Consider the following 419,803-nt stretch of genomic DNA (forward strand, 5'->3'; position numbering starts at 1 on the left):
CCAATATACCTGACTTTGGAAACAACCTTCTACCTGATCATACACGAACCCGGGCGAGGCGTTTGGAATCGTGGAGAAATTCATTCCGTCTCGAGATCGCGGAGCGATCAGACCTCGAACGCCGAGGTATCAGCGAAACTACGTCGTTTCCAGAGATTCAGCTCGCGCTCCATACTAGGAACTATCTAAGATCATATTATGTGAGGGTGGTTTAAGGTTATTTAAATTTTAAGATACTATTTACAATAAATTACAATGAATTTTAGTTAAAGTAAATGTAGTCATGAAATATGGACAAAACATATAAATCTACAGTGAATAAATTTCTTGGAAAGTGCTAACCTTGAAATGAATAGATATATTGATATATTGAAATTATTATTAGTCACTCTCTAAAGAGGTATATGATTTATTGCGGTAGAGACCACGTCCCGTGATTCTGGTGGTGAAGATTGAAATTTTTAACCTGACATTCCGATTAAAGGATGAGTTTTTTCTGACTTTTGAATTCAAATAATATTTCCAAAGTCAACTGTCAAATATGAATCAGTGCTACCAACTAACCAACTACGTTACGGTGTAATTTCCCTAATGTATATTTTCAACAATTTTTCTATAAACAAATAATGTGGATACAAGCTTAAACAAAGAAAATAGTATAAAACACTTGTAACGGAAGGCCATTACAGCAGTCGTTCTTTTGGAACTTTTGTTGGAATGAAAAGCCTTCTGTTAATTGTATTTCAATATACTATTATGCGTTCCTCATGGCGACTACGATAGTTGTGCTCGCGGTGAGAACGTCACTAATGACGTCATGACTAACGCTCATGACCATGAGAATCAATCTCATTATTTGATACAACAAGAGATATCATAAGTAAGTTTGAGGCATTCTTGTGAAGCATCACCGAATATTAATAAAGCCGCAAAAGACATTTCAATTTTACTTTATTATAAATTAATTAAACACTTAAAAAAAATCACTAACTTAGAAATTGTACCATAACCTCTTGAAGCTGTTGCTTTATTTTTTCTTTACTATTTATTATTCACCTCACCGCTCAAAACGTGTCATAATTCATAATGTGCGTATTTCACTTAAATACCACTTAAACGCATTATCTCTATGAGCTGCACACGAAAAGAGTGAAGGAGACGTTTACAGATTATTTTGGAATTTTAGAAAAACGATAAAATCTTATACATCTTGACTTCTGTAATCCTTGGTTTGTGTTAATGTGTAAATAATGTAAAATTCCTCTAAGTTTAAATTTCAAGTTTCGTTCTATTTGTAAATTCTCTGATGATGTAAATAAATACTACGATACAATTAAAATGTTTTCCCCGTTTTGCCCTTAATATAAATGTTCTAAGTTTCTGAAGATCAAAATTCAATTAAAGTGAGGTACTCTGGGACCGGTACAGACGATCAGATATTGTGGCTGTGATAAGTACAAGAATTAGGTGGCTGGGCTATGTAAAAAGAAGGCATGAAGAAACGACAATAAGAAGAGTGTGGAGAGGTCAACCAGAAAGGAAGCGCCCACTAGGAAGAACAAGGTAAGATGGAATGAACAAGTGGGTGAAGATGTAAGGAGACTTGGTGGTGAAGTAGACATGGCTGAGGATAGAAAGTTATGGAGGCAACTTGTTGGCGAGGCCAAAAATCAACTTGAATTTGAATGGCCACAGTAGTAGTAGTATTTTCAATTAAATACAAATGACGTTTTATAAAAAATATTTATTAAAAACTTTTTTATCCTTATTTTTACCAGTTGGTGGAAATTATTGTTTCCATTTCTTATTCAGTAACCTCTGCTTCGGCAATTAGGGCGCGGGATAGATTTCTTGCAGCTGCTAGCCTCAAAATTTCTATCTTGTCTTTTAATTCGGGCAAATCCTTTTTTTCTTCCAAACAATGGATTATTGTGAAGGTGTCGTTAGAAGAAAATACTAAATCACCACTTTCCAGGAGCGGGATAGATTCGATTAAAAGTACATACCAGAAGCTGGAAACACAAAATCAATAAACAAGTTGTAACCTATGAGTGTAAAATTTATCAATAACTAAAGCTAAAGTCATAAATCAGCAGTACATCAGAAATTATTCATTTAACTGTTAAAACGGTCTAAAGAAGTCATTGAAAATAGTTTTTAATGGCGTACTCTGTGAAGAGAAAATTAAAAACAAATTTTCCATAGAAGCTACTCGATATTAGATACGTAAATCAGAAATAGGTGTAACCTCAAGCAAATTTGTTTCATTTATAGGATTTAGGACACAAACAACATGTTAGTCTTTAGCGTTTTTATTCAAGTCCAGATGTCGGAAATTAGTACTTCCGGTTTTACCAGTAATTGGATTGGTTAAGTTGGAATTTCTGAAACCGTTGGTGATATTCATACTACCACAACTCCAACAAACACAATTACAGTGACTGACGCGCGTTTTGATAACGAAGCTATCGTCTTCTAAAAGACTAAAGATTAACTTAAGAGAGAGATTCGTTGGAAACGTTTTGGGAAGTATAAGGGAAATTTCTTATAGGAGGAAGGTTTGTTGGAATTGATCTTGACATAAGAGTTCACACAACCTCACCCCTGCTCCTCTGCAGGGGTGAGGTTGTGTTTGCAGTTCTGGGTGGAAAGTAGTAAAAGCGAACGACCATTGGCCAGAAGAAAACAAAAAGAGTCCTTTAGTAAGTAATTATTGTGTACGTTTTATGTTTGTTTTTTGAAAATTTCGTGTTTTTTTTTATTTTTGAAAAATTTAAATGGGGAGCGGGCGAGTACAACTGAGGCTACATTTTTTTCTCTATATATAATTCAAGCCATTGTCATTTCTAAATACATAAAAGTAGCGTTACTTTTGCAAGAAATTCGGATGATTTGAACTCATTTGTGTGTCCATTTAATTCTACGTCTCATTTAATTTTACTCAAACCACACCTCCACCTTTACCGATTCAGTATCAACCTTTGTTCTAAGGAAATAACTCAGTTCAGCGTATTTAACCGATAACTGAAAAGTTTGAGGTTAAATTCACTTGTTTTTTTTGGTAGTAGCTACGCCTTGTGGTTAGAATCGTGGTTCATGTTTGAGAATTTATTTTCATTTTAGTTTTGTATTGATATGTATATTTTAGGTTAGAATATAGTGAGCCTAATGAAATTCTCAGTTTGTCACCCCATTTGACTCACAATTTCAAAGTGAGAATAGGTAAGCTGATTATATCCACTCAATTTGAAATAAAGCAGATTATTTGCAATAGGAAAGCTATGAAATACATATTGTTCATACAAGTGCAATTCACCATCAAATTTACTTACCAGTTTGGTACTATTCTTTGAATCAATTTAAGGTCTTATTATACTTACTATTTCGGAATGATCTTTGATGCTAATAAGGAAATTAATAGTGATGCTGCATCCCTATACTCTCCACTTTGATACAACTTGTGAAATTCATAATATTTACCTAAAATATTAAAATGATCTAATTAAACATAACAATCCATGTAAAATATGCAAAATATAAATAGAACTTTTGAAATAACATTATATATCGTGTTTTTAAGTCCAATGTTCCTTTTGTCTAACTAATTGTGAAACACGAAGATACCATAGCAAATTTCTATGAAGAACTGGAACAAGCAGCCAATGAGATTGATTTTGATGACAAATATGTTATAGGATATACAAATATAAGACAAGAATAAATAAAAATAACAGGAGGAAATAGTTGATATGCACTCGGTATTGAAAATGACAATTGGCTCATAGAATTTGCACTAGAAAGCAAAATGAAAAATCGTTGGCACGTCATTTTATTTGACCATAAGAGTATCCACAAGGAAACCAAGAGCCAAACTGATTACGTCCTAGTAGAAATAAAGTATAAAAAGGGTAACAGATGTACGAAGTTATAGAGGATCAATGCGAATAGCGACCATTTTTTAGTAATTGCAAAACTAAAACAAGATAAGCTACATATAACGTCCTCCAACCAACGAAGGCGCGGTCTTTCTCTCAGTCGCCGTCCTCCAGAAACTCCATACATTATTCTAGTCATTATTTTTGCTCATATGCTTGTTATAGTTATACTTCGGTAGTTATTACAATTTCTTTTTTTGCTACTTTGATATGAATTTCATCAAGTTCTTAGACCTTTTATATTTGATTATGTTTCTAAATCGTCTTGATTTTAGGTCTCTTCTGTTATGAAATTAGTTTTTTTTATTAATTTTTGAAAGACGGATAAAAATTTGACGTTTCGACTTTTTCAGTCTTTATCAAAATCACTTTTATATATAGGTAGTATAATTCCTAGATTCCAATATTTTGGTATTTTGTCCTGTTGTCTTATTTCGTTTAGTAATCCTGTTAATTCATTTATTTCCTTTTGATCCATATATTTAATCGCAATTAGAAGATACTAGTGGAAATAACGCTTCTAATAAATCTAAGATAGGAGTGAAACATGGACACCCTTTATACACAACCTTTAATAATTTATTTCATGAAATTGTAAAATTCATAATTAATAGGAATCGTGTTATTGTAAGTTCATGAATTATGAGAAATAATTGTTAAAATGTCAACAAATGTTTATCATACCTAAAAAGATGAGCCTATCACTGACAAGCATTCCAGATCCTAAATTATCCAGCAAATCAACACTTGACAATTTACCTCTTCTTATATAGTCATGTAAAAATTTGTCTGCTAAAAATGAGGTGAACGGACCATCTTGAGATTTAAGAGCCCATGATAAGGCATTTCCCAATCTTCCTCTTCTCATTGATTGCATACCTTGTATTTTACAAATACTGTGTACTGAAATTGGATTTTGATCAATGAAACTGTAACAATTTTATTTTTTACAATATATGTCTTAAACAAAATTAAAAGAAATCAACAAAAAAAGAGTACATGCATTAAACACTCTGATTGAAATAATTCATCATATGGAGTACAAATAATCAATGAGTATTATAAAAATATTAAACTCACCAACGTTGTTCAAGTCTCTGTTTTTAGCTTCTCTAATTATTTTTTGAGCTTTGGCTTCCGAATTTATGAATATCCTAGGCAGAAGTAATTCAATAACTTGTAAACCATTGGATGGACAATTATCTAAATATGTTAAGCCGACTTGCCACAATGATTGATGACCCATTAATGTGACACCATAATCAAGAATAAATGATTCCCGAAGTTTATCAGGGGAACTAAAAAATTCATATCAACTGTAGAAAACATTGGAAAGTATTTTTGAAGATTTTCAATATTATAAATAAAAAAACATATAATAGAAATATCGTGTTTTACATAATATTGCTTTTGTATTATTATTTAGTCTCAATCTCAATATTTCTCATTTTATCATAAATTCATTCTTCTCTTTTTCTTTATCTATAGCTTCATTGCAAATTTTCTCGTTTTTTTTTTGTCGATCTACATCATCTAAATCTTGCAATTCTCCTTTATTTTATTTGTTGGCATTCCTTATTGTACCACTTTTTTATTCTTTCTCTTTATTGAGGTTTTTATTATTTTTCTATTTATACTATCTTAATTATTTTGTTGTTTGTTTGTATGATCTCTATTTATAAGGAATAAATTGCTTTTCTGAATATAAATAGTTGCCTTTCTTTTGCATGAAAACTCGGATAATTTGGACTCATTTAAGTGGAGCTCATTCAATTCTACGTTCCGTTCAATTTTATACAAATCAGATGAATTGAATTGAATCCCCTCTTACCGATGCAGCAAAAACTTTTGTTTTAAGGACATAACTCTGTTTGAGGGTATTATTGTAATTTATTAAATATAGTACCTTTCTTGATTTGCTTGATTGCTTAGTGGAACAGTATTATAGTGTACTTGTATTGTTTAGGGGTGACTTAATTTGCCACCTTATTTAAACTTACATCTTGATTGTCAGTGTCGATAAGATTTCTATGAAGACAGCTGATTGAGTTACAACACCAAAGAATACGCATTAAGTGAAATAGAAAACAATCTACTTACAATTCTGGAAGATCTTTTTGTAAATCTCCTAGTTTCCCACAATGATAAAGTAGATCTGTTAAATGACTAACAAACCAACCGTTATCATACATATTTTGAATTTCTTGTATGACCTAAAATTATATATTTATTGAATTTTAATAGATGCTATGAGTTTCGTTAGTATTACTGCTCTTTGGAGGGACTGGCAGTAAGTTCCATGCCGAAAGAGAAAAAAAAAGCATCTAGCTTTTTGCGAAAATTTTTTCACTTTAAAGTGAGTATTTTACTTTCTGCCATTATTTTATATCACGAACTTTTTGTTCAGAATACACCGCAACTTTCTTGAATTTTCAAATTATTATTCAATACTTGAAAAATTACTTTCTGTAACTGATAACTTTCAGCGTCAAATAAAATAGGGTACTTGCCTTTTTTAAAAAGTATTTTTTTTTATTTGTTAAACAGGGTGTTTAAAAAAAGTTGATCTCGTGTCTATATATATACTTCTAATTAAATACTATCAATTTCGAAATCCGGCATCTAAAGTAGTGTTTCCCAAGCTTTTTTGTGCCATATCTCATCTAGAAAAATTCTTATGCCTCCCTTATGTAACATATACATAATTTTTAATATTAAAAAATTTTTTTGTTCTCTCAAGAAACTTAAATGATAGGTGGGGAAACAGTGGTAAAATTTTCTTACACACTTGACTGAATTTGGGTATGAGATTTCCATTTCTTCACAAAGCCATGCCATCGCTCCTTCTATATTGAATAAAGTTCTAACTGATTCATAATTTTGCAATTCTACTAGTTTTTCTTGATACCATATATTCGAAATGTCAAATAAAATTCACCAACATTAGTTGTATCATCAATTTGTTTTAAAATCAGAAAATCTTTTGAATCAGCAGATAGAATATTCAGATGATGGAAAATAACAAGTAAAGAGGTATGAGTAACTTAACATTAGTCAATGAAACTGTTAAGTTGTTAATTTGTTTCTAAAATAATAAAACAAAATATCTTCGCTTTTGCTTCAATGAGTATTTTATTTGTTTGCTCCATCGATTGTTAATAGATTTTTTGTTGAAAAAATAACTAAAAGTATCAATTTAAAAATAAATATCATTCTGTTTTAGGTTTTTTTCACATAGTAAATAAAGCTCAAACTGAATTTATTCCATAATTATGGACCACATTGTATAATATCTTATTGCTCAACTTGGATACGGAGATAGTTGAACAATTTATATTTTTATTAGCATGAACATAAGATGGAATGTAACAAATAATGAAAATTTCGTTGTGACGTGATTACGACTTATTTCTGCTTATTACCAAATTATTACTCTCTTAATGACGTAAAAACAATAAAAAAATGTACAAAAACGGCATATAAAAATATCCGAATAGGCGAGTTATTACATAAAATCCTACTTTACTAGTTACTTCAGTTATAAGTATGCATGACATATGTCTTGTATACCTAGAATACCACCCTTCACAATTTCGGTTTGTAATTATTTCAATTCTTCTTCTTTCTATGCCATTACCCTTAATTGTACACTTCTGTGTTGTGTTCTCCATTCACCATAGAGAATGAAAACAGAGACCTATGACAGGTTCGAACATCTATACATGAAAGCTATCTAGGCATCATACTGCTTTGCTATAGTCCAAGGCCAATTTTATATTTTGCAACATAAGAACAAAACCTGCTCTTATCTAATCGATTTCTTTAATCGCTTCATTTACAACCTTTTTTATTTTTTATTGTTTTTATTTAAATAAAAACTTAAGAATTTTGATATATATTATTTTTAAACAATTTTTTCATTATATTTATGTTGTTATTTGTTATGATGGAAATAAAGTTCTTTCATATGTTATCCTGAGCCTGAATTGAATCCGGATCAACTCACTTAGCAAGCAGAGCACTTTCTTACTACACTACAGTGGTCACTGTCAATTTTTGAAAATAAATATTCAACAACTGGATAAAAGCAACGTTGGTGGTAATTAAAAATAATAATGGACAGCTTTGTTATGTGAGTAAATAATTAACATATAAATATAGAGGGTTGAATATACATTACCTGAAATATATCAAAATCTAACGCTGCTAACAAAACCTTATCTAACTGCTTCAGATGATTATTCATGTTCAATTTAGTAATAACTTTTTTTGCAAATTGGCCCAATTCAAAAGACTTCACCGTTGGTTCTGTAAAGAACAGCCAACCTACCAAATAAGCATACCAAACATCACAATGATCTTGAATTTCTATCCAAGCTTGTTCTTGACCAACTATAAGCTAAAAAATGAATAGATATTCAGCTCTATTTTACTTTATGAAAGTAAAGCTTAAAGTACTTGATATAATTTAAATGTAATATGTGCATAAATTAAAAATTCTCTTTTTTGAATTTGAGAAAAAATAGACAAAATTGATCAATTTTTTTATATATTAAAAATACGAAATATTTTGGAGACGATGAAATGATTTATGTTTCAACAATAGCTAGCATATTAATGTAGGGAAAATTTATTTTCTCCATCATACCTATTGAAAACAAGGAAAAATGTTTTTATATTTCTATATAAAATAATTAGAAATTACATATGAATATGTCAAAGTATTGTGAAACATTAAGAAATAGCGTAAATTTAAGAAAAATAGACAAAAATTATCAATTTTATTTTTGAAACATTTGTGTAACACGATATTTTTTGTTTAATATCGAAGACATCTTATAAGTCTTTCTGTTGCAATACTTAGATGTAGAATATATAGTTTGTTTTCTACATTGTCGAGGAATATTCAACTTACTTAATCTTAGAAGCATTCAATACTATTTATGCATATCCAATAATTTAACCTCATTAAGTCAATATCAAACCTTACTGACCAGAAGCCAACAGAATGGCTGACACTTCTATGTTCACATCGTGAAACAGATAATGTCAAACATTGAATCAACACATTCCTTATCAGTTACCTATGTATAAATAATAAATATTGTTTGATGTGTTGATTAAACATTTAGATATTATTTTTTTACTTTTAATTGAATATTTTACTTTCTGATATTATTTCATGTTAAGAACTTATAAAACAGACAAAAAAATTTCTGAAAAATGCAAGTACCCTATTCTGATTTAATTTGTAATCAAAGAGTTTAACTATGGCTCCCAGTAAGTAACGATTAAGCATATCTAATACATTGGAAACTGATGTGAAATAATTTAAAACCACTTTATATAATGATTGTAATATATACTTTTAATATCAATAATTTAGTCAGTTGAGACATTCATATAAAACTTACCCTTGTAATTAAATCCAAATGTTGTTCGGAGTTAAATAAACCCGCATCTATTTTGGATTGAATGTCTATTGTCCAATGTCTCCACTGCATATTATATTCATTTATAGAAGCACCTGTTGAACTCTAAAAATAATTTGTAGATTGGTTTGGTCAATTACACAATAATCATGCCATATAACATACAATCTGTCTTAATAGGAGAATAAGTTGTTGCTATATTAATTAACGATGGCAATGGTAAGTATCCTCCAATAAGCATCTTCTTTTTACACTAACTCAAATAGGTTTTTATGACAACATGGAGTATAATTTATAACAGTCATTTTTTATATGCTAGTTACTGACAATGTTTATATTTTAACTAAATCTATTTACAACTTCGAACAGTTTGAATCTTTTAAGCAAACATTTTCTAGTTTCCTTACGAATACATTAGGGTGGGAACTTATTTTGGCACTGTAACTTAAATTTTTGTTGTTGGCTTCATCTTTAATTGAAGGCACTAGAAAGTCTATTTCAATAATAGAATCAGGCACGTACCACGGGCCGTGCACAATAGTTCTTATGGCTTAGTTCTGAAAACTTTGGAGGATTTCAATGTTGCAATACCCCAGAGTTGGAGCTTATAGGTCCATATGGGTTTTAAAATTACCTTATAGAAGAGCAGTTTATTTTCAATGTTTAGTCGTGAGCTTTAGTCGATTTGCCATATTGATCTCCAATCTAGCTACATACCCAGATATTTTGTCTCATTTTCTTGTTTTAATTCAATGTTGTTTTGTGTTAATGGTGGCCACGTTTGCTCAAGACGAAATAAAAAAGACACTACTGTTCTATGCTTTGGAACCTTTCTTACCCTAAATCCTAACCCATATTTAGGATTAAGTATAATATTATTATTTGTTGCTGCTTTTTGTGTATTACTGAAAATTATACTTTTATTCTGTATATTTGTGAATTTACTTACAATAATGAAAATTATTTTTCATTTTTATTGTTTTTATCTTTTTTATATTTAATTTTGTCTGTTCATTGTAAGATATGTAATAAGATTTATTAATTTTCTTGAAAACGTGCATATGTTTTTTTCCATTAATATTTTAATTTTTGTACTATTTTTATTTATTATCTAAATATATATTATTATGAACATAACGAGATTTTTTAATCTATATATTATAACATTCCTGAAAGTGTCAAGCAAAAAATAAATAAATAAAAAATTTGATAAATAGCCACAACCCAATATAGGGCTCCTACATAGAGCCACAGCGAAAGGATTAATAGGACAACAGAAAAACATCTAGTTCATCAAGAAAGTTGTAAATTTAATTTCTCAACTTTGGGCGGAGTTGTATCAAGTCCAAAATTTCACCAAAACATTGAAATGAAAACATAGGAGAATAACCTCAATAATTAAGAAGCAATATTAGTTAATACTTACACTGAATGTTGGCATTGCTCTAAGAATTTGGTCAATAAGTCTAAATGTACTACTATCTGAAGAAGAATGCTGCTTTAATAATGATCGTACCAGATGAATTCTACCTTGTAGTAGAGCTCCTAAGACAGTATTCCAATATTCTGAATTTTTTTCTAAGCCGATAATATCTTCAGATAACATGTTAGCAGCGTTTCTTTCATGTTCTGGAAAATGAAAACGTACCCATTCCAGTACTTGTGGTAGCACTAAATTTGCAGGCATAACATCAATAAAAAGTATCTCACATAAATGCCAAATACATTCGATTGAATAAAATATTGTAATGTAATTCTGCAACTCATTTTTGCTATCATCCTTTAATTTTGTGAGTTCATCTTGAAGGTTTTCTAAGCAAGCCCTTATTATAGACCTGTACTGCCTACTTATTTTAAACAATTCCACTTGCAACTCTACAGTTTTGCTATCGACTAACTCTTGTACAGAGAGAAATACGCCATTGGATTCATTCACTAACTTTCTTAGTATAGGGTGAAATAGCACTATATCTTGTCTTAAATGAAATATGGAAGACGCACTATTTGAAGCAAAATGACTGGGTTCATCTTTTTGGTGCACATTTCGTTGTTCATAGGCATAAACTGCAATTTGATCCAAAGGTAACCATGTTCCGGCTATACCTGATCGTTTGCATAAATCGTTAGGAATAAGCTGAAAGAAAAAAAAATTGGTCAGTTTATAATTAAGTAAAAATGATCAGTAACTTACAAAAGTAGTAATTTGTTTATCCATCTCAGGATGTTTTGAAAATTCCATTAAATATGTAGGTTAGTTTGAAAACTGTAGAGGGAAACATAGAATTGTCCGAATGTCTAGTACGAACGCTTGAGTTCGATGTTCAAAAATATATTTACTGTTCTATTTATCTATGGTTCGGGAATAATAGAAACACAGATAAAAGACATCCTGGATATATACCTTTGATGGTAAAGTTTATCAACACGTTATCTAGTAAAGAACAAATTAACAGATGTCTTCGGTTCTCGTAAAATAAAGATTTTAATCGTGATTTTAATTATTTGAGGCTTATATGTATTTTTCTGTATAGTTATTCATATTCTTTGAAAAGAAATATCATTATATTCATAGAATAATTTTAATCTTCATTTTATTAGTAATAGTAAAATTAATTGAAAATGGTATTGAAAATTTACTAGAAAATAGCAATTTTTCCGCATCTATATGGACAAACATTTATTTTATATGGACAGAGAGAGAGAGAGAGAGAGAGATTCTTTGGAAAATTTTTAGGTAGGATAAGGGAAATTTTTTATAGAAGAAAGTTTATTAGAGTTGGTCCTGATATAGGAGCTGCTCCTCTGCAGGGCTATTTTATATGGCAAAAAAATATGAGTTCATAGATTAGATTGAATTGTTTAAAAAACATTAATAATAACGAAGAAATTGTAAAGTGAATGCTTTTGATACGTTTTATAATGTGCTAGGGAAAAAACTTGAAATATCCTAAAGTTCCCAAATAGGACAAACAGATTTTTTTAAGAATTCTTCCATTCATTGAAGATTAAATTTCAAACGGAATAAACCATTGAAAAGTGAAAAAATAATAGAAGAAGACAATATGCAACCAATTCTATTCAAAACAATCTCCCCTCTTTCATTTTTTGAATATATCGAACATATAGGTACAACTGAATATACTGATTGTACACTGATTAAGCTACATAGCAAGAGACCTGCGATTGTTTCATTGCATCAATTGTCTGATTTTTTGTCATATCGTCATTGAGATCATTTTTGTCTACTGTTTGGTTCAAGAATAATAACCTTATTACAATGGTGCCGACAATATTCATTTTCTCTCTCGTTCGGGACACCTTATCTATACTGCGCATGCTACATGCGCGCAAAAGATGCGCAGAACTAACTGAAGCGCCCGGAGGAGAGAGAGAACGATACACTATTTGTTTCACTTAGTCGGAACAGCTTCCACGGAACTGTCAATATAGGAGTATTACATATATGACAGTAACTAACGGTTCGATAACCGTTCAAAAGAAGTCATATGTGTTTGAAACATAGAGCATCGATATATCTCTTTCTACTCTATTGGACCGCCGTCGAAGCTTCGAATGGTGGATGCAGCATAGGAGAAGAATATTAAGTTTCGATTTTAATATCGAGAAGAGAGATATATAGAGTGGTAAACACATGTTTTCTATCTCTCCTCCAACAATACCACTTTCATATATCTTTAATATTAACTCTCATATGTTAAAACCACATTTAAAATTAGGGATCCTTGTATCTTCATAGCAAATAATGAAGGGTTTACTTTCACTTTAACAGTAGATTAAAGTTATATTTGAAAGTGTCACAGCGCTGGATGTAGACTCAGTGGCGTATTTCAAAATTTGACGCCCTGGACCGATTAAGTTTGCCGCCCCATAAATCAAGAAAAAAAATCGTTCAATAATGAAACAAGACCATTCAAAAATTAACACCATTTATCAAATATTTACATTTTTAGTGATGCACAAATGTCTACGGAAAAATGCGTAATGCTATTTCTGTATATGGAAATCTTTCCTTTGAATCTCTTTTTTTTAATAAGTAGTTTAATTTACCTTAAACTCATGATCAAGTGGGTATAATTCTTGGAGTCCTATGGCGTTACCTCTCACTTCCGGTTCAGATATTGTATCCAATTTGCCTATAAATGCAAAATTGGCGGTTACTGCATCATAAGAATACTTGCGTCTCCTAAACTCGCTTAACAATTAGTCGCATATTGGGAAGAAGCTATTGACTCTAAAATGGTCACGTCCTTGTCTAGTTTCTTCCTTTTAATTACATCTTGTGGATGCTTCTTCTGAACATTTTCTTTCCCCAACTTCGTCAAAAGCATCAAAAGATCTTCTTTTATTTCTATGCCTTATGCGGGATCCCTTTTTATACTTTCTTCTTCTTCTTACGTTAGGAGTACGGTTTGCCAGGAGTAGTTGGGATGCTGAGGACCAGCTTTCATACCACCTTATAGGTGGTCGTTCAGGAGGTCGAGTTGTGTCTGGTTTCTTTTCCTTTGCAATTTTTGGTAACCGTTTATTTGGCATTCTGTCAACATGGTCTCTCTATTCTCTTCTGCGGCTCCATGCCGATCTTACTACATCCTGAATATCGCACATTCCCTTATTTTTTCATTTTTCTTCCGATCGAGTAACGTATGTCCTGTTATTGATCTCAGGGTCCGCATTTCTGTTGTTCTTAGGAGCCGTTTAGTGGTTGTGTTCTCCGCTCTAGTTTCTATTGCATATATCATGTTATACTTTGTAGAATCGATATTAACTTGTCCTGGGCTGACCTCGTGATGCCTTCAACACGATCGCCCCGTAGACTCGCCACTGGCTCGTTTAATTGCCACCCTATTTATCCTGCCGCCCCGGGCCATGGCCCCCATGGCCCTATGGTAAATATGCCACTGTGTAGACTAGAAATACTTTCGTCACAATCAATTAAACCTTAGTTGTGATAAATTATTAATATTGTGATTAATTCACTTCAAATTTTAACATGTCAAACATTGCTTTGACAATTCAGGATTCATAAATCCGCGGGGATACAGCCGGGTATTCAATATCTAGAGAAGAGATTGACAAAAACCTGGGATTGATCTCATTCGACTCACAACTCAACAGGTTTTATTGTAATTTCGAAGAAAATCAAAGAAATAAGAAGGCAATGAAAGCCTATTGACATGATACAAATTTCTGAATTTTTTGAAAAAGTTTGTATTGCTTATAATTAAAAATTATCTTAATCTTAAAAACTGGAAAAAATTGTGAATAATAAAAATAAGCAATAAAAATCGAAACTTGAATTGAAAAGAAGTTAGGGACTTTAAAGTCATCTCGATGTACAAGAAATCTGGAAGAAAGCGCCCCACGCTCTTTTCACAATAATATTAATATTTTTTATTCATTATTGTTTTAATCTTATTTAAAACAAAATTTTCACCTTTTTAGTTTGATGTGCTTTAAAAGCTCGTTTTTTGGTTTTTTAAAACTATATTTATTTTTATTAATATTTAATGTTTTTTAGGCAAACATTTGATATTTTTTTGGTTTTACTTGTTATTTATAGGGAGTAATAAGGTATATAGCAATAAAATGGGGAATTCAGTCCAGTTCGGCTCAATTTCGGTGTCGGCCATAGGTGTAGGTCTTGAAATATTGTGTAGGGATTATGAATTATAAATTATACAGTAACGTTTTGCGTTTAACAGGTACCGTTTAACCTTCTATTAGTGCCTCTGCCTAATTCTAACCCTGTTTCAGATTCGGCTTTCCTTTTTACGAGTATCCTTCCGTCACGTCTTTGGCACACTATTTTCAGTGTTTGTGAATGGATAACAATAAGCATCAAGTACCTGTATTTAAAAGGGTTAAGAGGTAAGCAGATCTACGAAGATATGCTTAATACCTTTGGTGATCAATGTCCTTCGTATGCGACCGTGAAAAATTGGACTGCAAGCTTCAAAAGAGGTGAATTTTCCCTTGAAGATGATGACCGATCGGGAAGGCCAGTTTCAGTCCCAGTGTCAGTCCCCGAAAATATTGATGCAGTTCATGACATGATTTTATCAGACTGTCGAATTGGGCTAAAACGGATATTTGAAGCACTGAATATTTCATACAAACGCGTTCATCATATAATTCACGTCAATTTGGACATGAGAAAAATTGCTGCATAATGGATCCTCAAATGTTTGAATATTGACCAAAAGCGTGTAAGGGTAGAAGCATCGCGTTCGATCTGTGCTCGATTTGGAAACGACGTAGACTTCTTAAACCGAATTGTTACTATGGATGAGACTTGGGTACATTTCTACGATCCAGAAACAAAGCAACAATCGATGGAATGGCGACACTGTGGTTCTCCAAGACCTTAGAAATTTCGTGTCCAAAAATCTGCTGGAAAAATTCTTGCTTCAGTTTTTTGGGATTATCCATGTTTTGGATAAGGGTAGAGTAATAGCTGGAGATTATTATTCGACATTACTGACCACTCTACGGGAAAAAATTCATCATTCACCAGATTTCGCTCCATCCGACTATCATATCTTTCCTCAACTGAAAAAAAGTTTAAATGGTCGTAAATTTTCTTACAACGAGGAGGTAATAAAAGCTGTAGAGGTCTGGTTTGCAGAGCAAGAAGAAGCATTTTTCTGAAAGGTCTAGAGACGTTGCAGGTTCGCAATTAAAAATGTATCCAATTAAGAGGAGAATATGTTGAGTAATAAAATATTTTGAAATTGAAATTTTGTTTGGTTCTATAGTAGGCTAAGAATTTTTCAATACAACCTCGTACACTAAAGTAATGCCGATTAAAAGTTCAATATGATGTCATGGTACCGGTGGTAGCGTCTTATGTGAACTACGTTGGCGACACCAGAGGCAGTAGCTTCACTTTGCGAGCGCTCACATCGGCAAAATACAAAACGATTTGAAACTTCAAAATGCGCGCGCAATGCATGCTGTCAAAACGTCGGTCTTGTCGCGGGTAGAATGCTCCTATGCTTATACATTGGTTTGAAATTTGTCGCGCTGCTTCTGTCGCCCACTTAGGAATGTGCCTAACGTTGTTTATGTAATAAAAGTATTTCACTCAATATTATTGGGAAAAGACGAAATGCATCCACTTACGTGGTCTTCACGCATCACCCTTTGATGAACAAATTTCAGCAAAAACAGCATGTTTGAAAAAAATGTAACTCAAGAATTTTTTTAAATGACCGATTTATTAACTAGATTTTTTACCTCTGTTTTATCATAATATAAATTGAATGAATAAACTTTTTTGTAAGCCAATCACTCACATTACATTTAAAATGTTTTTCGTATCCATGTAGATTCACATAATATGTATGTATGTAGATATTAATCACCTGTCAATATATTTTCACTCTATATCTTATCAGTGTTTTTATATAAATATATGAACAAGAGCATCCACCTGGCAGTATCCTGGTGATTTATTGATAATTTACCATCGATCAGTCGTAATCTGGCGTTGGTTAGTGTCAAATTTGCAGTTCAAGTGTTATAATCGCCATCATGGCTGGCTACGAAGATTATTCTACCTATGAAAATACCACTTGGCATATCATTCCCCCGGATTATATACATTTGGAGGAAGAGTATAGGTATCCGTAAGTATTCATATCTTTCTTTGTTGTCTTATTGGTAAGATATTACCTACAAAAACGCAGACGGTTAAATTTACCTCTTGAGTCGATTGGTTCTGACATAAATATATTCACCATAATCAAAGTTCCGAATAAGTAATTAATTATAATTATATCATCTTCAAGGGTATATACAATCTTTATCTTAAGATTTTTAGATGTGGATCGTCATGTTAGATGAAAACCTTGACAAAAATGTCAAAGTTTTGATTCTAAGAAAAGAATCTATCTTTCAACGAGCAAAGGCAATTAAATTTATCATTTTACCTTAGGAATAAATACAGGGTATTTCCTTTGATATTTTAAATCATATAAAAAATATGCAAAGGCACGTTTCACTTATTTTTAATGGAAAGACTGATAGCAGATTTGTGTTTAATTCAATCAACTAGCGCAACAACCCATAAAATCTTAACAGATCGTTAACTTCTTTATCAAAAATACCAAATACTTCATATTTTGTCAGTATTTTTGATAAAGCAATTACATTGAAATTATTATTTTCTATTATCTTCTAAATAGTGATAAGATTTGTACTCAAAGACTTTGATCTGAAGCCATCTATAACTAGCTGTTATCCTCCTATGTTTTATAAACAATCGATTTTGAATGTACCATAGGAAGAAATTTAGATGCGATAAGTCGAGCGATCCTTCTATTGCTCCTTTTTCGACCAATTTAACTATCAGGAAATGAGCTAGAATAAGAAGAAACTATTGGTGTGCTATAGCAGGTTGGAGTACGATCGTCATGTTATATCATTTGCTAGGAAATCCCTTCCTGTTTCCTTTCAGTCTTTATTTATTTGGTGTAGCAATAGTCATAATTCTATTCCAGAAAATGATAATCACTGAAGAAACTGAATTTTAATTTTGTATTATTTGACAAGATTGAGATCACTTTTAAATAGCGATACAGAAAATATTTTTCTGTAGCTGTTTTTATGTTAAGAGGTATATCGAGGAATAATAACGTATTCACTTTATATATAGACAATTATATACGAGGGTGGTCTAACGAATTAATGAGATTCCAAGTCCATCCAAGTCAAACTTTTACATTTATCTGATAGGTGGATTAAGAAAACTGTTTTTGTTGAAAGAAATCGAGAAAAAGTTACGTAAATATTATGCTGAAAGCATTCTGTAACATAAAATAATTTGGTAGATGTTCTCTGCTTTTAAATATGGCCATCTGAACAATGGATTATACTTAACATCCGGGACCGTCATTTACTGTAGCTAATCCATGGTTGATAAAATTTGTGCCTTTGTATTTAGACGAATAATATTTTTCTTAAACGTAGAAGGTTTCCCTAATATTGTAATCTGATCATTATCGCGATCAATAGACGATTTTATTCTTTCCTGAATGTCTTGAATCTAACGGTCTTACGCAGTAAAAGCTCTTTGAATAGGATACTCGCATGGTTTGAGAAAAAAATATTTTTGGATAGTTTATATACAACTTTTATTATTTTTTTTTAATTCTTTGTTCAATATCTATAGAGAAAAAAATTATGTAGGTAGTTTAAACATTTTAGTTAGGTCGCCATATTGCGTGACATCATAGGTATAAAATAAACACTGAACATAAAATACCATACAAAGTAAATACAACAGTAGTTCTCTCGGTTATTCTAAAATGAGGTTATAATTAAACTTTTATTAATCTGAAAAATGGTATATGGTTTTTGTATGATGCTAAGAAATTATTTTAAAGTGTTGGTCGTTATGATCAAATTTAACTTATTTTAATATTTTATAGTAATTAACTTTATCATGCTTTTAATTTTTACTTATAATATAAGAACTTATCTTAAGTCTAAGGTCTATTCACTTTCATCATATATATAGAAAAATATTTTATTTATACGTAACTAATAAATAAAAACTCTATTATAATAGAACACGCTACGTTGCCGGCAACGATAACCTTTTGATCATCAAGCAGACAACTGCTCAATTAATCCTATGACGTCACCTCTGAAAATCAATGAAAATCGTTTTCTTATATAGTTGAAAATTTGAAATTTTTGCAATTAAATATTCAAATTTTATTTTTTCACATCGGCTTCCAGTATGCCCTAATTGTATTTATCATATGTTACTTCATTCCGTTTGGTTTAAAAATTATAAACGTATTGAGTGGATGCTTCATTTGTTCGCCTAAAGAATGTAGAATTAGCAACGGCAATAGTAGGTAAATGACGTTTTGTCTCTAGAGTTTGAAACTTGGTTTATGAAGCCAAAATTAAAATTAATATCAAACTAAACTTACTTGGTGGTTTATGCAATAAATTAAGGATAATCATAAATTACTAGTAAACCTATATGGGTCCTTTTTGTCATAGAAATGTGGAAAGCTCCAGACACGATCTATCAGTGTTTCATCTGGGACATCGCTGACTTTCAGACATTGCTTTTTCCTATTTTTTGATATTAGTAAAACATCATGGTGTAAATCGGTGCAAAAACGCGAATATTTTGATAACCAAAGAACAAGGATGTTTTTAATAAAACAATACCATCAATACAGACCGACCTAACGTATTCTGTGCTCATAACCTCACAAAATTAAGAACTTAAACTAAGAAGTTAAAACTTGGCGAACTCTTAGTTTAATTTTAATTTAAACTCAATATTAGTTTTTTGCTACAAGTAGAATGTCAGTGTCGTTCAGCTAATAATTTAATTTGTTGGTTTAATGGTAGTTTTTAATGTTGACTGCATAAACCAAGCTTAAAAGTTAAATATCCAGCGGCATAGCACACGTCAACTTTATGAAAGGTGGATGGCGATCCTTGATCGGTAAGTCCAATGGCGGATGGCGAATGAACCATAAATATTATGAATCAATATTTGAGGGTGAATACTCTGAAAACATATTTTTGATCAAATCTATTTATTTGTTTTCACTGTTCTTAATATAGTATTTTTCCTCTACTCGATATTCAAGCGTAATTAATGATATAAACACACATTAACCTCATATTCATAAAAATAATGGCACTTTTCACTTAACGCAATTTTATATTACAACAAAAAGTAATTAAGATCTTTCAGCGAAAACATATCAGATAAAACTAGGTAGATACATTAATTAATAAATATTAGCTCCATTTATTTATATAGAGTGACAGTATTTTTTTATAAGATAGAAAATATAATTTGCGTAAGTAGTATGGAGGTCAACTGTTACAACGGGCATGAGCCTACGATTTTAATACCAGCCTTAAAATGTTAACTTCTGTTATATATAATGTTATAACTACCATCTTTTATTGAACAATGTAGTAACACAAATGATGATATTGAGAAATTGGAAAATTTCTTGAAAATAAAAAGAAATTATGAACTTTGTGTAGAAAGAACCTGTGTTAGTGTAAATATAAACTAACAAAACACAACTTACACATCAATAACTCAAATTAATTGAAGTTTTCTATGGTCTTTTTCTCATAGAGGTTGTAATGTTTCTCTTTAAATTTATTCAAATGGTGTTTTTATACTTTGGAGTAAATTTATACACAATGTTCCTCACTTACTCAATTTATTTAAACACTTACACTACAATAAACTATACATTAAACACTGCACTACTCGCTATTTATAATAATTATCCACTAATATATAACTATTCACCCACTTTTATCATTTATTTGAATTTACCAGTTACTTTTTACTATTCTGATCCGCTTACTATAACATTCAATGATTTACTGACGTTCTTGCTAATAAACAAGCGATTATTTAATCAAGAAGATGATTTCTCGATAATTCGATTCTAGAAAGTAAACACACAAATAAAAAGGCCTTGTTATATATTGATTCTATACAGGCAATATAAACAAATCACTGCTGTGAATAAGTTATAAAAAATAATATCAAAGGTTTCCGCTTTATTTCCTCGAAATTTGTACCTGACGCGTACACCAAATTTTCGATTATTTTGAAATAACCATATAGGCTTCGCGGTCGATGTCGTGGACGAGTTCGTAACAGTATTATAATTATTTCTAAAACGTGAAATAGTTTGATCCATTCTTTTTGATTTTTATAGATGGAAAGTTAAAAATCATCAATTTTACTTGAGCTTTTCATTCACCCATAAAAAATAAATGTAATTTCTTAATACCAAACCAAATTTAAGCTGTGTTTAGTAAGAAATTCAATAAAAACCGTTCATATAAAGTAAAAAACGTGACAGTTAACAGGAGAATTAAATTTGACACAAATCCAATTGGCATCCTTTGCGGTATGCGATTCATTTGTTGTAGGAAATTTGAATTTCAAGTTCGAGTGTTTGTCAAGTGTACCAAGAGGAACGGAAAGGGCGAAGGATATTCAAGGAAAGGACACAAAAGTTAAACCTGAAAGTTATTTCTTTAATATTGAATGGACCGGAATTACTACGATTTTACTACAAATGCGCGGGTGGTCTTTAAAATATGTGTCGTTTAGTCAGAGTCAGTGGTGATACCTAAATAATTTAAAAGGGACAACTTGTGTAAAATTTATATTGTTCATCGTATAATACTGTACGAACACCACAAGTTTAGTTGATATCATCGAATATTAGAGAAAAGATACTGAATTCTTTTGAGTCTGCAGGACTAAGTTTGCTAGTTTTTTATTTAGTTTGTCTAGTTTGTCTTGTAGTCTCTATTAATTAGAATTAAAACAATAATTGTGTTACAAAATATTATCAACATTAATATAAAATCAAATGTTTCTTGGTTTAGTTTCACAGTTTTTAAGACCAGAAAATTTCATTGCCCTGACAAATCGATTAACGTTACTTTCTTAAAAAAGAATATAATTCAATGCTCGTTGTTGCATATATCTACAGGAAAGTAGTTGTTTTTACGTGTCAACGAACATAAAACCAAGTATATGGAAATGGCTAATGACTTTTTAAGTCACAATCAATTAAAAATCAAGGGAGACGAAATTAAAGAAATTTGGTTAGGATTATCATATAGAACTGAATAAAAATTACTGTACGAGGGGAGAATATTATGAGCGTAGTATTTGATTGCAAAATTAATTTTTCAATTAAACGATTAAAAGTATTGATAGCCACAAAAAACAGTATTCACCTTTCAACATTCAAAAATGTTAATACGTGAAAAATAAAATAAAAATTCAATTTTCTTACATCCTGACAGATATTTAGTGTTACGCCTCAGGTTCCAGTTTTATTGGCGACAAACTGTCTGGTCGTTCTACCTGAGAGGTGGACATGGTCCATGCACAGGTGTTGTTGGTACCTTTTACAGAACGAATTAGAGGAAGCTGTAAAGTAATAAAAATTTGTTTCTTCGCATTGACGATACTGAAAGAGAGGTGAGAACCACTTAAATAAACAAGAATTTTAAGTTGTCACTCTAACGGAATATTGTCAGTGAATTATTTTGCTATACTTATATTTTCTCAATATTACTGCTTTCAAAATAACTTTTTTAACGTTTTCATTGTAGTGAAGCACTGTATATTATATGGAGAGTGCCTTCAAAATATAGATTTTTTTGAATTATTTCAGAAGCAACTTGAATGAGTTTCATAAATTTTTTGAGGGTCGATCTCATAGTTTTATTTATATCGTTGTCCTTTTATTAAAAACATTTCCTATATTCTGAGAGAGGTTTGCAATCTGCCTAACAAGGTAATAAGTGTTTAGTTTGATTTGTATTAGTACATGTAGAGTTCCACTTCAATGAACAAGCTCATTGAATACCTTAATCTTAATAAAAATAAACTTGGAGTTACGACTATGAGGACTAAAGATATCGGAAAATTGTTGTAAGATCACTTGGCAGCAAACTCGAAGCATGCACATTCACCTAACACTTTATGATGCATTAACATTATTTATACTATTTCTAGCGGTGGGGTGAATTTATACACATAGTATTTCTTAAATACTTACTCAATTTTTTTAAACACTTGCACTAGAAACAATAAATTTTGCACTATACACTAAACTACTCGCTATTTATAATAATTATCCACTAGACGTAACTATTTACTAACTTTATAATTTATTTAAATTCACCAATGTATTTTTATTTTTTCGATCCGTTCACTACAGCATTTCTCGCTAATTCGATTCTAGAAAATAAACAAACAAATTAAAAGGTCTACCTGGAAATTCTATAAAACAATATAAACAAATTGCCGCTTTTTAAAAGTACCCGGCGCGTCCACCAAATATTTTATTCTATTTAAAAAATCAAACCAGACTGGCCTCAAGGGCCATGTCGTGGACGAGTTCGTAGTTAAATGTTAAATCGATGGATGGTTTCATTGATGGATTCTAAATGAATGTCGTGGTGAATTATGTTGTTGGAAACAGAAAAAGGAGTATTGGCTTTCAAGACCTTTTTTGAAACTTCTGGAGGATTTACTATGCCGAAACTGTCGAAACAATTGTATGCCACAGGTTGCAGAATCGTTTTGAAAGGTAGCACTTTTTTCTCTAGTGATATTCCCGAAAAATGAACCAGTACAATTGCCTTCATTCAATCCCAAATTGTTTACGTTTAGTAAATATCTTTTTCTATGTATAAATACCAAGGTACTATATATTACATGCTGGAACGTGTAAACTCACGTTGACTTCAATACAACATATTTTAGCAAGACTTGTGTTTACTCGTAAGTTATATTATGTGCTTCATTTCACTAGTTTTGAATTAACAAAGGGACTTTTTCATTTGAAAAGGGATGTTAATAAAACTCGTTATTTCTTTTTTTTTTCAGTAGATTCTACTAGGAAATGGCGGAAATGCATTACCTAAATGTTTCTAGAAGACGTTATTTCTCTCTTCATCATCTCTATCCAAGAGATTGTCCTCATTTTTAATTAAAACATACGTTGTTCGGATTTTTTTACTCTTCTTCCAGCTCTTCAGAATGAGGAGTCTGGTGATATGAAACAGCTTTCTTTACCGCATTTCGTACGCCACACTTTTTTATCTATTCACTCATTTTTATGGATAGCTACGTCTTTTATATTTTGCTCAATTCCTTCCTTCTAGGTCCTTGGGGGTCTTTTTCGTCTCCTTCTATTCTGTGATTGATGCATAAATGCTTTCTTCGGCCATACTCGACTTGTTCATCGTCGTATATATTCTTTCCGTATATACTCTGTTCTGGATATCGTGCACTATCTTCTTAAGTAGTCATTTCCACAGCCTCTAAATTTTTCTTCCGTCTATTTGTTAGTACTCAAATCCATACGTTAAAACAGGTTCCACTATGACATTGGGATATGCTAATAAAATATAATCACAAGAAAATCCTCTATGAAAACTCGTATCTCAGTAACTCTCACAACAAAATATAAATCCATCCATATAAATCGTCCAGGAAAGCTGGAATTTTATATCCCTAATCGAAAATATATCGACCCTAGATAATTTTTACAATTTTTTTTGTAAGTACACTTGGCGTCTACTCTTAAATTGAGTCATTTACGCTGAAAACTTTTTCATTTTCACTCTCAAAAAAATTGTAGATATCAAAATAAATGTTAAATTATTTGCTTCTTTCTGGAAAATGAATGGAATTTATGGTTAAAGATACTGATTGTTACTTTTAGTTTTTAGTTTGCATGATCAGTTACCACCATCTACCTAAAAGGAAAAACATTGCCACGTTGCCTAGTTTATTTTTATTTCAGGAATCATCGGAAATAAATATTTTACACGGAATCATTATTTATTCATTTAATTTTTTCTCATTTGCATAAAATGATCATTAAAGAGCGGAATTTACATTTTATCAACGCGCCATTATTGGTCGGGACGTTAAATGACGCGTCCAGGATTTATCGAGATCCAAATATGGTGTTGGTTGTGTTTGAAAGAAAAGTCCTGTTTATTTTTGTGTTCCCATAGTGTTTTTAGTTTCTGATTATTCTTCTGACATTGATAATCATCTACGATGATGACTGAATGTGGTTTTACGAAAGCACTTTCCACTTTTTTCATGAATTTTGTCGATATCATGACCTAAAATATGTATAAAGTAACTGTAACATTTAAAGTAAGCAGATACTGGACGTTTGACTTTTTTGACAGAATATATATTTTGTATCTAGTTATAGCTATAGAAAAAGTTAATAAAGAATATTAAAAAAAGTGTCTAACAAATATATACATAGAAAAATATCCCTCTAGCTTAATACTTAATCAATGCAGGTTACTTCAAAGTAGGTACCACCAAAATTTGTAGAAATCTTCTTCTCATAATAGAGTTCATACTGGTACTACTTTTTTTTTCGTTTTATAATATCATAACCGAATCAACAAAAAGTGGTTTAGATAGTATATAGCATGTATTAAACTCCCCTTAAAATTTCGAAACCAACCATATTGAAGCCTCTTTTGGTGACACAAGGGTGTGATTTTCGTCAAAAAAGTGTAAAATATCCTAATAGTTATTGTACACCATTATATAGTGGCCGAAGAATTCAACGATATATTGCACAAAAAGGATCTATTATCAAACTTCCGGTCTACCTGGTGTTTAAAAAATCGACTTTTGAGCTTTGAATGTCCATTCACTGTATCCGAATGCGGTATTTTCTAAGGTGATGAAACGGTTCTGTGAAAGTTAATGGGTGTCGAGTCTATTTCCGATATCAGTGACAGTTCGTTGGGTTTAACGATTTAAATAAACGAAAATATATTTTATAGGTTTAGAAATAGAAAACATTCTTATATATATATATATATATATATATATATATATATATATATATATATATATATATATATATATATGTTTCTCATTTTATATGCATGTATATCTAAATATCTATCTATATATTTATATAATAATGCTTCTAAATATCCTTGATTTTAGGTCTCTTCTGTTTTAAAATTAGTAAAATGATTTTTGAAAGAAAGACAAAAATTGAGGTTTCGACTTTTTTTCTTTATCATATTTTGATAAGTCAAAACGTCAATTTTTATCTTTCTTTCAAAAATGACTCTTGAGATTCTAGGTCTCTTCTGTTTCAAAATCAGTTTTTTAAATAATTTTTAAACAATAGATAAAAAAAACCCTAAAACCCAACAATGACTTAATACGATCCTCAAAAAATTATCTCCTGCTTGTTTTGCCATTAAATCTTGGTCTAAACTGCTCGATTCTCAATAACTTACTACTCGTTGTTCGAATCGCATTTTCGCTATGGTTTTTTATTCTGGTGGTCTTGTAGTTCGTACCTCTTGGAATTTATCTTCAAATTACAAAAAAGAGCTTTTCGTTACATTTATGGCTTAAGTAGTAAAACGGATTGCATATTCTATTTTGAAAAATACAAAATTTCAACTCTCCTCGCTTTTTTCATCTTAGAATCCGTTTAAGCTGGAATTTCTAGAATGTTGGTGATATTCATACTAAACACACTGCTTACACCACCACTACACCAACACTTACAATCACACTGTCTGACGCGCGCTTCGATAACCAAGTTATCGTCTTCAGAGACTGAAGGTAAACTAAAATCTAATAACATAATTCACCAGGTTTATAATAAATTTTCCCACCAATAAACCTTCTCCCGCGAAAATTAAATCAATGGAAAAAAAGCTCCTTGGCGGGAATATTCATGTTCATTCTTTGGCTACTAAACTATACAGTGGGCTGTAAGGATTTGACCCTTTGTCCCTATTTAAGCTACTATTACACCTAGCATCGCAAACACTTTCAGACCTCAACTCTGCTACCCTACTAAAAGAAAAAAATTGGACATTTATTTAACAATATCAACTTGTGATCTGGTAAAAATCCGGTAAAAATCTTCAATGCCAAAAAAATTATTATCAGGCCAAATTGTTATTTTTTATTGTCTAATATAAACTATCTATCGCTTTGTTCATAAAATTGTAAAATTTTTGAATGACAATGAAACTTATATTTCTTTCTTATTAAAACCTAACTATTTTAATTGAAGCAAGTGAGTAAGTCAATGAGGATGCTTCCTTTGAATATGTAGTTATTTTTAATTCTTTGCTTTCTACATACGCTAGTATTAGCCAAGTGATTTTTTTATTGCTACTAATAAAAGTTGCTTCTGTTCGACATTTTAAGAACTTTATCATTAGAGTTTTGCAAAAACGTATTCTTAAAAATGATTCAAAGGTTGTTGTTAAATTTCAATTCAAATAATAGAACAGTTATTCATTGTATCCAATAAATTTTTGAGCAAGTGTCAATTTTATTTCAAACAGGTATAAATGTATTGGGAAAACCCAGCTTATACAAAAGGACCTTTGTAATTCTTTATTTACCTGAATGTAATATTGCTTTTATTTAAAAATTGGAAATCCCAGACATTAGTAGTGTTCGTTAGAAATGAAAGTATTTTTCATAAACACAAATAGCACTTCATTCTATTAATTACCTAAGTCATGTCATCTTGAGGTATATACCTCAAAAGTAACATCATAAATTTGACGGAGCAATATATTGAACAATGTACTTAAATAAATATGAATATTAATTAAAATTTATTTCTTATAAAGATTTTTATATTCAAGTATCTGTCTGGTATAGAGTAATAAGTAAAAATATACTTTTATTTTTTGAGAAACAAAGTATCAAACTATTTTACTAATGCTAACTATAATTTCAATTCAAGTATTATGACCCGTGATGATTTTTATGAATACTTACCTTATCACAAGGCATTACACCATTATGGAGACCTTGAAACCACTTAGTATTCTATGTTTTGACTTGGAACACCCCTTCTTTACTCTAATTCCCATAACTTAGACATCTTTTATGAAATGATCCAACTCATTTTCGGCCTCTCTCTTTTCCTCGTATTATACACTGTACCGTTTAATACTTTTCTCGAAATTCCGAGTCTTCCATACGTTGAATGTTTCACAAACCACTGGATTCTTTTAGCTCTTATCACAGAGTTGTATCGTACTCCCCATTCATGTCCCATGTTCATTGTGGCGGTGCGGATTAGAAGTTTATTTTTCAGTATCCAGCGTGTATTCGTTTCTTAATGGATGTTGATCACGCAATTTTCAATACAAGCCCCTAATGGCGGAGTATCGGAAATAAAGTAATAAGTTTGGGCAATTTTTTCTTGATAAGTCTCCTCGCTTCGCCAGCACCGAGCAGAAGGCCGTGAGCACATCGCTCCGTCACTGCCCCGTGTCGCGCTTTCCACAAATGCAAATTATTACAACGACAACAACATATAGTCGCAAAATTTGTAGTATGCCTTGTTGGTAGTCAATGGCGGCACCCCTGGCACTAGCTTCCAATCTTCAAATACTTGAAATTAATAAGGGCCGATCCTCACTCTAATGCCGTTCACTGTTAGTTCTCTATCCGATTTCGGTCTGGTAAAGTCGTATCATGTTCACATTATATAATCTGACTCAGTTCACGATTCAGTCTTGAATTGTCAATAAACAAAGTCGGATGCATTTTGCTCTTAGATAATTAATAATAAAAGAAAATTATTGTAATATTTGCAGTGAAAAATGTCATCAAACTTTTCGATTGAAGAATTAGCGATTATAGTTCTTCTTGAATATTATCAAGACAAGAAGAAAATATAAAGCAATGCTGCTTGAAAAATGCCGATAATTGTTCTTTAATTGTGAAAGCAAAAACTTTAACATTGCTGACAAATATTTTCTGGCCAAAACAATTCATTTTATTTTTCTGTTCACATCTAATATTTTGTTTATAGCCAAACCAATTGTACTTTCACGTTTTCTGTACATGTGTGCAACACGATGAGTTATCAAGGATTATATATCTAATAAGCTTAATGCAGCAAGATAAAAACTAGTAATAATAATTCCTCACATTATACGTTCCAAAATTATTGACAATTTCCAGCTTGTTATTCATGAAAACAAAGTGAAACGAAATAATAATAAATGCTGATGTTAATAACAAATAAGTATTATTCATCCATAATGTTATCCTTCTGATGGTTTTCATCATTAAGCGTGGATAAACCTTCAAATTTTAGCGATTGTGGATAAATGTAACTAACTTATTAAGATATGTTTAATCTAGTTAAGTTGTTTTGAATTTTGATATGTATTTATTATTTTGCGTATACATCATATTACTTCGATTTAAGAATAATGTTATTCTATTCACGGGGGATAATAATAATTATACTTAGTTCAAATTACACCATTTATTTGCCACTCCATATTTAAAAGACATACTCCATAACCCCCCAGTTAATTCTGAAAACCTTTTAAACCTAGCGGCGTATAACACATACAACAAAATACAAAACGTAGCATAAACATCTCCTATTTATGTCAAACGCAATAAACGAAAACATTACAAAGTGACACAGAAAGAAGCACTTAACTAAATCTCCAAGAACCAACCTCCTGCTCCAACGATTGGTTGAATAAAGTCCCGCCCTTTAGAGACAGTATCGCATTGGTTAAAATATCGAGAGGTTTGGATGACCCTCGACTTGAGGGTAGCTCTTGAACACTCTTCAGTCCTCTCCATGGTTCGCGTGTCGGCTTCAAGTGCGGTTGAGTATGCTGGTACTAGTTTTTGATATTTGAGAGTCCAAAAAAGTGTTTTACAAAAAATATATCCGTTAGTTCGTGAATATGCTTCAATAAAACTATCTCGTTACGATCTATTTACGTGAATATTATTTAACTACAAGACTACGATACGTTAAGTGCAAACAAATTAAAATTATAGTTGTATTATAATTGAATTTAAAAACATCGACTAATATTTACTGTTCTCACGCGTATTTAAAAATCGTTAAAAGTGGCGGAGGAAAAAGAAAAAGAGAAAATGCCACCCGCGACGCCTCCTGAAGGCACGGCGACGACGTCGACACCAGCTGCGGTGACGTCCACGGCCGCAGCAGCGTTATTCGCCTGGCCGCCTCTTTTGCTGCATCCATGGGCTCCTGCGTTACTACCCGGGGCCTGGTGCTCCCCAGTTATTAGGTCTGCTTTTCCAGGGTTAGTATTTTTCAATGCACTACATAATACATTGAAAATTAGTGCCAAAAACGAATATTTAATCTGTAAAAAGTGTCTAAAAGATAGTTTTTCTTATTTGAGTCTATATTTTGATTGTTCTTTACTTTTTATACTTCTTGTCCCAATGCTATATATTTTTTCTTCACTTAATTTCTCTGTTTGTTTAAGCGTTAATCCGTAATCCCACGGCACAATTTTGATTTGAATTTTTCAAACTTGTCGAGCCTTTTCGAATTTAAAATATTTTCTCAAAATAGATATAAATTTTTTATTCTGAATATTCTATTTTTGTAAAGAAAGTCACAATAATAAATTAACTGACGCACAATCATTTCTACGCAAGAATCAATATTTTTGCACACATAGGTACATATTTTTGAGCGTTTTACATATGCAGGGTGTTTCTCAATTCATGCAACAAAATTCATGAGAAGATAGCTCGTTCGAAATTGAGATTGGTCAATTTTATAACGAAATTTCCTCAGTTCACCCCTTTGCAAGATATCACCCTTGAAAAGTGGTGACAAAAATTGAGTTTTTTTAAACGTGCACGGAAATCCATTACACTTTGGCTACGTTCTTGTATTTTTGCTTGATATGGCCATTTCTAGCATTTATTATAAATTATATTACATTTTCACTCTTTTCCACTCAATTTATATACTAAAATTATTGTTGTTCATTTTTTTTCTATGCAGTTATTGGTTTTGGAAAAAAATTTAACAATAAAAAATATTTTTTAATAAAATAAGGACCTCAAGTTTCAAAAAAATTCATCTCTTTTCATCAGAATATTGCAAAAATACCCTTAGTTAGTGCACCAAAATGACAAAAGTTTTTAGCTTAAGTGGAATTTTAGAAAAAAAAACTCAATTTTAGTCACCGTCTTTTGAAAAATAGTAAATGTAACAGTGTGTTTGTTGTTTCCTGTTAATAAGCACAAATTCATTCTAGTTTATATCCATATTCCTATTCAATCTTGTTCTGAACACTTCAATATCATCAATAATATTCTTTATAATATACTATTGTTCAGAAATTTATTTGTAAACTGAAGATCATAGTAAATATCAATTTCAACTATTAGAAAATTTTATTATAATAAGAAATCAGCATACGAGTATTACTAAAGGTAAATAAACGAAATTTTTCAACAATATTTAACTGGTCATTGTTTTATTGGGGTGGGTTTATATCAAAACTCGTGTATACTAATAATTTCGGCATATCGTGAGAAGCAGGAAATGAGTTGTTCATACCTTGAGTAATATTTCAGGGCAATCCATCGATAAACGCTACAGAGAAAATAATACCTGTCGTACTATCCTCGTTTTATGATCCTGTTTACAGGTGACAATCGTGCCGAATTTTCAAGAAATATTAGAAGTCACGTTTAAGCACCTAATTCATAAAACCATAAACAGGTGGTGCCCATTCATATTTGGGTACTTTTAACAATATCCACTTGTAAAATGAAGGTGTTAACCTTCCAAAAACTCACTTTTGTATTGTGCACGTAGCTTCGGGCAAAACATTTGCGAAATTAAATTACCGTCAAATAGTTAAAAATTCGTAAAACTATATTTTTTGACATGATAATTTTTGAGCTCTTTATTTCATTTTTAGTCCTGAAAAGTCAGTCTCAGTATACTGTTTTTCTATTTATTTATGTAAAAGGAAACTGTAAGATGTAAAATTATTTACTGAATTATTTTTACACTGCAGAGTATAATAACAAACTCATCCTTCTTCAAAGTACACGGTATCGTGAGAAAATCCAGCTTTTCCATGGCAAATATTAACAACCCCTATATTGAAAGAAAACTCGCTTTTTTCTGAGCGTATAATAAAACTTATAACTGAACCTGTTGAAAGTGTATCTATGTTCGAAGCCCGAATTCGAGAGACATATTGGTATCAAAATATAACAATCGTGACAAGCAACGCCTGGTGATTTAATACTTGCGTTTGAAAGAGTTGCCTCCCACGAAATTCAAAATGATTTGGTGGATACACAACCGCTATCACATATGGAAATATTACAAAAAAAGGTCATGATACTGTGTCGAGGAATTGACAAAAAGTTGTAATACCATGTGGTACACAACACGTTATTTTCTCGCATCAGGATAACTCACCAGATCCTTCATTCTAATAGCAAAAACTTCAAATATGTTAAGCATCCTCCAATTTCTCTAGATTTTGCACTCAGCTATTACTATGTGGCGACCACGCAATGCGCCCTCGAATTCAAAAATACATAGTACAGGTATAAACTTCCCCGAAAAACTTCTTCAATAAAACGTTAATCATTCGACCCCTAACTGACCGATACCTAATTGAAGTTAGCTTCTTTTGGGAATTCCAAGTCACCTTTTTTATATAACCTCCTTGATGTCCTAATAGCATGCAATTGACTTATTCCTCTTAGACGTGCTAGGAATAACCAACATATTAATAACGAACCCAGGTGAGGCGTGATAAATCGAAGAAAAGTTGACTTTTCAGCAGATCTTGAACGCCTAGATCTCAGCGGAGCTACGCTTCTCCTAGAGATTCGCATGGGCGACTTAGTACAATTTTAAGTTCTGTATATATCTGCGTGTATATTTTTAGTAGCTTTATTTGTGATAAGATTAAATAGTTATCGAACTTTGATTATTGTGCTAACTCTTCAACGTCCTCGTAAGACTAGCGCCCATAACTATTTCAAAACTTTAAGATTCCTTGCATGAAAATAATTTTATTTTGCATGATGAAGTCGTTTATAGAAGTGGAACAAGTTTTTCTTCAAGAGGTGTTACATGATCGATAGAGAAAATTTTTTCGTTTCTATGTATGGGAACCATTCACTCTATTTTCTAAATAAGGAAGAAATAAGAAGTTAGAGAAATTGATAACAGTATCTAGCAATGCCTATCGATATCTAGTAATTTATTCTGAAATTGAAATTATTTTTAGCCTGTGTAACAAACTAATGGGTGTATTATTCTTGTTTCAGGTTACTAGATACAATGAAAATGACTGGTTCTGCCAATCAAAGACAACCAGCCAGTTTTGCAATAAGTGATATTTTAGAATTAGACAGACATAATAGTGAAGAAATAGATCCTATAACTGCTGATACCTCAGTTTATCCAACGCACCAAGACCTTTCATATTCATCAAGACACCAATGGCTACAAATGGCCGATCCAGGTAAGCATTTTATCAAATTTCTTATTTTGAAAGATTCAATTTTTCTTATACAGAGTTAGATTTTTAGTTTTGCCAAATTATAAAATTATAAGTACTTGATTTTATAAAGCTTAAAATAATTTAATATTAGTTAGTAATGTAACAATATTAATTTTATTCCATAAATAAGGAAAACATTAAAACTGATAATAAATAATTGTGTTAGTAGAAAGATTTAGAAAGTTTGATCGAAAACTTTAGTTTCCAAACCTAGAATTTACCAAAAATACAGTTCTGTTTTTCTCCTAATTTATTTGATCGATTTTTAGCGGTAAGGGGAATTTATACACAAAGTTTCTTTTTTTCTTGCTTACTTAAGTTATTTATACTAAGTACACTAAATTATTAAATAATCGTTAAACTTTATGCTAAGACATATTATCAACACTTATCTAATTTTCAACATATTAATTTATTTGAATACATCTTATTCTTGTCTAATCCGATGTCTTCGGGATGACATCAGATTATTTACTGACCTCCTCGATGAGAGAGAGATTCGTTGGTTAAAGTTTGGTACGATAAGGAGGATTTTTCTAAGGAATGTAGTTTGTTTGAGTAGTCCCTGATATAGGAATAGCTCCTCTGCAGGGCTGGGGTTGTGGTGGTTTCGTTGGGTTGTGTTTGTCTAACTATTTCTAAGGGGAGAATGAAAACGAAAGTTAAACTTGTAAGCAGGAACGGCCCTTCTCGGTTTGTTTGTTTTTTAATTTCTGTGAGGTTTTAATTGTTTTTTTTTGGTTTTTTGTAATTTTGTGTTTTTTTAATTATTTACTTTAAATTTATTTGGGGCAAGTGGGTACACCTGCGGCTGCATTATTCCCTATCATCGGCCATTTGGCAGGAGAACCGGATCACCAGGTTGCAGGGACTCGTCGCTGATAAACAAGCCAATATTTATACAAAAGCCTTTTCAAGAAATTGGTTCCAAGAAAACAGTATAAACAAATTGCCGCTGTTTATATGAAAACAAGTAAACAGCCTCTCCTAGAGCCGCGGCATCCGCCATACTTTAGACAATCAGCATAATCGAACAGGACTGGCTCACGGTCTATGTCGTGGACGAGCTCGTAACAATACTAATATGTCCAGCGATCACGTTTAGTTGCGGAGAAAACTTAGTAATTCATTAATAAATGATATACAAATGTGATATCAGATTAAATCAAATCAAATCAAAAGTTTGATTCAAATTACTAATGATTTATCTTTAATGCTGAACTACCTACTCTAAAATTCAAATATATTGAAAAAAGGTATAATATCTCATTACATATTTATATGTATAACATTTGTTAATATGTAAGTGTATTCCAAGAAAAGATTATGAAGTAATATTTTACTCATAATATTTATAAATTAGGTCAATTATACAGGATGCTTCGGAATAGGACTCCAATCCGTCGGGAAATGATTCTATAGATAAATATAAGTTGGCATAATAAAACGCTTCGTAAGCGAGTTATAGTGAGCGATTGATTTCGCTCGGATTCCTGATCCTCCAATAATACGAAGCCATATTGAACGTCTCAGGTCTGAAATTGTCAATATTAATGTCCCGAGTGCATGTCAAATTGTCGATAATGCGAATGCGCACGAGAGGAAATTATGAGACAATTTGACATGCACGAGAGGGCATTTTGGCAGACTATTTCCTGAGAAAAATTTAATTTAAAATAAACAATAATTGTTCCTTTTCTTAAAATATAAAATTAAAACCAAATGATGTTTATTAATCCTAGACGAAAATTTGGCACTAGTGCAAATTATCGATAATTTGCACTAGTGCAGTATTATCGCTGAAATTTGATCGTTGCTAGATAAACATAAAATATTACAGCTTTTTGGTTGGCTTAAATTTTTCGAAGGAAATAGTCATGCAAATTTGTTTGGTCTAAGCGACTTTTTACCTGAAAAATTGAATAAAATAGTTCTCAGATCATTAACTATAATAGTTTTCACGTTAACTGACGTAAAATACAAAAAACTCAACTCCAAAATACACTTTCCTTTACATTTGGAGTAAAACAACTTTGTTAAATACCTAATAAATGCATTAAAATTTCAAATAAAGTTTAATTTTGAAGAGAATGATGTTCACAACCTCAATAAAAAGTGAATGCAATTTGAAAATATCTTTATTTTACTGAATGAAAATGAAAACAAAAATAAGCAAATTCGGTAATTAACCTTACATTTAACGATGTTGTTCTACGTTAGATATCTGATACCTATTTTATTCAATTTTTCAGATCAAAATATGTATAGACCAAACAAATTTGCATGACAATTTCAGACCAGAGACGTTCAATATTTCTGGTGACACCACTTCAAAAAGAACTCGTACTGTTTTTCGTACCTTGCACGAGATTTATCCGGCAACGAATTAAGAACGAGCGCATTGCTTATAACTCTTCATTGCAGATGTTTTCTTTTTCATCATCATTCATTGTTCTTCATTAATTTAGGCAAAAATTCGGATAAAACAAATAATTTCAGAAAAGTAAAAATTTAAGGTTATGCAAAATCATCAAAGTGAAACTGTCAACTGTCAATATTGAAGTGGCTAGAGTCACATTTAGGGATGTTAAAGTTATCTACTCCAGAGCGCCCCGAAAGTTTTTTGCAGTACGGAACTGTCACTTTCACTACATGGAACATTAAAAACGTCAAAAACGTTCTTTATGTCAATGAATACAGAACAACTTTCAGATGGCGTCATCTAAAAAGTATATTTACAGAATAAATAATAAATAATAGATGCATATTGCTTCTCAAGTTTTTTGTATATTTTGCTCGTTAATTTTCTATTAAAATTTGGTAACGGTATATAATACAAATATTAATTATTATGTTGCTTGAAAACTATTGCGTATACACATTCATTAAATTAAATTTCATAAAATCTTGAATTTGGGGATAAATTTTTCTTACGCATTTTTTTAATATACCAACAAAATTGCCATAATACAAAAAATATTGTATATAACATTCAAAAATCAATCAGTTATACCGAAAAAATTATCTAGTCCATAAATAAACTTTTAACTAGTTTCCGCACCAAATTAACCGAATCACTGCCGACCCCACGTCAATCAGCGTGAACCTATCACTCATTGTAACAATAGTAATAACAGCCAATTTGAAAAGGATCTGCGACACCGATACAGTTCGAGATTTTAAACGGCAAGAGGGAAGCTTTTCAGTTATCTCCCCTGTCTTCGCAATTACGTAACCATTAGTAGGCCAAATATACAGCCAGAAAGGGGCTGGTAAATATATCATTCGTAGTTAGCTCTACACAAAAGAGAACAAGTCACGCCTTCTGAAAAGCAGATGTTAAATCTGTAAGCAGATGTGTGTGTGTGTGTATGTGTCTTGGGGTTTTGTCACCATTTTAAACGATTTGTCATTTTTAAAGATGAAACAAAAATCGTTACGTACAATATGAGTTCAATGAGAAAATATGTGGCTAATATGAGTTAGATTGATGTTTGGCAACACCACAACAATCACAGATATGAATCGCTTTGAAAGATCATTTTTTTTTGTATTCTAAGCGATAAACGAGATCAGTTCACAAGTTTTTATATAAATAGGAATTCTTATTTGAGTATAACTAGATAATACTTTCATTAGATAAGAATGACATTTAAAGAAATTGGATTATCACGAAATATACAAGGTATGGCTATTAAATAGACTGACGTTGTTAAATATTTATTTCTAATTCATACATTGTTACATATCATCTTCAATATACACCGACCCTCTATTCATATATCGATTCATGAAAACCTTTAAAGGGTCCTTTCAGGATCATAAGTGAATATCCACGATCCATTACAATAATGTCCAATAAGTCTGGATAATTTTTAACGGCATTTATAAGAATTAGCTAGAAACAGTTCCGGGAGCGCCTTGTTATTAAAAAGTACGATTTGATAGAATGAACTCCGATTTGTGGAGGCAGTAAATTACTGTACAACTCTCCAATGTAATCGCTTAGATTTCTGGAGGAATATTAATGTCACATTCACAAGAAGTTAATAAGGATCTAGAATTATAGGGGCCTAATTACTGGGGATACCAAACATCCCTCTTGTCATAAATATAAGATCACACAACTAAAATGTTGTAGGCTACATAATCTCATAATAATAATATCAATTCCAAGGTGACACTACCTGATTCAATGGAAAAACAACAGGGGATGAGGAATGAAGACCTGAATTTGTATTAAATTATAGGTAAAAGAGTAGTGATAAAATTTGATTCAAGAAAACACTTTATGACATATAGAATAATTATTATTTGTAATTATTTGCTTGTTTGTATACAATATGGAATAAAATGTACTTACGCTCCAGGTCCGATGAACTTTTTCTGATACTTGTTGCGACATTCCAAACTCAGATAATCGCTTTGCACGGGAACATAAAATACGAAGTGGAAAAATATATTTACAGAACATATACGTAATAAGCAATAGATACATTTTGCTTCTCAAGTTCTTTGGATGTTTTGCTTGTGATTTTTTCATAAAATTTTCCGACCAGATCTGGTACCGTACAATGCAAATTTCAATTACTATTTTTCTTATACACAGTAACTCATTGAATTGGTGACATAGAGGTCATTGAAACTGATCCGATGAATACCCTCAGGGCGATTGCTAAATCTGACTCACGGAATTGCTTCATGAAACACTGTTGAAAAAATATTATATAGGATATTAAGTTATAAAACTAACGGAAGAAGCCTTCTAGTATGGAATGTAACGTTGGGAAAAATACATTGATAGCCAAAGACAATACTTTTAAGAGGAATAAATCATGTAAACTTTCAACTTTTGAGTTTCAAAACAAAGGGAAGATAAATCGTGTATTCAGACAAAATCGTAAGCGCATCAAGGGAGAAAACACGGACTAGAATGCCATAAGCAAATATTTTCGTAATATATAATAATAAAGTGAATTTATAAGACATAATTCAATCTATTTTGAATATTTTATCGAATAAAAATGATTTTGTGTCTACTATAAACAAAAGAATATATATAAACTGGAATTTTTGAAATCGTTGGTGATATTCATACTGAAAACATTGTTCACACTACCACTATACCAACAGATACAGAACGTAAACTCAGTTCACCTTCAGTTTCTGAAGACTATAACTTGATTATCGAAACGCACGTCAGACATTGTAATTGTGAGTGTTTATGTAGTGATAATAAACAGCGTGTTAAAAAAAAGGTTGTTAATTTTCTTAATGGCTTCACAAGTTTTCGAAACTTTAATTCAATAATGATTATCCCAAATTGCAAAAAAAAACTATTTCGAAACTTCAATACCGCATAGCGTCTAACCTACTTTAGACTAAAATAAAGACCTTTTACAGAAACATACATAGTTGTAATAATGATGTGTGGATCACGTATATTCAGAAAGCACCATTATATATATATATATATATATATATATATATATATATATATATATATATATATATTAATCTTAGATTAATCTAGATTATCACCAATGAAATTATCAACAGTATTTATTGCTCAATAAACCTCACCTACAAAATTTTTAAAATTAATATATATCATACATATAAATAGACATTTGATTGTAAGTATTTCAAAACAGGTGAATTTATAGTATTGAAATTTCACTGTGTAGTTAACTTATCAACAAAAAATGGATCAGATTATTTTATTTACATAACATCATTGACACAGATTGTCTTTCTTATAGATATTTGTTTACTAAAGCCAATGTATTAGAAAATAAATATTTGATAAAATTATTCCATATAATACCTAGTTATTTTCTTGATAAAAGGAGCCAATAGTAAGACCTATATTTTTTTAAATATTGTCAATGTTAGCTGCAATATTTTCTGTATTTAAATGTCCTATAATTTTTAACAGCTTTGATAAGAAATATATCAATTAATGATCCCATCTGTTTTGGCGTTTGAGAAGAAGTGTCGTTTTCTGGAGTGATTTTTTTTTATTATTAAAATTGTAACTGGAAAGTAGGGAAATTATTGTTCCGAACCAAAAAAATACAGTTAAAAACAGAAGTTTCTTAACAAATAATCATTAACTTTTAGTCAATTTATTAATAGAATGTTCCGTTTACCATTTCTTCTTTATGTAATAGTATTTAATAGAAAAACCTTGATCTAACAAATCAGAATTTTAAATATTAAAAATGAATCATCTATATAAACCTTTTGCCAAGTGAAGTTTCAAGTGTAAAACAACTTCGATAGTTAAATGTCAATTTAAAAGTCAATTTTTCCTAAATTTTATTTATACTACAACGTTTGGAAGCAATGGGATAAAATTCAAAACGTCTAAACTTTATTACTATATTCGTTTAATTTTGAATTATGTTTTCAAATAATTTCAAGATTGTTTATTGGTATCCACAACTATGAATTTTAACTTCACTGAATAGCGCTTTATTTGCCTAATTGTTTCAAAATGATAGTCCCCAAATGACCGAATTTTCTCGACATTTTAGTATCTATATGTCCACAAAACACTTCTTTAAGATTGTCATCATTAGCATCTATTATTTCGATCATTGAAAGGACAATTGTACCGAGGTCACGTCAAAATTTTATCGTATTTTGAATTAAGTGCGGTTGTTAAAAACTTTTTTACTTAATTTTTTTTCACTTGTTCCATGTTAGAATATTACGTGACTATGGTGACATGCAATTCCATGGTTTCAAGGCCAAATTTTTTCAGTATTAATTTCTAAACTTTGTTGTCATGAGTTCAAATCAGTTAGTGTAAGAAAGAGAGAAATGCTTTATCATCAAAAAATTGTTACGATTTGTAGACTAAAAAACAAACATGAAAATAACTAAATAAAGATACAAATGAAATAAAATTTCTCAATATACAGAAGAAACCCAAAATGATTAACAAAATTATAGGTGATAGTAGGAAATAGGTAATAATTAGTATATAAGTGCATAGCAAAAATTAAACCAGAATGCAGCATGCCCGGAGTTAAATATTATTATTAGAATAGAAGTCGTTTACAGAGTACCTCCCAGTAAATAAGGCTTCAAATTATTGCGGAATGCGGGAAAAGATGATTTCGATTTGATTTCAATTGGAAAGTGATTGTGCATTTTTTTGCATTGTAAAATATTGAGCTCTTAACTGATTCTGAACGTGGAGTAGGTTGGTAAATGTCGCGCTCCGCGTTCCTAAATGGATAGCCGTGCAACGACCTTTCTCAAATTGGAGAAGCGTGCTTACCAATTAGGCAAATGGCTTCAAAGATGAATAAGGAAGAAAGAGTCAGAATTATTAATTTTTTAAAGAAGTCTTTGCAGTGAGCACTGCTGATTACTCCGAGTAAATATCTAACAGCTCTTTTGTAGTTTAAAGAGGGGAGAGGATATCGTACCTTGTGTATACGATAGGTAAACAGAAACCAACTGGCTAAATGGCAGTAATTCTTAACACATAATTCATAAGTGCTGATATCTTCAGGTTGACGTCGAAAAATTTTCAGACCTTCATACACCTTTAAGGATGTTTTTTTCTGTATATTTCGTTCATTGGCTACGTTTTTGATAGATTGTGTCATCAGAGATGTGAAGTTTCTGTGCCTCGACTTGTTTTTCAGTATTACCTGTTTTTGACGTTCATTTCCATACACTACATTCTGATTCTTCTTATTTTGTCCTAGCCGAATATTTCGGTTCTGCTGATGGATAATTATTCAATCTGTAATTACTTTAATCGTTTATTATTCGATTTTTAATTAGTTACAATCCAAAGGATACTACAAAATAAATTCTAATATTTCTAATTAATTCAAACATTTTCTGTATTGTTTCAGGAATAAATCCGATTCAACCACATCTTACGATTCCTCCACATCCTTCTCAATTGAGTCCGGATAGTACGAGTCCATCGATTTCGGAAAGATCGAGTGTTCCACCAGATAACCCTCTTGCAGACTCTAGCGTAACAAATCCTCTTAACCAAGCTCCGTCTTCTATGGGAACAATAAGTGAGGGCGAATTAGAGGATCAAGACGAACTTAAAGAAGAAAGCGAACAACAACCTGGAAGTCAGAAAAAGAGGAAACGAAGGGTTTTATTTTCGAAAGCTCAAACTTACGAATTGGAAAGGAGGTTTCGACAACAACGATACTTATCGGCACCGGAAAGGGAACATTTGGCTTCTATAATTAGACTCACACCTACGCAAGTTAAAATATGGTTTCAAAATCATAGGTAAGTTCACCGTATTCTGTTTAATTGAATTTATATTACATCATACCAAATTTATCTACCAATTATGCTAATTGATATCAATTCATCTGAAAATATTGTTTGTTATCTGTTTTCAATTGGAAAAGAATATTGTAAGGCACAAAACATTTTATGAAACATAGACCGGATTTCTAAGTAGGAAGTGTTTGTATTATCGAATACGATGCAAGAATTTTCAATCATATATTTAAAAGGACATTCGAAAGAATAATTATTGAACATTGTAACAACCATATCTTAATATCCATTTTGCAAACGAATATACGAGATAAACTAAGTATATCAGCAGATCTAAGTTCATACTTAAGTAAAATGACATAGTAGGCATTCTGATATCATACATGATTATTGTTGACAGTAGAATTATCAAACTACTGTAAAGTGAATTTATGTAACTATAACGGATAGTAAAGCTAATAACATATTTTGAAAATTAATTCGATATTCGAAACAAATCGGGTATGTATGGGAGAAAACATGGAATGAATCAGAAAAATATGTTGTGAATTACTTATTGGTTCTACAGTCTATTAGTTCCAAGAAAATCGGCGTATATTTGAAGTGAAAATTTTTCGTATTCGGCTTAGTGAAAAATTATTTTTGATGTCTGCATTCAAAATATCTCTTTGAGCTACCCGAAATTGAAAAACATCATCAGGTTACCATGAAAACTCGCTTAAATATAATCATTTTATCTCGTGCGTGTGGTGTTATAGCGCTTACTCATTTTCCACCTACTCGAGGTAGGGCTTCTAATTTTTTTATTTCCTTTACTGTGCCAATTATCAATTGATATTGATTACATTTTTTTTAAACTTCTGGGAATGGTTATACTTTTTAATAAAGTTGCTCAGTATTGAGTAACGGCCCCAAGAAACTTTGAGGAACGTCGAGGCAAGATGATAATCTCGTCGCTCGCCTCTATCATTTCAAGAATGCGTTAAAGTATTTACTTTTCCGGCACTTTCGACCACTTCTTACGAGGGTTTTCCGGCCTGCAAAACTTCTTGCACTATTACACCGCTCTTATATGAGGTTTAAACCCAACTTTACAAAAGGTTTCGCGCGCGCACGTTATGAGGTTTTTCAAATGAGTTTTCCGGCACTTTCAATCGATTCTTATGAGGTTTTTCAGGCAGTTTTTTCGTTCGGGAAAACCGGCTAGCATTTTCATATCCGACCTGTGCTAACCTGTTTTTTGTAGCCAGTTCCTTGTCTATATGGAGTACCTTAGCTCTCTCAGATTTCTATATTACATACCTTTCCTTCACTAGATGCCTGGCCTTATTTTTCAATTCAATTATCATTCACTTTAGTTTGGTCTACTTCATCCAACTATCATTTTGTGGGCATTTTGTTTTAGATCGAATCTCAGCTTAAGATTCTTAAAAGATTGTAACATGAGTCGAAGTTACAGGATGAAGAGCTAAAACTTTATCCCGGAGCTTCGCATAAATCAATTTGTATTACAGAAGTCGGTATAAGTCAGGCAACGCTCTAGAAAAATCGCATGCTATATCGAGTTTACCGTATGCGTTTCATTCACGTACTCCTCACGTCTTTATTGAAAAAAAATTTAACTTCCCTAGGGTGTTATTTGGAAATTTACGTGGGCAAATGAACAACGATCCAACACTCGCGAACAACCGTCGTTCCATGCAGGATTGAGCTTCGCCGCACTCCGCATTATGTGTGTGGGTGTACATTTTAAAGAATGGATAGGCAGACGAGGATTCGTTGAGTGGCCTGTACGGTCAAGTGACCTGATGCCCTGTGATTTTTTCCTGTGAAAGAAGAGGACCAAGCACCCTTCCCGACCTTTGAGCTGCAATTGAAAAAGACTTTGAAACTCTTCGCAGAACATGCTTGACATGCTTCGCTGGATCTGCCTTTCCGTTAAGAAACCTTGTCGTAAATGCATTAATCATTAGTTAAGCTAAAATACTTATTGTTAATATAGTTCCGTCAGACGAATGGACGCTCTTCAGTGGCAAATCTGTAAATTGAGTAGAATGTAGCTCACTTAATAAAGAAGTGATGAATTTTCTAAATCTACAATGTGAGCATGTGTAGCAAGCTTCTGTGGCCATTAAGTTCTCCCGATCTTAATATGTCAGATTCATTTAGTCCACATTATGGGACCAAAATGAAAATTTAGTTTCAAGACAAGACTTGCAAGTAGAAAATATATTATCCAAAGAATGTAAAACAAAATTAAAATTGTTCAGTGATTAAATATAAATTACTATCTTTTTCATCAAACATGGGAAAATTTGTACGATCAAAGAGTTACCTCTTTTAATCAGACACTCTACAAGAACATACATAATCTAATGATATAAGGATTTATCTATTTATTGGTTAATAGCAAACAACGATTATTTTAACTGGAGCTGTAAATTACTGTTATAAATCGGGCGAGAATACCCAACAACGTAATCTCTATAATAACCCAAAACAAATTCTCTACTACCATAATGATGATCCTCCTCTTTTTATTTATGTTATAACCAAATTGAATTAGTAACGAAAAGATAAAATGAAGTACCACTCGAATTATAATATAAAGCTATTTACCATGGAATTACGTATAGATTACAATGGTCATAAAGTTTTCAGAACTTACGATTTTATATTATTTACAATCATATCGATTATATAATATTTGAGATAGTCGAGATTTGTGATTCAATTACCATTTTATCATTCTCGGTACATTAGATTTTGACAAAGAAACGAAGTGCAAAATTCAGCTGTTAAAATTTATTGATCTCTTTATTACTTGTTGTACTGCAGAGCACGCAACCAATTATTAAGAAAATGGTGTTTGCTAAATAAATACAATATTACGTTAATACAAAACCGCTCTTATAAATTCTCAGTATCTCTTTGATGATCACTAAAGTATTTGATTTCGTTGTGGTAGAGCAGAAAACATCATAGAAATCTATGAGATCGTGTCAAAACTATGACACACTACAATCTTCTTATGAAGCTACATTTATTTACCTTTACCTTAAAATAAGGTTATTCCGCAGATCTGGCCCACCTCTTTGGATTGCTGAGCTGTAGCATTACCAGATAGTCTTGTAGTCAGCTTTTATAGTAAACGTTTCACTATAAGCGAAGTTTTTGGTTCAGATCCTTTATCAGTATCCTTATTTTTCTCAACACCATTTGTAGTTACATGGAATAAATTTAAGTATCAAGCCCGATCCAGACTCTTCACGAGGCTATACGAGAAAACGCGTAACTTTTAAGAAATCATACCAAATGGAACCAATAATTTGAGATGAATAGATAATTATAACAAAATTAAAAATAAAGTCAATCACACGTTATCTCGGGTAATTAAATGGAAAATTCGTCCTGTTGCAGTATATGATGTCATCATCCACCACCCTTTTATTATGACTATCTTTTAGATGATATAAACGTAAGCCATTATAATATTGGTAGGCATATCATGATAATATTGTAGTTGTAGACAATATTTCAATAAATACCTGACGACAGATCGTCTTCAACTTCATCTAAATAATAAAATTTTTCATCAATGACCTCTGACCATGTTTTACCAGTGATAGATCTAGTTATCTATCTTTTATTGGGATGGTCCTATTCCTTTATGCTATCATCGTGAAAGATATAGAGTATAATTTGAGAGCTAAATAGTTGATTTCTTTTGTTTCAGATATAAAACCAAGAGAGCTCAGCACGAGAAAGGGATGCACGACCAACAAAATAATCCCATGCCTTCTCCTAGGAGAGTCGCTGTACCTGTATTAGTCCGCGATGGTAAACCATGTCTGGCTGGTAACCAAAAACATGATAATATTCCAATACCAAATCCAATGATGATGGGAAATCACACATCACATGCTTTACTCTACGGTCAACCTAGAGTGTGGTGGTAAAACATATCATTAAGGTAGACATTTTATAAAAATGGAATAACTCTTTATCCCAGTAGAGGTATTGTTAGAAAAAACAAAACTTGATATTTGGAGCTTTTACAGAAATTTGAATAAGTAATGAACACATTAAATATTTTTTTTCGATGTACTTTCGTTACTGTCATTCAGTGGACTAGATAGATCATTGGGAAGAACTTTATCAAAATTATTATTTCCAATACTAATTATTCACATAATTTCAGTATATAAGTATACTCACATTTGGAAGGAAAATAAAGCTATTTTGAAAAGATTTAATATTAGAAAGTTTATTTTTTGTTTATGTTCTGATGCAGAACATTTCCTTTATTCACTCTATTAGTAGACTTTCTTGTTTTAAATTTTCGAACTATTTCCAGCACGTATGCCCGTTCCTCTTTATTTATTTCCTCCAATCTTCATTTCTCCTTATAATTCTTCGAGTGAATATTCCATTTTTAAATTCTTGCCTGCACATTTTTTGTTTGTTTGATCCCTGAGTTAATCCACAATCCAGCGACACAATTTTATTTTGATGCTTGATGTACTTAGAACGAACAAAGTCTGTTTAAACTTAAAAACCAAATATAAAATGAATATATTTATTGTTTCAGGTTTTCTATTTTTATTAAAAAAGACCACTTCAACGACAATAAATAATTAAAATTAACTTCCACATAAATATGAATATTTTTTCACAATTACGTACTTTTGGGGCCTTTTACATTCGACGATACTTAATGTATAGATATATTATATGCTCAGTATTAACTACACTTTGAGGCTAATCTCATCTGTTTAACTCACGTATTCAAAATGGAATGATTAACAATTCAAAATATTCCATATAACCCTTCTTATAACGTCTAGCGAATAATGCGAAATAGAAACTCCTTAAAAAAATACGGTATAAGCACACTAATAACTTATCTTAACCAAAATCATATTTTCCTTGTAGTTTTCCCCCTACTTTTTCACAAATTTCAGTAAGAACGTAAACAAAAGTAATTTTGGTAGTATAATTCTCACAAAGTTATATGATTAAATGTATAACAAGCTTCTCTGTTCTCTTTTGAAGATGAATTATATCAGTTTGGGATCATCTTATATTTTTCTAAATTTTACAATCAACAATTTTCCTACGAATCAAGGAAATAAATGAAGCTTTTCATTGAATAGCCATTAGTTCTGTTAAAAACACGTTTACTTCTTCTATTGACCTCTCGAACTAAAAATTTCTTTGCTCGCTGTTGCTGTAACCAACTGCCCTCATAGTAATCTCCAAATTAAAAGCTTTCAAAAGTAGAATTGTGAAAAAGTTCAACGTTAAACTTTCTATTTGTATCCTAACATAAACCAAATTAATTTTTCTACATCAGCCGTACGTAACATATAGGAAAAGTAGATCAAATTCAAGTTCAGCGGTCCCGTGGCAATAATCGCCACTTGCTGAGATTTTGTTAGGATATACTACATATAAAGCTAGTATCTTTTCATAGTTGTTTCAGTTATTATTGAATTTTGTTTGGGAGATATGATTTTATTATTGATTGGACCTGATATAGGAGTCTTTTCCTCTGCAGAGCTAGAGCTGAGAGGTTTTTTGGGTTTTGTTTTCGCTTGCTATTTGTTGCTGGTAAAATTAAGAATCAAAATTGAAACGATAATGGTTCTCTAGAGCGAAGTATTCTAATGTGAGAGAGCAAGCAGACGAGCGACTACAGCTGCATTATTTTCTATCGGCAATAGGGAAACCGCCGAGGAAGGTGAGGAAATGTCCGGATTGACAAGAGTGTTTTCTGTTGTAATTTTGCCTTTTTCGACAGTACGAATTTGCAACACGCTTAGATATCTCGAATTGAGAGCTATGCCTATATTGATATAAAGACAAAAGCCTTTCTAACATGCGATTAAGTAAGGTGCAGTAAACGTTTTCTTTTATTCGATTATTTCCTCCGAGTGACTTGATGAGATTTATTCGCCTCCGCACTCTGTGTATAGTAGAAACGGCTTTTGTTTTTGGATATTCAGTGTCATCCTCTATCGCCAAGACCAATTCCAGAATCGCATCAGGAGATTTTGGTTTGGACGTCGAGTGAGCGAATATCGGAGGCTGAAAAAATGAATGGGACTGTTTCTAGAGGCTGTCGACATATTAGAGCATGATAAGATTAAATGTTTATTGAAAAGTAGAATACATTGGAGGAATGTTCAGTTTGATACGCGTAATTTAAGAACGTTCATAAGAAAATAATTTTCCTTGGAATCGCTCAAAAAACTTAAATACAAATGTTAATAAGACTTTTAAATGTAGAATCTTTTTTCTTATCTTGTGGCAGTGCAGAATATAGACTATTTTGGATTTACGTGCATAACTTTAGAATTGAAAAATTCAACCAACGTTTTTCATGATTCACAAGTAAATATCCAACGATTTCATTCCATAAATGGTGACCTCATTGTGTATGTTTTCTCGTTAGATCAGAGGAACTCTACATTTAATTTTTTTCTCTGGATTCTGATCCAATTACATATACATACAGTAAATAGCAGAATTGAACAATAGTGTGTGATCAATAGATTTTTTAAGATTTTCACTTCTTCGATCGTTTTATATGTTTTTGTTAATAAATCGTCTTGATTTTAGGTCTTTACCGATTGAAAATTAGTTTTTGGGATAGGTAAAAATATTGAGTAATTTTCAATCAGAACAGACTTAAAGTCAAAATAATTAATCAACAAAAATTATTACAAACTTGAGAACTATTCCACATATAATAATTAAAATAATTTATGAGTATAAAGTATGAATCATCGGCAATACAATCAATATATTCATATTAGAGTTTTTCCCGAATGGTTTGTTTGAGAAAGATTCGTGAATGAGTTTTCATTCAATATAAATCAGGGCCGAATTAAGATTTATAAATAATGACGGGGCCCCCTAAAGGAATTCGAAAACCCGGAAAAATTCACAAAATAGTATCAATACTTTAGATTTGTGGCATCAACAAATTAAAAAATACAGAATGATTTCCAAATGATGGGGCCCTCTTGGACCTAGGGCCCGGGGCTATAGCCCCCCAAGCCCCTAGCTTAATCCGGCCCTGAATATAATATTCACTGTGGGTTGATGTTATTATTTTTGGATCGTGATGTTTCTATAAAAAGTCGAACCATGCTGTAAAATACCTCCGAATATCAATTCAACTTTTTTTTTCCGAAAAATGATATAGAAATCAAATTATTATCAAAATGGAAAAATATAATGTATGCGTACATACTTTTATATTGAGATAAGACTTTTTTTGTACGTGGTATCACGACAGATCATTTTTAAGGATAATTAATACTGAAACCAGTGGTGTACAAATCAATAACTAAAAATCGTGATTTGAAAAGGAAATGAAGAAAATAACTGAAACAAAACTGGAAATTATCGATCAAATGATGAAAATAAAGTTAAAATTTTCACTGAATAACCATTAAATTCAATTAGTAGCGCAATCATTCAATTACTTTTACAAATGATTCTTTAATGTCAGAGATATCTTTATATCTTACATATCGATATATTTTCATCCAAAATGCAAAATTTCATTAGTTTTTTCAGTAAGAGGTCGTTCATAGGAATGCAAATCTACCACAACCAAATTTCCACTACAGAAGCTTTCAAACTAATTAAGCACGGTACGATAATTTTTTATAACATCTTCACTGTAAAAAGCATCATCATCACCATATTTGTGATAAGTTGTAGCCATTTTAAATCGAGAGAATACATCACAGTGAATTTATTTGTAAATTCTATTCATTTTCAAGTGGTTAATAACTTCTAACAGGAACCCTGACTAGCAAAACTCTCTTCATATAAATATAACCTCAAATGTTATTTGTGAATTTGTATCGAGTGTTATCCTTTTATTCTAATAGAATTATTTAGATTAGTAGTGGTTCCTGTTATAGAGGATATTTATAGGTATTCATAACTATTTTTATTTGATTATAAATTTTCTCAGTTCCGGAATTGATGTTTTCTTCAATTCTTCAAACTTAATTTCGAATTTCCCGTTTTTAAATATCCTTACAACAGTGGATAGCTGGACTTGAACTGAAGCGCTTTCGTGACAATAACTCGTTTACCTCAGCAATTGTTGGCTTTCCTTACTTGTTCTCAAAGTGCCTCAACGATACAACTATTTCACTGTTGAAAATTTTACATTTTTCAGAACACAATGTTATCTAGTAGATTGAACTAACTTTAACTATTTACAGTTTGCGACTGTTGTTGACAGATTGGTTTTTCGGAAACGTTGCAAATCCCGTTTGTGATTTTCATAGATCGAATAGCAGCTTGTTGGTTTCTTTAACGTGTTATCAAAAGTGGCTCCATCAATAAACAAAATGTTTTTAAATATTGTATCTACATCATTTCATTCACAAATAATATTTTTCTCTCCGATTATTTTTCAGCTTTTTCCTAAAAAAATATTTGAAACATGATTTTTTTTTTAAATATTGGATACTTGACTTCTTTTTACGAACAGATTTTTGTTATAAAAGGTTTTACTTTTATGATAATTTCTTCATTTACAAATTTATATTCTTTCAGTTTATATCTTCCAATAGAATCAACTCATGAGGACCTTGTCTAAATACATTAACGTTTGCTTGAATTATCTGATGATATTTGTGCAGTCATTTGGTTTGATTATTATTCAATTAACTCCTAGTTTTAATTGAGACATTTTTTTATCTAACTGTACACCACTGGTATCATTCATTTTTCTGTTGATACTAAAAACTTAACAAAATGGAGTTTGAGAAAAATATATATAATTTTTAGATACGTATCTTCCTATCTTAAATTTGATTAGAATTCAATCGTTTTACATTGACGTATAATGTTTTAATTATACCGATATGCGTTTAATATTTGAACAGATAAATCTGCAGATTAGATTTTTATGGAAACTAAATAGTAGATTTTTCTGATTACATTGTTACTTTTATGATTAAGCAGCATAGGACTCTAATTTTTGTCTATTACTCATTTAATCCCAACTAGTAAAATTTTTCATAATAGAATTAGTGCATACAGGTACCTAAAGTTCTTTTCCAAAATATTTCATACGTACTTAAATACACAAAAAACAAGATGCTAGTTACTGAGGCTAGTAAGGTAATTTTGACTACAAAAACTTTTGTGTTCGTACTCAAAAAGGCCAAATTTTTCACATGATTCCTATATTCTAATACTTCATAAATGTTTTCGATGTACCTAGTGCAAATAGCAATTTACATATTTGCAATTTTTACATAATAATTAAAATCCATAACTAAAAAAATATTTTGCTAGGTAACTAAATATGTCTGAAAAAAATTTAGCAATTTTATGCACCATGTTTGCCATGGCACGAAATCATTTTTTCAATAGTTATAGTACCATTTAGAATATATACTACATAAGGTAAATCAATAGGCCAGGCTTTTTGCAACCATCTCTTGAACTAAAATATGACTGTTTCACTAAAATTTAAAAATTGGATAACTTCATTGATATAATGATATATTATGTGATTTTGCTAGTTGAGGATAGATTTCGGATATTAAGGTTTTGTCTTTTATATGTGTTGCAATAGCATATAATCTTACTTTTTACCTCTATCCACTTTGTATTAAAATTTTGATGATATAAAGCATAATATAAAAAATTTCATAAAACTTCAAACGATAAGAAACAATCTTTGTAGGTTATATACACTTCATACGTTTAGAACACGAAGAAAGTAATCTGAATGAAAGCAATAAAAATGAGGCGACATATAAATTTGTACATTACTTTTTGTGAGACACTACCATAAAATATCAATGAGGCCTTCACTTTTAAATATATGTCTAGGGGCAGAAACTTGGATTAAATATTTCAAAATTTAACTATCATAATTTTATTCGAAATAGAAATTCAATCTTTATTATTATTCAGGTTTTTTTTCATTTGATCCATTGTCGGTTTCAAAATATATAATAAATGCCTAATCAACTAATGTATCCATCGATACCTTCAACAAATGATGATATACTGTGATTAAGTATTTGCTAGTTCCGTTAACACCAAATGGAAAATAGGTTTGAACAACACTTTTACAAAGTTTAAATGAACACACAAAGACTTCATTAAAAATACAATTAATTGCACACAATCGATGGATATCTAGCTTTTTAGTTAGTTCGAAACGCGTCATGATTAAAGGTTCATAATATCACTTCCAAAGTTCACTGTAATTACACCGAAATGGTGTAATTACTTAGGAATAAGAAATTTTTGTAATGAATATTTAAAACAAAAGATGGTCTCCCTTCGTTTTTTTAAATAGGAGCTAATACGCTATTCCAATCGAGCTCTGTTTTAAATATACCATTTATGTAAATTGTCAAGTGCATAAATTTGCATGAAATGATTATAAATAGATAAATTTTTTGTGAGACATTTTGGTAAGGAATATGATTCCCAAAAAACCATATTTTTGTTGTTTTTAATTGTTTTAAAGCCTTTTTTTGCTGGACATAATCAAGTTTAAATGTTTCTTAGTAACCAGCCCATGTCTTGCCCAAATAAGCTCAGGAAGGTAGTGATATAGTGCAGATCCCACTTTTTTTTGCCCATTACATAAATTAAATGTAGTATTTGAGAAAACCAAGTAATCTCTTTATATAAAGGGAGTATGCTGCTTTCAGATTTCTGCAATTGTTAGTTGAAAAACCATAACATAGGTGACGTTATGTACAAATTGTAATTGTAATTTATTGTAATCTTTGATAAACTTACATACAATTTAAAGCCATGTACAAACACTTCATCAACTTCAATATAGGATATTATTAGAAGGAGACCTTTCACAATTGGATACTAGGCTTTATAACCGATTTGTATCACTAGATAATAAGTTTATGACGTTCATTCAGCCAAGCTTTATCTATATAGAATATTCGTTTCCCCTGTAATATAAAGTATAAACATACCTTCTTTTTCCATTATTGCTAATCTCCCATCGTGCGACTCCCATTAGAAATTAAATTCATGTTTATTAATTATTAACTGAGGCTTAAACTTCTTCGATTATCAGTATTATTTATTTATGTAAAATGATCGAATGTTATTCCTCATGAAAACTTATACAACCTCGTCGATTTCTATTGGTTTATCCTTTTGGGTTTTACCTTAGGCTCCAGATTTATTCGTTTATTCTATATTTTAAAAGCTTTTGAGCTTAAACTATGATGCTAATGGTACATGTTGGAAATAACTATTAACATACTTTTAAAGTTTAATGAATTAATTCACTTTTTTGCTTCTTTGCGGTCATATGAGAAAGTGGAAAGAGTTTTCCAATGAGGATTATTATTTACCACCCCACCTTTATGGGTAATACCTCTATTTCATACTATTAACAGTCGGAAATTGGAATAAATCATTTTATATCATGAGAAAACTGTTATGTTTGAAGATTAATCTTATTTCTATTGCTTTCACGACAAACAAATGAACTATAAGTGTATATTTTGTTCATACGGTAACAGAAGATAATTTTTCAACTAGAGGGGAAGATGATCAAAGTGGAGATTGAATAAATATTTTTATTAGAACCTCAGTGATGAAAATTTATATTCACATTTCTATCAAGTTTTCCAAATAATATTCGGACATTTCTTTTCTTTAAAAAATTTTTATTTATAATCGTCTACAGCTTCTTTGGATGAATATATACTTACTACCTCCAAGTAATATATATTTATACTTTTATTTGTTAACTAAATATATAAAAAAGTAGTCTAATGGTGTAAAGTTTACTGCAACTGAAAAATACAATAATTTCATAATTTTCAAGATTCTAGTCAATTGTATTTTTCAAAAACCAGTTGTAATCCATTCTTCTATTTGTACGTAGATATTTGTATTAATGTTGTGTAAATAAGAAAAATAGAAATGTATATGTGTAAATAATTGATGGTAGATTTATGTATAGACTAGATAAGATATAAAAAACTTAATTGACTGTTTTATCGCACTGTACTTGTTTTTCTCCTGGTGTACAAATATAATTTATTAAAATAAATAAAAGACGTTCTATTATGAAACTAACAACTTTTTATTTCTTTTTGGCCTTCATACTCACAATTTCTTACCAGCTGGCTCGTATTTGTAGTAAATAAAAAAGTGAAATAAGGTAAATTTTCTTAAGGTCTTCTGGACTATCTTCATTCTTGTCAGATACTATCGCTCTTCTATTTAGAATTGAATTAGAGTAACTCACAGCTCAAGAGCCAACTAAAGCATGGAAAAATCTGATTTTAATAGTATAATAAACAGTAATATATTTAGATGAAGTAACGACACTACAGAAAAAGTCCTTATTAGTCAAACTGTCAGCTAATAATCCTGAAACCTACTATTGTGAATGCGATATCTAGCGTGTTGTGAAATTTCACAGGAAACTTGGGAAAACTGCAACTGAACTCATAATTTATTACGCAAGAAATTAGCAAGTATAGCAAGCATATGGCAATGATTATTCACGTGTTTTTCAGGGGCTTAAACGTTCACAAGATGACCGAGATGATGTTGAAGATGATTCAGGATCGCCTTTTCATATCAAAAATGGATGTAAATATTAAAAAAGTTGGTCAATTTAGATATCAATGATCAAATCAAGAACATATATGTCTAGTCGGTAGATCGTTTAGGTTAAACTGTAACCTTTAAAGCTTTGTAATAGTATGTTTTGAGGAGGATGAATATTGTCAGACCTGAAACACATAAACTTAACATACTTTCTGTGAATATTATTTTGCCGGCTTACTTTCAAAACCTCCTAAGCCAGTCTGACTAATTTTGCAAGAGGTATGAAGTGCGGTAGACTAATTATGTAAACTGATCTTTGATTAACCAATAATTAATAATTTCTACTAAAAAATATAATTATAAACTTCATAGCCAGACATACAAGGTTTTGAACCTAAATAACAAGACATTCTAGAGACTTCTTTTCCTTCATCGAACGTTAGGACTTAGTCCTGGGTTTGCATCAATGGTTACCTAGCTGCAGCTGGGATGGTAAAGACCAACTTTCATACCATAGGTGGTCGTCCTGGTGGTAGGGATGTATTTTCCTTTGCAATCTTTGCTAATCTGTCATCTGACATTCTGTCCACGTGGTCTCTCCATTCCCTTTGGCCATTTTTCGCCCATCCCACTACATCCTGGATTTCACATATCTCCAGTATTTCATGATTTCTCTTATGGTCAAATAATGTGTGTCCCGCTTTTAATCTAGACACTTATAGGTTTTATTTGTTCATAATTTTGACTACATTCTAATCATAATTAAGTAATGAAGAAAATTAGAAGAATGAAATAATAGTTATTTATGCTATAAATCCGGGAAGTGATTTAGTACCTTACGAGATAGAAGTTTATGGACGAGGCGACGAAGGAGCCGAGTCAAGAATATCTAATCGAGTACCGTAATAATAACTACGTATTTCGTTAAATGTTTTTCTTTCATACTGTTTTCAGTTTTAAATAAGAAGTAAAATATTAAAATATGAGATTTCATATTTGACAATTTTACTGAAAAATAGCTCCTTTGATTATTCTTTTATTATATAAAAAAATACAAATTAATAGTCACTAAGGTAACATCGTAAATAAAGGCAAACATATTTGAAAATACGCATCGGGCATCATGACGAGCAGGGCCGAAAATTTAACTTTCGGCCCTTATAGTGTAATATACTAATTTCCAATTTCCTATTTTTATATTAAAATAAACGCGGACACATGTTTACAAAATAATATGATTTTTTTACGTCGTATTTTTAGACTAATCTAGATTTTTCTCCATGTAACTAGTGTGAAATTGTTATTTACGTGTCATATTTACTGCAAAATAGTTCCTTTATTATTCTCTTATTAATTAAAAAAATAAAAATTAACAGAAGTCAATGAGGTAACATTGTAAACAAAGGCAGACATATGGAATTTTTGAAAATATTGGGATTGGGAGAATTTAAGAGTACTGTAAAGTATAAGGATACCGTGAAGTACCATTTTCCGGTCTAAAATTAGTACTGTAAAGTCGACTTTACAGTACAGTAAGAAAGAAAATATCTTGACAAATCCACAAATCAAAAAGATGTGATAAAAAAAGGAAGTAATGAAGTTTCAATGATGATGACAATGAAGCTAATAATGGAATAATAAAGGAAGATGAACAATACATTTATTGTAAAAAAAACATTCTAGTAACAAATTGTAGAATTTGTTCGACTTCTTTCCCAGCCCCAGCATTATGGTTGATTTTGCAGATTTTTCCAAACATTTTTTTCCTACCCTAATATCTCTAGAATTATATTTTGTTTTGTTATGTTTGAATACATTTAAAATATGACAGTAGTTTTTCACATGATATATTTGTTCTTATTCACATAATATTATTTTCCCGTGTTTGTTTAGTCCCTCTTTCTCTATATCTATAACTTAAACTTCATTTTATTCTTAGTGATTAATCCTATCATTATTTTCGAATTCTAAAAATATTTATTTTATATATTACAAATTCGAAATAGGGTATTCAACTAGAATTCAAATTTCAATAGGGACGGAAATTTTCATGAAAGCATGTTAATTGATGTGACAGTGAACGGTTACTCACGGAAACCGAACTAACCATTTAACTAATCCGTTAAACCAACAGAATCAGACAATGGATTAATGAACGCAAACTGAATAATTGATTGATTCATTGCAAGGTTGTTTTAACATGTTATTCACCAAGTGAACCTGCAATAGTCATGAACTATTTTATATGATATTTGAACAACGTAAAGCAACGACAAATGTGTTAAATGAAATAGTTATATTATAATGTGGTTTTAAGTAAATACAGTGTTGTGTGCGGAAGAACATGGCGTGCATCATTCAGTATTTAGACACAAATATGTAATGTATTGAAAAGTAACTACGAGGGCTTCTACTTAAGTCTTAAGTTATGACAACATTGATATGAATATGTTGAATCTGACATTGCCATCATAAAGTTTAATATTGAAACTTGAAACATTCATCTAGGTCCAAAAATGGAGTTAGATCGCAAATATTCTCATGCGATGATTTTCTATGATTTTCAACGTGGATTAAACCAACAGCTGATCCTCTCGCTTCGACTTTTGCACCACCTCGAGGCCCCGTGTTTTGCTGGTTTTCAAATTCAATGGTGGTAGATTTCTCTATAGGTTGAATTTCGTTAAGGTCGCCCAAAGTCGGCTGTTGTTGCAGAGAACATAGTTGATGTGCGAAAATTGATATTGCAAGATCGTCATGTGACATACGGTGAGATTGAGATGGACTCGGGCATTAGTTCCACTCGCAAACATTTGATATTGCATGAACATTTTGATGTCAAAAAGATTTGTTCGCGTTGGATACCGCATAATTTGAAAATCGCTCAAAAAAGGTCATGTCCATTAGTACAAAGAAATGCTAAAAATATTCTATCATTATGGTTGAAAACACGTCTATATAATCGTGACAGGCGACGAATTATGGATCTATGGATATGAACCCACAGCTAAACAACAATCGACTGTATGGGTCTTTCAAGGCGAGCCAAATCCAACTAAGTTGATCGCGCTCGAAACCGAAATGATCACCTGTTTTCATCGATAAATAGATATGTAGTCATCTTTCCATCAGAGCAACGTCAAAGGGTTAATTCCGAATGGTACATCAGCATTTGTTATGTAAAATCTTGGTTAAAGCACTCTTCTCGTTACTTACTATGGTTCCCTGAACTGCTTCTAGAATCTTGAAGTTTATTACATGTTTTGAACAATTTTTTCATAAATTTGGTAGATAAATTTTCATAAGAAGAAGTGGCGATAAGTAAATCCAAAAGGGCAAGTCAACAGGACACGATAATAAGACAAATAAAATGATAAGATCCGTACCGGATAGAACTCTAACATATCTACAATATTTCATAAATATCATAATGAAAGCCGGAACAGCTCCCAAAGACTGGCAGATAGAAATTGTGACCAATATTTGAAAATAGAGACAGCCAATAATGTATTACCTACAGAGCCAATGCCTTATTCAGGAACATATCGAAAAAATCGCAGAATCATATTATAAAAGAGGAAAGAAACAACACTATCACAAACAAAAGACCAAAAGAAATCGATAGACGTTTGGAAGAACGATTCTACATAGTCTTGAATTATGTAGGGTTTCTTGGGCCCATCGTTATTATACTTTATGTTTAGGTACTTTTTTATATTATCAATGTTTGTATCTATTATTGATATTGGTCTATTAAAAAATCAAAATAAAACTAATTTGTCAAATATTGTGATCATTGACAATGTTTTTAGGCAATTCAACAAAAATAGTCTTTTTTTTTTCAACTTCTTATTGCTCCACATTCGAGGACCTAATAAGGTGAGGAAATGAAATAAAATGAAAATTTAGATTCTAGTTGGTTAAAATTATATTTGTACTACACTTCATTTGCAAACCTACTTGGTGTTTTGATGTTTTCTCTTGTCGCATTTCGCAGCTTGTGGATTTATGGATGGATGGATTTTGGTATCTTTTTGGGGGGCTCTACAAGTATTTCACTTAGTAAGCCATGGGTGCGCTTGCGGATATACCCTGGAGTCCGTAAACTGTGTTTGCGGTTAGGTTCAACATCTTAAACAAACTTCATCCCATTGTTAGTTTTTCCTGATCAAATTCCGTCGTTGAATGTGTTGATTTCTGCATGATAGGGCATTGATAAAAATAAAGTGAGTCATCAGTATTTGGTATCTGCATTTCCGCTACAAAATTACTGTTACTACTCAGCTTCAGCTATCTGAAGTGTTCGCGCGGATATTGAAAAAGTTATAGGAGATTCTTGGTTCGTTTGGGTATATTGAAGCCCACATGGATCTTGTAATAACGGTTTCTTCTTTACGTTGGCTTCACCAACAGCTATGAATTTTTCAAACACCACACTTGTTTATATCAATTAAATTGTTTTTCTGTACTATGCTACGGACAAATCAATTTAAAGTATTGTGTTTATCCATTTTCTTGCCTAAGTAAATAAATAATAAAATTTTGTCTAGCTTCAAAATAAAGCTAGATATTTTTTTCTGAAGTTAATGTAACATTCTTCCTTTTTTCTTTGACTTTTGTTTAGTGGGCAATTGGGCTTACATAGTTTTCACTTAACAAAGAGAATATCTCATATTCTGTTGTCCTATATACTAAAATTGTGACAATTGGAACCAATTTTTCTCCAGTCCTGAAGCTGAGAATTTCTTCATAATAAATTTAGATTATATTACTGAGGCTATTAGCTAAGAATTTTTAAACACAAGTAAATCAAAGAGGATTTTTGTTGTGGGAAATAGGAAATTATCTAAATATTTAATTTGGATTGCGTTTGTAACATCTAGCGTCTACTACAGAGAAGTAGAAATTATTAAACTTATACTTAGGCATAAAAATAATGGAAGAATCGAGTGATGAGGTCATCTCTAAAAAGTAATCAACACATTTCAGAAATGTTGTGAAATTAAGGTCCTTCCGTCAGAGGCACGATCATGCGATGTTTATATGGACAAAAAGAACGCGAAAACAATAAAAGATGATTTCAACGGAACTTTATCAATATCCAGCGGTTTACAGTTTTTAATATGAATTGCACAAAATCAGTGCACATTGAGTAATTCGTCGATAAAGTCTTAATAACTTTTCAGAAACATTCGCTTCTAAATTCATGCGACAAAATTCAGAAAGTGATTACTCGTATGAAATTAAGATGGGTTTATCCCACAACAAAATTTCCTCAACCCAATAATTTCCGAGCTATTACCTTAAAAAGGTGGTGACTAAAATAGAGTGTTTTTTTTTTCTCTAAAATTTCGGTGAAGCTAGAGATTTGTAATTCCGTCATTTTCTTGCGCTCGAAAAGGGTATTTTCTCAATTTTTCTGTTACTTTATACAGGGGTGAAATTAGTAACCCAAACATGTATATTGAAGGTAACAGAAAAATGATTTTGTGTATAAAGCAGTGCTCTGAATTAATAGCAAATGGAAAAAGTCGACATATAGTGCTATTAATATTAAATTCCCCAATATATTATTAAAATAGAACTTAAACTCATGGGATTCAAGTGGACTTAAAATTCATAATGACTTGGATGATTGTTTTCAATATTCCAGTAGTAATTTACAAAGATCAAATCTTAACAAGACACTTGAATTACAGTTAATATTATCCTTTGTTTCCTGTTCAGTAAAATGCACTACTATTGAGATAATTTACAATGGAAAATAATTATAGCTACTTCATAATTCTCAGAGACGTCTTATCTTATTTTACTTTCACATGTCTCAGAAATTTGTTATCTTTAAACTAGATGTAATATGTTCTAATGAGGTATTTGATTTTTATTGTTAATATCAATTAGTAATGACAAAATTTTTAACACTTAGCTTGTAAAGAGAAAACAAAACAATTCTAATGACAAAACTGACGTTGATAATGACATAGTCTGCTCATAAAGTAACTACCTATTATTTCTGTTACGAGTACGTTGTTAATGTCAGTACAGTTACTCCAAGATTAATGTATTTTTTAAGAGTTCGCCCTGTATATATTTCCAGTTTCTCATCTATTATCAAATGATAAAGACAACTGCCAAGGTTGCACAATTCCAGATTTGTTTATTCTACAATTATTGCAAAAAATTATGTGCTGTAACCTTTTTTTTCAACAAACTTAGGCGATAAATCGGAAGATTTTCCTGGTCATTTTATTATCTCTCTCGTTAGAATACATCTCTTTTGGAAGTAGTTTCGTAATAAGTAATCCATCTATCAGAAAAACATCGTGCATGAACCGAGGAGGTCTATTTGAATGGCCCCCAGGTTCCCCTGAATTGAATACAATGGATTCATTTTTTGAGGATATCTTAAAAGCAACACCAGTAAACAAAGGAATGAAATGAACGAAAGAATAAACTTTGTGAGGCTATAAGGTAGAATCTTGGAATATGGAACATTTAATATCGTTTTTTTTAAATTTTTATTTGTTGTAGTTGTTGTAGGCTAACCAACTGAATTTTACTACATTTGAATTTTTTCCTTTTGTAAGAAACACGATGTTCTTAATTAAAAATATTTGATTGTGTTTCAAGACCTTCTGTGAGTATTTTTAGTAAATAATTACAATTTATGATAATTATTTTCTTCATAATATCTCTTTATGCCGAACGGTTTCCTTGACTTTTTGTTGAGAATCGATTGAAAAATTCATTTTTTATTATTATTTTTAGATTGTTCAAGTTGTCCCTCGTAGAACTTACGGATTGTTAACCATTGGGCATGAGCTGCTCCTGGCCTTCAGATAGTAGTGTGGAATTATTGATTCCGTCCAAAGGTCCATAACTCAGAAACGATGGGTCGTCACATCATCTACTCACTCCCGAATTTTTTGCATCAAGTTCCGGAATACCGTGTATATGAAATGGTGGCCAACAGACATATTTTCATGCAGCTATAGGCACCCAGTTCAGTTTATTGATGATAATGCGAGATCATATAGAGATGTGGTGGTATTAAAATCCAGGTTTTTATCATCTACCGCTTCTCCCAATCACTTGATCTGATTCACATGAGTTTGGAAATCTCTCACAAAATTGGGCAGAAATGGTACTAATTAATTGCACTTGATTGAAATTATGCTAAGAAGACGTGTTATTCAAACACCTTTATTCTTGATAAAAACTTTTGTTTTATTCATCTATATATTATATCCCGTTTTCGGCGACAGCCTACAGTTCATAAATATATTCCCTTCGAAGAAATACCAATAATTTTTTTGTTCTACCTTTCACAATCGAATTTAATAAATGTACTTTTTTACTTTTAAACAAATTAAACTATAATGTATTTCGAATTACATTTTTGAATTTAAAAGTTTGTACAATGGATAACAAGTTGTAGCTACTATCAAATCAATCATGATACGTTCTAAATGATTAACGTGGAATCAAAGTTCATCATATAGCTTATCATTTATGTAAACATTTAAAAACAAGGTTGATTTTATCATTCAGTTATAGAAAAATATCGTGCTAATCATAATTAACATAAATGCAGAGAAATTAATTTGAAAATTGAAAAAGAAAACAATATATTGATAGTTCTTAAGCACTGACATTACAAGTATTGATGAAAAAGCCCCTATAAATAACTACAACTTACAAAGCTCCTGATTATGAGAATTAATATTAGTAGAACTAAAATATCAGAGTGTAACGACGGTAAAATCTGGAAACAGCAGACTGATTCATGTTCAACGCACTGCCCACTTTTCACTGACTTTTCGCAATTGGGTGACGCTTGAGCAGCTTTATCACTAATTGTTGAGTTCATTTTCAAATAAATTTTTTGATTGATGTCAGCAAATATATGTATTTGTTTTTAATTTCATAAAAAAGTCAGTTTTTTGGCGACAAACCGTAGTAGAAATCGCTATAATCGTCCTGTCATTTCTTTACATTTACATACACTAATGTGATTCTATTTAAAAAAATATGGATTAATATAAGGTGACCCTGTCTATGGGATAGGTGAGAAATGAAAAATAATTAGGGTGTGATCAGTAAAATATTTTAGTAATGCCATCCTTCCGTATTTATGCTAGAGGGCGTTTTTTAAAATTTAGCCCAAACTACTGAAAACATTATGATGAAATTGTACACAAATATATTTTGGAAGCTGATACATATACCAAGAATTTGTTTTTATACCTGACTCCCAAAGAGATTGGTAGTAACATGGTTCGCACTGTTACTTAAACTTGATTTCAAAATTATGAAACTTCATTATTAGAAATTTTCTGACAATAACAATATCCCAAACGACAATAATTGGCTACAACAAGATAGTGCGCCCCTCACCTACCCGTAAATACCAAAATAATGTGTTTCCCGACATAAATCCTTTAGACTATTTCCTGTGGAGCCACCTAAAAACATCGTTTATAAAAAAAACCTGCGAATATTCGGGAATTAAAACATAGGATTACCACAGAGATAAGAAGAATTGGCAGTCAGGGATGTTGCAAAATGTATTGCAAAGTTTTAAAAATCGCATGGTTTATTGTAGTGAAGAAAATGGGCGACATTTTGAGCATCTGAACAGAAACTACCAGGAACATACAGCGTTTGATCCATAGGTAAAATAAATTTATCAAAAAATTTGAAAATCGATTTGGTTCGGGTTTATCGTAAATTACTGTACGAATATCTAATCAATGTATAAGATGAATGATCAATTTTTTTCACATTAGCACATCACTGAAACAACCTTGGGCGACTTGGTTCAAATAATAATTATTTGAAAGAAGGGGCCTTGGCTCCTGAATCATCTACTATCAAAAGTATTTCAATTTATTACCAATATATTCAAGTCAATTGTTAACACTTGTTATATCGCAATCATTAACGCTTAAAAAATATAAATCAGACACTCAACAATAATAACATAAATTTGTAAACTGCTAATAAAAATAGAACTCAGCATTTAACAACAATAACAATGGTATACACAGCGCATTAGGGAGCCATTCAAGTATTTTAATAAGAACTTTTCCTATCAATCAACCTCGAAATCATCTTCATTCATATTATTTGGTTATAATAAAAAGTACAGTACAATTCAAAAGAATACTGAAGATGTTTCTAAAGAAGATAAGTAATCGTTTCGGTACATTAAATCTTCTGAACAGCGTTTAAAACCTTAATGACTATAAAATTATTACTAACTTCTGATGTGGGCTCTCTGCTATTTTAGAATGACCACACACATATCCTACATATTATCATTAGTATTGATGATTGGGAGTACTGTGAAATAATACTCAGAATAAGAGTGTTCTGAGAATAATGTCTTATAGTATACATTGAATGTAAATGATACTATTATAGTTTTGTTCCACATATATTATACAATATTTTTATGTCATGCATCTGTCATTCTGATGTAACCTTGACAATTCGACTTTTAGTTCATTTTTTAGTTTCATTTTTTGAGAGATTGTATCACGTTTCAAACATCTATATATATATATATTATCTTACTTAATAATTATTTTTTCTCAAATCTTGATTCGAAACACATTGAAAAATGGAATGTTTGCCGTAAATTATGACGCAATTGGTAATTAATAATGATTTAAATCAGTATTTTGTTGTGTTAAGTAATGTAAAGTGAAGTGAAGTGAAGTGAAGTGAAAATTAGATCTATCTATGGAAACTTATGTGTAGCGGAGTTTCAACGACGAATTAGTACTAACTAACTACATCTAACTTTACAATTTTTAAATCTACTGATGACTCACAGTATAAGAACCAAACAATTCTCACAAATTTTATTTCGAAAGCTTCCCATGAGAAGAAATATTTTTTCATGTTTTATTATTATTAATTATTACACTATCAAGTATTATTTTATTATTATTTATTATAATTAAATAACTTAATGTAACTACAATGGTAATCACAAAAAAAAATAATTTAATGAGAGGGATGTACTTTTAAATCATTTGTTTCCAAATATTTTTTAGATCTATCTATGGAAACTTGTGTTGTGGCTGAGTTTTAACGACGAATTAACAGTTTTTTAAGAAAAACGTTAGATTAGAATTAATTGCTTTAACATTTTCGATTAATTTTTAATTGATTGTACTGTGAGTGGATAGCAAAAAACCGAAGCAGGCAAATTGAAAAAGTGACTACATATAAGCTTTACATTTTTGAAATCTACTGATGACTCACAGTATAAGAACCAAACAATTCTCACAAATTTTATTTCGAAAGCTTCCCATTCGGAGTGATGAAATTTTTTTATGTTTTATTATTATTAATTATTACACTATCAAGTATTATTGTTATAACAGTCGTAATATAATCAAAATTTAATACTTATAATGAAAAACTTAATGAGAGGGATGTAATTAATGGATTGACAGCAAATTTCCAATATTTGACTTGAGTTTTGTAAAGAATAACCGCATATCTCCCTATTTTGTGATACCCAATCTGCTATTTTGTTTGTTAATCAGTTTGTTCCGGCACGAAAACTTTTTTCAACAAGATATGACGAAGAAAACGCCATCAGAAGCTTTTGCCCAATCCCCCACAGTACAGGATATTTTTTGGGTATTTCTATCTTTCAAATGTCACTTTCAGCTCATCCTTATTGCTAAGCTTGAGTAGCTCCTCTTTTAATATCATATTTTTCACTTCCATTTCATCTGACTTTAAATCATCAATCAGGGCAATCAAATCAAATATTGAACGTATGTTTGAATATCTTCATCAAGGCATTCCACCATCCATGAGTCTGAAAACTGTGAAATTCGGACCGACCAATATTTTTCTTCTGAATGTGAATCATCTTTTTCTAGAGTAAGAAATGAAAAACTTAGAAATTGCCTCCTCATGTTTCTGTGACTTATTATGGAGAAGATGTGAGAGAGTTTGATTGCTATTTATGGGATATCGTGTAATCGCTATTTCAAATATATGAGGATTGATTGAATTGATCAATTTGGTAACTGTTTTGATCTCTTTTATGAGTACTGAATAAAGTATATTTTGTTATTATCAATACTCGATGTATTGAGTATAATTCCATAATTCTGTATTATATATTTTTAGATAAAAGATACATATAAAATATTAAAGTACTAGTAGTCGATAAGCCAAAGTAAACATTTCTACTGATAAAATATCTTATTTACTCAATACGACAGGTCGATATAAAATATGATTCTGTTAATAATATAACCACAATCATATCAGATTCATCTAAATGTTTAAAATTGAATTGACATATCGAATGTCATCTTTTATCAATATTATATTTCTAAATTTATTTTTGTTACTAGGTTAGAATTATTTTTAAATTAATTTATTGTAGTCAATACCCATTCAACTGAATGCGAAATCACAGTGAGTGGAGGATTAAATATTAAGAGCCTCGTAATAATCATATATCGTTATTATGAAGTACGTAATATAAGGACTATGCTTGTAATTATTAGTTTAAGTACTTTCAAAATGTTGATACTTAACAACAACAAGGACATTTCGTATTTCCGGATTAGTGGATTGTTTACCATATACTGAAAACATTATTCACACTACCACTGAACCAACACTCTTAATTATATTATCTGACGCACTTTCAGATAAATCTTCAGTTTACCTTCAGTCTCTAAAGACGATAACTTGTTATGTGTAAATGGTGTTTTCAGTATGAATATCACCAAATTAATTGTTTACAATATGAAAATAATTTTACTGTTACGAGCTCATCCCTGACTTAAAGCCGGCCCCGTCCATTTAATATGAAATTCTAAAATTTGGCGAAGTCGCGTCACGTTTGATATACTTTTTATAAAATTTTATAAATCTTGTTATTTACTTGTTTTTTTTTGTTTACTTTTTAGAATTCTAGAAATGTCGTTTCTGCTATATTTATCCACCATGTTTAGCGGAGTTTAAAACAAACATGATGTCTGCAAAACACATGTCGAAAAGGGCAGTGTTCTTGACAGAGCGTAGAAAGTCACTCAAATTAGGGAATTGCACAAACATCCCTTTATTGAATTGATATCCGGAACAGGGAGAAGAATTGTATAGTTTCACAATGACCAAAACGAGTAATGTAACGTAAAAAACTGCGTGGTCTTGATTTATTTTAACATATTATTATTGGACATGAAGGTTCTGCTATCGAACAAATACACAGTGAAGGAGTTCCTTCTAATTTATAGATATCATTTATATGTTTTGAAAGATTTCAAAAACCTTTTTCGGCGGTGTAAGAAAGTGAATGGTACATTTTTGTTTCTCGCACCATGCAAGTCACGAATTTTGTTTTCAATCTATTGGAATCTATGGAGAAAATGTTATTTATGCCAAGTAGTTCAACTGTATATATGACGATTTCTTGTTTTCACGTTGATGGACACTCGTATTGTTTAAACCGGCTCCATCTTGTCATTACGTTACAAAGATATTTTTTGAAGTATTTTTCTCACATGTTTGGAGGCATAACATATTGGTTCCACAAATAAATAGAATTAAAAAGATATGTGGACTGTTTTTGCCGTCTTGCCCTAGATAAAAACGAACGAACTAAACGATTTGAACTCCTTTATGCATTATAATACTTTCAACAATTTTGGAGTTAGTTATTTATTCCAAGATGCCTATTTTCGAAACATGGAACTGCACAGGGAGCAGGCTTATTTTGGCATATCTTGCATCTTAAATTCTTTTTTTTGTTTTTGCGCAATTTTTGCAGCGCAGAAAATAGGACTTTCGTTCATGATTATCTGATCCTGGTATGTGTTTCAGGTGATGTTGAGTGCCAAGCTGTACATTGGGTGCCACCGATGATCTTTTGCTCTGTCATGAGCTGGTGTAAACTTTATTAAATGGCGAGCATCTTTGAGATTGTGATCAATTTCCAACAAAGATTTTATTAATGATTCTCTGAAAATTATGAACTGCAACTTGTCATTATTAGTTAGTCTCTTGAAAATAAAATAGCTGTTATGCAACGTTAATATTAGAGATACATTTAAATTCGTCATATCAAACTTTTCTTGGAGGAGTATTTTTTTAATTTTGTATAGCTATATCTTTGTTGGAATCTTCCATTCTAGCCTAACATCTTTGAGGACTTACTAAACTGCATGTTGATCAAAAATGAGTATCTATGATGCAACAGAAGAAACTGGGTACGATAAGTATAAATAAAATAGTCAACCGAGATCGTGACACTGACCTCTGATCTTTTTTCTTCAAAGTTATTGTGTATAATGTGAGCAAATGCTTTCCATTACTTATTTTCTCATATTGCCTGGCAATGTGTTATAAATTGATGTAAAAATTTTATAGACTTCTCTTATGTTTTCTACTTAATCAAGGATGTAACGCCCACTTGGATTTACATTCAGGGGACACCCCTATTTCTTTAACATGTGTTTTTTGTTAAAAATATTAGTTACACCGTTGTCAACGTACCAGTTTTCATAATCAATTGTTAGTACTGTCGACTTTTTCAAAATCAAAAAATTGTTTACTGTTTCATCTTATTTCTCCACGTAAAATTTAGAGTATTTTTCACATTAGTAATAATTCTGTTGAGATATAATTACACATATTAACTTTATTATACATGTCTTTAAAAACTTCAAGTTGCAAATCATTCAATAAATTTTTCAGTTTTAATATGTGTAATGCTATAGCATCAATATCAAGTTTCCATGAAAAACTATAGACAAAGTATTTGTTTTGTCTTCAATAGCTCCATCATAGTTCTAACTATTGCTTTAACTGTAAAAGAACCTCCTCACAAGGCAACCGCTGGAATATGATAGATGATAGAACTTTAACATCTTTCTCTTTAGCTTTTTTGATGAGTTTGTTCCAGATAAGAATGAAGACTTAGTTGATTTTACATTCTAACACCTCATTTAAATCCAAAATTGAATTTACTTTTCAATATCCAATCAAGACTTTACCTTCATCAATTGTTCTTTTTGTTATTATTCCATTGGGATTTTTTTTCTGATAGAAATTTAAGAGTTTCAAGAGCTCAAACAAAAATTGTAATGTGTTAATGTGTTAGTAATAATTTTATTCATTAACGATGTTTTTAAACGCTCAACGAGATTTGTTGAATTTTTTGAATTAGGTGCCACTTTTGACTGAAGACTTTCTGTTGTACTTTACATTATTAACTAGCAAAATATTTCATCAGTATGAAATTAATGATACTGTTTTCAATTGCTCAATGTTATTTGGTGAATTACTACTTGGAAAATTGAGGAAGATCCCTGAAAAACACAGAATAAAAACAGATTACTCAACTTTGTGAAGGATAACTCATCATATTGAGAAAGTACAGTTAAAAACTGTTACTTAGGTGATCAGGCAGCTTTAGTTGCTATTTTTAATGGTTAAGTTGAAGTTTAAAATATTGATTTGTAATATAAAAGCGAGAAAAATATCAATAGGGAACAAAACAATTTGTAAAAAGTAGAGTTTTTTCATTTTTGTTCAAATATCGTAAAAAGTGATACTTTTAAGTGATTGTTCACTTAACTCACAACTTAAAAAATTCTTAACAAGGTTTTGTGGTTATTTGAACCACGAAGATATAAGGAATCTGAACGGTATCGGGTTTTTCATAGAATTCATGTACACAAAAATAAATCCAAATCGTAGTTCTGTTTTCTGCCACTGGCTGCGCAAGTATTTAGGGCGTAAAGCTACCAGTTTTATTTGTGAATTACACTTTAATTCAGAGGATGTAATTAAAACTGATAGAGAGATTTTGAAAGATGGCAGTGTATATGTGTATAAATATGAAAAATCACATGTTACTCATGACGACATTGAAAACAATTGTAGCTTGCCATCAAATAATGATGCTTCAACTATCTCTGATATAAATGGCGATACGATAATCGATGACTACAGCTTTAATTCTGTTGAAACAGAAACTATCAATGGAACAGTAGAGCCTGATATAGTAAATCTTGCAAACACAAATTTTTCTGAGGATACAAATATCGTTATGGCTGATGACAATTCGCGGGTCATAAATGAGCCTGAAGAGTTTTCTTTCCATTCAATAGAAAGAATTTTAAAAGCTCAGCCACTACGTGAAAATTGGAGCTGGACAGTCATAAAACATACTTTTATTTCGTTATCCTATATAAGTTCAAAGCTGGAATTAGTTTGTCATATTAAAATTGATGAGTTTTTCAAGTAACGGTAAGAACTTTAAATGGAAACAATTATTTAAATAGTAACATAAAATTTTTCTTTTGTCACAGGCGATCAATGGTAAAACAAACAAATTAATGAATAAAGGTGCGTTAATTTATCCTAGTGAACAATTATTTAATTTGATTAGAAGCTTGGAAGAAGTAGTATTGATGGTGGTTGGTACAGAAACAGTACAGATTGACACAATGTTTGACATATTAGATGCTGTTTTAAAAAGAAATATCTCGTTTTTTGTTAGCTGTGATAAACATAAAAAAGAATTAACGAAAAAGATCATTAATAATTTCTTAATGATGCGAGGAAATTTTCTTGTCAAATGTTTCAATAAAAGTTGTAGAGAAAGAAAAATTAAATGTAAAAAAACTCGTAAAAATTCTAAATTCTATATAAATATTTAATTGGGTTTTTGAATATTTAACATGTTTTGTTTGTATCTTACACTATTTTAATAAATAACATGTTTATCAATTATGTTTATCGTAATACTGAAAAGAATAGGCAACATTTGATAATTTTTAAAAATATTTCAACTATTTAGTTTCTTAGAATATTTTTTCCAGGGAGGTGTCAATAGCAACAAAACTTCCCGCGTACAAATTTAAACGAGTACTTCTTGAAAAATGGCGCACTCTACCGGCAAAAAAATCTGTCCTCTATATTGAGACCATTCGTTTAACATTACGTTCAGACTCTATACTTACTGATTTGAACAATAAAATGCATTTTGAAGTTCAATGTCACTCCAAAATACAGCATTTATACAAAAAACATTTTATGATATTAATGTTAAAAGTGATTTTATTTTGTTTGTGAATCTGTTCAATTCACTCAACTTTCAAACTCACAAAATAAATTATCCTTTCCGACACTCATATAATAAGTAATTAATTCTGTTTTTTCGGTAGTCGTTTTATTAAACAAACAGTATTTATTTTTACTCTTGGAAAAAAACAAAATTCGAATTCTTTATGATACAAATTTAAGTGTAGTTTCCTACAAATTCAACTATTTCACTTGTAGGTGATTCATATTCAATGAAAATTCATTCAATACATTTTTCATACTATCTGAATTTATAACGGAATCACTATTTAAATTAATGATAAACTCTTCAACAATATTGTTAATCTTGGTTATATAAATCTCTGCTGAAAACTTTCCTCACGATCTTTTTCCACAGCCTTTTCCACTCATCAACAATGATTTACTTGAAAATTTTATCACTATAAATTATGACACTTTTTGGAGTGGACACAACATTTTTTACCAACATATCATTGCCGCCCATTTAATTCAGTTGTATTGAAATCGGGATGACAAGGAAACAGTACACTTAGAGATGAAAAGATCATCAGTTTAATAAGTTTTGTAGAGAGGTTTATGTACTTTTATGAAAACGTATAAATCTCGCTCGTACTTTTCGTCGTTAAATGGAATGTTTCGGGAACTTAGCTATTCCTGTAAAATGACTCTTCTCATTGCAGAACTTGGCAAATTTTTGGTCACCCATAATCCATTCATTAAATTTAAAAATAATACACTTTAGAAAATTTCTCTTTCATATTATCAAGCTAAGTTCGAAACGTTGTCTTACAATCCTAAAATAATGTCTGATGAAAGAGAAATTTTCTAAAGTGTATTATTTTCAAACTTAATGAGTGGATTATGGGGTGGGGTAATATAGGTTTAGAACAGTGTCTTTTTCAATGAAATGATGCAAATGTTGAACTACGAATACATTTAATCAACAGACGGGAAAATAGCCTCAATATGAGATACAATCGACAAACGATAGTGACACCATCAGCTTGGCAAACGTAGAAATATCCCTGAGATGTTGTTGCTCCGTCGAAACGGTGTCTTACAATCCTAAAATAATAGTGTCTGATGTTTGTTTACCTTATACGAGCGCATGTTCTGGAAGCAATTATTGTTTTTATTGAGACAAAAATGTGATCCGCATTTGGAACAATGTATATACGAAAAAGAAGTACATTTGAGAATCTTGCATCTCGGCCTTTCCTTTCTGTACAATGGCCAATGTGATTGGTCATCCAGCTTTACGTCTTGTTGAGGCTGATTTGTTTATTATTCTTCAATTGTAAATCATTTCTTCAGTGTTTATGATTGTAGTTTAGTCCTAGTTATCCCTGTCAGACACAAGAACGTTCTGTGATTTTTACTTTTTGGACCACAACATATTTATGTGTATTAAGTTTTAAAAAGGGTAAAACCAAAGAGCTATCGGTTGAAACTTGTACACTAATTGCAAGTTTTCAGAGTGTAGGCAAAAGTAACCGCATTATTGCGACAGAATTAAAAATGTAGTAGTAGGCTAAAGAACATGAAAATTGAACGTATGCAGAGCGGGAGAGTGATCGAGTCAAAGTTTGAGGCTTTTTGTTCGAATATAAGACTGTTTGTGTGCAAGTCAAAGAAAGAACGGATGCTAGATCCATGTTTTATCCCGACTGTAAAACATGGCGGAGGTTCGGAGATGGATTGGTGATGTTTTGAAGAAATGGCGACTGAAGGCATGGTAGAGATTTAAGGTTTTAAAAAAGAAAGATGTAAAGGAAAACGTTGCGGCCAGCACCTGATTGGCAGAAAATTTATTTTCCAGCATGGCAATGATCCCAAGCAATCCTCAAAGATATGCAAAGAGTATTTGAAAGAGCTGGAAAGGAAGAATGTATTGAAACTAGTCCTACCTACCTATTCACATCTTTATAATATCCTGAAAAACGAATGCAACAAAACAATCGACGATTATTTGTCGGATTTATTGAGAGAATGCCAGAATATCAAAATTGTGCACCGAAATAATAAAAGGGGTTTACATAGATCAAAAATTCAAATATGTAACAATTACAGACTTCAATTTGATTATTACCATATTACTATATTCTTATCCATATTATGTTAAAATATAAATCAGAATAGATCCTATTGTTTTAATTTGTTGTTTAAAATTGTAAGGTGAGGAACAACTTTTGAAGTTTGTGTAAATCAGATTAAAACGTTGATTATGTGGATACCGAAACCTCTCATTCAATAAAATTTCTGTTTAAAATGTTTATGAATTCATATTTTATATTCTGAGAGTAGCTGCAAAAATTTTTGTTACTCCACAAAACACTATTCTCAATTTATACTATTCCGTTATGATACACCACTGTCCAGAACATATAAAAACTAAGTAATAAAAAGTCACATCCGAACTTCAACAACGTCCTGCTGGTCGACTTCACGCCCCTCATTTAATATCCCACTACCCCCAATCTACTCTGAACTAAAGGAATCTGCACAAAAAACGACCCGGATGAAAATTAACTTGGATTAAGGTTCGTAAAAAGCGGGAAACGGAAAAATAAATAAGAAATTGAAAAGAACCCCGCTATGACCTTCCTGTATTCATTTCTTAACTGAAGAAACGAATGAAATATATTTCTCCAACATTAATAATTATTGAATCGAAAGCAGATTTGTTTGCTAAGTGATACTAAAAATTATTATATTAATAAAAATATCTTAACAGTAGTTTGGACTACAATTAAAATAAATATCGAGGAATAACATATGATTCGTGAGTAGGTAATTGGTAATCCCAAACAACCGTAATACAGGTATATACTTATGACGTCCTTAAGTACTTAGAATAATGGTTAATCCAACATAATAATGCTAGTATCTAATCAGGTCATTAAAAAATTTTATCGATAAAACCTTCTTGTGTAAAAGTCATTAATCCGTTGTGTTACTGTCAATTGTAGTATATTATGATGAGCACTAGTTAGTGATGCTTTTTTGAATTTTTTTTTAGTTAAAACGTATAGAAGGAAGAAATATCTTTGGTACATATTATTAATGGCTTCTATTTGTGAGCGAATATTATGTATTATTATTATTAATTGGAGTAATGGTGAGAATTTCTCCTAACTGACCTAATTTTCTTGATAAATATATTTTTCCATGAATTGATTGCCTCGGATTCTTCCTATTACCAATTAAATGAAAAAGTTTTCTTGTACTACGAAACGTAGAATTTCAATTTATCCATCGAGCGTTCAAATATCCCTTTTTCATTTTGAATTAGTCTAACTAAAGAGGGCATCATGAAACGTCAGCTTCTCCCTTAGAAGATACAGATAACGAAATTTCTCTAATTAAGGTACCTCTGTTAAACCTGTGGTATTAGTAGCAATTCTTTTGTGACGCTACCAGTTTGCGTCGTGTTATCCTTTTCTCCTATTTATTTTGTTTATCACCAAGGCCCAAGGTGAATATTGAGTATTTTATTCTCATTGCTATGATGCTAAAAACATTTCTTTTTCTCGACAATTGTCAAGAAATATTTATTGGAATATAAATTATGAAAAATAATTAGTTTTGCTGAGGTAGATTTTTCTGTTTCTCTTCTCGGTGTGATCTTCCCAATTGTGTGCTACACACTTCACATGTAAGGGTGTTGTTAGTTGGTAAGAGTGCTGAATGAAAAATGTATTTAGAATTTCACCAAATACACAGCATCACCTTTTTCGGAGTTTTCTCTTTGTCCAGCAATCATGGCATCTTTTTGGATTAGTATGAATCAGCATTTCTCATCTCCTGTAATGATTGCCAATTTCAATTGGCTTCAATAAGAGAACCTTACTGCATATTGTTATTGTGGTTGTTCATTGTCAAATCATGTGGAACTCAATTATATGGATGCTAATAATCCAAACATAATCTGGATCTCTTGTCCATAACCAGATGGAGAAAACACATCCCTAGTGTATTGTAGGGATATTATGAGCGGTTTCTTATTGGGAACGTGGCAATAGAGCACCAAAGTGGACTAACTTTAATATACATTCGGAGCTTTCGAAAACTTATGTATTCATCGTCGAGGACTGAAGTTATGGTCTAATACAATATAAGAAATATGTATAAATGTATAACAATAATAAAATTCTACTAACATTAATGCTTGTAAAAATTTTTAAGCTCATAGAATTTAAAATTTAATATTCAAATTGACGTTGATAGAAACATTGATTGATTGAAATATTGATTATATAGGAATTTTTAATTGGTTAGATTATGAATGACGTTGAATTTCTATAGGTTAGATAAGGATAAGTTGTAGTGAATGATGTTCAATATTGATTGGTTAATTTATTAATAATATTAAATTTCAATAGGCTAGGTTGGTAGGTAGTTGAAATTTATATGTCAAGTGAGGTTAGTTGGTTGTTAATGGTCTTAAATTCTTATAATTTTTGTTTTTTTTAAATCTAGAAATATGCATAAATTACACTAAGGTTATTTAAATCAGTTTTCTTATTAATGCATTGATCATTTTGGGCAATATATGTTGTTTCTAAAAAAAGACTTTTTTTTAGTTTTTTTCAGTTGTCTAAACTTCGGCAGATCATGATCATTTTCAAACGTCATTTCTAACATTTCTATTTCTTGTATATATATATATATATATATATATATATATATATATATATATATATATATATATATATATACACTTTCACCATATATAATAGTCCCAGAGCTGGCTACAAAAAACAGGGTCGATAAGGTGCGCGCCATTTCAGCTTGTAAACTGGCGGTTCCCACTTAATACATCACCGAACGCCACTTCTTAAGGTCAGCACAGGTCGGATATGAAAATGCCAGCCGGTTTTCCCGGACGAAAAAATTGGCTGAAAAACCTCATAACGGGCGCGCGTGAAACCTTTAGTAACGTGGGGTTCAAACCTCAAATAAGAGCGGTGTAATAGCGCAAGAAGTTTTGCAGGCCGGAAAACCCTCGTAAGAAGTGATCGAAAGTGTCGGAAAACTCATATGAAAAACCTCATAACGTGCGGGCGCGAAACTTTTTTATTAGGTTTTTTGGGTCTCAACTAAGAGCGGTGTGATAGCGCAAGAAGTTTTGCGGGCCGGAAAACCCCCTAAAAAAATTGAAGAAAATCGGCGTATATTTGAAATGAAAATTTTTCATATTCGGCTTAATGGAAAATTATTTTTGATGTCTCCATTCAAAATACCTGTTTGAGCTACCCGAAATTAAAAAAAAATCATCAAGATACGATGAAAACTCGCTGAAATATAATCATTTTTTATCGCGCGCCAAACAGGTATTTTGAATGGAGACATCAAAAATAATTTTCCATTAAGCCGAATATGAAAACTTTTCATTTCAAATATACGCCGATTTTCTTCAATTTTTTTAGGGGGTTTTCCGGCCCGCAAAACTTCTTGCGCTATCACACCGCTCTTAGTTGAGACCCAAAAAACCTAATAAAAAAGTTTCGCGCCCGCACGTTATGAGGTTTTTCATATGAGTTTTCCGACACTTTCGATCACTTCTTACGAGGGTTTTCCGGCCTGCAAAACTTCTTGCGCTATTACACCGCTCTTATTTGAGGTTTGAACCCCACGTTACTAAAGGTTTCACGCGCGCCCGTTATGAGGTTTTTCAGCCAATTTTTTCGTCCGGGAAAACCGGCTGGCATTTTCATATCCGACCTGTGCTGACCTTAAGAAGTGGCGTTCGGTGATGTATTAAGTGGGAACCGCCAGTTTACAAGCTGAAATGGCGCGCACCTTATCGACCCTGTTTTTTGTAGCCAGCTCCCCGTCTATAAAATCAGTTACTCCTAAACTTTCTGGAATCTTTGCACAGCACAATATTAAATTAGCGTACATTCAAACCTATATTCAACTATTTTCACTAAAGTGAAAGTTAAAACACCAATCAATAAATTGTTCAACATAGTACACGAAATTCCTTGTTTAAATTGTAACAAAAAGTACATTGGCCAGTCGAAAAGTCACTAATCAGTTGGATAACTTCCCACACGATTGATAGCAGATCATATCCTGATATATATTTATTAGTTTTCTTATTGATCAAAAAGAGGTCGTTCGCGTTAGACCAGGACTTAGTAGTAATGACATCTTTACCAATGGTAAAATGTAAAACTTGTATATCTGAACCTCTCCCGGTTACACTGGAGTCATCCTCAAAAAAAAATGGTAACCATTAGTTAATAAGTCTGTCACATCACTAATAAATACCAAAAAAATGATTGGACCTCAAACTGAACCCTGAGGTACACCACTGCGAACTGGTAAATTACTCAAAACTTTACCATTAGCTCGTACCAATTGTTTTCGACTTTCAAGGCAAGATACAAACCGTTTTAAGAGAACATCTCGGATGCCAAAATACTCTAGTTCGTCGATCAGATTCATGATGAACGCAATCGAAGGTCTTAGCGAAATCACAAAAAACCGAAGCCGTATAAAATTTATTGTTAAGTGAAGTATATATTTCGTTGAGAACAAAAAAAAATAGTCTGATTAGTGCATTTATTAGGTAGCAAACCAAATTGTTGAGCTATTAAGATTTTATGTTTAAAAAGAACGGGTAATAGACGGTTTTTCTTTAGTCGTTAAATATAGAATTGGTAATAATGCAAAGCGATAATTACTACTGTTATTTTTCTCACCACCCTTATGTAGGGGAAGAATTATAGCTGTATTTAGACAGCTATGGAAAAGCTAAAAAGTATATACTCATTAAATTTTCAGTATATACACAAAATTATACACATTGTATATATATATATATATATTCCAAAATATACATAATGTATATTTGGAATAAACCTGGAGAATACTTAACTATGAATATCCATGTGGGTATTAACATATTAAGAATATTTTAGGTATGAAACAATTATATACTCTATACGTTCATGTACCGGTGGCCACAAAGAGCAGTCAAAAATTATAACAAAAATGTGCCCGAGAAACACGTGGAAATCATGTTCAGTATATTATGTCCACCACTAAAGGGCATATTTGAAAATATAGAATCAAAAAAGCATAATTTTTCAAAAGTATACAATTGATTTGCACTTTATATACAATATTCAAAATTTCTCTTGACCAATTCGAATGAAAATGTTGACGTAGGACTTTTAAAAGTACACTAAATTAACATCAAAATAGCTAAAACTAAAACGATATCTTTTTTCTGTCCAAAGATATTTTAAGACATGTGTAAATGGCGGGAATTCTTCTTCACACGTCTAGTAGAGTGTAAATGTAAGTTATGTTATATTTAATGTGTTTGTAAATGTAATAATGTGTTTAATAAAGTCACAGTTGACATAATTATAACGTGGGGTTCATAGAATATTGAAGCATTTTTAAGGCATCTTTTAGAAAATTATAACATTCCCATTACCGAAGAAATTTGCGACTTTTTGGAAAAAAATCATCGTGAATTCTGCATCATAAAAAGACAAAAATACCTTTTCCCTTGAATAAATCCCTAATCATAGGAAATAACACGTCGTACCTAAATAACGCGATCCTAAAATTTTGGTTCTTAAAACTAATTTTGTAGAAATAAAAAAATAATCTAATAATGTAATACACATAGAAATCTCCAAAAAATCACATTTTGAGTAAGTTTTACAAAATTTGATGTGATGTTGGGAATTATATAGAAATACTCATTATTGTATTGTATTAATTCAACCTTGGTTTAATATATTTTTTCCAATTTTTTTATTCAGGGGGGATTTCATTATACACAAAAGTATTTTATTTTATTGTAAAATGACGTGGGTGGCCTCTGAGTACCAATAATAAGATAATATTAACTAAACCTCGTTGGTATTCATTCATAAATTGAATGGCTTGACCAAATGTTACTACAAAGCCCACTAGCAACAAAGGAAACGTGAGTGAACGTCTTAAAACGGGGGCGGGATCTATACTATTTCTATCACTTATTCAACATCAATGTTCATTCATCTTTGAAAATAAATTTTTAAGTTTTGAAGGTATTGATGTTTACTGAAAATATTTGAATTTTCAAGTAGGTGTGGAATATCTTCGTATATTGTATTTTTCGAAAATCATTCAGAACTGTTATATAGTGCCTATTATTGAGAACATACACAATATTTACAATCAGTCGTAATTTATTATTTCTAAAATTGGTAATGGATAACAGAAAGGCAAAGTGTTCGATCTTATAGATAGTAAAGATTGGCTTAGGATTTAAATTTAAACTTAAGTGATTCTCTAACATGTGAATTGTATAATAAATAATAACAAAGTTGAAAACAACATCATTACATTTATTTTAAATCACTCGCAATTTTTATTATTTTTGTTGCACCACTCGTAGAAGGACAGAGGAAAAAAATTATTGAATAAAAAAATGCATAAAAAAAGTGAAAGGTGATATAGATATATTGTGCATTGATCTTCAATTTATTAGGAAAATCCATATCTCTAAGAACTGATGGCGAATCCTCTAATAAGCCCAATAAGCAGAAAATTCAAATACATCTCACTTTTCTATAACTTTCGACGTGGCTTAAACTAACAACAGTGTGGCAATCAACTCACTTCGACTTTTGGTGATGAAACACCATCTCTAGCTACCATTCTTCGCTGATGTTCCGAATTCAATCGTTGTCGCACTTTTCTACAAGGTGAATTTCGTGAAGGGAAACAAAAATCGACTGTTGTATCAGAAAACGTCGATGCTGATCCTAGACGGATATTGCAGGATCATCATGTGACATACAATGATTTGAGGCATCAGTTCCCAGCATTCGTTTGTAAGAAATATTTGAAAGAATCAGCGAAACCAATCGCAGAAGACCAATAATTCTCCCCCACAACAATGCGATCTCGCAGTCAAACCACCTATCGCATACGCACTTTCAAAATTGTCGTACGTGGGCCGATGAATTCTCCGACCGACAATTTTGAAAGTGTGCATGCGGTCGGTCTCTAAACAGATTCGGAATTTGAGCCGCGAACAAATCTAATATCAATAAACAAATTTTTGTTACAGTGCAGTTGTTCTAGTGAATCGATTTCATAGTAACTGCATTCATTCATAAAAGTGATCTCGATTATCATTATCTGGATCCCCGAATGTTTGAATGTTGACCAAAAGCGTACAAGGGTAGAAGCATCAAGGTAGAACAATAACTGGAGATAACTATTTGACATTACTGACCACTCTACGAGAAAAAATTAAAGAGTGAAGACGCGGAAAGTTATCCAAAGGTGTTTTGTTTTTGCAGCCTCCTTATTCACCAGATTTGGCTCCTTCCGACTATCATCTCTTTCTTCAACTGAAAAAAAGCTTAAAATTTTTTTCCAACGTGGAGGTAATAAAATCTATGGAGGTCTGGTTTGCAGAGCAAGACTAAACATTTTTTTTGAAAGGTCTAGAGACGTTGCAGGTTCGCTGTAATAAATGTATCCAATTAAGAGGAGAGAAATAGGAAGTAATAAAATATTTTGACATTGAAATTTTGTTTGGTTCTATAGTAGGCTAAGAATTTTTCAATATATTATCCTCGTATGATGCACGTCCTCAGAGAACGAATGTGAACTGAAACTCACTAATATGGCCAATTTATTTTGAGGAGAAAAAACGGCACTCATTATTTTTTGATGGTTAAAAAGGTTGGAACATCACTGATAAAGTGTATATAATTGAAAAAAGACTTGAAAATTAAAAATGATTATAGAGAGTGTTTCTTTATTAGGTCGAAAACCTTTCCGACAACCTTTGTATATGACGACAAGTATATGTCAAAATACACTTGTTTTAAAAGAACTGTGACAGGACAGTTCTGTCTTAGCGTCTTGGATCAGTTTAGGGCACACACTTTTCTTGGACGACGTGAACTTCCTAAAACATGTTGAATCTTGCACCACGACAATGCACTATCCCATTCTTCATATTTTTGACAATAAAAGATGCTCCAACAATGTTACAACCTCTCAATATTGCGTCTTGCAGCTTTATTATTTTTCAAGACGACGTCTAACCTTAAAATATTTTATTATGATTGCATATAGGAGGTTAAAGAAGCTATATCCAGGGTTCTTAACATGTTAACCTTAAGCAAATATCAATGAATCGTGGGAGAAATTTTGTACAGAAGTAAATATGAACTACTGTAAAGGTCTAAATATTATTTGCTTGCTTTTAACCTCAAAATTCCTGAAACTTAATGGCAGAACCTCGTATGGAACTAAAAATATGACAGTAGATTTTTATTACAATTAAAGCCGGCTCTACGAATTTTTTATCAATTTGTAAGTTGATTGCAATTTTGGTATTTTCATATATGTTTAAGGTGATGAGAAATTTCATTTGTAGACACACCCTTCGTTTCGAAGACACGTTCAATGAAAAAGATTGCTGGCAGATGAAACATTTTGACCAATTCGTCCAAAATCAGCGGGTAGCACGTTTGTTTCGGACAGTACAAATTGAGGGCTTCGGCCCTTTTTCAAATCAACTGATTTGTAAATCACCTGGTCAATGCACGCACGTTCCTTGCCATTTACACATAAATCATGTTTGTGGCCTATTTAATATATCACCCACAAACCATAGGTTACACTAAAGTAATAAAACGAAAATGAAATAATGAGCAATAAATAAACTGAAGATACAATAGAAATAAAAAGTTTTATTTGAAAAGAAAACTACAGAAATACGCACAATGTTTCAGCTTTGAAAATTATAATTAATTTATGTGGGGTTCTCAAGTATTCGTTTGACTTTGGTAAAACAAAGACGGGTTGTGAATTGCTGCGAGTTTATGGAACTAATACCGAGACGTAGGTACATAAAATATTGTACACGTTAAGTATAGATTATTACTAATTGGTAGACTTAAATTATCTAACCTTAAAACCTATTAATTTAGACCTGAAATACTCATTGATCATATTCTAAGATCAAATTGTAATATCAACAAATTACCTGTAAGAGATAATTAACTGATTAAAGATTCCAAATAGTTGTTATCTTCGAATATCATCCAAGTGATTTTTTCTGTTGACACAGAGGAAATAATGGACCTCATCTGAGAAATGTGCTCTTAGGAAAGCAAAAACAGTTGTCTAAAGGTGTAATCATCTTGCATAGCTTAGAAAAGAAGAGAACCTAAAATAAAACGAATTACAGAAAAGAGTTTTATTCCAACATGACAATGCGCCTGCTCTTTCGTCTGTTATTGTTGCAGAAAAATTAGGCACAATAATTACTGTTTATTCTCTCATACCTAGGGTAACCATATGTCCAGATTTTTCTGGAGATATTCGGGTTGTACTGCGTCTGGATGGATTTTGGGTGGGTTTTATATAAACGTCTGGATTTCAAAGTAATCATATTTATAAAGACAAATAATGCAAAATATCAAACAAGTTTAATAAAATTGAAGAATTAATTAACACAACAGTGTGCGAATCGTTTGCCTAATCTGACTTGAGCGGCAACAGGATCTCCAGAATATACAAACATTTCAAGGAAAACATCTGTACCATTTTCATGTTGATGAAAATGTAGTATTTGGACTGCACTGCAATTCCTCGAAGAATTTTGTGAATTTGTGAATGAAACCACTCGAAGACCTGGTGACACTGCACACACTGTGTCAAGTCAAGTTCGCACTATATGAGAAACTTTTTTATTATAAATATTATAAATATTACAACTAATACATTTTAAAAATTTTAAGTCGTATACGAGGTATGATGAAAAACCCAAGAGCAAAGAATCTCAATGTTTTATAATAACGAAACTTAACTGATTTCAGTTTTAGAATAATTGATACATATAACAAAATGTTATTATTTTACAATTTAGTATAAATGTAATGCAAAATAATAATTATCAAATTATTTATTAGCCAAAAAATAATTATAGCTTTTCTTCTATCAAACCAAACATACCCACCTACTGTTTCCACCCTACGACAAAATTTTCTTGCGGTACTATGACATGTTGTGCCTTCTTGTTGGTACCAAATTTGTTGCCGTTCATGTATTGATAGATCACCAATAAAATCATACAATTGAGTTTGTAATATCTTTGTGAGGTCATGGATTCTCGAAGAGAAGGACTCGATTATTTTATCTCTGTAAATGCCACACTAAAAATTTGTTTTAAATGAATATTGATCACGAGTCATAATCGTGAAGTTAAGATTGTTGTCACTTTACCATTGACAATTTTGGTAACTCACCGTTCCATTTAACTTAAATGTAATTGCGTCCGAAAAAAAATTTTTCTAACCATAAAACGATCGTCTTCAGTTCTTTTTTAATATGAAAACGAAATTTCTTTCTTTTTATGATTAATAATTTTACTTTACGTAATGTAAAGTAAACAATTGTACATGTTGGGTAATCTCATGTCATCATCAGTTGTCACGCTTGCCCTAAGTAAATACGAATAAGACAACGCTTATGATCAACTTAAGATCTGACTGCATTCTTTCTTTCTCCATTTGCCGTATGCTTCGAACAATGGCTCATTGAAAATTTACAATTAAACCTTTATGATATCGAATATAACGGCCATGGAAATGAGGTTAATCTAACCTTTTCTGCTTTCATAATTACGGCCACTTATTCAATATTTCATCTCATGTATATATCGTGAATTAATTGGTATCAATCCTTCGATTAATAACCGCTGATGTTTAGAAGTGTTGAAACAAAAAGACTCTTCAATGTGAACAGAGCAGATGATAGCTCTTTTAAGTGGAGACCAATTAACATTTCCTGTAGCGATCTTTTTTGGAAATGTTGAAAACAATTTTAAAAAATTAGAAATCTTCTACGAATGTTCATACATGTTTTGTAAATATTTTGAGTGATTGTGGTTTTTTGTGGCCGACGATTTAAGTCTCAATAATTATGAAAAATAATAAATCCTCCATAAGGAACTACTTTCTTTTAATACAATACTACAATTATTATTATAGTAATTTCTTGTAAACATAAGTTATTCAGTAAATTTTATGAGAATATTATACGCCCCATACAATCAGTAACTTTCCCATGCTTCAAATTTAAACACTTACTTACAGAACGACATGTTGCAGTAAAAATAAAATAATGCTACGAACTTGTCCTCAACATGGACCGTCAAGTCTAAAATTTGGCTATTCCGGTTCGGGGAATTCGTATAATGTTTGATCTTATATGTTTTTTCATTTATTTATATTGTTTTTATATATGATTTCTAGAAAGTCCTTTTTATTTATTTGCTAGTTTTTCCACTTTCTAGAATTCTAGAAATTCCTCTCTGATATATATATTCGAACTTGTTTAGCACCGAGAGTTAGTTTATAATTAAAAGTCATATTGAACGAAACGAAATAGAAAAGTAATCGGTGAATTTGAATAAATTAGAGAAGTAATTATAAAGTAGTGAATAGTAGATTATATGAATAGTGATAAGTTAATTGTTATGGTTAAGTTAGTTGACCCTAGTGTAAGTTTCTAGTGAATTAAGTAGAAGACAGTGTGTGTATATCTACCCCACCGTTGAAAAACAGTTTAAATGAATTAGGAAAACAAAACAAAACATACAATAAACTGAAATTTAAGAATGAACCACTTTCAGCTCAAAAACTGAGCGTCTTCTTACAATATTTAATTTGTTCGAACACTTGATCAAGACGAATATGCCCTGTCATATCAGAGACTCGCCAATTCTCGTAATGTTTCTAAAGAACATGGTCCATTGTGAATGATCTAAGAAATAAGGCATTTCGATAGAGCATTATATCTACTTCACCTGATAACCACAACAATTAGTTTGCAAATGTAGCCAAAAATTTATCAAATTCTATAACTCTTTCTCTTGATCCGCTTTCATGTCTCCCTGATGCTAATACTAACTTACACAGTTTTTTTTAGAAACTGTGTAAATGTGAAACTACGCGTAGTTTTAGAAGAGTTTTGTAGTAAAATTAATGACATATTCATCTGGTACTGATGGACTTATATCAAAAATGTTTTCGAGTCTTCCAGATTGCACATTAAATCACCTTACCACTTAATTAAGTAACGTTTATTTCAAAATGGCAATTTTCCCAATTGCCTTAAGATGGGAATACCTCTGCATAAAAGAGGAGATAAGAATCAAGCATCGAATTATCGCCCAATTGCACTCATTCCCACTGAGCCATTCATTTTGAAAGTGACTTAAGTCGATTATCTTTAATTTGAAATACTTAAGGTTTAGCGTTTTTATGAAAGTAAAAATATACGTAAGATATAATATGGTTGACTTGCAATGTTAAATCGCATTTATTCGCTATTATTAAGTGTATAATATGACCTTGCTTACCTTAAAAGGACTTAGGTCACTTTCAAAATAAAAATTTGTTTTGTTACAAAGAGTGAAAGAGCTTAAGTCCGTTACATATAGCTTAAAAAATAGAAAAAAAAACATTTAAATTATATTTTTAGATAATAGAAATAAATTTAGTAACAAGTTATTCGTTATCGTTCTCAGTATGCGGGAGTGATTTGAAGAAAGTAGTTATGGTGTTCCGGGGGTATACATATACCGCAATAAGTCCATCATGTCCATCATCAACAAATGCACAAATGATGCTATATTCTCCCTCCTAAATAATGTCTAATCTAGTCTTAACAGCCATCACTCCACTGCAACAACTTTCAATTTCAATTTTGTCTACAAATTGTAACAATTTTTTAACAATAAAACATTTCTCTCTCTCTCTCTCTTACCATTAGTTAACCGTCTCAATCATTTAATTGTTACCTCCTATCCATGAATGGTTACCACTAGAAAAAATAAATCCTTCAAGTGTTGTCCTGCGTGGTAAAGTTTTCATTTGAAAACCCTATTCAAACGGCATATTTACCTGATCTACGTCTTTCACATGAAGAGGGGATACGAGAAAAGATCATTTTTTAGATGGTTTGAAAAACTGGAAATTTGCTAGAGTAAGTGTATACAGTAAAAAGATTATACTGGAACAAAAAAAAGTTTTACTATAATGTAAGTTTTCCTTTTAGTATACACTCTATCATCAAACCGCGCTTATATTGAGGAACTATTTTAGCGTATACCTACTCATGTCTTTTTGTTCGTAACCCACGGCGACTTATCAGTGAGTTTCGGCTCGACTAAATACGACCAACTATGATGAATGGACACAACATTCTATAAAGTCCGTTTACTGCATCGTCATGTCCACACCATTGATTCCGTAGACCTCGAGCTCGCTCCCAGTTTCCGAGGACACAAATAACAAAGAAACGTCGCTGTTATCTAAGCGGCAACCGGAATAGAGATAGGATTGACTCGTCCGAAATGCAGATAAAAACATAGTAAACTTTTCTCCCGTTTGTCATCTTTATTATATTATGAAGTATTTATTATTATAATATCGTGCTGTAGATTAGTTGCTTTTTGGTATAAAAGTGTATTTATCGGTTATACCGTAATGTGTATTGAAATTCGATGTGACTCGCACGTGTAACCGTTTATCGATCTCTAATAGCACGATATAATAAATCACACTAACAGATTTTCCATCCTTTGAGTCATTGTTTATCTTCATTTATGCAATTATTCGACCAAGTTATCAATGGAAATTTCAATTGCGATTTCCTTGCTCGGCATAAGTATGACTTTTAGTCTTCCCCAGGGATAGAAATTCCTTACTTATATTCTTAATTTATCTTTCATTTCTATCATCTATCCTTGATCTTGCTTAACTTCACATTAATTTTCTGTTTATTTAGAACTGAATTTTTATATAATAGCCTACAAAACTATAGGATACATTAAAGCAAATAATGTAAATCATCAAAGCCTAAATTTAACCGATAAATCTAGGCACCAGTAACGAGAAACAGGCAATTGCCTTTATATAAAAAGTCAGCAAACTCTCAATATTAAGTACCCCGATTTTTTTATAGAATAGTATACTAGACATTAGGTGAGAATTTGTCTTTTAATTTCATTCTCACGTCCTTTTCATTAAAAACTATGGAGACCTCGGCAAGACTCACATCGTAGTTGGGTACATTCACCAAAGAAATGAACGACGATATTAAGAGAATGCAATCAAACTGAATGAATACCACACAGTACCGATACAGATGGATTTAATCACGCGAAGTTAACATCTTGCGTTACTTAGATGAGCTGATTGATGATAATGGAAAAAAACCTAGATCTATATAACACAAGCATGGTTACCTCAAGCCACTTCACACAGAACGAATCGCTTATCAAAAAGGCAAGTCCACAACAAGTATACTACATTGCCTAGTTGAAGACATAGGAAAGGCTATGGCAGCAAATATATTGGTCTAGCAGCCTCCATTAACACAAAGAGCGTGTTGTTAGTGGTGTTAGTGAACATGCTACAATAGCAAATAGTAACGACAGAAATGAATGGAAACACCTTCACTATTACTTCAGTGAAAGATTGTCCACAAGCCAGAATCCTAGTAGTCGTGGAAGTGGACAAAATTTTTAATAGACTTAGCAGCGCTACCCACATCAATCATCTGGTAATGGCAGTGAGGGGCAAATCTAACTTAATCTAAACTAACCAGGATATAAACAGCTCTAAGCACAATTAAAAACAGGGATGATGAAAAGAGAGTAAACAGTGAAACGATCTCAAAAAGAGAATTCTTCTTCTCTGCTACATATCCACATTATTGGAAGTTGGCGATTACTTTCGTGGGCTTCTCTGTCTGTGTGGCCTCTGAGTATGTGACCCAAAAAACCTGGTTTTCTTCTTTTTATATTCAGGGGAATTTCCCTGTCTTCTACTGTTCTTCTTGGAATCTCTTCAGTTGCCATATTGTCAGTCCATAGTACTCCTATTATTGGACCATAGTTCCACATTTCAAACGCTTCTAATTTATTGATCTCTAATTTTTTAAGCGTCGAGGATATATTAAAAAATTATTAGCCTACTATAGGATCAAACAAAATTTCAATTTCAAAATATTTTATTACTCAACATATTCTCCTCCTTGGATACATTTATTACAGCGAACCTGCAACGTCTCTAGTCCTATAAAAAATGTTTCTTCTTGCTGTGCAAACCAGATCTCCACAGTTTTCTTACCTCCTCGTTGGAAAAAAAATTACGACTTTTTTTCAGTTGGGGAAAGAGATGATAGTCGGACGGAGCCAAATATGATGAATAAAGGGGGTGTTCTAGTACTTCAAACCTTAAATAACGAATTTTTTGCATGGTAACATGAAATTTGTGTGCAGGGGCGTTGTCCTGCATCACAAAACACCTTTGGATAGCTTTTCGGGTCTTTTCTCTTTAATTTTTTCCCGTAGAGTGGTCAGTAATGTCGAATAGTAATCTCCAGTTATTGTTCTACCCTTATCCAAAAATCAATCATGATCAATCCATGGCAATGCCAAAAAACTTAGCAAGAACTTTTCCAGCAGATTTTTGGACACGAAACTTCTTAGGTCTTGGAAAACCAGTGTCGCCATTCCATCGATTGTTGCTTTATTTCTGGATCGTAGAGATGTTCCCAAGTCTCATCCGTAGTAACAATTCGGTTTAAGAAGTCCACGTCGTTTTCAAATCGAGCACAGAACGAACTTGATGCTTCTATCCTTGCACGCTTTTGGTCAACATTCAAACATTTGGGGATCCAATTTGCAGCAATTTTTCTCATGTCCAAACTGACGTGAACTATATAATGAATGCGTTCGTATGAAATATTCAGTGCTTCAGATATCCGTTTTAGTCCAATTCGACGGTCTGATAAAATCATGTTATGAACTGCATCGATATTTTCGGGGACTGACACAGAAACTGGCCTTCCCGATCATTCAACATCTTAAATGGAAAATTTACCTCTTTTGAAGCTTGCAGTCCAATTTTTTACCCTCGCATACGGAAGACATTGATCACCAAGGGTATTAAGCATATCTTCATAAATATGCCTACCTCTTAACCCTTTTAAATACAGGTACTTGATGATGGCTTGATACTCCAATTTTTCGATTTTCACAATATCTCTTTTGGTGAGGATATTCGTCGCGGGCCACTTCAATTCTCACTCTGACAATCTATCAAGAGTTGTGCACGGCACTTTACGTCTGCTGATTATCATAAACTTTGTATTGTTGCTTTTTATCTTTAATCCGTACATTTTAACAACACTGTCGGTAAATCATATGAGGTAAATCCTCAATTTAGTAGAACTGAGCCGTCGACACATCTAATATTGTTTACATACACCTTATTTACTTTCACTACTCTATCTTCATTTCAAAGTAATTCATTAAATATGGCCTCAGATTAGAGGTTAAATAAAAGTTAATGTGCATAAAAACATTATTGTAGAGAAAGTTTTGGAGCTTGTTACGGCCTATATACGAGCAGGTCTGCCACCCACAAATATTAATTGTGAACGTATATTAACTCCTAATGGGAATAGTCGAAGTACGGTTACTTCGAAGGTTAATTTGATAAAAATAATTATAATTTCTGAAATATAAAGCAATATTTAACGTATGCTTTTCATTATTCATCTTTATTCAAGCGATTTATGCTTGATTTATTTTTATATGAGAAGGAGTAGTTTTGAGCCCTAAAAGACATATTGCACACAAAACTTTCGATTAAGAAAATAAGAAGAACTTAATTTCAAATTTTCAAACATATCGAAAAACTTGCGAGGTAATACTCTATTTTACCGTTGGTGATTGGACTAGTACTGATAATTTGATCTTATGGTGCTTGATCGTACTGTGATTAGGATGATAAGTTTTCGTTTCTTATCATGTATTTATGATTATCTTCCTCTTATGTATGTTTGAGTACATCTTATCTAATCTTGATTCTGGAAAATGAGCATATATATAAGAGAAAAAATTAAATCCTTTCAATTACATTCTGACAAATAACTATCCCTTCCACAAACTCTGTTATGAAAGAACACTAGTTATTCTAGAAGCCCTACTCGGAAGTCCATATTCTGAAATAATATTTATTGGATTGAAAATATGTTTTCCGCCCCATAAGGCACACTCCCCTGCCGGATGGACAATACCATTTACATATGATGGAATTAAACGCAGGGGATGACATCAATTTATCGAGATTTGTACATTCATGTTAGGGTTATGTTTATCATGTACTTGACGATATTTGAAGAGGGCATGTCAATTATGATTCAATAAAAATGAAAGAGATTGTATAACTTGGTGATATGACTAAGTAGAAATGTCTATACAAAACTTTCGTTTTGTATACGTAAACCTGTTTCGTCGGATTATTTTGGAATTCAAAACAACGCAAGTTCAAATTTTACTATACAAGAAATAGTTCGGTACATGAACATTTAAATATACCGAATATGTAGTAATAGCATATAAGAACTTGCGTGGAGAGCAAAAAAGGAAGCCCCATGTTGGACTCAAAAGAAAACTGAAACTATTTGAATACACTTTAATTCAATTTTTATCAAATCAACTTTTGCGATTTTGGACGGAAAAACCAAACTTTGTATTCTTGGATAATATTTAAATATTTCTCACTTGAACAAATATTTATTTTCGAAAATTGATTGAGTTTAACTAATTTATAGCCCAGAGAAAGTTATGTTCGTACTCTTAGACGAATTTACCCTAGTACTCTAATTCTATTTGTTCCTTTCCATTTTCCATCCTTTTGGTAGACTAAATTATCTCACATAATATTTTAAATCAAACTACATGGCGTTTTTGTTGAATTATCGGATATAAAACTAAAAATTCTATAATTTAGCACCGAGGCAAAAAAACATAATCATTTATTCACAAAAGTATTCCTTGTATTACTTACAATTCGATTCTGAAATCGATTCAAGTCATTGAGATCATAGTGACATTAAATTATTCAGAAACTCGTATAAAAAGTCAATATGAAGTGAAAGATTTCGCAACGCTATTCGTCGCTGTTAAAAGCTGAACTGAATTGCGCTTCATAGAGTCTTTTAGCGGTCATTTATTTTCATTACCGTTGACGAGACAATCCCCATTTGCCCCTAATATATTAAACAAGAACTAGTAGGGTAACGAGAAATGGGGAAGAGTAAACGTTCGTTCACGCACTTTTATTCCGGACTTCACGTTTAACTTCTAGTAATTTTTCATTATAAATAAAAATAATACAAATAAAATTTGTTTTGATTTATTTCTTACATAGGTTACTGGACATATTTAAACTGATTACCAGGAAAATTCTAAGAGACCTCTCGTTTAAGAGTGAAATACTATGCCGCATTTTTCTGGATGTTTCCGATTAACTCAAAAACTACTCAACGGATTCCAATGTAAATTTTATTAGTAAATAGAGAATTAATGAGAAAAGTTAAGGTATATAACTTTTGTACTGTCTCAATTGGATAAAATACGCCGATAATTGTTGTAAGTATCAGAAAATGCCTATAATTTAGATGATTGTTGCAAACAATTAACGCGCATGACAATACTTTTTTTAACATTTTTTGACCGATTCAAAAATTACATACTTTATAAATGCAAACGAATAAAAAAAACCTGAATATTATAACGGACGTAGAAAAAAAATTAGAGAAAAACTGAAAACATAATTAACTTGTAATATTTTCGTTCCCAAATGTATTGTCTTGATACACCACTGCGCGCTACTGGCTTTGGGCAAAATGGTAACAAACAAACTTTGAAGGTTACATGTCCTCTTTTTTCCTTGTTTGTTGGACATCGACAGTTCACAAGATACAAAGGTATATAGTTGATCATGTTTAATTTTTGGCTGTTTGCTGCTAGACAAACTCATATAGTAGAGCACAGTGCTTACATTTTAAATGAATACAAGAACTTGATTCCTTAAAATTAACGAGTGTAACGACGAGGCACGAAATGAAATGTGAAGTAATTCATTAGACCACCTGATACCCCAATTATAATTTGACAAATAAGTTATGACTAACACTAAAAACACTGGTAACACAATTTTATAGAGTTGTCCAACCATATTGTACGGTGTTGAATGTGAATCACACCTTAACATCAGTTTTACCCAGCATTATTTCTTCGCTTAAATCCTTAAGCAGCGTGTAAAAATTGTTGAAACCTTTTAAGATAATGAGCTTTCAAATCACAATTCATTTCTTGCAATTTTTTGGTCAGCATAACAAATGTATTCAAAATCCGAAAAATTGTACACCAATGTTAAGACACCAGTCTATGGGAAATGTGAAAAAACCTATGAATGCTGGCCAGTATTTTCTACGAAAAGCATTGCCGCTATTCGCGATAGTGTGACGAAGCAGTCGCTAACCTCAACTCCATTGCAAACGTCGTCAATACGCCGAATGATTGATAAAACAGACAGAAGTGAATGGTGACGAAGAAGAAGAAAAATGCCGCCATTGAGCAAATGATAATCCGCGACTGACACATACATATAGTATCGTACTTCTTCAAAAGCTAGATCCCCCTAACCGTTGGCAGGAATTTTTTTGTGGTTGGAATAGCTCGGTACCACTTACCTGTGGTACCGACAACGAAAAAATGGACAATTTGCGCGAGAAATTCGTTGATCGTGTTATCTCACGTCGTGGCGATCTCAACTGATCGTTTACGTGAATGAAGGAAGCTGAGAAAATATTAAATAATAATCGACATTGAAGCCCATTTATGCCTTAGCCTAATTTGAAACGAGGTCCTTTGGATAGAGATATGCCATCAAAAGCTGTAGTGCCCAGTTGGCTCATATTTTGTTTTATAGATCCTTCTATTATTATAAAAAAAATAAGATAATTTTCTGAAAAGTATTCATTTAGAATTAACATCGTGTGCTATGGTTGAATCTTTAGTTATTATAAAATAATAACTAAGAATAAGAAATCAACAAAACATGAACCAATTAAATACAGAAAATGCAAATTGAAATTAATGCAAACGTTGAGACTGTTTCGGTGTGTGCAAAATCTTCAAAATATGTGTAGTGGCTTACAGTGTGATTCTATACCCTTGCACCGTCTATCGAACAAACACTGTCACGATATTTTAATAATAAAATTATTGTGAGAACTAACCGAGGAAAAGCATCTGCAACCGTACCCTAACTATTAACAATAATTTTGATACAATTACTCTGTTTCCTGACATTTGAGTTTCGATTTGAAATTTAAACAGATATGAGTATTGGTAGTAATAGTAGATTATAGTTAGCTTGAAATTAAGTTTGATGTTTTGGAACCGTTGCGTTGGTGACATTAGCTTTGTTCGCGGTGATAATTTAAACACATTCCGAATGTATTCTGAATATTTGTTGGACCAACTAACCAAATGCACATGCTTTGTTCAGAATATGTTCGTATTATGAGACGACTGTCGTTGGAAATAGGTTTTTTTCCTGTACATTATTTTTTAAGTTAAATCAAATGCATCTAGAGGAAGGCTAGACTAATATTTTCCATTACTCATATTATGGTGTACATTCTGCACGCATCTGAATTTACAAATTAATTATCAGGTTATTAAAAAATTATACCTGTTGATTGTTGAAACATGCAGAAAAACCGTATCAAAGAAATAACAAAAATTAGGAAAGGGACAGTTATACAAAAGAACTAAATAAAGAAACGTAAACAGAGCGTTTCCGGTGGTGAGCAAATCTGAAGCTAAATGTCGGCAAATCTCCGTAAAATACGAAAGGCGGATCGAAACTATACGCTCAATTGCCCATCAAAGGCACCCTGTTGGTTCGCTTTAATACCTACCTGAATAGTAAAGGGAATGACAAATATATGTTCGCGTGTATATATAAGGGACATTCAAAATGTAGTCCAAGATAGCCTCTTTCACCTACAACAAATTTAGCTATACAAAAAGAAACTATTTCATTTCATTAACAAAATCAATCTGCGAATGTTCATTGATTCTAAGGTGAACATTTATTATAAAAAGCGTATACACTAATGTTGTCTCGTTTGAAATACTAAAAAAACTACATAGAGAAGATAAAATTCACAGTCATAAAATATAATATAATATACGTCCACTATCCTCTACCACTCTCACAGTCTAATTGTTGTTCTTTAGGCTTGTAATGGATTGGGAATAAGTCATAAATGAACTGATAAACTATGGCTGTAAAGTCCAATCCGTTTGATTACCCGGTCATCCGAGCAAGACAATGACGAGGCTGATTCACTCAATAAACTGGGATCAGCAAAACGACCAATAAGCTCAAATATTTTTTTGGTAAAGCCGAAAGTGTAGATTTCACATCATTAAGAAGACAGTCTCTACGAATAAGATGAAACACCTTGCAGGATTAAAGCTAATACAACCATACATGGGCCTCGTCCTGTCTTACCAATCTGTTTAGTTTTAACAGACCCAATAAAAGACTAATGAGTTGTTTTTTAACCAAACACGGTCTTTTGTGATACCATCTCCAAGCTGTAAACGTCACAAAACATCCATAATGTTGCTGGTGCTTGGAGGAGGACTGACGAACACATCCAACGACATGGGCATTTAGTATTCTGAAGTGAGGAATGGTTCATGATCGCCCAAAATCACAACTATGAACTGTAGACACTACTACCTTGACAGAAGTATAATGGTGCAAATGGATTTTCTGAGCATCCTGATAGAGCTTACTTTAGTATTTTCATTCAGGTTCGTTCTCAAAATATTAATGCAGTAACAATATTTGATTGAATTTTAAAATGGATTAACCTCTAAACTCTAAACTGAGGAAATCCAGTCTTCACGTAATAGCGGTAGATACTTTCACCTTTTTTAGTTCTTGAAACCAATTAATATGTGAAGGACGTTATAAGTTGAATTTTATATTTTTTTGTGTTCTCAACTTATCTCAAATTCTCTGTTGTCTATATTATTCGATTAGAGAAGTTAAAAATGAATTAAAGACATTGGAGGTTGGTAGAGTCACATGAAAAAATGAGGTATGTCAGTCAAATTTTGCGAAAAAGATACAGGGGAATTCCAAAGCTAACATAGGATACAACGATAGAAAAAATCTTCATGTAAAGAAAAACGTTATGGTCGTAGACCACAAGACTGGTAACATACTCCACTAAAAATTATAGAAAGACTTACCTGTCATTGTCTTGGTCTTTTAATCCATTAAATTTTGAACTGTACATTCAATTTTTTATAAATTCCTTAAGTAGGCTTACCGCAATGTCACAAAAGCAGTCTTTCCCTATTAAAGCTATTGTCAATTCTTTATGACCTGTTACCCTGATATTGCGTACAGTAGGCTTATCTCTTCTAGTGCGTATTTTCAATAAACTACGACTCAATCTTCTTGAACTCGATGCCTTTATAGTCGCTTGACTATCCATTTGAATGACTTTTTTGTTATTATAATATTTTCCTTCTTCCTATCAACGATTTCTACTGTCTAAACATGTGGATACTTCAATATTTTGAGCTTGTCTACTCAAATCACTTCTTGTATTAATTTCGAAAGTGTTATTCACTTGAAAATCGTGTGAGAACGTAGTTACATTTTGTTCTACTTAAATCAATCTATAATTTTGATACACTCATCTTATTCCCCTCGTATATGCACACTGCATTTTTATCTAGTGGTTAGAGGTGTGAGACCGTAAAAGCGTTACAATAGAATGTGACTGAATAGATCAAACAATTTGTATGTGTATGTGTGTTAGTTTTAATCCTGTATCCTTTTTCATTGGGGCCAATGGTTTCTGCCAATCAGGATTTCAGAGGCTTTTATAAGGACTTATCCAAATATTTAGTGACAATTGTATGATACACACTGTTACCAATACTGCAATAACAAACTTATTATGCTTTGATTGCTTGCACGGTTCAATGGAAACAAGCTTTGGTGAATTTAATAAGAATAGTGAAATCGAGGTATTAGATGAAATCGGTAGGATTATTCTTATATTGGGCAATGGAATGTATAATTTTCATACAACAAATTAAGTTAATCCACGCTAGTTCCAAATTAGTATATACATGTGACAAAAGTCAGTGTTTGTTCGTATTTGATACGATTCATGATAAATGCTGGAAATAACAACCTCTGCCTTATTTTTAATTTGTTTATAGTATCGCAAATAGTAATTAGTATTTACAACCGCTTATCCGAAACTGGGATGTTAGAAAGAAATTCAACCAACACTGGTCGTTTCCGGATGGTTGGAAATGTAATGGAGAACAAGTAATTTTAAATTAAATTGATGTACACCCGGAAATAAGCACTAGAAAAATTGCCAACACCCTAATCAGCCATTCATCTGTGTGGCCAGTTTTAAAAAAGAAGCAGTCATATCCTTACCACGTCCAACCGGCTCAAATTCTTTTGCCAAGAGATTATCCTCAACAAGCTAGATTTTGTGAATGGTTAACACACGAAATACGACAAAATCCTCAATTTTTAAATAATGTATCGTTTACAGACGAGACACCTTTTTCAAGAGTGTCCAACATAAATTTTCATAATAATCAGGTATACGTAGACATGAATCCCTATGAGGTAATAAAGCACTATTTTCAATATATTTTTCAGTGAACTTATGGCTTGGTATTGTAGGGGATAATTTATTTGGGCCACATTTACTGCCTCGGCCATTAAATGCAATTTCTCACACCAGTTTTCTCAAAAATGGTCCCCCTGAATACTTGAAGACATCGCACTCAACATTTAGATACAACATATCTCAACCGTTGGATTGGAGGTGGAGGGCCCCAATATTGGTCTTCTCGATCTCCAGAGTTAAATCTTTGTGATTTCTGTTTTTGGGGTTACCCTAAATCATTAGTTTACAGGGCACCCTTAGTTGATAGAACTTTATACTAAAAAGGATTTGATATGAAATAAAGTGAGGGTTGCTAAATTCACCCCCGTATAAATTATATATAAATTACAAGTTACTAGCTTCACTGAAATTTTAAAAAAAAGAAACAAAAACTTCAAATTAGTGTGTTGTATTTTGAGGTATGCGAGAATATAATAAATTCAAATACCTGGGCGTAATTGTAAAAAAATAAAGAAAAAAGAAAAACACCAATTGACGAAAAAATAGAGTTGAAATAGTAAATGTACTGAACAAATAAGAATTTATTAAGAAGCAAAACATAGGCTAAATAAACAAGGATGAATATATGCTCATTAATAATGAGGTCCTTAACACTATATTTAGCAGTAATGATCACTGTGAGGAGAAAGATAAGCTTACGATAGAATACCAAAGTTAACAGGAGTAATCAGTCCCGATTAAATAATAATAATACAGAAAGAACTGGAAGACTGGAAGAATTGAATGGACAGTGAAGAAAATATTCAGGTGGTTGGGTTATAAGACAAAAACCCGGGGGTTTATCTACTATCCCACATAACGACAACCGGAAAAAAGGTATGAACAATCCGAACTCGAAGTAGTAGGCATAAATAAATGATGACTAGAGTAGGGTAGGAGATACAAGATGCAAGGAGAAAACACCAGGAGGAAGAACTTCTGGATATGAAGAAATTATGTAAGATGGATATAAAATAACATAGTATCATAGGTTTTTTCCACAATAGATATTCTATATGAAGGAATTCCAATGCTTATTGGCAAATACAATTACATATGGGCGAAAAAACTCTCTGACATCAGCGAACAATCAGCCTAGTTCATTTCAGTTAAATAACTTTTTTCGATCTAATAGAGGCCACTATTGATCCATCTCACTTAGATAAAACCGAAAATGATAATGGGTAGGTACTCAAAAGATTATCTATTTTACATGCCAATATATTTATGAACGATTTCCTAGGCAATTAATTCAAAGGGTTGGCTTATTTGAATGGCTTGCGAGATTCCCTGATTATTCATTTTGTGGAGTGATTTCATAAAGCCGAACCCCGTTTGGTTAGAAGAATTTTGTCGACAGAAAGTACATGTTATTTAGAACTAAAGATTCATTCCATTTTTTGCACATGGTTATAGCTAATTCAAAATATGGAATTTCTTTTCATTTTTAATGTTATAGGATGGGATAGGTCACCATTATAATAATATAGCTCGTGTCAATATGTGCGTGTATAATTCCACATTTAACAACCAAATACTAAATTATAATAACCGAGGTTTGAACAGTCTGGTATGCCCGGTCTTGGTCTTACATAAGTCAGTCAATTCTTGGTTATGGTCTTACGGACATGAAGCAAGATCAAGATCAGCCTCGCTCATCACTACTCTGAAGAATGGCTCTTTCACTAGGGTAAACCTTAGAGTTTTCTCCCGTGTGTTGATGAAGGCTTGACAGATGCTGAGGATGGGTATCTTAGCTCCATAGAACCACTAGGCGACTTTGCGTCGTATCGATTTTTCATCTACCAGAGTTTTCGTCTTGCCTTCAATCAGCTACAGTATTTCCGTCGCCCAATTATGAACAGTTTATAACATCTGTGAATGACAAATGTCTGCTCGCGTTTCACAAATTTCTCTATTTTTGCCCTTTTGAAAAATCTATTTTACGTAATCAAAATGATTTCCAGCCGGTTGCATTATTCATAGTTTCCAAATGAATTGTGCATTTACATGCAAATCGATAAATCTTCATTATAAAATTCATCAAATCTTGGTTTCCATCTCATATTTAATCCTTCTTAAATGACTGTTTACAATAATATTTCATAAATATGAAACTAAATCTGGCAACCTTGATACGTGACTTGCAACTTTGTAATGCTTCTAAATGGATTTTTAGTGATATTCAAATTGATGACATGAATCGTGCACGCGTATCTACACTAATATTACAAAGGTATATCCGTTTTCCTCGTACCGCACGCGATCTTTTTGTTTTGTTTGATTTATTATAAAAGTACACAATATGAATTACAAAATCGTCCAATTTACCAAAACACTTTTGTGAAAACTAAATATACTTCCAATTCAATCACTCCATGGAACTTATTCGGTTAAAATCTAAAAGACATGAACATCTAATTCAGAATTATTCGTTAATACGAAATGTTTCACAAATGATTTTGAACAGGCAATAATTTCTTTGCTCAAAAGAATAAGAAATTGCTAAACATAAAAACATTTGTGCAGTGGTAGCCACCTCTCATTTCAAATAAAATCTCCTGTTTATTATAATTGAAAATTGTATGTAATTCTATTTAGAATACAACGATAGTACATCATTGTATTATCTATTAATACTACAAAATCATTTACATTTCATGAAGTATGAATTTTCACTCAAATACGTTTTAATTCAAAAAGCGAAGGTAAACACACAGAAATTCAAATGTGTGGAAGGTCTGTAGAGAGGAACCGCAATTCTACAGGTCTATAAGTACCAATCCAAGCCATTGAGAATTAGTTTATAGGGAGCACTATACAATTTAATTTGGATGTAAGAAAATGTAAATACGTTTCACTAGTCAATGTGCCGTTGTAAATGTACAGTCCAATCAAATTACCATTAAATAACCCAAAGCACAAATTTGCACCTCAAATTGCTTGGAAACAAGTTGAAAGCATACAGTGTGGATTTTCCTTCGAGCAATAATGTTATGGACAGGGTGGCAAACAAAAGGTGACCCATATACTTTTCATAAAACCCGTAAGAGTTATCTTTAATTACAAGAGTTCTTGGATTTAAAACAATTTGGATTATAGAGAGTGTCTTAATTCTTCAGTATTGACATCAACATTAAAATTTTTGATGATTTAGTGGTAAAAACAAAGGTAACTTTCCTATTTAATTACCGTACGGTTTAGGAATTTTTATACACAGGTTTATAGAATTATCGTGAATTTCGAGTCTACATCTCGAGAGATTTGAGTATGAATATGCAGAAAAGTAATAAAATATACTCAAATAAAATACCCGAATCATATTTGAAGACCGGCATTTTAGAATTTATTTTCTATGTATCCCCCATTTTATGCAATGCAGTTAGTATACCTTGCCTCCATGCTTCGGATAGTCTCTCTTATTGCACCAGTTTGATTAAGATAATCAATTTCCTCTTTCAGCTCTACTACTCTATAATTATTTCTTTTTTTTGTATCCTATTTTTTAATGTGCTTATCAGGATTACTAGGAGGCCACAAATATGTCCAATTTCTACAGTTATATTGAAGGTCGCATTTTTGTAATATATTAGTTCAAGGGTATGATATTTTGATACTTTTTGATAAACATTTTCTATTTAGTATTTGTCAAAAATGCAATACTTAGTGTGTTACATTATTTTCAATGAGAAAAAGTCAAATAATTCCACAAGCATTATATACAGGTATGGGACATGTATGTATGAAAATAATCCTATTTTTAAGCGCGTTCTATTAAAGGTATAATATACAGGGTGTGCTATTTAATAAGAATAAGATTTTGTTATTTACAAAATTCGAAGCTCATATAGGTAAAAATATTTTAGACTCGAAAATCGCGATAATACCTAAACTAAGTTTTGTGTTTAGAACTTCATTTTAGCAAAAATGCCAGCTAGCCTCATTTTTATTTTGCGGGATTTTCCAAATATAATGTTTTTTTAAATAAATATTCAAATAACCTTAAATATTTCCTAAACCGTGTGGAAAGCAAGTAAGTCGGACCTATGAAAGTTATCTTTTATTTACCACTCAATCAAAAAACGCAATAAAATATAGGTTCCATTTAAAATTTCGAAGTTGATGTCGATACTCAAGTCAACAATCTAAAAATTCTTTTAAATACAAAGAACTTTTGTGATTAAAGTTTGTTTGATAATTCTTATAGGTTTTGAGAACTGGATATGGGTTACCTTATGTTTGACACTCTGTATATATAGATTAAGAATCTCCACGAAAAAATCAGTGAGAGTTAAATCAAGCCCCTTAGTTGACCATTGTATAGAACTTGTATGGCTGTCTGTTATTCACATTATTAACAAGCCCAATTGAATGTACTAGTCCGATTCCCATAAAAAAAAGTGATTGCTAAGAATGATGAATGTGAGCTGAACTAAAACTATTCTCATTGCCATGATGTCAGAAAAGTAAAAACCAAGGTTGATGCCGCTTTTAAGCTTTTTTTTTTAATTATTCGGCAAAGGTTCAGTCTCTTAAAATCAATTGAGATTTTTCCTTTTTTTTTTCTGGCAGTTTACTTCCACAAATTTTCTCAACTGGCAATATATTATCCATCCTTTGTAGGTGAAAAACCATCCTTGTTGTTTCCTTTCTATGAATTGTATGGATCACTTTTGAATCTTCTTTTATATGTAAGTTTCTTCGAGTATTATCATTTCTAGTTACTCCTTTTATTCTTCTAATTCATTCTTTGTACGTTTTTGTTTATTTGGAGATTTAGAGAGTCTCTATAGAGTTCCCACATTTCCTCTCCCATATTTTCTAATTTATTGCCTATCAATCTTTCATATCTTTTTGCTATTGCTTTGTGCTTCAATTTTTAGGGTTGCAAATTTATGGATATATTTATCCTCTAAACAACTATTAGTAATAATCAAATTCTGTAGAGGCAAAAAATCTGGTAATCTTCTCCCATTACTCTCCCATGTTAACCAATTTACTTTTTGTACACACGATTTTTTATGCTAACTTTTCTATTAAAGTCTTCTGCTACAACTGCAGTTCTTTTTGCCGTTTCTACTATTACATTTGAATCTTGCCAAAATTTATCGGTTCCTGGCAACACTTTTTTTGGTAGAACATGAGTGAATCGTGTCTTGTGTTGTTTTCAAACTTGTTCAGTTTGGTCTATAATTTAATCAAGATACGACTTATGAACCAAAAACGCTTGCAAATTATTGAATTTTACTATAAAAATTCATGCTCGTTTAAGAGAGTGCATCGCGCACTTCTTTCAATTTATGTGCAGTTTGGTCGGCCTACTGAGAAAACTATTCGGAAGCTTGGGACTAAATTTCGAACCCAGTTCACACTATTGGACATTAAACCACTAACACGTACAGAGTGGACCGAAGAAAATATTGAGGCTGTATCCGCCAGTGTTAGTGATGACCATGAAATGTCGATCCTCAGCCCTTCGCAGCAATTGGGCCTCTGTTACTCCACTACGTGGAAAATTTTGCGAAAAGATTTGGGTGTAAAACGTTATAAGATACGGCTGGGACAAGAACTGAAGCCACACAATGTCTAACATTTGGTGAATGTGCACTGGCATTGTATCATTCCCGTAAGATGCCAAATATTAGTAGTAGAATAAGCATTCAAAAAATTGATTTCAATCTCGAAATATATGACAACATAGAATATTAATTTCGTAAGCATATCTGTAAGGGATAGCCGTACATCATACACATAAAATAGAGTGTAAAGTCCTGTTCCGACAGACGCCCTACCGGAAACAGGAAATTCGGTCCGACGTTCGTATAAAGAGCAGCGTCGCGCTTTTGCGCGATCATCTTTCAGGCAGCTAATTGCCGACGATCACAGGGAATCGGGGTTTTGTATACTTTGAATGGTAGACACGCACTTTGTGGGCGAGTTCAAGATCACTACAAGCGATATAGAATTTCACTGATAATAGTTATAAGTTTAATCTTTCAAGTAAATTAGTAAAAAATATATGGAATAAATTAGAAATTTCATTCGCAAAATTATGATTTTGAGTATTGTTTGAAAACTTACAGGGAATTACTCGATGAAAAGTGAATCAAATCATTCGCAGAGCCAGTTATTTAAAGGATAATTATAATTTATAAGTATAGACATTCTGAAATTTATACTATCCGATCTTCACTCTGGAGCTTTGGAGACTCTCGAAATGAGTCTCGACAAGTGGAGGCAACAGCGTTGCTTCAAGCGTTTTATGTAGTAGTTGAAGTCTTCGTATTCGTTAAATAATACTTTTTCTCTTCATGTTCATCATTGCTCAAGTTCAAATTATAAATCTAGTTCCGAACTAAACTTATCCAATGATTGGTAAAATCGAAAGAAATAATTTCCCACCGACGCGATATCTATGACTTCGAAAAGTATATACTTACATGTGTTTATTATGACGCGAAACTTGGCAGATTTTTTCATAGATTGCTATGACTGGCCCTTTGATTTATAGCTTAAGTCTCTTCCAGCCATCTCTGTTCTTCACAAGTATTTTTTTTTTCGATTTCCTACCAGTCCATCTTCTCTCACTCTTCTCCAAGGGTTCATTCCACGATATCTTTTGACTATTCCATTCTTTGTAGACTTTTTCATCGGAGTGACTCAAATATTGATCTTTTCTTATGGAGCTTATATACTTCTATACATTTACAGATTTTTTTGTAGTGTCTTTCCCTCCTAGATTTCGATTACAGTTCCTTGTTCATAACTCTCTTTTGATTTTATAATCTTTAGTTGTCCTCTAGAACATCTTCTGCTCTTCGTGAGTATAAGATTCATCTTTACAACGCATTTAACAATCACTTGCTCCCAGATGGATATAATTGTCTCATCTTCTATTTTAGCTATAGCAATTCTGCTTTCTCCATTTCCTTGTCTCTATTGATTATATGTTCCAAGTATTGACTTTTTGTATCGCTTACTTTCTAACCCACGTGTTTTGCTGTTATTATTAATTATTTTGCCATTCTCTTTAGCTACTGTTCCGCTGCCTCCACTTTGCAACGCATTTTTCATTCATGGCTCTTAGATGTATATAATTGTTTGTTCTTTTAATGTTTATTTCTCCAAGTTGCGATTCTAGCTTAACTAATTTTGTTTCCTCCCTTTTTTCCATATTGCTTGCAAGTTTATTTAGCTTTTTGTTTTTCCTGTAACCAAACCCTATGTTTTCATTATAGTGCTATTCCCTTTATTCCCTTTTCCCCTTACTTTTAATACTATGGTAACTACCTAAGTGATGGTTTTGTTTAATAAGGTGCCTACATCATCTACCTACTGCTCTTCTTGTTTCTTTTTCTAGAGCTATGTTGAATTACAAAATTCATTCAACTGTACCACATTTTTCATCGTTTTCCTTTTTATAACTTGCATCTATTAATGGTAAAAAAGCTTTTCTGTGTTTAACAATTAATTTTTCACAATATGAAAAGAGTCAAAAACACTTTGCTATTTATTGGTAAAGTTTCTATATTCGACTTTTTTAATGTCGTTTAATTCATAACAATGGGACACATTTATGAAATTCCCAAATTTTTGCAATCCAACTCACTTTTAATTTGCAAAATATACAGGATGTTTCAAAAAAAGGTTTTCCCGTCTCTAGGATATCTAGAAAACTGTAAAATATTTAGGGTTTGCTTAGTGAAAATTTTCGTAAAAATATACACATTTTTTATGATTTTGCCGCAATTACTGGCAACATTGTAGTGAAATTTTATACAAATATGTTTTGGGAGCTGATATATCCAATGAATTTATTTTTCTGACTCGCTGTCGAGTTTTACGAATCATGTTTAAGTTCACTTGAAATTTTTCCTAATAAATCTACTAATATTAAAAAAGTTATATTCAATACTACTTGTTACGAACCGTGTAATTAGCGCCTTCTATGAGGGAGCACATTCGTTGTATGTATCACCTTCCAAAACATATTCGTATAAAATTTCAATACAATGTTGCCAGTAGTTGCGACAAAATCGTAAAATATGTGTATTTTTTTGAAAAACCTTGTATTATAGCTCGTTGAACACAAAATTATAGTCGTTGGTGGAAAATAACCGTTGTATTCTTGAAAATTCGATGAATCTCCTAGTTCTTTTTAGTTAGGTAAAGTGACCTCAATAACAGATTAAATTAGCATCTACATTATTACTATGGATTGCTGTGCTAAACACAATCTACTTTTCTATTTTCGTTTAGTTGATAGGCAACAAGAGATATCTTGAAGGAGGTATATCTATGTCAATATAAAAACCTAATTCTATGTCTGAATTATAGCGTATTGATTTTCAATTTTCTTCTCTACCAACGGTCTTTATTGCGTGAAATTTCCACTTTGTGTTTAGCTGTATACACCATCAACTCTTTATTACATATATGATTTTATAATGCACGTGCACACCCTACGTCGCCAGAACAATAGAGACGTAAATGGATACCAAACATCAATCATATTTCCATAAAAAAAGGGGATGAATAAAAATAACGAAACCGTACCTTCTGGAATGTATAATCGTTATAGATGATACGATGTAGAAAATTTGCAATAAAGATTTCCTCGTAATACCTATATTATATATGCTGGAATTCATTTTGTGTTTACGGTAGAGCAGAGCAATGTCACCAAAAAAAAAACAGTGAAAAACGATTTTATGTCTAGTTATGAGTCCCATAACATACAGGGTAAATCACCTGTCGCTAGTGCGCAAACTGTGATATTTTACAGAATTTTTCTTCATAGCCATGTGTCGTCAATTACGGTTACCCTCAAATTTATAAATAGACACATCAACCAATCACATTGTTGAATTATACATGGAAAATTAGGTTAACTTCGAATGAAGTTTCATGTACCTAGGCTCTAGATATTTAATTATTTACGAAAATGAAAAGTTTACGTAGAAGTTCAATGCCGATGATTCATTTAATTTAGACAAGCATAGCTTACAACAGTAATTTACGATAACTTGACTTATTGTGTTTTTTGTTGTTGCATTATTTTATTATAGTAGTGGTTTAATATTGAAAGTCATTTTTCCAAAATCCAAACATTAATTCATCTATTCCTACGTATAGAACACACTGTATATTTTCAATGCATTGAATAGCACTTTTAGTTATCTATTACAGTGTATGAAAATGTCCTTTACAAATTTCCAGCCCTTCTGAAACTTATCAATATTTTAAAATAAAGTATTTTTCTCATAATGTTTCATAAAGTCTTCTGGTGTCAATTCTTCACAGACCTGCTAAATGTATCAAACAGAACCGTTGTTCATGTCCATCCGCAGAGGATAAGGTTTAAAAATGACCTGACAATATTTCCTACTACAGGTAGCGTTGTTTATATGAAGAAAAAGAAGATGACAGGTATCGCAGACGAAGGTGTTAGCTGTTCAACCACAAGTACCAGAAGAATTTGTAGACATACAGGTATGAGTCAATTCAGTATTTTAATGATTTTTAGGAAGCACAAATAGATAGATCGATCGATAAATAGTACTACTTGGTTGTTTGCAGGCATCTAATATGCGTTAATCAATTCCTCGTATACCACAAGATTTATCACACTACAGCATGATTGTGACTGATTGGCCAAATACAAAACGAAAGTCATGGTTCAGTCTACGTATGCGTTAGAATTGGCTCATTATGAAATTTCTCTTCGAAAAAAAATTCACTTCGCTCATGGTTTCATGAGTCCACTAAAGCTAAAGCTTTTATTTGCTGGAAAAGAGCATATTTTAGGTAATAAGAGAGAGATGGATTAAAATACGTTGAATTGTTCCTTTTGGTCAGTCCTTGTTAAATGTTGTGAATACAGGGTGTTTCAAAAAAGGTGATCCCGTCCCTAGGATAAACAGAAAACTGAAAATTATGTGAGGTTTACTCAGACGAAAAATTTTCGTAACGCCATCCGTATTCAAGATAAAGAGCATTGAAGAAACAAATTTTTTACGATTTTCCCGCAACTTCTTGCAACATTGTCTTGAAATTTTATACGAATATGTTTTGGAAACTGATACATCCAATAAATTCGCTTTTATATCTGATATTCATAGAGGGCACGACTCGTACCAAGTAGTAGTTAACATAATTTTTTCAATATTAGATTTATCAAGCAAAATTTCAAGTAAACTTGAACATAATTTAATTTTACACCAAAAAGAGTAGTTTTGATAAGACTTGATACTGTGTACCGTTTTCGGAATATTTTGATTAAAATTATAAAGTAATAACTGAAGCTTGTATTGATAAAGTTATTAATTATTATTATTATCAATTAGTAAACATTATGCGAATTGAAAATTTTTTGTCGCATAAATGAGACCCTATCGATAAAACGGATACATTTAAAAAAATTAAGACTGGTTTCTTGAAACGTTGCACAAAAATCTAGTTCATCAGTATAGGATCTTATTTTTCAAATTTAATGATCGTGTATTGAAACACCCTATATAGTATTGTATACCTAAATGAAAGAGACGTATTCATCAGTTTCCTCAATATTCTATTGTCTCGGGAAATTTTTATGTGAAGTCATAGTGTTTGCTTCTGTCTCTGCATTAACATCCACAATTATATTATTTGACGTACGGTTCAATAACCAAGTTATCGTCTTCAGAGACCAAAGGTAAACTTTTCTACTTTGAAATAAATGATGCTAAATTCTTTATTTTATGAACCATCTATTTGCTATGCTTTATTGGGACATGAATGTTTGTAGTTTCATTAATTTGCGTCGTACCTCAAAACAATATATGACTTCCTTCGATGAACCGTGCTAAGTACCCAATAAATTAGATTCGCTTACATTAAGTTCAAACTTAACAAAATTGTTATTAAATATTGGCAGAAATATTTGTCTTCAGCCTCTGTCCGATCCCATTATGATATAAAAAAAAATAATGATTCTCGTACAGACGAATATTTTAATGGCAGATCACCATCTTCAAGAATCCCAGTTCCCCAGTCCCAGTTCAAGTTATTGAATTGTAACAACAATTTTGTAATTTTATTAAAATAGTGCTGACACAATATTATAATATCAATAAAATACATATATAAGACAAATAACTAGGTTAATACATTATTATAGTGAATAAATGAAAATATAAATTATTTCAAAGGAACAAAATAGAGGTTTGGACGCTAGTCATAGTGGAGTGGATGATAGTATAATAAACTAAGTTCGTTAACCTAAAACACTATAATTTATTAACAAAACTATGAACATGATAGTGACACCACGAAGGAAAAGAGCAATGAAAATTTTGTCAATACAACTGAACGAAGAAAGGGCACTGTATATCTTGCGGTGGTTATTAAGTTCGACGGAGAAAATCTGGTTAGGAGCCCTGAATTCGATAATAAGAACCCAAAAAATCTCCAGAAAGGCGAAGCTACAACTATACAAATCAATAGTAAGACCAACAGTGAGCTGCGGAGACGGAACGAAGATTCTTAACAAAGTAGGGAAAGAGCAGTTAGATATATGGAAAAGAAAAATACTTAGAAGGATACTAGGCGGTACAAAGAATGAAATTAGGAGTTCAATACTCTACAGAACTAAGCAAAATAATAAGATCCAAGAGGATCTGCCAGATTTTGAAGCAAAAAAAAAGAAGGATATAGAACAAGGAGGACCAAAAAAAACAGGAAGATCAAGGAAAAGATGGTACGTAGAGGTGATGGAAGAAGAGAGAGAAATTCAGGACTGGAAAACGAAAGCAAAAAATAGCACTTAATTGCTATGGGCCTAAAAGGCTTGTGTGAAGAACCTAAGAACCTGGAAACGGTGCAGCTTCGCTGAGATTTCGGCGTTCAAGATATAATCGCTTCGCTGAGACAGAATGCTTCTGGAGACAACGGGACAACGCGTTGGAAATTCGAGGGGTTTACAAATCACTTCTTTTCTGTTTTTTTTTAAAAGAAGTTGCCTTGAATATTTTGTTTTGATTTGCACAGAAAATTTTTTTATAGTTGTTGTTTTAAAATACCATTTGCCAAAACAAAAACAATCAGGTAACAAAACAAAATATCTAATAACAAATAAATACTTCCTCACTTATGGCACATATTCTTAGTTATAAAAAATATTTAAATACTTGAAAAAAAATTAATGATCTCCGCCCTTGTTGCTTTATGGCAAACTTCTGTAATTTTAAATAGGAAAACTCTTCTAAACTTACGGTAAATCGATTCCATTAATTGCCATTGAACTAGGAGTACACAAACTAATATATTGTAAAACCACTATATTCTCCAGACATTATACTTTGACCTTATCAAAAATCACAACATTTATTATATTGAATTCGTTTATAGTAACAAATATTCACGAAGGGGTTTGTGTATTCACGAATATCTAACACATAATTTTGGGATATTAATTTTATTATCATAAAAATTTTAGAACATCATGAAAGGGTAAGCTTACAATATAATTAGTAAATCAGAGATTGATTATTATTGCCCCTAAAAAATAATGCAGGTGCTGGAATAAAATTGAAGAACGAAGAGCACAAACTATTTAACAGCTGGTTTGTATTCGATTAGATTAAATAGGGTTATATCATAGACGTGCCATGAAATGTTCATTTGTATCTAAATTTGTTTATTAATGTTTTTATCTCAATACATACATTCTAATTTGTTAATGAAATGATAACTATGATTCATAAATAAAAGTTTCAATTTTGTAATAAATTAATTTTGCAAAAACTCCATCGATTGTGGTGTTTGCGTAAAAGTCAGTACTGTTCGATTAATTCACCAACTTTTGGAACTTTATTTCTATGGAAACGGAGTTTCAAGATCTTGAGAAAGACAATAGGAACAAGAATACCTACAGCTGCTCAGTAAACATCAATTACAACGCCATTTTGAAAATAGTTAATACGTGAAGTGGACATTTGAATATTTTGTAAGCCCTGTTAGTATTTTGTTCTTGAAATTCATTTAATATGGTGACAAATTTTTGTAGATCAAAATCACTAAGTCACTAAGAAACTACCTGGTACCATCTGGTACTCTTGTACCAGATGGTATTCCAATAGAAATTCTGTATATATGCTAAACACGTAGCTGAATATGTATAAAGTGTGTTTACTTGAAGGTACATTTCCTGACGAAAGGAAGGTAGCTAAGCTCATCAGTAGCGGCAAGAGAGACCCTGATGCAGCTTCTAAACATCGATCTTTATGTATGTTGGATTCAGCAGGAATGATTTAAGCAGGGGAAATCTATGAGGAGAAAAACTACGCGATTAGAACTACTAATCACTATTCGAGTGACCTATGTATGGCTGTCCCTATGGATGTAAGAAACACTTTCACCTTCACTCGGTGGAAAAATATTCTTAAATATTTCGTATTGCTGTATATCTATACACAGTAATAGAGTATTGTCTTTCCAAGAGATAACTGGTATTTGACACCTGAGAGGCGAGCTGGATGAAGATCACCTCTATTCTGCAGGCTCCGATGCCAGAGAGTGATTTTCTGATGGGATATGTAGACGCCCTATTCGTAGTTATCACAAAAATGATCATAAAAGCTGAACTAAACGATGGCACGTGTGCTGGATTAGATGTAGTCAAATGATACCAAAATAGAAACAGCTGATGGAATTGAGTACCTGAGTGTAATGCTGGACTGCACCAGCCAAGAAGAGATTCCCGAGATACCAGAAGTATTGGCAGCAAATGGAGGCAATACAAAGACAAGGGGCATTGAGAAAATCCACTTCATACCGCACTAGGAGTACTGAAGAAAGAGGAAAGCAAGCGCATGCTACTAGCTTGGCAGAATAAATGGACATCGGAGTGTAGAGGACGCTGGACTACACGCCTACTTTTTAACGTAGACGACTGGTACAAATGAAAGCCCGGTGGCAATAATTATTATCAAGCCCATTAACTTACACGCCATGGTTATTTTAGAGCGTTATTGAAAAATATAGGAAAAACCTTAGACGTTGAATGTCTCTACTACTACTGCGAAAATAACGACGCAGGGTACACTTTCTTCGAATGCCCTCACTGGCAACAAATGTGAGCTAACTTGATTGCAGAGATAAGGGCTTTCGAGCCCAACTTTATGGTGAAAGTGATGCTATCATCGAAAGACAACTGGAACACCATACACTCATTGCTTTTTCTCTTTTCCAGCACGACATAGATCCAGTTTGAAATAATCTCTCTATTCCCAATCTTTTCGCTGCTTCCCGAATAGAGTTGAATTAATTATCATAAAATTCTAGCTCTACATCAATAAAAACGCTCAACTGTAATTTGCTCTCCTGATGGATCTTACTACGTTGTGGAGAGCCATCTCCGTATATTTACTCGACTGGTATACATAGGGTGATCTGGTTTAAATGCAAAATCACGTGTCAAGTGACATATGTATCACTCTTCTGCCTATATAAAGATGGGTAATCCCGTTATCAAATCCTCAAGCATTTTTAGTAACATCTCTATATTGTTAATTATGTTTTTCAAACAAATCTAACTCTTCATGGAAACGTCTATGTATGATTTTCCACTCAACAATCCACAACACAGCTGTTTCTTCCCATTGTTTCAACCCCTATTCTAAGTCACGGCACTTATTCGATTAAACGAACCATTTTATAGGTCTATAATAGCTTCATTCGAAGTAATCTTAACGATGGAAAAACTTATGTTGTTGGGAAATGTGACGATAAAAACCAACGAAAATTTATCTTGGTAGAATTATAGTTGCATCAAGTTAAGAATTGGAATTATTTTGAAGATATCAAAAATTTATTTTTAAAATAATTATGATTAGAGCAAATACGAATTTTATGAAGCAAGGAATTGAGAAGATATAGATACAAAATTTTGGATAGGGATTTGAATATTTTGTGACCAATCAAATCACAACTCATTTAAGTAGTTTGGTTAGCCCAATTATTTTTGTAGGAAAACAATTATTCCAATCGTTAGAATAAGATATTTGAGCCTTATCATTTCATGGCATCACCTCCATGACTGAAATTGGTTAGTGCATTCAGCTAACGATAATGGAAAATTGATAGCAATACTTAGATGAATTAATACAAAATCTAATGATAAATTACTTCTCAAATCATATAAATTATTATAGGGCAATTAGGAAACAGAAAGACAACCGTAATACACACTTAAACTAGAAGAACTTATGAGAACTTTTCATTTAAAACTTTTATGTGAAAGTATTGTTAAATTTTATCAATTATTTGAATTTGAGCTCAATTATCATAAAGGTACCTAGAAGACTATACATTATATTCTGCAGTGTTGATCATTGCTCTCAATTCCTACTATTTATACGAGGTATATATACACTGAAAGTTCGTTCCTATTTCTATCAGTAGCAGCGCCGCGATCGCAGTTCCGGCAGTTAGTCGGAATCAAGCAGAACAAGTGTGCGTTATTTTCAAATCGCTGGTTCTGACATTTTTTTTATTAACCACCCGTCTGTAGTTACTGATAAACTGGTTAATGCAATTGAAGGGAAGCTTGAATAAGACCGTTAGTTCACAATTACATTTTCAAGGGTGTCCACACTTTTATCCACCAATTTCATTTATTTTGTTCCTTTCGCCTCCTTCTTTTATTAGCTATACTTAACAAAATCAGTATAGTTCGTAATATTTTTAGAAAAGTTTTTCTCTCTTTTATAATTTCATTGTCAGATTTTATTGAACCGTTAATTGTTTTGTATGTTCCGTACTAATAACTCCCCCTGCTGCAGTTTTTCCATGTTTCTTTTAACCTCTTATCATTTCTCATCAATATCAACTTTCTTTGTTCTTTTGTAGGTGCTTTTCTACTTCTGATTTTCTCATTATGTTCACATTCTTAATTGTGTTTTGATTATTACTAACTGCCGATCAGTATTATCACCTATTCCTCTGTATTGTACTCAATCTTTTTTCTTTTATTAAAACATGACTTATTTGATTTCTCATAGTAGTTCCAGGTATAATACATCTAATTTCGTGTCCTTTTTACCGCTTATATACATGGTGAATTTATTGGCTACATTATACTCTCGCCATCCAACATGTATAGTGTATTTCTACACAACTTTTCTTTTCTTATGGTTTCGTTAATTTCTTCACTAGCTGGTCACTACTATCACTTATACATCTATTTCAGTTTCTTGTTGAAAGTTTGAGAAATTACACATGATTATTCCGTAATGAATTGGCTACATTTTGAATTCTATTCAAGAATATAAATTATAGGCTTGTCAGGAATGGATATTATAGAAATGAAATATATTAAACGTAGTTTCTGAAATTCACTTTCACATCCATTTCAAGTGAATGTTTCATTCGATATCATAAAGCAAATGGAAAAAGTTGTAAAAGAAAATCTTGTAATTGGTGAAATAAGTCATTATTTAAAAAATTCGAATATAATTCTTTTTTTTTAAATTAGGAAGTAAGTCAATTGGCCTCAGTGATGTATTCCGAATAGAATAGAAAGTTTGCTAAATATTATAATCGACTTAAAAATTAAATGTCTCCATTTTTTATCAAAAATTTAACTTTATTCGCATTATACTTTACCAGAGTGGTGTTTGTCTTTGGCTGACATCGTTCAAATCAAGCCTCACTATTTTCAATTCATTTGATTCAAAATAATAAACCATTGAACAACATAAAATTCTGCATAATGAAGGTTAAGTGTTCATTTCACATACATATACAGAAAAAGAAATAATTGAAAAAAAAATTAATTTTAGTAGTTTAAAAAATGGTGGATACGCTAAAATAACTAATTTGAGGTTTAAACCGCACGTTATGAGATTTTTCAGATGAGTCTTCTGGCCCTTTCGATCACTTCTTACGAGGGTTTCCGGCCTTCAAAACTTCTTGCCCTATTACTTCCACTCTTATTTGAGGTTTAAACCGCACGTTATGAGGTTTTTCATATGATTTTTCTGGCACTTTCGATCACTTCTTATGAGGGTTTTCGGCCTTCAAAACTTCTTGCCCTATTACTTCCACTCTTATTTGAGGTTTAAACAGCACGTTATGAGGTTTTTCAGATGAGTTTTCTGGCACTTTCGATCACTTCTTACGAGGGTTTCCGGCCTTCAAAACTTCTTGCGCTATTACTCTGCTTTTATTTGAGGTTTAAACAGCACGCTATGAGGTTTTTCAGATGAGTTTTCTGGCACTTTCGATCACTTCTTATGAGGGTTTTCGGACTTCAAAACTTCTTGTGCTATTACTCCGCTCTTATTTGAGGTTTAAACCGCACGTTATGAGGTTTTTCATATGATTTTTCTGGCACTTTCGATCACTTCTTACGAGGGTTTTCGGCCTCCAAAACTTCTTGCGCATTATTCCGCTCTTATTTGAGGCTTAAACCGTACGTTGCAAAGGGTTTCGCGCACGCCCGTTTTGAGGTTTTTCTGCCAATTTTCTCGTTCGGAAAACCGGCTGGCATTTTCATATCCGACCTGGGCTGACCTTAAGAAGTGGCGTTTGGTGATTTACTAAGCTGGGGCCGCCAGTTTACAAGCTGAAATAGCGCGCGCCTTATCGATCCTGTTTTTTGTAGCCAGCTCTGGAACTAATAGCCTTGTTCAGTGGCTAAAGTTCACGGATGTTGTTCTGCAGCTTTGGTATTTCTGGTGCAATCATTATAGCCATTAAATACGAAGGTAAATCTGAAACATAACTTTTACAACTTTTTGATCGTTATATCTCAGAAACAGTGGCTCGTAGGAAGAAAAGTATTGATACGTTTCTTGTAAATAATTCTATGACCTACAATTTTTGTCTAAGGTATTTTTATGATAATCGAGCAAACTCATTTGTTTAACCTTTGGCCTTGAATAAAATTATTTCTATCAACGGAAATGATGGGGAACATTAAAATTTTGTTTTCAGTTGTATATTAAACAATTTTACTGATTTTCAGCTTGATGGGAATTTATTATTAATTCACTCATAATTTTTGTGTCTATTTTGACCGGACTATTAGTTGTATTACAACAGCCCTATTGCGATATGTGCGATTTTCCAATAAAGGAATTTCAGGTCAACTGTAATCTTTTATTATATGTTTGTTGCGCCTATCTAATACACACCACTACCATCTATAACTTTTGTGTGGAACAACAATACTAACGTCTTCTCAAACATATATTGATAAGAATATAATTCTAAAAGAAACATTTGTCCATTTTCTGTTTCTCGACTTTTCTTTTATTGAGCTTCCGGCGGCTCCGCCTGAAGTTTCTGTGTTTTGTCATTTACTTTACGCAAGTTAGTTCTCATTTTCTGGGTGCAGAAGTTAGCGAGGAGATCAATATTTACTTATCGTCCAGCACCTGGGGATACAAAAGGAAATAAAACACGTGTAACTGTATTGTTTGGATGTCGTTGAAAAATTCTAAGGCTAAAAATATAGGAATTCTTTATAAATGCTAAGACGCAAAAATATGTTGAATGATGTAAGCTTCATATTTTGTGTGACCGAAGAGACCGTTGATGGTTTGTATGTTGAGAATATCAAATTTTTACGATGCAATATCATTTCGCTATATTTTTCATACCAAATTTCTGCGTTTTAAAATAAATAAATATATTCATTATTCTAGCTACGCATTATATTTTTAAAACTTATTAGGGAATTATCGAAACATGACTGACAGGTAAGTAAGCGAACAAGGCGCGATTATTAAAATGCTTTACTGCTTACTGCCTTTTTTTAATAAAGGAAGGCATTGGCTTTATTAAAATCGGCTTTATGGTTTTTCATTGGCTAATTGTCTATATGACTCATGATTTTTCAGAAATGAAAACAAAAAAATAGCGGTCTTAACATATTACTAACTTCCCGATGTGTGTTGTATAGTATAGTTTTTTGTCCATTTTTCATTTTTATACGATGATTAAATCCAGAAGACTTAGTTAACCCCCATAATTTATCCAGTTAAAAAAATTAACTACCACCCTTTCTGGTTACAAATATTAGCTATTTTTATACTTTATAATTTTATTAAAAGTAGAAGCAAATAAAGTTGGCTTTACTAAAATCTCCATTTTCCGATAATTCCTTAATAACTTAATAATGTTAGGATGTATTAGTCTAGATCTATTTTATCACTAACCTTTCCCTTAAAGCATATAGATAACAAAGATATTGATTCATATATATTTGTAATATTATGGAATATGGGAAGGTTTAAGTACAAAACATCAGTTGTAGCTAAGAAAGAAATTTTAGAATTTGTTTTTGCTTCCAGGCAGCAACAATTATTAGATTAGCGAGTGAATGTAGACGGTAAGAACTAACAAAGATGACAATCATATAAACGATAAGGAAAACATGAAGCTCATAAAAATACCAGATTCGAAAACATTGTTATAATTGGACAAGAAAAGTTGGTATTATAAGTGCAATATTTGTCGTTACGGCCATCCTATACTGCTCACACAAATTATTTATAATTTATAAAAATGAAAAATGCTCGATTTATCCTATTTGTATTCACAGTTTTGAAAATTTTGGGATAAAAATTACAGAATTTTTAAGGCTATCAAATTTTAGAAACTACTCAGGTCTTCGTCGAGCTTCAGCGAGGTTGTTTGCTGATAATGGTGGAAGTATCACAATAAATTGAACCCGTTACAGAAATTTCAATATAAATATTAATATATCCAAGAGTTAGGAATGTAAGAATGTGTTCCATAAATAAATAATATGGAGAAATGTGCTTGACTGATTTTTATTTTAATGTTTAGAACTGATCTACATGGTTGCCGAAAATATAATTTACGACCAGAAATCGTTTTTTCGGTCTCGCAGACTACCAGACTACCTACTCGCCTGTGACTGGCCCTAGAATCTTGTCTACTCGGCGGAAAAAACAGTACTTTCAGGACTTGTTACGTGAATTGATGTTTAACTATTCAAGGTGTCTACTTTATTAATATCCTTACCTAATATCCAGTATACTATTTTTTCAACAAGTTTACTATTTTTTATTGTGATTTCTTGCAATTTAGAATTAATATTGGTTGATACTTTGCGGTTTTCTCATTTAGATTTTATGTTGTATATGCAAAAATACAAATAGTCAATATTTACTATTTTTGTTCTTCCCCATCCTGAATATAATACATTGTTCCAAGAGGTTTATGATAATTCACACTTATATCAATTAGCCTTGTACAAGATTTTGAGTCATTTATTGAAATTTATCATCAACTGTAACTTGAATAAAAACATATAAGTATTACCAAATCCAAAAGTCAAACAATTCTATGACAAATCAAATAGAGATCCGAACTTCCTACAATTTCATTTAAGGGGATAAGGGATACATCACCGTTGACAAGTTAATTAAAACTATACGAGTCTTATGGGACATTTAAGGCCTCATTTATTAGTCGGTACATGCGTCATAATATATTTAAGGCTTTTGTCTCACCCTACGCAACAGATTTAGGAGCAAGTTGATCCTTTAATGTTGGCCCCCACAATGTTACTACAACGTGCCAAATCTAATAAAAGGGGCTCACCCAGCTTATAATACTTTTCTCTAATAACGCATGTATATTATTAGAAAACGATTAAGCTTGAAAAAGTCACATATCAAGATGTTACGAAATATTTTCCTAACTGTGTACCCTTACAGGTATGATGGTTAAGTGAAGTTAAGTATATTGGTACTCTTTTTCCGCTCTCTTTCTAGCCAAACAACAGGAACAAACCAACAAATTGCTGTCGAACGTATTAAAAGTAAATCTCTCTGTATATTATCATTGTAATATAAATTTTCCTCCATCAGTGAAAGTATTTGCAATATTCAAAAACGAACGCTTGTGCTCACATTTTTTATTAGTTAATTTTCACTTATACCATGTACCTCTACAGAGCTGTTTAGCATATGTTAGTGATTTCTCCAGCTCCCTCTTTAACTCAGTTTTATTTTGCCCAAACCTTTTTATCTATTCTCATTTTTTAGGCTAACCATCCTTTCCTTTGTATTCTTCTTGACTTCTTGTGTATATTCAAGCTTCAAATATGCAAAAAACATCATAGAATCATAGTTAGAAAACTGAAAAATATTTGAAGTTTGCTCAGTAAAAAATTTTCGTAACGCCATCCGTATTCGAGATAAAGCAATAATGAAGACAAAAAAAATTATGTACGTATTTTACGATTTTGACGCAACTACTGGCAACATTGTATTAAAATTTTTTACGAATATGTTTTGGAAGGTGATACATAGTATGAATTTGTTTTTGTGTCTGACTCTCATAGAGGGCGCTAGTTACACGGTTCGTACCAAGTAGTATTGAACATCATTTTTTTTAATATTAGTACATTTATTAGGAAAAACTTGAACACAACTTAATTTTATATCAAAAACGTATTTTTGGTATTCAATACTGTGTATTGTTTTCTGGTATTCCAAGTAACAAACAACATACAAACTGTTAGACATATTTATATTTTCATGATTATGACGTTTTTTCCAAAAGTAGTGATCCTACCTTCCGTCACTTGAAATTGTTGATTGTATTTCACTTAAAAAAACATTGATTACCTATATAGTAAAGCAGCATCGCTATTAATACCGCAAACATCGAAAGACAAAAATTCATGAAAAAGATAGGAAAGCAAAATATAATAGATACAGATAAATGAGTTGAGCTTGAAGAAAGAGAGATAGAAATGGTTTATATCAAAAAATTGTTACAATTTATAGACAAAAGCTTGTAGAAACTACAAAAAAATAACTAAATAAATATACAAATAAAATAAAATTTCAATATACAGAAAAAAGCCACCATGAATAACAAAATTACGGCGAATAGTAATAGGTTATAAGTCCCTAGCAAAATTAAACCAGTATGCAGTATGCCCGGAAGTGAATATTATTATTATTATTAGAATAGTCGTTTACAGAGAAGATATTTTCCAGTGAATATGCCCTCAAATTATTGCGGAATGCGGGAAAAGATTATATCGATTTGATTTCAATTGGGAAATGATTGTGCATTTTTTGCATTGTAAAATATTGAGCTCTTAACTACTTCTGAGCGTGAAGTAGGTTGGTAGAGGTCGTGGTCCGCATCCCTAAGTGGATAGCCGATCACCGAATTAGTCAAATAGACTCAAAGATGAATAAGGAAAGAAGAGTCACAATTTTTGTTCTTTTAAAGAAGTTGTGAGCCCTGCTGTTTAGTCCGAGTAAATATCTAACAGCTCTCTTTTATAGTTTGAAGATTCACTCAAATTGAGTCGCACCACACGTACCCCAGAAAGGAAGGGCATATCGGAGATTCGACTCAATAAGGGCATAATAAACTATTAAGGAGGTGGATGAGTTCAGTTCTTTGGAAATGTGCAATACAGGAGGAACTTAATTTTTTAGATTAGACGGCAATATGTGTGACTCCCGTTTCAAGGAATTGTCCACAACAGGCACTAGGAATTTTACAGATTCAACGACGTCATTGGTGGTGTTATTATTATGTCTAGATAGGCGATGTTGTTTAAAAACAGAAGAAACAATATAGGGCCTAGTACTATTGCCTTGGGGCACTTCACATTCTATTAGCTTGCAAGATGACATCGTTTTATCATCCCTTACAAGCTGACTTCTGTTGGTAAGATATGACTCAAATCATTCGAGAGGTGTTCCTCTGAAACCGTAGTACTGCAATTTGTTAATTAAAATATTATGATTAACACAATCGAAAGCCTTAGAAAAATGAAAAATCATAAGAAGTTGTTGCAGTGGAATGATGGCTGTTCAAGCTAGAGTAGACATTATTTAGGAAGGAGAATATACCATCATTTGTGCATTTGTTACTTAAAAACCCTAAATTGATGGGTAGTGAGTATTTTATATTTGAACAGAAATGACAAAAGCCTTTTTTCGGCTAATATCTCTGTAATCTTAGGTAACGTGGGAAGGAGTGCAATTGGACGATAATTCGACGCTAGTTTTTCCTCTCCTCCTTTGTGCAGAGGTGTAATTATAGTTGGAAATGATCTACCCATTTCAGATTTATTTAAAAAATTATGAATTTTTCGATAAATGTAGCAATGTAAACTTTGGATCACACATGTTTTCGAAAGCTGGATTTTCACAAACTACGGCGTCCATAAAGAAAGTAAGTAAACAGGAGAAGGATCAGTCCAGAAATTTGCATCAAGTTTTGGTTTAGACTAGAGTAGAAAATCTAGTTGGATTATTACAAGTGATAAATAGGTTTTACGCCTAAGATCCAAGCCAAGTATTTTAAAGTATTTTAAAAATTGACAAAAGGATCTATCTTTTGAACTAGCGGTGATTGACTACTTCCTTCAGTACAATTGAGAAAAGTTTTAGGTGTTCTGCAATGTTACTAAAAAACTTGTAAAAGGTTTGTGGTTGGTGTGTGTATTGTTTCCACATAAGAAAACTATGAATCACTAACTACTATTCACTATACTATACTACTTTACTTCTATTACGTCTATAGACAATTCGCAATGTTTCAATTTTCAAAAATGTCATGCACAACTAAAACAGACTTAATACTTCCAGTGATTTAACCATGCTAAAAATTTTCTATATAAGCTAAGGTTTGCTTCTTGACACAGTTAGGGTTGCATCTAATTCCTTGTAAATTTTGATTTTTCTTCGAATAGAAAACATTATTCATTGCGTATGTGAGGGTTCCTAAGTTCATAAAAATATCTGAATCATAATACCCCATTTAAAATTTCACGAATCCTCGAAAGATAAGAAAAAAGCATATCAACAATCCGAATAACGAAGTTGTCAGTAGTATGCGAACAAAGAACGGGAATCCGTTCTGCATTGTGCTCGTAAATAATAGTGAAATATTCCTAAAGTTGTACCGGAAGTGGAAGCAAATCACTGCCATATTTCCGGCATCGGATTTCCAGGCTCTGGTGGAGGTCTGGAAATATCTACATTGAATAAAGGGAAACGAATAGAGAAAGATGAGCGTATAGTCGATGAATGCCTGGTTAACCGTTTCTTTTCATCGATCAGGAAAGAGAAGAAAGCCATTGAATTAACGTATTCGATGAGACAACTTCAAATATTTTCTTTAAAGACTTTATATAAGAGAACATCAGGAAGATCATATTCATATTGATTGTCAAGAAGAAAAGAAAATTAAGATTATAAAAGTGTGGCTCTAAACGGAGTAGCAGTCCTAAAAAGTCGTTTTCCAAGGTGTATGGAAGCAGTAGATTGAACTCACGTAAAAATATCTACTGGAGGAAATAATGCGGAAATTTTTTATATAAGGTATATTGATTTATCATGTACCAGATATACCTCGATTTAATAGGCACAATCTAATTAAATATCATGTGATAACACAATATTTTCAAGGCTAATTTGTTAGATTTGTTCATTGATAAATGAAAAATCAATCGTTTTGTTATAAATTTATAGTATTTTTCACCTCACTAAGAATTAAGACCAATTCTTAAATTTGACTTTCCGTTTGCCGTTGCCGTTCGTGGGTGACGTTTGCCATTTGACGTTTGTATCAAATTCTATACCCAATACCTAGTTCATATTTGGATGCCGATTCGCTCAAATGTTCCTTTTTTTTAACTATGAATGTTAATTTTTCATCGTATGTATTTAAAAAGATCTATTTTCACATGAACCCACTGGCTTACCGCTATTTGTATATCTGAAACATTTTTATACTCCCTGGATTTTGAAGACGAGGCTTCTTCCAGTATTTCGTCGTTTCCCCGTATATCGGAATCAAATTTTTATTGATTACCGGTCATTTGCGAACGCATTACTTCTTTGATACAAATGTCGATATGAAATATCACAAAAATTATCTTTTTATCATTTGACTGTATAATGCACTCGCCGATTCTAGGTAGTATACTTGGTGTCAAAATTCTCATCTCTACCCTACCCACGACCACCCCCTGAATAGCAACGCCGCGCCATGGATATTTTAAACACTTAAAACCCGAACAACAAGAGAATCACGCCGCTCCATAGAAACTAGACTTGGTTTTCAGACCTGTACAATATAAGACCGTGCTAAGTTCCTAGCTCGTGACGGCACCCTGTCTGTCTGATGGCACATATTTCTGTGAGTGAAGTAATTTGAACATCTATAACTGAATAAATCGAAACTAGATGTCTCTTAATAGGGTATACCTAATTTCAAATATGTAGAATCAGAAATATGAGTGTAAAATGAATCAGAAATTAAATACCAGTATTAATATATTATTACTTGCAAGTAAAGTTGTAGAGAGCTTCAATATTTATTGGCTTCCAACATTTTTATAAATATTCTTCAGATTATTTATGATGGAGCTTGTGCTGAGAAATCCTACAATTATCTTAGGAACGCTAAACAAAACTTCACGGACCGGAGCACAATCAACAAAAAGTATTTTTCTTTATTTCGTGTATTTATCCAATTTGAAGTCGTCTGACTTCGGCCCAATCAAGGCCTCATAAAATAACGTTTGGATCAATTGTCGAAGCATTTTGTCCATTCCCATTGAGGTACCTTCAAAACATGTGATTTCAACGCATCAGCTGCTTGGTGGGTATCAAAAAAGGACTGTACAGCTGATGATCCATCAGTTCGATGTTTGGATTGTTCAAAAACGTTTCTGTTTGAACTGATGTGTAGGAGCTCGCATTGACATGTTGGAAAATGGTTCGTTTCCCTGATTTTTTTGAATACTTCTGGCAAAAAAGCTGATGTACCATTTAGAGTTGACAGTTCTAATGAAACGGTAGCGACAAGTCTAGGCAACCATTCGCTTCGAAGTGCTTCGTGCGGGACCAGCTTTGGCTGTTTAGTTTCTGTTTTATATGCATAGGTCTATGATTCGTTGCTTCTCACGATCTTAAGACGACTTATCAACAACCGATATTAGAAGACCTTCACGAAATTCATCCTTAACGGTGGGTTCGGCACCAAAAGTCGAAGCAAATGCTGGTGTTTTTCAATCTAGGCCGAAAGTCATAGAAAATTATGCATGAAATTGTTCCCGATTTAATTCCATTTTTTGACTAAGTTGAATGTTTCAAGTATCTATAAGCAATCAAATAACACACGTTCTGAGTAGGTTTACCATTAAAATTGTAAAACTTTATGATGGCAATGTCTGCACATGCAGAGCGTCATCTAAATAATTTTTCATAACGTTTTTCAATTCTCCGGCTCATTTTTACACTAATTAATGTAATTTTGCTAGCTAACCCATTTATTGAGTATAATTTTGACATTGCGCATTCGATATATACAATTTTTGATGTAATTGTAGCTTGTGAATCAAATATTTCTGTCTTGAGCTCTACATTAAATTATATTCTTGCAGGTGCCTTTTATATTTAAAACAAGGGTTGTCGAAAAAAGTGATCAACGAGAAAAGGAATTCATTAATTGATACGAGGATGATCCCAAAAATACCTTGCCTAGAAAATAAAACACAAAATTTTGAATGTAATCTCCTTCAAGCTCCATACACTTTTCCTAGCAATGTTCAGTGAGTTTAATACACTTTTTATAATAAGAATCGTTAATCTTCCCATCAACTATTGAAAACGAAGAAGCAGTTTCACTCAGAATAGAATCTAGTTCAAATGTTGGGCTGAGGTCTCTTAAACAAAAGCAAAAAAACATAACGATGACCAATGTTTTCCATGTTTACAAATACACTGAAAACGTTTACTGTTGATGGCTACCAAACCAATAATAAACAACATGTCGTCTTCAAACTTGAAACATATGTTGTATAAATTGTATACTTTCTAATACAGTGGTATTTTCAAGCAACTACCGCCATCGCTAGGTCAGACCAAAAACTTCTGGAACCTTCCTCGTATTAAGGAATCCTTCTAAAACAAACACGTATAGACAATGGAAAACTATTCACAATAGTGAATCATTTGACATTCTTCGCCATTTCAGGTTTCCCAATGGTTGGTAATAGGCTCTAGAGGGATGAATAGAGAAGTTTGACAATGCATTGATGAAATTTCACCCTCTGGAATACAATTGATTTGTTTTAGTATGTTTAAAATGTGAAATCGAAATATTCAGGGGTAAAGATTTCAATTGGATGACTCGTCACTCTTTTAGTTGGTCCACTCTTTACTCTATAAACTTATTGATTGCAATAATAAAACAATTGCTGTTGATTATTAGGACAATATCAGTAAACTTCATTTGAAAAATTTAATTAAATCCAGACTGGACGATCATTGACTCAATCCAAGCTCTTTATTACAAAAATAAAAATACGTTACGCCTTGAATAATCTATTGGAGAGCCGTTCATTTATCTTCTGAAAACAACTCACTCTGATTAAAGTCCAAATTTATAGGCACTGAAACTTCTTACGATCACCATAATAAGCATTTGGAGACGGGCGTGGCGGCGAGCATGTGTATCAACACGATCCGTATCCATAGTTACGTAATAAGTGTGTTTCATTGGCGAAATACCGGAAGGAAGGAAGTCAATACGCCTGCAACCACGCCTACAGAGGTAACCGTGCCTCAATTATCAGAACAAAAGAAAATCCCAACGTAGATTACTGTGATATATTTAGAAGAGAGAGGTATAATGGATTTAGGGTGGTTTAAGGAGCTGGAAGGGAAATGTTTGATGAGCGAAGTTTTCTCTATTTTATTTCTCTGACGGTGATCGTAGGAAGAAACGGAAATGAACTGTTTTTGAAGTTTTCAGAGTAATTGTAGTTTTTCGAAGAGGGAAAAATAAGTTGAAATATATTTATTCATTTCTAACATTAATCTGGACTTTGAAAGACAAATATACTTAATCAAATGTGCCAAATGATATAATCTACCGGTAAGTTGATAACTAAAGTAACATGATATGCGAGTACTATCTTCAAAGTTATTTTTTATGTACGTAAGTAAGTATTTATTTCGATATCAAGTAATAATAATCTTATACAATATAAAAATGGTGGCGATAACTCAACTCTTATGCGGCATGACATGACAATATGTGTAACAGATGACAGCCAGTTTAAAATGGTATTATTGTACACCGTTATATCGTTTACGTAGAGTAATTGAAATTAAAATTATTAATATTGTCGTCTAAGAAACGTAGATATGAGGAGGATAGTCCTGCTTCTAATTATGAATGGAAAAGAGAATTTGTTATTGTTATAGTCTATTTCAGAAAGGTGTAGAGCAATAAAATGGAATTCCCTCCAGTTCGGTTCAATTTCGGTGTCGGCTATAGGCGTAGGTCTCGGAATACTATTGTTTGTAATATTAAAACTTCAAGTAATTGCGTAAGAGAATTAGGAAAAGTATGTTTTATGGCCTAATACCTCAATATCGAAATATTGTGTAGCGATTACTTAGGTAGTAGATTATATAATTACATTTTGCGTTTAATAAGTATCGTTTGACCTTCTATTAGTGCCTCGCCTAATTCCAATCCTATTTCAGATTCGGCTTTCCTTTGTCAATTATTCTACCGGTACGTCTTTGGCACACTATTTTCAGTGTTTGTGAATGTATAACAATAGGCTAAACCCATATATTGATCCCAACCCTGGTGGTACTGCCTGCACTTGATAAAAAGAAAGAATTTTACAATAAAATCAACGCTAAACTATTAAAGTGGCTTAAATCTTCGTTGGGTCACTTTGTAGTCCCTTTGCATACCTAATGAGGTGTTATTACTCTATACCTTTCTGAAATAAACTATAAGAGAAACGATAAGCTGCAATATGTCTTTTGTATCAAATAATCTTGTCATAGTACGAGGCGAGTAATATAAAACGGAATTTGATACTAACCATAATCGTTTAACTGGGAAATTTCCTGTTGGTTCTCACTTAAGGAAATCCAAATTGAAATTGCTGAAAGAAAAATTGTGCGGACATATCATGGTTAGGTCAATGTTTACGAAAAAAACGGGATCAGATAAGCGAAGTTAGGTTCGTATTAGCTTTTAACATAGACTTTTCGGAAACTATGATGGGTTTAGCCCGACCATGATCTGAATGTTCGTAAACAGATCAGGTACATTGTTGAGTTAATCGGGTCGTAGTCAATGATAATGATCCTTTCTATCCTGGTAGACCCATAGCTAAATCCGATCATATGACGGGTTGTATCATTTGTCTATGGTTTTATAACTATGAAAATTATTGAATGACTGTCTACTATTAATTCCCACGAACAGTGCAATTGATAGGTTTCTGAGGTTTGCGTTTTCATACTTTTCGGTATTTCAGTATAATAATAAATTATTATAGAAACAATTTCAAAAAAAGCTTTAATGTGTGTTTGTGCAAAAAACTATAGTTTTTCAGTAATAAAAAATTCCGCAACATGATAATACTATTTAAATAAGTCTCTAGCAGGCGTAGAGTTGGTAAACAATTTGATGTAATATTGAACACATCGAAATAGTGAAGATAAACACAACGATCTAAATAATTTAGCATGTTAAGTGTTAGTGAATAGTTTAGCTCAGCCTTTCTCAAAGTGTGCTCCGCGGAGCCCTGGGGAAGGGCTTCACGAGTGGCTTCTACCAGTGAAGTGTAAAAAAATCCCTATTCCTCGTTGCCATAAAAAAATCCTTAAAAAGGAGGGAAATTTTATTTAAGGCAACAACAGTGGTTTGCCAACTGTCGCCGTCCCACACAGCAGTTCGCCTGATAGCGTTGTGGTTGCGAGAATTGCCGATCACAAGGCTCAATCGCTGGCTTGCATATAATTCTTTATCATTATATTCGTATTTTAAAATCATTTGATACTCGTCGCCAAAACTCAGGTTACTGCGAATTGAGCAGGCTAATAGCCCAAGAGCGCCAGACCTTCCTTATTCTATAAAAGCTGAAAATTTGTCTGTGTGTCTCCTATACAGGTAAGAACGACTAGCGGCGCTATAGGGCTCTGGTCGCGGTTACTTGGGCAGGTAACAGGTAATAAAGGTGTATAAAATAGTATCTTACTTTCCCCTAAGTATAAAGCTTATTTTTTTTATTTTCTTCGAGATAGCTGTAGAAAACTCGTCATCCACCGCCAGACACTTATGACAGATGCTACCCCTGCAGACGCCCTTAAACTCTAATAAATTATAATTATACTTGTGTCATAGTATAAAACTTGAATTTTATATATGTTGCTTGGGGGTCTATAAAAAAATGTTACCCTAGTAGCCAGACCATTTCAAAGGTTTTTACATCTTGCCGGACACATTGAAAGTCAGCTGTAGGTGCGAGCGCGAGTATTTATATAATAAGTTGTGCTTCATAAATCGTATTTACAATTACTCACTTATTCGTAAAAGTTTAATTATCTGCAATGGACTTTGTTACAAACAGGAAGTTGCAGGCACCAATAAAACCAACGCCTTGACCCTCCAATGCAGGTATTGTTTTATAATAAAATTTTGTAAAGTAATAAAGTATAAGTAATATAAAGTAAATATATCAAAGAACACCATTCAAATGAACACAACGCACAAACCAAGGCGATATAAAAAAAATTATATAGCTTTTGGATTTATGGAAGTAGACGACAATCAATGTGTTCTATGTAATAAAATTTTACCGAACAGCTCCATGTATCCTGCCAAACTGCTTCGCCATTTCCAAACTTTGCATCCAGAGTACAAGGACAAAAAGGTAAACTTTTTTGAACGAAAGCAAGAACAATTGTTAAAGTCAAAAATATTCATGCGCCACGCATCGCAGACTGTTAATGAAAATGCAACTGTGGCATCCTATATTGTTTCATACAAAATTGCAATGGCTGGTGGAGCCGATACCATAGCAGAGAAGCTCATAAAGCGTGTGCAATTGAAATGGTGAAATGTATGTATGATGTAAAACCTGCAAAAGAGGTGTCAAAGATTCCACTTTCAAATGATATTTTCCCGTCTTAAAAGACGTGATTTTGCTCTACAAATGTATACTTCACTTTATGAGCATCTTTCTTTTCACCACTGTCACCTATATAGGCGGTTCACTGCATTCATATTGCATTGAAGATCGGCACTACTACGTCTTCAGCTTGTAAAAACGAATCACACTCACAATTCCTCGTTATAAACACGCGGTTAATACTTATAATCAATCACCATTAAGAACCACGAAAGAAATATAATTATGGACCTTATTCTTTTATTAATAGAGCAAAACTTGATCTGTTTTACTTAAATAACAAACTGTCTCTCACACTCTAATATTTACCATCCCTCCGCCGCTAAAGACTCAATTAAAATTTTTGTACTTAACGATATTGTACCTGACTAATTTTTTTTGAGCTTTTAATTTTTAGTTGTACCAATTGAGAGAAACTCGGTCTAATACAGCATGAAAGCAAATGAGAACATTATCCTCTAGAACATTTCATTCGCTTTGTTATTCATTATAAGAACATGGCAAAACTATAAGGCACACAAAAACAATCATACGATACATAAGTTAAATAAAGGACTGTTACAAAATCTATCACAATACATAAATTAATTATATTTTCTTCATACAGCTTGGTGGCTTTAGGAAACTCTAGGATTTTCTTCATTCCTGTCGGGCAGTTAAGTGTCTCCTTGAAGTTGGTTTTCATATCAAACTGCTGGTATGCGGTAGAGAATTCTCGGCAGTCGGTGAGGATGTGCTTAACAGTCACAAGAACTTGACAACTCTGGCAGACAGGACGATTTTCTGACGACATCAAATAGCCGTAAGTAAATTTCGTGTGGTTGATGCGAAGTCTTCTTATTGTCACAGCTTCTCTCCTACTCAAAAATTTTAGGGGCTGGTGAGAAGTAGATGGATGGATATTTTATGGTGCTGTAGTACTCTTGTTCTATGTATCGTCTCAAGATTCTTGAATGAGGTTTTTAAAGTTAGTCTTCAGATCATCGGCCAGCTGTACTGAGATTTCAGGAGGATTCTTTGCGACTTCTTTGGCATGGCGATCTGCACATTCGTTTCCAGCAATTCCAGTGTGCGATGGAAGCCAGATGAGAGAGACTGTTAGCAATGACAGTTTGGTAGATGTCATGAATGTTTTGGACTATTGGATGGTCCGTGAATATGGTTGTGATTGACTCTATGGATGAAAGAAAGAGAGTCAGTACATATGGCGATAGCTTTATGGGAGTCCGAGAGAAAAATTTAACAGCTTGAAGGATACTGTATAATTTACCAGTGTAAATACTATAGGTTGTAGTGACTTCGCAACCGACACCGATTTCAGCTTTATGCATCCATATAAAGAATTAGGTCGAAAGATTTTTTAAAAAGAATTTCTAGAAATGCTTTCTCTACATGGATGCTAGGGGAATCATGTTTATTGTAAACGGTAAGTGAGGTGTCTAATATGGGAATATTTTTGGTCCAAGGGATAGAAGAAGGCAAAGGAAGTGGGCAGGTTAAAGAAAGGTTGGTATTTTGGAGTAGATAGAATTTACAATTGTTGGTGAGTTAGTAGACAGGGACGTGAAATATTTACATATCTCACGTTATTAATATAGACCCTCGTTACCGAAAATACGACACACCTTATAAATCGACATCGCTCATTTATTAGATATGTACCAACAAAGTGATGACTTTCTGAAGGTTATCAAATAAAAAATAACCGAAGTAAACAAATGAACATCTCCACGTTTACATTTTATGTTTGCAAACGTATGTTCACACGCATTTATAACGCGGGGTATGATGCGACACGTGACTGGCACGCGTTCAGTTAGAGGGTTTGTTTGGTTGGAATTTGACCGGTTATTGTTTTCCCTATGAACGTAAACTTGTTACAGACAATGAAACAGCATGCAAGGTTTATTATTGTGTACAGTTGACTAATGCATATGAGGTAATGGTTAAATCAGCTGTCTCATATTCATCAAGAATTATATAAATCTAATTATCACGTTGTCTGTTTTAATATTGATTAAATTTACGAGTGGATTACAAGAATTCTTGTTAAAGTATATAAACAATAGATTGCTTCAACAAAATTTGAAAAAATACCATCAGCTAATAAAATTCCAATCTGATGTATAAATTCAATAGCAATGTCATATTTTAATTCGTTGAAACTTAATAAAGACTAAATATTATTTGTCGACTATTAATTGTTATTTCTGAAGCCAATATCTGTTGTGGTATCAATAAACAGACTAGCCACCTAGTCAAATTTATTATTATTACTTTATGCGGCCCAATTATCAGAAATTGCGCAGATTCTAAAATTAGCACTCAGTCTATACTTATATATCTTAGTTGGACTTTCTGGAGTTTATGATATTCATATTAAACACTCTGTTTACACAACCACTACACTAACACTCACAATTATACTGTCCGACATACGTGTCGATAACCAAGTTACTCAGTTTACTGTCAACCTTTGAAGATGATAACTCTGTTATCAGAAAGCGCACCAGTGTGTAATTGTGGGTGAAGATTTAGCAGTAGTATGAATAGTTTATTCAGCATACATTGCTAATACCAATTAAACATTATCAATAGTAGCGTGGTGAAAATGTTTAACATATTATGAAGAGAAAAAAGCATACGTGCTTAATTATTTGAAAAATCATAAGGGTAAACTTGACACTTCACTATCGGTCAAAAAGGAAACATCTGAAGTAACAAAAAATATATTTTTTCCTAATTGCTTTAGAAAAATTTTGTTATTTGTTATCATTATCGAATAAAAACATTTAGAAGCATTAATATAAGAAAAATTATGACAGATAAGGATTATCCTCACAGCTCCTATAATGCAAACTGTCTTTGAAGTTCTAACTTTTAGAATGTCCAAAATAATTAATACTTTGCACGAGATAATAAGACACCCATTACATCTCTACCCCAATATATTCTTCTTCTTCTACTATCCATTAATTGATGCTTGCGATCACTTCAGTACATTTTATCCTATCTCTGGTAATATAAATTAATTCTCCTATGGTTCTCATCCCTGTCTAATTTATAATATTGTGAAGCTACCTACGACATCCTCTTTTTGCCCTAGTACCTTCTTCCCTCTATATGAAGAATTGAGGCAAATGGTACCTCTCGCTCCGTATCACATATTCCTTGTATGATATTTCCCTGCATTATAACGTGCCCAGCAATTCACGTTGTCTCCTTATTCTCCTCAAAATTTCTTCGTTGGTTTCTTTTCCTTGGAACTCTCAACATTCTTTGGTAGATCGACATCTCAAATGCTTCCAATCATGGTATTAGCTTTCAGTGCCCAACACGTTTTTGAAATTCATGAATGAGCTCCTTGTTTTTTGTATTCGTCACTTGATCTCTACATCTGATGACCAGTCTTTACATAACCAAGTTCCCAGATAATTGAACTTTGTTACCCATTCAATATCTTCATTATTGTATGATAGTTTTACATTCTGTAACTCATTGAATTTGCGGGTGATTACTCCGAAATTTGTCTTCTTTATCTTAATAATAATTTCCAAGTCGTGTTTTATCTGCTTTCAGACTTTCCTTCACAAGTTTTCAATACAGCGTATATCTTTCTGGTCTATGTCAAGTTTTCGCAGTATTTGAAAAAGTTTATGGTGTTACACTGTCAAAAGCTTTTTCATAATCTTTAAAACACATAACTACATATTTCCTCTGGTTGTAGTAGCTCTAAACCAGTACTTGGTTTGGGCCTAGAGCCTTTCTCATACCGAGACCCTTTCTATATCCGAATTGGAACGAACCTTTCACATTCTATGGAAATTCTGTAGTGTATGATTTTCAGAAACATTTCCAGAGTATGACACTTATTTTTTGAGCTATTTATTGCTCTAGTAATCTCTTCTGTTATAATTATCAGTCCCAACAAATAATCTTCCAGGTCATTTTTTAATTGATAATTGCTAATTACCAGTTTTCCTAAAATTTTAGACATATTAGAACAATTTATGGCACAAATTTCTGAAAACTCATATATTTACTATATATTAGTTTAACACTATCCCATCCTTGTAACATTTTTTCAATTTACTTTTTATTATAATTTATGAAGAAACAAATACATATATACATAAATACATATATACAACCTTGTAGAGATTTTCAATGGATGAAATTCTTTTATAAATTACAGTTGAATCATATTTTGTGACAAAAATCACGTCCTTATTTCACATAACTTATGTACTACTAATGTTTTTGGTATTGGTAATAAACCTAAGCTAATTTATGCTACTCTATTCAATAGCAAAAATTATCTCCTACATTCTTCCTGAACATGTTACAAAGTATATAACCTTTCTTTAGTTTAATTTTATCCACAGCTTTCAATTTCTCATTTTTTCTGGGGTATAAGTTGTTACAAACCTAAAAAATTCACTAGAGAATGTGTATTATGTATATATAATTTCATGAAAATATTTATATAAACTTGTTTATCGTTATTATTAGTTGCACAATAGGGGAAAAGTGGCTTTATACAGGCAAGTAATAATGAAAATAAATTAGCACAAAAACTTGATGTTTACAGGGAAATAAAATAAATAAATTTTTGCGCATGGCAAATAGAACACGTCATTTGGCATTAGGAGTTTTTCAGCGTTGTTTAATGTCGTTAGGCAATTTTTATGTTTGATAAGAAATTGAGTTTCCCGAATGCTATATGATTTAATTTTCAGTTTTCACTATACATAATTGGTGCATTTCACTAAGAGTTTACGGCGCCAAAAATACTCTTTTGGGCGTTCCACACAGCGACTACGATCGTTGGGGTCGCGGCGAAAATGTCACTCATGATGTCATGACTGACATTCACGAAGACCCTTGTTATGAGGTGGGTCAAAGTAAGCGAAATTTTCAAAACTATATCAACGCAGATTAAACTATGACAATCTATCTCATTATTTCATGCGGTATGAGTTATCATATGTACTTTTGAAACATTCTTGAGACGCACTCCCAAATATTTTACTATCGCCACATAAAATTTTTTGATTTTACTACAATGTAAATTAGTTAAACAATCCACTGAAAAATTCTATGACTTACAAATTGTAACATAACTTTTTGAAGCTTTTGTTTTTTACTATACATAATGAATATCCAACACACGTTTCGTGTGAAATTCGGCGGTTGTCCATTATATAAAAAGTTCAAAGATAATATACAAGCTTAAAGGTTATCTAACTATCGCCTCCTCGAATTTGACATTGAAATACTTCTTTTCTTTTCAACCAATGAAATTTTGACAAATATAGATTCTTAGTGTTGGGAGATACGCTGAATGTTGGATAGGAGATAACGAATTTAAATATTTGGCAATTTGTTACACTGCTTGGTTATTTGAAATAAAAAATACAGAATAAAAACAATTATTGAAAAAAAAGATACAACGTCAATTTGACAGGTGCCATTGATTGTCTTATATTTATTGTGATAGAGAGTATAAGATGCTCATTAATTAACGCAATAGTACTTATGAAAGAAAAATAAAAGAAATCATCATAATTAATCAGATAACATATAGAACTTACAACCAATATAAATGATATTTGTATGAATCTGTGACTGACAGATCCCGTGATTCTTACGTAGTATGTGAACAATTTATCGTCCACATCTAGAGATTTTTGAAGTTCAAGTATTTCAATATTTAACTGAAAGTTTTTAATAACAAGATTATTTTAGTTGAAATTCAATTAATTTATTGACTAAACAATTTGAACATGAATTCAACATCTTTTGAATTATTTAGAACAGTTGCCCTGTTAGTATTGACACCTAAATGTTTTGATAATTATTTTTTAGAAATGAATTATCTAGATAGTAAGTAAAGTAACACAATATTATATTATATTAACGAAATAAGTGTGCTACATCAAAAATTAAGAAGAGAGCTTGGGTTGACTCAATAATGAAACTAGAATAACCTAAAAACTCATTCAATTCTACATGATATAACAATAATAAAAATTACCAATTATAGAAATTTGAAAGTAGTTCCTGAAACAATAGTATATTGGTCATAGTAGCTGCTTAATTTTGTTTTATTGAAAATATGTATACCTTTCTTTTTGAACATTTTCATTTTGTAGTATATTGTGTATACATTGATACTTTTATTGATTTTCAGGCTCCTGCTTCTTGTCAACATTGAGTAAAGGCCTAGGTTTTGGAATTATTTTAGGTTCTTTAACAGTGAAAGTACCACAGATAATAAAAATTTATAATGCCAAAAGTGGAGAAGGAATAAATATTCTCAGTGTGACACTGGACCTAAGTGCAATTACAATTTATATGGCATACAGTTTCGTCAAGGGGTTTCCATTTAGTTCATGGGGAGATGCTAGTTTTCTAGCAGTTCAAACAGTACTAATAGGATATTTAGTATTGTTTTATCAAGGAACTATTGTCAAAGCAATTCTTTATTTAATAACTTATTTAATAATTTGTTATATTATGATGTTTGGTATGGTGTCCATAGATATTTTATGGTCACTTCAAACATTTAATATATTACTAGTAGTTGCTGGTAAGCTTATGCAAGCCTTTACCAATTTTAAAAATGGGCACACTGGTCAATTATCAGCAGTTACCTTAGTAATGTTGCTAGCTGGATCATTAGCTAGAATTTTCACTTCAATGCAAGAAACTGGTGATAACATAGTCATTTTGACTTACATAGCTAGTAGTTTAGCTAATGCTGTTTTAGTAACTCAGTTAGTTATTTATTGGAATGTAGATGCTAAGAGGAAAGTGGATTAAGTTAGCTTTATATATTGCTCTACAAAAGTTATAGAAATTTGTAAATTTTGAGATTGTGTTCTAACAAATTTTTAGTCACCAAGTGTTCATATATGTTTTACTGAATACTTTTCTTTATATAATGATGGACTCACCTCTATATCCCGAATCTTTTCAGGGAAAGCAAAAAACAGTATAGTTCATTCAATTTTATCGACAGTTAAGATGTGATAACTCGTAACTGTTAAAATACAACTTTTTAGGAGAGGAATAAAACTGTTTGAAAACCTCTTATTTATACTTGATGATCTAAAAGTGGAATATTCTTTATTACAATAAATTATATTATTCTTAAGTGATAAATAAGAGTTGGTACTATTTACACTATTACCATAAAGTAAGAGGTGCAAAAAAAATTAGAAAAAAAATTATATCATTGAATATCACAAAAAAACTAATAAGAACTAAAACAATTGTTCCATTGTTTCTTAATGCTAACTCCAAACTAAATATTAAAACGATAATTGTAATAAAATAATTGAAATGGGGCAAGTTATCATAAAATGAGTGATAGTCTTTAGGGAGCACAGCCTTCAAATGCTGAAGATGATCCAATTTTTGTTTCTTAATTTTTAATGGCTTTCTTCTTAATTTTGGAAACGTTTTAAGGTCAGAGACAAGGTTTATTATATTTTTTTCTTACTCGAAGGTTCTCTCATTCATCAGCAAAACCAAGTTTAACTTTAATACTGCCATCTGGACTGTATTTTATGACTTTAATATCATTAAGTGTCGGATCATTTATTCTCTTGCCAGGCCTATTGGAATCATACTTTTGATTTTGGGGGTAGTCTTTGATGAAATCATGAGAGATGTTTTTAACTTTATAGTTTTCTTTTTGTCTGGCTTCTTCAGTGATTCCGCATTAGTTACTAGGCAAATAAATTGACTTATTTTTAAGCTTTCTTTTGATCAGTGCGTGAACTGAGTATGCTTCCATTTGGGTGTGTCCCTTCTCTAAATATTTTTGATAAATACAAATATTTTTGTGGACATTTAAACTTAATAAGGCATTAGACAACACTGCATTTTTATTTTGATATCCACATCTGTCGCTCCAAATAATTGTAGGTTTTGATTTATCTTCCAGCCCTAGAATGTGATCAATTATACAACTCTTAGAAGTATTAGCAATTAAATCTGCTTCACATTCGTTGAACCAGTAACAGCAATAACGATGTGTGTTTAAGTCGAAAATTGTAAAATTATGTCAAAGTAGTTTAGTCTCATAATACAGGGCGGAGGCGTTACAAAAGGACAAAATTCAACTGGTTGAACATCCTGCGTTAAAAAAAATTGTTTCACCTTGTAGACCCATCAATTTATCCTTAGCCTTTTCTTTTCTTGTTAGCTGTTTTTTCTGAACGTGAGTTTGGTGACTTTTTTTTGGTCGTTGAAACTAAATATTTCTTTCTTTGATCATGTAGTCACAAGTGAATCTAGAAAATGGCTTTATAGTAAGATTTCCCAGCACATCTCAGCGTATTCGCGGTAAACCGCCTCATAAATCGGCTCAATATAAACTTTTGTAATAGATTGTCTACAATAATCATTTTGGCAACAAATCTAAAAACTCTATCAGGTGTTGTTTAGCTAGTCTGTCTGAACCTGTGTCTTGCACTCTTATCTCTCTTCTATAAGCGTTACCCAATTAGAAACAGTGCAAAGGCCGAAAGGAAAAATTGTTTGCATACAGGTAAAATTTGTCCATAAACATCCTTTATTGTATATCTCAAACTACTAGAACGTCGCTACTTTTCACCTGCACCTTTAATCGATCTTGTTCTTTCAGTTTTAAGAACAAGAGAAGCAATGTACACCTTTTTCTGGTCCCAGCTCATATCTGACAAAAACGTTTTAAATAGTTCTTGTCTGGTGTCTTCTGAAATTTGGTGACATTTACGAGTTTTGGATTTCCTACACAAGGTTGAACTACAGCGTGGCCCTATTTACTTTACCAACGTATGCTTTTCCTTTTTAGTTCTTAAAGTCACTTCACTTCTATTTTATTGTCAACCCTTTCCTTTTTCTACTTTTCAAAATGACAGCATCGCAATCAGACGATTCTGCCTTGCTTTCATCCGGTACAAAATTAGGGTCACGATGTTCTTGTATTGTTAGCGTGTATTCTTCTACTTGTTCGTTTTCCTTGTATTTCGCTATTTATGTATGTTCTAATTCTGGTGCATGCGTATTAAGATTTCCTTCTCTTTATTGGCTAAGACAACTTCATTAAACTCCAAATATTTTGTTATTCGTTCGTCAGCTGATATTTAAGAAGGTCTCCAATATTTTCTTCTTCCTTATTTTGGATGAAGTCGTCATGTAGAGATGAACTAGGTGTAGGTTGATACTGACTATCGAATAAATGACTAGCAGATATTTCATACCCAAGTTCGTTGTACCACGTACATTTTTCTGAATTTAAGTGCAATTCATCTTGTTTATTTGATACATAAGTGCTTTTTGAGTGTTTCGCATTTCATTTCAAATATTTTCCGAGTTCCGGACGAATATTTTTTAATTTCCATCTTAAAGAGTTTTTAGTAGATAAGAAAATGCTCATGAAAACTTATTTGTGACTTATTCTAAGGTGACAACTCGTAACTTTAAGAATGAATTGAAACAAATTGATAGTGATATCAATTTTTCAGCAATACTGTGACAACTCAAAAAAGGTCGTTTCGAGAAAATCGACTTTAAACTTTTTCAGTTCTTCTAAGATGAATATTTAGTATCTCTTCAGTAACAATACATATTACACTTCTCCTATATGATAGAAATTCCGAACCGAATCGCTGGATGAGCTAGCATATGTCCACAATTAACGCTTATAATATGTTATTCCAGTGGAAATAACAAGGGTGGGTCTTCATTAAAGCGAAAAAAATAGCAGCTGGAAATAATGCTGTTCTTCCATCAATTTGCATTTCTTGTTCCTTTTATAGAACCCAAATCAGGTACCAAATATTTTCTTTCACCACTCTTTTTTCTGGGGTAATAGGACTCCAAAAGTGGAAACAGTTTTATGAACATAAGAGGAAATAGTGTTATAGGTAAAAAACAAACTATCGAGTAATAAGCGTTTGAAATTAATTCTAACTTCACTTTTCACTTTTTGGATGATAACTCAAAAACTGAGAAAGTTACCGCATTAGTAACTATTTAGTTGATATTATTTGAGATAAGATTTTTAAATTTTTTTACTTATGATACTATTTAAGTGGAGATGCGAAATGTATACCATTATTAATCTATACTCAAAATTCTGTACAATAGAAGCTGTTGTATAATCTGATAAATACTCAGGGACTCATAATTAGTAGGCAGTCAGAGAACTACCTCGTAGGGGGTCCTGCAGTTGTAAATCTTTCTTCGACGTTTCCATTTCCTTGAAATGTACTGAGAAGTTGCAAATGGACACTTTCAATGATTTAGAATTTGCAACTTCTCTCCCGAAACTACCAAACTCAAAAATTCCTAAAGCTTAGCATCATCCTTAGTAAGTTTATGTGTAGGCATCATTCAAAATAAAAATGTGAATAGAGCAGATCCAATAACTGATTCAGAATATAACTGAAAAACACAAAAATTAGTCAGACAAGCAATATCAATGTGTAATACAGAAAAAAGCTGAGTAAAAAATGGTTAATACATATAAATCCAGTATTTATAAAACTTCCTAACTTTTGTGGAGCATTTTGTAGATGTTTATAAATTTATGTGTTAGCTAGTCGGGCAATTTCGGCTATTTTCTTGATTGGCTAAGGTCAGCATCACATAAATTATAAACAATTCAAATGACTGCATTTTCTATTTATAAATAATATTTAACAAAGGGCAACACTAAGATTAAAATTAAATTATTACAAGAATCCATTTTTATCAATTCAATTATATTTTTTCCAAGCACAAATATTGTTTTATTTTCCTTTATTATGGGATTCTAACAACAGTGTATCAATTTAAATACACTCATCATCAAAACTAATCCGTAATTCCTTATTTGAAAAAACTTTTTTGTCAACTTTAAATAGAAAGTTTTTTAAATTCTTGAAATAGCCTTTCATTTGTGGTTTGATAAAAATCACAGTTTCCATTAAATATTATTTTAGTATGACATAATTATACCAATACCAATAATAAATAAAATGGATACTAACAGTAGTTACGATTTTGATAAAACTCCTCCAAAGATATCGAAAAAAGCAGCAAAAGTAACATTAGATTTGTTACCGGAAATTTCAAGAAAAAAATATGATTTAGCATACAAGAAATTTATGGAATCTAGAAGAAATACAAAAATAAAATCTTTTTCTGTACTTTTGATTTACTTTGAAGAGTTGTCGAAAACTTTAAAGGAGTCTACAGTTTGGTCACAATATTCAATGTTGCGAAGTACTATCAGTATAAAAAATAATATTGATATATCCACGCATCAGAAATTACGTTTATTTTTGAAAAGAAAGTCCGACAATTACGTCCCAAAAAAATCAGAGATTTTTAAACGAAGTTCCAGACAAGGAATATCTACTAACTAATAAGGGTAAATTTATTTAGAAGAAGAAACTTTCCACAAACGTGAGGAAAATTGAACTTTTTTCGCTTGTTGCACAATAAACTATTAAGAAAATATTTTCAGGTGTCTTTTATAACATGAATTATGTCGGTTATTAGATTTTTTGTAGGCTTATCTATGTATACAGAGGTGGAAAAAATATTACCAAGGACTACTCAACAATGAGAAAGCATACAGCAGAAACTGTACAAATTGACCCAACGGAAGAATCAGAGATAAAAATTAGTAAAGAAGAGATAGAATATACAATCACAGAATCAAAGAATGGAAAAATACCTGGGTATGACAAAGTAACTCCAAAATTGATCAAAATGGACACATTTACCAATTGCATATATTTTTGCTTGATAAATACTTAACGGTTTACATAGGCTTTCAGAGTGTTTGTTTCTAGGCTCGTATTCCAGTTTCGTCTGCTCTTTTGGAGCCATCTGAATGCCATTTGATGGCATTTCTGTTCATTTCTCACCTTCTTCTACAACTTGGTGTGGTGAATTTTTCTCAAATCTGAACTTTTTTGGAGTTTTAAGACATGTCGCAGGTTTGGCCATTTTTTGCAGCTGTTAGGCGCCGTTAGCAATATGTTAGCAAGTCTTTGTATCTACGAGATATTGTTCCTCACGATTGCCGTGTACATCCACAATAGGATCTTTGGGTTACAAACAGGTTCAAACAGGTAGATTTAATATTAGTATGGTATTGCTAACCAAGACAATTTAGCAATATTTTATATTACCTTTCTGCTTTACTTTTGATAAAATAAACAAGCAACGAAGCAAAGAGAAAAGTACTTAATTTTTTGATCTCACCTTGTACATTAACAGGCTGGAACTATGATCGTATCACATAGAAAAAATTGTTTTGCCTACGTGAGCGAACTGACTCGGATGAGGGTCAAGCACATTGACCTGATAAATCACTATTCATACCAGAACCGAAATGCCAGTAGTCGGAACAAGGTTACCGAGGGATTAAAAAAAATTCTTTGTGTAAGTTGGGTTCTTGGTGTTGAGTTGGCTGATAAGTCCAGTGAAATGTTACAAAATTTAGACCGTACCTTGCTTTTGTCTAAGGACGCGATGATAGGATGTGTAGGGGGGATCACTAGGAGCTTAACTCCGAGTTTAATGGGCCGTAACTCTTGTCCCGTGGCTGCCAACCCAGATAAAAGGGTGGAAACGCCGTTTTCACTATATCTTTACCATTAATCACACAAAAAATTTGTGAAGGCATAAATTGTAGCTAAAAAATTTTTTAACAAAAATAAGTACAAATTTCTCAAGAAAAATTCCTTTTTCGCTTCATAACTTTTTATTTTTGCATTGTATCACAAAAATAGAAGGGATATGTTTTGTTGGGGGAATTTTCACGAACATTTTGCAGTATTTATGCATTTATGGAGGGCTACAAAGTTGATGATTTTGATGAATACTCATCAAATTAAAGTACAAAGCAAACCTTTGCAGACATTTCATATTATTTTTTAACATTTATTATTTAATATTCGATTTCATTGCTACAAGTTTCTCCAGAACAATGGAGGTATACTGCATTGCATTTAAGAACTGCTTTTCTGCAGTCACACATGCTCCCACAGTTTCCTCTGCATCTGCGAAATATTAATTCAATGAGGTCAGTGGATTCTGGAGGCTTGAAAGTTTTGATTGGTATCCAGATATTTCCATGCTTTTTCCAGCCCCAATATCCAGGATTACTGTGTGTCACAAGCCACGACTAGACCTGGTGATTTAATGGGAGACTGTGAAAGCGGGTTGCATCCTGTATTGGGGGAAGCGATAATAAGCTAAGGAATTTTTTGTTACTGTTTTGGCGAATCTTTTATTACTGTTTTGGCAAATCTTTTAGATCGCATGCTGTCTAAAGAATCATTTTTATTATCGCTGTATAGCGCTACAAAGAAATTTTCACTAGCAATGACGGATTAACTTTCTCACAGAGGTATAGCGCTGTACCAACTGCTAACTCAGGATGTTTCTCTATAATTTTTAGAAATTTCAATTTACTGATCAGTTGTTCTACAATCTACAGACTAGGTACCTAATCGTTATAATTACATGATTATGAAATAAACTGTCTGACTTTCTGAGTGGCAAATTTATCAATAACTTCAGTACAATCTATTTTTTAACAAATTTCGGATTCAATAGAGATGATGGCCAAATCTGGAAGCCTTTCTTGTGTCATATCATTTCTCAAGTAATTTTTAATAATTTTTAATTTGCCGAAAATTCTTTCTCTTGATGGCACAGAAACAGGTAAGGTTAAAAAAATTTTTATTGTTAGAGCAATAATATATAATGATTTCTACTACCAAAATTGGCTGTCATCTCCTCTTAACGTTATAATTAACGGTTCGACGGTTCGATCGATCAAGTTGTCAAGATTCCACATTTTCTTCTCCTCTTTAATGACATGCTGGACTGCTTTTCACCTCCTTAATGGCTTGATTAAACAGTAGCTTAATGTCTTTCATTTTGTATGGCGTGTTGTGTCTTGCTACAAATCCTTTCACTTGCGCCCTTATAAGTTCTATAGGATTTAGTTCGCAATGATATGGCGGGTGCGCAGCACAGTTAGACTATGTTTTTTGCTATATCTTCCACGGCGTTTCATAAATCAATGTTTGTGTAAATTAGCTATAGCTAATAGTTCTTTTTTTATCAAATGATCTTCAAATTCAATACTTTTGATGGTTATCCAGTCAATAATTTCTTGTTTTCTCCAAGATGAAGTTGGAGTCTTCTCTCTGCGTCGAGAATAATAACTTGCGTTATCCATAACTACTACTGAATCAGCCGGAAGATATTTTATCATTTTCCCAAAATAATCTTCAAAAACATCCGAATTGTCTTCGTGGTAATCTCCCGTATGGCACGACTGAAAGGTTAGCAAACCTTCTTTTAAAAATCCCTCTTCGCTTCCAATACGAACGATTATTTGTCTTTTCCCTTTACCTGAAGGCATCTTAATACACGTTGACAGGCCTTCCATGATAGCTTGGCAAGCACTGGTTATATTTTGTCTTGCCAGTTTGTTGGTACTGTATAACCTTCATTAATCCACGTCTCATCAAGATAAAATATTTTCTTCAGCTCTATTCTGTACAGCTTTATACTTCTCAAGTATTTTCGTCGCCAGCAAACAATTTCATCGCTTTCCAGTAAAGGTGCTTTACGGTTATGCTTTTCCTTGGCAAAATCCATATTTCTTTAAGTGGTCCATAAAAGTTTTTTAGTTATCAACGGAATACTGTCATCCTGGCCAAGTATTTTTTTTTTAATAAAAAGAGTGAACTTTTCTTCGAATTACACTTTTGGTGTCTTCATCAAGGACTTGTACTGGTCTGCCTGGACTTTTCTTGGGAGGTTCCACTTGGCCTGCTATCTTTCTCCCCCACAATAATTTAAAAACGGTGGACTGTTCCACTCCAGTCATTCGGGAACATCGGTCGACAGTTTCTTGTACAGTAAATTTCGGGTGATCGTATTTTATGTAATCGTGTAAATTTAAAATAATAAGTTTTTCATTCACTGATAGTGGAGAATTATTGGAACATCTTTTCGTCGGTGTGAATGTCGCCATTTTATTACTAATATTATAATACTGTGAACACTATTTACGGCTTAACAGCAAGTGCTGGTTCGTTAAACTAAACAAATATACTTATAAATGTCTAAAAATTTTGGGTAAGGCACCATTACCCTTTTGACGCATGGTTAAGTCGAATCTGAAATAGGGCTGGAATTAGGCAGAGGCACTAATAGAAGGTTAAACGGTACTTGTTAAACGCAAAACGTAACTGTATAATCTACTACCTAAGTAATCCTTAAACAATATTTCAACGCCTACACCTATGCCCGACACCGAAATTGAGCCGAACTGGACGGGATTCCCCATTTTATTGCTCTATACATTTCTGAAATAGACTATAGAAGAAGATGCCGACAGTGAGAAAGCAGTACCATATGTGTCCAAAATATCAGGTACATCTCCATCCTAATTGCTTCAAACAATTTCACAAATTTTAGTCCATATTTTTGTATCCTGCAAAGTAGCGTGAAGTTAAATTTTTTTCGGTATAACTGACTATTTGAATATATTCTTATTCCAAATCACCCAAATAGTTCTAAGCTATCACTAACTGAAGAAACAAATGCGCATTTTAGTTCCATGGAGTTAAGATTGTCTAAACGATTAGCACAAAATTGTGGTGAACTGATAACAGATACTTCCAAACTAATGTCATGCGGGGGCACAACAGATTCGCGTTTCATGATTGACATACTATCCTACCCCAACAACAACGACAAACAAATGATATAATTTGTTGTTTAACGCATATTAACAAAACTAAGATTCACGCAGACATATAAGGGAAACTCAAGATTACGTAATTGGAGTTCATTTTATTATATTATATTGTTGGAAATGTTGCTTGAATACATAAATTATGTAGCTTCCCTCGTAGTAACATTGTATACAATCAGATTCCGATGTGAACGAATGTTAGCCATACATTAAACATTTACCTTCGCGGTCTGTATAGAATTTTTAATAAGACTATTTTTAGATCAAACTAATTATTACGTAATTTGTTCATACATTTATTCAATTTCAAAATTTTCATATGAAGTGAAACAATTGTGTAGTTTGAATAAATACTATACGTTAGTGCTACTTTTTGAAATAATCAACGGTGAGTTATTTTATTTCACTTTAATAACCATTCTTTTATGTGATATAGTGTTGAGATGATTTAGAGTCTTGAGGTAATTAATTGGAGATAAGTAAACATTATATAGTTGAACAGATGTAAATTGAAGGTTTATATAATCACTATATTGATACTTGTAGCTTCAAAAAAAGATACTCCGTCTCTAGGATAGGTAGAAAATTGAAAAATAATTAGCGTTTCCTTAATGAAATTTTTTTGTAACGTCATCCGTGCTTAAGATAAATGGCGTTGTGGAAAAAAAAGTATTCACATCTTTTACGATTTTGTTGAAACTACTGGCAACATTGTAATGAAATTGTATACGAATATGTTTTTGGAAGTTTCTTACTCTAATGGAGGAAACAAGTTACACGGTTCGTACCAACTAGTATGGAACATAACTTTTTAAAGTTAGATTTATTAATCAAAATTTCAAGTGAACTTAAAAATCATTTATTTGTGTACCAAAAAGGTGTTTTCGGTTTGAAATTTATGTTATTTTATGCTCTTATTCTTCATTTCAATTCTTTTCTTGTGATTTTTTAATAAATCAATATCGTTAAATTCTAAAAAATTATTTTATACCAGCATCGTTTATTAATTTATAATTTTCAAATCAAAATATTCCGGAAACGGTACACAATACCACCAAGAGAACCATTTTTTGTGAAATTGAATGATGTTTAAGTTGATTGATGAAATTTTGCTCAGTAAATTTAACCTTAAAAAAGTTATGGTTAATACTACTTGGTATGAACTAGAGCCCTTTAACAGATATGAAAACAAATTTATGCGATGTATCAGCTTCCAAAAAATATTCTTATAAAATTTTATTGCAATGTAGTTGCACCAGTTGTGGTAAAATCGTGTATAATTATTTTCTAATCAACGTCCTTTATCTTGAATGCAGATGGCGTTAGGAGACTTTTTTATTGAATAAAGTCCATGTATTTTTCAGTTTTCTATCCATCCTAGAGACTGAGTCACCTATTTTTGGAATTTCCTGAATAGAAAATCATATAGTTTAAATGCATACTTATTATCCTTAGAAATATAAAGTTTTTAGTTATAATCCATGTTCAAATCTGGAATATATTTTATAATTGTTATAACAGCTCGATTACTTCAACTATTGAATAATTAGAAAACAGTCTAATATATACGGTCCATTAGTCTAGCATCTAACAGTCCCGAATACCCGATAGTCCGGCATCGCTCCGGGAAATCGTAAAAATTTTGGTGTCTTTAAACCAAATAAAAACGCTGAGAGTTATTCGGAAGTTTTCGGGGTAGTTGGGGATCATCCGGAAGCGCTCGGTATTGTTCGGAACAATTAGCGGCCGGCCAGACAAATCGACTTATTTCCATCAGAACCAAGGAGCACTTGTTGTCTGTCACTAAATCCAATATTTCCTCCACCATTGCCTAGCATCGTGTCCATTCCGGACGCACAATCGATTTCAATAGAACCAAAACTATCGTCACATTCCGTTCCTTTAAGTCCAGGATTATTCGTGAAGCTATCGAAATCAAAACCCCAAAACACGCCAACAGGTCCCCTATAATTACAAGGTCCAGGCGACTAGCTCCCCAGTCAGCTCAAGACTAGCAGTGAGTGTGTTACTGTCAATAGTGTTCTTGATGCTTTTCATTTCCTCGGTTAAATTCTAAGGAGTAGGCAGATTGCGGCCTTGGAATCAACCGAAAAAAGGGATGATTTGTTACGTGGAGTAGGCAGGAATCGGAACACCTCTTACTAATGAATAATAACCACCCTGTTCCTACCCCCCTCCCTTCTCAAAATAATGGCTCCAAAGTATGAGCCGAAACGTCGAGAACGCGGTTCAACCTGGGGTGTATCACTGTATATCCAAGAGAAAATGATGACTCAAACATTGGAACTCCCATAATTTTTATAGTAGTTCCAAATAAAACCATTTTTCAAATTAATGCAATTTTTTCATGAAAAATTCAATTGAACATTGACAATAATTGTGTATAAAGATATCGTCATGAGTTAAATTTGTCCGATATCTACTCAATCACTGCCAATTATTTTTGGCAGAAAATTTAATTATGCCGTATACCTATTAATAACAATAATTGAGCAAAGTATGTCATCATCAGGTCACTATCTAAAAATAATTAGAGTTGATTGGAATATGTCATTAGGAAATGTGAGTGGACAGTTTTTCAATAAACCGTACCAACGTGAATTACTGACAGAAAAAAGAGTGATCTTATACTAATTTTAGTTCCTACATCTGCTAGCAATAAATAATTATAGTTAATTGGCGTAAAATCATTCAATATTCTCCAACTGAACTTCACTTTATTTTAAAATAAGTGTATTTTTGTCTGTAACTGTACAGGATCTCTATCAAACTGATTTTTTCTTACAATCGTTTTAGTTCAGTCATCATCATCATCAAGTGTATCAAGGATTTTACATAACGTTTGTCCACTTGTCGTACTTTGCTTTTGTAATCAATCCGATTATAATATTATATAATATAAGTTCTCCATAACAAGTCCGAACACATAAGTAACTCCGGAATTTGGTGACTGGGGTGGGCCTGAAAAACTTCAACGCCAGCTACCTAAAATAAACTCACTTGTTAACATGACGCCTAGCTACATTACTGTTCATATTCGTACTACATGTCCCGATATTCCGAAAAAACAGGCCAACATTTGCTTCGAAGTGATTGTTTTGCGAAAAACTTTTGTTGGAATTGGCTCGTTTTGAAAGACCCATACAGTCGATTGTTGTTTTGCTTCGGAATCATATACATAGATCCACGATTTGTCTTTGCACCAATCAACACGAGCTTCTGTTTGCATCGATTATCAAATTATACGGTATCCAATGCGAATAAATCTTTTTGATAACCAAATATTCATACAATATTGAATATATGGGAGAACTAATGCCTAAGTATGCCTCAATCTCACGGTATGTCACATGATGATCTTGCTAGGTTGCTATCAGTTCACGCACAGCGTCGACGTTTTCTGGCACAACAACCGATTTTGGACGACCGCGATCTTCACGAAATTCATCCTGTAGCGAAGTGCAACCACGATGGTATTCGAAAAACCAGCGAAATTGGTGGCTATGTTTATGAATTTCGAATAGAAATCTGTCAAGACCATTGTTGTTAATAGATTATCATGGAAAATATTTAAACTAAATCCTGTATACACTGTTTACACTACCACTACACCAACACGCACATTTACACTGTCTGACGCACGTTTCGATAACCAAGCTATCGTTTTCAGAGACTGAAGGTAAACTAAAACCTAATAACATAACTCACCAGGTTTATAATAAATTTTCCCACGAATGAACCTTCCCCCACGGAAATTAATTCCAGCGGGAAAACCTTGGCGGGAATCTTCACATTTATTTCTTAATTTTATACTATAGAGAGGGCTGTGAGGAAATAGACCTTTGTTGCTATTTAAGCTTGAAGTGTCTGAATACTGGCTCCGAATATTTTGAAAATTATTAATTTTGTTATCTTATATACAATTATTGAAAGTGATTAAAGGGAATATCGAAAAAATTTGAGAGTTTGAGTGTACCTTCGACATACTTAGGAAATTATGTTCGAAGCGTTCATAAAGTGCACTAATGGGTAGACATCCACGCACAATTTTGACCTCTGATATATAAATGTTCCATTAAATTGTTAAGATATAAATTCTACAAATTTTATTACGTTTTACGAGGTATGGTTAGTTAATATCGGAAAACAGAACATTCTGTTTTTAATTAATCCATTTCTACTGATTATAACTCGGTTCATATCCGGATAGTATTCCATGAAAACAAAAATCAAATTTATGGCTCCATATGAATCTCAAATTGTTGAAACACAGCTTGAATTCTAAGAACGACGGACCAATCGAATTCGGAACAACAAAGATGATTAGACTCCGATATAAAGAACAAAATAAATCAAATTTTTCGGAAGATGATATTAAAATTAGACGGTATAGTTGATTTCACAATTGAATTGAAAATAAGGATATCCATTTAAAATATTTACAAGTCTTAAATTTGATAAAAAATTGTCGCACAAGTTTGCTTACACACGATAAAGAAATTGTACATTTTTCTAAATCAAACCAAGCTTTCAGTTCCTCCTAACTTACATCTAGTCGAGCTTGTGCTGTTCAAAGGAGCGGCCATTCACTTAGCGGACTCTTATGTCCAATCCATATTGCCTGAAAATTTTCGTTTAGTCGATCACATATCACAGTTATATCATGTGAGTGGATATCATACATTGCATCCTAAATCATTATTAAATTAGGGTTCATAAAAAATAATATCTTTACAATTCGATTGCTTCGTATTTCATAACCAATGTCAATTTTTTTGACAATACCGAAGCTCACAATTTATCATCCAGTGTGAGTTATTTGTAGATCAAGATCAATAATAATAACAACAGATGAAGATACTTGATTGGCAGTACGTAGCCTCATCAGTAAACACTATTTTTTTCAAAGAAACCGCGCTTTTCTGTTTGATAATATTCACGTAAGTCATAACATTATAGTTTTCGAAGGGTCCGGGCGATTTTTTGAGCAGTAGCTCATACAAATCAGATTCCCCAGCATAGGTAACCCCCTTAATACTGATGCTATGCTAGGACCAGCAACCTCACTTCCATTTTGTTTTATAAGTTTGAATCACTAACATAAAATTTTTCTGCTATTGAGTTGTGAAGAATACCTAAAACGTGATCGTAAACACCATCAGTATCCCTTATTATCCCTTCAATATACTCCCCAGGAAGCGATGACGCATATTGTTCAAAATACTCTTGTAGCACTTTCGAATCATAAATATTTGTTTTCAAGAGTCCTATCGCCATTTTCAAAAGAACCGACTTATTTTTACTCCACAAGACTTTGAGGATAATACTCCTTTGGTACAAATTGACTGTTGAAGACAAAAAGAGGTTTACCAATCTGGTAGCAATGTCTTAAGAATAGAATTTGAATCTGATGAAGCAACATTGCTTGTATATCCATTATAAAAGGGGATGCTTAGATTAGGGTCTCCCATGTAGATCAAAGAAAAAATGTTATAATGTGTGTAAAAAGAATTCTCTTACAATCCTCTTTCGAAGATTGTAGGACAGTATTAAATTGTTCAGACTGTATAGCAATCACAACCAGCTGAATAGTCAACGATTGGCGTAATTCAAACAACATTGCGCGACACCTCTAGGTACATCAATTTGGTAATGATTAAGCATCTATGCGGATATGATTTATTTTGAAGGACGGGAAAATTTCACTTATTTGTGATTTGGACCCACCCTTTAGAACACTCCAAGCCAAAATATATTTATGATAACAACAATGTTTGTGTTTGTGCACTATCAAATGTATTATTATTATATGATGCTTTTATACTGAAATTAGAAATGTTTTCAATATTTTATTGTACTCTTTCATCAGGAATGTATAAAAAGCAGACAGGATGGCAACTCCCTAGTTTGTGATTCTTTTAATACAGCATCCGCATCATGCTAAAAAAGTATTTGGGTGTTTTAATCGCAATATTTGTTGGCCTGGACCAATCGTGGCACTTTGTCTCATTATTATATACGATGAAATGATTTTTGGAACGCTTGGTATATGATGGCTATGATTTTGGTGAATTTATATTTATCGCGATTAATATTGAATAAGGTAAGCAGCTCCGATTATCGCTTTTTGCGGTTAGAGTCAAGGTTTGCTGTCGTTGTTTGAAGTTTTAATTCCTAATTGTGTGTATATCTTAGTAATAATCCTACAACTTTTTTTACCATGTGCACATTGGTGCCGACCTGCTGTATGTGTGTTTAAAGGTATGTATCATCTATTTTGCAACAATACCATCTAACTTCTAAAATGTCTTTACTTCCCAGGGTCACGTGGGCTAGTATGATTTGACATTTCTCTGACATCGATGTCGCTTTACCTTACCTTTTTAACACACCTTGTATTTCGATACTTCAATGTTGTTGTCTGTAGCTGGCCTTTATTAACTTTATGTCAATGCTCTAATGTCACTTGTTCTTTTATCAAAAAAAAAACAATATACCCAGCCATTATCAATAAAACACTACGTAACACCTTTATCATCTCTCACGTCGTTATAGCCTTACGGCCCACTTTGCACGTCATCTCTTTTTAACTACTACTAGGATAGGATACTACGACGTAGACCGTAAACGTCACTTCCGTTACCGTACTTCCCATACCCGTAGAACATCTATTAAAGATCATAGGGTTTATCGACTGGCTTGGTAGATCCATCTAGGTCGCTATCGATGGACACACCTCAGAAAGGTTTGAGGTCAAGCTAGTGTTTTCCAAAGATGTATCATGTCACCTAACCTATTCTCTTTCAACTTTATATAAACGATTTACTCGACAAAATTGCAAACCCGATCTATAGCTCGCCAATGATAGTACACTGATGGCGTCGATCACATCAACAGCCTGAATAAACTCGGCTAACACCCAAATCCTTAGATAGATACAGATCACCACCATTAATGCCAATCTTGAGAACATTCTGGAGTGGGGATGCAATCTGATTGAGTTTAATACAGCAAAGACCCAGGCAGCTATTTTTACACAAAGGACTGGCACTGCAGCTCAGGATTTGGTCGTGTCTGGTCATAAAATATCACAATTACCGCAAATTTGTTCATTGGGTGTTGAGGTTGGAAGCAATATGTCCTTTGAAGTTGCTCAACTCGATACAAAAAGAGCAGTTCGACTTATAGCGATTTTGCAAGACCTACTCGACATGAACACCAAGTTCGCCTGCAGACGCCCAGAAGGTTAATTTATCGTGGCGCCTTTCTTTTAGACAAGTGCAATCCTGTGGAATCACCTACCAAGGCACGTCTATCCACAGGCATCTCCACACGGCAGGCACCACTGGAATTACTCAATTGTAGAAGGGTTTACCATCTTGTGCTTGCTTTTCGCAAAAAAAACTTAGCATCTTATGACAATTGTTGTGCTGTTCTGATCTGCATTTCTCATGACACTTTATCATTATTTTTTCCATAACTAATTACAGGAGAAGATTTATTACTCTCCTTAGAATTTTCTCTTTCTAAGAGTCTTTTTCGATTGGCTCGTTGCACTTTTGCTTTACCCCTTCACCTTCTCGCAAATTCTTCAACATTCTTGATCTTGGATGGAAAATAGAAAAAAAGTAGTCGATGGATTTTCTCAAACGGGGAAGTCATATTGTGCGTGAAACGCTTTTTCAGGGAAGGTAAAATAGCATGATGTATTGTGTTTGTAAAAATCGAGGACTTAGTCTCACACAACTCTTCATGTTTTCTTATAATCACATAAGGCTGTGTATATTTAGATGATAATCCATTAGTTTAATTAAATGAAAAAGTTTTATGCCGAATAAAAGCTTATTTCCAAGGATTATGATATGATAAACAATAAACATACATCGTATAGTGAAATGAAAATAATTATAAACAATTTTCTAAGGTTTCACATCAAAATTTTACCAAATTTTTAGAATTGAGAGATCAATATAATCAAATTTGAACATTTTAATTTGACAGCACTGACAATTTTTAATAACGTATTTACATTACTGATTGTATTTTTTTTCTTATCTAGTGATCGTAAAATTCTGCATGTTGCGCAAGAGCTGCCAAAGTTAGTCTGGTGAACTAAATTTAGAAAAGATAATATACCATGAATACTTAGTTCAATAATTCTCCAATCAATAGAGGATAATGCATAAGTTAACTGTGGAGAGAAAAAGAGAAAAACCGAATTCGTGGTCGCGATTTCAACACTATTTCAACGATTATTGTGAACATTCTAGTATAATTGGATTCAATTATGTGGCCGAGAAACGGTCAAAAGGCGAAAGGTAAGTTTTATTATTGTTATCATAATAAAAATAGAAATTAATATTGAATAATTTTATTGATTAAAAAGGAACTTGTTACGCGCAAATTTTTATTTAACTTTGAGCTAATACGAGTATATATTAACGACATGAGTTTTACTGGTCAAATGAGATTTAGAAAAGTAAATAATATTGATAAATATTCTCAAATTGGTACTTTTGATTGTTTCAATTTTACGTAAAATTTGATTATTCAATGAAGGAGAAAAAATCAAAATTATTGGATTATCAATAATTTTATTTGATTTTTCACTACTTAAAAGTATTAATGTATAAAAATACAAGTAACAGTCGAATAATCAAATATGCAATTTTATGAGTGTAACTTGATGTGTTTTAATTTCTATTTTTGTGTCGTAATAACTAGATATTGATTTCCAAACTAACTTACGGGGTGGATTTAGAGGTAGCCGAAACAATCTTTTATTTTCAGATACAGTATTCTTCATTCTATGCCCTAGTTCCAGCGATGTTCAATCAATTTTATAATCGTTCTATGGAATATCACCTCATCGTTGAAAAACAATAGGATGCATTAGGTAGCAATTCATATTTGAATCCATTAATTTTTCCAAGAAATAGAAGATTAGTGGTCTGGTGCATTGTCTCAATGGAACAACCCATTCTTCTTAGCCAAATAAATCCGTCTCATCACATTTTGTGATAAAACTTCTAGTCAATCTTCTTTCTTTCTCGCTAGTTTTGACAACACATTATTTAATGAGAATAAAAATGATGGAATATTCAATAATATCACATGGATCAATTAAGGATACCCCTTCTGCATTTTTGGTTATTTTATAATAGTATTTTTATTTGAATAAACTTGACTTATATGAGTCTTATCCAATCAAGGCTTTAACTGTAAAATAGCTTCGATTCCTAGGTGGTTCATGCACACGGTTTACAATCTTATAACTGGTTGAACGCGTTTCATTAGGGACTTGAATGAAGTCAATTTTTCTTTGAAGAACTTGTAGATTTCTTGTCTAAAACTATTTTTAGTCCTATAAAACTTAAAGTTTTAAAAGTAATGTTTTTACAATCTCACTCTGTATAAATTGAAATAAAAAATAAAATTTTTGAAATTTATTTTGATACAATTGATCATTAAGATTAGATAGAATAATACATGCTAATGACTAATAAGTGAGTACATTTATCTTTACCTTTACTCAATACTGGATTTTTGAGCTAATTATTAGAAAGTTATAGCTTAAGTATGATTAACCTTCCTTTACAATTCTATACTGCTCAATGTATGTAACAAAAGTTTTCCGAAATCATTTGTTTCTAATCAATTAGGTATATTGTTGAATATATGAATTGTTAATTTCTTTCGAGATCTTTTGTTACATACATCATACCAACTGTACCAAGATTTTCACCAAAATTCTCTTTTTGTTCATTTAAAGAAATTGTGGTTGAAAAAAAGCTTTTTTCATTTTTCATTACATGATTCCGCTGTTCAAACATTGTAATAAAATTTCATAATACTCCTCCCTTGCTTGCTTGTTAGGTTTGTTGTCAAAGTTTCGCTGGTCCCGATATAAGATTATTCCACTGCAAATCTTTGTAATGAGGTTGCGTTGATGTGAGCGCGACGTCCCCTGAATTCGTTAAGTGTGGTATCCTTTGGTAACTTGTCTTAAACAAAAAATATTAATTAGAGAGAAAGGAGCGAGTACAGCTTTAGCAGCCTTAATGTCTATCACAATCTTACCCATAACTAATAGAAATATTAGTAAATGGAAACTATGTCTAGGTTTTATTCTTGTTTTTATCATCTTGTTTCATTCCTGAAATTCACCCCTCAATCTTCACGCTCTCATATGTGATTGTGATTTGACCAGTTTAGTCCCTTAGATATTATGACCTGACTTAATACAGGGTGCGGCAGCATAACTTCCTTTTTTCAAAAGTTAATAAAACTTATTGTATGAATCAGAAAATTTTTATTCGTTTTTTATAATACAGGCACATACATAAAGTTTTGTTTTACTGAGTTTTGAAGATCAAATCAGTTAGGTGACGTCCCCCATTCTCCATACACTGAGTAAACCGATTTCTGGCGTTTGTCATGACTCTTGCCAGCATAGCAGGCGTTGTGTTGGCAATTTCTTCCTGGATGTTCGTCTTCAAATCTTGTAGGGTCCTTGGACGGTTCACATACACACGGGATTTCAAAAAACCCCATAGGAAATAATCACAAGGGGTCAAATCGGGAGAGCGGGCTGGCCACTCCAAATCGCCCCTAATTGAGATAAGGCGCTCTGGGAAGTGTTCCCTCAAAACAGCCATCGATGTTCTTGAAGTGTGTGCCGTTGCTCCGTCTTGTTGGAACCAAGTGTCCCCTAAGTCCAACTCATCTAGCCGTGGGAAAAAAAATTCCTGTAACATGTTTACATACCGGTGCGAATTCACTGCCACTGTGACTTCATTTTCCTCAAAGAACCAGGGACCAATAATTCCACGTGAGTAAATTGCACACCACACTGTGACTTTAGGTGAATGCAAAGGCCGTTGATGCAATTGTCGAGGATTGGTATCAGCCCAGTAGCGCATGTTTTGTTTGTTTACGGATCCACACAAATGAAAATGGGCTTCATCACTAAAAAAAAAACAATAGCGTCCTCAGGAACGACTTCCAGAAAAACCTCACACGCGTTCCTCCGAGAATTGAAGTCACGTTCAGAAAGTTCCTGCACAATTGCCATCTTGTATGGATGAAAATGAAGATCATCATGAAGTATTCTCCTCACAGAACGATCGGAAAGTCCAAGGGCAGACGCATGTTTGCGCGCAGAACGCCGTGGTGATCGCAACACTGAAGTTCTAACTAACTCAATGTTCTCCGGTGATCTAATGGGCCGAGGGACTCCAGTTCTTCGTCTTGTCACACTTGCAGTTTGTCTGAACGTAGTGACCCACGTAACAATTGATTTCCGGTCCGGGACAGGGGCCAAGGGGGCTAAATTAAAGCGATTCCGAAAGGCGCGCTGGGTTGCGATCACAGAACATCCGCTCGAAAAGTAAACCTCAACGGCAAACGCACGCTCCTCACTGTTCCAACGCATGATGGCGACTGAACTGTGCCGGGACAAAACTTTATAGTCCCCCCTCTCGAACGAGACCACTAGCACTCCGTTACGACATCTACCGACTAAATGGCGAACTTTTTAAAAAAGGAAGTTATGCTGCCGCACCCTGTATTTTTGTTTTTCTACATCATCGACTGTTTTGAAATCAATAGATGTTAAATATCTTGTTCTTTCTATTGGTTTTTTTATTATAGATATATTGACATTCGGTAGTCTATTCAGTGTGAATACTGTATTCTCAATATTTCACTGTCTTTCCTGTTTTTAAATGATTTATTCATATTCCTCATGACTTTTCATTTTCTGTCTCAATTTTGGTTTCTGGTTTCTCCACACCGTTCGTTACATTTTGTAGTAGTGTATGTATTCTATGTATTCTGATTGAAAGAGAACCAAAATCAAGATATTTGAAAATGCAATTAATTTATACATAAAAGAAACGATTGACAAAATATCAATAGTTCTTCTAAATATAAGTTTCAAACATTCACGGTTTACGAGAATTGTTTATTTTTGTTTCGAAACATATGGCCTGAATATCGATATACGTCAAACTTTAGAAAATGGAATTTTCTTGTAAATTGTTTACTCGAATAATTGATTTCTCATTTAAATGTTCAAGTTAACTAATATAAGATTAAATATAAAAACCTACAATCCACGTAACTTATACGAGAGCTGTCTGAAAAGTTTTAGTTTCAGTGACCAGTTTCTTTTGCATTTGCCTAGCCATATTGCCTTTTGCTAACAAATATTTTATCCGTATCCAAAAAAAAAAATCTTCACGGCGAGTGACGAATTTTTTAGAGTCTCGATGTATTTCCCAACTTACATTTATGGAAGTAATGACATCCAAGCTAGTCGTGCCTGATCAATCTATAGTGTTTTTTGTGTTATCAACCTAAATACTATAAATGATCAAGATTTCCGAATAGATCTATATTTTTATTTCGTATTATATACATATACACATAGTCACGTATTATTAAAATCAATCAAGTAATAAAGTGATCACGAGGTGTTAGAGATTATAGAGACATTAATTTACTTTACCAAAAAGTTTTCGAATTGTGTGCTATAAAATCCATAAGTATTTCTTTTGAACCTCGCATTGTCATTGCGTTTGTTTTCGTCTACGAAACTTTAGATGCATACTAGATATGTGTATTAGTCCAGGAGTCAGTAACAGATTTATATGTCCATGTTCCCCTTTAGTGGTAATTAGTTATATGCATCAGAGAGTTGTATCATAAAGCCATATGACCGTCAACTACGGCGCGGCGGTATCCTTCTATACATGACGGAAAAAAAAATACATTCAATCATTTCCTCCCAGCTCAAAATTTGTGAAACTGTACCAAATATGTTGAAAAAAAAAAAACAATCCTGCCTCGAACATGGACAAAAATTATACTGTGGATAAATATGTCAGCTTATTGTATCTTGTTGGAAAAACTTTTAGCTGATACTTTGAAACTTACTGGAGTTAGGCCGCCTATTGACCAACTGCTAGCTTTTTATATAACTAATATAAATAGCTAATTAACCAGTTAGCTCCATTTTCGTCATTGTTTTGGCTTGATTACTCTCTTGATCCCTCTCTGATTCATTGTCAGAGACTCACGTATTCTTCTGAGAATAATAGCAGATACGTCAATTCTTCCCACATGACTATTTGTAAGCTGATTGATAATATGCAGCTTAGATAAATAAAAAGGATCAACAAGCGGTGAACCAAGCGAAAACTAGTTAGCTTAAGCATTTAAAGATGATGCTTCCGCCTAACTCATACATAATAACTTTCAAGTTTCAACTGACAGTGTTTTAATCAAGACAGTGCGAGCTGGCCTATATATTTATCTACAGTTACATATGAGCTATCATCAGGTGAATTTTTATTTGAGAAAAATCATTGAAAGTATAATTTTTTTTTCATGTTCAAGGCATCAGCTGACGTCGTTATGTTATCATCAGATCTCGATGCGTTCGAGAAGCAACAATATCTCCAATATTCACTTATCTCCTGGACTATAGCAGTTTGGCCAGAAACAATTTTGGCCGTCTAGGCCTACGGGCGCCTCGAAACAGACCTAGAAACCAAAAACCACCTGCAAAATTTGTGATTTTGTTTTAGTTATACGAGGTGGGCTTATAAATAACGAAATTGACGCATTGAAATATTTGTTTTCAATTTATACATTTTCATCTATCATAACCTTCAATATATCCCTACAAATCTTCATATCATACATTATATGAATCACAATTTATTTTCCAGAACCTTTCAGACGTGTGCCGATTTCTTTAACAAGATATAATCTTGTCTACTTTTTTATGGTAGATTTTTCCCTAATTAAGAGATAAAAAACATATGGTGTAAATTCCGGCTAATAATTTTTCAATACTGAGATGCTGCACATGGCTTTATATTTCTTTGAAGGAGATCCAATGACTTATTTTCCACAGTTTAGGTCTATTTTTGCTGATTATTTCATTATTTTATTCAATAAAAGCAGAAAATCCCATGGATATATGGAAAATAATCGTTACTCTAAATTTTGCTATGTTCTTTATAGCTTTTGAGCTGTAACTAAAGATGGAGTTTTCCTTTGCACTACGTTTCAAGATAAATGTTCTCAGAAATTGTCATCTGTTTTCTGGGGAAATCATCTAGAACGTCCAGTTATATTAAATACGCTTAAGACATTCACTTTCAATAATTTCCTTTTCTATAGATACGAACAAAGGCTCAACTATACTGAGTAACAGATGTCGATGGCTGGCATTAAACACATCCCATTTTTTTCTGTAGTACTGTCAGTGTCTTCTTAGTATGTACAGATTTGACTCCAGATGAAAATTTAGAATATGTGATCCACTTTGAGAACTATTGAGCATATTCCCCGAAAATATCTAGCTTAAAAAAGTGGGAGATTCCTTGATTTTCGAGTTTCCTAGAAGTAACTATTTAAAACTACACTGTAATCTTGGAAAGCTTTGGAATCTCAAGTTTTCACGGAAAATTCTCAAAATAACTACTAGCCTCGTTTATCCCTTATTTTTTTTTAAAGCGATCAGAATATTGCCGCCGTTCTCTAATTTATTCATAAATCTGTTATACACAAAACAGTAGTGGCTAATGCAAAGCAGCCATTCATTTAGAACTGCATATTTTATATTCAAATAAAAAGGTACCGTTTCATTTTATGATAGTAACCTCAAAGAATACCATCTTATGTACACTGACGCATCCAAAACACCTAATGGCGTAGGAGCAGCAGTTATACTAGCAAACGAAAATTTTGCATTTAAGCTATCTCCTCACAATAGCGTCCACACTGGTGAACTTTATGCCATATTTCAGGCATTAACAATCGCCAGTAGTTATGAATATAAAAAAATTGCAATAATTACTGATTCTATGAGCTCCATCAACACCTTTAAACAACTCTTTCCCAAACACCCACTAGGTTCCCTCATTAAAACCCAACTATACCTCCTCCACCAATCCAAAGCGTGCGTCCAAATTATCTGGGTCCCATCGCACACCAATATCCCAGGAAACGAAAAAGCGGATCAATACGCCAGAGAAGCAGCAGATAACAACAAAGCAACAATTGTGCGCGAAGTGATGGTCAGTGATTTCAAAGCGATAACAATATTGAAAACCATCAAACCATACGTTAAACCATGGAAAGGTAGCCCAAAAAGTCGCCCAGATCAAATAAAAATCGATCGCTTAAGGCTGGGTCACACTAAAGCAACACACTCCCATCTATTTAATAGAGAAAACCCACCGATATGTGAAACTTGTAACGAGAACCTTAATGTTGAACATTTATTGTTAAACTGTCGAAAGTACAGAAATGAAAGAATACTTAACAATTTTCCAGACAATATAACCACCTTACTCAATGAAAATTGTAATAATGCAAACATAATTAAGTATTTGAAAGACACCAAATTGTATCACAAACTATAATTGACATGTCGCTAATAACCTCTGTAGTTGATGCGACAATAAATTTAAAAAAAAAATTATGATAGTAGGAATAATATCATTTTATACCAATATCAGTATCAAGCTTTATCAAAAGTGCCTTTCTAGTGTAAAATTGGATAATACTTCAATTCACTTGGAATTTTGATCAATAAATCTAACCATTAAAAAGTTATGTTCAATATTACTTGGTATGGAACATATAACTAGTGCCCTCTATGAGGGCAATATATTCGTAGATAACCTCAACACAATGTTGCCAGGAGTTTCAGTAAAATCGAAAAAAATTATAACATAATAGTACATTATGTTACTAGGAGTAGAAGACTATCATTATTGTATAAGTATAGTGTATAAGAAAAAATAATTTTTTCTTCAAGTGTATAATAATATCTATATTATTTTTGGCAACGCAGATCGTAGAAATAACCTATCCTCTTACTAGTGAAATAATGAACTCATTATTGTACTAGTAACAAAATAATGGTAAACGATAGCAACGTCTTATTATGGGCAGGAACTGCCATTTAATTTTGATTTAATTTGATGTTTGTCAGTTTTGAAAAGAGTATAGTAAAAATGTCTCAAGAAGAAGAATTTCAATGAATTATTTTTACGCTTGAAGAAAAAATTGTATGTCACTCGCAGCAGAAGACCCATAATATGTTTCGCCCAGTTTGCACAGAATCTCGGCTCAACAATAATGCTAGCCTTCTACTCCTAGTAACATAATGTACTATTTTTCTCTTCAACGCCCTCTATATTGAAGACGGATGGCGTTGCTAATTTTTTTTACCAAGCAAACCCCAATAAGTTTTCAGTTTTCTACCTATTCTAGTGATGGGGACACCTTTATTTTGAGCACCCTATAGGCCACAGATTAGGCCACATATTGTGAGAAAGACAAATGTTGGATAAATTTGATTATGAGGAAATATATGCATTGTATCGTATTGCATTAAAAAAAACTTGGCTTATGAGCCAATCGGCATATTTTCCAGAAAAGGATCCATTAATTGCGTACAATTTTTTGGATAATTTTACTTTGAAAGCTTACCGTGTTTATGGAAATTTTCCACAGCGGGAAGGTTCTCACTGCCGATTTTAAAACTTTTAATTCATATTTTTTCGCTAATACTAATGAATTCCTTTAGGATATTATGGATCACATTGATCATCATAGCGACAGCATTATCAATTTATTTCATAAAGGAGCAATATGATAAATATGACGAGAATCCATTTATCGTTAGCTTAGCAACACGAGAGACGCCAATTTTTCAAATACCGTTTCCAGCAATAACAATATGTCCTTTTACAAAAGCGGCAAAATCTCTCTTCAATTTTACGGATGTCGTTCACAAACTTTGGGATAACATTTCTGTTTCTGAATATGAGTAAGTAAAAAATGACCATCGTTTCAAATTAAAGAAGATTCTGCATTGTTTAAAATTATAAGTGAATAGATGTTTTAGGGGGTTACCAGAGCGGAAGTGAAGTTTAGGGATTGTCGCCACGTCTTCTTATCGCCATGTCTTATATGTTTTGTAAGGCGATAATGGCAACATCGGAGTATCGAAATACGGGATGCGATATACGTACGTGTTTTGTTAATAAGGGCAGGGTAGGGTTGATACCAAAAGGATTATTGTTTGGTTGATAATGGTCCGAAATTATGTGGGTAAGGAGATATGGGGTAAAATGCGGCTGGCCATCGAACAAGCGACGGCCACAAGGGCATTGATATATAACTTTGTTAATAGATTCCCTAGAATGGCAGCGAATAACGACATGGACACAAGAAGATATGGAGTGCGGAAAACATTGTATGAGGTATTGAAGTTAAAGTAAGGAGGAATGTGAGGTCATGAGTTTAGAGGAATAGGGAAAGCTTCAGAAGTAACCGTGACGTATCAAATCTGCATTACCGACATAGATACGACGCAAACCTCTGTACACGAATCAAACCTCTTTAGCCAAGAAGCAAATCATATTTTTGTAGTCACTTGTAGAGTATCACGTCACAAGATGGTACGTCGAAAAAAAATTAAAATTATTGCATTTTTGTCGATCCAAGATTCTGAATTTAGTTCAAGCCACTTTATATTTAGACATTCGCTAATTTGAATATCTCCTTTTATAATGGATATACCAGCAAGTGCGTCTAGTTTGAAAATGTCATTATTTATTATCTTACTATTTGGAAAATTCATTGCAATTCCTCCATTATCCAATACATAAAATTCCTTGCTCAATTTAGTCTTTTGACCTTTTAAATGAAGAATCAAATTTATGTGGTGGTATCTGGCTTCCATAGATATAGAAGCTATGATTTAACTATATTACTAGATGGATCCTAGGTTGATTTCGAAAGGAAATGGCCACCAAATTTGTTTATAGGCATTGTTTGATGATCTATTGATATAAAATTTTAGTTTCCGCTTTGGCAGTATAGTCCATCAATAACCCTTTTCCGGTTTTTTTCATATTTCGGGTTGTTACTCCTTTCAATAATGAAGATGGTATGGAACCAGTTCTTTCTCTCACTCGTTGCTTCTCCTTCTCCAATACTGGTCGCATAATGGAATAATATTTGCCTTTTTCTGGGTCGACCGGTACTCCTTCGGCCCAATGGGGATGGCCATTTCTTGTTCGGTGGCCAGCCGCATTTTCCACCATATTTCCTTACCCACATAATTCCAGACCATTATCAACAAAACAATATCACCTTTTGGTATCAACCCTACTCTGCCATTATTAACAAAAAAGATACGTTTATCACTTTTTCATTTCGCCTTTTGTTAACAAACCCCGTATTTCGATACTTCAATGTTGACGTCTGCGGTAAGACATGGTAATAAGAATACTACGACGTAGCCATAAGCCCGTAAACGTCACTTCCGCTGGGGTATTCCCCTAGAGCATTTACTTAAGTGTGTTGCCCGAAAATCTTAGATCAGAATTTTAGGATCCAAACTGCGCAGTATATGAGTATGATATGTGACGATGATAACTTGGATATTGGTGTCTCAGAATACATTCCAGAAATCCTACATTTCAATGAAACGTTTTACGAGAGACTCGACAAGGTATTTTTTGTAATTTAATTTACAGATAGCACTAAATAATATTCATTTCTTGGCCTGTCAATATTAACTGTTTCCTTTCTAGTTAAATCCTACTTCGACTTTGATAGACAGCTCCATTTGCAAATACATGGGAGAAGAGTTTGAATGTTTGGAATATTTTTCGCCAATAATATTGGACGGTGGGATATGTTATACCTTCAATATGTTGAATAGAGACGAAATTTTCAAATCAAATGTGTAAGTATCAATAAACTTATAGTGATCTGTAAAAATGTGAAAACCAACAAAGAATAATGAAGAAATAACACCATGTGAAAGAATGCTCTTCTCTAATTATGTTAATATCTAGCGTTTGAAAGTATAAGCACCCAAATTTTTGACACTGAACTGAAAATTATACCTAGACCCTTTTCATAAACTAGGAGGACTCATTTTAATTGAAGTTGGCATTGATTACAGATTCTTAATTGGTCAAATCCCAGCTGGTTTTACACATCACTTTAATATATATTATAATTAACAATAATTATATAAATTGTGAACAAGTAATGTCTAATTTGTTCTTTCTTACATTTTTATTATTGTTCTATCAAAATATGTAAACAGATTGGGATATAAAAAGATTGGTATTTGGAAACTGGTTTTGTGAATTTCTAAAAAAAATTTTTTTTTTCATTTGTTTAAATATTGTTACAAAATTGACGTTTTCACTAATTTTAAGTCTTCAACAAAATATGACATTGAATCGAATTATTGCATTATTTTTTAAATATTTCAAATGTGTTGCCTGTTTTTCGAATTTTATTATTATTACGAATCAAAACACCAATAGATACACCTTTTGCAACATTTATTTTATATCAGTTTAATCTACAGAGGACAAAAAGGTTGATTCACCAAAACATAGAAAATATCAAAAAAATTGTACAGAACATCTAAAAAAAAATTAGACAATATAGAAGGAAAAATGACGGTAAACGAGTAGTGGCAGGAGAAGGATCAGAAAAATAACAGAAAGACATGGTATGGAGGACTCTCAAATACATCAGGAGAAACGGGACAGCAATCAGGAGCAAGAAATGGATAAGGAAACAAGTGAGAGGGCTGAATCAATTGAAGAATTCAAAGGAATTGATAGAGGTAGGGAAGGAGAGAACGAGATACTATAATGGAATTTTTGGTAAAAATGAGCGAAGATATAAATAATATGAGAAAAAGATGAATAAAAAATTCGAATATATGGAAGAAAAACTGAGTAATAAGCCAGAGAAGAAAATTGAACGAAAGAAATTAGGAAATTTGAAGATCAGGATATTTAGGGAGGATAAAGAATAATTAAGAATTAAAGGTGCAAATATGGAAGAGAAGGAAAAGACCAAAAAGAAAATTTGGGATTAGAAATTCAAGAAAATGGGGTTGAGATCAATTAAGAGATAGGAAACCACGTAGTGGAAGAAGTTGCAGAATTAAAAAGGATTTTGAGCAAAATTTATCGGGAGAAATTCAAATGGAGGTGATTAATCAAAATTTAGATGTTAGAGTACAACAAACAGAGACATGTCATGAAGAGAATAAAAAATTGAGCAAACGATATAATACAGAATTATTGGAAATGAACAAAAATTGCAGAATACTAATGAAGAAATAGAAGTTATCGTAAAACAAAACGAGAAAGATATTTTGTGTATAAGAAACGTCTAAATTGGGGTCAACTTCTATAGTGATATAAATACAATTTAGCCAGTAATTTTCGGAAAAATGGAAAAAAGTACGGAAGAAGTCAGGGACATGATAGGAAGGAAATTGATAATTACAATCATGTTACTATATTAACATGCTACCAATATATTCATTATTATGACGATATGCTTCTGGAAATTACTTGAAAAGAAAAAAAATATTAGGATTATTAGAATTAATAAAATAGACAAAGTTTGTTCAAATAGACCGATTCATAGTATAAAGATAAATGATTAGGATATATAGAAATAAGAATAGATTCCATATAATTAAAAACAAATAAAAAGGTAAAACGTCAACATCAAGGTCAGAATTTCTAATTATGCATAACATTTTGAAAAGAAAATAGTTAATAACAATTGAATAATTATTTTAATACTCAAAACTGATGTTCTCATATGCTACCAACTTATCATTTTCAATAATAATAGATAGGGTTATTGATATGTATTACCTAAAATTCAAATTTATTAAATGTGATATAGTTGCAACAACAAGATTGAAGAGGAAATTGAACATGGAATTCAATATGAATTGAAAATATTAAGGTGAAGATAGAGGTACAAAATTTCCATATATTTAAGGACACTAACAACAAAAGCAAAATCTTAACTAATGGAAAGAACATAATTAAACATGTGTTAAAAAAAAACAGATGTGATAGGAAGATTTGTATTAATTAGTAGAAAAAGAGGGGAAAAGATTAGATAAAAATAAATATGAGACAATCGAGAATTGAAAATCGATGCTTACAATATCAGCGATAATTGATCCCAAACAAAAATCCATAATGTATCTTGACAAGATGAAATAAATTAGGGTATAAAGCGATTTGGAGGGATATGGAGGGAAAAATATATAGTGGAAGGGTGGAAAAGACGTACTGACATATAGACTTGTATGATTGGACAATAATAATGAACGTAATCAGATGGGGATGCCAAAAATATGAAATGGAAGATGTGTGGATGAAAAAAGAAGGAAGAAGACCAACACAGATATGTAAGGAAGATACGTTACAAGATGTTGCCGGTAAACAAATAGAGAGCTATATAATTCTAGTAATGAAGAAGGCTTACAGGTGCTATAGCTAGAAAATTGTCATAATCGAAACAAAAGCTATTTCATCTTACAGTGCAAATGTAATATTACTAGCTTGCCAACTATTTTTTTTGTGTCACTTCCACAAGTTTTATGGCTTTCTTCTAAATAACCAATGAGAAATAATTACATCAAATGATTTTTATGATTTTGATTTATTTTCAGGCATCATTATTCTGATTTCCACAGCGGTATATTAACCAGTGACTGGGATAATGATGATGGATATCGTAAGGGTACTGGTCAAGAAGCCTACCCACGAAGGGCTTTACAAGCAGGCGCTGATAATTCTTTTGATCTCATAATAATGGCATTTAGTGGGGACTCTGATCCTCTTTGCTCAATTGATGTTGGATATAGTGTGAGTAATTTGAGTATAGGCAATGTACTTTCGATTTATATAATAAAATACAGTACATGTTGTGAGGTAAATTTGACAGTCATTACGACAGAACAACAAACAGATAAACAAACAAGGAAGTATGCAGAGTCCTGTATATATTTTTAGTTTTCCTATCTATTATATCAGAAATACAACTATCGAGAGAGCTTAGCTCCAGTTCTTGGAATATGTACGATATTATGACGTAGTGATAGAACTACCTTCAAAATTTTTCCATATTTTAGTTCGCAATAGAGCGAAGAGAATAGAACAATTTTGCGAACCAAATGTACTTCTATCGAAAGTATCATACAAATTTTTCTGTATAACTATAGTTATTATCATTAGAAGTATTCCAATATAAAATTAAATTTTCGGCTCTAGTCACTAATTATTACTATGGCATATATCAATATTGTTCATGATTTCTTCTGTTAGTATTCAATATTCATCTCTTAGGTATAATGAGGAATGATAATGATATTTTGACATATTGGACACACCTTTATATTCCAAGCATTCGAATAATTATTTATTCATTTTTTGAAATAAAGTTTTAATCCTCATATACAATTTAATATGAACAGTCAAAATGCGGAACAATCATTTCCTTCTCTTGACATAACATTTATTACACACAAAGAAAATAAAATTTTTATCGACTGATATTGTTACATTAATCATCATTCATGCTTCCTTATGAAAATAAATCTACCGAAGCTAAATCTGTGCATTTTGGGCGTCCCTTCCCTATCCACAAATCCATTTCTTACAGTTAATTGAAAATTTCGTAGATGCGCCACATATTCGCTCTAATATTTGAACGAATATTTTCCAGGATATCTGAAAACAAAACATTTTCTTTCAGTGATTCTCCACAATCTTATAAAACAAATTTATCTATCGATTCTAGAAGTTATGGCTATTTAGTTGACTATTATTGTGGAAACACAAATTTGAAACTCTGCGATTCGGTCAAGGTTTTACGAGAAACGCTGTATAAATTACTGATGCATCGAAATAAAGGAAGTATTTGTGCTTTTCAAGAAGCCTAGATACATTGTGTTCAATTATACCTGTCTGATAGTTTTTCTAGTGCTTGTGTTTTGATTTTCAACTTTCGATCCTGAATTCCCAACTGTGCACACATAGTCTATGCCGATGACTTTGAGTTCTGGTCCAAAAAAATGAGAAATGAGTCACACACATTCATTGTGAAGTGGTACACCTCAAAATCCTTGAATGTCAATCCCATTGAGACTGAGACAGTGCTATTTACACAAAAGAAGAAATCGAAAAATTATGATAAATTTCTTTCATTTTCCACTTTTTAAACCTTTTAATAATGTTTTTTGTGATGAATCGTCTCGGTTTAAGGTATCTTTTTATAGGAAATCAATTTAAAAATACAGGTAAAAATTGACGTTTTGATCTATTTCGGTGTTTATCAAATAAATTATCAAGAAAAACATATCATAATACATTGACAAACAAAATAGAAAAAGGGCTTTATCTTGGAATCTGTTAGTTGTTGACACAGTAAAGAAAGTTGTCCTGGAGCGGCAAAAAAAGTCCATGAAAAATATTTCCAAATTTCCATGAGCATCGCCGACGGCATAATCTCACAATATGAGCTATAAAAATTATCTGCAATATGTGATTTTTCTAAAAAAATATAGTGAAATGATATGTTAATAGGCCAGTAAACACACTCGATATCTTATTCGTGGAAAATTTCTTTGACATAAAATTTTAGAAATCAATTATTTCATTAAATATTCAAAGTTATTTAAAGGCGCTTATCTGTATTACAGATTACAGTCCATACACCACATTCTATCCCCAAAACGAAGAAAGATTATTTTATTTTACCTTTGGGAAGCTCTACTAGAGTCATAGTTACACCGAATGTAATGTCAACTTCAACGACAGTCAAAAGTTACAAAACTGAAGATAGAAAATGTTACTTCTCTGATGAGAGAATATTACATTATTTCGTTTCGTATACTCAAGGAAATTGTTATCTGGAATGTTTCACAAATTATACTTTACAAAAGTGCGGATGTGTTCATTTTTATATGCCACGTAAGTTTATTTATTACAAAAAGAGTTTGAGTATCTATAAATTGAAATAAACTGAATAGTTTGAATACTAATTTTTTGAATGTGGTCATATCACCTTGACTGACGATGAGCGTTAAGAACGGCCATCGGAAAAGTTCACCAAATGGTATTAACGATCTGTTGAATTGAATTTGGAAAGATAGAAAAGGCTATCGTTTAGGCTTCAGTTCATTTTCTGGTATTTTTTAGTTCTCTTGCTCTATTTCCATTGTTGCAATCAATTTATTAAACAATTAGAATGATTTCTAATTGGTTAATAGAAAGAACTGATTTTGTTGACAATAGATAATTTTGAACATTTGTTGACTCACTATACACAACATCAAATCCATCTGTGTGTTTAATATATACATTGTTGGTGTTCTATGTAATTGTAATGCATTTACAAGTTGTATCAAGATATGACATTTTTCAGTTCCTGCTAGAAATTTCATATTTCGCAGTTAGTGAAAGCTTACACAACCTATTATTATAACTATCAATGACAATGACAAACTACTTTTGAATTTATTCCTCAATACACACTTATTCTATATATATCTCACGTGGGCAACGTTTTAATATATTATTATACTTTCAGATGAGAAGGATACTCCTATTTGTGGAAATTATCAGCGAAATTGTTTACAAGAAGCAGAAAGTAAGTATTCATAGGACTGAATAAAAAATAATGAGTTCTGAAAAATTTGATAGATGTCCAAATAGACGCAACTATCTCCATGCATTAACAAGTGATTTGTATCAAATTATCACTCTTTTATAAAATTATACATTACTTACGATCCGCCCTACATTCCACGGGACATGGAACCAGCAATCTTGGAATCTCCTGTTCGTAGGAAGTTTCCCTGCATCAATTACCTGATTCAAGCATTCAAACATTACATGAAAATTGGAAACTTGTGAATTATAAAAAATCACACTGCTAGAAAAAAAATTTCGGAAGAAGATGTTTTCTTGGAAAAAACTACATGTTTCCAGTTTCTTTAGAATTTCACGATAAAATGCTTGCTTCAAATACTTGCAATTTACTGATAACGACGAAAACTATCTCAAACTCTTTCTACTAACTTATTAATACGATTATGGATATAGGTGAGTTTGATTGAAACAATCGTCATAGAATCCTACAGTAAAGCCATGTTTTTAATTTTTAGAAGTATTCTGATGCCATTTGAGATGTACATTTCACGATGAAAAACATTCAGTGTTATTTTCTTTTTCGTTCATTACATATCAATTGGAACTGTTATACAACTTTGTTTTAGGTGAACTCAAAACATTGGAAATAGAAGTTGCAATGGGTTTGAGAGAAGACTCTCTAAGTTGTAATTGTTATCCTCTCTGTAGTCAACTCACTTATCAAACAAGTATCACTAGAACCCAATGGGAATGGAAAGAATATTACAAAGCTCACAAAAAACTTCGAACGGAATTAAATTTCTCAGATGATTTAACGAACGAACTGTGAGTATTTTTTGTCAAAATTTTTTGCTAGAAGTAAAATTATATTCATAATTATCCGTGAAACCCCAATAGACAGCAATGATTCTTATGGTTGTAAAGCACATCCCACTTATAAAACGTTTTAGACAAATAATAAGTTACAATCTCGGGTAAGGTACGAGGTAACAACAAAATAGTCGGTGAACATTTTTTATAGCTGATAACTACACAGCGCCGCAAAATTAGAACATATTTTCTAAAATGAAGAAATCTACATAAAAAAGTCTCGTTTGTGATCAACATGATGACTGTTTAATATCTTTCATTTTTGTCAAAAATATTTTATGGAATGTACTATGGAAATAAAAATACTGGATAGAAGAAATTTTTTGACAAAATCAAAATTAATTGCCCCGGTTTGCTTGGATTTTGATAAACATTTTCTCGGCGAGCTTGAATTTCATTTGATTCCATATTACTGTTAGTTTTAATGATCTATCTTCAAGTGATTGCTGTATAGATCAGATATCTACTTCTTGGAGGTAATTTTGCTTCGTGTGGGTATAAATTATCATGCTTGATAGCATTTCGTTTCCTAGAAACAAGGCATATCGTAAAGTTAAGAGCTTGCATACAAGAGTTTACTGTTAGAGAATACTAGTTGTTCTATAAGGAGTAATACCGCTTTCTGCCAGCCTTTGAAGCTTTATATCTTGACTCATACGTTAATTATACATATCAAGAAACTCTTTCTCTAGTTTATCGTCTATCTACTTTCCCAAAAATGGATCTTGATTATTATTTGTGTTTCCGTGGCGTCCTTGCTCATCAACACGACAATTATTATTTTGAATGGTTAATAGTGTGGAGTATTGGTGGAAAATTATATAGATTTGAAAGGGGATCCTATTAAAAAATAAAAACGATATTGGAAGAAGAAAGTCTTGTTTCTTTGTTAAGCTGGTAACGCTCATAGATCTCAAATTTTAGAAAATTTGGTTCAATTATGGAATATTAATAGATGATTTCATGAAAATTATTTCTTAATGTTGAATATTGGCGAATAAGTGCAAAATTACAACTGTGAAAATCGCTTTCGCATCTCGATATTATCAAAAACAACATAAAAATGAAACCTACTGTCCCATTCCATGCAATTTAGATAATTACTTTGGTTGACAAGTATTATTAATTGTTATGTTATAGACATTCATATATACTTAAATTTCATTTTATTTCAGCCAATTCTCAAGACTGAAAATTTACTTCAAAGATGATCTATTCTTTTCTTATGAGAAAAACGAACTTTATGGAATTTTTGATTTTATATCCAATTTTGGAGGGCTATTAGGCCTTTTCACGGGATTCTCCCTTTTAACAGTAGCTGAAATAATTTATTATATTTCTGTACGTATGTGGTGCAACAAAAGGCTCTACAATGATATATCTGGCCCTCCAGATAGTGACTGAAAATTCAGAAAAGCTGCGACGTCGATTGATATCAATTAAACTCTGAAGAAACTTCCAATGTAATTGCAGAAAATAAAAAATTGTTCTATAAATGTATAGTTTAACATTTCTTACCTGATTTTGTTAAAGTTATAATCTTTTGAGAATTAAATTTTGATTATGACTCACACACAATAGAACCAATCAATAAATTGGACTATTCATTGATACAGGAGTTTGAATAATGTAATTAAAACGTCTGATTTAATCACTTGTGTTTTTTTTTCCAATCACAAATTTCTTATTTTTATTACTATAAATACTAGTTTGGTATAACAACTTTCTAAATAAATTAAAATAGTACGGTTTGTCATCTTAACTTATCGACTGCCTTAGTAGTTTTCTCAAATACCGATCCATGCAGTTCGTTATCGATGGACACACCTCAGAAAGGTCAACGCTGGTGTTTTCCAAGGATGTATCTACTTTCTTTCTCATCTATATCAATAATCTACTCGAAAAAACTGCATACCTGATCTATAGCTTCGCTGACGATGGCACACTGACATCGTCACCGCGCCAATAAACTCGGCTAACACCCAAATCCGTAACAAGCAACAGATCAGCACCATCAATGACGATCTTGAAAACATTATGGAGTTGGGTAGAAGCAATCTGATTGAGTTTAATGCCCCAAATACCCAGGCGGCTATTTCTACACAGAAGACTGGCACAGCAGCTCAGGATTTGGTCCTGTCTGGTCATAAAATATCACCATTACCGCAAATTCGTTTATTGGGTGTTGGAGTTGAAAATAATATGTCCTTTAAATATGCTCAACTCGATACAAAAGAGAGCAGTTCGACTTATAAGCGATCCAGAGTCGACCAGAAATTTGGGCAGCTTAGAGCATAAAAGAAGATCGCTGACGTGACTCGGTTTTACTGATACTACCACGACAACATAATCCCGCTTAGAGCAATTTTTGTAAAACCTACTTCACAGGCAGACACCGAATACGCCTGCATACGCCCCGGGACTAATTTCTTTGTGGAAGTGCAAGCCTGTGGAATCATCTACCAATGCACGTCTTTCCCGAGGACTACAGCCGACAAAAGTTCAAGACCAATATCCAGAGGCAGGCACTCAAGTGTAAAAGGGTTTACCTTCTTGTGCTTGCTTTTCCCATAAAAAAACTTATATTAGCATCCTATGAAATTTGTTGGGCTTTTCTGATCTTCCTCCTCATCCTCATGATACTTTGTCATCATTTTTTCCATGACTAATTATGGAAAAACGCTTTTACAGGAAAGCTAAAATGGTCAGGTGCCTTGTCTTTGTAAGAAATCCAGTACTTAGTCTCACACAACACTCCATGATTTCTTATAATCACGTAGGGCTGTGGATGTTTGGATGATAATCTAATAGTTCAATTAAATGAGAAAAATTATGCGGAATAAAAACTCAGTTCCAAAGATTTCTCTCAACATTTTATAAGCTTTTGTGGCAGTTTTTCCTAAATTAACAACATCCTTCATACTTCATTCAACTGATCATTTTACTTAAAATAGATGAGCAACCATGAGACATAATTATGTTCGTACTATGATAACCATACATCGTATAGTGAAATGAAAATAATTATAAACAATTTTCTAAGGTTTCACATCAGAATTTTTTCACATTTTTAGAATTGAAACATTTTTTATATTTGATTTCTCATATAAGATTAACATAATCAAATTTGAACATTTTAATTTAACAACACCGATAATTTTTATGTTAACATAACGTATTTACATTACTGATTGTATTTTTTTTCTTATCTAGTGATAGTAAAATTCTGCATGATGCGCAAAAACTGCCAAAATTAGTCTGGTGAACTAAATTTAGAAAAGATAATATACTATGAACACTTTGTTCAATAATTCTCCAATTAATAGAGGATAATGCATAAGTTAACTGTGGAAAGAAAAAGAGAAAAACCGAATTCGTGGTCGCGATTTCAACACTATTTCAACGATTATTGTGAACATTCTAGTATAATTGGATTTAATTATGTGGCCGAGAAACGGTCGAAAGGCGAAAGGTAAGTTTTATTATTGTTTTTTTTTTCATAATTAAAAGAAAAGTTAATAATGAATGATTTTATTAATTAAAAAGGAGCTTGTTACACGTAAATTTTCATTTAACTTCAAACAAATACGAGTATAGATAACGGACAACGTGATGAGATTTACCGTTCATTGATAAGATGTAAAAACATGAAACTAACAATAAAAATGATATTTAGAAAAGTAAATAGTATTGATCTATTCAATTTTACGTAATATTTGATTACATATCAAAATTATTCGGTTATCAGTAATCTTATTTAATTTTTCCACTAGTTTAAAAAGTATGATTGTATGAAAACACAAGCAGTCGAATAATCAAGTATTATGTAATTTTATGAGTTTAACTTGATGGGTTTTAAGTTTGTGTTTTGCGGAATAACAACTAGATATTCATTTCCAAACTAGCTCACGAGGGAGCCGAAACAATTTTTATTTTCATACACACTATTCTTTATTCTATGACCTAGTCCCAGCTATGTTCAATCAATTTTATAACCGTTTTATGGAATATCACTTCGTCGTTGTAAAATTTAGTCGAAGAAATAAGAGATTTGTGATCTGGTACATGTTTCAATAAAACAAGTCTTTCTTATTAGCCAAATATATCCGTTGTATTACATTTTATATAAAACTTTTGATCTATCTACTTAATTTTTCGCTATTGATGACAATACATTATTTAATGAAAAAAAAAATAATGAAATTTATTATTAAATATTTCATTATTTTTTCACATATCACATGGATTAATTTTTATATGTAACAGAATATTATTTCTGCATTTTTGGTCATTCTATAATAGTATTTTTATTTAAATGAACATGACTTATATGTCTCCTAGGTTGTTCATACACGCGACATGAATGAAGGCAACTTTTCTTTATAAACATATACATTTTATCTCTAAAAATATTTTTCGTCTTATGAAACTTGAAATGTAAATTTTTACAACCCCACTCTGTATATATTGCACTACAAAATGACATTTTTAACATGTTTTTTGATACAATTGGTCGTTAAGAATTATTTATATATAATATGGTTTATTCAACTTTGTCATTATCATTTTTTAAAGAAATTGTAGTTGAAAAATTTTTTTTCACTGATTGAACATTGTAATAAAATTTTATAATACTCCTTGCTCGCTTGCTTGTTAGTTCGCGATCAAAGTTTGGATGGTCCTGATTAAGATTATTCCCCTGCAACCCTGGAACGATTGAAAAAATACCAATAGTATTTCTAAATATAAGTTTCAAACATTTACGGTTTACGAAAATTGTTTATTTTTGTCTCAAAAACATATGGCCTGAATAGTTTATCGATATACGCCAAACTCTAGAAACTGGAAAAATAGTTTACTCAACTCGTTGATTTCTCATTTGAATGTTCAGGTTAACAAAGGTTGAAGATAAAAACCAAACCACCCACGTAGCTTATACGAGAGCTGTCCGAAAAGTTTCCGACCCAATAAAAAAGACATTTTTTTTTCATAATTATTTTTGTTTTCCAATATACTTTCCATTTATGCCTAAATACTTAGTCCCGCGATACTGTAACCTTTTAACCTTTCCAAATAATAGTTGCTGTTTTTCTACTCAAAATAGGCGTTTACGTATGCGATAATGTCCAGGTCCGATTAAAATTTTCCTCCTGCAAGTGAAACTTTGAGGATACGAAAGTCAATAGGGGTGTCACATCTTGTGAGTACGGTGGGTGGTTAACCAATGTGAATTTTAATTCTAATTTTAGCCATATCGTCCAGTATCATGCTCATGATCAGTCAAATTGATTTAAATTTGAATTTACATTTAGTTGTCCAAAATTTCACGGTCCTAAATGATGAAGCAGAATCTTTATATACTACTACGAATTTCAAACAAAAACGAAGCGTCAAAAATGCCTGAAATTTTAGAGAGAGTCTATCGATACATGCGTAAATTTAATTCCAAACTCACATTCATGAAATGACATACTCAGTTGTAGATCGGATACTTTTCGGGCAACCCTAGTAAAGGTGTTAATTTCAAATTCATACTAAAGCTAGTCGTTCCTGATAAACCCATAGTTTTTGTTGTACTATCAACCTAAATACTATAAATGAACAAGAATTCGGAATGGATCTTTTAAATTTTTATTTTGACATCAATCAATTTTATAACGTGAAATAAACATGATATCTTTATACCAAGTCGGATGGTTTTGTTGTTTTCGGTCGTCTTCGTTGATTTGCTGCTCATCAAGAGGGTAAAGGAACCTTAATATCAAATTTTCATATAATTGATGTCCAAAAAATTGCTTCGTTATACCGACTATAATTATATATTCGATATTTATTGGTGTGAATCAATGAAAATCTTAAACTTTACACTATACGATTAACAATCGTAAGGGTTTGTCAATGCTCCATTTTTCGAAATATAATAAAAATGATTTACCACATCCTTCCACAGCTGCTCAAACTTAAGAAGTTCTAGAGATATTGAACTTTGAGTAGTGGATAACAGAAAAAAAATTCATCTAAAATATTCTCTTCACTCACTATAAGTGTTCAATTGTACTAATTGGGAAATTTATAATTTCAATTCACCTCGCAAGTCTTAGTTTCAATATGATTTAGAAATAAATGTGGAGTGCGAATTTATTTGAAATAGTTTCTCAGGAAAGTTTTATTCGAAATAATCCAGACAATTTTTAAGAGATCAGAGAAGCGAGCTTAGTAGTGAATAAACTATTGAATAAACTAATTCAAACAAACACTATGAAGACAACGTAGTCCTAATCACAAGGAGCAAACTTGAAGGGTAGTATCTTCCAGGAACGACTACACATAACGGGGACGTTTGGCATGTCCCTGAGACCGATTGCAAATAATGAGAAAACGACAGCGGACATGAAAAAGGATTCTAAACATAGGAAGAGATAAGGAAATTATGGCAAAACAGGAAGTTAAATAAAACTTGAGAGCAGACTTCTGTGGAATGATCACATCAAAAGTATCATAAAGCCCCATGACCGTCAACTAAGGCGCGGCGCTATCCTTCTACACACAAATCATTCAATCATTCAGCTCAAAATTTGTACTGTACCAAATAACTCGAAAAAAAAAAAAAACAACCGTGCCTCGAACATGGACAAGAGTTGTACTGTGGATAAATATATGTCAGCTTGTATCTTGCAGGAAAAACTTGTAGCTGATACTTTGAAACTTATTACGTAGGAGTTAGGTAGAAGCACCTATCACCTATTGACTAACTGCTAGCTTTTAATATAGCTAATTAACCAGTTAGCTTCATGTATTCATTTTCGTTTTCGCTTTGGCTTGAGTTATTCTAACCCCTCTCTGATTCATTGTCAGAGTCGTTGCCTGCTATCATGTTTTCATCGTCTATTCTAGACTTACTTATTCTTCCTAGTATCCCCACAAGTATACAGCTTATCTCCTCCAAGCGTACCTTAGTACTATCCATTTTATGCTAGTGTGTGTGGCTTCAATCTTTACAAATAACGAAAATAATAGAATATACGTCATTTCCTCACACATGCAAATTTGTAAGCTGATTGTTAATATGCAGCTAGAATTAATAAAAAGAATCAACAAGCGGTGAATGAATGAATAACTTTCATAACTTTGAAACTACATAAGTTTCAACTGACAGTGTTTCAACAAAGACATAGCCACCTGGCTTATAAATTTATCTACAGTTACATATGAGCTATCATCAGATAAATTTTCATATGAGAAAAAATCATTGAAAGCATAATTTTTTTATGTTCGAGGCATCAACTGACGTCGCTATGTTATAGTTAGCTAATTGTTTTTTGTCTTTGTGTTAACTACAATTTGACAAATTTTTAGCGGGAAGGAGACGATTGAACATATTTTTCCGAACCGCAGGTGACGTTCACAAAGATTTATGATACTGGTCTCAAATGTGTTCCTATGGTATCGGCATATTTTCCAGAAAATAATCCAGTTATTGCGTACAACTTTTTGGATAATTTCCAATAATAATTATAATGTCGAATGTTCAACTCTAAAAGCTTAATTTGATTGTGGTAGTTTTCCACAGTGGGAAGATTCTCACTGCCGATTTTAAAAGTTTTAATTCTTATTTTACATATATTCCGCTAATACTAATGAATTCTTTTAGGATATTATGGATCACATTGATCATCATAGCGACAGCATTATCAATCTATTTTATAATGGAACAATATAATAAATATGACGAGAATCCATTTATCGTTAGCTTAGCAACACGAGAGACGCCAATTTTTCAAATACCGTTTCCAGCAATAACAATATGTCCTTTTACAAAAACGTCAAAATATCTCTTCAATTTTACGGATGTCGTTCACAGACTTTGGGATAACATTTCTGTTTCTGAATCTGAGTAAGTCAAAAATATAAAATGACAAACATTTCAAAGTAAAGAAGCTTCTGCATTGTTTAGCGACAATTATAAGTGAGTAGATGCTCTAGGGTAGTACCGGAGTGGAAGGGACGTTTAAGGGCTTATCGTTACGTCTTAGTATCCTTATCGCCAAGTTTCGAAATAAGGGGTGTGTTAAAAAGGTCAAAAAACGAAATTGAATAAGGAATTTTATGTATTGGAATTGAGGAATTACATTCAAATTCCAAACAGTTGTAAAATTTGAATTATATGTTATTTATAACGCCGATGGTGTTGTAGTAATAAACAATTGCATCTTTAAACTTCATGTACATACTGGTATATACGTTATAAAAGGAGATGCTTAAATTAGGGTTCCTCACGTTCATTTGCTTTGAAATACTGCTGGAGCTTCCGATACAAAAAAAATGTCTAAATGTTATGTGGATTGGACTAAATTCAGAATCGACAAAAAAGCAATAATTTAAATGTTTGTATTTTTGAGCTTATAAAAATCATGTAAAATTATAAAATTGTTTTTTTTTCGTTGGTGCCATCTTGAGACGTGATACTCGCATACAAGTTGATAATTTCCTATGGTGCTGTAAAAGAATATGGTTTGCTTCTTGGCTACATTGGTTTACATCTTATCTTATTCGGTGATGTAGATTTAATACGTCACGGTGACTTTAAAAGCTTTTCCTATTCTTCTAAACTCATGACCTCTCATTCCTTCTTACTGTAACTTATACCTCATACAATATTTCCCGCGCACCGTTTATATACCCTGCCATTATTAACAAAACACGTACGTACATCACTTTTTTAACACACCTCATATTTCGATGTAGCCGTCTGCGGTAAGACATAGCGATAAGGATAGTACGACGTAGCGATAAGCCCGTAAATGTCACTGCCACTCCGGTACCCCCTAGAGAATCTACTTAAGTGTGTTGCCCGAAAATCTTAGATTAGAATTTTAGGATCCAAATTGCGCAGTATATGAGTATGATATGTGACGATGATAACTTGGATAATGGTGTCACAGAATACATTCCAGAAATTCCACATTTCAATGAAACGTTTTACGAGAGACTCGACAAGGTATTTTTTGTAATTTAATTTAGAGATAGTACTAAATAATATTCATTTCTTGGCCTGTCACTATAACTGTTTTCTTTCTAGTTAAACCCTACTTCGACTTTGATAGACAGCTCCTTTTGCGAATACATGGGAGAAAAGTTTGATTGTTTGGAATATTTTTCGCCAATAATATTGGACGCTGGGATATGTTATACTTTCAATATGTTGAATCGAGACGAAATTTTCAAATCAAATGTGTAAGTTTCAATAAACTTGTCCAAATAATGATCTATAAAAATGTGAAAACCAACAAAGGATAATGAAAAAATGAAACTATGTGACAAAATGTTACGAGTATCCTCTAATTATGTCAATATCTATTTATACCTTTCAAACTAATTGTTTTAGATATAATGAATTTCTACCAGCATTTTATTTATTCAGTAATTCATATTCTTTATTCAGTAATTCAATTGCAAATAGGTTTTCGTATCAAGTTAATTAAATACGTATGTATGTAAGATACTAGAGAACCCAGAACAAGATTATTCAGTAATCAGCGAGAGACGGCTCATTCGACATCCTCCAGTTGTTTATCCGGTTTTTTAGGTTCGAAGTACTCAATGTCTAAAGCTTCTTTCCCCACTGTTGTTACAAATATTGGTTCATACATTTTGTATCTAAAAGTTATTAGTTAAAATATATGCTAAGAGTAGCTTTGTGAACTTGGAACCCGAACTAAAAAAAAATATACAACTTGATATATATTCTACAAACGACGCAGATAATTGTTTATTCGTTTGTAGTCCTTTTCGGAATATCTTGATTACCATTGCGTTAAGAATCGTTTGTAATTGATGGTAATAATAAAAAAAAATTATTGCCGGACCTGAACCTTCAAACATATTATTTAAAAAATAAAATCTATCACCCAAATGAACTACAAACGACGCAGGTGATTGTAATAACCTTCATTCGTTTGTAGTCCTGAAAATCATGTAAATCATGACTGAAAGAAAATTTAGTATGGCAATCAACTACAAACGATGCTGAATGCATTGATCTCAAGATTTTTCGAAAATTATCATATTTCATAAAAATTTACAACCTTTAGTGATTTTCAGGAAATTTTTCAGGTGTACAAACGAATAAACGATATTACAATCATCTGCATCGTTTGTAGAATATGTATAAATTTTTATTTTTTTTAGTTCGGGTTCCAGGTTCACAGAGCTGCTAAGAGTTGCTCACCTCTGCTGTTGATCTCTTTGTTACAACAAACAGTGCATTTGCATCGCATCCTAGGAGTATTGGCAGCTTCTTTCTCTGGCAGTACTCTACTAGTCTTTGCAGTTCTGGTGATGGCACACGCCCATTTCCATCGAAATAACTAGAGGGATGAAAATTTCTTGACGTTTTTTCTCGTATTCGAGGCGTGCCCAAATTGGTATGAGGTCTCTGGGAAGAAATTCTGAAAGACAAAGAGAATTTATGTCGTTTCTCGTCAAGATACATGATATCGGCATACTACCACAACTTGTGTAATATATTACCTTGTTGTTTTCCTCCTTTTTCGTTAAGTCGAGAACTGGTATTTTCCCAAACCTGTAGTGGATGGTGTAACCAATGGACTGATGGTCAGTAAAGATTGTTCGTCTATACTTACCCTAATGAGCTGACCATTACATTCGTCCTTCCGATTTAGGACTTTCCATTCTGCGCTTTTATTAGCTGTAGAAGCATCTTTTCTTTAATTCCTTCATTCCTAGTAAGAAACAAAGTGGCTGTGTATGCTTTCGGGATATCTTCTCTGGCACACGTAGTTAACTCGGCCCCTGTCCAATCCGCGAGTTGCGAAACCTTCAGCAGTAACCACTCAGCCGACTGTGGCATTTCACAATCAACCACAATTAGTTCCGGCCGAAAGTAGATACCCTTAAATTGGACCTTATGCTCCCATCCAGAGAACATCTCATCCACTAGTGCCTCCTAAACCGAAGTTTGCTGGCTCGCCTTGAGAACAGACCGCCCTCGGCAGAATGGCAGCTCTCGAGATCTTGGCCATGTAATTGCCTCCCTTTCAGGATTTTGGATTGAGGTATTCTCAACCCTTCTCCTCTTTGAAGCTGGGGATAGTGTTTTGTTTCACTACCCTTTGAACTATACTCCAATGCTTTGGTTCTGGCTTCCTCTGGACGGTAAAAAGGTCGTGGCAGGAGAAGGATCAGAAGAAGAAGGAGAATACATGGTATGGAGGACTCTCAAATACATCAGGAGAAAGGGGAAAAATCAGGAGCAACAAGAGGATAAGGAAGCAAGTGAGAGGGCTGAATCAATTGAAGAATTCAAAGGAATTGATAGAAGATAGAGGAACAAAATGAATGTCAATATGAGCTGAGATATAAGAGATATTAAGGAAGATATGATGAAACAGAATGAAAAAATAGAAAAAATGACTGCAAATATGAGCGGATTTATAGAGGATATTAAAGGAGATATCATTAATATGACGGGAGGAATAAATAATGTGAATAAAACTATAAATAAAAAAATCGAATTTACGGAAGAAAAATAAACTAGAGAAGAAAATCGAACGAAAGAAAATAGGAAATTTGAAGATCAAGAAATTTGGGAGGATAAAGAATAATTAAGAAATAAAGGTGCAAATATGGAAGAGAATGTAGAAGACCAAAATGAAAATTTGAGATTCGAAATTCAAGAAAATGGGGTTGAGATCAATAAAGAAATAGGAAACCATGTAGTGGAAGAGGATAAAAAAGGATTTTGAGAAAAATTCATCAGGAGAAATGCAAATCACCACTTGGAAAAATATTCAACTATTAATACAAACTCAACCCTAATAACTGAAGAAAAATGATCACATTAAATGATTTTCATGATTATGATTCTTTTTCAGGCATCATTATTCTGATTTCCACAGCGGTATATTAACCAGTGACTGGGATAATGATGATGGATATCGTAAGGGAACTGGTCAAGAAGCCTACCCACTAAGAGCTTTATTAGCAGGCGCTGATAATTCTTTTGATCTCATAATAATGGCATTAAGTGGGGATTCTGATCCTCTTTGCTCAATTGATGTTGGATATAGTGTGAGTAATTTAGAAAAGGCAACGTACTTTCGATTTATATAATAAAATACAAAACATGTTATAAGGTAAATTTGTCGGTCGTTATTAGACGCCAGAACATAGTTAAACAAATAAGGAAGTATGCAGATTACACTGTTACTGCAAATCAATCTATTTTTCATTCTTAATGGTACATTTTGTATATATTTTCAGTTTTCCTAATCTATTAAATCAGAAATACAACTGTCGAGATCGCATAGCTACAGTTCTTGGAATTTATACGATATTATGACGTAAGTGATGAACTAGCTTTAAAATTTCTGCATGGAGTAGTATGCCAATAGAGCGAAGAGAATGGAGCAATTTCGCGAACCGAATACAATGTACTTCAATCAAAAATATCATACAAAGTTTTCTGTATAACTGTATTTATTATCATTGGAAGTATTCTAATATAAAATTACATTTTCACGGATCCAGTTCCTTCAATTATTACTATGGCATTTGCCGTGAATTATCCATGTTAAATGATGCTGAATCACCTCAGATACTAACAATCAATATTTTTCATGATTTTTATCAACAATTCTTGTTAGTGTTCAATATCCATCTCTTAGGTATACTGAAGAATGATTATGATATTTAGATATATTGGACACACCTATATATTTCAAGGTTTCGAATAACTATTTATTCATATTCTGAAATTGTTTCAATATAAGATGAACATTTGAACATTGTTGATATTAAAAATTACCACATCAACTAATTGAGATTCGTGGTATACAATTCCTTAATAGAATATTAAGTTTATTTAATTCAAATCATAACTTTCAAAATTATATAGGACATAAATATTTTTTTATACATTTGTCGATTTCGTTTGTAACTGGTTCTATTTAGGACAAAGAAGAAGAACTGGAAAAACTATTATTGTGAGATTATATCACTAGAGTATATCTCCATCTCATTCCAAAGTCAATGTCAGGATTATTACATAGGATTAGTTTTAAAAGGCTTTAGGAATAGAATTTTTATAAATAAAGTTTGTATAATATGCTCAGTTTTGTTATGTGAAGCAAGCAAGCACAAGAGGGCAAACTCTATTAAATGTTATCACTGTATAAATTGCTGATGCCTCGGAATAAAGAAAGTATTTATTATGCTTTTCAATCCTAGAAACATCGTGTTGAGTTATACCTGTATGTCTGATAATTTTTCTGGTGTTTGGGTTTGGATGTTCAGCTTCCATTGCTAATAAAAAGAATTTATTCTCTTCGTTGGTGATAAGGATCATCTTCCTCTATTGCTGTATGTGAGCAATACTATCTATAGCACAACATTTCATCAGCACCGTTTCAAAACGTATCTACGGCGGATGGTGTTAGTCAGGAGATTTTTGTCCTTATACCCATAACGTTGAGCTATAAGGCTAACGGTGCACGCAAAGACTATGCCGATGACTTTGAGTTCTGTCCAAGACCACTAGCCAAAACAACGAAAAATGAGACACAAAAGCACTTAAATTCATTGTGAAGTGGTACACGTTCAAATTCTTGAATGTTAACTCCATTGAGACTGAGACAGAGCTATTTACACAAAAGAGGAAATCGAAGATTTGTAATAAATTTTATCCTCTTTCCACTTCTTATACCTTCTAATGATGAATCGTGATGAATCGACTTGGCTTAAGGTCTCTTTTTATGGGAAATCAATTTAAAAATACAGGTAAAAATTAACGTTTCGATCTATTTCGGTGTTTATCAAAAAAATTATCAAGAAAAACATATTATAATACATTGACAAACAAAACGGAAAAAGGGAATGTATTAATCGTTGACACAGTAAAGAAAGTTGTCCTGAAGCGGCAAAAAGGCACGAAAATAATTTTCAGACTTCCAAGGTCATAGTCGACAGCAAAATCTCACAATTTTTTTAATAAATAATAAAAATTATCTGCAGCATGTGATTTTTCTATAAAAATATAGTGAAATGATACCTTAATAGGGCAGCCAAAATAATCGAGTGTAGTGGAAAATTTCTTTATCATACAATTTTAGAAATCAATTATTTCATTAAATATTTAAAGTTATTTAAAGGTATTTTCCCCTAATTGCGGTTATCTGTATTACAGGTTACAGTCCATACACCACATTCTATCCCCAAAACGAAGAAAGATTATTTTATTCTACCTTTGGGAAGCTCTACTACAGTCATAGTTACACCGAATGTAATGTCAACTTCAGCGACAGTAAAAAGATACAAAACTAAAGATAGAAAATGTTACTTCTCTGATGAGAGAATATTACATTATTTCGTTTCGTATACTCAAGGAAATTGTTATCTGGAATGTTTCACAAATTATACTTTACAAAAGTGCGGATGTGTTCATTTTTATATGCCACGTAAGTTTATTTATTACAAAAAGAATTTTAGTGTCTATAAATTGAAATAAACTCAATAGTTTGAATACTAATGTTTTAAATGTGGTCATATCAGCTCGAAAGACGACGAGCGTTAGGAACGGCAATCGGAAAAGTTTACCAAATGATACTGAAGGTCCGTTGAATTACGTTTGGAGAGATAGAAGAGGCTATCTGCATTTTAAAAGAACGTATTTGCCATGTACTGACTGACGAATTATGAACATTTCTTATTGACGCATTATAAGAAAAATGAGTCGAATTTTTGCATCGATTTATAACTGTTGATGAAATCTAGATCTATCACTACAATCTTGATATGAAAATATAGTCAGTATAGTGAATTGCTAATTGTGAGCCTGCTCCTAAAAAGTCAAAGACTTCATCGGATGAAAAAGTGGTGGCGATTTGATTTTTGAAATTTGAAAATAATTTTGGGAAAAATGTTTTGTTCCTTTGCTACGTTTTTTCTTTCACTTCTAAATTACATACGCATAATTTCATACATGTCCCTTCATTGTAGCTCTCAAATTTTAAAACGTTTCGCCTGAGGATCTTCCTCTTCCACACTTTCATGATTCAGGTGCTCTCATCTCAAAATTCAAGCAGTACATATCAACTCAACTTGCTTAAGATCTATTGAACTCTTTGATCATTGTCATCATCTGCCTGCTTGAAATTATGTCCATAATTACATATTTTTATTAACTATTTTATTCTCTATAAAAGTAGGAACAAAAAAGTATTTTCTAATAACTGGGAGGGAAAAATAATCTACAATTATTTGTAATTCGTGACTCCAGCACCTCAACATTTGCCGGTTTTATCTCAAAAACGTTTCATGTACCCGTATAAAACGAAGAGTATAGATCCTTCCCCTTTGAAGTAAAACATTGTGGATAGGTCTTGTGAATTTGGGAGCATTTAGGTTTTCGTAAAAGTATGTTCGTCCTATATCTTGATATCCTTCAATCCCAGACTTGCACTTTCTTTATGCATTAAGTATTGCCTCTTCCCATCCCAAGTGAATTCTCATCCGGGCCAAAAATGACAATTTTGCCAATACATCTATATCATAAAGTATATTCTTCAGCAACCACAACAGAACGTACTTGAAACTGTAGTATTTTGTCAGGATAAATTTCAAATAATTTGGAATTGGAAAAATTGTTCGTTTATGAGGAAGCAAGATGCAAATTATGTTCTAGAATTTGCAGCATTGACGACTAGCTAATTTCAAAATTTATTGACTCATTATAAACAACATCAAATCCATCTGTGTTTTTAATATACACATTGTTGGTGTTCTATGTAATTGTAATATATTTACAAGTTGTATCAAGATATGACATTTTTCAGCTTCAGCTAGAAATTTCATATTTCGCAGTTAGTGAAAGCTTACACAACCTATTATTATAACTATCAATGACAATGACAAACTACCTTTGAATTTATTCCTCAATACACTCTTATTCCATATATATATATATATCTCACGTGGGCAACGTTTTAATATATTATTATACTTTCAGATGAGAAGGATACACCTATTTGTGGAAATTATCAGCGAAATTGTTTGAAAGAAGCGGAAAGTAAGTATTCATTCCATTTCAATTGAATGAATAATAAATAAAGTTGTAAAAAATTCCAGTTGCAGACTCTTCCTCAGAAAGTGTTATTCAGTAACTGTTAAAGTATATATAATTGATACCTTATGTAGGTAAAAACCACCAGTTTTGTAACAAAACGTAATTTAATATAATGCTGAAAAAGCTGGAATAACCTCAAATTAAAAACTATCCCAGAACACGTTCCTCAAAATTAATAGTAATCGTTAAAAACGATAAAAAGTTCCAGGAAGGTGGAAAATTATAGCGAGTTCGGTAGTGAGCCAAATTTGATTAGTTTTGGGATTGCTCCGGTATTGTAACCTGGAAGAATTAACAGCCTCAGGCGAAATTTAAATGCCGCCCATTAAACTACTCATTAAATCACTCACACAGGCTGCTGCCAGATTTTCGTTTGTCGAGTTACTCCAGTATACAATTTATTGAGGATATTATAGAAAATGCACTAGAACTTCAAGGAATCTTGTTGGTGTCATACGCATGGACCTTGAGATAATAAGAGACAAGAGGGGCTGAACTCTGTCGAGCTGCACTCTCATTTCCACTTTTTCTTCGATTAAAGGTTCATCGTATACCGTTCACCACGTATACCTAGATCGTACCAAAGATACAAAGGTGTCCTTCCATTATTATAATTGGGGATTTGTTAATATTGCACCTTCTAATTGAAAGTAGGAGCTTAGTTTTTTGAGTTAACCTTAAGTTTTTTGAGTGTGTATTTTCTTTTTCATTTATCGTCACGTCAATTGAAATTATTATACAATTTTGTTTTAGGTGAACTCAAAACATTGGAAATAGAAGTTGCAATGGGTTTAAAAGAAGATTCTCTAAGTTGTAATTGTTATCCTCTCTGTAGTCAACTCACTTATCAAACAAGTATCAGTAGAACCCAATGGGAATGGAAAGAATATTACAAAGCTCACAAAAAACTTCGAAAGGAATTAAATTTCTCAGATGATTTAACGAACGAACTGTGAGTATTTTTTGTCAAAATTTTTTGCTAGAAGTAAAATTATATTTATAATTATCCGTGAAACCCCAATAGACAGCATTGATACGTTCAATATGGAGCAATGATTTTTGTTGTTGTGATGCTCCCTCCACGTATAAAAGCTATAAAACAAATAGTGACTTGGTACTTCGAATACACTTCTCCAAAAAAGTCGACTACGAAAAGCAGCGGAGCAATTCGCTACAATCTCGGATAAAGGAGGAGGCAATATCAAAACAGTCGGTGAACATTTTTTATAGCTGATAACTACACTGCGCCGCCAAATTAGAACATATTTTCTAAAATGAGGAAATCTACATGAAAAAGTCTCGTTTGTGATCACACATGATGACTGTTTAATATCTTTCAACTGTCAAAAAATATTTTTTTATTCTATGGAATGAACCATGGAAATAAAAATACTGGATAGAAGAAATTTTTTGATAAAATCAAAATTAATAGCCTCGGCTTGCAATTTCATTATTGTATTTAAAAACCGTTGTGTCTTTACTCAACATTCAAAATTTGTGGACAATGAAAAACTATCATCCAAGTCATTTAAAACGTTAATAACAAGTGGATTTTTTTATTCCACAAAATATTTTTTAAACAAATTTTGAAGATTCCTCTAACATCGTAATTTGATCATTATCGCTACTAAAGGACAATTTTATTCTATCCTAATTTACTACAGGGTGCGGCAGCATAACTTCCTTTTTTAAAAAGTTCGCCATTTAGTCGGTAGATGTCGTAACGGAGTGCTAGTGGTCTCGTTCGAGAGGGGGGACTATAAAGTTTTGTCCCGGCACAGTTCAGTCGCCATCATGCGTTGGAACAGTGAGGAGCGTGCGTTTGCCGTTGAGGTTTACTTTTCGAGCGGATGTTCTGTGATCGCAACCCAGCGCGCCTTTCGGAATCGCTTTAATTTAGCCCCCTTGGCCTCTGTCCCGGACCGGAAATCAATTGTTACGTGGGTCACTACGTTCAGACAAACTGCAAGTGTGACAAGACGAAGAACTGGAGTCCCTCGGCTCATTAGATCACCGGAGAACATTGAGTTAGTTAGAACTTCAGTGTTGCGATCACCACGGCGTTCTGCGCGCAAACATGCGTCTGCCCTTGGACTTTCCGATCGTTCTGTGAGGAGAATACTTCATGATGATCTTCATTTTCATCCATACAAGATGGCAATTGTGCAGGAACTTTCTGAACGTGACTTCAATTCTCGGAGGAACGCGTGTGAGGTTTTTCTGGAAGTCGTTCCTGAGGACGCTATTGTTTTTTTAGTGATGAAGCCCATTTTCATTTGTGTGGATCCGTAAACAAACAAAACATGCGCTACTGGGCTGATACCAATCCTCGACAATTGCATCAACGGCCTTTGCATTCACCTAAAGTCACCGTGTGGTGTGCAATTTACTCACGTGGAATTATTGGTCCCTGGTTCTTTGAGGAAAATGAAGTCACAGTGACAGTGAACTCGCACCGGTATGTAAACATGTTACAGGAATTTTTTTTCCCACGGCTAGATGAGTTGGACTTAGGGGACACTTGGTTCCAACAAGACGGAGCAACGGCACACACTTCAAGAACATCGATGGCTGTTTTGAGGGAACACTTCCCAGAGCGCCTTATCTCAATTAGGGGCGATTTGGAGTGGCCAGCCCGCTCTCCCGATTTGACCCCTTGTGATTATTTCCTATGGGGTTTTTTGAAATCCCGTGTGTATGTGAACCGTCCAAGGACCCTACAAGATTTGAAGACGAACATCCAGGAAGAAATTGCCAACATAACGCCTGCTATGCTGGCAAGAGTCATGACAAACGCCAGAAATCGGTTTACTCAGTGTATGGAGAATGGGGGACGTCACCTAACTGATTTGATCTTCAAAACTCAGTAAAACAAAACTTTATGTATGTGCCTGTATTATAAAAAACGAATAAAAATTTTCTGATTCATACAATAAGTTTTATTAACTTTTGAAAAAAGGAAGTTATGCTGCCGCACCCTGTATAAATATATTGCATCTAAGGGACTAACTAACACTTATCTATAAGATTTCGTAATTTGCTGTCCTTTTACATTAATTTTTCGAGGTAACAGGAATTGTGGATTAAATCTTGTTTCACATATTTTGAGCAGAATTGTGCTTCCTCTGAAAGTTTTACTCTTTAGAACCTTCGTTCTCTATGTATTGCGGTCATTCAATATACAATCAATTCACAATATGTATCACCATTCACTTCATTAGTTCGGCTTATCAGTTTTGGCAAGAACGTCTTACAATCCATCAACCATGTACACAACTACAACATTCCATTGCTTGAAATCCACCGGGTGAATATTACCAAAAAGTAATGCTCTTGGATGATAAGTTTTAATAAAGTTATTTTTTAATGCATCTAGGTAATAAAGTTATAGGGACTATATAATATTTTTTTAAGCATCTGTAACTTTTAAAAGATTTTTATGATTTTATTTATTTGAATAAATTCACTCTTGTTGGAAGCTCAGCTTGAAAAATTATATAATTTTTGGTAACACTAAACCCCCATTATCCATATCATTGTTTTGTCGACTCTTTTTTTCAATTACTAGTTCTTTGACTTCTTCTGTTTATTTCCCCCTCCATTTTCTGAATAAAGATCGTTGGCTGTTCTTAAATTTGAGCGTTGCGTTGTGTCCTTGTTCTCCAGCTAATTTCACGTCAGGTAAAAACTTCTTTCTTTTTATTTGCACTTTTTTTAAGTAGTCTTGGTTCAAAAATTTAAAATTTTTTGATTTCAACTATAATTGGTCCCTTTTTATTTGTTTTAATTGCTCCTATTCTATTGTATTCTACTAAATCAGCTTCCAGCTCGACTTCTACCTCTATTTTCCTCATTATGATTTGGACCTTTTCCTTTATTTTTTGTTGACTTTCATTTCCCTCATCTTCGATTCCTTAAGTTATTGTACCATTGTTTTTAATTTCTCTTTCCACATTTTCCCGTCTTTCTCCTTGTTCGGCTATTATTTGATTAATCATTTGAATTTCTTATTTCAATTCATCTATTTTATCCATATATTCTCCATTTTCTCTTCTATGCTCTTGAGACCATCTTTATCTGGAGGAACATTCCTTTCATTGCTTCCATATTGTACTTTTCATTTCTTTGCTTAACACACCTTAACGAGTTCTACGTCCCGTTCAGTTTCGCTAGACACCTACAGATAGCCCCCAACACTTACCTGGGCTGGTAAAACTCGTCTAACTACATTATTGTGGCTTAATTTTGCTATTTTATTTGGATTCAGTGCGGGTCTGTAGCTTTAAATAGAGTATTTTTTTATGCATCTAGGTAATAAAGTTATTTTTTTATAATAAGCATCTGTACCTTTAGAAAGATTTTTATCGACTGGATTTGGATAAATTGAGTCTTGTTGGAAGCTCGGCTTGAAAAGTAACACTAAATAGCCATTACACTGCCCGACAATTATGTTCGAAATTTGTGAATATTTTCTTTGGTCTTCTTTTGGCTTGTCCCCTTGATACTTTTTTGCTTGAGGAGTATATTATTATTGCAATTTTGAGAGACGTAGTTACAAGTATTTTTACCAAACGAAAATTGGAGCAAGTTAAATTTTCATGTATTTGCACTCTATCTTTGAGCTTTTGTTTGATCTCTGGTATTTTTATTTCTTAGGATATGTTGTTTTTATTCTAACCCAATGTTTTCTCTACCATTATCATCAAGATTATCATTTGTCTCATTTATATTGTGTGATAAGATCCACGTTTGTTTCAAATTCTTTCATAGGTACCAAATGCATTCAAAACCTAAACGATTAACATTTTCATACATAAACATGCCTAGAATATTAATTTGCCTTTTGGAATTTCCTGTGTTTTTTGCAATACTACGATATAATATTCTCTATAATGACATTTTTTGATACCTTGTGAAATATCATTAACATATATAGTGTATCTTACCCAGGATTTACCATAATCTTTCGAGTATAAATAAATTGGCTTCAATTTAAAATCATGTTATACTGCGGCAAACAGCTATATCATCGAACAATTCTACCAACTCTATAGCCGTCTGTTTAAGGTTAAGCCAGAAACCCTCGTAGATTTTAAATTTTAGAAAATCTAATCTAATTATGGAATGTTAATAGACGATTCCATGAAAATTGTTTATTAATATCAAAAACAACATAGTAATATTGATTGTTATGTTATAAGCATTCATATATACTTAAATTTTATTTCATTTCAGCCAATTCTCAAGACTGAAAATTTACTTCAAAGATGATCTGTTCTTTTCTTATGAGAAAAACGAACTTTATGGAATTTTTGATTTTATATCCAATTTTGGAGGGCTATTAGGCCTTTTCACGGGATTCTCCCTTTTAACAGTAGCTGAAATAATTTATTATATTTCTGTACGTATGTGGTGCAACAAAAAACTCTACAATGATATATCTGGCCCTCCAGATAGTGACTGAATATTCAGAAAAGCTGCGACGTCGATTGATATCAATTAAACTATGAAGAAACTTCCAATGTAACTGCAGAAAACAAATTGTTCCATATATGTATAGTTTAACATTTCTTACCTGATTTTGTTGTAACCTTTTAAGAATTAAATTTTGATTATCACTCACACACAATAGAACCAATCAATAAATTGGACTACTCATTGATACAGGAGTTTGAATAATGTAATTAAAACGTCTGATTTAATCACTTGTGTTTTTTTCAATCACAAATTTCTTATTTTTATTACTATAAATACTAGTGCGCTTCGCTTATGTTCAGCTTAGTATTAAAACTCAATTTCTTGGCACATATTCTCATTTTGTAACATATGGACAGAGGAAATAAATCATAGGTGTTATTCAAAAGTGTATAGTTATAGACCGGGGTTTCAAGGGCTTCGTTACAATAAAGTTGAAACACATTTGAAAATGATTTGAAAAATATATTTTCAATTAACTGAAATATATCAAATTTAAAAAAAAATGGGAACGATATTTGTTCTCGATAACTATTGTAATAGGATTCCATATCGATCCGGCGTAGTGTTCAGTCGTATTTTCCGATAAGATAAATGAAATAAGTAGTTAAAACTAATTAGTGTAAATTCCAATAAAAATCAAAACAAACAATGAGAATTCCCTTATGACTTTTGATAAAACAGCAATAAATATACCTCAAAATGAGTATACGCCCACTGAAGATATAACTCAACAACTGAAAACCAACCAACTGAAACAAACAACTTCCTTTCTACAAATCTAGTTTAGAAGATTACCTCAAGGCTCTTAGCCAAACAATATAACTAAACAATATGAATGTTTACTAAAAGCCAACTAATAGTAGAATATTTATATATTTTGCAAATGAAAATTTAGTGAACACATTCATCAAGGAACACGGTGAAATCCAAATAGGCCAATAACTACCCAGGCGCGTGAACTCGTCAGAGATTAATCTTTTCTATTGTCTGTCCCCCTATTTCCCTCTCAGTTCTCAAATTTGAAATAAAATAACTGGGAATCCAGTTGGTTCTCAATTGTAAGGAGAGGTTGTAACTACTGACTAGTTCGACGTTATTATGTCTCACCAAACCAGTTTATTCAACAACCTTCGTTCGGGCTAATATAGATTTCCATGGTAAATGAGAACGGATTTTCGAAATTATTTCAGAAGTAAATAGTAGAAATTATTTATTTGAATACATTTTGCACACCTCAATTACCATGGAAATCTATATTATCGGCAACTGCACTAGATTTCTCCTGACTAATAGTTCGCAATTGGAAGTGAGGATAACGCCACTTGGCGTTCGCTGGGAAATATTTAACTACATGTACCAAATGCGACGCTGTTTGACATTGTCTTCAGTTCGGGTCTCAATCCCGAACGAGGGGTGTAAAACTGCTCTAATGAGATGTAATGACGTCGGAACTAGTCAGTAGTTACACCTCTCCTTGCAACTGCGAGCCATCGGGGTTATTAATATCAACAAAAAGGTCGATCATGCTCTTCAGAGGGGCTGTAATTCAATATTCGTCGAGGCACTATCCAGGAAAGTAGTTGTTTTCCCCTTTGAAGAACGGCGGAATACATTTTTGAAATATTGATTTTCGAAATCAACAAAGAAACTTTTTTATAGCGAACGCTATACATATTGACCTCCCACACCATTAATTCAATGTCAAGGTTTCAACCCAAATGTTCGTGCAGGCCACTAGTATGAGCTCCATGCTTGCCATCGCAATAGGAAAAGTATAGTATACTTGCTAAGTACGCAAATAATTAGCTATTTACCAAGTCCTTTGAGCCCGATTTTAGAAGGGCGCTTTGTAGCCTCATATACATTAAATTACTAAAATATTGAGAAACGCGATAGGTGAAATTTGATCCTGCCATGGTACTTACGGTTAAAAAAAGATATCCAAACATGGAACAACAGGACACTCTCCTGAAAAAAGCAATATCAAGAAAATATCATTGTCTCTATGTGGATACACGACATTCCAATTCTTACAGTGGTGAATCTTTTTTTATTTAATTTTATTTAAGGTAAAAACTAATTTGTCCATGCCCATCAGCTTTTTTATTATATACAAATTTTTGCCGAAATTCTACTAATTATACTACAATTTTTTGTATGTTCCTTTGTATCACTATTGTATTTCTCAGGCATTTTGGTTTTTCAATGTTATTGTAATGTAGACATCTTAATTCAAACACGTCGATTTTTATGAACATCAATTAAAGCGAGGCATTTTTGTTTTATCCATTCCAATATGGATAAAAATACTGAACACATGATCTCCATTTATTTGTTTTGATCCATCCAAACCTGAGAATGTTTACCATATGGTCATAATTTGCTAATCTGTTTGCAGTCGCTTTCATAGACTCGCCCAAATTAGTACTTCGATAACCATTCTGTTTATTGTTCAGTTCCATACGTTTGTTGATAATATCTTTTAAACAAGTTGAAACAATCTCTATACTGTATTAAATAAATAATAAATTAGCGGCAACTGTGAGAAAAAAGTTTTCTCAAATTATATATTCAAACTATTGAAACAAAACTTTTTTCCAACGCGTCTCATTAACCAGTAAATATTTACATTAAGATAATTCCTTTTGGAAACTTTAATCACTTTCCACCCTCTAGAAAGTTTTTTATTTGTTCCATAAAATGAGCTATAATGAATACTGTTTAATAATACGTTGTTACCTTCAATGTAAACCAATTGAAACAAAAACCAACATTTTTAAAATGTACTTTAACGTTAGAATATCTTTGAAAATGTTGAGAGCTATGGGATTGAACCCATTTTATCATCATCGAATTACATCTAAAATACTGTTTTATTTCGGTTTATTTGCTCTTTTAGCGAACCTCTACTTGGGCACTCTTTTATTTATTTATGAAAAACATTTAACTATTGCTAATGTTATAACATCTTTGGAGGCCATTTTTTTAACAATACATGTGAGTATATTATTCACTAATATTTGTTTACTTTTCCAATTCATGAGATTATATTATAAAGATATGCATACCAGCAGTTGTTTGTCAGAAAAAATCAAGGAAATCAATCAAAGACGACGAATCATTCTCCACCACGAAGTGCCAGCTCTCAAACATCATTTTAAATAAAAACGCTTTTTAATTGATGATAAACATCGAATTGATGGGTCATCCGCCGTACAGTCTTTGATTGGCACCTAATGATTTCTTCTTATTCCCGCAGATCGAAAATAAATTACGAGGTCAACGTTTTTCTACACCTGAAGGAGCAGTTGAAATCACATGTTTTGGAGATACCTCTATCAAAATGCATCGACAATTAGTTCAAACGCATGCAAAAGTGTATTGATCTTAATGTAGAATTGAAAAATTGAAATTGTAAAAAACTAAAGCCATATTGAAGTTTAAATATTTGTTTTTATTTTCTTCCAAGTAGTAACTCTCATATTATGTATGTATGTTTTGAATTTACAAATCTATCAAGTCATTTTTCTAAGGCAATCAAACTTATAATCACCTCCTCTAGACGCGTAAATTGAATCATTCATAAAATTACTTTCTTAGAAATAAATATTTCTGTTTCAACAATTGAAAATATTGGAAAAATTTCAAATTTTCAAATAAATGGTTTTCAAATTTTTTTGTATTAATAATTTACTCGTATTATCGATAATTGTCCTTTTTGCCCACATTTGCTATACTGGAAAATTTTTTGCAACCTCAATAATTTGAAATGTCGAAAAAGTGATACTTATATGAAAGACTAACATATATTCACAAATATTTCCATAGAATTATTTATTTCAATTATTATAAGAACAATCTTATTTCATTTTCAAAAACTAATGTAATATTTATTTATTAATTCAAATATTGTTGCAGGTTCTCGTAAAATACACTGTTTTATACAAAAACAGTCATCTTATCAGGTCATTAATTGAAGATACTGAGTTATTCTGGAGTCTTGAAGAATCTTCTTCGGAAGATGAGAAAAACAATGCATTGTCCTATTTGACACGTTTCAAATTGATGTTCATATACTATTTGAGTTTTGGTTCATTTACATCAATGTTTTTTACTTTGAATCCAATACTATCTGGTCAAAGAATCTTACCTCTAACGTCCTACGTACCGGAGTATCCTCCATATACTATTCTTTTTATTGTGGAAGAGTGCGCTTATTGTGCCATATTTTTCCTCATTATACCATTCGATACTATTGTTGGTAGCTTAACGATACTAACGGCTATGCAATGGAAACTTTTGAATGGAAGATTTCAAGAAATACTTAACAGAATAGTGGATACTCCCGAAGATAAGGTTATGTTACAAAAGGAGCTGGGAAAATGCGTCGATCATCACAATTTTTTAATTAGGTGATTCTGATAATGAACATAATGTACTTGGCTTGAAATTGCATTTGATTGGTCCGTTGATTTATTACAAGAGGTGTAAAAATATATACTTTAGTGAATATTTTTCAACCAATCACAATAGTGTTACTGTTGCTGTCCAGAGATCTGTTTTCTTTCTTAATTGATAATATTTATCTATTTTTTTATTATGGTATCATCCCATTGTAATGTTTTTCTTATTTATCCAAAGTATTTCCAATTGTAGTATGAATTTAAACAGTGACCGTGTGTCTCTGACTCACCCAATTTATTTACATAATTACACTAGAGTATTCTTAATAATCAACTATTTATTGCTCATATAGTTAATGTAAATTCAATGGTTCTTTTTGAGTAATTCGATTTCTTCACTATGACATTCGACTACTGAATTATTGGCTGATAACATGCTAGTATTTATACCAAAAAGAATTTCTCGGATAATTCTAAAAATTAAAACAAGAAAAAAAAATGAATAAAAAGGTCTTTCTAGAAATTGTATCTAAATACAACGCCGCTATATGTATAAATCAAACATATGGAATAAATAACTCATTATATTATGTTTTAGATACGTGTCGAGACTAAATGATGCCCTATTTTTTGCTTTAGCTCCATATGTTTTGATAATCGTAGTTTCAAATTGTTCCGAACTCTTTATAATTTCATTGAGGTAAGTATGATAATTACCTTGTTCTCTCAACATAATATTGAACGGAGAATAAATTTGCGAGGTATTATCTGTTAATACTTGATATATTTTCATACGAAAAGTTTAATATTATTTTCTTATTTGCTTCAATTCTATAAACTTCACTCTTTCCGATTTATTTATCTTTTATACACAATCTATATCAGTTACTCAAAGCCTGAGGTCCAGTATGTTACCCTTTATTTTCGATTATTTGGAAATTGATAAACTTGCAGACCAATCTATTAAGCAGTCTTTTTGCCAGCAGTAAAACATCCAATGATTATCCCACTGATTTTTTTAGATTGAATGATTCTTATCTTTCTGCTTTCTCATTCTAATTGGCCACATCTTTCTGGATATCGAACTTTTACTACTGTTTGATCATAATTGTACTGTTTGACTTTAATTCGGTAACATCGTTGTTACCAGGGCCGGATTAAAATTTATAAGGCCCGGGGCTAAAATAATGACGGGGCCTCCTTAAGGAATTCGAAAACCCGGAAAAATTCACAAAATAATATCAATACGTTAGATTTGTGGTATCAACACATCAAAAAATACAGAATGATTTCCAAATGATGGGGCCCTCTTGGACCTGGGGCCCGGGGCTATAGCCCCCCCAAGCCTCAAGCTTAATCCTGCCCTGGTTGTTACTGTTGTGAGGCTTCATCTATTGTAGTATCGTCATAATTGCGGCAAGTCTATCCGCCTTCGAGTTTCCTTTTTCCTTCATGCAGGTACGCAGTAGAAGCTTATTTCAGTGTCACGAATCCAGGAGAGTGCGGCTTTATTTGTACTTTCCACGTGGTGGCTTTCGTTACATATTTATATCAAAACGTGTAATCATATCAACATTTTATTGATCAATTATCTTTACCATTTTTTCTATATATTCAATTAAGATTCCACATTTAGAATATCAAAACACCGTGGCTATGATATTATTGGAAGAAAAAATTGTTTTTGTTTTCTTAATAAAATGCTTTCCGTATAAAGTATATTGTTTTACTTAGCAATTTTCATAAGTAAATAACCAAATACAAATCATTTCATGAGACAAAGCCCTACCAGAATACTTAGTGTCTATTTAAGTTTCTTTTTCCTAGTTCAATGAATGTTTTTTTTGCAATCCTTACAACAAAAACAGTTTTCTTTACATTGTATTGAAACTTATCTATGTTTCTTATTTATTCAAAATTTGGTAAGGTGACATCAAAAAAATAGTCGATACTCATATTATGATAATTGTAGCAAAGGTGCTGTCACCCTATAGAGAATCATTCTTTCATCAAACCGCCCTCTATGATGTCTTATTTATTAGTTATCCTGGTAGTAACACCACCACCTGTTTCCTTTCAATGATTATCGCCTCCTCGGTATCCTAGTAATACTGCTGTGCCGATTTGTTGCTCATTGCAATTCTTGATACCATTGAAATTCCTCTTCGTACATTTGCAGAATTCTATTCTCTTATTTGAAGAGTGTTCTGTTTTTGAAGCTTGTACGTTTCTTGAATAATGCTTTGGGCTCTCCAGATAGATTCTTTTGTTTTTCTGTGTTTTGACCTAGCTATTCTATAAGACGTTATAGGAGATATCATATAAAAAAAGTATCACGCAACTAGAGGTAGAGAAAGCGGCATCCCCAATAATTATTAATATCAATATCAAAATTTGAATTATATTCGAAATCTCAATTATATTTAAAAAGTTATTGGTTCTAAACTTTCTGGTTTTCAGCCCACCAACACCGTTATTGATAAAATGTATTACATACGTTATTGCTCTACTTAATGAATATATAATGTTCTACTGTATACCCGGTCAAATATTAACAGTTGAGGTATTTGAATAACATCATTTTTTTATACCATGTTTTGATACATTTTCGAATTGTAGGCTGAAAAAACCGTACAATATATATTTGCTTCGAAATGGTATGCAAACTCATCCTGTCTTAAAAAACCTATAATCAATATTGTTACGATGATGAGTAGGAGACAAATTGGCATAAATGTTTCCAAAATCATGAATTTGAACTTTGAAAATATGTTGAAGGTAAAGTGCTGATTATAATAAATTAGGAAATTCACAAAATTCTATAGCTTCGAATTATTCCAATGAAATTTCAGAAAAATGTAACTTCATGTAACAAGATGTGATTATGTTATACTTAAATTAAATTTCTAAAGGAGTCACCAACATAATGATTCTGGAATCTTGAAACTCAAGGACATTATTTGATTTATAACGTTAGAATACTCAAAAAACTAAATATATAACATTCTTTTCAAATAATTATCAATATTTTGAATGCAGAAACTAAAATCAGTCAACTACATACTGGGTATCTAAAAAAATGTCGCCGCCTCTAGAATAGGAAGGAAACTAAGAAATAATATAAGGTTCAATTGAGTTCGTGTTGTCTAGGGTATTACTGAGACAGTCGATAGGTTAAATGAAAAGTACATGTTTTTGGAAGCCATACGTCTTTCGGATTTACAGTATGTCTTAAAACATAATTGCTCAAGTTGCTCAGCAACTGACTCTTGCGCGATTTTCGTCTAATTATTATAGGTTCGTTCCCACCCATCAAAAACTGTCCTTGGTGCGGTGACGATTCTGCGTAATAGAGATTACGTGTTCCAACCAGGTAATTACAGTTGTATAAAAGTTCTGTTATTTGCATTCCAATCGACTTGGGTATCGTATGTAACCGTTTCCGGGACGTTTTTTCGATACCAAAAGTCAAAAAATGATAAGAATCGTTGAATTGGTCCTAATTCCTTTCGAGGGAATTTAATATCTGAGCTGTATTTGGAACATTTTCATATGCTAGAGCTTCCTGACCGAATAGCGGCAATTTCGGGCTCAAATAATAAGAAAAACTCGGATCCCAATATTTGGTTCCACTACTACATCATGATCCAAATGTTAACCAGTTTGAAGGAAGGTGGATTGAAAGAAATGGATTAATGGATTAGTTACCTAGGTCACTTAACCGTATCCTCTTCGATTTTCTTTGTGAGGATATTCGAAAAGTCGAATCGTCAACCGATTAGACAATTTAGAAGACTCAATGAAACGAATTAGATATGGAAAGAAATGTCAGATGATCGGAAACTCTGTAAATCAGATCAATCATGGTTTTGGCATATGTCAAATAGTGATTGGCGCTCAATTTAAACAATTTTCTGACAAATTGTTTTACTTTGATAGACTGATTAGTTAATTTGAAAGTTATTATTTGAATTGAATTTATTCCAATTTTTAGTATTTTTCTCGTTTTTTTATTTCTTATGTGACATCTATTTAATTTTTCTCAATGTAGGAAAAAATGCCCTATGAAATTATATACAAAACCTAGCTATTCAAAGAAATATTGAAATATCATAACTTTGACCAATTGAATCATTATTTTTTATGCTTATGTCAAAATCAATTGTTTTACGTGTTTCAATTTTTTTTTAAATGAACATTGTACGTTTCATATATTTTGTGCATTACTTAATCATAACCCTTCATAGTTTTTCACATATTCATTGTATTTGTATTATTTTTTTAGTCCTTTAGAATGATAATATCTTATTACATGTTTTTAAAAACTTTGGAGCTCAGCCGCAATGAAGGTGATTCCTGATTTAGATATCAGAATGTCAGAACCGCAAAACTTGACATTTCCAGTAACTTGTAATTTGAGCAATGAATAAAATAATCAACAAATTGGTGTGTTATTACTCACTTAATAGTCTATGAGCCGAGAGACCTTTTTGTTCAAGTTATTAACCGAACGCTCTCTGAATAGGAGTAGCTCGGCATACATGTTCGACAATAAATGTGCAGATGTAATAGGATTTTATACTAAAGTTGAAATTTCGACGCAGTGCGGCTCTTAACTATCTGCCCTTACAGTGTCAAAACATCCTTACCAGATAAAACTTCTATTAACAATTAATTTTAAACTAAATAAACTGATGTGACATTTTATTCAATTAGCAATAACTTGGGAGCAGAATTATATACAAAAAACTAACTTGTAATGCTGCTTATATAGGATAGACATCTAAATAATTGTAAAAAAGATTAGGATGACTAAAAAAGAGAATTTTTAAATACGTTTCATACGTTTCCGTATCCTAACTAACATCATTGAAAATCAATCAGTCGTAGTACCAATCCTGGTTCGTTCCAGATAATGCGAGCTGTCTTAGATTGATAATTGGTCAGGTAGTGAACAAATTTTCATAGGAAAGTTAAACAATAATTTTGTACCTCATAATATGAATGAAAATAATATAATATACAATCATTAATAATTAAATTATGTATGAAACATGATATTTGCAACAAATATATTCCCTTAATCTTAAGAATTACATATACGATGTACGAAAGAAGATGCCTGTACTATCAATATAAGTTGTAGGTATATTTGCGTTTAGTTTCTTTTTAATAATTAAAGAAGTTGGTGGTTGTGAAGATTTTTCTGAAAATAGAGAAAATTGAGTACCGAGCTGCCAATAAATATGCTGCTGCCAATTGTGTGCATTAAAAGACCCACGGGGAAAATTTTAAATTGTTTATCTTGTTGATCTAACACATTACTTACACTACCACTACACTAATACACACAAGTACACTGTCTGACGCGCGTTTCATAAAAATACCATCAACGGTTCCAAAAACTCCAGCTTGGTTAACAAAAAGTTCAATAAAAAAATAATAATGTGTGAGATTTCTAGTGATAAAAATTAACAAAGAATGCTGCATATATCCAAATTATTAAACACATAATACATACCTGATCATTTATGACTTGAACAGTTTTGACAGCTGAATTCAAACGTGGCTGTATCAGCTTGTCTCGAGCGAGCGTTCTAAACTGCCAAAAACTGCAACAACCTCCGATATCACCAAAAAATTTTACCAAATTGGAATAAAAAATTATGCATTCATAAGTTATCCGGGCCCTGGGTGTTTGCTCACTTCAAACTAAAAGCGGGTTCAAATGAGCATTTCCCATTCTTTATTAACATGAACTGCACTTCAAATTGTTCGACCATCCACTGTATTTAACAGAACTGGCTTACATAGATTTCTTTTTAGACATATAAATTGTAAAAAAGTCTTTTCCAGCTATATTATGAGCGGTTTCTTATGGGGAACGTGGCAATGAAACACCAAAGTGGACTAACTTTAATATATTATCCGAGCTTCCGAATACTTATCTATTGATCGTCTGGGACTGAAATTATGGTCAAATACAATATAAGAAATATGTATAAGAATAATAAAATTTCTACTTGCAAAAATTAATTGAGATTTTCGGTGGTTTTGAATCGTATTCTTGTTAAAAGTTTTAAAATTGATAGGTTGTTGAATCTGCTTCTATAGCTATTTTCTCTGTGAGACTGAAGGGTTACTAAGTTTAAGTTTGTCTTGAAAAATCCTATTGTTGACAAAAAAGCTCTCCTTGTCCACTACACTTGCTCTAGATTTCCTAGTTTATCAAGAAGTTATCCTGCTCCCATTTTCCATCATTTCCATCGACCGTCTACTCATAATGTATTTTAATGTGGTCAAAGTCGTGAATTAAGAGTACCCAGTACTAGATGGTTTCTTTTTATTTAATTTTCTCATTCAACCAAACGCACATTGTTCTTATTTATATTGGTAGTGGTGCAGGCACTTAAACATACATACCTTAACCTATCAAAATAATTCATGTTACTACATTGATATAATTTGTCATCACTAATATTGTCGTCATTTTTAATCCTGTAAATTTGTCGGATGAAAGTCGAAAAAACCTCAAAAAAATCGATTTTTTTCCAATTTTAGTGATTATAACCGAAAAGGACTATTTTTTGGAAAAACTTTTTTTCGGACGTTTTTAAATTAGTACAATATGATACTATAACTGCCTCTGTAGACCCAATAGTTTCCGAGATTAAGTCTTTCAAAGTTTATCATTTCTTTAGAATGTTATAGATTTTTTAGTCTTTTAATGCAGCGTACTGAATGAAAATAGTTCTAAGATAGATATTCTAATAGTCCGGTACGATTCATAGGTTGACTTATGAATGCTATCGCGTACTCTCACAAATGGAACAGAACCTTTCTGAAAAATTTTTGGACATTCCGATCGAGGATTCGAAATTTTATCCGTCAAGATGATTGTTTGAAACCCAATTTTCTGATGTTGAACAAAACCATTCAAAAACTTGACTTAGAATCATAGAATGTGGTAGATGAATAAAGAAACTAATGATGTTCAGTTCTATTCAAGTAATTTTATTTGTTATATAAATGAGAGATAAGTAATCACTTATATCTAATGTAAAACGTACTGCTTATAATTATTTTTTGCATATAAAAACGTTTTCTCTACAGTTGTAGGACCATCTGAAACAATTGTGGTTAATTACATTTTGAAAATATACCTATGGATAATTTCAAGCTAATTAATTTCTATTTTCTTGTTGTTGGATAAAAATAACAGCACACAAGAAAATGTGAATGAAATAACCTAAAGAGCTTGTTGAATGCATGGCAATATCATTTCCAGTGAATAATAGCAATTTTATATTCACAACTCATATACAATATACCTAGAGTTCCAGGAGCGAGTAAATAATGTGAAAATAATACTGTGATATGAAAAAATTTTTTCATACGACCTATCGTTTCTGATTTCTAGGCATTTAAACTTATATTTAAATATATTTTCTAAATTATCCATTCGAACATTATGAATTTTTAATGGATGCTTACATATACCTGCCATGTATTTTACGGAATAAATAATTCTACACTACAATCTGAAGGTCATGGGCGGCTCTTACCCAATGGTTAATAATCCGTCACTTTCACAGGGTGACCTGTACGATCTGAAGAACTCAGAAACTCATGTCACAGCATTATTTTCACGTCATCTACTCACTCCCGAATTTTTCGAATCAAGAGCCGGAACATCCTGTATGTTTGTTTAGGTTTATCAGCAAGGACCATTTGATGATGTGATCTATTTGGAGAGTATTATTTCTTAAGAATGCCAAAAAATTATTCCAAATATGATACGGAAAGTACTACAACGAGTTTGACAAGAGCACAATCAAATGTTTACAAAGAGAGGGTGGTATGTCGAAGCTGTAGAACGTTGATTTAAAATTTAATTATGTTTGTTTCCGTTCAATAAATATTCTTTGTATGGATTTTTCAATTTCTCTATTATCCAATAATTATTATGCATGCATTACGTATGTGAATAAATAAAACAGTAATAAATAGAAAGGTTATCATATTTTAACAGGCAAGAGAGATAAATTGTATCCAGCCAGAATAATTAATACGGATACGAATAAAACCACTAATAAAAAAAGTTTTCCATACGGTTCCAATTTAAGTAGACACACTGTATAACACAATGTAGCTCGCTACTTTGTTCTTAAATCTGTTCAAAATTGATAAGTAGATGACTTAGTTTGGCTTAAGTTAATACGACCTAGATTGGTTTACTGGTAGGCCTGAGGTGCTATCCTTTATTTTCCATAATTTGGACCAACTCTTCCATATAGTGTTTTTTGACCAACTACAATCCAGATGGGATTTTCCAATTCCCTTATTTATAATTCTGCTTCATCTCGAGACAATCTACTGTATATATCTCCCATAATTGTTCCACTTTCTGACAAACCTGATTTCAAAAAATGCATTGTGGATTGGATTTTTTAAAACCAATATCAAAAATAATACTACTACGGTACATTTCATCGAATGACTGCTTTTCATCAAAGAATACTGATATTCAAATTTGCTCAGCTCCCTTTTATCCCAACGTATAAAACAAAATCTTCTCTTTATTATATATGTTTCCAATTTATGTAGTTATTTGAACTTGATTCTGAGTAATATGATACAATTTGTTGTTACTAGATTTCTGATCATAAACATCTGTACTATAACAAATTAAGATAATTTGACACTTATTTTGTTACAAGATTACTAGATTACATTCCCTCTTAAAAATATCTAAAAGGTTCGCTAATAATGCTTTGTACTTTATAGGTGATGTTTATGAAGATGATTAATAAAAAACGAACAATTGAATTTGAAACAGTGAGCGATATTGATTTTTTAACTTACACCTATCATAATTTCACCGTATGACTTACCAAATGGTATCCAATCCGTGTTGGTGGGATTAGTTTCTTTCTTAGCAAAGCTTAAAGCATTTCTAATTGCCAAAGGTACCGCAATCGAGAGACAGATTGGTGGTTCACCAACAGCTAAAATGAGTCCATGTTTAGTACTGATTTTTATCATATTTTTTCATAGATACCATTAAATTTTCCAGCAAATCATAAACTAAAAAAATGATAAACTAACCGGTATAAGTGAATTGAGAATCTCAATCAATATACTCGTATTTTGCCTAGAAGTAGACAAATGATAGAAAGTTAATATTATTAATATCATTATGCGAATCACTTAGGCACTACTCAGCTTGAAGCCGGTATCATTCACCTATCCTGAATACAAAGTATCATGCTTTACCACACTAAGTACGGAAAATCGTATTTTCCACTATTTACTCTATGATAGCAGCGACTCATCTACGTTCAGAGCTTACAACTTAAAGATGGTGGTATTCAATATCGCCATATAAACAGCTGTAACTCATTCAGTTTATTTGCTTCTTAAAATATACAGAATAGCCAACGTAGATCAGAAAAGATTTGTTTTCTTTAAAAAAAATTGATTCTATAACGTATTTTCTTTTCTATTTTATACAAAAGTAATATCTATTTATTCACTACATTTGGAACAAGGAATAGTTGGTCGATGGAAACCTATATATCAAATACCTTTTGATTTCAGAACACCAACAGGATTTTCACTGTTCTCAGTAAACTTTATTCTAAAGTTTATTGGTATATCCTTAGCGCCTGGTGGTTTATACGTCCATGTTCTATTTGTCATTAATTTGCCTTCTGAGTCATAAATCAACTCTTCTGTTGTGTAGTAACCAATTCCTATGAAAAATTAATACATTCAAAGTCTATGGGTATTTATGCAATCAAAAAAGTTTGCTAATATTGTCTGATACAAATCAATCCATTGAATCAACTGAAAATATCAATAATAAATCTAGAGTTGTCTAAATACCTCCGTGAGTAAAAAGAATGATAATTTCAAAAAGATGAGCAGAAATATTGTTGGTCAAACCTTTAATAGTTTGATGTCGGAATAAACGCTTCAAATGAAATGGATCGAGAAAATGGGAAAGTACGTTAATGATTATGTTTATTGTATACTCTTATTCCGGGAGTGTCTGTTGATTTCACGTGATGGAAAAAAATGATTGTTAACAGGTTATATATAACGGCGTTTAATGGTGTCAAATTGTGTTAATCTAATAATAATAATAGTAATCATCTGTTCTATTTCTATAAGTTATGAATTGTTTTAAATAAAAAAAGTTAATTTAATGTAACGTACTACGCAAAAGTAGTTTATGATGTTAGTATTCATCCCTAGAAACCAGAGCCTGCCCTTTCCTTATTGTATCTTTTCATGCTAAGTGACATAAATATTAATAATGTGAAATTGTTCAAAAATGTATCCAATAATAAAACTTGAGGCATTTGAGATGTGGCTCTATAGACGCATCCTGAAGATACCCTGGACTGACATAATCCCCAACGACGAAGTACTAAGACGCATTGGTCGCAAAAGAAAGAAATATTTCACTTAGGACACATCTTACACAACGACAAATGCCTATTACTACAGAACATAATGCAGGGCAGAGTAAAGGGAAAGAAAGGCATCGGCAGGAACAAGAAATCCTGGCTAACATAAGAGAATTGACAAATCTCAGCGTCTGAGAATTGTTTCATGTTACGAGGGACAGAGACGCATTTAAAAACGTAGTCGCCAACCTTCAATGAAAAGACGACAGGAGAAGTATCCAATAATAAATTTTTGGATACATTTGAAAGCATATACACCATACAAGAGCGTGTCATGCAGAAACTATCAATACCATCAATACCTGTACCTCAAAAATAAGACATACTCTATTTATTGTTTTGATTGAAATCTTTATATTTCAGGATCAGGATTTTTAAAAATATCTGTAAATATTTACCCATAACGAAAGCTCCCTCAATTTGTCCAATATCTATTAAAGGACTCATACTTTGGCCCAAATCTTCAATTATGTCAACTTGTAGAATTTGTTGTTGTCCTGTCAGTATATCCACTTCTACTGACGTAGCACATATTCCAAATATTGGATAACTCACAATACCAGGCGATGTTCCATTGAAACTAAAAAATTGCACAAACAGGTATCAGTTTAATTGGTTAACCAGATATAATTCTCTTTTTTATATATGATATATTTATATTTATATTTTGTAAATGTATCAATAACATACGAAATAGATATAAGAAAAATGATCTTCGATAATTATTGGAAAATGGGTAATTAGTAGACATTTTACAGTTCTTCCACACTCTCCATAGTTCTAGCACAATTATATAAATATAGAACAGTTCTGTGAGTCTGACGTTTGAGTTTCTAAAAATATCTAATATTAGATGTGATATGCGATTTATATCAGGAAAGCTATCCAATTGAAGAAGTCTCAAAACAAAAAGAATATCAATTCAAAATTTTCAACAGATATAGAATTTATCGGTCATTTGAAATTTGTTGGTTTTCTGAGGTTTACCTATAACCTGGTGAACCCATTAACCAGCCAAATGGCCGACGACAGGAAATAATTCAGCCACATCTGTACCCGTTTACTTAAATAAAGAAGATCGAAATGCTATTTATTTTGTCAAGCCTTTTTTGCTCCTTCATTTCAGTTCGAACCACACTATCTTCCTAAATCCACAACAATTCAGCCTTTGAAAAGGAAAATTTTTAATGCTAGACGTAAAATATTCCTCACTCAACATGCATAATGTCTCCATTCCGTTCCCAAACAATGGAACGAACCTCTCTCTCGTTTATTCAAATCTTTTGTTGGGGAAATTGATCTTAATTTCATAATAAATGAGTATTTGATTAACAAAACTCTTCAAAATGAACGGAGCAGACAACACCTCCCTTAAGTGGAGCCCAATTAACTTTTTTGCAGCCTCAAATTCTTGAAATCGATCTTTTATGAAAACTTTGACAACAAATATTGAAAATTAGAAAACTCTCACGAACTTTCAACATATCCTATTAGATATTTTGAATTATCGTGGTTTCTTTGGCGCCGGCCGTCTATCTAGGACATTTGCAAGGTTTTCACCTGTATATTATGTATCAGAAACAATTTAAGAAAATTATTGTCTATCAGATAATACTTTTTTGAATCATATAACTAACACTACAAAAATAACAGTAGCACTTCTTGTAAATTTGAGGTTCTTTACATAGAATAATCCAAAATTTTATAACATCAAACGGCGCAGCACCCAAAAATCGGACAGAGCTAAAAATTACGCAAACTCATTCGCAGGGATGCGGCCTGCCTGCGAAGTAGGGCGAAGTACTTGAAATCAATCCTCTTATATTCGGTTGGAAGAGTGCGAATATCATATAATCTGAAAACATTGCTTCGAAAACTGTACTTCTAAATATTTCCAACATATCGACCGAATAATATCAAATAAGATGGCGTTTTTTGTAATTGCTTTACAAAATAGTAGTGAATCAAACTGGACTTACTATCCTGTAGCACACAGTTGAATTTGGGCATCAAAACAGGCATTAACAACATCAACCCAAGTAGGATTCTTCATTTTGTCTTTTATTGGTTTCATTCTCTCCAAGAGTGTATCGCATGCTCTAATAACGGCCTAAACATACAATTTGACATTATATATATTCCATAATAAGATGGATACTTTCTATATATTTTGTTTTTGTGTCAATTATTGTTATGGAAATAATAATTTTTCAATATTTTTCAATATTTTTCAATCAAATGATTCCAGTTAGAAACTTTTTAGTTGGTTTAGAAGTTTAACAAAATATTTTGAGAATATGTTGGATAATTTCGAAGAAAATCTTGGATTACATAGATTTTCTTGAAATATCAGCTGTGATGTATTGATAACGTTAATATCTTGATTAAAATCAATTCTGTGCCAATATTTATTTTTAAAGTAATTGTCCAACCCTCTTCTTGAAAAGACAATCACTTTTTTTCACTCGCTTTTTACCTCATCGATCAAACTTGCTATCTGAATATATATAAACTCTATTCCTCAATTGGTCAAACCCTTTGCTCTAAAATACTATTATTCTTATGACCTCACCGCTTGTACTTTTTTCCCCATTGGCCAAATATGTTTCTAAAATCGATATGCCCGTCACCAATTATGATGTATGTAATACTCCTTTATTTTAGTAAATTAAAACTACTCCAATCGACCACCCAGTAGAAGAAAACATATATCATATCCACCAAACCATCTTTGGTCGTGTTAGCATCTTTCATTTGGCCTCGATCTCATATCAGGTTATCGTGCTAAAGACGCTGTCTCTAACTAGATGATGAATATCACAGTCCACCTTGCAATGATCTCAAGCTCAGTTTCAGAAATAAGAATTTTTCAAGGATATTGCAACCCAAACACAAGTTTACTGTCTACTGGAGGTTTTTATGGTGTAAATTTGTATCTACGAGGAAAAGTTCCAAATAGTTAAATTAAAAAAAAAATAGCTACTGGACCACGTCAAATAGATTCTTTGGAACTTTAATTCTCTGACATGTAAGAAAAATCTGGATCTCAGCAAAACATATTTTTACTTTTTCTTACTATTATAATTTTTGCAGAAAATGATTGGGATGGGATGCCGCTTTGAAGCCAGACCTAATACTAACTCTGTAAGGATTCTAAGTATGGGGGATATGAGTTCTGAAAGGTATCAAAATTAGAATTTAGTAGATCAATATTTTCTTGAGAAACCAATATTTAGCTTAAGCTCTTCTTCCTATTGTCTATACTTACATAACAAATAGCTTCACTGGTTAAGCTACCTCCAGAACTAGAGCAATTGGGAGCTACGAAATTATAATTCGGTTTTACACTAACTTTGCTCACATCTATTCCAAATTTGTATGCGCATACTTGAATAACCTGGAAAAAATTAATATATAACACCAAATGGGGAACAAATTGTTTCCCTATTAGTGTAAATGTTAAGGTCAAAATAGGTTTAATATCAATAAATCTTTTACCTTAGTATTAATACCTTGTCCCATTTCAACTCCTCCGTGGGATATAGCAACTCCACCATCTCCATGATAAATAGAAACAATAACAGTGTAGTTTACATAAACTTCCAACACCCATCTTAATGGTACAACGGATAAACCTCTTTTTCGCCATCTATTAGCCTAAAAGTATAACATTTTCTTGATATTGAGAACAATAAAGAAGAGGTACAACAAATATAAATATGACTGGTTGTTATTTGTAGTTACATATTGAAATGAATTTAAAATGCTTCATAGAAATGGCAACGCTTATTTTCATAAGACATTCAATCGGTACCAAATACCATAAACGATAATGTGGTAAATTCCCTTGCTTAAATATTTGTGAGAAATAAGAATGGAATTCACAATTTGATTGACTTATCATGAAAAATGAATATGAAATACAAAAGCATTCCTTTTCAGGAGTTCACTAGGAATGTTGGCGATGATGAATATGAGCTTTTATCAATATCTTATAGGTTGTTGTCCAGGCGGTAGAATTATAATTCGTAATTAGCAATTTGCGCTGATCGATTATTTGACATTTTGTTAATATGTTCTCTAGTTTTTCTTTTCTTTCTTCTTATCACGTTTTCGATGATATTTTAGATCCATTATGATATTTTGGGGTAGTTTTATTCGCATAATCAATACACAATCGTATGATTTTTAACTCACTACTTTTATTGCGAGCGTCAAACACATGAAAAGGTTTTACAGTTCTAGCCAAGGTGTGTGATTATTGTTTACAATACATCGTTTTTGTTGTTTTTTCTTCCGAGTGAAATTTGTTTAAATAGTCAGTTCTCTGAACAATGAAGGTACAAATTTTGAAGAAAAATCTAGCAGATATACTAAAAGTTTGGTCGTTAAACATAAAACGTGTAGACGATTTAAAAAACTATGGTGAAAAAAATTTGAAATTTTTATGTTGAACTCTTCAAGAAACAGTTTGGTTATGAGTTGAACAAACAACAATTCAATTTAGTGTGTGATTTTTTAGAATGCTGCAATAGCTCGAGTAGGTTGAAAAAAGGAATACAAGCAATTCATAAAAAAATTTCAACCTCTCAAAGTACTGAACAGAAAAATTTTCGGAAATTTGAGGAAAATACGGGAATTTGGAAGCTCATTTAAAATATACTGACCAATACTATGGAAATATTATTGGTAATGTGAAAATCCAACATCTTTCATCTAAATCTAGCGGCACCAGCACAACAGAGTAAATCGACATTACATCAAATATTTATCATAATAATATCTCATCTCATTTTAATATTAATAGATATATACTGACTCTATTTTGCGAAATATCAAAAAAATTAGCTCCAAGAGGAAATAATCTGTTGAAGTTTTACCCTGTACAACGATGGTCCCAGAAGTACCTGACTGACCTAGAGATGGCGGTAGTTGCTTGAAAAACACCACTGTATTAGAAAGTCCACAATCTCTACAGTATATATTTCAAGTTTCAAGATGCCACGACGTTTAATATTTGTTTAGTAGTCGTCAATAGTGAACGTTTTCAGTTAATTTTTAGACAACGATGAGAAACCAGTGCGCAAGATGGGTGCCGCGTTTGCTTCGTGAAGATGTTTTCATCGAGTGTTTGAAAAGGTTTCACAGAAATAAAGTCGATTTTTTGCGTCGTTTCATAGCATAAAACGTGGATTCATGACTCCACGCCCGAAACAAAAGAACAATAAATAAAATGGATTTTGAATGGGAGAACCGTCTCCTAAAAAGGCCAAGTCCGTTCCATCTGTAGGCTAGGTCGTGGCATAGGTCAAGGAAAAACTAGCAACGTTGATTATTATGCAAACTTATTGCAACGTTTGGGCCAAAATTGCTGAATTTAAGTTTGAATTGCTACCTCATGCACCCTATTTGCCAAATAGGGCCCCGTCGGATTATTTTCTGCTCCCAGAGTTAAAAAAATAGCGGTAGTTGATGGCTATTTTGAGAAGCCTGGCCTTATTATAAAAAGGGTATCGAACTTATCGAACAGCGCTGGGAAGAATCGTCTGTGGAGCTAAAAGGAGATTACGTTGAAAAATAAATAAATTTTTTCCAAAAGTTCTGTATATTCTTTGTTGGGTCATGTACTTCTGGGACCATCCTCGTATAATAATAGAACATCTTATTACAAATGTTTATAGGTTTATACCAAAATAGTTTCAGAATGTGACACTTATTTTTCACTTTAGAAGTCTGACTGTTTGTAATCAAAATTGATTATTTTTTTATGAAACTTTATATTCATTCCATTTTCCTTGAGCTTACCATACTCAAATACTTAATTCTGTCTTACCTTATTGAAAAATTCTATGTCTGCTCTCCTGGCGTCAATATTAGCCCACGTTTTCAAATTGGTGAAATAATTTGGCATATCTGGAGATAATTGAGTATTAGTGTTCGATAATTTCACTTCTATAGGATCTAAATTCATTGTTAGAGCTATATGTTCCATAATTGCTTCAATTGCGGCTGTACCTTCGACGGTTCCTTAAAAAATATGAGAATAAAATTATTATATTTACTGAAACTCAAGAATTTTATTGATAACTGAAGCTTTAGAATATGTAATACACGAAGAGATAATCCAGCCACAATAGAGAAAGTAAGGGGATAAAGATAAGAGAGAAAAGTCAAGCTTAGGGGTAATGTGAAAAATGCCGATTGTATAAAATGGAACAATTTCGAAGAAGGAGGGACAGACATCAACACTTTTTTACAGTCCAACGGTTGATTCTATAACACGGTCAAATTAATTTGAGGATGTTTATGAATAATGGTGTTATTCCTAATATATCTTATGTAAAAATGAAATAACGAGTACTTAGCTGAAGAATGTTTGTAATTAGTTTCACCTCAGTTAGTATTATAGCTATATCAAGTGAAATAATTGCTATGTAACCTAATTTCAAGCATTCATTCCTATCATTGCACAAAAGCGAGTCTGTCTTAGTATCACTAAATAAGAGAAAAAAAAAATTATTTGAACTTGCGAAAATAAATGGATATCCAGAGCTGTAGAAGTTTCGAGTCTTCTTGAATAAGATAAGATATTCCGGTGAATGAAATAAATTTTAAATTTGTTATCTATATCAATAAGAATGAGAACTCATTACGTTATTGACACTGCACAAGTGCTTCAGAAATAAAAAAGGACAAATGATTGGGTGTCAATTGAAATGATTGGATTTAGATCATCAAACTTACCAGGTGCTCTTGTATAACAATTGGCGTGCATGTCCGTCTTAACAGCATATGTTGAAAACTCCCAAGTCCTGGAATCATAGCAATTTTGAAAACTAGCAACCATCAAAGATTCAAATGGTTCATTTCCTCCAATACCCATATCAGAATAAAGTTCGGCTTCTAGATATTGAATAACCCCTGATGCGTTTACTCCTACCTCGTATTTTGTAAACAAGGGATAACGTTTTCCTAAGACATCCATGTTACTTTCCAGAGGGAGTATCATATTTACTGGTACTTGAAGTTTGACAGCGGCTAGAGCAGTAGCTGTCGATATTAATGTGTTTCTTAAGATCTTCGCCCCAAAACCTCCACCAAGTCGCCTAACCTTGATATTGATTCTGGGGTGATTCATAAAAATTGAAATCATATGAATAAACACAATATAAATGCTTCAAAAAAACTGAGAAAAGTTTATTATATTTATAAAATACATCTCAATACTCTCATGTATGTACGTTTCCATTTTCTGCAGTTACCAATGCAATAGGAATGTTATATCGGTAAAAGGATGAGATTTCAGATTCGGGAATGAATTTATTACGCTCGAACCATTACAATTTGAAAATATATTGGTCAAAGTATTGGTCTTCCAGTAGAGAAAATGAGGATTGTTGAATGATTTTTTTGCCATTTGATAACAAATTTTACGTACAGTGTAAAGTGAGGTAACTTGATATTTAGGTTTTTTCGAATAGTGCAGACTACCAAGTATACAGGGTGTACCGTACTTCCATAACCTCTCAACATATTTTTCAAAATAGAGGACGCTATCATAAATAATCACATGCGATTACTCTATCGCATTCAAATAAAGACGGTCCTGATCACAGAATTTTGCGAGTGGTTTAGTAGACGACGCAAATTATCAACGAACAAATTAACCAGGTGATGACGATCCGAAAACCCTCATGTAACTATTACCGAAGAATATATGTGTATAATTTATATGGGTGATGTGGGAGATAAAAAATCTAGGAAGTAGTAAAGTAATCGGCAAAAATAATTTTGGAAAATAAAACACCTTGTCTTTTGTGAATGGAATAACAATATTTATATCTCTATATTGTTATTAAAATTAACAAAATCTTAGAATTGCCGTATATATTCATTATTCTTTGGTCTTTTTATGCATTTGGCTAATTTTTGTACTTTAACTAGTACATCAACAATTTGGCACTACCTATTAAGGTAAAAACGCCAATGGACCATGTTTTTTGATTAATGCTCAATGTTTTCGACAAAAAAGATGAAGAAATTAATTTATAATAACATATTTACTTACATAATTAGGAACACATCTACTTTAGTTATATTTCAAACAATACTCTCTCATCCAATATACAACTTTAGATATTTATTAATATTAAATATACGTACTTATTTGTTGGCATATTCAAAACAGTCGAAGCTCCTTGCTGATTTGCATCCATCCACTGAGTGGTGGAAAAAATATCAATACCTCCATCATCAAGTGGTACAACTTTACAAGACTGTAATTCCATATGATAATGATATTGCATTCCAATATAAAAGTCTCCTTTTATCACTTTGATGATATCTTTTCCTAAAAAAAAAAAATGAGGTTGTTAAACTATCAAATATACTCGATAGGACGTTTACTACGAAGTCATGAAAATAACACGTTGGGAGGAATTAAGCAGAAATCAGGAATCTTGTAAATGCTTCAAGATCATTTTATATTATGAATGATTACCGAAAATCTATTTGTTCTTAAAGAAAAATATCATCTCCTTCAAAGTAGTTTCTTTGGTCAAATTATTCTCACAAGTAGAGTTGGAACGCATGTTTTATCCATTATCTTTCTGTTCATGAGGGCATCATCTTAATTTCTGGTACTGTCAAACGTAATGTACATGGAGCTAATAATCGGACTAAGGAAGTGGAGGACACGAACAAATCGGTCTAAGGCCTGATTGTTTACACAAATATTGTACAGTATTGCTGTAAGATTACCGTACGGAATTTGTCTTCTCTTGAGCTATACTTCTTTTCGAAGCATTCATTATCCTTGCTCCATATTATTTGATTTGTTGCTTTCATTGTGTTCGCTATGAAGGAATTTCTAAAGAGCCTTGCACAACACGGAAAGTGAGGCAGTGCTGTGTTATGTCAACAATCTTTTTCAAAATGGAGTGAGTGGAATGAAAAATAAAACAATTTAACTTGGTACCACAAGTTATCGAAAATAGTATGTTCAAGGACTGTTCACTATTCCTTCTTAGCGACGAAAGCAACCTGGCTTTAGTATATGGTATAAAAAGTACAGTATTATTCTTATTTTAGAGCTTCTGTGTAAACCCCTTAAAATCTACAAAATAAACATAAATCGAAGACTTGAAAAAGCTAATTTTATGGAACTAAAACCAAGCTTTCCGGGAGACATTTACTACGCTACATATTTCCAGTTTCCTTCACGAAGCGGAGTTCTGAACTTCCAACAGAATTTAGAAGTAGAAAACTACAAGCAATCGATATGTGGACTAACAAGTCTTGTGAAAATATCTTGTATAAATTCTGGAGATATAAAGAGGGCTCATAGAAGAACATTTCGTAAGTAGGTGAAGATATTTTTGTGTATAAAATTGGCTTAACTATCATTTCAACGGACTATTGAAGGAAGAAGCAATATGAAGCCAACCGTTATCTTAAGAAAACTCATGATGTGGAATTTTCAATTTAATCGTTGAAATTTTCAACTAAGAAATTCGATCACATCCAGTATGTTCCAATATTTAGATCGAATATTGAATTCACATGAAACACGTGGAGAATGACATTATCAAAATGTCTTATTTCTTGGAAAGAACCTTCCGGCACTCCTCTTACTATTCTTGTTTATTTCCATGTTTGTCTATCTATTGACGACTATTCTCCGTAAGTGCCTCCATTTTGCTTTTTATTTTTGTTGTGTTGATAGGATTGTGAAACGTATATAATTTTAATTTTGTAGACTCCTTTTCTCATACTTTTTCATATCAGTTTATTGTCTATAACTGTTTGCATTAAATAATTAAATAATGTTTGTGCTTGTGATGTTGGTGTTGCTCTTTCGTAATAAATCCTTCCCAGGGCTATAATTATTGATCCTAATTACTGCAAATACCTCACCTGATTACATTTTTGAATACAGAGTAAATTGGTGCTTCATCCATCGACAAATTTTGGATTAAATTATCATAGAGAAATATCAGAAGTAATTTGGGGATTTTTCAAAGTAATCATGAAGTTAATACATTTGAATTATGAAATAAATTTCACAAAGTTGATTGCGAATAACTCAATTATATTTTTCCAAATAATGGCTATTATAAATGAAGACATATTGACATTACCTTTTTCTTTTGGTAAAAGTGTGCTTATATGTGTGATTCTGTTAGTTATATTATCCGCAACAACTTCTCTAACATCCAAATAAGCTTTATTCGTAGGTGGTGCATATTTGACTTCTACTAAGTCCGCAGCTTTCCAAGCAATTTCTTCGGTTTTTGCTATAATGATTCCTATTACTTGATTGTAGTATTGTACTATACCACTGCAAAATAATTCTTCCTCCACAGAGAAATACATGGTACTATCTAGTGGTGTGAAAACATTCCTACCAGGAATGTCTTTTTTGTCAAAAAATGCTATAACTCCCGGTAATTTCTGGAATATTATGAATAAAATAAATTATTTCACTAGAATTTCATTAAACACATCTTTAATAGTGTGTCAACTGAAATGGATGTAAATGCTCAATTGAGTATTTTCAGTACTCAATGCTTGTGAGTAGGAGTAAGCGGCTGCTTTTTGAAAGTTACCCTCTTTTACCTGCCATCGCCATGGAGCTCTCTTTCTCTCACTCTGATTGGACGAACAGCGCATCAACATTAAGTTTCTGTAGCTAGCCAAGAATGGCCGTGATATTTTCAACTTTTTGGAACAAGTTTACGAAGAAAATTCTCTGAAAGAAATGACAGCTGACAAGTTATCATCCCCCAAAACTATCGTTCACGTAATCCCGACACAAAAACTTGAAATGTAGAAATTGTGTGCGAAAATCATACCGAAGCTCTTGACTCCAGAACAGAAAGCAGTAAACAGGTTTTTACTATTTTTTGTGAGCCTCAAATCTCAAAGCCAGGAATGGAAACTAGCAGGAGAACCGAGAACAAAAGGCGTCAAAATTAAGGTTTAATGTGAAGACAAGGTGTTCACAAGTAATTTATCCTTCCCATCCAAAGAGTGAACGGAAATATTTACATTAAAGTTTTGAGACGTCCCTAAGTACATGTGACCCAAGTTCAACTGGGTTAGACACAAGGTGACAAGTAAATACATGTCGCTCGTTGTGCATGAATTTTTGGATAGAAATCACAGTGACAGACCGCTCGCCTTCTTCACCTTATTTGGCCCCTTGTGACTTCTTCTTGATCACGAAATGCAAAATGGTGCTTTGAGGGCATTACTTGGCAACTCAATAGCATTACAACTGAAGACTTTCAGCAATGTCATCAACGCGGGAAATGGCATTAGCAGAAGTGCATCTTGTCTCAGGCAGAGTACTTTGAACAATTGTGAAAATGAAGTTATTATTCAACTTTTATACATATTTTTTTGACAAATTTCGCAATTGAATTTTCAGTACAGATACAAAGTATCATTGTTCAAATCTTAAATAAATGTAGATATCCTAGAGAGTTAGACCTAGGAACTCAATAACCATGGAATTTAATAGGAAAGTGAACTACAAAAATGTTCAAACAATTCTTAATTTTTTTTTTAGTAAACTTCAATAAAATCAAAACTGATGCAATTGATTATTCTTATCCTTGACACTCTTCATACCACAAAAAATAAAATTCATTGGAAAACATACTTTGAAGTAATACTTCACCGTTTAAGCAAAAATCGTTATACATCAACTTTTCTGCCTTTACCTAGTGGGCGTTGTTATCCAAATATACAGCTGAAACCTATGAGTATACCCCATGTTACGAGGTAGTGCTAGACACCATATCACCTGTGCTAGGTAAATGAAAAGTAGGAAAACATTCTCGCAATGTAGCAGTTGTATTAAACTCTAAGGTGAGTATCAAGCAGAAAAAAGACAGAAACATCATAAACAAGCAACAAAAAAGCAACCAGCATTAATGGAAACAGAACTAAAATCAAAACCGAAACAAAACGAAACCAAAACAAAAAGAAAACAAAGAAGAATACTAAGTATAACACAAATTGAATACGGCACTTTCGCAGCGAGTATTCCAAAAAGAAGCAGAGTCGAAAGAGGAAAAAATCATGCTGTAGTAGCTAAGGCAAACCACAACTAGATGGGATGTATTCGGTACATCTACCCTCTTCTTGAATCTACCTCACCATCTCACCCCCGTAGTGGTTACCTCTTCTCCTTATAGCCGGGTGAGATGTTAAATGTTCCTTTTCAATAAAGAACGTATTTTTCTATCAACTTAAAATTTTTAAAGATTCAAGAGATTTGTTATTAGTAACATATTTAGGTGGATTTATTTTATATTTGTTTTTTAATGCTTGTGAATATTGTTACGAACTCGTCTACTGATATAGACCGTGAAACCTATCCTATGTTAACATCGAAGTTTGCGCACGCGCCGGGCACTTCTTTCTATTTTTAGAAAGTCTGTCTATTTACATTATGTTTTTTATACGACGGCCATATCTTTGTATTGTTTTTGTGACCGGATTACACTATGCTGGGACTTTTTTTATGGATACAATTTCTAAAAAGGCCTTTTTATCTGTTAACGACAAACTACAGATTTCCAGTAATCGAGTTCTGAAAATTCTCGACGTTCCGGCTCTCACTTTGGACCCATTATCAAGAGAAGAGTTCCGAAACGTTGAGAGTTTTCAATATACATTTATATGAACTTTCGGAAGAAAATATTATACTTCTTATAAAAAATTGGTAAAATGCAGCAACAGCTAGGGAGGTTTAGTGAAAGTTTATTCGTAAACGAAATAAAAATAAAGTGAAAAATCAAAATTGTAGGACAAAATTACTTATTATCAATAGGTGTGAGAAATTTTGATTTTTTGATTTCCTCGAATAATAATTGGAATTCAGTTTGCTAAGTATACAAGGATTAGATGATCAATTTTATTAGTAACAGAATAGGAAAGGTAATATATAAACTTTAAAACCCTCCTAGCCTTTATTCCATAGTATCGGTTTTTACATTAGTTAGAAGAATCAAAATAGCTTGGTGATAAATCCAGTGAGTATTGCGAATGAGGACAAACAGAAACTTGTTACGGACCAAAAACTCGCGAATAAGATACCTGGTTATACAATTTTATTCTTCTATTTATGGGTTCAAACTCTGTCTGAGCGCATGACGCATTTATAATATGAGTATTCACAAAGTATTTATCACTCCTAGTGTAAATAATTTATCTCACTTACCAACACTGTGGAGGTTTCTATACTGAGTATTTTAGATCCTGCTGGTGCTTTAGCGGTAACTAGTGCAGCATGGACTTCTTTTGGTAGTTTTGGCATATCCATAATATACTCCATCTGTCCTGTAAGTAATATCTAGTTGAATATTTCATTCAAGGGTAGTTCTTATAAAATTGTTTTTTGGGTTCTATCATTTATTCATTCCCTTATACTTATACAGAGAGATTTTTAGAGAAAAAATTCAATTATTGAGTCAATGGTTTTATATTATGACTAAAGTAAAACAAAAAGGGGTACTGATAGTGAATTTCCTATATGTATCAAGTGTCCCAACAAAAATGACAATCGTTCATATATCAGAAAAAATAATACCAAAAGTGGCGTTTAGAAAAACTTGGGAATGCAGTAGAGTAAAATTTCACAAAATCCACTAAAGGAGGTAGTATAAAAGAAATATCACATTTTTGAAAAAAATTTGGATATATTTAATATAAGTTTCAGTCTAACCACTGAAATAAGAAGTGGATGAGAGTGTGAACTTTATGTAATACTCTAATACTTTGTTTTCCTTGGAGAATAAATGATCGTCTAGCACATATCTGGAGCGCCATGTTAGAAGCAGATCAGTTAGTCATTCAATTTTAATAAATCTAAATATCATTTCCTATCGAGGAAACTATCATTTTATCGAAAATGAACGGTCCAATTAACCGATCATCTAGAGTTATTTTGAAATTCTGATGAAGATTTGAAATGAAAAGGTGATATAACGACGCTTTAAGTAGAGTAACATTAATTCTCTTGTTACTCATTTTATTCCTATACCCAGATTTTTCACTCATCAGTTAATTCTGTTTCTCAAGCTTCGTATCTGTCAGTCTGATGATGAGAACTACGGGACAAAACTATCATTGGTCATTGGATAATACAATTTATGATCTTATATAGTCATCAGACTTTGAGTATTGAAAATTCCAAATTTAATCATGCATACAGGTGTAGAGAATATAGAACTTGTTAATTAATGAATACGTTACAATATAACCATGTAGTAACTACCGAATGAATTCACATTTGTTTTATCATTACATAGTTATTAATTATTTAACTCGTTTTCAAGGTTTAGCTATTAGCCTAATACGAGAACAGGAGTTAAACTGCACATATGTGAGAACATTTGTTATGGTTTTCTATGAGTGACCTCTTCTGCCTCGACTATGACAAAGAATATTTACATTCTCTGTCGTACTGTTTCTTAAATATAAAACTGGTATGTTCAACAATTTGCCACATTTTTATAATAATCTCTACTCTGATCATCTCAAGAATCCACCTCAATAGTAGCTGCAAAAAATGCGCTGTAAATGTATACCCAGGGCCACGACAACTTTGGAAAGCCTGTTAGAGAACTCAGCACATATATTTGGAATAGGAATGTACGAGCCCAAAGTTTTACACACTAAAACCTTATAATCGTATAATAAACTCCTGCGTAGTAAGCTTTGCTATAAAATAATATCGCCCAACAAATTTTTAATTTGTGCCCCAATAAAAACAGCCTCCTTCAACTTCAGAGCGCGTAATTGAAAAAAGAGGTTTTCAAATTCTTCACTGCTGTTATTCTTCTTTTCTCCTCTATAAGGTTTTCAGTAGTTCTAGTTCAATATCAAGCGCAGAAGAAAGGACATTCATGAATTTACAATAGGCACATATTTAACATTTGGAAATACTGGTTGAAATTCGGATTTTCCAATTAAAGTGTCCACTGCCCTACCAATGAAGAAATAACATTCCGTAAGACCTTCCTAAAGTCCTATTAAAATGTCCATAACTTTAAACCACGACATATCTGCACTTGTAGCGATTTTAGTTTCTTTTATACAAAATGAATTGAATTTAATCAAAAATATCTATATAAACAAAATTGATTGTATTAAAGAAATAGATCAAATCTCTAAACAACAGTTTATCAAAACCAATCAGAAGCAAAAAAATTGTTTACCAGAAGATTGAGCCAATGATTCAAGTTTGGGTATAGGTTGTGTTAGAGGCCAAAGTTTTTTATCGGTTCCAAACTCCTGGGTTCCAGTCGATAACGGTCTATTGAAAAGATCGCCACCACTTCTGTACTTAACATTCACCTTTTCTGGGGGGCATGTCTTCAAAACAAACTGTAAAGCAGAACAAATCATAAATATTGAATTGTACACGTCGTCTTATCTTCCATTTTTCGGTGGATAATATCATTTATTCCTAAAATAATAGAGAGGGTAATACAAATTTAATGCGTCGTTGTTTTTGACTGCTTTTTGACAGTGTTAACACAATGCTACAAAATGAATGCATCAAATTATGTGAATAAGAATCTTACAATTTAAAAAATATTCTAAAAGTAACATTTTTTCCAAAAACTCTCAGAATATTATATTGAAGAAATGATAAAAGATCTGGAATTAAGAATTCTTTATGATTCTTATACCTACCCAATTCACAAAAACTACTATTTCATTCAAATCATTTCCCGAATTCTGATGTTAATTACAATTAGAAAGCTGTACCTCATAGTTCATATTTATGATAGTGGGCGATCACAAGCCGTTGCCCAAATCAGGTACCTAGGCTTCAACCTCGATCACTCATGAAGTGACCTGTTATTTTTCCCTCCTCCAATGAGTTATATCATAGCTATACTTCAGGACCACCAAGAATGAGCTCTGTGTAGTCTGGTGAATTTGCTAATCATAGCCTAGCATGTGAGTTAGCTTCGTTGTTGCCCTAAATGTTCGTGTGACCGGATATCGTAACGATCTCGATATTGCAATCATCGTAGAACAGTTCAAGTAGAGCTCCAGCATAGACCTGTTGGACACCAGATTCGTTCGTTATGACTTTTATAGTCTAAGTAGATTGAGAGAACGAAATCAATATTTTGACTTGCTGGGCAATAGCGTGTAATCCAAAAATGAAATTTGCTTATTTTGCTTGTCATCCGCAAAGTATGCTCCGACCAAGGCATTTATTCGTTGTCTCCAAGATAGCGCCATTATTATGTATTTTGGGCTTCTGTTATTTGTCAGTGATAGAACACAGGTACTATAACTATCCATCAAAACCATATCTACTCCAAGAGCCTCTGGTGGCGCCGAACTCATAGATATTGTAATACTAAGACACGCGTAATGCTGAGCTTTGTCTAGTTGTGCTTCGTATAGGGCCACCGTACGATGGAAATACATCAATTTAAAGTGTTTGTGGTTTAAATCTATCTTGTGATTCACTGTAAAACACCGACTAATAATTGAAACCGGTTGTTTAGTTTTCTAAATAAATTTAATATTTTCATATTTTTAGTTAAGTGGTCAATTGGTATCGATAATTATGTCCATTATTCTGTGGCATGCAATTTGAATTTTTTTTGGAACAGTTGATATAAATCTTTTCGTTGGTACACAGGGTCATTAAAGGTCGAATTAACGGACTTAGGAGTATCATGAAAAGAACGATATCAATTGTATCAATAAAATAAGGAAGTATATTCAGCTAGCATGGTGACAAAACTTGACGCAATTTTACTAAACTGGTATAAATGCATTCTGGATAATTTGCTGTATTACTTCTAATGTCGCAACTCTGTTCTCCTTATATAAAATACAAATTTTCCTATATATGAAATCTTGAGTAGCTTTGTCAACTGATCTTAGTTTTTCTTTACATGTTTTTCGTTGCTGTGAATGATCCACAGAAACCTCTTTCGTGACTATTCAATAAATGGAAAATTTATTCACTCTAGTTAATTCATCAATTCTTATTATGATTGCATTATCAGATTTCTAAATATTTTCCTTTTTTAAACATTCTATTATATTTAAAATAACTTACTGTGTTTGTATAACTAAATCTTTATGAAATATGATATTTGATTTATGTTTACGATTCGAAGTTTTGATTGGTAAACAGTGGGGATGAGAGTCCACGTGGACTGCCGGTTTGTTAGAATTTTATGCCGTGCGTATTTATGAAATATTGATTGATCCTCGCATAACTGTCTCCTGCAATTGGTATTGGAAGAACAACAGTATTTGGACAGCTCAATTAATTCGTAGATTAATGTTCATGGTTTGTGTTATGGCACGACTAATTCATTCAATACACTAACAAAAAAAGTATAACTTACTTTATAAAACAGAGATATAGCCAAATTTTTTCTAAAGCCAGGTGTCGGGTCGGGAAGAACATAATCGGGATTAATTTCTTCATCAAGCGACTCAAATACATTTTGTAGTACAGTCTCATCGTACAATTGTTTGCCTATTAACATTTTCTCGGTTTGCGTAGCATGAATAAATTTGGGATTAATGCCACCATAAATTATTCTCGCTAATTTGACAGTACCATTTAAGAGTTTAATTAGAAACCCAGCATTAACCATAGCATGCGCATTTTGTGCTCTTGGCATTATCTGAAGCAAAATATTTCTCATGATTTATTCACAGACATATCATCATACTATCTATTTGACTTATGGCACGATCCTACTTGTGAAGGTTACCTCTCTCCAAACAGAACATCAGTTAAAGAAATACGCTAATCAAAAATGGATTGTGACTTTCAATTCAAAAACTGTCAACAACGTACACGAAAATCAATGGATGATAGACCAACAAAATAAGTAAAATGGTGATTATCCTGCTAGCGATGATAATCAGTGACTTTTTTGTTAAAAATAAAAGAAACGATTTTCATACACTCTCTTAACAAAGAAGGGCCTCATAACAAACATAACACTGACCCCTGACCGAAAATCAAAAGTAATTGAGGTCAGCACAAGAATCAATACATGCTTGAAATCGATCAACAAAAGGAAAATACATATTATCACTAAAACAACATAATTATTAGATCAGTAAATTTTATCCTTTAGTCCTTGTTATTGATATTTATGAGATAGTTTACTATACACGACTATACTACGAACATTAGTTTCACCCAGAACCAGAAATAACATGAATATTTATGTTTTCTATAGGTAAACTAATACAAGCCCAAGACGTATAGAGAAAACATATACCGCTTCTTTCGATCGTTTGAGGTGAGTCAGATGAATTCATATAGTTGAGAAACTTTTATATACGATTCCTCAGAAAATATTGTACTGAATGTTATATACAGAAGTCGACATAAGTTTGACATTACATACCGAACCTGCCTCTCCGTTTATAAACGTTGCCGTACATACTTTGATCAAGATGGGCATCAATTTGAACTCTTATACTAACTGTTTTTCGAATCCCTTTTTATTTTGATCCATTAATTTTGATTCTCCCTTTATTTCTCTAGATGCTGCAAGTTTTTTGCCAGACTTATGCCGACCTCTGTATATGGAAATGCACATGGACAATTTTTGGAAAACGTGATATCACAATTCTTGTGAGTAAGTTGAACTAATTATACATACCTTGAATGTTGAAAATACGTATGAATCATCCAAAGCGTTGAATACAATATTTTTAATTACTTTTTTTTTCATATCGGTTTTAAGGAAAGCTTGTGGCGATACAAATATTTCATTGGAATCGACGTCAACTGAAAATTTACGATTTTAATTTCATATTGTCATGCAGCTGGTTCTAGTTGAATATATTGAATATATGAAGATAAAAAGTAACATTAATTCAAAGTAAATGCCATATTGATAATCTAGCTGTTCATATTCAATTTCCTCATCTGTTATTACCTAAATATATAATTTGAGTTGAATTAAACTAAAGGAAACTTTGATTTTATTATAAGTTTTTCAAAAGAACTTGATTAGAAAGAGAATGAAATTATTCATAATTCCTTTAAGGCCGCGTGATATGATGGAATACAACGTGCAATGCAATGCGAGACGCAATATTACTTGATCAAAAGCGTGCGCACATGAAATTCAGCTGATCATTTCATGCAAAATCTCATACTTGCAACATTATCGAATTGTTACAATTTTTATTGCGTTTAAGCTGCAATTCTAGGGAGAAGTCTGGTAGTTTTTCTCGTAACAACCATCGGGCTCCAAAAGCGAGACAGCGGCAGATTTCATTATTGCCAGTTATTCACTGACCACTTTTTTCTTGTTCATTTAACTCAGTTTTATTATTTTGAATTTTCAACTGCCAACAAAATGTTAAATAAAGTTTTATGTTACGAATTTACTTATGGAATTATTGTTAGGGGCAGCTATAATACATTGGAAACAGAGTGGCATAATTTCAAACGATGTAAAATATTTTGACTTTTGAAAAAATTGCATGCAATGTCTTGCAAGTTGTCTTGCACTATGTCAAGCGGTTTTAAGAATAAAAATATGATATTATATAACGGTCAAGAAAGTTGAATTCTCAGTCCATCGTTGTCGTCCGTTTGTTTATGTAGGACACGCTTTTTCTTTCTGAAAGATTTTATATGTTTCATATTTTCCGACATTGAGAATAAGGACAATATCTTGAGTAATGCTCCGACTCTACGCGGGAGACTATGATAGTTTCCTCTTTTGTGACTCAGTAAGACGGATACTTAAATCTACCATGTACTGGTAACATAAAAGCGTTTTCTCTGCACTTGTGAAAGTATTAGTAAAACAATGACAAGGGAGTTAATGCTAGCCATTTCTACTATATCGCAGGGGTTCTAATTTTTCTTCATTTTGCTGCACTTCACCTTGGAGCAGAATTGGTTGAATAGCTATACACACTAACGCTAGTTTGATTGTAGTTCTGAATAATTCCTACGTTTCTTGATACTTTAAAAATTTCACTACCTAGTACTACTTCCTGCTTCCTAAGCAAATACGAGAATAATACCTTCTCTCAATCAAAACAGAACATGAAGCTATTTTTATTTCTTTACCTTATAGTCAGAAATTATAGGTAGATTTTCTATTCATTCTTTGTACAAACTATTATTAGTCTGCAAGGATCTTATACTAGTTCACCTGCTAAACTGTCGCATTCGAAATAATTGTCCATGGGAACATTCTTATTACATCCACGAACAGATTTTATAAGCTTCTCCACGTTGTAGGCATGAAACGGTTAACCATACGTACTGGTACTTTTCCTATTTATGAATTTGTCGAGGAATTTGACAGCAACGTAATCAATCTCTTAAAATCAGTACATGCGGAATAGACATCATTTACAAAATCCCAAAAACTCTTCGTCGAAATCGATATATTCAATCCAATATACACATTTGTCATATTTATTTCGAATAAGACAACAAGAGAAGTTTCTGTGAAAATATAAATCAATGAAGATTCTATAGATGAAACCGGGAATTGTTGTATTAAACATATGACAAGCGGGATTTTTCCTCAAAGCAGAGAGAATAACAAATATATGCAGAACTTGTAATTATTTAATATTGCTTCCTGTATGATTTTCTTCTATCGTCGGCAGGAAGATTATATCAAAAATATCTCCATAAAAAAAATTTAAACATAATCTTCTATTACACATGTTTATATGTTTCTTCTTTCGGACTTTATTAAGTCCCCCGTAGCTGCTGTACTATAGTAGATAATCTTACCAATTACTATCGTAGCATTGAAAGTTTCCAGTAATAAAAAAATATCTGATTGAAATTCGTTGTGCTGATACTTCATCATCAAATTACCAGCTATACTTCCAACCTGTAACGACGAAAAAAAATATTAAATCTGGTAGAAATCTGAAAAATAGACGAGAAAAATATAAATAAGTGTAGGAGAGGGGACGATTATTTGAAATATAAAAAAATTGAATAGATAATACGATGAATGAAGCAGAGCTATTCATAAAAGAGTTAATGTGGAGTAGCATTTATTTATGTAAGATCACTCACAGTGATTGGATTGATTGTAAGCAGTGGCAGTCGGTAAAATAGACCATACCAACATCAAACGAAATATATTGAAAACTAACAGGAAATTTTATCCATATTGAATTTATAAATAAATTCTCGTGATCACCCTTAAACAAATATTTTCTCCTTCATCGCTTGGAATCTTCCATTGAAAAAGTCCAGATAAACTTCTTGATAGAAAGCTAATTGTTAAAGATCATTGAATCAATAATTTTTTCCTAAGATGCATCATCAATTCTATTTATCAACATACACACATACCCAAGAGAAATATTTGCAGTGAGAGATGTTCATATTCAACTCTTATCCAATAAACTATAAAGTGTAATGTAAAGTAAAGGTACTACGTCTCCTTATAAACTATTCTTGCATTATGTATGGTAGAGGTAAGGAGGAGTATCTCTTATGGGAGATAAGTTGGAAAACTATCCATCTGTAAATAGCAAATTATTATCCAAAGACCCACTAGAATAGCGCTAGTATAGCAAGTGGAAATTCAAAATTTCAATTACTCAAGTGCTTGAAATCTAGAAAAACGATGTGAATGCCTAAATAGAATGGTGATTTATTTTAATAACAACAATTTTCATGCTTGAAGCATTTTCACAATATATACGAGTATGGTCACAGAAATATTCAGCCTGACCTAGAGAATGCGGTAGCTGCTTGACAAATACCACTGTATAGAAAGTATAGTTCCTCAAACATCAATTGCTGTTTATAAAAATCCTTGCCGACAATTTTGTATGATCTACCATAGGCGTAGATAACTCATTTTATAAATTTACAATTTTTATAAATACTTTTAAAAATATGTATATCTTATGTGAGAAAGTATTCGTTGAAAGTAGGGATGAGTCGATTCTCGATACCACCGATTCTTGGATATTGGTATCGGTTTCGAAAATCAATCACAAAAAGTCGATACCGATACCAGTAAATGGACCGAGAAATTATTTTTTTAATTCAGTTCATATTGTTATCAAAATTAAAATATGTTTAGGAAAATCATTTGTTAAAATATTTGTCTTTGTTCAAACAACAGGCTGACTCGTTACATTTATTGCGCCGACAAAGTAATTCCATATCGTCTTTGATATATTAGGTGTAGAGTGTAGAAAAATCCTGCTTTTAAAATAACTTGGAGAATGATTTTTATTTTTGATACAATAACCAAAAAACCAAAGAGCTACAATTTTAATTGATGATATGATAAGATAAAACTACATACAATTAAAAACAAGAATGTTATTCGGTGACAATCAAACAAATTATGAATATGTTTCTAGTAAGAGAATTTTTTTACAAGAGGCTATTATACATTGATGGTATCGGTATTAGTATCGAGAATCGAGAATCGAGAATCGAGAATCGAGAATCGAGAATCGAGAATCGAGAATCGAGAATCGAGAATCGAGAATCGAGAATTGATTTTTTAGGTATCGGTATCGAGAATCGAAAAATTTTGTTACAGACACATCTCTATTTAAAAGGCATTCGAATCATTAGAAATTGGAGGTATTATACGCCAGATGCAATTAATTGTAGTCCTACTGAGAACTTAGTAAAAAATCATAAAAAATCAATCATCACAAGCTCACACATCCGTTATTACAAGCGCCAAAATAAATGAATTAAAATTTGAATTGCCACCTCATGATTTACTGATCAAGCTGGTTCTACGCGAGACGGTTATATTAATTCCCATTATTTACGTATATGAGCAGACGAAAATCCTCACGGTACAGTTCAAACAAAGAATCAACATCGATTTTCTGTTAACGTGTGTGCAGGAATAATGGGTAATAATTGAGTAGGAGCGTATTTTTTTATAATAACCTGAATGGTCAGCGATAATTAGAATTTCTCCAAAATGATTTCCTACTCATGTTATGTAATAATCCTTGCAGAGACATGTGGTTCACTGAACAGAATGTTATCCGTTACCAGACAAGGAAACGATAACCGTAACAGTCATTCGCGGAAAACTTTACATTACGCATTGATACCCCTCGGGATATTGTCACCGATGCAGGAACTGAAATTTTGTCAAATTTTTTCAAAGAGACTTTTTAATTATTGAATATTGAGCAATTACATTTCATATCGCACGATCGCGGATCCTTGGGTGCTTTGAAAAATTTGCATAATCATTAACCGCATATCTTCCAAGGGTATAAATAATTGGAACCTCTAAGTACCTTTTTTGTCCTTTCCATATAATAAAAGTGTGAATACATTTACAAAATACACATCATTTGAATTCGTTTTTGGAAGATCTTAAATAATTCAAAATTATGTAACCAATAGTATAGATCTCTTGTATAACTTTGTTAGTTATCCACAAAAACTCAAACTTAGACTACTTGGGATGATGCGAGAAATAATATTTTAGATGCCAAATGTAAAAGAAAAGAATACTTTGAGAAACATTGTGAAGGAATTAATTATCAACTATGCAAAAATGTATTATTACGAAACGAAAATGATGTGAATAAAATGTGAAGTTATTTTGAAAATTGGGGGTAATTCAGTGGAAGTGCATAAAAATAAAATAAGGCAATTTAGTAATGAATGTAGACAGATTGTTTAGTTTTGGAGATTGATAAGAGAAAAGAAATCCATTCCATAACACAAGGTTTCGTTGCACCTCAAAATTTATAAATCACACATGTATATGCAATTATAAAAAAATAAAACTACTCACATTTCTGATCTGAACAGTAGCTACCAAGTCTATATGCTTCACTATCTGTTTTAGGTATGAAAATTTCTTATTTTCCGACATTTTTAGACAAATATCAGCAAAATCCGTTAAATTCACGTTGCCACCGATATTCAGCATATCACCGTTTCCGGAAAATTCTATTAACTCAAAGGTGTCTTTTATATCTATATATAAGTCTGGGATTGAAGTGTCCTTAAATACACCTGGAAAAATAGTAATTCACATTACAACACTTGTTTTTGATGGTCCTTAAGTTTATTTACTGATTATAACCAACAAAATGTTATTTTCTGGTTGGTTTGAATACTATGGATATTATATGATATTTAGGATCTTCTAAGCCGTCGTGTAATTAAGATGTCGAAAAAAACTTGTTTTCATCTTCTTCCTTTGAATAGCAAAAAATAAAAACTGCTTTTCACATTATAAGTATACTAAACTTTCGTGCATATAAATCGGCCCACTGTAAACTTTTGACTTGAACTATATTTTTTTCACTCATCAGATCAAAAAAGAAATATGCTGTTTAAAAGACAATCATGCTTCAATGTACGTATAATTTTATAAGCAGGGATTATCGTTTATATGCGAAGCCGATGAACGAATGAAATGTATTTAAGAGGCGATTGTAACGAAAATAACAAATTTGTAAAATATTAAAATTATTGCGTTTCCAATACAAATTTGCATATTATTCGATTTTTATAATCTCAATAGTGTTTAAGTATGTTAGCTAGTGCATACTAAACCACAAAAAGCCGCCCAATCGAAAATGAACGTGATCAGCGAGCTAGACAATTGGGTATTATCCGCGCAGCGGTTCGAAGAGTGTGCCAGCATTATAAGAAGACTGGTTTCTTTAATAGACGACCTGGAACAAGAAGGCGATTTACAACAACTCGTGATCACCTCTTTATTGTGACAACAAAATTAAGAAATCGACATCTTAATGCCGTTCAAGTGCAACGACTGCTCCGTGAAGTGCGATGAGTGACTATTAATCTTTCTTCTAATGAAAAAATAGATGTACCTAATAACCCAACTAAATATGTTCTTTTGACCTCATTGAGGAGACTTTGTGAGAATGAACTTCCACGAGATCTCAGTCAAAGATAGAAGAGAAAATATTTTTTTTCAATTTTTTTTTAACGTTTGAAGAACTCAGATAATTCCTTGAATTGGTTTCGAGGACCTACAAAATTAGTGCCGTTACCGCTTTAAGTGATTTGAGGATTGCCTCGACGAGCAATAAATCGTTTCAAAGTGGAGATAAATGCAGGGTCTCTTGACTAGTAACTAACTCGATGTGCACGGCTTTCGTTACCATACACACGAACATTGCTATATAAGGTTTCCTAAAACCTTATGAGGACCAGAACGTCCTAGCGTGGCATGTTCCTCCTCTATTAGTCTGCCAACTAACACATCATTTGTGTATAATATAATAGGGAATTGTTGATTATAATTTAGATTTTGTAACCGACCTCCAACTCGAAGTGTATATGTATGGTCTAGAAATATATTTAAAGGTAACAAATATTTAGTTAGAGATTGTTCAAATATCAAGAAAAGAGAATGTTGTTCAACTTCAATTGAAGCCAAATTTTTTTCACGTTTTTTTTATATTGTTCCCAAATCTAAACAAATAAGCCAACATTGTAACTTCACCGGTGGTATAACTGATACTAAATTGATTTTCCTCAACTCTGGTAAAGCATCCACGAAAGAAAAATTACTTAGTGAATCGTAATTTTAGGTTTGACATAAGAAGTCAGGGCCTCCAACCTTACGCCTTTCGAAATTTACCACGTGACAGTGAATGAGCGGGATTAAGCTTACTCTTGATAAAGCGCCATGTAGATTCTCTACTATTCTCATATAATTCGAGGAAAAAATCATTTCAAGTTTTGAGCATAGCAAGGATAGGAGAACCATAGCCCATAGCTTTAATTTAGGAATAGTAAGTTTACTCTTGAGAGGACATACACGAAATTTCGAGGCTTAGATTCTGGCGGACATAGAACTATCATTTTTGTTAAACATAGAATTTCGTCCATAGGAGATTATTTAATTTGAAATACATCAGTAATCTTATCCTATATAATACCAATATTGTTACAAGGTGCATTCTCTAAGTTCAGATCCAGTCAACATTTTGAGTGAGAGAATGGGCTTTAAGAAATTCTATTGAAATCAAATTCCACTTTTGTAAAGTGAATCCGCGTTTGTTGAAAAGCGAGTGCTACTCAACATGAAGAGTTTTTAATTGACTATATTCAGAGACTCCACTAAGTATGTCATCCATATGTGATTGCGGTTCTAGCAAGAGAGAGTGAGGGATTATTATCAACGTGTCCTTTAAAACTCTGGTAGCACTAACTTGACCAAAACTAAGATGTAAGTTGAATATATCTGAATGAATCTAGAGGACTGTCACGCCAATGTACATTTTGTAAGGGACCTTGAGTGGAATTGATTTCTATCTTACGGTACATTAATTATTTCGATGTCCGCATTCAGGACAAATCGAAAAGTTCAAAAGCGACAAATGATATCAAACAAATTATTTTGGACCTGATATTCCCTAAAGGTAACGTTGTTAAGAGAAACCCCAGTATCAGAGGAAAAATCAAAAACTATAGGACATTTAAAAGAAACGGAAGAATCTTGAGCAACAGTTCTGTGGGGAAAAATAATTGCGTTCATTTGATAGATTGCAAAACAAAGACAGTGGTACCACTCTTGCGTGATCAAGAGAGAACTCAAACAAAACTTATCTGTAAGTTTAAAAAGATTCAATACTTTTTCAAATTTGTTTTCTAAGCAACTAAAACGTTTCTTTGCTATGGAGAGAGAGTGTATAGGATTTGCTATAATAGGCATATCTACTAGTTAGAAAAATTTTAGTAGTTTCAAGAAATATTCCCAGCTAGTTCCTCATTGTTTGAACTTTCTTCATTAAGTCATTAAGACTAGCAGTATCGACAAAGGTTCTATTATAGGATAAAACAGAATTGTTTCTAGAAAACTTGTCTACTTGTGTACGACTATCAACTATCAGTTAGTTGAGTATCCACCATATTCTCTATATTTTGCTTTAACAATTATCGGCTATTTCCAAAATTCAAATAACACTTGAGTGGTGAGCAATTTTCTTTGGATAATGAAGTCATATATTCCGTGAATCAGTGTTTGCAATATTTGAGCATTCTTTCCCTCGAAGCGCAATAGAAATACTAGAACATTGATGAATAAAATGCGTAACTAAACTACATTGAGAAATGGAAATTATATATTTGTCAAAATTTTATTGTTAGTCAATCAGGGAGCCCAAAAATCCTAATATATCGGTTTCAACGTGAACTGCGTTTAATTAATCATTTTTGAACTATTTGTTCATAATTATAATGGTTTCTCTAAATGTTGACAAACTGGCGCCTAGTTTGATGAAAATATTAATAAAGTGCACACCATTCTAGTGACGTGAAACACTCGTAAATTGACTTTTACAGAATATCTTATATGGATGTATCTAAGTTCATTTCTTCAATTAACTACTTCTATACACAAGCTTAAATTGAGTTTCTTATGACATTATTAAAAAAAAAATAAGCATGACAATCGACATTGTATAATTCTTCTTGAAGGATAGCCGGATTGATTTATCAAAGATGAGAGAGATATTCTTACAAACATGACTTTCTGGTAAGAAATAGAGGAATTGATAAAGTACTACAGCTATAAGAAAAATGCTGATTATCCAGGAACTATTTCGAACATGTGTTTTCTTAAATCAATGTAACTTCAATATTGTTATAAAAATAAAAAAACAAATCTCCTTACCTCTAGAAGTATTACCACTAACCAACATATAGTTTTTGACATCAGATATTTTCAGAACTTCCAATAAATCCTGCAAAGTGTGGACTCTTATCCACTTCGATTCTTTTGCCTGCATGAGAAAATTTTTTTTAGGCTTTTTGAGGGATTTGGTACAATTTTTTTGTGAATATTCCGAGCAAAGTTGCAGTTCCTCAATATCAGGTATTTCTTCACCTAAAAATAATTTTTCAAAACAGTATAAGATTAAAGAAAGAGATGTGATGAGCAATGAGACCAAATCCTATTATTTATGGAACACAATTTGTTGCTTTTGATTGATTGATAAATATGAAACGTTTCATTCTGCTTTGGAAACAAGAGAAATAATCTATAGTTTGAGAAACGATAGATTAATTATTTGTGTCTTAATACACAATTACACAATTACACAAAAATGGTTTGAAAGTGTTGGTCGTTTTGACGATCCTGCGAGATGTAATAATTTTTGTTGCCAGGGTCGTTTTAATGTCAGTAAGTTTCAAATTTAACTTATTTCAATATTTTATAGTAATTAAATTTATAAGGTTTTTAATTTTTAACGCGATTATGTAATAATGTAAGAACTTAACCTATCGATGGTTCATTCAATGTTTAAGTTCTTAGGTTGATTTATAATAAATTAAAACTATTTTATTACAGCTCATGCTACGATGCTCATCAAGCAGACAACAGACCAATGTTTTTATTAAATCTATGACGACACAACTGAACACCAATGAGAATTGTTTTCTTATGTAGTTGAAAATTTAAAAGTCTTGCTTCAAATATGATGTAATTTTTTTATTTAATTTTCAACAAAAATATTAGCCATATTTTCTGATCACACCTCATACCTTGTAATTTTATTTCATTACTTCCAGAAGCAAGCTTTTTGAAACCATGTAATATGGGTCTGTATCCAGTACATCTACAAATATTCCCACCAAAAGAATTCTCAATGTGTTCTTTCGTTGCTTGACCCGATTCCTGCAGAGCGAACATGTTCATAACCATACCGGGGGAGCAAAATCCACATTGTGTACCATAATTCTCAGATAAATTTTTTTGGATCTCATGGTAACCCATCAAAGAATTACCTATACCTTCTATAGTGTGAATTTTCCATCCGTGACATGACAAAATAGATACCAAACACTAAAATTGAGCACAATACAGTTATTTTTTATTTTCCTATGAATTTGATAAAAGAAATTTCTTGAATAATTGGATAAAGTGTTTATACAAACTGTAGATCATAATTTGTACAATTGAAATAGCCAAAAGTTTTTTAATATAATAGAAACTACAAAACAATGTAGAAGTAATTTATGTGTTTTGAAAAATTATATTTCAAATTTATTATTGTCAAGCAAAAAATTTACAATAATCAATATTTTGAGTTACGTATTTTTAGTGGAGCGCTCAGGGGTTTTTGACCTCGGAAAATGGTAACAGTGAATGAATTTTTATTGGTTGAGGTGACATCTTATTTTTTATATTACAATTTGCAAAGCTCACCAAAAATTCATTGTTCTTCCAATTTATTTATTATTTAATTGGAAAAAGAGGATAAATTAATATTCCAGCATATAATTTAACTTCAACTACCATTTTTTTATGTGTACATCGAATTTGACTGGAATATGTATCGTAAATCATCTTTTGTAGATACCTGTTTATGAAGATCTTAGAGATCTTGGACACGTAGTAAAACTTGAATAGGAGGAGAGAGGAAAGGCTGAAGGAACGGCGATGATATAGTTCTTCCAATATCAATTGCAGAAGACAGTTATGCGAGGATCAATCAATATTTTATACATAAACCCGGCACTCATACCAAATTAAGAAATGAATAATAATGTTTACTCCCCGTATAGAACTCAGTAAATATCTAGCAATCCATTAGTCCACGTGAACTCTCATCTCCACTGTTTACCAAATGAATAATTTTTCTTATAAGATATACATATTTTTAAAAGTATTTATAAAAATTAAAAATTTATAAAATGAAGTATCTACGCCTATGCTAGATAGATCAAATAAAATTGTCGACAAGGGTTGTTAAAATCTGCAAGTGATATTGGAAGATTATAGCTACAACGTACAGCTTAACAGACGTTTTCTGGATAGTTTAATATATATATATATTATATGTGGAACTTTTGGTGGTCTTTATTTTATCTATAACCAGGTTAACAGTATCGATAGTTGATTTTCCTCGGTAAAATCAAACTACATTCTGGAAAATCCTCCCGCGTTCTTTATTTCCGCTATAACTCTTGCTTTGATAAGATGTTTAAGAAGATTTCCCACGCAATCAAGCAAACACTGTGGTCTGTAGGATGTTGTATGAGTTAATAATTTTTGGGCCTTGTCTAGTCTCGCTTTTTTCCATATTTTTAGCAACTCACTCTTAATAAACTGACGGTTCATAAGCCTAATATATCTTAACTATTTTCTAAATAGATGCGAACTAAGACAAACATTTTTCCATTCTTATTACTTTGATATTATTTAAGGACTGGATAGAAATTTTTTTATGAAAAATTTTGAGAAATGTAATAGTAAATAATGAGCTCAATCTATAATATTAGTCGATGAAACAGATAATACAGTGGAGCCACTATCAAATTAAACTGATCAATATTGGTTTCATTCATTTTTATTTTGAACTTATATGCGGATGTCGAGGGAATTCAACATTTAGGTAGTAGAAACAAAGATAATTCTTTATTACTCAAGACAGTTTTATCCAATATTCTTAATTTTACTAAGTTTGCATTCATTGAAAACTGTATCTGAATACTAAAGTAATGAAGTTAAATTTTTTGTCGAGATAGTTGACACTATTTTTTTGGTATCCTACTATTATTAAGTATCGTAAACTTTAAATGATAATTATTCTCATGCAAAGTGATGATACGTTCCAATATGTCCATATATAAGTAATTACGAATGGAACTCTACTCACAGAATTCACTGAAAACACTTTTTTCTTCCCACGAATAATCGCTTCCACAGCTACCGTACATGCTCCACAGCCACCTTCCAAACACATTCTTTTGGTACCAGTTAGGAATGTTTTTTCTCTAAGATATGTGTTGAGTGTAGTTTCAGGTCCAATGTCCTGAACATCAACTGCAAATTCATTTTAATAAATAAAAAACTGGAACAGAAATATATTTAACTGAACGTAAATGAAAAAAAAAATCGATTTAGAGCAGTTTCTCTATAGGAAGTGAAACAAATCTTCCAACGTTGAGTCCGGCTAATTCGAACTAATTGGGATCGAACAATGATCGGGTCAGCTGATTGTTTGGTGCTGCAGCACAGAAGTACCTTGCTACGTTTAAAAATTTGATAGCCCCAACAAGTTTATGACGCCCACGAAACCGGCCTCAATTTTAAAACTATGCCAATAAAAATCTTAGATTCCAAAGCAGAAACTCGTACAACTGATTTTAAGATGAGTAAGGACCGAGTAATATTAAGAGCTTGCTTCAATGCTACCGGTAACCATAAACTTCCTCTCATGATAATAGAGAAAGCTGCTAAGCCTCAAGCCTTCAAACATATCAACATGAGGTCACTTCCAGTTTATTATAGACACAAGAAAAGAGACTGGGTGGATGGCAAAATATTTGAAGAATGGTTTCATGATCAATTCGTACTTTCTGTTAAACAGTTTAGTGAGGAAAATGATCTACTCCCATGTGCTTTTGATCGATAATGCACCGTCCTATCCAGACATTGAAGAACTTACTTGCGGTGAGATAAAGGTAGCCTTCTTACCACTAAATTTGACACCTTTACTACAACCAATGAACCAGGGAGTTTTGCAGGCGCTGAAGTTGAAGTACCGAAAACGGTTTTTGAAATCTTTAATTGAAGACGGTACCATGCCTTTGGTCTAAAAGATTGAATAAACAAAAGTGAAGGATACTGTCTATTAGGCAGCTGAGTCTTGGGAAAATGTTATAGTTGGAGCAATAAGAAAATCTTGGAATGTTCTATGGACATCTTTGGAATTTGAAGAACAGTCTACAAAAAATGACACCGTTAACCTGATTACCCTGCTACAGCATATTTCAGGTTGTGATGATTCAGTGGAAGCAGACATGAATGAATGCATGGCGGCAGACGCCGATAGAGCTGAAGCTTTGATAGATGATGACATCATTCCAGATGTGATGCATGAGCAGGTTCAGTACGACGAGGAGGAGGGGAGCGGCGATGAGCCAGGGTGCACGGAGGGAGAGAAGAAAGTTTCGCACAAAGAGGCTCCAGCTGCTCTTGACCTTGCCCTTCGCTACTTGTAGTAACAGTCTAGTGCCACACTGCGTATGTCATGTTCATGAGAAAATAGCGGAACTACGCGGCTAAAAACAGACTGCAAGCTGTAACAAATAACAATGAGGGATTTTATATACCTACAATCTTTTTGACTGCATATTTGTTCTTTTGTTTATAGTTTGCGTTGTATTAATTTAGTCTGTACTCATTAAGCAAACTATTTGTATTCTATTTTCATTTCTTTTTAACATATTTCACTTTCCCGACCGCTTTGTCCACTTTTATCATTGTAAAATATATTTTAACGTTAGCCCAAATTATGTACTTCATTTACAAACAATTTTTGGAGCGCGTTCGGATAGAGCGGCCGTTTGGATTAACTGTATTCGGACTAGCGGGACTAAAGTGTTCTAATTACTCAAGCCACTCACTTGTTTTTTCCATCATTGTGTCTGTTGCACTACTAAATTGTCGCTCTTTTGGTGTCTGGGGCGTCCTAAGCTCCTACGTCCTATTGGTGATATGCTGTTTAAAAATTCTAATCATTTTTCTATCTGTCATCCTACCGATACGCTAGTTTTATCCTTTTTTCTTTCCATCATTTTCCACAGTTCTTATGTTACGTATGTTGTACATATTTATTCAAATAACGTGCAATTCTTGTTTCCCTTTCCTTCAAATTTCGGTTTACATCTTAGTTTAGTGTTTTCGAGTGTTTTAAGAAACTCTTTCGTCATAGAATTCTCGCCATTCCCCGATATAAGCCACTTAGACGTGCACCTGCCGTTCCCTGTAGATGTCAAACCGCTACATGCAGATCGGGACAATGATACGAATTAGTGAAAACCTACCTTTCATTGAAAGAGGGTAATACAAATAAACGTCAACTTTACATAAAAATGGCAGTTAACTTATCTCAAATGACAGTCGTCATATTGTTTCTTGGTGACAAGTCTTCTTGTTTTTTTTTTCTTGTAGGAACTTTTGTAATTTCAGTAATGTATCTACATGTGCATTCCAATCATCCATATATGCTTAAGTTACTCCCATTCGTTCATATTCACGACGACCTATAAGCCATTTTAGCACTCATTTTGTACGCAATAATAACAACATCTGTAAATCTTTTGAAAAATCTTAGGAAAATCTCGCTTATTGTGAAACGGTTGTTATTACGAATGTTTTAATTCACTTTAGAGACTAATTTGTCGGTCACAATGCTTTTGGATCTATACTACTTTTCATAGTGGCTAGTTGGCTATTTTTAAACGGTATCGCTTCTGTAAACCTTTATCCATTAGATTTTAATTCATTCCACTAACAAAAAATATTGATTTTATTCATTGTAATTCTAACGTAATTAGTAATATATTCTTATATGAATATTCATCAAAAATCTTCATTGAAGTAATGACTTTGCGACTTTCTCAGTAACTACTTGATTTCTCATCTGAATTGCAGATAAGTTTAATTGATATCAATTTCCATAAACTTTTCATTTCTTTTTTTATTAATAAGAACTGGAATTGCCCAACAATTTTGAGTTACTTTAAAAATGATTAGGAGCAAATTGTGTCACTTTTATAAATTTCATATGCTGTTATATATAATTTTTCATTTTGAAATGGCTAGAAACATTCAATTTTATGCTAAGTTTGTCTTGTAAGGAATTTTTATTTTCACGAGGTACTATGTAGTATATCGGGCCCTCTCGTAATAACTGTTTCGCTGTTCATTTTTATATTAATAATGAGAGTTAATACCCAAAAATATAATAATAAATATCATATATATTTATAGTAATTAAAATTAAGAGTTCAAGAAATGAGATAAACTTAAACCAAAATATTTGTTTCCTACTATTCAGCTCTTATTTTATCAGAGGTAATGTGAACAATCAAATTTAATATAATATAATGATGATGATTATGAACTATATTATCATTTCAAAAAAAAACTAATAATCCAAATATAATTTCATATTTTCAACCAGAGTTTCATTATATAAACGTTATAACCAAATTTCCACAACAACAATTTCATTGAGTCCAAAAAGAGAAAGCATTTTTTATTATACTTTGAATACCGAAAAAAAAAACTGTTCTCATGAAATAACAGTTCTGACAAAAATAATCGCTTCCCCCTTTTATGCACTATTAACCATTTCCTCCAAAGAAGCGATTGAAATCTAAGATGTAAAGATATGATGTTTAATAATCAGTGAAACAAGCATCAATGTACATTGTATGTCCAAAGACCTCCAGTTTATTGTCCAATAAAAATTTCCATCAGTTTTAACGAATTTTTCCGTGGTGTATATATAATTAAAAAAATTTCATAAAGGGAATTTAAGGTTGATTATGCTCAAGATATAGTACTAGTAACCAAAAGAAGATCTATAACGGAGACGATGCTAAACGAAATAGTTACCTCAGGAAAGCGGATGGGTTTCAAGATCAATTGAAACCAAAGAAAAATGAAAAGATTTGGAAAGCAATGTCAAGGGAGAAAAGTTAAAGTTGGTGAATATGAATTTCTGGAGGTAGAAAAGGTTAAAGTTTTAGCTTAAACAATGACACTAACAAGAAATGATAGAAAAAATAAGGGAGGACGTAAAAAAGATTATCAGAGCAATAATGAGACCAGTAAAAATCAGTGAAGAGGAATAAAGAATGAGAACGGACCGATAAATAACTGATGAACTCAGCGGCAAAGATATAGTTAATAGTAATCAAACCTCAGCGAGTTAAGTGATTGAGACATTTATAAAGAGACGGAAAAGAATTCTTAGTATACAATATGATACAATGGAATCCCGGTGGTAGAAAAGGACGCGGTAGTCCTAGGACCCAATGGTTAAAACAGGTGGAAGATGACCTAAGCAGAGTAGGAGTAAGAAACTGTCAGGAAAAGACGTGAAACAGGTAGACATATATTGTTGGGAATAATGCACCTCAAAAAGACGATCTAAAGAGCATTTTTGTGGCGCAACTCCATTAGGGGTGTTAAGCCATTATTATTCAATAGTTTTTCAGCTGTCTTCTTACAATGGATGAAATTCTTATTAAGTTATATTTACAACTTCTCACTTACGAAAGCATGAAGACTCCTATTTTCACGAATACCTATTCTCTTGATGCATTTAAAATCCAAAATAATATTTGATATACATTTTACATAAAGAATAGAGACATCAACTTTGAGCTCTGGACCTAAGCTATATGGTAGCGTGATTATAAATGAAGAAAGTGATTGGAGGATTTCAAAAAACCAATAATACGTTTTTGTAGCGCAATTCGAATTTTTTTGTTACGAGGAGTTTGTTCAAAATTTCAAAAATATTTTGCGCAAGTACATGAATTCGTCTTTCGTTCCCATATAAAGATTATTTTAGAAGATTAACACAGGACACAAGATTAATGAAATTATTTTGGACCTGTATTTCGGTCCCCTACTCCTCCTTTTTTTAAAAACTCACAAAAACCGGTTGTATGGTGGCATTTTCAGGAAAACTTCAAATGCAAAATTAACTAGAAATCCTGAGAAACGGAATATTCATCAGAGCTTGACTTGACTTGATTATTTTCAAGTATGTTGTTGAAGTTTGTTTTCCCGCAATATAGCAATCCTGCAGTGGTGGGAAAATAAGAACACAATCTCACATCCTAGACTTCAATCGCGTTTTGTGAGATAACGATTAGTTGTATGCAAAAAGAAAACTGAATGATTTTCATAGGAAATTGAATATAATTTAATTCTATAATTGTTGTTTTCTATGTATAAAGATCCATTTTCTCATTTTAAACATTTTTTGCCTTTCGCTACCACATTTTTGAAAAACAATTTTTTTTCTCGAAATGCATTTTATCAAGGAATTTTGTAACAATTATCAACGTGTTACAATACTTTTGACACTTCTAGTTATTTTTTGCCTTTGCTTCCTGTACTAATAGAAAGTCATGCACGGAACATCATACTATTAATTCTCAAGGCGAATAAATAGTTATCACGTACCACAGATTTTCTTTTCATGATATGTAATTTGCAATCGATTTAATGAATTGTAATAAATTTCACATTACTTTTTATATTATATACTTCACACTTACCGACATGTTCTGCTTCCCCTATAGCAAATAATACACTTTTCCGTTGTAACATCTTCAATGTTTTGTTGTGTTTTGTCAACAACTCCTTTAATTAGGAAATCAAGTTTATAATAATAATAATTATTATTATTATTTAATGTAATTAACAAATCAAAAAGAGAGATTAGTTTTAATTATGGCTACCGATTAATTTGGGCACTACTTTGTGTTTTTTAGTTTGTTACTTATTATGACTACATCAGAACAGATAACATTGAACTTTATTGATCTCTTGAAAACGTATCTCCAAAATACGAGGAGCGATCAATATAAATAAAAGCAAGAAATTACTATATTTACTACTTTAACCTCATGATTTTAAGACTTATGAATATAATTTGAGAAATATATTTGCGCAAGCGATGAGAGATTATCACTTAATACGCCTACGCAAATACAGTGGTGTGTTTTCACTTATCTAAGTCATAATAATTCACTTATCACAATCACTCAACTAACATGAATATTTTTCTGAATCTTCCTCAACGCCGAAAACCGGAGTATCCGCTCTCGAATTCCTGCCAGTGCGAATTTACGTTCCAGGCGCCCATGAAAACTGCTCTAACTATTGGAAACCTACTTCATTTTAAAAAAAGCAGAATGCATTATGATGATTAATATATCTATTTTCTAGTAGGGTAGGCTAGCATAATTTTCAAAATTTTTCGAAAATCTTGCAAGATGAAGTTTGGCCACATAAGCACTTTCAGTTTCAATACATATATTTCATCACTCTCCATATAAACAAGCAAATCCAACGAGAGATTTGTCGTTCTGGTTATTATCAATATTTTCATGTATATAACACACATGAACTACTTCTTGGTTTCAAATGAACTAACTTTGAAAAAACGCAATCATCAACACTACCTTCGTTCTTGGTTGATTATTATTTCAATATTCACAAAATTCTTAATAGTTACTCTTTAACAAAAATGTGGTTACTCATTTTTTGCTCTACAGTTTTGGCTCCGACACTTTTTTCTACGTAGTTTTCGAGTTCTGCGCGATTCAAAATATTTTTGAGCGTTCAAACCCATTTCATAATGTCTCGGCAGTGTCGAAATCCTCATAGTTTCCGAGTTATCCGGAATTCAAAATTTTTTTGATTACATGAACCCATTTTACGGTGAACATTTTGAGGTTAGGAAAAAATGTTTCAAAACCAATCTGTAGAAAATTTTGTGTTGTACATTTTTTGCCCCAGCTCTTTTCTTCGAATTCCTCTCATTTTTCGAGTTATTTGCGATTCAATTTATTTTTGAGTGTATAAACCCCTTCAAAGTTGATAATTTTGGGGTTAGGAACAAACACCTAACGTATTTTTTAATAGAGAATTTTATACTCTTCATTTTTTGTTACGGCAGTTTTATCCTAATTCCTCATAGTTTTCAAGTTATTCGCGTTTCAAAATTTTTTTAAGTTTCAAGTCCGAGAATTTCGAAAATCCGTGCCCATAGAGAGCTACCAAACTTATTCAGTATCCCAAAACCAAAATCTAGAAAATCAAATACGCCCAATTCATTTTGTGATTTTAGCTCAAAATTGCGTAATTTGCCAGTTCTAATATTCCCCAATATTTACAGATAAAAATTTGCTACAGCGTAGGCGTTGCTCTGAATTCGAAGAAGCATTCTTTAAGAAATTGTGTTGGTTTGTTGAGCAAGATATACCTATTTAAAGCTAGGTTTCGAGGTAAGTATCGAGGGCCTGAACCACAAGCAGAATGTCTCAGCGCTCTAAAGAAAACTTTGACGTGGTGGTTCTGGAAATATATATAATCAATATCTCAAAAGGTTTTCAATGGGTTCTGTGGAACCACGTTCATTTCATATCAATAAATAGTAAGTCATTCCAAGGTGAAATGGAGTCCATGCTGAGATTTGAGTGAAAATTACAGAAACGGATGTGTATACCAAGTTTGGCAATAAAATTCCAAAAGTTTAGCTCGAAAACTGGTCGCCTGCATAAGTCCATGTACATCTGCATAGGGGGGTTATTGCATGTTTATTTCTAAATAAATTTTCCAGTAGTGTCGTGAAAATGTATGGTTCACATCGTAATCCAATTATAGTGAGTGTAGACACTAAAATACTACCACGCCCGCTTATTACATTTCACCGGAGCCTACTATTCGTAAATTGTCTGAAGAGTTGAATATCAAAAAGAAACTGTCCACAAAATTCAAACATGCTCTAGGTTTGCGAAAACCAATCTGCAAGGACTTGTTATGCCGCGTGAGTCGGAAGATTACTGGAGAAAAGTCATGGAAATTCAAGGAAAGGAAATGTAAACAAAGCTGGCAGTGATTATAAATGGCCAGGAAACGTACGACAAAAGTGAAGATGTATAAGTCTGATGGCACTGTTAATCGTTATTTGCGGTTTTCACGCATCGTTTATCGTGAATATATTATTTTCAATCAACTAGTGACGAAACAGTTCTATTATACTTTCCTGTAGCGGCCGATGACACGCTTTTTCAGAGTACAGCTAAAACTTGTAGACATGCTGGATCTTATACGAAGACAACACAACAGCAAATGTCATGGAAATTGTTTTAGATTTTAAATGGTAGAGATGACGTTAACTGCCACCATACTTTCTCGCCATGTGCTGGAAAATACTTTGTGATTCCTGTAATTCCATTTATTCTGCGCATCTACTTTCATTATGTATTATACTGAATTGCTTGCAATGCCTGAACTTATGCATTTATATATTTATAAAAGAGACTTTTTGATGAAAAATAGACAATTCTCTTTGTATTTGGTTGGTATGTGAATATAATCTAGTATTTAGAGACTAGTATTTGGTTTTTAGTTATGATTATTTCATACATCTCAATGTTCGGTGCTTTGAGGGAGGCTCAACAGCAACACAATCAGAAAGTTATGCATCTTGCAGAAAATATTCACTCAATATGTCGTTATTAATAATAATCATATGTGATAATTATAAATATAAAAAAAAACATAATGGACAGAGAAAAAAGTTTATTGGAAGACAAAGATTCTTAATTCGCCATTTGCGGCAGTTTTTTAAATACTAAATCACACTCAACTAAGGTATCTTCGAGACTATCCAAGGAAGTTTGCCGGATTTCTTGAAGTGATAATAATCATATGCAAGCTTTCCCAATATAAATATAATTAGACTAGCTAGGACGGCATTTAATAAATCCAAACCTTCCTGTAGGGAGAAGTCTGTCGATGCTATACATACTGAACTTCTTGATAAATTGTTAATCTAAAAAGAATAAAATACAATAAGTTCAATTACTTTTATGAAAAATTATAAATACAGATATATAAAATAACTTAGATACGTTCACGCAACCGTATACCTAATAAATATTATGATCAGTGGATCAAATAAATATAGGATTTTGTTGCAAAAATATCGGGTCTACCTTCATATTTTCGCATTGTTGTTATTCTTTATGATCCGATATATGATTTTCTTGGAGGTAGACATTATTTGATCGAATGAAATGTTATCTGCAGTGCTTCTATTTCCTAAAAAAATTCTGGTAATAAGTTTACTTTCAGCCCATTCATTTTTTCTGTTTCTTGTCGATACCGTGTCTTTTCAGCAGGAAAGAGTTAACAGTCGCAGGAGGCTAAGTTGAATCTGTAGGTAGGCTGGCTAAGTTGTACAAGTTCCACACCAGGTTCGATAAAAAAGCTGGTGCATTGTCGTAGTGATACAACCAATCACCACTTGTTTAAAGCTGAGGCTGTTCTGACTGTGCAAAGTAATCCGGGTGATTTAGAATGCTTCAACTAGAAAACTGTAGCTATGTTTTTCTATTTTTTTTTTTGATAATTACCGTGACATCAATAATTCATCACTGTTGATAATATAGTTACTTTTTTCAATATTTCTTTCAAAACTTTATGTTAATTCTTTATATCCATTTTTTATAGAAACAGATACGTTGAAAAAACATGTCATTCACGAAATAATAGTTCCAGTAGGTAGATGTGCAATTCACCAAATACGTGAAAATATACTGGTAATATCCATTCCACACAGAAGGTGCTTGAAAGTTTTGATACGAAGATAGATCAAGACTTTTGGCATAAATCTCGTAATTCGATGCAATAAAATTATAAATTCCTCTTCTATCCTCATTATGTTATAAGCGGTTTATTGTATACAGTTCAGAAGCGGTAATTTAAGAAAACTCAAGAGTAGACCACTGTCCTCTTTGTTGTAAATTCATTCTTCATTCATTTGACTGTTGTTACCTAACTAAAAATGTTTGCGAAAAAAATTATTGATACCAAAGCTTGAAAAGTGGTTAATATCGATTTAGGGTGTGTTTTATTACTTATTCGCAATTATGCCCGACAATATAACTCCAATGTTTTGCAGGGTAACTATTGCAAGAGAAGATCGGTGTGCATCTAGTTATGTATGTCGAAATCAATCCATATCAGTCTTAGATACCCGAACTTATTTTCGAATAACGTATTGTTACTGTCGAAGACACATAGTTTCGAGGGAGAAGACCTTTTGGCAAAGAAGTCGTTCCATACCAACAAGGAACTGAAATGTTTTCGTCCCCAACATTAATTCTCTCCAAAATGCAAATCTAATTTTATGAACGACACTGCTAGGTACCATTCCAGGAGAAGAGTACAAAATGCGTTACACATTTTAAAATATTAAATGATTACTGATTACTGACATGAGCCCTACTAAGCACATGTGGGATTTGCTGGGACAAGCAATATAAAACAGAAATAATCTCCTATGACCCTGTAGGAACTCACACTCGCGGCCCAAAAAGAACAGAACATTAACTCAATGGATACCATTAACAGATTTATTGCTTCGGTGTATATTTTGTTTGTATTTCATTTTATATTTCAGTCAAATTTTATGTCAGACAATTATAGATATAGTACTAGATTAAATAATATATTATACGCTTCTTGATTTTTAATAATAGTGTCTTAATTTGACAAACATAAGGGGGCCCAAAAATTTTAGCGATGTGTGTATGTATGCTGTAACATGGCTTCACAGACACGACTACGTTTGTTGAAAATTGGAGTTTGGGAAGGCTAGTGATTTTCAATAAGTTTGATATTAATTTAAATCTACATAACTAACTGTTGGATGAATGAGAAATGTAAAAATAAATTTCATCATAGTTAATTTCCATAAAGTACAACTTCAATCAAAACAACACCATACGTGTAAATATAGATATTTTATTTGTATTATGGGCATTTAAGAAAAAATTAATACAAGAAAATTACACAATAGTAATAAAGAGTATTTTATACTTGTAGTATACTTTGATAAACTTACAGGCTTCAATGAATTCTCATCTCCTCTGATATATGAGCATTTTACATCTTCTAAATCACGTATTTGTATGGAATATTTTTGCAGAACAAGTTCCTAAAAAAATTGCAAATAAGTTCATTTTTTAATGCTAAATGTGAAAGTGAGATAGAATAGAAAAATTTGTCTAAATCTAAATAATTAACAGAAACCCAAATAACCAATTCACTATCTGCTCAAAATCATTTACACTTCCATGTCATTTTTGGGAATTTGATGGAAAATGAAGAGTTATCTTGAGCCAAGTTCTGATCTTGAAAACCAATGGCGTCAATTGGGATATTAAAATAGATTCAGACAAAACTCGAACAGCTAATAATTTGTATAATTCTCTCGGGGTTTTCATTGTGTGAAATAGGAGTTTTCTGGACTTTTTGTCTGGATATCTCTACAAGAAACTAGAAACTAGCCATCATGGAAATGATTATTAGGCTCCACAAGAAAGTTCCTGATATTCCTTGTCCTGCACTTTCTCCGTCAGGAATTCATCTATGGAAAGTCAAAAAACTGATAATAAAATCAAGGTTCACAAGAGAGAGAAGGAGAAAGAGGTACATTGTGTTCTTTGTGGATACAATGAGGACATGTGAGGGAATGTTGGGTTTGGCCCCGATGTAGGAAATATACAGAATGATGGTCTCCAGAACATTATGAAACGTAAAAAAGAGAACGAAGGAGGAATAAATGCCTGACAAACTAACAAATGTTTCTTCGCAGAATGCGGAGGATGGATACAATTGCGGCTGGAATATTCCCTATCGTCGGCCACTTGGCTTGTCAACCGATTCAACTGGTTACAGGGAAACCGCAGAAAACCTGCAACACCGACGATTTGAGTTTCACTAAATAAAACAGAGTATTTATACCTGGCAAATTATCTATATTTCCAAAAGTGGAGATCTACTGATGTTGGTATACGTGAAAATAACGTGCAAATAACGAATGATGACTGCAAACGTAAAAATCAAAGAAACTAGAGCTCATTGAGTAGTTTCGTATTTAAAGTCGTAATCTGTGTACTTGAAAACATAAGCATTCCAAGATATATCCTTATATTTTATCCATTTAAACTAATATGTCTAATACCCTCATACTCTTACTATACAGTCCCTGGCCAAATTATTAGACACTGTATGAATGGTTTCCAAATGGAGAAGCATTCACTTTCATGTAAGATGGAGCTCCCTGCCACACTGCTCGATCTATCATAATATCCCTCTGTTGAATATGGGTAATAATCCCGATATGAATCCGATTGAAAATGTTTGGGAGCTAATGAAAAGATAAGTAGCTAAGGTTGTGACTACCAACAAAACTCAGCTTCTAGAAAAGATTTTTCATGTGTGGAATCATCATCCTGCAATACAGGAAACAGCATGCCGCGCAGAATCAAAGCTTTGATAGCGGCTAAAGTGGCTCAACTAAATATTGACTTTTACTTATATTATTTTCACTTTTCTGTAAAATTTAATAAACATTTGATTTTCTGAATTAATGTTGTTTTATTTATGTTAAATTAATTGGTCAGATAAATATAAAAATAAAAAATGCAATTTAAAATAATTAAATGGTATAATGCATCTAATAATTTGGCCAGGGACTATAGTTGTTTAAGTGAAATCGTTTTTGCATTGTCCGAAACACACATGACTGGCACGTATCATAAATTGATGGCCATGAAACTAGTTTCGTTTGGTGGTCAAAGTATTAATGATAATACATACCTGAAAGACAGGTGTGAACGCGCAATCACATTTCCATGGATTTCCGCCAAGGAACAATGTTACTCCCGAAGGCATATTTGGATTTTTCATTAAAGCATTATCCAAAGCATAAGAAGGCAGCTGAAACCAAAAACTAAAATAAATTATAATATGAAGTTACTGAAAGAACTTCTATTCACAAACTTGATTGTATATTGATAAATACTACATAATATTTTAACAAATGATTGTTATCCAAGTACACCAAGCAATCGACAATGCTTTTGCAAGACTATTAAGAATGAGTTGGTACTGTCCTCATTGTACTCATTTCTGGTACTGGGATCAACGTGAGCTTGCAAGTATTTACTATTAATTGCATTCACGCAGTGTGAGGTAAATTTCTAGTGAATTGGAACAAAGTCATTGCCAGCTAGATTATAACTGTTTTTCTAGTGAGAATCTGGCAAAACTGAACAACAAATTGTACTAATTGTTAATAGATATAATAAATATCAAAATGTTATTGTCAAACAATTGAACAAAGTACTTCACTAGAACGATTTAGTTCGATTCCGAGGATGTAAAGCTATGATTTAGATTTGTTTACTACTCTTATCGGTCTTAACATGAAAAACGATTGGTTTGATGAATTTATCCTCTAAAAAATATACTGTCCTTTTTAGAATAAGATTTATAGCATCAATTTATTTCTACTTAATTCTTTGTCCAAATTCTCGATACTAAATTTTCAATTATACAGTGACCTTCGTAAAACAGTAAATTTTCAATTCTAACGTTAACTTGGACCTCATAAGTAAGTGACCGATTTAGTTGGTGCCGCTGCAAACCATTTTATTTCTCCTCTTATATCAGTATAGTTCTTTCAATATCAATTGCAGAAGACAGTTATGCGAGGAACTCATACCAAATTAAGAAATGAAAACTAATGTTTACCCACGTATAAAATTCGGTAAACATTTAACAAATCGTCAGTCCACGTAGACTCATCATCTCCACTGTTTACGAATGAAAATATCGAATCGTAAACATAACTGTAGTTTGCTGCAATGTACTTTAATCAATGAATTCGATTTACATTACCACCGAAAATATATTGCCTCTACCTATAGATAAGAAATTTCAATATTTTGATAACTGGAGATTATTTCGCATTAGTTCGACAAAAAGTTTCTTCCCAACCTCTAAGTAGATGAATTTTTGGAAAAATACACGCGTTTTTTGTATAGGTGTCACTATTAAAATTTTCTTACCTCCCTCAATTTATTCCCTCTTATAGAAAATATCCTAAAATGAGAGATCCAGTACGATCCCTCCAAATAAGATATACTCTCAATGCTGTTATTGTCCATATACAAATCCCACACATGTCCGTAATAAGGATTTGTTGTTAGACTCTTTATATTATCAATATTATTGTTTTCTAGATGGAGTATTCTTGTATAAGCAGGCAGCTGCACAGGTAAATCGCTAAAATTTCTTCCAGAACAATTCACCATAATAATCGGGTACTGAATGTTAGAGTTTGGATCAATAAATATTCTCTCTAAAGAGCACATACATGTTGGTGTACAAGTTTTTTCCATATCCTGCAATAAAAAGAACGATATATCTTTGGAAAAGATGATAACTACAGCCAATACAAGTGACCACTCTGTATTCACTATATAAATGCAAATAACTTACTCGTATGAACATATTTTTCGAAATAGTGCACCTTGTATATATAATTTACAAACATACCAAGGCGTCAAAATATCACCAGAATATAATATCTAATTCATAGAATGATTCAATGATATCTTTCAAAAAACATTTTTTAAAGGAGTTTGTCTTTTATGTACCTTCTATCTATAATTGGTAATACTCCATTAATTACAATTGTATCATTTACCTGTATCATTTAAGATCAACGGGAAATAGAAAAATACTATTTTACTTGTAAAATAAGGATCTACATTTATTTTTGCCATATCGTTTTACAAAATTAAAATCTGTGGTCATGATCATCTTAATTAATTTTTGTGCTAGTGTTTCTTTCGAAGGATCGAACGTATTCTTCGTTGTTAGTAACGAATACTACACTAGCATTATGATGTATTGCAATTTGTCGAATGGATTTTCTACAAAAACTTTCCGAATCTTTTAAAGATTTATCAGCATTGGTAACGGTGTTTGGTCAGTCAGTATCAGGGCGATATTTATTCGATTTATTCGAAACCAATTCATTTGAAAATTTTACAATCCTCACTGCTGCTTTGGTGTTTTGATTGCGATTTGTGTACTTCTAATTGAAAAATTGTGTGAAGATTAGATCTTAATATGAAATTCGAGAAAAAATGTGCAAGGGAGAGCAACTACTTCTAGATACCATTATTAAAATGAATCTGATTCGGAGGTAGTGATTATTGAAGAGTGTGATATAAACGAAAGTAAATAACCACAAACATCAAGTTTAAGGTATAGAAAAGAAAAGTAAAAAGTCATTTTTGAAAATGTAAAAAAAGGATAAAGAATTAGAATGAATTTTTTGTCAGCCAATGAGGTTCCAATATGAGGGTTGTCTGAAAATTTTCGTACCTCAACCTGAAGATGTCAGCACTTATCAATGGAAGTTGCTACTTAAGTCTGGAATATACAAATAGAAACAAATATTTATAATTAAATATGGTTTTATGGTTTTTAAATATTCATGGACGGCAAGTGACCCATAAAATCGATGTTTTGACTGTTCAAAAACGTTTTCGTTTGAACTGATGATTCGGCTTCTGCGTCTGGTTTCCCTGATTTTTTCGAAAACTTATAGCAAATAATTGGAACAAATGAAACAGGCGAACATTTGCTTCCCGCGCGAACAATTTTTGTTGAATTGTCTTGAAAAACAAGCCTAGACACTTTGAATGAATGAATGAATGTATGTGAAATAGCTTGTAAGATAGTGAAGAGCACTACGTGGGCACCTACTTTAATTGTTTTTACTGGATATTGAGATAGAATATATATTTTATTTTGGGGTACAGAATTTAGTACTTTAATTTTTTACCGTACTAATTCACTAAGCGCTTTGTCATCCTTGTCAACCGAATACTTTCTCATTTTAACTTCGTGCCTCTCGTACGTTTCTCGATATTCACTCCTGTATTTGCCAAACTGTACAGTCGATTGTCACAATCTCATAGGCGTGTTTTGAACCACTGCGATTGCCTTTTTTCAGCATTTCTTTGCACCAATCGACAAGAGCTTTTATTTGAGCGATTGTCAAATTATGCGGTATCCAACGCCAACAAATCTTTTTTACAGCCAAATAATCCTGCAATAATGACTATATGCGAGTGGAACTAATGTCCAAGTATTCCTCAACCTTACGGTAAGTCACATGAAGATTTTTCTATATCAGTTTCCGCACAGCATCGATGTTTTATGGCACAACAGCTGATTTTGGACGACATTGTATTCATCCTGTATCGAAGTTCAACCACGATTGAATTTATATAACCAATAGTCAAAGCGATTTGATCGGCACACTGTTATTGGCTTAATCCATGCCGAAGGTCTTAGAAAATCATCAGACGAAAATGTTTGCGATTTAATTACATTTTGTTACCAATTTTCAAGTATCTGTGAACAACCAAAGCCGCACTCGTATAACAACACGTTCTGAGAACGTTTACCATTAAAAAAGTTAGTATTGGAATAAGTTTTCTATAGATGAAACCTGAACCCATCACTACAAACAATTGAGACAGTGGACTGCTCCGAAAAAGGCAAAGATGGCTTCATCGATGGGAAAAGGTATGGCGACTGTTTTTGGGATAGTCACGATATTGACCCCATCGAAAATTTTTACGAAAATAAAAGGAGGAAAGTATTACGCATCATTTCTGGTGCTTTTTCATCAGGTTAGCGGACCTTCTCACATTTTGGTGATATACACGGATAAAATTCAAGATTTTCTCTTCGTATTGGTTAATTACCCTCTGTTTGCTCCATATTTGGCCCTCAGCGACTTCATCTGTTTTATAACCTTTACTTTTCACTATTAGGAAAGAGATTTTCATTAAACGTGACGTTATTTCATATGTTAGCGCTAATTTTGATGAGAAAGGCGGCTAGTTTATTTAAGATTCTTGTTTCTTTGTTAGGTGTGGAACTTTTCAGTCATCTCTCGTAGTCATGACAACGAATTTAAGTCCAAAAACTTTATCCAGCTCTCCATTCTATTATTATTAATGAGTAAGCATTATGTGAATTGGAAATTTTTTGTTGTGTATATGAGACGTCATCGAAAAAACGGATACATTTAAAAACATTTGGATTGAGGGCTTTCGTTCCTTGTAAAGTTTCACAAAAATCCAATCAGTAGAAATGCAAATACTGGGAAAAAGAATGAAATTTCGGTTCATCTAACTCTAGAATTTATTACCATTGCAATCGTACGCGAAAAATGCATCGGAATAAAAAATTGATGAAGTGATGATCCAATATCGTCGAAACCAACAAGATACTGGAAATTAGTGTACCTGAGAAAATTAGTTTTATATATAGGCAAAATAGAACATATCTATCTGGTTTCGTAATTGATCAGAAATCAACTATCGGTATTGATGATACCGAAAATAATAATAAATGACAGAAAAGACAGATCATGAGACCTAAAGCTCTTGAGATGAATCGGTTGATTTAACTAGAAACGAAACGAAACGTTTCTGGATCTGGATCTGGATCGCAAATATTTTAGATAAACTACAAGAAGGTTTAAATAATGTGTTTGTTATTATGTGAAATGTTTATTTCTACTCTATGAGAATTGCTTACCTTTTTGAATTGAGCTATTAACAAAACACTTTTTTTACTATACAATTTATCTTTACATGTTGTTTTGATAAGGTCACGGGCTACACCAGTTGTGTTCAAGTGAAGTGCCCATTTTACGTCTTTTGAACAGTTCCAGTGATTGTCTGAAAAATATTCATTTGAGATTACACAATCAAAATCAATAAATTTTATCAGAAATAAATTTTGGAATTTATTATTTCTTTAATATTTTCCTTCGAGTTTGAATGTTGAACAAAAGCGTGCAAGGGTAGAAGCATCGCGTTCGATCTGTGCTCGATTTGAAAACGATGTAGACTTCTTAAACCGAATTGTTACTATGGAGGAGACTTGGGTATATTTGAACGATCCAGAAACAACAACAATCAACAAGTTTCGTGTCCAAAAATATGCTGGAAAAGTTCTTGCTTCAGTTTTTTGGGATTGCCACGGAGGAATCATGATTTATTTTTTGGATAAGGGTAGAACAATAACTGGATATTACTATTCGAAATTACTGACCACTCTACGGGAAAAAATTAAAGAGAAAAGACGCGGAGAGCTATCCAAAAGTGTTTTGTTTTTACAGGACAACACCCCTGCACACAAATCTCATGTTGCCATGCAAAAAATCGTGATTTCCGATTTGAATTTCTACACCCCCTTATTCACCAGATTTGGCTCTGATCGATTATCATCTCTTTCTTCAACTAAAAAAAGTATAAAAGGTCGTGAATTTTCTTCCAAGGAGGAGGTAATATTGGCAACAAACCTACTTCAGAAATCTTCACTTTTAGCATGTTTTGTGATACATTTATTTTATTACTCCTCCTAATGTCTCTAATTATTTAAGTTTCCTCATATTTTTTGTGCAAAGTAACTTAATTTGATTTATTGAAATCCAAATATCGAGTAATCGATTTTAATGTGAATTGTGGATTTTATAATGAATAAGTTACTCAAAGTCTACAAAACCCTGACATCTAACTAAAATCAACTTCCAACTATTGTATGTATTGAATTAGCTTCTTTTTTCCTTATTTATTGAATAAAAGCTCATGAAACTCATCCGTGTTTCATTCACTTCCGATGGTAGTATTTTCTCAAAATGTTTTCCAAGTGTATTGAATGACTTTTGTATATAAAAGATCTTCTATATACTCGTACATCTTGTGAAAAGAATTATATCTTCTTAATTAATGTCAAATTTTATTGATGTAACTAATACTCTACTTTTGGGGTGAATGATTTTGTGCAACTTTCAAATGAGTCACCTCCAGTTTTGCAAATTTGATTTTCAACTTTTAACAAATCTATTACGAAACTTACTAGAAACTGTAATAGGTTACAAAATACATGTAATAATGATATTGATATCAACTATGAAAGTTAGTATAAGGTTTATTTCTCAGTTTACTTACAAAAAGGCTGATTATTGGAGAATAAACTTACTTTCTATATATAATTCATTTAAGTTGCCGGTATGAAATTCATTACTAAGCTCCGACAATAAGTTTTGCTCCAGATTTAGAACTTCTAGATATGGAAAAAACAATACGAAATCTTGTGATATTCGTTCTATTCCAAGATTTCTCAGTACCAATACCTGAAACATAATTACCATACATACAATATAAGATTTATATATACTGATTCAATTGATTTTTTAAAGCGAAGACATACTCTGTTCACCGCAACAAAATGAGTAAGTACTTTTTTAAAAAATCATAAAAAACGCCCTGGAAAATAAAAATTTTTTAAAATCTGCATAGAAATGGTCTTTAGGAATGATTTCAATAAAAGATAACAAAGTATAGTGTTAGCAGAAATGTGAGGGAAAGATGGTCGTAGGAAATATTATCCAATAATTAGCTGACGTTAGTGATAGAAAAGATAAAATTGATTGTCGTGTATGCTAACGTACCATATGATTATCGAAATTATCGAAAAATGATTTATATACAATTATATGTACAACTTATTAGCAAGTGAATGAACATAGTAATAACATACGGTGTGGACATTCTTACTGCTTTCAAAATCATTCATCAACTCTATACATCAATCGTCAACATTTTAAGGTATTACTAAGTCCATTTAATTTTCATGAAAATGAACTTCAGCTTCACTCAATAGCGACTTCTATAACTGAACATTGAAATGCATAAGACCATTCATAGTTGTCGTTTGACGTCGCTGTTTGCTGTTGGTGACTTTCAACATAAACGAATTTTAGCTTTTCCCGTTTGCCGTTAGTACCAACTCTCGTAGGAATAGAAAAGAGTCAATCACATCCGTATGCGTTTGTCACGTGATTTTGCCTGATGCTCCCAATAAAAAAAACTGTGTCATTTTCCATAATACCATCCATAAATACCGAATTACAAACAAAAACACAAAAATATCACCAAAGCAAAAAGCAGTACACAAGTACAAAGAAAATAAAAAATTTTAAGGTTAACGGCAGAAACGTGAAATTTAAGAAAAAATTCAATCTTGGTGCTTCAAAAGACGTCTATAAGATCGTGACAGAAGAATCATGGATCAATGCATATGAAGCCGCAACTAAACAACAATCGACCTTAGGGATCTTTCAAAGCGAGTTGTTCTAACACGAAATATTTCAAAGCAAATGGTAACCTGTTTTTCTTATAACTGGAAATGTCACCAACATTCCATTGGACAACGTAAAACAGTCTGTATGAATGGTACTCCAACATTTGTTCACCAGAAGTGTTGCTAAAATGAAGGAAACCAATCGTAGAAGTCGAATCATTCTCCGCCACAATAATGCACAAGCTCTCGCAAAACAGTTCAAAATCGAATTGATGGGTCATTCCCCGTACAATTTTTGTTTGGGACTCAACGATTTCTTCATGTTCCCGCAGATCAAAAATAAATTGTGAGGTCAACCAAGTATTAAAAAAAACGGTCCCGGAAATTGTTCACCGTACCAAGTGCGGTTTTGTAATAGGTTGGAACAAACCTATTGTAAAGTATATAATTTTAAACAGAAAATTTCTATTTGTAATCTGAAATTAAATTAGAAATTAATTAGAGTTTTTCTAATTAACCGATACTAGAAGTTGTATTTATTAACGGTTTTAGGCAAAATTTTAAGATGAGTCAGAAAATTGTATATCAACATAAAATATTTCTCTTGCCCGAATGTCAACTGACTTTAAAATTATTATCAAATTACAATTTTTTGTTTTGTATCTTACCTTTATAGAGTTATTTTTTTTGGGAGGTGAAATCGTTGAAATTTCACCATTTTCGATAAATAAATATTCGAGGTGGGGATATTTCTCTAAAATAAAATCAAAATCCAATGTATTCGACGTCATATCAAATAATTTGAGTTGCTTGATATATTTGGCATTTCCACCAAAATCTACAATGTTTCCAAAACACTTCAACTCATCCAATAATATTCTACAATTGTTATTGTATTTCGCTGTTCTTGCAGTTACGAAAACGAGTTGGATTATGAGATACAGATAACTGGAAGAGAAAATGAAGATGATTTTAAGTTATGAACATATTTCAATTTTTTCAAAATATCACTTAGCACCCCGCGTTCATTAATTAGTTTATATTAACATTCTTCAAATGTACGCGAACCGAGGCAAGACAGTTGTACTTTTAATATTACTATTACAAAAGAAAATTTGATAAAAGTTTTGTCGAATTTTTTTAAGTGTCCTGTGCACTGTTTGTAACTTACTAATTTAGAGGCGACATTTTCATAAATCTTTGTTCAGACATTTTCCACTTCGTTGAAAATGAAAAATTGATTGAGTGAATTCCAATAAATAAACTGATTTTCAGTCATTATATGGGGTAATGTATAGCATAAATTTCATTTTGAAGTGTCGAGTTCGGCATAGATATAAAATACTTGTCGAATTATTCGTACATCCAAACATTGATCAGTTGACAAAATATCGTTTTAAGATAAATGATATTTTCAGGGTTAGGATAATACTCAAATTTCGGTAAATTTATTAATAAATTGAACCATCAATCTCGACAAAAATATAAAAGGATTTACTTATCTATAAAAGAATTAATGTTGATTTTATCAATAGATTATTTGATCTATAAACATGTCGAATAGATAATTGAATATCTGGTCCTTATAATTAGAATAAATAGGAAATGCAAATAATATCCTTTCATATAGAGTGGATGGAAAAATCCAATAATAAGCATTATGTAACTGTTTGTAGAATTCTGGGTTTTTTAAATTCAATAGAATAGAATAGAAAATTATGAAAAAATAAAACACGAAGTATCAGTTTTTAACCAGCAAATTTTTCATTCGGAAGATCAATATTCGACATTTGAACATTAATAAATGCAACTGCTCATGATAAAGTACATTCTAAACGAATGTATCGATAAATATTGATTCTCTTCCATATAATCGTTCACAGCGCTGATATTTTTTTCATTACATATTATTGGACATATGCTATTGTGTGATTTAATGAGTATATTGTATGGAATTTATGCACAGTTGATTGAATGGCTTTCTGAACATAAAAAATTTAGTACAATTGTTCAAGCGACATTTTATTTATGAAGATTCTGCTGATCAATGTCAATATGTGAGCTAAGCATGACTGTTGGTTTTCTAGCTCTTTCATGGGCTCTATTGAAACTGTCAAAACTTTAACTACTTAGACACAAAATTAGGACTTGTTATCAAATGTTTTTCTGTAATAATATGGTGCGCCGTTGCCTCACTTTTAAGTTTATTGTTTAAATTTTTTCTATAATTCACCTGTCTCAACATCCACATGCAGTAAGTGTATTGATCTCAATGGAAAAAACGTTATAGTCATAGTTACGACCAATAAGAGATATTTGTTTTTTTTTTCTATCTCAGAACTTAAGTGTTGGTACCATATTAAATAATCATTGTTAATTAAGAAAATTACATTAAATGTTAATAAATATTATATATCTTGAAAGTATTACTTACCAACTGAAGATGTATTTTAATTCCATAGCCCACAATCACTTGCAGTTAGATCGTCAAAACATTTTAATATATTACTACTATTGTTCCTTGGTACTAAATCATTTATCACCATTTTATTGCCAATTTTATAATTAGTACTTCGAGAATAACATTCTGTTGTAGCCAGCAAACACTTTATGAGAGATGAGTCTGCAATATTTGGGAGTAAATATTGAATATTGTAATTTACCTTTTTATTACGTACAATTAAACGATACTAAATGGCCGTGTTAAATATAGGTATTTATCTATAATATTTTCATGTTTAACATTTATTAAGAGATAAGAGTGAATTTATCGTATTTACTAATGGATTGCTTGAGAAAATATAAATTTCCATTTTATCACTACCTCCAACATTCTATTTATAATATTTGCATAATATACGATTGGTTTTCGAAATCTTGAAATAAACAATAATAGTGTAACGAATCAAAATGAATATATGCAAAATCTGTAAAAAATGTCAAAATATTTGCTTGAATCCAAGAAATGATGATTATAACTAATTGATAATTTGTAATGTTTTTCTTATTTCCTAATTTATTTGAACTGTTTTCAAACGGTAGGGTAAATTTATACACACTGATTTTTACCCACATAATTTATTTAAATACTAACAATAGACTTAACCAACTTATACAGTAATTAATTATTCAGTAATATTCAACTAACTCATATAATTTATTTAAAGTCACCGGTGACTATTCTATTTCGGTCCCTTCATTATGACTTTTTATTATAAACTATCTCTCGTTGTTGAACAATCAAAATGAACAATGAACAATGGAAAATAAATAAATGAAGTCTCCTAGAAATTAGATCTTAAAAAATAATGTAAATATCTCGCCGCCGTTTATAAAAAAGCTTATCAAAGACTCCTCCGCATCCGCCAAATTTTAGAGTTCCACCATAACCGGGCAGAACCGGCTTCACGGTCCATGTCATGGACGAGTTTGTAACAATATGATACTGTGAAAACAATATTTTATGAGCTCGCGTAAATATTGATGCTCTAGATTGAAAACTAATCTATATAAAGATTCAGCAACATCAGTAAACCATGAAATAGCAAAATAATATACATTTATCTATGGAAATACTTGAAACAATCAGATAAAAGTAGAAGTTCGGGTTGAAGTGTTTCTTTGGGGTTTCATTTGAGTGCGTGTGTGCGATTTCTATCATTTTCTAATGAATAGAGAAATTGAATAGAGAGAAAAATATATTATAGCATAGGTGAATGAAATAGGAGCAAAAATAAGAGTACTGTTTCGTCTATTTGACTGATTGATAAGTTTCTCAAGTTACAGGGAATCCGCAGGGAATCTTCAGCTCCAACGCCAATGTGATTTTTAGTTGATATGAAATATACCAAACTTTTTAAAATGCGTCCTATGTCTGCTAGCTCACGCACTTAGTCGACGATCTTCCAGTACCACTTACTTACTTACCTACTGTTGGGCAGTAGGCTCTCATCCAGAGAAGAATCTATTTCAGCTTTTATATTGGTGGGATTACGGTCTTCCAAATATAAGTATGGTGTCACATAACGATGTACAATTTTTTCTTTATTTACAAATGTACTGAAAACGTTCAGTATTGATGTCTACCAAACAAATACTAAACAACGTGACGTCTTCAAACTTGAAACATATGCTCTATACATTGCGTACTTTTCCATACAGTGACATTTTTCAAGAAACTACCGCCATCTCTAGGTCAGGCCACTTCCTTTTTGGCCCATCTTCATATAGTAGTGAGAAATGTAATTACTTGGAGGTGATCTTGTTGTCACTGAATAATTTAATAATGGAAAATTTTCACAGCATCAGTTTCACTACTCAATTGTCAGATATAGTATTTTATATACTTTGAATACAAAAATAGAAAATAACAAACACTAAATACAACCAAAAAACAAACATCTAAAAGTCTTAAAAGCAGACAAATCAAATAAAACATGTATTATTACACAGTATTATACCGATAAGGTTATAAGTAAATACTTAAAAAATGAGAGAATTAGAAAAAATTAAGCAGAATATAATTAGACTATTTATCTCAACTGCAAATGTAAATAAGTGAAAACATGAAAAACAAGGATTTATTCTCCATAATTATTGAGCTCAATTAATTGATTTCTCTATTCAGTGAGGTTCTTAGAAAGCTTGTTTGTGAATATTTTAAAAAAAGACAATGAGAGTATCAAAAATGTTTCAGAGTACTATATTAAATTTTATAATAAACCGTTTGCAATATTTCACATTTTCAAGTCAGCAAGATGCTACTTTGTTACAATTACATTTTGAGTTACATTTCGATAAAACTACCATCAGTCTATGAAGATGACAACTTGGTGTTCAGTATGAATATCACCAACGGTTCCAGAAATTCCAACGTAGATAATGATATTGTTTTATATGAAAAACACATAATTCCATTCTCCCGACTCCTAGTAAAAATATTTTTTCTTACGTAGATAAAAAGTTAAGATATGTTTTTTTCCAATCGAAAAATATCAATATCTTCGACGTGAGCCTATTGTAACTGAAAATAATGTTATCAACGTCAATCACCAGATTCCATCCCGATTTCTGCAACAAGAATTGAGAGAAAGAAGAAGGAGGAGGATTTCAAGCTGCAGTACCTTTTGTTTGTAGAATATTACATCACAAAATGCTTAATTTTCATGTTACTGTGATACCCGCTCCTTTTGGGTTTCTCATTGGTGAGGTATGTGGTGTGATGTTGAAAATGAAATAATCTTTGATTATACACAGGGGAATGATACTGAAAAGTACATCGATTATCAAAGAGATTCAATAATACCAGTAGAATTTAATGAATCTTACTTTCTTCTAACCAACAACTTTTTTAACAATTTATCGATATAGCGAAAATACTATTTTATTCCACTCACAATCGACGAGTGAAACTGTTCATAATCGAATTACATAATCAAATACAACTTTGGAATTCCAAGGGACGAAATTTCACGAGCTGAGCTTGAATATCAAAATATAAGCAAGAAAAGTTCAAAGTCTTGAAGATGATAATCATTTTTTGAAGTGTGTTTCGAAGTGTTGGGGAGAAAAAATTAAAACAATTTAGTAGTGATTTTTGGACTAAATATCCCTCAACCGATGAAGTTTGAATGCTGTGCTGATCTGGATAGTATATTGTAAGCTCTTATCACTGCCCACGTAATAAAAGACATCTATGGGGTGTTTTTTTGGCAATTACGGTCAAAATCCTTTAATTAACAAAAATCGGATAGAAAACTAAGTGTGCAGTGATTGAATCAGACATTTTTATCAATCAGTCTTCGAAGCAAAAACTATCAAATGCAAATCTGGTGTTAGATTAATTGATTGATTTATCGTGTACCTCACAGAAACGACACAAGCTGTCGAGAACTTTCCCAATTTTCTTCAGAGTATAGTTCACAAGACAATATCTAGTAAGTATATCAATAACTCTTCATCCCTCATCTCTGCTTACTGAAAGGGCCTTTTGAGACCATTCTCTTGACTGTATTTTAATTTCAGAAATATAGTGGTAGATCCAGGTTTCATCAAATTAGACTTATTTTGCTGTTGTCAAGAAAGCATGGAAAATGTTCATTCGAATGCCCTATTGGCCCTAGGTGAGCAAACAACCAATTCGGTAAACTTTTTCGAAGATATCGCTGGTTGTCGTAGTACACAGTGCTTAATCCTCGATTCATTCGAGTAGGCTTATTGCCTTTGAACAATTTTCACTGACATCGCAATGCTCATTTTTTTTTACTTTCTGAAAAATCTCCACAATTACCCAGAAAACAAACAGAGCATCCAAAAATGCTGAAATTGTAGTCCGCAAATATATTTCCCATCTTATATTAATAAGTGCTGAAATCTTAATATTGAGATCGCAAAATTTTCAAACAACTCTCCTATGTGTTGCATGAAATGAAATGAAGCAAAGTGGAATTTGTATCGTCTACCCAATATCTGTCAACTTAACCAATTTTTTGTAGCATTAATTGATAATTCTCAAAAATGGAATTTAGCCACACCTTGTTTTCTTTTTTTGTGGGAGAGCGTAGTAAAACTATATTACCTCTTATATATATATACCTAAATATCCACCTAATTCTATTAGGCTTTACTCAAAAAAAACGGACCTAATATTTTGTAGATTCTTCTGACTCTATCAACGTAAGGAAAATTGAAAGAAACTTATTTGTCATAAATCCCATGCCATTAAATCGAAATACAGTTTGGCTAATATTTTTGCAACAAGGCCGACGCAAGTGCATTATCGTGATGCTTCAAATCTCTTTTTGAAAGAATGTGATCGTTTTTTTTAAGTTTGTTCTCAAAATGTGTCAGAAAATTGATAAAATTAGTCTGTTATCGTTTTTCATTCTTCTAAATAATCAATCAAAATGTAATTGATGGCATCTCAAAAATTCTGTAGTCATGGCTTTATTGGCCAGAAAACTGGTCTTTCTTCTTGCGAAGCAAGTTCCTCAGATGAAGTGCATTGTTTTTAACTTAATTTTTGTATATAGGATATAATGGTGTACTCAATTTTTTTTGTGACATCAAAGGAGAAATTTGTATAGTTTAAATAGCTACTTCATTAGCTATTACACGATTTTATTAGCAATATTTGAAGTAGTAAATAACGTTCACCATCATCTGTGTCCATCTATTAAAATAAGGGAATTATTCACAAATCATTCTATGGGATATATTTCTGTGAGATTCTGACAAAAAGGTCGCAGAAACTAACAATTCATTTACTGTAGAGGCTTTTTAGTCAAGCTCTCGTGTTTGATTTAATAACAGTAATAAAATTGAATCTTAAAACACCAGCTTCCCACTCTACAATCAAAGTAGAGGCAATCGAACCGTTCGAATAGTTTCCAATTAAAGTTCCTTTTTTCATGATCCATTGAAAGGAAGCAACTTCAAAACAGTTTTGTGCGCTAAACGACTTCCCAGTTTCCACTTGAATGGAAAATAATTGCCAATCAATATTAACTGCATTCGCTTCTGAATATACTTCATCAATCTATATTTTCTTCAACTTGCTATACGCAATTTTATAATTGAAAATAAGAGTGATAACTAATTTCAGATAATTTTGAGCGTGGTAAATTATAAATTTCAAGATTCCACTTGTTTTTGAAGAGCAACCAAAAATATAAACATATAAAGATTACTTCATTTGTCACTTTTAAAATTTAGAAGTTTACCTGTATCAACGTGCTCCATATTTATTTGAAAAATAAGACAAATTCATCATTCTACAAGACAATCATGCTTTCTTAAGTATATTAATTCCTCTTATTTACTAGACATAAGCTTAAATTTGAGATTATCATCTGTTTTGTAGAACACCATTGTGAAATTTCAGGTTAAATCTTTTTCATTTCTTTTAGAATAGAATATTATATTGTAGCGGGTACACAGCCACACGCCAGCATTAAATTATGAATTTTATTCACTACGATACACTAGGATTCAATTAATTGCGCAATGTATCGAAAATTTGATCCTTTAAAAATAAATTCCAATCGATTCATGAAGATATTCGCATATCTCAATCCTTTCCACAAGTCTAATGAATTTTATTCGATATCTAAGAAATGAGTCTCACATGCGGTTCACTGCTGTAATATATGCCAAAAAAAACTTGTGTTTCAAATGTTTCTTCGATTTTCACGTTGCATATTCTAGATAAATGTGTTCTTTTGGATATCAACAAAGCTTATATTCGAAATGTTTCTTTGATTTTGATGTTGCATTCATTCTAAGCAAATGTGCTTTCAAAAATTAATTATTGATCTATTATTTTTCCATTTAAAGATATGTGACAACATCTAATTCCAACACCAAGTATACCCCCGTATTGCATAAAATATACTCAATAACATCCCATATCACTTGCACTGAAATGTCGCAAAATCCATGGTATCCGGCGTGGCCAGAAATATTTTTTGATATATCTGATAATATCGATCCCCCATGGTCGTATTGAATTTAATTTTGTTAGCAAAATGGGAAATAAGGTTGATCACCCATGGCAGTTTACGTGTTAAGTGAACTTTTCGATGAAAAAGATAGGAAAAAATTCTCCTACATATATTGTAACATGTAATGTGGTATAGCAATAAAAAGTAGACAACTACACTATAAGGGATGTAAATGACTTCTACTAGGCGAGAACAATTCCACACGTGAGCAACAGCGATAGCTCACAAAGTTCGAGACTGGTAAATATACGTATAATGTCTATGAATATAGTTTTATCTAACATGAAATATACATAGACATTAAAACAAACCATATTCTAGTTTTCAGGCGATGCTCACAGTTTCTGTTTCATCTTCTCTGTTCTTATGCGGCGGATAAGTCTCTCTCTGCTTACTTTTGTAGTATATATAGAAGTTGCTATTTCAGATAACTAAGTTATCTTAATGTTAGTGGAAAACTCCGAACTTTTCTTTTTACAATATTCCGAATTTTCCTATCGAAATTTGGTACATATTTTATTCGAAGTTTGCCGCTTCTTTACTAAAAGAAATTGATAAAAAAAAATGAAACTGTTATTAATTTGATGAGAGAAAATTTTAATTTACGGCAGATATTTCGAATAGTGAGGTTACCGGCTGCTTGTCAACTGTTCTTTCATCTTGAAGGATAAAATTATAAAAAGAATCATAAAACTAGCACACCATGAGATAATTGTAGAAATTTTACACTTTCTTATGCCAAAATTGGTGCATTCTTTCATTCAATAGTAGAATTAAAATAGCAGAAATAGCTGTTGAGAGTTAAAGTAATAAAGTAATCGCACTACAAAAATTGACTATCTTCCCTTTTCCAATCATTGCAATGGCTCCATCAGTCTCGTATTATGATAACTCCATAAAATAGTAAGAAAAAATTATACTCACCTGGTAGCAATCAGTGACTTCGAGCATGTTTAAACATTAAACATTAAACACAAGTTATCATTCAACACAGACACCAAAACATTGTTCTTCTCAAATCCTTCGAGAAAATTATGGACTTATCGACAAATACTTTCAACTTAAACCAAAATAAAGCAGATTGTGAGATGCTCGTTTATTTTAAAATATCCTTGAACTACGTTTCACAAATTATCGATTGGATGAATGTCGTGAAATCCCTAATTTTGTTGATAATAGCCAGAGGCTCATATTATTAGTTTATTATTTTCGACCGCAAGCACCGCCCCTAGACAATTAAAGCTGAGAGCGATATACAAAAATGTTTAATAAAAATAAATTTTTCACTTATCGCTCCATCAACCGCAGAGTTAAGTGCAGTGAGAATCTACTACAAATAAAATGTATATTATTTTTCTGTTTACTTTAGTATTCTATAATTTTCTGTACTGAGAATACACTTCCTAAAATATACTGGATGATTCTACTTGTTGAACATGAAAAGAATAATTGTATCTCATTAGTTTCCATAGCATTTCGTTTTAACTCTTCAAACATCGGTTACTTATCTGTAATAATCTTTGAACAGATAGCTGGGAATCCCAAACTTATAGCACAGGTAAGTAGTTATGATGCCCAAATTATTCTTCAATATTATATTTTATCAAAGATATATGATACCTAGGAATTGTACACAACTCCTTGGAAATGTATAAAATATCGTTACGAACAAGTCGACGACATGGATCGTGTAGCTGGTCCTGTTCGGTTATAATGGAACTCTAAAATTTGGCGAAAGCGGAACTCGTTTGAAGTTTGTTTTTATATGTTTTTATCATAGGGGCAAATTGTTTACATAGTTATTTCAAACTAATTTTTAGGAAAGTCTTGTTACTTATTTGTTCTTGTTTATTTACAGTCGCATATCGCAGACAAGTGCACAGAGAGGAGGATGATTCAAGGTGTAACCGAAAACCAGACTTCACCTCGTCAGGGCTATCCTTATCATGGTCATGACGCACTTATCTCTAGAAATCGAACACACAACGAATTACTACGTGGCCCTATTCTATTGAGCTTTAATTGCTTGTTTTCAAACTTGAAGGAAAACATCTATTATGGGGATACAGAAAATTATAATTTTTAGAAAGAGATTAAATATCTACGTCGTTCAAAAATCATCAATTTATTCAACACTCTTCGAAATATGGGGATATTTTTAAAGGAAAATGAATGTCGTAGTGCCGTAGTGGCGTTAAAAAAAAATTCTCGAGTATATGTTGAAATGAAAGAAATGATTAATAACGAGAGAAGCGATTTTCTTAGTTAAATCAAAAAACAAACTACAGAATTCTTATATTGGGTGCAAAAAACTATTGAAAATTAATTGAATCAATAAAAACTAAAATAATTTACATTTATCCTTGTAAAATAATTTTGTCAATTGCAAAAATACATTCTCTCTCGCTAACAAAATTCAAATTATTTATAATTATTATTGAACAAATGTGGATAAAATGGAATATTTAATATCGGTAAACTTTCGTTGTTTTGATATATTCCTCGTTATCAGTATAGTATAACGAAACTAATTGAATATTAATAATCAGAAAATTCGAAACATCAAATATAAACAGTCACACTTGCGATTTGTTTATTATCTCAATATTTTGAAGAGGTGATTAATTATTACTGTTAAAATTGGTCCAATTATTATATTACATGTAGCTTGCGGAGATTTTATAATTAGATCGAGGCTACTTGAATAATTTTCGATTATTTCATGCCAGTTATTTATAGGCCAGGAACCAGCGGTAAAAAACGAATGAGAATGAGATTTAAGCTCTACTTACCCCCTTATTCAAAATATACCCTCTGACGAAAGGTGATTTTAATTTTTTATGGGTGAAAACTACCTCTTATGGTAAAAATTTAAAAACCTCCGATTTTAGCATGTATTGGAGTAAAATACAGTTTAAATGAATTATTCGTAGATCTGTTGATATTCTTAAACAAGTTTATGATTAATCGGACTCGTGCAACCCCTCCAAATTATCCCCTCATTATATGAAAAGTTGAAAGATAATCTCGACGATTCTTTTATAATTAAAAATTAATTAAAAGTGTATTTATATTGAATTAAATTCGGAATATTTCATCAGTAATTTTCAATCGCCAAAATTTTTTTTACGGAAATAATAGGAAAATAAAAATAATTTTCAATAAAATTTTTTATTTAGAAAATAATATAAAGAACAATTTTGAATAATTATATTTCATCATTAATAATATCTTCTTCATCTTCTTGTTCGTGCCAGCTGTTGCTCGATTGTACGCTCCACTTTTCCAATGCTTCAATATTCGTGCTTCAAAATTTCAAAAATAAGAGCATTTGGTTTTTCGACAGTAACTCACTCAATTTTGAAGCTAAACACTTATTCGTATTTTTGGTAGGAAATTTCGAAGACTTTAACGTCATATCAATTAAATTCAACTCTTTGTTTCGAAAAGGGTGCAGTTCAAAGGGGCCACATTTAGTATCCAAACTTTGAAATACGAATAATGTATCTCCTTGAATTTTCATGATACGTAGATTGAAAAACACAAATTTTTTGGCAATTACAATTAATTTTTTTTGGTTTATTTGAGAAAAATAATTTTTTTTTCAATATTGGGAAATGCAGTATTCAATTTAATGAATTATTTTTTCTAAAATAAGCATTCAAAACCAATTAAAATATATGAGTCATATCAATAATACATAAAAAAAGGTAATTGCCAGTGGATTACGATTAATTTCAATTAGGGTGGTAATGGCGAATAATATGAATATCCACTAGCTCCAAATAGAACAAAAAGTTTTTACCCTCATTGATGGGGCTTAGCAGGCATAAATTGTTTCATATATGTCTAGGTTTAGAAGCGTTGAAATTTTTTAATCAGGTGGTCAATGACAGAGCGTTATTTATGTAGGCGATCTCGTTCTATATTATTTTGATCCAAATTAGCATTGTCATTGAAATGCATTTATTTTCTTACAAACTCGAATCGTTTCTCGCTCATGATATTTTTTATTTGAGGATAATACAAGGAATTAGACCAATAACTTCGATAAATTAGGCATTTAAATCAAAGACATATATATGTAAATTCCCAAGTATTGGTTCATATCGATTTCAGTCAGGCCAGAAGGTTTCCTTGGATTTTTTTCAATTTTCTGGATTAGTTTGTCATAAAAAAATGTTCGAAAAAAGTATAAGGTGTAGACAAATCAAGTATAGTCTTGGAAAGGGTGGTGTTTCCCTTGGAGGCTTTTGCAGTCTCATCGATAACTCGATTTCTCTTCTTCCATACCACATTCTTGCACTGCGCAGAAACTGACAATATCATTATCTGAAACATCTGACATTTTGCTCTCGAATTCTACTTTCCAAACATGCTTCAGTCTCGCTGACATTTGAGTCGTCGTTTCAAAAATTCGCTATAAATTCCTATAGTTCACGTTCAAATAATAGCTTCTTATTGTTCATTTCAATAATGCAACAAACGCTATATTGCAGACCTGATACAACCAAAAAAATGAGGCAATTTATGAAAAATTATCAATCCAGGAATAAATCAAACATAAAAATGTTTTTCACTTACCATCTAATTATAATTTAACCTGCTACAAAGCGCATTAACGAGTTTATATGGGTCAGACTCAAATTAGATTATATAAAAGAATAGTGTATCAGATTGGCTACAATGCGCACTATAGGGTTAAAAGACGCTATACTAGGTGCCGAAAATTATTATCACAGTCACTATTTACCAACAACTTATGCGGCTTATACCGAAGATGAAAACGAAACCAATAGCCACGTTGGATTAACTGATAAGCGAAGTTTTCCGGGAGTTAAGATTATCAATAATTTGTAATGATCATTAGCGTAAAACGCAAGTTTCGGGAACCAAAAAAGTACGAAAGATCTTGATAAATTATCACGATGTTTTATATTTTAAATATTATGTTTTTGATATTTATTGAAATTAGTTTGATATTAAGAAATGTTGATTAGTTTGTAGTACCCATATATTTTAATAAAACACAGAAATAGTATTTTTATTTCTTTCATCCACTTATCAACCAGAAATTTTTAAGATTTAGACCTATTGTTTTTACCTGTATTTTTGTATATAACAACACAACAATCATATGTCATTCAGATCTTACGTGTTTATGTATATTATGAGCATGATTAGACGATATTTAGACCACATATTTATAAAAAAAAAGTAAAAAGTATCAATATTCTATTTTATCGATATTTTTGCTGTTCGTGGCGCGATTACTGGACAAATATTCGATATGAAAAACCTAGCTACTTTTTTAGTTTTATTTATTATCTGAAAAATAAATATTTGAGTGTTGTTAGTGTAATGAAGATGAAATTATTGATCAAGTTATCTCCTTTTCAATGTACTCTCCGGCTCACATACTTTTTAAATCTGGTACAACTTATTGTATAACCAAAACAAATCTTTCAGTTAATACCGAAGCGAATCTCAATTTCAATTTGTGATCGCATATGACACGTTAATTCGAGACGTCAAATAGAGACTTTTAAAGCCTGGGAGTAATATTGTGACTAATATTGTGTTGGAAGAGAAAAATCTCTTCATCGATTTTTTGAGTGAAGCCTATTTAACAATCACGTGAGTTGAACTAAATATTACAGTAAGTGAAATACATGAAATAAATAATAAGTGGTACTTGAAAAAATATCGTATTTGATATCTAAAAATGAATATCGATAAAAAATACTGATTGAAAATATCGTCTTTATTCACTAGCATCGGAGTGCGTGTCTAGGATCTGTAGCCCACCCGCGGCTCTCTTCTGGCAGATGGGCGACGCTAGTTTCCCTGTTTTGAAGTTGTAGCCAAGGTAGGAATAGATGGCTTGTTCTTCTTAACATCCAAGTATTCGCTCGACTTCTCCAGCTTTTTTTCAGCTTCGATGGTGGTATCCAGCTCCTTGCCAAACGAGTACCCGGAAATCGTAGTATTTTGCAAGATGTCTTTCTTTATTCAAATTCAACACCAAGAGCTCTCTCCTTGTAACAGATTAATCATCAAAAACGTCACACCGCAAGTGTAATGCGTCATTTGTAGTCTCTATATACTTGATCTTTTCCTCCCCATCTTTTTTCGCAAAATCAGATGATAAATGAGCTAAGGCTGAGATTACTGCCGCAAATTGCACTTGCAGGCCTTAAACCTTGCATCTTTTTTAAGAGTGTTTCCTTATACGGCTACTTTGACCTCTGGTTTATATACTACGTACACTCTAATCTCTTCTTTCAATCCATTGAACAAGACATTCTCGTAACGTGGGACCAATTCCTGTAGAATAGGTTCAGAAACACCAGCGTCTCTTCTCCCAGAATTGAGTTAATATTGATGTTGCCTGGTGTCTCGTTATCTGTAACCCCGAGAAAAAAGGTCATATACCATCTAGCCATTCTTGGTTTGAGAAAAAAAAAAGAAAAAAATAATATTAGATATTATCATAGGTACATTTTTGAGCATTAGTTATTCTAAACTCAAGTTGATTTATCTCCTAGAATCTTTCCACTCTAGGAAATTCCGAACTTATGTATCATATCAGTTTCCACTCTAAGAAATTTCAAGCATCTGAACTTATGTCACTCCAGAAGATATTTCAACCAAATATACGGCAGCTATAGAAGCAGACTAACATACAGAAACGGGTTAAAATATAATAATTCATTTATCGTATTTTTCTATCTCAAATCAATTTTAACATTTTCAAATAAATGTATTTTACACACGAAAAAACCTGAATAAATGTTAAAAATTCGGTGTGCGAAATGGAGTTTGTTGAATTTTAAGATACAAATTAGCAAACGATCTATACAACGCGTGATCTGAGTCAAGGTAAATTACCGTACAGGCAAGTGTGTCGTTTATATCTTTTGCTACGAAGGTTATTATTTAATGATGTGGATTATTTATATTTTAACTAAGTAAGGCTTGAAACTTTAAATGTTTTTATATCGCCTTAACCGAGAAAACTCACTTTCCAAACGATTGCAATTACAATGTAAGTATACATGTGGTTATGGAATCGAAAAGAAATTAGAACATAAAAGTGAGATTTTGTATGTGAGGAACAAAATTAGATTATAGTTGCTTAGAAATCATAACAAAATCGATCTTTGAATGAAAATATGTCTATTCTGCCGTCAAAAATTGAAAATTTATCAATGCAAGACGGAACGAAAGGCAAGAAACGGTAAAGAGGAAACAGGAAAAGCATAAGCAATATACCAACCGTTTGGTGTAGAATCAACAATGGAAAAAATGTAGAATAAACAAATACCCTAGAGTAAACCTTTCAAATGAAATCACCTGTGCCAAGTTTCATATTAAAAAAAACAGATTTTTTCCAATGAAATCGATCCAAGAATGAAATCAAAAAATTATAATGATAAAATGATGAAATTATTAAACGATAAGACAACTTACAAAAAAATTAAACAAGACCCTACGAATTCTTATCAAAACCAAAATAATGATCATTGTGAAAAATATATTCATAAAAAATGGGGCTATTCAGAAAGCAAAAACTGCATGAAAGAAATTAATTATCCGAAAAAAACATGAGAAATAACATATTCAAGAAAAGGATAAACAAATACTACAATCAATTTAAAAACAAAACAGAAAGGAAACATCAAAACAAGAAACATTTTTCCTTACCATATGTAAAAGAACTTTCCCAACAACTATAGAATTATTTAAAAAATATGATTAGTATAAGTCATAAAGGACATAATACTTTTTCCAAATATTTCACTGAATTAAAATCTAAAACACCAAAAAACGAAAGAAGTAATATTATATATCAAGTGCCTCTCACTAATTGTGACGTTTCTACATAGGGCAGGCATCTCAGTAGTAGAAAATAGACTAAAAGGTGATCAATACGATAAAAAAAATAAAACTGCATTAACGAACCATGAAATATCAAAAAAACAAAAATTTAATTATGAAGATCCAAAAATTCTTGGAACGGAATCTAGTACACGAAAAAGAGAATTCTTAGAAATGGTTCACATTTATGAAACGAAAAAGCTATAAATGATAAACAAAAACCTGAATAATTTGAGTAAAATTTATAGCTCTATTTTATAAATTCTATTATATCTACAAATAATTTAATTGACTTATTTGAGATGTAATGACTTGGGAAAAGTTCATTTTTCTTATCTTTCTTATCTTTTTTCTATTGTCTTTCGAAATGGTGGCCGGAAGTGTATATGTCTATAAAACTATTTGAACTATGATATAAATTTGGGAGTATAAACCGTGGGTACCATTACACGTTTTAAGTAAGCAACTACTCCGTTACAAAGACACATTTAGTGGTAACATTTTTAGAAAAGTTAATATTGTTCCCCTGCTGTTTAGACCTTTCTTGTAGCATTGAGGCGACCGCCAGTTTTTCTGGTAAGTGATTAGAAACGATATACAAAATTCAATGAAGGTTTCTTAGTTTAAAAATAACGATAGCTTACAAACAAAAAACTTGGAATACAATAAAGCATTTTCTATAGCTGATACTCAAATTAATATACATCTTCAACAATGCAGCATTCTTATATGTAAATTTCTTATGCATGATGGCTTGAATTTTTGCACTATCATATTACCAGCGCATAATCACTCTCTCATTTTCATTCGCATGTCTTATCAACATTAATTAACTCCGCGACGAAAGTCAAAACGTCGAATTCTTTGTTAAATTCAAAAAAAAAACGGCCGCGTTGGCTAAGATCAATGATTTGATCCATTTCCGTTAAAATTGTATATAAAGGAGCATCTTTTGTTTAAACTCAATATTTGGTAAATTTTATTCCAAATAACTAGTAGGGAATAATTGGATACAATGACGTAGTGCAGAACTGCAATGAGGCGTTTTCATTGACATGATTTGTCTCTATTTTTCTAATGCCAATTGCTTTCTGCGGCTCAGGATACGATCTAAATAAACATATTCTTTATCTCCTCATATCTCCTCACCAATGTATGGTTTAAAACAGTATATCGGTTCAATTTAATGAAAAATTAATCAAAGACAATGGAACAGTCCAAACAGTGGACTTCATTCGACCAATGTGCCCTGGAAAAAGCGAAGATTATTTTATTCTGCAGGAGAATTGAAGGCCACCGTTTTGTGAGATTCAAACGGTGTGTACACCTTCAACTAACCGGAAGAGCAAAACGCTCACAATGCTGTGCTATATGGAATTATTGAGCCGATTGGACGCCAAATTGAGAAAATGGCTCAATTTGAAGAATAAGAAGTGGTCTTCCTCAACGATAACGAACCGGTTCACACGTTCGCTTTAATTGGTCGAATTGGGCTACTAACTGCTCTCCTATTCACAATATTTGTCAAATTCAGCCCCAAATGTGTGGCTTTGCTGAGCGGAATTAAAGTCGAATGAGTAGGCCGTCGCTGCTACCGAGGATTACAAAACTCGAGAAAACGTATTTCTTAGCCTACAAAATTCTGGGTCTTTTTTTGTAGAGTGCGAAACAGCAGAAACTAAATAGATAATCAGAATAATAGGGCAATTGCAACGACATGTCGAAGGTTACTGATGAATTACTATACTATATTCACTGTACCCAATGAATTTTTCTTCACATCGGCTGGTTATAGCGGTTTGTGGATTAGATAGAAATTCTGTCAGGTATCTTCTGGGACTACTTTAAATTACAGCTGCATAAAAAATGTACTTGTTTACAAAATTCGACGTCTGGCAATAGATGATATTTACATGTTTAATAATTAAAAAATATAATTCGAAATAGATCTAAAAATATTCCTATAATTATTTTTTTGCCGCAATCAACAAATTTCTTTCATAAACAAGATTTTTTGTACCTCATTATTATAATTTATTATAATTCAAACTTAAGATTCATAAACAGCTATTAAAATGTTCTGTTTTTTTTTGTCGTATCTTTTCGTGTTTTGAATAAATGAAAATAAGTGAAAAAATGCACAAATGCACAAAATAGTAATATAAATCTTGTATAACATGTTTAAACGCGACGTTCGGAAGCTGTAATCTAATTCTCCGCAATTATCTGGTATGTAATTGTTATTATTCAGGGTTGTAGTTTCTGAATAGTCCTTCCATCAATTGATATTTTCAATCACGATTTTATACATCCCAATTAATAAATATGACGTCATTTCTGGATTTTCCTTAAAAGAGATAACTCTCAAATGTATCCTGGCCGGAAGCAATTCAGGGAATATGTGGATTTAAAACTAATACTCTAAGGTATATTTTTGCAAGTGAAGTTTAATCCTTAAAAGTTACTTTAAACCATAGAAGGTTTTTTCGCGTTTTATAGATAGTTTTTATTAACAAACTTAATAGTTTAAACTTCGGTTTAATATGAAATGGAGGATGCGGACATAATTTTTTCAAAAGGTTCACATTTTTACGTTATTATGAATGTTTTGGTAAAATGATTAAAGATTTGAAATTTATATTTGATGTATTCCACGATAATGATGAGAAATTATGAATATTGTCGAAGCGTAGAGAAAACAAATAGTTATTCATCTTAGAGTAAATCTTCAATGTTTCCCAATTATTTTTTGAATTTATTTGAAGTTTTATCGAAAACGTGACAGCTTTTTGTTATTTTCATCATTAAATTCGATTGCCCAACTCCGCCCAACTTTTCTATTTCTCTTTCCAAATTACTGCATTACTTTTTTTAGTTCCCACTGTTTCTCAGTATTTCTTCACAAGGTTAGCAATAAGCACTATTTCATTTCCAGAGAAATTGCGAGATCTTATTTGTTCTTTGTTTTTTTTTGTGTATACAACTTTCTACACCAACTCAACTTCAAAATAACTGTCTGAAAATGGTTTTATTTCCGCGTGAGGGAGAACTGACAGAAAAATGTCTATTTAACTATGACCTGTGAAATAGAGTAATTTTGTTTATTCATGGTTCACTTTAGAACTTAAGCTATAGTTACCTCCAGTTTTACTTTAGGTTTAAAAATTGGCCATAAAACTCTCATTTTCTTCACATATTGCAGAACACAAATTTAGTTTTTCAAATCTTTAAACGGATATAGCCTTGAAAATGGCGCCTCTACAATATAGAAACATACTTCTCTCTTTCCACTTTCGTCCTATTCTAATAACGTTTTGTTACGGATTTCCTAATTTCGTAATATCGACTCTTAAATTTTCGCAATAAGCTGACTTTTTTCACACGCGTAGAAAGTGCAATACTGTGTCTTCTTCTTGAAGTGCCATCTTTGGGCGAAGGTTGGCAACAATTTTTTGACATTAAAGCATTTCTCTCTCTCTCTCTCTCTCTCTCTCTCTCGTAACGCGCGTTTCGATAACAAAGTTAGTAGCAGTAGTAGTTAACCTTCACTCTCTGAAGATGATAATTTGCTTATCGAAACGTGCGTCAGATACTGTAATTGTGATTGTTGGTGTAGTGGTAGTGTAAACAGTGCGTTCATAATAAGTATAACCAACGGTTCCAGAAACTTTAAATGCAATAAGAAAAACTAAAGTTGCGCATCTTTTCTGTGAAAAATTCTAAATCTGCTATCCATATCGCGAAATACTGTGAATAAAACAGAAAGACAGTTTGGGGCATTCATTTAATTGCCAGTAATACGAATTCTTATAGCATCCATTCTACAAAAATCACTGGAAGATGATCCTAATAGAGTATTTTGTGGAATACGGTATTTGGAATTCTTAATGCCATACTGGCTAATTTGTTTTCTAATTCTAATTCCAAGCATTTGTATCTAACAAGATTTGCCTATCAGTTTGGGAAAACTTGTTCATGACTATTCAAATGAGGAAGGGACCGCAATGGCGATCAATATTCCCAGTTCTCAATCACTTGGACTGAAATAATCAGAATAAATAAATTTACCAATTGTTGTTCCTTATAGGCATTTTATTATCTTCAGCTATTAATTTGAAATGAGTATTGTCAGTAGGTACAACTTTACACATCTTATAAAAATAGCCCCATAAATAAAAATAAGGGCAATTATGACTTTACCCTGTATATAGAGTATAATGTACGAATATCAAAAAAATAGTATCACAACTGTTGAATTTATTGTAAAGTAAGTTTAGATAATTCAAAATTTTAGCTGTTAATTTATTCATATTTAACTAATATCTACTTACATGATTTGACGAAAACGTGATATTTTATCCGGTAATATTCTATTTACTTTTAAAATAAGATACCCGAAAAAAGTTTATTTGCATTTAAAATTCACATTCGCTTAAACAACATACCACCACATCAAATCAGTCTCGTAACTGAAAACACAACTGAATATTTCGCCGTCTACGGTAAAGTTCTTTCTCTTCCTAACCGCAAGGTAAGCGCAATTGCACTTGTGTCTAGTTAATTTGAAATTTCAAATATTGGTTTCTTCTATTTATAACAAGGTACGCATCTATGTCAAGTCAAGAAGGAATGGGGATGTTGACACATGTTACATATTAGATATAGCAAACATAGATGTTAAGTTTTCGAAAACCTTAAATAATATTTTTTTAACCTAATTTTACGTCTACATCATTATCACAGGTCTGCTAGCACCAATTAGAGCCTGATGATATCACTAATCATTGAACTATCGGTCTAATAGAAAATGTCGATTTAAAAAAGGATCCAACTCTATATTTTAGCCCCTATCGAAAATTCAAAACTATGTGGTCAACTCATACTTATTTTTAAGGTCAGAAGCCCTAAAATAAAATAAAACAAGAAAAGATGGTACCTCATTTTGAAGGTATTTTTACTACTACATTCTTGACTTTGCTTCGCAAAAATTCTTGTGGAAACTGCAAACAAGTTTCAGGTTTTATTCCAAAGGATTAAAATGAATATAATTTCTATCATATTACTTAACGGTAATATTTTAAAACAAAGTATAGCTTACTTGATATTTCATTTCTGATCATTCCCTTATCGTCATTTAATCATTTAATTTCGAAACCTTAGCAAAGTACTGGAATTATTTCTACTCATGATATAGATGGAAGATATGGTATGGGATCATTAGAACCCCGAGTATTAATGTTTCACGAAGCAGTAAAGAAAGCCCTAAATTTCTCCTGTAAAAATGTAGAATTGGTCAATAGCTTTTCAATAACGATTTTGACAAAAGTATAGGATTTTCTGAAACAATAACGACTTTTATAATTAGAAAGAAGAGTATTCTGTACAATATTCGCTAATGGTGAATTTATTTTCTCTTCCTGAGCATGCCGAAAAGAAAAGTTGTCGCTACTGGAGCAATAAATATAAGCGACTTTCTAATCAAGTTATACGAGTACCCATTATTCAAAAAAAGTGAACGTTTGTGCTGGTATTTTGCGTAATAGTAGCGTATTTAGGGTGTTGATATTTTTTCTAATGCCTATTTCTTCTGTTGTTGTGTGATTTATTCTGTAGATAATTTTCATTCAAAATATCTTATTCTACCATCAATTCCAAACTCTCCTGGAACGATGAACGTTGACTGAATTTCTGTGTAAACTTGATTAATATGTCTATATATAGAGATGAGGTATTTTTCGACCAGATATCTTTTAGCATAGCTCCAAAACTAGTACTCGAAAGACACTAAAAACTATTACTTATTAGGCTGAACGTATCAATATATCAATTTGTAAAATTATGAATTATGATTATGGTGGAACAGGAATCATATGAGTATAGTATCTATGTACCAAAAGTCAACAGATGAACCTTTAGTGAAGAACATAGAAATAAATAAACATTATATAAGTACTGCAAAATTGAGGGAACACAAATATAACGGTTGGATTCAGCACTTGGTTCGCATTCAAGCGAGTATCTAGGTTGAAAACATCAGAACTCCTCTGGAAGCACTTGTGATGTCAATAATACTAATACCTTGTTACCCTTATGCAAAGGTGTGAGATCATTGAAATAAGAAATATGACCAGAGATAACCACGGATAACAAACTAAGTCGAAGCTATTTTTTAATGATAGTGCTATGCGACTCGATAAATTCTTAGTTGTATTAACAATAGGCAACATTATAGTTGACAAAGCCAAATTAATAAAGAAAGTTTCAATTGTCAGTTCAATGCACTACTTCGTACAAGTTGAAGAAAATGGCACTCTAACACCTAAGACAATTCAATTGTATAATAGCAACCAAATTTAACGTAGATGTGACCGACCAAATGGCCAGAAATTATTCAGTAAAATCTAAATATCGAGGATAACCGTTGCAATTATTTTTCATTATCTTGGATTAAGCCGGGATAAATCTACTCTTGAATAAAAAAATATTTTTATACTGCTAAGCAGACTCTTAGTTTACGTTTAATATTGAAAATTGAAATTGAAAAAGTTGTGGAAGACCGGTCATTTAACCGGCCGCGGTAGGTATACATGAAGTGTCTATAGGAATAGTGTTAAAATAAAAATATGTTTATAATCAATATATTAAATAAACTAGTCTTGACAAAACCATTGTTTTATTATAAAACTATCTTTTAGCTACTTTAAAATTGGTATGTTTTGAAATAAATAGAATCTGTTCTAATCTGATTTCTATCTAATTTACGAATTAGCAAGCTAAAAAAAAATATCAGTGGCTATAAAATTTTTTATAGTATGATGTATAATTTTTTGTTAAAGGATTTGGTAAAATCTGGCAATTCGAACTTGTCATACTATCACAGAGGTCCAAGTAGATGATGGTTTCAATTCCAAGTTTAACTATAGTAGTCATATAATTTCGGATATCAATGTTTGCAGCAATGAAATTCATCAACGAAAATTAAATAACCATGAAAAGATTTGAAATAAATAGAAAATAGTGATTGATGGTTAGTGTTAAATAAATAAAAAATAAAACTAAGATCTTAATTTTTAAAAAATACGTTCGACGGAAAAGTTTCGCAACGAACTTATGAATGAAAATGGCGATAAAAATTCTCGAACATTATTTCCTTGGTCTCAATAACTCCTATATCATTTTCAAATATCATTTGCTTGGAGGTAGAAGTAACTAGGTGCAATTTTTTCCAAAGTCGAGAAAAAGTCATTGTGACGTGTTGAAAGTATCATTTACCGTGATTATAAAAAGTAACCATGCGAATAAAGCTGCTCATCAGAAAATAATAAAATTCAATATTCAACTATATGAAACATAACATCAAAGTTAAAGTTCATCATAGTCACTTGATCAGTCAAACCGTTGGATTATTTGTGTAGGATAGACCAATTGATAAATTTCCTCCTAGCGGTTTCCTTTATAAAATTAATTCAATCTGTTAACTAGAAGTGAGTGTGATATTAAAAACAACAACAAAAAAGTACTGTCAGCATACATCAATTTCTAAAAATCATTTGAATAAAAATCCTTTTTTGTAACCAACGTGTATTATGCATCACATATCAAGCAAAAATGGAAAACCTTTGAGGTGAAGATCTCCATGAATCCTATAATAATTACAAAGAAAGGAAAAAAGATTGTTCAGAAGCTAAAAGTAAGTACAAAAAGCGTGCATAATGTGACAACTTTCAAACCTTTACATTTTTTCTGCAGAATGTAATGTAGCTCCCAACATCTACAGTTTCCCAATTTTAAAGCCGTCGTTGTTCTTCTTTATACCGTTATGAAATCAAGATATTTATATAAGTGTACATGAATTCATCATGAATCATTACAAACGAATATATGAAGGAACCAAGATAGAAATAAATACTACACCTTTCAATTGCTTGAAACTAAAGTACACAGTTTTAAGAAATCTAAGTTCTGAGATAATAATAAATAGAAAAACTGATATTAAAGCAGCAAGGATCAAATTCCTTATATGTATATATGAAGAATTACGAGGCCTAGGCGAGGCTCAATGGTTAACAATCCGAAACTTTAATCAGAACAACCTGTACAATCTAAAGAAAGCAAAAATGAATTTTTATACTAAGGAAACTTTAGTCCTAAAGAGACATTCTGAATAAAATTATAACGAAGTATAATTATTTATTGCAAACATTTACAGGAAGTATCAAAACATATTGAAACACTTCTAAGTGAACGGCATACTATTGAACATCGTGTTACTTACATGAGGAAAAAATTGAAATGTAGAAAACTTTACTTGGTTAGTCCACAACTTATAAAATAAGACAAAAAAATACTATAATAAATGTTCTAGACTTGATAAAGATCAAATAAAAGATCGAAACGTTGGCATTTTAAAAAACTCTTGGATAATTTATTTTTAGTCCTCAACCCGCAACACCATTTGAAATTACATACTGAGAAGAACACTAATTTTTCTTTAACTTATTGGTTCATTTTATTAATAAATAATAAAAGTTTGATTTCAAAAAAGGGTTTTTTTCTCCAATTTTATTTAATATTTGTTTTATTTATGCACAATTAGACAATTACAATAATTATTATTTTCCAAATGTAATTTTTTACCGTTTCTACAGTTTGTAATGGAAAAAAAAATATTTACAGCACACAATTTATTTTTAAGTTCCTGAAAAACGGAATAAAAACTTTACTAACTAGGCGGCATCTAGGATTTTCAGATGAAATTGCGACATACAACCTTGAAGAAAGTTTATGAGCGGTCGCTTCAAACTTAGGATTGCAGGTTTTACCGCTAGAGAGCGGCCAAAGTCACTTAATCATATAGTGGCTTGCTATGGACAGTATAGACTAATTATAGTGGCTGCCATATTTAACTCCAACCACACCTAACCTAACTACGCCCCAAAACAAATTATTTTCCTATTTTTAGTTATAAATACTATTGATTTATTGGTTTAAAGTTATGACAATTCCAAAAGTAGACCAAAATGACCCAACTTCACGGAATTTCAAATATATCTGATTGTCATGATTAATGCAACCATAGGAAAAATTACTCAGTTTCCAAAAATCAATAATCCTTTATCAAGTTATGATGAAAGAAGATTTGTGGATCATTTTGAAAATGGGAAAAGCTGTAAAACAATTTTAAGAAAGTGACAGAACTCACGAAAGTTTATCTATGAGCTATTTATAAATTATCTAATGGAAACAAAGTTATACTGCAAAAATCATCATATTATTTGTATTACGTTTATACGTGTCAATTATCAATCATTGTCAATACTACAATCATCTGGTAGCTGTTGGCAGAATTTGATCTAAGAAAATAATTCATAATTTCGTGAATCAAATAAGTTCATTGTACACTCATAAATTTTATTTTTTGTAACAATCAATGCTTGTTTTGTCAAACATCAGCTATCACAGTAAATTTATCATCGCTCTGTTGTTGAGTATTATTCTCTTTTGGTAATTTTTTCAATATCCTTTGAATTCCTTCCAGTGTCAATCCTTTAGTTTCAGGTATACAAAATATAACGAAAAAAGTACTTATAAAAGATAATACGGAAAACAACAAAAAAGGTGCTGCTTGACCAAACTTCAATGAAATATCAAAAAATGTTTTAGCAAAAACCATCGCTATGACACTAAAGTAGATACATCCAATACATAATCCCTTAGCCCTAAATCGAGGAGAAAACATTTCGCCCATCATCAAAAGTGGTACTGTACGAAGCCCAATACTAAAAAATATGATGTTTGAAAATAATATTACTATGGGTATATAGTTTAATTTGGATGTAGTAATATTCACATGGTTTTTTAGATGAAGATAAGCACTCATTATAAATAATGTTAAGGTAGTGCCTACAGTTGAAATCAATAGCAATGGTTTTCTACCATATACATCTACCAAAAATATAGCTATAGATGATACAATGAGCTGCAAAAGAAAGTAAACTACTGTAGATAATTCGGAAGGAAAAATATCATCAGTTTCGTCAAAAATTGTTTTACAATAGAAAGTCAAAGCAGTTGTACCACTGAATTGTTGAGCGGTTCTCAATCCGTAAGCAATTAGAATTGCTCTCCAAGTCACTTTATCTAAGAAAAATTCCTTCCAACTACATTGCTTGTTTTCACCTAAAAATTTCATAACTCTTTGCAGCTCTTCCTCTACATCAGATTCTGCCCTTAGTCGTTCCAAAATTTTTCTTGCCTCTTCGTGCTTCTCTCTTTGAAGTAGAAATGACGGACTTTCTGGCATCCAATGGAATGTAATTACGCACAGTGAAGGAAAAATCATAGCTATATAAGCAGTTGTACTGATTGAGGAAATGGAGCCCAGAAAATTTATGATCAAAATACCCAAAACCACAAAAACTGGACACAATGATGTAATGATACCTGGAAAAAATTGATTTTTATTTGAATGTGTCGTCTCTATGCCACTATATTTATACTTTGAAAAAGTTTTGAAACTCAATGTTTACTATTATGGTGAGCAAAACGTGGAGTGAATTCGGCCAGATAGCAGGTTGATGACCTTTTGGTGTGGGAAATTTGGCCAAGAAAATTTGGGATGCAATATTTGTACATGTAAACTCGAGCAAAAAAGTAAGGAAAATTCATGTACACAACTGTCAAACATTTATAAGTCAAAAGTTAAGAAACTTTGACTGAAAATTGAACATTGTAAAGTACATAACAAATTAATGGTGTGGAGAGACAAAATCAGTTCATTTTTAGATAGCTTAGTAAGTAAAGTAGTTCTTGACTGAGAATGTTATTAATTAATCCTAGTAATTTGATAGTTGTTAATTGTCCAAGGCAAACATCACGACTCTATTGGAAGTTTAGTTTCAAGTATGGAAAAATCAGATGAAAACGCACGATATAAAATAAATGCCATGTACTATGAATAAAATCTAGATCTAAGGATATCGTTTGCGTTTAATCACTTTGTGAGAATCGGTATAGTTTTGGTTAAAGCGATTCACAAAAAGCTAGGAGCAGAAATTGGACTGAAAATTCAAAATCGATTAGAAATATGTAAGCAACATTCTAAAGGAAAAGAATATAGTGCAAAAATCAAGAAAATCGGCACTCAAATATACTGAGAAGAAATGAATGGAATAAAAAGAAAACTTATAAGTATCAGTTTTTGCTCGCTGAAGGTTTGGGAAGTATTATCAATGACAAGTCATATTTTATTTTTGACGGGAGTGAAACGGCGAAAAATAAGACTTACTATTGGCAGAAAGGCAAAGGAGTAAATTCAGAAGTGTATTCCAAAACACACAAAAAGTTTAACTTGATAGTGTTGGTATGGTTGGTAATATTTGTCGAAGTCGTTCTTCAGCATACATTTGTCCTTCTGGAAATGAAACATATGAAAAAGAGTCCCCTTAAGGGACACTTGAAATCATTTAACTATGAGGTTGGTTTCCATTAGGAGTGGTCAGTGTACAAACTGCCTTAAGTATCTTATCGTATACATCGAAAACTATGAATAATTATAAAACCAGTAGACGAAGGACATTTATGGTCGTTCACAGTCACATCAATATAAGCCAAAAATTAAGTGATCCGAAACGATACGTTAATGGAGGTTCAAGTGTCTAATGAATAAGGGACACTTTGAATCACGCTTGATGCCACTTTTTATTTATTCTTTTCCGAGTCCGCTAATCTTTAAAAAATGTTGTAGTTTGCGGTTTTAATGATGGAGTATGCAAGTAGTCCTAATTAGCAATAGGGAAGCAAAACCAATTTCAAAATATTACAGAAAAAGTGTAAACTTCATATATTTTTACAAAGAAAATTACTCAATATAGTTATAGGTACGAAAAGATTTTTAACAATTGCGAACCAATCTAAATAAAATTGGAAATATACAGATGTCGGCATTAACTAGGCAACAAATTTGTATTAACAGAAATGAAGCGTTGAAATTTATTAATTAAAGAATTCACAAAACAGATTCGAAAAAGGGTTACTGTAACTATTTCATGCCCATCTTGATTAATGCATTTACGGCAACGTTTCTAAATGAAGAAGTAGGTCCGCCAATTGTAGTTTGGAGGTCCATGCTCCTTTTGCAAAAACGACTTTCAATCATAGGGTTTCAGGCACATGAACGGAGGAATATTTCCAGATAACTTTGTCCCGTCACGTGACCCTCCAAAATGTACGGAGCCACGAGATCCTCTGCATGGATACACACACCCAGGCAGATTTAATTCTTCTCCAATAAAGACGTCAGGATTGTGGTCATTCCAATACACAGTTATGCCGATTGACCGTACTATTCAGCGTGAAGATTGCTTCATCCGATAACAAAATAGAATGCTGGAACTGCGGATCATCCTGGCTGCATTCGAGGAACCACTCGTAAAATTCCAATCATAATAAAACATTATATATAGATAATAACAAGGCAACCAAATTGTTCAAATTGTCGCCATAAGTTTCGACGCAAGCGCTCCCTATTTAAAAAGTAGATTGAGCGGCAATTTAATTTCTGCTCTTGAAATTGTATCGTAGTTTCTCACATTGTTTCCATTATTTACAATAATCTTATCGTGCTGCAACAACATGAACTTATGATAATGAACTCACTGATTACAGTACCACACTATTACACTGTCTGACACGAGTTTTGACACGTTTGCGTCTTCAGGGACTGTTCAGTTAAAACAAAACTCTGTAACCTACGTATATATAAGATTTTTCGCAATGGTTTCTGACCTCAGCCTAAAGATGTCAGATTATCAGCGGTGTGATTGAAAAAGTTTACTAGTTGGTACTAGACGATCGTTGGATCAGCACCCGCACGTAGGATACCACATTTACTCACTTTCAACCAAAAAAGTATATGATAGAACATTTCTTTTGCTTCACTGACGCGATTTAAGCCATATGAATCCGATTTTTGATAGAGATGAAACCTGGATCAACCTCTATACTCCTGAAATGGAAAACAACAAACCCAGTGAATTGCAAGAGGCTAACATGCTGCAAAGAGATTAACACAGATGTAGGTTCATATAGAATCGATTCATATGGATGTAGTATATTATCGTTTTGAAGTCACTTAGTTTTTCAAATATTATGTAGTAATCTACTGCTTTTCTCAGTTACAGGTCTAGGAATCGCAACGTGACCTAAATAAGACACAAAGTTAGCGGCTATTTCACAATAGTAGAATGTCTTTTTTAAGACTTCCTTATTACTGTTCGCTTGTATAACTTGTATAACATATTCAATAATTTTGGTCAATTTAGTGATTTACGTTTCTATGAGAATAAATAAATGATAATATTATTATTAAGTCGATGAGCATGCATAAATACGTACAAAATGATAAACTATGCAGTTGGCAAGTTTTGTATTGCACTGTTTTCAACGCATATAAGAGACTTAACTCGAACGAAACCAAAATCAAGCTCCAGGCCAAACATGTTTCTGATGTTTTACTATATAACAAACTTGCACTTAGGTTGAAAGTTCATTCGTGTTTTGAAATTTGTGGGAACTTAAATAATTATATACTCATCTTTCAATTAGTTTCAAAAGATAACAGGTGATTACATACTTACGTTGAGTGAATTAAAATGAAGAATTTACACAATGTTTAGTTTCCCACGCCCGTTTAAGGCATTACCACACAAGTAATAAGGTAAGTAAGTAACTGGTTTGACACAACAGTCTGTGTTAAGTGAAAAAAAAAGTTACTTGTTAAAACAAATAGCCTAAACTAATTCGGAATTTGATCTGCGGACAAAACTAATATTTCATTTCATCTTGTCTTAATTCTATAAACTACTCCAGCGAATTTTCAATATTTACTAAAAAATTATCTTTATACCCGCGTTTGTCTCTGCCTTCACCTTTTAATTTGTGCGAAAAGCATTATTGTTCAAAAACTTGTAACAGCTGGTATAGTGCAAATGATAAATGTTATTTTTTAAAACAACTATTATTTCACACAATATAAAATATACCTCTTATTTCTGGCTCTGCTATCTCAGCTAAATACATTGGAACGGTCGAAAAGCTTAGTCCATTCGCTATTCCTGCGATGAATCTTCCCACAAAAAGTTCCACATTGCTGTTTCCGGCTCCAATCATAATCCATCCGATTATAAGTGGAATGGAAGTTATGAGAATAATTTTCCTCCGTCCTACTATATCCGTCAATTTTCCAGCAATGACTGCTCCCATAACTGTACCCGCTAAAAGGATTACGGCTAACCATGAAGCTTCGTCTTTGGAAATTTGCAATTTGTAAGTACCGTCAGTGAGAGAAGGCAGAGATTGTGATGTCCACCCGAAGTGCATTTCTGAAGACATTATACATATTGTTCCTGAAACAATTTAACATTGATTTTACAATAATATCGACAAAACTGAATTTCAAATTGCAAAGAGGAAATCAGCTATCATTCCATGAATATGCTTATATCAAATGATAAATGATTTACAATGACCTAAAATTAAACATCAATACAAGGGAGCAACTCCATTTTAAAAAAATATGTAAATAAAATTGTCCTCAATTTAAATATTCCTGCTCACAATGAACGTCTCTTGAGACATTTGTCATTTTGCACTAGTAATCAAATATGTTCAAATATTAAAAATCTTCCCTACCGTGGCTAATTACTGAGTTGGGTAGCGAGACAGTAATTCATACTTTGAATGTCAATTTTCATGTAAAACCACTCTATAGAAACATAGAAATATTTCTATCAACCGGCAATTTGAATTTTGAATCCTATGAATTTTACATTTTTAACAGAAATTGATACAATTCAAAATCTTAATTAATTATTTCCCAGACGCTGAATACATAAGTATTCGAAAGATCGGAAAATATATTAAAGCTAGTCCACTTTGGTGTTTCGTTGCCACGTTCCCAATAAGAAATCGCTTTATATATATATATATATATATATATATAAGTAGCCGTAGTAATAATTATATCAATAATATTAACTCAAAAATGAAAAAAATATCATCTAAAATTATATAAATTATTACATACATTCAATCATAGATAAAAAATTGAAAAATATTTGGGGTTTTCTCAGTGAAAAATTTTCGTAACGCCCTCGACGTATTCATGATAAAGGATATTGAAGGAAAAAAATATACACATATTTTACGATTTTTCGGCAGTTACTGGCAAATTGTATTGAATTTTTATACGAATATATTTTGAAAGTTGATACATCCAATGAAATTGTTTTTATGTTTGACTGTCATAAAGGTTAGAGGTTCCTTTTCAATATTAGATTTATTACGCTGAACGAACTAAGATCTCTATTTTTTATGCACCATGATAGAAGGTGTCATAATTGGTCGAGTAACCATTATCCGAATCAACGGATTGGTAGAAATGTAGAAGCTCCGATTAATTGGCTTCCTTAGTCATGCGATTTTAATTTCTTGGATTACACAGTTTGGTAGTAGTCAAAAGAAAAAGTTTATGACACAGAGTTAAATTCCCCTCAAGAATTGAAAGACATAATCCAACGTCACTTTAATGACCTCGTAGCTGACTCTCAACCGTTTAGAAGATTAATGTATTCTTTAGAAAAAAGGATAAACTTGTGTATACGTGAAAACGGAGGACATTTTGAACACCGAAGCTAATTAAATTCTATTCTATGACTCAAAGTCATTACTATCAATTAATGAAGGTTTTCTATCGCAAACTCAGAGAAAACGCTATTGCCGTGTAAAATTCAAAGCTAAATATTTATGGGTACTCAGCTATTGGTGGCCATATAATGAAACAAACAGCTTGAGTCCCAGAACCGCAATACATGATCATCAAATTTTTGTTTGATACTAAGGCCTCTGGACGCTCAGTACCCATAGTTATTTAACATTAAAAAACAAGATCCTTCACTCATTTGACTAGATTTTTGTGAAACGTCACAAGAAACGAAAGCCCTCAATCCCAATTTTTTTAAATGTATCCGTTTTATCGATGGGGTATCATTTACACGACAAAAAATTTTCAATTCATGTAATGCTTAATTCGAATGTTGAAAAAGTTATGTTATGTTACTTGATACGAACCGTATAACTAGCGCCCTTTATACATCGTGTAAAAAAATAGAAAGCTGGAAAATATGAAGAATCTATAAAAACAAGACGACTACAAAAAGAGGAGAAGAGAACATTAACCTTCTAGGAATATTTTTGGGAACAAATTGCAAAAAACTATTCCCCTCGATTTCCTCTAATTAAGTTTAATGCCAAGAAGAATATAAAATTACCACTTACAATAGAATAAGAGTAGTTTCAAAAAGTATCTAATAGTCAAATCCAAAAGCCGAACTAGTGTTTTTAATAATCAACTTATTTCAAATTTAAATGGATTTGGAATAAAGTCGACGAAATCAACTGAATAAATTAAAATTGAGTTTTAAATTAAAATACTTTATATAAGTAAACTTTCTGAAACGAAATAAAACTAAAATTAAATACGAAAGACTTCCCAAACAGTTTATATTTTCGAACAACGAGGTTGTCTGAAAAGTTTTTGACTTCAACTGGAAATATATTTGCGCATACGTTGAGACATTCTCACAAAAATTTCAACTATATTGGATGCTTAATTTTTTTTGACAACTGTATAAATTAGCCATTGTTAGGATTTCTCTGAAAATGGGAAAAATTGAGTAACAATCTATCCCTAAATATTTGTTTTTGAAAGACAATACGCTCACGCAAATAAAAGAGAAGTTGTTTTAAATTTCCCACAGACACCTATAGAGACATTGTATGTGAATTTAGTCATGAATTTTATTTATTTTTAATACAATCAAGAGTCTTGATCTTGATCTAACAAGTATATCTTTTTTTTGGTATATATCTAATTTCATTGGCTTAATTTTCTTCCGGTTACGAATAGGTTTTAGTACGTTAGCTGTTGAAGTAGATATTGTTGTTTTCATGAATTAATACCTTTTTTCAGTTGCAGCAGATCCTTGCAAATCTCGGTATTTCTTTTAACATTTGTTACGATAACCAGAAATAAAATGATTTTTTGTACCCAGAAGAAGAACATCATTAGACTTTTTGCTACAAATGAGCTATAACTAGAACACCCATTATAACAAAATAGAAACCTACCTGGAATAACAGTATCTGATTTATTACTTTTAAAAAAGAACGTTTTTTTAAAAAAAATTGTAATGACTTGTTTAGAAACTGACGTTATTTTGTATTAACAATTATTTCAACAGTTTGATTATTTATTTGAGTATTTTAGTGCTTCCTAAATATTTATTTGTTATAATTGTTTCGGATTTCCAGCTATCTCCTTAGTGAACAAGTATCTTTATTTATTAAAGAAAAAATATGGATTATTTTGATTCGAGCTTTACGTGAGTTAAAAATGAAAAAAGTTTACCTGATATTGCTGCTATATATTGATATACTCGATGTTGAGACAATAACGTTTTAGTTATCATGGCGAATGCAAAACTGTTCAGATTGTAACTATGAGTGACTATATTCAATTTTGAATTTATTCATTTTGGTATGATTCATTGTCAAAGAACGATAACAATGTTTCCACAATAATAAGTATGAAAATTAGTCAATCACAATAACCGATTATAGTGTAATTAGTACTCAAACAATTAATCGATAAATACCAATTACAATTCGTTGTCAAAAATTCTTTATGAAATTAACAATATGCGATGTTATCACTATTTTAGTGATTAGCTATTAATTTTATTTCAAAGTATCCATTTAATTGTTAAATATCCTAATAGTCCACTAATTACATGAGAGAATTGAATGAAGTGCAGATGTATTATATATTTCAGCTTTAAATCAAACCAAAATCAAAAACAAACATTTTCAAATTGTACGAGGTTTGATGATAAAATACGCAGTTGAAGTTTTATACATAAAATTATTTAGTATTATTTCACCATTATCACAATAAATTTGAAAAAATCTAATTAAACCCTTGTAGGTGAAGTTAGTCACCAATCTCAAATAGGACTTTTGTATATTTTGTTGTTATAAGAAAGCTACAATCCATATTATATCAATTTAAACTGATGACTAATCCACTATAGTAACATAAAACTCTAAATACTCATTGAAATATGCTCTCCGGAGATGTGGACATCGATTCGAAATTAATAAAAATACCAACTAGTCTGGTATCCAATTCTTTTCTCCTCGGGGGTATTAAAAATAAGAAAAATAAACCCTAGTCTACTAAAGGTTTACGTATATCTGCAAAGAACATATGATCTTTATCCCACCTCGGAAAGTGTCTTCAAAAATTACGTGAAACTATAAAGAATAATTTATCATAATACAATAAAAGCTACCAAAGATATTCATTATAATGGAAGACTCACCAATTCTCGTAATGTTTCTAAAGAAACATGGTCCATGGTGAATTATCTTAGAAATAAGGCTTCTTCATACTTATGAATGTAGCCAAAAATGAATCAAATTCTATAACTCATTTTCATGATCCGCTTTCATATCTCCTTGATGCTTATACTAACTTACACAGCTTCTTCTTTATGCCCGTAGTTTCAACAGAGCTTTGCAGTACAATTAATGACATTAAAAATAAATACTCCGGGAAATTCGGAAAAACTAAAATACTCCGTTCGAATAATACGGCCCCGCAACGTAATTCCCATCGCTTATAATCTAGATTTTGTCGTAAAACTAACAACTCCATCCTTTTCTACGTGAAAAAATACATGGAAAATATATATCAATCTATGTAGAAACATTTTTAGTAGCACGCAGCTTATCCGAAAAATAAAAATCGTCAGACGTACACTCATACCCCGGAAAAAACCAACATTATTTACAAAACATGTATTAATTGATATTTTCGATCATTTATTTTGTAAAGAATAAAAAAAATGTATTCGAACACTTGGGACGTACTCAACGTGTATTATTAAAAGTTGTTTCACCTAAATTGTTTCAAAAATGTTAATGACTGTTCTACTGCTGCTTATTTTTATCATCTTCTTCCTCTTCCTTCTTGTATGGTAGGCTTAAAAACTGTTACTTCCTCAGTTTCAGCCTCCTGGATCCAGATTGTCACACCATCTCTTTCTCGGTCGACCAATACTTCTTCTGCTTGTTGGCGATTTATCCCTTGCGATATGCACTAGTCTTTCGCATTCCATTCTTGTTTTCGTTTTAGTACCCAGTCAATTATATTTTCTACCTTGCACGTATTTCTTATGTTTTCACTTCTTTCTCTGTCTAAAAGTGTTTTCCCTGCTATTTTCCTGAATACTTTCATTTCCTTTGTCTCTAATAGTATTTTTGTCTTAGTTGTATCGGGTCTTGTCTCTGATGTGTATGTCATTATAGGTCTAATTGTTGTTTTATATATTTTGCTTTTTGTTTCTTATTGCTGCTTTTGTAAGATGTTTATTTTTCCAAATAGTGCTGTTGAAGCATCCTGCTACTTTATTTGTTTTGACGACTTGCTGTGGCACCTCATTCTCGACATCTCCATAGCTATTTATGTCTATTCCTAAATATCTAAATTTTAGTAACTGTTGTATTTTATGACCATGAATTTCTATTTTGCAGCATATAGGTTCCTTAGTCGTTGTCATGCATTTTGTTTTCTCAGCTGAAATTATCATATTGTACCGTTTACCTACTGTATTGGAGATGTGTACTAGTCTCTGGAGATCGTCCTCGGATTCAGCGAACAGTACGGCATCATCCGCGTAGCAAAGTATTTTAAATTGTTTGTTACCCATCTGGTACCCTTTGCCCTGTCGTATTTTTTTATATCTTCGTCCATTATTATATTGAATAAAAGGGGGCTCAATGAGTCACCTTGTCTGATGCCGCTATTTACAGGTACAGCATTTGTCAACTTGTTATTAATTCTGGCTTGGACTTGGTTATGGGAATAGATGTTGTCGATGGTCTGTACTATATTTATCGGAATTATATAGCAGATGTATAACATCTTCCAGTTGAATGCGGTCAAACGCTTTCTGTAGGTCTATGAAACACAGATATGCTGGTTAGTTATATTCTACGGATGTCTCAACTACTTGTCTTAATATGAATACGAGTATAGCGTCCACGCATGACCTTCCGGATCTAAAGACTTGTTGTTCTTCCGATAAAGATGTAATTGTATTAATTTTGTTTGGTATTACTTTTGAGACTAGTTTCAAAGTTGTATCTAATTAGTTTATGCCCCTATAGTTATTTGGGCACTTTTTATCTCCTTTTTTAAGCATAAGAATTATTGTACTAGTTCTTTGTGGTATATTAGTATGTTTATGGTTGTCATTTCCTTTAAATAATTCTTTCAAATCTTTCCCATTCTTCTTAAGGTATTTTGTTTGCAAATTCTGTTATTTCTTCTCGCTATGTCCGCAAGAAACGCCATATTTATTTCTCAGCACCATAAAAATCACTTCCTAATCTTTTGGAGAATCGTTTCTTCGTATTTATCTTTCACTTCTTTGGTAAACCATAGTGTTCTCTTATTTCCCTCCTTGTTGAGTGTTATGACGCGTGTTCCTAAGGATTCTTGTGCAGCAAATTGTATATTATTCATTATTTTATTCCAACTTTTATTCACATCTTCTGTTTCGTTCATTCGGTTCTGATGTAGCTTTTGTGTAATTCTGTCTTGGTCTAGTTTTTTTGTGGAATCTTCCCATAGAGATTCTATATTGATTCTTTGTCTAGTTATTTTTTCTAATTCACGACTTGGTGTTATTTTCATGCGAATTTCCCTTAGTACCAACCTATGTTCACCACCCACGTCTGCAGAATTTAAATGCTTTAAGTCCAAAATCTGAGTTGGGTGTATCTTTCGATTTGTCACTATGTAATCTATCATTGACCTGTGTCGTCTAGAGTTTTCGAATGTATATTTAATTTTATATTGGGTTTTGTGGTCAAAGAAGTTATTATTTATTCTGAGTTCGTTAAGAGAGAACAGGTTGGTCATCAGTTCTCCATTAACATTAATATGATCTTCATCGAATATTTATTTGACTCCTGGAACTATTTTTTTTCCGTTGTGCGCATTAAAATCTCCCATCAAAATCAGGTATTCATCAGGAGGTATAGCATCGAGAAAAGACTGCAATTGTTCATAGAAATTTTCTCTTTCAACACGAGGCTTGCAATCTTTGGGATTATATATTGAGAGGACATTGAGTTTTTTCTTATCGGTGGTAATTTTAACACATACTATTCTTTCAGAGACATATTGGATGCTTTCTAATTATTCCTTAAATTTCTTATGCATAAGTATCCCTACATCGGCTCTTGGGCGTTCTTTTTTATTTACGCCACTATATATAAAAGTATATATGTCGTAATTCATGTGGCTTTTGCCATTTATTTTTGTTTCTTCATTCTACATTTTCAAGTATTCAAAGAACTCTGAAAGAAACCGGAAACAGTAAGGACTGTGCATCTGGAAGAGAAAATATTGAATAATATTTTTGAAAAGCCATCTTCAAGTACTCGAACTGTAGGTTGCGCTCTAAGAGTGGACGATTCTATTGTATGGAAAGTTTTCAAAGAACAAATGTTACATCCATACAAATTGGAGAGTGTTCAAGCATTAGAACCTACAGATTTTCGAGTGCGTGTGAAATTTTCAAACTGGTATTAACAAAAGTGTCGTGAAAATCGAAGTTTTCCAAAATATGTGTTGTATACCCACGAGACTAGATTCACTAGGGAAGGGATTTTCAACTCTAGAAATAGTCACGTTTGAGATGAAGAAAATCCGCACTTTGTTTGTGAAAGGGGATTTCAGCATAAATATTCTGTTAATGAGTGGGTGGGTATGGTTGGAGATTGCATAATCGGGCCTTACATTTTACCAAATAATTTAAATGGAGCAATTTATACGCGCTTTCTGGAAGCAATGTTGGATGAATTGTTGGAGAATGTTAAATATTAGACAACACATGTGGTTTCAGCACGATGGAGCATCTGTTCATTTTGCTGCAGCGGCAAGAAAATACTTAACAGAAGCTTTAGAGAAAAATGGATTGGTCGGGCCGGACCCAATTGTTAGTGTACAAAACAATCAACGAATCTAAACAATATCTAATAGCTAGAATTCAAGCTGCGGTAAAAATCATTCAATCCCATCCAGATTTATTCTCAAAGACACGTTTTTCAATGACAAAACGGTGTAATAAGTTTATTGAAATAAGCGGCCAACAGTTTGAACAACTATTATAACTTTGTCAATTTTGTTATTGTTCTAATAAAGTGAAGTTTAACTTCAATTTGTGGTATTATTATTGTTATTTTCATTGCCAATTTTGTTATTGATGTAATACATTTTTGTTTGAAATCGAGATTATGAATATTTTTTATTTAAATAAATCATTATTTGAAATTAAATGAATTAATTAATTTGTAAACTACTTACGTGCTTGTAGATTTTTGTTTAGAGGCAAATTTTTACAACACTGTTCATTTTAGCTCCATAAAAGGTTATTAGTTTTTCAACTAAAAATAATCAAGCAATTTAAAACAAGGAGCATATTGGTCACCGAATTTGAAAAAAAAAATTTAAAGACGCTCTTGGTTTATGACAAATTTTTGATTTTGACTTGAACCCCCTATATCTCAACAACTACGGTTCGTATTCCTATATCATTTATTGAGATCTCTCTGTGGTCGAATATAGAAACACCCTGTATGTACATATACATTAATGTTTCCAAAATTTTCTTAGGAGTAAGAATCAGAGCTAAGTAAAAAATTATTCTACTGTATATTCGGAGGTATGCATTCAATCCTTTAATTCATGTTGTCTGTTTCCCTAAAAAATTCAAAATATTTTTATCCAAACATCCCAATCTCAAATACCGTTGGAAATATTTAGCATCTAACTGTAATTTACAGATTCCTACTATTCATTTCATACGTGTGTGTATATAGAAAACTATTATTTTTCAATAATATGCTGCGACATCTAGTTTATGAGCGAATATCTAGAATAATTACTTCTCTACAAAATAATTGTCTCTGCTTCCTCTAGCGGATATTTACGGCAAACAATCACATCGTCAATTTGTCATATTTCGTGGTAGTCGAATATCTGTGATTGACGTAGAAATATAACGTCAGTTGTTACTTACGGGATGTCCTATGTCACCCTTATGAGTGTTATTTGTTATTTATAAATCGAATATGGAATTTTTGCACTTTTATGATTTCAACCATGTGAATTCAATTAGAACTCTATAAATTAATTTAAATGCGATGGGCACATCTAACCATAACGTAGACAATTTTAATGTAGCTGGTAAGTTTGACTCTACTCTTTATTTAATTTGTATGGTTTATGAGTATTAGTAATGATTCAATGTAAATACTTATAAATAAAGACCACTACTAATTGGAGAAAATTAATATATAAAGTGTAGTATAAGGTTAACTATGTTTTGTAGCACAATCATTCCAGAATTATGAGAACTTTGCAAATGTACTCATGGTTCCACAATATGCATAAGTTTTCAGGAAATGGTAACAAACATTGAAAAATATTTATTTCATATCATTATATTTCGCAATAAATATTTATTTAATAATTATTAGGAAACGTACAAAACTTGCATAACAGAATAACCTTCTAGTTGGGAATGATATACCATCTTCATATCATATGCGAAAAAAAATCATTTAATTTGGTAAATGAATCTAAAAATTTCAGCTTCTCACAGGAATAAACGGATAAAAGGATATTGAGGTATGAAAAAAAGTACTCAATTTTGTTGAAATTCCAAGATTGAATTTCCTGAAGACTTGGGTAACACAAAAATATAGATGTTGTCAAGGTGAACTTGGATATACAATTGTTTTGGGCGATAAGAAAACAACAGAAAGTGGGATAATAATTGAATAAAATCACGATACATGATATTTAAATTATAATAAAAATATTGCAACAAAATTGAGACAAAAATATCTAGCAACCTGTTTATTTGGTGACTAATATAATTATTTGTGATCCATTAACATAATCAACAAGTTACATTTAATTAGCTATTTTATGACCACCTTGGTGAAAAATTAAATGTTGGTGTCATTGTTTACCTTTATTAATAACAAGTTACTAATCATCAGAACTAATAGTGATAAATTTTTCCTTCTTGCTAGTAAATAAATTAATTAAGTATATAAATGCATCTTTATGACCTTTTCTGTTCTTATTTGGTTCCCATTACTATATACTATTGCCCTTTGTTTGTTATTGTATTTTCATATTCACTTATGTTAGTTTCTAGAGTCTGATTTTTTCTGGTTTTCTTTTAATATGTGTTTGAAAGGGTAGGGCTTAGAGCCATCTCGTTTCAGCCGATCTTTGGCTGAGAGGTCTTAATATGTTCCACTATTTTTATTCACATAATTTATGTTCTCTTTATGTATATTTTTCCATACTAGATTACGTTTCTTATTGACCTCTTTTTCTGTTAAAATATTCCACTATTTCTTTCAACTAACCCCATAAAAGGCATTTTCCAAGTATATATATGGAAAGTACGTGTTTTTCTTAATAATTTATGTTTTTTCTTAGTTGCTTGGACATAAAAATCTGATTATATACACTTTTCCCTGTACAAAATCTACATTGTACCTCTTTTGTTTCTTTCATATATCTTCAAGGTTGTGCTCAACACTAGTTTTTTCAACACATTCTCTTATATTTCCTGATTTGTAATACTGTTTCTCATTACCAATCTACTGGTATTTTTATTTTTCTAAGTTCTGTTGTATACTTGCAGCTATAATGGTATTACCTTTTATCTCAAATTTTTCTAACATAATTTGATTGATGGCCTTCAAAGCTTTCTCCATTTTTAGCGATTTTATTGCTTTTAGTAAATTGTTAATTGTAAACATTTTTTCAAAGCATTTGTTTTCGTGTAGATATTTTATTTCTTTCAGTCTTCATCACAATATGATAATGACACTGACAATTTGCTTATTTATATTAATCCGATCACATACATCTTGAGTATCCAAATAAAAATAAAATAATAGGAATTTATTTGTTTCTTAGTTTTTAATTTAAAAAATATGTTGCAGTCATCAATTTTCTGTGATTCTGATTCGTGAACTATTTCTAAAAATTCTCTTTTTCATATATTAGATTCCATTTGAGGAATTTTTCAATCTTTCTAATTGAATTTATGTTTTTCTGATATTTCGTGGTTTGTTAATGCAGTTTTATTTTTTATATTGTATTTGATGACCTTTTAGTCTAGTTTCTAAATACTGGGATGTCTGGCCTATGTAGACAGAGTCACAATTAGTACAAGGCACTTGATATATTATATTACTTCTTTTGTTTTTTGTTGTTTTAGTTGTTTTTAGTGAAATATTTGGATAGTGTCTATTATCTAGTAATCTATTATCATTCTCTACAAGGACATAATCTATTTCCACACCACCAAGTATCCCTGCGAATATCCTTACGCTGATGAAAGCTGTTGGATAATATAAGATTTTCATTTCACAGTATTCTTCTGAAACCATCATTGTTTTTTCTCTCCATGTTCTCCAATAACTCAAAAATTTGTTTTCTCTCCTACTTATCCAGAAAGTTTTCTGATCTGTATATATTTCCTCTTATATATTCTATTCATCAGGTTCTAGAATTCAATTTTTTCTTTAGTTATCTCCTCATCAGTTGGTTGGTATATTGATAGTATTTTCACTATGTTGTCTTCATTACTAATTTCTAAAGTAATTAGTCGAAATAGTTTTATAAAATATTTGAAGTAGTTATTTAGATTTTGGGTTATAAATATAAAGATTCATAATTATAAAAGTTTACTATTAATTTAGTAATTTATTGTATAAGCACAATTCATACATAGGAGGTGCAGGCTTTCTTGAAAACTTGTGTATTACCTTAGGAAAATCGACTTTTAGATTATGTTAACAGGTTGACGTTTAATTTTCAGATTTAACTCCTGAACAACAACGAATTTTGATAGAAATTAGAAGAAGAAAAACTGAACTACTTCTAGAAATACAGGTAAGTTGGCTTTTTGAAAAATTTAATGTAAAATACTCAGTGTTCAAGAAAGTATAAATTTATCTATAATAATTTGGAATAATAGACTGGCTATATGATTATTCAATATTTATTCCTTTATTAGTATAAAGTTGCTTCTACAGGTGATAACATTAACAAATATTGACAAAAAACTTATCAAATTATTTATAACATAAAAAAAATGTGTAGCAACTAAGAAGCCATTAGAGCTTTGAGCTCTAACGTCTTCAGATTCAAGCTAGTTCGGGAATGCCTGCATAAGTTACAAGAGCTAGAAAAACAGATAAAAGGTACACCCTCTAGTGGGGCACATTGATGTGAAAGAAAGTGAAATAGCAGAGCTGCTAATGTAGAAACACTTTGCAGGACTTGAATCCTTTTGTGGGCCCGGCTACAGTATATTAGAAAAAATAATACATAATGGGGGATAAAGGGAAAAAATCAGTTATGGAGATAGTATACAGAAGTTGCTAAGATTGGCAATGATACTGTTGGGAGCCTGCAGCCAAAGATCTTTTGAATGTATCAAACTAAGTAAGAATAACTTCAAATAGCAGGAGTTTAGTCGGGGCATTGCTGCCTTAGTAGATACGAATATTCTAGGTTTAGTAGAGAATGCAACGTGAAGATTCTTCCAAACAGATGATGAAACCTCCATCCACATCCTCCTGCAGTGTGAGAAACTAAAGAACTGCAGATTACTATACCTGGAGGAGGAAATAGTGAAATAGTAGAGGCATACCATGTCTTATCATCACAGCGGGTTGACCAGTCTGTCATATCCTAAGTACATTTACAATATTTTTGAATTGCTTTCTTAAACCTTCGTTGAGCACATTTTTATATAAAAATTATAGATAACGTGATCAGTCCCTTATTAAGATGTCGTTCATGCTATAAAAATGTATGTAACTTATTGACTTTTGATTTGTAAAATCTAATATATTGTAATTTATGGTATCTCACGACGTAGTGTCCAACGAAAAAGTATCTTTCAGAAAAGTAACTAGAAAAAATGTACTCTATTCAAATGGCTTCATCAGCAGTCATCATATTTATCACAATTAGTATTACGAGCTGGAAATTATGCAAATTTACTGGTTAATTTGATAAATTTAAAAAAAATCCTATTTACTAAACTTACTAGCTGACCCAGCAAACGTTGTTTTGCCTTATAAATTATATCTAGGAAATATTTTTTTATTTCAATTTCAAGTGTGTAAGGGTGTACAGGGTGTGAAACACAAGGTGACCCATATACTTTTCTCAAAACCTGTAAGAGTTTTCAAAAAACGCAAAAGTTATTTGTATTAGAAGGAATTTTTAGATTATTGACTTTCAGATTATACAGGGTGTCCCAATTCTTCAGTATCGATATCAACTTTGGAATTTTAAACGGAACACCCTGTTTTATAGCGTTTTTTGATTTAGTATATATTTAGGATATATTTGAGGTTATTTAAATTTTTATTGAAAAATCATTACATTTGGTAAATTATACAAAATGCGAAAAAGAGACTGGCTGGCATCATTTACAAAATGAATTTTAAACACAAAACTGTATTGAATTTTTGTTGATTTTTTAGTCTAGAATCATACTTGGTGTATTTTTTTAATGTATGAGTTTCGAATTTTGTAAATAACAAAATCTCATTTTTTTTAAATGGCACACCCTCTATATTACAACTTTAATAGAACGCGCATAAAAATAAGAATATTTTCATACATACATGTCCTATACCTGCATATAATGCTTGTGAATTTATTTGACTTTTTCTCATTTTTTTGCTAATTCTATATTGAAAATAATGTGACACACTGAGTATTGCATTTCTTGAAAGAACTAAATAAAAAATGGTAATAAAAAATAAAAAGCTATAAAAATATCGTACCCTTAAACAAATATTTTTATTAGGAATAATTCAAAGAAACATTTTATCTACATCACGAGAGATTTGAAGTATGAAAATGCAGAAAATTAATAAAATATACTCAAAAGAAAGACCCAAATAATATTTAAAGACTGACATTTTAGAATTTATTTTCTATGTATCCCCCATTTTCTGCAATGCAGTTAGTATACCTTGCCTCAGGACTTCGGATTGTCTCTCTTTCTGCACCAGTTTGATTGAAATAATTAATTTCCTCTCGAATTTTTTTTTCAGTTCTGCTGTATAATTATACCTATTTTTGTATACACTATTTTTTAAAGTGACCCATCGGCCTTAAATCAGAACTCCTAGCAGGCCACGCACATGTCCCATTTCTACAGATAGCTATATTCTATATGGCTTTTTGAGGTATATTTGCTTAAGGGTACTATACTTTTATAGCTTTTTGTTTTTGATAAACATTTTCTATTTATTTTTTTTTAAAAAATGCAATACTCAGTGTGTTACATTATTTTCAGTTTCAATTCAAATAATTCCACAAGCATTATATGCAGGTATAGGACATGTATGTATGAAAATATTATTATTTTTATGCGCGTTCTATTAAAGGTGTAATATAGAGGGTGTGCCATTGAAAAAAATGAGATTTTGTTATTTACAAAATTCGAAACTACAGTAAAAAAATACACCCAGTATGATTATAGGCTAGAAAATCACAAATATTCGGTACAGTTTTGTGTTTAAAAATTAATTTTGCAAATGATGCCAGCCAGCCTCATTTTGATTTTGCGGAATTTGCCAAATGTAATGATTGTTCAATAAAAATTCAAATAATCTCAAATATTACCTAAACCGTGCGGAAATCAAATAGGTCGATCTCATGAAAGTTATCTTTGTTTTTACCACTAAATAAAAAAAACAATAAAATATAGGGTGTTCCATTTAAAACTCCAAAGTTGATGTCGATACTGAAGACACCCTGTATAATCTGGAAGTCAGTAATCTAAAAATTCTTTCGAATACAAAGAACTTTTGTTATTAAAGTTTTTTGATAACTCTTACAGGTTTTGAGAGAAATATATGGGTCACCTTATGTTTGACACCCTGTACATATAATCGAAAGCGTTGAAGACAATGGAAGTATGCTTTATTTAGGTTAATAAAGTAGTCTTTATTAAAGTATCGAATATATTCCAAATTAAAATTCTTGTTAGCTATCTAAACATAAAAAAAATATTTATATTTTTACTGTTAATTATGCGAAAACATGCCACATTGTCCAATAACTACTTTGAAATGAGCGTAATAAACAACATCTGGCTCATCTGATGTAAATGCTCAAAGAATTTGTTGGCGTTGTTGGTCAATTCCTTTACGTCTGTTGAGTATGAATCTGCGCGTTTCTGTTCGTTCTAATTGTCTGTTGATTTCGTTAATCTCGTGCGTCTTGCGATTGTGATTCACGTAACTGCGCCGTGCACACATGCACATCTGCATTGTTTTGTGTGATATGCAAAGTACAAACGGCAGGCGAGAAACTGACACATTTGTGACACTTGCACCCGTAAGCGTGGACTATATATTGGTGACTCCTTCGAACGGTACCAGTCGCTACAACATTATAAAACTAAAATTTTTTTAACTTGTGTATAAATTTATTTCATAATAATTGTAGTGATTGAGATAATGTTAGATTTTATTTGTGTTTCGACCTCCTCAAGATTTATTATTTTTGTTAACTATTTCTTTATTTAGTGTTTTCAAGTTTTTGTTTATTTTTTTGTACTTTTCATGTTATTGTAAATAATATTATAAATCTTTGTAATATTTGTAGTATAATTTGAACAAAAAGTATTATTTTTAAAAAGAAATTTCTATAGTTTTGGACATTGAGCGATTTTTGCTACTTTTCTAAAACATGGAAAATTCTCCAGATTTTTATTTTGTTTTCTACCAAGTGTACTATGCAATTTTTGCGCATTTAAAAGAATCCGAGTAGATAGATAAATAGATGAGTCAGTAGTCCGAATACATTGTAATCACAAAAGACATATACACAAGTGCAAAGGGTTAATAGATCAGTTGAAGATATTGAGCATCCCCGCTGCCGCGGCAAGAAAAGGAGACACAAAAGATTTTTTGAATCGCAGTGTATATGACACCATAAACTATACTTACATACACACAAAGACCGTTGACAATACACTAATTTAATAATTGGAACCCATTGTCCTTATCGGAAGTAACAATTGTGAATAAAATATTTTACTTAACCAAAAAACTAAAACTAACGTTTTACATTGGGTGAATGTAAAAATTTAAAAAATATTCTTTGTTTTTTAAATATTAGCATAAATGTGTTTTTTGTCTTTTCCTCTTTTTATTCAGTGTTGAAAATAATGTATTTGGAACGTCTAAACTTATTTCTTGTACTTCTCGATTAACTGCAAAAATTTTCGCTTTACAAACTTAAGAAACATTGTATATTAAGGTGTAAGTTATTTCCCAAATTAGGTTTTGGTCTGCAAACGCTCCTCAAATTCTCACAACCTAAAAAAAAATATCAAACCCAAACCAGCCCTTAATATTCACATTAACCGGTGCCCAATAAATTTTCCATTCAAATAACAAGTAATTTTTGCAGTTAGTTTTTTTTCCACTGAAACAAATGTAGCTAAAAATATTTCCTTTAAAAAATTTAACGCTCTACAAAAAAGATTTGAATGCTTTTTTCAATAAAATCCATCGTTTTATGAAATTATGAACCAGTTCCAATATACTGTATATTATCGTACTTTCACGTAAATTTAAGTGTTTAAATAATAATTATTTTTCAAATTCGTGAATTTAAGGCAATTAAACAAAGAGCTAAACATAATCATGTTTTAAATTTATTCGTTTTGTAATCTAACGCCATCTGTGAGCAACCTCAGAAAACTTTCTGTCATTTGAGTCTATAACCTCTCTCGGTGTCCTTACGAGACCTAACTTGGTCGAAACTAGTCGATAGATTATGCTCTTGATTGTTACACAACGAAACATCAACGCCTCCACTTACCTCCTCCACCTCCACCACACCAACGTCTTGGTTGGAAACGAAGTAAGTGTTGCATAGACACTCAATTTCTCTCCCATTATGTTTTGTCACGCATTCAGGTTATAAAATATCTATGAATTCTGAAACCATTGAACTCCTTAAAAATATATGTGAATGTATATATAGTTGAACAGTTGAACACTAAACTATTATTTTCAAGTTGAAAAATTCAATTTTTTGAAAAAATTAAAACACCCTATATTTTGGATAACTGCATTTTTTTATGTGAGAAGCAAGAAGGTAAACCCCGAGTAGTACGAGTGGTGTCTGTCGTGTAAAGATGTCTTTGAGTATTGATCTTCAATTTCTGTAGGTTGTAGTGTTAGGGAAAGACTTGCCTTGGTAGCTGATTCCATAGGATTGCACTTCTCCAAAGGAAAGAATCCCGATAAATTGATATCTGTCAGTCAGTCGAGTAGGTCTTGCAATTTCTTCTCTTGGTGGGATTATGTTGGACAGCTCGGAAGAGCATCTGCCTAGGTAATAGTTTCTGGTTAACTCTGTATTGCCTATAAGAATGCAATATTTGTCTGATACGTATTATTCTGAAGAATATATGTCTCATACTTGATTTCTTTTAATTTTCAGCTTAACATGCTTATATTAGCTTCACCTGCATGTGGGTTTGTGAGGTTGTTTTATCGTTTGTAACACTCCTCTGTGACTTATTACTGTTAGTATATCCCACCACTTTAATTGCGTTCGTTAACCAAGCGGACTAAGGCGTCAACCTCCGGACTCGCCGGTCGTGGGTTAAAATCCAAAAAAATTTTTTAGACATCTCGACAAAATTTTCTTTTTACATCGAAACAAATTTTCCAACCGCCTGTCCTCTGTTGCAGATTTACTATACTACCTGCATCAGTATTACACCGTAAGTGTTAAGAGATTTACAAAACTAATGACTGGAACTTGGAAAAATAATTATTTTTGACAATAAATCGAACAGTGGAAAATAAATATAATTCAAAAAAACAAGAAACGCGCTTTCATAGCATATGAATCTAACAAGTGAGAAAAAAATAAATTAATTTAAAAAAAAACTACAAAACACGTTTTTAAAGCACATCTTAATAAAAAGTTGATGTACGAACGAAGCAAAAAGATAGATCGAAAAGTGATGTTTTTTTGAATCAAAACTAAACGAAAAGTTTTTGTTTTCCATAAACACTTTTGTTATCAACATCTGAACGAGATAGTATGTTAGACATCAAAATTTCTGCCACTAAAAAAATATAGCGAATGGAATAAATGGGAATCCGAGGTGCCATATCGGGCAAGCTAAACAAATAATGTTTTCTGATCAGATTACATTTTGCCTAAATAGTTCAGTCACTTGTCAGAATTGAAAACAGTTAATTAAGAATAGTCGTCGCTAGATGACTAAAGGTAATACTTAACATTAAAAATTAGTGTTTGGTTGGGTATAATCGGAGGAGCAATTATTGATGCTTATTTCTCGAAGGAATTCTTCCAAGAAAACGTTATCTACAATTTATGCGAACAGAAATTATACAGTTATTCAAAAATATTCCCAAACGCCATCAATCTTAATTTACCAGATAACCTCGCTTTATGCACTTGATTTTCGCGAGTTTTTAAACCACTTATTTCTTGGGCGGTGGATTGATATACAAGGAACAACAGAGTGACCCCAAGATCTTATCTAACAGTTCCAAATTTTTTGTATAGGGTTATTTAACATTAGAAGTTTATGTAGATGAACCGCAAAATCTACAGATATTCCAACAAAGAATTAAAGATGAAGCTATAGAATTATTCCGGAAGATTTACATACTAACGTACAAGGAGAATATGTTAGTTGATTTTCTTATAGCGAACAAACCGATAGATGACGTTTTGAGCATCCAATTAAATATTATATATTATGTGTTAAATTATTATTGCCCCGAATAAATTAAATTACATATTTTCTCTCTATAAGCATTAGTATGACACTTTATTCAGAGACCCGCAAATTGACAACTAATTTTGCAGTTACAAAAATTTTGAAGATTGTTCTAGGTTTGTTGTACTGTGTTCCAAAATGGCATAGGGCTAGGAATAAAACTTTAAAATTTGGGGAAAAAACTATATTTATAATGGTACCGCATTTTTGAATTTGATTTCCGAAAAAAAAATTATTACTTTTAAATTTTACGAAAATTATTTTAATATTATATTTTTTCATTATTATATTATGTAATATTCCACTGCCACCTCAATTTCGAGAAATCGCGATTATATGGGTTGTTGTCAGTTGTCCTAGATTTTAAGAGGCTTTTCCAGTACTGCTCGGTTGAAAGAAATAGTTTCCAGAAAATTTAATTTCGAGCTATTAGCGCTTTTCTGCGACATCGTTTGTTCTACATTTTTCTTAAATATTTCATTCTAAAAGTTTCTCCACAACTATCTGATAATATATTAGTTTCTATTGAATATTGAATTCCACTTCGGAATCCACGGCTTGACCTCCAATCACATTATTCGTATTTTCGGAATCCACATGCCTTGCATGATAGTCAGAATCATATTACAGAAGAAACTATTTTGTTTGTGAACTGCAAATCTGCGTTCATTCTGTCCACCATCAATTCACAGAATTCTTGCCTTCTATTAGGATCATCTTCATTAACTCCTGAAAAAAATTAATTTTGTAAGGGTGGTATCATTGACGGCGGCAAGTTCTTGAGCTGTCTTATGCGGATTTCTTACTTGTTCAGTTTCACGAAACTTTTTTTCAATTTTGCTAACTGTAGAATGAGAAACGTGTGGACCTGGGTATGTATTATTAAACATTTCACAAACATTCTCTTGAGCCACAACCAATCATCATTAAAATGTCTATTCTTTGAATCTTGGACAAATGAGCCATAATTAAATTTAATACGCGCACAAATATTATACTGACGTCTTTTAGTAACTTTCATCTATCTATCTAAATGACAGCACCTACTAAATTCATATCAATTGTTGACTAATATTTTTGTATCTTCAAAGATTTTTTCCTGATATTTAGCAGAACAGATACGAAAATACCTGATTATTTTTAAAGTATATTTTAATAGACCAGACAATATTGCAGAAATGAAAGTTAGATATCCAAAATCGCCACATTTATTGTCAAGAAGTGAATGGTGGTCATTTTGAACATTTAATTTAATTGTAAAATACATTGAAAAGTACATTATAAATACTATGCGACAGGTTTTTTCCACTTAGTACATAATAACGCTACGATTGAATTTATTCCATACATATGGACCGCAGTGTATAATATCCGTTTTGTTTAGCTGCTTTCGTTACAATGAAAATGTTCAATTAATTATTATAATAAGCAGTGTAAAAATAAAAACATTATAATCTGTTTAGTTATTTTTTGAAAGTGATAATTTTTCTTTGTATAGTTGTGGGAAAAGAAAAAATTTATTTAAATCAATTAAGTCAATCTTTTGTTCAAGATATTAATGGAATTCCCCAAATTAAAGGTTCAACGCTTTCTTAAATACATATAAAAATTCATTTAAAAGCATTTACAGTTTTTTCTTCAATTCTGATTTTCCTGGTAACTGTACTAAATTCTGGTCAGCGAACGATACTAAAACAAGAAGAGTCACTTTCGTCAGACTTTACAAAAGCGTGCTGACACGACGTTCGCAGGTGTCCTTGTTTATACGAGGTTCGTGCAAAACTATGTCTCGAAAATGCAGTGTCTATGACGGTCTGGAACAAAGTAGAACAAAACCAGAACACCAACAAAATCTAGAAAAAAACTGGAACAACCCATATAATAGTAGTCTCTCGAAATTTGGGTGACAGTGGCATATTAGTTGAATATAAAATAATAAATTGAAAACAAACTTGAAACTACTCAGAATAATGATTATTTCTCGCGAAATTTTTGGGAAACCGTCAGTCTCAATATCTTTAAAGTGTAGTCCCAGCTCAAATATCTTATTTTTCATCTCTAAAAGTTCCATTCTCATTCCTATGCCATTTTGGAACGAAGAAAAACAATCTTAGTATTATCTGGAACAGCCTTCATACTTTTTGTAACCTCAAATTGCGCGGTTTGCCATATGAGGTATTACCATAGCCAAATTTGAATTTGAAAAAACGTCACTGTGTCATAACTCATCGTTTTATCCCACCTTATTACAAAAATCAGCATTTGAAATTGAGGATTCTTATCTGAAATTACTGTTGGCAAAATTTGAATTTGTTCCGTAATTTATCGTCACTTTATGCATATTATTTAAAATATTGTTACTTTGTAAAATTGTTAAATATGCTAAAATTAAAATATAGGAAATATTTTGATGAAATTTTATGTGAGTCTTTATTTTTTAAGTTTGCAATTTTTAAAATGGCTCTGATTCTATTTCCATTCGGCCATCCTGTATAAGAACAGAAATATATAAAGAATTGATGCATAAATATAATAATTGAGTCATTCTATATTAGCTGGCGAATGGACTGTCGTCAAAAGCCATTTTTATCACGTGTTACATTTGCAGGTAGTCAAAGTTGCAAGTACAAGTATTTTACATACATATTATATCGTACATTTACACTTTGATATGCCATAAATGCATTTGTCCCCTTAGTGTATTTATTTTTTATTTTTCATAGTGCTGGTATTGTTCTACTTCCATGTGTTCGTGTGCACGTGTGTGCGCTTCTTTTATAATTCACAATCTACTTCAACATTGCTGTATTTGTTCAGATGGGGTAAGCTTATGTCACAAACTGTTAAGCATTTTTGTTTTGTTGCTTAATTTTATTTGATTTTATTGCTTGACGCTTTATTATATATTTATTATTATAGTTCATTCGTTTAACCGGCAAAGCAAATTACCTAACTGAAAGCAATAACAATAAGTTGCCACAGGGTGGCTTTCTCTAAAATAAATGTTTACTCGCATGTACCTGTTTATAAAGTGTTGTCCAGTCTTAACTTTACCACCTTGTATATTCATAAATTTGTAATAATGTGTTTAAAAGAGGTACATTGATTTTATTTAATAATTGTGTAATATTTTACACTAAACATCCAACGGTCCAAATTTGAAGATTTGAATTGTTGGATGTTTAAAATAACAATTAAAAATAAAGGTTTTGCTTCTTTCCCCAAGACTATTGGATCTTTCTTCTCTCATGGTTGGTGTGATGAATTTATATGTATGAAGATGCATTAAAGTTTGTTAAGAATCAATGGACTAAGCCAAAGATATTTTTTCTCCCTACCTGCGAAATTGTCATATTAGGAAACTATTTAGATTTTCCGGAACTTTATTACGCAAATAAAATTCTTTTGCTTCGTGCCGATTTAGGCAAGATTCTGCGATATATTTACAGTTGAACACGGAACTTCAGGATCTGAAGGTATATTTTCGGTCATCGTCAGATTACGTTTAGGCTCATTTCATATCAAATGCCAATTACCGCATTCTTTTCACAGGGTTGATACGTAGTGCGGTCCATGATTTCTTAAACTAACATAAAAATATTTTCCCTTCATTTCCACACACCAGAGATTCTATGCCAGTACAAATACGCTACGTTTTATCTCACAGGTCTGCGGATTTCATACCCTAAATATTCATACGAGCTGGCTTGCTTTATAAAGGTTCCACTCAACGACATGCGTTCGCTTATAATGAGTTTGGTCATAAATTCCGTTCTTTTTGTTTTTATGTTAAGCCCCACTGCTTCCAATGCACTCCGTAGTTTTCATAGGTATGCTCTGTGATTCTGACGATGGCGTCACCTAATCTTAGGTCATTTAATTTTTCGCTGCAGATGTTTATGTCCATTTTTTGGAATCCACTCTTTTGAACAAGAGCGCCATGAAATTTTCTGCCATTCGGTCGTACTCCTCATTCAATGCGGATATCTTGCTTGGTTTCATGTATTTTTACACGAGTAGTTACCTTACTACATATGTTTTTAATTATAGTTGTATGCCTGTGGGCAATACAGCACTAAGGACATGCATCATTTCCTTTTGATTCATAATATTGAATGCCTTTTCGTTGTCATTTGTTGAGTAGAACCAGGAAGGCTGGGTGGTTATATTCCACACAACTTTCTATGAGTGTCTTTTAGAGTCTGTCGTTGCTCAATTATGCCCACTTGTGTGCAAGGTTGGTATCGATCTAATTTATTAGTGATTCTTTACGAATGATAAATATAATGGCTCGATCCTATTAAGATGGAGTTATACCACTAAGTAGGCAGGCGTTAAAAAGTTTGCCAATACTTTTATGTAGACCTGCTTACCTACAAGTCCAATTTCATCTTCACCGACTGTTGTTATTATTTTTCTTTTCCCGTAGAGCATCACTTAGTTGGGCTAATGTTACTTCTGACATTTCTGGTTCTGAATTTTCTTTATGGTAGTAATTGGTGTTAGCATGTATGTTTCGAAAAAAAAAAAAAACTGAGAGTCGTAACACGGATTAACACAAAAGTTGACTTAAAATCATAAAATGTGTATAGTTTAGGTCATAGTTATGAGAGGAAACAAATATTAAACATGCTTTCGGATGACATTTTTCGAAAATTTGTGATATTAATTTGTATTTGATAAAACCAAATATAGATATCATTTTTATGCTAACAAAAAATAGGAAACACTAGAATCGTACTTTTTTTTACTTTTTTATTCAAATTATTTATTCAAAAAACTTACAAGAGGTATTAAAACATAATCAAACATTTCTTTCTTTCACTTGAACTACATTTTGTCGAACATCGTGTTACTTACATAAGGAAAAAAATTGAAATGCAGAAAAATTTGGTTGGTAAACCTACATCTTATCAAATAAAAACAAAAAAAACTGTAATGACTGAATGAATTTTTTGCATCAAGTCCCGGAACACCCTGTATGTTAGCTTTCGGCATATCGATTCGCACTGATGTTTCTACCACATACATTTAATATATAGTGATTAGCTTTGTGCCACTGTAAAGGAATAAAAATAGCATGAACGATAGGCAACATCCGTAACGGATATGAAGAGAAGAAAAAATAATATAAATCATTAACATGACGAGTTTTTTCATGCATAATAAATGTTTTAAATTGGCTCATAAAATGTCAAACCACTCGCCTAAATATACAGAATTAAAATAGGCCAACGTATGGTATCACGAACAGCATTATTATGTACTATGTGAAAAAAATCTGAAACAAGTCGATTTTTATTCTTAAATTGTCAATTTACAGTATGAAAATACTATCCCCCTACAACACCCCCTCTGAATTATAGGCACACGATTTTAAATAAGAAAGGGGGTCGTTTAGCACCTTGTTGAAAAGGAATTTTAGTCCTGTGCTCATCAATATATTTTTTTTAAAATTTAAATACTTCCTAAAACTTCTTGACAATAACCGAGGCGTACAACAATTTGTATGACCTTCTTCCGTTATCCTAACTTTTAAATCAGCAATATTGTCATTTCTACTAAAATATATATAGAAATAATCAGGTATTTTCGTATCTGCTATGCTAAACATCTAGATTTTGTATCAACTTCTTAGTGCCTACATTTCAAAGACTTTTTCCTGATGTTAATCGATCTATTTAGGTATTACCAACAAGACAGAGCTCTACCGCACGTACAGTTGAGAAATTATTCAAACGAGGTTTTTCCCAATAGGTGGATTGGCAGACGTGGAACGATCGATAGGCCGGCTAGAACCTCAAATTTGACTCCCCCCCTATACTAAAGTATATTTTGATAGATCAGACAATATTGCTGATTTATAAGTTACCATAACGGAAGAAATTAACAAAATAACCACTGAGGTGTTACAAAATGTACGAGCATTCTAAAATTCCCTCGGTTATTGTAAAGAAGTGAATGGTAGTAACCTTGAACATTCAATTTCATTGAAAAATACATTCTAAATAATATGCGACACCATTATCTTCATTCTACGTAAAGTTTTCTGATAGAGATATTATCAAAATTTTTCATCTCAAAAATTAATTTACTTAGTTATGATTGCACCAAATTTCAAAAAAACTTCATATTGCTAGACAGAGGACTAAAATCCCTTTCCAACAAGGTGCCACAAGATCCCTTTCTTATTTAAAACTTTCGAGGGCGTGCTAGAGGGGGATAATATTTTCATATTGTAAATTTGTAAATATTTTTTTCGCATAGTACACAATAAAGCTGAAATTTGGACCGCATTGTATATTTAATAACTAAATAATGATATGATTTTAGAAAAATAAGATAATAGTCCTAGTGATAATATGTGCTTGGTAGCTTAGTTTTATCACTTAATATTAACATAATTATCATCTCTTACAATCAGATTCCACTTAATTTGTTGTTATGTAATTAATAATTAAACAGTTAATTTCTATCTTTTGACAATTTGAAATTCGGAAATGTTTTTGTGATGTTTTCAGAAGTGTTGGGTGCATATTTAAATGATGCCACATGTACGAGATCTAATATTTGTAATTTAATAGTTAATTTGTTACTGTATAAACAATTTTGGACTTCTATATGCTAGAACTAAGATACTGAGACTGTAGAATACTAGTTGGTGGCAACTCTACAAGTTCAGCGCTTGGTGGTGATGTAGTCGTGGAAATGATACGTTATATTTTGTACCCTTGCCTCTAACAGGTGGTGAAGCGGGAATAAAGAATTTAAATACTTATTTTTTCTACGTAGATAGAATTTTACTAAATTGGTAGTGACTGATGTATCATTATAATTAATTAAAAAAATATTTGACGGAAAACGTTACAGTGTCCCGACTACTTTTTAGACAGTAGATTAATTTGAACGTGTATCGTTTTGTTTTAATGACGATGACGATTATTTTTAACATGATACTCATGACTTCTGATACTTTATCATAGAAGTAAGGAGTGTTTAATTGGCATCACTATACATTTGTCAACTTTATTTTCGATATTTCTTTCCATACTCACTTTAAGGTTATGAAAAAGTAGTCATGGACCAGATATGATGGATATTGTGTGGAAATGAGCGTTGCTCTGATGAAAAAAAATTTTCTTCATTTGCTGTCGCTTGTTTTTAATTTCTTCCTTCACGTCTTCAAGCAATATGCATAATATTGTTAACGTTCACGGTCATCTCATCATTTTTCCAATCGATCAGACCGGAGCAAGTTTTAGGAGTGTAGTCATGGATCCAGTATTTGAATGTTGCCAATTCTCTTGTTGAAACTTTTCTAAAATTATTTGTAAATACTTCGATATCTCAACTGTCTTCAATTTCTTGTAGTTTCTCCAAATTATAGGGTTTCAAAAAGGGATCAAAAAGATATGACTAGTTTTATATCGATAACTCTACGAAACAAATACTTTATATGAATGACTAGTAAATAAGTCAATGTTTATTTTAGGTAGTAAGTGAACTATAAAACGTACAAAGTTTTTTAAAATGGTTCTGCCTGTATATTATTTTTTTTTAAATTGCACTTATTATCCCCCTTTATTATTGTGTAGCATTCCCTGTGCGTAATTTCATCATTTTCCGAAATAATTTATTTATGGTTACGTTCATTAAATATTTGTTTCTATAAACGAAATATTTCTTGAGCTTGAAGAAACTTGAAAATAATAAATTTGGGTATAAAACTGCGTCACAAAATAGATCGACATATCAAATATAATAAAAAAAACTAATACAGGAACCTTTCAAAAATATTTAGAAAATACTGGGCCCACTTTTAAGCTCATCCTGCGTATATATGTCGACGATTTCCGTTACAAGCTGTTTGAAAACTAGACAATATCCTTTAAGATATTACACAAAATAAATAATCATTTATTTACTACTTATTCCTATACAGGGTGTTCATTTCATAGCGATTTAAATATAAAAATGTTCCATTCTTTTCAAATATTGTAAGAACAAGGATTTTAGACAAAAACTATATATGACGATATATACGTAGTATCGCATATATAAGTTTGTTTTGTAACGCAGCTATGAGCTCCCGTGAGGATATTTTCCAGAGATCTGTCTATAGTTTTTGCTAATAACTTTTTCTATCTATATCAATAGTAACGGTATTATCGACTGCTATCATACTTAAAACTAACCCCAAAGAAAGAATGACTTCTAAAAAATAAGGAACTCAATGTTGTAATTATTATAGAGGAAAGAAAGTAGATGTGGCATTAAGTTTTATTAATAATATTATTACTCCAATAATTATATTAATACCAATTTTCGAAATACTACTACAATATGAGAACTTTTATTTTCGTTCAATTATATAGACCTAAATCTTTACTATAATATAATTGAAAGTGTAATGAGAGGAGCAAGAACCCGAACATATGCCGGATGTTTTATTCTAGTTATACATAATCGCTGCAAGTCTATAATAAAAATATCAACTTTATGTTTAAAAATTACATCCTTTCTAATAAATTTTCTTTACAGCAACTCAAAGATGATCTCTGCGAGGTTGTGTCTGAAGTGGAATCCCTTTATTCGGGCGAAGAGGGTAAAAGCAGCAACAAAACTAAAATGATGTCAATAGGACGAAAAAAGTTTAACATGGACCCTAAAAAAGGTATCGAATATTTGATAGAGAAAGAATTATTACAGAATACAGCTGAAAGTGTTGCTCAGTTCTTACACAAAGGCGAAGGATTGAATAAGACTGCTATTGGTGATTATTTAGGAGAAAAAAATGATTTTAACGAGCAAGTTTTACAAGCTTTTGTCGAATTGCATGACTTCACTGATCTAATTCTTGTTCAGGCGCTAAGGTAAGGAAAATTCATACTATAATTCACTGTGAATTAATTAATTTTAAATTATCTGAGAATCTTTCATGCATACACTGAATAGTTGGTGTTAGAACTATTCGTAAAATCGATACATTAATGTTTTCTAAGTAGTAGATAACAAAATATGTAAACTCTAAACCACAATATAGTTAGGTTTTATTGATAGGTATTAATTTGAAGTTAAAATACATGGGCTTTGCCTCTGAACCATTTAAAATACAAATTGATTAATGATTCGTTTTTACTTTTCATTACTGTCACGATAAGATTAGATAAGCTAGCGCCATGAATCTACCTCGGTAGCACTTTGGCCTATTGATTTGTTGTGTACCACGGACAGTTTACCATTGTGATATATAAGTACTGCAGCCTTTCTCTATGAATAGCCTCCGACGCGCATCCCAAAAATCCAACGTCGTGACCTTACACAGATGGAACGATCTTTGCCTTCTTTGGAATCGGTTCTCTCTTTTCAGTCCATTGTTTTGATTGTAATTTTATTTCGGGTTGGAAGTGATATTAAACAAGTCTTTTCGAGTTTGCTTGAGTGCGCTTCTTAACGTTCGTGGTACTCATCCTACTGACCAAGCTCTCGTGTTCAGATTGGTAGTCAGTATATTATTCACTACAAGGTATAAGAGACCACAATCTTCAACTATTTGTCTAATAGTCACACATTTTCGTCTGAAGTAGCGGTTGTCAGTACTCTTTCTAGACACGACTGTATTTAAACTCACGACACCGCCTTTGCACTATGCCATATTTTACTGCAGATTCCTCTAATTTTTTTATCAAATCTTTGTAAAGCTGCGTTGAATAAACTATTTTGAACGCAAGTAATTAATCACCGTGCTTTGTGCACGGTCCATTTTTATACTGAGATGACTCTCTAATTAGGGCTTCTACTGTGTATATACACATGTGACGTGATGGTAAATATTTGTTTTGATTTATAAATGGATCGAAGGCGAATAAAGGGATCAGCCCTAGGTATGTACGTTTTATTTAAATGTTTACCAAAATTCATAAAGTAGGGATGAAATGCGAAATAGGAATAGTTATTGTTCCATAAAGCATGGGGAAGAAGTCGTTACAACTAGGAATAACTAGAAAATATACATTTTATAGAATGAATTGAATTATTAGAAGTAAATTATTTTGTAAAACTACCAACTTATTTTGGTATAATTATATTTAACTGCGTTATCAATTATGTCCTAATGGTCTAGTTGAAAATGGTGCGACATGAAGATAAAGTTTGTAAAAATACGCGAAATATCACCACAGGAACCGGATTGAAGCCTAAAAAAATGACACCATTGTGCATCGAATAAAAAACTTATTTGCAAATACTCCAAAAACTATTCTTAATGATTATAAAAATTAACAAATTCGCAAAGACATTTTTAGTGAAATGAGCTGAACAGTTTGAGGAATTGGTCAATGGTAAATGATGAAATAGACGACAAAATATGAAAATTATATGATGAAGGAATAATAAAATTAACTCGTATAAAATTGGCTGGCTCTAGTAAAAAAAATGGACTAAAAATGTATCGTAAATAAGTGGCTTCTTAGATGCTATTAAGGTGTGCAAATCAAATATTAGGTGCATTCATAGTTTTTGAATGATTCAAATAAAAGTCTGTCAGGTTTTTCAAACTTTACAAAAATTATTTTGTGCCCTCTGTTTCACATAAGAATTAAGTGCAACAGATTCTTCTCAAAAACTATTCCATATTAAACATTTAAGCATCAAAAATTCACCACAAGTGGTGGACCTTGATGAGAAGGGTGCTTGTTCTAATATCTAATCGATTTAAATAAGATTTGACCTTGAGACATTCACCAATGTCATTAAGATCCACCACTTTTAGTTAAGTGAACGAAAAAAGGTCATTCAAAGAATTTTTGGGAAGTTGAATGTAAAATTCTTCTTGGCTGGAATCTCTTGCACTTAATGAGCACTTAAATCCTGTTTAAATGGATAATTCCTGAGACTATTAGATAAGAGTATGCTCGATGAAATATCAAAAGCCGGCAGAGCCTAACCAAATTATGAGTTGAGAAACAAAATAAAAAATCGATTTTAAATGCGATCTTTCATATTGGGACAAGCACCAGATTCATCAAGTTCCACCACTTCTAGTAAGTCATTCAAGAAATTTTTGATGTTTAATATGGAATATTTTTTTAGTAGAATCTGTTTCACTTAATGACCACTTAATTCTCACATGAAACAAAAGGCACAATCGTCAATTTTTAAAAACCTGGTAGATCTTTTATTTGAACTTTTCAAAAACTGTAAATGCACCTAAAAGCCCCTTATTAACGATAAATTTTTAGTCTGTTTTTTTGACTTGAGCTAACCAATTTTATAGGGGTATGAAATTGAACGAACAGATAGTAAAACAGTTAAAAACAGGTAAGGCAGCACTTCAAAAAGGACTCTGCAAATTAGTGAAGAAATTATAGAAAAATCAATAACTACTCAAAACCCGGAGCAATGATATAAACTATTCTATTAAAACAAAAAAACATGAGCTTATAGTTAGAATGAAAGAAAAATATCTTTGCTGGACGTTACTCATTAGGTATGAGTCAGAATTATTCGAGACAGGTTTGCGGAATTATACCACAAAGAAATTGTACTGTAGAATATCAGGGAGGTTCTAGACTAGGAAGAGGAACTACACTTATTGTTTATCGACATTAAGCTGGATTACGAAACGAAATTGTGCATTGTGCAGTTTAGCAGTTCCAAAAAAACTAGTGATGTTAATAAAACTAAATTGTGTATGAAAATACTGGCTGAAGGAAAGGTCTCTAAAAGATTTCTCCAAAAGAAGTAATGATTCAAGGAGATCTTTTATCGACGCTTTTATTGATTTTAGTGGTAGGAAATATTGAAAAAAGGATAATATACCATTGTAAACGAAAGGTGCGTGCTTCACATTGCTCCAAATTTCAGGAAATTGGGAGTCGCCTATGGAAGTGTCCAATCATCAGAAAGCAGTTGGACTTCAAAAAAATCACAGCATTTCTGGTTCCAATTTTGGTTGATAATAATCACATTTCTCACACCGACGTCAAACCATCAACGAAACCTGCTACTGCGGTGCAGACACTCTTCTTCACTATTCTTAGCTAGTGGAAAAAATAAGGTGAAAAGACACCAACATGAGGAAAGCAATACCGATTCAAAAGCAGTTAGCAGTCACTCCTCTATTCTTAGCTAGTGGTGGATTCCTTTACTTTGCTTATCTATTTAAAATATGACAGCTGGCGGTAAGCCTCATTATACCCGATGTTTGTAACGCCATTATGGATATGCTGAAATATGAAATACGAGTAAGAAAGAATACTTGAATACTCTATTTATTATACGAAATAGAAATCAACAGAATTACGAAAGGAGTAGGCGGCAAATGTACATATAATTATCTTAAAATCTGCAAATAAGTACTATTTTCACCTGTTCACACATTACAAGGTTCCTTGGTTAGGAATTCATCAACATTACTATAAAAGTCAAGAAGTTTGTTTTTTGTTGGGATACTTAAATCCTGTAGAGTTTCAGTAGATCCGTATTGAGGACTAGATGATTGTAGATAGCAACTGACTAGACAAGCAATGGAAGGACGTTGCACTTTTGACTCTAATTCTTCGAGCTCTGAAGGAGTGACGAGCCCGAAGAGAAAATTTGCGCAAAGTTGTGGAGAACGTCTTTGGTATTTTGGCGTAAGTTTTCTGAGTATTCAAATCACCAATGCCTTTACAATCAGATAAAGCTGCTCAAATGACCATGACTTGCTCATTACTGCATACTTTCCTAGGAAAAAGTAGAACGTTGAGGAAACTCTACACTCCTGCCCGGAACATGGCGCAATGATCAAAGCGGGTCGACATCATTAATACTACTTGTGAGGATACCGAGGAGGCCCAGTGACCAAGTGGAAGATATTCAATGGGAATTTGCAGAATATGCCATGAAAAGTGGAGCAATACCATGTCATAATAATATTGCTTCGTTTACTTGTTTTGTGTAATAAATGTTGGAAATAAACTTATTCCTGAATTCAGCGATGGTCTCTTATTTTCCACAGCTCTTATGAAGAGATGAGATTTTCTGACACGATGACTCTCTTTCTAAAGTTTCAGTACCTACGTCGACATCAGTGATTCCCTTTTTTTCTTCAAAGTCATCACTGTTACTTTTGTACTGAATTCATTCGCTAGTTTTTCCAAGCATCCAGAAAAAGGTTTTTGTTCTTATGGCCTGGGTGCCTACTATTCCATAGAATAGGATACTTTTCATACAGTTGACAAATTCGAGGGCTTGTTCGTTATTCCACTCTACAGCTGTGTAATCGAAATAACGTCCAACAATTACCTTTTTACGTACGTAAGGTAATCGTTCCTTAAAACGGTTTGATTAATCCTATATGAAGGAGAAAATACAATTTACTTACCGAATACCCACCAGACAACATAGAAAAAATGAAAAATATATTGTAAATACTGACGCATTTGTGTGTACTGTATAAACGTATTCAAATAAAATTGTAGAATTAAGCGTACCTAAATAAATGATTGCGAGAAATGAAAAAGATTTAAATTCTTTTACAATAAACTGGCACCTTTGGTAGTTGGACCACAAGTGTTGGTTTTAACTTCGTTCCAATGTTGGGTAGTCCTCTGACGTGTGTTATATGAACCTAAGTTCCAATACCAACGTTGGAAACAAAACATTCGCCGAATGACATGCTCGCTACAACCACTCGATGCGTCCAATCATACTAACGACCAACGTTGGAAACATTGGACGCATCGGGTGGTACCGACTTAATAATTTACATATTTGAAGAATCATGCCCATATGCAACACATGCACACTATTTCAGTATATAAATTATTATTTTATTTGTTTTTATTTTTCAAGGCAATTTCTATGGAGTTTTCGATTGCCAGGCGAGGCGCAAAAGATCGATAGGATGATGGAGTGCTTTGCAAAACGCTACTGCGAATGTCAAGGAGAAAATAACATTTTTGAAAATTCAGATACATGTTATGTTCTTTCATTTGCCATTATCATGCTTAATACAAGCTTACACAACCCAAGTGTCAAAGAAAAACCATCAATAGAACAGTTTATTAATATGAATAGGGGAATTAATCAAGGACAAGATTTACCAAAGGAATTATTAGTGGTAAGTAATTAATTATTACGAGGGTGTATTGATATCTAGTTAGCCTAGACCAGTTACATGCATAAACGAAATATTGCGTTACCCTAGCAACAAACAATAACGTATTAGAAGTGTCGGTGTAAAGTTTGACGTCAAAAAAGTGAACCAGAGTTACGCAATAAATTAAGAGAAAAAAGACGTCCACCGAAATTGTGAAAATTGAAAAATTGGAGTATCGAGCATCATCAATTACCTGTTAAGAGGTAAGCAGATTTACGAAGATATGCTTAATACCCTTGGTGATCAATGTCCTTCCAAGCTTCAAAAGAGTTAAATTTTCCATTGAAGATGACGACCGATCGGGAAGACCAGTTTCTGTGTCAGTCCACGAAAATATCGATGCAGTTCGTGACATAATTTTGTCAGACCGTCGAATTGAACTAAAACGGATATTTGAAGCACTGAATATTTCATACGAACGCGTCTATCATATAATTCACGTCAATTTGAACATGAGAAAAATTACTGTAAAATGGATCCTCAAATGTTTGAATGTTAACTAAAAGCGTGCAAGGGTAGAAGCATCGCGTTCGATCTGAGCTTCTTAAACCGAATTGTTACTATGAATGAGACTTGGGTACATTTCTACGATCCAGTAACAAAGCAACAATCGATGGAATGGCGACACTCTAGTTCTCCAGTTTCTTTGGATTGCCATGGAGTGATCATGTTTGATTTTTTGCATAAGGGTAGAACAATAATAGGAGATTACTATTCGACATTGCTGACCACTCTACGGGAACAAATTAGAGAGAAAAGACGCGGAAAGCTATCCAAAGGTGTTTTGTTTTTGCAGGACAACGCCCCTGCACACAAATCTCATGTTGCCATGCAAAAAATTAGTGATTTGGGGTTTAGGGTATATCTTCAAACAGTGCTATTCAAATTAAAACAAACTTAATGGTTCGAAACAAAATTGTGCATTCATAATTCCGGGAAATTCAGATAATAAGATTATACAAACAAAAATGTTTGTTGTGAATCTCGTCACATATTCTAATCTTGAATTCATATTTTGTTTTCGCGATAACTACAATATCAAAATTTACCAGTTACCCACGTAAAATTAGTATTTCCTGTTGACATTTGAAATATTTAATATTATTTGGCGAATAACAAAGAATACAGTTCAAATTGAAATGGTGATAAAAGTTTAGTGTTAAAACGGGTGCGTTAAAATTAATTTAGATCATTTTAATTTCAAATCCAGCGACAAATTCTGGGTGAATAAAGATAAGCAAGAGATTTTATGGTCAAAAAATATAACATATTTCTGCAAAATAGGGTAAAAACCAAAACAAATTATCGAGAATAACGAAAATAATCGCTAAATTTTGAACTAAAACAAACATTTGCAATATGATTATTTTGATGCGCGAGAAAAAATCAATGTTGTCTCAAATAAGACGATACATGATGGGGATTCTTAAGCTTGACGGTTGCTCATCGTCCCTCATTTTTTAAGCAAAAAGCAAATGGCGGTTCTCAACCATCTGAATATAAGTCCTCAGAAACTTGGTACCTATTCGATTGCTCACTGTTTAAGCAATTATTGTTTGCCGACATTTTTCTTTGCAAATTTTGTTCTGACAACGTTTGGATCAATTGTTTTTAGCTCTTCATTTCTCAGAACCTTTATTTGCATTAGTTGTTCGGGGGAGTTTTCAATGTCTAGCTATCTCTGTTAAAGAACTCAGGTAGATACATTCGTCCACAAAACACTTTTCCAAATCACCGGAATAAATTGTTACCAACGTACTTGCTCTATTTTGAGCTCAAATTGATCAAGTTTCTTAAAAATGGTACTTCACTGCAAAAATTACTGTATGATTTTCGTCTCGTCAAATATGTCTACAATTACTAAAAATCCTATCACTCTGAATGTTTCCCGACAAGATCCATCTGCTGTGAGCTTTCTCTTTCGAATCCTTTTCTTATTCTTTTTAATATTCTTTGGTTTGTGACAGTTTTAAGACTTGCTGCTCAAGGTTATTAAAATTTTCTCTTTCTGTATAAATGATGTGAATTAGACTTTCATACATCGTATAAACTGTACAAAAATATCAAAAAATTGTCATTTTTTGCTGGTATTGTTTATATGAACCAAAATTAAACCCCAAAAATGATCATAAAAGCAGCTCTAATTTGAATCTGTTGCCTTTAGCTTCACATACCGTAGAACGTTTTTCCTCTGGGTTGGCCTCAATAACAATCAAAGCATCGAGAGTTTCTGGAAATTCAAACTTTTACAAGCATCTCGGCCGATGGATTCTTGATAGTAGTTTTGTTTCATTGCCACGGAGTGTTTGCTCTTGTAGAGGTTCCCATTTTTAACTTGTAGCTTCAAAAAATGTTTAAATTTCTTGAAGGAGACCAAAGAACAAACAAGCTTCTTGAGTGCATGAGCGGCACATTCACCTACTAGGTTAAACCAATGTGTGTAGCAGGTTATATATTCTGCTAAAGGACATATTTATTTCATTTTGGCTTGTAACCCATTGTAAATGTCTACTGGCCCCTGCAGTCTGATATATTAATTTCAACAATGTTTAATAAGCATTTGCAATATTTTGTGACCAACATTTGGGGTACACCGAGAAGACCTCTGGCGTACCATCGGCTTGAACGTACCAAATCATGAAAGTTGATTGATTAATGTTGGAAATATCTGGTGTTGAATCCACAATTATTTAAGAAAATTTTTTATTTGAATTTTATCTTTAATTTTGTTTGCCATCAATTCAATAAATTCATCACATATTGTAGAACTTAAATAATTGTTACATCCCTTTCCCTTGCCGCTGTATTGGGCAATATTTTAACTTAAAAACGGGTCAAATTCCGCTATGCGTTGAAAAGTAATTGAATAATTTCTCTTATCAAGACAGCAAAGTTTTCCGTCAAAGCCCCTAAAAGTTAAACCACTTGAAGCTAAAGCCTTCACAGTGGCAACCACTCGTTACAAGACTTCATGCCAATAAATTAAATCATTTTTTATTTGGTATACATGGTTGAATCTTTTCGCAAACTATATTTTTATGTTCTCATTTTATTCACAAATTTCGAAAGTTATGTCTTGATTTATTTTGCTTTGATTTTTTATTCATTAAATAAAATAACAAGACATGAAACAATTTTATCAAATTCCTCAATAAATGCTTCATGTATCGGTTGATGTTAAAAATTTTCAGTTTTCTTAGCCCCATTTGTCTTATATTTTCAATTATTTTAATGTTAATTCTGTTATTATAGAACTTTTTATGTTGTTTCAGAGTCTATATGACAGTATTAAAGCCGAACCTTTTAAAATACCCGAAGATGATGGTAACGATCTTATGCATACCTTTTTCAATCCAGACAAAGAAGGATGGTTGTGGAAACAAGGTGGTAGATACAAGAGTTGGAAACGACGTTGGTTTATTTTAAATGATAATTGTCTGTACTATTTTGAATACACCACCGACAAAGAACCTAGAGGAATCATTCCCTTGGAAAATATTTCAATACGTGAATGTTACGATAGGCAAAAACAGTTTTGTTTCGAATTATATGCTAGTGGAGGTGCTGAATTTATTAAAGCATGTAAAACAGACTCTGAAGGTAAAGTTGTGGAAGGTAAACACACTGTATATAGGATGTCGGCGAGTAACGACGATGAGAGAAGGGAATGGATGCATAGACTAACTCAAAGTATTAGTCATAATCCGTTTTATGATATGCTAGCTAATCGTAAGCGGAAAGCTCAACTTTATTCCAAGAATTGAATCGACAAAATGGTTATTTTGTATTGTTTGTTAATTTTTATTCGATATTGATATATATATATATATGAAAATTAATGGATTATTTGACATATCACCTGTTTTTGTCCATATGTCTGATACACAGTAAATAATAAACTTTTCATTCATAAAAATGTATTTGTTTTATTTTTGCTAACAACAATTTCCGATTTTATCACAAACTTTTCATAGGAATTAATACCACTACACTAACTCTAACAATTACACTTTCTGATACGTATTTACATTACTAAGTTATCATGTTCAAATTTTTTCAAAAAATCAACCTTTTTTATTAGCTTAAAACATTTTTTGGATTTTCTAATTTTCTTTTCTGATAGAAATAATTTCAATAATTCAATACGTACTTGATTTTGTTACCTTTATAGCAGTCTTTTCCAAGGTGGCCATTATCGCCCCCTTGTGGGCGCTGCAGGCCTAAAGGGGAGCTGTGAAAGACCCAGGTAGTGCCGGATTAAGCCAGCGGCTTGGGGAGGCTATAGCCCCAGGTTCAAGAAGGCTCCATAATTTGGAAATCATTCTGTATTTTTTGATGTGTTGATACCACAAATCTAACGTATTGATATTATTTTGTGAATTTTTCCGGGTTTCCGAATTCCCTGTGGTGTATTGTGAATAAATAGTGACATGAACATGGTTAAAAGACTTGATGACCTGAAATTAATCAAACTGAAAGCCGAACTACAGGATCGCGAGTTGGAAACGTCCGATAAGAATTAGTAGTGGTAGAAGATTCAAAGCGGCTCTGGTAAGTGACGGATTTGATCCAGAACTTAACTATTCAAAGACGAGTCCTACATCTTGAACTCGGCAATGTCAACTTTGAAAAACGATGTTTACTGTCAGACTCGTAATCGCGATGGATTAAAAAATGAGTCAAACTTTTTTTTCTTATCGTTTATTGGTACATTTCCAGAACTTAGTTGCTAAACATCGTATTCAGATTGATGGTGAAAGTTTTATTTGGAATTAGAAATTATCTGTATCTCTTTCATCATATGATACAACTATCTTTGAGGTGAAAGGAAAATTAAATGCAACAGATGTCGTTTGTTACAATGTTTATTATATACATATATACATATTTTTTGTATTGTTATATTCACTCCAAAGAATGTGATAGCGTATTAAAACAAACACTATTTTAGTCGTTTGGCATTAAGAATGAATTATATAAGTATTTCAAATTTACAAATAAAGAAATAAGTGATAAATAATTTTTTACACGCCATTTAATTTACGTTTTTTTACATAAAAACATTGCTGCAATGGGATATGAAATACGAAATCAAAGTATACATTTTCAAAGCAGCACATCTATACTCAGTGATGTATAAGGGGCGTACACCCAGAAGGAATCATTTTTTGTCCTTGGATTTTGGGTTATATCATGATCATATTTCAAACAACCTATGATTAACGTTTGATGTTTTTCTGAAGAAATCCGATTGACAAAAATACAATTAAGGCCTAGGAAGACGTTAGTTAATCCCATTGCGAAATAGTCCGCCTTTTTAACTATACTGCAGTAACACTCATGAGTGTGTAATGAGAAGAAATAAAATGAAGAAGACCAATTAATCAACCGAAGACCATTTAACTAATACGCACCGAATTGTTGATCAATGGTTTAAAAAGAAAAGAGGATACAAAGGCAATTATGTATTGCTCTTCTCCTTGGTGAAGAAACTATAGATTGTTGTTATATCGTATTCAACGACGAATTTTATTCGGTAGAAACGTTATTGCTTATAATAACCGATTACCACTTGACAGTTGGGTATTATGTTAATGATCTCCTCAAACGAAACTGTCTTTGTTAAACGAGCGTCTTTATTTTTTAAGCTATATGTGATAATGATATTTTATCTACGAAGTTAAAGTTTGCTTTTAAGGATGTGGTGAAAGTACTAGCTTCGAGATTGCCTAGCATTTTTCATAGTAAAATTTTTATCAAATATATATTCATAGAATTGCACGTCAATAAATCATTCCTTCTGAGTAAAACACGTCACTGTTTAAATATATTTAGAAAAACGTTGTGCAAAGTAGAAATCAACTTTGCTCAGAAAGCTGTTCGTTTTTTAAGTATGAACAAATTGAAAATAGAATTCAAGTTAGGTTGTTATAGTTTTGCCACACGTTTTTACAAAAGCCATTCAAATAAAGCTATAAATACTAAAAATCGTATATCTAATTCATGAAAAAAATATTATAAAACAGCTGCTTTTTTAAAACATCTAAATGGGACAGAAATAATGCTTTTATATTTATAAATCGATTTAAGAAGCTCTCAAAATCAATAATTCAAGTGAAATTAATTGATTCAGAGTTATTCCGCCCTCTTTAGAATTGCAATTGAACATAGGGCCTTATAAATTAATCATCTTGTTATTCTGCCCTGTAGAATTGAGTACCTGGAGGAACTTTATACCCGGGATAACTGAAGTTCAAAGCGTGTTGTTGAAAAAATGACGTATAATCCCGTTTAACTTTACGTGGCCTACACACAGGTCCTTTGGCCAATTCTAATCGTAGTCTATTTTCTTCTTCTGCTTGAAGTTTGACACTTTCTGGAGGCCATTTCAAGTCACCTCGGAGATGTTTGCCACCTTGAATAGAAAGGAAACTATTACTAGAGTTAATATTCTCTGTTTCTTCATATATCTTTTGCTTTACGTCTTCAGGAGGCCACTTTAAGTCTCCACGTAAATTTTTCGGATTGACTTTAACTATAAAAGGAAAACGGTCAATAAATATATCGTTCAAAAGTGAAAAATATTTTCAAATAAATAATGTTTATGAGGGTAAGATGATGATTCATTGCTATACAGGTTATATCACGACTAACCACGTGAGTCACAAATATTATGGGTGGCTGGCTTCACTTTAAATCTAATATTTAAAATTTCTTCTAATCCTGGCAATTTATCGACCTCAAACGTGTTAAATTTTATGAGTACGAGGGTTATTTTTTTATGTAAGAACTATTTTATAAAGGAAGAGAACTTTATGTTCCTAAATTAAATTACAAAGTATTTATTTCAGTTTGCAATACAGTACCCATTCACATTTGTCAAACCATGAATTTGTAGATCTCATCATTAAATAACGCGGTTGGTGGACCGTTACACCAGTTGACATAATTTACCAAGCGGTTTCCATTAAGAAATTGAATTAGGAACAGATTATGTAAGTCAATTCTTTGCTCTGCTAACGTAACTCACTAAATCATCCAGATCTTTTTCTTAATTAAAATTCTTCATTTCCTTATAAAAAATCCTACACTACTCGCGCATATTTTCATCTTTTCTTACACTTCCATCTATTCCATTTAAAAGAATAATACAAGGCAACAAACGAAGCAGTTTAACCATATTACCAAGACTGGCAAAGATATGAAACGTAATGGGGGCATAATAGGAGATTGGCAGAGTGGATAACCTCGAACTGACGTCCCTTGATACAATGATCTCTGCAATGTGCAATTAGTTCTTATTTTAAACAGTCGTAATTTATTTTTCAGAAGTATTGGTCTTTTGAAACTCACCGTACATTAAAAAAGGTAAAAATGAACAGGCAAAGCGACATGCTTACATGACCAGTGTGTGTTTCTAATGGGGCTTTAAATAGAACCAGGAAGAGAGATAGGACAGTTACAACGAAAAATTTTAGTTCTTGGTGTAGTTACTCAAGTTATAGGGATCCCAAGAAAACTGATAACTATGATGAGACTAATTCTGGATAGAATTGAGATCAAAGTATTGTTGGAAACTAGAAACGAGAAATTAATAATTTCATAAAGTTGGTCTTTCGAAAATCTAGTAGTGCTGATAACAAATACATATGATGAAACCAAAGAGTTAGAAAATCCCATTGCGAAGGGTTGTAGAACAATGTGGTCCCTAAAGAATATTCTGGGAGCAAAAGGACTATCCAAGGTAGCAAATGAGATTAATTATAAAAATTCTGGAAGGCATAAAATTGGAATATGATTCACGTGGAAGATATATACAGGGTGTTTCTATATTCGACCGACAACGCTCTATCACAGAAAGATCTCAATAGATTATTCATTTTGATATAGGAATATGAACACTTACGGAGCTTAGTTGTTGAGATATAGGGTGTTCAAACTTTTAAAGCAAATTGGTCGGGGTGAACCCAATTGTTGGCCTCCAAGATCACCTGACGATTTTTTTATATGGGGCTATATGAAGTCCTTAGTGTGCGAAACAATCATCGAATTTGAACAGGATCTAATAGCTAGAATTCAAGCTGCGGTAAAAATCATTCAATCCCATCCAGATTTATTCTCAAAGACACGTTTTTCAATGACAAAACGGTGTAATAAGTGTATTGAAGTAAGCGGCCAACAGTTTGAACAACTACTGTAACTTTGTCAATTTTGTTATTGTTGTAATAAAGTGAAGTTTAAATTTAATTTATGGTATTATTATTTTTATTTTCGTTGCCAATTTTGTTATTATTGTAATATATTTTTGTTTTAAATTGAGATTATGTATAATTTTTATTTGTTTTGAAGTACTTAATCACCGTTCTCTTTAGCTCCATAAAAGGTTATTAGTTTTTTAACTACAAATAGTCAGGCAATTTAAAACAAAATTAAAAAAAGAATTTACTCCAGTAACGTTAAAAATAGGGGGATAAATGTGACAACTAACCCTGGCAGCAAGCCACTGGTTAAATTTTTCCAAAGTTTGCTTATGTTAAAATCTTTAACACCCTATAGGGTGTTGAGGTGTTGAGATATATCTCAACAACTAAGCCCCGTTATGGTTGGTATTCTTATATCACGATGAATCATTTATTGAGATCTCTCTGTGGTAGAGCGTTGTCGGTCGAATATAGAAACGTATAACGAACATTGTTAGATCCGAAAGAGTCAGATGATTGAGGCAATTAATGGAAACAAAATTGCCAAGAGAGCGAAAATGGAAGGAGAGAAAATTAGAAGAAGAAGAAGAAAAGGTAGTTGAAATAACATCAGATTTCAGAAGAGTGAAAATAACTGAGTGGGTATAAATAAAAGAGCTCAGATATCGATGGAGAGATGTGGTGACGAAAGTAGTTGAAGGAGAAGAAAACAGAACTTAAAGAGTTCGACTATAGTTTGAAACATGGATTTTGTAAAATTACAATTCAGCGATTTAGTCATGGCCATTGAAGGCCTGGAGAGTTGTGATATTTATTTTGTATATAAAAGAGTTTCACTTCATTACAAATTGAATAATTGATTGATTAAGACCGATAGTTATTATTTTCGCTTCCACATTACCGCTTCTATAGGGACATAATGCGGTTCTTACTCTCAAAACAACCCTCGTAGATAGAACGTAAATCATAAATTTAGAAGAAAATTTGTTTTATTGTATCTTCACAACCGTACCCACTTTCTTAAATTTTCCGTACGAATCGCCAATTTTTTCTTCGGTCAATATGTAATAATAATGTAATAATTAGCAGGACTAATTAGGTGATCGTTGGCTTCATAAAAGTAGTTTTCAGTCTATAACCTATAACCTACCTTCAACGAAATGAAACGTTATTATGTTGGATACATACAAAATGGAATCATTTCTAAATTTAGATTTTTCATACATTTATACATAGATAAAGGAAACCCTATTCAAATTCACCTTAAATTCCACGTTGATGATGTTAATTTTCGCGATAAAACTAGGTATCGCGGAAAAATTTTTGAACTTGTCAATTTGATTTATTTAACACTAGTGTCCGCATTTTTCTTTATCATCTTATAACAATTTAAACTTGGTTTCAAAGAGTGAAAAATGAATGTAACTATGGAATTTTGTAACTTTACATCGCATTAATGACATATATTGTAATAAATGGAGTAGAAAATGTAACCTTTTAGCGTCGTCGTAGCTGGTTGAGATGTGAATATCGGAGACGGGACCTGATTGACTGGAACTTGCGAGCGAAGTGTGATAGATGTAGGTGGGGGTTCAACAAATTTTGATGCTGGCGGATTCGTCTGAAATGGAAAAAATTATAATTTATTAGAAATTAAATCTTAAAACTGAAGAAATTAAAATGACTGGTAAGCGTATGAATTGTGTGAATAAATAAAGTGTGCGACAGCCAAATGATGTGTATTCCTATCTTTAATAATTGTTGATATTAATATAAAACTCAAAAAGTATCGAAAAACGGAAAAATTGAATTTATAGAAATGTGTCACTGATACGTGGTCAACGGTTATTATAAGCGGACTCTAAATACAGATAAATTGAATATAAATGGATTTTATTAAATTCCAAACTCGATCTCTTATTTTTATTCATGTGACGTAGTTATTAATTTGTCGTTTTTAAATTATTCATATTTAGATGTAGAAGGAGATTATGTTAGTCTTAAATTTAACTTTTACAATGTCGGGTGTAGTTCAAAAAAGATTTTGCTAAATGTCTTGCAAAAACTTGATTAGAGAATCTCTAAAAGGATTTTTACTGACAAAGCTTCGTTTATCCCCAAGATCCCTTGAAAGTTATAATAATTTTACTAAATATATTCAAAAATATTGATTCTATAGAAAAAAGTTTCAATCAAGAAATGACTACAGGATCGCTAACACACTTAGGTTAAGTTAAGTTAAGTTAGGTTATGTTTAATACTATTTGAATCCTGTCGTGATATTTTAGGTTATAACAGACAAAACAGTAGATTTTCGTAAAAAATGTATAGAACCTTTATCAAAGAGCTTTTTATGAGATTTTTTTGTTCGAAACTTTTGTCTCTAACATCAATATTTTCAAAGAAATTATTACAGCTTTGAAGGGGGTTGGGAAGCAAACGAAGCTTTGTCAGTAAAAATGCTTTCAGAAAATATCTTCTCGAAGTGAGAAGACAATCTTTGGTAAAAATTTCAGTAATATATTGTTCATCTTTTTATTAATTTCTTTATTATTAATTTCAATTGTTTGAATCGAGAGCTGATCTCTTCAATTCCCCCCCGACCCACTTACAATACAAAAATAGGCCAAGATATTTTTTCCCAATATAGTCACCATCAAGATTAACACATCGTTTAGCATCTAAACTGCCAGACATCGCTAGGATCCACATCTGTAGAAAATGGCGGATACTCAACTAATTTGGAACTTCACTAAGCCATTATAGCCGTGGTAGTCGCAGATCTGTGAGTAGATGCGTTATCTTGAAGCGAGAAAACACCTGCGTAATTTCAACTCACGTCCGCTTTAATCGCCTTACGTAATTTTTGGAACTTAATTGGCATAATAAGTATCTGTGATCATTGCTTTTTATGATTATTCTACCTTTTAGCATCTTCATAATATCCATAGTAACTAAAATAATTTGCTTTGTCTTCTATTTAGGTACTGTGTTCAAGGCAACTGCTGATATCTCTTCGGGTTTGCTTCGTGCACAATTTTATCATGCTATGAAATCGTTTTTGTCTTGTTTCGGAGCAGGTTCTCCCTTTGCAATCTCCTTTATGTCTGTTTTCTCGTTTCTCGAATGTAATGGTGGATTCAGGCCTCGTTTACAAATGTGAATAGTTTGAAAAGTCTGAATCATTAAATCGCATCAATAACGCGGCACGTAACGCAAAGATAGCTTATGCATCTATAATTCTTGAGTCAATATATAGCGAATATGTTATTTTAATATGCCACTAGCCTTTTCTACCTTTCTAACCTTCGACCGACGGTTGTAATTACCGTTTGATGAATCTTATGAAATCGCTAGTAGTCATAGTGTTTGGCCGACAAGCTGAAACGGCCACGTTTGAATTCATCCGTCAAAAATTTTAGGGTCATAAGTAATAGTACCGGGTCTTTGTATGCAGAATCCAACTCCTCTTCCATTTAACGTAGCTATATTCCCTTTAAAAAAATATTCGGGACAGGTATATACCCGTTTTCTCCATTTTCAGAAATATCTTCATAACGACTCACTCATACGATTGTAACACAAAAGATAAATATCCAAACAACCCTCTATTTACTTCCTCTTCAACATTTTTATCTAAAATGTGGAAATGAAGTGCTCATAAGCTCAGCCTGCAATGTCAATAGACAAAAAATATATAATCTCCTTGGTTCTTTTTATGACTAAAATTTTTATGTGACTAGTTGTCTGGCGTAATATCATTTTTCTATAAAGCTCTCTCCTACCTTGTATTTGTGCAATTTTATCATTTTTTTGGACAAGTTTGAGATGCAACTAACATTTCTACAGTGACAGAGCACGAGGAAATGACCATAATAGTCATTTCAATTTTGTTGACAAATGAAAACAAAACTTTACAATGATGATCGGATATTACAGGTTACAATGTATTTGGCCATTTTCAGTTCCTTGCCAAATTTCCTTTGTTCTATTAGTATCTGGAAGAGAGAAGCCACGTATCAAAAATTTCGCACTTATTAAGATCCAATTATTTGACAAAAAAAACTTGTCCTGAAATTGACATAATATTTGATTGACATTGAGCTTACAGTTATAAAAATATGTCAAATGCAAAAGATACTGAAATGTTTCCGCCGCAATCCGCTAGGCACTTTGTAATTACTACATCTGTAATTTCTGTGTAACGTACGTTCCAAGTGATAATTATATTGTTGGAAGTTACCGCAGCCTTTGTTAAATGAGGAACCCCGGACGACGAAGATTGTATGTCGAATATTTGGATAGTTTAAATGAAACACCCTACCGTTTACAGTTGTGACATGTTTGAAAGCTTACAGACTACGGATTACGTGCCAAGTTCCATATTGAATTGTTGTTGCATGATTAAATTTTAATACAGTGATAATGAATCGACTTTTCTTCCATATTAGTGGACACGTTAACCCTAATAAAGTGTGGATCTGGGACTCAAATAATCTTCTTGAGATTATACAAATGCAAGTCGTCCAAAATTAATTTTCTTTGTGCTACATTCTCGCGAAAAGTAATGTGTCTATTTTTGGTGAGGGAGATGTAAATGCTTCTTCTTATTTTGATGTACTAATAAATGGCTCTTCTCTCAGTTGAAAGAAGGTGAGTCGTAGAACTTTCTGCTCCGTCCCAATGGTGTGCCATTTCACTGGCATAACAATGTACGCGATTGCTTTAACGTTACTGTACCCGATCGTTGGATTGATCGAAAAGACCCTAATAACAAAGCTTGATTATTTCTACCCTTGGTGCTTAATAAACTTAATAATCGTTTATATTTTGGAATTGAGAAACAGAATTGAAGCAGCTTTTGCAACAATTACTGAAGACACTTTAATCAACGGTTGGGAAGAACTCGGCTATAGACTTGATATGTGACAAATGGGGTTCACATGAATCATTTATAAAACTATTTAGATAATAAATATTCGATCACATATAAAATGCTTAATGTAAATACTAATTAGCGGCTGTGATGCTGTATAGTTCGGCAATATATTTTTTGCCAAAGCAGATATTAAATTATTTAGCGTTATTGAAGCCAATGAATGTAAATATCTATATTCTAAAAATTTTCTTGCTAAATATTAAACAGCAGGTTAAACCAAGTGATTTTTCAAAAGCGGATTTACGTAGGTTCAAATTATGTTAAAGCTGATCTACGTTTGCAGGCAAATAATTAATTAGATTATATTCAAATTATTCTCGTCTCCTGTTAGTAAGATAATACGTTTACCATTCAACTATTTGAATTTTAATATAAATTGTATCATATTTTCAAAGAAATTTATTTATTATGATACAACTGACGAATCAATTGCAGAAACAGTACGAGATGTGGTAATTGAGTTCTTGGAATTTAGTCATCACTCGGAAACTTTCAACACTTTTTCCACATTTGCGTAGCAAAATGATTTTCATTTTTACTTCAAATCTGTGTTACCACGCTTGGTTAGTGTTTTTCTTAATAAATCATTTTAGATTTCCATTAAGACGCATGGAAATGCTGAAAATTACATTAGATAGTAAATACTTTAGAAAGTTTTCTCCATGCCGATAAGTGTTTTTACTCTAGCGGTGAATACTTCCCTAACTAGAGGGTGGTAATTTTTTCGTTGACACTCACCGTGTGAATCGATAGAAAAAAGCATTCTAATCACAAACTATTCCATAGAATTTTTTTTCGAAAATTAAATACTATTTGAGTTATTCGTGATTGGAATTTTGAGAAAACTGTGAAGAAGTTAAATATAACTGTTTCAAATATAAAAAAAAAGTTTTTTTTTGTTTGTAGATCTAATACAGTTATGATTTATTAAAGGTGGAACTTATTAAGTGAAATGAAGATTTTGGAAACTTGAAAATTGATTGAGTGGAAAATGGTTAATTTTACGAAAAAAATCTATTGAATATTTCTTAAAGAACTTCAAAAAACTATCCAAATGAGACTTTGTAATATATAAAATGAGGGTTATGACAAAAATAAGATAGAATCCCTTGATTTCATGGAAAAAAACATTATACTATTTATATTGCCACCCTAATTGAAATAGTATCTAGTAAGTTTCTGTGTGTACATATGAAAAAAAACTGGTATAGCATTGGCAACATCAGCGTTGGTGAAAAGAGACTTTCTACAAATACATGAATATAATATAGATTTGAATGCATTGATTAAGGGTTGAAAAAAATTTATAGTATCCTAAAACATCATGCGATCTCTATTTTAATCCTACAGATATTTTTTAACTTTCTAAATGCTTTGACTTTCATTTTACTGAATTTTGACAATAAAAGGTAGTTTTCACCCCTTAAAATAATTTGTGCATATTAGCATAGTGTAGATTTTGAAGTGAAGGATAAATAGAACTTAATTCCAAAAGTTCAAGCACATCCATGCATCTTGATGGAATTATGAGGTGATACCGTATTCTTACCGTTGTTCACTGGAATACTACATAAACGTAAATAGTAAATTCTGAGAAAAAAACTTTTGGAAACACTTCGCAAATTGCATTTGATAACTGAAGACACGTTTGTGTTAAAATCACGCGTATGAATGGGCGAAGCAGTTCAGAGAGGATCGTAAATCAGTAAAAGACGATCCTCTGGCTTGCCGCCGCGAATATCAACTCTACGCACACAGATCACATCTAGTTGGCACGTAACCCTAACCAATCCTGCTTTATGTGGTGTGTTATCTACACAAGAATTGATTGAGCAAGATTTTAAAATGCTATAAGTCACAAGCTAATGTTTTCTAGAATGTTAAAATTTTTATATAAGAGTAACATAACGTCAGATTCCAAGAATAATCGTAAAAATTATGATGAGGTTTTCTTTTTCTAGCATTTCCATTCGTTTCAAATGTTTTTTATTCTACATTTGTTAACAATAGCCCGAGTTGTTGATTAATTGAACCAAGTTCTTGAATTGTTCAACATCGATATTTTCCTACTGTTGGCTCCTCTTGTTTCATAAAGAATAACTGTATTCAGATCTTTATTTACCTTCCCCATCCTTCTTAGCACCTCAATGTTCGTAACTCTTATCTTTTTAAGGTAGCCTTTTTATTTTTGCACATAATAATTACGTCAACAAACACAAAAACGAATCATCAAATTTGTGTAGTAACTTTTGATTACCTATCAAATGATATATTTGATAAAAGTTGAAACTAGATTTGTTAAATAAATGAACCTTCAAATTCTAAACTACTAATACTAATATATTTATAGGATTTTCAGTAAAAAAATCTCCAAATAAAGTACTAAGTGAATGAAAAAATGAGTACTATACTAAAAATAATGTGTATATATCATCACCAATTACGTCAGCTAATATTCTAATTAAGTACATGATTTCCATGGTGGACGCCAAAATTTTTTGGACATATTTTCAAAATATATTTATACCAGTAAGTGTTGAAACAATTTTTTACCACTTATCATGATACATTATTTGGTAATTACGAACATATATACTGAAATATTCACAAAAGAACTAGAGATCTTATAGTTTTAATACCATGGGACTAAATTTCATTCCATTTGTCATAGTTTTACAACTCAAATAACTCCAATCATTGTTTGTAATTTACGTAAATCCGCTTTTATAGGAATCAACTAGCATATATTTAGTGTTTGGTAGCAAGTGTTTAATCATACCTGAACTGGACCACCTTGCCCGTAAGAAGACTGTAGAGAGGGTTCACGTTGCGGAGAGGGATATTGTGTAGGATTTGAAAAGTATTGACGTTGTTGTGCAGAATTTATTTCAGTAGATTGATACTGGTTGTATAGGTTTTGATATTGATCTTGCTTAGAGACCTGTTGGCCGTAATTAGTACTAAACTCTTGAACATTTTCGATATATTGCTGCTGTGTTGGTTGATATTGAGTTTGCCACTTCTTGGAATCATTTTGGTTCCAAGGAGATTGTTTTGGCGCATTGACTGGAGATTGTACAGGAGCCCAGCCTCTGTTGGCGACTGGAGCTTTATAACCCAAAGGACTTTGGTTAGACGAAGGAGATATTGCAGACGGTACACTACTTTGGGAAATGGATACATCCAATTTCAAAGGAGCGTTTGATTTTGGTTGTTGGTAGTTAGAAGCTTGAAGAGGAGGATATCGGGGGCCACCCTAATGGAAGAAACGTGTGTGAAAATAGAATGTATTTGTTAATGTCAATTTGATTTATTATGTTAGCTCTATTTCCAATTCGACAATTTTTTACTTCAAAGATGCTTTTATATGAAGAGCTATATCGGTTTTTTATTTTTTATTTTTTCAATTCTTCATTTCTTGGACGTTTTGATATGTTTATGTTTCTAAATCGTATTGATTTTGGGTTTCTGATCTAAAGTTAGTTTGTTTTATAATTTTCTAAAGAGTCAAAAATTTAACGTTTATACCTTGCTTCTATCTGTATTTAAGTCCTAAAACCTGATTTGAATAACCATTTAAGAGGATTGAGACAATTTTTTTAGTTTTCAAATCAGTAAATACGGTAAAAATAAAGTAACGTATAAATTGGTCAATTCTTGAGATTATGTTAAGCTATTGAAGAGTAATAATGCATGATATGGAATAACTTTACAGTGACGACGTCAGCAAATTTTTATATGGGAGAAACACTTCCTTTTGTCAAATTTGGGATTTTTTGAGCTGATTGAACACTTCATGGGGGTTGACTGAAATTTTCCAACATAGCAAAACAACATGACAAAGTTTTTTGATATATTCCTTTTATTGCTCAATCTTTTCTAAGATAGTCGATGAACTCAATCTCATTACTATCCCAAAAAAGGTCACTATCACTTCTCTGGTCCCTCGCTCTTTACTATCCACTATATTCACTGTTTTTTCGATTCAGGAATGTAATGGTTATGAATCGATGCAAAAAGTCGGACTCATTTTGCTTGAGAGTCGTTAACGCTAGAGAAATGTTTATTCAAATGCGCTATTGGTTAACGCGATATCCAAAGCGCGGATAACATACGGATACATAACTATTCAGGCAGTATCTAACAATTGTGTCATTTTTATATGCCGATTGCCTTTTCTTTGTCTGTAACCTCAATACGATGGTCATCCAGTCTCATTTTGTGAACTTTTTCGATGATATAGGAAGTTGGTTTCTGGACGTCTTGAACGCGTTTCGTCAGTCAAGCTGATACGGTCACGTTTGAATTCAGCTGCCCCGAATTTTATTACACTTACACATTTATTACACAGTGTCCAGCTCCATGTATAGGCGTATTGCTTTTCAAAAACAAATATTTTATGACGGCCCGATACTCAATTTTTTCCATTTTAACAAATATCCTGACAATGAATAACAATGAACTTTCCACACAACCATCGTATAATCCCTCAAACTCGTGAGAAATTATTCTTCAACGTTTTGTAGCATAGGTGGTGTTATGCTTTGAGATTGAAATATAACTGACCATCTATTTTCCTGCATTTCTAATTTGTATTGAAAAAAATATTCAGACACTGCGAATCATTGATATGTGGATTAGCTGATTAACTGATTCGAAGCCTGTTTAAGCTATTTGGTACACGTAGTTAAACATATTAGAAGAACGGCAGAATACATTTTCGAAATATTGAATTTCGAAATTATTTCAGAGGTGAATAGTAGAATTCCTTTATTTTGATATAAGTGACAACGACGCTCTAGCTCTGTCGACATTTTGTAGATTTCGCGCCGTGCGAGGACGACCAGATAACTTCTGCTTCATAACTTATCCAGTTGTGCGAAAAGAGGCAACCAACAAAGTATTGTGTTGGGATCAGGTATCAAACCACTCCGCTTCTCTCACACCCACTACTCAACTCAAATTCATGCGTTCTTTTGGCACCACCCGTTATTTTACACACCTCATTTACTATCGGAATCTACATTGTCGGCGACTATGATAGATTTCTACCTGACCAGTGGTTCGCTTTTGGAAGTGAGGAAGACACCACTTAGCGTTCGCTGGGGAATGTACCAAATAGCAACACTCTTTGATGGCCCAAAAAAATAGTTTCCCAAAAAGACTACACGTACTTTTATTTAATAATCTTTTATATACTTCACGTTATTATCAATGGTTTTCTTGTATTCTGCACCATAGCTGGTTATTAATCTATCTACTAGATTTTAGTATAACAATTTAACCTGTTCAAAGACGGCCATCGTTCCAGTCAGCGTCTCAGCATATATGACAACTCTACGCTATTTGTCAAATAGATACACGTAGATTTTGCAAGATGAGATCATTTCAATATTTTCTTGTGAGTTAGCGGTTGTGAGTGCTCCAACTGCATGTTGTCTTATCAACAATTCATTGTAATCTGCGCTGGGGTCAACTAAAGGCAAGCATTTAATTACTGCGTGTTGCTCGACACGAACTCGGCCTGAGTTTCCAGCATGAGTCTATACATAATAGATTACGAGGTGAGGTGATAAAGAATAATTGTTTTGAAAAGTTTTATCTGGAAAACCAAAGTAATAGTTTTAGCAGTACCAAGTTGTGTTCATTTATCTGGGACTAAAAAACAGCTCTTGCAACGTGTTAGCACTACGGAAAATGAGTTATATTATTGTAAGATATTGTTAAGAGGGCATAAGTCAGCTAAATTATAGTGCAGGCAGAGGGGTTATATTTGATTGAGACATTGTAATTTTTTTATTATCATCAATAAAACATGTGATTTGATTAAACGAGAATAAGTCATATGAAACGGTATAGCATTTTTCCTTCATATATTGTGCATTAAATACAAATAGAATAATCACATCATACATCAAGTTTTGAGTGGAGGGTTCATATTTTGTTATTATGAATGTCGCATGAAGTTTCCTCTGCGGTTTATCCCCTAATTTCATTTAAATGTTACCGGTTTTTTGAGGACATCCAAATACAATTCTTCCAAGTGTTCAATGTATAGTAATATTATTAAAAATATAACGCTTTTGTTGTGAAAAATCGAAAGGAAGAAAACTAAAAATTTATTATCGTATACAGAGTTGTTAATTTCGCATTAATTTCATTGTAAAAATAACATCAGTATATCTTGAGTAAGTACTAGAGTGAGGTCGGTGCATTCGTATTTTTCGCCTTCTCTTGCCTTGCCTCGCTGCCGCTCCGCTTCGTGTCGGTTTTTCTGGCACGTGGTCAAAAGAAGCGAGAAGACGAGACCAAACATAGTAGGGGAACGTACAACTTTTATGGGATTATACCAAAAGTGGTATCAATAGATTGGAATCTAAATTTCAATGATAAAAATAAAGCGAATAATAAATAAATATATGTTTATACAACTACAAATATAGGTACCACGTTTTTTTTACATCCTATGGGGTGTAATGAAAAATAATTTTGTTGTGTTGTATGGTAATGGTGGGCACAAAAAGTAACTAACATATTCACTTGAATTACGTCCATTTTGTAGTCGTCGTAGCGAGCAACTGGATAGATCTAGAATGTGGTTGGCTAGAGCTCCTGTCGCTTCCACTCGTGCCTTGAGCTTCTAGCAGCTGCTGCTTAAGAGTCTGAAGCGGTAATTATGTTTTTATCGCAAAATAATATCAAATTGTTTTAAAGGCATATATTTTTGTGTGAAATTGAAATACTATTGTTCTATATTATTTCAATTGTGATATATACGAAAAAATAGATACATATGAAAATTCTCAATTTAATTTAATGTAATTCGGAAAAAGTGAAACTTGAAAAACGTGCAAGTATGTGCAAGCGAAGGAGGGTGTGATTTGCGTGTTTATTTATAGGATCGCATATATTGGCGAATCTCTGCTTTCTTGAAATAGCTTCTATTTGCCTCTAGTTATATCACGATCCAATATAATTACCGTGAGACGATAGAAGATTTCTCAGCAGACAAAATAAAATTTGTTTCTAGTCTCGACAAAAGGATACTTTTCTTTCGAAAGGACACTTTCTTTGGTTTTGTTTGTTTTGTAATTTATAAATTATCTGATACATAGTAACAAATATTTTGTTTTATTCACTCATAAATTTGACATGTTATTCATTTATGACTCTGTGAACAATATTAAAATAATCCATAATGGTGAATGAATAAAAAAACACAGAGCCTGGAGTATTCAGATGTAACATAAATAAAAGCAATTGCAAGACGACTAGCAGGAGTACATACATAAAATAAGGCTCTTCAATAGGTACTTCAAATTAAAATGTATATCTTCAGAAAGGGTTCAGTTTTCTAAGAAGATTCCTACCTCAACCTGATGATGTCAGCATTTATCAATATCTATAAGCTGAAAAACATATTTGCATCGATAAATTCTCACATAAATTTCATTCATTTTGAACGCTTAATTTCTGTTTGACAATCGTATAAGTGAGTCGTTGTGGAAGACAAAAACTGCGACATTCTACAATATCGTAGACAAACTTCACTAAAGAATACTAGACGAACATCTGATTAAGATGGAGAGATGAAAGAGGCTATTTGCATATAGAAAGCGTACATTTGTCTTATATTGACTGAAGAATTATACATACATAAGCTATTTTGGGTACTACGGGTGCTCACTTTGCCAAAAGCAACATTTCCCCCTTTTAAAAAGATAAAACAGTAATGGATAAGTACTACTTTGAAGAGAAAGAAAGTGCTTTTGCATCAGGCCAACGCTCCTCCTTAAACTTCAGTAATCATTATGGATTAAATTGATGACTTGTACTTTTAATTGGTTGACCGCCCAGCGTATTCACTAGATCGGTCACCAACGACATTCGTGAACACTTATTTTGAGAAAAAAGACGATAATTATCATTTGGAAGGGTTATAGGTTGGAATATTACTGAACTAAGTATGTAGGCTTAAGTATTGAAAATTAAAAATAATGATTGGAAAAAATATCTTATTTCTTTGTTAGGTCGGAAACTTTTCAAACAACCTTCATATTTTGATTGTGAAAGCTTTCGGAGATATTTCAGAATAGTTAGAATCTATTTTATAAAAGAAAAATAACATTACATTACTTTCAAAAATCTGTCAATGCACACTTGTGTGTACTGTTCAATGGTTAGAATATTATAGGGAGTTTTTGACTAATTGCAAGTGTTTCTTCATTTTTTCGTTTCAAAAATACAATTGAGGGATTTCTATGAATTTTTAACAGTCTTTTCTATCCTATAACATTTTAAAAACAGCTCTTGATTCCAATTAGATTAAGTTTGTTAATCTAAAAGTAGGATGTTGAGGAGTTGTCACATCAGACTAATAAAAATCCAATGTGTAGGATGTCGTTAATAATGGTGCAATGTTTTTCAGGAGGAATGAAAAGTGTGAATGGAGTAAAGAGCACGCTGGTGTGGTTTTTCGGGTTTGTCTTGATTGAATTGATTTTTGTTTTTTACTCACCACTTTATTTTAATAAGAATCAAGACGCTTCACTTTAACTAAGCACTTTTTATTCGATATTGAAATAAGGTTATGCTGACGAGTGTTTTCGGGTGAGGTTAAGAGTGGCAATATAACTTGTGTTTCCCGCAACGGTTAAAAGTTGGGAGAGGGTAAGGAAGTTACAGTGTAAACAATAGAATTTTAAAAAATCATGCATGAGATATGTCGAGGAGGCTCGAGGTTTTAATAGCTGAGAAAAAAGCATGACGAAGAGGTTCAATTGGTCGGTGGGATGACATTTGGTGATGGAATGGATAGTTGCCTCACTAATAGCTCCGGTTCTTGGCTAAGATTGTAATCCGAACAGAAAGCCTTTCAGATAGGAACTGAGACCCTTGGAATCTAATTTCAAGATGTTGCTCGAAAGCTTTGTGCAATAGGTTATAATTGTATCACGGATGAAAGTCACATGAAAAAAGTCTTAATCCATAAATATCCATGCAGATTAGTCTTTCAACTGTATAGTAGTTTTGGAATTTGGTGTTAATTTTATTACAAAAATGCATATGGCAGCCGAACATTGGGAAAATTCATTAAAGTAAATGTGAAAATATAGGACGCTTCTTCCCAATTCTGTTAGATAAAGAGATTCAGATTTTCATCTTTTAAATTAGCTCATCACTCCAGCCAGGCATAATTTTGTTTATATTGCAGGATAGTCAATTTTTATGTACGAAGAGTGGTGAAACCTAGCTACTAATCCAAAAATTGGTACGGTAATTAGAAATAGAAACCGAATAATCTAGCTTACTAGAATTTTCATGAATGTACTTGAGCTAATGAAAGTTTGAGCCATAATTTTGTATTATTTCAATTCCAAGAGTCTCTTTCTAACCAATTTGACCAAAAATACGATTTTAGGTTATACCATATAGTTTAATATTCTTAACAGTTTAGATTACTTGCAGCTTGCAAGGTGCAGTATGCAATCTATTGTGACTTCTGGTGTAATTATGGTAAACTTGGAAGGACCGCATAAAATCGGTTGTATAGCAGTTAATGGAAAAACATTATTATTCAACTGTTTGAAATCATTTACAGACAAACATTTATGGGAAAGTGTCGAAAGTGCAATTAGTTAGTAGTATTCTAGCTGTTTGGGAAATCTATGACATACAGAGTGGTTAAAGAAAAGAAATGTGGCCAGTTTCAAAGAAATTTCGAATATAAAATCATTTGGAAGGAAGAACACGCATTCTCCTTTAGAAAAGAGTTTCCGACAGTAGACAAAGTTTTTTTCATGTATCAAGATGATATGGATTAAGCCTTAACTGGGTGGAAATACACTATGGAAACTTTTAAGAGAAATAGATTTTCGCTGGTACATTGTGAGAAAATAAAATATTTTTATATTCAGATGTTAAGAAATTCTGAAAAGGTTAATTATGTAAAAATGTGAGAGTATATCCGATATATTCATTATATTTATACAAATATTATTTCATGCGAAAATACTTGACGTATAAATTAAAAAGAATACTTGAAGATGATTCATCATTTTATTACATTCGTTCATAAAATTAGACTATTGTAATGTTCCACAGAGTCACAAACATAGACAGCGGCTTATTGAAAATCCATTAGTGTTTGCTCTAGATGTATCCAAATGCTGCGCTATCATTTGGGATTTTTCTCGAGAACCAGAAGTACTATTCATAGATGCTCTGGGAAACTAGAAGTACGTGAATATATTGTATGAAATTGAGAATTAACTAATCCAGTAGCACTCCAAAAAAATTGATAAGCTTATTTGGTATTATAAATAGAACTTAATAAATTATTGATCATACCTACGACCTTGTAATACTGAAATCTATTTTAGAACAGTCATATTCCAGTATTCAAATTTATTGCAAGAATTGGCTAGAAATATAAAAGCCCTTTTTGAAAACATTAATTGAGAACTCCTCGTCACATGAATTCCATTGACGTAATATTGAAATTCGCTCACATTAATGTGGAGATAATATTAAAATGTGTTATTTTTATGAGTCAACGCTCAACCACCTAGCAACGACACCTCAACGATACGTGTCATTGAAGACAACAGATTCTGCGTCAATTTTATAATTCCGGCTCTAGGTCAAGTTTATAAATACACTATTCTACGACATAATAATGATTCATCGTACACTATTATCATGAACTGTCGCAGAAAATAACTTCAAATTGGCTCGATGCCTGGCTCGGTAAAGGCCGTTAAAACGGAGAATCAGAAGAAGGAGGACGGTAACAATGAAAATAATGTGATATTTCAACGTGAGCTTGAGTGATTACAGCAATAACTAAGGGATTTTAACATATGGGTTATAACAAAATAACAACCACAAAAATGCCAACAAGTACCTAGAGTATATTACTTTGTTAATATTAAAAACTAATCCTAATCAGGAATAATCGGAACAATAATAGTATACATTCAACCACACCATCCAAGAAGATCTATATGTACCCGCAATATAAAAAGTTATATAATCAAAGAACATCACAAAATTATAGAAACTACTCGAAACACACTTTTAGAAAAATAGTTTAATCCAAGACTGAAGTAACCATGGCCAAAAGATCTAAAATAAGGTGTTACATGGTATATCACTGAAGGATGGTCCGAGAAGTACCTGGTCCAACAAAGAAAATGCTCCTTTTAGCTCCATACACTTTTTTCGGCGATGTTCAATAAGTTCGATACTCTTTTAAAATAAGAATCGTCAAGCCCTTCGAAATAGCTATTAACTGCCGACATACAGACGTTCATTGTTGAAAAATTTTTCACCACCGAGCCATTTTTCAAGTTTGCGATCAGAAAATAATACAATTGGGCTGAATCTGGCGAATAGGTAGCAATTTAAACTTTAATTCATTAATTTTGGGCATTGCAATAACGGGTGTATGAATTGGTCCATTGTCTTGATGAAACAAACACTTTCTTCTCATCCAAATGCGGTTCTTTTGTCCTACGCGCACCTCTGCAGATGGAACGGTCTTTGTCTGCTTTGTAGACGGTCCTCCCTTTTCAGTTCATTGTTTTGATTGTTTTTTAAATCGGGTTTGAAGTAATGGACCCACATTTTATCTATCGTCATGAAATGGCGCAAAAATTTGTCTTTATTTCTGTGAAACATTGCCAAACACTCGGTGGAGTAATATGTTACGTACCGCACTGAAATGCCTACTATGTTTGCTAGCTTGTGCACATTAAGTCGACGATCATCTAGTAACGGTTTGTGAATTTTCTTTAACATTTCTGGAGTCGTCATCTCATTTGGTCGACCACTGCGATGCTGGTCTTCGTACAGCCTCTCATGAACTTTGCTACCCAATATTTCACTGTTGTTAACGAAGGAGCAGTCTTATCCAGAGTAGAATCTAGTTCAGCTTTTAAATTGGTTGGGCTAACGCCTTTCAAATAAAAATATTCACATAACGATGACAAGTGTTTTCGATGTTTACAAATTCACAAAAATTATTGACTGCCAAACAAATTCTAAACAACGTGGCGTTTTTAAACTTGAAACATATGCTGTACATATTATGTACTTTCTAATACAATGGTATTTTTCAAGCAACTACTGCAATCTTTAGGTCATGCTAGTTACTTCTGGGACCATCCTCGTAAACTTCACCAAGATATTACTAATACAGCACAACTTATAGTTATAGAGAAATCGAATTTCCATCACTCATAGAGTGAATGTTATAGTCGTTTCTGTTACACTGAATGATTATTATAGAGGAAAGTGGATAGGGAAGACCCGACATAATGGCACTTCACATTTGAGAGGAATTTATTTTGAAGCAGTTTGTCATGCATTTAACACGATTACCCAGGAGTGTTGGTACGACTATCTTATATGGCCCTATTGTGAGAATTGTTGTAAGACACTATTTTGTATGAATAAATACCATGTGTTCATAAATTAACTTGACGTTCAAGCTGCCATCCTGTTATAACAAGATGATAATGCTAGCTTTTTTGTTTTACAGACTTTTGCCAGTATATATCTTCATTTACTCCGAATATGATAAATCGGGATATTTGGCTGGTCACACTATAGTGAACCTTCTTTCAATTAATCTGTCTTCAATCAAACAATTTTGAATATTAATTGATATGAAAGAGTGATCCTATTGAAACTAACGTGTCAAATTGATTTTTATTGGCTTCATTTCTTACTGCAGAAATTATTTAATTTCATTGTTTCCGCATTCATTATATACTCCAGTTGTTTTTTGTAGCGTCATGTAATAATCAACAAACTACAGCATAACTCAGAGAAAAATGTCATTTACGTAAAGTTCCAAAAAAAAATTGTAAACCTATATAATGAGGCATCTAACTTTTTTAGTACTATTAAATGTAAAATTACGCAGTCATATCTATTGCACTTGCAATTATGGAATAAAGGTGAATTTTTAATCAATATACTTTCATTCAACATTTTTTATCAACGTAACAAGAATCAAAATAATAGAAAGTTACGTTACTTTATGAACGCACTATCGACATCTCTTCATTACAGTGATTCACTATTGATACTTTATGGAAACTGTTAGGTAGCTCACTAAAAAAAGAGAAGACAACCATGGCAACATCAGGTTAAATTGAAGTTATTAATGAACTGAATTAATACCGAATGACTGAAAAAGTTGAAGCTTATTCTTTGAAATATTATGAGATGAATATGTAGAAGAATTTATAGAGCACATTGATTTGTAGCACAAGTTGTAGATTTGTCATCATGAGTTTCAGTCAATTTTCATATCTTCAATCACTATATATTTAATCATAAAAATTTGCTGAAAAATAGTCTCTTTTAATTATTTCGTCATTTTAATAAATTTAATTTCTGACTTAATATATAGAATATACATTGAAAAGTCATCCATACGACGAGAAAAATAAAACTTCATAACCTACCATGGAATAACAAAAAACACATACAACATACAAACATCCCCGAATATATTTTGCTATAGATTAAATTAAGTGAAAGCATCAAAAATATTATCTATAAACTATATCGATTAATATTCGAAACAGACTCGAAATTGAGAACGTTAAACAGAAGAAACATATAAAAAAGGGTCTAAGTTTTAAAAATCAGAAAAAGTTCATAAATTAATCTAAAAATTTGATCATTACAATGAAATACTCACTTCTGTTGATTGGTCCAGGTGTGGACTGTTTGTATCAGTTTCGTGCGGTGGTGGCCAAGCTACCCGTTTGACACCTGTAAAAGAAATTCAGATAATGATATCCATTTCCATCGGTGAATAATTTGATGGAAATCATTTATTTCCTAAACAGCGATCGTCCCAATAACATACCTTTGTTAAAGTAGACCGTATACGATCTATATATTGACAATATTTTTCGTCAATAACTATATCAATATATCTACCACCTTATCCTCGATAATATTGTCAATATTATGCATCAGTATTTCTTTACGATGAACATGCAGAAGAAAGCTTGCGTTGCCACAATTTCGAGTGTGACATTAAAGCCTCAAGTAAAACCTCGATGTTAGATGAAGGAAAAAATACGTAATGAGTATTCATATGTCACCTTACTAAGTAAGTAAATAATGGTAATAATGACTACAAAAATCATTTTCATTATACTTTTTTGAAAATACCATGTTTTCATCTGTATTTACAAAGGCGTGAACGTGGAATTTTCAGAACAGTGCATGGAAAATAATTACCGACCTCCGATTTTTTTCGATGCGGTAAATAAAAAATACATGAAATTAATTATGAGAAAAAAATAATTTATTTATAACATTTTTCTAAAAACAATAACAAAATTAGTATATTTAGGAATCGTTGGTATTAAAAGGATCTAATATTTATTGTAGAATTTGTGTTAAAACAGAAGCTCGGTATTTCATTTTTTGCAAGCTTGTATTTTGCAAGTAAGAAGTTTAAGCATGTGATTCTTTTATTATTCTTCGTATGGACTCTTCTATGTAACGCCATCCTCCGCCAGAGTGAGCAAATCAGTGCCGCTTTCCACCAACATAGTTGTCCATGTCCGGTATATTCTTCGGGATTTTCCAGTTTCAGGTATTTTGCAACAAGATTCGGGACAGCACTGACAGTATGATATCCAACATGTTGGGCGTAACACCTACGATTTCGATATGCAACAAATAGTCTTATGCTGTATTTTTAGATCGTAGACCTGCATATTTACGGTAAAGTACACAGAGCTCCAATGTACATCTCTCCTTGGTAATGGTAAAACTTCTTTGACATATGATGTTTTCCATCTTGCAAAAACACAACAATAAAGCGGCTATTATCTTCCACAGTCGTCTAAACTAAAACGTATTAAATTATTTCTACGACATGCGCCAAAGGACCCAAACACTAAAATCACTTATACCAGTAGATCTGGTTGCTGTTAGTACCCTAGACTTTTTTGGTATATAGCCCACATCCTGACGCTTCAAAGAAGCAATAGTTGCCGGATATTTTGTGTATTTCTTGTATAGCTAAACAATTGTTTAGCATCGAGAACCGATGTGGAAGATTTCATATTCTTGGCTTCTTGGACGAAATAAACTAGAAGAATATCATCACTTACTGTTTCAACTTTTGAACTATTCCATAAAAAGTTTATACTCCCAATCTTATCTCAAACTGGAATAGGAATATCTGGATTTTCATCCGAGTACATACACAAACAATGCCGATTATAAATATATGTTCTAAATTCAATTCGTATCCTTTTTGCATTGTTTCCAGATAAATAATAATAAAAAATGTATCGTTCATTATAAGTCCAGAAATTGATTTTTCCGTGCTTGCATGACCGTGTGAGACGAAGCCCCACACGAGAATTTGTCACAGGTGCACGGAAAAATCATTATTTCCAGATTCCCAATGAAATATACTATTTCTAATGGATTAGGAAACGTTTCAAGAACTGCTGCAATGATGGAAGCTTTTGTAGGCAGAGTTGACATAAATAATCCAATCTGTTCATCCGTACAAACAACGATTGACTGTCACCCAAGAATATCTGGCAAACCACCGACAGAACTTTTGAAGGTTGGAAATTTTCAACTGTGAAAAAATTCACGAAAAGGGGTTAGTAGACTTCCTTGCCTAGTACATGTGTCAATAAATGTATTAATAATTCAAAATTAAAAGAAGCAATAGTAACCTTTAAACATAATCATTGAACGGATAATACATTTAGCTCAATCATAAAAGACAAAATGGTTGTTTCAACAGTCAAAGAACAGTGTTGTATCTGTTATCATGGTAATGGATTAATGACATAAATAAAAATTATGAATGTTACAATGGAGAAACTGTTTTGGAAAATAATTTTTCCACCCAAACAAATTTTCGCTGCAGCAAATAATTCTTGTAAAATTAGATAGAACTGCTGATTTTATGTTTTGTCTCTTCTGATGAAGTGAACTCTCGTATAGACGTTAAACTCATGAGACACGTGTTTTATAGGGTATAAAATGGTTCTTACGCAGAAAAGCAAACGCAACTATAGCTGAAAAGTGTTTGATATTAGATAGTTTGAACGATGAAATTTGTGAAACTTCTCTTTTCCATTTTAAAGTAAGGTGTTGCAAGATCGACAAGTAGTGACTTGAATAAGTTATGATCTGTTCAATAATTTCAGAAAAAAGCTCTTAAATAAGTCAAAAAATATATTTTTGTCTTAAACAAATTCATAATTCAAATGAATCAGGATTGCTTTGGAAGGTTTTGCTGTATAAAGCTTCAGCCTTTTCTGCTGTAACTAATGCTTCCGGATAAAATGAATTTGAAATCAAGGCCTCTATTGCGGCTGTGTTAACACTGTCACTTGAACTTTGAGAACAGCTGATCATATGATTGAATTCATTTATTCAATCACGTAAATGCTAATAATATGCATTGAATATTTCACAATATACAAAATAATAATGATTGAAAAATTTAACACATCAAGATCTGGGAATCGTAACAATGGAAAAGCTCTTTCACCTATTCATATGCATGGAAATATAGTATAAAGAAAAGGTCTTATTAGGAAACCACGTAATATATTTTGACTTTAGTTTCGTCTTCAAAGATTTTTGAATATCCTTCTCCATTAATAATCAAAGAATATTGGACCTATATTTCATGGCCCAAAGAACCTGGCGAAACTCTAACTTTCTTTTAAGCGATAAGTGGAGCCTTCTTTTCTGGAGTATCAGCATCATCTTCCAGTAATTCCTAGAGGATTGTATGAACGCGAAATTTATGTCAGGTAGAGATATTAGGATTTTCCTGCGACAGTAGGTACATTTCCATATTAGGGCAGTTTGTCGATAAGTACTTTTTTTCTCACATACCCATTTTGCCTACATTATTCAACTATTATCACTAAGTTGGATTTTATGGACAAATTGTTTTCACTATTACCATAACATTCCCAATTACTCTGTTTGACGCACATTTCGATAACCGTTGATGTCTATAGAGATTTCTTTCCAATAAAAAAAGGACTTTTATTGAAGATGTGGCTCAATTCAATTCTTATAATGAGAAAAGGTAGAGAGTCGATTAATTATCATAGGTTCGAAAAATCCCCTTGGGAAACCACTTTTAAAAAAATTAAAACGAAAAACGAGTACAATTCGCTTCAGTACCTTTTAATCCTTTCTATATTAACTGATTAGCATCTTCAGCATTAAGACAATGGTTGGAAAAGAGTGGTAATTACAAAAGCAGCTGTAATGATTTTGACAAGAATTATGTTGGGCAAACTGAGAAGTCTTTTAATGTTTGTTTTAAACAGCTCATTTAAAATATTTACGGACAAAAAATCTAGTGTTGCCGAGCACGATGTCAGGCATTTTCATGGAACAAATATAAAAAATGCAAAGGAACATTTTGTATATAAATGTAGGTCAAGTCAATAAGCTTGTAATTGTAAATGTTGGAGAAGTGGGAAGTAAACAGTGTGTTTCTAATTCATTTACAATGGATAAAGGAAGCAGATGAGGATACAATTCTATAAATATATGCATAATTTCCTTTTAGATTCTAGCGTTCGAAAAATTTATATCATGTGCGTTCCAGTTATATTAACTATATTGAATAATTTTTACGACAAATATGACTTTGTTGCTGATCGATATTTTTAATCTTCATCACACTTGTTCACTTACTTAAAACCACTCATCTTTCTGATAATTTATGCACCAAAACATGACATTTACAATGTTATTTATTTTTTTGCAATTTATAAAGGAATTGAGATGTGGTATTTGGCAGTTATTTACAAGTTTACAAACATAAAAACAACCATCCAAACGGCAATGTTGTTATTAAACAAAAGCAATCATGAGAGCATTCTGAATACATTCAAAGCATTTTCTAAGATGAGGAACTGGTATTTTAACTATTGAATTCAATTGATATAAATCAAATGACAAATAAAAAGGATTTTCAGGTTAGTATAAACTACAACATAAATGTGTCACATGTATGATAATATGTCAAATTTATGTTCTTGATGTGTGTCTTTATTCACTGTTGAAGCTGTAGGAGAACTCAACAAGTTGTATGTATCTAGGTATGAATGCAGATATTGGGCTATCATATATACTGAGACCCAAAGTATCTGCTCTAGAGCTACGTAATATTTCACACTTCCAAGAGAACAAAATCTGCACACCACATTTTCTGCTAAGTCTACGATCTTAAGGTATCTATTATGGCGACAGTGCCTTGATAAGACTCCTATTAGTATTGGTAGATTTTTTTTACTTGGATTGATACATTCAGCTGATCTTCTCTGGTTATAGTTTCCTAGGAGAGTCTTTGCCGGTGTCAACCCCTGTAGGTTGTCCCAATATTTGGTTTCGCACTTACCTCATTTCTTTTCTAAAACTTTTTCTATTGTTCTGTATCTGATACCACAGAAGGGTTCAGGTCCCATGAAGGGCTTGTCTGTCCCCACTCATTTTTCTTGACTACAGTATGTCCCAGAATCCTTTATAGGGCAACTTTAATTTTCTTGTCTGGCCTGTTCAATTTTTCTAAGCAATTCTAAACTATTTTGGATTTTATGATATTTGAGGTTAAAGCTCTAATGATGATATTGTGTTTGGGATACTTTCGATTGAACTGCATTGCATAAATTTCTGTTTTAAAAATTCTTGATGTGTTACCCAGGATTTCAAAGTGTTTGGTTTTGGGCCCGTACAATCCTACTCCAGTTCTATCTGATTCATTTTTTGATAATTCAATTAAAACAATTACCAACAGAATAAATTTGAAAAATATAGGTATGAATGATTACATTTATTTTTAAATAGGTACATAGGTTACCTATGCAGATAGAAAATGATGAAAAATGGAACCTACGGGATACCGCAAAACACGAAAAATAAACAAAACTTTCCACAACTGTTTTCCTATTTTGTGTCGCGTATCTGGTTATTTTCGGATACAAGACAATCGAATATATGCTCAATGCTTATGAAAATGACGACAAATTTTTAGGAATGCTTCTGTATAACAATATGAAACTAGCAATGACAAGTTGCAATAGCAAGTTGAATGACATATTTGAAATACCATGCATTCATTGGAAAGATATGTCAAATGCATTTTATAATTATCACAGATGTTGAAAATGATATTTTAAAAACAAAAAAAAACAGATGATATAAAATCACTGCATCAAAAAATAAAAAGACGTAAAAAGATTTTAAAAAAAACAGTGAAATAATACTTGAGTTGCTCGACCCACATAGTTGGACAGCTTATTTCAAGCATGCAAGTTTTTGTTCTGTTTTGAACCATTACCTGGAGTTACGACGTCTTTAAACGATGACCGCTGTTGATGTGATTTTTCATAATCTGGTGGTGGCCACACCCGAAGAGGATTTAATATTTGATTATTACCTATAGCAGTGCAGGTAATTAAAATGACATATTTTTAAAATATTAATCATATAGTCAAAAAATTATAAAAAAACTTAGTAACATTTTTCATAGCGTCTTAAAAATTCATTCTATTAGTTATTTTTTGACAGTTGATTTAAAAGAAAAAAGTTGTTTTATTGTTAAAAGGTACCCAATGTCGAATTTTGACGAAATTTATTGGAACGTTTGGGTGTTTCTCAGCAAATGAAAAAAACCAGACAAAAAGGTATAAGAACTCGACTGAAGAACAATAATATTAGACTTGTTGTGACCTAACGAGAGATCGGATCGCGGCAGTTAATATTAATAGTTAAGGTATATTACTAATTATGAGGTAATTATGTAGATTAAACGAATTGTATGGATACATTTTTGTAGAGGAAAATACCGTGTATTTAATTTATTCCACACGTAAGGATAAATAAATGAGTTTTAATTAGGAACACATATTGGTGATTGCGACGTAATTTCTTATGACCAACTTCTCTCCCTAAATCTTAATAAATTTCACCCAATTTCCATTGAGCTCTTACTTTGTATTATAATTGTATCTGGGTTGGGATATATTGAAAATATATGGCGCACCTATTCAAAATGTGTACCCTCTGATATTGTGGTTAAAAATTTTGAAACAATTCCAGATTAACTCGCACAGAATCACCCCCTGAAAAAACTGAGATAGCAAAGCTTATCATATAATGTTCATTGTGGGGCTGCTTCTATCTGTCCCACCCTTCTATTTTTCCTGGTCTAATGAGCTCTTTCTAGAACATGCAAAATTACATTAGAATAATCGGGATCTGAAAAATTTGCGGCTCTGAATATTCTCCTACATAATTCAAAAGTTTTCTTGTTACGGATTGAATGAAACAATTTTCCTGACTAACTATATAAATAAATTTTGTTTGAAAGTAATGAGTGAAATTTTTAAGTACATTATTCGAGTAACAGCAGTTTCAAGTGCTAGTATCACTGTTAGACTATTTAACCAACAACTTATGGAACAATCTTAACACATTCGTAAACTTGAATGGAATGGCTCTTTTTCAAACAAAAAACATGATCGTGAACATCCTATCGGAAATGTTGTAGTAAATATTCTTAGTTTTTTTCTGATGGATAACAATCAATTATCGTATCAGAAGGTTATCAAAAAACATGAATTTCAGTTGTACATCAAGATGATAGTTAAAGAAGAACGACGATAATTCGAATCGATATTTACAATTTCACGTAAATTCTGAATAGGTCACAGGTTTCCTATATATCTACCTATCACCAAAATAGAGATCGTTCACCACCGCGACTACCTCATCCTCTATCTACAACGCTTATCAAAGCTAAAGAATAAAGTAAATTATAGTAAATTTTTGGTGAAACTATTCACCATATTAGCGAAATTTTCTCATAACTTTTCAGCTTTGCTTTTTATATGTAATGCTTTAAGGTTTCTTTCATCTTTTTTAATTTTAATTTTTGGTACCTAATTTCGTTCGCATTCTTTATTCTATTCGTTCTGTTCTCCAAATAAATAGAAAAAACGAATTTACTCGGAAGTGGGTATATAAATTTGATTGAAATGATTTTTGCCAGAATTAAATATAAGAGAAATTTTTCAAGCATGACACTCAAAAGCGAAGTTGAAACATATTTGAAAAAACGTACCAGCAAATATAAGAAATAGTATCACCATCAATATACTTTATGCTTTACCTTTACATTGTAGATAGAGAACGTTTTAGAATGGAGTCTGAGATTTTATTAAACTGTTCCATTTGAGTAGGAGTGCTACTCAGTCTCAATAGAAAACAACGGAATAAGACAAATAGTTGAGGAGAAACTTAACAGGCCGAACTATAGTCCTAGTATCCTAGTATCAATATATAAAATACCGCTTGACTGATACAGTTGTAACTTGAATAATGCCATGCAAAAATTCTGACTACTCATTCAAGTTTTATTCATTCATATTATGTTTCGAACATTTATTTTCTGCCGTTATCTCCAAATAAATATCATTTAGAGAATATTCATTGCGATAAGCAATGAAGATTAGATCACCAGAACTCTTGCTCTTAGATTTTTTTCCTGGAAACACCTAACATCGAAAATTTAAGCTTAAGTTTCATTTTGGGTATAAATATTGTATACAAATTCGCTATCTTCCCAATAAAATTTGTGGTATATTCTTACATTTTTTTGGATGTCTCTATTTCTGATATTCAATAATATTTTATTTTCATTGGAAAACCATGTATATAAGCTTCCTGATTTTTAACGACCATTACATATGATTCATGATGTTTATATTATTTATTATGTTGTGTTTCTAAATGGAGTTGCACTCAAAAATTGATTTTCAAATGTCAAATTTTTGGAGTAACGAGTGAATCTAATCTAAAAATAAACTTGATATTAAATATGATGATTACACGGATAGATACTAGATTTGATGAAATATTCATCCAAACTAATTTTGGATTAGATATAAGCATCATCAAAAATTTATTTATATATTCAGTGCAAACATAGATTACGACAGTAGGAAATATGAATTCCGCACAAGAATTTAGTATGTTTTTAAGAGCAAACATCTTAACGTATGCATCTATTGATTAATGGATGAGACAAAAAGTTTCAATATTGACATATTATTCCAATTTAAATTGGTTGCGTGATTCATTGAAACATAAATTAATATATTAACATATTTCACTATCAATTGAGAAGCAAATAATCAATATTTCCACTCTCTGATCATATAGAAGTCAAGTGAATGAATAAACCAACAGCCATTCTTTCATCAAAGAACTAGGGTGCTTTTACATAAGCACCTACCATTCCACCCAAACATTTAATGACCACCTCCATTGACTATTACGGTCTGAGATGAAATTTGGATATTTGCATAATACTGAACATCAGGTCAGTTGAAACATCCATTTTCATAGAAAATTATCTCATCTGCTAAAAGCACCAAATCAAACAAATCCCTCGTCGATTTGATATTAAATTAGGTCCTGATTTTCGTTTGTCATAACTAGTAATTTCCTTTCTAAAAATGGAATCTCATTCACATGGAAACTCCAATGGCTCATCTATAGGTAAATTGTCAGATGTTAAGGTATGAACACTCGGACTATAAACGTGATGCTCTTCGACGATCTTTTCAGTGTCTGCTGTACCTAAATTCACAGCATACGCACTTTCTTAGTTTACCACACAGTCATGAATTTTGGCATAACTGTGATCTTCATAAATGGAAGTAGACAATGAAGGCAGATGAGAGGTAGGAATAGATTAGATTAGATACTTCAAATATTTTCTATTGAAATTTGTTAAATGACATTCCAGAAGATGATTTTAACACAAGCGCGCTAATTTGATGTTGAGCATTGATTTTTACAAAATTCTTCTCATTTCGAACACATATCAGGAAAGGGTTTAGGAAATTGAAAAATTTTTCATTTATCTGGACAATTGACATTGACAATAATGACATATTTTTATTACACTAGCTTCACGATTGGTAAGTGGCAGAACTAAATTTGTGTTGCCGAAATTTACATGCAAGTTGATCTTCTTATTGGGTATGTTTTGTGGGTACATCCTTCTCGCTTATGGTTATGAGTACACTAAAAAGCAGGGATACGCAGTCCTGGCTGATCTCTACGCTTCGTAATAGACCAGTCTAACTTCCAGTGTATTCACTTTTACGACATTAAATTTTTCGTGCGTTTATTCAAAAGTTCGGCTTATATTTGAACCAAACTTGATAAAAAACGGTTACAGCATATTTTTTCAAATATCATTCCAAATATAATGAGTTATAGCACTATTTTATGAAATTCATTCATATTTCACGCAGTTTTCAATTGATAATTCCAATATTTTTTGTTATTGCGTTAGTTATAATTACTAAATTTGAAACGTTAACCAACGAATTTTATTTATGTTACTATTTTAATTATCATTTCAATAACTTACCCGTTCTAGAACCATGTCTTTCTTCTTCCTCCAGCATTCTTAAAACAGCCGAATTTTTCAAATTCGATGGTTTACCAACATTCGGATTATTAAAATCAATTCTAGAAATAAATAAGAAGGAATACTCATCAATCTAACTATACAGTAAAAATATATACGATAGTTCATGAGAGAATATAATATTTGTTCCAAACTTACCCTACTGCTCCATTTGACAACATTTGAGATTCTCTATCGATCACATCTTGTATATTTTGTTGAGAATATAAGCCAATTGGAGAATTGAACTGTTTATTAACTAATCTAGCCATTTTTGGAAGTCAGTCGTTTTTCGTTTACCTGAAAATAAAAACCAACTTGAATCCTCATGCACGTTGAAATATTTCAATTACTACCGAAATTCATCTCATCTCTTTTATTACAAATTCCTCATTTTCATCTATTTACATAACGTAAGTACTGTTAATTTTTCTGCAAAGTTTGCTTCTTATCTGATTTTTAGAGGAAATGAACTAAATCAGCATGTTATTGCACGTTAAACAAAGAAAAATACGCTAATATAGATATTATTCGAAAATTTTTATAATTATTGTTAAATGATCAGAATTCTCGTTGAAATATATGTCTAAAAAATAAGGGTTCTGTATTTATACCACAAAATATGATCAAATATAATGAATAATGAAATTGATAGAAGATATTTCAATAAAAAATCAGTATTCACTACAAAGAATGGAAAGACCTAAATGTCTTCTGGGTAATGTCTTCGCAGTTTTTCTAGTCGGGCTTGCTCTAGCCTATGTAGGTTATCAAGAATTGGAGAATTCTCCGGTCACCGCTTACTTTCCAAGGTTCCTATGATTTTCTTCCGTGTGTTATTAAGTACATGACAATTGCAGAGAAAATGTCTCGTAGTTTTCTTTTCCAAATAGCTGGAGATCAATTTCAGGAATTTGAGCAGTACGATTTCATAAGATTTTTATTGTTTTTTGCTTGACAAGTCACTATCTAGTTAACTCCTCCAAACAACTTTCTTCTACCTCAACTGGTTGAGACTATTTCCAAAGGACAAATTGCAATTGAAATTCTAAAGTGATGTGCAGTGGAAACCGTAATTAACCAATTATAGATTTTTGTGCAAAATTTGTTCATGTCACCAGTATATGTCAACATGGCTCAGACTCCTTATTAAGAAAGCTTACAGTCTAGGAACGTCATCAGAAAACGGGTTATCTCGATACTAGACGAGATTCATTAGATTTTAAGTGCTAAAATTCGTCACTCATTGGTCGAAAGGGAACACAGTTTTCTATTATGTTATCGGTCATTTAATAATACCTTCTCTTCCACTTTCTTCACCCCTATTTTTGGACATCATTAAAAAGACATTTCAATGAGTATCCAGGCATAATGATTGTCTACGATTTTAGCCAAAATGTCGTTTCGAGACGTTTCAGGAATATTGACTGCATTCTTCCAGCGAAGCGGTTCTATAAATTGAGGAATCTAGCATGATATTCAATTGTAACATGCCATTCGGTTTGTTACGTTTTTCTCCACACGTTTTGAATACTTCTTTGTTTACGTCTTGGGGCACAGTAGTCACTTCTGATTTATTTATTCCAACATACAAATTTTGAAGAAATTAATTTGTTGTAGACCTCTCACTTTATTCGAAGAATTCGTTTGAACTCCAGTTTCGTTGCTAAATTGTCCTGCATCTATCTACACTGTGAAAGTTGAATCAAAGTAAATTAAGTAAAATTTGTGGTGATATTATTCTTTATATTCGCTGGTATCTTTTTAACGTTGCTTTTTATATATATTGTTACGATCAAATTCGTATAATGGTTCCCTAGGCCGACCCTGTCCAGCTACTATGGAATTTCGTAAACTGCGCTTTTCGGGCGGCGTCTTTCACATTTGTTATGAATGGCGGTACTTGTTTGATGTTTATTTGTATATAATTTTTAGCGGTAGTAGTTTATTTACAATATTTCTTCTGAATAATTTCTGGGAAAGTCTATTTATTAATTTCTTTTTATTCTAGAATGATTTGTGTGAACGCAGTTAGTTTAATTTTGAATAAATAGTCGTATTGAAAAAACCGAATTAGTAAAAGTAATCGCAGAAATTATGTAAGTGATATTCATAAGTAAATTATTATAAGTTAAGTGTATTGTATAGTGTGTAAATAAATCAAGGACGTAAGAGGCAGTGTTTATTAATTCACCTCACAAATAGAAAGAGTGTAAATAAATATGAAAAAGCGTTACAATATAATGCACACAAAATTCCAGTTATCTTTATTTATTTTTTTTAAATTTTGTGTAATAATTTATTAGTAAATTTGTATTCTATATTCATTTGGGGAACAGAACGATTAAAATAGAGCAGATTCCTGTTTGGTTATATTTTAAAAAAATATAAATTCAGTTTTTTCATATGTTAGAACATAAGATTCTCTTAATTCAAATCTGTTCAACCTACTCATTCCTTCTTTAGATATTTCCCTCTCTGTTCCCGTTTATTTCCTCATTCTATTTTCTCCCGCTGTTCTATAGCTGCCGATGGTAGTTCAACAAAGGATTTAACCGGTGTGGTGCAACAAAACAAACAATACAACTCCAACATCTGGGTATCCAGTTGAGGGCTGCAACCATCTCGGATTTCCATATAAAAGACTCAGTCTTATCTTTAATGTATATAAACCTGAGTTGTTTTTAATTTATAGCTGCTTTTTATTCCTTGTACTCTTTTGGATACGCAGTCATTAATTAAATTCATAAGGTTTTTTCAGCTTTTCCACCTTTATTGGTCAAGTTTAACGCCGTTTGATTGTGTATATGGCGAGTGATGAAATATATCCCTTGAAACTTCAAGTGCTTATGTATACCTCTTCATCTCACAAGATTTTCGAAGTCGAAAGTTATGCTAGCTTACGCGAGTAGAAAAAGTGGGTTCTCAATAATCATGACGCATATCGATTTTTTGAAGTCGAAGTAGTTTCCCAGAGTTAGAGCAGCTAGAGCAATTCGCGAGCGGATACTCCGGCTTTTGGCGTTTAGGGAGATTTACTCAGAAATAGTAGCTCCAACGAAAAAATGACTGGAAAACTTTTTAATAGAAATTTTTGTGCTCTACTTTTTTTGTTCGGTCACTTTTCCGAATTCCTCTTAGTTTTCGAGTTATTAGCGTTTTAAAGTTTTGTTAAGAGTTACTAGTCTTATTCACTAACCGAAAACCTCTAAGAATCTAGAAAACCAGAAGTGCCCAATTTAATTTCGGGTTTAATCCTATTTTACATGTACTAACCTGGAATTGACACCTTATACATTATATAGAAATTATGGAACAATGAGAAAATTTATTTTTTTAATAAATAAAATATTCCATATTACTTCCAATAACATTGAAGCTTAAAAAATAAACGTGTGATAAAATTGGAGTCCGACCATTAGTTGTAACTTCTAAAAATATATTTAAACTAAGGTTACCAACTATAAATAATAAAGGTATTTGTTCGCAAAATCTGCGTAATATTTAAAGCTTAAATCGTTGCCAAATCAAACTTTGTTTTCTTATCCTTAAAACCACTAAGTTCGGAATGATATTTTCATATATTCGCCGACAAGTCAGAAATATGTGACAATGCACAATACTATATGAAATTTCTGGGATATTCAAAGAACAAAAATGTCGATAATAGAGCCAAGAAAAACATTCCAGACTTCTACATAATATAAACATTAATCACTGATTTGTTGGCTAATTTGAAACTTTGTTCAATCAGTCTACTTCACATTAATGTAAACAGATTACACATTGAAAACAAATTTCCTCGATACTCATTAGTGATTGTAGCAGGTAAATAAAAATAGAATATTTTTGGATAGCGATATGCAAACGTCAAAACACTATCATAGGTCATACACCTGACAAAAATAGATGTACACGTCTACCAAATTCAAAATAACTCCTTATAGTTACATTCAACTTTACTGTGTCGAAAATGTAACAAAAAATTGATAAAGATTATATTACACCTCATATCAACTATACCTCTATAAGTACATGAAGGAATCTTTAAAGACGATTTCAATTAACTTGAAAACATTGGATTTACTGGAAGCTTTTAAGCTTCCAAAAACTGAAGCACTTCCCTCCATATCCTGGGACGTATCATCAGGCTCGCTAAATTGTGTTAGAATTGATCTACGTGACTATTGAGATTCTATACTCATATTAAAGCTCAAAGCTTTGAATCGAACCTGCATATCTTCTACTAATTCTACACAAGTTGTCAGTCTTATATTTTACGATGAAATTTTGTGTCAGAGAAAACATGATAATAAGTTTGAATCGATTAATAGAATTCTGATAATAGTCTGTCTAAAAGCATGTCGTGATTTCAGATTTATGATAGATTTCGATACTGTTAGACTATTTGAAAACCAAACTAATTTTCTTAATTTTTGTTTTCAAATTTCAGTTTAACCTGCCTAACGGAACTGATCATTGGTATAGGAACAAAAAATATGAAAATAACATAACATAAACATGAGCATAAATTTTATATCAATTATGTTCCGGTACGGCATGGTAGCTTTAAGTAACTTTCTGGATTTCTGTGAGGCAGCGGATTGAGTTCTTGAGATTATATTTCAGATTGAACTGATGGTATGCACTATGCTGTAAAGTATTATCCTGCAGTCGGTAACAACGTGCTTGACGGACACAGGAACGTGACAATGCTGGCAAACATTGGTTAAATACTAATGCCAAGAATGGGAGGCCTTGTTGCCTGGGTAGTCCTCTTGGTCGCCCTCACACATAGCCCACAGAAGTTCTTCAGAATTTCAAAATTCTCCTGACGTTGTTGGCTTTGAAGCAATGCAATTTCAATAAGTGGAATCCACCGTATGTTAATAAGAGCTTGACAATTGCAGAGGATATGTCCTATAATTTCCTTTTTTATTCAACAGAACCAGCAGTCTAGATCAGTGCAGCCGCTGGTGTTGTATCTGTGATAGCCAATATACACACACCCATAATGAATCCTGCCACGTTCTTTATCTTCCATCTACTTAGCTGCAGTATTTCATCTGCTAAAATTGTGGAGTTTGTTTTATCCATCAAGATTTTCGCTTTTCTGCAAGTAAGTGTAAGTGAGAAAAGGATTCTCACGGCAGGGCTGGGCCTTCAGTCGTAGAGTCGATCGAATCTTGGTCAGTTAATTTTATTAAAATGTGTAGTAGCCAGTCGCAATTGGAATTAATATTATTCCTAAAATGATCATTTTTGCTTCTCTTTTGATTAGGGTCGATGTTTAAGAATTGTAGAAAGTTATTCTCATGGTTTTATAGTTCACATACATTCATAATTTTTCTTTCTTAATAATGGCAATCGATGATGTCTTATAAGCCTTTTGGTGAAACACAACATAACAGTATAATAAAAAATGGAGGCATATGATTTCTCTATAAAGATATATAGCAAGGCTTTAACATAATAATGAGTACCACAGAAATGATAATCATTATTACAATCCAAACGTTTAAATTTTCATTTTCCTTTGTAGTATACTATAATCCTCCGAAAGATAAAAAACAATACGCAATTATTTTTGATTCGGAATCTATTTTTGACAAAAAATTAAAAGAGAAGCATAAATAGTAAATGAAATTATATCTTTTTCGAGCCTGGCAACTTGTAATTCTAAGAACAATTCTAAAGTGAAGCAAAATTCAAAGTATGCTCTATATCGATTTCGAAGAAGAATAATTAAAAATATAATTGCAACTGCATATAAACAAACATCAAAGTAATTTTGAAATTTAGCTGTTATAATCGAGTTTACAAATGAGGCCCCTTATGATACGAGTTGAATAACATACACAAACTCTGTTTTGTCTACATGATTACGATGATTTTTTTTATTTCGTTTCATGTACACAATTTATTACCTCCTATACATACTCGTATATGCGGATCACTAATATCAATCTAGTTATTATCATCAAGATTTTTGGAATGTCGTTCATTCTGAGAAAAATTTATCGTGATTTGTCAAGATACAGTCCTCAGTTATGCAGATTCGTAATTATCTGGACTATTTACCTCTATCAAATAAAAGACTTTCTATTTATATTTTTGGCATCAGTAACACTGTAATTCCCCGCGAAACCTTTACATAACCTTAATCACAATATTTGGACGCAAAATGTTTTCATTGTGAAAAATACAGTCACTAGAAATAAATTTCAACGTTGATTTTTATAAAAAAAGTGCATCATTGAAATTTATAAATTATGTATCAATAGAATATAATCAAGCAGTGACATATAACATCGTTAGAGTGAATTCAAGCCTTACCGATGTTTCTTGTAAGACTAAATCCGTTGATGTCATTTACAATTTATCGCCTAAAAGCATGGATGTTGTACTTACACGATTGCCATATGTCATATTGTGGTGGATATCTTTAGACATTAGTATGATTATTATCATTTGCATTTGTGACTAATTATCTAATTTAAAAGCCGAAACAAACAGCAATTACCCTTATGGGTCTTACAAGACCAGCCTAATCCTAAAAGAAGTTCGTGGAAAAAGCAAATCGAAGCAAATGGTTGATGCCTCATCATTCCTGGTCATATGGCAACAGTTGTTTGTTACTTGAAATATCGAGCACATACTGAAATACATTTTGCCGAAGTAATTGAGGAAGTTGTTTTTGCTACTTCTGGTCTGAAAGCTTCAAACCTGCATCCTTGCTTAAGATCAAGCTTTTCCAACACAAAGACGATATTTTAGAAATAATTGGAGTGAACCTTATTCTCATAAAATGGCTTCTCAACATCTTGAAAGAGATATACAGTAGATGCAAAGTACAATTGGTCAAACTAAAACAGAAGCTGTTTTTATTAAGAATTATCCTTGGCACATAAAATGTTGATCCGTGACTTAAACATTATGCGCAATAGAGCTGATATAAAAATGAACAGGAAGCAGTTCTCTCGAAAATTATCAATGGAAGACTTATGATAGCTTATCTATAGAAAGCATCTCTAAGAAATCTTTGTTTATTGTTAAATCTATTGCATGATGATTAAGGAGAACTAGATGTCTGATTTACGTAAGATTTCATTCGGCACCTGGTTGGTTTCCATATTTTCCGAAAGAGGTACAACGTGAATATATTATCTTCCATTTCGTTTTGATCAATTACTAAGAATATTATTTTTGTTTAACATTTTTCCGTATATGACATGCCTCTCGTTTAGGTAATAGATATTGAAAAAAAAATAGTTATACTAATATTAGTTAATTCTTCAAATACAAATAGCCCTTAATACAAATGTTTGAACTTCAACAATAATAGATATTTGTCCTGTATCAATTTATATTATTATCAATGACATACTCTGTATTTCATAGTAAAATTGAATACTGAATAAAATAATGCTAGTTCTCTAGAAATATCCCATACCTATTTTCAATAATTTTCGATATATTTAAATTTTTAGAGGAAAAAATATCTTTCTAATTAGTTTATTGTAGCATTCTCAGTGTACCATTTTCTTTGTAGTGTTTCTAAATAGCTGTGACTATTTCTGGGACTGATCAATACCGTAAATTGATTCGTAGGAGAGTTGAAATTTGAAGTCTTAATACAAAGGTCGGCATAAATCCGGCAACGCTCATAAGTCTGGCAACGATGTCAAAAAAGATTAAAACGGAGTATGTTCGTGCTTCTGTGTCATGATAATACGTGTTCGTCGAGTAGACACGTTTTCAGAATGAATAACCGATACAAATTCGCGCTTCAAGACAGAGATTTTTTTGTTATGTCGTATCTGCGTACGAACACGGTTTACGAAACTATGTTCACGGAAATTCAACAACAATTTCCGAAACGGCCGCTACCAAATTGTTCAACAGAGTGGAAGACGTACCAGAAATTCTTAAAAACGAACTCTATTTCCGACGTTCCGGTCTGGACGACCGGTATCTGTAACAACTAATGAAAATATGGGCGCTGGCATTAGTTGAGCAACAGAACCAATCTCGATAGTGCATGCGGTTCATCAGGTTAACGTCCACGTCTCGTCCACGCATTTCTCGACGATGATTCCGATCACAGATTGGAATTTTGCGAATGATACCTCGGATGCAGTCAGGATGATTCTTCAAGTTGATCAATCAATCTACATAACTGCGTGTACTGGAACGACCAAAATCCTCAGGTCTTCATTAAAGAAAAAGTAAATCTGCATGATATCTGTGTGTGTATGTGAGGCGGTTTTGTGGGTCCTTAATAATCTAGAAATGCTCGAAGAATTACGTGAGTAAATGGACAATAGGTTCTCGTGAACATCCGTCATTTATTCCAGTATGGAGCTTCGCCGCACTACATGTGCGGGAGTACCTTGATGTTAATTTTGAAGAATGGATAGGCTGACGAGGATTCGTTGAGTGGCCTGACACCCTGTGATTTATTTCTGTTACGCCTTCTTCAGGACCGCGTTATTGCAAAAAGACCACTCTTCGCGGCAGCTTGACATACTGGCCGGACCTGCCTCTCCGCTAAGAGAGTTCCTTTTGTAATTTCTTTTAATAAATTCATTATGATGCTGTATGTTTTTCTCTTGATGCAAATTTATTGTACGACTTATGCCGACCTCTGTACCGTAGAATATTTTGATTAAGTAATCCAAGTTAGCGATGGAAAATACAATAATAATAAATATGTGAAACCATATGAAACAATAATCATCTGTTTCTAAGTCATTAAACTGACTGAAATTTGTTAAACGCTTGATACATCAAGATTGCAACTCACACTATGCAAAAAGTGAAAAACTCGAATATCCACTTTCAGGACAGGTACACTTTCCAAGTAACACACAGCTTACCCTTTAATTACCGAATTGTTTTATAAAAATTATATAAATGTGTTATAAACGTTTATTCTATCTGATTTCCAAGCTTTCATAAAACAGCTTTTAATTACAATATTGACATGCTCCTACTTCATATGAGTAATACAGAATCATGTTTATAGCTTTTTGAGTCGAATATATATATTGGAACGATAAATTAGCGTATTAAGTTCAACCAAAACAAATCTGCTAATATTATTTTTACCAACAAACGAAACTGAAATATCTTGTAACAATAACTAATCATACAAAGAGCTTGGTATAAAATATAAAAATATGAATTGATAAACAACATAGAGCTCCAAATTGTCCCTACATAACAAACTTCTTCACAATATTAAAACCCGTCTGAACCTATGGTATGAAGCTTTGGCGCTGTGCCAGTATTAGTAATATTCAAGTAATGCAATGTTTCCAAAATAAAGTATCAACGAATTTCGATAATGCACCTACTACCGTACCAGTGATACCCACAAGGACCTTGACATAGAAACTGTTGACCAAACCATATCCAAATTCGCCAGCAGTCATAAATAGCAACATAAGAACGTTTAGGTTATTCAACTCCTCGGTAGTTCCAATTCGATTGGAAAGGTGATAGGATAAACCGTTCGATTTAGTGATCTAGTGATCTAGTGATCTAGTTTATTAGACACTAAAATATACCAATGAATAGGATCTTACCAATTAATAATATCCATGTTAGTTTAGTTCAAAAAAATTGCTCATTGATCAGGTCAGATCTATCGACACCAAGTATTTCAATATTTTATTAAGTCGATATTTTAAATATGCTTGAAAATATGGTGTGAAAAATTAAGTTAATGTGCATGAAATGCTCAAAATTGTTACCATTACAGAATATGTACTGATAATAAAATGAATCCGCCTCTAGTAATACAATATTGAGCAGAACTTGTTCTTAAATTCAACCAGGGTGACATTATAGAGGACAATACTGGGCATCATCATTATAGCCAAGTCTCTACGGAAGAGTATCCAAGGCATCGTAAAACAGACCGCCTTAACAAGTCCTGTATCCTCACTATTCGGTAAATTCCAGATGCACATTTTTGAGAATCTGTAAACGGGTTAAAGTCTCCCAGATGGTTTTATTTTTTCGAAAATTATATATTATATGTGAAACAATATACGCAATATCATAAAAAAATATATGATTAGACCTTTCTTATGAATTACTCTATCTATCGGAGATAACTGCGTGGGAACTTGTTCAGTAGTTTTGGGTTTATCTCGAACAAATATGTGCGGAGGAAAACTTTTTTAATTTAATTGCAAATTTACAATCTACTCAAAAAATAAGAGTAATAAGTAAATGATATGGTTTCTTGCTAAATGACTTGAGGCGGTCACCATTCACTGATGGGTCTCCGTAGATCACTTTATGAGGTCTTTTGGCCAGCGTCTTTTCAATCTTCTCTGTTCCATTGGATCAGTATAAAGCTTGTATATTAGTGGATTTTGGTGGTTTTCGTTGCGGTTTTTGTTTCTTATCATTGATTTTTGAATAATGAATAACCATTGATGGTTGGAATACCGAGGTCTGTGTGAAATGTGTGGTTGCTTATAAACCACGGAGCATTAGCTATTATGCAAAGTATTTTAGATTGAAAAGTTTGCAGTAGCTTGGTATTCGATGGTTTACTGCATCCCCATAGCTCTTTGTCATATGTCCATATTTTATAATATGTAGTATGGAGGTAGAAGGTTGATTTTTCCATATAAACTTTTATTTGATTTCCGTTATTTCCGTGACCATTCATAGCCGCAATTAAATAGAAAGATAGAAACTCGTTGGGTTATTTTATTGGGATTATGAGGTTTCCATGTGGAATGTATTATACTCTATGAGTGGCGTTGATATGAGTAACATTCCCCTCCTCAGGGATGGTATTGTGTTGCTTTTTAGGAAGAGACTATTATGATAAAGCAAAATGGCCTGACGATTAAAGAAGTTTTTGGAGAATATAAAATAAGCTGCGGTTGTACTTGTATTACTCCCTGTTTTCGGCCATTTGGCTGATGAACTACTTCGTCAAGTCAGGTCAGGTGAATAATTTGATAAGTACATATTTAGCTAGCAAATTAAGCAATTAGGAGATTCTGGTTCAGTCACAAGAGAAGATTTTATTGGTGTAATGATCAGAAATTGAGTTTTTCACATATTTAAGGTATACCGCAAATTATGGAAATTGAGGGAGTATATTGATCAATCACAAAATTTGTCTAAACATTTTTTATATTATTTGGTAGCTTATGTTACAGTTTGATAGTATTCAATAAACCAGATTTCAAAAAACTAGCAACTGTGGGTCAGTAAATGCAGGAGAAAATTGACGATTGAGAATGACATCATCGTTATCATTATTTCTAGAATAAATACTTTATTTTTCATTTTTTCTCCAAAACTAGAATGATTTTTTATCAATCATATCAACAGAAAAATGTGATATTATAATTTTTTTTTCAAGAATAATTATTATGTATTATATAACAAGATATGTATGACCTCTAAATTTTTATTGGCAGACACAATAATATACCTATATTTCTAGAATGTATCAATACATCAGAGTTTATCTATTAATCGATGAAAAGATGTTCTTGAAATTGTTGGACAATTGCCAAAAATTCATTGAAATTTGTAACTCAAGCTCACATTGGTTCACTTCTATCCAAATACGTAACTATATTACGAATCGTTTGTTTGGAACTAAATGTACAGATAAGAAACATACTTGGTGTTTCAAATTATACCAGAAAACATAGGATTTTGTACATTATTTTTCATAATTTCTACGAAATTTTTCACGTCCGACAAATTATCAACACGGGTTCTTTATTCTCAAAACCCTGTCTAACCTATCAAATTGTACCATATACACTTCACTTGTAATGTTTGGTTCCTTGCTAACAATTTATTGAGAAGAATTTCTGTAGAAACCACTAAACACACATCATCTTTTTCCCATACAAGTCAGGTATTGACGTGGGTTGGGAGGCTCCGCTTCAGTCCAACCATGGCAGTGTCAGATTAACATAATATACATAATAAGTTTTCATCATTTTCATCATTTTTTTCCAGTCAAACCAAACAGAGAGTAGTAAAAACGTGTATTACCCATAAATTGCATGTACCCAGCTATAATGAAATATATCTGACTTATACTTTTTTGTAAACTAATGATAAAGGGAAGTAACAACATCGATACAAAACAAATCCTAGCTAGAGCAAACAAATACACCTGTCTCACAAATTACAATTCCACAGAAACAACGACGTGAATAGGTTGTCCACCTGTTGCCTCCAAAAGTCGATACGTTGCGAGTACTTAATTCCCATACCCCATATATTAGTAACTGAAAATATTTTGGGTGCTGAATCTTAAACTCAAAATATTGATATCTAACATAACTAACAAAATTGTAATTCTTATCCAATTACAGGGTGTATTGACGAATTGAAGAATTATTTGTACTCATAACCTTAAAACTATTTGACCTATCTATGTCAAACTTGAAAAAATAGTTTTCTGGCTATAATGGAGGCATAAGATCGTGGTAATTGTCTAATTGATCCTCTCCAAAATCATCGCCATTGATGGAATTTACATTTGTACGCATTGCTCCATTAATTATAATCAAATAGCCTACTTCACAAAGTCGTTTTAAATTGAAAGTTTACAGACTTGTTAAGTATGACAGCACAATAATTTCATAAATACATATGACTATCTTTGCCAGGACCACCTCGAGAATTTGTAACCGAATCTCTGAACTCGAATTCACTTATTTCAAATAACTAAATTGAAGAGAAATATATTTTGCATATTTGTCAAGGATGGTTGACATCAGGTACACTAATTTGATCATCAAAACCATCAGGCTGATTTGCCTGTAAAAACGCAATCTAGCATATTAGCAAAGTAAGTAAATGGGACTCTGAATGAGTACTCACTGCCATAAGATAGCCATAAATTGATAGAAAAATTCATCCATTAGAAATTTTCATTCTGAGTTGGGCATCAACTGTCCAAAAGATACGAAGCTATACGTTTAATTATACTGTCGGAATAGACGAACTTGATTGCTAAAATTCAACTTACAGATTCATAGCAAACTATGAAGCATTTGATTAAATGATTAAATTGTGAAGTATTTCTTAAGACAACCCGATATTCTAGTCATATTTGTGTTAACGTAAAAAATTGGCAAAGGACATCCCTTATGTGGAGCTTGGCCGCTCTTTAAAGCTTTTCGGAACCCTTTTCAGGAAAGGTACAGTTTTCATCTTCATAATATTGCTGATACTGCATTGTCTGCTCCATCCCTTCAATTCAATTTTTTTGTATCACCATATGAATGAATGATAAGAAAGTTAATGTAGCTGTTCTAAGAGCACGAGCATTCTTCCTTTAAATCTTACTCGAATTTCGGAACAAATACAATCCCCAAAAAATTATACAGTTCCATATTTAACTTTTATACAATATTTTTCGTAAGGTTATGTTTTTATATATCAATTAAGTCAAAAATATTTAGTATACAGTAGATTGTAGGAAGTAAACCAAAAAAATAACATTACACTGGAATTCTTTTTTCATGACAACAAACCAGATTATGAATAAAATTAGGGCTCCGAATAATCGAATCACAATACCTAATATAATGATTGACAGTTTTCTACAATTTCATGCTATAAACATGGTTTTTTCAATCTGGCTCTTGAATAAAATTTTATACATTACAAGAAAGGTAATTCTAGTTGGATTTTGAAGTAATATATGTAAATATTGTCTTCAATGGGACATTGCCATTAAATAAAGGTCTATGAATTATTTCTGATGAGTACAGCTTTGAAATAATGAATATCAATGGCTTATAAATCTTACACACCCTGTAAAATATGAAAGACTGAACTACTAATACTCACATGCCGGTAAATAGAAAATCCAATAGATGACAAAAAACAGTTACATATTTTCGTCTTATAAAAAATATCTCGACAGGGTTATTCTTTTTTTTTCTTTATCAAGACCTGGCAATCTTTCACGTTAACTTAGTAATATTTCTTGAGTGTGTTTTTATCTGTTGAGAGGTCTTCTCCATACCCTTGTTTTTTGCTACTAGTGATTTATATGCTGTTTTTCTTATGTCCTTTAAACGTCCACTTCATATATCCGTATGACTTAATCATGAGGAAAAGCTATATTTTTCAGTTATTGAACTTTACATCAAAAACCACAACTAAAATTCCTGATACGTGCGAGCAAGAAAAACACCACACCAAAATAAAACATTACATTATTAACTATAAATGTTATGAGAATTTCAAAGTACCTAACTCATAGTATGAAGATACCCAATATTACAACTTCACATTTAAAAAAATAATTAAAGAAGTGATAAGGTTCCAAATTGTTTGTTTCTTTATTTTTTTCCATAACTCAAATCAAAAATAGTTTCAAATTCTTCATTCTTTTATTCTGATGATCTTTGATATTCCCTAAACTGAATTCCTATTGTGATTGTAATCATATCATTTACTGGAAACAAGATGGATATTCGTTTCCAGTTGAAAACAAAATTATTGAGAATATTCAAAAAATAAAATTCCCCTTATTATTTATTATATTTGTTCAACCCTGGCAATATTATCATTTGTAATAGAATGATACTGCAGAGAATGTAAAATTGACAAATTATGCAGAGCAGATCATAAAATTTTTTGATTAATAATGGATTATAGTACTTTTGATGTTCTAATATACTACTTATGTCCTCTAGGGTTTTCATTCTGTTTTATTTCATTACATATATCCTTATTGCAGTTATTTCATTTTAATATATTTAACGATGAAATGAACAATAAAAATTACAGGGCAATTTTAATTATACCATCTTTATGGTGACTTTTTAAGGACGAAACGAATACTAAAACTTAGGTTTCTATATGTTGTAATAATAATTGATTAATTAAGTCCTTATTAAAATAGTTGTGATGATAAAGAATAAGTCGGAAACGTCCTATATAGTTAACTTGATATCAAAGACAGCGAGTTAACAACTATTATTTCATATTTCAATAATCAGCTATGAAAAAATTGGACATCAAATTCTAAGAAATTATTTGAAATACAGAACTATATATTTGGAATAAGATATTTTCCACTCAATGTTTCCATAACAGGCTCTCTATTTTGTACCGTTTTCGAGCTTCAACTCTAATTCGAGATACCTGGTACACGTGTAGTCAGAGATGGTATATACAAGTTGATTTCAGTGCTCTAAATTTAATAGAATAACTTCAAATCAATTTATTTTTGTTGAAAATAATAAATTAAAAAAGGTTTCTTATTAGCTGGTTAAATCAATTTTTCAAAATCACTTCCAACTCAAATATATTCTTATAAAATGATATTGAACTGTTGAAGAAGCATCATAAGAAATGAATCGGAATTAATAAACATTTATTCTAGACATTTGATATGTTTTTAAAACTAAAAATTATCGTCATTTATTTATGTCATATTTGCCCGAAGTGCGCCTATGCCTGTTTAAAAATAACATTTCTATGGATAACTTATTTCTATTACACGTAGGCTACTCAGATTTCGAGCATTTTTTCGCCAAATTTCGAAATTACAACCTGTAATAAATTCTTACCGGTCGATAAAGAAACTCTAAAATAATGCTATATTTTAGAAAATGTGATATTTTTAGAATACATAAGCTTATAATTTTTTTGGTATTTTGCCATACTAAATATAAAAATTACTAAATATTTGAGAAGAATACAATTCCATAATAATAATAATAATCATAATAATAATATTGACATGTATAATTTCTATACCCACAAACATAAAATGGTTTATGTTTATGAAGTTTTAATTAGTCTATTTGAAAAAATCAATTCATATATATGATATCCTAATATTGAAGTATTTTTTAAATGAGTATAAAAGTTATATAAAATAAATTAATAAACTTTGAATTATTACTCAAATATTATTATTATTATTATTTATTAAATAATTTAGAATTATATGTGAAATTTTTACATTAAAAAAATGGACAAAAATATTTTAAGAAATACCAACCTGAATAGTCTTCGTCACTTTTTCACGAGATCGTTGTTAAAACTGGCACACAACGCGATGCCACAGTGTAAACTTCAGTAGCACCGTGGGCGTCTTCTAACTTCGTTCTACGACTCATAGTTTCGAAATTCTAAAAATTATTAATTGTTATAGGTCGTTGGTAAATAAGTCATATAATGTGATTTACAAAAATGAAAAGGTTAATTTTCATTCAATCTATTTCTGGAAACAGTGATAAAAATACTTGGGTACTTCTGAAAGCTTTTGATATTTTTTATTTAATAGATAATCTTCATTTTCGGTCTATTTAAAAAAACAACATGTGGACATGATATGTTTAGCATTTCCTCCCAATTTCGATTTTTATAAAACTATTTTCTGGCATTGGAAACTTTGATGTTAGATGAATTAATAAATCACCCATCACATGCGCACATATTGAAACTATAATTATGGAATTTATTGATGCATTCTAGTCTTAGAATTTGTTTCCAGTCACCATTCTGTCTATGCGTTACAAATATTACGTGATACTCATTTTCGTACTCGTCGCTCCGCATAATACTGTAATGAACAAGTTCAAAAACATGAACAATACAGATAAATGTCCTGAAAATATGACCAGTAGCTCATTAGATTCAGAATCCTCACCAGAAAAATTGAATTTGAAGGATTTTTTAATATTGTCAAATAACGGAGATTTCTGTCGTTATACTCTTATCAACAAGTTCAATAGAGGAAATAGAGATAAATGCCCTAAAAATATGAGCGAGAGCTCATTCAACTCGGAAACACCTAGAAAAATGTATTTGAAATATTTTGGTATAGGTATAAAATGAGATAAAAACATGATGTTTAGTTTTTCGTTAATAACTCGCAGGATATTATGATTTAAGCTATTTTGCAAAAGCTTTTGGAATAAAAATAAATAAAAGGAAATTTTCAATACATAAAGCGATGTTTCCCGGAATTCCATCTCTATTATTTTTAAATTCAATTTGACGTTGAAAAGAAACAAATTATTTTTTTAAAACATAGTGTCATTTTAGTAATTTGAAAAATTCTTTCTAACACTTGAAAGAATCGAACCCCGTAGAAAAAAAAGTTTTCTGGCAGTATTCGGGAGTAAAATCGTCCCAAATTTCTTGTAGTCTGTCTTTTAATTCCATGACAGTTCCAGCTGGATTTGTACGCAACTGCTTTTTCATTTCATGCCAAAGTGTTTCTATTGGTGATAAATCTGGACTACTTGAAACCCCCTCTAAAAGTGGAATATTGTTGTCTGAGAACCATTTTAAGGCATTTTTCGACTTACGGCATGCTGCTCCATCTTGCTAAAAAATAAAGGCTTTCCCAGCGGTTAAAGTTACTTCTCTTGTTGGCAACAAAATATCCAGGTACTTTTCATTATTGACAATTCCGTTTATGAAATGCAGTTTCCCCACTTCTCTTGCAGATATCGAGCCTCACACCATCACAGATGCCGGAAATTTCACTTTTCGCTTCAAAAAATCTAGATGAAAAGCTTCATTTTTTTGTCGAATAATTCTACTTCGATCGTCACCCACGCAAACTTCAAAACGAGACTCATCACTCCAATGTACACAGCTCCACTGTTCAAAATTCCAATTTTTATGCTCTTTGGCCCATTTAAGTCTATTTTTCTTTTGGATTTGAGTCAATAAAGGCTTTTCCTTGGCCTATGTAAAGAAAATTTAAGTTTAGAAAAATATGCATTAAACTAAGGTGTTACAAAATTCACCTTGTATGTCCGAATTTCTAATTTTTGAGCCTCTCTGTGACATATGGATCTTGAAACCCGCCTACCCACGCATTACTCCAAAGTTTATTATTATTAATCGAATTTTTTCATCAATAACTTTTCCTCTGTCCATTTTAAAATTATAGTCACCTTATTACTTCAAAAATCTATCTGTCACTTTTTGCGAAAATATGACTTTCATAGTCTAATTTATTATTTGTATAAGCATTAAAAATTATTATCAACAAGATCTTTCTATTTCCATCATATTAAATATCATTCAAAATATTAATCCAAAATCTATTTTAGACGTAAAACTAAAAGTTTAAAACATTTCACTAACAGCTACTTTTTGGCATTTTAAAATAAAGTTTAATAACTTCGAATTTTTCTAAGTGGGCCAACTGAAATGGGACGGGGCTCGTATATATAATAATTAACAATAACAATTGAGTAACTTCTTCTTCAGAGCTTGATTCTTTCGAGTGTTATAAAGAATTTTTCCAAATTATTAAAATGACACTTGATGTTTCAAAAAAATTATTTTTTTCATAAACTCTCTTTAGCGGCGGCGCGCGCATATCGTAACAGCCACACGGATCCCTATTTTCAACGGGTAATTAAAATTAAAAATAATAGAGTTCCGGGTGACAATACTTTTTTAATCCGAAATTCCCTTTTATTCCACAAGCTTTCTCAAAATAGCTGGAATCATAAGATCTTTCGAGTTATTAACGAAAAACTAAATATCATGTTTTTTATCTTATTTTGTTAATAACAATTACAATTTTCTATTTGCACCAAAATCCTCCAAATACATTTTTCTAGAGGTGTTTCCGAGCATTTATCTTTATTTCCCATGTTTTTGAACTTGTTGATAAGAGTATAACGACAGAAATCTCCGTTATCTGACAATATTAAAGTACGCAGAACATTTATCTGGATAAGTTGCCAAGTAAAGAACTTTTCATTTTTGTTCAGCTGGTTCTAATAATTTCCACATGACAGTGATTTATTTTGTTATATATGTGATGTTCCTATAACAAAAAACAGGCAAGGAATATAAAATTATGTTTAGGAGATTCATATTGAATATGTATATTTAAATGGGAATAATGAGATAATCCATATTACATACTATAATACTAGATCAGTATGGTGGTGTGCTTTTGTGCAGTAGATATTGAAGGTTTCAATCGCAATGAAACTCATTGCCTATAAAATGTCCTGTTTTATTCAATTAAAATATTTCATTCCGTATTCCCTTAGAAACAATGGTTGGTAAAATCAACAAGTGGAAGTGCATATGAAGGTGAAACACATGCGCCTGAGTTGTTTTCTCAAAATGACCACAGTGATTTAATACTCGATCTAAATTTATCAAAACAAGGATTGGACCTGTTAGCTTCAATACTGAAAGTAAAAATTAATTTACACCAGATGTTAGAATTACAGCGTATACTCGTAGAATAAGTGAAAGAGAGATATTTTCATTTTTGAATGGAAACTTTGATTTTGTCTACTGTAATGATATCGCACATTGCTACTAACAATATAGATTAATAAATTATTCAATTTGGTTGGAATAATGAGTACGTGAAATGATAGTGCTAATTTTTCTTCGAGACCGCAAGTCGAGGCCAAAAATTCTCTCGAATAAGCCATGAAAACATAAATTTTATAAACGAAATACAAACAACATTTTTTGTACAACTGTGAATGTGAATTTACATCGTTTGAAATATATTGAAAAGTAATACTTTCAATACATTTTGACGTGGTTTCTTGTTTGTCGCGATAAATAATCGCTTTTGCATGAGAGTTGTTCAAAATAACCAAATAAAAAGAGAGAGTGCGAAATGCTTCATTGACAAAAAGTGTTAACAATTTATACCCAAAAGCTTGTAAAAACTAAGGAGCAAACATACACATAACCAATGAAAGACACAAATAAAATATAAATATAAAGTTTACACAAGAAACCTACAATGAATAACAAAATTACTTTGAAAATGTACATGTAAAAATTAACTATACGGTAATCCTAAAATAGGTACTAAACATCAATAAAACATTAAGCCAGTGCGCAGTATGCTTCGAATTAAAAATTATTATTAGAATAAAAGTCGTTTACAGAGTAGAAGGCACTTTCCAGAAAATATGGCAATGTGAAAGTTTCAAAAGGTTTTCGACTACAAATGGCGCTATATAAATAACAATATTCTTAACAACCTCACGACAAATTGCCAAATCGGGTAATTCAAACTTATCAAAATCGTCTGAAATAGTTACAAGATTATTTGTACTTTTATTTATGCGTTTGTTAGCGGATAAACGGATGAACCGCTAAGATTATTATAAAAAACAAGACATTTTATAGATATGTATAAAATAATTAGCGTAAAAGAAGTTTCTGGCGGATACAATATGGGATAAATATCAATAAAGATAATATGCTACGCCGACTACGCAATTTCGATAGTGGAAAACGAGGATGACCTGCAGCGTTTGATATATCGGTTCCAAACAACAGCCGTAAACCTCAATACATAGAAAAAGCAGAATGTATGGTGAAAGCAGAAGATGTAAACATGTATGCCATTTATATAAGGAGTCGAGATCACAAGTACCAGAAGAGGTACGAACTTAAGTAGATAAAGCTCAAGAATCTCTGGCTATCCGGAGGACCTCATATGGAAAAACAAATATACGTCCACTGATAGTAAAGTAGGCAAAATTATAGAAGATCAATGGACTAAATAGGCAAAGGATGAAAAACTATTTTCAAGGAGACCTCTCAAGAGATCACACGTAAGCTGGACGTCTACATCTCAAGAAGCTGAATAGTAGAAGGAACAAGAAAAGTGTTAAGAAAAGAGAAGGAAAAACAAGAAGACCTTTGAAAGTGAACCGAGCTTTGAAAGTGAACCGAGCAGTTACCATCTTCTTTAGGCGGAGCCCAATAAACTCAATCTGTAGTCTCAATCCATATATTCTTGACATCGATATTTCATGGAAACCTTAGAAAAATATCAGAAACCAGGAGAATTTTACAAATGTTCATACATATTTTACTCATTTTGTATCATTATGGTTTCTTTGACACCTCCTGTATCTAAAAGAAAAATTGGATATATTGGAAACATATTTCAAATATACTTATCTTAACATGAGAAAAATTAAGTCAATCTGATAACACTTATTTGGATTTAATACTAAGATTATTATTGTAGCAATTTTTGTAAGCCTACCACAAGTTATTAAGCATACATTTGAAGTAAATTACATTAAATCATCAAAAATTTCATGACTTAGGAACGGTTAGGTACTCTAGGTACTTTCAAGTAGCTTTATCAGAATTTGAATTCAAAAAACAACTAATTTCTTAATAATTTATGTATGAAACTAAACAATGGATTATTTTTCATTGAAAATGGAATTGGTGAATGTCATTACATAAGATGTGATCTGTACGAACACTTGATAAAGACTAGTACGTTAAATCTTACGATAAGTTAAACATACTTAAATCTTCTCTTTAAGTAGTTGTTGCCTCCTTTCATACTTCCATGTGTCCGTGAAAATAATTATACTTCGGAGGATTTCAATGCAGATTCAGATATTCGATTGATTGCAGAAAGCACCTCACAAGGCAACATTTTTCTAGTATTAGATATGTTCTTAAAGATGAAAAGATATCAAAGGTCAGCGCTGTGAGCGTTTAACTTATTTCTATCGTTTTAAGTGCTACGACAAAAGTTTATGTTTTCTACATTTATCGAAATTTTAATGACAAATAGATAATAAGAGTTGTGGAAATAAATCGTTGCAGCCATGTCATATGGGTAGTATATACATACATGTGTAGTGTTCAATGAAAGAGGTTCACAATACGTTAACAATACTACTACATTGATTATACTGTTAGCTTCTGATTTCTGATATTACTGATTACGCGCCAGAACAATTGAGGAAATCGACAAAAAATTACGTAATTCTTATACTAAAAGTGCTCCCAATAATGGAATGAATTGTAAGTGGTCCGGTAATATTTCAATTGAAGACCTTGCACGGAGAGGTACAAATATATATGCAAGATGGGTGACCTCGATTGATTAATGGTGGATGGAAACCATCGTAATTCATTCTTCTATCGATGAGTCACAGTAGATGAAACTTAGGTATACCTTTGTATCTCAAAATCAAAAATACATTCAAAACAATACTTCAACCTAGGAACGTGATCTAAAGAAAGCAAGAACAATCTTTTTAATTAATTTGGTCATGACCACTACAGTGCTTTGAGATATCAAAAGTGTGATCTCAATGCATTATTAAGACAGTAAAGTTAAAAAAGTAAACGTTAATTGACCAATATTATGCTCATTCATTATTACTTTCATTTGTGATGTAAAAATTAAGAAAAAATAATAGCATATGTTGGAGAAAATAATTTTGTTTCATAACGACAATTCGCCTACTCATTCGTTCGATATCGTTGTAGAAAAATTTCTCTTTTCTACGAATTATTACCTTATCGGGCATATTCATGTGATCTGAGCGACTCCCTTAATTTTTTGTTCCGAAAGATGAAAAAATGGAATAATGAATGACACATCGACCAAGCTTGCTGAACCACAAGGTCCGTGATATTGATGAAAGATGATTTTTTTCCTTTCTCTATTTTCTTTCACAGGTACAGCGTAAGAAAATTTTTTGGATACTTGTAAAACCAGCGTAAATAAAAATATGCTGCATGCAGCTCAATGCCGTGTAGAGATCCATTTTGTGGCATAGTAGTGATTGTTTATGGGTACTGTACTCATAAAAAGCACTGTTGAGTTTATAGTTTTCAAATGAACTTGATAAAATTGAGAAAAGTCTAAAATAGAATGAGAAATTCAGCGAAAACTTACGATATGATCACCGTAACGAATAGATAAATGTATACAACAAATTTAAGGTACCTACAATTTAAAAATAAAAACACCTGACTAATTTGTAAAAGATATGGTGCCAAATGATTCTCTCACACATGCCTGCTAACTGTATTCAACAATTTTTGCATAGAAACATGCATGACGCGATTTCTCTTTTGTATATAAAAACTGTCACATAAAATAATTTTCTTCGAACAAATATATCTGTTTCCACCATGATTACAACTTGTACATTACATGACGTTGCTCTGATTTCCTGGCTGTACCACTGCAGAAGAGCATGAAATATTTGTAATAATTGATATTATACAGGATGACACACAAATATTTGGGACGTCGGCGTCGTGATATTTAGGCGGTTTTGTTAACTTGTTTCCATCTTGTAGAAAGACTCATGATTTTACACTCGAGATATTGCAATTTCCAGCTGGTCAATGATATTGTTTCGATTACTAATAATGAATTGTCATATATTTGGCTGTTATGATGGGAATAAGCTTACTAAGTTTTGATTCCTTTCTAATAGAAGCAATATTCTTTGTAGTTCGCCTTCTCTATTCGCAGTAACTACCACATTGTCGGTGAAATACACTACAATTCATTTCCGGTTTACTCGATATCCTGATGGTGGATAGAAGGGACTGAGAATGTTACAAGGGCAATATAACATTGTAACCTATTCTGTATAGAATAACGCTAGAAACTTGAATATCTGAAAAATGCTTACAGTAGAAGAAACAATTTGAGAGAGACACAACTAAGTATCTAAATAAAATGGAGCGTGCAATAGTGAAATACCTGCATACAAAACGTTGGTCTCAAATATGTTGTTTGAATTTAATACCCAGTTGTTTCCTATTTATGAATTTTGTTTCCGATATGTTAATCTCCTATCTAGGTACATATCCAGACATTTTCTCTAATTGTTGTATTTTATTTCAATGTTGTTTAGTGCCACTCGTAGGCGTGTATCTTCGCGAAAAGTAAATTTTACCTGAGTTGGCTTATTGATATTAGGCTTGAATTTCCACTCGATTATCCAGATTTGAATTTTATTTAAGGTCTCTTGTGAATCTTTCGTTGCTGTTTGAGGATTTGAACGTCTTGCAATAACTGGACTAGCTAATTAGCAGTAGCTCACAATTAAACAATGAAAATAAGCTTCTTCTCTATAACATAATTTTATAACCCCTATTCAATTCTGGGCTACTGCAAGTAACTCCAACAATGAAATCCTCCAAATGTTTACATCAAAGTTAATTTTAGTGTTTGTGGTTATATTATTATGTATATTCGCTGTTCTACAGCTGCCAGATTCGGAGTTTCAACCACACCATAAGGATTCAGCCGGTGCCGGTGGATCACAAGCAACAAATTTAACTGCATTCCAATAACTGGGATTTCAGTTGAGGGCTGCAACCATCCCGGAGAGATCTGTCCCAGTCTTATCTTTAATACTCGTATATATGAACCTGAGAGTCGTCCAATTTAATATCGAAAGTGCTGTACCTGAAGCCGAACACCACTTCCTGAGGAACAATTTACTGACGGGGAAGTAAGGTTATAAAAGGATCTCGTGTTGCAAAATCGACGTGTGACTATTAGGGAAACAATAAACAAGTTATTGGTCTCTCATACTATTTAGTACATAAAATATTTACTGCCGAACTGAAAATTAAAAAACGTCTATACATTGAGAATACTAGTAGTCACAAGCAAACTCGAAACACATTTGCAGATGTCTTTTAACGCACTTTGAAGAATCTAAGCAACTTTACTTGCAAGATTAGTAACCGTAACAATATGGATCCAAAATAAAAAGATTGAGACCGCTTCGTCGGTCGACGCGACGATAGCCAAAAGTGGCGAAGTCAATTATTTAAACCAAGTGTTGACAGATAATAATTTGACAGCAAAAGTCGTGACATTTTGCGGAGACTATGCCAACGTTAATTTCGGAGGCGCGGCTAGGCGAGAAACTAACAATGTATTAACGAAATTACAATTATCTCAGAAAAAACCATTGATAGGTATTGGATGTGGAGCTCATGTAAGTCACAATGCAATAAAATCAGCAGCAGACAGGCTTCCCTTAAGATTACGAGAGCATCATTGTGAAGATATATTCATTTTTTTATATTAACACGATTCGAGTTGAAGCTCTAAAGGAGTTTTGCGCCGAAACTGAATCGGAATATCAACAAGTGCTCGGTTATTGCAAAACCAGACGGCATGTTCTTATGCCTGCATCGGAAAGTGTTTTGAAAATGTTTATGGATATGTGAATATCGGAGCAGTGGATTTGCTTTCTTACCAACGAAATAGAGATATTTTATTGGGCAGATTTAAAACAGGTCCCCTATAGGAAGACGTTCAAAAATCTCTGGATGTATGAATGAAAAGTAATTTATTGACTGTAATAAAGATGCAGAAGTTTTTGACGAATTTTCGTTAATTTGTAACTACATTACATCACAGAAAGTAACTGAATGGAATAATCTAAATATTCTTTCACTTTCAAGCCAACAATCTTTAGCATGAGTACTTTTCTATTTTAATTTATTTTGTGTTTGTCATCTGAGAAAACCCACTTACAAATTTCAGTTCTAAAGGCGATGTTGATAATTAATGTGAATATAAAAAAACATCCCAAGAGTTTTATTCTTACAAAAAATCGTCACCAGCTATATTAAAGCAAATTTGTTCCTCTGATAAATATAAATATAACTAAACGTTTCGGGTATATATTTTTTAATTTCTAACTTCTAAGTTAACTGATTTTTTCTGAATAAATTAATTTAGTGTTTTATTCATAAAATCAACCAGTGTCCCGATTTTAGTCAAAAAATAAATGGTCTACCTTCCAGTGAATTGTATTGTGATATTGTGATATGTGACTTCGGTTTAGAGGCAACATCACAGGACAGTATATGCATATGTGTAGATGTAAACTATACAGTTAAATTAAAACATGTAAATATCAGTTCGGTATCCATTATTAAGATGGCAGCACTGATAGCAACTATTTGAGCTACAAATAATACATGTTTATATATAACGCTTTGTATGAAGCGTTATTTATAAACATGCATTGACGTTGCTTACTAGGAGTTTTTATTCCGACAATGACCTCGGCTTTCACTTTACCAACGACACCTGCTAAAAAAACATAAATTTATTATTATGAAACAAGGCAGAAGTAAGTTAAAAAACATAAATGTTGTGGATATTTAGCTATGATGAATAATTATGAAACAATTGCTTTTTCTTGAAAAATAGATACTTGTTGAATATATAAACAAGAATAAAGGTGGCAAACGCCTTTGCTATTTGCGATTTCTAGTAAATTTTGAATGCATTTGACCATCCTCGGATTAGTTATATTGTACTTTTCAGTTTTTGCTATTCTGAAATACAAAATTTCTGAATCGTGAACGGAAGTTTTAAAAAATATATAACACACTTTTTTCTGGAACAAAGAGGTGAAACATATGAAGACTAGGGCCGAGATTAACAGGTCGGTAGTTAAGTTGGAACGTCTAGCTAGGTACTGTAAGAGAGTTTCGTTCGTCAAAACGATTTCTGCGAAATCATTTATAAAATTTCTAGGAATCTTGTGATATTTTTTGCAATATTTGGTATAAGATATTTAGGGATAGCCTTAAGTATAGTTAGGTTCGGTTTTATTACTTCTGAAGTGACGATATGTCCTAAAGAACTAACATTTTTTTCTTAGCAATCACATTTGTTAATCTGGATTTTCAATCTACTAACTCTAATATCTTGTTATATTTTGGTGAAATTAACTATATGCCCTTGTAGACGTTGAAGTTCTCTTAAAACGTTAGGTGGTCTGGTTGGATCAGATGGTCTATGCTATTTTTGAAATTTGCTGCTATGAAGATGGTTCCTTAACTCCTTTTTATTGGTAAGCTGACTTAGTTGATGAAGCTGGCTTCGAGTTGTATTGAATAGAATTGGGAGTTCGTTTTATGCCAGAAAAAGAGTGCAACTTCATTATTTCCTTGCTTCTGTCAATCGTTCTAGAAGAATATTTTTATCTTGTTCACGTTACAAGTCATCTGGTGAATGTTTATTTCGTGGAGGTTTTCTTTGTTGTCCTATTATTCGATGGTGGACAATATATTTGGACTAGGATTGTAGAGGTCTTTGATATATTCATAGAGATTGATGTTTGTTGTTGCGATGTCTCCAGTCGGGAAGACCAGACGATCGATTGAATAGGTGTCTCAAATGGTTGTCTTATTTTGGGTATTGGTTAATTAAAAGTGGGTCTTTGGAAAGCACAGGTTGTTGATTATGGTTTGTGGAAATTGGGAAAAATCCTGTGATTTCTGGAATGAGAAGTTGTTTATGGATCTTTCCAGAATTGATAATTGAGAGGAATTATTACCCTTTTGTGAATATCGGATGTTGTTTTCTTCTTGGATTTATAGATATACAATCGCGATTGCTAAGTTATTTGGTCTCGTTATTCTCAAAGTTGAGCTTAAAAGTTCTTCTAAGTCTGCTAAGGATATGTTTAGTACCGGTTGTCTAGAAAATTTCAGTGTTATGGTCACTTCCCTATAGTCAAACATAATTTACACAGTTGTTGATCATTCGAAGATTTCTACATTTATACGAGACATTTCATATCTAATTCGTTCCATTTAGTCTTCGAAATTGTCTGTTCGATTGATCAAAAACCTTCGAACTTTGAAATCATAATGTAATGGAGCACCATATTGCTAGACCCAATTACTGGGATTCAAGCTTTAGGTTTAGAAATACTGCCATACAAAGATGTTACAAATATGGTTCAGGGGTAAAATTTAAAGAAATAAGGAGCAATAAATCTTTCTACCCAAACAATAGGTTTTTGTTGCGCAGAGTATGTTTTTTCTAAATCCAGAGGGGATTGTTCTGAACCCAGTTGCAATAATTGTGTCGATTGACTGTATCACTTAAACAAAACGTCTCATCAAAAAATTCTACACTATTAGGGAAATTTGGATTTTCATCTAAATGCCCTCATGAAGATTTCACATGGATGGATCGTTTTTCTTGAGAGTTCTTGAACAAATTGAATTTTGTAGGTGCCAGTAGATTCTCTTTCTTATGATACTTCACTACAAACAGCCAACATTTTGTTATAATACAATTTCTGTCGCATTTGTGTGAAGATGGTCTTCTTATGACAACAGTATATCTAGATTGACATTGCTCTTGGTCTTTCAAATTTTAGAGCCTCTCTCATGAGTCCAGTTTCATTAAATTTTGCAAAAATGTTGCTTAATATGCTTTTATATTTTAAATCGTAAATCGTATAACTTTTCCTTTTTTTCTCCACGAAATCAGCACATATATGCGAAATTTCAGGATTCTGCATTATCGTCACCATTTATATGAGTACTTGAATATTGCAAGAGTGATATTTCGGTTTGAACATTGGTGATCAATTGATTAAAATTTATTAAGTATCGCTCTTATCTTAGTTATTATATTTACCAGGTTAAATTCGTCATGTTCTTAAGTTACTGGGTCTAAATAACGTGGAAAAAATTTTATGATGTCAATTATTTTCTAAGAATTGATACAATCTTTTATTGAACAGCTTTCTGAAATTCCGAGAAAATTCTATCTCTTTAGACGCAGATATTCTTTTCTCCATATTTTTCTAAATCTCAACCTTGAATTTTATAGAGAACCAAATCAGAAGACTCTAAGTCTTACCCACCTATAAGAAATAGATATGAGGTAGCTCTATGTCACATAATACTATTTCGATATCATTTTCTTTTGAAATTTTAGAGGGATATAGAAGGATTGATTTTCAATGCTTTTACTTATTAATATGCTTATTAAAACGAGTACAATCATCTAAAAAGTGAATTTTATACAAAATATTCTAGTTTTTAGTTATAAGAGCTATCATGGTTTAAAAAATACCACAATGCTGGGAAATCTGTTTACAATACAGTCTCTAGCCATAGACGGGTCTTCTGGAAACCATAACTATGCTGTAGCCATTATGGACAATGGCTTATAATTAAAAAAATTAAGCCAAGATGCTGGATTGGCTTTGTCAAGGACATCAGCCTTTGGTTTAGTTTAGTGGGATACGACGTCTATCAGTAGGCCCATATGTGCAACGGTTTATTATCACCCACTATCAAAACTATGAACTATAAGTTGTTCCAATTACGATTAAATGTGACGTGAAACTGAAGATTTATGTCATTTAACTTTTTACTTTATGACTTTGTGATTCTTTCATCAGATCTCGTATATGTGAAGCTGAACCTCGTATATGATGTGGAGCTTAATGAAATATAAAATTATAATTACTCGATCGCTTAATTTTGCATTAGAATGCTGAGCGCACAATATATTCAATGTATTTCTAATTTTAAAACATCAGGACTACTCAGTTTTTATGATGCAAGTTTAGTTTGGAAGTAAGTTTCTTGAACGACGATGTACGTTTGCAACCGAATGTATTTTTAATTTGTTTAGGGAAAAAGTGATGAATGAAGGTGAATATTTCGATAATTGTGTTTTCTTAAAAGATTGCAGACCAGGGAAAATACAATCTTTCATTTCGAAAGGCAGTCTAACAAGGTAAGACGAAAATAAAATATACTTAATAATACATCGTTTAAAATACCTGTATCATTTCAACAGTTATTCTGTCAGATGTTGATATAATAGTTGAGATAAAAAGCTTTTGTATTAATATTACTTGAGAAACATGAAAAATAACGGTCAGGTCATTGCGTCTTTCCTAAATATTTGTTTATGACACAAAACCAAATTAAAAAACGAGAACCGACCACTGGAATAAAAATAGTATCTCTAAACAACATTCTTTTGTTTTTTTTTTCTTTGTATATGCATAGTAAAAGTAAATTATAATATTTTATTATTTAGTGACAAAACAATATACGTCAATTAAATGGAATATTCGAACCTTCTATCAGATAAACAAATAATTCATTAAAAGGAACAAGTATTTTCAGATATAAAAATAAATTTGATCTCAACTGCTTGGAACTTAATCCCTTTTTTATATATAAGGTCACTATATTTTTTGTCATCATAATTTTCGACTTTAAGTTGAATTGATTCTAATAAATTCATTGCAGTATTTCCAAAATTTGTCGGGGGATAATATTAACAAAAATAAAATGTTTTGTGACAATGAATATATACAAAGTAAAACATTCTGTTGGATAAGAAAGTATAAAGAGCTAACGAGCTCCGATTTCAATGCAAAATTAAGTGGTAAAAAGTGAAGATAGAGAACAGGTTGTGTGTCACAAATTCGTTTGATTACTCGTGGATGTTAACGATTATACAAATTATAAAACGAGGAACTACAATAAAAACATTCTGTGGTGAACAAGTACCTTAAGGAGCAAAATTAGTCATCGAATAAATATATGATATCATTTTGTGTCCGTGTTAATAGGTAGTATATTCTACAACGAGCGTCTATTGATGGCTCTCAATCATGAGAATGAAAATTATGGCACGAGTAGCAGGCGAGTGTTGTAAACATCCGAGCGAATAATAGCCAGTACACGCAAGTAGAAGACTATACTTTCTCCACGACTACACAAAGAAAAAATTGCTCTATGAAAAAATATTAATTATACATAAGAAATAGATACCTAGGTATGGTTTAAATTTACCTTGAGATAAAATTCTTCGTGACATTTGTGCAGTTAGTTATATTTATTACTGATGGTGTTGACTCTTGATCAAAATAGACTGCATTTAAAGTATGAGTGTCTGATGATGTATGTTAAATGTTATTAAGAGTTCATGAATTTTTCTCTACCCACTGCAGTATTTCATTTGCCTTATTCATTTCGCTTGATAGAATAATTTGAGTGGCTTTCTGTTAGCGACCTGCTCTTCCAGCCTCTTGTAGCTTAGGAGCAGCAATATCTCCACCTGCAATAACCAGAAAATTGTTACATCGACTAACGTATACAATTGTCAAACATAAACTAAACGTCCAAAATGGCTCTAATGTTCGTAATAACTACACAACTCATGTGCAAACATATTTTCCAATTTATGTTGATGAGATCTGCCATCTTCAGGTTAAGGTGGTGGTGATGGTGTCTAGAATAGATTGAATAGCTATTTGAAGATAGTTTGTACCATTTTCCAATCGTACCTATTCGATTCGTTTCCCAACTCATAATTTTTATGAGAAATTTCCAAAGATTTTGAAATCTTCTTGTTTTTTTTTCAAAAAAATGTTAATTTCCGATCTGACACTGTTTGGTTTGAAAAAACTTTTTTTATCAAAATTGTTTAAAAACTAGAAATTTTATTCGCAATAAATTAGGCACTTTATGTGTCCTAAATTCTAAGAACGTAGTAATAAAGTGGGAACCTTTTCATTCATCAAAAAAGTATTTTATTTCGAAGTTGTGAGAGCTCAAATCTATTTCGAGAATAAGTCCATACATAAGTACATAAGTAAAAAATAACTATACTATAGTGTATCAAAATGAGAAAATATTTAAAGCAGTTCGCTGCTATACCAATAGTGATTATTCTAGATATACGTTGCAAAATAAACCTCAAAAATAATAGAATATATCTCAATTAAATTCTACAATTTACTTATTCAAGTTATTTTGAATGTTATATCGTTGGAGATGTCTGGTCAGGCAAGCAAAATAACGGAAAGTTTACGAAACTACTTATTCAAGATTTATGTAATGGAAAATATAGCTTTTTGTCGAAGACGGTAATATCGTTTTATTTTTCTGAACTGTCCCAACAACGAAAAGGCATGAAACTTTCGGTAGAATTATTCAATTATTAGAAGTACATTATAATAGAATAATAATGTAGACATTTCCAAATTTTTATAAACTTAATATATCCCTTGAAAATCTAAGATTTCACACAGATTTTTATAAATACAGATATTAGGGATTATGTACATGGAATTTATTTAAAGGTCAAGTTTGTTGTCTCTCTTATAATAGGATTTTAAAATTTGTGTAATCACTCAGGTAATATTAGATTATGTTGACGATTCAAAACCGTTAAGAATTGTGAACGTGAAGCAAACAAAGATTTATATTAAAAGCAACTGAAAAATATATTGAATATTAGCTGCTTATACTCTTTTGTCTTATGGCAGCAAAGGATCGACTAGTTTTTGCATTTGCAATAAATTATTACATTAAACCTTGGCGAGTTTTTCTGTTAGATGGGCTCAGAAATTATAAATCTAATGGCTTCAAGATATTTATATAAGTAAAAGCGGAGTTACGTGGTTTGCAATTTAAGCCGATGTTATGCTTCCTCCAATAAAATAATTATATTCGATAATTAGACAAACAACATCCTTTTATGTCATATTTAAATATCGTACAAATTACATGGTAAGAAAGATTTGGAGTAAATTAATTTAGCTATGTGAACAGCAAGCTAATGCAAATGAATAATAATAATACATTTTGATAACAAACAGTGATGTAGAAAACATTTTTATATTCTACTGTTGCTTGTTTTTTCGAATCTTCAATATTATAATGAAAAGCGAAATAAGGTCAAAACATCAAAAGTAATTTCTATTGAAAAAATCCTTATACAAATGGAAAAGATCTAATAGCGAGGTAATTGCTATAGATTGTAGTATAAAATACTAAAGTATTCTCTTTTTAATATATAATCAAAGCTTTCGAATATTTACCATCATAGATTGAAAAATTTGGTTATTGGTTAAGGGGCCAATATTATGAGGACATACTCTTCTAAAGTCATGTCACGGTTAATCTGCAGTGCTGATGAAATTTTCCTATGGTTTCTTGTAAGACTAGTCCGTCGGCTCTAATTGTGAGAAAGTTAGAAAGAATTTTCTGTTTTTCTTTTAAAACATTTACCTTCAAAGATGTAGTGTTTCAGTAATTTGGCCTTTCAAAAAATTCATGTTTTTCTTTTCCACAAACTTAATCAAGTAATACGAAGTTGACAAATTCAGGGGTGCATTTTTCAAAGAAACTGTACCACTTCCGAAGTATCACTGTCCCTATCTGAAACTGAAATTGGGTCTACTTCATCTATACTATCATCCATGCTTTCCTGAATAAATTAATCTTTTGAGATCTCATTTTTTTGTTCTCACTAGTTTTTTAGTTTTTTCTACTAATTTCAATTATTTTTGTGAATTTTTTCACTATCGAAGCTTTCTAATCACAATCTCCTTGCTCTGCCTCTAATTCTAGTTCGTCAATTGTATCAAATAAAACTGGACTCGACCTCGTTGGCGATTTTTTATTTGCATATTGGCCCTTGGTGAAGCCTTGGAAGAGGATAGAAGTGGATGTTCTATCCTTTTAGGAAGACCAAAATTATTGATAGTGGATTTCCAATTGGCAATTAATCGTTTTTTGAAGATAGGCTATAGAATCTCTTCAAAAGGTTTAGGCCTATCAGTCACTATACATAACGGAACTTATGATCTTGAAATATATTAGAGTTACATGGAAATATTTCAGATACTTTAAAACTACTCATTCAGCTCATCCAAAAAGTCTTGAAATTTTGTGAAGAGTTATGTTTTTTACCTCTATCGCTGGTGATTTAAACAGATGCAACGCAGTTGTCATACGTTTTCATAGGACCAAAAACTGTTTGGTACAATGGCAAAAATCTGTACAATGTATGTAGTGGAGCAGTAAGATAAAGCCATTGGCTTGAGAAAAAACGATTACTTCAATGTTAACATGGGTATCGGAATAATAATTGAAAGACTAAAGGCATGTTCACTAATTTGTTCAAAGTTAATTGAAACGGAGCGAGTGGATAAAATACAAAATTTATATTCTTCTTCTTTAAATCCGGTCAAGGAGTTTTCTCCTTCTCTGATTATTTTCTTGAGTGTCATTACTTTAATACCGAAATGTTTGTTACTATCTTTAAGGGATCCTCCAGTTTTGACTACATTAACTGCTGCGGCTATAGTTCAGGGTCAACTGCGTACGTTTCTAGGCACCAATTTCAGGCGATTCATTGCGTGGCATCTGAAAGAATCATATAAGCAGACCAGCCAAAACATAACCTAAGAACACACGGTGTACAATACTTAAAATTTTTCGTTATACATGTCATAACCCTACTGTGGTACATAAATCTGCAATCAATATACACTTTCTTGTTACCGTTTAAACAACGAATTTCACAACCTTCAATAGTTAATTCATTAATTTGTTTATTTTCTTCGATTATACTAAAAAATGAATGGATAGTGAAGTGTTATTTGCATGAATTTTTATATTATGTCCTCCAAAGTTTACCGAATTTAAGAATAATACAAATAGGAAAGTTCTTATTTTGAGAATTAGTTTCAAAAGATATGAAGTATATTAGTTATAATAAAAAAATAATTCCAGGTATTTTTCATGAAATATTGAATTATAAATTTTCGAGAGTCTATTATTTTTAATTAATCTAAATATTTTGTGGTTAATATGAAAGATAATGTTTAAATCTCTCAGTTTTTATTGGTTTTTGTTCACGAGATGATTAAAATTCAATTTTATCTATTTCTAATATATTCATTGTCAATAAAACGTAAGAATTTTGCCATAATATACGAGGATCGAAACTATTGAAGTAAACTGATAGTTTATTAATGTAAACACATGGGAGGAATAGATACAGAAACAGATATAAAAAAGTATGTGTACAAGTAAAAAAGATACTTAAAGGCCTCTAGGTATTAAAAAGATTTATTGATTATAATTTTTATAAGAGAAATATCTATTCAAATGTTTGCAATTTTTACTTATATCACTCAATTTGTGTTAAAACGTTGTTTCCAAACACCAATACGTACCAATAATTGCATTTGTGGACAACGGTAATGTGTAAACCATTTACTATCTTAAGAGCTTGGATAGTTTTAAGCTATACGTCTTCTTCCTCCTCGATGTTAAGCAAACATAAATTGCACAATTCAATGCAAATAATCGTTTTTCTCAAATACATATACCTAAATTATAATTGCTAATTACACAAATCATAAAAGTTTTTATATAGATCAATTCGTTCATCGTACCACAAATTGCAATTTCGAATAGATAGAAAGCTTTGTATTGATTCGACATTTTCATAAACTTAGCAAGTACACTTCGGTCATATGTATCTCCTCCATCACTTTGATAAACTGTGTATTATTTTCTCAAAAAGTATATAAGATTCCGTTTTCAATTTTGTTACTCATTTTCAAACGAAACACAACCTGAAACAACTGCATTTAGAAAAATCAATGCGAAGTAAATAGATTGTAAATTATTTTTCGTTTTAGTTTCTATGACATTATGAATTATTATTGATTGTTATTATTCTTTTCGGCTCGAAGGACCACAAAGATGGTTGGAAAATGACCGTGTTCTTCAACCACTTTACCCACACGCCTATTTATATCTAAGCGTGAGGAGCGCTGCACGTACTTGTTAACTGTACAGCACTTAGACTGTAGCAGTTGCTGATTTTTGGTAGCACAAAACGGTATTTTAGTATAAGGCTAAAAGACATACGCCACTATGAGTAATCTTTTATTTAGCAACTACTTTAGGTCGTAAAGCTACAGTAGTTGGTGCCTTTTGACTTCTGTCGATATAAATTGAGACACTTTCAGGATAAAAAGTTATAATAAAATATGACTACACTACACAAAATGTTAAACACAAAACTTGTCCTGCACCCAAATACAGTAAATAACACTTGAAACGTAAATTGAATAAAAGAACTATGTTAATTCATCAAGAGTAATTAATTTTACTTTTCATTTTTAAATGCACTGACAACTGATCATTCATTGGTTTGAGAATATAATTCTCTAACACATATAATATTCCAAAGTCTGAATACCAATAAAAATAATGGCGTGAATAATTTAAGGATAATTGATCTTTAATTTACTGGATCTATTTTAAGATCTTTGGCTATAACGCTTCGAAGACCTTAGTATCGACTTGTACTTTAATCTTCATAATTTTTTCTGAAATTTATCATCAGTTTATAGCTTGTATATAATATGATATTTGCACTATCTTGTTACATAATTTATAAATTAGGTAAATATTTATTAATATTCATTCGATGTATGGTAGTGTATGAACAGTTCAGCAAAACAATGTTGTTTAAGTTGTTTATTTCGATGTGAGGCGAATATCAATCATTAATATTGATCCTAGTGTAACAGACTAAATAATTTTCTTTTATTATATTCATTACATAATAGTATGTGTGCTCTGAATTAGAATTTAAACAAATTTCGACTTAATATTCACATATGTCTATCTATTAATGGCCATATTAGTACAATTTAATCATGATATTCATATAATTGACTTTTATCAAGTTTGCTTTCACAAAAAAACTAGTTTTTATCCAGAAATTTTTTCATATTTTGACATACTTTGACTAGAATATGTAGTCGTTTAACGTTTAATGTTTTGTTTCAGGATATAACATGGATGATAATGGAGCATATACTCAATCTATACTGAGAAGTTCCAGATTCTGGGTTCAAAAGGTTATGGTTCCCACTTTACTTTGTCTAGGGCTGATTGGTAATACGATAACAGTAATGGTACTTACAAGGTTAGCATTATTGGTATGTCTTAATAAGCTAAATACTCGTATAACTATAATATCGTGAAAAAATAATTAGACGTATATTATCATTTACAGCTGCTAGATAACATTTTTTCATTCATGTTGCCAAATTTACAAGTGAAAATTTCAGTTGATGGAATTTTTCATTAATTTTTTTTTCGAAAATCAGTGTTGATGTTTTATAACTTTATAATGATCATTAGCAAATTTCGAAATTAGACAGACAAGAAATTATCAAATAGTACACTTTTATACCATTGATTTTATTTATGTGTAAGGAAATTCAACGATTGTGTAATTATTTTAAAATTTTACTGAAGCTTTTGAGAATGTCAGGAATTCATTTATTTTCGCTTAATACAAATATGAGAGTTCTATTTGTACTACTGATAGTTTGGTGTTCACAAGCGACATATAGTTGTGTTAAAAATTAGAAAACAGGTATAAACAATGAAGTTTTTTCAAATTTCCATTAGGACTATCATTAACTATTGTATGAAGAAATGAAAGAAAATATTATTTTTATTTAATTTTTTTTTAAATACATTTTTTGCGAGATTTTTCGAAAACTTCATGTCTCAAAGAATAATAACTCTATCGTGAGAATTCATAGGACCTTTTTTATTTTTATTTCAAAAAAGAAAATAAAACAAATTTGTCCGGTGGGAAAATAACAATTCCTTGCAATTGTTCAAACAACTTCGGTTTAAACAATATGGCAAGGGGTTGTTTCATGGCAACATGCATTTATATCATCAGTAGGGCTATTTGAAGAGGATCGCATAGAAAAAGTGAGGTGGAATAGTTTTCGGTACTCATGGACTGATATAATTCGAGGGAGAGGTGATTGTGATCAATTGCTTAGTCGTTTTACTTTGTCCTATTTGAGATTTAATATACAATTTTGAGAATATAAAAGAATTTCAGTACAAGTGCAAGTTGGTGGAAGATTAAGACTACAAAATGTAGTCAGTGTAGGCAGTGAAATATTATATGAGATTTCAAAAAGAAAACATGCTAATATGTGTATTAAGAATTATTACAATACAAAGTTGAAAAAAATTTAAATAAGCCAGATTGAAAACCTTATTGAACGAATATAGGGAAAAACTAGCATATGGCACTAGACAGGGCCAAGCATTAATGGAAAAAGTAAATATGGAACGAACTAAATGAACTTGGAATTCAGGAGAAAAGATCATTATCATATACCGAACATGTTCGAGGGGATACAAATGTGGTAACCGATATAATTAAAGCATAACGCCAGCTTATTGGAAAATCTACATATTTCAATGTGAAGTATGTAAACTTGTGTTTATTTGCTGGAAAACAACTTTGGGATTCCCATTTTGTTAAGACAGTAGAATGGTTTGGGAAACTTAACTCTGTACAAAACACTACTTGAATATGCTTTTTAATAGAAAATCGAACAAGAAGAAGCACTTGTTGATGGCGTCTTGGCCTTCCACGACCTTCATGAGAACCAAAACAGAATCACTTTTTGTCACTGAATAGAATCTTATTCTAATATGCCTCTCAGTGCTGCTTTCACTCTACATCAGCTCAATCGTTCACGATGTATGTGTATTATTATTATTCAGAGTGTCATATACACAGCTACCTAAAGTTCTATTCTGTCTACGTTCTTTTTTTTTTCTTAGGCACTAGGGGTACTTAGTGTTTGCAGTTGATCTTTCTATTCCACTATGTTCAAACATAGTACCTACAATGCGAATGTAGATAGAGGTTTCGTCTCTATTGTTTTATATATGGTCCGGTAGCCGATTTCACCTAAACCCTTCAGGTCCATCCGCCCGTACTTTAGCAAGTCTGTCTGCTATTTTAGCTCGCTTCACGGTATGTTCTGAATGTTAGTATGGCCCTTCTCCGGAGCTCTGCTATATATCTTAGTTCTATACTACTACGACTGAGGAGGATCGAATGTGGCTTGCTATGTATAGGTAACTAAACATTTCTTAGCTACCAAGATGTCCAGATTTCATACTGCTAGATTTTTTCGTTATAACATTATTAGAATGTGACAAAATTCTACTCCAGTTACTTGAAGAATAATCAGCTGAATTTAACTTAATAGTTTTTGTAAGTGTAATTGTCAACATGCCAATGATTCAAGTAGTTGACGTAGAGTTTGTTTGCAATTAAAACTTTTTTGGCTCAAAATATCAATAGGCTATAATTATTCGCTTTTAATGAGAATCAAAACACTCGACAAAATATATATACGATGAATAGCAGATTGGATTTAAGGCTAGATATACAAAGCGAATCTCTAATAAATATAGGATTATATTTTTCCACCCGTGGAAAACGCTATTTATATCATGATGCATCAGAATATAAGCCGTGTAAAATTACTCAATTCGATTTTCGGATCACGTCGATTTCCGTTATTTCAAGTTTAACTCTCATTAATAATTACAATTTTCATTTCTATATTAAATTATTATTAATTTAATTTGGTAGTCTACAGTTGAACGTGCGTACATACGAAAATGCAGGTGAAACACCCAAAAGCTGTATCACACTCAGAAATGTGAAAATGTTAATGATCTCATATTGCAAACTTGATGAGTGACTTTTAGACAAATGGTTGCAGATAGTGGTTTCTCATATTATGTGCTAGCTACTTACTAGAAAAAACTTCTGGGATTTTCGTTTTATGCAGAGTAACCAAAAAAGTAATTTGCTGTCTCACATCACCTTATATATTATCCAAAATTGCGAAGAAAAATAATTTCACTTTCTCCAAACTTCACTGTACTACAGCCATTCGAAGTTATTTCCTCTTCTTAAGAAGTGTTGGATGGAAATCTAAAGACGTGAAACTCAAACTTGATCCTTATCAAAAGTCGAATTGAATACGATTCCTTCAATTAAAAAAATCCTCACTAGCTAACGAGAAAAACGGTACTGTTATATTATGCGCCGTACTCGGTTATTTTAAACATCAATAATGCCAGAGCTCAGTTAAAAAACTAGGAGAAGGTGCATTAATATCATATCAGGAAAATTTATATACATTTTTGGAAAATTTTAATGAATCTTAAGAATCATGAGACGGAGATGAAGAAAATTTTACAGATTCAGATGATCACCACTAGAGAAAGATATTTTGTTTTCGTTCACGTTGATCTATTGTATGGCTTTTTTACAGCAAGCTCATATTTTTCAATATTTTTTAACATGCAAGTCGATGATTTTGACACCAAAATCAAAATTCTTCAAACTTGATATATCAAACTGTAGAGTTCTTGATTTATTTGGAAAAATTACTGAATGCGTTCTTTATTTGGAAACGTTCCGTAGGAGAGAAAATATTGAGAAAGACTCATACTCCCATTACAGAAGTTCCTTAGCAAAGTTATAAATCAGAATATATCAATAATTCTCAGTCGAGTAGCTTTGAAAAAGAGCAGATTTATGTTCACAAAATATACTTCCGACACCTCTTTTCCAAAAAGTGTGGGATATGAGAATAATACTGTCACCTTCACCATACTCTAATTTGAAGTTGTTTGAAACGAGATGTGACAAGTAGACATTTCAAATTCTTGCCAATACAATTATACGGTTCAGTTTTCTAACATTTTCTTTACTTGCTGAATGATTAAAAAATAAACTATAGTTTGCTTCCAGCTGCTATCAATACCTCGTACCATTACAACTAATGCAGAGGTTACTACTTGGGAATTGTTTGTATTTTTTCCTTCTTGAAAACTTATTATGTTGTCTTGGGATATGTCATAAAAAATGTGATTTCAAGCTAATTCCATCCAAACAAGTAATGCAGTATTACCCATTTTCTAGTGAAACGGTTCAAAGTACTTTTTGATGACAACCTGTATATTGTGGAAATTTGCTGAATGACTGAGGTCTCAGAAAATATATGGTCAATGCAAGTTGCTTTAATCCGTCCGTGTACCTGCATCCCCTAGATGATTTATTAAGTGAATATAATCCCAATCTTATAAGTGAAGTTTGAATTTCAAACTTCGGTTCAAACTACAGATACCGTTTTTTCACGTTTTATAGGTGGCTTTTACTAACAAACTTTGGCTTAAACTTTATCGGCGGCCTGGGTGTAGTTTAAATTTTAGTTTAACATGAAACGGAGGATCCCAACCTAACTTTTTAAAATTGTTTACACTTTTACAATACTAGAAAGGATATTGGTAGAGTTATTGAAGATTTGCAGTTTACTTTTGATGAACTTGACGATTATGGTGAAGAAATTATTAAATTATCCTACATATTTTTTAAATTTGTTGTGGTTCTATAAAAAACATAACCGTTTTTGTTATTTTCTCAAGTCAAAAGTTTTGTCATTGTGTCCATCATAAATGCTTCCCCTTTAACGTGGCCTACATGTTTATTAGTGTAATAAAGCACCAAAAAGTTGCAACACCAACAATTTAATATGTATATTTCAATTGTGGCCAATAATGGGAGGTTTCTCAAATGATTCATTTAATTTTAAACATTGAACACATTGATATCAAATATTCGTTCTCAATTTTGGTTTTTACTTATGTGGTCTAGGCCTATTCGCAAGATTTAGACTAAAACTACAAGACCAAGTTTACTCATCACTTATTATAATATATGACAATATAGTGAAGAATCCGACCAGAAGATTGTGATTCAAAACTTATCTTTCTGTATATAAATTCTTAAAAATGATTATTCACATCAAATTATTTGAAATCATCCTTTTCTATGTTACATGGTCTCAGAAATTATAGTACAATTTTTTTGAATGAATAGTTAATTGAAATATATTATATATTTCTCTTCAGACGGAGAATGAGGAGTTCCACTAACATATACTTATCTGCACTTGCCGTTGCCGATATAATTCATCTTATCTTCGGATTTCTGTTATCGTTCGAACATTATGCTAATATTCATGACAGAAAATATGAACTTTACTGGAGATTTTATGGATTAACGCACTGGCTATGTGATGCAGCGAGTAAGTATGTAAACCAGAGTCATTAAAAAAATAATTAACAACTTATGAGTATCACATACAAATATATAATTCAAACCACGTTAATTACGAGAATGTTCAATTGTCTTTTCAAATTTATCCTGAAATCAGATCCAGAAATTTTTAGTTGTGATTCCATAAACAATATTTTGACCTTTCCATGGAAAAAAATTACAAATAAAATATACACCATATTTCTGGGCAATTCGGAGGAAGTATCATCTTATTCTCTAAAAACTTGTGAAGTGAAAACAAAAGCTGAATGTTCTGATATTCTGAATGTAACACTTACTTTTATATTCAAAAATAAGGGTCTTCATCGAAGTTATAATTGTTTGAAATCTACAAGTTATTGTGAGATTCTGCACATTAATGTATAGATTCATGTATTTTGAACTAATAGATTCGCAATATTAGTTTCACGCCACGAACAAATTCTTTACTCTTGTATGAGTATTAGTCATTTCATGTGTTAAGTGAGCATCGGTTAATTCATGAGTTCAAATTATAAAATATAAAAAGGTTTTTTATGTCCTGTATTATGATGTAGATAATGGTGACAAATTTCTGAGTATTGCTGAACTCGAAGTTAAATTTGAACGAGATAAGTTTTGATGCAATATTGAAATCAGGAGAGCACGGTTTTGTAGGTTTGGTGGATGCAAATAATGAAGCAGAACCCGGGGAAACTGGAAACAGAAGATTGAAAAATGAAGCTGGTGAAGAGGTTGTAGTTAGTACTACTAGTGGTGAAAAACCAGGAGGAAAAAGAAAACTAACAGAAGTTGCACCAAAATGGTTAAAGAAAAATCCTATTTATATCAAATATATATTTTAGATTAAAACATATCCTGTTTGGCCCTTTAGTTAATGGTATATACCCATAAAAGCATTAATAATAACAAGACGCTCAAATATATAGATTACAAGCAGGTGGCGCTGATGTCTCTAGCTCCCTATAACCGCGCATCTGATTTTCTATAGAAATTTGCAGAAAACTAAAGCCTTCAGAAATCAAGCTTAGCTGGTTTCCTTACATGATGTTTACTATGGGTAACTTGCAGATCTAAGTGGTGGAAAAGATACGGATCTTATCAGTCTTATAATCAGGTTGAGGTCCTTCATTGAATGATAGAGCATCCAGCACAATTAAGTGAGCTGATTGTGCCGGTTTGCAGACTTCAACGTCATCAGAAGGTGTAGCAACATCAATATTAAATGAGAACACTCTTTGTGGCAAACTTTAGGTGTAGTACTTGAGTATTTCCATCTACTCTCCAGACTTAACGGCCAATTCAATCTCATCATGCCGTCAAATTCCACCAAGATAATCTTGCCAACTTTCACAGGCTCCTTTTTGTGGGTCCAGATCAAACACCCAAGGTGCTCGGATCCGAAGCACACAGTCACTAACGATACCATAATCTTTGATTGAGATTACTCCTCTCAATAACGTTTCCTCTGCCTGAATATCTTTCCAAGCAGAAATAGCGTCACAAGTATGTGGTCTCGATTGTTCTTTGAAACGTGACGGGAAGGGCATTCTTCCAATGCCAATTTTCACACATTTTCAGCAGTGGAGTGTCCTTTAACGCAAAGGTCTCCGTTTATTGCAACTTTTGTGAGCAAATTTTTTCATGAAGACGACCATTCATATGAATTAAAACAAATAATTTGAGAGCCAACTGTTATCTACGCTTCCAGTCAGAAAGAAATTGTGGATTTTCTCCTCTCTGACACGACTTCTTTTTCTAAATATATAAAATAAGGATAGGGCCAGTCTATTTCAGCCTTGTGTAGCCACGATGCGCCTTCTCACCATCATGATTCCAGGAGCTGTTCGATGTTGCAACCTTTAAAAAAAAGATCTGCTGGGTTGAATATTTCAAGGACCTGATTTCGGATGAAAACACTTTTCTTGGAGTGAACTCCAATCACTACACCAAAATCTCGAGTCACGGTATTGTTGGACGAATTTTGGCTTTCATCATTCACATATTAGCTTGCATAAGGTTAAGTATCACTTGCGTCTAAAAATAATTGCAGGGAACGGTTGTGATTTCCACCCATACATCGATTTACAGCCATTCTTGCAAAAGGTGGCATTATTAGAGAGCTCCTCGAAAGGTTTTCATCGTTACAGGTTGACACTCACTGACTAACAGAACCCAATTGGATCACAGATCTTTTGACCCTTGGAATACACACGTTATTGTGAAAATTAATTTGCATGCAATATTCAAGCGTACGTGGCGAGTTTCTGGTTCACAATAATTTCTAAAATTTTGAAAAAACAAATACCTTTTGCTTTCATTCTGCCTCAAATAAGCCTTCCTTGTGATTTTCATTTCTTCTAACCATTTTTGTGCAAAAATTTAATTCTTTATATGAACTAGTAATGAAAAAACAATTCTAAGTTTAATTTGCTTTCATTTCAGGTGCAACATCGGCTTGGTTAGCAGTTTCATTCACTGTAGAAAGATACATAGCCGTATGCCATCCTGTGAAGGGGAAAGCGATCTGTACTGAACGAAGAGCTAAAAGTGTTATTGTAATTGTATATATCTTCTGTATTTTAACAACAATTTCGACAACATTCGAATATCAACTTACGTTCGACGATTTGTGTATAAAAGAATGTCCTCTCAAAGAATTCAATGATAGTAATGTGAAGTTTGATGATGTCAGTAATGTGACTGATTTAGAGCCTACGAACTTAAATTCGAGTACTAATTCTATTTCAGAACCGAATGATTTGAACGAATATGAAAAGCACATAAAAAGACAATTGAAAAAGATTTTAGCGAATTGCACGAATCATCCTCATATAATATTCATGCCTATATATCCTCAAGTTTTAAATTCAACCCAAGAGGTACAAAAATACTCAAAGTTCGTAGAAACGCAAATAGGGCATTTATTCAAAAATGAAAATGAAAATATCGGTGGAAATGAGACCAAACAAGAAGAGCACCGGATTATTCCCAAAAAAACCTATTGCTGTGAGGAGCGTTTAAGAATCGATGTAGAAAATACGGAATTGGGGAAAAGTAAAACTTATCAAGATTTCATTTATTGGTACAGTGCGCTATTTTTCGCTATAATACCTTTAATATTAATAGCCACTTTCAATTGCTTTTTGATAAGAACTGTATATTTATCACAGAAGATCAGAAGAGTAATGACAAACTCACAGGTTTGTTTTTCATCAATTGCATAAATATGTCAAGCTTTCACTGCTTTTTAATAAAATCTGTATAATTATCGCAGAAGATGAGAAGAGTTATGACAAACACACAGGTTTGTTTCCAATTCATTGCATGCTTAATTGGTTTTCATTGAAAATTATCTGATGAGCATAATTATATTTATATCAAGTTTCTCGGTGTGTAATTTTTTATGATAGGTACATTTGGTAACCGCGAAAATTGATATTTACGTTCTCACCTGCAAGTTTCACAAGTTTTTACTATTGCAAGCGATTTTTTGACTTTTTTGACTGCTTTTTGGAGATTTCTAATTATCACCATATCTGTAGATGAATGAGAATGTGTTAAATCAAATCTGTCGGACACATTCAAACAAATTATGAAAAAAAAATCCACTTTTCAAGAAGTCTAATAACACTGGTCGACAAAAAAAATTGTAGTAGCACAAAAATGAATAGCATATTGTGATAAAATGGACCTATACAAATACGAAAATATAAAAAAAAAATAATTGTAACACGTAAGGTTTTTATGTTACATTTATAGATAGAACCATATTCATGGGTGAAATATTTAATGTTTTTCAAATCGTTTATATTGACGATATTTATACTGTACATTTAATAAACATGCCTCATATCAATTAAAAACAAAAAATTTAATCAATAAATATTAATTAGCTCTACTTTTATGAGGGGTTGCACTTTCTCTTTTTAAAAATCAACAGTAATCACCCGTCATAGCCGAATCCCATAGTCCTCGATTCCGAATTTCCATTGTTCTAATATCTTGGTGGTACCTTTCACTCTGCTCATCACTGACAGGTTGATAAAGACATGTATTGGAGTGGTTTATTGAACATATTCACAATATTGCCTTGAAGCCACGAATCGACTATTCGTTGGTTATTTGGTTGGTTATTGATTCATAATTTTTGCTAATTGAAATTATTGAAAATGACTTTCTCACATCTCAAGCTAACGAAAATGTAATTTTGTTGGAATTTGACAGAATAAGCCGATTGGGTGATAAACAGAGTGAGATTTATGTATGGAATGCCTCAATTATCTCGGAAACGGCTTTTGCAAACTTTTTCCGAAAAAATAATGAACTCTGTTATTTCAAATGGATTACTCTGTAATATTTTTAGCTTTTCGAAATCCTTAACAAATACTTATTATTTTTCATCAATGTTTTCTATACCTAAATGCCATGATTTTGGAGTTATAGCTATATTTACGTTATCTCCGCTGAAGTTAAAATAATAACATCGTTTATATAAAAAAAAACGAATTGATATTTTAATGATATGGTGATAGTAGTAAAAGTCAACAAGAAACATGTGATATCCTTAATAATTCATATCCTAACCGAAACCCCATCTACTATCAATAAATTAGTAAAAAAGTTTAACGAAACGATTAAAAGATTTATCCAAGTCACGGCGCAGAAAAAATGCATAATCTTTAGATGTTTGTGTCCTGTTAGAAGACGATCAAAACTTAAGTACTAGACAAATATCCAGGAAACTTGATATTTCGCAAACATTCGTAATGAAAATTTTACGTTATGATGAATTCCATCCATTCAAAGTAACGTTAGTAAATAATTTTCAGATGATGATTTTGCTAGACATGAAAAGTTTGCAGAGCTAATGATGGAAAAATGTTACAAAAAAAAACGATCCAAATGTTTTAAGTAATGTTATGTTTTGCGATGACCCCACTTTTTGTATCAATAGAAACGTAAATCGTCATAATTGTAGATACAGATAACAATCCTCGTTGGATGCGCGAATTCCACACCCAATATCCCGAAAAACTGAATGTTTGGGCTAGAATACGACAAAATAATTAGTTCCTTTTACCATTGTGGGTAACTTAAATGGTCCGGCGTATTTAGATTTATTGGAAATTAGTATTATACTTAAGTTGACTCGGATATTTCCTAATTCAAGTAATTAATTTCAATTACATTTAAAAAAAGGTCCATTATTAGAAATTTTCAGACAATAACAATATCCCAAAACGATAGATTAGATAGTATAAAGAATATTATATGAAAAATAATCAGTATTTCTCAAGGATTTCTAAAAACAAAAAATTTATAGTGATCTATTTGAAATAACAAAGTTCATTATTTTTCCGGAAAAGGAAAAGATTTGACAAGAATATAGATGCAACTATAATACCGGCCGTATCACAAGACCCTTGCGTTCAAAAATTTATAAAAATCATACAAGCCGTTTCCGAGATAATTGAAGCATTCCAAACATAAAACTCAGTCTATATGCCAATTTATTATTGCACACGTCCAAATTTTCACATTCATTATTTTCATAAGAACATTCTACGTAAAAACTTAAAATTGTCACGGACTGATAAGGACTGTGAAACTATCCAAACAGTTGTTAAAGGCATAGTTAATTCACAACTAGTCTTTTGAACGATTCTCTAAACGCTCTCGTGGTCATTTTCTACACTTTCTTTCACAAAGACAACTGATACTTTCAAACTGTTGAAATCATCTACGGATTAGGACCATAACCGAAATTAATAAGGCACACATGTTATTCTCATCTACTGACCATTGATTATGTTTTAAGCTCATGTTTAGTTGAATGATATAAAATTGATTTCGTTTCTTTCGAGTAGATCATATAAATGTTATTGGTTGTGGAGTCTTCTTGGTGTCAGTTGAAATAATGACTCGATAGACAGCATAAATCATATTCAGCCGACGGGCTGGAATATTGTACCATATTCTATATCTTACATTAAGCAAAATTAAATTAATCTATTTTATTCATATCTTCAGAGGATATTCGATTCATAATTAATGTTTTAATGTTTGAACTTTATTTTTTCGTATTTTAGGATAATGTTACATCGACACAGGAGAAGAGAATAACCATAATGTTGATAGGCATTGTTTTCACCGTTCTAATATGTACAATTCCAACAGCTGTTCATTTGATTTATTATCACTTCAATGAACCAGTGAATGAAAGAGAGAGAAATATACGTTTAAGTGAGTATTATTCAACATTCTATAGAATTATTTTCTTATTATATTATCGAGTTACAAATAAGGCTACCAGTTATAATTATTCTTAAAATTATATCGAGGTTTCTTAGCTCTTACTTAACTAACAACCCTCGTACAATTTGTGGCAAACATTCTTATAAAGTGTCGTATTGGGAAGAATTGTTCTTATTTCGAAAAATCAATATGCCTCCAACTTTGAAAGGAGGTTTCGTTTGAATTTGAGTTCAGTATTATTATTTCCACGTGAAATAATAAGTATCTCATATATCTGTCATTATTCTCCCGATATATATATTGGAAATTACTCTACCAAATAATCTACTCATAATTTGTTGGGTGGATATATAGGGCTCTCCTAAATTCATGAGACCATAAACAAAAGGAGATTGCCATATAAAATCGCGATGGGCCTTTCCTGTAACAAAAGGTGTTAAGTGAAATTGAGTTCTGAATCTTACAGTTTTTTCGGATAACAAAAAGACATATCTGGAATATTAGGATTTTAATTATTCTCAAAAAAAAAAATAAATCTGACATTTGATAACTATTTCAAAAATCAGTTTTAGGAAATTTCTGTAACTTCATGGTGATGATGAATGCACCTTGCAATTTCTTAATTTATTGCTTATTAAGCAAGAAGTTTCGAGTAACCTTCAAAAAGATGTTTTGGGAATATAGAAGAGGAAAACAAATTGATATAGATACAGTATTGTTAAGTTCGTCGAAAGGCAGAAATTCCAAAAAATTTAATGTTTACAAACATGGTGTCATGAAAAAAATGGCAAGCGAGTATCGTACTCCAAGAAATTTGGAGGTAACTATATATTACTTTAATAAAGGAAAGTACGTGAATACATATACAGTATGCGTGAAGGTGTAATGGCTATTTTTTCTACTACATCTAAATTTATAATGGGTAATATTTTTCACTTCACTAGTTTTTGTTTTATTATATTATAGACTTGCATGGAATAAAAACGAACTGTTCCGTCATATTTTACTACTGCTTGTAATTTCTAAACAATATGAATATACGGTTTTCACTAAATTGTCATATGCTGTATTATTTTTCAAATATATGCGAATTTCTGTTACTTATGTTATAATTGTGCTACCATGTGAAACATAACAGGTAAATATAAACGAGTTGGATGTAAGCCTTATAGATGTTAGCACTCGCTAGCAAATTAACCCATAGAATGTAAAAAATATTCTGATTGCTAATAAAAAACTTGTAATGAGAAAAAGCTTTTCCTAAAATAAGTTAATCACGTTCAAAATCTGCACACTCTATTTAAAGCCGGTACCAACGTTGGACGCTGGTAGCATCGTATGGTCGAAGTGCACATGTCATTTGAAGAATGTTCTGCTTCCAACGTTGGCATTGGAACGTTCGTTGGCCAAAAAAGTCGGCTTTTTTGACCTACTTAACATTGGAACCAAAGCTTGTACAACTACACACACTTCTTTTCCTCTTGCTCGTTATGTGTTTTGTATGAAAAAAAAGTTACCAGCATCATCCAGTTTAATTTGAAACAATTCGTATCTGTTGTATGATGCTCATCACTTTTTTGTCACGTTTTCATTTCTTCAGGTTAAATTCCAGCCTTCGTCCAATCTTCAGCCAACGTTAGAAAGTGAATGTTGGTGCAACCGTTGGACGCATCGTATAGTACCGGTTTAATGGCAACATTCTCATTCAGTATATAATATGATACAAGTAACTACTTAATAAGAAATTGCTACATAAAGATATCCTACTTATTCCTGCATTCTGTTTAAATAGGTTATCAAACGTAAGCTGATCCCTTATTGTATCCTAATTGAATCCATTTCGATTTTTTTGAAAAACGTAAATTCCAAAAAAAGCATTATTTACGAAAATGAATTCTTTGCACAGATAGAATATTCTAATTAATCCCACTCATTAAAACAGCGCCAAATAAAAATCTAAATCTTTTAATTCCAAAGGTTGTTTATAAACAAACATCACGAATCGTCTGATGTAGAATCATTATTTTTATTTTAATGGATTGTATCACATTTTTTTATTCTGATTTTACGTTTGCCTTTATCAAATGCACCGAATAAATATGAAATACTTTGTAGGTGATTTTAGAAGGGTGTGACCTCGTTTTTTGCGCAATCCGTCAATTTTTTTGTAATTTTTCATTTCGGTTAAAAAAATTTTTCAATCTTCTATGTTATGGTTTGAATCTCATTTCATAATTTTTTTGTATTCATTTTCTTAGTGTTATGAAGTTAGCAGAAATGACAAGACACTTTTTATTCGAATAAAAAAGTTACACAACAGTGCCAAATTAAGTTTAATATCATTAAAACGCAAGAAAATGTTGTAGCTTTTTATGAATGTATCAAATGATTAGTTTCATAGATGATATTATTTTTTCTATAAACATCATAATATTAGCGCATATTCCAAATGACCATTTTTCCATTTTATTACGTTATCCCACCACCATGCATGAAATAGTGTCCGCAACTTATACATCAGCACAATTATGGGAGCTAACAATATCTCAATGAAGTAAATAATTTTTGTTTTTCACTGGTTTTTTATCCTTGGAACTATCAGAACATGAAAGAATGAATTTTCGAATCTGGATATTACAAAGCTCCCTATTAATGATGACAGAGAACGTAATAGTTAAAAATGACGAGATAAGGTCATGTTATCACATAATTATCAACGGCAAGTCACCCCTATTTCCAAATGTATTGAAAATACATACAATCATTAAGAAATGTCGCCAAAATCATACACATCGACGACAAATTTGTCGCCCAAAATATTTTTAAAAAAACCTATGTTTTATATTTACTGTGCTGTTTTTGCATAAAAGAATTTATATATGCCGTAAAAATATGTATAAAAGTGTGTGTAGCATGGATATGTTAATTTTTTTACTTTTGTCTACCACGTTATATTTTTGGATTACTAAATCATAACTTAGGTGGTCCTTTTGGACCACTAAATTTTCATTGCCGGTGTGAACCCTATTTGTGTTCATAGTAGTTTTGGCGACTGGATCAATAAAAGCAAATCTATGATGAATTAAATTTGTAGTAGATACTAAAATTTGAAACTCTGGGAGTTGTTAATAATCTAACGTTTTCTTGAGTCTCTCCAAAATAACTATTTCTGTAGGTTCGGGTGATTTTTAAACTTTTTAACATTTGATAACAGGGGTCAAAACATGATGATAAAATCGACGACTAATATGACCTAACACCGAAGTTTTGTGAAAACATAGATACGGAAAGTAACCAATAGCGAAACAATTTGTTTTAGTAACATAAGTACATTCTGTACAAATTGAAACCTGAATACACTGAGTGTGAAGTATTGAAGTACGTAAATTTAATGATTTATGAAAGACTTTCAGTTTTTCACTGCAGGGACTCTGTTTCTTATCCTTCTACTTATTATACCTCAAATATCCTCAATTTCATTATAGACTAAGGAATAGGCATTCATTGCATTTGTTCCCACGTCATTTACACAAAGAGACATGTGATGGCGAGCAATATCGTGCATGAGCAAAAAGGCTTTTCCGATTAAAGGAATGAATAGCACGACTTGTTGATGCAAAATATCTTCTTATACTTCCAACGCATCAGCGATCACCATTAAATCTGTGCGTGCAACCAAATAAACCCCTATCCAGAACATTAGTGAACCACCAAAAAAGTCAGTGAGAGTGAAGTTGATTTGCTCGCTCTATTCTTCTCTTTGACGATATAGCCCTCTTTTTTATCAACTACTTTAAATTGTATCTAATCTGTAAACAGAACGTTAGCCCATAAGGCATTATTCCATTTATCAAATAGTCTGGCGAAGTTGAAAATAGCGATCGTTGGAGCTATTCTGCGTGAAATCGCAATACATTATACTATCACCCCTCGCCCCAAATAGATGAATTCTGCCAATGTATATACATAGTTCGCTCACTGGATGTAAACTAGTGATAGAATCTTCCAAGTATGGTTTAGAGATGGTTAAAGATTAGATTTAGCAAGGAATAATGCTTAAGTACTGCGATAATACTGACTAATGGAGTTATCATAATTTAAAGTCTTTTGCTATCATGCTAAACATCGTTCCAAAGAAATGTTTTCGCCCAAAATATTTTGGTAATCTTGACTATTTTTTTAACTCAACTGCGCTTCATCCCAGCTCCCAATTATTTTGATCTTTGAAATATAACTGCCTGGTATTTCGATAGGATACCAATGTATGTTATAACCTTCGCATATATTTGCAAAAGGATACAGCAAAATTATTTTCAATAAATTGTTTGCTTTACTATAAGTAATTCCTAGAAAAATTAGTTTGTGCCTTTTAGTTTTCTGTTCGTTTTTCAGTAACTCATTTATAATGTTTGGTTATACCTTATACAGTATTCCATTCATTGAATATTCAGTTTTTATTTTAATAGTTGTAAAACAAGTGTAATGTTTGAGTTGATTGTTAGGGATTTTATGTTTCCCATGTAGAATTATGGTCACTTTTGAAAATCGTGGATTGACTACTCAAGTCAGTAGCACTATCCCGTTTCATCTAATGGTTGAAATATTTATTGAAAACCGAGTTCGCAGCTTTTAACGAAACAAGATATGAATAGATGCATTGTTGAACATACTTGATGTCTCTGCTATTACTTAATTGCATGCTTAATGTAACTATAAATGGAAAAATATTTCTCTCATGTTTGTCTACTTCACTACATTGCACCTACAAGGCAGTCCATGTACGTGGCATGTTTTTAAAATAAGTTCTGCTCTAAAATAGAAAAAACGGGTAAATATTCACCAATAATAATTTATTCATTTAAAACACCATGTTTCCCTTTTCTATATAATTTTTATTATTATTATGGTATCATGTATTAGCTTTTGTAATCTTTAATCAAAGGAGGTATTCGTTTTATTGAATAACCATTTCATTAAGGTCGTCTCAATTATCGACATTATCATTATGTCTGTACCCCCGTCTTCAAGGACAAAAACAAGTAATAGTCGCTCAGTACTGTGATGGGGGGGGTCCAATATTTCCCAGCAAAAATATGTGATAAGGCTTTGTGTTAGATTTTCCTGGAGCACTACCACTGAGCAAGGAGACAACCACACTAAGCGGCATGTCTTATTTTGGATGGCGCATTGGAGCTTTGTCTTGGAGTTTTGTTTTGGAGTTTGGAGTACACCCTTCCTGTCTCAAAATACAGTAAACATGATTATCGGAGTAGAAACTATTTCTTTGAATTTCACTTTGCCAGGGGATAATGATTGCTGACATTCATTTCCGGAATAACGTAAGCTACCCATGATTCGTTGCCTGCGTGGACTCTTGGGCTATAAATGGTAACGTCGCCCTAATAGATTGTATGTACTTTTCTTACTAAAGCCAGTAAAATATATCCTGGTGAAGTCGATCGTAGCTCATAAACAACTTAGTTTAGTAAGTTGGAATTTCTGGAATCCTTGGCGATATACATTCTGAACACACTGTTTACACCACCACTACACCAACACTCACAATTACACTGTCTGACGTGCGCTCCGATAACCAATTTATCGTCTTTCAACACTGAAGGTAAACTAAAATCTAAAAACTTGACTTACCTATTTTATACCAAATTTGGAAATCGATGGATTAATTTCTTAGGTTATAGAGTGACCACACAATGGAACACCGAGCCAGAATAATTATAAAACAGGAGAAATATTTGACCTAAAACATAAGACATGTTTTACGTAGCATCTTATTACAATAAATAGTTGAACGATATTTCTTTATAAAATAAATCTACCTGTGCGTTGATTTATCAAATTGTAGTTCATTACAAAATTTGCTGAGAAAGGTGAAGGCTTTATTGATAAGGGTTTTTATTTTTTAGGCACATAGCTTAACTAGTATACCACGATCCAAATCTATGATGGCGAGACCAATAGGAAAAGCTAAATCATGTGATTTGAATATTTAGATACTACAATAAGGTACACAGATGTTGACGATTCTCAACATCATAAATACCTATAATATAGGACTTGAAATTTGATGTATATAGATGTAACCTACCTCATACCAAATTCTGATCAATATTCCTCAATTTTTAAGAACAATTGTGATTTATGTGATGGAAAAATTTAATGAAATTTGACGAATAAATGCTAATAAAATTATTTCAAACAACTTATATAGAAACTGTGTTAATGTCCTTCTCTATTTCATAGAAATTAATCTTCTATTGATTATAGTACAGGCAAAATAGGATTGAATCCGAAATTGAATTAGGCGCTTCTGATTTTCTAGATTCTCAGATGTTTTTGGTTACTGCATAAGCCTAGCAACTCTTAACAAAATTACGGACAAGGGTTTTTGAAATTTTGGAACTTGTAGCTCAAGAAAATTTTGAAATTCGAATAACTCGAAAACTAAGAGGAATTTGTAAAAAACTGCACGAACAGAAAATTTACAGAATAAAATTTTCTACAAAAAAGATGTTAAGTCATTTTTCCGTTGGAGCCACTTGTTCTGAGTACGTCTTCCTTAACGCCGAAAGCCGGAGCATCCGCTCGCGTATTCCCGCCAGTGCGAATTCAAGCCAATTTACGTTCCAGGCGCATATGGAAACTGTTCTAACTCTTGGATAACTACTTCGTTTTCAAAAATCAAAATTCATGATGATGGTTAAGATCTCTATTTTGTACTCGGGTAAGCTAGCACACGAAAATCTTGTTTCAATGAATATATATCATCACTCGCTGTATAAACAAGCAAATCCAACGAAAGATTTGTCCTTCGTGATATTATCAATATTTTCGTGTATATAACATACATGGACTACTTGGTTTTAAATGAACTAACTTTTAGAAAACGCGATCATGAATAATATTTTCGTTCTCGGTTGATTATTATTTCAATATTCACAGACTTCTTAATATTTTCTCTTTCACAAAAATGTGAGTACTTATTTTGTGCTCTACACTTTTCGCTCCGGCACTTTTTTTTCGAATTCTACGTAGTTTTCGAGTTATTCGTGATTCAAAATATTTTTGAACGATTAAACTCATTTAAAATGGAAATTTTGAGGTTAAGGAAAAACTGAAACCTTTTTTGTATAGAACGATCTACACTACATTTTTTGTCCCGGCAGTTTGTGTCCGAATCCTCATAGTTATCCGCAATTGAAAATGTTTTTGAGTACATGAACCCATTTTACGGTAAAAATTATAAGGTTAGGAAAAAATGATTGGAGACCAATCTTATGAATTTTGTGCTGTACATTTCTTGTTTCAGTAATTTTTTTTTTTTCGAATTCCTCGTAGTTTTCGAGTTGTCGAGACTTATTCAGTATCCCAAAATCTCTCAGAATCTAGAAAATCGAAACCGCCCAATTTAATTCTAGGTTTAATCACAAAATCGCCTATATTAGTCAAATTTGAAGGTGAAATGCAATATTTTGAAAGATAAACATCGTAATAACTCGGGGTGGAGAGCTTTATTATTCAAATATTGTGATAAAATAATGCCTTCCACCAACATCTTATCTACTTCCTCATTTATTATTTGCTATATCCGTGGGTTATGAGATCGGTAACGTTGCTTTTTCGGTTCAGAATTTGACAGACGGATCCTGTGCTCGATTAACGGAGTTACCCCTTGAATATTCTCAAGTAACGGTAATTACTCCTGCATAAACTTTTGCAAACGGTATCAGTGAACCAACCCTATGGGAAAGCACGGTGCGGGCTGAGTTTCGTTTATTACGGGACGGCGGTTCACCGAGATTTGTCGACTTCTTAGATCCAGATTAAATTGCCTTCTTCGAAGTATATATATCCTTTCCAATTATCATATCGGAGGAAAGTCCACAAATATGTCCAAAACTTTCCTGGAATCGGTCTTCTTCCATTTGTATTTGTACGTTATATATCTCGGGGACAGTATCAGTTTGGCCATTGGCCATGCGGGCGGAACTTTTCGGGTTGGGAGCTTTCAGTACACCTAATGTATCCCAGCCTTGCAATTCTGTCTCTGACGTAAGACATAACGGCTCCGGTGTCGACTAAGGCATGTGTGGTACCTCCAGGAACGATGACGGGTAAACGGTTGTTAGGTGAAGTAACGGACGGTAATGTATTCCGGGGATAGTTAGGAGAATGTGGAACGTCGGGAGTTTCACAGGGGCGGTTGTTTGGCAGGTTTGCAAAAGAGGATGAGGCATTACGGCTAGGATTCGGTTTTCTGTGGTAGACAGAGTAGCGGTAAGTGATACTTTCAACGATTTCTACACGGTTTTTCTCAAACTTTTCGTTTTCAACGAATTCTATATACTATAAAAACGCCCCCTGCTCGGGCGCCAAATTTCGTCTCTACGTGACGGGTGACGCTAAAAAGGAATCGCTAAAACTAGTTGAACAGATTTTATTTGCCCTCCTGAATTGGTCACCTGATTATTTGCTGCTAGTGTTACTTACAAAGGTTTTGAGGTACGGAATCGTATAAGAAAGCGAAACAATGGTTAAACATAATTACCTTTATTTAAAACTAAAAGAAAAAATATACATGAAAAAAAAACAAAGGTGAAAAAAGCAACGATAATAGAAGCGTAAACGCTTATTACCTATTAACAGCCAAGAGAAGCACAAACGGATACTAAGCGATACGACAAAGCAAAAGCGAGTGAATGCAACAAGCAACACTGAGATGTGAATACTCAGCTCCCTCAATGGCAGTTCCGCGACTCCTACTGGAATGTGAATACTCAGCGCCACCAACAGCAGTTTTCCTAAAGGCCCTATCGCGACCACCACTGAGATGTGAATACTCAGCGCCCTCAGTGGCAGTTACGTTAACCCACGGCGGTTGATAACAGCAATCCCATAAATATGCTAAAAACAAACTCTCCTCGGATTTAAACCTGAGCTCTCGGGTGAGGTCTTTGGTGGTTGTTGCATACACTATTACTGACCTACTTCTGACATTTCATGAGTTATATCGGCTTACCTAGGTGTTTTCCACTTTAGTTCGGACGGACTACGCAGAAACCCTTTTACAGACTTAGTAAAATTTCGGACACTTACTCTTGGTCTTTTCTTCGCTGTAGACTGCGTTGGTGACAGGCTTCTGGTTCTTCGAGAGCTGCCGTTTCTCTTCCAAATATTAAGACTGCTACCGGTCTTCTACCCATCCGTTGGACCTGCGCGGAATCCATTCAGGAAATATTTCCACTTACAATAATATTTCTTGGTTGGCTTCTTGCTTTGATGATGGCGGCGGAACGACTTCGCTTTTCGACTTAATTTCACCGCTTTTATTACTGTAAGCCCTTTCCTTTCTCTATTGGTGCAAAAGATGCTGTCGCATTATAATAATATAATACACTGCTTCTACTGGGAAGTTTATTGCTCTGTTTATTGAATCATAGTCGTGAACTCACCAATAGTAATAATCCAGTTGTTCTTACACGATTGAAGCAAAGCTTAATGTATATTTGTTTAGATATTTTATCAAGATCGAAATTCTTCTGGCGAACAGAAGATACTGTTAACCAAAGCAAGTCCAATGGATAACTGTAAGTTTTGACGCGAATCTATAAAGGTAAGATCGATACTTTTAAGTCAAACCTTATTAGTATCTAGTAATCTGTGATCAAATTTTTTACTGCTCTTAACATTCGACTAAACTGATTGATGACTCCAATTTTTTGAAATGATAAATCTTCATATAATATTTCACCCAAGGACATTTCACAAAATATTGGAGACGCCTATGTCCTGCGTTTAAATCATATAACTGTCCTCTTTTAATTCATTTGAACTTTGAATCCGTATTTTCTTACCATATATATGTTTTGTTCTATGGTTAAGTATCGCAATAAAAGGATATATTACTCGAAAACATCAAAATTGTCATGCGGAGAATTCAGTTGAATTAAGTAGGTCATTGTAAACTAGTCCTAATATGGAAACTCAATTTTTTATTATATTTGTTAACGTCTCATGTTAAACTGAATAAAATTCATTTTAATACTAACAGACAGTTTAGTTCGTAGCCATTGTTTACCAAGTGTGGGATAATAGGAACATGCAGAAGCAAGTACATACTCAGGGAACTTTCCGAAATATTATCCAAAGTTTTCCGAATGGAAAAATGATATAAACGGAATTTGTAATAACATCGACAGATACGAAGTCTGGTGATATAGTCTGATGTTGGATATCGCGTTTTTTTTCTGTTGACTGATCGCTTATTAAGCGGGGTTCACACTATGCCATGGTAGGCCGGGCGAGTTGACCCGGGTGGGCTAAGCCGGGCTGGTACGTTCGGACCGGCACGACGTCCACACCGAAAACGAAGCCGACCGGGTTATTTCTACCTACATTTCAACACCAAGACTGGTGACTTCGTTGAAAAGTACTTTTTAGAAGTTTTTTTAAAGTGTCCTTAAAGTGTTAGTGTTTTCAAAATGATTACCGACTATGACGTTGCTATGTTAGCCATGGCTGTGGTGATACTCGCTTTAAATCAGCCCCCAAAAAGACGTCAAAGAAGATTTTGGATTCGCCCGAGCTTTAGGAGAGGACGGCAGCTGTACAGGGCTAGCGAATTAATGAAAGATTTAATTTTGGATGAAGAAGACCTCGTCATTCCATTCCATCATTTAAAATGAACAATAAAAATCCTATGATAAGGCTATCAAAAATATTCTTGAGCAATTTTTTATTTTATATTTGTAAATTCATATTTTCAAATTTCCATGTCGTTGTGTTTTTGTTCTTTATCTAAACCTTGAATTTAATCAAAATTTCTCAAATATACCATGATTATGATTGGACAATCCAATATTATAACAACTCAATGATTTTAATTGAAAAATATTTGAACACACGTATACACACACATAATACAAAAAATTATTTATGTGCCGAAATCCCTCAAGCATGTGTTCCAGGTGATTTTATAATCAGAAAAGTGAATAATGGATTGACTTATTAGCTGGAAATAAGTTCAAACAAAAATGTTCTCATTCTTTTCGATAATGTTGATTATACTGTAAATATTTGATAGGTAATCTAAAAATATACTCCTCATACATGGAGCTTTCTTCAACTAACTTCGTACAAAGTATAGTTTTGTTTCAATATATATTTCACATTTTCCTGTACAATACGCAAACACCGTATATGTATAATTTTTTTGTAACTCTGATGAATTTCACAATCCATTTTAAATATGTGAACATGTTGGTGTTACATTGTAAATAGTTAAAAATCCGTAAATTTGTTTGTATACTTTAAGATTTGGCACCACAGTAAGTTAGGTCGGCGTAGGTACCCATATACGTGCCAATTCCTCCAAGGCGATTAAATGTTGGCGTAGGCGAAGAACTGGGTACAATAGTTGAGAATAACCGAAACAGGTATATCGCAAGGTCGTTTTATTCGAAGTCATATGCTGAGTTATATGTATGGACATTTTAGTGAGACTCAAAATACGTAATAGCTTCAACTTATTTTTAATTTAATAATTTTCCTTAAGTAAAACTGTTTGACTGAATAGAGTGATGATTTCAATAAAATGAAGATATCATTAGTAGTGCACAAATTAATTAAAAATCGTAAATTACTAAGCAATATTAAGAAATAAAAATGGTTTCAGTTCATTACTGAATCGGTCGTTGATTGATTAAAGTTTAATATACACCAACAAGTTGAAATGCAATTAATTGGTTTTTATTAATGTTATAGATATAGCAAACTAAGGCAACGTATTATACAAAATAAAGACTATTTGATGAAAAATATTGGATGCATATGTAGACAATTAGTCCGGACAGAAGGAAGAAACCAATAAACCATATAAATGCAAGACCGATAACGAGGGATATCATACAGTAACAGAAATAGTGAATTGAACATTCAATACAATAATTGGAAACCCACCGACAATAAACATTATGTCATTGAGGTGTGATGAAAGTATAGTTAATACATAATTCATTATTGTTAACGGTGGCATGAAACCAAAACTTCAGGTCACATTTAATCTCTGAATAAATAATCACAAGCAATTCTAGGTTGTTGCTAGGATTGTCCCAGAAGTACCTGGTCCAACAAGAAAAAACAGAAAAATTCTGAAAAAAAAATTTATTTATTATTAACATTATATCTTTTTAGCTCCATAAACTTTTCCCAGAGATGTTTAATGAGTTCGATACCCTTTTTATAATAAGAATCGTCGCGCTACTGAAAATAGCCATTCACTGCCAACATCACCTTCCCATTGATGGAAAATCTTTGACAATAGAGTTATTTTTTCAAACTGGAAACAAAAAATAATTTGAAGGGGCTAAATCTGGCGAATAGGGTGCTTGAGGTAACAATTCAAACTTCAATTCGTTAATTTTGGCCATTATAATAACGGATGTGTGAGCTGGTGCACAGACTTGATGAAACAACACTTTCTTCTCAACCAAATGCAGCCGTTTTTGCTTTATTTCTTCACTCAAAAATTGCCGTTGATAGTTTTTCCTATTTCAAGATAATCAACGAAAATTATCCCATGCGCATTCCTAACGCCATGTCCTTTTATTTCGGGTGTGCAGTGATGGACCCAAGTTTCATCCATTCGCAAAAACTCAGCTCTATTTTTTTGAAATAATACCAAACACTTGATGGAAACATCTTTATCGCTGTTTTTGTTCAGTTGTCAGCAAACATGGCACACATTTTGCGCACAGCTTTCTTATGTCCAATTTTTCAGTTAATATACGATGTACCGCACTTTTTCAAATACCCACTAGGTCTTTTCTTCAACATTTCGTCGTCACCTCATTTGGTTGACCACTGCGATGCTGGTCTTCACAGGTCGTACGGTCGCGTTTAATCACTGCTTCTTAGTACTTTACTACTGATAACCAAGGAGCAGTCTAACCCAGAGTAGAATCCAGTTCAGCTTTTATATCAGTTGGGCTAAGTTCATTCAGATAAAAGTATGGTATTACATAACGATAACCAATTTTTTCCTTAGAAACGTTCACGTCGATGGCTGCCAAACAAATATTAAACAACGTGTGTCTTCAAAATTAAGCTGTATACATTATGTACATATAAGAATATGTACAAAAGTATGACAATGATAAAAATTACTTACAACGATTAGTTTAGAATTGCGGTTTTTCCAATTTCGTTAATTCTTTTACAAAATTTCAAATTGACGCTTGATATAAACATCAAGGTTATTGATTATGCTTGTAACAGAAATCGTTGTTAATTTTCATTGGTTAGATTATGAGTGACATTAAATTTCAATATGCGAGGTCGTTAAGAGAGTCCTTATGGTTTGAGCTGAATATTTTGGTTCGGTTATAGTGACATTAAATGTTATAGGCTAGGTCGTAAAGAGTGAAGTTGAATTTTATAGATAAGATTAATTGGTTGTCGATGGCGTTGAGCTTCTTTTATAGAAATTGTTTTTTCAAAATGTAAAAAATAGGAATAGATTACATATATCATATATACAATATATGTTGTTTCTAAAAATAGACGTTTTTTTTGTTTTTCTCAGTTGTCAAAACTTCGGCAGATTCATAATTCATATTATATCCTTCATAATATACATGTGTTGCTAATGAATACCTATCAGGGTATAATTTACTATCACTTTTGTGAGAGGTTATCCGAATGGTGAAAATTCATGGCATTCAAAAATTAAAATTCGTTTGACATGTGATAGAAATATTGATTAATTGAAATAATTGATTAAGATTTGTGGTGGCTTTAAATTGTGCTAATTCTTGTAAAAACTTGAAATTCATGGGATTCAAAGTTCAATTATCAGAATGACGTATGACAGAAATATTGATTAATTGAAATATCATACTTCATCGTATTGTTTCCGTTTCATATCCATTATCTGTACACTGTTATTTTATATTTTAAAGTTCAAGTTTTCTTATTTTCTGCCACTATTATCAAATCATCTGTATTATTACCTCCGATATTTCGATGTCTTCTATTTTTTAGTGTCTGATTTTATACTGTTTTATTTGTCTTTTTGTTTTTCTCACATTATGGTAAATAATAATAGGCTCAGTGTAAATTCCTGCTGTTTTGAATATATTTGATATGTCTAGCCCAGCTTTGATAAAATTTTTCGTCTTTTAAATAAGGTTCGATTGTTGCTAAATTCATTAGTTTCTTTTTTATTCCTCTGCTTCACTCCTATTGTTTTTAAATATATTCCATACTCCCTGTCTAAATCTTAAATAATGTTTCGTCTATTTCTACAGTTTGTCCTCTATTTCTCTGTATCCTACGATTTTCCAAGTGTCATTTCTTTTACTCTGTCTACTACTTTTTCAATATCTGTAACACACTGGTGCATCTCTCCATCTTCTTAAAATGTCGTTCTAGTATACTTGACCTGATAAAAAAATTTTTCTCAACATTTTCTGTACTAGACGCACTTGAAATTTTTCTTTCCATTTTCTGTTAGATCGACGGCCAATATAACTAAGTTTGTAAGCCATCCGGTGAGATTTGCATGCTTATTACTTTGATTTTCAGAAATACAGAACTAAATTATCTCTTCTTTGGAAGCATTTGCAGCTATCTACTTTTGGCCTCACTGGAAAGCTGAAAAACTATATTTCAAGTGGATGTATTTTCCGATTATAATCTTTCACCACAGAATGTTAGCGGAACTATTCCAAATACTCTTTAATAATAATTGGTAATAGGTTCTTTTGATATGCCGATAGTCTCTTCAATCTCTCTAAATTGTTGAACTTTTCCGATGATTGAATTATTTGGTTTTTAAACATAATTTTAAATGAAATATTGAAACACTGAGAAATCTGTTTTAATTTAAAAGTTATCTCAACTTATAAATTGTTTCACAAAACTCAAAAATTCAATATTTTATAAATTATTATCATAGATAAAATAATATGAGAAGACTCCATGAAAATCTTGTCCATCGGTAACAACTTTATTGTGAAAAATGAAACAAAGAAAAGAGTTCCACGTTTACATTCTAAAGATACCCAAAGTCTTTTAGGGTGGTAAATGGGGTCCCCCTAACAATTGAGAATATTGTCATCATAATCTTCTTTGTTTAGATGTTAAGAAATAAAATGAAACTTCTTTGAAAAATTTGCTATGTCATAGAGGCTCAAGGATTCACTAAATAATGTTCCTTATAGTTCTTACTGACACAATCATATTTATAATACTCAGTTGAAACGTCTTCTGTACTCAGTATATGAACATTAATCTTTTTAACAGTAATTTCAGAATTCTCCATTTTATTGCACCATTCATACGACGAGAAACGCTACCTTCTAATCCTTTTCAAAAAAAAACAAGCATAATTATCCACATAAACTAGATTCACTATTAGATTGCTATTGTAGTGTAGCCTATTGGCTGATAATTATCTACTCGATTCAAACCTCATTCATCTAATTTAAAGTAATTAATTTGCTGATAACCCTAATAGATGATACCGCAAATACCAAACAATATTTTGAATGATTATATAATGTTATCATATGTATTTACTTTGTCCTGTCTCAATGTTAATAATTTAATGAACAATAAACTTATCTAATTTACAGCTGTATTTTTATAGGGGTAATAAAAGATATATAGCATACCACTGATAGATATTGCATATAACTAGTCAATAATTATTATCGTTGTAGCTACACAAAACTTCATTTGATTTATATTGCATTGAAAATTACGATCCTTTTCAAATTTTCCACCATATCAATACTCATGTTTTCTAAATGGCTGATGCTTTTATGTCAAAATTTATTATGCAATAATTTGGTGAGAAAAGGCATACAAAAATAAATTTTCGTTTATCTTTCATGTAAATTTGAATTAAATCCAATTAGGCTTTAGTATCCAAAAACTTGGAGCAAACAAAGAAGTAACAAAAGCAGAAATATTATCGTCTTGATCTTAAGTTTCTTTTGACAAAAAGTAGTTTCAAATAAAAAAAATTGACGATTCCACTTATTTCGCTGTTGACATTGACAATTTACATAATTACATTATTAATCAATAGATCATCTACAAGATGAATATAAAAATAAAAATCTGCTTCAACCACATAAATAATTTTTCTTGGTTGTTACATTTGAAAAAGCAGCCAGCAGTTAAATTATTCGTAGTTGCATTGAAATTTATAAATAATAACTAGAATTTTACTGAAATATTTTAGGTCTTTTTTACCGTTGATAGCTTCTTCGTTCCTATTTATATGAACCATTTCTAAAAATTGTCTTTTACTTGTATTTAATACCGTTTCAAGAATTTTTAAAATCTATAATCGAATATACGTTTTATTTATATTTCATGGTGTGTTAAGGCAGTTTTAGTTTTTTATGGTATTGATGACCTTTTAATCTATTTTCTTGATACTGAGATGTCTGTTCTAATTAAACAGCGTTACAGTCATTACAAAGCATTTAATACATAATATTACTTCTTTTCTTTTTAGGTGTTTTAGAATTTAGTTTAACGAAATATCTGGATAATCTATTCCACTAAACTAAAATCTATAACACCCAATAACGAAAAAATTAATATATATCAAGTGGCATGTAATGATTGTTCTGCTGTTTACAT

General features: G+C 32.0%; 12 protein-coding genes across 25 annotated transcripts; 7 read left to right on the forward strand and 5 right to left on the reverse strand.

The window, feature by feature from the left end:
• Positions 1-1,712: 1,712 nt before the first annotated feature.
• On the reverse strand, positions 1,713-11,731 carry LOC130449749 (nuclear pore complex protein Nup85). Its single transcript, XM_056787737.1, has 9 exons — positions 11,559-11,731; positions 10,794-11,501; positions 9,350-9,472; positions 8,116-8,334; positions 6,036-6,148; positions 5,016-5,233; positions 4,620-4,838; positions 3,381-3,480; positions 1,713-2,012 (listed from the first exon to the last, which is right to left on the reverse strand). The coding sequence occupies exons 1-9, from the start codon at positions 11,604-11,606 to the stop codon at positions 1,805-1,807; spliced, it is 1,956 nt and encodes a 651-aa protein (XP_056643715.1). The 5' UTR covers positions 11,607-11,731; the 3' UTR covers positions 1,713-1,804.
• A 5,091-nt stretch (positions 11,732-16,822) lies between these two features.
• On the forward strand, positions 16,823-53,709 carry LOC130449757 (homeobox protein vnd-like). 2 transcript variants are annotated; one of them, XM_056787745.1, is made up of 4 exons: positions 16,823-17,016; positions 33,081-33,277; positions 41,197-41,596; positions 45,330-53,709. In XM_056787745.1, the coding sequence occupies exons 1-4, from the start codon at positions 16,922-16,924 to the stop codon at positions 45,550-45,552; spliced, it is 915 nt and encodes a 304-aa protein (XP_056643723.1). In that variant the 5' UTR covers positions 16,823-16,921; the 3' UTR covers positions 45,553-53,709. The 2 variants fall into 2 exon arrangements, with proteins under 2 accessions (XP_056643723.1, XP_056643724.1); XM_056787746.1 differs by lacking the exon at positions 16,823-17,016 and adding an exon at positions 29,853-30,058.
• A 78,876-nt stretch (positions 53,710-132,585) lies between these two features.
• Positions 132,586-137,739, forward strand: LOC130449778 (mannose-P-dolichol utilization defect 1 protein homolog). The gene is made up of 2 exons (XM_056787779.1): positions 132,586-132,845; positions 133,153-137,739. Exons 1-2 carry the CDS (start codon positions 132,746-132,748, stop codon positions 133,782-133,784), a joined length of 732 nt encoding a protein of 243 aa, XP_056643757.1. The 5' UTR covers positions 132,586-132,745; the 3' UTR covers positions 133,785-137,739.
• A 5,156-nt stretch (positions 137,740-142,895) lies between these two features.
• Positions 142,896-169,809, forward strand: LOC130449697 (pickpocket protein 28-like). 4 transcript variants are annotated; one of them, XM_056787661.1, is made up of 11 exons: positions 142,936-143,119; positions 148,622-148,855; positions 150,812-151,070; positions 159,365-159,607; positions 161,179-161,299; positions 161,382-161,536; positions 164,306-164,501; positions 166,337-166,607; positions 167,227-167,286; positions 167,915-168,113; positions 169,334-169,809. In XM_056787661.1, exons 3-11 carry the CDS (start codon positions 150,931-150,933, stop codon positions 169,560-169,562), a joined length of 1,614 nt encoding a protein of 537 aa, XP_056643639.1. In that variant the 5' UTR covers positions 142,936-143,119; positions 148,622-148,855; positions 150,812-150,930; the 3' UTR covers positions 169,563-169,809. The 4 variants fall into 4 exon arrangements, with proteins under 4 accessions (XP_056643638.1, XP_056643639.1, XP_056643637.1 ...); XM_056787660.1 differs by lacking the exon at positions 148,622-148,855 and having other exon boundaries at positions 142,896-143,119; XM_056787659.1 differs by lacking the exon at positions 148,622-148,855 and having other exon boundaries at positions 142,958-143,192.
• A 1,563-nt stretch (positions 169,810-171,372) lies between these two features.
• LOC130449554 (pickpocket protein 28-like) lies at positions 171,373-190,001 on the forward strand. The gene is made up of 9 exons (XM_056787446.1): positions 171,373-171,630; positions 175,810-176,052; positions 177,036-177,156; positions 177,238-177,392; positions 180,053-180,248; positions 182,362-182,632; positions 184,183-184,242; positions 185,053-185,251; positions 189,535-190,001. The coding sequence occupies exons 1-9, from the start codon at positions 171,491-171,493 to the stop codon at positions 189,761-189,763; spliced, it is 1,614 nt and encodes a 537-aa protein (XP_056643424.1). The 5' UTR covers positions 171,373-171,490; the 3' UTR covers positions 189,764-190,001.
• A 2,557-nt stretch (positions 190,002-192,558) lies between these two features.
• LOC130449848 (odorant receptor 63a-like) lies at positions 192,559-198,540 on the forward strand. The gene is made up of 6 exons (XM_056787889.1): positions 192,559-192,774; positions 193,696-194,189; positions 194,779-194,880; positions 196,641-196,743; positions 196,800-196,958; positions 198,466-198,540. The coding sequence occupies exons 1-6, from the start codon at positions 192,559-192,561 to the stop codon at positions 198,538-198,540; spliced, it is 1,149 nt and encodes a 382-aa protein (XP_056643867.1).
• Positions 198,541-201,173: 2,633 nt separating this feature from the next.
• LOC130449745 (aldehyde oxidase 4-like) lies at positions 201,174-241,088 on the reverse strand. Of its 2 annotated transcripts, none has more exons than XM_056787733.1 (21): positions 240,756-241,088; positions 235,325-235,491; positions 233,208-233,508; positions 232,336-232,548; positions 228,472-228,695; positions 225,450-225,552; positions 223,339-223,466; positions 222,058-222,342; positions 219,886-220,054; positions 217,887-218,005; positions 214,795-215,107; positions 212,819-213,005; positions 211,400-211,779; positions 210,489-210,682; positions 208,154-208,312; positions 207,924-208,052; positions 206,635-206,765; positions 205,054-205,235; positions 203,768-203,935; positions 203,075-203,188; positions 201,174-201,305 (listed from the first exon to the last, which is right to left on the reverse strand). In XM_056787733.1, the coding sequence occupies exons 1-21, from the start codon at positions 240,805-240,807 to the stop codon at positions 201,235-201,237; spliced, it is 3,789 nt and encodes a 1,262-aa protein (XP_056643711.1). In that variant the 5' UTR covers positions 240,808-241,088; the 3' UTR covers positions 201,174-201,234. The 2 variants fall into 2 exon arrangements, with proteins under 2 accessions (XP_056643711.1, XP_056643712.1); XM_056787734.1 differs by having other exon boundaries at positions 211,400-211,467; positions 240,756-241,031.
• Positions 241,089-243,769: 2,681 nt separating this feature from the next.
• Positions 243,770-264,898, reverse strand: LOC130449615 (protein singed wings 2). Of its 3 annotated transcripts, none has more exons than XM_056787554.1 (9): positions 257,925-258,078; positions 257,681-257,869; positions 255,915-256,194; positions 254,143-254,296; positions 252,694-252,836; positions 249,132-249,467; positions 247,879-247,998; positions 246,119-246,211; positions 243,770-244,042 (listed from the first exon to the last, which is right to left on the reverse strand). In XM_056787554.1, exons 2-9 carry the CDS (start codon positions 257,704-257,706, stop codon positions 243,857-243,859), a joined length of 1,338 nt encoding a protein of 445 aa, XP_056643532.1. In that variant the 5' UTR covers positions 257,707-257,869; positions 257,925-258,078; the 3' UTR covers positions 243,770-243,856. The 3 variants fall into 3 exon arrangements, with proteins under 3 accessions (XP_056643532.1, XP_056643531.1, XP_056643534.1); XM_056787556.1 differs by lacking the exon at positions 257,925-258,078 and adding an exon at positions 264,672-264,898 and having other exon boundaries at positions 243,772-244,042; XM_056787553.1 differs by having other exon boundaries at positions 257,681-258,054.
• Positions 264,899-278,043: 13,145 nt separating this feature from the next.
• LOC130449616 (facilitated trehalose transporter Tret1-2 homolog) lies at positions 278,044-289,373 on the reverse strand. The gene is made up of 3 exons (XM_056787557.1): positions 289,096-289,373; positions 285,671-286,033; positions 278,044-282,071 (listed from the first exon to the last, which is right to left on the reverse strand). The coding sequence occupies exons 1-3, from the start codon at positions 289,154-289,156 to the stop codon at positions 281,071-281,073; spliced, it is 1,425 nt and encodes a 474-aa protein (XP_056643535.1). The 5' UTR covers positions 289,157-289,373; the 3' UTR covers positions 278,044-281,070.
• A 5,389-nt stretch (positions 289,374-294,762) lies between these two features.
• LOC130449460 (cytohesin-1) lies at positions 294,763-322,722 on the forward strand. Of its 2 annotated transcripts, XM_056787284.1 has the most exons (6): positions 294,774-295,005; positions 297,671-297,744; positions 307,387-307,485; positions 313,205-313,536; positions 318,500-318,767; positions 322,079-322,722. In XM_056787284.1, the coding sequence occupies exons 1-6, from the start codon at positions 294,963-294,965 to the stop codon at positions 322,568-322,570; spliced, it is 1,308 nt and encodes a 435-aa protein (XP_056643262.1). In that variant the 5' UTR covers positions 294,774-294,962; the 3' UTR covers positions 322,571-322,722. The 2 variants fall into 2 exon arrangements, with proteins under 2 accessions (XP_056643263.1, XP_056643262.1); XM_056787285.1 differs by lacking the exon at positions 307,387-307,485 and having other exon boundaries at positions 294,763-295,005.
• Positions 322,717-371,646, reverse strand: LOC130449459 (uncharacterized). 4 transcript variants are annotated; one of them, XM_056787281.1, is made up of 8 exons: positions 371,501-371,646; positions 355,630-355,770; positions 355,432-355,532; positions 351,325-351,423; positions 345,664-345,737; positions 334,726-335,202; positions 328,502-328,628; positions 323,497-325,221 (listed from the first exon to the last, which is right to left on the reverse strand). In XM_056787281.1, the coding sequence occupies exons 2-8, from the start codon at positions 355,740-355,742 to the stop codon at positions 325,001-325,003; spliced, it is 1,212 nt and encodes a 403-aa protein (XP_056643259.1). In that variant the 5' UTR covers positions 355,743-355,770; positions 371,501-371,646; the 3' UTR covers positions 323,497-325,000. The 4 variants fall into 4 exon arrangements, with proteins under 4 accessions (XP_056643260.1, XP_056643259.1, XP_056643257.1 ...); XM_056787279.1 differs by having other exon boundaries at positions 323,654-325,341; positions 371,501-371,629; XM_056787282.1 differs by lacking the exon at positions 351,325-351,423 and having other exon boundaries at positions 322,717-325,221; positions 371,501-371,629.
• Positions 371,647-391,256: 19,610 nt separating this feature from the next.
• On the forward strand, positions 391,257-409,353 carry LOC130449461 (uncharacterized). Of its 3 annotated transcripts, none has more exons than XM_056787287.1 (7): positions 391,257-391,320; positions 391,711-391,849; positions 396,685-396,860; positions 399,317-400,074; positions 402,964-403,117; positions 403,696-404,051; positions 409,054-409,353. In XM_056787287.1, exons 1-6 carry the CDS (start codon positions 391,281-391,283, stop codon positions 404,013-404,015), a joined length of 1,587 nt encoding a protein of 528 aa, XP_056643265.1. In that variant the 5' UTR covers positions 391,257-391,280; the 3' UTR covers positions 404,016-404,051; positions 409,054-409,353. The 3 variants fall into 3 exon arrangements, with proteins under 3 accessions (XP_056643265.1, XP_056643264.1, XP_056643266.1); XM_056787286.1 differs by having other exon boundaries at positions 403,696-403,949; XM_056787288.1 differs by lacking the exon at positions 391,257-391,320 and adding an exon at positions 391,371-391,486 and having other exon boundaries at positions 403,696-403,949.
• The last annotated feature ends 10,450 nt before the right edge of the window (positions 409,354-419,803 follow it).

The sequence above is a fragment of the Diorhabda sublineata genome, chromosome 10 (genome assembly GCF_026230105.1).
Source record: "Diorhabda sublineata isolate icDioSubl1.1 chromosome 10, icDioSubl1.1, whole genome shotgun sequence".
NCBI classification, from domain to species: Eukaryota; Metazoa; Arthropoda; class Insecta; order Coleoptera; family Chrysomelidae; genus Diorhabda; species Diorhabda sublineata.

Bases quoted from the DNA above. Each gene is read 5' to 3' on its own strand.
- LOC130449848 (XM_056787889.1), top strand. From the start codon at position 192,559: ATGTACTTTAACGTTAGAATATCTTTGAAAATGTTGAGAGCTATGGGA. The intron at 192,775-193,695 runs GTGAGTATATTA...ATATTGTTGCAG, and splicing joins CCATTTTTTTAACAATACAT to GTTCTCGTAAAATACACTGT. The intron at 196,744-196,799 runs GTATTTGAATAA...TTCGAATTGTAG, and splicing joins GTCAAATATTAACAGTTGAG to GCTGAAAAAACCGTACAATA.
- LOC130449749 (XM_056787737.1), bottom strand. From the start codon at position 11,606: ATGGAATTTTCAAAACATCCTGAGATGGATAAACAAATTACTACTTTT. The intron at 8,335-9,349 runs GTAAGTTTTATA...TTCATTTTTTAG, and splicing joins ATTTGGATTTAATTACAAGG to CTTATAGTTGGTCAAGAACA. The intron at 4,839-5,015 runs GTGAGTTTAATA...ATCCAATTTCAG, and splicing joins CAGAGACTTGAACAACGTTG to TACACAGTATTTGTAAAATA.
- LOC130449459 (XM_056787279.1), bottom strand. From the start codon at position 355,742: ATGGCTAGATTAGTTAATAAACAGTTCAATTCTCCAATTGGCTTATAT. The intron at 355,533-355,629 runs GTAAGTTTGGAA...ATTTATTTCTAG, and splicing joins TTGTCAAATGGAGCAGTAGG to AATTGATTTTAATAATCCGA. The intron at 328,629-334,725 runs GTATGATTAAAC...TTTCCATTTCAG, and splicing joins GGCAAGGTGGTCCAGTTCAG to ACGAATCCGCCAGCATCAAA.
- LOC130449615 (XM_056787554.1), bottom strand. From the start codon at position 257,706: ATGGAATTAAAATACATCTTCAGTTG. The intron at 249,468-252,693 runs GTAAGCAATTCT...TTTTTATTGCAG, and splicing joins TAATAGCTCAATTCAAAAAG to GATATGGAAAAAACTTGTAC. The intron at 247,999-249,131 runs GTAAGAAAATTT...TTTTGGTTTCAG, and splicing joins GAGGGAATAAATTGAGGGAG to CTGCCTTCTTATGCTTTGGA.
- LOC130449697 (XM_056787660.1), top strand. From the start codon at position 150,931: ATGCATAAGTTAACTGTGGAGAGAAAAAGAGAAAAACCGAATTCGTGG. The intron at 161,300-161,381 runs GTATTTTTTGTA...TTTCCTTTCTAG, and splicing joins TTTACGAGAGACTCGACAAG to TTAAATCCTACTTCGACTTT. The intron at 168,114-169,333 runs GTGAGTATTTTT...ATTTTATTTCAG, and splicing joins GATGATTTAACGAACGAACT to CCAATTCTCAAGACTGAAAA.
- LOC130449461 (XM_056787286.1), top strand. From the start codon at position 391,281: ATGATATTTGCACTATCTTGTTACATAATTTATAAATTAG. The intron at 391,850-396,684 runs GTTAGCATTATT...ATTTCTCTTCAG, and splicing joins ACAGTAATGGTACTTACAAG to ACGGAGAATGAGGAGTTCCA. The intron at 403,950-409,053 runs GTAACTATATAT...TTTATTTTTTAG, and splicing joins GTACTCCAAGAAATTTGGAG to GCACATAGCTTAACTAGTAT.
- LOC130449616 (XM_056787557.1), bottom strand. From the start codon at position 289,156: ATGATAACTAAAACGTTATTGTCTCAACATCGAGTATATCAATATATA. The intron at 286,034-289,095 runs GTAAACTTTTTT...AAATTGTTTCAG, and splicing joins ATATATAGCAGCAATATCAG to GAACAATATGTATAATGTCT. The intron at 282,072-285,670 runs GTATATTTTATA...AATTTTTTCCAG, and splicing joins AGCAGAGCCAGAAATAAGAG to GTATCATTACATCATTGTGT.
- LOC130449778 (XM_056787779.1), top strand. From the start codon at position 132,746: ATGAATTCAACATCTTTTGAATTATTTAGAACAGTTGCCCTGTTAGTA. The intron at 132,846-133,152 runs GTAAGTAAAGTA...ATTGATTTTCAG, and splicing joins AGAAATGAATTATCTAGATA to GCTCCTGCTTCTTGTCAACA.
- LOC130449757 (XM_056787746.1), top strand. From the start codon at position 29,886: ATGCCACCCGCGACGCCTCCTGAAGGCACGGCGACGACGTCGACACCA. The intron at 33,278-41,196 runs GTAAGCATTTTA...GTATTGTTTCAG, and splicing joins GCTACAAATGGCCGATCCAG to GAATAAATCCGATTCAACCA. The intron at 41,597-45,329 runs GTAAGTTCACCG...CTTTTGTTTCAG, and splicing joins ATATGGTTTCAAAATCATAG to ATATAAAACCAAGAGAGCTC.
- LOC130449554 (XM_056787446.1), top strand. From the start codon at position 171,491: ATGCATAAGTTAACTGTGGAAAGAAAAAGAGAAAAACCGAATTCGTGG. The intron at 177,157-177,237 runs GTATTTTTTGTA...TTTTCTTTCTAG, and splicing joins TTTACGAGAGACTCGACAAG to TTAAACCCTACTTCGACTTT. The intron at 185,252-189,534 runs GTGAGTATTTTT...ATTTCATTTCAG, and splicing joins GATGATTTAACGAACGAACT to CCAATTCTCAAGACTGAAAA.
- LOC130449745 (XM_056787733.1), bottom strand. From the start codon at position 240,807: ATGTTACAACGGAAAAGTGTATTATTTGCTATAGGGGAAGCAGAACAT. The intron at 225,553-228,471 runs GTGAGTAGTTTT...TCGTCGTTACAG, and splicing joins CTACTGTTCAGATCAGAAAT to GTTGGAAGTATAGCTGGTAA. The intron at 220,055-222,057 runs GTAAGTTATACT...TCTGCTTTACAG, and splicing joins CTATATCTCTGTTTTATAAA to TTTGTTTTGAAGACATGCCC.
- LOC130449460 (XM_056787284.1), top strand. From the start codon at position 294,963: ATGGGCACATCTAACCATAACGTAGACAATTTTAATGTAGCTG. The intron at 297,745-307,386 runs GTAAGTTGGCTT...TATTTTTCATAG, and splicing joins AACTACTTCTAGAAATACAG to TGCTGGTATTGTTCTACTTC. The intron at 318,768-322,078 runs GTAAGTAATTAA...ATGTTGTTTCAG, and splicing joins TACCAAAGGAATTATTAGTG to AGTCTATATGACAGTATTAA.